The sequence below is a fragment of the Dipodomys spectabilis genome, unplaced genomic scaffold (genome assembly GCF_019054845.1).
Source record: "Dipodomys spectabilis isolate Male_0828 unplaced genomic scaffold, ASM1905484v1 ptg000017l, whole genome shotgun sequence".
Lineage (NCBI taxonomy): Eukaryota > Metazoa > Chordata > Mammalia > Rodentia > Heteromyidae > Dipodomys > Dipodomys spectabilis.
Genome location: NW_024870694.1, coordinates 13,587,888 through 14,164,603, shown reverse-complemented (window position 1 = coordinate 14,164,603; position 576,716 = coordinate 13,587,888). Strand labels below are relative to the sequence as shown.

At 37.1% G+C, this 576,716-nt stretch overlaps 1 protein-coding gene and 1 non-coding gene across 3 annotated transcripts; both read right to left on the bottom strand.

The window, feature by feature from the left end:
• Positions 1-168,764: 168,764 nt before the first annotated feature.
• Positions 168,765-514,727, bottom strand: Fgf12 (fibroblast growth factor 12). Of its 2 annotated transcripts, none has more exons than XM_042668367.1 (5): positions 514,477-514,727; positions 362,301-362,411; positions 335,706-335,809; positions 184,897-185,095; positions 168,765-171,181 (listed from the first exon to the last, which is right to left on the bottom strand). In XM_042668367.1, the coding sequence occupies exons 1-5, from the start codon at positions 514,565-514,567 to the stop codon at positions 171,063-171,065; spliced, it is 624 nt and encodes a 207-aa protein (XP_042524301.1). In that variant the 5' UTR covers positions 514,568-514,727; the 3' UTR covers positions 168,765-171,062. The 2 variants fall into 2 exon arrangements, with proteins under 2 accessions (XP_042524301.1, XP_042524291.1); XM_042668357.1 differs by lacking the exon at positions 514,477-514,727 and adding an exon at positions 412,526-413,141.
• Positions 212,373-212,482, bottom strand: LOC122099916. The gene has a single exon (XR_006146034.1). It is a non-coding gene; the product is annotated as a U6 spliceosomal RNA (small nuclear RNA).
• Positions 514,728-576,716: the final 61,989 nt, after the last annotated feature.

The following is a 576,716-nucleotide window of genomic DNA, read 5'->3' as shown; positions in this document are numbered from 1 at the left end:
CACGGGAAAGTAAAACATTGCATAGGGTTAGTCTGTATTGTAAAGCACAAGGAGATAGCAATAAACTTCATTCTGTTGATGTAAGTAACAGAAAGAAGTTGAACTTTAAATCAAATAAATAAAATAAATATTAGATGTTAATGGAGGTCCTTTAAGTTTGGATGGCAGACTCACTCTATGACTTTGAATAAATCCTGTGCATTTCTGACTTCGATTTTCTCGTCTTCTAAATAAGGATACAAATTCCTTCAGTAGCTATCTCTAAAAGTATTGAGAGGGTCAAAGAAGATAATAGTATACAGTAGTAGGAGCACTGTCAAAATAATTATACTGCAGCATAATTCAGTCAGTCTTGCAAGGGAATTTAAAGACCTCTTAAAAATCACTTCACTTGTGGGATTGCATAATACGCAGTGTTCTTAAACCATCCTGTTCTAGTTCCCTCATCTGTAAAATGGGAAGGATAAATGGTATCTTTAGATTTATATTAACTAGAAACCATACAATGCTTGAAACAGTATCAGACTTTTAATTGCTTTACCTAGGAATCTGCTTAACTAATTAGTCAATCTCAATGTGACTAGCATTAGAAATCTTCATGGGGAGGAGCTAATCAATAAGAACAATTTTTATGGTACTTATTGTTAGCATCTGTAGTATTTTATTTTTATTTCTTTTTTATTTTAGTATATTTTTATTGTTATTGTAAAGGTGATGTACATTGGTGCTACATTTACATAAGCCAGGTAAAGAGTACATTTATCTTGCCTCGTTTTCTCCTAGCTTTTCCTTCCTGACCTCCCTCCCCCCACAAGTTGTAGAGTGGGTATCTAGTGTCTAGTGAGTGTCACTGCTGTATTTGCTCACCCTGAAGTGACTAATTCATACAAGAAAGGTAGTATGCAGGTCAAATCTAGGAGTGTGGAGGCAGAAAAAGGTAGAACACAAGACAATTTTGAACTAAGATATGAAAATATTTTTTTTAATGTGCTGTTAAACATCTTCTCCAAAAGTTAATGTCTTGATTTAGAGTCTTTGCTGATTTCTAAAATAATATGTAACTGAAACAAAGCTAATCTGAGATCTGAGGATCGTGGTTTAAAGCCAAGCAAAGCAGAAAAATCCATGAGACTTTTGTCTCCAATTAACCAGCAAAAACAAAACAAAACAAAACAAAAAACAGAAGTGGTGAAGGAACATGTCTCAAGTGGTAAAGTTCCAGCTGTGAGTGGAAAAGCTAAATGAGAGTGTGAGGCCTTGGGTTCAAGCCTCAATATCAAAAAACAAGGAATATAATAAAATATTAGAAGGGCGTAAAGGAGAGAACTTTTGGTTAGAATTGAGACCAATACTGCCCTCTGATCTCTTTGTATTTTTCCCTTGTTTAATGTTTTCTCTCACATTTTAGAACTCTGATTTCTTTCATTCTTTCTTCAATTTCATGGTTTGATTTCCTAGGATGTTGTTTCCAGTGGTTTATTTCTATTCAGGAAGGTGACCCCATTGAGAGAAATTATTGCATTTTAGCCCAAAATTGTGGGTGCACCTAACAGGTTTCCCAAACTTTACTTCATTAAGAAACAAAGGGATTAATTTTTAATTTTTATTTTTTGTTGGTCCTAGGGGCTGAAGTCTGGGCCTGGGCGCTGTCCCTCAGCTCTTCAGTTCAAGGCTAGCTCTCTACCACTTGAGCCACAGAGCAACTTCTGGCTTTTTTTTCTGCTTATGTGGTGCTAAGGAATCAAACCCAGGGCCTCATTCATATGAGGCAAGCACTCTACCACTGAGCCAAAACTCCAAGCCCAGGATTTAATTTTTAATTTGATAAGGCTCGTTGTAAATTTCTCCTAGATATACCAACCAGTAGTCAATAAAGTATCATGTCTTCATTGTTACATAAATGAACTTTTAGGCCAGTTCATTTAAGAAAAAAGAAAAAGAAAAGGAAAAAGTATATTCATAGATTTCATTCACTTTCTATCACAACCTCAAAACTAGTAACTGGATATGCAACAGTGTTTTCAGAATGATTGAAATTCAGCAAGAGTTCAGAATGTGTTCGTTCCTCTTCTTTACTTTTGTTTGCAATGCTTTATCAATGTAGGTCTCTTCTCAGGGATCCAATATCTAAGACAAGATTAAGACAGGTCATATGACCTCTTTGCACTGTATTACTTCTTGTTTTTTTTTCCTTACTTTGATAAATGTTTGTGCTAAAATCAATACATTTGAAGACTAATTCCTGATTAGAATGTTCATTTTAAATCTGCAGTTTAGGTGGAAAAAATAAGAAATAGAATAGGAAGAACTTTCTATTCTAAAATCTGCCTTCATTAAGCATCATCAAACCAGTACATTTTGAATCAGTGTTCTGGGAAAGGTCTCTTCTTGCTTCTATACTAATATTTTTTTTCTAAGGATTTTGGAAAACTTCCAGCCCATTTGTTTCTCCTCAGTTGTTATCAGCCATGATTTTCTATGAAAGTCATCCTAAGATTGATTGTCTATCTAAAGGAAACGCATTTGACAAAAATACTGCATAATATAGAAACTAAACGACTTCAATTTTCAGATACAGATAGCATCATGTTGTGTGTGTGTGTGTGTGTGTGTGTGTGTGTGTGTGTGTGTGTGTGTGTGTGTGTTGTTGATTTTTGTTTTGAGAATTTAGAAAATTGTGTGCTTGGCACTTTGACTATTTCAGCAAGTAAATTCATGTTTTGGTATGGTTAGATGAGTACTAATGACCATGTGAGCCCTATATGCAATTCAAATACCATAGGTGAGAAGCCACAGCCTATAAAACAACTTGTTCTGAACTCTAAGATTTAACAGAATAGTTGAAAGGAACATAGCAAATTATAAATTTTTGTAATCTCTTTCTAATGAATCTGGGTCAACTTCCTTTTATTTGTCCTACCTGTTTTCTGGCTTAAGTTGCAATTATGACTGAGATTATTTTCAAAGTAGATTCTCTCTTTCTATGGTCTCAAGACTGCCAGCTCACATAGCATTCTCCACTAGTGTAATCATTCTAAAACACAGCCTTTGGTCATGTTCCCCTGGGAACAAATGGCTCCAATTTTCCCACTTGCCAATAGAGAAAGCGTTCATCTCCCTGACCTGATTTTAAATTTACTGACTTATTGCAAACTGAGTGTACTACTTACAATTTTATAAACATCTCCTTTACTTAAGCGTTTTTATGCCTTTCCTCAATTAGAAACACTTATTGTTTATCTCCCATACTTGCCAACCTCTCCATTCTACATGCTGAATTCCTAATTATCAAGTAATTATTTAAGCACCACTTCTATGACCCTGTTTTAGATGCTTCTTGATCACTCATGACCAATGTTATATAATTTTTACCTGACATAGCATAAACCTATTTTAACTCCTCTCTTGTTATTTGAAGTGATTAACATTTGATTTATTTGTTTTACAAACTGTCAAAGTCTAGAGGATAGAAATGTGTGCTGTCTTTAGGTAAAACACACCACCATAGTCAGGTGCCCAGGGCTCGCACCTGTAATCCTAATGACTCAGGAGGGTGAGATCAGATGGTTGAGGTTTGAAGGCAGTCCAGGCAGGCAAACCTGGCAGACTCTTATTTACATTAACAAGTAAAATCTGAAAGTGAGAGGCGCGCTCAAATAATGAAGCACCAGCCTTGTATGAAAAAAACTAAATGAGAGTTATGTGTTCAAGTCAAGGATTGGCACATAAAAAGGGAAAAGAAAATAAGAACTATGAAATGTAGTGTTTGTATATTTAAAAGTGTGTTCAGGTTGCTTTGAATCAGCTACTTTGCTGAGCTATGGGAGAATAAAAACTTATAATGAATGACAGATGGCCTTTGCTTCAAATCCTGGTTTTCCTACTTCCTGTTTGAATTAAATTTCTCACTCTGAGCCTTATGATGCCAGAGAACTAGAGACCCAGAATATCAAGATTTACTGAGCTTTTCAAGTTCAAACTTATCAGGTGTTCTAGGTGGTCATTAATTGTAAGCTACTTTTTCACCCTTTCTTTTCTCAGTTTACTTGCAATGGATACACCTTAACCACAGAGGCAAAGCCAAAGGAAACATTAGGAAAAAAGATAACTACCTGAATACATCTGTGTACAAAATGATTGGAAATCAATGACATAGCATTGATTCTAACCAAAAGTGGTAAAAAGCTCCATACTGAGGTATATGAAAGCACTGTAAGATAATTAGGAGATTACAAAACAGTAAGTCTTGATCCCACATTTCACTGGGTCTTAAACTAATTCAAGACATGATTGAAAAGTAGGAGAGGGACTTACCATTCAAGTCCTAGGAAAATGTTTAACAAACGAATGAGAAAAGAGGACAGTTGGATTTTTCTTGCTTGCTATTGTTTCTAACATATTTATAAGATGATTTCTTTGTTGTTTTGTATGTCCCTCCCCCACGATTTAACCCCTGCTTTCACTGTATTTGATGTTGTTGTAATTTGGGGAGGGGAAGGGAAAAAACAAAATCTTTAAATAGGGATACAGGTGGACCTTTGCAACAATGAGATGTACAGACACTGTGTTGAAAAACGAATATTACAACTTAGATAGGGGGGATAGGGAAGCGGGAAATGGGGAGTATAGTTGAGGAGGTGGGAGGGCAGGGATGGTAGGGGAAAAACGGAGGAGGAGGCAACAATGATTGATAAGAAATGTACTCATTACCTTGCCCATGTAATTGTAACCCCTCTGTACGGTATTTTTCACAATAAAAAAGTTATTAATAATAATAAAAAAGAGGACAATTTTTGCTAAAGAGTTTCATAACTCAAAGGGTTAGTGAGGCTTATTTTGCCAGTGCTTTTTGTTGTTGTTGTTGGTCATGGGTCCTGAACTCTGGGCCTGGGCGCTGTCCCTCAGCTCTTCAGCTCAAGGCTAGCGCTCTACCACTTGAGCCACAGCGCCACTTCCAGCTTTTTTCTTTTTGCTTATGTGGTGCTGAGGAATCGAACCCAGGGCCTCATGCATGCAAGGCAAGCGTTCTACCACTGAGCTACCTTCCCAGCCCCATGCCAGTGCTTCATGTGTGTCTGTGTGATGATATTGTTTTTCCAGTACTGGATTTCAATTCAGGGTATCATGCTTGATATACAGGTAATCTACTATACTGTTATGACCCCAGTCCATGATGCTGTGAGTTATTTTTCAGGAAAGGTTTGTTTGTTTTCAACTCTGCCCTGAAGCAGTCTTGAATAGAGATCCTCCTTCCTCCTTATGACTTTCATAACAAGGAACAAATGTGGACCAGCAGGACTGGCTTATTTGTTGATTTGGGGGGGGGGGGGGTCTTGCTAACTTCTTCCTTGGCTGACCTCAAATTATGATCTTCCTAATCTCTACTTCTGGAGTATCTGTTGAAGGAGGGAGGTCAGGTCTGGCTGGCTCTATGTTGGCCACATGATGAAAGGTAAAGTCTGGCATCCTGTCTTCAAGCTGGGGGAAGGCATTGCCCCAGCCTCCTAATCCCTGGAGGCAGGGGCGGGCACTAGGCTGATGGGATGTTGGACCTGTCCGTCCAGTGCCTGGGGCTAGGAATTTCCTGTGACCCTGCCCCCTGCCCTGACCCTAGTTAGGGTAGGGGGAGTATAGTCACCATTACACCATGCCAAATGTCTCCGTGTTCAGTCCTGTGTCCTGACTCCTGGCTCTTCTCTGGTCATCATAGCGTCCCTAATTCAACTCTCTATTGGAGCTGAATTAATTGGTTGCTATTGTTTTTGTTCTTTCTTTCCTCTCTGGCCTGTTTCCCAACAGTGTAAAGTGTATTTGCAGGTTGCAGGTCTTTATAACAATGGGCTGCCTGCAGATTGCCAGTGCTCTAATGAAGACACCAAGACTCAACCTCTCAAATTTTGACTTTCTCTTTTATTACTTTACAACATTGGGAATATAGGCAGGAGCCACCATGCCAATTCTCTGTGCTTTTAATTCATATAAAAAATTTTTAGCAACAATGAGATGTACAAGTCAGTATGTCGAAAAACGAACTTTACAACTTTGGTGGGGGGTTGGGGGGTATGGGAAGAGATGGGAAGGGGAAACAAAGGAGGAGGCAACAATGCTTGATAAGAAATGTACTCATTATCTTGCCCATGTTATTATAATCCCTCTGTACAGTATTTTCACCATAAAAAAAGAAAAAAAATTCTTAATAAAAAATTCAAACACAGAAATACATAAAATTAAAAGTGAGCTTCCATCCCACAATGCTACATTCCTCAGAGATCACCATATTATCAACTTAATATGTTTAATGCCAGAAATTATGTAAGTATAGCCACATATGCAGCACATATATAAGATACAGCCATTTTGTTTAGCTTGTTAATGATTGTGACCACACTGTAAAAATAGCTTTTTTCAAATAACTTTTGTTATTTGAAATATGTTAGGTTACTATCTATATTATTAACATATAAACAAAATTATTTGGAAATTATAGGTTTTTATTCTTATTTTATATTTTACATATACAATATTTTATTAATTTCTTATTTGTCAACATTTTAGAATATTTTACCTTTGTACTATTACTAAAATGCTATAAATATGTATATAAACTACTATAAATAGCAATTTATGTCTATAAATATCTATCTGTCTATATATGTATCTGTTGGTTTTATAGATGTCTCTACTGCAATAATCATGGAGTCAAAGTTTATTAGGTTAAAGTTAATGAAAAAGCTCAAATTCTCCTTAAAGCTATTATTTGTATCTATTATCTCATAAAAATTTAATTTTCATACCTTTGGAGATATCAGCCTCAAATATATGTAAAATTTAAATATATATTGTGAAGATTAAAATTGTATATTATTTTATTTTACTTTTACCATTTAATTGAGGGAAACATTTTCTTTGCACTTAACTAATACATTTTAAACACTGGGATTCAAGTGCCATGCTTTCCACCTAATTCTAGATACTTGGGAGGTAGAAACAGGGAAGATTGTAGTTTGGGGCCAACTTAGAGAAAGAGTTAACAAGTTAGAAAGACAGTCTCTTAAAACAAGTCAGGCAGTGGTGGTATATGCTTGCAATCCCAACTATATAGGTACCTATATAGGTAACTAGGCTGTAGGTAACTAGAGTCTGAGCCAAAAGGTGTAGCTAAAAAAAATAGCTAAAAGCATAAAAGGGCTGAGGAAATGGACCAATTAGTGGAGAACAAGTATAAGACCCCAAGTTCAAACCCCACTATAACCTAAATGGGATGGTCCAAACTTTGTGTAATCTTTTCTGTTATAGTACCTCTCTGTTTTGTCCCCACCTGATTCACTATAATTTTATTAAGTTTTGGTTTACTTTATTTATTTATTTTTTGGGGGGAGGGTCCAGTTGTGGGGCCTGAACTCTAGGCCAGGACGCTGTCCCTCAGCTCTTCAGCTCTAGGCTAGCGCTCTACCACTTGAGCCAAAACACCACTTCCAGCTTTTTTCTTTTTGCTTATGTGGTGCTGAGGAATCGAACCCAGGGCCTCATGCATGCAAGGCAAGCATTCTACCACTGAGCCACCTTCCCAGCCCCTGGTTTACTGTATTTATTATATACATTGTTTTCTGGCTCTTTTTAGTCCTTCAGATTTTATTATTGTATATTTTTATTGTGTCAGTTTTGTTTTGTTTTTCCACAAAAAGAAATCTATTAAGTAGCTCTAAGGTTTCTGAGATTTGTATGTTGTTTTATATTTTCCTTAACTGAAGATTGTCAAAATATTCTCAGAGATATCTGAAACAAGGATCTTAAAATATTTTATACTCTCTTCAATAAAACATATGAAGAGACAAACGGTATAATGCACAGTGTAAAAGTCATCATCTTTCATATACTCTAAAAATCCCCATATAACTACAAATTGTGACAGAGAATGTCCAAATACAGTAAATACTAACAATAAAAATGGAAGAGATACAGTATGTGGCTCACGAGCAGAATACTTGTCTTAGCATTTGAAAAGTCCTGGGTTCAAGCTGAGTACTGCAAACATGTAGCCATAAATAGATTGTAGCTATAAATAAAAAAATACAAAAAACAATCGTCTAGATTGCATAAAACAATCAAAAGTGCTTGCTATAGTTCTGCAGGCCCTGCTAATTGAAACAGTAGAATCTGGAAGGCATGCATGGATATGAAAATCCCAAGGGCCCTGTTATGTATTGATGATTGGCAGAGTGACAGGAGCTATGCACTAAACTGCTCACACAAGCAGTCTTTACAGAATAGCGAGTTTCATGGCAGCAAGTTAGAAAAAAAAACGAAGCGTTCAACCAGTTTGGCTTTGACTTGACACATCAAGAGAACTACATCTTAAACCATTAAAAAAAATCTTGACATAGAGACTTCATAAGAAAAGCCCTACCCTTCTCTGCAAGGGGAAATACTATTGATACATTGGTCTCACTAGGCTGCTCCCAGGTTCAGAGATGAGAAGTAACCATAAATGAAAAATGAGAACAATAATGCATATTAACCTAAAAACAAAATGGAAATAAATTATAAAAAATAAAGGTAGATTAACAATAGATGAATACAGAAAATGTAAATGATAACCAAGTAGAAAGGTACGGTTTCCTCTAAGAACTTAACAGAAATATAGTTATGTATGATCCTCAGACTGCATTATCTCTTTTTTTATGTGTGTGCATATATTACTGTCTTTAATATAGACACTCAAGGCTGTACGATCAACACCATATTCACATTTTAGTGTGGAGATGATCTTTCCCTGATTCTAGATAAATATATAGAGTTGGGAAAGTGGAATCATCTGGCATACATTTACCTTTCTATGAAATATCCAGAGCACTTGCCAAAGAAGTGTACATTCTACCACAGACCATTTGGGTCATTAACAGGTCATCTTAATCAGAGATTCTTTTCCTCCAGGGGTGTTTCATAGGCAGTTATGGAAAATCAAGTGTGCAGGATGAGTCAAAATGCGTAGTAATTCTTGCATGACTTTCATGTGAACCACTCTTCTTGGGCTGGAGAAGGATTGACTTGAAACTCAAGCCCCCAGGCTTTACTTAAAACTTTGCTGGTATACTTCACTTAATATGATTCTTTTCCAAGTCTTTCCATTTCCTAAGAAATGGGGCAATGTCATTCTTTCTGATGGAAGCATAGAATTCCATTGTGTATGTATATATATACATATATATGTATATATATATATATATATATATCATATTTTCTTGATTCATTCATCTACTAAGGGGCATCTGGCTTGGTTCCATATCTTAGCTATGGTAAATAATGCTGCAATAAACATAGTTGTGCTCTTAGCTTCAGCTGAGTGAGGTGGAATCTCAATGTTGTTTTGATTTACATTTCTTTTATGGCCAGAGAAGTTGAGCATTTCTTCATGTGTTTATTGGTCATTCTATTTCTTCTACAGAGAAGAGTCTCTTTGTTTTTTTGATAGGTCCAGTCCCATGGTTTCCCTTATTTGCAATAATTATTCTATGTCTAAGATAATCTTATCAGATGAGTAGAAAAGGACAAAACTATGCACATATGACCATATAAGATGATGCTAAGTGAAATGAACTCCAAGATATGGACACAAGAAATTTTTCTTCGTTGTTGTTTTTAATGTACTATATGATTTTTTGTTTCTTTTGTATGTTCTTGCTTCTATGGTATGTCCCCTGTTGTCACTGTATTTAATTTTGATACCTTGCATCTTGGATATACATTCATCTAATTTGGGGAGGGGAAGTGGAATAACAAAATGCTGAAACAAGGTCACAGGATGACCCATTGCACCAATGAGACTCACAAGACAGTGTTGGAAATGAACCTTACAACTTTGGAAAAGGGTGCGGGGGAGTAAGGGAAAGAGGGAGGGGGGAGGAATAGTGAGAGAAAAACAAAGGAGGGGGTAATGATGCCCAACAAGAAATGTACTCATTACCATATTGATGTAACTGTAACCTCTCCGTATAGCATCTTTACAAGAAAATAAAACTTAAAATCTTCGCTGGTATAGAAGTGATTGGATTCTAGACCTTTACTTCTGAAATTCATGCTATTACCTCTGAAAGCATCTTTCTAGTCTAATAAACTTGATATTCCCAATAAACTATCCTTTTTACTATACCGCCTCAGGTCCTGTCTGACAGCTTCTCTCACAGGACGCAAGGGTGGCGATCAATACACTGACCTTCCAGTAACACCAGAGATTAATTTGGTAACCCTCCCAGCTTCCTGTTGTCTCACTTATGGGAATGGAAGAGGGATGGTATCCATAAGGTTAAAGGTCAGGGAAAAGCCATTACCCTGCAGAATGAACTGTGAAGTTCGGTGTCCTAGAATACAGGCTGAAGGTCCAGAGAAGACTGAAACTTAATTGGAATATTACAAAAAAAATTCCCCTATCCACTTCTTGCTGTCCTGTATTTTAGCTAAAAGACCTAAAGGTCTCCTTGAGATTCAATTCTTAGATAAGCCTCAAATAGATAAAGAAGACTAAGAGAGAAAAACTGATTCTGCTTGATTAGGCAGATAACTAGACACAAGGTACAGAAGATGGGCCTGCAATCTCACACCTCTCATCTCAGACAACACAAATGTAAAAGATACACTGCACTTGGGGTTGATGAATATTTCCGTCCAGAGGCTCACCATTTCATTTCAGTTTAAACTTGACACACAAACTTGACATACTTAGCCATTATACAACCTCTATATCATGTTGTCCCCAAAATGAGAAGGGCAAAAAACATCCAGGATGGCTTCCCACAACACGGCAACAAGTGCACATGCTCTGGCCTACTTAAATGGTTAAGAGTTCAGTTCACCTAAATGTCCACAAGATAATCATTCCCTCCCTATTACCAAATCTGACTTCAACAACTGACTCCCACAGAGGCAGTCTCAGCCAGTTAGATTCTTCTGTCTCTCATCATTTCTCTTTCTTTCCACAATAAAGGCATCTTTCCCTACAGTGTTTCTCTGTATCTTTGTTCCCAAATGCCAACCGTCTTTGCCAAGATAGTGTTCTAATCTTTAAAACTGTACTTGGAACAAAGGTACAACAAAACCATCACCTAGCAAACTACAGCAGACCAACAATTGTCCTAAGAAATGGGAAGCTGGAATACCTATCAATATTCCAACCTCTTTCTTCAATGAAATAAAAGAAGCAACCCCAAAATTCATATGGAACAATAAAAGCCCCAATTAGCAAAACAATCGTTAACAGAAACAACAGTGCTGAAGGAATATCAAGACCAAATTTCAAACTCTATTACAAAGCCACAGTAATCAAAGCAGCTTGGTACTGGCACAAGAACAGACCCGAAGACCTGTGGAATAGAATTGAAGACCCAGAAATGAACCCAAAGACCTATAGCCACCTATTATTTGATGAGGGAGCTAAAAAAATAGAATGGAAGAAAAATAAATGGTGCTGTGAAATTGGTTAAACACCTGTAAAAAACTAAAGCTAGATCCTTCTATATCACCATGTACCAGAATCAACTCCAAATGGATCAAAGACCTCAATGTCAAAGAAGACACCCTGAAAACATTACAGGAAAAAAATAGAAGAAATTCTAGGGCTCCTAGAATTTCGGCACAGGCCGAAATTTTCTTAATAAAGATCCAGAAACAAAATAAATCAGAGAAAGGTTGGACAAATGAAACTGCATGAAATTGCAGAGTTTCTGCATGGCAAAGGACATAGCTAGCAAGATCAATAGAAAGCCCACGAATTGGGAGAAGATCTTCACTAGTCATATATTGGACAAAGGTCTCATATCTAAAATATATTTAGAACTCAAAACTAAATTCCCCAACAACAAATTCTCAAAGAAACAAGTGCCTGATAAACAAGTGGCCTAAGACTTAAAGATAAATTTCTCTGAAGAGGAAATAAGAATGAACAATAGACTCCTGAAGAAATGCTCAACTTATATAGTACTAAAAGAAATGCAAATCAAAACAACATTGAGATTCCACCTCACCCCAATGAAAATGGTTATAATCAAGAAATCTAATCTCAACAGATGCTGGAGGGGATGTGGCCAAAAAGAACACTACTGCATTGCTGATGGGAGTGTAAACTTGTTCAACCACTTTAGAAAGCAGTTTTGGAGGTTCCTCAAAAGATTCCACATAGAGCTCCCCTATGACCCAGCAATCCTACTTTGGGGCATTTACCTGAATGATCACAAACAAGACCATACTAAAGCTACCAGCACAGTTATGTTTATTGCAGTATTGTTTACCATACATAAGATATGGAACCAACCCAGATACCCCTCAGTAGATGAATGGATCAAGAAAATGTGATATATATATATATATATATATATATATATATATATATGTATATATAATATATATATATGAATTCTATGCCTCCATCAGAAAGAATGACATTGCCCCATTTGTTAGGAAATGGAAAGACTTGGAAAAAATAAGCCAGGCACAAAGAAACATAGGTCCCATGGTTTCCCTTATTTGCAATACCTAGGCTAAGCAAAAAAGATCAAATGCTATGTACATATGACCATATAAGATGATGTTAAGTGAAATGAACTCCAAGATAGGGACACAACTTGTTTTTTTCTTTCTTGCTATTGTTTTTAACATATCTAAAATGTACTATATGATTTTTTTGTTTCTCTTGTATGTTCTTCCCCCATGGTATAACCCCTGTTTTCACTGTTATTGACATTAGTGCCCTGCATCTTGTATATACATTTTTCTAATTTAGTGAGGAGAAGGGAAATAACAAAATGCTGAAACAAGGATACAGGTTGACCCATTTTAACAATGAGATGTACAAGACACTATGTTGAAAACGAACTTTACAACTTGGGGAGGAGTGAGTGGGGGAAGAAATTAGAAGCTGTGTGTACCTATACCTAAACCAAATATTAAAGAGTCTAATTTTAGTGAAATTAGCATAAATACTTACACAAAATGTGTTTACTCAGCTATAAATACCTGATAATAGGTGGTTTGGCCTTCAAAGGCATATAAAAATCCAGGAGAATAGTCTTGAGATAAGACTATTATTTGACCCATACTCTTGTATTACATAAAATTTGAGAAATATAAGACAGAGAATTTTAAATGAGTATGACTGGGATATTAAGGGACTCATGTAGAAAAAAATTTAGACAAATGAAAGACATCTGGATAGAATTCAGCAGAGAGCTGGAAACCAAGGGAGACTCAAAAGCAAATGTTGGAATCATAAATGCAGAAGCACCAGGGAAGAATGCTTTTGATGGGTTTATCAGTAGACTTCACACAGCTGAAGTAACAATAAGTGACTGAAGATGTGAGAATAGAGATTTCCTGGACAAATACAATATTTTTTAATATTGCCAAGGTGACCTAGCTAAATTTCTACCCAACTCTACTCCTGTTTATTTTGGAAGGTAAAATGTCTTGGAGTTCAGCTCCAGAACTAGCAAAAGAAATGACTTGGGCCAAAATTTTCATGTGGTAGATCAAAACTTGTTGAACCTAAGATGGCTTCCAGAGAGGCTAACAGAACATTTATCTTAATTATAATCCTACCTGCATGCTATGGAGCCTATCTCTTAGCACCATGATAGTTCATAAGTGTCGGATGATAACTGGGAAGAAGTATAAATAGGTGGTGCCTGATTATCATAAACTGCTGACTATTCCCAGGAAATATATGGTATTTCCTGCTTTTGTTGGCTATCTTATTGCTGTAACTTCCTGGTCCAAAATGTTGCGAAGATGATTTGCAAGTTTCTTTTCCACTTTTGTTCTTGGTCAAGAATAAGTTCTTCTTCATTGCTCAGTTGGTATTCAGTCTAGTTATTGGTTCCAACATTTAGAGAAGAAAGAAAGAAAAATGGTAACAATAAGAGAAAAAGAAAAGGATAACAAACCAGAAGAGAAATTCCAAGCGTTGGGGAGTGACAAGATGCATAAAACAGGTAAATTAGAAAACCAGAAGAAATAGAAAACATATAACAAGATAAATATTTGAACAGTGACAAAATACTTAATAAAATGAATGTCAGATAGAAAACTACAGATTGAGAATAACTACCACCGGACACCAATCAACTTTCCTGTTTGTTAATAGGATTATATTTGTTGTTTGAGTGTTTAGTTTTTGAACTCTATATATTCTGGATATTAATTATTTGATGAATTTATCTAAAAGATTTTCTTGAATACCAGTGGCTTTTATTGTCATTCTTGAAATTGTTCCAGAAGCTTTTGAATTTGATTTAATCCCACTTCTTAATACTTGCTCTTGTGTTTTGAGCAACTTCTATTCAGAAAATTACTGGATAGAGTTCTTTTAAGAGAATCCATGAGATTAATTTGTTGCTTTGTATGTCCCTCCCCCATGGTATAACCCCCTGTTTTCACTGTGTTTGATGTTGGTATAATTTGGGGAAGAGAATGAAAAAACAAATTGTTTAAATAGGAATACAGGTTGACCCATTGCAACAATGTGATATACAAGATGCTATGTCGAAAAATGAACTTTATAATTTAGGAAGGAGGGGGCCAGGAGTGTAGTTGTGGAAGTGGGAGGAAAGGGATGGTAGGGGACAAAAAGGAGGAGACAACAATGCTTGATAAGAAATGTACTCATTACTTTGCTCATGTGTTAACTGTAATCCCTCTGTACAGTATTTTCACAATAAAAAATTTATTAAAAAAAGAATCTGTCTTCCTATCTCATGTAACAGGAGAAAAAACAAATATTAAGAACTATGGAAATTTATACAAATTAGAGAAATGTATGTGATGCTTTAAAGACATCAAAGTGTAAGAAAATAATTTAAGGAGGGCATATATAACAAGGATATAAACAAATCTAAGACAAAACCCTGTTAGACACTAATATTTAAGGGACAAGCAGAGATAAAGAAGCAAAGAAGTATAGCTCCACTATATTCTTACTTATTCTTACTACTAGAGAGGATGAGCAGATCAGACAGATGTTGAGAGAAGGGGAAGGAGTAGTAAACAGTAGTAAGTTACACTAAGATATAACTGATATGTTAATAAGGTGCACATATTTAAAGTGTGAAATGTGGTTCACATCGGATGATCTCTGAACTCACATTCATGATTTCTAAAAGTTTTCTGTGTACCTTTGTGACTTCTCCTTACATTTCTTGACTCTTAAGGCATCCTAAGTAATGAAAGCTCTTCTTTGTGTCATCCATTGACTTGCATTTCCTAAAGGTATACATAAATAGAATCAATCTGCGTGTGTTATGTTCTGACTGCTTTTACTTAACACAATTATCTTTGTTTCATCAATATTGTTAATAAATCAATAGTTTATTTCTTTTTAGTCTGATGTAATATTCTTTGGTGTTAGTATGATACAATTTGATTATCCATTTACCTTTAGACAAGAGAAGGTCCTGGCAAATCATGCCGTTTTTGCTCACAAATATTTAATCTTTCATGACAAGACACTGGGCTAAGGGCAAAGCTAGAATTGTAGACAAGATGAACACATTGAAAGCTTGATATCTCTTAAAGAGAAGAAATACATCTCAATGAAGACTTCTGTGCAAGTAGTCATAGAGAATTTATCTGTATAATGTGCAATCATAACTTTAATATACAAAGCAGAAATGAAAAGTTCAGTGATGTGGGGGTAGGTATTTAAATTCTAATTAGCTAATTGATAGGGGTTGTATCATTTTATAACCCCACCAGCACTATTTGAATATGCCAGTTTTCACTAACTTTTGCTATAATTGATTATTTTAATTTTTTGCCATTCAAACAGGTAAGTGTTGGTACCTCATTACAGTCTTCATGAACATTTCCCTACTGACTAATGATGTTGAGTATCTTCTCATTCACTTGGTTACCATCTGACAAATATCTTTTTGGTAATCAATCTGTTGATCAGCTTTATTGTTAACCCTAGTATCTACAATATCTGTGATGGCTCTTACAGATTCTTTTCCTTTAAAACTGGCTTTATTTTTTCTAGTTTTTGGATATTGATCATTTTAATTGATATCCAATTATGAATTTTACACTTTTTATTGGTGGATACTCTTCTATTCCCCTAAAGACTTGAGCTTTGTTTTCAGTAGCTGTAAAGATCCTTCTGAACAGTTTTTAATCTTGTAAGAGAGAGTTCTTTTTCTTCTGTAATTTGTTAGGTGGACCCCAAGCTATGCTTGTTCCAGGGCTAATTATTCTCACCACTGAACAAGATTTTCCTGAGGGTTTCACTCAATGTACCCTTAATTTTGAGTTCTTTAAGTCTAGCTTCAAAGCAGACGGTATGTCTACGGCCTGCTTGGTCTAGGACACTGCTATTTCAACTTTTTCCAATCATTTCTTTCCCTCATCTAATGTAGGGGTCCCATTATTCAACTTAATTATTGAAGTAACCTCAATACAGGTTACCTTCTTTACATATATTTCTTCTATTTCTCTGCCTTAAATATTCTACCATCATTTTAGTTTCTTAGATTTTTCTAAATCTCTCACCTCAACTTAGATATCCCTAGAGACATTTTTTTTTTGTTTTTGTTTTTTTCCGGCTCAAGAGTATAGAACTTTCCTTGCTGAAGAAAGTTGGGGGGAATCAGAGGTTGACTCAGAGCTCACTGCCGCTCACCAGATACTGTCTAGTTATCTCAGGAATGGTTGTTCTAAGTCTGTTTGTTATATTGTTGCTAGTGGGAATATAATGCCTGTTATAACGTCTGGACATGATTTGGCTTGATTGTTGAATTACTATTTCTGTTCTCCTTCATTAATAATAATTTTGACTTCAAACCTCTTTCCTTACCTTAGAGAGATTAACTATGCCTATTTTTCATGCCTGTAAATACTTTAAGTAGGGTATTCCAAAAGATAAATTGCATGAGTTATCATTATCATGACCAAAAAAAATCAATTACTTGATCCTCCATTCCCATTTGCAAGTAAAAACTATAATCCTATTGGAATATTTCATGGATTTATGTAATAGCAACAGCAATAAAATTGTTCTTTGGTGGAAAAGGTCAATCTAAAGTCAACCTTTATTACTGAACATTGTCCTGGAGAGGTACTCGCCTTTATAAACCTTAATATATTAAAAATATTATGTATGCCCAAATAATCCTAGATGTGAGACTTAACTCATCCAAAATTACTTTGTAGATTAAACAGCAAACTAGATACATAGAGGTTTTTAGGTTAGGTGAATGGGGATTTGGAGGATTCTTGCCTTTCCTTCCATCAAAATGCATATCAGAGAAACAAAACAGTAGCAGGACTATAAACTAAATATGGAGAAAAACATATGCCACAATCCAGAGGGACTTTCATTATGCCAACTCTGAGGAGTTTAGAAGCACCATCTTAAACTGGTAACCATATGCTGCATCTGCTGATAGAAAATAGTATAAATAGAATCAAAGAAATTGGAAAAAGACATTCACTGAACTCCAGTGTTCCTGAAGTTCCAGGATGGAGAGGCTTTGTTAATCTGAGAAATGCATTTCAGTTCTCTGGTAGCAAAGAAACTCAAGCTCCCTAACAAGCTCCCTAATGACAGACAAGCATTTCATTCGCTGATATTCCTTTGCACCCTATCATCCTTCCCCCTCAAAATCTCAATGGCTATTTGAACTACTAAACAACACTGAGCACAGAAGCAAAGGAACATGGTACATTGGTCTCAGGACACAGAAATTAGGAAAAAAGTGAAGTTGTATAAAATAGGTGATTGGCAAGGAAAACCAAGTCATACCAAGAAATAAAAATTAAAGTTGAAAACAGGGACTATACCGTGAGGGAGGGACATACAAAGCAACAAAAAAAAATCACCTTATAAATATTTTAGAAACAATAGCAAGAAAGAAAAACCACTTGAGTCCTTATCTTGGGGTTCATTTCACCTAACATCATGTTAACTGATCTTTTCTGCTTGTCTCAGACATATGCTAGTTATTGCAAATAAGGGAAACCATGGGACCTATGTTTTCATTGTATTTAATGTAGGTATAATTTGAGGATCAAGTAATTGATTTTTTTTGGTCATGATAATGATAACTCATGCAATTTATCTTTTGGAATACCATACTTGAAGTATTTACAGGCATGAAAAATAGGCATAGTTAATCTCTCTAAGGTAAGGAAAGAGGTTTGAAGTCAAAATTATTATTAATGAAGGAGAACAGAAACAGTAATTCAACAATCAAGCCAAATCATGTCCAGGGGAAATAACAAATTGTTTAAATAGGGATACAGGTGGACCCATTGCAACAATGAGAGGTACAAGATGCTATGTTGAAAAACAAACTTTACAATGTTGGCGTGGGTTGGGGTAGAGTGAATGTAGTCATGGAGATGGGAGGGTAGGCATGGTAAGAGGAGGCAAAAATGCTTGATAAGAAATGTATGCATTACCTTGCTCATGTAATTGTAAACCTTCTGTATGGTATTTTCACAATAAAAAACTTATTAATAAAAAGTGAAAGTTGAGCCCATTTGCTCTGAAAGCCTTCCTCCATTTAGAGTGCGTTAGAAATGATTTCTTCAAGATGCTTTGAGCTTATAAGCTGACAGATTGAACTGGAACCTCCACTACTCTCAACTTTATGGCAATCAACCATTTTAGATTCAAATGAAACTCCTATGTACAAACAATTAAAAAAATAAATGATTTCTTAAGCTTGCTACATCATCTCTTGTTGTTATTGTTAGTTTTTACCTAGAAAATAACTTTAAAAAAAAAGAAAGACAAAATTTGGTAGATGGTCATGTATAGCAAGAATTCAATAAGCATTAATTATAATCATCAACAATAATCACCGTCACCATCATTAGTAGTATTAATTCTATTTCTTTTTTTGTAGTTTATCAAATTTATTTTTTTTACATTTTTTATTGTGAAAATACCATGCAGAGGGGTTACAATTAAATGGGCAAGGTAACGAGTACATTTCTTCTGTACAGGAAAAAGTAATACCAAGAATTTGGCATAGTGAGAGAAAGAACATGACCTAAGCCAATACAAGTTTGAAAGCCCGTTTTCAGGTTTAAAGCCCTAGCTAATAACATAACATTATGAGTGATTTGTTTTATCTATTTTCTTCAGAACCTGTTCACAGTTGTGCATATTTACAACTTGATAAAGAATGCTTATAATGCTGAAATCTAATAATAGTATACATCAAAGAGAAACTAAGGTGGCCCACTGCTTAAGACTAGAACAAATAGCACAAATAAGACAAATAAGTGTTTTAACTATTGGAAAGAGACCATCATCACTTGCCAATTATTATTTATTTTCCTTCAAAACTCTAAAATTTATGCTGAGAAACTCTTAGAACTAATGAGAGATGTAAATAATATTCTGACTTGGACCAAAGTAACTCCCTGATGTATTTAATTTTGAAAATAAAAACTTTAACTGAAAGAAAACAGAGACTAATTTTCCCAAAGATAAAGAAACTTTCTAAACATCGCATTGGTGAAGAGGTCACATAGGGTAAGATTCAAATATTTTCTCATATTAACAGAAAGCTATACAACAATACAAAAGCAAAATGGAAAAATTATAAATGAAAGAAATAATTGTAAAACATAGTGCATAAAAATTGCTTAAGAAATCAGATCCTGGTGGCTCATACTTGTAATCCCAGCTACACAGGACACTAAGATCTAAGGACAGTGGTTCAAAGCCAGCCCAGGCAGGAAATTCCCCGTGAGACTCTTATCTCCAATTAATCACTGGAAAACAGGAAGTGGTGCTGTGGCTCAAGTGGTAGAGCGCTTTCCTTGAGCTGAAGAGCTCAGGGACGGTGCCCAGGCCTAGAGTTCAATCCCCGTGACTGACAAAAATAAATAAATAAATAAATAACAAATAAAAATTGCTGAAGAACTCAGAAATAGAAGTTAATAAGAATCCTTGGAAATGTAACCATCCTTTTATGTCAATAGCAAACTGTGACTTTGTTAATTAGAAATATTATTTAATACATATTATGGAAATAATTAGCAATGACAGTAATGAAAATCAAAATAGGAATATAATTTTTACTTAGGATTCTAAAAATATTTCATAAAATATATGAATTAATCACAAAAGTATGTTATTAACACAGCACACTTTTATAATAATATTTATCAAGCAATTTTTATATCAAGTCTTTTGCATATAGCATATTTATTTAAATTATACCACTTGATGAAATATTCACAACATCCTTATAAAGTAGGTATTTATTTGCATTACTTAATAAATAAATAAATCAGAAGTACAGAGCAATGAAAAGTATGCCAAGCACAGCCGGCAAATGATAAATTAAAGCTTTAACTCATTTGGTCTGATCAAATATTCTACCTAGTTAATACATCACTATGCTGAAAATAAATACTAACTTTTCAAAAAATTCATTTAACCAAAAGGTAGTTCTTTAAAAAAAAAAAAAGTTGGGCACTAGTGGCTTAAGCCTGTAATCTTAGCTACCCAAGAGATTAAGATCTAAGGAACAGAGTTCAAAGCCAGCTCTGGCAGGAAAGAATGCCTGTGAGATTCTTATCTCCAGTTAACCAGCAGAAACACCAAAAGTGGTGTTGTGGCTTACTGGTAGAGTGCTAACCTTGAGCAAAATAGCTCAGAGATAAAACCCAAGCTCTGAGTTCAAGCTCCAGATGAGAAAAACAAACAAACAAACCTGCAGAGCTCTTAAAACCTAATCTAACTCCAAGGCTTACTCTAACTCACAAGTGTTCACAAAAGTTAAGGAAAACTATACAAAAAGTTGAAGATGAACCACACAGTATTATTTTCTCAAAAAAGAAAAACTAAATGTCTAGTTTATACCTTAATAAATGATCTAACTTTTGAAATATTGAAGTATTGTAATTATAGAAATTTTAGAAATTGGGCTGGGAAGGTGGCTCAGTGGTAGAGCGCTTGCCTTGCATGCCTGAGGCCCTGGGTTCAATTCCTCAGCACCACATAAGCAAAAAGTAAAAAGCCAGAAGTGGTGCTGTGGCTCAAGTGGTAGAGTGCTAGCCTTGAGCTGAAGAGCTGAGGGACAGTGCCCAGGCACAGAGATCAGGCACCACAACTGGATCCAAAAAGGAAAAAAGAAAAAAAGAAATTTTAGAAATTTTTATTATTGTTAAAGAATTGGTGGCAAAATTAAAAATGGTGCAAAAATCAATGTACTAATAAATGCAAACTTCAGAATAGTCTGAGTCTTGAGATGAGAGAAAAATTCCACTATTTTCTATGTATATTAATCATTTTTACATATTTTACCTCCTTACTTTTAACCATTTACTTTACTGTAGTAGATGTGTATATATCTCTTCAACAAACTGATTTCATGTCCTACTAATACATTGGTAGAATTACTGAATCATGTAATAGCTCCCTTCTTAATTTTTAAAAAGTAACTTCTATGCTTTTTCCAGTATGGCTCCATTAATTGACTTTCTTATACACAATGTGCGAGGTTCCCCTTTGCTCTACATCTCTAACTTTGGGATCATATTTTTTTAATCTGTTATTAATTCCTTTTTTTTTTTCTTTTCTTTTCTTTTTGTTGGTCATGGGGCCTGAACTCTGCGCCTGGGCGCTGTCCTTCACCTCTTCAGCTCAAGGCTAGCGCTCTACCACTTGAGCCACAGTGCCACTTCCAGCTTTTTTCTGCTTATGTGGTGCTGAGGAATCGAACCCAGGGCTTCAAGCATGCGTGGCAAGCGCTCTATCACTGAGCCACCTTCCCAGCCCCAAATCTGATATTAATTCTTTTAAAGACATCTAGTAGAAATCAATAGTGAAGCCAACTAGTCCTAGGCCTTTCCCTAATACAGTACTTTTTAAAACTTTGTTTTCAATGATTCAACTTGATTTAATTTCATGTCTCATTGCTGACTTCTTCAAGTATTCAATGTTTTCATGATTTAATCTTAGTAAATTATCTCAGTATTTATACTTTCTTCTGCTATAAATATTCATTCAAATTTATTCAGTGTTTTAAATAATAGTGTAAAGACAAAAGTATGTCATAGAGTCATTATTTTCAACATAATAAAATGTCAACAGTTTAAATACACTATAAAAAAGAGATCAGTGAAAGTTTTATTGTAATTGTTTTTGATAATTAAATTACAGTGCTTCTTTATTGTTTCATAACTACATTTATTTTCCCAAGTAATTGTACTGAATATCAACCTTTTAATTTTTGGTAATGGGAACTAATTTATCATTAACACAATGCAAAGTATTTGTATTGAATACCAACTTTCTAATTTTCAGAAATGGCAACTTGTCTATCATTAAAAACAACACAAAGTCATTAAATATTAAGTTTTGCTTTGATTTCAGTACTGCTTAAAACAATCAAGTCAGGCCAGGTGCCTGTGGCTCAGGCCTGCAATTAACCCTAGCTGAAATCTGAGGATTGGAGTTTGAAGCTAGCTTGGGCAAGAAAGTCTGTGAGACTCTTATCCTCACTAAAACTGTTTTTTTTTTAAATGCTGAAAGCAGAGCTATGGCTCCAGTAGTAGCATGCTAGCTAGCCTTGAACAAAAAGAAGCAGTTCAGGGTTCAGGGACACACAGACACACAGACACACACACAGACACACACACACACACACACACACACACACACACACACACACACACACACACACACACACACACACACAGAACCAGTCAAGGTCAAGTAAGACTAGTTGCTTATAGCTCACACCTGAATTCGTGGCTATCAATAATGCTGAAATCTGAGCATCAAGGTTCAAAGGCAGCCCAGGAAGGAAAGGTTATGATGTTCTTATCTCCATTAAGGTACTAACAAGCCAGAACTGGAGCTGTGGCTCAGTCTTGAGGGGAAAAAAGCTGAAGGATATTACCTAGGCCTTGAGTTCAAGCCCCAGGCCAGCACAAGAGTAACAATAACAGTCAGGAGAAAATTGAGCCCTGAATCCAATTAGCTTATTACTTAAAAAATATAATATTGTTTACATTGAATTATGAGAAACACTACTTAGCTGTATTTTTTTGTCATTTTACTTTTAATTTAAAGTCTAAGGTGAGATTCCTTCCTATTCTAGTGAGTTTAGGGCAGAGTCAATTTCTCTAGAGCGTAAATGGATGCCTGTGAAAGGAATCATGATAAGGGTATTCTTAACCTTAATAGTATTGAATACATTTGCCCTTCTTACTATAGTATAGCATACTTTGATGCAGAATAATTTAAAACATTTCACAATGAAAGAATACCCTCCCAATCTTGGGTAAGAACTCTCTTTGAGTTCTAAGTATATTTTAGATATTAGACCCTTATCCGATGATCTCCCAATTAAATCCCCCAACAACAAATCCTCAATGAAACAACTGCCTGCTAAAAAAAAGTGAGCTAAAGACTTAAAGAGAAATTTCTCTGAAGAGGAAATAAGAATGGTCAATAGACACATGAAGAAATGCTCAACCTCTCTAGCCATAAAAGAAAGGCAAATCAAAACAACATTGAGATTCCACCTCATCCCAGTTAGAATGGCTATAATCAAGAAATCTAATAACAACAGACACTGGAAGAGATGTGGCCAAAGGGAACAGTACTGCATGGTTGGTGGGAGTATAAACTTATTCAATCACTTTGCCCACATTTGTTAGGAAATGGAAAGACTTGGAAAAAATTATAAGTGAAGTAATCCAGGCCCAAAGAAACATAGGTCCTATGGTTATTTACAATAACTAGTACATGTGTATGACAAGCAGAAAAGGCCAAAAGCTATGCACATATGACCACATAAGATAATGTTAAGTGAAATGAACTCCAAGATAGGGATACAACTTGTTTTTTCTTGCTTGCTATTGTTTTTAATGTATCTAAAATGTGCTATGTGATTTTTTTGTTTCTCTTGTATGTTCTTCCCCCCTGGTATAACCCCTGTTTTCACTATATTTGACAATATGTTGAAACAAGGATACAGGTTGACCCATTGTAACAATGAGATGTACAAGACACTACGTAGAAAACAAACTTTACAACTTGAGGGGCGGGAGGGAGGATTTGGAGAAGTGGGGAGAGAAGGGATGGTAGGGGAAAAACAAAGGAGGAGATAAGAATGCTCAATAGGAAATGTACTTATTACCTTACTTATGTAACTGTAACCCCTCTGCACACTATTTTTACAATAAAAAACATTAAAAAGTCTCTCTTTAAGTCTTTAGCCCACTTGTTAATGGGGCGGTTCTTTCTTTGAGGATTTGTTGTTGGGGGATTTAATTTTTTTGAGTTCTAAGTATGTTTTAGATATGAGACCCATAACTGTTGTATGGATAGTGAAGATCTCCCAATCCATGGGCTTTCTATTGATCTTGCTCACTACGTCCTTTGCCATGCAGAAGTTCTGTAATTTCATGCAATCCCATTTGTCCAACCTTTCTCCTCAAAAGACTACACATAGAGCTCCCCAATGACCCAGAAATCCCACAAACAAGGCCATACTAAAGCTACAGCACTACTATGTTTATTGCAGCATTATTTACCATAGCTAAGATATGGAACCAACCTAGATGTCCCTCAGTAGATGAATGGATCAAGAAAATGTGATAGATATAGATAGATAGATATAGATAGAGAGAGATATATATAATGGAATGTTATGCCTCCATCAGAAAGAATGACACCACCTCATTGTTAGGAAATGGAAAGACTTGGAAAAAAATTCTATTAAGTAAAGTAAGCCAGGCATAAAGAAACATAGATCCCATGGTTTTCTTATTTGCAGTAACTAGTATAAGTTTAGGACAAGCAGAAAAGGTCAAAAGCTATGTACATATGACCATATAAAGATGATGTCAAGTGAAATAATCTCCAAGACAGGGACATAAGTGGTTTTATCTTTGTTGCTGTTGTTTTTAATGTAGTTATAATGTACTGTGTGATTTTTCTTTATTTCTTTGGTATGTTCTTCCCCCATGGTATGTCCCCTGTTTTCACTGTATTTGATTCCAGTGCCCTGCATCTTGTATATACATTATTCTCATTTGGGGAGGGGAAGAAAAAATAACAAAATGCTGAGACATGGATATAGGTTGATCCATTGTCACAACGAGATGTACAAGACACTATGTTGAAAATGAACTTTACAGCTTGGAGGGGGGAGGTGGAGAGGACAGAGATGGAAGGGGAAAAACAGAGGGGGATAACAATGCTCAATAGGAAATGTACTCATTACTTGTGTAACTGCAACTCCTATGTACAGTATCTTTGCAATAAACATTTATATTAAAATAAGAAGAATTATCTGGCCAATTACATGATTAGTTCATAGTTCATTTGATAATAATTTTGTTCCTTTTCATTCACATTCACCTCTTCGTGTTTCCCTCTAAGAAACTTCCCTAGAAGCAATCTTTTGGTCAAACTTTGAATGAACTTAGGCTTCTTATCATTTGTTTGTGTCCCTGTGTGGATGTGATTTTCTTTTTCTTTTTTTAAAGTTTATTTATTGTTATTGTAGAGGCAATATACAGCAGTTATGCATATGCATCAGGTAACAAGTACATTTCCTTTTGTGTAGTGTTCCCCGTTACCACATTCTCTTCAATTTCCTCCCTTCTCTCCCTTCACTTTCATCAAGGTCCCCACTGGCTGCACTATTTTACCCTTTTTCCTCTGATTCTGTCTCCTCCCCCCACCCTCCCACAGATGTGCATGTAAATATACTATATATAAGGTAAAGAATACAGAGTCATCAGAAAAAGAAAAAAACAAATTAAGAAAAAAGTCCTGTGTTTCCATATCTTTGCAGTTAGTTTCAGTATGCATATTATTTTATATACATAAGAAGAGGCACTTGGGTATTGCACCGTTAGTATTCTTTCCTAAGACTATGAAGGTGATTGGAATTATCTATGCTTAGTTCAAGTCCACTGTTTTCCTTTCTTAGAAGTATGTTGCTCTACCAAAACATACATTATAAGCATTTCTTGTTTCTCCATGACTGGTTCCCGAGACATCCCACACCAGAGAAACCTACAGTGATCTACTCATCTGTTGACTAAGTGTGAAAGATTTCTTAATTATAGGGCAGAAAACCAATTGACTATAAGTCTAGCTAATCTCCAGCCACTAGGCAATGTTAGTTACTTGCATCTTTTGATACTTGTATTTAACAATTGGTTCAGAACTCAGGTAAACAAAAGAGATTGAGCTCAAGATGTAGCTTGGTAGGAGAGTGCTTGTCAACCTTGTATTCAACACTGAATTCAATCAACAATACTAAAACAAACAAACAAATCAAAAAGAAAAACAGAAGAAAAGTTTAATGACCATACTCTATGCCTATAACTAAATTTCCCCCCCCTTTTTTTTAACAACCCCAAATTCTGTTTTCTTATAGCATCCTTAGTTGCTTTTGTTTATCATTGCATACTATCTAAACTATTCCACTGCCCATTTAGGCTACTTTTATTTCTATTTATGATCTTACCATATTATTCTTCTCAAACCACAGGTCTAATTAGGAGTTTCTTTTATTACATAGACTACAACTGTTTCTCCAGTTCTATCCCTAAACATATCCAAATTTATTAACATTGATTTCAAATGCCCTTTCAAACAGTTATAACCCACATCTTACATTTTCTTGCCATTGAACTTGGAAAAATTAGGGTTCTTTTGACATGCTCTAGAGATGCCCATTACAGAGTGAAAATACTGTGAACTTAGCCTATTTAATGGGATTATACACAAAGGATTTGGGCTCTCCATGTCCCATTTTCTCATTTATAATTACGTCTTGTTTTTCTTCTAACAGGATAATGATGATAATTAAAAATTAAATATGCTGTGTCAAGTTTTATGTAAAGGCAAGGTGCTAATAGAACAATAAGGAAGTATTCGGTGTTCAAAGGCATATAGACAAGACTTTGACTGTAATTGCTAATGACTGGCAAGGTCCCTAATTATAATTTCCTACCTGTAATTGGCAAGAAGTTGACGTTAAAGAAACGATTTAAAATCTATTATTTTATATTCATGTCATAAATTTCATGTTACAGCAACTTTTTGTTTTTTTGCATTTACTTCTAACAGAAAAGTGAAAAAGTACACATTGTCAGTATTTATTAAGTGCACACTAATAGGGTTCACATAATACTTTGAAGTTAATTCTTCCTTTAAGATGAATTTTGTCTGATGCCTTGAGCATTCACACATCAGTGCAGTGAATAATAATGTTCTCTAATTGCATAATGCTTTCTCTTAGGGAGCTTAAAACATTTTACATATTGCAAATTCATGCAAATGCATGCCTTTATATATGAAGTTACAAACTAAATACATTCAAGGGAAAATGCTAACTTAAAATATAAAGTGAACTAGGTTAATGGCTTATTCTTGTAATCTTAGCTTAAGATTTAAGATCTGAGAATCAAGGTTCAGAGACAGATTGATCAGAAAAGTCATGGAGACACATCTCCATTTAATAAATGGAAACAAAGCTAGACTGGATGTATGGCCCATGTGTTAGAGCACCTGCTGTGAGTTTAAAAGCCAAGTGAAAATAAAACCTTGATCCCAAGTCCAAGTACCAAAAGGAAGGAAGGAAGAAAGGAAGGAAAAGAGGGAGCGAGGGAGGAAGGGAAAGAAAAGTAACTCTGATGAAATATTTTGCATAGTAATGATCTCAAGCAGTTATGAAATATCTACTATAACCCATGGATTCCATTCTTTTATAGTGGAAGGGTTTTCTGAACTTCCTAATACCATGAAGTTAATTATTGTTATCCCATTTATCTACATCCACAGCTGGATAGACTAAGGATCTGAGAGGTCATATGATACATTTAAACTTTCTAGCTACTGTACAATAATCCTAGAATCCATATACAAAATCCTCACTTGTATGCAGTCTTACTAATCTCTAAAAATACACGTGAATTTGTTTAAATGGAATGGACCCAAGATGTCATTCAGACCTGTAACTTCAATAATGAAAATTTCTACAATATGTAAAAAAAAATGTCCTTAAATGCTGAAATCTAAAAAAGCGAAGTTACGCGTCAGTGCCAAATACTAAGTTCACAGAATGGTGAATACCAGAACCAAAATATTTCTGATCCAATGTCAGTTATTGTTTTGGCATTCTTATAGAATACAAATACAAATGCATACAAACATGAGTTATATGTAGTAAGCATATACAACTCCAAGTGAAATCTCAAGGAGGTTGGAACAGTGTAGAATGCAGCATGCAGCCCAGGAAGAAGAGGGACTTGGGCTAGACAGGCTCAGAAGGCAAGAGAACAGAAAGGCGGGAAGGAGGACGGCAGGAAGAAAAGAAGGAAGAAATGTGAAGAAGAAGAGAAAGAGGGATGGGGGAAGAAAGAAGGAGGATCATAGATGTTAAAAATGTTATTTAAAGAGTATGTTCTTTCTGGAAAGATACAACCTATTCCTGTCTAGGAATAAAACTGGGTGTTATCAAGGCTTCTAAGGTTGGTGAGTGAAGACACTTCCCATAAAAGGAATATAAACCATAGAAATGAGGGAAGGAGTAACAAATTTAACAAAAGATGTACTTACTATCTTACTTATGGAACTGTAACCCCTCTGTACACCACCTTAACAATAAAAAGGGAATATAAACCACAATAATATACATTAGTGTATAACAAGTCTAAATTTATGCCTTTAGCCACAGGCTGAGGTTGTACTGATTGACTGTAAAACCACAGTACTGCTATGGTCAAGTGTCATTTACAATCTAATCAGCTATAACTACATAGATATGTAGTTAATAACTTTAAAATTGTTGCTAATTCTTGTGAGCATCTTAGATAATAACCTCTTTAGATTTTTTTAAGAGATACTGGAAAAAGTCAACTCATATTTTTAATTTAAATGTGGTACCTGAATGAAGTAGGTTTTAGCACCTACCACCAAGACACATTTGGGTTATCTGAAAGCAGATGGTAAGTTAGAGTAGGGATTCAAGATGCTTTAAAGATCACCAGCTGTGAATGAAGGGAGAGGAAACAGATTTGAGTAGAGGAAGGCATTGAATTAAGATGCACACGAGATAAAGCCTGGAAAGTATGTCAGGGAGTTCAAAAGAAACTGGATGTTTCTTTCTATTTGGGCCAGATGCTTGGTTTTTGTACTCCTGCCTTGACAGAGATATAGATGGTCAGCAAGGGAGGGAGTTGACATCAGGGAGACAATGAGATTCAGAAAATGGAGATACTGAAAGAGTTGACAGCTAATGTCCAATATCAACCTTTCCTTAACAGAATCTTTTTGTAATATTACAAAGATTGAGCTAGAGCTTGAAGCAGGAGAAAATAAATACTATGCATCCTATCTTTATCTTAATGCCAATGTGTAGTCAATTATGCATTTTATTACTTTATTATTATTCATTTTAAAAACATATTGCACTAAAATTACCTTCACTACTAATTTTTTTAGCATTCATTAAATTTGAGCCTCAATTATCAGTACTACCTTTTTCCCATATTTCTTTTTTTTTTTTTTTTGCTTACGTGGTGCTGAGGAATCGAACCCAGGGCCTCAGGCATGCAAGGCAAGCACTCTACCACTGAGCCACCTTCCCAGCCCTCCCATATTTCTTAAGAAAGGGGATGGGAAAGATTTAGGGATCATCTGTGCTCTCTCTCTTTCTCCCTCTCTCTCTTAGAAAGCATAATGTCTTCTACAGGCTCTCAAAATCATAAACTGGGATATATTGTCTAGTGTAATGAACATCAGGCTAAACAGAAATTCAAAAAACTGACTTTAGGTCCCATTTCTATCAGCTGTGTTGAACAAATCACCCCACTCTCCATACCCATTTCCTTTGATACCTATTCACCCAGAATTCACAGTACTTGAGGTAATTTAAAAGTGGTGGGTGCCATATGGCTTAAAGAATATTAGAGTTTTTTATTGGTCACAGAACATCTACCATATAAATGGGTATCTGTCAAACTGCTGACTGAGCTTATTAAAAACAAAAATATTCACAAAGATTTTCAAAGTATCAGTATTAGAATCTTCTCTAGATGCTTCTGAATTCTACTCCACCCATTATAAGCCAACTCACAAAATCAAAGGAACAAGTTCAGAATTTTAGAAAATGGTGCTAAATGGTGCTAGGGCACCATTTTTTTTCCTGGAGACTTTATTTTATTGTAAAGATACTGTACAGAGGGGTTATAGTTACATGAGTAAGGTAATAGGTACTTTTAAAGCCACAATGAATGAAGCCCTGTATTTAATATGACAGGTATTATTTCCTATGAGAATGAATGGATGTTTGACATTCAGTGTTGAAGTATTTCCCAATCCAGTTCTCCTATAACAAGAAGGTTATTTTTGTTTTCTCTCATAGGTTACTATCAAACAGGATACCTTGTAAGGCTACGGTTGGAAGATATGTGAACCTAGAAAATCGCAAACATCCAACCTGTCTTTCTAATGAACTAAGAAAATATTTAGTACATAAAAGAGAAAGAAAAGTAGAAATTTGTACCTGGCAGGTATAGGAGAAGAAAAGGTTCTGTTGAACCTACAAAGTAAAGGGAGAAGCAGGTCTCTTTATTTTTGGCCTGGTCTCCAGGCCAAAATTCCCAAGAGAGAAATGTGAGATTGTAAGCAGGGCTCAAAGGGCAGAGGAGACTGTGATAGCCAGTCCCAGCTCAGCCAGCAGCAAAGCCAGCCAGATAGGCCCTGTTGGAATTCGCTATCTGGTTGATAAAGAAAGTGGAAAGTTGCTTTTTAGCTTTGCCAATAACTAGACCACTTCCTGGTTTTTCACTTCCTGGGAAAACCTTCAGGACATTCAAACCAACTCACTTGCTTCTTTTATTCCCTAAACCATATTTACTTTCTCTTCGAACGACTCAAAAGATGGATTGATCCTATGGGAGTCTGCTGAATAGGATTGTTTTCTTTTATGGAAGTGACCTGAATGTAGCTCCAAATATTTGAGGATAATATGGTGACAGGGATAGCTTATGTAAGGAGCAAGACAGGGCATAGGTCATGTAGCAGACAGCAGACAGACATTAGGTAGCACTAAAAAGAACCAAGAAAGAGAGAAAGAATCAGTCAAATAGAATATAGAATATAGAATATATCAAATATATTCAAGAATTCAAATAGTAGCACCAGTGCCAGGCTCTACCTAAAGCAAAAAGACAAAAGAAAAAAGAAGACAATGAATTACCAAATAAATGATCAGATGCTATTACAATGTCATTGATTTTTAAGGTACCAGTGCCAACATAATACTTGTAGGTGTTTCAAAGTGTATGCCCAATCATAATCACATTTGATTGCTTAATAGAGTAATTCTTGTAGATAGGATTGTCACAAGGGAACATATTTTACCATGTACTTTTGTACACAGTGCTTTGTGTGATATGCAGAACTACTTAATTTTCCTCCAGGAAGAGTGAGATAGATATGGGAGAAAGCGTATCAACCTTCTTATGGTCTCTCCAGATTTCATTTTTCCTTCTATGTAACTAAAACAATTTGACAGGTAAAGAAAGACCATTCAGAACTGGACACCAGGCCCAGACCTGTAATCCTAGTACTCAGGAGGCTGAAATATGAGAATCACAGTTTAATGACCATCAAGGTAGGACAGTCCATGAGACTTTTATCTCCAATTAGCCACCAAAAAGCCAGAAGTAGTGCTGTGGCTAGCCTTTAGTGAGTAAGCTAAGGAACAACTCCCAGAGTGAGTTCAAGCCTTCATATGGCACAAAATGAAAAAAAAGAAAAGAGAAAAAGAATATTAAAAAATTTACATTTCAAAACATCATTTCCTCCTATTTCATTAAGACAACTTTTAAAGATAAAACTATCACATATGCTGGACTTTTCAAAGGATGACTTTTGGTTCATTTTCACAGAATTAAAGTAAAACAGAGTGACAGTGCATTCAATTTTCCATCTCAGTTTATTTTGGGCTCAAGTAGTCTTGAGATACTTCAACAAATATTGTCTTTAGAACTAAAGATGACATTCAACTGGAGGCTTTCTTAAGTTATTCAGTGACATGAACACCAGCATAGCAAAACCAGCAGTTGGCACATCAGCTGGTAAAATATAAGTATTCTGAATATATCAATTCTACATATTCTGGATTTATGGAAAGAAGTCAGTTATTTTTACATACACACCAATAATCATAAATGGAATATGCACCTATGAAAATTGGAAGTTTATGATGACAGCATTTGAACAAAGTTCCATGAAATGTTTAACATCTAATCCATCTATATCTTTTTCCCTTGGGCACAGTTATGCATATATGAGCAGGTACCGTGAAATGCAGTGTTTAATTTTCTTACATATTGTGCACTGAACCAAAAGTTACAGGCATTCTCATTCTCCTTTTCTTTCCTTTACTATGCAGAGAACAATGGACATAGCAAAATCACCTGGGAAGCTTGCTAAATCACACAGCCTGGCTTTAGTGGGTTTACAGACAAGAATGAGAACTTCCACTATTACCTTATATGATTCTGTAGATCCAATGATCACAAATGGAGAAACACTGTTCTATAAGAGGTACTAGAAAGTCAAGTTTACCTTCCTATATGGCTTACAGAACCCTATAATTCTTAAGAGGGTCTAGTTATGCTCCAATAAAATACAACTGACAAATACGAGTAGCTAAAAGATGGGGGAGACTGATGGAAGGGGTAACATGGATCAGGAGGCATTGTACTCATACAATTGATATGTTGAATTAAAACCTTTTTGTACAACTATTGACAGAAAAATTAATTTTAAAACACAAAGTGACTGAAAGAACTCAAGTTTTATGGAAAGAACATCTATTGTGGACCCTGTTCCATGTGTCAGGACTATGAAACCTAGAAAGGCACAGCTGGGATCAGGATGTTGTGGGGAATAGTAACAGAGAGGAAAAGATAAAGCACGTTGGAACTGTGTCTAGCTCCCCTATGACCCAGCGATCCCACTTCTGGGCATTTACCCAAACTACCACAAACAAGTCTATACTAAAGCTACCAGAGCACTACAGTGTTTATCAAAGCATTATTCACCATAGCTAAGATATGGAACTAACCCAGGTGCCCCTCAGTAGATGACTAGATCAAGAAAATGTGACACACACACACACACACACACACACACACACACACACACACACACACACACACACACACAGTGGAATTCTATGCCTCCATCAGAAAGAATGACACTGTCCCATTTGTTAAGAAATGGAAAGACTTGGAAAAAATTATATTAAGTGAGGTTAGCCAGGCCCAAAGAAACATAGGTTACATAGTTTCCCTTATTTGCAATAATCAGTATATGTCTAGAACAAGCAGAAAAGGTCGAAACCTATGTGCACATGACCATATAAGATAATGCTAAGCAAAATGAACCCCAAGATAGGGACACAAGTGATTTTATCTTTGTTGCTGTTGTTTTTTAATGCATTTATAATGTACTATGTGTTTTTTTGTTTCTTTGTATGTATGTTCTTCTCCCATGGTATAACCCCTGTTTTCACTGTATTTGATTCTAGTGCCTTGGATCTTGTATATACATTGTTCTAATTTAGGGAAGGGAAGGGAAATAACAAAATACTGAAATAAGGATACAGATTGATCCCTTGTAATAATGAGATGTATAAGACACTATGTTGAAAACGAGCTTTACAATTTCAGGGGTGGGGAGGGAGGAGTTGGGAAGGTGGGAAGGGACGGGAAAGTAGGGGAAAAACAAAGGAGAAGGTAACAATTCTTGATTGGAAATGTACTCATTACCTTACTCATGTAACTGTAACCCCTCTGTACAGTATTTTTACAATAAAATATATACAAAAATAGCTTAGAAATTATGTTATTTTATTTAAATTTCATTGTCATGATAGTGGTTGACCATATTTAATTTGGGGGCAAGGAGGTAAGGTGAAGCTAAGGAATAGTGCTAGGTGATTGAAAAAGGGCCATCTGAAAATTAATGCATAGCAGTGTGGGTCACCACAGTTATGACCAGTATGATGGAACAGAAAGGAAGTAGATGGAAGTTTCAGGACAGAAGTAGATTTGTTGGGCTTGCTTCTTCTGCATTCTTTCCTCTTCAGCATTTACTTTCTTCCTAACTGAAGCAGGGTGTGATTTGTGGAAGTGTGACACTGTATTGAAGTCAGAGTGGTCAGTAAACTAAAGTCTAAAAGCCAAATCTGGTCCATTACTTATTTTTTTTTAATAAAGCTTTATTGGAACACACAGTCATGCTCATCCACTGACAAAATCTGTAACAACCTTATAGCTCATAAAATACGAAGTATTTACTCTGAGCCACAATCAATTCTTTCACATTCCTATCACATAAAAAAGAAACTCCACAAATATGTGTAGTCCCTTCATAAGAATGGCCAATAGACACATGACAAATGCTCAACTTCTCTGGCCATAAAAGAAATGCAAGTAAAAACAACATTGAGATTCCATCTCATCCCAGTTAGAATGGCTAAACTCAAGAATACTAATAACACCAGATGCTGGAAGGGATGTGGAAGAAGGGAACCTTACTGCATTGTTGGTGGGGGTGTAAACTTGCTCAACAATTTTGGAAAGAGTATGGACGTTCCTCAAAAGACTCCACATAGAGCTCCCCTTCAACCCAGCATCCCACTTTTGGGCATTTAACCCAAATGATCACAAACAAGGCCATACTAAAGCTACCAGCACAACTATATTTATCCAAACATTATTTAACATATCTAAGATATGGAACCAACCCTCAGTAGATGAATGAATCAGGAAAATGTGGTATACACACACACACACACACACACACACACACACACACACACACACACACGCACACACACACACATTTGTCTACTCCTATGCCAGAGATTCCGGGATAAGAAAATAAAAGAAACCTGTATCCTTAATGACATCTTTAATCACCTGAACACTATCTATTGGTACATTTAGAGAGTATTTTGTTTTGCTCTTTATTTCTAATGATGGAAATAGCGAGACTATCTCTTTAAGCAAGGCAGCAAGAGTTTATTACATAATAGCTGAGTCTTAACTGATTTCTCTTCCTACAAACACACCAGCATACCCAAGTGTAGAATAGAACTAGAGCTGAGTTGATTAGTCCAAGATCCTGCACCTATGTACCTGAAGGCCAAGAATGCAGTTTGCCTGTGTGGATCACAAATTAGATGCATTGCAACATCTTAGGAAATCCATGGTCTCAGGAAATTCATTATGCTGCCAAGAAGTGATAAATAAAAGCAAAGAGAATTAAGAGTATGACAAGCATGGAAGAGAAAAAAAAATGGAGGTGAACACATCAAACTACCTTCATATTCAATTCTAGCTGAAGGTATAAATCACAATCAAAACAATAAGTATGCTGCCCATGTCTCACACCTATAATCCTAGCTACTAAAGAGGCTGAAATCTGAGGACTGTAGTTCAAAGCCAGCCTGGGCAAGAAAGTCCACAAGACTTTTATCTCTAGTTAACCATCAAAAAGCCAGAAATGGAGTTGTGGATTAAATAATTCAGCATTAACCATGATCAGAAAAGCCAAGTGAGAGATCAAAGCATTGAGTTTGAGCCCCGGGACTGGCATATACAACACATAAGACTATCTTCAGGATGGGTGTTATAGTGGAAAGTGTAAGATCTAATAAAATCTAGGAATGTACTAAAATAGGAAATCAGTCATATTAATACTGAAAGTTTAAATTATTTAATTGAAAAAGTTATGATGGCCAATGCCATCATAATATTTACCATCATGGTAAATACAGAGGGTCCCACAAACTACAACTGAGAACAGCTGCTTATTAGAGAAAAGCAGAGGGTGTTTCTTGATGATCTTTTGTGTTGTGGTAGTGGGACATATCGTTAGAATTGTTTGCTGAGGGCAGAGAGATTGAGAAGAAGGGAGGTAGAGAGATGGAAAAAGAGCTGGTGAAAGAGAATCAAACTAGAATAGTTACATTTTCTTTTTCTTTCATCAACGGGCCAAAGAAATTTGAAAGGTTGTGAAAAGAACAGGTTGGGTTGTTCTGGGCTACTCTCTATTATGCAGAGCAGTGGATTTAAGACTGTGCTAAGCCTTTACCCACTTCATATTGTATCAGAAAGAATGACACCACCCCATTTGTTAGGAAATGGAAAGACTTGCAAAAAATTATATTAAGTGAAGTAAGCCAGGCCCAAAGAAACATAGGTCCCATGGTTTCCCTTATCTGCAATAACTAGTATATATCTAGAATAAGCAGAAAAGGTCAAAAGCTATGTAGACATGACCATATAAGATGATGCTGAATGAAATGAACCCCAAGATGAGGACACAAGTAGTTTTTATCTTTGTTGCTGTTTTTAATGTATTTATAATGTACTATGTGATTTTTTTTGTTTTTTTGTATGTTCTTCCCCCATGGTACACCCCTGTTTTCACTGTATTTTGATTCCAGTGCCTTGCATTTTGTATACACATTTTTCTAATTTGGGGAAGGGAAGGGAAATAAGGATACAGCTTGACCCATTGTAATAATGAGATGCACAAGACACTATGTTGAAAACAAACTTTACAACTCGGGGAGGGAGGGAGTCATTGGGGAGATGGGGAAGGAAGGGACAGTAGGGGAAAAACAAAGGAGGAGGTAACAATGCTTGCTAGGAAATTCACTCATTACCTCACTCATGTAACTATAACCCCTCTGTACAGTATTTTTACAATAAATAAATATTTATAAAGCAACAGTTTTGAGCACTTTGAGTGTAAGTGCCAAAGCAAGAATACTACATTTCATGTATTCAAGTAAACAACTACCATCTGTCAGCATACATGACTACCAAAGGAACAGTATTTTATTTGTGTCAATAAACAATTGCATTGACAAATATATTATATCATATCAGAAACCTTTTGTTACTAGACTTTCTAGGATTTGCATCAAGAATTACAGGCAGGGGCTGGGAAGGTGGCTCAGTGGTAGAGTGCTTGCCTTGCATGCCTGAGGCCCTGGGTTCAATTCCTCAGCACCACATAAGCACAAAAGAAAAAAGCTAGAAGTGGTGCTATGGCTCAAGTGGTAGAGTGCTAGTCTTGGGCTGAAGAGCTGAGGGATAGCGCCCAGGCCCAGAGTTTAGGCCCCACGACCGGACTCAAAAAAAAAAAAAAAAAGAATTACAGGCAAAAGGCTCTTGACTCTGTCCCTTGGGCTTTAGCTCATCTTGTCTACTTGCCAGTAGATTTGAGAATTTGCTCTGTGTCTGGCCTCAGTTCTACCTAAAATCAGCCCTGCCCAGTGAAACATCATTGCCCATCAGAGTACTGTGATACCACTGGGCCTTGAAGTGTGTGACTGAGTTCTTATTGGTGTCTTATCTATCATCAGAGATTCTCTTTGAATCAGTACCCACTCTGCTCCTGCCTTAGACAAGTCCTCTTTGAATCCTATTGCAACCCTGTGACCTTTTTATCATTGTGAATTTTAACCTGTTATCATGGTGTGATGTGTGATTTGAGTTAATATCAGGTTTCAAATAAACAACCTGTGTTGCCAGGTACATTATTGTGTGACTACAGTAATGCTCATCTAATTAATGCCAATCAAATTGCAGTAACTTGTGAATTTGTTGTTATTTTAAAATTTCTGACATTCTGGAAAGACACAGGCATGCCCACCTATGTTTGTGACACAGTTTATAGCAGGAATTATACAGAAGTCAATTTTCTATTGATTACTTTTATTAGTTATTATTTTTTTGCCAGTTGTGGGGCCTGAACTCTGGGCCTGGGTGCTGTCCCTCGGCTCTTCAGCTCAATGCTCTACCACTTGAGCCACAGTGCTCATTTCCAGCTTTTTTTTCCTGCTATGTGGTGCTGAGGAATGGAACCCAGGGCTTCTTGCATGCAAGGCAAGCATTGTACCACTGAGCCACCTTCCCAGCCACTATTGATTGTTCTTAAAAAATAAGATTTCATGAGAAAGGCTTTATTTAATCAACAAGAGGACTAAATTTATACTACTTTTAGCTCATTTTTCTAATTTATTCAACAGAGTTAATGTATAATAAAAGGATACTGTTGTGCCTTTTAAATTTAACAAGCCAAATCAAACACAAATCGCAAAGCATATGTAGCTATAATTAATCACATTGTTGTTGTTTTACTGTCATTTTTTAACACTAATCTTCTTCCCTGTTTCTTTCTTTCCCCCAGGAATATAAATTATCTGTAGTTGATTCTTTATTTCCTAGACAAACCAATTATATCTTTCATCATTTAAAGAAATTTGTCTTTCTCTCTCATCCTGAGGCGTTTCAAGTTTTTGAGCTACCTCATTGCCTTTGCTCAATTCAATGAAGATTTATATTCTTCTGCCCACTTTCCAGTTTTGTCTGTTTCTTTGCTCATCAACAGCTCTTCTTTCTTCAGTCTTACTTCTCCTTGTGATTTTCTGGTTTGTTTTCCTCAAATTTCTACATTCTTTTTTGGGGGGGGGGGGGTCCGGGCGTGGGGCCTGAACTCTGGGTCTGGGTGCTGTCCCTCAGCTCTTCAGCTCAAGGCTAGAGCTCTACCACTTGAGCCACAGCACCACTTCTGGCTTTTTTTCTTTTTGCTTATGTGGTGCTGAGGAATTGAACCCAGGGCCTCATGCATGCAAGGCGAGCGCTCTACCACTGAGCCACCTTCTCAGCCCCAAATTTCTACATTCTTTAACACAGAAAGATCTTAAGAAAGATTCCTGTTGTACATTTTCAGAACTTAGGCTTATCCCTTTGACTTTCCTGGATGTGGAGTTTATTCTAATATCCTGTAGAAATTTTTAAACATGTTAATTCTTTAAGCTTCTGTTCTTACTCATCTTCACAAAAGGACTGGGTCTGCTAGCTTGACAACTTAGTGTTTATTTCAGGCCACACAAAAGGGAGTATAACCTTTAGACCTTTAGCTGAAAGTCAGTCCTGGATTTTACCCAATTTACCCATGCCCTGCTGAGGTAGCTTCTTCCTTGGACTACTCTGTTTCATCATAGAACTGAATTAATGTGACACATGAAAAACATGGTTACTAGCAAGCAGGGCTACTTACGGTTTGCCCGTTTCTCTCTCTCAATGCTATGTGTCACTTCCAGACTTTCCAGAGAGACTGAATATCAAATCTGCCATGCAAGATCTCTATATAAAAATATAATTCTAACCATGATCCCCACTCATCAGTCCAGGAAGCCAACCTAGGACCATCTACAGTAACTAGCCCAGGAAGTCAAGAAGATCAAACAGTAACCCCTGGAGTTTGGTCTACAAGTAGTCTATGATCAGCCATAATCAGGATTTAAATTAATAACTCATGGCTTCTCTGATCTTTATCCTGGCTTCCAAATTAGGACCCATCAGGAATCCAAATAAATACCATAAACCTATCACACAGAATCATCTGCTTCTAGTCAGCCAGTCTTTCACTTTTCCATGAAACGGCCTTCAATCAGACAACAATTGAAACCTACCATTGTTACCAGTGAATAGTGGCAGAATTGAAGATCCTACATTTGGGGCCTCTCAAACAAGGAGTTAAATAAACACACACACACACACACACAAAAGTAAAGTAGGAGAGAGAGAACTATACTGATAAAGAAAACAGCAGCTTCCTTGAGCTAAAATGCTCAACAACAAAAACGCAGTTGAAGAACAACACTGGTATGTAGAAAAACCACTAATTTTTTGTATGTTCATTTATATTCTGCTGCTTTGCTGGAAATATTTATCAGATTTAAGAGGCTAGTGGGGTCCTTTGTGTTTTTAAAAAGTAGGATTAAAGGTGTAAGAGAGAGAATATGAATATAATTACATTTTATGCATGCATGGAAATGTCATGATGAAATGTTTTTACTTTTTTGGCAAGGCCAAAAAAAACCCTCCCAAATTTCAGGAATTGGAAAGTATGGGAGGAGTTTGTAGTAATTATGCTGGTTTGATGCAGGGAATTGAGTGATCATGAAATCTGTGTATGTATGAGGTTACCATCACATGGGTTTAACTCTATGTATGAAATGCAACACATATGCATGAAGTTTTCAGTAGGAATTTATTGTGCAAATCCAAGCCAAGGATATATGTGTTTCTACTACACAGCTGTCTTACATTGGTTAGAACTGGCCTGAAATTTTTCTGCACCTAGTTAGGTATCCTAACCACAAACGGAAAGAGCAATTACCCCAAGGATGAGTGGCCATGGGAGGTACTGGGGAGGAGACAGAACTCTGATGTCTCCAGAACTTGACTAGGAAAAGCAATGGATTCAGCATTCTTTCCCCGTAGCTAATCTTCATGCTCCTCTGTCTTTCCATGGTGTCTGCCAAGTACAAATGATAGTGGATGGGGTTTTTTTTGCCATAGCAAGTGCTGAATAAATAAACTTTGCTAATCCACATTTGAATGGTGTTCACTTATTTCCACATTAACTGCCCTGTTGAATTCTGGGCTATATAGCCTCTGCCTAAATAAATAAAGATGAATCAATTTATGTCTGGGGAAATAATGCATTTTAAGAAGAAAAGCAAGGTAGACCACATGAGCTAAAATTCGGATAGCTGCTTTTTTATTCACGGGCTTCTATTTCATTATAATTATAGCATAATTTTTCATCAGTTTTAGTTTTCTTTTTTTAATCTTTGTGAATATTTTAATGAAAAGTTAGGAGAAGGTGCTTTGTAGCAGAGATAATGTCACAAGATGATGGATGAGGGTTTCCCTCAGCTTCTCCGTTTCTAGGAGAACCACTGGTCCTTGAGATCCACTCAAGAAAAGCATTTCAGAGTGTCTCACAAGAAGTAGAGCTTCACAAGCTGACAGGTTTAGTAAGGATTTATTTTAGAATTACAGGAGAAATAAGGAGAAAAGGGAAGCACAAAAAATCATTTTCTGTTCCCAGCAAGGAAATCAGACTCAAAATGACTCTACTTTCTGAGCTAGGGAAATACATATGGTTATGTCCTCTAATTATCCCTAATCACTCGATAGATAATGGTTTTGGATGCACAAGTTAGGTATTGTTTATTATTATAAACCATGAAGATGTTTCTAGACCTACAATTCATGGACCATAGATGGATTTTAGGGCTTCCTTTTCCCAGATAGGCATCTCAATTTCCTATCTCTACTCATCCATGAAGTGTTTAAAGCTTTTTACCATTTCAAAGGAGGAAACAAATACAGACAGCCTCTTTCACATCTCATTCCTATTTAATATCTTAATATCTATAGAAGTAGATGTCAGGAGAGGGGACTTAACTCTTTTTTCAGGTACTTCTGGTTTTAATTTCTGAGTCTGGACCTTTCAATATAATTCCTCTGTCTCTTCATTTCTCCATCCTACCTCTGGGTGATACGTGTTTGTTTTAAACTCAAACTAACTCTGCTCATTAGATGAATGTCCTACTACTTAAGCCAAACTTCTCTCTTTTTATTTTTCAGCTAGGATTTCACATGCTCTTTGCCCATAGCCAGCCTTGAACTGTAATTATTGCATCTATTCTCACACATAGCTAGGGTTAAAATTATACACCTCCACTGTCTAACTTGTTTGTTGAGAGGGGTTTTTACTTTTTTGCCCATGCTGTTCTTAAACTAAGATCTGCTAATCTCTGCCTCATGAGTAGCTAAGATGACAAGTATGAGCCACTGTGCCCTCCTGACACAAGTTCTAGTGCATTAAATTCATGGCTAGTAAAGTGTTTTTAGGGAATGTAACTAACTCTATCTATATACATAACACACACACACACACACACACACACACACACACACACACACACACACACACACACACACACACACACCCCTTTGGCATCTCAAACAAAGAATTGAAGGAAGACATACAAAAGTAAAGTGGCAGAAAGTATACCAGTCAGCAAAATAGCAGGCACAAGAGCTAGATAGCTCAAGAACAAATATGTGGCTAAAAATTTAAGTTTTCTCAGGTCCCAAGAGTATAGGAATAATTCACAGTACTGATAGTGGCTAATCTTAGGGAAATTAGGGACCATGACTTGGTAGATTTTTGGAAGGGAAGGCATATATGTACAAAGCTGACAGACCATAGTTTTAAGCACACACACACACACATACACACACACACACACACACACACACACACGTGATATATGTGTATGTGCATGTATGCATATGTGTATATGTGATACATATATGTGTGTATATTTGTGTGTACTTACCATAACACATATGCCTGAATCCTTATGTAAGACTTTGTTGGGAAAAGGTCAGGCCAAGGACATGTGTCCACTGTACCAGTGCTTCAGGTTTGGTTAGAACTTGCCTGAAGTTTTTCTATCTTCAACAAGCTGACCACTGAGTAAAAATTTTCCACCAGGAGAAGTGCCATGGGAGGTACTATAGTCGAGGAGATGCAACTCATGAATGTTGCTTGCACATTATTTTCTTATAGCTTACTTGTATCATGAATGATTATTCCATTTGTTTTTTATTTCTATTTTTATGTTTTGTTCTCAAATATATCCATATTTCATAAGATAGCATTATTTTCCTGGAATTAACCATAAACTAATTTGCTGAACCACCCAGGTGTCTAATAAATCTTTAATTGGGTGACTTCTAATGTTTTAAAAGGTTTATTTCTCACATTATGCTGCTAATAGCTTTGTGGGGTTTTTTTGTTTGTTTGTTTTTTACAAATAAGTAGAGGGCCCAGCACTGACAAAGTGTTAGGCTATTTAAAAGGAATGAACAGGTCTTCTTTTCAGCTCTTTCCATCAACTGAGGAAAGTTAAACTTCATAGCTTGTGGTTGGTTATGTGTGAGTAGTCTGTTCTTTTCACCTCTATGCACAGACTAGTGTCCTTGAGACACAAAGTAATTTAGAGAGGCTCTTTGCTATTCCCGGTAATTCAACCTTGTTTTTCTATTGCACACTCCAAAGCTCAGTGTGAAACATTTATCCTACTTAATCATGACAACATAGATGCCAAAAGGAATTGAGCAAAGTAGCAGCACAAAGAGGAGCCAGCCCTTGGCGAGGACAAATTCTGTCTTCTGTGTTTTCCTTTCTAAACTTCCTTTGCAAAACAGTTCTTTCTAGATCTCAATAATATTTTCTATGTTTACTACATTGAACAATCTGTTTAAACTCTGCTTCAATCTGAATTTTTTTTTTCATTTCCTCTCACAAATTTATTATATGGGCTAGACTTGGTAGGAAATTTTCTACCTCCTTCAGTATCTACAGATAAATTTTGGATGGTGAATTCACATTGCTTCAGTGATGGGGGTATTGTGTTCTAGGAGGCAATCTAGCTCACAGGATTGTCCTTTTACAAACATGGCTAGCTAACTGAAAGCCAGCTTAATGGCATACTAAACCCTGTATGATTTGATTCCCCTGGATTTTGATTTGATTCCTCAGTATGTATTGTAGTAAGCAGAAACAGCTGACTCTCTTGAATGATCGTAATCAATAGCCATTACTGACCATGCAGGCTCTGATAGTCATTATTGTTAAGTACCTGCTATGTGCTGGGCAGTGTGCTAAGGAGTTATATCTCAGAATAATATCTTGAAGCAAAGACCATGACTGCATCCATTTAACAGATGAAAGAGTGAAGCAGAAGCTAACTCTGCAAATGGCTAAGGAATTTTTTTTCTCAAGGTTCCAACATTTTTGATCCAAACTTATATCTTAAATAGGATCTACTTCTTTAGTAATTCTTAAGGTTTTTCCCACTGTTGAAAAGCTAGGAATTGTATATATAAAGTATAGTTTAAATATTCATTTCTCAAATATAAGTAGAAAATGAAATGGAGATCAATATAGAGGTGTACCTATGTTAATCAGGCACAAAGATAAATGCTACAGAGATATGCACTATAGAATGTTCTATGAGTTTTGGATGGACTCAAGGACCTATTCTACCTATGTGCCTTCTACAAACCTTCATGGAGTCATTTGAAATGAATCTTAAAGGATGAGCTGTTTCTGTCTACACCAAAAAGGGTTGAAGGGTATTGTCAATGAGAGGAAACTTGTGAGCTCATACACATCAGACATGAAGAAAGAGCTATTAAGGGACATAAGGTCTAGAGATAAGGTTAGACGTAATCAGAAATGAGGGTAGACTGAACTTACATAAACACTGCCCAAGGAAGGCAGAAGACTAGAAAGTAGGATAATGGTGCTACAGATGAGTCTCTACAACTTATTATCTACATGACTAAAGGGAACGATTGTTCATGTGTCCTTCGCTTATTTACATGGGAAACATCCTCCCAGGAGCTGTTCCTGGAATTTTCGTGGGTATGATCCATAGCAGCCAGATACACACCAAAGTCTCCCCATTCCATCTCCCTGTTTCCTCCCTGCTTTTCAGCCTCAAAACAATTACTTTCTTAGTCTCCAAGGTTAATTGAAATTTCGAATTTCTGGATACAGTTCTTCCTGGAATATACTGATCTCCTCCAGCCTCAGTGTTAGCTTTCCAAAGTCTCTCATTTTCTTTGAAGACTTTCCAAAGCACCACGCTGAGATCTGGCCTTGTCAAAATTGACATCAGTTTTGTGTATCTATTCCTAAAGATCTGCTGTTATGCCAGTCAGCTTTTATTTAAAATCACATTTAGTGTCTATTTTCCCCAAAAGAGACTAGATTCTTCAGGAACAGTCACCAAGTCTAGATATCCAATAGCCATGGATAGTACAAAATGGATATATAACATTCTTTTGGTCAATGAAATGTACAATGTCAAATAAGTTGAAAAGGACAAATGTTTTTTAATAAAATGGTCAAATCTGAATAATTTGAATTTCTGTACAGGTAAATAAGCCTCTTCTAAAATATACTAAGTTTTACTCTAGACTTTTACCAAAAATAAAAATATGATATCAGTTAATTGAGCACAAAATATTCAGGTACAAGCTTATCTCTTCTGGCACTTCAAACTATAAATCCATTTTTCATTTTTAAAGCAATAACCTGTGTTCTTTGATAGCTGGTCCAACCAGAAGGTTGTACTATATAATTTTATATTTCCTTTGTTGATGTACCCAGATAAGTTATTGCTTTATGAGCTATAGCTTATTAGCAGACATTTATATTGAGAAAATTATTTTGCATAAAATGTTCTCTGGAAATACAGATACTGCGACATTCTTATTAAGGAAGTAGAGAAATATATCATTAAAGTCCTATACTAACCTCCTCTTGTTCTTTTTTTCTCCTAGTCTCAACTGCTTTTATCTACTTAATACTACTTTTCTTACAACCTGTTTTTTTCCCATTCCAGCTCTTTTTTAAAGGACTTAACTCTAAACTCCGTACACTTCTATGTTATTTCTTGCCTAGCATTACAAAGCTCAAAAGTAAATTTGATTTTTCAGACTCTAGTTTTTCTATTTAATAGTATGATGGGTTGCCCTTACTGCCAGTGATTAATCAATTATTTGCTATTGAAGCTGGAATGAAAGCATCAGTGACAAAATTAAAACTTCATAATGATGAGCTGCCCTACTCTAGAGTCAATCTAATTAGCTTTGGTTATAAGAATTATGTCCTTCTTCTATCAGCAATGCTTGAGATGATCTTACAAAAATAGGAATGTGGCAAGGATGAGGAACCAAAACACAAAATATTTTAAACAAAGTCAAAAAAGCTTGATAGATATTGATGTACACATATATCTATACATATATATATATATATATACATATATATATATATGCCTGGAACCATATGTGTAGATATATAGATATGTACATATACTTTGTATACTTTGATGTAGTAAAAGATTTTACAACACATATTTAACTTGATTGTGCTTGTTTCAGTTTGCATTTTCACTTCTGAACAATGCTTGCAGAATCTTCTAAACTGTGGGTATCAATAAAGTTCCAAATTTACCAATAAGCCACAATTCCAATTTTTTAAATACACATCCCCTACATTTTATCCTGACTCCTTTTCCTACTTTCTCATTTCCTACTTGCTCATTCCCTTGAATAGAATTCATGTATTTGCCTCACAAATGACAGCCAATGAAAATCACCATATGATAAATTTTAAAGTTCCTTATTCTTATTTTCCTGCTTGTCTATTTTTAACTTGGGCTAATATTGAATGTTTCATATGTATGTGACATATTTGATTGAATCATGGCATTTATCTCCTGTGGCCAGCAAAGATTATTTTTCTTAAAGAAGATAGTTATAAAGGAAGCTTGTTTAAAATTTCACACGGTGTTGCATTTTTTTGTATCAACTAACACTTGTCAGAGATGAAATAGTCTTTATTTCATAAGTTTTACAGTCATGTGTGAAAGAGAAAGAATTAAAATTAGTATTTCAGTATTTTCCAAGGTTATTTCTGATATTAAAAGGCTAAAGCACATTGTGTGGCATGGTATGAAAATCTTGATGACAGGAGAGATGAATGTAAAGTTTATGAAAGGAATAAGCGGGGTTCTGGTGGCTGACACCTATAATCCTAGCTACTCAGGAGGCTGAGATCTGAGGATCAAGGTTCAAAGCCAGCTTGGGCAGAAAAGTCCCCCAGAGACTTTTACTTCCAACCAACCACTCAGAAACCAGAAGTAGAGCTGTGGCTCAAAATGCTAGAGCACTAGCCCGGAGAGCAAAAGAGGTCAGGGACACCACCCAGGCCTTGAATTCAAGTCCTACAACCAACAAGTATAGGGGGTGGAGGGGATGATAGAATAAGAGAAACTTGAAAAAGGAAACTTGATAAAAGGTCACATAGAAACTCAAATTTCCCCATGGTCTCAGTAAGCCTAAAATCAATTGTATTATTTTTTTCTCTTATCTCATTTGCATGCCTTAAGAAGGCACAGTTGCATTTCTGTCTGCCAGCAGAGAACTAAGACATTCCCAATATTTTTCTATGATGTGTTTAGCCTAGGGCTTGTACCTTAGCACTAGGATCCAGTGCTCTGCCTTTCAGCAAGACAGCAGGCACCATTTTTCATCTCACTGTACTTGTCCAGAAGTCTCAGAGCTGAAACTCAAGAATTAAAAGACCTGGGCAATGTAATCCCTCCTCCTATTTTCCCTCACCCTTAGATATAGCTTTCTGTTCATTTCAATCTCTTTGAGGTACATAAAGAAAACTTCAGCAAGACATATAAGAACAGTAGTAGAGCAGCAAGCACTTTTAAGCTTTATGATTTGTGCTGCCTTGGCATTTCCCAAAGGCATTCCTTTGGGGATCAAAATACTTCCCACAAAGCCTGTAGGCTCCATGGGGAAATCTGATGACTGAGCAGAGCAAAGTCATTTCAAAGGCTGATAGTATCACTTTGGGAAAATCAAAGCTTTTTTTTTTATGAAACTCTAAATCTGGAATTTAGTAATTTTGACAAATCATTCAAACCATGCATTGCAATTGCCTGACCCTCTGGAGTTTTTGTAACATTTCTGGGTATATAAAATATTGTCCTATAACAGGGAAGCAGGACATTGCTATTTTAAATACCGATCTTTGTCAATCCTGCTGGAGCTTCATAGAGACGATTTTGTCTGTGAATAATTACTCTGTGATAAACTCAATCATAGATCATAAACTCAAGCATAGATCTCAGTGGCAGCAATGCAGGCTTTGGATAATTCAATCATGAATGCCTTCATGAACTCTAGCTCACAGTCTACAATGCCAGGATGGTTTATCTTTCAGGGGGCTAGTGAGAAAATAAAGAATATGATAATAATAAATAAAAGCATGAGAATGAATGATATGATACCTAAATAATAGATCCAAAGGCTTTCCCAAGTTTTAAATTATGTTATTTTGTTTAATGAATGATACTACAACGAAGCATATCCAACACTGAGAAAAAAATTAATCTCATTTTATTTTTTATCATTTGTTTTACAAAGTGGTTTCAGTTCAACATGTGAATTTATAAGTACTATGCACCTTAATCAGTGCAACCATTCCGTTTTTCTGCATTCCCCAGCTGTCCATAATCTGGGCGAGCGCTCAGTTGTAGAGTTCTTGCCTAGCATGCAGAAAACCCTGAGTCTAATTCTCAGTACTACAAAAATACAAACTGCATTTTAAGATAAATAAGCTTGACATCTAGCTTTCATCAAGCAATTAGTCTTATCAGATTGAAACCTATCTTTATTTTCTTCTCTAAAAAATTATCTTCCAGAAGTGAGAATGCTGGGTCATAGGGGAGCTCTATGTGTAATCTTTTGAGGAACCTCCATACTTCTTTCCAGAAGGGTTGAACAACTTTACTCTCCCACCACAATGCAGTAGTGTTCCCTTTTGGCCACATCTCCTCCAGAATCTGTTGTTATTAGATTTCTTGATTATAGCCATTCTAACTGGGGTGAGGTGGAATCTCAATGTTGTTTTGATTTGCATTTCTTTTGTGACCAGAGAAGTTGAGCAGTTCTCATGTGTCTATTGGCCATTCTGTTTTTTTTTTTGGGGGGGGGGGAAGGGTCCGGTCGTGGGGCCTGAACTCTGGGCCTAGGTGTTGTACCTCAGCTCTTCAGCTCAAGGCTAGCACTCTACCACTTTAGCCACAGCATCACTTCCGGCTTTTTTTCTTTTTGCTTATGTGGTGCTGAGGAATCAAACCCAGGGCCTCATGCATGCAAGGCAAGCGCTCTACCACTGAGCCACCTTCCCAGCCCCTTGGCCATTCTTATTAGAACAAAAGGGAAGGGGTAACAATGCTTGACAAGAAATATACTCATTGCCTGACTCGTGTAACTGTAACCCCTCTGTACAGCATCTTTATAATTAAATTAAATTTAAAAAATTATCCTCCAAACCAGTTTGATTTTAGTGTAGCATCCTGAAGTGGTTCTTGCAAGATCCAATCAGATCATAGATCTGACAGTTTTGCAAATCCTGAAATGCTATGTCAGTTTGTGGAACATCTAGTTAGCTAGTGATCAAGAACATTAGAAATTAGAACTTTATGTATAGAGAGAGAGGAAGGATCAGCAATGGGACTTCTGGCTGACAGAATAAATCAAGGAACCTGAAGTTAGTACAAGTACAGGATATGTAGAAAATGTGGGAATGTCTCATGCAGTATGAATGTGTACTAAGTGTGATTAAACAGCATCAAATGATAACCCAGATCATAGCAAACCTCATATTCTGTTGGATCTGTCATCCAGATGCAAATTATTACACTGCTAACTCCCAGGGACACTTTCCAGTTATTAGAACAAGCTTAGATTCGAACTATTTTCAAACAGTGGCTGCCCTATTGCTTATTCTAATTCTCTCCAGGCTGTCTATGTGTGCTGTTATAGTCCTTCTAATGAAGGAAAACCTACAGATAACAGTTCTTACATAAACTCTACCCTACCCAAAGATTATGCATTTCCTTTTTTTTTTTTTTGTCAAAGAAAAGAAAGTCTTAGTTCCTAAAGAGGGTGATATCTGAAGATCATGGTTCAAAGCCAGCCCAGGCAGAAAAGTCCATAAGACATTTATTTTTAATTAACCAGCAAAATACTGCAAGTTCAGGTAGCCCAAGCACCAGATTTTAGCAAAAAAAAGCCAAGTGAGAACACGAGGCCCTGAATTCAAGTTCTGGTACCAACACAAACATGCACAACACACACACACACACACACACACACACACACACACAGTAGATTATAAAAACATCATTTATTAAATTAAAATCTACATGGGCCACAGTGGAAATAATTCACCCTGTGAACAATTAAGATTTATCTATTTATATAATGATAAAGTTTGAAAGAGTATTGTGAAGATTTGGGGTTTTTTTTGCATTAAAACTCAGATAGCTTTATATGAAGGTGAAGTGTTATATCTAGAACTTAAATCAACATTCATATGTAATAACTATTAATGTAATTGAAAAGAGTAGAAAATCTTTTTTGTGACTAACAACATTGAAATGCGTTTTGCTAAATTAATATATTTAAATGAATTTACAAATTCACAGAGGAAGTTTAAAGAAGACAAGTTAAGCCTAGTAAATAACTTAAATTTGAATGAAAAAATGAAATCTTTTGAGATTCAAAGTAATTATTTGGTAGATAAAACAATATAAAAAACCTGACCTAGTAGTTTATATCAAATCCTAGTTCAAAATGATTATCCTTTTATCTCAAAAACAATTGGCATCATTTTAAGGAGCAACTATTACCTGTTCTTATGTACAAAAAGAATGAATTAAACAATAACTTTTCACTAAGTACAGTAGATTATGATTTTTATATTATAAGTGAAAGGATCTGATGATTCTGTAGATAATCCTCTTAAAATTAAATCTATCTCTCTAGTTCTAGATTACTACCTAGAATACTGAATTATTTAATGGAATAGAGTATGTTTTATTATATATGCATGTATGTATATATGTCTCCAGTACCAGGGGCTTGAACTCAAGGCTCTGGAGCTCACTGATAGCTAAAAAGCTCAGCTCATGCACTTGAGCCACACCTACATTCTGGCTCATTTTCATTATTATATTTTTCAAATTCTAATTCTCAATGTTTGTGAACAGCAGGTGCAAATAGGGATAAAGACTTCATGAGTTATTAAATAAAATGTGATGTTTCTATATCCATGAAATGATTAAACATATAGCATTACATTAAAAGAAAAGTTAATACTTTTATATTTTACTACATAGTTTCTTACTATTTTGAGTAAAGGTATACTTATAAGGTTGGAAATGATTTTTAACCTTATAAGTATAATACAGGTTATAGTTTATATATACAACTATTGTTAATTGGTAATAAATTATGTTTACTTCATATTTAAATTCTTTTAGTTCATTAACAAAAATTCTCTCACTAAAATGTAAAATTATGGAGAAGTAGCATTCTAGCTGGTTTTGGGTAAGAGATACTGCCAGCGGCAGCTGTGATCACTTTTGAAAACATCCTCTGTAAGTCAGCACCAGCCAACCCAATTTGTGCTGACAGCAAACTGATATCCCACTGTGTCCTAACACAGACGACTTTATTCCTTACTGACTCAAATTCCTCTGAAGTCTTTTTTAATTTGATTACCAGTCCTGGGGCTTGGACTCACGGCCTAGACACTGTCCCTGAACTTGTTTTGCTCAAGACCAACGTTCTACTATTTGAGCCACAGCACCACTTCTAGCTATTTCTGTTTATGTGGTACTGAGAAATCAAACCCATGGCTTCAATCATGCTAAGCAAGCACTCTACCACTAAGCCACATCCCTAGCCTCTCTGAAGTCATTTCTAAGAGCAACTACTATCTGAAAGTGGCTATGAAAAGAACTAGCTACTTTCCTTGGCTTCAATATACCCCATAGTTTTGCTGGCAACTCAGTAAAAAAAAAACAAAAAACAAAAAACAGGGACTTCCCTCCACAATGATGTGGTGATCCACTCCCACAGTTAAGGAGGGATATATGCCATTGTTCATTTGAGCTAGTTACTGGGCCAAAATACAGAGACTGAGAACTGTACCCTTGTATTTAACCAAGAGAGAAGAGGACAGATTATCAAGGGGTATTGGCTTTATATACCTTACTTTCAACCATACTCATTTTGTGTCATTTCTGTTCCCCACTGCTATGCTAAATAGTACTTTATTAGAAAACAAAGCTGTAAGTTTTGCTATCAACATTGCTCTGAATGGCAAAATACTACGTGTAAATTCTCCTAATAGTGTTGACATGTTTTTAACGTGTGATATAATGCTCAGGTTAATAATTCTTTAATTTTTCTATTTATTGAAGACTGCTAAAAATATCAGATGTTCTGTTCTTTGATTTATAGTGAAAACTTGTGATACAGATAGTTTTATGCCTGCTTTGAAAGTCAATCGTTGGTGAAGGCTGAAATAAAGTAACTAATGTCACATAGTCAATTGTGGCCACATTAGTGAACCTACCATTGGGTCTGACATCAAAGACTGTGTACTTCATGACACAGGCACTGTGCTTGTTTTCTCACCCCTCTGATGCATTTCCTACTTGTGCAAATGAACATGAAGTGTAAATTCTTTTGGACTATGGCACATCCAATGGTATGATCAAAAGTATAGAAATGCTGCCTGGTTGACCAAACTTAGTGACCAGGCACATGGAAGGAACAAGATTGGAAGATGGTTGACAAAGAAGATTTTGATCATATTTACATCCCATATAAGTACCCACAAAAAAATCCAGATTCCTCTGAAAAGTTACAGTGTCATCCAATTCTTTTGCATTCATAGTAGTGAGATCCATAATGTGTCTACACAATCAGAGAGAGAAGTTGTATTTAAATTTAACAACAGGGACTTACTTCCACAATGATGAGGAAAGTACTGACAATACCCAGGTGGAATCAGAGAAAGAAATTAGACCCACATTGGGAATCAATAGTTCTCAGCATAATCAACTATTAGCATCTAGTGATGGAAAGTTCTGGCTGCAGCATCACCATTTTATTCCTTCTGGGTCATATTCCTTTTGTTTTTTTTGTTTTTTGTTTTTTTTGTTGGTCAAGGGGCTTGAACTCTGGGCCTGGGTGCTGTCCCTCAGCTCTTCAGCTCAAGGCGAGCACTCTACTGCTTGAGCCACAGCACCATTTCCGGTTTTCTAGTGGTTTATTGGAGTCTCATGGTTTTTCCTGCCTGGGCTGGCTTTGAACCCCAATCCTCGGATTTCAGCCTGCTGAGTAGCTAGGATTATAGACATGAGCCACGGTTGCCTGGCTTGGGTCATATTCCTTTTGGATATGGAACATTTAAGCTTGGCTCTTGGCTCACATAATCTGGATACAAAATAAACGTCATTCTGCTAATACTAAGGAGTGACTTCTGTTTTGTGAAACTAAAATCCCTTAATGATTCATATCTCAGATGATGAACTGTCATACACGGAAAAGATAAGGAAAGAAGAGAGGAATTGTCTATAAATTTTTAAATCAAATTCAATTTAACTCCCAGGTATGAAATGAATAAAAAGTGGCTTCTAAGGCAAAAGATGGCAGTGGCTTTTCTAAAGTCAAAGATCATTTGAGAGACTCATGGAACAATAGCCTTGTGAATGCCACAAAGTGTTCTTTTCAGAGATTTTGTTAACAGCCTCTGATAACCACTTTTTACTACTTCTCTTCTAGCTTTCCAGTTGTTTACTCCTCACAAAGTCTGCTACAAAATCACATTTCTTTTTATTTCAACAAAGTTTTATCACAAAACAAATTCTCTGGGATACTACGAACACTAAGACCAGGCTTTTGATTTTGTTTACACTCATTCTCTGTAACAACTAGAAAGAACTTTAGAGACTGCCAAATTCAGCTTCTTGAAATTAAAGACACCCTGAGACCTACAGGGGACCTGAAAACTGCCCCATGCCCAGTAATGCTTGTTGAAACTTAATAACTTCCATCCGGTTGTTTTTATACTTCCTGAAGTCAGAGGTCATCATGACAACAGTACTTGCTCTGAGATTTTTCCCAACTGGGTACTGCAAATTATAATCCAGATTCTTTCAACAGTACTGAACCTAAGTTAAAATAATTCCGAGTTAAACTCAGTGCTAACACAGTGTCATATCTATTAGTTGCAAAGACATAACTTTTTCAAAAATTTCCTTGTCTGGGTTCAGACTATAATTGTAGATAATGAATTTCCCTGACTCTACAAACTCCCCCTTTCAAATTTGGCTTTCCTTATTTTCTCATTGACATGATTACTTGTATTCTGTCAGTATAAAAATGGAAGCTTTCCCTATAAATTAATTACTTTCCATGAGATATTTGTAGAATGTTTAATTTATTCTTAGGAATGTATTTGGTTCTACTTGCTGACAGACATCAGTATCTACCAAGAATAGCTAATCCTGCAAATTAATTAATTAATTTACCTAAGTAGGATATCATTATATACATCAATATTCCTGTCCTAGGAAATTTTGTTTATTAACATGCTTTTCTCAGACAGCGGACATGATTCTTTGCCTGGTTTCATGCATTGAGAGTTTAGGTGATATAACAAATTGTATTAAATATTAATCAAGGAACAGCACTTGCTTAGTAGTCAGGCATGATGGCTCACACCCAGCTTCTTAAGAGGAAGAAGGAGAAGAATCACAAATAATGAAAGGACCATCTCAAAAATAAACCACTAGGAAAGGACAACAGGTACACACAGAGATGTTTAGAGCCTATTGGTATAACAAAAACAACAACAAAAACAAGCAAAAAGATAGATCTAGGATTCACAAAAACCAACTCTTTATCTGAACTGATCTCTAGGAAAAAAAAAATTAAACATATTACCCACACCTGTGCTTGAATTCAGGTCCTAGTGCTTGCTAGACAGAAGCTCTACCACTTGAATCTCATGCCTAAAACTCCCTCGTAATTTCTTAAAGAAATATTTTCATGGTTATCAGTAATACAACATTGTAGTATGCTTATAAAATGTTTCTAGTTTCTAATTTTGACTGAAATGTATTGTCACGGGAGTCAAACAAGTCCATGTGGTCATTCTGGTACTTACCATTTTGAACACATTGGCAAATCAAAAGGCTGTTTGGGAATCCTGTTGCCACCAAACAGAGGTCACTTAGGTGGTGGCCTTTACTTCATGGTGCACCCTGCCTCCCTCTCCCATGCAGACACTGTATGCTCCACTTAACTATTCCTTCTGTGCAGACTGGCTTACCAATGGAGATTTCCATCTAAAGCAATGTAAGGAACTTTAGTGTTCACAATCTATCTTGACTTCCAATTCATCCGTTCCTTCCTACTTCAAGAACACCAATGCAGATTCTTCAACTCTTACTTTGTGTCCCAGTGCCTGGGTCCTTATGATTAATTGTTGGATCCTGTGCCTGGCTATAAACACACACCAAGTATGCAGATGGGGGGATCCCTAAGTTAAAGGACTAATTCCTTTTGCAAAGAAAAATATTTAGCATCACATTCTTACAAATAAATGGTGAAAAAATATTGTTTTGCCAGAAAACTTGCGTAAAAGTCCAGTGTTTGATTCAATACACTATTACAATAACCATTTCTTGAACCCATGCTATTTGTCAGGCCAGGCAATATTCTAGGCACCAGAGACACTGAAACAAAATAGATCAAGACTGTCTTAACAAAGCATCAGGTGAAAGCTGTAAGAATTAAATGGATGGTTTGTGTCCACCTTAACAAAAGAAAAATAAGTAAATAAAGCCAAGAGTTTATGAAGGAAGGGTTCTAACATGAGATGGATAGTAACTGTCATAAAAGATTCTGCTACGAATACAAAGGCCATCACAACCCTACACCAAAATATACTGTATTTGTATACTGTGTTTACCAATGTATCTTGGAAGATACATTGTGTATTCAGTAAATTTTACCAGGTGAATGACTTCCCTAGGCCTTTCTATTCTTTTTCCCTCAGCAAATGCATCCCCCCCCCCCATTAGTTTTCAATTTCTATGGTATAAATTTATTCTCCTTTTGCCAAATCACTCTAAACATCTTCTTAATTGAGCTTTCTATTAAGTATTTTCTTACCAACTAAGCTTACTAATGGAGTTCATACCTTGCTCTGGTTGTGGTGCAATCTGCTCCATATTTCTATATTACATAAATGTCCTTACCATTTCTACATTCACAACCATGAGTTATCATTGGTTTCCCTTTATCCTTCACTCCTTGTATTGGAATGAACACACAATTCTCCCAAATCTTTTTCAAGTATGCTAGGTCATAAGTCTTCATTGTGTTCTAAAAGAGACTAATAAAAGAAAAAGACCTCCAATATGGGAAGAGATCCTGCAGACTACTGGTGGAAATAAAAATTAGTGCAGCCACAATGGAAACCAGTATGGTGCTTACTCAAAGAACTGAAAAGTTGGACTTTCATATGATCCTGCTATACCATATCTAGTCATATATACCCAAATCATGTTGGTATAGAAATACCTGCACACCTGCATTCATTGTAGCAATATTCACAACAGCCAAGTTATGCCAACAAATGAATAAAGAAAATGTGCTATTCATATACAAAGAGCACAACTGCATAAAGAGCAAAGCTGCATTTCTACGAAATGGATAGAACTATGTTAACTGAAATAAGACTCAGAAAAAAAATATGCTTTTCATATGTGGAATCTAGACCTAAAAATAAAAACAAATAAAAATCCATAAATGGTTAAAAAAAAGACTATTTGGGGAGGGACAAAGGAAGGGTAGAAGGGACAAGAAAGAGTGACAGAGATTTAAAAAGATTGAAGTGCTCTGTGTATATGTGTGACAATATCATAAAGAAATAAATTATTTGGTACAATGAAAAAAGTTACCTTTATTCTGAAAGGCTTTGCAATTTCTTAAGAATGCTAATAGCCAATCTTATATGCTAGAGAATAAAGCATCCCCATACAAGCCGAAAGAACCAGTAAGCGCAGGTAGAATAAGCTCTTCTGCTGAAGATTTGCTTATAGGTATCTATGCTTGTTTCCAGTAATACACAATTTGGCATAGTGAAATAAGTTAGCAAAAGTAGATGGAGGTGAAAATGTGGTACGATGCTGAAATACAATGTAACCACAATGTGCGCCCTGTAGACTGATAGACACATTTCACATGCCACTGAATAACATCAATCCACAAAATACTTCAGTGCCTGTAATACAACTTGGAAAGAAAAGAAATTAGAGATTAGAACCCACTGAAAATGTTTTATCCAACATGTATATGAATGATGAACAGAATACGGATTTAAGAGGAATTGTAGAAGTCCATCTTGTCACACATAAAGACTGTCTGGGTTTGATAGGGACTTGTGATAGTATCTCATTCTGGCTTGCCCCACAAATTATGAAAATAAGAAGGGAGTACACAGAACTACAGAAAAGTAAGTAACATGCTTAGGATCATGAAGGATAATTTAGTGACGGAATAGAACTTTGACCCAATACCCTTTTTGTGTGGTTCTCTTTAAAAACATAGATGAGACGGTGCTTGTAATTTTGCTGGGGATCAATCTTTCCATTTCCACAATCCAAAAAAAAAATGAAAGGAAAATCTCATCTCTGAGAAGCTTATCCTGAATTTCATCTGAATTTCATCAAGTTGATGTCAGAGTAGTGGATTATGTCAATTATGAATACACCATTTTCCAGCTCCAAACCTTTTGAGTCCACACTCTGCTCTGGCTGGGGACTTTAGGTTTTGGCAGTGTTTCTCAATTAGTGTCCACAGAGGAGCTAGACTAAGGCTGAAGGATTGTAGGAAGAAGACACAAAGTGCCCCATTGTCTCCTGAACTCACATACTTTTTTCTTTTTCTTTCCCCGTAGGAGATGTGTGTATAGCTTGTCCTTCTTGTGAGGAGAGCCTCGGCAGTGGCAGTAGTCTTTTGAAGCGGTGGCCCCCTCCCAGAAACCTGAGCTCCCCTCCTCTGAGTTGAGATGCTAGCATCTCAGGAACAGTGGCCCCTTGGTCCACTCTTGTTCCCTCTTTGTTCCCTCTGCAATGATGGTAACAGCTTCTTGCAGCTTTCATCCCTCGTTTACATCAACACAGTTCTTTAATCCTTATAATAGCTGGGTACATCATATCTAATTAAAATTCTATATATCAAATCTTCTCTGTCAAATTACTGATGTGGTTTCTGTCTTCTGTCTGTACCCTGAGTAATACATCAAGTTTTCTATGACTTCCCTGGTAATCAGATTTTGAAAAAGGACCTCTAATGCTTCATATGCTAATATCTCTAAATATTAAGTAGGGACCAATGAAATTAAACCATTCCTTGGTTCTTACTGTACATTTCCACAAAATGCCTCTCATCTTCCAAGAAAGTGTATTTTCTTTGATTTCTGTAGATATTTGAGCGCAGTTTCATAATGCCTCTATGCCTAAAATAACCTTTCCTTTCCTTCCCTTGCTTTCCTTTCTTTTTTCCTTCTTCCTTTCCTTTCTTCCCCATTTCCCCCTCATTTTGCTCCACCCTTCTTGCCCTTCTTCCTCTTATGTCCATCCATCTAATTTTCCACTTTATCATATAGTATTGTCAGGCTTGCTTCATAATTTCTATTCACTCTAATAATTTCTCTATGACAAAGTTGAATTTGTTGCTGAGCACTGGTGTTTCATGTCTATAATCCTAGCTGCTGAGGATGCTGAGACCTGAGGATTGTAGTTTGAAGCCACAAGAGAGTTCACAAAACGCTTAGCTCTAATTAACTACCAAAATTACCTGGAAGTGTAAACTGTGGCTCAAGTGGTAGAGCATTAGCCTTGAGCATAAATTCATTAATTATTTAATTCATTCATTAATTAAAGGTCTGTTGACAGTACTCACTCAAGCACCGAGTTCTAGTCCCAAGACAAGCACAAAAAAGTTGAATTTGGCATGTTGGATTACATAAATTATAATTGATCTGAAAAAGACACTAAAAGACAGTTGTCCTTCGACATAACGACTTTGGGGGGGGAGGGGGAGACGGGAAGGGATGGGAAGGGGAAACAAAGGAGGAGGCAACAATGTTTGATAAGAACTGTACTCATTACCTTGCCCGTGTAATTGTAACCCCTCTGTATGGCATTTTCACTATATATATATATATATATATATATATATATAGAGAGAGAGAGAGAGAGAGAGAGAGAGAGAGAGAGAGAGAGTTGTCCTAGTTTCACAACAAGAACAATATCAAATTTGTGATAGTGCTACTTACAAGAATCATATATAAGAAACAAACCAAAATCTAACATTTGGAAAGACATCAAATGATACTTTTTAATACACTGAGTAAAATATTACACATGCAATTCAATTTTCCCATGAAACCTGGTATTATGGAAGATGCTTATGACACTATTACATGAATAAAAGTATGAATGGCACTTGGCAAGATCTTAACTATGTTAAAATACACATTAAATTAAAAACATTAACTACAATAGTAAATTTAAAATTATTTTTGTAGTTTTCTCCATAGACTTTTATAATTTTTTTCACTTTCTCCTACCCCTTTATATAGTCCTAGGCAAGGGAAATTTTTTTCTAATACCAACATAATGTACTCCGCTCATATCGTGTTGGCTACGATATAGCAGTAGTGGAAAGCAAATGTCATGATGTAGTCAGCTCTCTAACCATCATTTATCAACTTCACATATAGTTTTCCAGGTGATGTCACCAATAAGCAACAGTAAACAGAAGCATCCTGAGAGCTGATCCTTGCACCTTCCATCCTGCTTGTGACACTTTCTAATAACGCAGCTCTAAGTAGATTCACTTCACTTCTCTCCTCCTTACTTTCACATCTGTAAAGGTGTATTTTTAAGATGCCCCCACAGAGTAATTTTAGGATTAATGGGGGATTATCTTTATATTTATGCTATGTAAACTAGAAATGCCATCTAAAATATTTTCGTGTTAAATGGATTTCCTTCCAGGATTTCTTTGCCTAAAACCATTAAAAACCAATCATTCTCCCAATTCTGAACTTGATCAAATATCCCTTAGATTGGCATCCATCAACTAAATGGATTTTTTTACATATATGTTCTCTCATTCTTCTCTGTTCTCCTTCCCCCTCCTCCCTCTCTTCTTCTTCCTCTTCCTTCCTGTCTCCTCTCATCCTCTCCCGCTCTCCTCTCATCCTCTCCTATTCTCTCTCTTTCCCTTCCTCCCCCTCTCTTCCTTAATATCTTGCTGAAGAGTTTGAGTGTTTCATCTAAACTTACAAGTTGATATCCATAAACACAAAGCATTTATTTAAGATTGAGAGCTGTGTCCTATAAGTGTACACCCCAGGTAGGTTCCCAGGAGGTCTATATTTCTATAATGTATCTTAATTGAGGATTGGCAGTATAAGTCATTTTAATGGCTTCATTATTCTCACCTTCTCATTTGTGATTTTGGATTTTAAGAAGGACATATTTCATAAAGCAGCTTGTACAAACATAACCAACACTAAAGGAGTATGTGGCTATTTATATTAGCAATCCCATTTTTGTATAGATACTGCATTATTCAGAAAGGCTTTTCCAAATTTTTAATGGAGAGACATTACAGTTGGATTTCACTAGGATTCAATTATTTCGTAGTACAGACCTGACAAAACTGTTACTGTGATTTTGATAGTACAGAGAACTCTGAAGGATAGATAATCTACTAGCTTCTCCACATATAACTACAATTACTAAGGCTGGAATGATCTTTTCTCATTTTGTGTTGTTAAATAAAACAACAGCACCTGAGCCAAGCTATTTTATAAGGAGAAGAGTTTCATTTTGGCTAACAGTTTTAGATGTTAAAAAGTCCAAGCATCAGCAACCCCCAGTGCTGCCAAATGGAAAAAGTACAAGCATCAGATGGCCACACCCAGACAAGGCTTCATCGTGCCTCATATAACTGGACCACATGGCATAGCAGCAGCACGTACAAGAGTGACATGCAAAGCATGGGACACAGGCCAAACATGGGTGGACATCATGGTTGGACCCACTCTGTAACCATCAGCTCCTTTAGTAACTAACACCCTCCTATCATGCCTAGCCCCATTCTCTTAAGGCAGGCATCAGTCCTTTCCAGGGGGATTCAGTGATCTAATTGCCTCTCATGAAGCACCGTATCTTACAGGTTCCACCATTTCTTTATCTGTTAGAATGTGCATCAGATCTCCAGTACCAAACCTCCAAAGGCCAAACCCCATAGATGGATACTTTTTTATTCCACAAACAGGCTCTTTCATTTTAAGCAAAGATCCACACAACTTAACTCTGTGACAGTTCCTTGTGGTTATTAATCTATTTTAAAATTCTTCCAAATATTGAAATAGCTTGATGGAATTTCATTCTGGGCTGCAAGTTTTTACTTGAGCACTCCCTAGAAAAGAGTGCACAGATGCATTGGGGTAAACTTCTTTGATGGATGGATCTAATCTCTTCATCCAGGCACAGATATTCTCTGTTATAAAGCTGGGAAGGGGGAAGAGTGTATAAGTCAACTCTAATTTGTTTAAGTCATTTACTGCCTAACAAATCCCAGAGATCACCCAGTACTAGTCTTCCAATACAGTGTCAACCACACTGGAGTAACGTTCTGACACTATTCCAATTCCTCTAGACAGTGTATGTATGCTTCATGGAATTTTTTTAAATGTTCATATCCAGCTATGAATAAATGTTAATGGATGAATAACAAACGAATGGTAGGCATTGTAATCAATTTTGTTAAGATATCTCCTTTACACTGAACTGAAATGAATTACTTTGCATTTTACATGTACCTAGAATACTTTGATCTTCAGACACTACCCAGCATGCTAATTTCCCATCTTTCTAAACTCAGCCATTTCATCATCATAGATAGCTTGCAATATATTTCCTCTCTCATTCTTTTATAATACATCTTCCCTTCTCTGTGCCTTTCTCTGTTTTCTATCCTTAATATAAAGTATACCCATAATTGTATCCAGATAGCCAGTTTGGTTGGTTAACTAGGATGTTTGTCAACATCCTGAATCATCAAGGAATAAAATATAAAATGTTCTGTCTATGCAAAAAGTAGACTGAATTTTAAAACTTAGAGTTGTGTGTAGTGACACATGGACCTCATCACAGCAACACAGGATGTAGAGACAGAAAGATGGATTTTCAAGATCAGCTCATTTAAAAAAATGTCCTTGAGACCCTGTCTAGAATATAAGCTAAATAAAGGGCATGTCCCTGTAATACCAGCTATTCTAAGCATGAACGTAAGAGGATCATGGTCCAAGGATGACCTGGAGAAAGTAAGTTGAAATTCTATTTAAGAAAAACCTAAAATAAAATGATTGGATTCATGGCTTAAGTGGTAGGGCACTTGTGAGGCCCTGAGTTCAAACTCCACTACTGTTGAAAACAAGAAAAAGAAATAACAAAAGCTTAACAATGTGTTATTACATGAGAAAGGACTTTGAAAATGAAAAACAGAAGACTCATTTATAGGAAGAAATACAAATTAGAAGATTCACATTTTCCTTTTTCCTGGCTCTGCAATAGGTTGCTTACTGCTCAACCTTTGACTTGCTAGTTTAAATCACCTGTTTCTTGAAAATGCCTTTCCACTCACGTAAGCAAGGTAAGGTGCTTAGAATAATTGAGTTCCTATTAAAGCAGTTGTCTGAGATTCATGGCCTCAGATTCCATTAGTTTTTGGAACTAATGAATTTATTGAGTACTCACTAAGTCTCCTGGAGTCAAAGAGTTTTGTGGAATTCAGTGCAGGACTTGCATAATGCAGCATATATAAATGTTAATGCTATTATTAACAGGCTGGGAAGGTGGCTCAGTGGTAGAGTACTTGTCTTGCATGCATGAGGCCCTGGGTTTGATTCCTCAGCACCACATAAGCAGAAAAAGCTAGAAGTGGCACTGTGGCTCAAGTGGTAGAGCGCTAGCCTTGAGCTGAAGAGCTGAGGGACAGCGCCCAGGCCCAGAGTTCAGGCCCCACTACTGACCATACACATACACACACACACACACACACACACACACACACACACACACACACATATAAAAAATATATATATAATTAAAAATACATTCCAAGCTAAGTTTGACATAATCATGAAAGTGTGGCATTTCATTTAATATCATAAGACATAGATAAGATCATTTCATTCTCCTATCCCAGTGTTCTACATTTTCTCAGTTATCCTTTTAATCTATGAATGTCTCCTTGCTGGATTCCAGTAGCTCATGCCTTTAATCTTAGTAATTCAGCACACAGATCTGATGACTATGGTTGAAAAGCTATGTGATTCTTATCTCTAATTAGCTAGCAAAAATACAGATGTGCAAGGCTGAAGTGGTAGAATGTTAGCCTTAAGCAGAAAAGGCCAAAGAAGAGTGTGAGGCTCTGAGTTCAAGCCCCAATATTGGCACAAAAATAAATGCTTCTGGGGCTGGGAAAGTGGTTCAGTGGTAGAGTGCTTGCCTTGCATGCGTGAGGCCCTGGGTTTGATTCCTCAGCACCACATGAGCAGAAAAAGCCAGAGGTATTGCTGTGGCTCAAGTAGTGGAATGCTAGCCTTGAGCTGAAGAGCTGAAGGACAGCGCAGGGCCCACAACCACAAAAAAAATACTTTCTTCTCTATGAAATCTCTTCTTTACTCAAAGGTAATGCTTGTCCCTTCTTTGTATATCTACTTCATAAGAAAATTCTTAAACTTATTCATTGTTAACAAAATAACTATTGTTTGAAGATTTATTATTTGCACTTTGCAATGGAATACAAACAGGTAATTTATTAATTTTATTATGCACATACAGAGAGAGAAACTAAGTAGCCAACTGGTGTATTTTGGGGTAAATCATTGTTTTCAATCAAGTTATGGAGTTTGTGATGGAAGTTTAGGGGTAAATCTTACTTTGAAGACCACATTTCTTTACTATCTCAGTGTTACTGAGGAAAAATTGGAAAGACAGGATGACTAGAATATTTCTTTCATATGGAAGATGAGGATGTACAAAAATGCTACCTTATCAATATGTTCTATTCATTCACTGTTTTTGCCTTTCTGAATACTACAGTAAGCAATCAATTTCAAAAATGACCAAGCATATTCAAAAGAAACAAGGAGTGTTTGATGTTTTTACAAAGGTGGAAGTGTGGCTTAATAAATTCATGCCTGCCACATTTAAAAGTGAGTATGACTTGCAAAGAAGTAGGAAAAATGAACTAGGAAAGATTATAAATAAAATTGTAACAACCTTCCAATAAGCAAAACAAGGTGCTTTCAAATGAAGAACTTCCAATGCCACAATGATCAAAACAGAGAATTCCATTCTTGGTATATTAAAAAAAACTAAAAGAATAAGTTATATTTGAAGGGAAAAACAAATCATTTAAATAGGGATACAGGTGGACCCATTGCAACAATGAGATGTACAAGTCGTTATGTCAAAAAACTTTATAACTTTGGTGGAGGGGAGGATTGGGTGGGGGGAGTGGGGGCATGGGAAGGGATGGGAAGGGGAAACAAAGGAGGAGGCAACAATGCTTGAAATGTACTCATTATCTTGCCCATGTAATTGTAACTCCTCTGCACGGTATTTTCACAATTTAAAAAAATGTAAAATGAAAAAAAAAAGAAATAACAAACACATTTTGAAAGTGAAAGGCTGGAATAAAATCTACCAAGCAAACAGCCCCCATAAACAGGCAGGAGTTGCAATCCTATCAGATAAAATAGACTTCTATTTAAAATTAGTGAGAAGAGATAAAGAAGGTTGTTACATACTAATTAAGGGATCTCTCCTTCAGGAAGATATTACAGTTCTAAATATCTACTCGCCAAACAACGGAGCACCCAAATTTATCCAAGAAACTCTACTTTCCCTCAAATCTCACATAGATCCAAAGATATGAATTGTTGCAGACTTTAACACACCACTATGCCCACTAGATAGATCAACTCAGCAAAAACTCAACAGAGAAATCTTGTATCTAAACAACTGCATAGATCAACTAGATTTAATAGACATCTACCAAATATTTCACCCAGCAGCATCAGAATACACGTTTTTCTCAGTAACACATGAAATATTTTCTAAAATAGACCACATTTTAGGTCACAAACAAACTTGTCCAAATTCAGAAACATTGAAGTTATACCTTGCATTCTCTCAGACCACAAGGGAATAAAATTAGAATTCAACACCAAAAGCCACCAAAGAAAATCCTGTAACACACGGAGGCTGAACAATACACTGTTGAATCACCAGTGGGTCATGGAAGATATTAGAAAGGAAATTCAAATGTTTATGATATTCAACAAAAATGAACACACAAATTACCAGCTCCTCTGGGACACAGCAAAGGCAGTACTCAGAGGCAAGTTTATAGCTCTGAGTTCCTACATCAACAAATTGGAGAGAACTGAAACCAACAATTTAATGAGGCACCTGAACCACCCTGAAAAAGAGCAGCAAGATAAACCCCAATCCAGTAGATAGAAAGAAACCATTAAAATTAAATCAGAATTAAATGAACTAGAATCTAAAAAAACCATAGAAAGAATCAACAAAACAAAGAGTTGGCTCTTCAAAAAAATTAACAAAATTGACAGGCCCTTAGCAAATCTTATCAGAAAAAGAAGAGAACACTCCCAAATAAATAAACTCAGAGATGAGAATGGAAACATCACCAGAGAAGCAACCAAGATTCAGAACATTATAAGCGAATACTTCTCAAAACTTTATGCTAATAAGTTTGAGAACGTGGCAGAAATGGACCTTTTCCTAGCAAATATCAACATGCAGAAACTAAACCAAGATGAGTTAAACCATCTTAACAGGCTCATATCAAGCATTGAAATAAAAACAGCAATATGAGACCTCCCATCTAAGAAAAGCCCAGGACCAGATAGATTTACAGTGGAATTCTACAAGGCCTTCAAAGCACAGCTCACACCAATACTCCTCCAGCTCTTCAATTAAATTGAAAGAGAAAATTCACTACCGAACTCATTCTATGAAGCCATCATAACCCTTATCCCAAAACCAGACAGGGGCTCAGACTCATCAAAGAAAGAGAACTGGAGACCCATTCCTTTGATGAACATTGATGAAAAATTTCTCAACAAAATTTTGTCCAATCGACGATCTGATATTATTCAATCTGATAAAAGCAAATTAATTTGTCAACTAACGAAATATTAGTAGTTATTTCTTGGGGACTTATGTGATTGATATGCACAAATTTTCTTTATCTCTTGTTCACTCAGGGAAATGAGTGGATAAAACAACCAAAGCAGACATAGATTTGCATCGACTTATCTAGTTAGGAGAGGAGTGAGATCAGCATAGGTTAGTTTAGCACGATGGTATGATTGTTGTTGACTTTTCATATATAGATGATGATGAAGATGAAGATGATGATGATGATGATGATTCAGTACTCAGGATCAAATGCGGGCCTTCACAAATTCTAGGCAAGTGATTCACCAGTGAGCTGTGCCCACACACACATATTTTTTGTTTCTTTTCTTTCTTTCCTTTCTTTCTCTCTCTTCCTCTCTTTCTTTTGAGATAAGATTTTTTTCTGTACCAATTTCTGAGGGTTTTTTCTCTTAAACTACAATGTGTGTTGAGTTGGGATAATGCTATTGTCTCCATGTGATGAGATAATTATGTAGGGTTTTTATTTTTTCATTTTGTTAATGTCAGATAATACATTGATTTGCTTAACTTGAAGCATCTTTATGTGCCAGGTAAGTCCTACTTGGTCATAGTGTATGATTGTTTTAGTATGTTGTTAAATTTGGTTTGGAAGTGTGTTATACATTGATCCTTTTATCTTTTGTAAATAAGTCCACCAAAATATATGAAAAGCATAAGCAGTCGGTCTGAAACCATAAAACTCTGAGAAGAAAACGGAAAAGCCTCTTCACATTGGTTTGAACCACAGTCTTCTTGTTTAATGACACCGAATGCAGAGGCAACAGAAGCAGTCATAGAAAAGGGGCATTGTATCAATCTCAAAAGCTTATGTACAGAAACTGAGAGTCAGTAGAGGGGCAAAGCAGACATATTGACATGTGTAGACAAAAATTAATATCCAAAATAGGTTAAAAAAACAAAACCTCAGGCAACTCAATGGCCAAAAAATAAAACATATACATGATCTTACTTAACACTGTGTGAAGGACCTGATTAAGCATGCAAAGGATCAACAGGTTCATGAAAAGCTGTTCAGCATCATTAATCATCTGAGAAATGAATATTAAAACTGAAATGAAATGTTACCTCACACTTGTTAAAGTGCTTATTATGAATAGGACAAAAGACAATGTGCATACTAAGGAAGTTAATCTCATAAGAAATTGAAATAGTGACTATCAGAGGCTTAGTAGGTGGAGAGAGGGATGAAGAAAGCTCCCAGTATATAGAGGCAACTAGCAGCAATATGTTCTGTTTTAGGATGTAAGGTCTGGTCTGCTGTAGGGTAATTATAATGATAATTTGCTATTTTAAGAATCAAAATGTTTTAAATGTTTCTCCATTGAGAAATGATAAATATTTGAGGGGACAGTTATGATTAACCAGATGTGAACATTAGACAACCTACACCTATATCAAAAATAACACCTCTTCCTGTAAGGAATATATAGGTTTTTTTTTAATGCATTGACTTAAAGAATTAGCCAAAGGTGTACAGTAAACTCCTGGAATTCCATTATTCAGAGGCTGAGGCCAGATCATTGTGAATTCTAAAGCTATTATAATTTAAGCTACATCATCTAAAGCTACAGAGCAAGACTTTGTCTCTATAAAACTGAAAATAAAATTAAAAATTCAGAAGAACACAAAACAAGCCAAGCACTGTGGTGGCTCACACCTGTGATTCTAGCTGCTCAGGAGGCAGAGATCTGAGGATCACAATTCAAGGTCAAGTCAGGCAGGAAAATGCATGAGATTCTTATTTCCAATTACCCACTAGAAAACCAGAAGTGGCACTATGACTCAAAGTGGTAGGGTGCTAGCCCTGATGAAAAGAACTTAGGGGGTGCCTAGGCCCTAAATGTAAGCCCCATGATTGACCAAAAAAAAAATCAAAACAAAACAATGGTTGTTGGGGATTTAGAGAAAAGGGAACTCTATAGTGTTGGAGAATCAATTAGTGCAGCCTTTATGAAAAATAGGACAGTTTTTTCAAAATAAATTACAGTGGAAGATTATTCATTCTGATATTTGACAGTGTAGATGAACTAAACCATCCACAGAAAATCCAATAACAAATAACTATTTAGATATGGAGTCGAAAGTAGTCAAGTATTTATAGACTAGAGTGATGTTTACCAGGACCTTGGAAAGGGAAAGATGAGCCAATGCAGGTCCAGCAGTACAAAATTTCAGTTATTCAGATGAATAAGCTCTGAAGAGCCAATTTTAAACAATATAGTTAAAAGTTAGCAACTCTTCTATAGTATGATTTTACTATCTTACAAAGAGAGTTGGTCTTAGTGTCCTATAGGTCTGTGAGGTAAGATGTATAATTCACTTATGTGGGGAATTGTTTCAGAATATGTATGGTGCCGGCACCAGTGGCTCATGCCTTTATTCCTAGCTACTCAGGAAGCTGAGATCTGAGGATTGTGGTTCAAAGCCAGCCCTGCCAGGAAAGTCCATGAAACTCTTATCTCCAGATAAACACTGAAAAACTGGAAATGTAGCTGTGGCTCAAAATATTAGAGCACTAGAATTGAGCACAAAAGCTCAAGGCTAGCACCCAGACCTTGAGTTCAAGTCCCAGAATAGGCACACATACAAAATACCAAGTATATATTTTATCAAGTATATATTCTAAATAGAATATCAAGAGGCTGGGAAGGTGGCTCAGTGGTAGAGTGCTTGCCTTGCATGCCTGAGGCCCTGGGTTCGATTCCTCAGCACCGCATAAGAAAAAAGCCGGAAGTGGTGCTGTGGCTCAAGTGGTAGAGCGCTAGCCTTCAGCTGAAGAGCTGAGGGACAGCCCCCAGGCCCAGAGTTCAGGCCCCACAACCTGACCGCCCCACCCAAAAAAAGAAAGTTATAATAGAATATCAAGTATATATTCAAGTATCAAGTATATATTCTAAGTAGAATATATATTCTAAATAGGAGCATTTTTTGCTTGTCACTAATATATCTGGTAGAGGGAAAAGAAGACATATCTCTTAAAAGATAAGTTTAAAAGTGACATAGCTCATAGTGGTTAACTTTTGTCCTTCTTGCCACCATTTCAAATTTGCATCCTGCTTTTAGGCAAATGTGGAGAAGAGAGAGAGCTTTCTTAAGCCTGTTTCTGTGGAATTTCCTTCAGCTAAAGCAAAATTATATATTCCAGTGTATTTAGGGTTGGCATACATAGTCTGCCATTTTGCATCTCTATAAAGATTACCTACTCCAATCTTCTATGGTCCTTTATTCAGGTTTCACAAAAGTATGATAACACTCTTAAATCTCCAGTATCTTCTAATGTTGTCTATGACTTAACAAATCGAATGTAACTTGTCCATGCACTTGAAGGTCTGTACTCTATTCAGCAGTCTACTATTTGCCAGGAGAATCATGGGATCTCAATAGCATCAAAACTTGGATGGATGAAAAGAATCTATAGTTAAAACTCAGAACTTAACAGTGTTCATGATAATAACAGCTGCCTAAACATGTCAGCTTCTATATGTCATCCTTTCTTCCCTTTATCTGACATATTATTTTCTACATGAGCCAGTAACAGCACTCTTGGGCACATGTCCTAAGGAAGTAATTCAGGAATAGAATAGAGGCATTTGCACATGTGTGTATACTGCAGTAGGATTCACAATATCCAAGCAATGAAAACATCTCAAATGCCCTATGGCTGATGAACAGATTAAAAAATATATATATGGTACACACACACATATACACACACACACACACACACACACACACACACACACACACACACACACACACCACAGGAGTATTATTCAGCCATAAAGAAGAATTAAATGTCATTTGTAAGAAATGGAAGGAGCAATCTAAGCTCAGAAAAATAAAAGTCACATTTGGGTTCACATAAGGATCTATCTATACCTAAAAGATAATTTTAATAGCCTGTTAGTAATTGTGGGATAGTTTGAAAAAAATTGGAGGTAAGGTAAAGAAACAAGAATATTATAGAGTGAACAAGAACATTATAGAGTGTCTATGAAAATGGACCTTGTTTGGGAGTTTCGAGGGTGGTGGGTGAGAGAGAATTTATTGTGAACAAGGTGCTCAGTAATTACTGGACTTACCTTTAGTCAGTCTGAAGAGAAACAGAGAAGTTCATATAACAACTTTACTACCCTGCCTTTAGTCTACTGCTAGATATATGCCTTCACATTGTTCGGGGGGGGGGGGGGGTTGTGTGTTTATCATTTTATGTCTCCTCTAAACTGTGATTTCCTTGCCATGATGCTATACAAAGCCATGCTCTAACCAAGTGTTTAGAGTTAATCATCTCTGTTCTCAGCTGTAGCATGAAACATTTGCTAATGAAGTATTTTCCCCCCTGAAAAAAAGTGACTTGGTCAATGTGTGAGAGAAAGAACCACATGTGTCTGTTCTATCTATAGCTCAGAGCTTAGACCATGTCTGTCTCTTCCATAGCTGAAAGCTTAGCAAAGGACCCGGCAAACAGAGGAATATACAGCATGTTTTAATAATCAATCAGTGGTCAGCTAATGAGATTTATGCCAATCCCTCCTCACTGAACTTAATCAAGAAGTGCGGTCATAGATTTACACTTCAGTTATTTTTGACAGCCAGTATTTGTGACTTTTTCTTTCCATCAAAAGAAAAAGCACTGTGATTTTCATCTAGAGAATTATCTGCTCCACGCAATAGCAGAAAAACCACCCTCTCCAGTCTGAGGAACTGTATCAAGCCATCATTTGAAAAGACTACACAATTTTTTTTTACTTTTTTGTTGCCAATCCTAGGGCTTAAAACTCAGGCCTGGGTGCTGTCCCTGAGCTTTTGTGCTCAAAGCTAATACTCTACCACTTGAGCTACAGCTCCACTTCTGACTTTTTTGGTGGCAAATTGGAGATAAGAGTCCCACAGACTTTCCTTCTTGAGCTGTGCTGTCTCTGAACCATGATCTCAGATTTCAATCTCTTGAGTAGCTAGAATTACAGGCCTGAGCCACTGACTCCAGCTCTAATTTTTCTTTTTGATTATTGATTATTCAATTATTCCTGTGACTCTTTAAAATCCCCCTGATAGATTATTTTAAAGTCTATGTTTGCTACCATATATCTTGTTTTACTCACTCAAACAATATTGTTGAGACTACTATCTCAATTAAAAGTTATAGATCACTGCTTTTGTTAAGAAAGTTGTCACAACCCATGTTAACTATCAGAATAACAATGACAGTCCTTTGAGGTAACACCAAGTATTTCAGAACTATTGAGGAGAAATAAAATCACCATAATTGTTAAAAATTCCTTTAGCTCAATCTCATTTCAATAACATCTGTGTATAATTCTAGAAATTGAAGAAGGTTATAACCCAGCAAACTGAACTACACTGCTACCTGGCAGGCACAACAAATGCCTGTCACAGAACTGTCACAGCCTCTTCATTCCCAGCCAAGAAGTTGTGAATTACCAGCTGTTGATTCACAAACCATGCATCTGTTTGGAAATTAATGATTGCGTGTTCTAGTAGTAGAACTTCCTCCCTCTGCAGTTACCTTGACAAAGCCTTCTATAGATCCACCAATAACCATTCTGTAGGGGTGTACAGGGTGACCCTCAAAATAATTCATACTAAAAAGTGTCATCCAAAAGACGCTTTGAAAGGGGAAAAGTAACCTGAGAGGTAAATTCTATCCTAAAATTGTTTCACACTGTGGATACAAATTTTTTACTTTAAAAGTAGAAGGAACAGCTTCCTTAAAAATAATAAGTACCACGTGCAGGTGGCTCCTGCCTGTCATGTTAGCTGTTCAGGAGGTAGAGATCAGAGGATCCAGATTCAAAGCTAGCTTGGGTAAAAATCTGAAAGACCATTATTCCCAATGAACTAACAGCCACAAGCAGAGGTGTTGCCTTGAGGGGGAAAAAAAAGACAAGTGGACAAGTGAGAATGTGAGACCTTGAATTCTTGAGACCTTGCCCCAATATTGGTATGTGCATGCCCTCACACACACACACACACCACACACACACACACACACACACACACACACACAGAATTAATAAGCATCTCAAAGGCTATTTAAGTTATTGTCTATTTTCCCATTTTTTTCAAAAATCCCTTAGATTTAAACTCTATAGATTGTGTGTGTATATATACATATACATATATATATATGGAGACTGTGTTATTATTCATGGACTTTTCATAATGGAGGAGCAACAAGATAAAGTAAAGAAATAAGGATGCCTCTAATTCCATCCCTACTTCTGATTGCTAGCTACAAGGATCAAATGTCCCTGTCTATCATTCTAGCTGATCAGGCTAGCATACTTGGCTCTTGTTAATCATGAGCCATGATATAACTACCTTGAACATTTTTTTCCCTTCACTGTCTGGGAACTAGAAAACACTATATAAACAAACAGAAAGGTTCTTGAATACTACTAGCCAGCTCCCAAACATTGCATTACAACTGGTTCTGTATGGAAAATTTTCTTTCCAATAAAAATTCAGCTGATGATATTCTGTGATCATTTGTGGACATAATTCAGGACAAGTCTTGCATCTTGACCACCAAATAATGTGGAAGCATTGTAGATGAAAACTGTCTTAATCCTAAAAACGAAAGACAAAGGAACCATAGGCCTAGCAAATGTTTAAAAACTGTGAGTTGCTGTAAATATGAAGAGATAAGTGGTCCTTCCATGATCCAGATTGTCCAGTCTCAACAGGCTTGAGTTTACTAATGCAGTGAAGATTCAGCCCACTCTAAATGGTAAAGGCTAGAGAATACAGGGTGTGGAAAATCTTTAAGAATCTTTACATCTAGAGGTGATGTTGTTTGTCTGTAATCCCAGCAATGCACAGACAGAGATAGGGAGGTAAGGCAGAGGCCTAACGCTTGGCAGAAGCATAAGACCCTATCTGGAAAATAAACTAAAGCATATCTTTATGGCTGGTATATCTTAAGTGGTAAAGTACTGGCCTAGAAAATGCAAGGTCCATGCCGGGCACCGGTGGCTCACACCTGTAATCCTATCTACTCAGGAGGCTGAGATCTGAGGATCGTGGTTCAAAGCCAGCCCGGGCAGGAAAGACCGTGAGACTCTTATCTCCAATAAACCACTAGAAAACCGGAAGTGGCACTGTGGCTCCAGCGGTAGAGCGCTCGCCTTTAGCTGAAGAGCTCAGGGACAGCGCCCAGGCCGAGTCCAAGCCCCACAACCGACAAAAGAAAAAAAAAAGAAAAAGAAAAGGAACATGCAATGCCCTGAATTCAAATTCCAGTGCCAACAAAAAGAAGTTCTTCAGAATGTATTTAAATGTTAGTGCTGTACAACCTAGAACAATGACTTGTAATCATGTTTCCAGCAAGAAGTAAAGGCATATACTATAATATCCAGTTAGAATTCTTATAATTTTCATTGGACATACTGAAGAGAGTATGACTTTACTTGAGTCTTAAGTACCCCTTCGCTATGCAGGTTATACAAGGAGTTAAATGAAGAACCAGAGCAACAGGGATTCAGATGATCCAGTTACATAAACAATTACAAATTCTCATGGAAAATTTGTGACCTATTTTTTACAACTAGAATAAACTCTGAATCTAATTGAGATTTGCTTAAGTATGATTAAGTACCAAGCAATTCTTCCCTGGTAATAAACAGCCTCACTTTGTATCCTCCCCAAAAATGGGGTGTTATTCAGAAGCATCCTCCACCTTGCTTCATGGTCATGAGATTAAACAATAAAACGTGGGGAAGGACTTTGGAGGTTTGAAGGTAATGGTAGAACTAAACCAGGGATCAATACTTTCCTTATATTAAGCCAGGTACCAGTGACTCATGCCTGTAATCCTAACTCTTGGGATGCTGAGATCTGAGGATTATGGTTAAAATTCAGCCAGGGCAAAAAAGTCTTTGAGACTCATATCACATATTAACCAGAAAAGAAGCCACAAGTGGAACTGTGGTTCAAGTGGTAGAGTACTATCCTCAAGCAAAATAATCTAAGGGACAACACCCAAGCCCTAACTTCAAGCCCCAGGACCAACACACACACACACACACACACACACACACACACACACACACACACACACACACACACACACAAATCATTAATTTCCCTACATTGAATCTTGCTGAAATCATCCATACACAAACTTGAACGATTCTAGTAGTCCATTTTAATGTCTTGAATTCCTATTGCCTGCTGGGTATATCACAGTCTTTAATAGAATGTCCTTGAGAGTTAGCAATTGAACATGTGTAAATGTGTAATCTGTTCATTTTTTGTGTGGCTTTCTTATTTTTCTTAGAAAGTCCTTCCTTGTGTACTATTTTCCTTTTTCAGTCCCAAAGGGTGAAGTAAAATAACACTGTTACATATTCATGTATATACAAAGGTTGCCCTAAGAAATTCCTGCTAAAGAATTTCATACTACCTCATCTTCCTGAAGCTATGATCAGATGAGACCTTGAGCAGAAACCTGAGTCCAACCAGAGATATGCTTATGTAACCTTAAGGAAATTTTTCCTTCAGAGATTTTATGTGTTTATGACCTTCCTCCTAGTCATCTCTTACAAGGTCAATTAACTTCATCATTTCTTAGATTTACTAGCTAGTTACAAAGCATATGACCTTGACCACACAACAGATTTGGCTGAAAAGTAGAAAGAGTTCAGTATTTCCAGGACTGGAAAAAATAATTGACAGTGCATAGCCTATTGAAGCTGAAGGAGCAGTGTCATTTCTGTCTGCGAGGGCAGTCACATTAAAACACAAAGGCTAATCCATGGGCTCAGAGAGCCCCACTAATCCTTGCGAACCATAAGCAGCTTTGCACATTTTATCATGAACTTGCAAAGCTTGTTTGCAACTCCATAAAAAAAAATCACAGAATCACAGGAATGTTTGGTTGGAGGACCCAGTTAAGGTCATTTCCTAGTAGCCTTCATTACCCTATCTTGCCTCTGGGTTCCTTTAAAGCCTTTCTGACAGAAGGGTGTTTTTCTCTCAAATTCTCAGGGAAAACTTAGTTCATAATCTCTTTTGTAGCTCTTTCTTATTTTACCTAACCTTAAATTGTGAGTTTATTATTAATTTATACCTCTGCTAATATATACATCATTTAAAAATGGCAAGAATAGGGTTGGAAGAAAAAACAAATGCCACAAAGAAAAGTAACCCAAACAAATATATTGAACCGTATCCACCATATTCACCATTTTCTTCTAAACATAAATTAGATGATCCATTGGTGTGATATCACTTTATCCAGATAGCCTATGAATCTCTTTATTATCTGGTTATTATTTGGTTCCCACTTGTGCTTTAAGCCTTACCTATATCAAATGTTTTGCTTTCCTTTTAATTGTTAAATTTCAATACAGCCCCAACAGAGTGGCATTGATGGCACCTAAAGTTTACAGACTTTTTCAATCTGTAAAATTAACAATGCACCATAAGACACGTTTTCAATAACCTTGGCCAACTTCTCAAAAGATAGAAGACCCAACTGGGCAGTGTTAGTAATGATATCCTTGTCTCAAAAGGAAAATTAAATGAAAAAAAAAGAAAAGAAAGAAAAGGAAAGGAAAGGAAAAATATATTTACAAAAAGAAAAGAAAAGGGAAAAGGAAAAGCTGAATGGTTGAAGTTTGACTCCATCGGTAGTGTCTCCTGTACAAGATGTTCTGGGTCAATCACCAGAATTATTCAAAACAAAAAGGAAGAGAGCGAAGGAGAGAGGAAATGAAGGAAAGAGGAAGGGTAGACATACTTCTACATACTTTTTTCTCATATGAGGTTTCCCTGAATTCACCAGTCTTCTTAGTTTAAATTATCTCCACAATCATTTGAACTAAATAACATTGGCTAAATTACATGAATTATATACTTTCAGTTATAAAGATTAAAAGAATCCTTTTTAGTTTCCATGTGATAAGCCTTCTTTAAATAATTTTCAATATTATTCAGTCCTTCAGCGCACTTAGAACTGATGCTGGTGCTTTGGTAAGAAACATTTAAGAGGTAATAGAGTTCCAGGGAAGAAACTATGCAGTATCTGCAACCTGGCAGATGTAATATGAGTGGAAGGTGGGTTTTAAAAGAGTAATTAACTTTAATGATTAAAAATATTCCAAAGTTAAAAATTATAATTAGCATTAACATTACATGCTACACCTAGAGGAAAATTTCTTACTACACATGTTGTATTAATTATAAATGCAAAATGTTATAAAAGAAATTAATTACTTCTTTTTTGAATGCCTGAATATAGATAAAAGATCTTGAATATAGTTTATCCTTTATACATTTATTCTGAAATTACCATGAACCTTATATGCATATTATCTTATTTTCAAAATATCTAAGAACTAAAAGTGTATAAGGGAATACCTTCTGCAAACATTAATTTGAAAATGTCATTCATGACATAATTTTATTGGATATTAAAGACTTCAGATTTCTGTATTCTTTGATAAAGAACAGATGACGGTGTTTTACATTTTTAGAGGTTAAAATTACTATATGATTTCAGAATTATTATTAAATGAATGAGAATTTCATAACATTATTTGATAGGTTTTTTAATAGACTTTATATTTTTAACCAAAATGGGTTAATCTTCCCAAATTTATCTCAGGAAAAATCAACCTAGGCAATGAGGAGTGGATTTATAGATTAAAAAAAACCTGAAGCTCAGAAGTTATGTAATGCCCTCACAAATCATACTGATAACTAATAGTGCTGTGTCTTGTAATTATGTCTCTTGACTTGATATTTCATGCACACTACTTTCTTACACTACTTGGTGTTATTACTGTAGTTAGGATGTGATTTCAATGAATAAGAAAGAAATCCTGACTTCCAGCTTCAGCTCTGATATAGAGATTTTGGAAGTTCTTTTTCCACTACTACAGTAAGTTTTACAAACTAAAACTCAATGCCATTTCTTGGGCATATCACCTAATTGAGGTCTATGGTCATCAGCAAAAAATGTGGGGATATAGCACACTCAGAGAGAGGTTCCATTTAGCCAAACAAAAAGCCACTGCAGTTGTGATCTGGTTTGGAAACTTAAATGGTAATTCAATAAGTTCCTGAAAATGACTAAAGACTAATCCAAGAATGAGGAACTCTGGATAGATATAGTCTTAGTGGGTCCCATACTTTAATGAGTATTATATCTAAGAATTCCACAGTTTTTCTGGCAAGGTTGACAGAAGATAAGGAAAAGCAAGAATTTTGAAGTAGACATAAAGGATTCTCCAAAGTAAAAGTCAACATCATCACAGAAAAGAATCTACAGAGCAATATTACTTTACTGAAGGAAAATTACACAATACCTATCACAATCTTGTTTCATTCAAAAGGACAGAAAAGAAAAGCCAAAAACAGTTGTTGACTGCCCAGGAGCTTAAGTTTCCTGTTGCTCCTAGGAAAGTATCAAAAACTCAAATAGTGAAGCTAATTTTCACTGGAGTATATTTCTTTTGAACCATTGTAAAGTAAAACCATAAACCATAAACTGAACCATTATGTCAAGAGTCTGTACTGTAGCTGTATATAGAGAACTTCAATATAATAATAATAATGGGTTACAACTGAAAGTGAAAGGCACAGACCTTCATAAGAAGGAGACATCCAAACACAACAGAACAGGGACAAAAACAAGGAAACTAGAGAAAAAAATAATAAAGGAAAGTACTAAGACCTACTATTAGGGCAAATCTGAGTTCTCTAAGCAAGAAAATAATAATAACAACAACAATAATATTATCAATAAATGAAGAAGACACGTTTGCTAGACTCATTTGTAAAATGGGCACAAGCAAGGAATCAAAGAGAATGAAAAATATGTCAATATATATTTTACTAACCTGAAATTCAGAGAAGAAAATAGAACATAGTGTTCAAAAGATATAAACCAGAATAACAAGAAGAGGAGTCTGTGTGTGTGTGTGTGTGTGTGTGTGTGTGTGTGTGTGTGTGTGTGTGTGTGGGCGGGTGGATGTTTTGTCTGTATCTGTGTCTGTGAGCATAAGAGAGAGAGGGAGAGAAAGAGAAAAAAGCATCAGATGATATATTTGAAGCAATAATGTCTGAGAATTTTCTAAAATTATAGACAATAAGCTAAGATGCAGGAATCTCAACACAACTCTTTTATATAGAGGCCTAGAACTCCAGACTCTAGTATTCAGCAAGCAAAATAAACATGAAAAATCTATGGGAATGTATTCAAAACACAGGGAAAGAGTCTTTCAAAGGGGCCAAAGAGGAAAAATATTTATAGGGAAAAATAAACTTATTGGAAACTATGTAGAGCAGAGGAGACTAGAAAAAATAAACTTAGAACTGTTGAAAGAAAAAAAATTGTAACAATATACACTTCTACTTCGGACAAAATACACTTATATATGTGTATATATATATATATATGAGTATATATATATATATATATATATACATATATATATATACATCTTTCAATTATTTTGTGAAGTGTGTGCACACATACACACACAGATATTTTCTCGGACAAACAAAAATTAAAATTTGTTGCCAGTAGAACTTCTCTGAAAAAATTAGTAAACGAAGGCCAGTTATTGAGGTGTATGTCTATAATTCCCTCAATAGGGAAATCTCCATTTCAACAACAACCCAAAACAAACAAACAAACAAAAAACCTGGGATGGGATCCCTGGGATCATTACTATGATCCCAGCTATGTTGGAGACATAGGGAGGAGGATCATGCTCAAGACTGCTCCAGTCAAAACCCTTTAGGCCAAAGCTATAAATTAAAGTAAATAAATATAAATATACGTAGAGGATATGACTCTAGACCACCTACCAGCAAGTGTGAGGCCCAAGTTCCAATCCCAGTACTGCCTCCTCCTCCCCCCCCCCAAAAAAAGATGAAAAATGTAAAAGAACTTCTGAGAGAAAGAAAATGATACAGGTCAGAAGCTTGAATTTATATTAAGAAAAGGAATGCATTCTTGAATAAATAAATTAAGCTAATTATTTTTATTTTTGATTTTTCTGTTGTATATTTGATCTGGTAATACAAGGAGTTTAAGGCTGGGCTGGGAAGGTGGCTCAGTGGTAAAGCGCTTGCCTTGCATACATGAGGCCCTGGGTTCGATTCCTCAGCACCACATAAGCAAAAAAGAAAAAAGCCGGAAGTGGTGCTGTGGCTCAAGTGGTAGAGCGCTAGCCTTGAGCTGAAGAGCTGAGGGACAGCGCCCAGGCCCAGATTTCATGCCCTATGACCAGACCCTCCCCCCAAAAAAGAAGTTTATGGCATTTCAGTAAGCGAGACAATTGACACCTGTATTATAAGATGTGGAAGGGAAGAACTGGGAACTCTAAGGTCATAAGTTACCCTGGCTATTGTGAAGGAATTCAGTATTCTTTCAAAGTAGACCTGGCTTCATGTCAATAAACCTTAAAAACTCAAAACACAAAAACTTTTCAAAAGCAAAAGGAGATAAAATAGAAGTCTGTGAAATATATTCAATTAAAGCCAATATGTGAAGAAAACATGAAAAAGACACAAACAATAAATGCCAGAAATATAAAGTAGCTAGATAAATATTGATTCAAATACACTAATATAATCTAAATATAATAATTAAAACACAGAGATTTGTCATACTTGATTTAAAAATAATATAAGCTGGTCCAACTATACATTTTCTACAAGAAACCTCTCTCAAGCTCACAAACAGGCAAAATGTAAAGAGATAAAACACAAATGCCACACTAAAACTAATAAGAGCAAAAAGTATTTATTTCTGAAAAGTATTGACTTTAAAGCAAAATATATTGTTAAGGTTTAAGTGGATAATGCAAGAATTACAAAGATAGGCTTGAACTTGAGAACTTACTTAATCTAATTGACATTTATAGAGATTGAAGGCTTACCATTCTAATGGAAGTTTGTATTCAGATCACTTTACAATATGTGTGTTCTTGTATCCATTCCTATTATCTAGCACAATACAAAAGAAAAAGAAAAAGGAAAGACAAAAGAAAAAATTCATGGCAAATACCCGTAATGCTAGGTACTCAAGAATCGAGATCTGAAGATCAAAGTTCAAAACCATCCAGGGTATTAACCACCATAAAGCTAGAAATGGAGCTAAGGCTCAAGTGGAAGAATGCTAGACTTGAGAAAAAAAAAAAAGTTCAGTGACAGTGTCCTATCTGAATTCAAGCCCTAAGACTGACACAAAAACAAAAATAAGCAACACAACAAAAGACAGATTTAATGCATATTTCTTTAGTCTTTGAACAACACAACAAAAGACAGATTTAATGCATATTTCTTTAGTCTTTGAAAGATTCAGGTACTTCCATCTCTGTTTATTGTTAAAAAGGAATTTCTTCTACTCTCCATACATACCAATGAAGTAGTCATCCTGAGAGCCCTGGTCTAAGATGTCATGATAGGGAAGAAATTTTTGCTATCTCCATATCTATAATTTAAAACATTCTCTCATTAATTCAAAGTGCTGGTAAGTCACACTTGAACCTGTGGAAATATCCAGTGTTACCAAGAACTTCTTTAGGCCATTCACTCTATCCCCTGTGCCCAGCTGCTAAGATTGGCTTCCTCACCTACCTTCCCTTAGTGTACTGAGTATGTTCATCTCCCTGCTCTTGAGTATATCATCTAATATTTTCACACTTTGCAATTTTTTAAGATACTGAACAGCATTTTGAACCTAAAACTGAAAACATGAAAAATGAAACAATGCTGAAACTGAAAACATGAAAAATGGAAATGCTTACTGAATATTGTGTTATGTAAAAACTGTGATTAGAGACCACATTAGGCCACCATGTCATTTAAACTCAACTGACAACTGGAAAGTAAGTCTCTCCACAGACACATCTGAAGGTTCATAAGAAAGTCCTCCAATCTGGTGCCATTTCCAACAGCAAGAGAGAATCCAGACAGCAACTTGTACAATTTTATGAGAACCACAGGGAACAACAGATAAGAACTGTGTGTTTAAGGAAATCTTGAAGATACCATCATTACATACTGTAGACCCATAAATAACTTCCTTGTTAGTACCAAAGAGATGAGTTGTATAGACTGAATCCACTAACTGGCCTTCAAAGGAGAAACTGCTTTTTTCTGTTTTGTTTTGCTTTGTTTTTTCATTTCCTTCAGAGAAAGTAAATCATGGAAATTATGTTCATGAGCTTCGAAATAAGATGAACTTAGCAGCTCAAATTTCTTATTCTCTCTGATCTTTTCTTACATAAAAAATTAGGAACAATCAAATCATTGATATAGTATATGTGACTGAGGAATAAATGAAGTGACTTGTAAAAGTAGCTCGGTACCAGACACACAATAAACACTCAACAGGCATTAACATTCTCATCATTTCTCATCCAGAATCAAAACTAAAGGTGCAATATGTTATATAAATCGAAAGTGTAAATCAGACTGTGTTTTGCTGCCCATAGGCCTATCTGACTTAGAATGAGACATTTAAGTTTTGTTTGCCTGGTATACTATTTTCCGTCCTTCAGTTTCATTCTCCTGGTTCTGGGATATGAATTCTACCATGATGTTGGGGCCCACACTCCTTCTATCCGGCAGGAACAGAAGACTGATTTGCTCTAGAAAACTGTATCTCTAGATTCCAGGATTGAGATCCATAACCTGATAAGCCACTTGGCAACTCAGACTTGCTTCTCAACTGAGTATTTAACACTATCCAGATGTGGATAGTGATTCTCTCACAGATTTTATCTTAGTAGGTATCAAATCCTTCTATTTTGTCTTGCAAACCAGAGGGAAAATGTGGCATAATCGTGTCAATGAAGAAGAAGAAGAAAAAGAAAACATCAGTTCTTCTCTAGTAACAAGGAGTAAACTCTGGAAGAAGGAGACCCTCACTAAAATTACTAGTCAACCATGACTCCCAATGGAGCTTCTTCCTATAAAATGAAATTCTTCTAAGTCTCACACTGCACATTTCAAAGTTTACTGTGTATCAAGTTGCTGTTTCTTTCTTTTTTGGGGAGGGGTGTCCAGTCGTTGGGCCTGAACTCTGGGCCTCGGCGCTGTCCCTCAACTCTTCAGCTCAAGGCTAGCTCTCTACCACTTGAGCCACAGAGCCACTTCCAGCTTTTTTCTTTTTGCTTATGTGGTGCTGAGGAATCGAACCAGGGCTTCATGCATGCAAGGCAAGTGCTCTACCACTGAGCCACCTTCCCAGCCTCTTGCTGTTTCTTCACATATATTCAGGATAGTTATTGATGACAAAAGATTTTAAGGCTCAGACCATGCAGAGATCTTAACAAATATTTCCCATTTAATTGACACATGTAAATAGTGGCATGCTCAACTATCCAATTATTTCAGTCTGTGCAATTAGAGAAAAATTATACAAGTATAGTGGAAATCCAGTTGTTTTAATATCAGGCCAACAATTACAAAAACTAGGACAAGGCATGATGGCACACATTCTCCATCAAATGATTCATTCTAAGCTCAAAGGCTTTCCAATGGGTATCAGATGACTGCATTCACGACTCCCAAAGTCTCCTTAGGAGGAAGAGCTTGAGGAACCCTTAACCTTCAAAAATCAGCCTTGTCAAAGCTGAATCCCTGCTAAACTTCTGCTAGCCAGAAACTCTGACCCCACTCCCACCTCCAACTTACTTGTTTGGAAGTTATTGATTTGACCTGTAGTGTCAGGCTAGATCTGCAAGGCAACCTTTTTCCTGACTTAAGGGTGACCTGGTTCACCGATGACAACAGCTAATAAATGGGGAATGGGGTTCATGTTGGGTAGCTGTCAGACTATCAGAGGTTATCAAGTCTGGACCCCTGTCTAGCAGCTCTACTTCATCCTAGAAATACCAAGCTGATTTTCCTATGTGTAGCTCCTCAATTAAGGGTAGATAAAAGCCAACACATATAGTGATTTTACCTGCTCTTCCCATGTAGTACCTGCACATCTGGAAGGAAAGGGGACACCTATCAGCTGTAAATCCCCAATCACACATGTCCCAGAGATCATAGATTTACAAGGGTAGCCACAATTAATTGCAGAACCTATCACAAAGCCACTGATCAGGTACTTCTGGATACAACGAGGCTGACAAAAAAAAGCCAAAGAGGCAGCCTGAATTCCCCTTCAGGGAGCCCCTATTCCTTTATTCCTGTCTACCATCTCCAAAATATACCTCTAGAAAATTGAGGAGCCCATAGCTAAAGAATCCCTATACAGCCATGGAGGCTGTTTACAGAGACCAGATCACTGTCTATTTCTGTCTAGGTCCTCTAAATGTATAGTCTGTGAATCTTTGAGCCAATACTATCTATGGCCGCCTTAAGTTTGCCTTAAAAAGAAAGGGAAGGTCCAGAATCTGTGGTTCATCTCTCTAGCCTGTCCTATCTATTATCATACTACCTCTGAAACAGCACAAAATCCTCACTTTTCTTTCCAGCCTATGCAAAAGCAAGGAACTTTTCCTGGGAAAGACTAGACCTCTACTTCATCTGTATGCTCCTTTTAAGGGCATCAAATATCTCCTTTTATGTGTGGATTCTTCTCCAAGCTGAATAGAGAGAGGTTTTTCTAATTCAAATGGAAAAGGTTAAGAAGTGACCACACTCCAATTGAATGTGTAATACCCCATGTTTTAAACTTCCTGTGTCTTACATTCAGATCATTCTCTATCTCTCTCTTACAGGGTATTCAGGGACTCTACCAGGCTTTTTAATAAAATTCTACCTACCTGGAGCCTGGTATTTCTAATCTTCAGGAAAAGTGGAAAAAGTTAATGATAACCTTAAAAAAATCCGTTCATCTACTGAGGGGCATCTGGGATGGCTCCATATCTTAGCTATGGTAAATAATGCCCCAATAAACATAGTTGTGCTGGTAGCTTCAATATGGTCTTGCCCAAAAGTGGTCTCTATACGGAGTCTTTTGAGGAACCTCCATACTACTTTCTAAAGTGGTTGAACAAGAAAATGTGGTATATATGCACAATGGAATTCTATGCCTCCATCAGAAAGAACGACATTATCTCATTTGTTAGGAAATGGAAAGACTTGGAAAAAATTATATTAAGTGCAGTAAGCCAGGCCCAAAGAAACATAGGTCCCATGGTTTCCCTTATTTGCAATAACTAGTACATGTCTGAGACAAGCAGAAAAGGTTAGATAAGTTGATGTTGAGCGAAATGAACCCCAACATAAGTACATAAGTGATTTTTTCTTTTTTGCTATTGTTTCTAACATATTTATAAGGTACCACGAGATTTTTTGTTGCTTTGTATGTCCCTCCCCCAGGTATAACCCGTTTTCACTGTATTTGATGTTGATATAATTTGTGGAGGGGAAGGGGAAAAACAAATTGTTTAAATAGGGATACAGGTGGACCCTTTGCAACAATAAGGTGTCAAAGATGCTATGTCAAAAAAACGAACTTTACAATTTAGGGGAGGGAGGGGAAATAAGGGCAGTATAGTTGGGGAGATGGGAGAGAAGGGATGGTAGGGGAAAAACAAAGGAGGCGGCAACAATGCTTGATAAGAAATGTACTCATTACCTTGCTCATGTAATTGTAACCCCTCTGTACAGTAAAAACTTTATTTAAAAAAGAAATCTTCTCATATTAACGCAAGAGACAACACTACTGACCCATCTTAACCCTAATAATATTTCTTTGAGCCTGTATTGTCCTCCTCACTAAAATAAAAACAAAGCCCATCTTATTTCCTCTGAAGATTTATATGGTAGATTATCCTTCCATACTAATCTCTTACTAGAACTTGAAGCCTACTATTTGACCCAGTATGTTATATCCCTAGAAACAGCCATCATATCACAAGAGCAGACATTATAGAAAAATCATGAACATATCCCAGAGACTGGGTATATTTGAAAACTCTACTCTCAAATAAGAAGCACTTGAAGCCTGGCTGGACAGGTCTTTTTCAAGTATTTCTAATTATCCCTTCTGCACTTAAACTTGCAGATATTTCTTTTAGATTCAAATCTCCTGGATCCAAATAGCATTTCCACCCAAAGATCAATTTTAATTACTGCTGAGTACAGGAGATCTTTTTTCCTATTTCCTGGTACTCTAGTTGATACCAGTTCTGCTTTTTATAAACCTTGTATCAAAGTATCATCTCATTTTTTCCCATGATTCACCATGAACTTGCTTGCTAGGCCCCTGATGGTCTCTCAGTCTCCAATTTGTTATCTTAGATCTTTTTCTACAAAGTGACTTCTCTGAAATTCATCTCTTCCTCTAGTCTTAAGTTCCTTTCACATGTCTATACCTGGGAAAGTTCCTGTACCTCACACTACCTCATCATACAGTGCTTTGGCTCCGAATCTTCAGAGATATGGTTCATCCTGATATGGATGATCTGGCTATTTCTATGTCTCCACGGCCTTCTCATCCAAACTCTACTATAAAATATCACTTTGAATTATAATCTCTTCCTCTCATATGCAAAAACCACAGGCTGTCTTTACTCCACATTCATATTTGAGGGGAGGGGCCATAAAGGCTACAGAGAGAATATTGCAATATGCTATCAACTTCAGGATGTGTGTAAACTCCTATTCTTAGGGTTCTGGGAAAACATATCTCACTACTCATTAAAAGTAGCATATTTCTAGAGCAAACTGTCATTCTTCTGTTACTGGAAATCCTCTCGTGATTAGCTCCTTACTGAAATAATTCTCTGCCTCTACCAAGCTAAACAGTGACTTTATGCTTTCTTATAGGAAACTCACCTCTAACCCTATAAATTCAGTTGGTAGTGTAGGAGTAGCTGAGGAAACTATGAGTTTAGTTGTGAATAGGTAAAGTGGTTATATTATCCCATAAAAACATGACTCTGTTTAGGCAAATTCAGAGCAACCAAGGAAAACAAGTGAGAGTGTTCTGTGGTGGACACTTGCATATGTGAGTCCTTGTCAAGCTCTTCATCAAAGCTGAGTGCTACTCTGAGATTCATGTAGGAACTCTACTCAATAATGTTTATATTATAACTAGAACTATCAAGGAAAAACAGCAGAAGTTCTTCCCCTTTACTCCTAGGTCCTCCAGGAGATTTTCTTTTACTCCAGAGGTATTTCTATGCTTGCAGACTTACCTTCTCAACTCTGGTATGCACTTAAGCTATGGGTATTTCTGGAATGACAAGGACTCACATATGCAAGTGTCCACCACAGAACACTCTCACTTGTTTTCCTTGGTTGCTCTGAATTTGCCTAAACAGAGTCATGTTTTTATGGGATAATATAACCACTTTACCTATTCACAACTAAACTCATAGTTTCCTCAGCTACTCCTACACTACCAACTGAATTTTATGCCTGGGAATTTCTACAAGCTCTATTGGTCTTTGTTAGTGTGGAGTTTGCTTCCTTCATGCACGTAACACAGGACTATACCTTCAGTATGGATGATAAGCCCATATCTGTCTGCCTTTCAACTGGACAAGAACATGTACTCTTGCCTACCCTGCCCACACTTTCATTGCTTAGGACTTTCATTCACACTTAGGACAATCTGAGTTACCACACTCTATGTATACACAGTCATAACATCTCAAAAACAGAAGGCCATTCAACTCACACGACTCCCAGTAGGCCTAACCATTCTATCAGCATTTTGGACCAGAAATAGAGGACATATCTCTTTTCCCTAGCCAATGTTTTATACTCCCTAGCCCGAATCCTCTCCAACTGGGAACAGTAAACACTTTTTAACAACGGTAGTATTACAGAGCAGAAGGGTTCTTAGTTATGCTCACTGCCCTCTGAAGGAGAACTGGTACTATACTTGAGGAAGACTGCTGCTTTGATGTTAATAGATGAAGATAAATTCAAGCTAATCTTCATAAATTAACCAATTAAGCCTCTCAACTTAGAGAATGAGCCACTCAAGGGTAGCTCTGAGAGAGTTATCCTGGCTTGTTCCTTCTTAGAGCCTCTACTGTATATTGCCTCTTTTCCCTATTGGACTGAGTTTTATTAGACATTCATCATATTTGTTTCTTCTCACTTCCAGTTACAAATGATTCTACAATGTCAGTTCTATACCTTACCATCTGACTCTCTGTCTCTCTTAGCCTCCCTAGACCATAGTTCTAGCCAGTTTTATGCTGGTGCATAGTAAGACACCACTCTGTGTTCCTATGGACTTCTCTGCCTAAACAACAAAGAGGAACTGAACATCTCTATAATCCTACTCAGGTTGGAGCAATTATAAGAAGACATGATATTAACCTGACTATATTTTAGAAGCTGGAGTAAGTTCAGATTTGGTTGATGAAAATAATATTTCCAATAATTATGAGTCTACAGTGGAAATATGGCCATATAAGAGAAAACATTTTGAAAAATGTGTTTGTATATAATATGTTTAAACATGTGATGTGTTAATAAATATATATTGGAGAAGGAAGATAAATTGACATATGTAAGGCATTACAGTAAGCTTTGCCTCAATAATAGAACAAATCAAAATCTACATTAATCTTAGATGGAAAGGACAGTTTGTCTTTTAAAATATCCATTTAACAAGGAGATGTACAAGACACTATGTTGAAAATGAACATTACAGCTGTGGGGGGAGTTGGGGAGGTGGGGAAGGAAGGAAATGTAGGGGAAAAATACAGGAGGAAGTAACAATGCTGGATAGGAAATGTACTCATCTTACTCATGTAACTGTAACCTCTCTGTACAGTATCTTTACAATGAAAAATATGTATTAAAGTATCCATCTGAATTTATTTATGACACATTTTTAATGTATAGTAACCATACTACCTGTGGTAATAAATAAGACATTGCTAGTGTAGTTGAAGGCAAGATGATTCTTTCCACATGGCTGTATTACCCTCCTTCACAATAAGAAGATCACTGGTGCTTTTATGAAACCCATGAGCTTCCTATAATTTTCCAAACCCCTGTTAAGAACATTTAGGAACTTCTATGTACATATATGAAACATATTTTGAAGGCAGGAACTGGTGGCTCATGCCTTATAATCCTAGCTACTAAGGAGACTGAGATCTGAGGGTTGCAGTTGGAAACTATCTTAAGGCAGGAAAATCTGTGAGAGTCTTATCTCCAACTTGCCACCAAAAAGCCGGAAGTGGAGCTGTGGCTCAAGTGGTAGAGATTTACCTAGCATTGAGCAAAAAGCTCAAGGACAACACCCAAGCCCAGGACAGATACACACACATACAAGGAAAGAAATGAAATATATTTTGCAATACATACATGATGTATTTGTTATTAAATAGCAAAGGAAACCAGTTGTAATCAACAATAGAAAACCTTGAACTTAAGTTCAAGAGATTTATTTCTGGTCCCAGCTCAGCTATTAACTAGCAAATTACTTTGTCAGAGAAGCTCCCATTTCCTTAATGGCCAAAAATGAAGGAGTAAACTATAGTGGGAGATCCCACATTTTCACCACAATCACGTATTTTTGTTTTTGGTCATTGTTATTTGTTTTCAAATATGAGCTCTATGCTTTATGATAGTATAAAGGCATGTGTCCTACTTCCTCAAAGACAAATTCTCATAAACTCATCAGCACATTTTTTGTGTAAGATATTCCATGTCATCTTCCTAAGTGACTTCCTTAACCTATAACAAAGAGATATTGTTATAATGCTTTTATTTTAAAATAAAATTTTTTACTAGGAGTATGTTATTCTATGTGCTTCTAGATAATAACTGGACAGATTAGATTGGGTCAAAAGTTTATCTTGGATGTGGCCAGTAATTTATATTTCAAAATAAACCTATATATCTTCCTTTCATTTTTTGCCATCAACAAGGTCAGTGCATAACACAAACTATAGTCTGACCATTTCAGAGTATGATGGGTCTGTGTCCAGCTACAACCTAACACAGACTTGCATGGAACGAATTGACAGTGGAGACTCTAAATACATCATTCTGGGGAACAAAGAGTCTCTGCTATTCTCAACAAGATGATTTTAAGGTTAAGGTTGATTTTGATACGAAATAGCTGAAAAGCAGGGACAGTTTAGATTCTTGGAATGATTGTGAAGGTACAGGCAGACTTGTGAACTTGAATTAGGATCACAAAGGCTGCTTGGTAAAAATTAGGTTTCGGAGAATCTTCACAGACATAATGAATCAGAATGCTAAAGATAATAGTCTTGACAGAAGACAAAATACAACTGAGATTTTCTTTTCAAATAATTTCCCTAGGTGACTCTTTCCTTTTACAACCCCCAGCTAAGCCCACAAGAGCTTAGTCTCTCCAGCTCCATCAGAGTCTCTGGGATCTGTTTCATTATCAGAATAACAGCAAAAAATAAAAATAATTCTTGAATCTGGATTTATATAAGCTCTCAGTTCTTTCTTGGAATGAAAGTCTAATTGGTGAACCCCATGACTTAGCATTTTCCTGGAGCCAGATTCCCTATTAACAGTTAGACTTTCATAGGAATCATTGGGCAAAATCCTCAATTGTAATCACAGTACAGATTTGATCAAATTCTCTTTTAGTGTACAGAAAATATTTTATCTTTGAGAACAGAGTGCAATTGCCAAACAGAAAATGTAAAATCCCCTCCCAGAAGCAATACATTAATTAACTCACTTAGCAACATGCTGCACTGGCATTTGGACGTTTAGTTCTGACTGAAACTTGGTGTGTTGGGTGGAAACAGGGAATCAAACACTTTCTAGCTCTTTGGCTTTGAGGCAGAAACCAGCTGTCCCAATTAATATGAGATTCATAGGTTTCAGGTCAGGGATAAATTAGATGCAGAAACAAAAAGCATAAATGAAAATTGAAAATAAGCCTCATAGCACCTGTACTGGGTTTTTTCCTACAGGGTTGTTTCCAGCTACATCATTGATAACTTTTCAGAGACTGAATATGGCACCTAGAGCCCTTTTAGGAGCAGATAAGTTAGGAAAGTAATCAGATTTTTAAGTCTATTCAATGCACCAAATCAGTCATTTTTTTTTATTGTACTAGAGTTTGAACTCAGAGTTCCATGCTTTTAATTTGCTTAGTTTCTTAGCTGGTCACTCTACCACTTGAACAACTCCTGCATCCTGACTTTCTGCTGGTTATTTTGGAGTTGAAATTCTTTGAGAATTTTCTGCCCAGGCTGGAAACTCTGGATCTCAGCTTCCTAAGTAGCTCATATTACAAATGTGAGTCACCCAAAATTGGTTAATCACTTGAAAAAAATTAAAGCTAGATCCTTATATATCACCCTGCACCAGAATCAAATCCAAATGGATCAAAGATCTCAGAGTCAAAGCAGACACCCTGAAAACATTACAGGACAGAATAGGTGATACCCTCGATCTCCTTAGCACAGGCCAAAATTTTCTTAATAGAGACCCAGAAACACAACAAATCAAAGAAAGGTTGAGCAAATGGGATTGCATGAAATTGCAGAGCTTCTGCATGGCAAAGGACATAGCTAGCAAGATCAATAGAAAGCCCATGGATTAGGAGATCTTCACTAGCCATTCAATGGACAAGGGTCTCATATCTAAAATATACCTGGAACTCAAAAAACTAAGTCCCCCAAAAACAAATCCTCAAAGAAACTACTGCCCAATAAATAAGTGGGCTAAAGACTTGCAAACTTCTCTGAAGAGGAAAGAAGGATGGCCAATAGACACATGAAGAAATGTTCAACCTTCCCAGCCATAAAAGAAATGCAAATTAAAATAACATTGAAATACCACCTCACCCCAATTAGAATGGCTAAAATCAAGAACTCTAACAACAACAGATGCTGGAGGGGATGTGGACAGAAAGGAACCTTACTGCATTGTTGGTGGGAGTGTAAACTTGTTCAACCACGGAAAGCAATATGGAGCTTCCTCAAAAGACTCCACATAGAGCTCCCCTATGACCCAGCAATCCCACTTTTGGGCATTAACCCAAATGATCACAAACAAGGCCACACTAAAACTACCAACACAATTATGTTTATTGTAGCATTATTTACCATAGCTAAGCTATGGAACCAACCCAGATGGCCCTCATTAGATGAATGGATCAAGAAAATGTGGTATATATACACAATGGAATTCAATGCCTCCATTAGAAAGAATGACATTGCCCATTTGTTAGGAAATGGAAAGACATGGAACAAATTATATTAAGTGAAGTAAGCCAGGCCAAAAGAAATATAGGTGGGCTGGGAAGGTGGCTCAGTGGTAGAGCGCTTGCCTTGCATGCATGAGGCCCTGGGTTCGATTCCTCAGCAACACATAAGCAAAAAGAAAAAAGCTGGGAGTGGCACTGTGGCTCAAGTGGTAGAGCACTAGCCTTGAGCTGAAGAGCTGAGGGACAGCGGCCAGGCCCAGAGTTCAGGCCCCACGACCAAACAACCCCCCCCCCAAAAAAAGAAAAAGAAACAGGTCCCATGGTTTCCCTTATTTGCAATAACTAGTATATGTCTGAGACAAGCAGAAACGGTCAGATAAGTTGATGTTAGGCGAAATGAACCGAAAGATAAGGCCTCAAATGGCTTTTAAGGACTCAAATGGTTTTTCCTTCTTGCTATTGTTTCTAACATATTTATAAGATGATTTCTTTGTTGCTTTGTATGTCCCTCCCCCACCATATAAGTCCTATTTTCACTGTATTTGATGTTGGTATAATTTGTGGAGGGGAAGGGAAAAAACAAATCGTTTAAATAGGGATAAAGGTGGACCCATTGCAATCAATGAGATGTAGAAGACATTATGTCAAAAAACGAACAACTTTGGCAAGGGGGAGGGGGGGAAGAGGGAGGAGCGGCGGGGGGGGGGGGGGGGGGGGGAGAAGGAAGGTGCGCAGGAGAGGGCATGGGGGGCAGGGAGGGCTGGGAGTGTAGGTAGATGGGAAGGGATGGGAAGGGGAAACAAAGGAGGAGGCAACAATGCTTGATAAGAAATGTACTCATTACCTTGCTCATGTAATTGTAACTCCTCTGTACGGTATTTTCACAATAAAAAAAAATGTGGGCCACCAACACCCAGTTTTTTTTTAATTACTAATGTGATTTTTTGTTGCTTTGTATGTTCCTCCCCAACGGTATAACCCGTTTTCACTGTATTTGATGTTGGTACAATTTGGGGAAGGGAAAGGAAAAAACAAAATGTTTAAATAGGGATACAGGTTGACCCATTGCAACAATGAGATGCACAAGACGCTATGTTGAAAAATGAACTTTAAAATTTAGGTGGGGTAAGGGATGGGGAGTGTAGTTGAGGAGATGGGAGGGAAGTGGTGGTAGGGGAAAAACAAAGGAGGAAGCAACAATGCTTGATAAGAAATGTACTCATTACCTTGCTCATGCAACTGTAACCCCTCTGTATGGTATTTTCACAATAAAAAACTTACTAAAAAAAATGAAGGTAAACCTAATTGTAAATGCAGATAAAATACTGAGAAAAATTAATTGAAATTATTCTGGATATTTATTTTCATTTAAAGGTAGCTCAAGGGAAACTTCAAACTTCACTCTTAGAATAAAGCAATAATTGAATTATTATATCCCTGTGTCTGCATATTTGGGAGAGTCCGTGTTTGCGTGTGTATGTGTGTATGCACGTGCACATGAACATGATTCTCTCTAGTACTAGAATCCTAGTAGAATCCTTATCATCTAACTAGGATGTTTCATTTCCCAATATCAGTGTCTAGAGATATGGATTCACAAATCTACTCCAAACATGAAGAATCAAAAATTATGTTTGAATAAAAAGAACAAATGATTCAAAGGGACATCACTGTTCTGCTTTTAAACAGATTTTTCATTATGGGCTTGAGAAAAACACTTCAGTGATAGATGATGATTTTGGTGGGCTCTATATAAAAAAACACTTAATATTCCCCTATTTGAAATCATTTCAGAATCGCAGGGATGGTTGAAATCGTCCTATCCTTTTCATAAACTAAGAGTTTAAGGATTCAAAAGATAAAGTGGCAAGCCCTAAGTCACACAATTATTTAATTGCAGCACTAAAAAGTAAGTTTAGATGTCTTGTTTTCCAATTCAAATGTGGAATGAAGCAAGACCCATCTATAACGAAATAAAATGTAATTCTTTCATTTTTCTGATAAATATATATATACACTCATGTATATTTATGATGTGTGTATGTTTGTACATATACACAATCACATACTCCATTTATGCACTAATTAAGATGAGGGGCTGGGAAGGTGGCTCAGTTGTAGAGTGCTTGCCTTGCATGCATGAGGCCCTGGGTTCGATTCCTCAGCACCACTTAAGCAGAAAAAGCTGGAAATGGCATTGTGGCTCAAATTATGGAGCGCCAGCCTTGAGCTAGTGCCCAGGCCCAGATTTCAGGCCCCATGACCAGCAAAACAAAACAAAAAACAATAATTAGGATGAGCTTTCATCCGAACATAAATTTCCCTCTGTCTAAAACTGTCATTTGATAATTCTCCTCATTCAGTCATCTGTGTTCTACTCTACCAGTCCTTTGCATTCCAGTTTTCTCCTCTCTAATGGACAGATGAGCTTGCCTAGTGTATATATGGCATTTAAAACAATAGCTTGTTGGGGCAAGCAAGGAAGGCCATTGAAAGGAAGGAGAACAGCTGTGTTGACTTGCATTTTCCTTTTCAATATTAAGAAATGAAAAGTTCAACAGTAAGATGAGGCTACTCACTGAGCTTAGGCCCTCATCATGGTTAAAGCTAAGCAGGGAGAAGTCACAGAATCACAGACTTAGTGATCTGCATAGGCAGTTCAAAGTTACAGCACACATACTATTTTGTTTTGAATTTTTTCCTGTTGTAGGGCTTGAACTCAGGGCTTGTGCATTGGACTTGAACAATTCTTTAAATATTTTTTATTGTAAATATACTGTACATAGGGGTTACAGTTACATGAGCAAGGTAATTAGTATATTAATCTATTGAGCATTGTTACACCGTCCTTTGTTTTTCCCCTATTATCCCTTCCTTCCTCACCACCCCAACTACTCCCTCTCCCAAGCTGTAAAGTTCATTTTCAACATAGTGCCTTGTACATCTCACTGTTACAATGGGCCAACCTGTATCCTTGTTTCAGCGTGTTGTTATTTCCCGTCCCCTCCCCAAATGAGAAAAATGTATATACAAGTTGCAGAGCACCGGAATCAAATACAGTAACAATAGAGGTTATACCACAGGGGGAAGAACATACAAAAGAAACAAAAAAAAAATCACAGAGTACATTCAAAACAACAACAACAAAGAAACTTTTGTCTCTATCTTGGGATTCATTTCACTTAGCATCATATTATATGATCATACGTACATAGCTTTTGGCCTTTTCTGCTTGTCTGGTAATATTATCCTAGACATATACTAGTTATTGCAAATAAGGGAAACCATGGGACCTATGTTTATTTGGGCCTGGCTTACATCACTTAATATATTTTTTTTCCAAGTCTTTCCATTTCCTAACAAATGGGGCAATGTCATTCTTTCTGATGGAGGCATAGAATTCCATTGTATATATGACCATATTTTCTTGATCCATTTATCTACTGAGGGAGATCTGTGTTGGTTCCATATCTTAGCTATGGAGAATAATGATGTGAGGACCAATGGAATAGAACTGAAGACCCAGAAGGGAACCCACAGACGTATAGCCACTTAATCCTCAATAAGGGAGGTAAAAAAAATAGAATGGAAGAAAGACAGCATCTTCAGTAAATGGTGCTGGAAAATTGGCAAAACACCTGTAGAAATCTAAAGCTAGATCCTTATGTCATCCTGCACCAGAATCAACTCCAAATGGATCAAAGACCTTGAAGTTAAAGCAGAAACCTGAAAACATTACAGGATGGAATAGGAGAAACTAGGGCTCCTTGGTACAGGCCAAAATTTTCTTTAAAAAGATCCAGAAACTCAAATCAAAGAAAGTTTGGATAAATGGGATTGCATGAAACTGCAGAGCTTCTGCATGGCAAAGAACATAGCTAGCAAGATCAATAGAAAGCCCACAGATTGGGAGAAGATCTTCACTAACCATACAATGGACAAGGGTCTCATATCTAAAATATACTTGGAACTCAAAAAATTAAATCCCCCACCAACAAATTCTCAAAGAAACAACCGCCCAATAAATAAGTGGGCTAAAGTCTTACAGAGAAACTTCTCTGAAGAGGAAAGAAGGATGGCCAATAGACACATGAATAAATGCTCAACCTCCCTAGCCATAAAAGAAATGCAACTCAAAACAACATTGGGATTCCACCTTACTCCAGCTAGAATGGCTATAATCAAGAAACTACCAATGATCACAAACAAGACCATACTAGCACTCTACCACTTTGAGCCATAGCACCACTTCTGATTTTCTGGTGGTAAATTATAGATGACATTCTCATAGATTTTCCTGCCTGGGCTGGCTTTGAACCACGATTTTCAGATCTCAGTCTCCTTAGTACTAGGCTTACAGAGGTAAACCACCACCAGCACCTGTTAACACATAATGTTTTAAATGCTTTATAGAATTCTGATCAAGCAATACAGATGCCAGAAATTTCATGGTGAAGAAAGATGTATAAAGGAATAGAGAATTAGGTGTTCTTTTTGTTTGTTTCCTTAATCTTGTGTTACTAGATTTTGAACTAAGTGCTTTTTGTGCTTGCTATGTTGGCACTTTATCAATTGAGCCATGCCACCAATTCCTGTTTTGCTTTTTTTTTCCTCCTTTAGATAGGACAGCCGGTACAGGTTCCTATGTATACTTACTTATGACTATAACTCAGGTGATAGATGCTTACCACCATGCCTACCTTTTTATGCTGTTGGACTCTTAAAAAATTTTGACCTGGCTGTCCATGAACTGCAATCCTTCCAGATCCTAGTCTTTTTGAGTAGCTAGTATTACTGACACGAGCTACCAGTAATCCTGCCTGATTGATACTAGGAAAATTAATAAAATTCTTTTAAAAAGTAAAGTGCTTGCTGACATATAATTAGATAAAATTAAGTCCTTCAAATGCATTATTCTGTAATGCTTTTATGCACGTAAATGATATGTTAAGAACAAGTTAGTGGTTGATGAAGATGATTAAGTAACAACCTGGATGAGTTACATCTGATCTCTTCTAGACATTCACCACTGCTCAGCCTGAGCACTTGACTTTCTGAATGACTTTGACATTGAAGCATACAGGGCTGAGAGAAAGGAAAGAGAATTTGGAGTGAGGGAGGTAGAATGAAAACTACAACATGTATCCCAATCTTCAAATTTAAAATTGTACAATTATATATTGAAATTACACATTTTGTTTTTTGATGTCTTTCTAAAATCAAATTTGTTTGACTGGTGTGTCATACTCTGTCCATTTTAAGAATGATTTCTGAGTACATTATTCTACTAAACCATTCCAGAGAATGCCCTCAAATTAAACATATATTATTGAAAGGTAACAGATGGGAAATGAGACAAGAGAGATGGAAAATATAAAGTACAGCTATGGAGGATAAGATCACAGGATCTCTAGGAGAAAGCATTGTAATGAAAGCTTTTAGACCAGCTCATCTGTTCTAAAAGGTCCTAGTCACAGGATGTTTTGTTTTTTGCTTTTGCTTTTGTTTTTTTTTTATCAATCCTCTCCCCTAAGGAGTAAGGATAAGTGCCATTCCAGCCAAAGGTAGGTCAACAAATAATTTCCAAACAGTAGACCTTTAGTTTGCCTATTCATGTCAGTAACTTATCTACTCCCTACACTGGAAGTCAAACGTAATTCAGTAAACCTCTCCCACCCTTAGAACAGTGATTCTCTTATATCCTGGGGAGGAACTTAATGCTCCTGAGCCATTCTCTTCCATAGTAACTTTGAAGCAATCTGGGAGTCCAAAGGAACATGGAACACCAGTCAGTTATCAATAACATCTGGGTTGGTTCCATGATACTCACAAGACACTATGTCAGAATAAACTTTATAACTTGTGGGGGGGGGGCGAGGAGAGGAGGAGGGAAGGGATAGGATATCAATGTTCAACAAAAAATATAACTCTATAACTGTATAACTATATATAAAACTATACTATATTATATATAGTATATATAATATGTAACTGTATAACTATGTAACTCCTCTGTACAGCACCTTTACAACCAAATTAAAATAAAAAAAAATTTAAAGAATATTATTACTTTAAAGAGAACAGTCATTATATTCAATAGAACAATGATACCCACATGACACTATGTTGGAAATGACTTCACAATTTTGGAAAAGCGGGAAGAAGTATCATTGTTACACTGAGTCATCCTTTGTCCTTGATTCGCCATTTTGTTATCCCCCCTTCCTTTCCTCAAATCAGATAAATGTATACAAGATGTAGAGTATCAGAATCAAAGACAATGATTGCCAAGGAAAGACCAAAGGAAAAAGAAAAATGAAATAAAATTAAAAGAAAGAACTTGATGCAGTACATTGATGACAAGTTCAGCAGCCCAAAAAATGCTTCTTGTTTCCATGTCTTGTAGTTCATTTCAGTTAGCATCATTTTATATGGTCCTATGTATATAGCTATTGAGCTATTGTGATTCTCTGCCATGACTATCCTAGACATAGGCTCCTCATTTGTAATAATTAGTGTATATTTCTTTGGGTCTGGCTTACTTCACTAAAATGATCATAAGTGAGGCCACAATAAAGCTATCAGCACAACCATGCTCATTGCAGCATTATTTACCAGAGATAAGATATGGAACCAACCCAGATGTCCCTTAATAGATGAATGGATCAAGAACATGTGGTATATATACACAATGGAATTCTATGCTTCTATCATAAAGAATGACACTGTCCCATTTATAAGGAAATGGATAGACTAATAATATTCTTAAAGATTAACAAGTCTTTAAGCATTCAAGTTGGAGACCTAGCTAAGACTGAGTTATACATGGAGCACTTGAAATATAACAGCTTTTAAAGAGATATATGGAAACTGCATAATATATGGTGATTTAGAAAATAATGAAAAAAGTGAAATATTCTAATGATAATTTTTGATAAATATCAATATATTTATGATTTATGTTTTATAGTCTTTAGTTGTTTGAAGCAATTTCAATTCAACGTGTTAGTTTATGAGTACAATGTATCTTGGACAGTGACAGCCCTTTAATCATTATGATGTTTTAGATAAAACTAAATAAACTCTATCATTGAAATAGGGTTCACCAATTTCTTTTCCTTTTATATTTTCCCTAGGAGAACGTTTAAGATCAAATATGTGATTAACATTATCATTTTCTTACACAGTGCAAATAGAGACATTTCCATAATAATTTCACAATTTAAACATCTTCATGTATGTGATACATTCTGTATATCCAGAATGAGTCAACTTCAAAATGACTTGCCATAGATATTTAGCAATTGCTCTTAAATAAAAGAACTAATATGTAATGTATTTCCATATAACATACAGTATATAAATATGTGTGAACTGAGGGGCTATGTGTGGCTATATTTTACTTACATTAAAATCATCAGAGTAACCTTGTCTTCCTGATAATCCTGTCAGTGGAAATTTTAATGTCTGATAACATTTGAGGTGGCATTGTAAAATATGGCTCTTCTATCTTATCTTTTATTTTGGTTATCTGGAAGCACTATTATTTTTCTCCTTCCCATGATAAACAGATCTCCACTGGATTAGGATAATGTGTCTGAAAAAATAATAAGGAACGTGGCAATCCAAAAATTCATATGGAACAATAAAAGACCCTGAATAGAAAAACGATCCTTAACAGAAAGAACAGTGCTGGAGGAATATCGATACCAAATTTCAAATTCTACTATAAAGCCATAGTAATCAAAACAGCTTGATACTGGCACAAGAACAGACCTCAGGACCAATGGAATAGAATTGAAAACCCAGAAATGAACCTACAGACCTATAGCCGTCTAATCTTCGATAAGAGAGCAAAACAAATAGAATGGAAGAAAGACAGCCTCTTCAGTAAATGGTGCTGGCAAAATTGGTTAATCACCTGTAGAAAACTAAAGCTAGATCCTTATATATCACCCTGCACCAGAATCAAGTCCAAATGGATCAAAGACCTCAGAGTCAAAGCAGACACCCTGAAAACATTACAGGAAGGAAAAGGAGAAACCCTAGGTCTCCTTGGCAGAGGTCGAAATTTTCTTAATAGAGACCCAGAAACATAAGAAATCAAAGAAAGGTTGGACAAATGGGATTGCATGAAGTTGCAGAGCTTCTGCATGGCAAAGTACATAGCTAGCAAGATGAATAGAAAGGCCATGGATTGGGAGAACATCTTCACTAGCCATACAAGGGTCTCACGTCTAAAATATACTTGGAACTCAAAAAATTAAATTCCCCAATAACAAATCCTCAAAGAAACAAGTACCGGATAAATAAGTGAGCTAAAGACTTAAAGTGAAACTTCTCAGAAGAAGAAATAAGAATGGTCAAGAAACATATGAAGAAATGCTCAACCTCCCTATCCATAAAAGAAATGTAAATCAAAACAACATTGAGATTCCACCTCACCCCAGTCAGAATGGCTATAATCAAGAATTCAAATAACAACAGGTGCTGGAGGGGATGTGGACAGAAGGGAACCTTACTGCATTGTTGGTACCAATGTAAATTTGTTCAACCACTTTGGAAAGTAATATGGAGGTTCCTCAAAAGACTCCACATAGAGCTCCCCTTTGACCCAGCAATCCCACTTTTGGGCATTTACCCAAATGATCACAAACAAGACCATAATAAAGCTACCAGCACAACTATGTTTTTTGCAGTATTATTTACCATAGCTAAGATATGGAACCAACCCAGATTCCCCTCATCAGATGAATGGATCAAGAAAATGTGGCATATATACACAATGGAATTTTATGCCTCCATCAGAAAGAATGACATTGTCCCATTTGTTAGGAAATGGAAAGTATTGGAAAATTTATATTAAGTGAAGTAAGCCAGGCCCAAAGAAACATAGGTCCCATAGTTTCCCTTATTTGCAATACCTTGTATATGTCTGAGACAAGCAGAAAAGGTCAGATAAAATGTCAAGTGAAATTTTTCTGTCTTGCTATTGTTTCTAACATATTTATAAGGTACCACGTGATTTTTTTTTTGTTTCTTTGTATGTTCCTCCTCCCACAGTATAAGCCCTGTTTTCACTGTATTTGATGGTGGTATAATTTGGGGAGGGGAAGGGAAAAAACAAATTGTTTAAGAAGGGATACAGGTTGACTCATTGCAACAATGAGATGTACAAGACCCTATGTTGAAAAAATGAACTTCACAATTTAGGCAGGGGTTGGGGTATAGTTGTGGAGAAGGGAGGGAAGGGCCAGTAGGGGAAATACAAAGGAGGAGGCAACAATGCTTGATAAGAAATGTACTCATTACCTTGCTCATGTAATTGTAACCCCTCTGTACAGTTTTTTTCACAATAAATAACTTATTAAAAGTAAGGAATGCTTTTGAACTTCTTGGATATGCAACTCTGTTGTACATATGACCAGAGAATGAATTGACTATTACATAAATCAATGAAATAAATCTGTTAACTGACTATTAGAAATATTAACAGTTGGGAAGGTTAGCAAGGACCTTACTTTCTTGATAAATTAGAATCTGGATAAATTGGATTATTCTTAGTGGTATATTTCATAATTACCTAAAAGCTTTAAAAATCATCCCAATTCATTCTTACTGCTTAGTAATTCTGTTTTCACATAATTAAAGTATAAATGCCCCTCAAACCATCATATTTAGGCAGCCATATAAAGCTATGAAAAAATTTAGGAAGTAGGTGAAGCCATAAAGCACGGTTGCAAACAAATCACTCTTAAGACCTTAAATAAGAGATGAGATTGAAGGTCACTTCCTTTGATCTCATCATGAAAATATGAAACCATATTAGCATTACTCATGCAATGCATAGAATTTATTCCAAGTTCCACATCTCTCTCCTTTCTACAGTTATGACAAATGAACTTAAAGGGCAATCATTCTGTTAAAAAAATCATTCTTTAAAGTCAGCTTTCAAGTTTTAATTTCTTTGGAACTTCAGACAAGAATCCAAAGATCTTTTGCCTACAAAATAATTCCAGCAAGGATGATGGTACTGTATTTAAAGTATCTAAGTCTTAATTGAAATTGTTATAAAACATTGTCCTGTGGAAGCGCAAGAAAAGTCCTATCACTTTCATCTTTACTAAAGACTCTAAGTATTCCAGCTGCATCAGTGCCAACCTCTACTAATTCACTATGGAGCAGATTTGATTCACAGGCTTAAAAATGAGTTTTGAAACTCCAGGAAGTTTTGCTTCTGTTTGTTTATGTGCTTTCACTTGGCACATAAATCTCTGTACGAAAATAAATTACAACTCTTATACCAAGTCCAGAGAATAGTAACAGAATAGTTTCTTCATAAAGGGAAGGGAACTCATATATTCCAAATAGAAGGCTGATGGAAAAATTTGCAACACCATGGTTTTAAAGGTATGGAAAGATAATAAGGATATAAACAAGTAGCTACACCACACCAGGTACTCATATGAGAAGTATCTTGGAATGTATCCTTCACTTTATTTCTTCTCTTAAAGTTCATATCCTATCACATTTTATTCTCTGTTATCAGTCCATTGATTAAATATTTATAAAGAGGAGTTGCCATTTAACAAAGTGGTTCATGAATACAATGCATCTTGGTCAATATTACCTCTTTTCAACATTCTCATTCGTCCCTCCCCTACCCTCTCCTTTCCTCAGTGTAGGCTCTACATTAAATTCTTTTTTTTAATTGTGAAAATACCTTACAGAGGGGTTACAATTACATGGGCAAGGTAATGAGTACATTTCTTATCAAGCATTGTTGCCTCCTCCTTTGTTTCCCCTTCCCATCCCTTCCCATCTCCTCCCCCCGCCAAAGTTGTAAAGTTCGTTTTTTTGACATAACGTCTTGTACATCTCATTGTTGCAATGGGTCCACCTGTATCCCTATTTAAAAGATTTGTTTTTGACCTTCCCCTCCACAAATTATACCAACATCAAATACAGTCTGCATTCTCCCACTCTTCTCTTCATTCAGCTTCCCTTTTCTCCTTAACCCTACCCCTTTCAAGTACCTACTTGTGGTGTTTACTTTGTTGAATTTTGACTACTTTGCCTTTCTAAAAAATCACACTATTTGAGTTCTCCATATTTCAGTTAATACATCTGTATATACTTGCATACCATCCAACATATTCACTTCTAAGTTTATAAGCTAAATCTAGTTTACTTTGAAAATTCTGCTTATTATAAAATCAAAATATATTCAGAATATCTTCACTTCTGTTACTACCTTCTTGCCAAGCATGTTTTCTTTTTGGCAATACTAGGGTTTGAACTTATAGCCCCGCACTTGTTTTACTGTTCCCTAGCCCTTCAAGTTACTATCTTAAACTCTTGCTGAAATTCTTTGAATAATCTTTTAACATCCCTGCCAATTTGTACTCTTTTTCTTAACACTTAAGACATCCATCTCAAGGTTTGATAGTCCAGTGGTGGAGAGAAATTCTTCCTTCTTAAACATAACACTGTCAAAGTAATTATATTTGTTTACTATTTCATGGCCAGTGAAGAAAAAAAAAGGTGCCCCAGAAGCATCTCTGAAGCAGCGAATGGAACATTGCACACATCACTTATACTTATCTACTATTGCCCAAAAATTTAGTCACATGGTCACAACTAGCTATAGGAGAGACTAAAAAGCCTACTAAATTGTTTAGTGATCATAGGTCTAGCTAAAAATTACAGCAATTTTTTTCTTTTAAAAGCATGGGAAAAGACATACAAAGGGCAATGAGAGTCTGTCTGTTCATCATTTTTGTCATGGGAGTACCTATTTAGGCACTGCATCTAACACCAAATGCAAGGTTTTGTCATGCCGAATTTGGCTATCCCCTCCCCCAAAAAACTGTGAAGTAAAATGATTTGTCCTTCCTCTCTCCTGATATATGTTTGCATCATAGACACAGCACAACTATAGTAAAAAGAAAATTCAGGAAAAGCAAAGACTGGGAAACAGAACAGAGAACAGTCAGTGCTCCAGTATAGTTGTGAAGGCCTGACAGAGACCACAGGGCTCCTGCCCCTCACTGTGTTGGAGGGTCCTTGGTTCACATCTCTGGTTCACCTTGATCTCTGTCTTCTGGCTGTGAATCCTTTATCTATTATTCTCCAGGGCCTCTATCCTATCTGTTGGGACATCCTTGCCCTTGATCTCCTACATCTAAAAATGAGGTGGAAAGTGGTTCCCCTTTAGGGGGGCAGCTTTTGTAGTCCTCTTTCTGCAGCAGAATTGAATGCTTAAGGTTGCTAAGCAATCAGACAGTAGCTTGCAGAGAAGTAGCTTGTGGTTTCCTTGGCAATACAATTCCTGCAGAATTAGTAGACTTCTCGCCTCTGTTTTTATGGAAAAGATAGCAAGTATGTCTCAACACATCCTAATCATCCAACTGCAATGTTTTCTTCAAACGTACTTGCTTTTGTAGTAGACCTACATCCCTAACCCCCCAAATTTATATCATGTCCATGATGGCAACTGAGATGACAGACAGGTGATGGATGTTCTTGATCTGATGCACACCTGGATAAGTTATCTTTCCCTGTCTGGGACATAGATACATTTTGACTTACTATTACTAATTTATAATTTGAAAACTTTCAAATGCTTCCTACTAATATGATTTTATAACCACACAGAGATCTCCTTTGAGTATCCTGCTCCACATCAGATATGGTGAGCTTTGGTTTGCATCCATTTGGTGCTTGTCATCACTTGCTAAATGTGTAATGATGGAGCAGCCAGTGCAGAATGCTTTTGAATATTTTCAAGTCAGTTTTGCAGAGCTCATCCTCAGGAGCACATGGTCTGCCATACAAGCTATGACAACAGCCATTTCCCCGCACATTCTTCCACAATTTAATGATGATCACTAGCTTCCCAACTCAAAATATTTGTGAATTTTCCATCTGCCACTCTGTCTATGTTACATATAATCAGTTTTTTCATAGTAACATCTCACTTCCAGGTACCAATGTTTTTCAAAGCATGGTTACTACTTAAGATCTCAAATGTATATCCAAAAATACAATGGCTTTTTATAGACAATGTGTTTTCTCTCTTTTATGAAAGTTGGACGTGACTAATGCAAGGCTAGTAGGACAATTTCCAATAATGTTCCATATCCCAGGCTAGCAGAGTGAAGAAAACAGGAAATCCAGAATGAGAATTTTAAAGAGCACTTTCACTTCTACTTGAATGGTGCTAGTTTAAATTTAGCCATGTGGCACACCTAATTGTCACAGCAACAAACCCCTCTACTGGAATTACACCAACTACCTTCACCCCAATATGTTCTTTCTATGACAGGATTGTTCCTTTAGCTCAGACATCCCTTTCGTTTTCAACTTGCTTAATTATTTAAAAAAATATATTATTGCCCATAAGTAGTTGTACAAAGGAAATGCCATTTAGCAAAGCAGTTCATGAATACAATATATCTTGATTGACTTGCTTAATTCTTATTCATCCTTAAGCTTCTATTTAAAGGATTTTACAATTTTTAACTTACTCATACTGAGTTTTAATAACTTTTCCGTAATTACCATCTCCTGGAAGGGTTAACTTGTTTGATAATTCAATAGTATGGAATACTCTCAAATTTGGAGTTAGAAAAATAATTAGATATCCTTCCAGTTTCAAGTAAAAATAGGTCTATTTATTGGGAGGCTATAGAAGTAGAATGTTCAGTGTACTCATAAAGGAAACAGATATACTACAGAGAAAGTAGTTGGCATGTATTATGGGACCCAGTATTACTTTCTTGACCTTTATTCATTCATGTATATATAATCTGTTCTCATTATTCACAATCACTATGTTCCATAAAACTGCAGCAAACACTGAATCTATGTAACTTGTATTGCATTAGTTTCTGTTTAAAGGCACTTGAATACATATTTTTGGTTCAGTAATGTTGAACTCAGGGAGTATATCAGCCCTATAACTCATACTTGAATGAAACTTACTTACCTAACATACAAAGATTCTGTTGAGAGTATATCAGAACATTCTTGCACTTAGGAACTCTAAACCCTACATTAAGAGTGCACTAGGCAGCCATGTTAAACAGCAAAATCACCACAAAAGCACAAAAGTGTGAAATATCAGGCTATGAGCATTTCATAAGAAGGGGACTTATTTCTAGTTTGAGGACCTTGTAAGCAAGCAGAGAGCACCCTGTTTAAAGTCAGCTAAACAAGTACTTAGCATAAGTACTTAGCACAAATACTACAGGTTGCTCAAGGTTTTTTGCTTCTCTACATATGTAGATTTAAAAATGACCCAGGAAATGGAATAAGTAAAGGCTATGGGTTAAAATAAATATTAGTTAGTAGTCAAGTTTGCCAATATGAAATTTGTGAATAATAAGACTATATTCAAGCCCAGATTGGGAATACATAGGAGAATGAAAGACTCTACTTTTTGCAAATAAGACTTTCCCAAGTGCAAAACATTTCACCTTCTCTTTTCCTTTGTTTCTGGAAAGGACAGTTTTTATGTTGATAGTACCCAAGGATGTACCAAGTGATTAGCCTCCCAGTTTCCTCCAATTTCCTGGTCTAATTCTGCTGTCCCATCGGATCACTGGCTGCACTAATATTTGGAATTACCGTGGTGGCTATTGCTGCTTAAGTGTCTCCTGGGAAGTCTGACATTTTTGTTAAAACACCAACAATTCTTTTTCATTCACTTATTTCATTTCGTTTTATTTTATTTTGATACCAGTCTTGGGGCTTGAATTCAGGATCTGGGCACTGTCTTTGAGCTCTTTTATGGAAGGCTGGTACTCTAACACTTGAGCCACAGCCCTATTTCTGGCTTTTATTTTTATGGATGATTGGAGATAAGAGTCTCTTGGACTTCCTTGGCTTGGCTGGCTTCAAACTGTGCCCTCAAATCTCAGTCTCTTGAGTAGCTAGGTTTACAGGAGTGAGCCAATGGTACCCAGCTTCTTTTTCCTTCATCTTGAGCCCCTTTGAAATATATCCTAGTTATATTTTTTAATTTACGTGAGTCAGGTAATGAGTACATTTCCTTTAATACAGTGTCATCTGCTCCCTCATTCTCTCCCCCTCCCTCCCTCCCATCTCTATGTACGAGTTGTATAGTGGACTTTCTTCAGTGTTTAATTAAGTCAATTTGAAAGAAATGTACTTAGTTAACCTATACAAAGTATAACCTATACAAAATATAACAAGGAAGTCCAAGAGACTATTATCTCCAATCATCCATAAAAATAAAGCCAGAACTAGGGCTGTGGCTCAAGTGTTAGAGCACAAGCCTTCCATAATATTTTGTATTATATTTAGTTAACCTATACATAATATAAGAGAGAGAGAGAGAGAGAGAGAGAGAATCCAGGATGTTATGTTCAAAAAAGCTATGTCCTTTCTCTTTATGAGTTCCATGATGACAATAAGGGGTGATTACTCATTCCACTGCTGTTTTTTGTCCTTGTGTTCAGGATTTGTGATGGAAAGAGCACCTCCCACACACTGAGCCCATGTCTCCAGTGGATTGGAAAAGGACCTTGCTCTGAGTCCTCCCTAGATTTTCTAGTTCAGTGTCTAGCCTAGCAGAACCAAAGCCTACTTACTATTAGGCAGATGGTCTGCTGAGAATTAGAAACCCTGAAATAATGGACAACCAGACCTCCCTGGAAGGACACATTGGTGCAGACTGATCTGCTGTCCTCTTTAAACCCGAGTAGCATGGGGTAATTTATAACCTGTCATTTCCTCACTGAGTGGGAGGCATCCTTCGCATGTTATCAATGAAAGCACAATATAATTTGAAGTTTTCTGCTCTCCAGTCTTCTGGCTTCGGGTTTCATTTTTCTCCCAAGGGAAAAGCAAAGCCTAACGAAAAAGATGCTATCAAATGGATACCTCTTAAATGTTAACTAGTGACAAGGATAGTAGAGGAGGAGGGGAAGGAAGAAAGAAATAATAGAGTCAGGGATAGTAACAGAAGAAGAGAAGAAATATAGCAGGAAAACAATATTATCTAACATTGTATTGCTAAACAATAGTGGTTTTGATTTAACAATGGGATTAATCACATGGAAGGATCAACTTGTAGAGCTGAGAGCCAGATTAAAAAATGGGAATGGGGGTGGAGGGCTCAGTAAAGATAGTGGATCGAACATGGGAAAAGTTGGAAATTTTGCTGAAATGTTGAGTATCATTTTTTAAGGCACAAATGAATAAAGTTAAAACTATGAGCAGCTTTAAGAACAAAATTTTGAATGTTAGGAAACTCATAGAATAGAAAAAAAATCCTGAAATATCAACACTGAAGAAACCATTTTCTAAGATTGTGTTAAGAAGAGCTAGGAACTGACCAGAGTCACTATTAGCAATAAACATCTTAAAAGCCAACTGTTTCTTTTGATTTGATGATGATGATGATGATGATGATGATGATGATGATGATGATGATGATGATGTGGTGTGTGTGTGTGTGTGTGTGTGTGTGTGTGTGTGTGTGTGTGTGCGTGTGTGTGTGTGTGTGTGTGTGCACTCACATATGCAGTTGCTGGGGCTTGAACTCCACGCATTGCAGTTTTGCTTGGCTTTTTCCAATCACTTAACACATACCTGAACTTCCTAATTTTTGCTATTTAATTGGCAATAACTAGTACAGACTTTTCAGCCTGGGGCTGGCTTCAGTCTGTGATCCTCAGAACTCAGCCTTCTGAATAAGTAAGGATTATAGCTAGGATTCAGCCACCAATGGCTAGCTTAACCGCCATGTTTCTAAAAGAGTTTACAACTATCTCTTATTTTAGTATATCTCTGAGAAGATGATGAAGAGATTATTTTCTAAAGAAGTTCAAATCAAGTCAAGCTTTGGACAGGAGAATAGGAAGAACATGACTTTTATCCAACTGGGTGTATGTTATAGAAGTAGAAATTATACAACTCTGAAAGTCACTAGAGAACCAAAGAAACTGCCATCTAGTCAACCTAAGAAGTTAATTACATCAAACAGTGAAATGGAACTACACAGCTAATGCATGTAAAGTCCATGGAGCACCATTATATCTACGTTACTACTACCTCTGAGATTGCAGTGAGGGCTTTCATGGACAAAACAGCATTTAATCTCACCATTTTGTTGTTCCCCCTCTCTTCAGATGAATGACAAAGGGCAAACCAATGCCACAGTGATACTCACAAGACAATAGGTTGGAAATGAACTTTACAACTTGGGTAGAGCATTGCGGGGAGAGAAAGTGGGGGAGAATTGTACATCACCTTGACAATAAAATTAAATTTAAAAAAACATCATTTAGGAGGAATCACTGGATATAATGCTCAGGAATAAGGTCTTTTGGAACCCTGACAATCTCATTCATATATTGAGACTTACTTAACTTTGAAATGTATTGAATAGTGCTATACTTATTCCAAGTCTTAAAGTATTCCTTCTGATCATCTGAGGTACAGTGAATGAGAGACTGGTAAATATATTTCCTCAGCATAGCCACATTGTCTGTTAAGTGTCTGTGACCTGCATCTTTTTAAGGACAGTTGAAGGCCAGGAAAGAATATGCAAATAGGAACCCATTTTCAAAGTGAAGATAAGTATTTTGACATCTCATGGAGTCTAATTGCTAGTTAACCTTCTAGTTTGCAACACTCTTAAATATGAAGGGACAACAGGGTCACTTAGACCTAGGAAAGTCTCTACCATGGAAGAGGAAGTACAAAGCAAAGGCACAAAGAACAACTTGGAGAAAGCTGAGACCATGGGAAGGAAAGATTATATGTCATTGAATTTTCAAAGAAATAAAGTATTATATTACTTTTAGCAACTAGGTTATTTGGCAGAAAAGTACTAAAACAAATGGTATGATACAAAGATTAAAATATGAGAAAAATTTGTTTTTATATTTATATTATATATATATATCTAATAGATACAGATTTTTTTGAAGAAATCTTTTGAAGAGTCCAAAGGTATATAGAAGGGCTAAGTATAGTAGCTCATGTAGGTAATCCCAGGTACCTGGGAGATGGAAATCAGTAGGAATAGGGTTCAAGGCCAGTCTGAGGAGAAAATTAATGAAACCCCATCTTAATAAATTTGGCATGGTAAATATACTTATAATCCCAGGGAGGCAGAAAGTATATGCAGGAGGATCAAGATCCAAGGCTAGCTACAAGGAACAAAAAAAAAAAAAAAAGAGACTTTTGCCTGAAAAGTAAACAAAAAAATGTATAGTTCCTTAATTCCAATCCCAGTATGACCAAATTACATAAAGTTACATTGAAAAATACAATAGAAATCACTGAAAAAATCCTTACTGAATATTAACATAACCAATTATATGTTAATACATAGTATGATAATACGTCTTTATCAGTAGAATGAAATAAAAATCTGTGGGCTGGGAATGTGGATTACTGGTAGAATGCTTGTCTAGCATACATGAAGCCCTGGGTTCAATTCATCAGTACCACAAAAAGATAAAGCTGGAAATGGTGCTGTGGCTCAAGTGGTAGATAGAGTGCTAGCCTTGAGCAAAAGAAGCTCAGGGCCAGTCTGGCAAAAATAATTAAATCTGTACATGTCATTATAGAAGACTGATAGCTAAATTCTCATCTTGCTGAGCCATCAATAGTGTTCAAATCTGAAAATAAGAATAGCCGTGGTTTAGAAATATGAAAACATAGAGACAAGAGAGTCCTTCAATTTGACAACATCTGGAAGAGAGAAATGAGTAAGAAAAGTCTAGGGAATTAGTATATGTATGTAGGCCAGGTAGACTTATTGAATCTTTAAAGGTAGTACATATCTACTTTATAAAATGTATGCTTAAGGATAGAAAGGCAGTGCGCAGAAGTACACAGTCATTCACACTGGGTCTAACACATCAATAGGGAAGGCTATGGAAAAGTAACAGAGATGAAGAGAATGGATGGTTCACTAACAAACAAGAATTGAGGGGGAAATTACAGCAGCTTTCACACAGTTTATCTTTGTGAGAAAAATCTCCTGAGAACAGAGCAAAAGAAGAATGGAGAAGTCAAGCATATGAAGCAAAGTAGAGCTGGCTCCAAGAAGACCTTGAAGCAGCCAGGCAAAGGGTAAAGTAGCACTTGACTTGTGGTGGTGGCTGTATAAATTTTTGCCTGAGTGCTATAATCTCAGAGATCACCCTGCATATATTGTACTTCCATACTCTGAACTAAATGTAGAATTTCCAAAAGGAAAATTTCTCTTATAAGGTAAACTTGAATATTCATAGAGGAATGGGTAGGAGTCATCTTCCTTCCATCCCTTTTCTGCAACATTTTTTTTTGGTGCCAGTCCTGGGGCTTGAACTTAGGTCCTAGACACTGACCTAAGTCAAATCTAGCACTCTTCCACTTGAACTACACCCCTACTTTCAGCTTTTTGATGGTTAATTGGAGATAAAAATCTCATGGACTTTGCTGCCTGGGTTGACTTTGAACCATGATCCTCAGATCTCAGCCCCCTGAGTTGTTAGGATTACAGGCAAGAGCCACCATCACCTGGCTTATGATCAGCTCTTTTTTTGGGGGGGGGGGTCTGGTCGTGAGGCTTGAACTCTGGGCCTGGGCTTTGTCCCTCAGCTCTTCAGCTCAAGGCTAGTGCTCTACCACTGAGCCACAGTGCCACTTCCGGCTTTTTGCTTATGTGGTGCTGAGGAATCGAACCCAGGGCCTCTGGCTTGCAATGCAAGCACTCTACCACTGAGCCACCTTCCCAGCCCATGATCAGCTCTTAAGTATAGGTCTAGGTTGAAATTATTCACTGCTCAATGTAATCATTGCAATAAAATTATTTTGCTACTTAACTACATGAGAATTGTGTGTTTTTCAATTAGGTGGTTACATGGATTTGTTTCTATCAATCCTCAGCACTAATGAGAGTGGAGAAATGATTAATAGAAACTCAAAGAGAGGAAATTTTGAATGCATGTCATATTAAAATTATCATATGAAGGGTCTATACTTTATTTCATAAGATATAAAATAAACATTGATGCTCATTTTTAAAGATCTACTTTTAAGAATCTACATTCACTTCTTTAAAACCCATTTTTTTCAGAAAGAAATCTAGTCTCACTCTTTGACATATATATTTATGCAATAGGAACTTGAATTATATTACCTGCATAAAGTAGGTAACAAAATTTGTACCCAAATGCAAAGCGAACATGAATAATCTTACAAATGTGGCAGAAATCCCACAAATGCCAGAAAATACATTCACCAAAGAGCCAAAGAACCGCAGGTTTTCTAAAAGGACAGTTTGTCTCAAAGAAAGTCAGAGTGACCTTGTCAATTGCTGAGTCTGTAAATAAGTAATTATTAAATTCACAAAGCAAGGGCTGCCCAGCTTCAAAACATTATTACGATAAAAGAAAATCTGTTCCTTACCCACAGACTCTTTCTCTCCTGGCAACATTCCCTAAGCACCTTAAGTAGGGGCAAGAAGGAAAGTATCATCACTTGCTAAATACTTTGTACTGGCACTTTATAGATATAATTACAAAGCTCCATGTCTCATCAATACTAAATAGAAAAGGGATTCCTGCCAAGCCCAAATTACTCACAACCATTATAATTAATGTGTGTGCTTGTAATAAGGATTAAAAGCATGCTGGGCTCAGCTCCTCAGAGAGGGGGAAAGGAAGACTGAAAAGGTCACACAGCCAAGTACCAGGGACACAAGGCCTGCCTGAGAAAGAGATACAGTTATGACAGAGAAAGACCTTCATTTCACTCAGGTGTGAATCTGTGTCCGACACAGATTCTCGATGAGGCACAACTAACAGAGGTGAGGCACACCAAATGCACTGTCCCAAATGCAGTGTATTCTGTTATAATGGCCTATACATACATAGAGAAATCTTAAAGGTGTTTAGAAATGAAAGACACATTAGAAGATGAACAAAGAAGGACAGTAGACATTTTTAGAAATTACACAGATTAGAAACAAATAGTATAGCATATTTACACTGCTAAAAAATAAAGATCTATCAAACCATAACTCTATACTAAACAAAATTATTTTAAAGAAATACTTTTTCTGGAAAACACACATAAAACTCTCAAATCTATTTCTAGTAGCCATATTCTAGAAGGGATTTATTCAAGGGAAAGAACATGATATCAGTCTCCAGAAAAAAGTTGAAAGACAACTGTAAACTAAAGAAATTGATGATAAAATAAAATTTGTGTTTTCTTTTAAATTACTTTAAAATATAGCTCACTGTTGAAAGTAAAAATTGCAACAATCTACTTTGTGTTAATAATATATGGGCAAAAGGCACAAAAACAATACAACAAAGAATGGGAGAAAAACAAGGAGACTGCAAAGTGATAGAAAGTCAAATATTATATTATTTGAAAATAGACCAAGTAACCTAAATATACAAAGTTCCTATGTGAATATAAAAAGTTTCCTTGTTATAAAGTTCAGAACCTGAACAGAATTTTCACAAGAACTTGATATATGATTCACATTTATTATAAAAACAACAAAATAAATCATAGATAAAATGATATCTTTCAATGAGTGACTAGGAGATCCAGTATATATCTATAGAATGGGCTATTACATAATATTCCATTCATTCACACATGTGTGAATCTCAAATACATTTCAGTAAGTGAAAAAAAAGCCCATCCCCAAAGGCTTTATCTTGTATGATTCCATTATACAGCCTTCTAGAAAAGTCCAAATTCTTAGAATATTATACAGACTAGAGCTGGCAAGAGTTGATAGGGGAATCATGTATATTACTTCTCAAAAAGGAAGTAATTGGATGCTAAAACTTTCTTAATTCCTTTGCTCATTGATGATCAAGGAACTCCTGCTTGGTACACTGTGGTGGACAAAAGCTGAATTCATCTGTCAACAAAGCACTCACAGAAGAAAGAATGAATTCAACTGCATGCAAATTTAAATTTTAAAAAAGTCAATGGATACTTTTGGAAACCAATAGACAAAACTAGAAGGAAACATATAATAAATCTCACACTATTATAAATGAAGGACGTATCACCTTAAAGTGCTAAGGAGAAAAATATCTGATATAAGTAAACCTGGACAACAGTATTTGAACTGGATACTGTAAAACTACAAGTGGAAAGAACTATGTGCTAACAGTGTACTCTACCTAGGTGGATTCATTTCTCAAAGGTACTAATTAGGAGCATTTTTACGTATCTTAATTTATCTTAAATATTGATAGATAATAAGATGGGATTTTTTTATCATATCAGAGCAAGTTATAATTAGTGGGAAGAAGGGAGGAGATAAAGGATTAATGTTAAGAAAAGCCCTTTGGGATTGAATTTAAATTTGAGGTTTTGTATAACTTGTTTCACTTTTTTGCATGGGGGGTATATAAATGCTTCCCCCCACTAATATTGGTGCTTGAACTCAGTTCCAGGGTGTTGTCCCTTAGCTTTTTCAATCAAGGCTGGTGCTCTACCACTTGAGCCAGAGCTCTACTTTATATGAATCTTGATACAGAAACAAACGTACCTGTCTTTATCTATGGGCTATCATAAATGCCTTTATTCCCTGCCTCCATCCTCTGAGGAGACCTAGAAGCAGTAGAATCTTATTTTTTAATTAACTTACTTTATTGTTATTATAGAGATGATATACAGAAGAACTGCCATTACATGAGTGAGGTAATGAGAACATTTCCTCTAGTACAGTGTCTTCTGTTCCCTCATTCTCTTCCAGTCTCTTCAATCTTCATATAATTCACTTTCACCAGTGTCTAGTGAGTTCCACTGCTGTATCCGTTCATCCTTTTTCCTTCCAGTTCTGTGCCCAAAGCTAATAAACCAATCATCAAATGGGCACAAAGGTAAGGAGAGACTGCTCAGAAGTAGTAGTAAGAATGGCAAAGAAACGCATGAGGAAATGCTCATCATTCCTGGCAGTGAAATCTTATTACCATACATGTATTATTTCTTAATACAAGTGAAACTAGGACTCTTGAAGAAGTGCTTTATTCCAGGACTGGCACAGTGAAAATATAGAATGATCTTGGAGCATTGTAGTGTGTCAGAAAAAAAATGAGGCAAACTGAAGGATCTAGGAGGTATATAGAAGTCAACCTGAAGTGGTAAAAATCAGACATAGCTGAACGAGTGTAAGCAGTACAATCAATCATCATTGTACTGGATTGTAACCACAAAGTGGGTTTCCATGGATCCACACTGCTATGAACAAACACAAGAGGCAGAGAGACATTGTATCTCATCCTTATAGTTTGAAAGAGGGGGGTTAAAAATCACCAGCAAAGATCATCATTATAATTGTTGCAGGAGAAATTTGTGGAATTCTCAAATTAGCAGGTAAAAGATTCAAGAGAAGAATATTGGGATAGTCTCAATGTTTGCCTTTATGATCATTTACAGAGAGAATATACACCATTTTACAGTCAGGAATCTGTAGACACCACCTTAACCACATTGTCACGATAACATTGTGATTATAACCAGTAGTAAAATATTCTGATGTACTAAGACGGATACATTCTCCATAGGGTATCTGCCTGTACTCAATCTAATCTTGAGAAAACATCAGCTAATCCCAAATTGAGGGGTATTCTCTGAAATGTCTTATCAGAACTCTTTAAAAATAAAAAGGTCAGGAAGGACACAGAAAGACTTGAGGATGTCTCCCAGATTGGAGAAGGCTTATAAAAGACATGGCTATGAGTTATGATTCAAAATTGTGAATTTGATTTTGAACCAGGAGAAAGGCACTTAAGTAGAAAAAATTGATGACATTCAAATAAAATCTGTAACTTAGAACTAAGGGTACTGAACCAGTGTTTATTTTATAGTTTTGATAGTTTTACTGTAAATATATATGATGTCCACATTAGCAGAAACTAGGTGAATGGTAATAGTGACTCCTTGTTGGGCTTTTATGATTTTTGCATAGGTGTGAAATTGTTTAAAAATAAAAATCCATTTTTTTAGTACTGGAATTTGAACTCAGAGTCTTGTGCTTACTAATTTAGGAACCCTTAGTCCAATGACAGCAATTTAGGAACTCTCAATCCAATGACAGCAATTTGGAATAAGAAACAGGAGTTGTTTTGGGGGTAGATGGTTCATGTCTATAATCCTGGTTACTCATGAGACTGAGATCTGAGAAGTGTGGTTCAAAGCTTGCCTGGGCAGTAAAATCCATGAGACTCTTAATGCCAATTAACCACTAAAAAAAAAAAGCAAATGAGGTAGAGTTGTGGCTCAAGTGGTACAGAACTAGCCTTTAGGTAAACAACTCAAGGACAGTTGCACAGGCCCGGAGTTGAGGTCCCAGGACCAGCACAAAGGTAGCAAAAAAATAAAAAAAGAAAAGAGGAGTTAATATACTGAGGCATCTCTATTCCCTGAAGTGGTACTTGTTATGGGAAAATGCATTTAGTTGAGTTGTAAGTAGATTAACATAAGTCTGTGACATCACAATGTAGAGATAAGGTATAATTGGTATCTGACTGGTGGAAAGAATCGTAAAGGAGTAATATAAAATGCACAAATGAAGGAGAAGTGCTTCTCAAGGAAACATGGGAAGCTCGGATAATACAGATGAGAAAATGCTGCAGAGTGACATCATTGATCATGATGTATTAGGAAAATGGGTAGTGATAGAGTGTAGCCAGGCTGGTGGGGATTATCTCATTCTGAAAGGCCCCTATTGCAGGCTACAGGGGATCTGGAAAGATGTGTAGGCATTGATGCTGGAGACTGGGGGAGATGAAAATGACCCCCTCAAAACGTGGTGCGGTATACATGTCAACAATGACATTATTCATCGCTGGCTGCCTGGTCACAGGAGGGGATATCCTGGAGGCAAACATAACAGACACCATGGTGGTGATGCCAGTGTTCACATTGTTACTGGTCAGTTGAACTTCAGCAGGGATAGGGAGGGGAAGAAGAGGGTAATGATCTACACACATAGGGCTGGGAGATTCCTTTGGGCAAGAGAAAAGCAAAACTGTCCAGGGGGGTAGAAGGTTTGGGGAAGAGAGAAGTAGGAGGGATTGAAGCTTTTGGTAAATGAGCATATTCTTCATTCTCATCATTTAGGACCTCCAAATTAGAAATGGGTACAGGGAAGAAGAAAGTCTGCCAGAGGAACTAAGGGGGAACTGTGGGTTTGGGGAGTCAGTCCCTCTTTCATGTTTGATAAGGATGCTAACAGGATCTGGGCCCCAGCAGCGAGTGGCCTTGGGAAGAGTTTTGGGAATCTTTGAAGAGCAGGTAGGCAGGAACAGCCACAGGTCCCTGGATTGGGGTGTGGGGGGAGGAGGAGAGATAGTTTAGGTGTCACTGACTCTGGGCTACCCTCCTAGGCTTCTGTCTTACAAATTCTACAAAGTCTTTCTGTAATTCCATGCAAAGAAGTTGAGTGGGTATGGGAAGTTCACCACCACCCCAGGGTACCTGCAGTGGCAAAAGGGAAACACAGGTGGCAGTGATGCTTTCCTTTTGAAGACTCATGGCTTCCTGGTGGATGAGCTGTAGGCTTTTTACTCACCACCCACTTCCTGACTCCTGGGAATCTGGCCCTCTCAGGAGGTGATTTTCACCCAGCCTTTCCAAGGTGATGCCTTGCAAGCTAGGGACATCAGAGACACATGTGCCTCTCCATCTTTTTCATCATCCTGTGAAGATTTCCTGGCTGGAGATTAGGACAGCATCCCTTGAGTATAAAACCTTTCTTGATGCTCACCAGACTGCCTGCTGCTATTTTTGTTCTACTAGATGGACCCCCCCCCCCACACACACACCACCACCCTCTAGCCTGTCCTATATGTACTTCCTAAATTTTGAATTCACCCTCAGAAGGGCTGGGGATGGAGATTAGGGATAGAGTGCTTGCCTAGCATCCATGATGCCCTGGATTCCATTCCTCACTACCACATAAACAGAAAAAACTGGATGTGGCCCTGTGACTCAAGGGGTAGAGTGGTAGCCTTGAGCAAAAGACACTCAGGGACAGTGTCCATGCCCTCAGTTCAAGCCCCAGAACTGGCAACAAAAAAAGGAAGAAAACAAAGAAAGGAGGGAAGGAAGGAAGGAGGGAAGGAAGGAGGGAGGGAAGGAGGGAAGGAAGAAAGAAAGGAGTGAAGGAAGGAAGGAAGAAAAGAAAGAAGGAATGAAGGAAGGAAGGAAGGAAGGAAGCGAAGGAAGCAAAGGAAGGAAGGAAGAAGAGAGAGAGAGAACTTACCCATAGGATCTTCTCAGCCTTTGGCCTCTGGTGACCCTTGGGTGAGGAAGACAAAGATCACAAGACATCTTCTGCTTCATAACTTGAACAAGAGGCTTAATTATTGAAATTACGAGTGAGGATCTACATACAACAAGAAGGGATCCTCAGGCTACTAGGGGTTTCCAAAGTGCCCTAGTTGCCAGTTGGCATCACAGGCCCAGGGTTTGTTGTTGTTGTTTTCTAGTCCTCTTGAGAGACCAAAGGGACCTTCTCCGAGTGAGTGGAGTCTGTGGCCTCTGGCAAGGACCCTTCCTCTGCCCAGCCGAAGGAGGCACCTGCCTGAGATCTGGGTCTTCCATCTACCAACAGGCCAGCTAGCTGGCCGAGGTCCTGAGCTGTAAACCCACCTCCCTAAGGTTGGTAGAGCCGTCCACGAATGTATGTATTGTTTCCTATTACAGCGAATCATGTGATGATCGGCAAAACCGTGGAGAAGCGGCCAGAGCCTCCTCTCTCTTCTTCTCCTCTGGTAGCCAAGGACGCACTGCCCAGCTTGACCCCTGTGTGACGTCACCTGGCACGGGTCACAGTAGAGGTGCACGCATGTGGGCTGCAAGCGCGTGGCAGGGTCGAGTCACAGCACAAGGAAAGCAGTCCCAGGACCAGCAGGCTAGGGACCGCCCGCCGGATTCCTAGCTCCTGGAGTCTTGTTGGTTTTGTCACCAGGAGGCCCACTACCTCATTTCCAGGAGCACAAAGTGACCTGGAGCTGAGTGTATCTTCCTCAACGACACCATGATGATAGATTGTGGTGGGGCCCACCTTACACCAACCCATCTCCATCTAGGGTCCCCCGTCCTTCCCTACGTTTGTTTGTTTATTGTTTTTGTTTTTTCCCTCCCTGAGACTTGATCTCAGGCTGGGCACACTGTCCCTGAGGTTCTTTCTGCCGAAGGCTAGTGCTTTACCACTTGAGCCACAGCTCCCACGCCCGGCTTTTGGGTGGTTAATTGGAGATAAAAGCCTCATGGACTTTTCTGCCAGGGCAGGCTTGGACCTATGATCCTCAGATCTCAGCCTCCTGAGTAGCTAGGATTACAGGCGTGAGCCACTGGTGCCTAGCTCCTTTCCTAATTTGTAACCAACACATGGTCCCTCAAAGGTCACCTTGGACCACCCAGTGTCATCTCTGATGTGCAGCAGCACAGGGACTCTGTTCCCACACGTGCTGTCCCTTATGTCCTGTCCAACACAGGCCCAGCCATTTCCCTGAAGGCAGTGTCTCTCCACCAAGGAAATTACCCAGGGACCATGATAAAGCGATGGATACAATGCCATCTTCAGAGGTGTCAATCTTTCTGTATCTTCCAGCCTCCACAAACAATCACCACCTGCCACACAATGGCACTATTTCCACCATGCAAAACCCCAAAAGTTGATATTTACAGTCCCAGCTTATGAAGAGTCCAAGCTTCAGTACCACCCATCTGTCTGGTACAAGATCCATCCCTTACCCCACCTAAGGGACAATAATATTAAGACAATTGCTTTCTGGGCCACCCAGTAGCTGTAATAATACCAGATTTGGCCTAACTGCCCCTCCAGTGCAACCACCTTGTGATACCATCAGGCAATCAAGACCTATGACCAGGACATCGCCCTTAGTCTGCAGTGAACCTAGCCATCCCGACTCATCAGGCCTCTGAGCAGGAACTCTCAGCATGTTTTGTACACTGCCACACCTACAACTTTGGGCAACAAAGGCTCCTATTGACAGGCAACGGTGACACTAATTCATCCATGAACCAAGCTGCTCCTGCAACATCAGTTACAATGGGAAATTGAGTTTTATAAAATGTAGGACCCTTGGGTTTTGAAATACCCACCAACACTCATGTTCCAAATCTAGAGCATCCAATGTCAGCCAAAGGCAAACATTTCAAATGTAGAACATCAACATTTTAATGGGGCTCAGAGGGTCTGTCAGCATGATTCTCCCTCTTCCCCTTACTTAGACAGATCAAGGCTCCTCTACACACCACTTGATTGCTGTACCTGGTTCCAGTGGACAGTCCAGGAGGGATGTGTGTGACTCACCACTCACTCTCCCTGCCTTTAGGACCAGCTGGGCTGGGCCCAGGGCTGAGTCAATTTTCTGTAACCCCAGACCTGGAAAGAGACCATGATTCCTCCTTACAGGTGCTGCCTGATTTTCACTGTTTATTTCAACATCCCTTTATTTTTCTCAGTTAAGTACACAAAACCCAGTCTTTGTTAAAACAAATAAAAGTTAAAGTGAGTTTGGTGAAAAGATAGATTAAAAAATAGATGCATTGTACTCATAAACTGACATGCTGCATTAAAACCTTTTTCTTTAATTACTGAAAAATACACATGAATGTGGCCCACTAAAACCTACTTACATAAATAAAAACAGAAAAGATGTCGGAAACATAGATTATAGTAATTTAAAAAAAGAAAATGCTTACCAATATGATGTGTACTAAATATATCAATGATAACACTTTTTTCATTTTTATCAGTGTTTATTACTTTTATAAAGAACATTGTCAGGTTTCCTTTCATGCATAGAAGGTCCCTTAATCCAATCCATCAATTCTTCCCTCCTTCCTATTCCCCTTTCTTCCTTTTGGAAATAAATTCATTTCATTGCTGTGTTAAAAATATTTTTAATAGTATTTCTCTAGATTCTGTTGTACTATTGTTAGGTTTGGGGTGGGGGATGTTGTCAACTTCTCTGACAATTTTCCTGTCAGTCAGTCAGAGATTAACCATCACCCTTAAAGGGTAAGTGGATCAACATGATATGGGGGTAATAATGGTAAGAGTTAAAATTTTAACACAATAAATATTAATTTGCTTATATCTGCCAAAAATTTTATAAATATGAAATGTAGCTATGAGCATGAAATCCATGTTTTTGTTTGATCAGTCAATCTAATGGTCAATATAAAACCAACTACTGAAAAGCAAATGTGACAAAAATAAGCACATATAATTTTACGTAAATGAAGCATCTGTTTTCTTTCTATTACTTCTTTGCTGGTACTAGTACTTTAACTCAGGTCCTCAAGCTTTCACTTAGCTTTTTTTTTATTAATAGTTTATACTTTACCACTTGGTCCACACTTCCATTGGCTCAGTGGTAGAATGCTTGCCTTGCATGCATGAGGCCCTGGGTTCGATTCCTCAGCACCACATAAGCAAAAAAGAAAAAAGCTGAAAGTGGCGCTGTGGCTCAAGTGGTAGAGTGCTCGCCTTGAGCTGAAGAGCTGAGGGACAGCGCCCAGGCCCAGAATTCAGACCCCATGACCGCCCCCATGATCTGTGGATCGTGGTTCAAAGTCGAGCTATGCAGAAAAGTCTCCATGAGACTCTTATCTACAATTAACCACTGGAAAAACCAACAACAACAGAAAAAATGAAATACCTAATGAAATGACCTAAGTGACTCTTACTCAATTTAGAAAACCCACATCCCAGACCAATCACTTTATAGTAAATGGCAGGTGTACGTTCTCTGCCCAGCACAAAGACACTTGGATTGAAGGAATGAGATAACCACAACTTGTCTAGCTTCTGACTACCAAGCTGCCAAACTTAAATGTGCTCAACCAGCAATTCCTTTAACCCTCCCTGAAAGTAGATGCCTTTGGACAGCTCATTCCTCTGCTACACTGCAGATATTATTGAGGAAAGCTGTCTGCTCCATGCCCACACCATGACTGCTTTCCTATTCCTATCTATTTGGGCCCTGAACTCAGACCTTGAAATATCTCCATTTAAATTAACTGTCACTTGGAGTCTAAAGGACAGGAGTATATAGGAAAAAAATACTTCAGGGTGCGTCCTTTGCTCTTCTATTGATTTAGTCATCCAGACATCTCAAGTCTAATGCCATAAAGATATAAAGTAGAAACATGGAATAAATTCAGAATCTTCCATTCCCCCTCCAATATTCCAAAATAATATACTAAACACTTCTTAGGTTTGTATGCTTACCTTATAAAAATGTTTGAGATTGTAAAAAATTGCACTAGCACTGTGGAGAATGCAAATATCCAGTTTCACTGGTTTCCCCAAATCTACTGGCAAAGCACTGCCAGGAGAGCAAATAGCTGTCCACAGTCTAAGCCATGCTCTAGTTCCTTATACAGAGGACATTTTATATATTTGCATTACTTGCATGGTTTTTTGAGAGTCTGTATCCCATTATTACAGCTTCTAAAGTGAAGATTTCTTGTGATAAAATTGTTACCCTTACTTAGAGTAATTAGGGTCATGGTTCAAGTCTTGAGGTAGATTAAGTTGAGAAATGAATGAGGATAGAGGTAGCTATATGTAAACACCTAGGGATTGTGCTCAGCACATTAAACACTGCATTCCTTTTACAGTTCACAATATCATACGTACACTTCACAGCTGAGGGCTGTGTCTTAGAAGGAGACAACACTGGTTTCTGCACAATGGATGTAAAGAAGGTAATACCTCCATCTCTCCATTAATAACAGATGAGCAAAGAGGAAAATAGGGTACCAAACCATGCTGCCACATTGGGGTTATCTACCTCTTATAAAAGTTAGGTGTTTGGGATTTGGGGGGGAGGGATGGGAAGGAGTTTAGTATTGAACTCATAGTCTGGGCATTGCCCCTGAGCTTCTTTTGTTGTCGGTGTTCAGAGGTAGCCCCATATCTACCACATGAGTCATAGCTCTACTTCTAGCACTTTTGGTTGATTAATTGGAGATAACAGTCTCACAAGCTTTCCTGGCTTCAAACTTTGATCCTCAGATCTCAGCCACCTGACTAAGTAGCTAGGATTATAGGTGTGAGCCACAAGCACCTAACGGGAGTTATATTTTGACCTCACAGTACTACCTTTTATCACTGAACCCATGAGGACCCTTCTATACTGAAATAGCATATTTCAACCTCAACCTGAAGTTCAGTAGGTGGGTCATTTTAGCATATCAACTGTAGAAGAAAAATCATTTGCAAATCTTTCATGTTTAGGAGATTGTTCATCCAACTTAATTTTCCCTAGAAAGTCTTCAGACTAAATACCTAAAAATAGGGCTAACCGAGCAATAATAAAGTGGGGTCTGAACGTGCTGTTAATGGAACTCCTTCCTCTGTCTCTCCTTCCCCAACCTCAATTTTCAGAAGCATGTATCAGAGGAAAGGAGACAAAAAGGAGTGAAAACCTCCCATCCCTTTTACTTTCTGGAGAAGGAATCTAAAATCCAAGATCACCTATAGATTTCATGATCATTCAGGATAATCAGGGAATTGCGGTTACAATGGACATATAGGCCATCATAAAAGACAGAAGCTAGTGTGACTTTCTCTCCCTCTTCAAAATCTCAGGTGACTTTGGGCCCCTTCTTGCTGCTAAAATGCTCCACTTAGAAAATGATGCTTCTCTATGTATCTAATTGTATTTAAAAGATGGGGCTCAGTACTGGCACAGAGACACAGCAAAGGAAATGGATAGATGGTCACTGAGCTGAACATCTAAAATTTTAGACGCTCTAGTTCCTCAGCCTTCATGGGAAGAGTCATAATCCCAGTCACAACAGTCTCATGGGATAATGGTGACACATACCACAATGTTTTCACTTAATGAAAGGGAAAACACATTTTTGTGGGACTAGAGGTGGATAGTTTGGCAATTGTGTTGTTTGTATCACTTTCCAGTATGTGGAGCACAATTTGCAGATCACTATTTCAACATCTCTGGCTATTATTATTGTTATTGTTGCTGCTGCTGCTGTTGTTAAAAACTTTCATGCTTGGTCATATCTTCTCCAAAAAGCTAATAACCACATTAAGTGTGTAGAGTGTCATTGTTTCAGAATCCCCACAACTTGTGGCACCTTGAAATAACATATTTTTGTTTCAGAACAAAACCCTGCCCTTGCTAATCACTCCACTCCTCTTCTAGTTCCATGGAGGGTCTTCTCCCAGGAGTTGTTTGATGGACCCAGCTGCAGCACGACTCTTTGCAGGGGAGAGATGTCTTTCAGCTCTCGTTCTCCTTGGCTCTGCTCCAGAGAGACAGCCCTCTCCACCATCTCCTTTACTTCCTGGCAGCTGGAACAAGAGGCTGGAAGCCAGTGGCAAACTGTGATGCCTGGCTGTTGGGTCTGTCACTAATGACAGCCCCTGCTGAATCATGACTCAATAACTGTGCCCTTCTTTCAAAAGTATCCAAGTGAGAGAAAAGGAAAGGCCATTCTGACCTCTGGCCTATGTTCCTCTGGTTTGGAATAGTCCTGTGGACATTTTCCATAGTTTAATAGCTAGAAGTCAACAAAAAGTGAGAACAGACATTAGTAGATTTCTCCAGGGCTTGTTCATCTGACCCTTGAATTTCAAATAGATCTGGGCTACTCTGGGAAAGGCAAGGAGCAGAGGATGAGAAAGGTCTCCTTGCTTGCTCCTAAGTGACAATAATAATGTAAAAGCTGTATGCAAGCCATGTGAACTTCTTAAGAGTGGGAGTGCTATGTTGGATCATTCAGCATCATTATCTTACTCAAATTAGCATGGTTGTTTAATAGACAACCTAACCTCTTTCCCCACCTTCTCCTCTGATCTTTTTTTTATTTCCCCATATTACAAGTATCTGAACACCACTTGTGCCAACACCCTTTGTCAGCAGGGAAGTGGAGACCAGTTCAGAGGATTCCTCAGGCCTAGAAGAAGTGGTACTCAGGACGGTAGAACGGCTGGAAGCTGGGAGCAAGTGGAAGGAAGCAGAGCTAGTTCTGCTTTGTATACCAGAGGGGCATCACTACCTGTGTGTTCATTGCCTTTTGGGAGCAATGATAGCTGGAGATTTCTACTCACATTGTTTTTGTTGTTGTTGTGTTGGTTGTTTGTTTGTTTGTTTCGGTCATGGGGGCCTGGGCACTGTCCCTCAGCTCTTCAGCTCAAAGCAACTGCTCTTACCACTTGAGCCACAGCGCTATTCCCTCACTTTGTTCTTTTTGGCTATCTCTTTGTCTTTGTGTCTTTCTCTTCATTATATTTGTCCTATGATAACTTTCTAAATCAACTGTGTTCTTCTTTTGTTGCTACTTATTTTAAATTCCTCTTTATTGGAAGAGGCGCTGTGGCTCAAAACGATTAAGCACCAGTCTTGAGCACAAATGCTCTGGGATAGCACCCAGGTCCTGAGTTCAAGCCCCACAACTGACAAAAATAAATAAATAAATGCATTCCTTTTTATTCAACTGATTTTTTTTTATTGTGAAAATACCATAGAGAGGGGTTACAATTACATGGGCAAGATAATGAGTACATTTCTTATCAAGCATTGTAGCCTCCTCCTTTGTTTCCCCTTCCCATCCCTTCCCATCCTCCCCCTACCCTCAACTGATTTTAAATTCCTCTTTCTCCCTTTTTGTTGGCCAAAGTCATTTATTCCTTTTTTCCACATATGCTTTTTCTATGCCACTCCGTCTTCATACTTACATTATCTTATTTTGTGGACAATTTTATCTTTCATTTGTTTTTCCTTAGATTTTACTTAAATAATTCTTTTTCCTTACGCTTGGGTTTGCTTTACATGGCTTCCACCAACGAGAATGCTCCCAGATGCAAGGTAGATTGAGAAATGTAAAGCATACTCTTTGTTTCACCACAGAGAAAGAATGGACTGTCTTAGGTAGTTCGTGAAAGCTTCAGGGATGGCAGTCTTGTTGGTAAATTTGCCTTTGCCCTTTTAATCTTTTTCTGATAAGCATGCCTGCTAGGAAGATAAGAGAAATCAAAGGCTGCTTCATCAACCTTGTAGTTTTGAAGTCTGCTAGTGCTGTTTCTGGAAGATGCCATTTTAACTACCTTCCAGATGAAAAGGTTTCAGCCTGAAGATCAAATATTTCCTCCCTATTCCCTCAGGCTTCGTTGTCAAACCCTCTGACTGACAAAAAACTCCAAGCTTCACATCCCCAAACAAAATCTTTTAAATGTAGAAGGATCAATGAACATTTTACCTAGAGGACAGATGTGGTTTTGTGAGTCTGATCAACTCACAGAGCCAGTGTAGTGTGAGCTCATTTTGTTCACGAAAAAAAAAGACTCCTCCCTCAAAATGAACAAACAAAAATGTCAATGCAGTGAGCAATATTTTGTTATAGAAACACACAAGAACTATAAGCTTAATATGAATGTGAAAAAGGATTATAGGTCAAGTTTAAATACCATCACCAGCATTCATAGAGGACTGCTTTTGGTCATTTTCAACCAATGTGAATTTATTCCTGTCAGGTAAAAGGTCATGACCAACAGTTAGGGACCTTCTAGACAATCTCCACAACCTGGCATGGTAATTAAAGATAGATTCTGAGGCTATGCATACTAGTGTACCCCTATAGTTCCATCACTTGGGAGGCAAAAGTGTTACTTCCACATCCATCAATAATGCATTCTGACTCCAAGAAACAAGGACAACTTAAATAACAACACACTATAATTTTGGGAAGTTCACCAGACTATGAAATACATAATATGAGTACTCTCTATTACTTGGTCATCAGCACACATAACACCAAGGCCAGGGATATTAAAATCAATCACCTAAAGGATCTTAAGTCAAAACACATAGTCATGGGATGCTGTAAGACAATTCCATACAACGAATTTCGGCAAACTGAGAAATAATAGTTATAGGATAACAAAGACAATAAAAAGCAGCTTAAGAACAGAGCAGGAAGCAAACAACATTATCATCATTTTCTTCTTGACAATATCTAATCAATGTATAGCAAAACTGTCAAAGGAGTCAAAGAGGAGGGTGACACAGAAATGAAGGGAGAATGGGTGAGTAAATTTAATCATTGTATTCAATGTACACTATATAAAAAATAAACTATGTCACTTGTGGGTAGTGAGGGAAGGGAGAAAATGGGGGAGATTGAAGGTAGGGGTAAAATTGTGCAGAAGCATTGAACTCAAAACTGACTTATGGAATTGTAACACCTTCATATAACCTCTTAATAATAACAATTAAAAAAAGAAAGGAAAAAGAAATGTAAAAACAAAACAAATAAACAACAGACTGAAACACTGACAGCCAGGACCTTGACATAACCCCTAACTCCTCTCCTAAACCAGTTTTTAACAGTCTCCAATGAACAAGTTTGGAGAGCACATGAGTTCATGTTTAACCTGATTCTAGTTCTGACTTAAGCACTGAGTCTGTATGACTGTAGCAACTTACTTTCTGTAAAACTTGATATTCTGTCCATAGAAAGGGGATGTTTCAAGCCAGGCAGGATAGTACATACCAATAATAGCAGCTACTCCGGAGGCGGAGGCAAAAGAATCCCAAGGTAAAGGCCAGCTTGGGTAAACCTAGAGTCTATCTCAAAACACAAATGAAAGCAAAAGGGCTGAGACGTATAGGTTGGGTGGTAGAAAACTGGCCTTACATGCAGGAGGCCAAAAAGAGAAGATATATTTATAAAATTCTGAGAAATACATCACTATTTATTTTAAATGACAATTAGGGAGTACTTGAGAGAATCATGTTTATTGACCATTTAATAGGATACCATTTATTCTTCACAAATATGCTTAAAGGTATAATATAAATATAATTAGATAGGAAATTGACCCTCAGAAAAGTTCAGTGCTTTTTCTAAGTCACTGGTATACATAGAAAGGAAGATTCAAAGATCCATCTTTATGGCTCTCAAGAAACATGGTTCCTCTAAATCAAGAAAACTATTGGTTTTATCGATCCATTTTGCTTGCCTTATGAGAACATTGCACCAATTTGATTTTTTTTTTTTTGTCAGTCATGGGGCTTGAACTCTGGGCCTGAGCGCTCTTCAGCTCAAGGCCATTGCACCAATTTGAAATGTTTCTTTTCTTTTTTTTTTTTTCTTATTCTGTACCATAAATCTCCATGGAAAAGGTCACAGTTAAACTGACCAGGGAAGGGTCAACAGAGAGTAGAATCTTTGAAAGTATTCTTATTCTTAGCGATGGCAGTTTTGAAAGGACTTATATATAATTTCTGACATAATATTCATGCTGCGGGAAAGATTTAACCAAAAATTGTAACTTCTGAGATTAAGCAAGTATAGAAAACATTAGAACACAGGCAGCAGTTCATTTCATAAATGAAACAATGAGGTGAGCCCTGCAGTTAGCTACGAATTGTGCCTGCAGCTGGAATGCAGAGAAATGATAACTGAGTTGACTGAAGACAAGTGGCCAAAATATTCATGACACAATGCCTGAGAAGGCAGAACTACAGAGGGAAGTTTGCATCCAATCTCTGGCTAACTATCAATCCATATCTACAATATATGAAATGATAGGAGGTTGGATAAAGACTACTCTGGTAAAAAAAATATAATGAAGAGCTAGAAAATCAACAATTTCAAATTAGCAGTGCACATCACGTTCATTAGGAGGTGATAGAAAACAGAAGATGTCTCTTAAAATCTAAATACACATAGAAGAATGAAAAGTATAATATCTGAAAAGAAACACTGAGTGAAATTAATAGCAGATAAGTAAATGCTGCAAAAGAAGAAACAGAGAGAGACAGAGAAACAGAGAGAGAGAGCCTGGGAATGAAAATGATGTTTTGTTTTTTTTTTAACAGAAACTCCTGGTCTATGGGCAACACCAAAACATCAAATGTCTTAAAGGATATGTAAATAGGAGTCTTGGAAGATTCAAAGGAATAAAAAAAATTGAAAATACAATGTTCAAAAATTTTCTAAACCGATGAAATTTATGACCTCACAAATTGAAAAGAACAAATACCACTAAAAAGAAAAAAAAGGTAAAGAAATGCCGACTAAAGAATAGCTCATTCGAATTAATCCTTAAATAGTGCTAAAGAGAGGGGCACAAGTAACTCATGCCTGTCATCCTAGCTACTCAGAAAGCTGAGATCTGAGGGCTGTTGTTCAAAGCCAGACTGGACAGGAATGTCCATGAGACTCTTATCTCCAATTAACCAACCAAAAGTCTATAAATGGAGCCGAGGTCAAGTGGTAGAACACTGGCCTTGAACAAAAAAGCTCAGGGATAGCACCCAGGCCCTGAGTTTAAGCTCTAGAACACACACACACACACATACACACACACACACTGAAAGAACTGTGCTGAAGAGAAATATTTGAGGCAGCCATCAGAAAAAGACTGAGAGAGATACACACATGCAGAGAGAGAGAAACAGAGAGAGGAAATATGTGGACGAGGTGACTCATATCTGTAATCTCAGCCACTCAGGATACTAAACAGTAGTTTAAGGATAGACCAAGCAAAAGGTTTGCAACACATCCATTTCTACCAATAACTGATTAGATTACCAGCTCCTGAGGGTGAATCTGAGAACTGATGGTGCAGAGCTCTAAGTGACCTTGAACATCACATGGAAATGTCCTTGCTCTAATCACTAACTAGAACCAAAATTCACTAGTCTGGATCATGGCAGTAGTTACACTGTTACATTCATGTGATAAAATGCATTATATAGCACTTTTCACCTTTCAAATGGACAGGCTTTTACTGTACATTATTCCCAAATAAAATAGTTTTTAAAATTAGTAGAGAAATTCAGATTTTGCATCTCACTTTTTAAACAAAACAAAATACATTGTGAGAGAGAAAGAACAATGGGTTATGCCTACAGGGAAATAAATCCATCAGAAGTCATGTATAGAAGGCCTTATTTATATGTAAGATATTCATGTGATTCTTCATAAACTTTGTTTTTGCATTTATTTCTCACAATATATCTTTTAAAAATGAGGAAAGAGTCTTAGCATCGGTGGCTCATTCTTGTAATCCTAGCTACTTAGGAGGCTCAATTCTGAGAATTCTGTTATGAAACCAGCCCAAAAATCCAACAGATTTTTTTTTTGTCTAATTAACCAGAAAAATAGCTGGAAATGGGAAATATGGCACAGATGCTTCAGTGGTAGTACCTTGAACAAAAAAGCTAAGGAAGGGCCAGCATCCTGGACCAGAGTTCAAACTGCAGTGCTAGTCTCCACCCCTTTAAAAAAAGAAGAGAAATGACTAGTTTTTGAATGAATTTAAATAAAGCCAGTTAGTAAGGAGTTTGAGTTCAAGGTCTGTTTCACCCCATGAAGATTCTCCTATCTTTCAGGACTAATTTCCAGACCCAGAGCTAGCTCTCATCCACGGTATGTTTTCACATCACATAATGACTCTGAACTGATTTTATTGGGTGTAAAATGAGGTCAAAATTTACTAAACCTTTATGGTTGCTGAGAAGCAAAGATGTACATAATAGTGCTTTACAACCATAAAGGATTAAACAAATTAAATTGCTATTATTGCTAACTCTTATTAATTAGGAGAACTTGAACTCTGAGTCTCATTACTTACAAAATCAGTGAGTTTCTAGGTTATATCAGAAAAGTCTTCTAGGATTCACTGTTTCCTTATGCTCCAAGAATATCTTCCTATGTACTTAGCACCCAGTACATACATACTACTTAGTAATGAGAATACCTAAGTTTTTCTGGATATATGTGTCACATATGTCAATAAATTTTAGGGAAAATTCACTGAAAAAGTTCTTGCTGGTTTTTTTTTAATAAAATAGAAACTAATATTTATCAAGATGAACTCCAGGAAATGGAGTTTTTACTTTGCTGTTGTTAGGGCCCATCACAACCATCCAGGGGGGCCATGAGGAAGCAGGCATGCATAGGTTTATTAGAGGGGCCACATCTCCCCCGGGGAGGAGGAGCAATATGGCATTTGTCCCATCCAGGTGGGTAGCTCTGGGGCTAGTAGCATATGCAGGTGGGTCTGGGGAGAAGAGAGGAAGTGGCCAGCTATATGGCAGGAACTCTAGAGCAGGAAGAAGCTCAGGTCTGGTAAAGCTGAGGGCCACAGGAGGGGATAATGGTAACAGTTGTTTTTGTTTTCTTTTAGTCCTGTTTGTATGTCTGTCTTTGGGGAGGGTGAGGGAGGACACAGAAATCGAGGGCCAAAGGGCGAACAAATGCAGCAGTGGTACTCACTGGACACTGTATGGAAAATGAACTATACAACTTGTGGGAGCGAAAAACTGGGAGAGCATGAGGGAAGGGGTGACATTGTCCAAAAAAGAAAAAAAATCATTACCTGACTTATGTAGGTGTAACCCTTCTGTACATCATCTTTATACAAACAACAAAAAGACTCACATTTTTCTGTCATCAATTATATACAAATAGTGACCAGGATGGTTGAAAATAAGTCAGCAGAAAACAAAAACAGGCACCAAAAAATAACTTGTGATGACTGACTCAACTATTTCTGTCTGAGAAATTTGACTCTCTTAACACATGCTCAACAAAGTGTTCTAAGCTTGATTAAACTTTAAAGTGATTCTTAAACTTCCTGCCCATAGGGTCTTTAACCTCCCTTTTAAAAAAATCTTAGAGCTTTCACTCAGGACAATTTTCAATTGTAAATTATTTCTCTGCTTCTTTGATATGTAAATCTTCTCTCACCCTCTTGCCTTTGAAATGTAATCATCAAGAAAGTCCATATACTGCCCAGCTGAGGGAAAGGGGAATAGAGCAACCTTAATAAGCAAGCAATTAGCAAAAAGGAAGTGCTTAATCAAATTGACCAGCCCCTCCCCTACCTCACCTAGTACTTAAGACTGGGCCTGGCATCTACTTTAAGCAATCTCAGAACTAAGGAGGGTTCCAGGTGGAGGGATATCTAAGCCTAGAAGTTTGAGATAAACCTGGACACATTGGTGGAAAGTTCTAAACAGGAACAAACACACAGGTAATCATCTAGTATTTTTCCAAGTAAGGAGTCTTTGAAAACATTATTTTCTCTGAGTGTGAGACTTATTTCCTGAACACAGTGTCTGGAAAGACTGTTGCATTCTACCACAACAGGATTTGTTAGTTGAGATGCACTCTCTAATTTTTCATCCAGTCTAGTCTCAAACAGTAATCCTTCTTGTCTACCTTTCAAGTAGCTAGGACTACAGGCACAGACCTAATTGAATAATGAGTTTTAAGACATTGTTTGTTGCCACCCCTTCCACTCTGCTGAATCCTCAAAGTAGACTGTGTTAAACATGACTTTCTGGGAATTTGTACGCTTGAAAATGAAGGACTACAAAATTGCTTGAAGCATGATTCCTGAGTCTTTATCATGCTCTATGCGCCTTGCCAGAACAATTTGCATAATATGAGATTACCTTCCAGATTATGTGGATGATTAGGAAACAGGCACAAAAACCAAAAAAAAAAAAAAAAAGAGTAGGCATTATACTTAGCATCTATAATTAAATAACATGACTGTCATATCTATTCTTTCTAATTTAAATGTTGGATTTTAGATACTAGAATAATGGCAAATAAATCTTCATATCATTAATTTGATAAGAATCCATGCTGAGAAAAGTACCAACAATGCATGAATTGGGGAAGAATTGCAAACACACATAATTAAGTACATTAAAAATATTAAAGTACCTTCAGGCATATTCTACAATTTAAATAGTCAGTCTAATAAACTATTGAAGTTTTCTCATTATATGAGAGTAACTTCAGAGTGTCAGTTCTAAATTATGTTCTATTTTTTTTGAATCAAAGTGTGTTTTTATATTGCTGTGTTTGTGTGTGTGTGTGTGTGTGTGTGTGTGTGTGTGTGTGTATAGTGTAGTGTACACTAGTACACTAGTATTGAGGCTTGGACTCAGGGCCTCACACTCTTATCTGGCTTTTTTTGTTCAAAGCTAACACTGGACAAAACCTCAACTTCTTGCTTTTTATTGGCTATTTGGAAATAAGAGTCTCAAAGACTTTTCTGCTCAGGCTGGCTTTGAACAACTATCCTCATTATCTCAATCTCTTGAGTGCCTAGGATTAAAGGCATGGCCACCAGCCTGGCTTCTGTATGGCTTCTGAATTCCCTTCACATAGCCTTTGTCCACTAGAGCCTACTACGAGATTTTTCAGTGTCACAGGGTAAATAGACATCCATAGTGTCTTTGTAGTGTAAATTGTCCTTTAAATGTGCAAAATTATTCTTAATAAATGTATTTACATGTAAAAGGTTGTTTGTGCCATAAATGCTAAAAGGCATTTGACTGTTAAAGAACTGAGCCTGTTCAGATTTCATACACAAAGGGCTGCTCACTGTTTTGAATTCTTCTTGGTACCTTCCATCTTCACAGTACCAGGGATTCCAGGATGATGTGCCTTATCTTTAACACACTTAGAACTTCACCCAAAGCATTATTATCTTGTAAATGTGCAAAATTACCTTCAAGAAGTATATTTACACATTAAAGGTTGTTTGTGCCACATGTAAGGCACACCCCGGGGTTTCCAGCTATAATAACTGGTGCCTGTGGTTACTTTAAGCATCATAGTGAAAGTCTGAAAAGAAAACCAAGACAGATTACACTTAATTTACTTTAATATTACCTGGGAAGTCCCAGCATGAAGTCTTTACAGATGTCCTGGGAAAGCCGGGTGCTTCACTAGCAAGGCTGACAAGTCAAACAGATAATAGCTTCTTGAGAGCTCTGCTCTTGTCTTATTTATCTCTTTCTATCTCCACATAGCTTAGCATGGAGCCTCACACAAAGTAAATGGCCAGTAGGTATTAAATTGTCATCTAAATATGAGTTTTGGAAGTGTTGAATATTAACAAGTGTTCCATGGTTAAAGACAAAAAGCACATACAGACTTCCTGTAGAAACCATTACTCACTTTCCCAAATTCCTTCACTGGCCTTCAAGAGATTCTTTCCCAATCTATTGAGACCCACATATTGCCAGAGCCTTCAGGATGTCACTTTTTTAATGTATATATTAAATGCTCTTCATCCATACTTAAACCTTGCTTCAATCCATCAAAAGACAGGAAGCAAGCTTTGTGAAGAACATTGGCAAGTTACCAACATAGAAAAAGCAGATTATAAAATCCTCTAGGTCATTTTCTGTCACCAGGGCAAGTACCTCTCCTGTTGGTTCATCTTCAGTAATAACTTGCTTTGTTTCCAAGTCTACAGCAGCATGGAAATGGAGGTTCTTTGGGTATATTTCTAATCTAGGGACTCTGGGAGATCAAGAAGACAGAAACAGTACAACAGAGTAGGAAGAAAATTATATCGGCTGATTCGTACTGTATGTAGACAGAGAAACCCTTAAGATGTTAGATAAATCTTATTTTCTCTGACATTTATCCTAGGAGCACCAAATGTCCTTTAATTCAGTGATTCCATGAGAACCATCATCTGTGAAACCATTGGTATTAATTTTCCTGCTTACATTTTTTTTTGGTCAGTTGTAGGGCTTGAACTCTGTGCTTGGGCACTGTCCCTGTATTCTTCAGCTCAAGGTGAGCACTCTACTGTTTGAGCCACAGCACCACTTCCAGTTTTCTAGTGGTTTATTGGAGATAATGTTGGAATACTTTGTGGAGTGGAAGGAAAAAAAAACAAATTGTTTAAATAGGGATACAGGTGGACCCATTGCAACAATGAGATGTACAAGACATTATGTGGAAAAACGAACTTTAAAACTTTGGCCAGGGGATGTGGGGGGGAGAGTGGGGAGGAGGGAAGCAATGGGATGAGAGACAGGGAGGGGAGGGGAAAAGGGGTATGAGGAGATGGGAAGGGATGGGAAGGGGAAACAAAGGAGGAGGCAACAATGCTTGATAAGAAATGTACTCATTACCTTGCTCTTGTAATTGTAACCCCTCTGTATGGTATTTTCACAATTAAAAAAATAAGTCTCATGGACTTTCCTGCCTGGGCTGGCTTTGAACCCTGATCCTCAGATCTCAGCCTCCTGAGTAGTTAGAATTACAAGCATGAGCCACTGCCGCCTGGCTCAAAAGCTTTTTAAAAAGGAGAGAATGGAGAAAAAATCATCTTCCAGACTGAGTGATCCTCCTACCTCCTGTTTGTAAGATTATAGGCATGCACACTCATGCTAGGACTTATCTCTTTTTTCCTCATAATGGAAGTGGAAAAACTGAGAGGAAAAATGAAATGCTAGCTTTACTTTTGTTAGTAAGCTTTGCTTCTTCTGAGCATATTAACATTTTTGAGAGAAAGTTACTTTTTAACCAGGTAAAGATACCCATATTTTAATTAGTAAATGAACTGATAGAGGCTGGTATTCTTTTGTTTTCAGCATAGAGATACTATACTATTTTGAAGATTAAGGGACGAAATCTCAGCTCAGTGATAGCCTGGATGATTACTGACATCCAGGCATATGAGCTGTGTCAAAGAGCCATTTCTTGTGTGGAAGAGTCTGTATTCCACATGCTTCTACCTCCAGAAGCTCAAGAGATACAATATTTTACTTTGGATTTAAAGAATGGTAAAGAAAAAAGGAAAAGGGAAAAATATTTTCTATATATGCACATGTATAAGCAAATGAGCATGTATATAATCTATATGTGCATATATACATATTACGTACATAGATATCTGTTATATATTATTTTATTATATTTACATATTATGTTTTTTAAATTACCGTTTCTATGGGACAATGCAAATTATTACATAGAAAATATAAAATTTATTAATATGTTCACATTTACACCATCTTACAGTATATAGATTAGAAGACAGATTGAAAATACAACAATATATGCACAAATACAAAATCAACAACAGAAGATTACAGTGAAGCATCAATGCTATTTCATATTTATTTTCATATTAATTTTGTGATGGATTCACATAAACTATATCCATTTAACATTGTTAATGTTATGCCAGCTAACACAAGCTTCTTCTTCTTTCTTTTCTTTCTTTTTCTGAGACAGAGCTCACTGTGTAGTCTAAGCTGGACTTGACCTTGTGATCCTCCTGCTTTCTCCCTTCAAATGCTGAGATATACAGTTATGTGGCACTCTACCCAGACTTTTACAAGCTTCTTACTGATGATAGAAATCATAAATCATAACAAAGATTGAGAGAAATATTATATCCCAGTCAGAAATATGCTCTACTAGGTAATCTAACTTTTACTGATGAATGAGCAATTCTCATTTGGTCTTCTTTAGCTTACATAGTGCAGTTTGAGGCTCTATATGCCAACAGACAAAATCCTCAACCTTGCTCTCTGGGAGTATAGATGGAAAACATAAAATTATCCTTTATAGGAAAGGATGAATGATATCATAACAGAGTAAGTGGTCCGCTCCTGTAGATGTTAAGATGTAGAAATGGAGAAAAGGTTGTACAGCAGGCAGGTAGATGACCTACACTTTACGGAAAGGAAGTATGGAAGCTCAGAAGAAATCATCAGTAATGATCTTTGTTTACTCTGTGCTTTTGTGTCAATAAAAATCACCCAAATATGCGACGATGAATATTCACCTGATAAAAGTAGACCCCATGAAAAGTCCATGGATTTTGGTATTCAGCATAGTATACCCAGCTTTAAATGGTAGAAAAGAATGATGCTTTGGCATACAAACTCTGGACCAATATTGTTGGGAAAACTCAGCCCCTTATAAAGTGTCTGACTCTAGACAAGTTACCCTCAAATTTGTTTCATCATTTGTAAAATCCAACAAGGACAATAGTTAAAATTTAATTCACACAAAGCATAGTTCTTGACTGATAATATATAATAGATAATAGTGTGACTCCTAGAAAAAATATAATGTATTTCAGTGAATAATATTAACTGCAAACAATTCTATAAGTGAACTTTTATCATTTATAGTTTGTTAATACTCAAAACTGTCGATTTTTTCCATAACCGAAAGGTTTCCTCCTTTGTCAGTCCACTGATTAATGTCCAATTAATTTCATTTGAGTTATTCAAGCTGGAGAAAGAAGTAGGAGGTATGCAGTAGGTAAACAGAGTTTTACAGCTTACATTTACAGCTGTCAAGAGTCACCCACAATTTTTATAAATCCAGAGGTCCATGTGATATTTAGGTCAGAGAGGTTATATCCCAACATAATTATTTGGTTTGTTCTGCTTATTTCTCTCATCCATTCTTCAAGGTCCTGAAAAAATCTAATGAGATGGGAACAATAAGAGTTTTATTGTTATAGTAGCCTGAATTATAAAACTTTTCACTTTCCTCTTATTTATAGTGGCAATAAAGCATGGGCATATACTACCTCTTTAACCATGGTGATGGAGGTGAATGTACTTACTTGAAGGGTACAGCCTGCATTTCATCAGCTTGTTAGGGCCAAGCCTAAATGATTTCAGATTTGAAAAATATGAAAAAAATGCTTTCTTGGTGCCACCATAATAAAGTACTACAGACTAAGTAGCATCAAAGAACTAGGACATATCTCAGAGTATGGGAGTCTAAAAAACAGGGGGAATGTTATTGTCAACAGAGCCATGTGCTTTCCCTCTGAGAATCTGAATAGAATCTTACCTTACTTCTTACTGTCTTCTGGCAGTGCCAGGATCCGAACCCTCCTTGGCTTGCAGTTACACCACTGTAATCCCTCTAACATGACATCACATGACAACCCCATGTGTCCATCATCACATGAGAGTTTCCTCTTCTTAGAAGGCTATGGGTTATGATGAATTGGAGTCCGCTGAAATGACCTGGATTTATTTTGATTGTATATGTGAAGATGTCATTTCAAAATAAGACCACCTTCTACAGTCCTCTAAATCCTCTACGCTGAATATGTGTACTACTGAAGATGTGTAACATTAGTACAGATATTAGAGAAGATTTATTTTTTGTAACCAGGCTGCTCAGAATAATGGTTTAAATGTAGGTGAATATTCAGAATGCAGATTGATTTGCATTTACTTGATTTTTGTGCCCATGGTAACCTATGCTACTTTATATTTCCTTGATAACATTAAGTTAAAAAAGAAGTGTGTGGGCCTAATGATGACCACACTTATTTAGTGCAACAAAATGGAATTTTTCTGGAAATCACGGCTAATTTCCCATTCAATTGTGTGTAAATTGATGGAGTTAGTAAGTTTTAGATTGCATTTCTTTGCCCTTACTTCAGTTTCTATGATAACATTCTCACCTTTCTCACCTCTATGATAGTCTTCATTGAGTGTTGCTGAAACACCAGAAGCAAGTTAATGAGATGAAGCGTATAAGAAGCCCATTGGGAAATAAGTTTTTGTTTATAAGATCCATATTTTCTGCCATTTTATTACATCATATGTAGGAATTTTAAGCCATCACGCTGTGTAAAAAGATATATTTTGCCTAGTGCTGATGGTGCAGACAAATAGTCTTTGATACTTAGGAGGCTGAGATGTGAGAATCAAGGTTGGAAGAAAGCCAAGGAAGACAAGTCTTCATGACTCCTATTTTCAGATATCAGCAAAACCTGGAATAGGAGTGTGGCTCTATTAATATATTGCCAGCCATGAAGGAGAGAGCAAGAAAGGGGTAAGACCTAGCACAGAAAAAGAAAGCAACTATATATTTTATCACTACTACATAAAGTATTATATTTATAATACTGGAGTTCATATAATTATATGAGGAGTTGAGTCTAGGCTATGTTTTCTAGATCTACCAATACATATATCTTAGAAGTTATCTATTTCAGGACTGTACAGTGATAAGATTTACTATTGTAATATGTTGGAATAACTAAATGAACTTAATTTTATCTTATAATTTTGATGTTCAAGCTTAAGATCAGAAAATTATGATGTTTTAAGGCCAGGATTTTTTGATTATCTGTCACCAATCAGCTTAATGTTCAACATTAATGTAAAGCACATAGCTACTGTGTTTCTAGATGTTTCTGGAATCTAATAGTGCTCACAGATACTATTTCACAACTAATCTAGATGGTCATCTCATGTATCCAACCATAGCAAAAGTTCATCACATTCATTATATACCAAACCTACACCTCACTGAGGCCTAAAAGTTGTTCAAACTAACACCCTTGGTTTTTGTAATTTTTATTTAATAAACTCATCAAGCTGTATTTGTTATAACCCTGGAGCGTTATCTTCTAATACAACATTCTTGCAACTAAATTGTCTATTTGAAATACATTCAATCTGTCTAAAATTGCCATTGAAGCATTTTAGTGATGTGGGCAAGCAGAATTCGGATGAGATTTAGATTCATCTAGTAACTTGAGAGACAGATGGTGTTAAAAAGATACAGATGCAGCAGCTTCCATCAGTGCTTAATATGCCCCTTTTTGTTGTCTTAAGCATTTCATCAGTCAATGAAATACTTTTTTTTTTGCTTAAGTCAATGATTTGTATAATAAGTTGTGAGGGGAAAAAAATAACGTATAAAGAAATAACTAAAATCTTGGGCTGTTTACTGCTGTAGAAAGAAATTTTTCCAAAGAAGAAATTCTTAACTTTAGTAACATATGAATCATTCATTACTCATTAATTCCTTCACACACATTTTATCCAGTGAATAATTTTGTGCAATGACCCATGCAGGCACTGAGATAACTACTTGGGAATGGTTTTGAACATAATTACTGTGATTTATGCTCTTAAAGAATCTCTGAAGAGGAAAATGAACAATGAAAAGAATAACTCTAAACAAGTTAAGAAGTATGAAGTGCTGTGAATGATAGAGTAGTATCGAAATGAAATGTGGAAGAGACTGTAATTTCCTGGGAAAATTACATTGAAGATCAACATCGAGTACTGACTTGTTTTCACCAAATGAAGATGGGTAGGTATTTTGGAAACCTCTGAAGGCTCAAACTAAGTCAGTGCAAATAGAAGGCATAGCAGGTATCTAGAAGAGCCAGGAATACGATTGGAAAGATCTAGAGTACTAAACAAGAATTAAAGTTTACTAAGCAATATAGAGCAATTAAAGCTACTTCGTGGAAGCAGGTTGTGGTCAGTGTAGTTTACTTAGTAAGTGTTTTCAGGAGAGTTTGAAGAAGCAAAGATTCTGAGGCTGTGAAGATAGTTAATGAAATTGTCTAGGCCAGGACAATAAAGTGGAAACTGAAATGGAATCAAGATAAATGTAAAAGAAACACATTCATGAAGGCTTGATGATTGACCAACTGGGAACAAGTTTGACAGAGAATGCACAGAGATGAAAGCTGTGAGGTAAAAAGTCAAAAAAGATCCTCAACCAGAGCAATTAGAGCAGGAAAAACTGAGGATCACTTCCATAATAAACATCAATTAGAAGCATAATAAACATCAGTTAGAGAATGTGGAAAATATTTTAGGTTATATGACAAAGCAATATCTAATGAAAATATAATGCAATCCCATTCTCAATTTAAAATTTTCCAAGAGCCACATTTTAAACTGTATAAATAATTTTAAGAATATATTTAATTTTAATATATTATATATAATATATATTATATATTAATATATTTCAACTAGGTCAATGTATTCAAACTATTATCCCATGCAATATTATATAATTTGGATGTGTAATCAATATTAGTGTATCTGTAAATATTTTAGAATCTATACTACATCTTTGGAAGTGACACTCCTACTATTATAGAATATCTCAATTTATATATGGTACATTTTAAATGGTCCACAGACATATGGGACCAATGATCATGATTTGGCAGAACTATTTCAAAAAGTCCATGTGAAAATATCCAATAAGCTTAGTAGAATGTTCCATATGTAAACATCAGATTGAGTGTTTATATGTATAGAATTGCCTGTAGGATAGAAATAGACATTGAATATAAGATTAAAAATGAGAAAATAGGCATATCCTTGGTAACCATCCATGTTTGCGCAGATAGGAGGGATAAGAGGTGTGAATAGAAATTGAAAGTATTGGTAGGATGTAGTAATATAGTAGGTAGAGAAAAGAACAAAAGTCAAAGATGACAGAATATTTAAGGGCTAGAGAGGACAGAACAATCAACTGATAAACAAGAGGATAAAGAAGATATCCCTAAAAGAGGATAAAGAATGAAAAAAGCTTGATGGTTTTCCCTATACATTATTATGATGCCAAAAGCAAGTTTAGCAGAAACCTCCAATTAAATTACCAGAATATGTAGGGGGGAATATTGACATATTGCAATGTATCACACTATCTGACTTTCAAAGTCTATGCTGCAGTAAATAGGAAGAAAGAGACTGCAGAGAGATTGTACTTCTAAGAGTGAGCTCAGGTCTCAGAGACAGGAAGTCTTCAACACCCAACACCATTCTGAAATGCTCAATAGTGAATGTGCTATTAGAGGCTAATTGTGTGACTATTTAAGGAACAAGATTGTGTTGTGCATTTGTTTAAGAATATCAGAATAATGTCAGTGATCATGTCAAGAAGCTAAGGAATCAGGAGAGAACATAGATATATAGAAAAGAGTGTTGAAAGGTTGGAAAACATTTCTAACCTAGAACTGTGCTTCCCTTTTCAAGATAAGAACAAAACTTAATGGATATAAACATACGAGGTGAATACATTCACTCTGCTGAACAGGGGAGAGAATCATCTCTATAAATTATTAAAGTAGTAATAAGTGTCTTAAGTAAGGTAGAAGCCACATGTAGTGATACAATCCCACTTTGAGAGAAGTGAAAGCAGGAGATAGAAGACGGAGGTCAGCTTGGGGAAAATACAAACAAAATACAGAATGGAAGGGCTGGAGCTTTGACTCAAGTGGTCAAATATTTGCATAACATATTTGAAGCCATAAATTCAACCCTTAACAAGAAATGAAAGAGGGAGAAAAGGAAGGGAGGGAGGGAAGGAAAGAAGGGAGACAGAGGGAGGGAGCAAGGGAGGGAAGGAGGAAGGAGGAAGGAGGGAAGGAGGGAGGGAGGGAAGGAAGGAAGAAGGAAGGAAGGAAATATTTTTTCATGGATTAGAGTCAACTAGGAGGGATTAAAGTTGACAAAGTAGTTATAATCAAGGGTGTGAGTTTTTTTTGTGTGAAAAGATTGTACAGAGGGTTACAATTACATGGGCAAGATAATGAGTACATTTCTTATCAATCATTGTACCTTCCTCCTTTGTTTCCCCTTCCCATCTCTTCCCATCCTCCCCCCTCCCCACACCCAATCCTCCTCCCCTCAACCATCAAAGTTGTAAAGTTCATTTTTCTACATAACGACTTGTAAGTCTCATTGTTGCAATGATTCCACTTGTATCCCTATTTAAACCATTTGTTTTTTCCCTTCCCCTCCACAAATTATACCAACATCAAATACAGTGAAAGCAGGGGTTATACTCTGGGGGAGGGACATACAAAACAACAAAGAAATAATCTTATAAATGTGTTAGAAACAATCACATGAAAGAAAAAAAAGAACATTTGAATACATATCTTAGAGTTCATTTCCCTAACATCAACTTATCTGACCTTTTCTGCTTGACTCAGACATACACTAGTTATTGCAAATAAGGGAAACCATGGGATCTATGTTTCTTTGGGCCTGGCTTACTTCACTTAATATAATTTTTTCCAAGTCTTTCCATTTCCTAACAAATGGGGCAATGTCATTCTTTCTGATGAAGGCATAGAATTCCATTGTGTATATATACCACATTTTCTTGATCCATTCATCTACTGAAGGGCATCTGGATTGGTTCCATATCTTAGCTATGGTAAATAAGGCTGCAATAAACATAGTTGTGCTGGTAGCTTTAGTGTGGTCTTGTTTGTAAACATTTGGATAAATGCCCAAAAGTGGGATTGCTGGGTCATAAGGGAGCTCTATGTGAAGTCTTTTGAGGAACCTCCATACTGCTTTCCAAAGTGGTTGAACAAGTTTACACTCCCACCAACAATGAAGTAAGGTTCCCTTCTGTCCACATCCCCTCCAGCATCTGTTGTTGTTAGAGTTCTTGATTTTTGCCATTCTAACTGGGGTGAGGTGGTATCTCAATGTTGTTTTGATTTGCAGTTCTTTTATGGCTAGGGATATTGAGCATTTCTTCATGTGTCTATTGGCCATCCTTCTTTCTTCTTCAGAGAAGTTTCTCTTTAAGTCATTAGCCCACTTATTTATTGGGCAGTTGTTTCTTTAAGGATTTGTTGTTGGGTGGTTTAATTTTTTGAGTTCCAAGTATATTTTAGATATGAGACCCTTGTCCGTTGTATGGCTAGTGAAGATCTTCTCCCAATCTGTGGGCTTTCTATTGATCTTGCTAGCTATGTCTTTTGCCATGCAGAAGCTCTCCAACTTCATGCAATCCCATTTGTCCAACCTTTCTTTGATTTGTTGTGTTTCCGGTCTCTATTAAGAAAATTTCGGCCTGAGCCAAGGAGACCTAGGGTTTCTCCTATTCCATTCTATAATGTTTTCAGAGTGTCTGCTTTGACTTCGAGGTCTTTGATCCATTTGGAGTTGATTCTGGTGCAAGGTGATATATGAGGATCTAGCTTTAGTTTTCTACAAGTAGTTAACCAATTTTGCCAGCACCATTTACTGAAGAGGCTGTCTTTCTTCCATTCTATTTTTTTTAGCTCCCTTATCGAAGATTAGATGGCTATAGGTCTGTAGGTTCATTTCTGGGTTTTCAAGTCTATTCCATTGGTCCTGGGGTATGTTCTTGTGCCAGTACCAAGCTGTTTTGATTACTGTGGCTTTGTAGTAGAGTTTGAAATTTCGCATTGATATTCCTCCAGCACTGTTCTTTCTGCTGAGGATTGTTTTTACTATTCAGGGTCTTTTATTGTTCCATATGAATTTTTGGATTGTCTCTTTTATTTCCTTGAAGAATGAGGTTGGAATATTGATAGGTATCACATTGAATTTGTAGATAGCCTTGGGAAGTATTGCCACTTTCACGATGTTGATCTTTCAATCCAGGAGCATGGGAGTTTTTGCCACTTTCAAAGTTCTGTTTTAATTTCCTTTTTCAAGTTTTTAAAGTTTTCATCAGAGAGGTCCTTCATTTCTTTGGTTAAGTTAATTCCCAAGTATTTTATTTTTTGTGGGGCTATTATGAATGGAGTTGCTTTCCTAATTTCAGCCACACTTTTCTCATTGTTGGCATACAGAAAAACCATTGATTTTTGAAGGTTAATTTTATGCGTTTGCATTGAACCCTATTAGTAGTTTTATGAGTTCCTTTATTTGTTCTCAATTACGGATTTGGAAACATCTAAATTTAAGATATATCTTCCTTTACTTGCATATTAGATCCTACTCTATCTATTTCTGGGTAGTAGCTTTTAACATACTATAAAACCACCCTATTCATTATTTTCAGAATTCTTTAGCTTCTCTCTTCTCTAGTAGGTAGGCTTCTAAAGATAGATTTGTCCCTAGGAAAATGACTGCTCACAGGAGCTCCATAAATACTTACCCATGAGGCAAACTTTTTCTCATGTTCCCATGAATGCAAGCATAATTCCTACTTTTGATGATGTCCTGTTGGTCCAGAATTATGCACTCTCTTGTCGTTGAACTAATTATTGATCTTCAGGACTCTTACATTAATAAAGCACACTTTTAGAAATTATTATACAGGGAATATAGAAACATTGCCATACTCTTATTTTTAAAAACCACAAAATCTTTCCATTTTACATACAAGCTACCATAGCAACCCATGTTATAACCAGAATTTAGGTTTAGTTAGCAATAGAAATGTGATCAGAGCTTATATTCAGCAACTTCGCTAAACACATCGTTTGTTGATGGAAGCTACGTTTCAAAGTATGGGAAGGTCAACAAAAACACTGCCTAGGAAGTAACTTTCATTCCAAATGTTAAAAATGAAGTTCTACTAGAAGATACAATGGAAACAATAGAAAAGAGATGTTTAAAATAGACAAAAATCAATGAAATTGGCAAACTTGAAAATTACCTATCAAGTCTAAATACCTTAGAAATTTCCTCCACAGATCAAGGGTACATTTAGTTTTATTATTCTTTACAAAAAGTAAAGAGTAAGTGAAGTAAGCCAGGCCCAAAGAAACATAGGTCCCATGGTTTCCCTTATTTGCAATATCTAGTATATGTATGAGTCAAGCGGAAAAGGTCAGATAATGTGATGTCAGGAAAATGAACCCTTAGATATGTATTTTAATGTTTTTTTCTTTCAGGCATGTGTTTCTAACGCATTTATAAGATTATCTCTTTGTTGCTTTGTATGTCCCTCCCCCACAGTATAACCCCTGCTTTCACTATATTATTGATATCAGTATAACTTGTGGAGGAGATGGGGAAAAACCAGTTGTTTAAGGATACAGGTGGACCTGTTGCAACAATGAGAAGTACAAGTTGTCATGTCCAAAACGAGCTTTACAACGTCGGTAAGGGGGGGGAAGTGGGGGGAAGGAGAAGGATTGGGATTGGGGGGAGGGGGGAGGCTGGGAAGGGATGTGAAGGGTAAACCAAAGGAGGAGGCTGCAATGCTTGGTAAGAAATGTACGCATTATCCTGCCCATGTAATTGTAACCCCTCTGTACAGTACGTTCACAAATAAAATAAAATTATATTAAAAAAAAAAGTAAAGAGTAAGCAAGGAAAGGCTAATTGTCCTATAATTCATTTTTTTACTTGTATGCTCTGGCCGGGGGTGGGGGGAGGGTAAGGGGGGGAGGGGGGGACTAGAATGTGTGTGTTTTTAAGCCATTGGCAACTATAATGCATACTCTAGTGAAATCTGCCTCCTGCCTCCTTTTTTCCTAGGGCCCTCTTCTACCTGTCTTCTCAATATTCAAGTCCTCTGGGTTCACCCACACAGCTACTACCAAAATGCTGATAATCATAACAGCAGCAAGTAATGATGCAAACGTGACATATAAATATCTTTTTTTTTTATGTGGAAAGATAGGAAGTTGTATTATCATTATCTGTAGATTTTCACTAATGGGCCTCTTCTTTTTTTGTGTGGGTCTGGTCGTGGAGCCTGAACTCTGGGCCTGGGCACTGTCCCTCAGCTCTTCAGCTCAAGGTTAGCACTCTACCACTTGAGCCACAGCACCACTGCCGGCTTTTTTTTTCTGCTTATGTGGTGGGAGGAATCGAACCCAGGGCCTCATGTATGCAAGGCAAGCACTCTACCACTGAGCCACTTCCCAGCCCCTCCACCATGGACCTCTTATGTGATATAATCCTTATTCCATTACTACTTTAACTTTATTCAGAAGTGTTCATTTTAATTATTTAAGTACATATACATTCATCAATCTAATATCCATTTTATCATCTATTTTCATGTATATACTATATTCAGTATCAGTCTACAAATCCATTTCTATTTAAATTTATATATACATATACATACACACTTAAATACATATTTACATATATACATATGCACATGCACATGCACACAACACACATATAATTTTAAAATGGTACAATTTTGCTGGGCACTGGTGGTTCATCCCTCTTACGCTAGTTATTTAGGAAGTTGAGACCTAGAAGACAGCAGTTTGAAGCCAGGCTGGACATTTCTGTATTCAAGACTCCATCTCCAATTAACCAGCAAACAAAGCTGGATTGTAGCTCAAGAGTTCGTGTTAGTAATGAATGAAAAGCACATGAAAGAGATTAAGAACATGAGTTCAAGTCCTGGCACCAGCACATGAGCGTGTGCACATGTGCATGCATGCACACACACACACACACACACAAAATACACACACACAATACACATTCAGTATACAAATAAAGAACTAAGACAGACTGTTAGATAATTAAGTCACTTATAAAACATTCAGATTTAGAAAACCACAAAAAGTTTTGAGTATTCTCGTTGTTCAACTGGTCTTAGTATAGGAGCATTCACCTTGAACAAAGCATAAGGAATTGAGTATAAATTTAACAGCATGGAAAATCATTTAAATGATCTCAACTAGTTAAGATTTTTTATCATAATTTTTTCTTTTACATTTACTCTTGCTGAATACTGCCAGCTAACACAAAACTATTCCAAAATTTTGGAAGATAGCCTGATTGCAGTATCTCTGAGGGGTAGCCATTTATTCTCATGGCAAGAGCAGTTTCTTTTAAAACAACTTAATATTTAAAACAGTTGTCTGTTACCACAACTTCTTCACCCTTCTCCTGACACTTGAATGGAGAGGCCCTTGAAAAATATTTTCCTCAATAGTGTGAATTCTTAGCATATCTTAAAAGTGCAATCGATATTCACTGCTTCAAATCAGAATCATTTAACCTTTACATGATGAATCCAGTCTCCCTTCAATCTTGTTCTTTATCATTTATAAAATGCTGAAATGGTATCACCATTTATCATAATAAATAAAAAATGAAGGTGTCTTTAAAAAATGTATGAATAAGAGGTAGAGACATGTACATTAACGTATTACAAAGTGAAAACAGGTGAACAAGAGCACATAGATCAATTGGTAAACACATGAAGCCAAAAGGCTGTGATTGCCAACTTAGTTGCATGGTAAATTCTGTGTTATGACTTAGTCCTTTGCCAGAGACTGCATATTTACCTTTAAGCAAACATCTAAAAGAATTCTCAAATTTTATGGAGGTCAAAGAATAAATATCACATATTACAACAATCTAAGCAGAAGGAAAATAAAAAAACTTGAAATCAAGAGACTCAGCTTCATGCCTTGACTATCAACTAATTAGTAAAAGGTCACAGTCAAGTCATTCGTTTACTTATTCACTCTACCATGCACTTGTACATTTATTTAATACTTATTTGAGTGGACACAGGCTGAGCACTGCATTGTGTGCTAACAATATAGTGAAAATCAAATAGAGGCCATACTGTGTGCCAGGGTTCTGGCTATGGTCCTGTCCTAGGAAGATGTTGCAATTTTAATCCAAGATAGGCAATTATTGAAATTTCCTAGCAAGTGAGTAATTTAGTTTGTATTTTTATGAAGATCACATTTTTGTCTGTCTACATATAGTAGACTACTGTGGATACCCGAATGGACACAATTCCAAAACCATTACCAACTCCCAGCTGTCACTTCAATGAAGTACAGGCTTTCCTATTTTAGACAGCAATTAATAAATTAGGGATTATCAAACAAGTTTTACCTATTTTCCCTATCACTCTATTCACATCATCTTCAAAACTTGATACTTTTGTTTGTTTTACATGTTCTGGGGTTCATGGGATTTAGTTATAACTGTTGGTTGATTATCATGCCTCTTGGTTGAGTGAAAGACAAATGTTTACTGATAGAATGCCCAGTTTAGGAACACACTGACAAACATCAGAACCCAAACCAGCGAATTAACTATTGGTTCTTACTACAATGTGGCTTTTTATCAGTTTTATCCATTCAGCCACCAGGTGTGTTAATCTGATGGATAAGTGGTCTCACAAAAGTATAAAAATCTTTCACGGTTTTATCTTAGAAGTGTGACAAGACATAGAGTTCTTGGTGGATTTAGTCTTGAAATATAATTCAATTATATTTCCAATCAGATTAAAATCATAGGGTCATCTTTGTAGTATGTCTAGTCATTTGCTTATTATGAACTTGTCTCTTAAGAATCCTTGGAAGGCATAGGAGCTACATAGGGGGACCTTGCCTCAAAAATAACAAATATAAAAACAAACATACTCTTTATAAGCTCAGAAATTCATCTCCTCCTCTTTTGGACTGTAATTAGTAATTTTGAGATTATCAAACATGTTTTATCCTGATGTTCTGGGGTTTTAGTTATGAAGAAGACAAACCAAGTAATTCAGAGGAGGAGGAGATAAAGAGTAAAAATAAACTAGAGCCAATGCTTAGAAAAAATAACTAAAACAGAAAAATAAACAAAAATAATTAAATAAAAAGTAAATAAGAGTATCTATATTCGGCATAGGAACAGATGTATGAATTGTCAGACAGTGCAAGAATATAAAGTCATTGTTGAAATACTGATGGTGTTCACCACCCAGCAAAGCCTGAGAACCTTGCAAGTGACCTGGGATTCAGCCTCCATTTTTACAACCTGGTATCTCAGATCAGGCTATTCTCCTGATGGGACCACTGTTTTCCTCCATTCTGTTGTCACTTCTTCTTCTAACTTTTAGATTATGTTTTTATTACATCATTTTACACCCCCCCACACACACACATACACACATACACACACACACTGTCACATATTAAAATAAATGTTGGCATAGGTGCCATCCTCCAGTGCTGAGAACCTCAGGAGAAGAGAGGCATGTTGGATATACCGCTGAATTTCTGTTGTGGGGAAAGGACCAGGCTCATGGTTCTAATGAGTGAATGAACATCCACATAAACTGTAGATGATCAGTATCACTATGTTGAATTGACTAGACCACAGACCAATTCCCTTCCCTCAAGGGCTTCATTGTTAAATGTCACCTCAGAGTGAGACAGTAGCAATGAATCATGGCTTCTGAAACATCATATTTAAAATAAGCATCTGTTGCCTGGGAACCCAGCAATCCCCACTGACAACATTTTAAGGAATATTTGATCAAATTAACTCAAACTGACAAGAATCTCTCTCTGTGATCATGAGATTAAAAAAGAGAAGGAAAAGAAAAAGTGGTTTGTCACAAACATAAGCATTTTTACATGGTTTCAATATTAATGTATTTTTTAGTCTTATTGTATCCTAGTAACAGAAACTGTTGTAGTTGTTATTGTTGAGTTGTTCTCCCTATGCAGTCCAGGAAGGCCCTGTAAGTACTGAGGTGTGCCACCTTACACAGTTTATCTATCCCCTTGTTTTATTGCCTGTTTTTCCCTTGCTGGTCCTGGGCTTGAATTCAGAGCCTGGGCTTGAATTCAGAGCCTGGGCACTGCTCCTGAGATTTCTGCTTAAGGTTAGCAATCTACCACTTGAACCACAGCTCCTTTTCCAGCTTTAACTAGAGGTAAAGAGACTCGTGAACTTTCCTGCCCAGGCTGGCTTCAAACCATGATCCTCAAATTTTAACCTCCAAGTAGCTAGGATTATAAGTGTGAACCACTGTCAACCAGTTTATCCTTCCCTTTTTAAGTAGGTTTTCAACTTTGAACTTACTCTCCTAACTCAAAATTATAACTGTTTTAAATAAAACTTTATATCAAAATGGGGATCAGACTCCATTCATAAATATATTCTCCCATCACCCATTTGTTCCCTTCATCACACATTCATACATTTACCACCTTAAATTAGCTCTTAAAATTATTTTAACTTTAAACTCAATCTCTTTATATGTGTACTGAAATTTTACAGCTATGTTCTCTCAAAGAAAAATTTAGAGATGAGATAGAAAACTATTTTTATGGGTAAGACTAATTCTAAGCACTTGATATATCCATTGTCTATTTTTTTTATTTCATAATGAGTTAGTAAAGAAAATTTATAGAATATGTAATGGAACAATGTATGTTTATTTTTCCTACAGTGTGTCTTAGACAAGAGTATAGATGAAGTAAGTTTTCATAGAATTAATTAAATTGCTTCTAACTCAAACTATAAGAAGCATCTTGAGTTGAAAGAATGTTCACTAACTAAAAAGAAATACTCAGACAAGCTCAGGTAATGTTAGCTACTGAGACTAAGATCTGGCCAAAAGTGGAGTTGAGGCTCAAATGGTAGATGACTAAACTTGAGTGAAAAAAAACAAAAGCCAGTTCCAGCCTCTGAGTCTTTTTGTATTTCATGCAAAGTTCTGAAAAGTGAAAAGGAAAGAAATCTCAGAAAATGAGGTTTTCTTCTCAGCAAAGTTGATTCAGAAATAATGTCCCAAAGATTGAGGTCAAGTTTCTTTAAAGCATCATTGTATTTGTCAGCAAGTGAATAGAATATAAAATCTAGAGAGGTTCAGTTTAATTAAGCAGTGGTTGTAGTTGACAGTAATAACCAGAGAAGAAGACTGAATTGACACTTCTGTTCATATAAGTGAAACAACAATCTGGGTAGGAGGCATGGCTCAGAGGGTAGAGCACCAGCCAAGAAGCAAAAGCAAGTATCAGATAATGAGTACAAGTCCCAGTCTCTGACAAAACAAAACGAAAACAAGAATTTATGGTAGACATCATGAGAAATAACTTTTAATTGTGTAATATGTTCTCTCAGACTGGTTACATTTAACTAATTTGATTTGAGCTTTCACTTTATCCATTACCAAATACCAAATTTCATTTAAAAAATAGATAGTTCTGAGTTTTTACCTTGGAAATATGAAAAAAAATGGTCCCAAATATAGCCAGGACTGCAAAATTTCTAGAAACAGTAAGTAACAATGTCAATTCCTCTGGAGCCATCTTCATTCTTTAAGTGGTTTTAATCATTTAAAACATTCTTTAAGCCTAACCTCAGGGCATGGAAAGTGAAAATACATTTTAATAGAAGAAAATGAATAAGACAAGAGCCAGGAGCAAGTGGCTCAAGCCTGTAATCTTAGCTACTCAGGAGGCTTATGGTTTGAAGCCAGTCCAGACAAATAAGTCTGAAAATCTGGATCCCAAAGAAGCATAAAGCAGGAAGAGAGGCATGGCTCACATTGTAGAGAGTCAGAAGTGCAAACTAGCTGAGCTAGTACAAGGTTCTGAGTTCCTTTCTTTCTGCAAAAAGGGAAAGAAAGAAAGAAAGAAAGAAAGAAAGAAAGAAAGAAAGAAAGAAAGAAAGAAAGAAAGAAAGAAAGAAAGAAAGAAAGAAAGAAAGAAAGAAAGAAAGAAAGAAAGTAAGAAAGAAAGAAAGAAAGAAAGGAAGGAAGGAAGGAAGGAAGGAAGGAAGGGGAGGGAAAGAGAGAGGGAGGGAGGGAGAGAAAGAGAGAAAAGAAAAAGGAAGAAGAGAGAAAGAAAAGAGAGAAAAGAAAAAGAAAGAGAAAAGGAAAATTAACTTTCAACAGTAGTGAGAATTGGGGAGATAATACAAAACAGAAGCTCTAGGAAGTTGGATGGGTGGGAAAGATAGGCATTAATCACTATTTATTGCAATAAAAAGGGAATCAGTAGGATCACAACAAACTTCACTGCTTTAGAAATGTAATGCTACCTAGAGTTAGCTTTGATCAAGACCAAAGTACAGTAGAAGGCAATGACTAAAAGTAGTTGCAGTCTCAGAGACCAGCATTGTCATTTTTTTCTTTCATAAATGCTTTGATGGAGAGTCAATCTACGCTTGTAAATGAAATGGCATTTCCTCTATTGTTGTTGCTGTTATCAAATCCCTCAGTATCTGTCCTAAATCTATCATGGATCTATTTTTTCATTCTGTCATTACTGTCTTTGCAAGATTTTGTCTCTAGTTAATATCTCTATCCTCAAGTCTGTCCTTCATATACATCCTGTTACAATAAAATCTATGATTTTTCACATATCATTGGACATGCCTGAGTATAATACCGACTCTGGATTCTTGTGTACAGTTTTCTTGGCCTTTCCAATTCAATCTTTACTTTTCTTTAACCAGTCTCTAACTAAACATAGAACGTGTGCCTATCTGGAGCCCATGTGTCAGATCATTTGTTTCACAGCTAAGCTGTTTTTCTCCTCTACTTGCTCTATCTTCACTACTTTTAGAATATGTTCACAATGTAATAGTTAATAATTTTCTTAACAAAGGTCAGGCAGTGATTCAACAATGCCCGTTGTGTTATATAAATGACATTTTTATAGAGAATCTCAGAGTGGCTGAGTTGGTGATCTCTTCTCAGTTCCTTGCTATGCCCCTGGCTGTGAACTAAATTCAATATGTGAAAAATAAATTTATGGTCAGAAAGGATATATCAAAATAACTATACTGGAATATCATGTATCCAAGCTTATACATTTATATCTATGATAGAATTACTTGGTATGTATTTATCCATCATGTCGATATCCCTTAGAATTTGGGAACTATATCATATCCATCTTTATAGATCCATCATGTAGGAATGATGACAACCTCAGCTTTTTCAACTAATGATTTTGCCAGAATATCTGACACTACACATTAGGTAAAAAGTTGGGGGAAAAAAGATAGTGTAGCACTGAAAGGTGAGCTGAGAAGTCAGAGGATCTAAAAGAAATATATACAATGTTCTGATTATCAGATGACAGGGTCAAGTTATTTATGTTGACATGTGTCTATTTAAGTTGTTTTATAAACTAGATGATTAGCAAACTGATATAGTATACTTTACAACACGGCACACAGCTGTTTATATCTAGAAGGACTACATCACATAAGCTAAAGATGAAGAAAGAAAAGAGAAAGAGACTTAAGGGAGGCCAGGAGAGGGAAAGAAAAAAATGATAGAGAAACCAGGCACTGTGGGTCGTGCCTATAATCCTATGTACGCGAGAGGCTGAGATCTGAGGAGAGAAACATCTATGATACTCTTACTGATCAACATCATCAACAACAAAAATGCGCAGGATGCCTAGCTCAAAGAGTGGAGCTCCAGCCTTTAGTGCAAAAGCTGAGTAAGAAGACAAGGCCCAGGGGCTGGGAAGGTGGCTCAGTGGTAGAGCGCTTGCCTTGCATGCATGAGGCCCTGGGCTCAATTCCATAGCACCACATAAGCAAAAAGAAAAAAAGGCAGAAGTGGCGCTGTGGCTCAAGTGGTAGAGCACTAGCCTTGAGCTGAAGAGCTGAGGGACAGCGCCCAGGCCTAGAGTTCAGGCCCCATGACCGAACCTCCCCCCCCCCCCCAAAAAAAAAAAGAAAAAGAAGACTAGGCCCTGAATCCAAGCTCAAGAAAGATAAAGGAAAGGAGTAATTTAATTTGTCATTTTCCTCTTAATTTTTGGATCTCCATTTCTTTTGTTTTGTTTTTGTTTGTTTGCTTGTTTTTGTCTGCCATGGAGCTTGAACTCTGGGCCTGGGCACTCTCCCTGAGCTCTTCAGCTCAAGGCTAGCTCTCTATTAGTTGAGCCACAGCATTACTTCCCAGATCTCCGTTTCTGATGGCTCAATTATGGACTTGTGCAAGGTATTCCATTTTCTTTTATCTTTATTTTCATTACCATGATACCTTACCTCTCCATATAATCAGCTTGATATTTTGAAATGTTTAATGTGTATTATTATATTATTTTTTGAAAATTATGTTTTTTTGTTTTGTCTCTCTACATTATTAAATTAAACAAATAATGTCTTCCAGTGATGGACACACTACAAGTCTTTGCCAACATAAACAGTATTTCACTGACAATCCACAAATATCTCTCCTTATGAATCTGTGGTAGAACTTGAAATATATACCCAGACATGGATCAAAAGATTATAGGTATGGTCCAAGTCTGGATACATTATTCCATGTAATGATATGCCAGTCTACACTTCTATCACTGCAGCATATTTCAATATTTCATGCTGTCTTCAGAAACAGGAAAACTTACCAGAACTCCAGATTCTGAATGCATGTAGTAGTTCTTGTAGTTCTGCTCTCCTTACTGCAATGACTACATTTTAATCCTAATATCATTAAATATTAAAACTATATGAACTTGATTGGATTGCTATCCACTTCCCCCTTACCAACTGTTGGACACTTAGCAACTTACTTCCTTTTTCTAATCTTTCCATATTTTAATTGTTTACTTTATTTCATCTTTCATACATTCAAGCAATACCAGTTATGCACCTACCAGGTACTTAGCTTAGGATGTTGTCACTGAATGGGTGGGCTTTGCCAAAGGAGAACCTCCCAGTAAGAGCTGTGGAAACTTGTTAGTGTAATGCTTAGACCCTGTTCCCAGGGAATGCAGAGAGATTCAGGGAAGTCTTCCTGAGAAAGAGAAATCCAGTTTAAGACCTAAAATAAATTGACTAGTCAGGAAAGCCAACGAGGCTAGATAAGTTTGGGATTGAGGGAGACAATATAAAATATACTATGAAGTGAAAGAAATACGGATAGCTAGAGACCGAGGGAGAAACGCCCATTCAGTCAGCATCTAGTGATTGAAAGACATGTGCTATAAAACTAAAGCCGAGTGACAATGGCGTAAGCAGGAGTCTCATAGACAGGAAGGTGATGCTTCACGTTAAGGCACTGTGGAACATTGCAAGCATCTGATAGAAGTGCTTCCAATGTTATGTAAGCCATGAGCACATCCATCATCCTTCTGTGTTGAATTCCAGGCATTACATTCAGTTGCCTGTAAATCTGTGCTTTTTATAGAAGGCCAATGGGACTACTCTGAATTGAGCTGTGCCTAGGTCCAAAGCTATGGTATAAAAACAATTCCAAATACTTCATTAATAATTGCATTTTGACTATATATATATATATATATATATATTATGTTTTTGAGATGAGGAAAGCATGGTATAGAAATTAATTGCAACCAGGTGCTGGTGGCTCACACTTGTAATCCTAGCTACTCAGGAGGCTGAGATCTGAGGATTGCTGTTCAAAGCCAGCCCGGGCAGGAAAGGCCGTGAGGCTCTCCAACAAACCACTCAGAAAACCAGAAGTGGCTTTGTGGCTCTAGTGGTAGAGCACTAGTCTTGAGCTGAAGAACTCATGGATAGTGCCCAGGCCCCAAGGTCAAGCCCCACCACCACCACCACCAACAACAACAACAAAAAAAGGAATTAATTCCACTTAGTTTGATAACTTTTCAGTACAGTTACTAGAACTTTTGAAATTACTGGTGGCTCTTATGTTTTATTTAATGAACAATATTGTTCTATATCATTGGCTTCTTGAGCAAGTACAGTCTGCAAAAAAAAAAATCCTCTTAAGTGAAGACTATTTTGGTATGACTGGGACTTGATCTCAGGGCTTCATGCTTGATCTCAGGTAGGTGACATGCTGCGGAATCAAGACTTCATCTTGAAGTGAAGATTTGTGATGACCAAATGAGGAATTCTCTTTTTTATTAAGTCCAAATCCTTCAATGAACCTTGAGATGATTTCAACTAGAATCCCAGACCACCTAAGTAGATTATATACTGTATAGACTTCAGGAGAGCAGTGAAGGAAATTATGTGGGAGTTGTAATATATGCACATATTCCATTATATTTTAACAAGATGTGTGCTCAGAGAAAACTCCCACGCACCTCTCAGAACTCTAGCTTAAATTTTTCCATCAGTAAAACAACTCTGAATAAAGAAAAGGAAAAAAAAAGTATCAGTAGTACATGGAATGCCACATACTCTTGTTAAATGGCAAGAATTGTTTTCTAAAAATGAATTTTTCATGTGTCCTTTTAGAAATGTCTTGCCAGGAACTTTTTTTTATATGTCCAGTTTAAAGAAACCCATTATTTTTACTGAAGCTTTCTGATGGAGTTTCTTTATATTTAAAATAATTTGATGGACATTTATTAAAATCTCTTTTTTGACAACCAAGAGAAACAAACTTCATTTCCAGGCCTCACAACCTTCCCTTTCAGTTGAAGAGAAAGAAAATCATGTAAATAATTGGAGGATCAGATTACATCATAGGTACAAACATAATATGAAAGAGGGCACATGTCTTGTCTCATATGTGATCTTAGACACAAAGTACAGCCTCAAAGGGAAACATAACACCAGGACATGTGCATATATATTTGTCTTAGCTGACTAAAGTAGTATATATTCAAGAATTAAACAGTACATGTCTATGTTCACACCAGTAAAATGCTATTTCCTTCTTACAATGTCTATTGTACAATTTGAAATCAAATATTGTACAAGTATTGTACTATTCTTGTCTTCACTTAGGTATGTACTCAGGGATTTGCACTGAGTTCAGCTTGCTTGCTCACGGCTGGTACTTTACCATGCTAGCTACATCTCCAACCTGGCTTTTGGTGTTTAATGCACACTTTTCTGCTCAAGCTAGCTTTGAACCACAATCCTCCTGAGTAGCTAGGATTTCAGGTGTGAGTCACCCATGCTTAGCACTAGCTTCATTCCTTCACCCAGGATTGATTTAGCTAATCCATATTTTGGGTGTTTACATAGTTCTGTGAAAAATGTTATTGAAATTTTGATTGATTGGGTTGATTCTGTAGACTACTTTTGGTAATATGATTCTTCCTATCCATGAACATAGGAAATTTTCCCACTTTCTAGTGTCTTAATTATAAGATCATAGCATTTTTCAGTTGGGTGATTTTAATTCTTACTTTTATATTTGTGTCTTTTCTATTTCTTTTACTGTATTTTTCTGGCTAATAATCCAAACACTATATTGAATAAGAATGGAGAAAATAGAGACATTTGTTTTATTCTTGACTTTGAACAGAATGCTTTTGTTTTCCCCTTCTGTTTATAGGTTTGCCATACATGGTTTTTATAAATGTAACATAACATCCTTTTAAGTCTCTTCAGTTTTATCTGATGAAAGGATGTTGCATTTTTCAAAGGATTTTAACATCTATTGAAAGAATCATTTCGTTTTTATTCTTGATTCTATTCACATGCTTCATTACACTTACTGATTTGCATATATTGAACCATCTTTGTATCTCTGGAATGAAACATACATGATCATGGTGTAGGATCTGTTTTAATGTGTTGAATCCAATCTAGTTTGTAGATGTTTTATTCAGAATTTCTGTGTCTATGAACATCATCTGTTGCTTTTTCCCCCTGTATTCGTATCCAATTTTTGAGCCAGAATAACACTGGTTTTACAGAACAATTTTGGAAACAGCTCTAACATTTCCACTTAATGGAACAGCTTGAGAAAAATCAATGCCTGTTCTTTGAAGGTTTGGTACAATTTTGCAATGATATCTGCTCATTACCTGGATTTTCTAAGTTGGGAAACTCCTTATTACTAGTCCATTATCATCCAATCTTTTCAAGACATAAATAGTACCAAAGGTGGAGGAAAATCTACTGAGTCAAAAATCCAAATGTTAATCTCATCTGCAGACACCCTCATAGACACACCAAAATTAATACTTCACTAGAGTTCCTTCACACCCTACTCAACTTCTCACACAAACTTGATCATTACAAAAAATATATCATTGGTCCAAATGAAAGTGGGGAGAAAGTTCTTGTAAATAAGTTCTGTCCTGACCAATGGAATAGAATTGAAAACCCAGAAATGAACCTACAGACCTATAGCCATCTAATCTTCGATAAGGGAGCTAAAACAATAGAATGGAAGACAGACAGCCTCTTCAGTAAATGGTGCTGGCAAAACTGGTTAACTACATGTAGAAAACTAAAGCTAGATCCTTATATATCACCCTGCACCAGAATCAACTCCAAATGGATCAAAGACCTTGAACTCAAAGCAGACACTCTGAAAACATTACAGGATGGAATAGGAGAAACCCTGGGTCTCCTTGGCTCAGGCCGAAATTTTCTGAATAGAGACCCGGAAACACAACAAATCAAAGAAAGGCTGGACAAATGGGATTGTATAAGGTTGCAGAGCTTCTGCAGGGCAAATGACATAGCTAGCAAGATCAATAGAAAGCCCACGGACTGGGAGAAGATCTTTACTAGCCATACAACGGACAAGGGTCTCATATCTAAAATATACTTGGAACTCAAAAAATTAAACCACCCAACAACAAATCCTCAAAGAAACAACTGCCCAATAAGTAAGTGGGCGAAAGACTTAAAGAGAAGCTTCTCTGAAGAAGAAAGAAGGATGGCCAATAGACACATGAAGAAATGTTCAACATCCCTAGCCATAAAAGAAATGCAAATCAAAACAACATTGAGATATCACCTCACTCCAGTTAGAACAGCAAAAATCAAGAACTCTAACAACAACAGATGCTGGAGGGGATGTGGACAGAAAGGAACCTTACTTCATTGTTGGTGGGAATGTAAACTTGTTCAACCACTTTGGAAAGCAGTATGGAGGTTCCTCAAAAGACTCCACATAGAGCTCCCCAATGACCCAGCAATCCCACTTTTGGGCATTTACCCAAATGATCACAAACAAGGCCACACTAAAGCTACCAGCACAACTATGTTTATTGCAGCATTATTTACCATAGCTAAGACATGGAACCAACCCAGATGCCCCTCAGTAGATGAATGGATCAAGAAGATGTGGTATATATACACAATGGAATTCTATGCCTCCATCAGAAAGAATGACATTTCCCCATTTGTTAGGAAATGGAAAGGCTTGGAAAAAATTATATTAAGTGAAGTAAGCCAGGCCCAAAAAAACATAGGTCCCATGGTTTCCCTTATTTGCAATATCTAGTATAGGTATGAGTCAAGCGGAAAAAGTCAGATAATGTGATGTTAGGAAAACGAAACCTCAAATATGTATTTTAATGTTTTTGTTTCTTTCATGCATGTGTTTCTAACGCATTTATAATATTATTTCTTTGTTGCTTTGTATGTCCCTCCCCCACAGTGTAACCCCCGCTTTCACTATATTTGATGTCAGTATAACATGTGGAGGAGATGGGGACAAACAAGTCGTTTAAGGATTCAGGTGGACCTGTTGCAACAATGAGAAGTACAAAAAGTCATGTCAAAACCAGCTTTACAATGTCGGTGGGGGGGGGAGGGGGGATATGATTGGGTGGGAGGGAGGGGGGAGGCTGGGAAGGGAGGTGAAGGGTAAACAAAGGAGGAGGCTGCAATGCTTGGTAAGAAATGTATGCATTATCCTGCCCATGTAATTGTAACCCCTCTGTACAGTATGTTCTCAAATAAAATAAAATAAAATTAAAAAAAAAAAAAAAAAAAGAAACTCATTATCTTGCCCGTGTAATTGTAACCCCTCTGTACAGTACTTTCACAATTAAAAAAAAAAAGAAAAAAAATAAGTTCTGTCCTGAGAGTGGTTATAAATCAGACAGAGCATGAAATAAATGCCATCTTAATGAACTCAATTTTCAAGGGAAAGTAACTCTCAATGAAAATGACAGAGATGTCTGTCTTAACATGTTCAAACTAAACAAAGTCCTCTTGTTAACACTGACAGCACAACAAAAAGTAAATATGGATTTCTATAATTAACAAGATTTTTAAATGGATGTACTTAATGATTTTGGATGTTACTATTTCAAGACAGAAGTCACACTTTTAACATCATCTAAGCTCAAATACTTTTACATAAAGTAAGAACTGAAAAACAATGAAGCTGCTTAAATGAACTTCTTTTTGATCTCAGAGGAGTGGGTCCTTGAACCAACTGAACATTCAAACAAGTTCCTTATCACAAAAATTTTAAACATACAATGGTACCATGTCTAGGAAATGGAATAAGATTCTGGAAAACGTTCAAGGTATTAAGAGACTTGGCACTATTATCGCCTGGTATTGAAGTTATCTAAGCTTTGCTTTTAAAAAAAGTCTTTTAATCAAAATCCTCATGGACATTTACTACTTAAATAATCTCTGTAAATTTAACATAATTCCATGCTGAAGAGTCATTTAATACATATTAGTAATAATTTTTAAGGCATTTGACTTTTTTAAAAGATGACTTATGAAAATGATTTTTCATTTCTGAAGGTAAGAATCATCTTTTTCTGTTTGTTTTTGTTGGGTTTAAACTCAGGACTTTGTTAGCTAGACAGGTGCTCTACCACTGGAGACACACTTGTAGCTCTTTTGGTACTGGTCATTTTTGAGGTAGGATCTGACAATTATGCTCAAATGATCCTGTTTAAACTATTCTCCTATTTACCATTCACACAAAAGTTGGATGAAAATTGTTGTTCTACCACAACCAGCTTTTATTGATGCTTTTACTAATTTTTTTCTAAGCCAGTCTCAAACTACAGCCTTCCTAATATTTGCCTTGCAAGCAGCTAGGATTACAGGAATCAACCATTTAGTAAGTCAAAAGAATAATATCTTTCAAAATAATTATGCCAGGATTTGTTGGAGTAAGACCAAACCCTTAGTATATATTTTAAAAGTACTCAGGTAATTATAATATGCATATAGTTAAGAACCAATAAGTATATCCTAAACAACAATAAGCATTAAATTAATAGAAATTATATAAGATAACAATATTGAGTTTGAAGTTGCCAACTACTTGTATATGTCTGTATGTACATATGTGTGTGTGTATGTGTGTGTGTGTTGTGTGTATGTACATGCTTATATATGCACTGGTACTAGGTCTTGAAATCAGGACCTGGGCTCTGTTCCTTAGATTTTTTGCTCAAAGCTGTCACTGTACCACTTGAGCAACAATTTTACTTCTGGCTTTTTGCTGGTGATTTGGAAATAAGTCTTAGGATTTTACCTGCCAGGCTGGCTTTGAATTTTTAAATCTCAAATCTCAGCCTCCTGAGTAGCTAGAATTATGCCTGTAATCATGATTAGCCACTGGCACTGAACTAACCTTCCTTTTTCTTTGCTTAAAGAAATAAAAAAGATCGACACAACAGAATTTTACACATAACAATATTGTGCCATTTGCAGGGACATGGATGGACCTAATACTTTATAGCTTCATTAATTTTCATTCCTTGTCATTTTTTTCTTTCCTTTTTTTTGGTGGATGGTAATAGGGTTTGAACTCAGGGCTTCATGCTTGCTAAACAGATGCCCTACTTGTAAGCCACAAGAAAAGCCTGTTTCAACATTGAGATAGATGCTAGAGGGGATGTGGCCAAAGGAGAATGTTACTACACTGTTGGTGGGAATGTACATTTGTATAATCACTCTGGAAAGCAATGTGGAGGTGCCTCAAAAGACTAAACATAGATCTCCCCTATGACTCAGCAAGTGCACTGCTGGGCATTTACTCAAATGACTACAAACCAGGCCTCACCAAAGCTACCAGTACAACTATGTACATTGCAGTGCTATTTACCACAGCCAAGACATGGAATCAGCCACATGCTCCTCCATGGATGAATGAATCAAGAAAAATGTGAGATATATATATATATATCACATTTTTGTGTGTGTGTATATATATATATATATATATATACACTCAATGGAATTCCATGCTTCCATCAAAAAAAATGATAGTACCCAATTTGTAAGGAAATGGAAAGACCTGGAAAAAAAATCAGACTAAGTGAAGTAAGCCAAACATAAAGAAACATAGGCTCCATGGTTTCCTTCATTTGTAATAATTAATATATGTCTAGGATATTCTAGCAGAGGATCACAATAGCACAATAACTATGTACATATGACCTTATAAAATGGTGCTAATTGAAATGAACTCCAAGATATGGAAACAGGTTTTGTTTTTTTGTTTTTTTTTTTTTTGGTTCTGGTTTTTCTTAGTGTACTGTATGCAGTTGTTTCTTTTTACTTTCATTTTTTCCCTTTGTTTTACACCCTGTTGTCACTGTTTTTGATTTTGGTACCCTTAGTATTATATATAAGTTTATCTGATTTGGGGATGGGAAAGGAATTACAGAAATGGTAAGACAAAGGACAAAGAGAAACCAATGCAACAGTGATACTCGTAAGACACTATGTTGGAAATGAACTTTACAAGAAGGAGGGAGGGATAGCAGGAGAAAATGAGGGAAGGGGTAACAAAATTAATAAAAATTATTTTTTTTAAAGCCTGGTGCTAGTGGCTCACACCTGTAATCCCCTAGCTACTCAGGAGACTGAGAGTTGGCTATTTTGCACTTCAAAGCCAGTCAAGGTAGGAAAGTCCATGAAACTCTTAAATCCAATAAACCACCAGAAAACCAGAACTGGAGCTTTTGCTCAAGGGGCTGAAGAGCTGAGGGACAGCACCGAGGCCCAGAGTTCAAGCTCCATGTATATATATAATATACCAGGACATGATCAATTATTCAGGAATCTATGAGTGCACATACAGTGAGACCAAAGGATGATACTGTTAGGGGAGGAACACAAAGGCACAATGCTTCTGATTATATAATACTTACCAAAATAAATTCCAGGAAATGGAAATGAGTGGCTTTTTCTTTATTGTTCTTTTCTTTTTGTCTTGTTTATTTATTCATCTGTCTTTGGGAAGGTAAGAGAAGGCACAGCAATGCAGGGACAAGGGATGAACAAATTTAGTAGAGGTACTCACTGACACTACATTGAACTATACAATTTGTAAGTGAGGACAGAAGAGGAAAAACTAGGAGAGAGCAAGAGAAAGAATAACATTGTTCAAAAAGAAATGAACTCATTACCTGTCTTCTGTAGCTGTAACCCTCCTATACATCATCTTTATAGTAACAATTAAAAAAAAATAAAAAGCTGGGAGCCAGTGGCTCATGCCTGTAATCTTAGCTTACTCAGGAGGCTGAGATCTGAGGATCACATTCAAAGCCAGCACGGGCAGAAAAGTCCATGAGACTCTTTGCTCCAATTAACAACTCAGAAAAAGCCAGAAGTGGTGCTATGGCTCAAGTGATAGAACACTAGCCTTGAACATAAAGAGGTTCAGGGACAGTGCCCAGGCCCTGAGTTCTAACCCCAGGATTGGGAAAGAATTTAAAAAAGAAATAGAAAAGATTGAAGGATAAATCACCTTGCACATTCTTATTGGTTCTTTGTTCCTTAGAGTTTTTTTACCTGGAAAAAAAATTATCCACTTGACTGGAAACTACACCTTAATTATAGAGGTAAGGATGTGATGAAGATTCTGTGAAGTAAGGAGAGGCCACCTTCAACTTCTTTTAGAAATAAGTTCTAGATAACACCATGCTTGGCATTAGAGAAGCACATAGTCATGTGCAAGTCCACCAGTGATTTTGTTGGATGCATTGTGATCATTTGTGTTGAGCCAGGTCAGAAATGGCTCTGGCATCTCATTGGAAGAATATTTAGTTAAGTCGATCCACATCACCCTTGTCCATAGTCCATGATACATTCCTGTTGATCTGAGGTTGCCAGCCCTGGCTATTGCTTGATGGTGTGAGTTGAGCTGTTTCTCAATGAGACCAGTCCCTGGAGACCTACATGGCTATTATCCTAGCTATTGGATACACTGAGCGAATAGACTCTACCCTGATTCCTTACAAGGTTTTCTGTTCAAGATTTTTTGGCTCATGATTTAAGGAAAACTCCCATTCTACCAATAATGCGTAAAGAAAGAGCCTTCCTCTTCATAGCCCTAGCATGCCCTTTATTGTTCTACTTTAGGGGCTGCACACATACAGCATATGCTTTATAAACAGAGGATGCCTCAACTTGTCAGAAGAACAATTCTCCTGGAGAGCTGTACCTTAATTGCCCAATGCAACTATCAGTGAAGTCATACCTTTAGCAGCAGGATAGACCCAATGAAAGGATTTGTGGTCATGCTCAGTACAAAATTCAAGGATAATCATACTTTGTAACAATGACCTCTGATTCTTAAATTAATGCTGCTTTCTTCCTTCCTAATGAGACTTCAGTATGGACCAAAGAGACATAAGCTCATTGGAGTTTCTAGGATAGATGCTTTCTTGGTCAGGGAACACATCTTTCTGTATACATATTTTTTCCTGTGTATAAACATAGACATGCAGTCTGGACCTGGTATAAACATTTTTGGAATTGTGAATAAAAGGTACTTTGATAGAACCATAGGGAAAATGGCAGACACTCATCCTGATGTTTTTAAATACTTCAAATGATATCTGATTCTTCTATTTTCAGCCTTTTCATTATATTTAAAAGGTCTTTTAATATATCTAAGCTGCTATTTCTATAGTGATAAAAGTGATTGTCAAGGTGATCTATCACAAAGGTATTTTCTGGGATGAACTTTCAGGGAAAAGAAAAAATTACTCAAAAATATAGGCGAGGGTGGAGGGACAAAAACTATTTCAGAGATAAGTCAGTAAATCAAGCAGAGGAGCAATCTGGAAAGGCACACAGGAACAAAAAGAATGAAGCAAAAAAAAAAAAATGAGAATGGAGTTGGCAGGGAGGAAAAAAAGTACAAATGGGCCAAAGTACAATTTGTTTATCAAAATATTTCTCTTGTGAAGTTCCTCTTATAGAGTTCATGGTATAAGGTAGGCACAACTAGTCTATGTCTGGTGAGCCTCTCTGGATTAACAATACATTTTTAAAGACAAAGTTGAAGGTTTAATACATGAGTATGGCTATGAGGCATAGTTGAGTAACTAAAATATGTCATTGTTTAGATAAGTTTTCCAAAATAGTAGCATGACAATGTTATCAGATTTTAAAATCCTAAGCAAAGTAGTCATGGAGCCTTGTGATTTGAGGATGTATATTATTTTTTTTATAAAATATTAGCTCATCTGAAAAAAACAATAAATCAAGTTGGAAGCAAATTTATTGGAGGAACATTACCCAAGAATTTGATGCCAATATACATATAAAGCAAATTCAGCCCACAAAAGGAATATACTGATTTGATGTGTGTCACAGGGTAATTCTTAATCATCATCTAACATATTCAAATACATTGCATTATCGTAGAGCAAATAAAGGAAAAACAGGTGCTTGTGAAGTCTCAAATAGCCTTAAGTTTAGAACCTATAACGTCTACTTGAGATATTATTTTGTGAAACACTTCACAATGGTTGACTCCTAGCAGTCCTTTTGTGGATATAATTAGAATCAATATGGTGTAAATTCTGATTTAGAAGACCTAATCTCTGTGATGGTTATCTAAAGACATTGAAAATATTGATACTTGAATTACTGTCAAATGGAACACATTTATTTTTCTAATAGTCCCCAAGCTCTTCTATAAATGTAGAGTTGAATCTTTTCTTCTCTGTAGTCTACTTTTGTTCTATTTCTAGTTTATTTTTATTGTTGGCATTCATTTTGACACATATTTATGTAAAATAAATCCTATATTCCAGGTTAGATGGCTGACTTTTATCCATTCTATAGATTCTTGATTATACAAACTTCTTAATTACAGTGGCTAGCCAAAATCTACCTCTTTTATTTAAAGTCACAAATTCTCATGTCTTTCTTAGGGACCTGCAACAGGTCTTTTGTATATAGGTATTCATATTACATAGCAAGTATGTTTTTCTGTTTTAACAATCTGTGTCTTCCCTCCAGGCTTCCATTCTGTGTCATAAATGAAATATGAAATCTCAGTATTAGCTACCGTTACACATATTTTGGACTATTAAAATATTTTTTTGCATGTGCCTTTCTTGAACTTTAGAGAATGTAATTTGGTATATGACCTTTAAACCCAATCAATTTGTAAATCACAAGTGAAAAACACATGCATAGACTCTAGTTCTAAGTTCTCTTATAGCAGTATGTCAGGCTATCCCAAGTACCTTTGTAATTAGAAAACAATGCTTACTTTTGGCTGTCCTGTAAAATGTCACTCATGTCTCAGCTATAAGTCCATCTTTGATTTTTTTTAATGCAAGACACTTTTTCATTAAAACATGACAACATAGACACACTAAAAACAAGAGAAAGACTTCTCAAAGAAGTTTAATGTTTAAAAAAGGTGCCAGAATTTTGTCTACATGCATGAGTATCTCAAGACTTTAATATCCTTCCACTTCAGGAAGATTGTGATGGACAAACGTACAACTCTGGTCTCAAAAATGAACAATAATTTAAATAATCTGTGCTTTAATGCCCAAACATGTTTGCCTGATTTCTCAAATAACATGTGTATTAAACATTCTGGTGTCATTAATTTAAGATTGCACATTTAACATATGAGCAGAGCCAATACAAATGTACTAATTGAAATGTATTTGGGATATTGGTTTCTTTTTTAAAATGAACTTGAGTAAAATGAATGCTGCTGTCATTCAATTGTGCTTGGATCAAAGGCAAAGAAACATCAACTTGTTGTTTCTAATCAGTAAAATATTTAATCATATAATGGTTAATAAAGTTTTAGTTTAATGTTATGACCATAATGTTAAATATTCTTAGTTTTGTTTCTATTTGTTATTGAAGCTAAGTATATAACATCTCTAAACATTAGCAATTCTCACTCAATCTTGATTTACATACTGATTTGTTAATTTGGGCTCCAGAAAAATTCCCGATAAATTCCTCAACTGCAAATTTTCAATCAGATATGACTTACCACGGGATCACTATTAGGAAGTACATACTTTTTCAGACAACTTCTTAGAAATAAAAAATAACTATTTCTGTACCCAAGAAGGGATTAATAATCACTGGCATTCTGAGGGAGTATGTGCTTTGATTACTGCTGCCACATGTTTCTTTTTTATCATAAAGTGGCCATTTGTACTATCATTAAAAATTTACATTTACTACAATGTTTTATCTTAATCTCCCTATATTTTTGATTGCCTTCCTATAATCAAAGTCCAAAACTCAAATAAAAATTGTAGACTAGTTCATCATTTAGCATATATTTATATCTATCTATCTATCTATCTATCTATCTATCTATCTATCTATCTATCTATCTATCTTTGTAGAACAATCCAAAGTTCTAAATGTGATTTTTGACTTTAAAAATGCTATTTTCTAGTTTCTGACAGAAAATAACCTCATCCTTTCATGGCATTCAAACGAGCAGGGAATTTTGATGTTTGACTGTGTCTAATCTTGTGCAGATGAAATGAAGCAATATCATGAAAAACTTTCTCAAGAGCAAGGCGTAAGGATAGATTTGGTATTTCTGGGTCTGACCATTCAAAAGAAAAAAAGATTACTGTTGATAGAGTCATATTTCTTTACCAAGAAACAGTGTTCTCAACCACTCTTCAAACTTTCTTCCCATCTGAAAATTCTCATCTCTTGCTAGTGGCCCCATAGGAACACCAATTAAAATATGGTATTTAGCTATTGTCATGTTCAGAAATAAAAGAGCTTGTGTGTGTGTGTATGTGTGTGTGTGTGTGTGTGTGTATGTATGTATGAATGTATATATATATATATATATATACATATATATATGTATATATATATATATATATATATATATATATATCTCACATTTTCTTGATCCATTCATCTAGTGAGGGGCATCTGGGTTGATTCCATATGGTAGCTATGGTGAATAATGCTGCAATAAGCATAGTTGTGCTGGTAGCTTTAGTATGGCCTTTTTTGTGATCATTTCGGTGAATGCCCAAAAGTGGGATTGCTGGGTCATAGGGGAGCTCTACCCACATACACACACGGACACACACACACACACACACACAAAATATGGAATTCTATACCTCATCAGAAAGAATGACACCACCCCATTTGTTAGGAAATGGAAAGACTTGGAAAAATTATATTAAGTGAAGTAAGCCAGACCCAAAGAAACATAGGTTCCATGGACATATGACCATATAAGAGGATGCTAAGCAAAATGAACCCCAAGATAGGGATACAAGAGGTTTTATCTTTGTTGTTGTTTTTAATGTACTTATAATGTAATATGTGATTTTTTTGTTTCTTTCGTATGTTCTTCCCTCAAGGTACAACCCCTGTTTTCACTGTATTTGATTCCGGTGTCCTGCATCTTGTATATACTTTTTTCTAATTTGGGGAGGGGAGGGGAAATAACAACAAAGCTGAAATAAGGATACAGGTTAGCCTATTGTAACAATGAGATGTACAAGACACTTTGTTGAAAATGAACTTTACAACTTTGGTGGGGAAAGGAGAAGTTGGGTTGGGAAGGGATAGTAGGGGAAAAACAAAGGAGGGGGTAATAATGCTCAATAAGAAATGTACTCATTACCTTACTGATGTAACTATAACCCCTCTGTACAGTATCTTTATGATAAAATATATATTTAAAAAAAGAAATAGAAGAGCTTTTCTGAGCAAGTTTTCTGGCCAATAAAGAATTACATCATATTATAATGATGAGTGCATTTTTTGGAGGTGAGGAATTCTATAATAACAATATGCTATGAGTTTTAAATATATAATTCAAAGCCAAAACTCTTACTGGAATGAATAGGATGGCTTCCTGTCTGAATTTGCTGATGCTCAAACATCTCTAAACTAGCAAGGAACTTAAGTAGCATTTGTTTCTAAGCCTCAATCTTCTAGCTAAAAAAAATGAAGTAAATATAGTATCCAAAAGCTATTCAGTGAGACTTATAAAACAATTAATTTTTATTCTTTAGCCCATTGATTTTGAAACAGAATTCTTAAGTAACTTTGTCATAATTTATATTTATATGGTCAATTTCATAGCTTTAATAAAAGCCATAATTTTTCTGAAGAGTAGCCCAATAATATTTTTTGAAAATCAAAATATTATTTGATAAAAAGAATAGGGTGAAGAACTTGGCTTTAAAACAATAAGAATCATATCAAAGAATTGTTTTACTTAGAATAAAACTGCCAAGCAAAAATATAAAATCTGAGCCATGAAAGAAAATGGACAGTTATATGTCTATATTTGAGATTTTTTTTAACTTGGAGAATCTTGATTCTTTATACTAATCATTTGAACATACTCAAAACTTAAGCCATAGCTGGGCACTGGTGATTCATGACTATAATCCTAGCTAATCAAGAGGATGAGATCTGAGGATCTGTGGTTCAAAACCAGCTAGGGCAGGAAAGTCCATGAGACTCCTATCTCCAATTAATCATCAGAAAACTGTTCAAAGTAGCAGAGCACTAGCCTTGGGCAGAAAAGCTCAGGGAGAGTGTCTAGGGCCTGAGTCTCAAGACTGACAAAAACAAAAACAGAACAAAACCAAAACAAACTTTAATCATTAACTAAGCAAATATTTACCTGTTCCCTGAACCACAATTATTGTCATTTACTTAGGAGTAAAAGAAATGTGAGATTTCTTACATATTCTCTGAAATGATTTGAAAATCAAAGAAAGATAATTTTGAAACATTTCATTACATGAACTTTTGATGGCCATGATATTAATGAAAACATCATGTAAATTGAGTAGTTAGGAAGGTCCACTTGAACTGCTATTCAGAAGGAAGTAAATGTGTGTATAAACAAGAAACAAGAAACAATGGGCAACCATAGAAAATAGAGAAGGTATTTTATTGTAGATCCATATCTGTATCATTTTCTTTTTTTCATAATCAACCAGATTAAATATAGATTGTCATGAAATTGCCAGTGAAATGGGTGATTGTGAACACCAATATTTGTTTTACCTGTGACGCTGTCAGTTGTGTTGTGGTTGATTATATGTGCTTTACCACAAAGCTCCAGTCATTTCATGCTAAAACAGCCCATGACCCATTTTATTGAAAAGTTCTGTTCTTTTATTTTCCTTGAAGAAAATAAGGCTTTGTGCTTGGAATTTGTTTGGTCCTGAAAGTGACAAGTGTATTTAGAGTCAAGTGAAATCAACAGTGACAAGGAATATACAGCCAGATTCGTGTATTTACAAGGGTATTCTTTTCCTTAAAGAGCAACATTCCTTTTTGTAAAAAAATTAAATGTATTTATTTGTTATTTTCCAGATATTTTGATTAAACAAGTATCCATTGCAAATGTGTTCAAAATTCTTGTCTACAAGTATATCATTTATTCTTCTCAACTCAGGCAAATTCCCCCAGTTCATTTCCTGCTACCCACTGAGAACGTAAAAGAGGATACTTGGTGAGGGACAAGAAGCACATTGAATAATGATTGTGTAGAGCCAGGGACACTATGTCAACCTTGAAAGAATACGGCAACTGGTGGCATGGTTTGAGGTGAGGGCCTAGAGCTTCTGCAAAGTGTATATATTTTAGGGAGTCATATTTGGAATAATACATGCTGGACAGTAGAGATATAGGAGAAGTTACATGCTAAGTCTTCTCGTTAATAATATCCATAAATCTGCATACAATTTTAGCATTCTGTTTTGTTTTATTGTTTTAATTTGGATGTCTCTACACCATTCCTGATTTGTAGGGCTATGTAGATCTACTTATTCCAATGCAATTGTATAACATTCACTTCTTTGCTGATATTTTCTAATACGTTAGTATTCCTAACAGTGTGTTTGCTTACTGTTATAGTGAGTTCTTTTTTGCTACTTCAAGCTACTCAAACAATTCTGTCTGTTGGAACCACAATTGTTAATTACATATCATTTCTCTATGCTCCTTGAAAATTCAGTGTATAATAACTTTTTATCTTCTCCAAGATAGACTTACTGTCATCTAAACTTATACATATGGACTGAACGTGGATAGATATCAACAAACAAGCCACTGGCTTCATAAAGATAGTAAGTTAAGAGTCTCACAGCCATGCCTCCTAGTTTCTCATATAGTCTGTATTTTTCAGTTCTTATTAGGTACAAAAGCAAATGTAATCTGCTTTTACCCATTTCCTTGGACTTATTCCCTTATGTAAAGCCAATCATTCTTTGTTCCTTCTGCAAGAGATGGTACCAAACTCTCTAAGATAGCTAGACATGCACCTATACTCTCAAGAGTGCCCACAAAATAAAAAACTAAGAACAAATCAGAAGAGCAAGTAACTTGGGCCTCACCAAAGAGACATAGCAATGGTGGAGGATATCCAGAAGTTACTTTAGCATTTAAGACAAGAATTTTTGTTTTTGTATGATTTAAAAAATGATATTGTAAATTAATACCTTGAGAAGATAGGATATTCTCCTAGGAGAATCTACCTCTATATAAAGGAATTAAATCAGCTATTAGTGATTGACTATTCTTTTACAAAAACCAATCTGAACATCTTCAACAGTAATTTTTTAAAACGTTTTTGAATGATTCCTGGTTACATACCTAATAGGCATTAGAAGAGTATAATTCATACATGGTTTGATTTCATGGCTAAAAAAAAATTCCAGGTTTACAGGATATAATCATATGTTATTTCCAGATGTCCAAAGAAAATACAAAAAAAAATCAAACAAATATTATCACAGCATTTTCCAGAGTTTGAGCGATTTAAGGTCTAACGTTGATCTCTGAGTTCAAGTTCATTTCTTTAAAATCCTTTTCTTTTATGTAAATTTTATTTAATCTTATTTACAGTAATGTCTTCATGACAATTAGCCCTCTATGAATAACAACACAGCTTAATTTAATGTTTGTGGAGTCCTGGTTTATTTTTTTCCATTGCTTTTTAAAATGTGATATTTGTGCACGTGAATTTTCTACCACATTGCAACAGGCAAGCTTTGGTTCAATTTTCTTGTCCTACACAAAGGAAGATTTTGAGTGCAGAATCTTAGCTACTAGGTCCTGCGATGCCATTTTATTTTTCTCTCTTGGGTGGATTTTGGAAGGAAATGGGGCAAGGAAGGGAAGAGGAAAGAAAGGAAGGAGAGGGAAGAAGGGCAGAGTTCTCAGCTATGTTGAATCTTGATTCACGACTTTGCCTCCATTCATGGTTGGTGTTCCAGAACTTTTCCTTGAACGCCCTTGTTTTTCTCCAATTTCATGTAGTGATGGTTCTCTGTACATACACACTGGAAGACAAAATCACAGCAATGACTACAGGATAATTACAGAGCACTTCAGTAAACTTTGCAAGTTTGATTTAAGAAGATAGTTCATCGTCATCTCTTTCTCTTTGTGAAAGAGTTTTAAGTTGGGCATAAGCCTAGTGAATATACATAATTCCCTTTACTGCAATTTAGCCACAATCTATTATTAGGTTTTCTTGAAGTACAGATATGTGAGTTGTTTCTTGAGTCTTTATAATCTCCTAACCAATGAAACAGGATATTTGTTGAGTTAGAAATGAAGGACATATAGCCTTGAAATGTTGACTGACATGCTCCTAATCTTTACCTTACTGTGAGCATTTTGACATTCCTCTGTCAAATTTTTAGGATTTCTTGTGAAAGGAATGGTAAATAGTGAGTTATAGAGAAGAAGAAAAGGAAATCAATTTCCATGATTGCTCTCAATTTTTTCACTTAAGGTACAAAGTCCATAAACTTTTAGTTATTCATGTGTAATAAATGTGAATATGTATCCATGAGGTTTCAGTTCTCATCTATATGAACAGTTCCTTTTTTCCCCTCTATTTTTCTTTTCTTCTTTTTTTTTTGTCAGGTTCTTAAGCTACTGTTCCTCAATGATAGTTTGGAAAGAAAACTGTTTTCCAATTCATAGTCATTCTCATTAAATAAGATCAATCCGCATACTGAATGCATTAATTCTCTTCCTAGCCTTTTACAAAATAGACAAAATGTGACTGTAAGACACTTAAGTAGCAGAAGCTACTTTCATCCTGGATTTAGGAACAAATAGCCAATCTAGTCTGCATCTTTATCTATTTAATCATCACTAAAATGGTGTGTGTGTGTGTGTGTGTGTGTGTGTGTGTGTGTGTGTGTGTGTGTGTGTGTCTACCATTGTTGAAGCTTGAACACAAGGCCTGGGATGTTCCTGAGCGTTTTTGCCCAAGAGTAGTGTTCCACCACTTTAGCCACAGGTCCACTTCTATCTTTTTTGGTGCTTCATGGAAGATAAGAGTTTCACAGACTTTCCTGCCCCAGCTGGCTTTAAGCCCCCATTTCAGCCTCCTGAGTAGTTAGGGTTACAGCCATGAGCCACCAGTGTCTGGCTCAGGTTTAATAATTTGATGTTATTTTCCAACATTCTTCTTTGGGCTTGGATGTTAAGAGTCATAACAACTGGATCCAAAACTGGGCTCAGTCACTTTGTCAACTTGAACTTATTTTCCCAACTAAAAAGTGACATTTTATGAGGATTAGTTTTCTAACCCTTATAAAATCAGCAACCAAAGACACTTAAGATGGAGGAGTTGACTGATTATTTGTTAAGATTTTAGATAGCAGAATTCAGAAAACATGGTGATGAATTGTTTTGGCCTAAGGTATTCTAACAAATCTAAAACTAGACTAAAAGAGAACTGAGAATACAAAGAAAACATCCCTGAGACCACTTCAATGATGAAAAAGCACCTACTCAGCATATAGTAGAAACTATTCAGCATTATGCCCATTTGAATTATCTAGGAGATTACTGAAATGCTGCTTATGATTCAGAAGTTCTCTGGTGGCTTTAAGATTCTGCATTTTCACTGACCTCCCAGGTGCTGCTAAAGCCAGCAATATCCAGAATGCCCTTTGAGTAGTACAAAGCACACTAGCAAAATACGTGAAGTGTCTTACAGAACATGATCACCCACTATATGTTTTCAAGTCAGATTTAAAAATATTTCAATGACTTCACTGGATGATTCTTCCAATCTCCTCAAAGGATTTAAATGCCTTTGGCGAAGTAGCAGAGGATACAGAGCTGACTGATTAGCTTAGAGAATTGATTCTGACAATTGCAAATTGTACAAATTAGTAATTCAACAATCTGTCTTTTGGGGATTTGAAATGATTACTATCAAACCTAGAAAATCTTACGGACGTTCCTTTTGGAATCTAGAAGTCCTCAAATCTAACTGCTGTTACCTGTATTTCAGTTATGAGCAAAATAATAAAAATAATTTCAGTTATGAGAAAAACGGTTTATTTATAAAACACATACATATGTATATTATACATGTATATATTTATATATACATATTTTATATGTATATATGTATATATATAAATATATATTTGAACATGGGTCTTAGGCATTGTCCCTGAACCTCTTTATGCTCAAGGTTAGAACTCTACCACTTGAGCCACAGTGCCACTTCTAGCTTTTTTGAGTATTTTATGGGAGGTTAAGAGTCTCACAGAGACTTTTCTGCTTGAGCTGGCTTTGAACTGCAATCCTTAGATCTCAGCCTCCTGAATATCTAGGATTACAGGCATGAGCCACCAGCACCCAGCATATAAAGCATATTTTTATTTGTGTGAATTATGACAAACAGGTTATTGCGAAGGGAAACTCAGAGGAATTAATGACTAATTCCCTTGAAAATCTATTTATCCAGTATATGCCATAAAGCAGCTTCCCACGCTCTTAGTTAATCAACCTGGAGGATCTACAGAGAGAGAGACAGAGACAGAGACATATACTTAAAATGTAATTAGAACCGCATAACTGAAATAGCCTGAAAAGAAAGAAAGGACAAAGGAAACACTTCAGTAATGGCACTGCTTTGATAATTGACTTGATCTTTTGTTCTGGAGGAGCTTAATTTAGCAGTTAAAGAATTTAGACAAACAAATGATAGATCAAGAATCACTAATCCCATATGGGTACTTATACTTGTAATCGTTGCTATTCAGGAAGCAGATATTGAGCTATTGATTAGGAAGATCACTGAAGTCAGTCCAGGAAAAAAGTTTGTAAGACCTCTTCTTAACCAAAAACAAAAACTTGGGTGAAATGATGAATGCCTATCATCCTAGCAGCACAGGAAGTACAAATGGGAGGATTATGACCCAGGCCTTCCTGGTCATAAATGTGTAACTCTGTTCCAAAAGTAGTTAAAGAACAACGAGCTAGGAAGATGACTGAACTAATAGGCACCCACTGGAGCCACTGCAGTTGTTGCTGACACATTTTGGTCTTTTTGCAAATGCAGATAACATAAATTTTGTTTTGCGCGAAATTTGTATGTTACACCCTAATAAGTATCCCAATCCTCTATCAGTTTTCATTACAAGAAGATAAAATATGATTCATATTTTTCTTCTTACCAGTTTAATCAAATATTCCTTGGCCCTCCATAATTTCTGAGACATGGAAAGGTTAGATTGCTCTGTTGGTTAATGTACCATAAAGGATATTTAATTGTCTTGATAGCAGATCTCAGAAAGGTGTGGGCAATTAACATGAAACAATTTCACATCTTAATTAATGTCTCATGAAACCCCTTTGGTATGAATGGTAAGAGATTTTAAGTGATGGTATAGAAACCCTTTGGAATGGCAAAAAAATTGGTATTGGAACAGAAGTAATATGGGTATTGGTAAGAAGTAATATGCCAGAGGAATGTGCTCAGTATTTTGTCAATATATCTTTCAAAGGATTAAGAGATGTCAAAAACAAAATGATCTATACCTTCATTTATGAAGAAAGCCAAAGCAATATTTGAGTGTAGAAGAGGAAAGGAAATATGGATGAATAATATGTGGGGAAAAGGTAGGTAACTTTTATTAAAACAAATTCAGAAATCAGTAAGAAAGTTGACTTGAATAAATTATAAACATTTGCAGAAAAAAGTGTCAGGGACTGACAGATATTCCACACAGAAAAGAGACAAGGAATTTGAAGGTAATATCTTTTCTGTAATTAAAACAGTCAGCAGGATCAGAGAGGGAGGTACAATCTACTCCATTGTTCTTACTTTGTCTTTTACGATGGTTCAGTCAAAAAGGGAATTTGGGGATATAAACTATTTAATTCTCTTTCCACATACTTTAAATAAAAATATCAAAATAGTCGGGTGCTGGTGGCTCACACCTGTAATCCTAGCTACTCAGGAGGCTGAGAACTGAGGATCACAGTTAAAAGCCAGCCTGTGCAGGAAAGTCCATGAGACTATTATCAAATGTCAGTGGCACTGTGGCTCAAGTAGTAGAGTGTTAATCTTTAGCTGAAGAGCTCAGGGACAGCTCCCAGGCTAGAGTTCAAGCTCAGCAACCAACCAATAAATAAATAAATAAATGTACCATTTTTGTCCTCCCGATTAGAGTTTTATAAGGTCAGGGCTCCTGATTTGTTATGCTCTTTGGTGAATGATTATTCATTTGTTGAAGGATAATTAATTTTCTTCCAAATTAAGTTGTTATTGATTAAATGATTCAATTGATCCATTGATTCAATGCCACATCTCAAAACACTTCTAGCCAGTGCTGGTGGCTCACTCCTGTAATCCTAGCTGCTCAGGAGGATCATAGTACACAGTCCAAGAAGGAAAGTCTCTTAGACTCATCTCCAATTAACCATTAAAAAATAAATAAAGCCCAAAGTGGAGCTCCTACTTCACCTGATAGAGTACTAGACTTGAACAAATAAGCATAGGGACAGTACCCAGGTCCTGAGTTGAAGCCCTATGACCAGCACAAAAACAGAACAAAACAAATAAAAACAAAAATCACCACCAACAACAACAAAAACCTCACTTCTCCAACCCAGAAGATAAAAGTGAATATAGCATTTTGCATCTTATCTGATAAACTTTTCTTGAGAAATTTTGCTATTTTACAACATCTTATCTTCATTTTATTTGTAGGAAATGGGTAGAATTTATAATTTTAGATTTCATCTTTAGAGATGGCTGAAGTTACAGAAAACAAGTTATACTCTCAAAATACTTAGCACGGGCTGGGAATATGGCTTAATGGTAGGCAGCTTGCCTACCATGCATGAAGTCCTAGATTTAATTCTCAGTACCACATACACAGAAAGCCAAAAGTGGCACAGTGGCTAGAGTGCTAACCTTGAACAAAAGATGCTGAGGTACAGCGGTGCCCTGCCTTGAGTTCACAAGCCCCAGGACTGGTTAAAAAAAACCAAAAACCAAAAATCAAGCAAACAACAACAACCACAAAAAAATCTGTAGTAAATCACTGCTAAAAATTAGACAAAAGAATCGGAACTTCTTTCTTGGTTACTAAGTATTTACCAGGTTACACATTTAGTTATTCATTTAGCCCTAAATTTGGGCATTTTCTCTAATAAATCTGTATAGTAATTTAACCTAACCTGAAAACATATTTATCTAAGAACTGTTGGATGGCTTAAAATGTAACATATTTAATATGTTTCATTTCATGGTTTCAAATACACAATTTACTGCTTTTGGTTCAATCTAATACAGGGACCACTAAAATATGAATGAGTTTAAACTGCCTATGTCCCAGGTTTACCAAGTAAAGCCCAGAAACACCAAATTCAGTTCACAATGTAGCTTCTCAAATCTGAGACAATTTTTTGGAATATGTAGAGACCTAGGTCATACCCAGGCTTAACAAATCAGTTCATTTTGAAGATTTGGTCAAAGAGTAGAGCTTTTAACTATACACCAAGATGGTTCTAATACTGATGTCTAAAAACCAACAACCATTTTCTGCAGGGACTTAACTCAGGTCTGATAGTAAGCAACAGTTCAGCTCTAACAAGGAAACTGCCCTGCAGGTGCTCTATGAGTGTATGGGGCGGGGGGGGGGCGCAAAGGAGGGAGGGAGAGATTCTCTTTTCCCAGTCAAAAATAAGTTGGTGGAAATGGATTAATATTCTTTATTCCAAGCTTAATACTTTTGTAGAGACAGCTCTCCACTGATACATACGATCTTAATTCTGAAATACCTTTTCATTTTTTTTTTCTTAGAACTCATGAAGTTTAAATACTTGGAAAGTGCACAGACTCTTTATCAAGGAGAAGAAATTTGACTCTGAATACTCAATCACTTGCTGGAGCTAAGTAATGAGCTTCTTAAAGAACAGGGAGGAGGAAAAGGAGGAGTTTGTATCTTTTCCTTTGTGAAGGAATCTTTGGCTTGTATCTATCTGATGCTAGAGGGGGAGGTCACCCAGAAAACACTTAATTCTGGGGGTGTTGCTTCTATGAAGGGTGAACAATACTTGGAAAGGGCAGAACTGGGAATCACAAAGACTGTGCTGTTGTCTTAGATTCCAAGGGAGGAGACCCATGTAAGCAGGGGTTGATGGGCAAGGTATATAGTAATAGGTTTAAATATCAAGTCTATCCATCCGTCTGAATAGATGCCTCTCTGCAACCCCTCATTAACACCCACTGCCTTCTAAACACCGGATGGGAGTGAAAGAGTGAAGGGAAATGGGCTGGTGGATAATTATTATCATGTTATCCATGTTGGGCTTAAAGATCTTCCAACTGGCAGAGTTTAATTTGGGGAATCTTGATATCCAAATATGCAATCATCACTAGGACTAGAGTATGGGCAAAGATGTTAAAAAAAAATATCTACTTTGGCTTTTCCTCTATTGAGGGTCCAATTCTCCTTCACTAAGGGGTGACTTATTTCCCAAGCAGTACTGCATTCCCTTGAGGTGGTAACATTACTAGTAGTGGACTTACAGGTTTATGATGATTTCATTGTTTATTTAACTTATTGCGGTACTAAGGAGTGGACCTAGGACCTCTTGCTTGATGGCAAACACATTAGAACATAAGCCAAGCACTCTTTTCCCTTTTTCAGGTTTGTCTTTGAGTTGGGTTAAAGAACCTTTGCGATAGCAAGCTTTGATCTCATTTTCCTTCTTTTTCTGAAGCTAGTATTATAGTCATGAGCCACCATACCTGGCATACAATAACTCCTTTAGGAGTCCCAACTAAAAGACTCAACAATCTTTTTGGTTTAACAATAATATGGCTAATTTCTTATGGAAATCTTGTTTACTATTTATTGTCTAAAAGTGTCTTCCAATGATACTCTGTATAACTGGTCTATGCAAAGAATACAATTAAATTTTTTTTTTAAATAACATACTAGAACAGCTTTCATCCCAACCCTAATTTTAAAAAAAAATCAGCCACAATTCAACCATGATGGAAACAGCTCATAAAACTATATTTTATTAATTGACTGAATGAATGTGTTCAGAATAGTTTATAGCTACATCTAGAGCTAGATTCCATGAGGGAGCATACTTCCATGCAAAGTGTTTTTAAAGACTGTGACACAATATCACTTGCCAAAGCACTTTAAAAAATCCTTGTCCAAATTCTTTTACAGAGTAGTTAATGAAGCCTATTAGAATTCAAAGGGGGGGGGGGTAGAAAGCAATGCATTTTTAATTCTCTTTTGGCTAGTTTGAGCCTGGCATACATTATCTGTTTTATGTCTTTTCCTTATGATAGCTCCTATACCCATCTCAGACTGGCATGGTATAGAATTTGCTTGCTATGCACTTTGCATCATTGTATGCGATTTCTGCTTTGCTGTCACGAGCTTTCCAGAGTATTTGCATATTCATAGAATTCCCTTGGATTAAAAAACAGGACAGAGTAGGGGTTAGATACTTATGTATCTAGCACAGACATCTGGCTTCCTGGTTTGTAATCCCAGTTATGTATTTTTATAGCCCTATAATCTTGGATACCTTACTTAATTGCTTTTAATTATTATTCTCCTCATCTATAAAACAAATAATAACATAATTCTGTTATGAGGTTTTACAGAAATAGATGTATGCCACTGGTCTAGCAAGTGATAAATGGAAAAGTTGCACATAGCAGGAGCAAGACAATAGGAGTAGTATTACTAGAAGTAATGAGAGTAGTTTGCAATCCTGGCAGGAATGAAGGTCTCATGTACAGCAGAATAATACCTAATATAATTTCACATATCTTTCATAATAATGAAAACCTAATGATATAAAATACAACTGCATAGAAAATTATTGGCTAGTTGTTCACATTTTTTGTATTATAATAACATCAAAGTATGCATGAGGTATAAAGAAATGGACCAATTTTGTGTGCATCAGGCAAATTATAAGAGAATGAAGGTTTCCATTAATCTTGGAGGATTTTCATTTATAAAGGATAGGTATATTCCAGATTAAAAAGGCAAACATTTTTTCAAAAGAATTTACCAGGGGCCCATTACCCTCTGTGTAGAGTACAAGCACAAATTTGGAGGGATTTCAGATTATTCTTCATGGCAGTGAAATACTGGATTGTTCAAGTCAGAATGTTTTGGCTTAAATTCTGGCTCTACCACTCATTAACGGCATGATTTGAGCCAAATTACATAATGTCTCTGTGCTTCATTTCCAATGTTCATAAATAGGGATACTATTGAAGCCTCCTTCTTATAAGTGGAATAAAAATGAAAAATAATCAAGGCCTGCTTCAAACGCTACCTAGACAAAATAAGCATTTATAAAATTGTTAACTAATATTGATCAAACAAGGATACATTGTTCTCTAAACAAATGGCAAAGACAATTGCAGGGAGTTAAAAGGTCTGGGATATAAAACCCAGTTAAGCTTTTATCTTCAGAAGTGATTTGCATCATTCTTTGTACTTCCACCTTTTTTTTAGTCTCATAAAGGAAAGAGACAAAGAGCCTTGGAAGTAGAGAATCCGACTCAGAAATGACTTTATATTTTTACCTCAGAACAAAAAGGAAATAATTACAAAGTATTAGTTAAGAAAATCAAATCAAAATGAACAACCAGAAAATGTCAAAAAAAATCAGAGATATTCTTAAGTACAGAAGGCTCCAGAGGAAAGCAAAAGTTATAAGCTGTCCAATACCATTCTACCATTCTCTCTCTCTCTCTCTTTTTTTTTTTCTGGTCAGTTATGGGGCTTGAACTCTTATTCTGGGCGCTTTCCCTCAGCTCTTCAGCTCAAGGTGAGCGCTCTACCGCTTGAGCCACAGCACTACTTCCAGTTTTCTAGTGGTTTATTGGAGATAAGAGTCTCACGGAGTTTCCAGCCTGGGCTGGCTTTGAACCGTGATCCTAAGAACTCAGCCTCCTGAGTAGCTACGATTACAGGTGTGAGCCACTGGCGCCCGGCTCCACCATTATCTCTTAAAATATGAATATGAATTTTTATGTGACCATCAAGAATAAAATTACAAGTGGTTTTTTCTTTCTTGCTATTGTTTCTAATGTATTTATAATGTGCCATGTGATTTTTTTTGTTGCTTTGTATGTTCTTCCCCTATGGTATAACCCCTGTTTTCACTGTATTTGATGTTGGTATAATTTGGGGAGGGGAAGGGGAAAAACAAAACGTTTAAATAGGGATACAGGTTGACCCATTGCAACACTGAGATGTATAAGACACTATGTTGAAAAACAAACTTTACAATTTGGGGGGGGGGAAATGTAGTTGTGGAGATGGGAGGGAAGGAATGGTAGGGGAAAAACAAAGAAGGAGACAACAATACTTGATAGGAAACGTACTCATTACCTTGCTCGTGTATCTGTAACCACTCTGTACAGTATTTTTACAATAAAAACTTATTTAAAAAATGAATAAAAGCTATATGCAACTAAACATGAATCTCTATCTCAATTTTGTCCAGTGTGTGTAAGCATCATATGGCAGCTATAGGGAAGCATCATGAAAGAAAATTCACACAGATCTCTGTACCTCCTTCATTTCTCCTCTGATTATAAGAAGAATGTTGGTGAGATAGCATCATCCAAGGGAATATCCAGGGCCATGTGCATTGTTGTAGTAACAGTGCAGGGCATGGATCTAATAAATCATACAAACACACTATGAAGACAGGTATGGAAAGCTAGTTACAGCCAAGATCCCTGGAGTTGGGAAATCACAGGACTATTCCTGAATGGCTCACCTCTAGATTTAGTTTTTGAGGGGACAGGTGTGACTAAACTACTGGACATAGTTTTGGGTTGGGTGAGCCCAAAACTTCTAACTTATATGTCTAGTGCTCCCATTCTATATTCTCACTGAAAGAAAGCAACAAACACAACATATAAGCTACTAAGAAACTAGCAAGTTAGGTCAATGTATTTATCATCTAAAACCAAGAAGAAACTTCACTAACTTAAGTGTAGATAGCAACTATGATTAGGGTAAGTTACAGGTGCTTTCTTTTCAGTGGAAGGGCTCTGTATCAGTGAATTATCCATATGAAGAATGAATTAAACAAGTAGCTTCTTATCCTTTATGCTTTCCTAAATTCTCCCAAAACTGTTAATAAACTTGTACTATATTTCTATAAGAACAAAATATCAACCTAAGTGAGCAAATAAAACCAATGCATGAGGTGTAAGCAAAATATGTCAAAAACCTTCTTGAGGATCAATATCGTTTTCACAGAAATATCATCTGCTTCTTAGGCACCCTGCTAAGCAGCCAATTTTCTGGCTTTACTTGCAGTATTCTTGACATGTTTATGTCTAGGTAATCCTACTTATCTTGACTGATCTGAACCTAGCCTACCCCAAAAGGCATGTTTAAATACCAGCTTCTCAATGAATCTTCCTTTTTGTAGGAGTGTCAGTTCTCTCTCTAATTTCAAATATCAATTCATGCAGCATGAAATATAGCACTTTTCTACTAGATGATTGCTGCTTTCCCTTTAGTATTGCTAACATACAATTGCCATTGGTATAATTTGTCTATACTATTGCTGTCTCAAAGTATAATATCTCTGCAAATATCCTAAAGTTCTCGTTACTTATCTATTCAATTGTTCCTTCACATGTACACTTCTTCAACTGACATCTAATAAGTAAATTTCCATCTCTTTCATAGGCTGCATATTGTACAAGAAACAGGGAGATACAAGAAAAAAAAACATGTTTGTTCAATTACAGGGAACTAACCATAAATAAGGGGAGACAGAAGGACAATAAATATATTTAATGTGAATGCAGATATGGAAGCAATGCTTTTTGTTTCTTGATGGATGTCAGAGAAGCTAGGAATTGATGGCTCATGCCTGTAAGACTAATTACTCAGGAGGTTGAGATCTGAGGACTACAGTTCAAAGCCAGCCCAGGTAGGAAAGTCACTGAGGCCCTTATCTCCAATTAACAACCAAAAAAGCCAGAAGTAGAGCTGTGACTCAAGTGGTAGAGCTCTCTTAGCCTTGAGTGAAGAAGCTCAAAGACAGTGCCCAGGCCCTGAGTTCAAGTCCCACAAAGTAGCAGTGACTTTTTATTTGTGCTGATACTAGGGCTTCAGTGCAGGGCTTCTGTACTCTGGCTTATCTATTTTTCTCAAAATTGGCACTCTACCACTTGAGTCATGCATCTACTTTTGGCTCTTGGGTGGTAAGAGGTGAGAATCTCACAGACTTTTTTTCCTCGGGCTAGCTTCAAATCATAATACTCAGACTTCAGCCTCCTGAGTAGCTAGGATTACAGGTGTAAGCCACCAGTGTCAGACCAAGAAATGACTCTTATTTTGGTTGCAGTTATTATTATTGTTTTAGGTATTGGACATCAAACCCAGTGTTGGTACATTTTAGGCAAGTACTCTACCACTGCTCTATATTCCCAATCTCCTTGAATTAATCCTTTCCAAGGTGTATCAGCACTTTTCAGACAGAAAATGAGAGAACAGAAATTGGGGAGGTGACATATTCATCATTAGGCCCCTAGGAGTAAAAGTTCAATTTTGTTTGGCCAAAGACACAAGGGGAGGTTTTTTTGTTTTTTTCTCTTTTGACAATTTATTTAGAACTATATTGAAATCTTTTATTTAAGCATATTTTTATTACAATATAAAGAAACTAAAGGGAAGAAATTATTTCCTGAGAACAAGCCAAGCTTTGGGGTTCAACAGTAATGTACTCATTATCTGACTTACATAACTGTAACCCCTCTGTATATCACCCATACAACAGCAATAAATATTTTTTTAAAAAGAAAATACTATCTGTGTACAGCTCATGAGGAGGGAGTTTCAGTAATGAATTGTTATTTTATGAACAAAAGCTCTATCACATTCCAGATAATGCTTTGACCAATAGCTTTGGCTGAGATGTTGGCTGACCCCTGTAGTCTATGCATACTATGTTCAATGGGGCAGACATTGTGTTCATTGACCACAGCCCCTGCCGCAGGAGAAAAGGAAGCAGGACTAAATTAAGGAGCTGTTTTAATGTTTTCATCAGACAAGGAGGTGGAGCTCGTGTTATTAGTAAATACAACAGGACTTTCAGAATTCTATGCTGATAAATGTATGAGAAATTATCAGAGCACTGGACTGAAACCAGTAAATATGGTCAACCAGCATCCTAGTTGAGGAATTTCTGAGAGAAAAATATCGTTGTCCTTGGCGATGGTGGTAGCTCAACCCCATAATCTATGTTACTTGGGAGATGGAGATTGGGGATCATGGTTCAAGGCCAACTCATGAATAAAAGACATTTTCAAGTCTTGCTCAACCAATGGCTGCGTGCAGTAGTGTACACCTGTCATCCTAGCTACTGAGGAATCACTGAAAGAAGAGACACAAGTGTGAGGATTGCAGTCCAGGACAAACTGGTCATAAAGAATAAGACTCTATTTTGAAAATAGCTAATATAAAAAAGCATCGAACATGTGGCTCAAGTGATAGAATACCTACCTAGCAAGTGTGAAGCTTTTGCTCTCAATACCTACTATTACATAAAAAGCCAATGTACTATTTGCAGTTATTTTTTAATTTTCTTTACTTTCTTCTTTCCTTTTTTAAAATGTGACGCATTCCCTTCTGTCACTGTTTTTGATTTCTGTACCTTTTGTCTTGTGTATAAGTTTATCTGATTTGGGGAGGGGCAGGGGAAGCACAGAAAGGTTGAGACAAAGGGTGAACTACTTCAGCAGTGAAACTCACTAGACACTAAGTTGGAAATCAACTATACAACCCTGGGGGGATAGAAGTTGGGAGGGGACAAGCTAGGGGAGAATGAGGGAGGGAGTGACACTGTCAAAAAGAAATGTACTCCTTGCCAGACTCTTAACTCTAACCCCTTCAAACATCACCTTCATAATAAAATTTGAAGGGATGGGAAGGGGAAACAAAGGAAGAGGCAACAATGCTTGATAAGAAATGTACTCATTACCTTGCTCATCTAATTGTAACCCCTCTGTACGGTATTTTCACAATAAAAAAAGTATGAAAAAAAGATCGACCTATCAAATAAAGAAAAAAACATAGTTGCCAGCAGTGGACTTATTCTACTTTTCAATTTGATATAAGTGAATACTATTTAAACAATCAGTAGAAGAGAAATCTTCAGCTCAACTGAAAATGGTCAAGTTAACTGAGTTCACCATTTTCTTTTTTTTTTATTGTGAAAATACTGTACAGAGGGGTTACAATTACATGTGCATTATAATGAGTACAATTCTTATCAAGCATTGTAGCCTCCTCCTTTGTTTCCCCTTCCCATTTTCATTCCTAAACACTACCAAAACTGACACAGGGATTAAAGATTAGCATGTAAAAGTATTTCTAGAAGTCTTTTGCAAACTTTAAAGCACTGCCACAACATTTTTGTTTTTTCAAGGATATATCCTGGGAAATTACATTATTGTGTTCTAAATGGGAACTAATAGTGTTTTTTTTTTCCTTCCAGGAATGTTGTAGTTTGTACGTTCATGGGTTTAGTAAGTACCAACTAGTTAGAAGAGAATTTATATTATTCTTTTTGTTTATTCTGTTTTGTTCTCTCTATTTTGATGGGAAATGGTAAAATTGTGCTCTCTAAGCCTTTCTTGAGATTTGTTACATTCAAACAATCCTTAGATGCAAAAGGACAAGAAGAAAAGAAGCAGCTTCCATACCTTCAATAGGTTTTGGTACAAAATGTGATGAAGGCTTGGTTTTCTTCACTCTGTTCCCCTTCATGATTTGACCTTCTTTATTGAGTCCCAGAAACCATGCTCGGCCTGATTCTTGCTGGCGATAAAGTGTGGAAGAATAGATCACGTAGTAGTTCTCAAACACAGATTCCTTAAATTTGCATTCTGGGGTGAAAACATCCTGCAAGGGGGAAAATAGACCAAAAAGAGAAAAGTCTTAAACATGAATTGTCAGCAGTTCCTAAATCCAGTAACCTTGACATACATGTAATTTTAAAAGAAAGTTCACTTTGTATCTCTGTAAGACTCAAAAACAGAATTTATTTTTCCTTTTCCTTCCTTCCTTCCTTCCTTCCTTCCTTCCTTCCTTCCTTCCTTCCTTCCTTCCTTCCTTCCTTCCTTCTTCCTTCCTTCCTTCCTTCCTTCCTTCCTTCCTTCCTCCCTTCTTCTCTTCCTTCTCTTCTCTCTCACCTCTCTCTCTCTCTCTCTTTCTCTCTTTGCCTTTAGATTTATTTCATTTTAGATAGTCTCATACTTTTGCCCTAGCTAGACTCAGATTTCAGTTGTCCCGTGTCCACCTCCCAAACAGCTAAGGTTGCCAGAATGGGCCAACAGGCCTGGAACACAGAATTTCATTCGTATACAATCTTTACTCTTGCAAAAGCAACTGCTCAAGCACCTGACATATACATACAACACTAACACACCTCGGATCCCAAATCAAAGGCAAACCAGATGTTTTTCAAGAGACTGCTCTATATGAGCGAAAGTCTACTACATGGAACACGCTTGGTTTCATAAACTGACATCCCACTGCTTTGCTTGGTATCAGTAATTCTTACTTACTTTCCTTACAGTATTTTATTGTGTAATTAAAATTGTCAATATGAAAATCTTAGAATTAGCAGCACAAAGAAATACTACTATCACATTAACAATTCCCCAGTGAAATATAGAATGAGAGTTCAGTATGAGAAGAAAGGTTAAGATTGTCTATTTCAAGTCCACCACTTGCCAAGTGAGATAACCAAAAGGTTGTATGATTAAATTTAAAATACAAGAAAGAATACAGAATGATCTCCAGAACTAATATTCTTTGCCTGATTAAAATTAATCCTAGCCAGGTGCCAGTGGCTCATGCCAGTAATCCTAGCTACTTAAGGGGCTGAGATCTGAGGATCACGGTTCAAAGCCAGCCCAGGCAGGAAAGTCCACAAGACTCTTGTCTCCAATTAACCCCTAGAAAAAGGAGAAGTGGCATTGTGGCTCAAAGTGCAGAGCATTAGCCTTGAGCAATAAAGCTCAGGGAGAGAGCCCAGCACCTGAGTTCAAGCCCCATTACCCATAAACAAACTAACAAATAAATAAACTACTTCTCAAGCTCATCAATTTTGTTTGCGTTATGTAATGACTTACTATGAGATTTTACAGTCAGGTAAAATAGTTGCATCTCAATATGTCAAATACACAAAATATATTATATGGAAGGAAAAAAATGTCTCTCCCTAGATAACCAGAAGGAAACCACATGTGAAAGCATTTTCTCTAGCTACCGTACAATACAAATTCTATGGTCTTTTTCATTGAATTTCCATGTGAAGCCCTCATAATAATGCGTTTGCATAAGGAATTAAGTCAAGATGACTACATAGTAGCAAAGCTGGTAGAAACCAGGTTCTTGTCAGACAAAGTCACATACTGCTCTCCTGTCTTATGTACCCGTCTGGAACCTGACCAAAGCTTCCAGGGTAGAAGACACTATTTGGAGAACTCCTTTGACTTTAATTGGAGACAGGAGAAAATATATAGAGCATGAAACTACAAATAATTTCATATTGTCATGCATGTAGATAGTGAAAGTAAATTAGGAACCAGAGATAAAGCTTTTTAGTGATATTCAATATTGTTGCTTTATTTAACAAGTTAACAGAAGGTTGTGATAATGAAATAATTGCTCCCAGAATCAAAGGAAGTTAGAGGCAGATCCAGATCACTGAACAGGACAAAGAGTTCCTTGCTGCTGATTCAGTACTTCCTTCAATGCTACACATTGCTTCCTACTACCTAAACAAGCTTGCTTTTGATGTCAAGCTGTTGATTTCGGGAAGCCTTATTCATTACTACAAAAACCACATCAACCATGTGTAATTACTATGTTGTCATGCATACATGAGAAAAATAACACTTTCTGTTAATAAATAATGAGCTCCTAGGTTTCCATTCAGCTTCACATTTGTTTAAACTCCCCTCTTGAAAACAGCAAGAGTCCAGGAAGTTGTTCAGGGACTGAAGTCCTGGGGCCCTGTGCCAGAAACAGCATCAGGTAAGGCCACGCCCTGTTCAACTACTGAATGGGCAAATAAGAGACCCCTTTCACAACAAGTAAGTCCTAGTCAGAAATGAACATCTAAGCAGAGCATTCCATTAAATGTCATACCAAAGGGTCTATGCACAGAGTTAGAATTCAGAAAGGAGGCACCTATTCATGACTGACCACCTCAAGAACACAAATTTTGTACAGGCATTTCTGTGGGCACAGGCAGCCTCTACAAGGAGGGAAACTTTAGAGAGCTCTGAGCCAGACTAGACGATAATCTAAGTGCAATCTCTGCTATATGTTTAAAATGTACACTAAATCATCTATTGATACTCTTGTGTGGGGATGGGGTGGGTGTGTAATGAGAAATTAGAGACCTAGATTTAAAGTAAGAAAGTCAGACAGGCTTTTGCTTCTGACTCTATACAAGAGTGTAGGTATAGAGTATGTGGGTGTATAGTGTATGTATATACAGTCTTGTGAGACCTGACGTAAGTGATTAAAATCTAAATTTCATATTTTTTAAACTGTGAACCAAGATACTACTGGGATACTTTAAGGAAACTGAGTTGTGTACATAGAAGCATTCTGTAAACTTTTAGAATGTACAAAACCCCTTAATTATTGCTCTTGAGATTTCTTCGTATAGCTAGAAACATATTCTTAATTCTATAGGAAAATCCCTAGTTCTATGCTTTCTGAATGCCACAGCATTCAGAAATCTGTGGATGCTACAATTGTAAGTAAGCAAATTTACACAGAGAAGACTTTTTTTTTTTTTTAGTCAACAAAGACTTTTAACAAAGACGTGTAATCATAAATATTCAGACTGGGTTATAATGTAATATGATGATTGTTAAACATGGCAAAAAAAATCTAATTCCTTAGGATATGGCAAGCTTGGAGCCCAAGATAATTAAATCCAAGACTACCTTGACCTAGTATGTGTAGTAAAAACAGAGAATATAATGAAGAAAGAGTGTAATAATTAAGAGTATTTCCTTCTGAAGTTACAACACATGAATTTTGTTTATGTTGGTGATTCTGAGCTTCTCAGTTCAATTTAGACACTGTTCAAGGCTTACAAAAAGACTTGTAAGTAAAACAAACTCCTCTGCACACACACATGAACCTCATGGATACAGAAATGCTGAATTATAAGTTTGTTTTTACAATCTTTCTATTGTTTGATTTAAGCGATCTTAACTTTGAGAGAAGGTGACCTTTACTTTTTTTTGTTTTTCTGTACCATTACTAGAGCTTGATCTCAAGGTCTTGAAGTCTTTTAACATTCTCAGCTCAAGATTGGCATGCTACCATTTGAGCAACACCTCTAACTTGCTTTTTGATGGTTAACTGGAGATAAGAGTTCCTTGGATATGTCTGCCTGATCTGGTTTCAGACTGTAATCATCAGATTGTAGATTTGTGAGTAGCTAGGATTTCAGGCATAAGTCATAGCTAACTGGTGAGAATAGGAATATTTTGATAATGCTCTGAAATTTTTTTCTCAACATTTAAAAAAAAAATTTTTATGTCAGTCATGGGGCTTTGAACTGTGGGCCAGGGCCCTGTCCCTGCACTCTTCAGCTCAAGGCTAGTGCTTTACCGCTTGAGCCACAGCACCACTTCCAGTTTTCTAGGTTTATTGGAGATAAGAGTCTCAGAGTTTCCTGCCCGGGCTGGTTTGAACCATGATCCTCAGATCTCAGCCTCCTGAGTAGCTAGGATTACAAGCATGAGCCACCGGCGCCCTGGTTTAATACTCATTTCTTTAAGACCATTTGTACAACTGGATTTTGGTCTGGCACTGTACAAGCCATAATGTAACCAATTCTTTATCATATTCCAAACACCTATCCACCCCGGCCTTGTCCTCAAAAATTAACTCCCATTCCAGGGATGGGAGGGAAAAACTGAGAAAGAGTAAGGGGAGGGGTGACATTATCCAAAAAGAAATGTACTCTTCATCTGACTTCTGTAACTGTAACCTCTTTGTACATCATCTTTATAACAATAATAATATTTTTTTAAAAAAAGAGCTCCCATTCCTCTTGATCTAGATGATGAACAAATGCTACAATGCTATTTTACCCCAGAAAGACCAAGCTGGATCCCTTTCCCGTGCCTCCTATTCCATCTTATTCCAAACTACTCTCTAGAATTCTTCTTATCCACAACTTCATTATCTCATACACCACTTTAATTTCCTCCCATATACTGAAAATGTCTTCCTGATTCATCTCTGCACATGGACCACTAACATCCCACACATTCCCTCGCTTAGAGTCTACACTCACCAAGGATAAGTGGTTAGTCTCTAATGACGTCAGTATATGACCCACCCAATTCGCATTTAAATGGAGTTTTCCTTCAGACCCAAAGGTCAAGGAGATTGAGATTTAGACATTTCAATGGCTATGTGAATAAAATGTTTCGATTTTTCAGGATTGACTAAACAGCCGCCATTACTTTTATTATGTACTAGCTCCTTGCTATGCTCTACTTCCTAAGCAATCCTCAAATTGAACTGTGCTAATCATTCTCTTTATTTCTCTATTAAAGAAGAGAGCATAGTTTTTCCAGTCATGTCAGGGTACGGTGAGCTCTCTTTCCCTTAGTTTTTCTTAGTCCTTGATATTGCAGAACTTAAGGTGCTCTGTCTGTGTCAAGATGGTTTTTCTTGCCCCTATAGTATTCACTGAGAATTTCTGTCCCCAAGAAAACATTCTTCATCAATGTTTTTCATGAGTTTAAGCACATTCGGCTCTCATTTCATCCTAGTTGAAGTAAATATAAAGATTATTATATTGGGCTGGAAATATGGCCTAGTGGTAGAATGTTTGCCCAGCATGCATAAAGCCCTGAGTTCAATTAACCACATAAACAGAAAAAGCCAGAGGCACTGTGGCTGAGTGGCAGAATGCTAGCCTTGACCAAAAGAAGCTCACGGCCAGCACCCAGGCCCTGAGTTCAAGCCCTGGGACTGCCCCACCCCCAAATAGTATTATATCAAGCAAACAGCAGAGATTATGCAGTAATAGAGGAGTCATTAACAGTACTGACAATTTCTTTGTAAGATCTTGAATAGGTCATTTAATTTTGAGAGAAATGCTTGTTTTCTTATCTATAAAGTTGAGCCAATAATTCTTGTATTCAAAATATGGTTTAAGGCTAGCTCAGTGGCTCTCCCTCATAATCTCATAGACTCTTGAGGTTAAGATTTGAAAAAAATCACAGTTAAAAGCTATCACGAGCAGAAAAGTCCTCAAAACTCTATCTCCAATTAACCAGCAAAGAGCCAGGCATGGTTGAGGCATGGCTCCAGTGGTAGAGCACTAGCCAAACAAGTAGAAAGCCCTGAAATTCAAACCCAATCTTGCAAAAAATAATCTATATATAAAGATATATACATATATAGGGTATAGATTAATGTGATGAATCTTACTTCTCAAAATCATGGTCCTTCTTTAAAATCCAAACTTTTCCTATATAATTAGTTAACATGCTATATGGCCATCTTAAATTTCATTGTAACTATTCATTCATTCATTCATGGTGTGTAAGTATATTTTGTTTATTATTGAAACATAATACCTGTAAATCACATACCAGTCAAGGAAAGAATATTTTCTGTATTTCTGTCCAATATTACATTGTACTTACACTGTTTTTTTCCAGAGCATTATGTGATGCCCTTGCTTTCATGTTTTATTTATAATGGTATATGGGAAACTTACTAATTTTGAATTTTCTACTCAAAATTTCTAGATATAAAAAGAACATAATATAAAAACAGAGTTGTCTTAAACATCTGAAGAAATGAACAGAAAACACCTGACTTTGGAAAACCTGTTAAAGTCTCTTAACATCCTCCAGTGTAAACTACAGATATATTTACTACACACTTTTGGGGTTAGGAAGATCAAATTATACCCCACAAAGACTATCTACAAAGACTGTGCAATTATTAAAGATGATTTTTCATAGGATATTTTAACATCTTCATGTTGAAAGTTTCTGTCAAGAATGTATGTGATGTTGGGTGCCTGCTACTTACACTTGTAATCTTAACTACTCAGGAGGCCGATATCTGAGGATCATGATTCAAAGTTAGCCTGGGGAAGGAAAGTTCCTGAGACTCTTAGTGCCAAAAGTTTTGCTCCCAAAATAAAATAAAATGCCAGAAGTAGAGCTATTGCTCAACTGATAGAGTGCTGGTCTTAAGCAAAAGAAGTTCAGAGACAGAGCCCAGATAGGGTGTTAAATAAAGCCCTTCCCGCCCTAATGATTTAGTCATAAACACTTTGCTCTCTAGTGGTTTACTTAGAAAATGTATCCTTTCCAAGTCAGGTTGGAATATAGATTTGTATAGCTCTGCAGCGGTACCACAGAGAGGTGGCACTTTCATCAGGTCTCTGCATCTTGCTCTTCCGTGGGCTCTATTTTCTCTTCACTGCTGTGACTGATTTGTCACCATGGCCGTGACAAATGAATAAACACTGCACTCTGGCCTCAGATCTCCCTCCGTTGCTATTGCTTAAACGCAAAAAGCACATCTCACTTCAAATCCTTTCCAATCAATACAATTTATTCTTGAAAACCTCTTCAAATTCTTCTTTCATTCCAGACCCTGCCTGAACGTGACTACCTCAGAAAAGCCTTCTTCAACAACCTGATGTGACTCACTACCTTCTCTAGTTACTTCCTAACCCCTTACCATACCTTTATTCTTCTGCATAATTCAACATGGCTTGACATTATAGTAAATATGCACCTGTTTAAGCTCCATAGAGACATGTAGGCTGGTTGCTATCATTCTCTTATTCTCAACAAATCTTGGAATTAAAAAAAAGTCCTCAACTCCAAAATGATTTGTTGAAAAGTGATCCAGAGACCTGGATATTCTTTTACTGGGTATCTATAAGTTGTGTTCATACACGGGAGAATACTTTTTATTAAGCTCTCAGTCTTCCTCAAATGTAAAAATACAACTATTTGTCAAACTAACCAATTTCAAATATGCTCTCTGTCTCAAATTCCTTTACCAATATTAGTCATACTTAATAGTCAAATAATTTCTTGTAAGTAAATGCTTTATATAGAATAAACCAAAAATGGTTCTATGGTGTTAATAAGTGATTAACTGTAAAACAAAAACATTACCCAAGAAACAAGATTTTTGCTTTTATTTGAGTAATTAGGAGCAATTATTTTCTCCATGCCATGTAAACATTAACTTTTTTCCCTTTTTGACTGAAATTCTAAATGGAAACTGTTTTGTTTGAAGTGGTGTTTTCGTCTGGACAAAACTCATGGCCTCAAGCTATTTTCTTGCCTCAGTCTTCCCAGAAGCTTGAACTACTGTTTTGCCCTACTATGTTTGGACCTACATTTTATTTAAAGTATCCATCTGTCTTCTCTGTATGTTGTGCAACTTGGTTTCCTGTAGAAAATAAGAAAGAAAAAAACAACAAAATACTGGTGCTTCTTGCAAAATAATTTATAACCAAGACCTCCAAAGGGTCCTCTTAGATAGTCACCTTTGAATAGTTGCCTGAAAACTTGCTCATTATCTAACTTAATTAATAGCCTTTGGATTCATAAAACAGGAAAATCCTTGGCATATTCGCAGCTTTTTTGTTAACTGTGTTGTCAGACATAATGATATTAAATCAAGAGAGAGAACTATTGGTTTCTGTTCTGACAAAAGGCAGGAAAATGCTAAATTACATTATCTCAAATGAAAAGTTGGATTTTTTTAAAAAAAACCTGTGATTGCTTTGGCTAGAACAAGTCTAATTTTATAACTTAAAAAAAGCCCTGGAGATATGGAAACCTTTGTCTATATACTTTTGTGATAATTTTTACTGGAAAATTACTGAGAGCTAATTCCTCTAAAAATAAAACATCTTTGTTAACTCATTCCTTGCAATACCTGACAAGGCAGTGAAGTAAATTTATGCCATCGTAAAAATCGTGCTACTTACAGTGTATTGGAAATATAATTTTAGAGGTAGATAAATAGACATAGATATCAAAACCCTTGCTCTTTTGACCTTGAAAATGTTACACAGATTTTCTGAAACTCAGTTTAATTATTTGTAGGTCACAATGAAACTTTACCCTCAATGTGAAGATGTTATTACTTCACGAGACAGTTGATTTGTGTTAAGCATATTGAATCTGGCATATTGCTTGATTTACTTATTCCTGGTTACAATTTTTAGGTGGTAACAGACATCATAAATGAGACTGCATTAGCATCAGCAGGCTTAAGTATGTCCCTTTACTCATGGTATCCTAATAAATTGTCCTGAGTCTGCTTTAACCTGTGACAGGCTCATTGAGAACACCTTCCTTAAGGCCTCCTTAATACCTGTAATACCTGTGACAAAGGAGGGACGTTGATTCAATACCAGGCTGAGAGATACAGTGAGAGATTGTCAAAAGTGACAATTAGGCAGGGTGTGTGTGTGTGTGTGTGTGTGTGTGTGTGTGTGTGTGTGTGTGTGTGTGTGTTAAACCACAGGATGACCTAGATGTTAAAATTAACAGACAAAATCTTTAGAACGCTACTATACACATGTTTTGAGACTCACTTAGAGAAAAATAAAAATGACATGATGAACACATAGGTTTCATGGTTTCTGTCATCTATAATAATTAGAATATGATATTCTTAGCAAGGGATCACAATAGCCCAATCTCTAAGTGGGTAGCACAATATATAATAAAGTGTATTTAAATGAACTTCAAGAATTGGAAACAAGAGGTGCTTAATATGTCTCATATGCAGTTATTTCTATTTTTTTATGTTTTAGTTTTCTGTACCCTTTGTCTTGTATATAAGCTTATTTTATAAGCTTATCCATGGAAGGGAAAGGGAATCACAGAAACTGCAGGACAAAGGATGAACTAATGCAACAATGATACTCATTAGACACTATGTTGAAAATGAACTTTACAACCTGAGGGAGAGAGGAGTGGGGAGTGGTAAGTGGAAGAAAATGAGGAAGGGGATTATAGCGTTTAAAAAGAAATGTGCTCATTACCTTACTACGTAACTGTAAAGCCCTGTTCATCATCTTTATAATAAATGAAGAAAGAAAGAAATCAAGAAACAAATAAAATTGATAAGGACCAATAAAACTTCAAAAAAGAATATTGGATTATATTTAATGTCAGACTTGAGACTTGCAAATGAAGGCATAAGTTGTCTAGAAATCAGAATTATCCAGGCATAATAAAACAGTCAAGCACAAACTAATATGATAGCTGCCTGCCAGTAATATGAGTGATAATATAAAAGTGAAAACAATACAGAATATTGGGTAGCATATAAAATAATTTCAAACTCACTATGTGGAGAAAAGCAAAAGAAAAGAGCAGCAAAATATATGGATAAATAGCAAAAACAAAAAATTGTATAGCTCCAGCTCAATAAACTTTGCAAACTCCAAGAATGATTAATATCTGGAAATACACTCAGAAACTGGATAGGCAAACTTCTATCAAACAAAGATAAGGGGGAAATACACACACATAATATAAAGCACATAATTAAAAAAATAAATTCACAGTCCAAATAGGCAAATCACTTGAAAGACAGTGGAATAGTCCTTTAAAATACAATGAAAAGCCAACAGAGCCCACAATTCTATCCACTGACCGTGCCCTTCAAGGAGGAACAGTAAAGTAAAAATATTTTCAGAGACAAACTGAGTGAATTCACTTCTACCCATCTTATACTGTCAAGAGTGATAAAGAATTGCATTCAGACTTAAAAGAAATTATACCAGATGGAAAGCAATGAATAGGAAGGCGTAATTACACATACCTTGATAAATACAAAAAAATACATTCTCTTTCATTTTTGCAGCAAAAGGCACTATACTAAGAGAGTTTTGATGTAAAATGATATACTAAGATGGCATTACAGAAAAGAGAAATTTAACTAAAGTGTTTTGTTTTAAGACTTGACATTTCTGTGAAATGTAATATTAATTCAAAGATCACTGTCATAGAGGAAGGGTATCTGTTACATTTGCATATAAAAATAAATGTTACCCTAAAGAGCTACAACTAAGAAGTCTTGATATGAATCAACATGAGAAGAGCAAATGATGGAAGTAGTGACATAGACCAAGATGCATTGTACTAATAAATTAACATATTGAACTGAAACCCCTTTGTGCAATTAGTTAAAAATAATTTTAAAAGTAAGAAATGGAAATGGAAGCTTAAAGTGTTAGTTAAATAAAACAAATAAATTTAAGAATGAAATCAGATGAAAACACACTTAAACAAAAAGCAAAGGGATAGATATAAAATCAATTACCTTATCTCTTCCAGTATAAATAAATACTCTCATTACAAAGCAAAATGAGTCAGAATAAACAAGCATTCAAGAGTCCACAATACCCTGCCTATCAGGAATACTCTTAAGACTCAGACCAGTTGATAGTGAGTATGGGAACAAATACATGAATATCACCAATAGGCATAAAAGAAAAAGGTACTGGTAGCTCATGCCTGTAATCCTAGCTACTCAGGAGGCTGAGATCTGAGGATCACAGTTCAAAGCCAGCCAGGGCAGAAAAGTCCGTAAGAGTTTTATCTCCAATAAACCACCAGAAAACCAGAAGTGGCCCTGTGGCTCAAGTGGTAAAGTGCTAGCCTTGAGCTGAAGAGCTGAGGGACAGCACCCAAGCCCAGAGTTCAAGCCCCATGACCAACAAAAAGATAAAAGAAAAAAAGAAAGAAAAGGTGTGATGATACTCTTAATAGACAGAGTTATCGTCAAGGAATGTGTACTTAAAGACAAGGAGGGATACCAAATATACAAAGAAACATTTTAGTGTCAATCTGTTGCATCAAGACCTGGACCTAACAATCTTACATATGTTCATGCTGGATAACCATGCTTTAACTCTCATGAAGCAAAAGTGACAGAGCTCAGATAAGAAATTCACTATATCATAATGATTTTTAAATTCTCTTCACTCAGCAACTAACTGAACACACAGTAAAATCAGTTTAAACAGAGAAAATTTCATCACTGTCAAGCAACTTGGCTTAATTAATACTGTAAATCAATACCCCCAATAACCACAGAATACACATTGCTTTTGGGTTCATATTGGACATTCAGCAAGGTAGATGCCAGATTAAGAAAAACACACAAAAAAAATAAATAAATAAAAGAAAAACACAAAAAACTGAAATCATACAAGAGATCTTAAATATAGCTCTAAATTAAACACAGAATACCAAAGCCTTAGATCTGGATGTAGCTAACCAAGTGCTAGCATGACCTTTGGTTCCATTCTAAAAATATACAAAATGGAATATATTCAAGATTACATTCAATGAACAGATACTTCTCCTGTCAAACTGCTGAAAACAATAGAAACAATCTTCAATACGGGTGTGGTTAAATAAATCCCAGTGTTTCTACATGTTTCCCAATGTGGAATACAATATCATTCAAAGACAATAAAATAGCTTGTTCCATAGTGCTCCTGAAACATCTCCAAGACGTTAGAAAAAACCAGCTAACTGTATTGCCAGGCATTGGTGCCTGCTTAAGATTTTCGAGAGTGGAGTTAAAGGGATAGTGATCCAAGGCCAGCCATAGCAAAAACACAGGACTATGGGTGTGACTGAAGTGTTGGGAGGCCCTAAATTTGAACTCCAGTGCCACAGGGCGGCATGTAGCAATCTGTAAATGTTCATGTATTTGTATAAACCAACCTACCACCATTTGTATTTAATATTTATGCACTCTAACATTTGTGTTAAAAATGCATACATGTGCATACAAACATGTAGCTATTTACTTATATTGTATTTAGAAAAATCTCTCGAAAGACAAGAAAAGCTTTGTCACCATGTTTGCCTCCTGGGAAAAGATTTGAGTGGTTGGGGAATAGAGCTATAAGCAATACACTTGCTTTTCTATATGTATATGGGTTTATGCATGCATGCATGCATGCATATATGTATGTATGTATGTGTACTGCTACTTCAAACACTGAATTGCAGAGGAAAACAGGACACAAAACAGAATCAGTGTAGTACTAAATATGGCCTCCAGATCTCTTATATGGAGTACAGATACTAAAATAAGTTTTGTTCAAATCTTTTAACATATAGACTACAAAGTAGACACTTATTTACATACTTACTTCATCTTCTATTCCCTGGTGACTCTATCACCAGAGCACAGTTTGACCTAACCAAAAAACGTGTCCTTATTTGAACTTTACTTATTTCAGTTTGTAAGATATTTCTATGCTTTGAAGCAATCCTCACATCCATTGGGCCTTCAAATTTTTACTCAAACTCTCCTCCAATTCTATTTATTAAAACTTGCAGGCTTTCCAAAAAATAGTGGCATCTCGCCTTTGAAAATCTAGCAAAAGGCTATTGATTGGGAGAAGGTATGATAAGTTCCTGCACCCATGACAAATAACTATGTTCACTTTTAAATGAGAAGAAATAGTTTCTGCATTTGGTGGTGTTTCAAGTTTGCTCATTAGTTTTAAATTACACTTCCACTGAAATACAGTCTTCCTGGTTGCCATGGAAGGGCTCAATGACTGAGATGGTTCTCAGTGAACAGCTGTAATGGTCAATGCTTGAGCAACTATAGGCTGGGTTGGGCTGTGACTACCTACAGAGCACCTATAACACAGTATGGCTGTCATGGTGCCATAGACATCACAGATGCAACAAATACAATTTATTAACCTGGAAGGGAATATTAAAGAAATGTTTAAGGATTCAAAGGAATCCGAGGAAAGTACAAGTCCTCTGGATATAAGACTAAGAGCTGGCATTATATTCCCAGGAGTGTTATAAATCCACTTTTCACAGATGTCTTCTTCTCAGGTGCCATCAAGCCAGTGGGTACTGTCACACCAGCAATTCTCAATCCAACAGTAATCTGCTAAACAAACTGTTCTGAAGGAACTATAATGCTAGAGCTATCTTTTAAAAAAAGTCTTTGCTGCAATGCTTCTTGCTGTGATTATGAGTCCTCAGAACTTGAATTCTAAGTAAACAGATTCACCACTGAATAGGAATGGGAGAGAAGCCCAGCTCATTTTATGCTTTTCTCTGAAGTTCCTGGTTAGGGGATGTCATTATCTCTATTGTGTTTTCGACAAACTATTGAGACCAAGAGATCACAAGTGCACTTGCTTGATTTCATAAAAGATGCAAAGTGCAAACTAAGTTCTTAAGCTCTGTTCTGACAATGTGCAGATTATCCTTAAAATTTAAAACTGCAAATAGGAAGATTGGCTCTCCATTTTACAAGGCTGAAGAGGGGGAGGAAACAACCCAATGAAGACACAGCTAGATAATAGCTATGCCAGAATTAGAACCCTATATATATTTACATATGTGTGTGTATAACTAAAAAAAATTAGAACCCAGGTTCTTTGTCCAGTGATCCTTCCTCATCACCCCACTCCAAATTCTTTGCTTATGACTTACATACATTCACAGATTAAAAATGGCCAGATGAGTAGGTAACTCATGCATAGCTATTCAGAAAGCTAAGCTCTAAGGATAGCAGTTTGAAGCCAGCATGGTAGGAAAGTCTGTGAGACCCTTATAGCTACTTTATCACTAAAAAAGTGGAATGGGACTGTGATTCAAGTGGTAGAGTTCTAGGGCCTTGTGCAAAAAAACTCAGGAATAGTGCCCAGGCCCTGAGTTCCAGCCCTAGAACTGGTATACATACACACAAAGAATGGCCAGCTGAAAAAGGATTAAATATATAAATCTGCATGTTTTCCATGAATTAAATTATGACATTTGCACAATATACCTCAATTAATACAGTATTTGTTATCAACTTGCTGAAAAATTATAGTGAAACCCTTCTTAAGCCATTTTCATCATAAGTAATGAATGTTTGGTTTTTATGAGGCCATGAAATGGATATTAGTAATGTAACAGGAAGCAACATGCAAAATGAGTAGTATTTCCTATATATAGAAACAAAATAAAATGGTCTTAGCTAGAAATGGAGAAGAGACTGTATTTTTCAAAGTCAAATTGGCATTTGTAGATTGCATGAAAGCAAAGGGACAGGCCCATCCAGCTGTGACTTTTAGTCATAAGGCTTCCTAATGGTCCTGTGAATGTACATTTTGAGTTTGATTCATTTGTGAATCAGGACTTGTAACTGATCCAAGAGTAATAAGCTGGGAAGTCTCTTACTCAAAGCACCTTCTCAGACTCTATACAAATAGTAGATGGATGAAATGATTCCTTCAAATATGAATGCTTCATCTCTTCTCATTTATACATTGTTTAGCCATGAATTTATAAGAGTAAAGACTGAAATCTCTATGGTTTGTGTTTGTTCTTTTCCTTTTCCTTCAGATTACTTAGTACCATACACACCTATCTTACAAGCCTCTTTGTTATACACCTCTCACAGATTCTGCAATTTGTACATTTATTTCCTTTAGGGTTTCTGCTGTTGTGTTTGCACAGGTGCCAAGTCTTCCTACCTGTTGGCAAATCTAAACCTCACCTCCTCTCAAAGAAAAAATTCAGAATCAACCTTCTTTACATGGTGCTTTTTCATTCAGAGGCCATCTCTTCCTCTTTTGGTTCCCCACAACAGACATTTAACTATGGCACTTGTAGTTATGACCTCATTAAGGGAGACTAAGGCCTTTGTCCTGTAGTCTTGCTAGGCATCTGGCACTTAGCCACTATTCCACAAGTGCTTGTGATATTCACAAGGAAATAAATGAATGAACTTAGCCTGTTTTAAATGCCTGGAATAATCTGATGAAATAACCTTGGTAATGTTTCACCAAGGCTAGTTCAGAAAACTTTCAGAGCTGAGCTTCCTTTCAATCAGCTTCACAATCAAACTTCAGCATTTAGCCTATCTATTTACCTGTTCTTTCTACAAGTAATTTTTAAGATAAAACTTAAAAGTTGCAACTAACAATCAATAGTCTAAATGGCAAAACCATCTATTGCTTTAGGAAAACATTTACTGATGACAAAGAAAAAAATCTTGAGGTGCCAACCCTATCACAGAACAAACATAGATGAAAATCAACAAAGATGCATTAGCTTATAAATGAGAGTGCCTTCAGGTTGGAGGTCATTGGTAAGAGTTATTATAAACAAGACTTTTTCTTGAATTGAGAGCCAGGATGTAGAAATACAATGTATTTGAACTTGGTAAACGTCATTAATATGCATTCATTACAGCATGTAAATGGTATATGGGGCTTTTCAAGAGCATAAAGAGAATGGTAGTACTTCTTTCCCGAAGTGCCTATTTGACAATTGTATATGAATCATTTAGCACTAAATGCATTCATTTGGGACATAAAGATGGCAGGTTCACCAGTACAGATATGCTCAAGGCTTTGCAAAAACTCTTACATAAACTACTCTTACATACTACTACTACTTGATAATTGCTTGGTGAAACACACATGCATTATTAATATCATGGGTCTGCCCATGTTAACTTGACTAATAAGAAGCCTATTCTTTTCATTCTTTTTTGTCAGTCATGGGGCTTAAACTCTATTCTTTTCATTGTTTAAAATAAATTATTATAGTGAAGTCATTTTGGGAAATACCAATTGAAAGCCAATTTCCTCTTCAGGTTACTGACTATAAAACCTATCAGTTCCAAAATCAAATACAATGAAAGCAGGAGTTATACCATGGAGGAGGGAGTATTTTCACAATAATAAATAAATAAATAAAACTAAAATAAATAAATAAATAAAACCTATCCGTTCAATATCTCTTAGCATTATTTTTTGGAATGCTACTTTTTGTGAAAAATACTTCGATTTTCATTTCCTGTATTGACTTCTTTGTCCTTAATTTATATATATATATGCATATATATATATATTGTCCTTGTGTTTTATATATATGTTATATATAACATATGTGTGCTATATGTTTTATAATCCAACACATACATAAAACAAAAAGCTGGATTGGAGGTATGACAAATGAGAAAGAAATGGTTTATGTCAGTCATGCCATAGTTTGGGTTAACTTTTTATTCTGCTACTTGATTTCAACATTAGTTTCAAAGTTTGGGGTTCTGTTGATGATAAGAAATTAATTTCTGACTCTGGTTCTTTCTGAAATGTCCCAGAATACTCTGAGTAGATATTTTTTCAGTTTGTAATTTTAATTTTTTTCCACTTAAGAGTTGTCTGGGTGCAGAAAGACAGAATTGTTGTTGTTTTAAAGAAAGCAGAGGAGTTTTCTATACCAGACCCCATTATTTGAGAAAAGGGAAAGACCCTGAATTGGAAGCCAACTTCAATACCAATTCTGCTCATTCACTTGAAGGAAAATGGCCAAGTGTCACAACATCTCCCCAATTTAGCTTGTATTCAGTATGAATAGAATCTGACCATTTTCCCTAATAGAACCAGCATGCAAATCTCCACCATTCAACTTTTGAAAAGCTGTATTTAAAACAGCTGCGTGGGAGAGCAGAACAATATGTGATGGAGATATGCAGGACTCAACAAGATCATTCTGATGCACAGAGTCAGTTGTTTCCAAGCAAAGGAAAAAAATCATATCTTGTAATTTCCTCTAAATAGGTGAATAAAACTATAAGCAAGCAAATGTGTGCCTCTATTTTAGCCACTCCAGCCAAGGTCAGCACAAAAAAGGTTAATATAATATTGAACAAGTAATATGTTTGATACTAATTCCTGGGCATTCACTGGAATCCTTATATAATTCACATAATCTTTCAGGTAGCTTTTAAAAAACATTTGCCCATATTCTAATTGATTATTTCTGTAGAGACAAGCAGACCTTTACATCACAGCTCACACTATGAGATAGAAAATGGAATGATAAAGTTTTCTTTCTCAATAAAGACAGGAATCAAAAGAGATCATATCTGACCTTCTGAGGATACAAAACATCTTTGTAGATAGAAGTGGAGGAAATTAGAGGGATGGGGTGGGGAAATAGGAGAGAAAGGAAAGTGAAAAAGTCAGGGCAGGGAGAGGAGAAAAGAGAAAGAATGGAAGGAAAGGAAAGGAAAGGAAAATGGAATAGGAAAGGAAGGTAAAGGGAAGTGGGAAGGGAAGGAGTAAAGCAGAGAAAGGAAAAGGAAAGGAAGGGTAAAGGGATGTAGGAAAGGAATAGAAGGGGGAAAAGGGGGGAAAATAAAGGAAAGGAAAAGAGAAGGGAATAGGAAGGAAACAGGGATAGAGAGAGGGATAGGAAGGAAAATTATGGGTAAATTTTCATCTTTACTGAGAAGGCAGCAATGGTTATGATTCCACAGAAACAGAACATAGCTATGTTATGAATTAGAAGATGAGAATTGGAAGATGATAGGACTTAGAAAGAACAGAGATATTCCTTTGTTGTCTCCTGAAACTGAAAACCAGGGAAGTTTCCCAAGAAGATAATGGCCACTTATTCATTCATCTAACAATTATTTTATTGTTCAATAATAAAATTTTAATATATAAATAACTTACCAATCATGTGCCTATGAATAAGATCTAGATTTCAAAGAGTTACTAGTGAGGTAGCTAAGTGTGTAATAACAGGACTTATAAACAGAAGACTTTTAAAGCTCTTGGCACTACACCACCCAACAATTTAGGGGAACATCTTTTGGACCTTTGTAAAGCTTACTGTGGCATTATAGACAGACATTATGTGCAAGTTTTTGGTGTATTTCCAGGATAATGTATGAACCTCTATTTAGAGTTTGTCACCACTAGGTGGAGGGGTAGCAAATTGTTCCCAGTGGGCTTCAGTTGATGTCAGCATGACATAAAAGAGTAAGAGGTCTCATGATTTCTACTTGATTTCTTTTCATTTTTTGTTCAAAAACTGCAGTGGGTTATTAAGAAATAAGCTTTTGGAAATAATGCATGTTACCTACACTTAAGTACATTTTCTGGAAGGTAGAGTAAGTAAAACTTATGGCTTTGATGGAAAACATTGCCATTTGTTAGTTGGATAAAAATCGGAACGTTTTTACATTTTATGTGCCTGTGTTTTATCACATTTAAAATTTGAATCATCGTATTTATTTTGCAAATTTGTTAGAAGATAAATAAAGCCATGTGTTGCAATGTGCTTTGGAAAGAACACTGGTAAGAATATGGGAAACTACCCAGATATGACCCACAAATATATTTGGTTTAATACAAAGCTTCAAACTCTATTACAAAGCTCTAGTAATAAAAACAGCTTAGTATTGGCACAAGAATAGGCCTGAGGACCAATGGAATTGAGTAGAAGACCCATAAATCAACCTACGGATCTATAGCCACCCAATCTTTGATAAAGGAGCCAAAAAAAACACAAGAAGGAAAAAAGAAAGCCTCTTCAAGAAAGGGTGCTGACAGAATTAGCTATACACATGCAGAAAACTGAATTTAGATCCTTATATACCACCTTGAACCAGAATCAACTCTAAATGGATCAAAGACCTCAAAGGAAGAACAGATACTGTGAAAATGTTGCAAGAAGGGATAGGGGAAACATTAGGGCTCCTTGGCACAGGCAAAAACTTCCTAAGTAAAGATCCAGAATCACAACAAATCAAAGAAAGACTATATAAATGGGATTGCATCAAACTGAAGAATTTCTACATGTCAAAGGATAGCTAGCAAGATAAATAGAAATTCCACAGAATGGGAAAAGATCTTTACTAGCAATGCATCAGTCAACAGCCTCATATCTAAAATACACTTAGAGTTCAAGAAATTAAATACCCCCAAAACAAATCCTTCAAGAAACAACAACTCCATTAATAAGTGGACTAAAGATTTAAAAGAGAGACTTCTCCAAAGAAGAAATAGGAATGGCCAATAGACATAAAAAGAAATATTCAATATCTATGGCCATAAAAGAAATGCAAATCAAAACAACATTGAGATTCTACCTCACGCAGTTAGAATGACCATTATCAAGAAAACTAAAAATTACAGATGCTGGTGGAGATATGGCCAAAAGGGAATGCTACTATATTGTTGGTAGGAATGTAAACTTGTTCAACCATTCTGGAAAGCAGTATGGAGGTTCCTCAAAAGACTAAACATAGAGCTTCTCTATGACTCAGCAATCCCACTCCTGGGCATTTACCCAAATGACCACAAACTAGGCCATACTAAAGCCACCAGCACAACCACGTTCATTGCAGCATTATTTATCATAACTAAGATAGGGGATCCACCCAGATGCCTTGTGGTGGATGAATGGATCAAGAAAATTATATACATACACAATGGAATTCTATGCTTCTATCAGAAAGAATGGCATTTCCCCCTTCATAAGAAAATGGAAAAACTTAGAAAATTTATAATAAGCAAAATAAGTGAGACCCAAAGAAAGATAGGCTGCATGTTGTCCCTCATTTGTAATAACTAGATTATGTCTATAAATCTGCAAGTAAACCCAATGGATAGAAAAAGACATGGACTTAATTAAAACAGCACTCTAAGCATTTACACTGGGATGAACAAAGAGGGATATTCTTAGGAGAGGATCACACCATCTTAATATGAACATGATCATATAAAATGACACTTCTGGAATGAACTCCAAGAAATGGAAACAAGAGGATTTTATTGCACTGTTTGCAGTTATTTCATCTTACTTCTTTTTTTTCCCTTTCATTTATTCCCTTTTGTCACTGTTTTGTATTTCTTTTTTTATTTTATTTATTTTATTTTTTTATTGTGAAAATACTGTACAGAGGGGCTACAATTACATGGGCAAGATAATGAGTACATTTCATATCAAGCATTGTAGCCTCCTCCTTTGTTTCCCCTTCCCATCCCATCCCCCCCACCACCAAAGTTGTAAAGTTCCTTTTCCACATATGACTTGTACGTCTCATTGTTGCAATGGGTCCACCTGTATCCCTATTTAAATGATTTGTTTAATTCAAATATGGATTTTGTACCTTTGTTTTGTATATGTTTATCTAAATTGGGGAGAGGAAAAGAATCACAAAAATGGTGGGACAAAGGATGAACCAATTCAGCAATGATACTTCACTAGACACAATGTTGGAAATGAACTTTACAACTTGGGGGAGTGGTCAGAAGGGGAAAAAGTGGGAGAAAATAAGGCAGGGGGTAACACTGTTCAAAAAGAAATGTACTCACTACCTGACTTATGTAAGTTAACCCCTCTGGGCATCACCATTACAATAAAATTTAAATTAAAAAGCATTATACAAAATTTAAAAATATTTTATTTAACTCCCATAGGCTTTTTTGGTGGCACTGAGGTTTGAAATCCAAGACTCTTGGTAGATAGGCACGTGCTCTATCACTTTAGCCATACCTTAGCCCTTTATGCTTTAATTATTTTTCAGATTAAATCTCTCACTTTTGACCAGGGTCACCTATTTATACTTCATGCTTAGCTGGGATGTCAGGGGCATGATATTATGCCAGCTTAATGGTTGAGATGTGGTCTTGTTCCCTCTTTGCCTAGATAAACCTCAAATCTTTGTCTTTTAAATCTTTGTCTCTAGAACAACCTGAATTACATACATGAGCATCATGCTGGGCTCTCACAGTAACTGAAGTTCATAAAATGTCATAGAAATAGGATTTATAAATTCTTATTAAAAGATTGAAGTTCTGGTAAGATTAGATCTTCATTCTGTATCCTAGGAATTAGTTGGAGGATTTTTTGTTCATTTGTTTGTTTTAGTACTGGTCCTAGGGCTTGAATTTAGAGCCTGAATGCTGTCCCTGAGCTTTTTTTTTTTTTTCCAGTCCTGGGGCTTGAACTCTGGGCTTGGGGACTGTCCGTGAGCTTTTCTGCTCAAGGTTAGAGCTCTCGTATTTGAGCCACAGCTCCATTTCTGGCTTTTTTTGGGGTGGTGGGGATAGTGGTAAATTGGAAATAAGAGTCTCACAGATTTTCCTGTTCAGGCTGGCTTTGAATACAATCCCCAGATCTCAACCACTTGAGTAGCTAGGATTAGAGGCGTGAGCCACCAGCACCCAGCTAGTTAGGAATTTTATTACTAAGATTTCTTTCCCAAAACTTGGAATCATTAAGAGGGGCTTAGGCAGATTTGCCTATGGCTTTGTAGCATTATGTTTTGTTTTTGTGAAATATCTGGTCCTATTAGAGCTACCTGTGTCTGGGAGTCAGAATATAGAGAAAACCTTTAGATCAATCAAATACATTACATAATTCTGTAATGGTGGAGACATATTATGATCCATTTGTCCAAATGCAATAATGGTACAACATGAAGAGAGAATACTGTTAGTTATGGATTGAGGGTGAATATGATATGTCAGTCCAGGGTTCCCAGTTGAGGCATGGGGTGTTCCTGCCTGGAGAGAGATTTAGGAAATCTCTATCTTATCTATTCTTTCTCTGAGCCTAAAATTACTCTTAAAAATATATCTTAAAAATACAATAATGACATTGATCAAGGTGCGTTGTACTTATACATTTATATGTTGAATTAAGACTCCATTGTACAGCTACTTGAAACTAATTTAAACTCTTAAGTGACAAAATAAAAATAGTAATGAATCTTTAAACAGTAGTGATACAAAGAAGCATTAAAAAAGAGAATTCCACAGAAAATATGACTATTATATTAAGTGGCTTTTTAAGATTCATTTTTATTCTATTGCTATTCACATGAACACAAAATGTGTGAGGTGACATTTTTGCATAATAAGTATGTGATTATGATATTAGCTGCTGCTGTGTCACAAACTTTCAGGACATGTTCAGAGAAAATGGTAGTTCAACATCATTTTCTTTAAAAGTCTCTTGTATAATATGAGGTTCAAATTGGAAGCCATGATCTGTAAACTTTGACTCGGGGGAAAAATATCAGATAATTACTAGTTTACCATTTTCTTACAAGCTGACCAAATGGGAATATATGAACTATTGATTGTAAACTCTTCAATAGAAAGGGAAATTTTCCTTCCCTCCTCATTATTTCATACACACACACACACACACACACACACACACACACATACACACACACACACACACACACACACACACACACTCACACACTCACAGTTACAGTTTTTGGGTGTGTGAAGAAAATGAAACAATAAAAACTTTAAAAGGCAGGCAATTAAGAAAGATCTCAAAAGAGGCTTTCATTAAAATTAGCAAAGAATTTTTTTGTAACCACCCTCATATGATACATTCAGTTTTTGGAATCATAGAATCATAAGATCATCCAATTTTCAGCATAGAATATTTGATTTTACAAAAACATATGCCATAAGTAGGGAAGTTATTTCTTTAAGATTCATTTTTAATGAATAAAGTATCATCAATTTTACATTGCTGTATTGAGTGCAAATTCATTCAGTATTTATTAATAACCATAGCTACTTTTCATTCATGAAACATCAGTGTACACATAGCACATACATCCTTGTATAAATAAAACAATGATATGCTTGTGATTTTAAATGGGAATCATTTTTTCTTGTAAAAATGGAATGACTTAATGACAATAGTTATTTCAATAGCAAGGTCAAGAATACTTTCAGCATCTTTTCTAAGTAACTTAATATTTAATTGTATTGTTGGAATGGTCCACACAGTGGACTAGATTTGATCCAGATAAACGTGGAATTTAGTCTTAATGATCTAGATTCCTGAAAATCACCTTGATTAGGAATCACAGAAGGTTTTGAAAATACTATGTGCATTTTTAAATATCCTAAACATTTCAGCCATTTTGTAAAGATATATGGATATGTGCTTTGGATCAGACATTGTGCTAAGATTGTCAAAGTGTACAAGACTTCTGTCTGCCTCTGTCCTTGTAAAGTTTAGAGTTGAATGGAGAAAATCAAGCATACTAGGCATTCTGTTTCCCATTATGATTGTCTAGAATAATGTTGGAGCCTCATAGGTGGCCAGCAGAGCCCATGAGTTGCATATCAGTTTTGACAGGGGCATTTTGAACTCTTATTTTGAAGCAGGAACAAAACAAGTTCTCCTACATTTAATTGACAAGGGGCTTTATGTGTAAAACCAAAGGTTCTACTTTAGTTACTATATATGTAATCATAGACAAAAGTCAGAATCCTACAACTTGAAAAGATAGCAAAAAACAACTTCAAAAACTGCACCTATGAACAGAGATTTTTTTTAATAGATCTGAATGAATATATTTTGTAATCTGTGGGCATAAATTTTAACTGAGGATGTTGCAGTACAAACAAAAGTAGAAAACTCTAAAAAGGGGAGATCATTGTGAACAATACAGACATAGAATGCCACCTTTCTCTTTGAGCCAACATTTAAAGCTTTTAGGTAAGATTACTTGATGGAGGTGAACAATATTTGGCAGTTAAGAGTGTCTACTGTAGACAGAATTGATGACTAAAGTATCTAACTGAACATTTCTTACTTCTCTTTAAGAATAACACTATAAATGAAAACCATCAAGGTAAACTTGACAGCACTTTAAAACATCCTTTTTACCTATTTTAGCTTTCTCTGACAATTACAGTCTTCAGAACACAAACTAGGGTACTAAAAATATTAGAGATATATTTTCTGAGGTTCATTTTGCCAAGTGAAGTGTGTGTGTGTGTGTGTGCACTTATGTGTGTATGTGCTCTTAGGAAATCAACAAAGCATTTTATATAGAAAATAATTTCAAATATCATTGGAATCAGCTTTATAAAGCAAATCATGATAAATTCTGTCCTACAAAAAGGAATTATATAAGGAATCCATGTGGTTTCTACAATTATTAGGTAAGGTTTGCCACAAGGAGAAATGTAAGGAAAGGCATCATTCAAAATAAATACTTTCCTTAGAACTGATTACTTTAAAACAATAAACAATTACTATTTCTAATGCATTCTGTGATTTGATCAATCATACATAGTGTCTAAATTGAAAGTTCATTTCTTAGTATGAAGAAAAATGTATTTTTTATTAATGTTTTAAGTTATTCTCAGTACTTGCAGGAAGTCACTGTAGAGAGGTCTTGATAATCTCAGGATTAAGCAATCACTTTAGAATGTTTTTATATGTCTTTACCATTCTTTGAAAAGGTTTCATATTCTTTTTTTTGCTAACGCTGAAATTAGGTATGAATTGCATGAAATTTAATTTTGAGTACAGAGTAATTTCTTTGAAATCTTTCCATTCTTGTATACTTTTATAAAATTCTTGAGTAAGCACAATTGACATGCTAAAGGAGCTGATGAGTGCTGTATTTGAAATAGTAAATGAATATCGATGTGTTGTTCTAGTGTCCAAAGGAAAGGCATCAGTTCAGCAGTTGGCAAGGTGCCATGGTCAACAAAGAATGGGAAGTTGTACCCTTCACAAAGTACTTTGAGTATTCTGGTGGCAAAACCATGAAACTATCCTCATAATTTGAACACATTTGCCGCTAATAAATTTCCCAAATTCATAATTTGATTTCCCGTTTTAAAGAGAAGACAATTCCACCAAAGCTAAAGCAGAATAAGGCATCCATTCCAAAACAAAGAATTGGGCAATTATCTTTCCATTGTGAGAAGAGAATATGCTAAGCAAGTTAATTACATAAGTAAGATTGAGAGAGAAGGCTCAACTTTTTCCAAGACTAAATTATTTTCAAGCACCAAATTAGAAGTGAAATGTCCAGATGATCATTTGGGAATTGATAGTCTTTAAAACTGAATTTCTTCTTTAATATTTACTTACTATTTATTCTCTAATATTTAACCTGAATAAAAATAAAACTGCAATGAGGCAATGGGGAAAAAAGCTAAAATTAGTAACAATGCTCACTAAGTCTGTGACTCTTGAGATGTCACCTTGGATGACCTCATTAATGTCAACTTCACAATGGATGAGAAGAGGAAACAAGATCATCTCTATGGTCTGTTAGAGACAAAGACAGCTATGTGTCTTCAATGGAGTTCTAAAGATACTAGAAAGGAGGACTGAATGTAAACTGAGATTTGGAAGATATAATAAAATTTCAAGCTGATTTTATCTGATGCTTTTCAAATTTCCACGGGTATCTAATTACCAGCATCATTACCCAGGTTAGAGTGGGAAATCCTTGACCCTAATGATTATAATTAAGAGGTAAATATGAACAACCTACTGCGTCCCCAGTGAGAGATTTAGTATTATCTTACTCTGGGTCCTCTCTGGATACAAAGACACAACTTAAATTTTAAGAGATCATCTTCTGGGGCTGGGAAGGTGGCTCAGTGGTAGATGCTTGTCTTGCATGCATGAGTCTCTGGGTTTGATTCCTCAGCATCACATAATTAGAAAAAGCCAGAAGTGGCAATGTGGCTCAAGTGGTAGAGCACTAAGAGCTGAGCAACAGTGCTCAGGCCCAGAGTTTAGGCCCCAAAACTGACCAAAAAAACAAAAGGAGATCATTTGCTGAGCAATAATAGTTCATTAACAATGACCTCTAGGTTGTATAAGTTTTGAATACTAGAAAATTTTATAGATTACTTTTTTTAAGATAAATAAAAAAAATCAACTGAAGTGATAACCTAAGCTAACTTGTTTCAATGCAGTTCAAAGGAGAGTATGTGTAAGATACAGGAACAACTGAGAAAGGGCTGAAGTCAGCATCCCTACTAACTAAAATTGCTATTGGTTACCTGTTGCCTCATATCTTTTGGCCTAATTGACACAACAAAATAATCTCTGAGTTCTGGTGTAGGTGTAAACATTTACAAACTTAAAATAGAACGCTATCTTGATTCCAGGGGCAACATTTAGAGTTCATGAACCCAATCATTGAGTTCTAAGATCCTACATAAGATCTGAGATCCTACATATTTGCATTTCAAAGGAGGAAAGAAATAATTAGGATAAAGAAATAATACTGTCCATGAATATAAAGTTGTTTATCGAGCCAGCAGACAAATGTTGAGATGCCTTCCTTTTGAAGCATGCCAAGAAATGTAGAAAACCCACCTGACTAGGATTTACAAGCCAACAGCAAGAGCCAAGATATTTGGTCTAAATTTGGTCTAAAGGAGAATTATTTATAATTATTTGGCCTTCTGAGAAATTCCATATCTTTTAAGTGGATATTAAAGTATTTTCTTAAAAACCAATTATCTTTGTCCAGTAAAAGGGAAAGCAAAAGATGGTTTAGTTGTTTATGTTTGTCTCCTTTCCTTACTTTCTGAAAACTTGTAAGGTGAAAATAATAGTATCATATACTCTTATGCCAGGTCTCACCACAATCCATAAAAAATAAATGTTATTTGCTTGGCTGATAACAAGAATCATTTCCACATCAAAGGCCAATCATATATATATATATATATATATATATATATATATATATATATATACAGATATTATTTGAGGGATTATCAAGTCAGTTTCTTAGTGATGACATGTTTGTTCCCTAACTCTAGAAAACACAGCATTACTAAAAGGATCAATCAAAAACAATGGAAATTACTCATGTTTGAGAACAGAAAGACATTAAAGTCATAATGAATATGCCAATCAAATAGAAAACATTTTCTATGCACCATTGTTTTTTCCTTTCCACTTTAAAAAAATCCAAGAAATAACATATGAAACATTAAGAAAGAAACTGTGACAAAATAAGTCAAATACATTCCCCCATTATTTCCCTTTTAGCTGTACACAGATTCCAATAACTATCAAATCCTCATAAATGTAGATTTCAGGATCAATGATTTATATGTTATGTAATCTTGGGCAAGATGTTCTCCCGGTTTATTGTCCATTATGACAGTTAATCTTGATAGTCAACTTGACTGGACTGAGATTTGTCCATAATATTTATGAAGTGTACTTTTCTAAGTGTGTCTCTAAGGATATTTACAAAGAAGAATGGTGAAGATTTGCTTTAAATTTGTGTAGCATAATCCCTTTGGCTGGGAGTCCTGAGGAAATAAGCATTCTCTCTGTCGTTGTCTCTATTTCTGTCTCTGACTATTTCTGTCTCTGTCTGTCTGTCTCTCTTTCTCTCTGCCATTAGGTGAACAGCCTCCTCTTCTACCCGCTCCTACTACCATGTAATATTCTTCACAACAGGCCTAGAATCAATGGAGCCAAGGAATATAGACTAAAATTTCTGAGACAATAGCCAAAACAAAACAAATTATCCTTTTAAGTTATCTGTCATGTATTTTGTGCAGGGATTATGCTAACCTTGCCCATATCATTTCAATTTTAGTATAAGTGCTGCTGAAGCAAGCACTGTATTTTGGGCATAGTACACAATAGTAACTAACAAAAACTACACCTGACTATTTGGTTCTAAATCTTTGCAAATTTTTCGAGGAACTTGCAGGTTAGAGCAGTGTTGTATTGTTGAGAGCAGAGTTTAATGAGTGATTTTGGTGAGAACTAAGAAGACCAAAGTGTTTATAGGGTGGGTAAAGATATTAGTGCTGTCACAAAGAAATCAAATATCTTGTACCAAAGCAAAAGGGAAGTTGCCTTGAAAGCATCTCAGAAATTTCCAAATCCCTTTCATTTGAGAAGATAGCTCCAAGGTTTCCCAAGTATGAGGAAGTATTCTACCAAGTTTCAGCCATAGTTTAAGGGAGACTGCTGGTGGCAGTCTCTGGCACGATCCACATAAGGCTGGTTTGTAGGCACACAGATCACAGGAGTTAGAGGGTTATGGAGGCTTTCAGATTTCAAAGGAAGGCCTGGGAAGCCAAGGAATGAGTGACAGAGTCAAGATCTTTGTAGTCGGTCCCTAAGAAGTTAATAGGTGAAGATGTGATCATGATATCTAAGCTGCGATGAAGACTTCAGGACACTAGAAATGCCAGGGCATGAACATTTTCTGAGAAAAGCCACAAGTAATGGGGAACACCAACCCAGAACAAAACGACTGCAAGAGTGCAAATGCTGAAGTCACAGGGCAAGGTCTACTACCCCCTACTGCTGGTGCCCATGATTTCTGATGCCTGATATAGCAGAAATGAAGCTGCAGCATCACATTGGGCCTTACTTTTGGTCCAATCTTCCCTCATTATTCCCATACTTTTCCCTTTTGGAGAGAATATTTACTCTGTGCCATTTTATCTTCAAAGAAGAAACTTAAAAGTTTGCCATGAGTCTGAGAAGACACTTCCAATTTGAACACTTGGATGGGAAGGGGAAACAAAGGTGGAGGCAACAATGCTTGATAAGAAATGCACTCATTACCTTGCCCATGTAATTGTAACCCCTCTGTATGGTATTTTCACAATAAAAAAAACTTGGGCAACTTGCAGCAATGGAATAAATGCTTTTCGCTGTATAAATGGCTATTCGTTGTTTGTGGACCAAGGGTACAATGTTAGTGGAGCAAGTATAAAGTATCCCACAAAAAGTTTATGCTTTAGAGGCTTGGTTCTGAGTCCTGGCTGAAGGAAGTAAGTCACTTGGAGTAGATCATTGGAGTATCTGTCCTTCTGATGTCTTCCTGATTCTGTCTCCGTGAGGTGAACAGCCTCAAAATTCTCCCACCTCAATTAAGTTCTGTATCACCAAGGGTACAGAATCCTTTGAATGGAGCCACCATGAACTGAAACTTCTGAAACCATGAGCTAAAATAATAAATCTTCCTTTAACTTGTTTATGCCAGGTATTTTGCACCAATAAAACTGTCTAGTGAACCCATTAAAATAGTATCAGCAATGGAAGCAACACCATTGTATCTAGATCCCTCATACAATCCTATATTTTTCTTTTGTAGAACTTGTACTGTTTAAACTTTCTGATGCCAAAAAGTGACTTTGTCTTTTACATGATTGGTGAAAAGAATTGGGTCTCCCAGAAGAGCCATAGGAAGTTTTTGCACAGATAAAATGAATGATACCTAAAAATGATACTTAAAATACCTCGGTATTTTTTTTTTTTTGGTCAGTCATGGGGCTTGAACTCTGGGCCTGGGCGCTGTCCCTCAGCTCTTCAGCTCAAGGCGAGCGCTCTACCACTTGAGCTACAGCGCCACTTCCGGTTTTCTGGTGGTTTATTGGAGATAGGAGTCTCACGGTCTCTCCTGCCCGGGCTGGCTTTGAACCGCGATCCTCAGATCTCAGCCTCCTGAGTAGCTAGGATTACAGGCGTGAGCCACCAGCGCCCGGCAATACCTCGGTATTTTAAGTAAAGGTGAAAATATCTTATTTTTGACATCCGGGTAAAAAAACTAATAAAAGAACCTGAAACTTTTAATAATAAGGGTTGTGGCCTAAGAAGAATCCACAAAATCCATCTGTTAGTTATGACATTAGTAGGTATCTGTTTACAACTTAGACTTGGATTCTTAAAGAATGAGTTGAAGATTATTTAGGATGTAAAGTGCTATGCTCTGTGTTCTGTTCTAAAATGAGTAATTTCCACCATCTTTTTTTGGGAGGGATTGGTCTTTTTATCACTACTCTCTAGAGTCAGATTTTTATATATAAATGATGACTGATAAATTTCATCCTATATGACACTATAGATGGAAATGGAAAACAACTGAAATAAAGATATAGTGAAGGAGGTGGGAAATAGAATATAAAGAAAGCTATAAATATATGTGGATTTAAAAAGAATTGTAATACATCTAAATAATACTTGCCATTTAAGAAGTACAACATCCATATCTCAGGTTTTCCTTGACCCTCAGCACACCATCAAAAAGGTCCACAGGTTTTGAGGTGTTATAGCTCAACATGGGCCATAAATCTAATGAACCACAGAGCACAATCTTATATTCATCCCTCTATTAATCCCTTTATGTTACCACCAACATGGACCCCTAAGTAGGAAAACTCTATTAGCACAGGAACTCATTAACATCATGTTTACCCTTTTATTAACTTAAAATCATATTTATTTAACTAGATGTCTCATTAGCTTATTGGAGTCATTACTGCCTGTCAATCAGAGAGAGCAAATGAATGAATATCCTTCACAACAGAGAAGCCAGCAGGACGGTAATTAATGACTTTGCTAATAGCAGCTTCGTGTTCAAGCACATTGATTTTGGAGATATGGAATATATGCTTACAGTCTCTAGGGAACAATATCCACTCTAACTTACCCAGAGCTCACTTACTAACAGCCATTAACAATACATTCTTTAAAAGATCTATTCCTAATAATCTTTTACACATGGATGTTCTCCAATGTTAATTACTTAGATTTCCATCATTCTTGTTGTCAAATTTTGCATTCAGAAGGTAAAAGTAAATTATAAATGGTACTGCCGATGCATAAGTGTCTTAAGCAGAGGTGACACTTGAGGTTGGTTTTTGAAGGGAAAATACTATATGAAAGGACATTCAGACATGGAGTAGATGCAGGATGAAGGGAGGAGCAAAAGGAAACATTTAAAAAGAAGCACCAAGGGAAGCACTAGAAGAAAGTCTCAGAGTGTCCCTTCCATTCTTTATCACTCGCCCTCTCTTCTTCCCTCCTTCCCTCCCTTTCTTCTTTTCTTCCTTCCTTCCTTCCTTTCTTTCTTTCTTTCTTTCTTTCTTTCTTTCCTTCCTTCCTCCGTCTTTCCTTCCTTCCTTCCTTCCTTTCTTTCTTCTTTCTTTCTTTCTTTCCTTCCTTCCTCCTTCTTTCCTTCCTTCCTTCCTTCTTTCTTTCTTTCTTTCTTCTCCTTCCTTCCTTCCTTCATTCCTTCTTTCATTCTCTCTCTTTCTCTCTTTCCTTCTCCCTCTTTCTTGTTCTATCTTTTTGGGGGGTTGGACTCAGGGTCTCCAAGTTAGTAGGCAGGTAAATTACCATTTGCATCATGCCCCTGTACCTCTAAACAGAGTTTTGATGTCAGGCTTTTTGGAAGGTCACGATTACTTTAGCTATATGTATAAATACCCATATACTTAAAACCATATATAACTGCTCAAGAATTTGGTCTTAAACATCATAGTCCTCTTCTAATTAATATGGGAAAAGGTGCCCGTTTTAAGGGAAATGTACATCTTTTATATCCATATCTTGGAGTTTGTTGCCACATACACACACAGAATTTTATATAAATATGAAGAGATGCTTAGGATTATGCCATTGTGATTCTCTCTTAAGAGCATCCTCTTTTGGTCTCACTGTATGTGAGTATCTAGATCAGCTGTTTTTTTATATCAGTCTATGTATTGGACAGATCAAAGAAGCCAAGACAATTATTTAATCTTTTAGAAAATCATCTTATTTCAAAATAACTGTGTGTGTGTGTGTGTGTGTGTGTGTGTGTGTGTGTGTGTGTGTGTGTATGTGTGTGCACATGGCCAGTCAAAAGTTTATTTTCTCCTATGCTAGGCACTGATAAAATTAATTTGACATTTTCTTTTCTAATAAGTTGATACTTTTATATACATTTGTCTTAAGCTTGTTTTATACCTTGACCTAACATTATCTTTCTCTCTCTCTTCTTTCTTTCTCTCTTCCTCTCTCTCTCTTTCTCTTTCTTTTATTGTCGGTTGTGTGGCTTGAACTCAGGGCCCGGACACTGTACCTGATCTTTATCGCTCAAGGCTGGTACTCTACCACTTTGACCCACAGTGCCATTTCTGGATTGGCGGGAGAGGAGCGGTTAATTGGAGATAAAAGTCACTCAGACTTTATGTGTCAAAGGAAATAGCTTAAGAACTCCTAATAAATGATTAAGCTCCCATACTTAACTATAATAGCAATCCTGAATACAACTGATCAAATTTGTTTCTTCTCTCTCTCTCTCTCTCTTTTTTGGTGGGGGAAGAAGGCAAGGTCAGGACTCAAACTGGGTACTTTCTGCTTTCTCTCATTGGCTAGTATGCTACTAAGTGAGCCACATCTTCAACCCCAACTGATGGTATTTCTGAGAATTAAAGGTCAGATTTTCACATTACCATAAAGAATTAGTCATGTTAGTCAATAGATTTGATCAAATTGTCAAGCAATGAAAAACACCAAACATGTCAATTTCATTATTTGAAATTCATTCTTTGACATTCACAATTGTTTAATCAAAATTAAGTGATAAATTAAGTTTTCCTTAGTTGGCCAAACAAAGGCTGACCTGACTGAGTTGGGATGAAGAGATTTGTTACCTATCTAGTCTCAGTCAACCTTGACCCATCATTTAGTCCCATATTAAAAAGACCTGTGTGGGCTGGGAAGGTGGCTCAGTGGTAGAGCGCTTGCTTTGCATGCAGGAGGCCCTGGCTTCGATTCCTCAGCACCACATAAGCAAAAAGAAAAAAGCCGGAAGTGGCTCTGTGACTCAAGTGGTAGAGCGCTAGCCTTGAGCTGAAGAGCTGGACAGCACCCCTGCCCAGAGTTCAGGCCCCACGACCGGACCCCCCCCCAAAAAATATAAAAAATAAAAGAAATAAAAAGACCTGTGTGCACATACTGACAATAATTCCATTGTCTTTGTCCCAGAACAACGCAGTCTCAGCATAAAAAGCTATGTAACATAATAGCTGATGGAATCTCTTCATTTCTGCCCTATCCATTACAGTGGCCACAAACTACATGTGATAATTGACCATTCAAAATGTGGCTCTTATGACTGAGGAAATTATTAATTTTAAATAGCTATAAATATATAGATCTGAGGTCTTCAGACCTTCCTGGAACCAGAATTGTGAAGTGATAGAGTTAATTAGGGACTTTTCTTTCCTGTTATTACTCACGCATTTGTCCGATAATCTGTTTTTCACCTTGACCTAGATTAATTACCTTTCCAGACAAGATCTTCTCTAGTGAAAAATAATTAGAATCATGTAAAATTGACTAAGGAGGTACAACTTCATTTTCACTCAGTTCCATCCAGCTTTTTTATTGAAAAATGCCAATGGAGAGACAGACAGTTTGTCCCTGACTCATCTGTGAAGACAGCCTGTATTGTCATCTACCTAAGACTCCTGATAACAGGGATCACCTTTGTTTAAATTGGTACTGGTACTTTAGCACTCCTTGGAAGAAATGGAGACAGTTTTGCCTCATGATCACCACATTTCTCTTAAAATGGATTTCCAACTCTAAGTTGTTTTTCTTCAGTTGTTAAAATTTGCCTTGTGGGTGTTGAAACATAAAGTTAATAATACAAAATAAAGTTTTAATATTTTAATGAAAGGATGAGCACATCTAAATCCTATTTGTCTCTGAACACACTGGGATGCACTTCTAGACATTGTGCCTGGACTTTCTTGCATTTAAACCTCACTGCTGGCAGAGCTTAGTCTCTGAGTGCAGTATAATTTTTTTTTGTCCGTCATGAGCTTGAACTCTGGGTCTGGACACCGTCCCTCAGCTCTCCAGCTCAAGGCTACTGCTCTACCACTTGATCTACAGCACCACTTCCAGTTTTCTAAGTGGTTTATTCAAGGTAAGAGTTTCATGGACTTCCCTGCCCAGGTTGGCTTTGAACCATGATCCTGAGATCTTCGCCTCCTGAGTAGGTAGGCTTATAGACATGAGCCACTGGTGCCCGGCAAGTGTCATTTTTTAAAGGATAGCATAAACACACTTTCACATAGTGTATCATGTGTTAGACATCAGCTATTATGTATAGTTCTGAGGCAAAAACATTTTATCAAAAAAACCCCACAAAATTCAGGCTTTGACATCAGGTCTAGATTCAATTTCAAACACTAGGGATATAGACTCGATAAAGCTCCTCAATGCCTTTGAATACCTATTCAATTATCAATAAAGTAGAAATAATACTTCATAACTCTATTACAAAGAGTTAACAATACTTTACTTCCAAAGTATACACTATCTGGGATTTATTAGACATACAAATGTTATACACCCCAACATCAGAAGATTATGAAGTCATGGTTCCTAAACTTAAAGGCGATGATGGAGATAGACATAAAGATCATTGCAATAAAATGTAATGACTACTCTCAGACTTGAGCACACGGGTATGGTGATAAAGTCTCAGATGACTGAGTCTTCCCCTTGCAGGAGGAACTTATTAGGCACAGAAGGTGTTGTACACAGAACAATCTAGGCACAGCCAAAGGCAAACGCAGAGAAGTATGAAATATTTGCTATATTTGGAGAGTGGGGAGAACTGAAGTGTGGCTTGAACATATGGCATGCAGGGGGTGGGGGGCGGGAAAGAGGGAATATCAGGAAATGTTGCTGGAAAAGCAGTCCCGGCTGAAATGTGAAGAGCCATCAAGGCTCTGTTAAAGGCCTTGGCATTCATCCAGCCGAGGATGTGGGTCTGCGGTGGAGATCCAGCAGTGGTTTATCATGGGCAATGAAATGAGTGGATTTGTTTTTCAGGAAATATTTTCTTGGCATTAGAGTAGCTGATGAATTAGAGTCAAAAACGTGTCAAGACATAGAGCAACAGCCTCCTAACTGGGCTCCTTGCCATCATTTAGACTGGCTGAGGCTGAGGTGCCTGCAGGCCATCCGTGCAAACCACCCTCATAAAGCTAAACACAGGAAAACCCCACTTAAAGACAGGAGATGACAGGGTGATGACTTCTACTACAAAACACTGTTTGCTCTTTACAAAAGGACTCATTTTAGGGCTCCTTCAAATAGCAAATTCTAGTACATTTACACCTCCCTTTATAGCTTATTAACTATTTGCTAGGGATGGGGAGAGTCAAGAAAAAAAATGTATAGATATACTTCCAAGTTTTTTATTAAAAAATCCTCACAGAATGGACATCAAATATATATATTTGAAGTTACTTATCAGTGGGAACAGGAATTTGACTTCTAAAATTGTTGAGATGTAATTTACAGAAACTAGGATCAAGGAGATAGTGTTATGATTTTTCTATACAGTCATTCCAGGATTTCAGCCACACTAGCTCAAAACATTGTTGGGAACAAGTATGAAAATATTAATAGTAAGCTTAAGACAGACAGAGATATATAATACAGGATCAATGATCAAGAAACTTCATTTCCTTTAAATCTGAATTTCATAAATGGCTTTATGTTAATTATTTCTGCCCACAGTTGGGTCATCAGATGAATTCTGTCTATCGCTACAGAGAAACACTTTTACTTTTCATCTGCTATATACTAAGTTATGAAACAAAACCATTTCCTTCTAATGAGATTTAACCAATATAAACAAACTCATCTCTCTCCTCCATCCATTATATTAACAAGGTAAAGACCAAACTACAAATAAATGTTGAAGAATCTGAGTACTAGAATCAGAGGCATGGCTCAAGTGACAAAGCCCTGCATTTAAACAACAGTGCCATCAAAAGATAAAATAATCTCAGTTCTTCAAACAAACCAATGAACAAACCAAACAGCAGTAGTGGAAAACCCTCTTTGAGGAATGCTTTTGGAGAACCCTTTGAACAATCCTAACTAGGACCAAATTCTTTGCATAAATTCACTTTTTTGGAAGTCGACAATTTCAACTCAAGTTCAATGTTTATCATGTAACAGGTATTTATTTAACTGTTACCTATGAGTATATCACTATTCCCACACAAATTGTAAGTATGTGTATAACTTATGAAATATTGAACTAATTAAGAATTGTATGTGCGTGTTTCATAATGAACTCTGAGCCTCATGTTTTCATTCATATGTATCTGTATATATATATAGATACATATATATACTATATATGTATATACTATATACTATATATATATACAGATATATATAGATCTGTATACATACATATCTATATAGATATGTATATATATATCTATATATACAGATATTTATAGTATATATATATATATATATACAGATACATATACACATATGAATTGTTATTGCTGTTGTTTTTGGTTGGCACTCTAATACTTGAACCATACCTACACATCTCTTTTTGCTGATTAACTGGAGGAAAGCATTCGTTTGCCTGAACTGACTTTGAACCCTTATTCTCAAATCACAAGCTCTTGAGTATCTAGGATTGCAGGCTTCCAAATTTCTAGTTTATAGAAGAAAGGTATGTGGCAGAAACTGTGTTGTCTTTTTTTAATTATTGTGAAAATACCATACAGAGGGGTTACAATTACATGGGCAAGGTAATGAGTACATTTCTTGTCAAGCATTGTTGCCTCCTTCCCATCCCTTCCCATCTCCCCCCACACACCTCTTCCCCTCCCAAAGTTGTAAAGTTTCGACATAACATCTGTACATCTTATTGTTGCAATGGGTCCACCTACCTGTACGCCTATTTAAACGATTTGTTTTTTCCCTTCTCCTCCCCAAATTATACCACTGTGTTGTCTTTTAAAAGTTTTATTTTCTGATATGTTTGATAGCAAAACACACATTCTATATTGGTAAATTACTGAAAAAATAAAAGCTCTACCTTTATTTACCTTCCTTGTGGCTATATGTAGTTATCGACTAAATAAAGATTGACATGATATTAATAGACGTATACTCTGGAGTTTTCAGGAATCAGTGAATTAGTGAAAAACTAAAAGTCTACATTTAGTAACATTCCTTGTGGCTATATGTAGTTATCTGACTAAATAAGGATTCACATGATACTAAAAGAAGTGTATTATGGAGTTTTCAGGAAACATGAGTTAAATGAAGAAATCTGGCTTTGGAGGAAGCATTTTGTTCCTTCTTGCTTTGTCTAGGTGCTGTCATCACTGTCATAATAAAATTTAGATATAATGGGTAGAACTCCAGCAGCAATCTTAAACAGCCCTGAAAGCTGTCACTGGGGATGGAAAAGCAGAAAAACAGACATCTGGATCCCCAATGCCCTCTGAAAAATACTATGCCAGGTGTGCTCTGTACTGTATGCCTTTATAATAAATATGCTCTGTTCTTATTTAACTACTTGCTTTAAAATGTTCTATCATATTAAAATTGAAGTTAATGTGAGCCATTATAAGCTATGTCAAAGATGTACTCATGTCTACAAAGTTACCAAGGACGACACACAAAAGACAAATTTGGGAGACACATTCTATCATTCTGAATTTTCGGACTTGAAATATAATGATGTAAATGCAACTATCCTCCCACAGGACTGTAGGATTTTAGTGATAGGAATTTTCATATCTCTGACCACATTTAAGCTGTGATATCACTCTGTGATAAAATATTAGGACTTCCATTTCCCAGATAAATAGATGATGAAATCAGAGCTCAGGATGACCTGCCCAATGTCAAACAACTACAATTAGAGTAGCCAGAAATCAAATCATTTCAACACATAGTTTATTGCTTTCCTGTTCATAATGTGCAGTTTCTACAAGTGAAAATTAGTTATATGATTATGTGCTGTTCATTACCTGACTCATTTTTTTGGCTCCTTTTTTTTTAAAAAAAAAGAAAAAAAGACATGGCTTCAGTAGTTTTCCACTGGGTGTTTGTTTTGGCAATGGTGAATTCAATGACCAGATTTACCTTCCCAACTTAAGCAAAATATTATCTCTATGTGTATGAAACCATGGTTTCCAGCCATTAAAAAGGTGCCATTAAAAAGGACAGTTGAGAGAAGGGAAACAAATAAGGTGCACATTGCCCCAGAAAGAAGCAAACAAAACACACAAAGAAAGAGCTCAAATGACCCACAAAACTCACTGCATTAAGAAAACAGAAATTGCAACTCAAGGATTCAAGGTACTAGAATTTGTAAGACAGAGGACAAAAGCAGAGAATTCCAAATTTCTATAGGGCCCCACAGTGTTTAGTTCAATACTGACGCGCAAATACATGTTAAACACAAAGGTCTAAGTAGCAAGAGGTGAGAAAACTACTAGAAAATAGAAGAGATCAAATGACTGGGCTCACACAGAGCAAGTGAATATTTTATGTTTCCACATAAGTACAAAACTTGTTAATTTATGAAATTTGGGTAGAGTTCAATGAATGCATTAAGATGTAAAATTACATGTTAATAAAATCTTGAAAAGCTAATACTGGAGTAAGTGGATGGAAGAGTTGAATGACCACCAAACATTTTATAAACTTGAACATAAACAGTTCATAAAAATTTCATAAACAATTGTAGTACCTTTGCTTGATGATCTGTTATAGAGTAGCAAATCACTGCTGGTCATTATCTATGAAACAGGTGCTCTTCTGTATGTGCAGGCAGAACAGGGAAGAGATACAAAAATCTCTTTTCATGGAGTTTCTATCATAGCAGAGAGTGGAAGAGACATAACGAATCCAATATATAATATATTGGAGGAATCAATACTATTTAAAAATATAAGTGAGAGTAAGATATGTAATACATGTGCAGAAGAAGTGATGTTAACAAATTCATAAATTCATCAACAAAGATAAGTCCAAAAAACCCAATGAGGACAGTTTTTAAGAGACATAAGCAGAGAACAATTTTTTTAAAAAAAAAAAGATGACACTATGAGTATAGGGAACAGTTAAATCATGCCATACTAATATCAAACTTTTCCCCCTTTCATAGAAGGAGGAGAAATTATAAAGTTTAAGTATGGCATGAGGTTGTACCTATTTTATTTTATTTTTGTGGGGGTCCGGTCTTGGAGCCTGAACCCTGGGCCTGGGCGTTGTCCCTCAGCTCTTCAGCTCAAGGCTAGCACTCTACCACGTGAGCCACAGCGCCACTTCTGGCTTTTTTCTTTTTGCTTATGTGGTGCTGAGGAATCGAACCCAGGGCTTCAGGCATGCAAGGCAATCGCTCTACTACTGAGCCACCTTCCCAGACCTGTACCTATTTTAAAATGATACTTTGGATAGTGTTTAGATTATACAACAAGGAGCAATGGTAGTGCTAGAAGGAAAAGAAACTATTACAATATTTCAGAAGAGAAAGGATGACAGCTGAGATTAGTGTGAAAAATGAGCATGGTGAGGAGTGGAAAGATTATCTATCTATTAGAAAAAGACAGCTATGAGAATTTATAGATTTATGGGAGAAAATGAGGGAGGGCATAACACTGTTCAAAAAGAAATGTATCCAAGCTGGGCGCTGGTGGCTCATGCCTGTAATCCTAGCTACGCAGGAGGCTGAGATCTGAGGATCGCGGTTCAAAGCCAGCCCGGGCAGGAGAGACCATGAGACTCTTATCTCCAATAAACCACCAGAAAACCGGAAGCTCAAGTGGTAGAGCGCTGGCCTTGAGCTGAAGAGCTGAGGGACAGCGCCCAGGCCCAGAGTCCAAGCCCCATGACAGACAAAAAAAAAAAAGAAATGTATCCACTAATGAATTTATGTAACTGTAACTCCACTGTCCATCACCTTTACAAGAAATGTTGGGGGAATGAACCCCAAAATAAGTATTCAAATATTTTTTTGTTTTTCTCCCTTTCATGCAATTGTTTCTAACATATTTATAAGATGATTTCGATGTTGCTTTGTATGTCCCTCCCCCATGGTATAACCCCTGCTTTCACTGTATTTGATGTTGGTATAATTTGGAGGGGAAGGGGAAAAACAAATCGTTTAAATAGGGATATAGGTGGGCCCATTGCAACAATGAGATGTACAAGTAATTATGTCGAAAAACGAACTTTACAACTTTGGTGGAGGGCCGGGGGAGGACCGGGTGGGGGGCGGGAGGGAGTATGGGAAGGGATGGGGAGGGGAAAAAAAGAGAAGGCAACAATGCTTGATAAGAAATGTACTCATCTTATAAATGTGTTAAAAATATGCATGAAATAAATGAAATAAATATGCATGGAAGGAAAAAAACAAAAAAAAACATTTGAACACTTATCTTGGGGCTCATTCCTCTAACATCAACATATCTGACTTTTCCACTTGACGCAGACATATACTAGTTATTGCAATTAAGGGAAACCATGGGACCTAAGTTTCTTTGGGCCTGGCTTACTTCACTTAATATAATTTTTTCCAAGTCTTTCCATTTCCTAACAAATGGGGCAATGCCATTGTTTCTCATGCAGGCATAGAATTCCATTGTGTATATATACCACATTTTCTTGATCCAATCATCTACTGAGGGGCATCTGGGTTGGTTCCATATCTTAGCTATGGAAAATAATGTTGCAATAAACATAATCATGCTGGTAGCTTTAGTGTGGTCTTGTTTGTGATCATTTGGGTGAATGCCCAAAAGTGGGATTGCTAGGTCATAGGGGAGCTCTATGTGGAGTCTTTTGAGGAAACTCCATACTACTTTTCAAAGTGGTTGAACAAGCTTACACTCCCACCAACATTGCAGTAGGGTTCCCTTCTGTCCACATCCCCTCCAGCATCTGTTGTTATTAGAGTTCTTGATTATAGCCACTCTAAGTGGGGTGAGGTGGTATCTCAATGTTGTTTTGATTTGCATTTCTTTTATGGCTAGAGAGGTTGCGCATTTCTTCATGTGTCTATTGGCCATCCTTCTTTCTTCTTCAGAGAAGTTTCTCTGTAAGTCTTTAGTCCACTTATTTATTGGGCAGTTGTTTCTTTGAAGATTTGTTGTTGGGGGATTTAATTTTTTGAGTTCCAGGTATATTTTAGATATGAGACCCTTGTCTGTTGTATGGCTAGTGAAGATCTTCTCCCACCCATGCTTTCACTGTATTTGATGTTGGTATAATTTGGGGAGGGGAAGGGAAAAAACAAATAGTTTAAATAGGGATACAGGTAGACTCATTGCAACAATGAGATGTACAAGTCGTTATGTCGAAAAATGAACTTTACAACTTTGGTGGGGGGAGGGAGGGAGGATCAGGCGGGGGGGGGGGGGGGGAGGAGGGAGTATGGAAAGGGATGGGATGGGGAAACAAAGAAGAGGCAACAATGCTCCATAAGAAATGTACTCGTTATCTTGCCCATGTAATTGTAACTCCTCTGTACGGTATTCTCACAATAAAAAAAGAAATTCTAAATAAAAAAGGAAAAGATTTTATAGGTTTAAGAATGTAAGATTACAAAAACAGAGAAGACTCAAAGATGATTTTACATCCTTTCATTATGTTGTTTGTTGGATTAATTGGTTGATTTGGTTTTGTTTGGCAACCTGAAAGGGTAAGGTTGCCATTAGCTGGAAAGAAAAACACATTGAGTGAACATGTTTGGAACAAAAGATCAACTCTAGAAAAATCAATGAGAGTTGATTTAATGATACCACAAAATTTTCTAGAAAATAAAACCCTTAAAATTTTAAGGTCTATATGATCATTTCTAAATGTATTTTAAAAATCAACAACAAAATATTTTTCTATGAAAGAACATAACAAACCTATATAATTGTGTATTTGAGAAGAAGAAATAGGAAAATAAAAGTTTCAGTTCTGCAAAATGGAGTCTCTCCCGCACTGAATGCAAGAACACTGGAAAACGTACAGTGTCCTGTCAAAAGATCCTGTAGTGAAAGTCCAGCAACATGTATTTGCAAAGGAACTCCTGTTTGGTCAACTTATTTGTAACTGTATCCACTCTATGTTACAGTGTTGTCATGTATAAGGATTTACACAGCAGGGTCTACCTTTAAATACTAAGATCTCTAGAAGTGGAGGCTTTGTACATCTCTCATTTGCCTGCGAGCTGCTGTGTTGTCACGATTGACAGTTATTCTTTCAGACAAGGTGACATAGTCAAGATTAAGAAGAGCAGGCATATATATTAATCATGTAAACAGAAAACATCATTTCACAGATTGAAAAATTGAGGATTGGAGGAAGGAAAAAGATTTTTGCCATAGGATATTAAGGTCTGATTTAGTTCAACCAGTTTTTAAATCAGAAGTACTGCATTATGTAAAAAAAAAATGTATGAAGAGAAAAATTATTAGTTAGAAAAAATCTTGTTATTTTGAAAGATAGTTTTATTTTGTTTTGATTTATTTTTCTGCTGTCTAACTGCCCACCTCCCAAGAAAATGCAGGAAACTAGGCCAATAAATTACAGAACAATTTGCATAGCCAAAATTGAAGCTTTCTGCTTAACACCATTAAGTGCAAAGGTCATATTAAATACCAACTTTTTTATCTTGCCTGGACTCAAAGCAGTTTCTGGATCTGTCATTTAAATGTCATAAATAATGTGTCTCATTTAGTAGCAACCTGGAGATGGAGAATCTCTCTTTTTATATTTCCTTCTCAACATAAAAATACACAAAAGTGAGAAATTTGATTTTAATGAAGAAAACTTGGTGATTACTATGAATGCTTTTATAAGATAGTGGTTGAGCACTATGGGGGATCCGATCAGTAGCATGGAAGCCTTGTAATGTAAAGAGAGATCTTACAAAACCACATCTTGTCTGGAGGGAAGCTCCTCCCTCAGAGCCATCAATCTTTTTAGATTGGTAAGTGTGTAGTGTTAACAGCCTCTGTCTTATTCTTCCTACAGCCAGACGGTGCCAGGATAGGTTGTGCCAGTTTTTAACCAATGTCCAAAGTTCCATACCAGAGGGTTCCACATATACTTTGTTGCCCTGGTGAGCATGGAAATGCCATGTGCTATCCTGTCACTCTCCCTTCTTCCTTCAAAACACGACTATGCTCGTGGGACACAACCAGAGAAGCTGATGTCCAGTGACATCTGCCTATTGTCAGGTCTTGATGATCTGGGAGTTATGTCTCTTGCACTTTCATTGGAAGCTGCGTTTGTCATCAGTGGAAAGCTGTGGGTAAATGAATATAGGAACTGCCCTTTTTAAAAGGAAATCCTTTTTACCTGTTTGGAATCCCACATCCACTTAGAATACTCTAACATCAATTAAGCTCCCTTTGCCAACAAATGCTCCCCTTATTTCTTCTCTATAAACATATGTGTCTCATTTCATTTGCAAAGCCATATCCACGTAAGTGTATTATGCTACTTCAGTAACCATGAGATAGGTTTCATCAAGTCAAATGACTTACCCCTTATCACCTACTGGTAGGACTATTCTCGGGTCCTGTGTCATTCTTATTTTTTTTTTAACCACATTTTAACTCCTTGATTTAAGGAAGTTTTAGCATCTGTTAGTACAAGGTCATATATCCCAAGAAATTGACATCTAGAATATGGCATGAATCCCAAGAACTCTGTGTCTCTGTTGATAGACAAATACAGCTCAGCCTGCTCGGAAACCATGTGAGATGCAACTGAGCTGCTGGTTATTTAATGTGACTGCTGTCCCTCAAGCTTCATAGTCCATTGATTCTGATGACATTTCCTTCTTCATGGAAAAGCTGTGATTGTGACACTGAGTGAGGCCCATTATCCATAAGCTAAGCTCAAGTGTGGGAACTTCCTGGGGTACAGGGCAAGACAAATCCAAGTTAGGGAGAGGGAGTGGTATATTCCCTCCAATAATTACTTTTTTGCTTTTGCATCAGTATCATTTACTAATGCCGTTTATTCATGTCTGTCACATTACCAAACTGCCAATACTTCGTTAGGCAATTCTCAAATGCACAGGAGTCTGTTTCATCAGTGCAGAAAGGCACTATGGCCTTTGTCTAGCATCTATACTTCCATGCATTTACTAGTTGGTGCAATCACAACCTTTACTAGTTTACTCTCACTTATTCTTCCAAATAATCATAGGTATCTGCTGTTATATTCATTTTGCTAGTGAAGAAATTAAAGGATCAGAAAAGGCAAACTAAATTGGGTGGCTCCTTCCTATAATCCTAATTACTCAGGAGGCTGAGATCTGAGGATTGTGTTTCAAAGCCAGCCCAAGCAGAAAGGCCTGTGAGACTCTTATCTCTAATTAAATACAAGAAAAGTAGCCAGGAGTTAGAGCTCTGGATCAAGTAATAGAGAACTAACCTTGAGCAAAAAAAAACTCACAGTGTCCAGCCCTGTGGTCAAGTTCCAAGACCAGCACAAAACAAACAATCAAAAAACCAAAGAAAGAAAAGGCAAGACATTTTCCCAAGATTCATTTTATATAGTAAGGAAATTCAGTATTAAAATTAAAAATTGAGCTAAATCAGTGAATCATTGAGTATCATAATCCACAGTGATATTTCTTTTTCTTGGTGTGTTTGTCCTCTCCTGTTTACAAATGCTCTTTAGGGGGCAGGTAATGGGGCTGTCGGATATTTTTGCTAAATGTTGATCTGGCATGAAAGGAAGTGACAGCACAGGTCAAAAACATCAGACATTCCATCCTCCGTCTGTAATAACAGACAAAAATGAATTTTAGCTACAGACTGACTTCCAGTTCACTGATATCTTCCTGTTTCCAAACATTTTTGGTTTTATTACAAGTGAACAACTTACATAAGAGTAAAAAACAACAACACAAGAGAGGAAAGTTGGTGGTTTGTTTGTTAAAACTTGTGTAAAATACCAGTATGGCACACTAGTGGATCGTGCCTGTAATCCTAGCTATTCAGGCTAGGATAAGAGATTCCAGGCAGAAAACTCCTTGAAAAGATCACCAATTAAACCAGAAATATTGGTAGATCTTAAGTGCAAGCAAGTCCAGCGAAAACTTCTTTAAAATGTCCTATCACAACCACAACTGGATTATCCAACACACAGTTGGGACAGTGGTCAACACCTGTCTTTAATATGAACTTTAGGACAAAGCTGGGTAGCATGAGAAGCTGTGAATGACTGAAAAAGAATGATTTTAGGATCACACGTTCTGGTTGCCAATCTGAATTGACAGCTCACCTTCAATGTGAGCCCCTCATACACAGCCTTGTTGCTTCCTGGGGAATGGAGACCTCTCTTCTCAGGGGTGGCAGTACCTCTACAGAAATTCCTCATGTTCACAGCTTCCCAGAATTGGTTTAGACAGCTGCTTCCCCTTAAAGTCATGGTTTCTGCACTGAGCAATGTGTATTCAATCCGGAAGTACAGAGTCTCATCCTGCTCTTCCCAACTCCTTGCTTTCTTGGCACTATTTCTTTGGCTACTGAAGATAGAGCCGCCATTTGCATTCTGCACCTAATCCAATCACTCCAATCTCCATCTCAGAGTCTATTTTTCTGAAGAGAAGTACCTGACAGTCATCCTACAGCCTCTTACGGAAAGCATCCTCCACCCTTTCCTACTTCCGGAAGTTGTAAGCGCTTAGCATTGGAACTGATGGACCTGCACAGCCATAGTTTAGTAGAGGAATGCTTCTTCATTTAAGATTTTATTCACTACTCATTACCCATTGCATGGAGTTCTAAACTTCAGTGCCTGGCTCATAGTTACACTGGCCTTCAAAGAAGAAAAATGTGAAACAAAAGTACAAATTTTTTTTTAAACTCACAAAAAATGATAAACATAAGACTATTTACTGTTGATATCACCTTCACAACTCTTTAGTTGACTTTCTACCTTTGTATGTCTCCGATTATGAGCTGTAGAGTCATATCTACAGCTATCACTGAACAGCTTGAATCGTTTTTCCCTAGTTACTCCTAAATCCCTATCCTCTATTGAAGGAATTCTCATAGTCTTTACTTGGAGAAAATAAATCCCTTTCTTTAATATATTTTAACTATTTGACCACGAAGTTTGCCTCCTTGCTTTCCTTGAAAAATCTCATCTAATACTCCCAGAATTTTCAATCATTCACCATAGGACCTTGTTGTTTTTCAATTCTATATACTTTCTTAATTTTAGTAGCATATATTAATTACACAAAGAGGTTTAGATTTCATTGTGATAATTTTTGTAGGTGTATGACATACTTTGATTTTTCTTTAGTAGTACCAGGGTTTGAATTCATGGCCTCGGATTTGTTGGGTAGGTGCTCTACCTTGAGATATGCCCTGACTCCTTATCATAACTTATTTTTTTAAGATTATTTCTTCCCAATTTGGCTGCCTTCCTCTCTATCTCTACCACACTTTTTCTCAGAATTAAATGCTGAATATAGTGATGATCATTTAATTCTGTCAGCATTTGAATTTTGACTACGTACAAGGCATTTTGCTAGAACAAAACAATAAAGACTATACAAAACTCATTACACAATGAGTTTAGGAAAATTTACTTTCCTCCTTAAAACCAATTTAAGACCATTGTTACACAGACAGTGCAGTGTATTGTTATATTCTGTGACAGATAACTAATTTTTTTAAACCTAAAATCTGTAATTTATTTTTTCCCATTTACATTCCTCCAAGTGAATGTTTCTTTTCTTTCTAGGCACAAAGAACTATTCCCAAATTACCCTTCACCTGAATATCTTATAAATTGGACAGTGTGTCACATCAATCTATTTGTTATCTACCCACCCAGGCAATGGAAGTTATTCTTTGTCAGCTTTGAACCTCTCTGCTTTACTACTCATTGTCTTTAACAATAAAATGGAAATTGTTTTCCCAGTTCTTAGTCTCAAATGCAAAATCCCTCTTGCATAAAAAATAAACGAATTTACACATTGTTTGTAAAATGCAATCTGTATTACACAATTTTCATATATTAAAAACCTCACTTTTCCTTTAAAAAGTGTTCTTTATATTCTACAATAAGCCATACCTTTAAAATAATAACGATAATAACGATAGAGTAAAATATAAAGATAATAATCAATTCTTTCTAGGCAATGACAATCACTGCAGACAACAATCACCAGATACTTCTCTTTTCTTCTTGTCATGTTGTTTTAAAACTCAGGTTATTGAATTAAAAAAGAAACAGCCTTTTTGAGGTTAGAAAGCTGAGGTCCAGGGAAAATGTAGAATTTGTTCAACCTGCCACAGAAAATGTGGAGCAGACACAGTCTTCTATTCTAGTTTCTAACTCTGTTACTTCATTTCACAGTAATTTTTTCTTTGATTGCACTGGGTGGAAAATGTCTTAATAATTGAATATAAAGAGACTGTGAAGATGAATTCACTGAAGCAGATAATTTGATATTTCTATTTTTTTTACTTTATTATCTATGTGGCAGGGAACACTTGTTTACGGTGTGGTACTTGCTGTATAGTAAGCACACAGTGGGATATTAGTTAAGAACATTTACTTTGGGTCAGATGAACCAGGCATTGAAGTCCTCACTCTGCATCTACTAGCTTTCTGACAATGGGAAAGTCATTTACACATTCTAGGAAATAGTTTTCTCATCACTAAAAGTGAAACTGTCTTCAGTACTTCATAGGTAGTCTTGATTTGAGGGTACAATGAGTTGTTATGTGCTATCATGTACACTTGCTGCTGTTCTGCATCTGCTTTGCTCACTCATTCTAAATTCAAGAATGATACTTAATTTGATTCAATTACTATAGATGAATGCTCTCTATTAGTAAAAACATACTAACAAACATAGAAATTACACAAAACATGCAGAGCTGTGCAATATACGTGGGCATATTTTAATTACCAAATTTCTTTATAACCACATAAAAGTGATTTTGTGTGTAAGCGCAGGCATTTTAAAGACAATGCTCAATATTCTATTATGAAAAATATAAAAAAGAAAATTTGAACTTAAAAATTGCTTTGTTTAAAAAGTTCTTAGGTAATATAATTTTACTCTTAAAATGATCAAGTCCTTAATTATGCCCAACTGTTATTCATGACTCGATATATTAATGAAGTTTTTTTTAAATATCCTATTAGGAAATCAAATTGTGTTAATTGATTAAAATTGATTGATTAGAAAGTTAATTGATTTTATGAAAAAAGTAAAAATTACATTGATAAATGGAAAACACTAATGTGAATTCATCCAGGGAGCCAACACTGAAAGCATAAGGAGAATACATGAGAAAGCCAATTAATATAGAGGAAATCATTTTATAGGTGCTGTTACAGCAACATAGATACTTTCTCTTAAATTAAGCACAGGAAGGAGAGAGACAAGCTTTTCTAAAATAACCATCACAACCAAGCGCCAGTGGTTCACACCTGGAACCCTAGATACTTAGAAGGCTTGAGATCTGAAGATAATGGTTCAAAGCCAGCCTAGGCAGGAAAGTTTGTAAAACTCTTTTCTTCAATTAACTACTTAGAAAAAGCCGGAAGTGGAGGCTGTCCTTGAGCAAAATGAAGCTCAGTGACAGAGCCCAGGCCCTGAGTTCAATCCTCAGGATAGTCACAACATAAATAAATAACAAAATAAACATCTTATTTGAACAGGATCATACTTGTAGGGTTTCTTTTGTTATTGGATTTGCTCCATATTTATAAAGGTATTAGTATAAGTCCATTTTTGTTTTCAGCACAAATTTCCCTTTCAGGCCCTGGTCTCCTATTTCAGCTATCTACTGTGTACCTAAGCTACGTACACACTCATACAGCTGAACTGGCTAATACAGGGGCTGTATTTTGATAATGGATATAATAAAATTAGAAATATATATATATATATATATGCATCTAGATTTTCAACTCCTTAAAAATCAAAAACTCTAACCCATGAGTCAGTGGTTCATGCCTATAATCCTAGCTACTTAGGAGGCTAAGATCTGAGGATAATGGTTCAACACCAGACAGGGGAGGAAAGTCTGTGAGACTCTTGTCTCCAATTTGCCATCAAAAAACCCAGAAGTAGCATTATGACTCAACTGGTAGAGCTCTGATCTTGAGCAAAATAGCTCACAGACATCACCCAGGCCAAGTTCCAAGTTCAAGCCCAAGACCAGCACAATTAAAAAGGAAGGAAAGATAAAAGGAAGGAGGGAAGGAAGATAGTAAGGAAGGAAGGAAGGAAGCAAGGAAGCAAGGAAGCAAGGAAGGAAGGAAAAGAAAAATTCTGACTACAGGTTTTCATTCTGATTACTCTGGATACTCTCTGATAAAGCTATTCCCATAAATGTTTTAATTGAGATGATTTTAATCCAAGTATTGTTATGCTTATAAGATCCCTTGTAAGCTTGTAAGTTTCGTTCATGTGACTTGTAGGTGTCCTAAAGGTAGATTCACAAGGTTGTTAAGATGCAACACTACTAACATCACCTTGGAATAGGTTAGGAATGCAGAGCATTAGTCATATAATCAGAAATTCTAGGAAAGGTGTTTGGGAAACTTCAAAAATATTATCACTGACTCATATTATATATACTTACAAGATATGCTGTGATGCTTTGATACTTGTTTACAATGTGCCATAATTAAACCACAGCTATTAACATAGCTGTCACTTTGCCTACCATAAGTTTTTACAGTGAGACACCTGAAACTTATTTATTTTGAAATATATGATGCAATATTATCAATGACTATTATACGATGAACCTGGAAGACGTAAGTTAAATGAAAAATAAGATACAAAAAAACAAATCTTTATAATCTCTCTTATATAGAGACTCTAATGAAGTTGAACTCATGGATATACCAGGTAGAAAGATGGTTACCTGAGTTTTGGGGAAGAAGCATAGGCAGAAAGAAAATGATGGGCTGTTGATCAACGAGTTCAAAGTTTCAGACATACAGGAGGTGCAGATTTTGAGAAATCTGTGCTTTAACAAGTTTTCCAAGTGACTCTAACACACACCCAAGTTTGCCAACCCTGTATTATCATAGCACAGAACCCAAGGTCTAATAGTCAGTGTGTCCATGCTCTCACTCAAACAAATGAGCTACAACAGTTATTTGCATAGGATCATCTAAAATGATATTTCTGGAAATTAACTCCAAGAAATGGAAAGGAGAGGTTTTTTTGTTATTTTGTTTTTTATCCTCCTTTTTATATATCCTCACTGTTTTATACGTTCTGCACTTTTTGTCTTGTAGGTAAGTTTACACATTTTGGGGAGGGTAAGGAAAGAGCACAGAAATGGTGGGACATAGGGTGAAACAAATGCAGCAGAGGTATTCACTAGACACTATGTTGAAAATGAACTAGACAACTTGTGGGGGTGTTGGGAGGGAAAACAGAGAGAAAGCAAGGGAAAGGTGACACTGTTCAAAAAGAAATGCACTCATTACCTGGCTTATGTAAATGTAACACCTCTGCTACATCACTTTTATGACCTAATACCCCAGTGTATATTTGAAAACCCTTAATTCAACTCGTTCTTAATTTCTAAAATTCAATCTTTCTCTTGAATTTCCTTTTTCTGATGATAATAGAAAAAAAGACACCAATGAAGTTTCAGGCATTATTTCCTTTCAAGTTCACATGCACCATTCTCAATATTATAATCATTTCTGGGTTTCTTTGGTTGGTTGGTTGGTTGGTTTTGCTTGGTTGTCCTTTGTGCTCATCCTGGGGCTTGAACTCAGGGCCTAGGTGCTGTCTCTGAGCTTTTTGGCTCAAGGCTAGTGCTCTACTACTTGAGCCAAAGCTCTACTTATAGCTTTTTGGTGATTAATTAGAGCTAAGAGTTTCGCAGACATTTTTGTGATCTTCAGATATCAGCCTCCTGAGTAACTAGGCTTACAGGTGTGAGCCACCCGTGCCCAGCTAATTTTTTATATATATAAATTTTTGCCAGTACTGGAATTGAACCATGGCTTTGCCTTTTCTCAGCTTGCTTGCTAGCCTGACATTCTAGCATTTGGATCATACCCAAGGTGTGGCTTCTTGATGGTTAATTTGGAACCATGATATACATCATTCACATGGATTCTTGAAGGGAAATTTGTGGGCATCCACTCCTCTCCATCTTCAAGTTGCTTCCTCTATCACTGTCTCTGTCAGGTGAAATGAAACACAAAAATGGCATCTGAATATGTGTTCCTTCTATGAGAAATTGGTTGACAGGGATTAATACTTTTAAAAGGACAAGAATGGGTCAGAACCAGACAAACATGGCAGTTTCTACTTCATGTACTCCTGAATGTTTATCCAGAACTCAAAATTCTCTGACTCTCTTTGTGATCATTCTTCTTTGGGGAAGCTATCATTCATATGTGACTTGAGGTTCATTTTTTTTTATCTTCTTCCAAATATTCTCATATTCCAGGGCATTTCTGTCTGAAACCCATCTATCCTTCATACTCATTTATCATCTTTATATGCAAGCAATCATACCAATAAATCTAAAGGAAAATGCAAACTAGGCTAAAGGAATGTGCCTACACAGTAGTGATGAGAGTTTAACAAGGTTTGCTTTTCAAGCCACAGGCCTTGTTCACCTGAGATATACTACTCTATCTGTGGATATCAATGGCAGCAGAAAGAGATATTTGGAATCTACACTAAGGCATCTCTTTAAAGTACTAGTGATGTTGGAGGGCTGGAAAGAAATCATCAGCATAGAAAACAACTGCCCGAACCTTTAGAAACATCATGACTAGTCCTATAAAGTACTGGATGTAGGACGATGTGACTTAGGAATCAAAGATGGGGCAAACTGGGAGGGTAATATATAAAGAAAGAATAGTCAAAGGTTAATCAAAGTCTTAATGTTCTAAAAATAAGATGCAAACATTTATAGATCCAGGAAAAGATCCTAAAAGTTTCTAAGATGCTGTCATTGCCTCCGGTGATGATTTGTGGTGTAAAAAACGAGATATAGCAAGTATGATTTCAATGCCATAGACAGTAAACAGTGTGAGGATTTGGAGAAAAAAGATCAAAAGAAAAGAGGAACAAGAATCCTTTAGTAAAAGAGAGAAGAAAACATATGATAGGCATTTGCCATATTATTCACAGTCAGTTTTAACCAGAAAAGTAAAGGCAAGAATGGGAAACTATTGGGGCAAAGAGAGAAAGTGATATGAAAGCAATGAGGTGTCCTCAGATACCAGCCACAAATCTAGAAAGAATACAAGTAAAAGGAAAAAAGGAAGTAGATGAAACTGAAAAACTTGATAAAGGTGTGAACGTGAGATACCGAGAAAATCAATGAAAGTTGAGCTTCCTCTTCTGTTACATTTAGAGTCCCAGAAAGCTACTTGCACAAAGGTCCTTTCCAATGGAGAGATGTCAATAAGGTTATTTCTCTGAAAACATCTCATTATCATGTCTAGTTGAAAATCACTTTCCATGTCAGACACAGTTACCTTTATTCTAACAAGTCAGGTGGAATCCTTAGCCAAGATTATTAGAGGCCAGAGTTATTTATTTTTTCAATGTGCAAGAGTCAGTATCTAAAAAGTCACAGGCAAGGATATAATCATGAGTGTTTGTTCTTGCACAAAGAGTTTACACCTTGCTTTCGTGTGGTGTTTCCTGGGAGTGTAAATTGTCAAGTACCAGTTGAATTGTGAAAATACATCTTTCCTCTACCATCAGTCATGATAGCATTCCCAGGGGAAGAGGCAGTGCCAAAACATGATACTTTTACTGTGTAATAAATTCCAACCTATTCATGTGAATACCTCAGCAGGTATTATTAAGTCATCCCAGTGCAACTGTTGACTGTTCATTCTAGCTCTTTGAAAACACACTTTGATGACTTTTTCTGCAAATAGAGCCAGCAAATTAGAAGTCAGGCAAATAATTGAATTAAAATTCAATTTCTTCATTATGAGGTGATTGAGGTTTTCCCCCACATTTCATCTCCTCCCTCAGCAGTTGAATAGATTATCTTTACTGCCTCTCTCTATATTCTCCCCTGTGCCTCTTTCCATTCCGTAGACTAATAGAATGAATCTTAGAAATATTTCCAGATTAAATAAGTAACAGTAAAGGAATCTTGGGCTCACCCAAGATAAAACAAGCTTCTTTTAGCTATATACCTTCAACATGTTTTACTGATCAAAGGCACTCAGATGCTGAATATTACAGGTTACCTAGGAAACTTACAGTGACTACACTTAAAAACAACAGCAAGCTCTCTAACTGAAGTAGAATGCCATTTAAAAAAATCTATTTTGGGAATGGTAAAAGAAATACTTAACATGTAAAGCTCTTCATATAGCTACTGTTTTATCTGTTTCTCCTCTCACATTATTCTTTGCTTTCCTTTTATTTCTGCCACTGAGCTGCTCTGAACAGAACTGAGTACTCGAGAATGGATCAAGAAGAATGTTTTTATTATCAGCCACTGTCCAGTTCACAAGCTCTATCCCCATGGCTCCTCAAATGATGTAAAAATATTTTTGGTATCATTTTAGCATTCATTGATGGAAGATGACTACACATCCAATTTCTCTGGTATAATCTCAGTGAATTCTTAGAGTCCTGGAAAAATTATTAATGGTGCCTCATTTTACTGGAAAATTATCTAGGATTGGATGACCAATGATGTGATTGTTTAAATTAATTGTTCGTTGAGTATAAAATGCATTGATGAATACTGCCCTAGGATAATGGTGCTACTGAGGAGCTAAAATGCAAAATTGTAAACAGTAGTCATATTACTTCTTTGCAGTATTTACCACTAAAGTAATATTATGGTGTTGTTATATCACTATTACCAAAATGATTAAAAATGATGATTTTTTTTTCCAAATTGTGCTGTCCAATGTAATAAATTTCAGCAACAGGGCATTTTCTCATAAAAGAAAGTAATATAAAGTATATTGAGAGCAAGTTGTTATAATTCTGCAAGTCCACAGTCACTCCAAAGCAACAGAATCAAGGTCACCTTGGCTACCACCCAATCTTAAAACTACCACTGAGAAAATGCCTTGGGGCTGGAATTTTGCAAGATACCCTGAGAGCTGGTGTCGTGTTTTCTAAAATCCAATTATAAAGTCCATTATTACTACCAGGCAAATTGATAGAGCTTTTCTCTGCTTGCCAGGTGCCAAGCATTTAAAGTTCAGGGATAGAAACCTGAGAACCGCCTCCAAATGATGATGTTGTTGATGAGGATGACAATAATGCAGAGATTCAATCCTTTTAAAACAGTGTTTCTACTCTCCCTAGTTAAAGACAAATGTAAAGCATTTCTTATACAGGACTGGAAGTAATTTCCCTGTCCTTTGTTCTCACCAAGGTTAGTGCTGTTTTTTTTTTTAATTTTGTGTGTGTGCAAATAAAAATTACTTCAATATGGATTAGTAATATTGAAAGATATTTTGAGGTCCAAAATCTAAATTCTGCCACTCTCCATCTTGAAGGCTTTACACTGCAAAGCTTGATTTTTCTCACTCTTGTAATGAGAATGATCATAATCATTCTAAAACTTGCTAACTGAAATGAAAGGGTGAAATATCTGGTGTAGTTACGCAAACCTGCAAGCAAAGGTGTGTCTCAACTACACATACCCTCAGAACAGAAGAACTAACTTGGCCAGTGAGTCACTGCCATGAACCTTTCCTATGTTTGTGATAAAAGCAGTAGTTTAAAAATCACCTCATAGATCATCTGAAGCTCTTGTGAAAACAAACTCCTGAGCCTACAATCAGGATGCTGATTTCAACTTTGTAAGGAGAGACCCAAGGACTTTGCATTGATTACCATCATCCACCTTATACTCTCCATTTCCACTTTACAGGCTCACATAAATAAATACAAGAGACAATGAAGGCTTGTCACAACCTCAGGGCTGAAATTTCACATTAAAAGATCATTGTCGCCAGGCGCCAGTGGCTCATGCCTGTTAGCTACTTAGGAGGCTGAGATTTGAGGATCATGGTTCAAATACAGCTCAAGCAGGACAGTCCATGAGACTCTTTCATCTCCAATAAAATTACTCAGGAAAAGCCAGAAGCAGTGCTGTGGCTCAAGTGGCAGAGTACTATCCTTGAGCTCAGGGACAGAGCCCAGGCTCTGAATTCAAGCCTCAGGACTGAACCCCTGCCAAAAAAAAGACATCATAGTTAACCATTTGACCTTTACCTCTGCATAGCCTGCCTATAAGTCTGTATGTCTCAACTGAATTAACTTATAACCGATGTTGCCTCGGTAGCAAAGCCTCTATCACAAAAACTCAATGTACTCATTCTCAGCCTTACTAACCACAATGATCCCATGTGCTCCCAATCTTGTAGCTTTCTTCTTCAGTCCATCCTCACTCACCACCACCATTACTTGTTCGGTTGGGATTATCATTTCACTTGATCAGATGCTCTTGGCTTCTCTGTCTCTATTCTCTTCCTCCTGCCACCAAATACATACTCCCAAAGCACCATTGTGATCTGATATCACCACATAAATTTTCTCCAGGGAAATGAAAACACTGGAGCCCTCCTGGACTGCTGACAAAAGCATTAAATGGTACAGGCACCTCGGAAAAATTATTGGGCAATGTATAAAGTTACAGAGAAAGTTGTTAGATGACTACTAATTCTCGGTGTCTGTTAAAACAGATGCTCACACCAAGACTCATACAAACATGTTCATAGCAGCCTATTGGTAATCACTACAATGTGTAAACAACTAAGATATGCATCAACTAGTTAATGGATAAATGAAATGTGGTATATCCACACAATTGGTCTCGTGAGTTATTGCCATAATGTGTTATATTCTACCTGTGCTTTCAATGCAGAATACAATAGCAAACCATTTTTTTTCAAAAATACATTTTTTTTCAAATATTACAACTTATCTTTGTAGTTCTAGCTACACAGGAGATAGAGACAGAAAGATTTTGATCCAAATCCTGTGTAGGCAAAATTTTAAGCCTTATCTCAAGGGAAAAAAAATAGTGAAAAAAAATCCATAAAGATAGGGAGAAAGAAAGGGAAATCAAATATGGTGGCACAGGCAGCCAAACTAGGTGGATCATGACCAAAAGTTGCCTTGGGTTTTTGCCCAAGGCAAAAACAAGATCTACCTAAAAAAAAAAATAACTAAGGCAAGAAATTGTTAGAGCCATGGCCCAAGCAGTAGAGCACTTGCCTGGCAAATACAAGGCCCTGAGTAGAAACTCCAGTTCAGCAGGGACCCAGTGGTTCATGCCTATAATCTTACCTACTTAGAAGACTGAGATCTGAGGATCGTGGTTCAAAGCCAGCTAGGGAAAGAAAGTCCATGAGACTCTTATCTCAAATTAGCTACCGTAAAACTAGAAGTGGAGCTGTGGCTCAAAGTAGTAGAGTGTTAGCCTTGAGCTAAACAGCTCAGGGACAGTGCCCAGACCATGAGTTCAAGCCCCTCAACCAACAAAAAAGAAAAAGTTCATTATATCTTAAATTTTATGAATAGCAATCTCAACTTGTATCCCAAATATTCTGTGGTCCTCAGAGTTAGAAAGCAGGATTATATCTTTTGCAGAAACAACATAAAATACTGCTAGGGCACCATAAATACATAAATGTACATTGCAAACACAAACATAAAAGCTATTCTGATCTGAGTTCTGGTGATCAGTCTCCTCCCATTCTTAAGTTTAAAATTTTAAATCAAGGCAATGGTATTAAGGGCTGGCTCCTTTGGGAGTGAGTCATGAGTCACTCATAAGGGTGAAGCCTTACAGAAGAGGTAGGAAAGCTATGTTCTTCAAGATGATGACCACAATTAATCACACCATAGCCTAGAGAAAACTAAGAGATGGATGTCAAGTACTCTCTCCACAAAATGACATTTAGATGAGGTAATACACTCACATAATTAACTCTATTTAATCAGTCTATCTATATACTTCAAGACATTATTCTATACAAAATACATGCCATTTTATCTGACCATTAAAAACAATGATAATGAAAAATAGGCTAGAGCCAGGAGCTGGTGGTTCATGCCTGTAATCCTAGCTACTCAAGAAACTGAGATCTGTGGATCACAGTTCAAAGCCAGTGGGCAGGAAAGCCCATGAGACTCTTATTTCCAATTAATCACAGAAAAAGCTGTAAGTGGTGCTGTGGTTCAAGTGGTAGAGTGCTAGTCTTGAGCAAATGAAGCTCAGGGACAATGACCAGACTCAAAGTTCAAGCCCAAGGACCAGCAAAAACAACAAAGAAAGAAAGAAAAAAGGGGTTCAAAGCAACTTGTTTGTTTTCTACCATAGGAAGAAACAGTGCAACCAGTGGATCTTAACCTCTAACCAGGCACTAGGCACCCGAGGTGTCCAGCTTCCAAAACGTTAAGAAATGAATTTTAGTTGTAAATAAGTCATTCGTTTTGTAATCTTCAGATACAGCAGCCCAAATGGACTCATACACACACATACAATCAGGAATGAATAAGATCTTAAACAATCTTAAAAATATTATGTTTATTTCTGCTTCATCTCCATATCCATTTTAGAATCAATGTTGGAAGTATCATTCTACTTATGCACAGACATTTAGAGCTTAATCTCATATACTGTGCCTCTCTGCCATAGTTGATAAGATTTCCACTCCTTTGTGTTTTATCCCAGTTCATCTTTTTGTGTCTAGAAGTAGCATATTAAACAGTCAATATCGCTATGTGTGTTGATTGCTTCCTCATACTCCCTTTATCTGAGTATTGGAATACATTTAAGTAGGCTACGGGCAGGGAGAGGAGGTTTCCTTCTACCTGGTAAAGCTAAAATTCCATTTTGTTTCTGATAAAAAAAAAAAAAACCTATTAGACCAGTCAGTATTAAGGAGGTAACTGACAAGCATACAAAATGGAAGAATTGACTGCAAGTCAAAGCCTAGTGTCAGAAGGAAGATTCATTCCCAAGTTAATCACATTGACAAATGCAGGTCAATTACTTCTTATTGAAGCCCATGATACATAGTCATTACTTTCAATCAGGGCTGAAAGAGGGATCAACTTCAGCAAAAGTTAGAAGTGAAGTGTATTCAGAGAGAATTGTAAATAGCTTAACCAAGTGGAAAACTATTTTATTAATGAAAAAAGTATTCAATTTCCTCTTTGTAATTTCTACAAGAGAACCTACTATTTAAAAATGTGTTTTTGAAATTGACACCTACTGAACAAAAGAATGATTCTGTCAATTTAGAAAATTAAAAATTAAATATGGTCATATAATTGACTATATATATTGAGATATGTTTATATAAAGTAAATATATTTATACCAAATGATAACTTGATAGAACAAATATCAAATATTTATAAGAAAAAATAAAATGTGTATTTATAAGCGATAAAAATGATTAAGATGTGGAAGAAGAGGAGGTAGAATATGCAGGATTTTAGATAAGTAGAAAAAGATTAGATGGATAGAATGCAAATGATACTTGCTAAAAGAATCAGTTATAAATATTTAAAAATATGAGAAAATGATTGTATTAATAAATTTCATTAAATCATTATCTAATGTGCACCCGCAAGTATATACAATGTTTATTTTCCAATTGAAATAAGCCTACCGGATAATGTCTAGATTAGGACTTGTACACAGTTGAGAGAGCAGGCATGTCCCACCATACCTAGCTTTTTGGTTGAGGTAGGGTCTTTGCTAACTTTTTGTCCTGCAACTCCATGACCCAGTACAGAAGTAAAAATCCACTCTTTGCATCCTGCCATCTTGTTCTGCTGAGAAGGCTGCACTTAGTCATGCCAACTGCATTACAGTCATTAAAGATGCACAGGAATCAAAATCCATTGAAGGAAGCCAAGTCTCCTCTCAATATTGCCACACTCCATATAGTCAGCAAGGTTCCAAGTCAACCTGTCAGAGCTCATCACCTTAGCACAGGAATCTAGACAAAAAGCTCAGAAATAATGACAGCCCTCCCACCCCAGTCACCATGTCTCCCCTCCGGGAACAAAATGATACTTTTTTGTAATATTAAAGGGAAAAAAATCCCAGAACCGTCATCATTATTTTAGGAAGAAACCAAAGGAAGAACTGAATGTTATATTGGAAAGGAGTCTACAATCCATGTTTGCTGAAGACACCGGAATCCTCAAAATGAATGTAAAAGATGGGCTTCCTTCCAGCTTGGTTACTGGATATAAGTAATGACTTTGTACAACTGTCTATTGCTGTGTCTGACAGACACGAGAGCTGAGAAACTAGGTGTGATAAGGACTTATAAGCTCTCAGTCAGAGCCAAATTATGTTTCCTAAGTTAACTTATTCAGTCTTTGCAAAAATTCTGCGAGTTACCCAGATGGCCTAACCCTCATTTTAGAGTCAATCAAATCATTTCAGTTTATGTCCAGTGTGTTGTACTGTGAGATTCCTACCCCAGAACTGCCTACTACTTGTTTTTTGTTTTGTTTTGTTTTTATTGTGAAAATACTGTACAGAGGGAAGCAAGATAATGAGTACATTTCTTATCAAGCAATGTTGCCTCCTCCTTTGTTTTCCCTTCCCATCCCTTCCCATCTCCCCCACCTCTCCCAGGGCGCCCCCTACCGCTCCCCCGCCAAAGTTGTAAAGTTCCTTTTTTGACATAACGTCTTGTACATCTTATTGTTGCAATGGGTCCACCTGTATCTCTGTTTGTGAGTGAGCACAGCCTGTACAAACTATCCGTGTCTCACACATGGCTGATGCACACAGTTTATGGATCAAATGAATAAAAACTCAGCCTTTCAGGGCCAACTAGTAAGTGGAACATTTGGGATTCAAACCCCAAGATGTTTTATGTTCCATTTTAAAATGCAATGTTGGTATAAATTTTTTATATAATGCCACAATATTATGAATGGTATGAAACAAAAATTATCTTCTGCCAATTATGGTAGAAATTCCTTCAACTTTGCTGTTTAATTGATTGTCCTTATTCATATGGAAGCATACATACATATTCATATATATCTACAGGTATCCACAGATATGTGTATATATACATACATATATATATATATATACATATATATATATATATATATGGTGTTGGTGTTTGCTTGTTATTGATTTACATTGGTTGCCTTGCAGCACTAGGGTTTGAACTCAGGGCCCTGTTAGGCAGACACTCTATCACTTGAGACATGCTCCTAGCACTCTATACACTGGATATTTTTCATTAAAGGTCTCATATTTTTGCCCTGGCTGTCCTGGACCTCAATTTTCCTAATGGGACTTTGGCCCAGTTGAACTCACATGCATGCCCTGCTATATTTAGCTGGTTAGTGAGATGAGGGTCTTTGCAATCATTTTGCTCAGATTGTTCTGAAATCTCCGTCATCTTGGGATTATAGGCATGAGCCACTGAACCTGGCCTACATGCCAATCATTTTTTTTAAATCACATTCATGCCTGCTTATTAGATAAGCCTCAATATCCTAATCATCATAGTTTTTTATTTCTTACAACTTAAAACCATGTTTAGTGTAATGTGAAAAGATCAGAGGTTAACTAGCACTTTCTTCTGTGTAACACAATATAACCCTTTTAAACATTATTTACAGATTATGGAGACTAAGAAAAAGAAACTGATATCTTTGCTTGTGATGTGGTAATGGGGTATGACTTCAGGGTTCCATATTTAATAGCCAGGCATGAAAATCATCTTTAAAGATCATAACATTAACTAAATATAAATTCCTATGAATTGGCTTTTATAAATGGTCATTGGAACATAAGATAATTAATCATACCAACTGTAGTATAATCAGCTTTAAAATATTACATAAGTGCAAGAGATCTATTCACAAAGTCAGAAGAACAGATTTCTTGCTTCATACTTCATGATTACAAATACATGTACCTGAAAAGCTTTAGTTTTATCATCAGTAAAGTAGTAAATCTTCTTTTATAAGTTTCACAGACTTGTAAAAATTAGACAATACATTGCACAAGAAAGAATGTTTTGAACTATATGTGTGCCTGTCTTGAGGCTGGAACTTAGAGCCTGAGAGCTATCCCTGAGCTTTTCCTTTGCTCAAGGCTAACACTCTACCACTTGAGCCACAACTCTACTTCCAGTTTGTGTGTGTGTGTGTGTGGTTAATTTGAGATACTATAAGACTCTTGCAGATTTTTCTGCCCATGTCGGCTTTTAACCATGATTATCAGATCTCAGCCTCTTGAGTAGCTAGGATCACAAGCTAAGTCCAGCTGTTGTAAACTTTTCACTGCTGTGTACATGTGGATTCTCTTACCAGTACCTTGTTACATAAATGGATCTTGGAGCAGTCACACCATAATTAGGGTCTGCAATGACTAGAACATTCTACCCCTATCTAGACCTACTGAGTCAGAATACATACTTTATATTCCTAAGAAGTGTATCACATTTACCTTGAAAAACAGTAATCTAAAATGAAACAACAGCTCAATTTGAGGATCATGTGGATATCAACATTATATGATATAAAATTTCACTGATGGGGCTGGGAAGGTGGCTCAGTGGTAGAGCGCTTGCCTTGCATGCATGAGGCCCTGGGTTCGATTCCTCAGCACCACATAAGCAGAAAGAAAAAAGCTGGAAGTGGTGCTGTGGCTCAAGTGGTAGAACGCAATCCTTGAGCTGAAGAGCTGAGGGACAGTGCCCAGGCCCAGAGTTCAGGCCCCACGACTGGAGCCCCCCCAAAAAATTTTTTTCACTGAATCCATGGTCATTTCTTTCTAGCAACACATTCAATGTTACTGTTCTCTTCTGGAAAACTCTTTTGTCCTGTGCAAAATAGTGGTTTACCTTGTTTACATCACTGTAACATGTCTGCCATTATATGACTCTGGAGAGGAAAGACTGCCTTCAGATAATCAGGTCCATGTACAAAAATAAATATATAAAACTGACACTGAGAAATGGAAATAATAATGTTGTAATTCAGGAGAAAAAGCCTTTTTATATTGAGATAAAAATAAGCAGTTGTCACTGACAATAATTTCAATTCACCTACATAAAGACTGTAGGAAAAGAATGAATAGAAGGCAATTATTTCATTTTCCTGAGTGCCTATAGGTAATTTATTGTGGGTGGCACTGGACTTTGAACTCAGAGACTTTTTTAGTCACTAGGCAGGTACTCTAACATCTGAGTCATGCCACCAGCCCTCTTTGCTTAGTTTTATTTCAAAGTGGATATTATATCTATGCCAAGTCCAGCCTGGATTATACCCAAATACTGAGATAGGACTTCATAAACTTCTTACCCAGTTTAGGTTTGTTTTGTTTTGTTTTCCTTCTTCCTTCCTTCCTTCTTTCCTTCCTTCCTTCCTTCCTTTCTTTTTTTGTCAGTTGTGAGGTTTGAACTGAGGGCCTGGACACTGTCCCTGTGCCTCTTTGTGCTGAAGGCTAGTGCTCTACCATTTGAGCCACAGTGCCACATTCAGTGTTGTGAGTGGTTAACTGGAATTAAGAGTCTCACAGAAGCTTTTCTGCCTGGGCTGGTTTTGAACTATGATCCTTAGATCTCAGCCTCCTGAGTAGCTAGGATTACAGATGTGAGCCACTGGTACCCAGCCCCAGTATAGTTTTGAACCACATCATCCTTCTTAACTCAAGTAGCAGAGGACTATAGGCCAATAAACACCATACTCTGGCTCTGCAGTTAATTTTGATGAAAAGCTATTTAAGACAGATGTAGAATTCCAATTAGGAAAAAACAATTCTTTGTTCTGGATCTGTTTGTATTGTCATAAGGGTAAGGGCCTCCATGTATAACTTTAATAAGACAAAAGAAAACCTTGAAATTGCAGAAGGAGAACTCCCATGCTGTGAAACAGACTTGAAAATATATATAGAAGTCATGATTTTAGAATATTCATAACAGAGGAATGAATGCTTTAATAAAACTAAGCACTTAAAGCTAAGAATGACCTACTTTAGAAAATCATTTACCTTCCTAATCTTTAACCACCTGAATAAAATAGTTTAGATTTATATTCTCTAGACATGGCTAAATTTGATTAAACGTAAAAAACTAAAAGTTCACTTGGAATAATATCCTTGATTAATTTTATCTAAAAAGCAAAAGCCTATGCTACTCTCCCTGGCCTTTACAATTATTCTTGATAGACTTTTTAGTTCTTTATTTTACATGATTGTTAATAGATTATTGTTGTGGCTTTCAGTCATGCTGAAAAAAACCTTAAAATGGGAGGTAAATCTGAAAATGGCTACTTAGACAGGCCCTTTTTTACTAAACCAAGGTTTAAAATTCAGAAACTATAGGGCTGGGAAGGTGGCTCAGTGGTAGAGCGCTTGCCTTGCATGCCTGAGGCCCTGGGTTCCATACCTCAGCACCACATAAACAAAAAGAAAAAAGCCGGAAGTGGCGCTGTGGCTCAAGTGGTAGAGTGCTAGCCTTGAGCTGAAGAGCTGAAGGACAGCACCCGGGCCCAGAGTACAGACCCCACGACCGGACCCCAAAAAAAAAAAAAAAATCAGAAACTACAGAGCATCAATAATGAGGCAAGCACTTCTATGGAGTAAAAAACAAACACTATGGATTTTTACTTTTGTGCATTTTAATTACAGCCGTTATGATGAGAGGAGTTACATGTGAAAATAGAAAACAACTCTATGGGAAGAGAAGATTCAGCAGTTCTATAGCAGGAATCAGTGACAAGCAGGAAAGAGAAGACAAATTCAGTATTATGGACTACCCCTGACATAAAACTAATTTTTCTCATGGACCTTTAAGCTCCTTGCTGGATGCCTAAGATAATTAATTCTCAACAGCTATTCATTTGAATTAATTTTAAAACAATGATCCACAATCTCTCCAGAATTCAGTAGTAAATCGAATATTTATTGTGACTTCCTATTTACAAGGTCATAGCTGGATGATGTGTTTGCTACACAGTAAAGCCCCCTGGGGATGGAGATGAATTTATCTATTAAGCTATTAGATTGTTTTTGCCTTATTTTTCCCCTAGTCATTTATATCACCTGAAATGCAGTTTTTCTTATTCTAAGCCTCATTTTATTTTACCTATAGAAAGAAGTGGCTAGGCTAGAAAAACTATGTTTCATGGAGCAAGAAGAGTTCAATAATCTCAATTTTTGTGACACAGGGGTGTAAACTCCAGGTCTGGTTCTCTTAGGCAGGTGCCTTATCACTTCCAGTCCTTTTTGAACTGGCTCTTTTAAAGATAGGCCCTTGCCACTTGCATCATCATACACTTAAACAGTAATTCTCCTATTTCCACTTCCTACAGTGGTTGAAATGATACATGCATCACCATAACCACTTTCTTCCATTGACCTATGTCTTTTTAGCCTATGCTAACCTGAAACCACACTCCTCCCAATCTTAGCCTGCCATGCGGCTAGGATGATGATTATACATCACTCCTAAGCCCAGCTATTAGTTAAAATGAGTCTTCAGGAACTTTTCTGCTTAGGGTTGGACTTGCACTTGATTCCTCTGGATCTCACCCTCCTAAGTAGCTTGGATTACAAAGCTGAATCACCCATGTCTGGCTTAATCATCTTATTTAATATGCATAATAACCCTGCTACTGAACAGACCTGTAAATAACAGGAAATGAAGTAAGTTATTTCCACAAGTGGGCAGGGCTAGGAATTATTTCCAATTCTTTGTGTTACAAATACATTGCATTTTCTATGAGCTCACTCAGTTTCAAAAGTGTTAGACAGAAAACTGAGAAGAAATAGTAAGACAAAATTTAAATTAAACACATGTCTTCTATTGATATCTGTTTTTATTCATTAAGATGTTCCCAATGTTTGAAAATCATTAAGAAATAAAATACATATGGGTACATTCATACACCTCATACCCCCAAATCATTTCGCGTACAATAACAAAAGCAACTTGGTACTTAAATGTGTCCTTAGTAAACATTGAATTAATACCAACTTACAGGGTAGTTAGAATCTAATAATAAAAATATACATGTATGAGAACCTATAGAATATGGATGAAAGAATGATGAAAGAAAAAATTATTGCAACATTTATTTATATTAAAATGAACAAATTAAGTATTTATCTTCTAAAATTAAAAGAATGTAAAAACCTAAAGAAAGCAGATAAATTAGTTAATGAACTTAATGAATTAGAAACATAATATATTACAAGACTATAGTAAACAAAATACAATATTAGAGATAGAAAAATAGATTACAGACCAAAAGAAGAGAAATGAGAGCCTGGAACTGAAATTACTTATCAACAAATGCACTAAAGAATGCTAAGAGATGGGGCTGGGAAGGTGGCTCAGTGGTAGAGTGCTTGCCTTGCATGCATGAGGCCCTGGGTTCGATTCCTCAGCACCACATAAGCAAAAAGAAAAAGAGCCGGAAGTGGCGCTGTGGCCCAAGCGGTAGAGCACTAGCCTTGAGCTGAAGAGCTGAGGGACAGCACCCAGGCCCAGAGTTCAGGACCCACGACCACCCCACCCCCCCCAAAAAAAAAGAATGCTAAGAGAATGTAGGAATGAAAGGAAAGTCTTCTATACTATTTGGAGAAAATAGAATATCCATAAAGAAGAATAAAAATAGAACCTGATTTCTCATAATGTACAAATATCAACCCAAATGATTTTAGGCTAATCATGAAACTACTGAAAGAAAATATAGGCACAATAATTCAGGGCATTCAAATTGATAAGGATTTTTTAATGTCTGTCAAAAGACAGAAAGCAAAAGCAAAATTAGACAAATTGGATTACATTGAATTACAAAGCTTCTTTATAGCAAGGAAATACTCAACAGAGTGAAGAGAAAGCAAACAGAGTAGAAACTATTTTCAAAATGTACATTTGAGGACATGTTGATATTCAGAATACTTAAGGAACACACGCATGCACACACATATAAAAATTATTGCTGATGGGAATTATGGAATACAGAATGGAGATTTCCTAAGCACATGAAAGCAGAATTACTATATGACCCAGAAATTCCACTATAGGATGCATATCTAGAGGACATAAAATCAATGTATTGAAGAAACAGCTGCACTCCTATGTTTTCTGAAACACTATTCACAATAGCCAAAACATGGAACAACCTATATGTTACTAATGAATGGATAAAGAACATGTGGTATATACAGATACAATATGGATTTGGTCATTTACAACAAGGAATGGGCTGAAGAGCATTATATTAAATTAATAAATGAGGCACAAATGCACAAGTACAATATGATCTCTGTCATATATGGAATCTAAAATAGTTGATCTCATAGAATTCGAGAGTATAATAATGGTTTTAGAGGCTGGAGGTGGTAGAGAGAATAAAGTTAAATAGAAGAAATAAATTCTGGTGTTTTCTCATATAGTGTATTGACTATAGATTATCCATATTATTGTTATTATTATTATCATCATCATCATTATCATCATCATCATAATACATTTTATTTTTGTTATTGCTAAGTAGTTGTAAAAGGATATGCCATTTAACAAACCAGTTTATGAATATAGTGCACCTTTATTGATGTTTTTAACTGCAGTAAAAATGTAGAAGTATTGTGAATCTATCCTCTATAAGGAAACGATAACTTTGAAAGGGACATATACGTTTTTTTTCACTAGAACTTTACACAAAGTGTGTTGGATGTTGGTATAATTTGTGGAGAGGAAGGGAAAAAAACAAATTGTTTAAATAAGGATTCAGGTGGACCCATTGCAACAATGAGATGTACAAATTGTCACGTCAAAACACGAACTTTACAACTTTGGTGGGGGGAAGGGGAAACAAAGGAGGAGGCAACAATGCTTGATAAGAAATGTACTCATTATCTTGCCCATGTAATTGTAACCCCTCTGTATGGTATTTTTACAATAAAAATATGTGTGTTGGTCATATTTAAGCACTAAGACAGAGTAACCGTGATAATTATTTAAAAGAGAAAGGTTAATCTGCCTCATGTTTTCAGAGATTTCACTCACGTCACTTGGCTGTCTTGCTTATGAGCCGAATATGGTGAAGCAGAAAATCATGGTGGCATGGAGGGGAAAGCTGGTGAACAGAAGTGGCTCACCTCTGACAGACTGGAGGCTGAGCCAGATAGGCAGAGTTTGGGAACATGATGTACCATTCAAAGGTACTCTCTACCTTCTCATAATCTATTCAGCAGCAAGTCATTAATGGATTAACCCACTAATGAAATCAGAATCCTGATGAATTCAAGGCCTCACACTTGCTCAGCTGCCTTCACTGGCTGAACCTACAACTTGAGTCATGCCTCTAAGCTGACTTTTTGCTGGTTATTTTGGAGATAGAATCTCACACATTTTTCTAGCCAACCTGGCTTCAAACCATGATTCTTTCAGTAGTTATGATTAGAGATGTGAGCCACCACTCTGACTGACTTCAATTAATGTTACTAGTTGGGGACCAAGTTTTCAATATATGAGCATTTAAGAAGGAGGGACATTTCATGTCTAACCCATAAGAACCTGATGTATTAATACATTATATGATGTAACCTGTAACCATGTACAACTTTAATATATCTATTAACAAACACATTTATAAACAAGTAAGTAAAAGATAATGCTGCAGAGCTTAATATGGTGGCACAAGCCAATAATCTCAGCTACTTGAGAGGCAGAACTGGGAAATAGTAGTTCCTGGACAGCTGAGCCAAAAGATGTTTGAATGACCTCATAGGAACCAATGACTGGGCATAGTTGCATATAACTGTAAACTATTACATTTTGAGAAGACACAAGTAGGAGGATCACAGTCCAAACCAACTTAGGCAGAAAGTGACACTCTGCCTTGAAAATAGCCAAGGTAAAGAAAGGAGCTGAAGGAGTGATTCAAGTTATAAAGCTCCTGCCTAGCACACTTCAGTTCAATCCCCAGTACAGCTACACAAAATAAAAGTAAAAACACAAAGGATAATATGCTTTTAACCATCCAAAGTTATATGTGGCCGTGCTTCCTGTGTTACTGGTACCCAAAGTGTGGAAGACTGACACTGTCACAGATGCATTGTGTAATATCGACAGTTGCCATTTCCAACGCCTATCAGTCATGTAAAAACTCTGATTTCTATTCTACTTTTGGGTCCTTATAGATGTGCACCAATATTGATGCATAATGATGTACTTATTATCAATGACAGTAACATTTATCACTCTCTAAGTGGGAGTGATAAAATAATATAAAGAACAGTTCATGATAGGACATTCTTGGCTCAAGAAATACAGTCTCTATACTGAAGAGAATTTTCTCTAAGAAATGTACTTAAGTGAAAAGAGTAGAATGGAGAAAGTGTGAAGAGGGGCCTCCTACTACTGGCAAAAAAATGTATCTATACCTGGAACACCAGAGAATTATAATACTTGAAGCCTATATTAAAGAACAGCTATAGGTAAGCAGAATGAAGAGTTTTTTCAGTAAATACTATCTTATACTTTATGGTTTATGTGATTGATATATTGCCTATTCAAAGGGAATACATCATTTAAAAAGTTTGAAAAGAGTTCAGTTTGATAAACATGAAAGAACACATACACAATAAAATCAGATGAAACTAAAACAAATTAAAAAATCCAGAATACAATCCCACAGAATCCATATATATATACATACATATATATATACATACATATATAGTATCTATGTATATCGATGTATATAGCTATAGATACAGTTTAAAATTCAAGTTGGCAGATAAATTCCACAGATATAATTATTAGAAGAGCATTACTCTACTGATCCAGGTTGTTCTAAGTTTTCTCTGGACCAAATAGAATGAAAATTCTATTTTCCATACAAAGCAATGTTCTCCTTTATGAAGAGTCTACCTAGATTCTTGTTGCAATGTGTATAACAATATGTGAATGGCTAGTCCTCAGCTTGGTGGTATTCGGGGGTAGTATAGCCTTTAAGAGGTGGGGCCTAGTGGTAGGAAGTTAGATCATTAGGGATTATCCCCTTGAAAGGGCTCCCAAACTTTCCTCTTTCTCTGGCCTTCCTATCCGAGCCATAAGGTGAGTAGATTTTTGCTTTACCATGTTCTCTGCACCATGATTGGATTGCCTTCTCAAAGACCAAAAGCAAAAGGCTACTCCAACTGAAGACTTCAAAATTGTGTTTCACAATAAGTTCCTTAGCTCAAGTATTTTCATATAGTAACAGAAAACTGATTAACATGGGGAAGCTCAGAAATACTTAAGCTGGCATTCGTTAGATAATTTCCTTAGTACAACTCAGCATTTATCCAGCAGACATTTATTGGGTGTTGGTTACGTGTGAAGTGGCATGGAAAATAATGAAAAACATAAGACCCAATGTCATTAGTCTCTCTACACTTGCCGAAGGCACAGTGGTATTATATCGGGAGACAGAGATGGTAACATTTAATGTGAGTGGTTCTTTGATAGAATAGTGGTCACAAACAGTAAGTATGGTGAGAGGATATGGAGGAAATAGTACAAAAGATCAGAGGCTCAGAAGGAGCTTAATAAACCAGAGCTTTCTATACCTACCAGATATAGAACTGACAAGGCCCTTGATTCACAGTTTTTGAACAGTAAAAGACTGAGAAAATAGTTTAAAAAATGTGATTGCTGGTGATTAAAAGTTTTGACTTCACAATTGGCAATTTCCATCCCATAACCAACTAGGCTCATTTATTTCCCAAAAGTGTGCTTGGGAAAGTATTGTGTTGTGTCAACAGCTCCCAAGGTCAAAAGGTTAAGTACTTTGAGAGAAATCATAGGTTAGTGTCTGGAATTCCTAATAATTCAATGCTTTAACAGCCAGGAACAGTTTTGAAGCACTTACCCAAAGAATAGCTTTAGTTTCTAAGTCACTCTGTAAAGACAATGCTCCAGACCCAAGGTGACTGCTAATGAATTAAAAATACAAATTCCAAAATTTATTCCCCTAGAATAATAATCAAATATTTACGAGGAGGAATTTACAAGAGGATTAAAAGGCAAGCAAAAAGAATTACTGTGATGATGGGCGACACTGAGGAGCACTTGAAAATTGAAAGGTTAACATATATAAAGTAAATGTAGCTATAAATAAGCTAAACCTATAAACAAAGCATACCATTTCCTATAATGGATTTTCAAGGGCTCCCCTCTCTCACAGAATCCTTGTAAATGACAAACCATGCTGAATTCTGTTTTGCTTACCCGTGGAGTTTTGAAAGTCTGAATACTTTGTAGATAAAGACATGCTCCCCTTGGCTGAAAAATTTAAGGACTTATTTTTAGCTGTTATGGCAAGCTTTTCCACACAAGGCCTGGTTCTACTTGATGTAAATGTTAAAGTGATAAGAAAACCTAAAGCATTCCTCAGGAAACCACACAAAATATTGAGACAGGAGGATGGTGATATGTGAATCCCCAGTATGGATCCAACTCCACACAACTGTTTCCAGTCCTAAATCTCAAAGATTTAACAATCAGACTTTCTCATTTGAATCCTTCTCCCTTCCCCCTCAAAAGGAAAGAACCCAGCACATTGAAGACATGATTATTCATTGCAAAATATTATATTAGTGTGGAATTCTGCATTTGTACCTAGCTACACAACACTGTTCTTTGCTTAAAGCTTACTGTGTTTTGCAGTTGCCCAGGCATGCAATTGCATAGAACTCACTGGGTCTTCCTTACCACACATACAGCACACATTCACTGCTATGTAAAGGACAGCAAGCCTCTTCTCTGTCTTACCAACCAGCCAGTGTAAGGAGAGAATTTCAGGGATGTGGGTCTCTGGTGGCACATACTTTGCTGATTGCTTTCTAAAGTCTGACCTAGAGATCATTGCCAGAGCATGACAGTTTGAGGACAAGAATTTAATTAATTATGTCATTATGTAGTTATTGACTATAGCATATTTAATAAGGTGAGAAAGCTGAAGACCTTTAATCTGGATAGGATTTAAAAACTTCTTTATGGTTTGGGGGAGAGATTAAGGCCAATGAAGAACTTAACTATGAATGAGGTAATGTGGCAATGAAAAAACCCTCTTGCTTTGAAAGCAGAACTCCTGACATAAAACCACTCCTGACAGATCAGGAATGAATGCTTTGAAGTCCAACTATGTCATAAATTTAACTCTGTGAGCCTTCTAGACCTTTTTTCCCTTTCCTATTCTATGGTCAGTGATGGAAATTCTAAGGGCATAATAAAGAGTTCTGAATTACATGTTATTTTTTTCTGTGGCCTATATCCTGAGGTATGAATGGTGTCAGACTATCCATTTCAAGGACACATTTCATACACTCATTAGATATGATTAAAAAGCTCAAAAAGCATTGACAAAAGAGTCACATAGGAAATTAATGAAAAGCATCATTATAGAACTTGGACATGTTTGAAGGATATACGGATCTTGGAAGAATATCATGAAGATAACCTCCATGTTCTCTGAGACGGTTTTCAGATGAATGCATGTGACCCAATGTGACATTTTGCATGTCCTCCATGCCACTGCTTTGATTTACTCTGGCATCTTTAAGCTATCTGAACAGAGGGTGTAGCAGTGTTCATGCTGCAAAAGTCCAAACACTGAAAATACTTATCATGTTCTCCACAATGGTCTTTAAAGCGAACCTGTACATTTCAGATAGTTAAGGTACTTGAGCGATCTCAAAAGTTTCCCTTTAGTTGCTTTAACGCATTTCGGGACAAACATGATAGAATTTAATAAATGATTTTTGAAAACACTAAACTTTTGTTTAGCACAATTTTGTCACCAAATTACACTTACTTGGTGAGACATATTTCTTATGATCACATTTTTATCTACCATTACAATCAGTGAGTTCAGTTAGGTTAGCCAAGACTTTTTTATACTTCAGTTTTAGCAGCTGTTTTAGTGCTTAATAAAGCATTTGGCTATCAAATGCAAAAGAGCCCTGATAAATGTTATCACCATTGTCATTAGCCATTTAGGCATTGTTACAAAGACAAAATAATGTCCATGGGAGTATTTTTTATATGAAGTTCACACAAATATATCCTATGGAAGTATTTTTATGTTAATAACCAGAAGCTTTGTGAGCAAAGTTATTTGATAAAAGCCTTCACAAAGCGTCTTTGACAAAGCATAGGTTCATTAAATGTCAGTCTGAGATTTCTTACTATAAGAAGAAAGTGTGAATTCAGCATTTTGTTTTAAAAAACTTCCGTTTAGGTACAATATCGCATGCAGCAGGTATGCCACAAACCTATGCATATAAAATACTATCTTTGCTCAAACAGCTGTTCTGAGTCAAATTTGTGGTGCAATTTCATGACTTGGCTCTCTGGGGAAATGTTTAAAACATAATAATGCACTAACTTTTTTTTTTTTTTTGTGGTCCGGTCATGGGGCCTGAACTCTGGGCCTGGGCGTTGTCCCTCAGCTCTTCAGCTCAAGGCTAGCGCTCTACCACTTGAGCCACAGTGCCACTTCCGGCTTTTTTTCTTTTTTTGCTTATGTGGTGCTGAGGAATCGAACCCAGGGCCTCAGGCATGCAAGGCAAGCGCTCTACCACTGAGCCACCTTCCCAGCCCTGCACTAACTTTTTTAAAATCATTTCTCTCACAATGGGTAGGGTGAAGCTCTCTTTTTAGGTACTTGATATCTAAAACATAGGTAATGAAGGACTTAAAAAAAGAGAAGCTTCCTTTTTCAATAGAAAGTGTCTTGGTCTCCTAAGTGACTGTGAATGTTCCATGTTTAAGGAATGCAGATGGTTTCATGTGGCACTTGAAAAGACAGATATTTTCTCTAATGAGATGAGGCTGACTGTTCACATCGTTTCTTCAGACTGGAAATAATGAGCTCTCTCTTTCCATCCTGGCACATGGCCCACTGTCAGACTGAAGAGAAAGGAAGATGCCTATGTGGTGATCTCCAGGCTGTCAGAGGGACATGGTGATCATTGCCACTTACAAGGTATCAACTTTTGCATAGCCCTCACCAGAGGATCTTTTCAAGCAATTTGCATTCAAAGACATTAGATGCTACTACAAGAAAAAAAATTCCTGGAGATTCTGGAGTCTAGATGGAACATAAGAATATGTTTAAGATGTGGATGTTATTGCTCTGATACTTTCAAATACATCTAAAAATCCTAACATCATTGTTCATTCATATATGCAACCACCTCTCCACTTTTTTTAACCTTTTTGATGTATGCAGTAATGTAGGAAATCAAAAATACTAAGATCTCAAAAAATACTTAAGTTCAATCTGGGATTACTTTAAATCTGACATATAGCTTAACCCTTAGTGAATGTACAACATTACCAATTTCTGTTTATCCTGATAGTTTTTTTTTTTTTAATTTGGTGTTCTGACCTACAACATCCCACACTTGGCCAAAGAAATGAACTTATAGAAACTGCTTTTGATTTGGGGACTCAACTATCATTAGACATTAGAGTGACAACTGGTTTTGATGAGTTTCATTTAAGTTATATGTTGTCCAGAATCTTGAAGTGCTGTAGGAGAAGAAATCTGATCATGCCTGCTCACTAGGAAAAATTTGACATATTGTAAACTGATTTATTTTTACACTGAATAAAAAGTCATGCCACAATTACTGGAATCATTGATTTTGATAATTATTAAATATACATAAATAAACTATAAAAAGGAAATAAAATATATCATATGATAAAATTAGATTGTGGTTAATGTCATTCAGTCCTAAAATTCTGATCATACCATATGCATCTAATTAATGAGAGTAATGTTCATTCCCTGATAACAATTCAATAATCATCATCTCACATTTAGAGCACTGCTTTTAAAGCATTTATCTGCCAGAAAGTAGAGATGGATACTTTCTACCTTCTTTCTCTGGGAAACCTAAATACAATGTAAAATGGAAGCTTTCTTCTGGCAATAAAAAAATTCAGTAAGTTATAGAACAAATCAGTGTGCTTTGAAGGGTCTTACTTATGATAGACTATAAAGGAGGATACAAGTTGAGTATCTGTGTATTTACTATCAAGCAGAGATTAAATTGGTATGAGTGAAAGACCACTGGTCTTTCCAAAAAAAATCCAGACACCTTCTAAATATTTAAATCAAGTGGACCATCTTTAATTACTTGTGTCTATGTGCTAGTATCCAATACGAGCAAAGAGAGAACAAGGTATTTCTTCTAAAACAAAGTTTACCATAGTTGGGAGATATGAGGAAGAATAATGAAACTGGTGACATGGGTCAAGATGCATTGTGCTCAACAAATTGATATGTTGGATTGAAACCCCTTGGTACAGCTATCGAATATTCACTGAGCCATACTTACAGTTTATCACTCTCTCAGGAAGTTCTTATCCACTTCTTGTTGTTGACCAAATATTCCCCAGGCCCTACTGAATCATTGTAACTTAGTGAAAGATTCTCCTAAAAAGAGCTACTCAGCTTCCTCTTTCTCAGATGAGTGAATGGTCTGTAATAAATACCATTGCTGAGAATTCACCTTGATTCTTCTAGATAATTCATTAGCCTTTTATTTTTGCTGCCATTGTCATACTGCATGTTGTCCATAAATCTAATGTACTTCTACCATCCAGAAATTGACTATAACATAGGAGTACTAGTCAGTTTAGCAACTTTAGGAACATGCTTGAGTCTATTTACTAAAGTTGAACATATAACTAATCTATGACACAGTAATTCTACTTTTATGTAAAGCCACAAGATAAGTAATTGAATATGTCCATCGAACAAAAATGACTAGAATGTAGCAAAGTGTATGTGGCTCGTGCCTGTAATCCTAGTTACCTTGGAGGGTAAAAATGGCTGTCAACCCTAGCAGAAAGTTCACAAGATATCCACTCCCTTCTCACCCCAACAGGATGATTAAATATTCAGGCTTAAGAAAAGAAATGCTATCTCAAATCTTTGAATGATAAAGGAAAAGAAAAAAGGTGTTCTGTGTTATTTGCTAACTAGAATCAAGGGCTCTATCAAAGTGCTTTCTAGTACTGAGTATTTCAGAATGCTCACGTCTTCAAGGAATACAAATCATCATCTATATTTTCAGCAATATAAACCATGTAGAAATTATAACTGTAAAGTTCATTTTCAACATAGTGTCTTGTGGGAGGTGGGGGAGGAAAGGGATAGTACAAAGGAGGAAAAACAAAGGAGAAGGCAACAATGCTCCATAAGAAATGTACTCATTATCTTCCTCATGTAACTGCAGCCCCTCTGTACAGTATCTTTACAATAAAAAATATCAAAAAAACTAAACTAAAATAAAAATTTCTACAAAGTAATTTTTAAAAATTCTTTAAATCACACAAAACGCTTAGTACCTCAATAAAAACTTAAAAAAGAGATTCAGTCAGTACTGATGGCTCACACCTTAATCTTAGCTAATAAGGAGGCTGAGAACCAGAGGAAGGCAGTTCAAAGGTACCTTAGGTAGAAGAATTTGTGAGACTCCAGAGCCAAAAGTAACTAGCAAAAATCTGGACTGGAGTTGTGGTAGAACCCAGCCAAGTGAGCAAGTCGGGCAGCATGAAACCCTTGAGTTCAAATCCCAGTATCACAAAAGAAGTAGGAAGGGCAGGGAGCTCAAGAAAGATGAATGATAAGATGAATGATTTTTATGTTGTTGTCTTTTAAACATTGCTATTACTATACCCCGGGGATAGTTTGTGTTCTTAATACTTAGGAGAACAGCAAAAAGAAACTAAATCTTGTTGACAACTTATTTGTTTAGTAAATAATTTAGCAGCATAAAATGCATTCCTTCCTAACCATATTTGTAAATTGACCAATGGCCTTGGAGATTAATTCTGACCAATAGAATGCAAAACATTAAGAAGTCATCTTATCTTTCTTCTTTGCACTGAAGGATAAATATACCCTGTCTCTGAATGAAAAGAAGCAAATTTATTCTCCCAGACTCCTGGAATCTGAAATCTCTCTCCCCAACGGATACTGTGTGGACATGCTCATTTACTACTTCCTTTGAACCTCCAGAGGATAGTGCATCTGAGAGTAGAGAGATCATTTTGCTGATTTAGACTTTTCCTCCTACACAGAGAAATAATCCTATTAAAGAAGAAAAGGAAGTAAAGGAGGAAGTAAAGCAATGTTGAGAAATCATAAATCTGCGCAAAACAACATAGGTTGAATGAACACCTAAAATATGGGGCAACAGGGAGGAAGGGGAAAGACAGGAAAAAATGAGTTAGAAAGACAAAAAAAAATAGGAGAAAATAAATCAGTAAATTTAACTTTAGCACATGGTAAATAACCAAGAGCTTCAGGAAATGATGTTCTTGTCATTCCACAAAGTGTATTCCAAAATAGAAATTAATTAATTAATTGATATGTAGATTATTTCTGGGGGAGGGGCAGCAAGTTGTATGTGTCTCAAGCCTGTGGTTTGGGAGAGAAGATGTAATATTTAAATTCTATGTTTCATTTCCTATCCTCTTATCTTAATCCAGAGAAATTTTTGACATTTCCAAGGGCCTCTCAGTATATAAAAAGAAAATCTAAGACATTTTTTTCAAAGGCTGACTTAATTTATGAAAATTATATACCTTAGAAAGGGAATTGTAATTTATTACCATTGACAATATTTATTCATATTATATCTAATGCTAAACTGTCATGGTAAAACAACTTTCTGATTTCCAATAGTATTTTTAGTGTTTTTAAAATTTTTAATCAATATTTTATTTTTGAATCAAAAGGCATTAGTAATATTAGACCATTCAATGAACATTTCCATACATTTTTTTAAATAAATTCACCCCCTCCACTTTTCCTCATTGCTCCTCCTCCCACCATTTCCCCTTCAAACACAGTTTTTTTTTATTATACTTTATTCGTGTACACATTTATACGTGTGCTCTCAGCCTCCTGAGTAGCTTGGATTATAGGTATAAGTCGTCAGTCCTCAGACATAATTTTTAACTAGTAATTATAATTACACAATTATAATTATAACATATTTGGTGCAATAAAATTTTAGGTTCAATCAACTTACTTTACATATTAAATATAGAAGCAAATTGTCCACTATATTTTTTTAGTTGCAACTTCTGATGAGTCATCACAGGTAAACGTAAGCTTATTGTTTAAAAGCAATCTTTAAAATTGTATTTGTCAAAGATCCTATCTGACTCCAAGACAGTTTCTAACATGAAAGAGAATATTTTTTTACATGGCTTCCAAACATAGCCATATTCATACATTATTATTGTCTATGGAATACCTCCAGTGGCCAATAATGACCTTCCTGGGTAACATAGCATCTAATGAGCTACCTTTCTGGCATTATTCTAGATGGTATTCCACAAAGATGAGCTAAAATAGCCTCATTAAATGAGATTTATAGAGTTTTTGCAACACCATTTCTGGTGTGGAGGGAGACGGAAAGTCACTTGTGTTATGGCTTGTCTGGTGTTATTTTAAATGATGGATTCATTGCCATAAATACTCAGGTTCATGCTGGAGAAGAGTAAATCCAGCTAGTTGCCTGGCATTCTGTCCTCATCTTTGGTAATAATTGTTTCCAACTAGATACAGTGAGACAGAGTCTTATTCTTGTGTAATTTGAGTTGATGTTCAGCCTTTGACTTATAAGTTTAACTATAACAGTTAAACAACTGAAGCTTTCAATAATATGAGCAAACATACGTTTTTCCTTTACACAGAGAATATATGATAAAATCCTTTGACAATTTTTGCAATAATTTCTCTTCTTATTGATTTGTATTCTCCATTCAAAATTACAGATACCACATTACTCATGCATCACACATTAGTTGACACATTTGGCCATACATGGATATTTTTCCATTTTATCTCTGCTTAAAAATTTAAATCAAGACTGGCATAAATGTTATCGCTATTTAAATGTTTTTTGAATCAGAGTTTCTTCTTCATTTATTTGCTTTAATATACTTTTCTTTTTTTTTTTTTTTGGGTCCGGTCGTGGGGCCTGAACTCTGGGCCTGGGCGCTGTCCTTCAGCTCTTCAGCTCAAGGCTAGCACTCTACCACTTGAGCCACAGCGCCACTTCTGGCATTTTTTTCTTTTTGCTTATGTGGTGCTGAGGAATCGAACCCAGAGCCTCAGGCATGCAAGGCAAGCACTCTACCACTGAGCCACCTTCCCAGCCCCTGCTTTAATATACTTTTAACTTTATTTATTTATTAACTTTAGCACACCATTTGGTATGATACAATGCAATAGACTTAATACATTTAAATACTTATTTTATTTTTCTCCTTTAACATGCTTTTATCTCTGGACCATTTTAAATAAACCAAAATAAGCAAGATAACATTGGCTCACTTCTGTAATCCTAGCTACTTAAGTTCAAAAGCCAAAAGCTGATGGACAAATCCAAGGCTTTGAATTCAAGCCCAGGACTGGCACAATAAATTAATTAATTATATAGGAAATGTACTTATTATGAATACTATATTATTTCCTATATTTCCAAAATAAAATAGATTACTATTTTAACAGCATATAAAAATGGCCTCTTAGAATCTTATTGGAGAATAATCTCATTTTTCTTTCATTTGATACACACACATATATGTGTAATTGATAGATAAATATTCCTATAGTTCAGTAGAATACAGAACTAATGGACATTTTAAGCTTAGGCAAATTGAGGTACTTTAAGCTTTTAGACATTCACATATTAGTTTAGTGCCTATGTGAAAATAATTTTTTTAACAAGACTAATTTGCAAGTATGGATTTCAAACACTGCATATCAGAAAATGTTCCACATCAACAGTTGCTTTCTATAAGTTCATAAATTAGATTAAAACTACCATGCATTATTTGGTTCTTGTTAACCCATGGGCACTACACAAAACTAATACAATATAACTCAATTAATCCTCACAATATTAAGTCAGTCTCATTATTGCTCTGCGGCTTTTCCAATTTGCCTGGATTTTGTTGAATTAAATATCTGCAATTTCATACTTTTGAGGTGATCTATTGGTATTGAAAGTCTTATCACAGATTCAGCATTAGCATTTGGTGACAGAACTGAGCTTTTCAAATTATGCCCCAGTTTTGTAAGGTATTACATAGACCAGGATTTTTCTCTTCTGCAGCAATCAAAAGAGAGCCTGCTCATGGCTTAAATGATCTCCACATCACTGTTAGATAGAGAGAAATAAGAGAGAGACAGCTAATGCCCTCATCCTTGTATCAGTTGAAAGCATACTACTTGTTATTGTGTTCATTCATGAGGTTTGGATAACTACCCTTAAATCGTTATGCATCATTTATGTGGACTTTTGGTTTTTAATATACTCATTTTTTATGTTTTTATTGTAACAATGCTGTACAGAGGGGTTACAGTTACATGAGCAAGATAATGAGTACATTTCCTATTGAGCATTGTTGCCTCCTCCTTTGTTTTCCCCCTACCATCCCTTCCCTCCCACCTTTACAACTACCCCCTCCCGCCACCCGCTTAAGTTGTAAAGTTCATTTTCAACATAGTGTTTTGTACATCTCATTGTTACAATGGGTCAATCTGTATCCTTATTTGAGCGTTTTGTTTTTTTTCCTTTCCCCTCCCCTAATTAGAGAACTATAAATACAAGATGCAAAGCACTCTTTCTTCAGGTAGATACAATGGAGAGAGAGAGAAAGAGACAGACAGACAGACTGACTGACTGACTGATATTTTCTCTATACCTTCTGTATCAGAGCAATTGTGACTTCACTTTTGGGTACAATGATGATGAGACATGATTCATTTAGACCCTGAAAAGATTTTTGGCACTAGTCTTGCTGTTAATTTGGGGAACTAACTGTTTTATGTTGTTTAATAGGGAAAATTTTACTCTATTGGGACAAAATACCACGTTGGCAGTAGTCTCTCTTAAAACAGTGGGTTGAGTAAACAACGGTTTTTCCCCTATATTTCATAAGAATAACTACAAAGTTAATACTTTATACAAACTGGATTGAGCTAATTCTAAACAATAGTAAGGTTTACTTCTCAGAAAAGGCTACAAGTCCTTGAAATTTGATACTAGCAAATATTAAAAATCAAACTCCTGAATTCTATTGTTCACTATCCTGTATGATTCAGGGCTCTGAAGTTTCTACTTTAATGAGAAAGTGAAATGAATAGAAACAACAAAATTAATAACAGCAAAATGAACAAAAATAAAACACATTATTTTAGTGGAAATGGTTTATTTGGTTTTTTTTTTCAGAACAGTTTTTCATGAAGGACAATACAAAACATGATTACAAGTTCAATTTTAAAGAAATAGCCAGGCACTGGTGGCACATGCCTGTATCCCCAGCTACTCAAGAAACAGAGACCTGAGAATCGTAGTTCAAAACTAGCCCAGGAAGAAAACTCCTCGAGACTCTTATTTCCCATGAACTACTACAGAAGCAGAGTAGAGAAATGGCTCCAGTTGTAGAGCAATAGCCTTAAGCAAAGAAGCTTGAGGGCAGCTCTTAGGCCCTGAGTTCAAGCCCCACAATGGGCACATAGATAGATAGATAGATAGATAGATGATAGATAGATAGATAGATAGATAGATGATAGATAGATAGATAGATAGATAGAGATAGATATTCATATCTAATCAGTTGTTTGAAATAAAAATGAATTTAAACTATTATCAGGGCTATTATATAGTTAATTAATTTTTAGCTATATGTTTAGAATGTAGGGGTCTAACTCAGTGGTTGAAGTATTTGCCAAGCATAGTCCAGGCCCTGGGTTCCTACCCCCAGAAAAGTGGAAAGACCAGAATATTCAGAGAACATAAATATTGGTTACCCTAATCATTTTCTCTGTTCCAATTTATATTAAAATTCAATTTTGGGGAGTATTATAGGTTTCTATTTTTTGTACCAGTTCTAGGACTTCATCTCAAGGCTAGGGTGCTGTCACTGAGATTTTTGCTCAAGGCTAGCGTTCTACCACTTGAGCCATAGCTCTATTTATGAGTGTGTGTGTGCGTGCGCAGGTGTGTGTGTGTGTGTGTGTGTGTGTGTGTGTGTGTGTGGTTAATTGGAGATAGGAATCTCACAGATTTTTCTGCCCAGGCTGGTTTTGAACCACAATCTTCAGATCTCAGCATCTCAAGTAGGTAGGATTAGAGGCATAGCCACCAGGGCCCAGCAGTATTTTAGTTTTATATTTTGAGCACACGTATAAAAACATGTGTGCACCTGAGGAAAATCTGGAAGATTTCTGGTTGGAATTTTCTCTAGAAATCCTGGTCCTATAAAGAGAAAGCAGTAAGGAGGACAACTTGTGGGAAAAAAAGTATTACAACCCTAAATTCTTGTTATCATTGTGTTTTCATCTATGCCTGGCAAATCTAGAAATATCTCTACCACTGACAATTGGGCTTCATCACAAGTCAGGTCAGTGTACATATGTTTGCATGTGTATTTCCCCTCACTTGCAGTACTGTCAATATTTCTTATGTAATTGCTGACCATACATTCCAACAGAGAATTATTTTAAAAATCATTTTTTTGAGAATCCAATGAAATTACTTGGTTGGATTTAAGACCCAACCCAATAAGAGTGAGTTTTTTGTGTCAATTCATTACACTCATGAGCAATTCCTCTGTTTAGTTCCCTGTTCAAGATCATGGAATAGAGTTTGATCACATATTTACAAGTCAGATTCAGACACAGAAAATATCAGTTTAATGTCAGATGGAGGTTTTACTAAGAACTCAAATGAGGGAACTCTTTATAATGAAAGTATTATATCAGTTAACAGTTGCATTGCAATTTTAATGTTTTATTATTTGAGGTGATGAATAAGACTATAATAAAATAATGTTTATTGAGATCTGGTTGCAGGGCTAGAAAGCAACTTTCCCAGTATAAAAGGCCGCCACCCAGAGCTTCATAGAACAGGAAAAAAACAGAACCAGCTACTACAATCAAATGATTATAAAATTTCAAAGAGGTTGATGGTAAAACTTTACTAATTTTGTATATGTAATGTATTAATATAATCTTTTCCCTTTTCATAGGAAAGGAAAAAGATTTTAGGAGGGACTGCAGGATGACCTATTAAATCTATAGCTTGTGAGTGGCTTACAGCATGTCCTCAAAGGAAAATGATCAAATATAATTCCTCTCTATGTAAGGTAAGTCTTCCTTTCTCACAAAATACTGTAGTAGAAATGGTTAATCCATCTTGTGTGCAGTTCCCTTATATACGTCTCTCATGCTTGACTGGTTCCATGGTAGATGTTTCTCCATGCACCTTCCCATCCGCCAAGTACTGCGGCTTGAACTCAGAGCCCTCTGCAGACTCCTTCAGCTTTTTCTGTTCACAGCTGACACTCCAACACTTGAGCCACATCTCTCTTTCAGTTTTCCCCCCTGATTAATAGGAGTTAAGAGTCCTGCTGATTTTGTGTGCCTGGGCTGGTTTCAAATCTCAATCCTCACATTTCAGCCAGCTGAGTAGCTAGAATCATCATCGTCACAAGCCAACAGTGCTTGTTTATTGTGGATGCCTTTCACAATCAGGAATAATTGAGTAAAATCTCCATACTTAGCCTCAATGTATTGGACAGCCAGTAGCCTGTTTCAGGTTCATTTACTGTCAGATTTCTCCAGCACAGGCTGTTGTTGGGCTGAGTCTCTTTTCTCTTCCATCCATGTTGGAAAGTATGAAGGATGCTGCCTTCCTTCAATGCAAAGACAGAGGGAACTGGGACCTGATTAGTCTAGGGAAGTTTTGTGAGGATCAAACTTGCGCCAAAGAAATCCATAGTGAGAGGGAGAGCTGGTAAACTGCTTTGATTGAAAAAAGGATAGGGCTTCTACACTGAAACAGAGACCACAAGCAGGAACTGATGGAGCAAGATGTGAGCATCTAGGGTTTTCTCTGGCTCACATGGAGGTCAAGGAGTGGGAAGGGTGGCTAGGGTAAACTGCAGTGCTCACCAAGGAAGCGACTGACTCTACAGCAGAGGGGATTTGGGAGCTAGGAAGACCTGCAACAGGGGTGTCATTTAATGAAACTGTATGTTGGAGATTCTTGCAGGAATGTTTAAAGATCCCATACAAAAAAATCTCTTGAAAGAAAAGACAGCTTTTATATTTGGCCTGGTCTACCTAAGTTTCCATTTTGAATACCTACTGTGGCCCATGGTTCATGAAGCCACTGAGATGAACAAGAGCTTATTATTTCTGCATCTGTCCTCCCTCCATGTATGACATCAGTCCTGGTAGTGCTGAAGGAACATCTCAATCGGAAAGGAGGAAGAAGACACTGTAAGAAAGAGCCAGTTCTGTGTGCATGGGTGTTCAGCTGCAGGCTTCTACTACTAAGGTTTAGTGGGGAAAGATTTAACTGTTGACAAGTCAAAATTCCTGAAATGTCAATGAAAATTTTGGATTCAACTGCAGTTTCTGAACTGTCACCATGCTTGTATGTGTACAGTCTGAGGTTAGTCAGAAGCAGATGAAAATCATGAGCACTGCATAAAATGCTTGGGGTTGGTAGGAAAGAATAGGATCAGACATTAGAAGATGCAAGATTGTTTCTCTAGCTCCTATGGGGCAGGCTGAAACAATTGTCACTTTTAGAAAAAGAGTGGCAAAAACAGAACATATTTCTGGTTTGCAGAGATTCTGCGTCATGCCTGACTTCCTATGAATGTGTCTAGATGTTTTTGTGCATATGGGAATTAGATTTGAACTCATGGCCTCATGCATGCTAGGCAGACACTATGCCACTGAGCCACGCCTCCATCTTCTAGTTAATTTATTAGATATGAGCTCAACTGCAAAAGACAACTTTTGTACTTAAAAGTGTATGTGTGTATATATATATTTTTCACATGCCTTTTCTTTGCATTAAACTTTGAGTAATTCACCTCTTGCATGAATAAGCAATGGAACTGACTAAATAAATTTAGCACTTTACAACAAATAATGTTTTCCCCTTTTAGTACTTATATAAGGAATAAGAAAAGATGGCTTGAAGCTAGAGGTAGGCTCCCAAAAAGTCATAAACAGTATTGTTAAAATTCACACTGGTTTACTTAACATTAAAACCTAGCAATTAGCTAGCAAACCTTGGTGACAGACTGCATTAATTTTGTGCTGACTTCATACATGTAAATTACACCATTACAAGTTTCTCACTTGCTGCCTCTGACATTTGTTTTGTGTAAAGAAGCAAGCAGTCAGGAGACATAAACTTTGCTCTTAATTCCCTTGGTAACAGAATTGCTTGATCATTTTGTTAGTTTCTTGAAATATATTCAAAAGTCTTTTCTAGGACAAGAAAAATGATTAGTATAATGTTGAATTGTATGTCTTAAACTCTAAAATTTTTACTATCATAAGAATTTTCATTATGATTTTTTCATTTTGATTTTTAATTATATTTTTAAATAAATAACATAGCACAAGATTGTAAAATAAGATACAAAATATAATTTATGACATAATGAACATCCTGTCTAGTACAATTTTGTGTCCTCACTAAATTCTAAAAGTATTCCATATATTCTAAGCATTTCTATTTGTTTTTGAGAAATTAAAAAATCTAACACAAGGAAGTACGTTGACTACAAATAATAAGTAAAATGTAGGAAAGGAAGTATTTCCTATAGTTAGAGAATTTCCTCATCTTTGACCCATTGAAAACTCACAGCTTGTTCACAAACCCACAATGATCTTCAAGTCAAGTGCAGGCAACAATGCTCAATAGGAAATGTACTCATTACATTGCTCATGTAACTGTAAGCCCTCTGTACAGCATTTTTACAATAAAAAACATTAAAAAATTTTCTAATAAGAAAGCAAAGAGTTCTCTCCAATAGCATGGATATGTTTATATAAATAGTTCTTTTTTCCATGAGTTTTAAGGACTTGGTTTGCTGGTAACACATAGGACAGGTTGACCCACATCCTCTGTAAGGTGTTGAATGGCTGATCGATGGTTGTTGCTCTACGGGCATCCTCCTCTAACCCTCCTCTACTTTTCTCATAACAGGACAGCCCTCAATGTGACACAACTGTTAGACATCTTTTGTCAATTCTGTTGACTTCTAATTTAAGAGTGACATCCCAGGCCCTGGTTGGCAGGTACCTATTACCAGTCATTCCACAAATACTTTTACTTTCTTTTTTTAAAGTCAAGTACTATTTTAGTTTCTTTGGACACCTCAATCAGAAAAACAAGGAAAATCCCTGAGAATCACACAAAGAAAAAAGAGAGAATTTAGACTTTAAAAATTTCTAAAACTTGCCTTTAATCCCAGCTATCCAAGGAGCAGAGATTTGGAACATTGTGATTCTAGAGTAGTCTAGGCAAAATGTTAGAGAAACCTCCATCTTAACAAAAAAAAAAAAAAAGCTGGACATAATGGTTCACCTTTATAATCCCAGCTATGAGAAATGCATAGGTAGAATGACTGAATGCCCAGGCTGGACCTTGGACCAAAAAAGATGAAACCATACTGAAAAAATAACCAAAGCATAGTTCAAGCAGTACTTCTCCTGAACAACAACAACAACAAAAATGCCACAACTTCAGAAATATCTCTAGCAATAACAGCAAACCCCCACATTGTATTTCTTCAATAACGTTTCAATTATAATTATGGGCACTTGCATTTACTGCTACTTTTTAAGCTACTTAAACGTGGTGTTTGTATTTCTCTACTCTTTGTCTCTAGTAAAATAGTAAGCAGCAAAATGAGGGGTTGAATTAATCAATATTACAAGAAAAGTCCATTTGTATTGAGTTTAAGATCATCTTCAGTAATAAAGTAAAGATTAATTATTGCATAGATAGTCACTAGATCATAGGCAAATAACCTTGAAAGTTAATCAGGCCTTAACTTAGACATTTCCTCCTAAAAAATGTGGCAGCATTTCCCCTGTCTCCATAATACCCAGGCCTAGGGAAATCTGCATTTAAAAAATTCTCAGGTGGCTCACATATACATTAAGTTCTGAAAGGGTTAATTTATAAAACTAGTATTTAACTAAAACTATGTGTTTAAAATCATCTACTGTTGTTTATTTTTAAAAAAAGAAAAAGAAAAAAAGAAGAGAAAAGCAAAACCCCATGCATGCCTGGGCCATATTGTATGCCCATTGAATATGCATGAGTCCCAGGATCGGATTTTTTTTTCTCCATTTCACACTCTACATAGTTCGCAGGTGCAGTCGTCAAGAAACAGTGATTTAAATGAAACAGTGTATAATATTGGCTAGCCTGAAATTTTCCAGACATTGAAATGCAGTAAGTGAAGTTTTAAAATTAAAATATGGGGGGAAAATCTAGGGATAAAAAAGAAAAGTAAAAGGGTGACATTGATCAAGATGCATTATATATATGTATTTATATATATTTATATTTATATATCTACATAAAACTTGACTTAAGGAAATGAACCCTCTTTATATTGCTCCTTGATAATAATAAATAATAACAATTGTAAGAACTTTATAGTAAGACTTTGGTTGCCTTCTGTTTTGGGGATCATGTAGACAAACATGATGCTCTAAAGATCTCCTGCCATGCTTACTAAGTTCAACAAAGCATCACATTTGTATTCTTTACCATCAAATCTTTTAAAAGATGAGTATCAATATTTAGAGCGAAAATCAGTATAAAAGCAGAGCTCTTGGAATTAAATCAAAGTCTCTTACCAGAGATTAAAGAGGAGCTTAGGTAGTGTCTGCATATCATTTGCAAAGTTTGCAACACTGTTTTCTCCAGGGAGAAAACAGAAAGAACCAACCCTTCCATCACATAAACTATTATCTCATTTTGAATAAGTCTTGCTAAGATCCTGGTGTAGGATATTCAAATTTTTGTTATTTATAAATCAGCATATCCAGAAATCACAAAATGCATAAATGTACTCCTAGTGCAGAGAAACTAAACTGACCTAATATTTTATGTTAATTCACTCATCCACAAAATAGCTTTCAACAAGAAAAGCTTTCTTTAAATGCTGAAGAAGAAAATTGGCTCAGTACATCATCCTTGCTTGACCATTATTGAAAGAATTAAGGTAGAAAATGATATGTTCATATTCAGTATTGAATACAAAAAGGTCTGTGAAAAAAATAAGATTTCAGGAACCAGAAACTTATATCCTATATTTTTTAGTTTTATATATGCAAATTACAATAAACATTGTAGAAAAGAAATGATTAAAACCTAGGGCTGGCTCCATACCTACCTAGCAAGAGCAAAACTGTACATTCAAACTCCCACACAGCCAACAAAAGGTAATTAAAATGATTAAATTGATTTCTTACATCCTTCAATTCTTATATCTTCCAAAAGAAACAGTTACTATTGTCTTACTTTCCAGAAGAAAGAACTAATGCATGGAAATGGTAGATAGTGTGCCAAGGTTACACTTTATTAAGCAAGAAATTTAATCATAAGGATTAAATTCATTGAACTTCTGAAGCCAGACAGACTTTCATGAAATGTGCTCCTAAATCAACAAGGAGGAAACTCCAAATTTGTAGCCATAAGAACTTACTCCAAAATGTTCTGGGATCCACTGTGTAACACCACTACCTTGTCTTTGTAGGGGACTGGGTCTCCCCCTCATGGATAATCATTAGAATATTCCAGCATATTAGTTAGTATTCATACTTTCTAAGAATAATGTCAGCAGATATCCCTGTGAAAGGTTTAGTACTATCCAATGTTTTAGTCCATAGTGTTGGAGCATAGTTCTGGTAACTCCAACTACTGTATCCACAACACTAAGTAGAGTTATTCATATAAACAGACATTCTAAGAATCATGAGAAGCAATAACCTCAGGAAAGGCCAGGGGTTTCATCTTTCTTAATTCTTCTCTGTAATAAATATCGATTAAACAACTCCATACCCTATTAGAGGCCAAAAGCTATGTCACATATGACAGATCTAGCCCAGCATTCTGTACATCCATGAATGAAAATTAGTCTTAAGATTTTTAAATGATTCAAAGGACAGAAAAAGGATGCTATTGAATAAAATCTGAAAATCATGCAAAATTCAATACAAAAACCACTCATGTAGCTGTAGTCTATGGTTGTCTTTGAGTGGCAATGACAGAAATAAGTAATTGTGCCAGAGATAGTATATTGTTCAAAGTCTAAAACAACTGCTAGGCAACTATGGAAGCCATCTTAGCTAGCATAAGTCCCACCTTTTTACCCATATTGTGGGGTTTTTCCACAAGGTCTAGTCTGATAATACACTTTGGCCCACTGAAAATGATTCTTTTCACAATGTTTTGCATACACAAAATAGTCAACAATTTTTTTGCAAATTGGAATTTCTCTTTTCTTTTTCCTGTCTATGGAAACCCCACCTGTTTCTCAAAACTAGGAAACAATGCTGCTGCAGCAGAGAACCTTCTAATTTAAATAGTTTCCTTTGTGTTTCCACAGTATTCTATGTACTAGGCTGTTAAAACCCAGCCCTTAACTGGCACTGTACCTGGGCTGTGTATTTCCTTAAAAGCAAGAATTTATCATTTTGCATTCTTTTACTCATTAGCAGGTAATACTTTTTGCATGCTCATTTCGTGGGTTACAGTATAATATTTGGTTACTAATAAGCAGTAGGAGCCGGGCGCTGGTGGCTCACGCCTGCAATCCTAGCTACTCAGGAGGCTGAGATCTGAGGATCGCGGTTCAAAGCCAGCCCGGGCAGTAGAGACCGTGAGACTCCTATCTCCAATAAACCACCAGAAAACCGGAAGTGGTGCTGTAGCTCAAGTGGTAGAGTGCTCGCCTTGAGCTGAAGAGCTGAGGGACAGTGCCCAGGCCCAGAGTTCAAGCCCCACGACCGACAAAAAAAAAAAAATAAGCAGTAGGTTCTAACTTGTATCAGGACACAAAGCATTTCTTGTTTATAATTTATGTTTGGAGGTTTAAACTCAACAATTCTGGTTCTTTATTATTTACTTATTTATTTTGTCAGTTTATACATTGTCCTGGAGCTCTTTGTGCTTAAGGCTAGTGCTCTACCACTTTGAGCCACAGTTCCACTTCCGGTTTTTGAGTGGTTAATTCAAGATAAAAGTCTCACAGGGACTTTCCTGCCCAGGCTGTCTTCAAATTGCAATCCTCAGATCTCAGTCTCCTGAGTAGCTAGGATTACAGGCATGAGCCACTGGCAACTGGCTTCAATTCTGATCCTTAATAAATGAAATACAATGTTATAGAGAACTGCAGTTATCCAAAGGAATCACTTTTTAAACATATTATATCTCATACACTATTCAAGCAATGATAGGACAATATATTAAATGATATTTGTGAAAGAAATGAAAAGTTACATAAATGCACAAACAAGTGGGACTGTTTAAATAGTTTTATTGCCTTTCTGTAGGAAACATAGAAACAAGAAGCCTCAGTCAAAGAGACCTCAGGGAAGGCTATCTCCACCCAATATCAAATGCTAAGCTCTGATTACTATATATTTTGCTTGCTACATTTTTTGTTTTAAAGACATGTATTTCACTTCAGACTTTATTTTCTAAATTTAAAATGTCAAAGTACCATCACTTGTCAGAGTCAAAAGTGACCTTAAAAAATCCCCAAACTTAATTTGTAGAAACTGCATAAATTCCATTTGTTTTCTGCCTCATTCAGTCAACCTTACTCCATTTCAAATGATCTCAGATGGCTTCATTACCCATGCTTATCTCAAAAGTTAATTTACTCTGTCTTGAAAATCCATGAGCACATATGCACTACACACACACACACACACACACACACACACACACACACACACACACATCCTCCACATACCTCACACATGCAAAAACACAGCTTTTTTAAAATATACAGCCAGATGCTGGTGATTCATGCCTGTAATCCTAGCTACTCAGGAGGCTGAGATCTGAAAATTCTGGTTCAAAGCCAGCCTGGGTAGGAAAGTATGTGAGATTCTTTTCTCCAATTAATTACCAGAAAACCAGAAGTGATGGCGTGGTTCAAAGTGGTAGAACATGAGCCTTGAGCACATAAGCTTAGGGACAGAACTGAAGCCCAGAATTCAAGTCGCATGACACCACTACTACCACCACCACCACCAACAGGATCAAATAAAAACAAAAATAATCAGGAGAGAGTGTGTATTGAATGTAAATTAAATATCAATTCAAATTTTATGTAAAATACAGTAAGATTGGAATTATCAAAGAGAAATTAATGTCTTCTCCTTGTCTATTTGCTCCAAGAGACTCAATGCCTTGGGGAATCTGAATCCTCTTTTGATTTTTAGTGCTTGCAAATTTGGATTACGTAAAACTGGAAGGATGACTTTCTGAACAATGACAACCTAGCTTTCAAGAAAGTAAAGAACCATTATCACCCAGGTGAGAAAGGAGGTTTCACTGAGGGTTAGTCCTGAGAGAAATGATTTCATCACCGCCAAGATCCCATGTTACAGAGCAGGAATCTCAGATGCCTGTGATGACCAAGATGGCCACATGGTATTCACAGGAAGAACCCCATGGGCATCATTCCCCAAACTGAGCTCATCTTTAGGACAAAGCACAAGATGCAAGGCAAAAATGCTTTTAAGCAAAAAAGAATTAATACAGTAGTTTACATCTATAATCCTAGCTACACTCAGGAGGCTGAGATCTCAGATCTGAGGGTGGCGGTTCAAAGCTAGTTGAGGGCAGAATATCTCCAATTAAAACACCAAAAAAGCCAGAATCTGAGGTGTGGCTCGAGTGGTTGAGCACTAACTAACCTTGAGCACAAAAGCTCAAGGAGAGCTCCTAGGCCCTGAAGACAGCACAAAAATAAATAAAATAAATGAATACAGAGTGCTTAAAAAGAGCCTATGTAAAGGGTCTATTAAGAGGCTTTGAAAAATGCTAGTTGTACTTACTATGAATAATTAGTCATTTTTCTCACACAACTTGTGGTCAATTTTCGACTACAATTACATAGCCTACTCCATTATTTTAAAAGCTATAAAATATTTCTTTACATCCAAATACATATGCATTTAGTTAGTAATTTCTATATTCTGAGTATTCACAAAGTTTCTACTTTTTACTTCTTTTGTTTTTACTATTCTATCTAAACCTACAAAGACTACAACACGGATTTTTTTATTCCCAGTATGTGTCCTGTCATAAAATAAATTATACCCAGTCATATTAGTGATTAAGAATTATTTTATACATATGGAATATTTGTGTTCTTGAAGTGTCCTGACACCTTCCTAAAAAAAAAAAAAAAAAACTTTGGTGGGATTACAATTTCAATTCTGTGCTTCACATTCGCCCACTGACCAAGGTCAATGGGGTCAAGATTTGATGGCTTATTTTGTAGTAATCTTTTTCAATGTAAAATGAAAGGACTGTTTGCTCTGGTGACCACAGAGATCTTTTTCACAGAAATAAAGCTTTTCCTAATGATTTTGGAACAATTTCCCACAGCTCATGAAAAGTGAAAGTATTTTTCTTCCCTCCAAGGAGCCTCCGGGTACATGTAACATGGCACTTAATTTCCTGCACCTTGGCTGGCAACTGTTAAATCAATTCATGAGCGAAGAAGTGGGTTTTCATCAACTTCTCTGCTCATGCTAGCCTATAATTATAACAACCTTAAAAAAATTCTCTCTTTTCCGCTTCCATCACATCTGGTAAAGTGTACAAAGAAAAAAACTAGAAACAAAGTTTTATCTTAGTTACTATAATCCCTTTCTGAACTCATGAAAGATAGTGGAGAGCCAGGTACCAATGCTTCACACCTGTACTCCTAGCTACTCAGGCTGAGATCTGAGGATTATGGTTCAAACCCAACCCAAGCAAGAAACTCCATAAGACTCTTATCTCCAATAAATCACACAAAAAGCCAAAAGTGGTGCTATGGCTCAAGTGGTAGAGTGCTAGCTTTAGGCAAAAGTAGCTCAGTGACAAAACTCAGGCCCAGAGGTCAAGTCCCAAGACCAGCAAAAATAAGAATAAAAAAGAAAGAAAGAAAAAGAAAAGGTTAGTGGGAGAGAAATAAGGCATTGAACTGAATTTGGATGAGTGAAACCAATAAAACTTAGACTAGTGAATATACAGTTTATAGTAAACAAATTTGAACTAAAATTTTAAAAATATGCTTACAAAAACTTACAGAACTGCATACTCTTCCAGATTACAGAAAAGAATAACACTAGGATAGAATGAGTAAAAATAACAGTATGTAAATGAGAATAAGTGGGAGATATAGTTGGTATTGATGAGATATTAGAATTCCAGTAAACATGCTTGAGGGCCTAGTCTGAGTGAACTGATGGATTGGTTTTTCTTTCCATTCTGAGTTTCTCAGCTAGGATATTGGCAGGCTACTTCATTCCATGCTGTGGGAATGGTTCTTTAGAAAAGTGGACCATGAACAATCAATTGGACATTGCTACAAATCTCTCTCCAGGTGTCATCTAAAAGTCATTAACTCTGGGCACAAACATGATGGGAATTTTATGAGGAGCCATGCATTGTTCTGGGTTACCAAAGAAGAATGAGACTCATGTTAAAAACTACAGGAATTTCTTTGTTGTTGTTTTTTGTTTGTTTCTTTGTATATCCTGTGGTCTGCTAGATGATGAGGGCATTGTATGAATTTATCGGTTCAAACTTCCTTCAAATTCTTTCCATGTGTAACTGTGGCATACCTAATGACACTGTTAAGCCTATATCCAATCTTCATTGTCAAGTGTAATCACGTTATAAACCATATTATTGTGATTCTGATTCTCATTCCATTTGCTGTAAGTTGCAATACCAAGGTGGAAATACCAAGGTGCTAGCAAGAGCCAGTCTAGTTTATCCCTCAATTCCTGAATTTAAGTTCCTTTGAGAAGTCCTTCTTCTTTGAATTCATTTTGTTTTGTTACAAAAAAAAAAAAAAATGGAGATTGGGATCCTGCAAAGGTAAGAAGACAGTGGAAGGGGTGACATTGATCAAGATGCATTGTACTCATAAACTGACTTGTTGAATTGAAACCCCTTTATACAACTACCTAATGATCCCACCTACATGAAGCGTGTTGGAAATTCAATATCCAAAATTGGATGGTCTGACCTGTGTTTGTTCTCTAATGGCAGCCTCTTGGCTTTATCACAACCTGGAGAGAACAACCCACAGTCTGCAAAGGGGAAGCGTATGAGGGAATCAGGCTCAATCTTTTATCACAGTTTGTTTTCATGGAAACAAACCATTTTTGCAAGACCTGACCTACATCTTGAGACCAGTATTCCTCTTTCTTGGTAGTGGTACTGACCTAGTCATGTGTCACTTAGGTACTACCTCTGAAAGATCCCTTTACTTTTCAGTATTTATTACATCAGGGCCAAGATTCTAGAGCATGCAACTTTTGGGGACCATATTCAATCCTTCTTTGAATTCAACCCATAAACCCTAAGTTACTATTTCTCACACATCTCCATGCCTTATTTTCCTTATCACCTTTCTCCTTCCCCTCTACTTACGGTATCTACCAGACTTTACCCAGTTTACTCCCAACTTTTCTTGCAAATACCAACTCAAACACTGTCATTTTAAGGGAGTCTTTCCTAACTCCTATCTCCAAAGTAGATCTGATTGTTTTTCATATATTGCAGTTGAATGTGTTAGATAAAAATATGAATGAGTGTGGTTGGGGAAACATGGGGGAAATGGTGCAGGTGTCATGTTATGATTGTACTCATAACTGACATGTTGAATTGAAACCCCTTTGTACACCTACTTAAACTTAATAATGATAAAATGAAACAAACATAAAGACAATCGAATGCATGAGTCTGAAATATTTTTAGTGTACCCCAGGGTAAGAAAATAGACCAGCTGAAGTGCATCAGGTTGGTGAGACCATGGACACACTATGTTAAGGAATCAGTTTTCCAAGATAAGACCCCATAAAATGGCTTTAAAAAAATGATCACCTGATGGTCATTGTGATCTGATATTTGACTTTTTTCTCAAGTTCTAGGATTTTCTGGGAGGATAGAAAAGGAAAGAATATTGCCTTTCCTCCGAGCATTGTGAGAAATGACTAATAAAAATGATGGTGAGTCTGAAAATTCAGAAAGTTAATGGCCCAAGTTCCTAAGAGCCATCTGAAAAATGAAAAAAAAAAATCACTCAGGGAAAAATCACAAATAATAAAAAAAAGTCATACAAGCACATTTTTACGCTAGGAATTTTCAACAACTGTTATTGCTTTTCTCTGGCAGTTAAGCTTTGTGGAGGGATCATATCATTTCTAGTCTTTCTTTGGGCTCTTATTGTCAAAAACAAGGTGAAGAGGACAACCTGTGTAAATATTATCTCATTCTGGGAAACTGCTATGTAATTCACAAAATAGGACTTCATGGTTACAGATGTAGAAACTTGAATGTAATGATCAGAGAGTTGAAACCCACCGCACTACATGGATATAAACCCTTAACAATGGAGAGGCTGCTCATGCATATGATATGCCTGCCACACTTCTGAATAATTTGTCCATACTTATAAAAAGACAAAATTACATATAGATGAGGCAAGGTATCTACGGTTTGTTTACTTGTCATCAAGCTCCCAGTAGCTTGAGTTTTTTATATAACCAAGATATACACAGAATGAGAAAGACCTTGCCAATTGCTGGAGAATCCAGGAGGAAGATGACGGACCTCAGTCATTGAAAACACATTCCTGGGTGACAATAGAAGATCCTTGCCTGGTGTCCTGATCCTTGCATTGTGGGTTGCTAAGTTTGACAAGGAGTTGCTGTCTTTACCCTACTTTACAGACAAAATCCAGCCAGACTTCAGGATGAAAATATCTGTTTCCATCTCTTTCTCTTCTTTGGAACCTTCATAGTTAAGAAGAATGTGGTTAAGTTTTCAAAAAAAAAAAAAATCAGAATGATGTAGGGGGGGAAAAGGGTAGATAAAGTATCCGGGGAAAAGGGTAGATAAAGTATCCAGTGAAGAGCAAGGCTTTTCCAAGCTTAAGACTACCCTGTTTTATCATTTTTGTGCAGAGAAGAGTTCTCTATGAAAGATTCACTCCTTTCCTGAGAAAACCAATCTCTTTTTCCAACAAATTCTGATGAACTACTTATATCACTACATAACTATATTAATGTGGAAGCCATTTAAACATCAGCACTATACACACTCAGAACAAGGTTTAGAGACAAGACCATTCCTGCTCTTAAAGAGATTTCATTCTATTAGAAAGGGGTAGATAACTAAGACAAAATGATTCAAGGATCAAGAAGAAAACTGCAAAATACTAACTGGTTAAAAGCAAACAAACAGTACTTCATACATGATCCATCACCAGTAAATATTAAGTGACTGATTTCTGACACCGAGACTGTCAAGACATTGTAAAAATCCCTTCTACTAATATAAAACTTCTTGTTTTGAAATGCTGGCAAAAATAATAGATGGAGGGATTCAGGCTCTGAGTCCAACCTTGAGATACAAAGTAGGAGATTAGTTTGTCTGCTTTCTCTCGGTGCCCTTCCTGCTCAGTGGATTAATTCAAGGATTTCAGTCCCAAGGTGTCAGAGAAGTGATTTTATTTAAGTAGACCAGAAAGCAATAAAAAATGCCTGTCATCAGCACTGTAATGATTGATCACCATCATCCAAATAATTATACAGGCTGGAGAAGATTGTTACAAACATAAAACCTCAAATAGATGCCTCAAGGTTAACACAACCTAATTACCTTTCGTGACATCTTATAGACATCCCATTCCCATCTTTAAAGGTAACTCTGGAGATATAAGGAGAAAATGAGTTATCAAGATTAGTTGCTATGTCTGGAGAGACACTGCAGTTATAGGATAAAACTTCCTTTTGCATTTTTACCTCACAAGACAAAGCAGAGTAAAAATAAAAATAAAAAGCAAGATAAAAATCTATAATACAACGGCTTTTCAAAAATAATACATTTACTGAGTTATGCAAACTTGCTGAAACATTTTAGTGGGGAATTCAGAACAAGTGCATATGTACACAAAGTGGATATACTATGAAATCTCCAAAGTAAACAACAGGAAATCAGAAAACTTCATGGCTGCCAACTGTTTACATATCTCAAAATAAGCTATTAATTTACCTGAGAGAAGTGAACAATTAGTAACAAAAATAGCAAAGTCATTACCTAAGTGGTAAAATAAAAAATCCATTTTGTATTTACTAAGATAATCAGGCATTATAAATTTGGCCAGAGACTGAGAGGGAACCAAGGAATTACTAGTTTCTACTTAAAGCTGCTTCCTCATTGTCTGGTTTTTCTGAAGTCAAGGTCAATAATACATGAAACATTTTAAGAGTACAGAAACATATGCTCAGATTGATATGACCTATGTCTAGTTAGGGACATAACAAGGATACAGAGTAATCCTGAGGAAACAGTGTTGCCTACAATATAAACTTTTCCCAAATAAATGATGCTTGTGTCCACATTAGTCACCATAGGTCTCCATACTCTTTCTTTTCAATGATATCATCAGAAGAAAGTTTAGATATTTCTTTAGAAGATGCCTTAAAAAAAAAGCAGTGAATATTCCTTTGATCCTTCTTAATGGAAAAAGACATTCTTAAAAAGTGAAGACAGAGTTGTTGAACAGGGATGAAGCCAAATATTAATATTTTGAAGAGAGTTGGTTAGCAATCATTTTCTGTGTTTAGTAGCTAGCACCAGGAAAAAGCTACTAAAGACTCTTTCCTCTCTTCTCTTTCCCCTTCTCTCTTTTTCCCCTCCGATTCCCTTCTCTTTTTCTGTCTTCCTTGTATCTTTCTCCTTTTCTTCCATGTAGTACAAGGACTGGTGGGGGAGGAAGCTGAAACCAGAGCTTTGTACATACCATTCAAGAGCTCTAGAATTTGAGACACACCCTGAACTTATTTTATTATTTTATTTCTTTGTTTGTGTTTGAGACAAGATATAGATAACTTTTCCTGGGGTGGCCTGACACTCAAAAATCTTCCTGCCTGCTCCTACTGAATAGTTGCAATTTCAGGCGTGTGCCACTAAATCTGTCTTCAAGATGGTATTTACTAAGTAAGCTCTTTAAAGACTTTTAATGATTGTTGTGTAGAGCCTATAGTCCATGTAGCAAACACCTCTTCTATAAACTCAGCACCTACCGATGAGAGGTGTGACAGCCACTACTTATTTTTCTAGAAGTGGTAAAAAACCAGCAACTCACCAAGCAGCACACACATTCTGGAGCTGAAGGAGGCTGATGTATGCAATGTTTAAAAACACAGATCTGTGGGACCCAAATGCCCACTGATCAGTGTGGCTGTTCACTTCAGGAAAGCAATGCAGACTACAAGCCTGAAGCTGCCCCTTCCTTACTTTTCAGAGGATGTGTGTGAAGAAGCGACTGGTCCGGGGTCTATACAGCAAAACAAATATGTTTCAGAAAAATAGAGAAGTTATGTAATATGTGTTTCACTGCTTTGCTGTGTTGCAGTGTGGTATGGAGTAAGTAACTTCCCTGCTCTGGGCTTGAGGATCTACATATATTAAATTAAAGCAATAGATTGGGGAGTCTCCAGATTCCTTCACAGATCTGGATTTGATTCTCACCTCTGAAAGAAGATGTGTTCAGTGGGCAGGTAATACATTTTAAATTCTGCAAACATGTAGCTTAGCATCTGGCTACGTGGTTAATGAAACACATACATTTACATAAGATACTCTTTTGATAAATGCTATGTTAATGTGACATGCAATCAGAAAATATCTTTTATGACATGTCAACTTGAAAATATAAAGCAATTTCAGAGACCTAAGAAGTCCAAATGTAATTTTTTCAGAGACTGTGATGGAGTTATACTTAGATTCATTATTATTATTTTTAGACCTGCACAGCTGTTTGGCAGCTAGTTTTTGTGAATCCTACTTTGCAAATGTAATGAGATTTTTTTTCTCAAACAATTTTTAGTTAATGGTGCAGAAAACACATTTATTTCCTTGTCATATCTTACAGTAAATAAGATATGTAATAAGAATTCACAGCTTAAAATTTGAAACATGGCATTTGGACTTTTTCCCTGCTAGTTACAAGATAAGAAAACAACTCCATATTTTAATTGCTCTACATATTGTTCAACAATCATATTCATAATGATTAGAGATTCCTTATGATCATCAAAATCTGATATTTTAAAATCTGTATTTCTTATGCCACCATCTCTCCAAAACAAATCTCGGAGAGCCAAATAGAAATGTACATCTGCTGTGGTTGAGAATGTACCAAATACTTCTCTGAACTCTTCAACTTATTGATTCATTTAATCCCTACCACAGACCTATAGCTGCAAACTATAATTATCTCCATTTGACAAATGAGGAAACTAAGGCAGAAAATGTCATCTATCTAAAGTTAGCAGCAAAGGAGCCAGAATGATCCCAGATTGCTAATAGGTACAAAATAACATCACCAACAAGAGAATAAGATAAGAATAATATCATGCTGTGAATGTTCTAATTGTTTTTTTTAATCTTTGTTTTTTGTTTATTTTGTCAGTCATGGGGCTTGAACTCAAGGCCTGGGCACTATCTCTGAGCTCTTTCTGCTCAATGCTCTACTAGTGCACTTTGAGCCACAGCTCCACTTGAGGTTTTCTAGTAGTAAACTAAAGATAAGAGTCTCACAGACTTTCTTGCCCAAGCTGGCTTTGAACTGTGATCCTCAGAACTCAACCTCCTGAGCAGCTAGTATTAATAGGTGTGAGCCACCAACATTGGCTTCAATGTTCTAATTTTTTTTATCAAAATGCTTGTGCTAAGAAGTAACACAAGGATTTTACTCCAGGCATTTTTTCCAAAGGTAACATGCATGCTTTTTGTGACATTTGATTTATCTTTTTTTGGATTCTGTTTCAACAATGAAAATTTGGAATGATCCTGCCTGTACAGGAATTTCCACAGGGATGGCTCATGGATGTGGCTATGGCACACTCCTTTGGTTTGTGACAGCTGATATGTGAAGGTATACACCTTTCCCAGGGCTGTGTAACAAATCATTCCCCACTGCCTCACTGGGTGGCACCACACAGTAGAAATTCATCTTCTCACACCTCAGGGGGCTAGGAGCTTGAAATTGAAATATCAGCAGGATTATCTTCTTCTGAATTCTCCAGCTTAAACAACAACAACAACAACAAACAACAGCCTATCTTTTCCAAGATTTTTAGGTATTCCGGATACTGTTTGTGTTCTTTGCGGTTTGTCTGCGTCAAACCACCTTACGCTCCCATGTTCACAGGGACAGACTCTCCACGTGCTTCTATACCCTTTCCTTTCCTCAAGACTTACCCTATACCACATAAGATCGCCTAGAGATTCTTAACTCATTTTGTCTGCAAAAATCTCCTTTCCATCGAACGTCACATTCCATTTTTACCTCAGCCTGAGCTTTTAGCAGAGATTCTCTAAGGACTGGGGTGCGGGGATTACAGGCAGTCTTCTGGAGAAAACAGAAGCCCAGGGTTTACCAAAAACCCAATGAACAATGAATACGTATTTCCATGCTTTTCACACCTATTCCCTCATGCAATTATAGATGTGAAGGTTTTCAATGGTTTGAGTCTTCACACTTTCTGTAACAGTATACTGATTTCAAGGTAGATGCAGGGGTAGAACTGTCTAATGGAGATTTCATGCTGGGCTGTTTGCTTACGTCTCCAAAACTAAATCTTCAGTAACAGTATGAATTAACGCGGTACAGTAGACTAACATTTACTTATTCACTCACAGTCAATATTTGCTTCATCTGCTCTAAAAACATTGATAAATGACGCACATGTTCTTAATAAAAGAAAAATGGATGGCATGTTAATCTGAAAATATTCTAAAAGTTGTTCAATACTTATCATTGAACAATTAACACTGTTAAATATTTCTGAGCAATTGTCCAATGAATTTCCTGGAATACAAACTCCGTTGCTCTCAGATTTATTTCCAAAAGCACAATACATACCTAGTATATTCCAGGAGCCTGACACATTTTTAATGCATGAATAAATGAGTAAACTAATATATGGAGAGAAAGTGACAGTTCAAAAAATTAAAGTAATACAAAATATACCCCGTTGTTAAAGTAAAACATGTACTAGTGGAGTTTTCAGTTGCTATAAATGTTCTTATGTCTCTCATTTCTTGGTATACCCACTGTGAGAGGCTTTTTGGAGACTTCCTTTAAGGAGTAGCTAAGTTTGCTCTGCTTAAAACTCGAACAATTAAAGCTATGCAAATGATCATATTTCTCTTTTTTATTTTGAATTCCAAGTAGGTCTGGGCCAATTTAGTGCACTAAATATGAAAGCTGCACTTGCCTTTATGTCTCCAGGTTTTGTCTATATGGTTTTCATGTGTATGTTTTAATTTCTGAAATTTGAAGTTTTCCTTTAAGAATGATACATCACTTTACTATTGTTGACTTTCACTCTTACTGAATTGCATCATGGACTAAGACAAAATATTTTTTTAATATTAAGCTTTCCTATAACCCTTCACAGTATGGCATTAAAATAATTTTTCTCTCTTTTCTGCCATATTGTTTATGAAATGTCATCTTCTGGATCTCAGCTTCCTGAGCAGCTAGGATGATAGGCATGACTCTCTGGCACACTGTATCTCACTAACATTTTGCTCAGGTTTACTTCTAACTTCAGTCCTTCCAATATCTGACTCCTGAGTAGCTAACAGGCTTGCCCACTAACGCTCTTCTGGATACAAATCTAGCATCACACATGTGAATGTGAAAATATTATTTTTTCATTGTATTCTTACTTACTCAACAAGAACTTTTATGGAGAAGTTTTAATTTTAATATTGCCCAACTCATCTGTTATGATTGATGACTTAATGTTATATCTAAAATGTACTGCCAAACTCAGAGCCAGATAGCTTTTGAATTATTTGACCTTCTAGGAATATTTTAATTTGCCTTTAGGTCTGTGATCAATTTTGAGTTGATTTTTCATGAAGGTTTAAGTGCTGTGTGTAGAATTCTCTTTTCTTGGTTCTGAACAGCTTTGGATGCTCAGATGCTGCAGTATCATGTGTTGAAAAGACTATCTTTAGCCCATTGAGCTATCCTTGAGTTTATCCAAGACCAGCTGCCTGCACTGGTAAATTTTCTACTCTACTCCATTTATGTACTTGTCTGTTTTGCTATTAATACCACAATATCTTCATGACTGTAGTTTTATAATAAGTTTTAAAGTTGAATAGCCTCAGACCTCTGATTTTGTCTTTCGAATATCCATGTAAACTTGAGGAATGGTTGATTGGTGTAGACAAGTCATTTTGATTAAGATTACATTTGCTTATAAGGGAGAAAAATATGACATTCTAACTATATTGTATTTTCCGTACACATATCTCTGTATTCGTTCAGAACTTTGATACCTTTTGTTAAAATATTATAGTTAAAATTTTCATTTAGAAATATTAAGATATGTCTATCTTAGTATTGAACCACAATATCTTGAACCACATCTTACTATATTCACATACAAGCATTTCATTTTGGGGTATTAATACAAAGGGTGTGATTCTTAATTTCAAATTTGTGATAAAGGGGGAAAATGCTATTTGTATACTGGTGTGTGTGTGTGTGTGTGTGTGTGTGTGTGTGTGTGTGTGTGTGTGTGTGTATGTGTGTGTGTGTGTGCACGTACCAGTCCTGGAACTTTTGAACTCAGGGTCTGGGCACTATCCATGAGCTTCTTTGCTCAAGGTGAGTACTCTGCCACTTGAACCACGGCTTCACTTCAGTTTTTCTGTTGGCGATAAGAGTCTCATAAGAAAGTCTGTGGTTTCAAACCCAGATCCTCAGACCTTAGGTTCCTGAAGCTAGGATTACAGGCATGAGCCATTGGTGGCCAGCATGTATACTAAGCTTTTAGGCTGCAACCTTGATGCAATTATTTATTAGTTTCAGTAGTTTTTGGTGATTCTTCTGGATTAGCCACATAGCTAATTATGTCATTTTCTATCAAGGACAGATGCATTTCATGTGATAACAAGTGTGAGCCATGGGCACCCCTACTAAACATTTAAAGAAGATAGTTCCACCAATTCTCTAATCTCTATAATCTCGTCCAGAAAATAGAAAATAGCAGCAGATAACTTACTCTATGAGGCCAGAGTCACACAGCTATTAAAATCAGACAAAAGGGAAAAACTACAGAACAGTATCTGTTGTGAATATATGTACCAATCTTTGATGAAATATTAGCACATTATCAATTATTGTCATTCACATCAACAGAATAAAGAAAAAATATGATTATAATTAAAGAAAACTTCCTCATTCAGATAGATAGCCTGAACATTTAATATCATATTTAAAACACTAGATCTTTTTCCTCTGAAACCATAGCAAAGATTTCCCTCTCTGTGTTCCTATTCAGCATTGCATGGGAAGTCTTAGATAATTTAATAAGGTGAGAAAAAGAAATAAGAGGATACAGATTGGGAATCACGAAATAAAACTTTCCAGTTTTGTTTCAACCAACCATCAATCTCTTGCCCTAGAAACCAATTTTATTCTCTCTCTGTCTGTTTCTGTCTCTGTCTCTGTCTCTGTCTTTCTCTCTGTCTCTCTCTCCTCTCTCTGTATGTGTGTGTGTATTTGATTTATTTTTATATTTCACACATATAAGATCCTAAAATACTTTTATTTAGTTCAAAATAGTTTTAATTTACTTTGGAAATCTCTTCTTTGACACACACACCAAATATTTCTCAGGCACATTTCTGTTATTTATTTCTAGTTTAATTCCATTGTAATCTGATAGCATTTGTTGTACAGGTTCTATTCTTTTACTTTATTAAGATGTGTTTTATGATCCTGAATATGTTCTGTCTTGGTAACTACTGGATGTCACTTAGATCCTTGAAGGAATATGCACTGTTCTGTTGTTGGTTGAAATATTAGATAAACCTGATTGATGTTGGTATTCATTCAACTATATCCTTAGTGATTTTCTGCCCATTGGTTCTGTCCATTACTGATTGAAGAGAGATGAGCCTTTGACTGTAAGTGTGAATTTTTAAAAAATGTTTATTTTCCCTTTACATTCTATAAATTTCTGCCTCACATACTGTGTTGTTCTATTCATTTTATTGCTGAGCACACATGCATGAAGTATTGTTATTAGTTCTTAGGTAATTCCTCCCTATATTATTATACATGGAAGTTCAAAATTATCCTGAATTTTTTTCCTTGATCTAAAGTCTACTTTGTCTAATGTGAAAATAACTAGTCCAACTTTCTTTGGAATATTATTGGCATCTGAGCCTATTCCTTTTCTTTCCGTCTATATGTATATTTATATTAAATTGGATTTCTTTCACACATCATATATAATTGGCTCTTATTGCTTCTTTTTAATATATTGTGACAGGTTCTGTCTAAAGTACTGTACTTAGACCACATTTGAAGCAGTTCCTGACATAGATGGATCTGTATCAACCATATTGTAAATAATTTGTTGTTGTTGTTGTGCCTGTACTGGAGCTTGAACCCCTGGCCTTGGCACTGTCCCTGAGCTTTTGTGTTCAAAGCTAGTGTTTCGCAACTTGAGCCAGAGCTCCACTTCTGGGTTTTTGGTGCATAATTGGTGATAAGAGTCTTAAGGATTTTCCTGTCCCTGCTGGTTTTGATCCTAGATTGTCAGATCTCAGACTTCTGAGAAGCTAGGATTGCAGCCATGATTCACCAGTTGCTGGCTCATTGTATTTTGATTTTGAACTTCTCCTCATTCTCATCATCCCTCTGCATCTTTTCCTACTCTACTTTCTTTTCATCCTCCTCCTCCTCCTTCTATTCCTTTTGTTCCCTATTCCCCTTTATTTTTTTTCTTTTTTTTTTTTCCTGCCTTCTCTGGTTTTCAATGAGCATTTTATACGGTTCCATTTTCTCTCCTTAACACATCAAATTTATTTGAGGCTGGTCCCAGAATGACAATATTCATTTGTGACTATCAGAAGGCCACTTTCAAATAGTGTTCTATTGTCTCACAAGTAGTTCAAATGCCTTAGAAAAGAATATTCCCAATTCCTGTCTTCCACAGCTCATCATAGTATTGCTTTCATTCATGGCACTAATTCATAAACTAAGACTATAATACATAGCTGCTTAACATCAGTTTGAACAAACTGCTATCTCCTTTGGATAAATGAAAATTAAGAAAAAGACATTTTTTTAACTTTCATGTATTCTTTTCCTCGTACTCTTACTTTACTTGTCTATATAGAAATATCTTATCCATATTCTGTTACTTCTCTCTGAGAAACTTATTTCACATTTCTTGTGAGACAGGACTAACTGACAATGAATTACCTCATTTCCTTCTGAGAATGTCTTTATTTTTCTTTCAAGCTTGAAAAAATATTTTTTCTGGATAAAAAAAATATTGTCCATTTTTTCTTAACTTTCAGCTCTTTTTTTTTTTTACTGTATCGTGTTGCTTGTATGTTTTGATGGCAAGCTGATGTCATTGGTTTTCTTTGTCTTCTACGGCCAATGCTCTTCCCAGACATGCTGCTGCTTTCTAAATTTTGTCTCTGATTTTCTGCAGATGGATATGACCAACTAGATATATATTTTAAGGATTTGCCATTTGTTCTTTAAGCTTTCTGGCTCTGTGCTTGGTGTCTGCAATTAATCTTGAAAATTTCTTTTTTTTTTCTCAACCATGATTTCTTCAAAAAGTTCTTTTTATTTTCCTTTCCTTCTTCTAGCATTTACTATTCACATACGTTATACATACTGTAATTAGCACACAATTTTTGATGGTCTATTCTAGTTTGTTTTCCATCTTTTTTTTTTTAGTTCAGGAAGTACTCGAGAAAAGAATCAGATTATTTAACTTATGTAAATGAGACTTGTTGATAATTATTAATATGTCACTGGTGTTAATGGAAATAGGTCTAAACATGCAAGAATAAATTTAATCAGAAAGATAGGCACTAAGCCAAAGAGGCAGTAGAAAAAAACTAGAAATAAAAGCACTAACAAAGAAATTTGTCATTTCTAATTTTCTTATATGAAGGCAACAACATGTGAGTAAAATAGCTTCACAGACACAAATTATTATTAGGTACCCATGAGAGTATGAGGATTGTTTTCTGGCTGGCAGCACTCATTAAATTCTCTGGGAATGTTAAGAATCGCCTCCAGTTGTATCTTTCAGTTGTATCTGAATCCCAGATATTATGTATCTAACTTGGTTGTTATATTGAGGATAACACGTGTAAAGAAAACATTTTTGTTCCTTGGCCTTTTTGGCGGTCACCCAGTTAACTAGGTGAATGAAAGAGTAGATAAAAAAGAAAATAGTAGAAGAGGAATATCCATAGCTACCAAGAAATAGGTAACTGCCTGATATATAACTTATAGGTTATCCATAAGTAAGTAGTACATTTTTGAAGAATGACATTCACTTGCTTTTCCTAAACTACTTTCTTCCCCAACAAATTATGCAATTGGTAATGGAATGTGATTGATAATTAGTACTTACCATGAAACTCAAACCCTAGAAATAATTTCTTGATATATTGCTGTAAAGAGGATAGGGCAAATTTTAGTCATTGATTGACCCAGAGATTCAAATGATGACCCAGGACTGACAGGCTCTTATTTAATTCCCATCCTCTGTATTGGATCCATTCTCTGGGGCTATATTTTGTGATATTAGATGGTTAAGATGCTACACGAATCTATTTCCTTTTAGAATAATCTCTTTCAGGCAAGTCATTATGATAGTGGCAAATGTTTAGGTAGCACAGAGAGAGGGAAATTCTTCTTTGTGGAAGACAAAGAACACATGCTCCCAACAAATAAAAAAAAAGAATAGCTTGCAGATGTTTCCAACCTCTACTGCTGCAGTGATGTCAGTTAATAAACTAAGTTTAACGTTAGATGGTCCTCCCTTAAATGATTAGAATCATTGTCTAAACTACTGAGCCATTCAGGAACCAGGCTGAACATTCTATCTAGCTTGAATATGAAGCACAAGCCCTATTTGGGGATTGGTTCTCTTGATGAGTCAGGAGTAGGCTTGCCACAATTGTGATAGGGAGATGTATGTGACTAAAAGTTTTCTATCTTGGAAAATCAAGGCATTTGCCATTTGGCAATCATGACATTCAATTCTTAGCTGATAAACATATTATAAATCAGAGTCATATTCTTGTATATTAAGCAAGAAGGAATCCTGACGTATTTACCAAATGCAGCTTTTCTCTTTTATTAAGGTAAGAGTTCCTTTTATTCAGAAATGTAAAGAAGCCCATAAAGTCTAAAACTTAATGTGTCTCCCCATTAAGATACATAAGTACATTTTTGCCACAGTACCACCAAAGTCTGAAACAGTTGCCAATGTACAGCAAGCATTCCACAAATATTGTAAGGAAATAGTAAGGACTTTCCAATGTTCTGTTATAATTAGAAAGTTGTGAAAGAGCAAGATTCCCAATTCTTAAGCCAGTGTCCTTTGAACCACATAGTGCTTCTCAACAGATTCTCCTTTGATGACCACTTTGTTATCTTTAAAAATGGAGAAGAGGGCTGGAAAGGTGGCTCAGTGGTAGAGCGCTTGCCTTGCATGCCTGAGGCCCTGGGTTCGATTCCTCAGCATCACATACGCAAAAAGAAAAAAGCCGGAAGTGGTGCTGTAGCTCAAGTGGTAGAGCGCTAGCCTTGAGCTGAAGAGCTGAGGGACAGTGCCCAGGCCCAGAGTTCAGGCCCCACGACCGGACCCAAAAATAAAATAAAATAAAAAAATAAAAATGGAGAAGATACTGGAGAATCATGGAAGGTATTAAAGTCTCTCATTTGAGGATTAGGCTATGTAGAGAAGCTGATGGATGTTAAATTAGAACACATTTCCAGTATGGAAGATTACCAATGTTAAATGATTTTGCATAAAATTAGTGTCTTGTGGTATGAGACAAGTGGTAACTGTGTTAGAGAAGCAATACTGCAGGATTAAAAAACATTATAAAAGGGAGGAAAGGCTGTGGGAGACTTCGAAGAAGAAGTTTCTTGAACTGGTCCTTGAAAAATCATTTAAAGTAGCAACAAAAGCATAAAAGAATGTTTCACAGCAGTAATCACATAAAAGCACATTTTGGAATTATCTTAAAATCTGGAATTAATGTAACTGCCAAACATACCTAATGTACTGTCTGACACATGTGTGGTTTTATGACATAACAACCCCATTACCACGCATGATATTTATAATATTAACAAACATGAAATGTTCTTTTTCAGTTAGTATTCTGGGTAGAATCTTAGCATTTACTTTGTTTTCCTTCAGAAAAAAATATATTTCTTTTAGCATCTTTAACATCAGAGAGGCAACTGAACTCTTCACAAAAGGATGAGTACAGGCATTTATTTGGTTATTTATATCCACCTTCATTCCCCAAAGGACTAGAGATAATTTCCACCCACAGATGTAATTAAGTAGCTATTAGATCTAAACTTTTAGGGATATTTAGATTTAGTAGCTGTTTGTGTATACATAATCACACCTTGTTAGGACAGAATCTTACTTCCTCTTTGAAAAGTAAATTGTCACACATGCTCTTTTACTGACACAGAGCAGATTTTCAGGTGCCCTGGCTACCTCTTTATCCTACATGAAAAGTTAGTAAGTGATCTTATGAGCAGAACTCGATGCTCAGTGGCCATGTCAAAAGTGCATAGGGCTGTTTCAATTCAAACATAAATGAGAAAGTATGATTCCATCTGTCTCACTGTTTGCTTCATGAAGAATAAGGCTACCAAGTCTCCTATCCCCTGTGGTCAGTACTCTGAAACAAAGCCACTTTCTCTCATCCACATGTAGATACTTGCCACTCTCTCCTTTTCTGAGGACCTCCCAGAGGCTGAACATCTACTAGACTATTTATTGGCACAGCTTTCTACACATGTGGGCTCTGAAGTCTCCATTTAGAGACCTATAAGTAATCTCTGATTTTTGTCTCAAGTGAACACTAACTTATGAATTCAACACCACTAACCACTTGCTATCACTAATACAACTGGTAGTTCATCCTCATTTTTCCTCTTGTCCCAATTTTTCTACTGGTTTGAGCCTAGAAAAGTGGAGTCAGTAATTGGTACTCCAAACTTCAACATCTTTGGTTTTCTAATCTGAAAGTCCTGGTGATAAGAAGCACCAAGAACTTACTTTTAATGCTTGGTGACATTTTGATGATCACAGAGTCACTTCTCACCAAGGAGTTTCAATTTATATTATTAAGTATATATATCTATATATCTATATATAGATCTATATATAGATATATATCTATATATCTATATATAGATCTATATATAGATATATACATATATATACACATATATATATATATATATATATGGTTAACCAAACATTTTGAGATAATTACTAAGATATGTCTCATTTACAGCTGTCTACTACCTTGTCCTTCAAATAATCTTTATACCAGAAACTTTCAATACAATTATAAAGAAAGCATAGTATCAGCTTTGCAATTTGGTTTTCCAGTTATGTGAGTTTAATGGGCTGCAAGGGCTGGGAAGAGAAAGGAAAAGGAAGCATAAAGAAGAAGTATACAATGTGTTGATCTATGTGGATTTTTGAAAAGCAGTCCACACCGCAAAATTTTCTTGTATCTAGAATTCAACAGGGAGAGAATGTGTTTGTCATGATTTCAAAGGCAGATCAATGCAGCTAGAGAAGAAAAAGAATAGAACTTCAAATCTCAAATCCCCAATAACTCAGAAAACAATGAATTCTGGACAGAACCTACTGTCACATATTGAGTTTCATAGACATTGGGAGTCATCAGTCTGAAAAGGTTTTACATAAGCTCCTGAAACTCTTCAGAAAACAATTGGGGATATTGGATCTATAGCTCATTGGCTCTGGTGTCAGGCAACAGGCCTGGGTCTCAGGAATTTTATCAGTGCTTAAATTCAGTAAAGTTGAATAGATAGCCTAAGAGCTGCATTGTTAATCTACTCAAGTTAGGCTCCATCAATGTATGAGTGGAGAAAGTAAGCTTTAATCTAAAGGCATCTTACAGATGCAGAATAAGCTAATGTAGCATACTATTTACTCTTTGAGATTTCAAATAACTTGGCAAATGAATATTTCAAATCTTGAAAAATACATTGGTGCCTTATGACACCAAGTATAACTTGAATCACCTTATTTACTGCCCAAATCCTATGGTGGCTAATAAGTAATTAATTTCTGTGAGACTGTTAATTCCATTTTACAGACAAAGTATTTGAGCTCTACAGAAACAGAAGATCTTGACCATAACCCTATCATTCATATTATGCCAGCTTTTTAAAATCTTATGCCCTTTTCATTATCATCTCAAGGAATTATCCTATATCTAGAATTTGTTTGAAGAATACCAGCTTATTCTGCTCAGCAAAGAAATAATTAACAAGTTGGGCACCAGTGGCTCATGCTTATAATCCTAGCTACTCAGGAGGCTAAAATTGAGGCTAATTCTTCAAAGCCAGCCCAGGCAGGAACATCCATGAGACTCTTATCTCCAATTAACCACCAGAAAACCGGAAGTGGTGCTGTGGCACAAGTGGTAAAGAGCTAGCCTTGTGCTGAAATGCTGAGGGACAGCGCCCAGGCCCAGAGTTCAAGACCCATGGCAAAAGAAAGGAAAGCAAGAAAGGAGAGAGGGAGGGAGGAAGGGAAGGAAGGAAGGAAGGAAGGAAGGAAGGAAGGAAGGAAGGAAGGAAGGAAGGAAGGAAGGAAGGAAGGACGGAAGGAAGGAAGGAAGGAAAGAAGGAAGGAAGGAAGGAAGGAAGGGAGGGAGGGAAAGAGAGAGGAGAGAGAAAAGAAAAAAAATATCAACAGAGTAAAGAAAAAACATGGACATAAATGAGCATTTCTGAAGAGACATATAAATGGTCAACAGATATTAAGAATATGCAAATCAAAGCTCACAGTGAGATATCATTTCAGTCCAGTTGGAATATCTACTATGAAGAACATAATAGGTAACAAGAGTTAGGTTCTTGTAGCTCATGCTTCTAATCCTAGGTACTGAGGAAGCTGACATTAGAGGATCATGATTCAAAACTAGCCCAGGTGGGAAAGTCCGAGAGACTGTTATGTCCAATTAACTACCTAAAAAGCTGGGACTGGAGTTATGGGCTCAAGTAAGGGAGTCTTAATTTTTTTTTAAAAAAAAAAGAGCTCAAGAAAAGCACCCAGGCCATCAGTTCAAGCCCCAAATCAACACACAGAAAAAAGTAACAAGTTCTTTGAGAATGCAGAAAGAGAAGTAAACCCTCTGACACTAGAGAAATTTGTAAAATAGGGCAGCAATTGTGGAAAACAGCAAGAGGGGTCTTCAGAAAAGTTTAAAAGCAACTATCCCACCACTGAGTACAAACACAAGAAAAGGAAATCAGGATGATGAAGAGACATCTGCATACTCATGTTTATTTCAGAATTATTTACAATAGTTAAGAAATAGGAAGAAGTAAATATCTAACAACTGATGAATAAAGAATACATGGTTCTTTCACACAATAGAATATGATTCATCCACAAAAGAATGAAATCATGTCATGCATATCAACATGAATAGGAATGGAGATAATTGTTTTAAGTGAGATAAGGCAAACACACAGGCAGAAACACTGAATGATCTCACTCATGTGAATCAGAAACCTTTAATGATAAAGTCATTAAGAGTAAAAAGTGGTTACCAGAAGCTTAGCAGAATACCATAATTGGAGGGATGGAAAGATTGGCCAGTGAGTACTATGACAGTAGACAGAGGTAAGAAATTCTGAAATACTACTGCACAATAGGGTGATTATAGATAATTATATTGAACAATGTATTTCAAAAAGGTGCAAGAAATGGCTTTTAAGTGTTTTCACCATAAAGAAATGATAACAGGGCTATATAAAATTTTAGGTCACTAGGGATACAGGTGGACCCATTGCAACAATGAGATGTACAAGTCATTATGTCGAAAAACGAACTTTACAACTTTGGTGGGGAGTGGGGGGAGGATTGGGTGGGAGGAGGGCAGAGTATGGGAAGGGATGGGAAGGGGAAACAAAGAGGAGGCAACAATGCTTGATAAGAAATGTATTCATTATCTTGCCCATGTATTTGTAACTCCTCTGTATGGTATTCTCACAATAAAAGAAAAAAAGTTTAGGTCAGCATAGACTATATTGTGTGACTGTTGTGTGTGCGTATATGTCTATATTTGTGTGTCTGAGGAGAGAAACAATAAATAATAAAAATATAAGGAGACAGATATGATAGCTCTTGATTTATCAGTATGTAAATTATAAATATATACATGACAGCCCATAAATGCATATACTTTTATAAGAAATTTAGAAAAAATATTGTTCTTATATGTAATTTACCTCTGCTGTTTCTGTAAAATCTGGTCTGTGTAAATAAACATTTTTTATCAAAATCTGCCATGTGAATAGTTTTGAAAGTTATTTTCTCATTATAAATTCTGAAGCTCTTGTTTGACTTCTTCCTCCTCCTACTAAAAACTGAAATGTACAAGAAATTAATTATACTTTTATTTTTGGTATTCATGCTGTGAACCACCTTTTAGGTCAGATTAATCATTTCTTTCATGGTTGCCCTTAGTAATTAAACTTTTTGCATAAAGGAAATATAATACCAACTCTTCACACACATATCCTGCTATAAGGGTGTTTAAGTAAAAATCTATTAATTCAAGGGTATCTTATTTGTAGTAAAAAATAACCAAAAATAACCACGGCAACTGAAAATGTGCTCATTAACTATAACAGTAAATGTTTGCCTCCCACATGCTGGAGACACAAAACTTAGCACAGTGTGGTATGTGCCCTGAGGAGGTCACAGTTCAGGAGAGATGGAGAGAATTCAGTAAAGTTTAGTATGATCATTCATGGCAGCTGACTCCAGATGAAGTACATTCTATTTAGTACTACAAGAACAAAAGGACAGGCTTTGATAGGGAAAATCATAAGTGATACTGAAGCAAGTGAGGGTTTAAAAAATTGATAATAACTAAACCAAAGCTAGAAGTAGTGGGCAACTGAGGTACAACCTAATGTGAAACTGAAGAGGAAGAGGATTAATCCCAGGGCTATATATGATCCAGTCTATCGGTACTCATCAGAGAATGTTGAACTATCTGAGGTAGATAGTGAGACCCATATTTCTCTCTTCAGTATGTAAGCCTCCTTAAAGTTCTTGCCAAATCACAAAACCCTCCAAGTCTAAAATGCACCAATGGTAGACTCTCGTTGGGTATGTTTCCCTTCACAGTTACCAGGGCTCAGCACTCTCCTGTGACAGTTATGAAGAATTGAAAACTCCCAGACAATCTGTTCTTTTTTCAGTTACTCAGAGCAATCTGCAGTCTGGCTGAATTGATTGATTTTTGGAATTAGAACCAGAGTTGCTAGCTGTTTTAAGTGTGCATACTAATGGCAGATATAGAGGTTCTCAACGAAGATTATTTAAAACCTTCAAACATATACACAAAACAGAATGACATGAACTGATTCATAAAGCTAAGTGAAGAAATTAACTCCTTTATTTTAAAAATTAATTCCAGTAATGAACACTTACAAAATATGTAGGATGATGTTGTTGCTTTGAATATGCTCCTGAGATTGGCCTTTAAATTAAATTATGTTTACTTTATTAGCAAGGAATCAAATGATGCTATTGTTCTATGACAGCAGCCAAGGGGTTTGACTGCTACCAGGTAACTTTAGGGTGTTGTTAGCAACCTGCTGCAGGAGGATCTCCCTGCATATACTTGTAATGTACAGAAAAGCACGTGGTGTACCATCTGCAAGTCTGATCTATTCTATAAAATATTATTTTTCTAATTTTTCAAAATATTTTTAGAATTTATGTGATGGCCAGACAATCTGTAAATTTAAAAAAATCAAACATAAAATAAAATAATTCTAAATTAAAAAATAAGTGGCCAAATTTAAGTGTAATTCCTCAAATAATCCCTCCAAATTAGAGACTCTCCAGCATAAAATGCAGCCAGATGTTATATTTTTCCCCTCAAAATGACTTGTATTCTGTCTGTCTCTATTGCATAACTTACACGGGTTATTTCTAATTCTTTAGTTTGTTAAAATAACTTAAGCCTTTCTTTATTGTCTAGTTCCCTTAGCCTTGCTTTCTGTATTCACATAAGCATTGTACAACTTACTATTGAATATATACTATCACATTCTTCACTGTTGTTATTTTTCACATATGAATTAAGGAGGAAGTATATCTTATGTTTTCTGGGTACCACCATAATGATTAAGACAGTGCTGGGAATACAGTTTTGTTCTGCATTTGTTCAGAAGTTGACAGTCTGTATAATTTAGCTTATAATTTTCATGTGCTTGACTCTCTGATATATTATATCAAAACAAATTAGAAGCAGACACATAGGAAAAGCTCTGAGTGCTAGGATAAAAATACTAGATTATTTAAGGAGAGCAAGCCAAAGCATGAAAGAACAAGCCCTAAACAGATCAAGACCATTCAGTCAATAAATAAATAATTGCCCAACCTTAAATGTAACTCTCTAAGAACAGTAGAGTCTTCATCTAGATTTCAAGTTCAACTGCCATATAATTAACAACTCCTATATCCCAGTAAAGAGTTATACAGAACTTAGGTGTACAAAGGTTGCAATGACATTAGGTCATCTCCCTATCTATGAGTAGGCAAGGATGCATCCCACTATTTCCAAAATAAAGTGGTAAATGCTATGCTAAATGTTTGCACACTATAGAAGCAGAGATAAAAGAGATTTCATTAACCCGAGCTAAACCAAGGAAGTGTTTTCTGATGTAGTAATTTTCCTTAGTGACTTTAGTCATCAAGAAAATGTTGTTGTGGGTTGTCTTTAACATGGCATTAGTATCCATAGAAGTACATTAAACAGAGGGCTTTGAAATGAATGTTGTCAAATTTGCCATGTCCACTGTAGGGAAGCAGAAGTGGCAAGTTCTCAAGCACAATGTGGAGGCTTAAGAAATAGATTCTCATATCGCAATACTATTCTGTATGATAAAGACTCATCACTCATAAAACAATTACTCAACAGGAGAAAAATATTCCACAGCAAGGAACTGAGCAAATGGTAGCAATTAATGCAGACTATGTCTAGTTATCAAGAAATATTACTTAGGCTGCACCACAATTAGACAAACCATATGGGGTCATCTAAAAGGAATATGAAACAAAAAATTTGTTCTTGCAAGGGATTTGGGAGTCTTCCTGCAAGAATTAAATTTATGCCCATGATTAAAATTTTAAAAACCAATCTTCACTCAATTATACTATGATCTTTGCTATAGCTGATATCCAGATTAAATTTATGCTTAGAACCTAAATGATAATTATTTCCTAATTGATGACTCCACATTTTCACTGAAAAGCCTGAAAGTTCATCCATGGCCATCCATCCTCTCTAGTGAATTAACGATAAAGTATTCACAATTAGAATTTTGGCAATGATATATGAACTCAAGAAGAAGGAGCGCCAAGTAACAATTTTCAAAATGAGCTTTGAAATAATAAAGTTGATACAATTTTAGTTTATACCAAACCTGACTTGTGTTGGTTATCAAGGCACATGCACCATTTTTAGAAGCAAAACGACACATTTCTGGTACCTTCTAGTCCTCCCTAAGTTTTTGTACCTACCATGTCATATATATTTAATTTTATATCACAGCTATAAACTTCATAGAACTTTTTATCATGGTTATATCATTGTGATACCAAGAGATTCTTTGTCCTTGCTGTCTTAGCACAACTGTCAAGCCTATCTGCACCAAGAAATATTTGCAAAAAATTAGGTGATATTCAAGGAAAACATTGCTAATCATCCAGGAAACTGACTGAAGGTTACATTTAAAATCATTGATCAGCTTTGACTTTCATTGAAAATAGATTTTGAGAGACAACTGAAAGTCATTGATTCGCCCTTTATTCAGCAGTTATTGATTGTCTACTGCTGGGCTGTAGTTTCAGAACAAAAAAAGAGCTTGCAAGTCTCATGGGCTTTATATTCTACGGGAGGAGTCAATCAATACCTAGATTCACAAATCAATAATTTCGACAATGACAAGTACTGTAAAGCAAACCTCATAGACAAGCCATGTGGTACACTTGCCTATATATGCTCCTGGCACTTAACAGGCCAAAGGAAGAGGACTGTGAGTTCAAGGCCAGCCTAGGCTACTTAATGAGACCCTGCCTCAAAAACAAAATAAAGATCAAGCAAAAGCAATAGATAATAGGTATTAATGATTGGGACAATAGCATTTAAGAGATTTTGTGTCAAAAAAAAAAAAAAAAACAGTAAGAAGGAGCAACCACGTAGAGAACTTAAACAGGCTCATACAAAGAGCATTTCAAGTAGAGATGTGTGAGGGAGACTAGACCGGGTCTCTTACTCTAACCCAGCTAGCTCTAACATGCATTAGAGACGAAGCATAATCAAAAATAGAATGACTGATTTTGCCTCTTATAGTATGTGGGAGATTTAGCCATTTAAATACCTGTTTGGTCACTACAAGTTAGAGGTAACAAATGTAAAGAATTAAAAAGAGGTCTCAGATCCAATACAACTGCCAGTGCTTCATTCAACCTTTTAGTAAAGCTTCATCTTCTCTTTATAAAGGAGAAAATCAAAGTTCAGAGAAGTCAAGTGACATTGGCCAGAGGAAATGGCCTTGTATGAGAGCTTATCCTTGGATGTGGGTCTTATTTTTTTATTAATAAGTTTTTTATTGTGAAAATACGATACAGAGGGGTCACAATTACAAGCATTGTTGCCTCCTCCTTTGTTTTTTCCCCTACCATCCCTGCCTTCCCATCTCCACGACTACACTCCCCCCCACCAAAGTTGTAAAGTTCAGTTTTCGACAAAGCATCTTGTACATTTCATTGTTGCAATGGGTCCACCTGTAACCCTGGTTACACAATTTGTTTTTTCCCTTCCCCTCCCTAAATTATACCAACATCAAATGCCACATGGATGTGGGTCTTATAAAGATCAAACCTTAGGACTTCTGACTGCAACAAAATGCCTACATATTTCTCCATTGAATTAACACACCTAGAATAGTTTCAGATAAAATGGCAAGAGTTTCTCATGAAAAAGTAAAGAATAGGAACAATATGGGATGTAGAGAATGCATGGAGCATAATATTTAGGTGCAATAGTGAACAACAAAATTTTTTAATCCCATGTAATTGTAACCCCTCTGTACAGTATGTTCACAAAAAAAATTAAATTAAATTAAAAAAACTTTAATCTAGGCAGTTCCAGTACTACAGTATGCCATTTGGTGGTCTATACCTCTAGATTAATATATTTTTAATCATCTTCTCATCTGTTAATACTTATCTAGAATTAATAATATTATTTGTATCCCTAAAGCATGCTAATAAGCATAAAAGGTAAAACATGTAAAATATCTGGAACCCTAGCTAGTATATATAAAAGGCTCACTAATTATTAACTATAGTTATAAAAATGCCATTTCTTACTTGCTAAAAGATTGCATCCATTTATAGCTGATAAATTTAAAATGTCTTTTCTGACATTAATACTACCCTAATGAAGGCATACATTTCTTTTTTTTCCTTTTTTTGGGTCCAGTCATGGGGCCTGAACTCTGGGCCTGGGCGCTGTCCCTCAGCTCTTCAGCTCAAGGCTAGCGCTCTACCACTTGAGCCACAGCGCCACTTCCGGCTTTTTTTCTTTTTGCTTATATGGTGCTGAGGAATCGAACCCAGGGCCTCAGGCATGCAAGACGAGCGCTTTACCACTGAGCCACCTTCCCAGTCCCCCTCATGAAGGCATAGGTGATAAAAAAAAATGTCCTTAGTTCCTTAAAATAATAACCTTAAGTTTTACTAGTCCATATGACATAAATAAGGATTTAAAGGATATATGAATTTGTACTATTTGGCCTATGAACAGAAGAGATGCCTATGATATAATACATAAGTGATTGATGTGTAAAATATCACTGTTTGTGAGATGATATCTAGCATCAATATACACAATTCATATGATGAAGTAGGATCAATGTTATCTTAATTATGAACCCTTCAGAATAGTCAGAAATGTTTTTAGACTAGGGTATGTCTTAATAATGTGCCAGAGTTGTGCTTTTGGAGGGGGAAGAGGCAGGAATTGGTATCTCTTTGGCTTCTTTCCTTATTTCTGAGTTGTCTATAAAAATTAGAAAGATAGTACATGTTTAGGACAAGCAGAAAAGGCCAAAAGCTATGCACATATAAGGTGATGTTAAGCAAAATCAACCCCAAGATAGGGAAACAAACATCTTTTTTCTTTCTTGCTATTGTTTCTAATATATTTATAATGTACCGTGTGATTTTTTTGTTGTTTTGTATGTCCCTCTCCCACAGTATAACCCTTATTTTCACTGTACTTGATGTCGGTGACCTGCATCTTTTTTTTTTAACTTTTTCTTTTTTTGTGAAAATACCGTACGGAGGGGTTACAATTACATGAGCAAGGTGATGAGTACATTTCTTATCAAACATTGTTGCCTCTTCCTTTGCTTCCCTTCCCGTCTTCCCCCCAGGCTGTCCCCACGACCACCACCACCACCACACCCTTGCCGAAATTGTAACATTCGTTTTTCAACAGAACGTCTTGTACATCTCATTGTTGCAATGGGTCCACCTGTATCCCTATTTAAACAATTTGTTTTTTCCCTTCCCCTCCACAAATTATAGCAACATCAAATACAGTGAAAACAGGGGTTATACTGTAGAGGAGGGACATACAAAGCAACAAAGAAATCATCTTAAAAATATGTTTGAAACAATAGCAAGAAGGAAAAAAACATTTGAATCCTTATCTTGGGGTTCATTTCACCAAACATCAACTTATCTGAACGTTTCTGCTTGTCTCAGACATATACTAGTTATTGCAAATAAGGTAAAGCATGGGACCTATGTTTCTTTGGGCCTGGATTGCTTCATTTAATATAATTTTTTCCAAGTCTTTTTCGTTTCCTAACAAATGAGGCAAATTCATTCTTTCTGATGGAGGCATAGAATTTCACCTTGTATATATATTTTCTTGATCCATTCATCTACTGAGGGGCATCTGGGTTGGTTCCATATCTTAGCTATGGTAAATAATGCTGCAATAAACATAGTTGTGCTGGTAGCTTTAGTGTGGTCTTGTTTGTGATCATTCAGGTAAATGCCCCAAAGTGGGAGCTTTTTATGTGGAGTCTTTTGAGTAACTTCCATACTGCTTTCCAAAGTGGTTGAAAAAGGATACACTCCCACCAACAATGCAGTTAGGGTTCCCTCCTGTTTACATCCCCTCCAGCATCTGTTGTTATTAGAGTTCTGATTATTGCATGAAATTGCAGAGCTTCTGCATGGCAAAGGACATAGCTAGCAAGATCAGTAGAAAGCCCACGGATTGGGAGATCTTCACTAGCCATACAATGGACAAGGGTCTCATATCTAAAATACACCTGGAATTCAAAAAATTAAATCCCCCAACAACAATCCTCAAAGAAACAACTGCCCAATAAATAAGTGGGCTAAAGACTTTTAAAGAAACTTCTCTGAAGAGGAAAGAAGGATGGCCAATAGACACATGAAGAAATGCTCAAACTCCCTAGCCATAAAAGAACTGCAAATCAAAACAACATTGAGATGCCACCTCACCCCAGTTAGAATGCCCTGCAACTTGTATATACACTTCTCTAATACAGTGAGGGGAAGGAAAAAAACAAAATGCTTAACTAAGGATACAGGATTACCCATTGTAACAATGAGATGTACAAAACACTACCTTAAAAATGAACTTTACAATTTTGGCAGGCAGGGGAGGAGGTGGAGCCTGGTGAGGTGGGAGAGAAGGGATGGTAGGGGGAAAACAAAGGAGATAACAGAAAGACAATCTACTAGCTTTTCTGTGTGTGTTTATCTTTATTTTAGATGGAAATCTTTCCTGAATTGCTTAATAATGTTCTTAGCTCATTTTGAGTTGTTTATCTTTTTCTAAGTTGTTAAAAAATAATTTGTATGCATATCTGCCATCTGCATTGCATTTTATACTAAAATGTATAATTTTTCTATTTATTTATGGAAATGTTAGTCATTTTATATATTAAAATTTATGACCACAGTATAAAAAATTAGAAAGATCATCTATTGTGAAATACATCCTTCTGTTTATTTTGTTTCTTCAGTCAATAACCATATCATTAGTTACTTATAGATAACAATTTATCTCATTTGATTTTCACAACAACCCAACAAGGTGGTAGGAAGAGAAAAGAAGAGGACACAAGAGACTCAAAAACTATTTTGTTCAGGTCACACTGACAAACCAAGAGAGCCAGAACATACCTCTCAAGTTTCCAAGACTGAAAAATTCCACTGGCTATTTCTTACCAGTACTTTATTAAAGTGACTGTTACAAAATAGAAATACCTAAGTTATTCTGAGGTATGTCCCCATTGATAAACCATAAAATCACTTCCTGTCTAGTAATCCATAAAATTATTTACCTTAAAAATATGTATATCTAAAATGCATAACACATATGTATATATATATTTGTGCATATATGTATGCCCATATATGTGTATTCTTGAGAGCTCTACCATATGCATACCCTTAGTCCTTGTTTGTTAATAGTATTAAATTATTATGTCCCTGGTTCATAGGCTGCCCATTATTTGTATGTAATAAATGAGCTTTTCACAGATATCTGGTGATCTCATGCTGTTGACTGAGAGATTAATTTACATAAAACTAACTTTAAAATATCTTTAAAAACTTAACTTTATATATAAAGTTTATGAGTTGTAAGATTAGTTATTCTATAGATATAGATAGTGGAAATCTTTGGAGTGTTACTTAGGTTTTCTTTTTTCAGTTAAGTACTACAACTAGAAGAATATTTCAGGATATTTCTTCAAAAACCTAACTTCTTCCTCAAATAAGCAACCTGAGATATACTGGTTTATTAATAAGGATTAGAAAATATATATTCATATCATAATTTGAGATCACTACAGAAATAAATAAGAAAAATATATAAATAAATGAGCCATAGAAATGCAGTCATTCCAAGTTTTAAGGCAAAAATACTACAATTATATAACTAACCTCTGACAATAAACTCCTAGAGTAATAAACTAGTAATCTCAATTAAAAGAGGGAAAAATGAAGGTATTTCTCCAAGATGCTCATAAAAATATAGTGTGGCATTGTTGACATAGAGCATAGTGTGGTATAGTTGACAACATTTGTTCAAATTAGCATTGGCACCATGTGATTTGCCCAATTCACACGTCATTGAAGAGGAAATAGGATAGTGATAGACAACGATTTCACAGCCAAACATGTGCAACAACTCCCCCCCAATGAAAATACACAAATGACTAATATTCACACAAACACCCACATAAGTTTAAAAATCACTTATCACTCTTCAGAACCAGAAGTGTGTTCGTTCATATAGAAATGACCTCCTATGGGTTTTCTTTGTTTATATACTGGCCCAACCATTTCAAAACATATGGATTATTTTCAAGTTGGTAAGATCTCTTTGTGTAGGGTATCACATATTGTATTCATAAACTGCTTTGTTAAATGGCAACTCCTTTGTACAACCACGTAAAGATAATACTGCTTTTTAAAGATTAGTATTTTCTTCAGTGTTCCCAGAGCAATACACTCAATTGAGTCAGCGTCCTTCTCTTTCAATATTTGTAAAGGGAATTAATGATGCTACTTTACAACCATAGGACTATACAAGTATTCTTGGTTGATTTTTAAATTCTATCAATGCTAATATCTCGCCTTCATACATGAACATGAAAACACTGGGTTTCTCCCTTTTCCACATATTTTCACTTATAAAATAAAAAATAAAAAGCACATGGAAGAAAAATCATTCTTTTTTATCTATATAATTACTGTAATGTCCATGTTATTCAGACAAATATGGGGGAAATATTTTAAATATCCATATAATTTTCTGGTTCATATAAACATCTCTTTTTTCTTAATATATAATAAAAACATATATGTATGTAGATGTCCATGTGTATGCACATACAAACATATATGGCAATTGAACAACTGACTTCTTCCTATTTTAATTGACATATAGCAATTTTACCCTTATGGAGCACATTATGATAGACAATGATTAGGTTAATTAACATTATCACTAATTTAGATATTAGGGAATCTTGGAACAGATCTCAATCATCTTCCTAAGAGGTGATTTTGATCAAATGTTCTCTCCAAATTGCATTTATTTATTTATTTATTTCACAGACAGCTGAAGATAGATAAAAGTGGGAGAACAGAAATCTCATTTGTGTCAATCAGAGTCTTCTCTGGTTTATCTAGTTCTGTGTCCTTGTGATGTTTTCTGAAGAAAATAAAGGAGAGTACAGAAGAGGAAAAACATTTTCCCTTGGGAAATAAAATAAAATGATATACAAAATTACTTGTTAAGAATTTTGAACAGAAGAGAAAATGAAGTGTCATTGTCAGGGGATTTCTGTCTTGACTTCCACTGTTAAACTCAAACCTAATTTTAAAGGGGTTTTCTAAAATAAAATTTAGCATATCTTTTCATCCTTACTTCTCCATGTCTGCAGGCCAATTTGATTTAGAAATTCTTCTAGTTCTATTAGTTTGAGACCTTCCCTATTAAAAAGGAGGGGGGCAATTTTTATGAGATTTTGAAAGAGAACAATTTAAGTGAGTGAAACTTCAGTACACTACTCAGGAAAATAATGTATTAGATTGTCATTTAGGCTCCTTAAAGATTCAGAAATTCAGCAGCTTTCAAACTTTCCATCTTCTTGTATCAAACTTTAACTAAAATATATTTGACTTTTCCTTGCCTTGGGTTTTGAGATTTTGTTTCTCTCCTCTCTTCTCTTCTCTTACAGGGCTGTCCTAACGAAATTCAGAAAATGGTGGTTTATAAACAAATTTATCTCTTTTATTTCTAGGGACTGGGAAATGCAAGAGCCAAGGTGATCATAGATGCTGTGTCTGGGGCTGGGCTTGGTGCATTAGATGGCACTTTCTGACTGAGTCCTCATGCAAGGACAGAGTAGATAGCTACCCAAGACCTTTTTTTTTTTTTTTTTTTGGTCAGTTGTGGGGCTTGAACTCTGGGCCTGAATGCTGTCCCTCAGTTGTTCAACTCAAGGTTAGCACCATTTCCAGTTTTCTGGTGGTTAATTGGAGATGAGTCTCAGGGACTTTCCTACCCCAGCTGGCTTTGAACTGTGATCCTCAGATCTCAGTCTCCTGAGTGGCTAGGAAAACAGGTGTGAGCCATAGGCGCCAGGCCCAACATCTCTTTTATAAGGGCACTGGCTCCATTCATGAGGGTCTTGTGAGCCCAATCACCTGCCAGCGCCCTCTCTTTGTAATAGTGTCACCTTGAGAGTTATTTCTTATAATGTATTTGTGAGGTTCAGAAACATTCTGACTATGGTCTTGATCCCTGTAACTGCTTCCAGATTCCTTTTTTAATGTGTAGCTTCCTGTCTTCAGGTAGGAAACAATCTTTTTTGATAAAACTAAAGGTATTAGATGTACAAAAATGCAACACATTTCTCACATAACTCCAAGAGATTATATACAAAGATATTACTTTGAATGTTAAAGAGATTTTGTTCATTTGTTTGTTTCTATCTGGTCTTCCACCTTATTTACTTTGTATAGAATAATCGCTACAAAGGGAAAAGATTTCAATTATTAAATAAAAATATGATGTGCAACAATAATATAAATGTAAAGGGGCAAAGAAACTTTAGATTGGATAACTATTACAAGAGAAAATATTTCTCCTTAAGAAGCTGTACAATTTGCCAAGAAAGAAAATTCCTTGGACGTGTAGAATAAGAAAAGCATCAAGAAACTTGGTGTCTCAGGACACAGATCTCTAAAATATTGACTATAGGACCTTACTTGCCAATAATACTCAACTCTAGTGAATTCAATGTCCTTCAAAGACAAGGGAAAAAAGCATGCTGATGTAAGCAATTGTTACTCATGACCTGAAGTGGTAGCAAGACTTAAAACTGAGTGACCCAGAAGAAAGGGCATGAGTCTGCTGTCATTGCTCTTTGTGACTTTCTTTTTTTCTTTTCTTTTTTTTTATTGTGCAAATACTGTACAGAGGGGTTACAATTACATGGGCAAGATAATGAGTACATTTCTTATCAAGCATTGTAGCCTCCTCCTTTGTTTCCCCTTCCCATCCCTTCCCATCCTTCCCCCACCCCACCCAATCATCCCCCCCCCAAAAGTTGTAAAGTTCGTTTTTCCACATAAGGACTTGTACATCTCATTGTTGCAATGGATCCACCTGTATCCCTGTTTTAATGATTTGTTTTTTCCCTTCCCCTCCACAAATTATACCAACATCATATACAGTGAAAGCAGGGGTTATACCATGGGGGAGGGACATACAAAACAACAAAGAAATCATCTTATAAATATGTTAGAAACTATCACATGAAAGAAAAAACATTTGAATCCTTATCTTGGGGTTCATTTTGCCTAACATCAACTTGTCTGACAGTTTCTGTTTGTCTCAGACATATACTAGTTATTGCAAATAAGGGAAACCATGGGACCTATGTTTCTTTGGGCCTGGCTTACTTCACTTAATATAATTTTTCCCAAGTCTTTCCATTTCCTAATAAATGGAGCAATGTTATTCTTTCTGATGGAGGCATAGAATTCCATTGTGTACATATGCCATATTTTCTTGATCCATTCATATACTGAGGGGCATCTGGGTTGGTTCCATATCTTAGCTATGGTAAATAATGCTGCAATAAACATAGTTGTGCTGGTAGCTTTAGTGTGGTCTTGTTTGTGATCATTTGAGTAAATGCCCAAAAGTGGGATTTCTGGGTGAAAACAACATTGAGATACCACTTCACCCCAGTTAGAATGGCTATAATCAAGAACTCTAATAACAACAGATGCTGGAGGGGATATGGACAGAAGAGAATCTTACTGCATTGTTGGTGGGAGTGTAAACTTGTTCAACCACTTTGGAAAGCAATATGGAGGTTCCTCAAAAGACTCCACATAGAGCTCCTCTTAACCCCAACCTGGCTCTCTGGCTTATTAAAGCAGCCCTGGCTAAGAAAATGCTAGCTGGGACCTTCTTATAATGCTTTGAATGGATTAGTTGGCAGAGTTAGAGCTAGAAAGTGAAGTTCCATGCTCACAGTGTCCTTTGCTACTTTGCAACAAAGCCATGTGGTAATCTGGGCAATCTTTACACTAAATAGGCCATTGTGACCTTTTGGTAACCATTGGCAATAACTGCAGGTTAGACCCCCTCTCAGACCTCTCTTAACTGTCCTGTTTGCTCCATGGCAGTGAAGACAATTACACTGATGCAACTCTTCTAGATCATAGGTCCACAGACCCAAGACTTCAAAAGAAGACAATGTGTTAAATTTAAGAAGCATGCAAAATCAGAATCTCCAATTTCAATCCTAATTCTCTTTCTGTCCAACTAAGAGGGGCAGAACATGATCACAGCGGGACACTACTGATTGAATGATAATGAAGTGTTAGACGATGCCAAGCAGAATGGAAGTCTCAATGGAATATTTTTAAAGGTAAATCTGTATGTGCTCTTTCAGAAACAATCTCAGAGGAAATCAAGCAATTCCTTCTTGAACTATTGGTCAAGTTTGTGCAAAGACTATTTTTCTTTAATCACAAACACTCCCATAGTTGCTGGCCATTTTCATATAATTGTAGTTTTAGGACAAAGAATGAAGATATTTCATTTTACTTTTAAATCACATCTTCAGAAATGGTCATAATTTAAAGGGAAACAGGAAATCTCAAGACATGATGAATATTTATCTTCTTTAATATAATAGATCCTTCAACTGTTTTTCAAAAGAATATATTAAGCCTACATAAAATATTAAAGTATTGTTCTTTATAAATTTACTATACTCAAATTTGTTTTTTATAAATTTAATACACATAAATAATTTAAAATTTTGTTCTACACTTTTATGATCCCTCAAGAAATGTCATGCAAATTAAAGTCATTCAAATTTGAAAGCAAAAGATCTTTAAACTCCAAACTTTATATTTCAAAGAAAGCAAGATAGTGCATATAGTCTAAACTTATTATCTCATTTGTACTGTTATTACTTCAAAACAACCAAAGAATTTAAGCTTATATGCAAATAGAAAGGAAGCTTACAAAAAGAAATAAAAGCTAGATGGTCAGCAGAAGGTCTCCAAATGGAATAAGATAACTTCTTTCAAAAGACCATGAGGAAGTTTCATCAACAGGTCTTTCTTTTGGGCACAGCAAAGATATTCCTAGCCCTTTACTATCTTCTACCAGCACATGCTATTAAGAAACCTAAGTACTAGAATTGACATATAGGTAAGACTGCTTTAAAAACAAAATTATAAAGAAAGAAAGTAGAATCTTTGGCTAGCCTTCTCCCATGATCTGAGTCATAGTCCACTAAGGACGGATTTATTCAATGTTTGGTAAATATGCTAAAAAAACAAAAAACTTAATAAAGAGAAAGAAACTGCCTTTCAGTTTACTTTTCTGATTTAGAAACAATACGTTGAAAGGTGAAGAGGAAAGCTCACTCTTTTGGAATGGGAACATGAAGACCACATACTATGTTAGTCAATGCAGATTTCTTGATGGGCATGACAAAAGTACTGCATTATAATTATTTTTAATTAGCAATTCACACATTTAAAGAATAGATGAGGCTCCCTGGAAGTATTATTCTATGGAAGGAGTTTAATACATCAAGACAGCCTTTAGCAAAAGAAGGCTTTTGTTGGTATCTTACTGGTACATCCACTACAGCCTAACAACCCCACTTCAGATTTATATGGGTCTTTCAGTTGCAAAGTGCTTTACAATAAACAATCCTCACAAAACTCACTTGTGGCAAGAATCTGTAATGGATTATAAATCTGAGAATTTCAAGCAAGACAGGGTTTAGAGAAAACTAAAAAATAAGACTCCATGTTTTGAGCCTGAAATAGAATTTCTAGCATCCCCCAAATTAGCAGTGTTGTTCTGATAAGGTTCACATATCTATTGTCTTTTAGACACTTGATAGCAGAATCACACTTTCTATGGGTTCACTCTATTTCTTCTCTACTCTTCTGTTAGAAGAGTGACAGATTTTTCCATACTTTCCCCCAAAATGGTGGAACTCCTTTCTGCATTTACATTCATGGACACCATGGGGGTGTCCACAGGGTTCCCAAAACTGAGCACAGTAGGAGTTACTCCCATAATCTCTATTCAATAAAGGGCTAATATCTCTTAGCTTCATTCACCCCTTCATTCACTTAACCAATGATTATTCACTGAGTTCTGTTATCTGCAAAGTACAGAAATAAGAGAAAAAATAAATCTATAGTTCTCACAGTTTCTGGTAGCTAGATAAGTGTGTGGGGGGGGGATGAACTAATAGAAAATAGATTTGGGACACAGCAGAAGAAAAAAAAATGTAGGAGAGGATGTGAAACCATGATACAACAAAAAATGTAGTTAGACTTCATTTTTGGATGTACATGAATATGATAGGCAGAAAAACAAGGGGAAAGACACCAGACTGAGGGAAGGCCAAGCTGTAGGAATAGCTTTCCTGTTCACACCAATTTAGGAAAATTTGCAGCTGAAATCATATCACTTTTGACTATAGCCTGCTAAACCCCAGCTCCCTTCCTGAGAAAATGCTGGGTGAGAAAGGCTTGTGATTACCATACAAATTGGCTGTGTGTAACTGTGCTTTCACAGTGCTTGAAGATGCAGCTTATTCTTTGTATTTCAAATATTCCTAAGATTTATTTCTTAATGTATATTACATTAAAAATGTAAGAATTTTAAAGTCTCTCTCAAATATCAGACTGAAAGACTGGATATAGCACACCATAATTGCTTATATGGAAACATATACTAAGCCTACGGGAACTCTTCAAATACAGGATTGTATACATGTTGTATTCTAGGTATTATCCAGGATAGAGTGTAGTCCCCAAAACAATGTCTTGACTGTGCTAACACATGAACATTGCTCAATACATTCTGGCTAAATCAAACATTCTCTGATGTGTTCACAATTTCTGAGAAGTGGGGTGACTCCAGATTAGAGGATAACAAGCATTGTTTATGAAGTTTTAGATAGGGTCTTGAATGCATATGTAAGGCACCAAGGCCTAGCCAGTGTGTGGATGCAGTTTTCTATCTCTAACTCAAGATTCTTACCAGATGTGCTGCTTCTATTGGATATGTTTTTGTTAGAACAGCTCCATCACTGCATTGCAATCACAAAGCTGTCTCAGGTGTTTATCTTCTTTATTTTTCTTCCATGTGCTCATTGTTCTACCTTTCCCACTGGGGCTTATTTTTCTCTTTCATTTGTGTTCATATTCCACACAGGCCAACAGAATCTCCTGCAAGGCCTTGGGGAGCACACACACTCCCCTCTGTGAACCCCAGAGCATGCTCAGGAAGACACTGGTACCTAATAGTGCCTTCAGGGTGCCCTGACCCATTCTGTCACATGACAGTTCCCCTTCCAGAGCTAGCCACTGGCAGTGCTGAGTAACTTGCACTGATCCATGTTAGTCTCAGTGAGTACAATCTTAAGGTTCTTTAAAAAAATTTAGATATCTAATGGAACATATCTCCCACTGGGGCTGATTTTTATAGGTTATTTAAAGTTCAGCAAAGCTTTTGTTTGGAAGAAATAGTACAGTTTAACTTTATATAATTATCATTATTATTTTGAATTTGATGGTACTAGGTTTGAACTCGAGTCCTGTTGATGGCTAGGCAGATGCTCTTCTACAGGAGCCATACTCCCAGCATTTATTTCAACTGCTAGCTTAGATAAAAATAACCAATTTAAATAGAGATACAGATTGACCCATTGCAACAGTGAGGTGTACAAGACGCTACATTGAAAAACAAACTTTACAATTTAGGTGGGGGTGGAGTGGGAGGGTGGAGTGGAGGAGGTGGGAAAGACTGGATGGTAGGGGAAAAACAAAGGAGGAGGCAACAATGCTGGATAAGAAAGGTTTAAATAGGCTGTGTTCTAATTTCTAGACTCCATAACTAGAAGACATTCAGGTTTGATAATCAGGAGATGCCTCCAAGTAAGGGTAAGACAAAGGCAGAGGTATAATGATGGCTTTGTTGATGGAGGGTTTTAGTCATTCATTTTTTTTCCTTTTAAGCTTAATATTTGAGATGTCTGAGCTGGAAATGAAGAAAGATATAATATACGGTATAATATACGGTACAGCTTGGGGCTGGTGCTACGGATTTACAATGAAGTTTGCTAGGGCCAAGCATAATACAAGCTTGTAGGAATTCAAAACTGCGGAAACTGTGATTCTTGATTCTTAGGAGAACATAGAACATAGTAATGATAATAGCCATGCAGAAAATGGAGACTATAAAGATAACTTACTATCACTAAGTCCCAAGCATTTTGAAGATACTACAAAGTAAGCATTACTAGTAGACAGGTATTTGAAAAAAAGAATTTTTATCAAGTCCTGATATGAGCCTGAAAAAATAAAGAGTTAGCTGAACAGGATAAAGAACATTCCATGCAGGCCTATCATCATATGTAAAGGCAGGAAGAGAAAGAATGAACATAATGCTTTTCTTTGCCCAGCATCTATTTCTGTCACATTGCAGATAAACAGGATTTTAAACATGGGAAGCCATCCAAATTGAACAATTCCCATCCTTTTTCATCAAAATCCTAAAGAGAACATTTTTAAATCTCTTTTGTAATTGCTCAGAAAATGATGCATGCCCAGTGACCTTATTTAGAAGAAACAGCCCTTATTTCTTTTAAACCAACTTTTTCACTAGAATAAGAATTGGAATCTGCATTGAAGATGTTAATTGGAAATCGCTTATTCTTTTAGTAAGTTGTATAAATAGGGTCTATCAGCAGTCAAGTTTAAAAACGGAAAAGAAGTGAGGAGAAAGAACACAGAGAATGGGCTTCATAAAAAGCAAAGCATCAACAATGAGAATTTAGTTAACCTAGTTGATAGATGATAGGTAGGTATAGACAGATAGGTAGATAGATAGATAGATAGATAGATAGATAGATAGATAGATAGATAGATAGATAGATAGATAGATAGATAGACAGACAGATAAACATGGACTTAAAGACTGTCTTTGGCAGATGAGGACTCATTTTTTTTCTTGCGACCAGTTAACCTGGGCTCAGCTTCACTAAGAAATTACTGCAGCTGGTAGCTGCCTAGAGCCTGCAACTCCCCCTAGCAACAGATGTAACCAATCAAACACCAGCAGCAAGGATCCTTGCTGTTAAGTGCTCTGACATCTGATTTATCTGGTAACCTATAATATATAAGGAACAAAGAGAGTGAAACTTAAATTCTCAAGTCTCAGAAACTATTAGATTTTAGACAATTTGATTGGCATGTCATTTCGTGCTTAAATTATGAAGAGACATCAAAATGCCATAGAGAGCACTGAAGTAAATACGTAGCTGAAAGTTGGCTATCCGTGTTAGCACTTACCACCTATGTGGTTTTAGACATGGTAATTTCCCTGAGCTTTGTTTTTTGCACTCCTAAAAAGATAAATACATCTGCCTATCATAACACATCTCACAGGGGTGCTGTTAATCACAGAAGTAACAGCTATAAAAGCCCTGTGAAACTATCCAGCATCACATAAGTAAACACTAACTGACATTGTTTTATTATTAGAGAAACAGTATTTAAGATAGTTAATAGCTTCAGTTGACATCTGGGTAGCTTGGGGGTAGGTTTACTTCATCTTTATACCCACTCCCTTTTGAAGGAATATAATACAAGGACATGATTAGGAAATCATTGTGATGCCTAAACAAGTGAACTTTAAAGGTCCTAATAAATAGTAAGTATTCAAAAATTTCAACTAACATAATTATTGAAAATCATTTTTACTCCATCTTGTCAGTGCTATGAGATTAAGGTATCATTAAGTTGGACAGAGTTATAATTCCTATCAAATGGCTTCTAAGAAATGGGCTGCACAATTCAAAATACACCCTTAAAAGGGATCCTTTCTAATCCTTACTAATCCTCCACAGCTTTCTGACACAGCCCTGGGCACTGGAGTTCATCTCAAGCTCCCTAACATTCCCATGGAGCTGAATTTGTTTCTGCTTAACTCCTTTCCAAGAGGCTTTCCAATATTCCCTTAAACTACCAGTTTCCTGATCACCACAAAAATATGAACCTGAGTTTGTTTATAGTATGCTCAGTGAAGCAGTCCTTCCAAAGCATTGTCCTTTGCAAACAGAATATTTGTTCTTCTATCCAATGAGTGATGATTTGATCCCCTGCCTAGGAGAGGGGAAACAGGAGATTTCTATGAAGGAACCTAAGCTGGGAAGACCTTTATTGCTTAAGGTAACTCCATTGATTTGTAGTAATTTAGAATAATGCTTCTAAGACATTGAAATTCCTGCATACCATCCACACAGAAGTCCTAATCGACTTACTACTGTCATCCCATCCATCAAATGAACAAATATGCCCCAAACTCCAGCTCTGATGAGTTAGAGCTCACTGTTCCCAGTGAGAAGAAAAAGAAAAGGGCATCCTTTTGCTGAGAAGCATCAAAACCACCACCAAAGATTTAGCCAAGGAAATACTCTCTTTATAAGATATAAATGAAATGCTTCCGGGGGGTTAAAAGCCTTTGGTAGATATGTGGGAGAAGGTGGGGGAGGAACAGATATAGCCTGAGGCTGTCAGGGAGAAAAAACAGGAAGAGAAGGCCCAACAGTTAATTATATACACTTACAAGGAATCATTGATGCAGACTCTCTTAAAATGTGAAAGGTAATATTTGCGAAATTGGCATGGAGAGGCTCATTCTGTAAATGGAAAGCTATGTCTTTGCTGAAAGGTTTGAAGTTATCTTAGGACCTGAATTTAAATTGAATACAATAATGAACATGTGGATGTCTAAAGTAATAATAACAAGAACTCCTCTGACAGAAAAGAAAGAAAAAGAAGAAAACACAGGTGAGCAGGATAGCTCCAATTCAAGGATCATGATTTTTCCATAGACCCAAAATTAGTAGGAGCTTTCTTTCTTCATGAAAATAAAGATGGAGAAGTTGTCATTACAGTCCCAGAAGTTGCAGTTTTAATTCTTTTGGAGTTGGAAGGTGAAATGTTCAAATGAACGGCAGTTTCAAGACCCTATTCCAAAATAATCAGTGCCAAAAAAAAAAAAAAAAAAGTTGATAACTGTGGTTCTGTGGCAAAGTGCTTGAGTAGCAAATGCAAGAGTCCTATTACCACCAAAAAAGGGAAAATGAAAAGAAGGAGGAGATAAAATACATTTCAAACCGAAGCTGTGAATCCTCTTGTGATAGCCTTATCTATTTTCCTATTCAAGTAAATCAGTACTTTTTTTTTTTCTGACCAGTCCAATATATTAACTAACTTGAAAGGGGTGACATCAATCAAGATATACTGTATTCATAATCTGCTTTGGTGAATGGTAACTCCTATGAACACCTAAAGATAATTTAAAAAATTCAAAGAATTTATACTTCTACAGCCATGATGAAGATGGCTCAGTAGTAAAAGAAACTAAGAGAAAACAATGAGCTTATAAGATACATATGAATATATATATATGGCAGATAAGTTCTTCAAGATACCTTCTATGAGATGTTTTGTTTTTATAGGAACTCAAGATACTGCCTTGTAAAGGACACCTAAATGAAAATTTTGTCATTAAAAAAAGTGAAACTGTGGCACTGTGGCTCAAAGTGGTAGAGCACTAGCCTTGAGCAAAAAAGAGGTCGTGGACAATGCCCAGGCCCTGATTTCAAGGCCCATCCATGGCCAACCAAAAAAACAAAAAGGCCAGGCACCAGTGACTAACACCTGTAATACTAGCTACTCAGGAGGCAGAAATCTGGGGATCACAGTTCAAAGCCAGCCTGGTCAGGAAACTCCATAAGACCTTTATCTCCAATTAACAACCAGAAATCGGAAGTGGCATTCGCCTTGAGCTGAAGGAGCTAAGGAACAGCACCCAAGCCCAGAGTTCAAGCCCCATGACGAACAAAAAAAAAAAGAAAGAAAAGAAAAAAAAAAGAAAAAGAAACCTACTGAAGCTTCAGTGTTGTATGGACCCAGTAAGAATACCAAATAGGGACTTTTATTAATTTCATAGGAAGCAAATACACGCAATGCTCTCTAAGATTGTAACCACTCAGGGAAAAAAGAAATATTAGAAGAGTATTACACACCTAAGAAAAACATAAAGACTTTATTAGACTTATAGAAAATAGCACTATGTTAAAAATAATGTCAAGAGCTGGGCACCGGTGGCTCATGCCTGTAATCCTAGCTACTCAGGAGGCTGAGATCTGAGGATCACAGTTCAAAGCCAGCCCGGGCAGGAAAGTCCATGAGACTCTTATCTCCAATAAACCACTAGAAAACTGGAAGTGGCACTGTGGCTCAAGTGGTAGAGCACTTACCTTGAGCTGAAGAGCTCAGGGATAGCGCCCAAGCCCAGAGTTCAAACCCTATGACCGACAATAAATAAATTAAATAAATAAATAAATAATAAAAATAATGCCAAGACAACCACATTGGTCACCTCATACTAAGACAGTACTTAATATGGACTCAGTTTGTAATGAATCTAGTTCAAGTCATTTTTTTGAAACACAATGAAGATCAAGGATTTACTGGACAGTATTCATACCTCTAATTTGAGCTACTGAGGAGGTTGAGATTTGAGGCTCCAGCTGCAAAGCCAGCTGGGGTAAGAAAGTCCAAGTCTCTGAGACATTTACCTTCTCTATACAAAAAGAAAGAAGTGGAGGTATGGCTCAAAGAGTCAATTACTAGCTTTAAGTGAAAAAGCTAAAAGCTAAGAGATGGTGCCCAGTCCCTGAGTATAAAGCCCAGTACCCCCAGCACCAAAAATCAAAACAAAACAATCATGTGTGTGTATGTGTGTGTATTATATGTAAGAAACCAGGTATGCTTGTTTTAGTGCCCATCAGAATGCTCATAAGAGAAAAACTGTGAAAAAATGAATGTTTTAAACTAAAGCAATCTCAGATGAATTAGAATAGGCTTCTAAGGGGCACATGAATGAACTCCAAATCTCCATTTCTGTATTTCTGAGCAACTATATATGGTATGGTCCAAAAGGTCTAGACCATGTAAGAAACTAAAACATGACTTGCACAGATTATACAATATGGCATTTTCAAAGAGGTAGATATAAATAAAACGAGTGAGCTCTGGATGACTAAAGGATTTAAAATGTCTAGGCTCTTGATTCATTTTTGTAATTTAAAGAAAGTAGGAATTGAACCAAATGATTTTTATTTCTCTCTACTTACAAACATTTTTTGTTTTGTTTGTTTTGCATCCTGGGGATTGAAGTAGGAGATAGAGCTAGCATTTACTAGGAAGGTCTTTTAACACTGAAGCCACGCTTCTAGCTCCTTTTTGCATTGGTCATTTTCTAGGTAGCATCTGGAGTGTGTTGTGACTGTGTCAGCCTGGGCTGTAATCCGCCTACATGTGCTTCCCTGTGTTGCAGGAGATGATAGACACATGTCATTGTACTGAGCCTTGTGTATCTCTAGTAGCCACAATAACCATTGCATGAAACCACGCTCGTCTATTAGTTATTTAGAGTCTCATGAACTCTTATGTCTGAGTTGTCCCTGAATTAAGATCCCCGATCTTTGCCTTCTCAGTAGGCAGGACTATAGGTTTGAGTCATTGTGCCACTTTCTAACTTTAACAATTATATTGTTTGTACTACTATATTGTTGTAACTATTTAAAATAGTCACTAACTTGGAGAGAAAAAAAGTATTTGTTAAAGCATTGACTCTCGCTATTCACTTATAGAAATCAATGTCACAACATGCAGTACTTAAGTGTGTTGAACAGTGAATGAGATTTTTGTGTGAAATAATTTTTGCAAATATTTTTGAAGTCCAGCTGGGCGCTGGTGGCTCATGCCTATACTCCTAGCTACTGAGGAGGCTGAGATCTGAGGATCATGGTTCAAAGCCAGCCCGGGCAGAAAAGTCCGTGAGATTCTTATCTACAATTAATCACTAGAAAACCAGAAGTGGTGCTGTGGCTCAAGTGGTAGAGCACTCACCTTGAGCTGAAGAGTGCAGGGATAGAGCTCAAGCCCAGAGTTCAAGCCCCACAACCAACCAAAAACTATATACATATATATTTTTGAAGCACTTATTACAGTTTAGGTATCATTTTATGGGATGGAAGATAAATGTATACATGTGGATGTGGATGTTAATAAGAATTAGATAGACATAAAGATGACAATGGAAAAATTACTCACTTATTCTTCACAACAGCCAAATACTTTACAACACAAACCATGTGCCAAGCAAAGAGTAATTAACATATATTTTTGTGACTAGATCATATATTACCAAAAAGAAACAATAAAGAGGTGATTCAGACAATTATTTCCAGTAAAATCCTCAATATTAGAAATGTTTCAAGAGGAACTAAATTCTAACTATGGTGACTGTTAGTACCTCTTATGCAAAATTTGAAGAACCAGAAGTGTTTTGACTTATGTACTATTTTGCATTTGGTAATATTATCGTGCACACAATGAGATCTTGAGGAAGGACCCCAAGTGTAAACACAAAGTTCATATATGTTTTGTCTATACATTTTCAGTGTACCTGCATTTTGATTGTGACTTTTCACATAAGCTCAAGTGTGGGATTTTCTAGCATCATTTAATGTCATATATCACTATCATATCATAGAGATTTTATTTGAAAGCCTCTCAGTCTTTAGATTTCAGGATATAGGAGCTTAATTGTATTAGAAAATGAACCATTGATTCTATCTAGTTGATTTATATCATTTCTTTTCCTCCCTTCCTTCCTTTCTTCCTTCCTTCCTTCCTTCCTTCCTTCCTTCCTTTTCTTTTCTTTTCTTTTTTGTGCTGGTGCTGGGACTTAAACTCAGGGCCTATGTGCTATTCTTAAGCTGTTTTTGCTCAAGACTAGTACTCTATCACTTGAACCACAGTTCCACCTCCTGCTTTTTGATGTTTAATTGGGGATAAGAGTCTCACAGACCTTCCTGCCCAAGATGGATTCTAATTGCAATCTTCAGATCTCAGCCTCTTGACTAGTTAGGATTACAGGCATGAGACACTGGTGTCCAACTTGTATGATTACTTTTAGTAACTATAAAAAGAAGTCAGAATAGGCATGAGTGTTAGTAGAGAAAGAAATGATAGATTGGAAGATCTGCAAAATGAACAAGCAAACAGCTGAATGGCAGGTGTATCATCTGGGCTGGGCTTTTGTAGACGCTAATGTACAGAAGTAGGCACATAGAACTTTGGCGACATGGTCAAATAGAGTGCAGCACTGCTCCAAGAGCTTTATTTGCTGTCATCCAAGATAAATCACACTTCTTTCGGAAATGCTTTTTTCTGACACTTCATTTTCCTCCTTCGAGTTCTGGATCTCTCTCTCAAAAGAGTCGGGAAAGAGGCCAAATACTTCACCCTCTGCATTTTTCATCTGAAACTTGGGCTCTACAACTTCATTTTAGATAGTGGGAACTCTGACTGTATCTCTTCATTTTGAATCTAAGATCAGAAACAGTATTTTTGTAAATACAGATTGGAGAATAAGGAGCAAGAAACACCAAGAAGTGTGAAGAAATGTGTCCTATAAGCCTATAATGTTTATACTTCAGATTTTTATTTCAGTTTACAACACCAAATCACCACTGGGATGGTGAATTAACAAATTTAAAAATTTAAGAATAAAAATCACAGTGTCCTCCAATAGTGTGCCCCTTAGCATAAATATAAGGCATTAAAAAAAAGAATGTCCAAGTAAACTGTGGGATAAAATCTAGAAACCAATTTGTAACTGTCCTAGTCATACATTATCTCAGATATTACTGAGACACTTAAAACTGATGTGGTGCAGGAGGGAGCCGGTGAGTGACATTGGCAGGTGCAATGGCAAAATGAATAACATAAATGTCAAACCTAAGTTCAACCAAATAAGACCACTTCAACTAGTAAGTCCATGGAAGCCCTGGGGGAAAACTTCAAGGAAATCATTTTAAGAAATTACATGAGTTTTAAGTATGCTAGCATTTTACAGAAGAAATTGCTTTAAGACTGGGCTTTGTAAGATGAGTTTAAGATGTGAGACCAGTTTACTTTTGCCTACTTTGCAAAATAGGAATCATCAGAAAAAAATGGGCACAAACATAAAAGAAAACACAACATAAATATTATTGTTTCCTTTATAGATGCATTACTTGTTTTATGATCAGATGAGGGGAAAATGATGAAAGAGATCGCACTGATTAATTGACATGTTAAATTAAAACCCCTTTGTGCAGCGACTTAAAGATAAATAAAGCCAGGCACCAGTGGCTCACACCTATACCCAGGAGGCTGAGATCTGAGGATTGTGGTTCAAAGCCAGGCTGGACGCACAAATCTGAAAGACTCTTATCTACAATAAACCAGCAGAAAAATGGAAGTAGAGATGTGGCTCAAGTGGCAGAGTCAACCTTGAGTGGAAAAGCTAAGAATGCATTGGCCCTGAGTTCAAGCCCCAGTGCTGGCACGCGCACACACACACACACACACACACACACACACACACACAAAGACAACACAAGTTGGCCCAGTGGCTCACACTTGTAATCATAAGACACAAGAGGCTGAAATCTAAGGATTACAGTTTGAAGCCAGCACAGGCAGGAAAGTCCATGAGATTCTTATCTCCAATTGACCACAAAAAAAACAAAACAACAGAAGTGGAGCTGTGGCTAAAGTTGTCAAGCACTGGCCTTTAGCAAAAGAGCTTAGGGATAGCACCCAAGACCCTGAGTTCAAGCCCCAGAACCAGCATCAAAATGAAAGAGAGAAAGAAAGAAAGAAAGAAAGAAAGAAAGAAAGAAAGAAAGAAAGAAAGAAAGAAAGAAAGAAAGAAAGAAAGAAAGAAAGAAAGAAAGAAAGAAAGAAAGAAAGAAAGAAAGAAAGAAAGAAAGAGAAAGAAAGAAAGAAAGAAAGAAAGAAAGAAAGAAAAGAAAGAAAGAAAGAAAGAAAGAAAGAGAAAGAAAGAAAGAAGAAAGCAGAAAGGAAGGAAGGAAGGAAAGGGAGGAAGGAAGAAAGGGAGGGAGGAAGGAAGGAAGGAAGCAAGCAAGCAAGCAAGGAAGGAAGGAAGGAAGGAAGGAAGGAAGGGACAGAAAAAGAACAGGTAACAGGTACTCCTCTTCAGGGGAAGAAGTTTGGCAGAAAGGAAGAGAGCAAAGGTGATTAAGGAAAATGAACGATGAACAGAAGCAAAGCCATCACTGTATTTCCATTCAACCAAGACACATGAAGGAAGTGTTTCACATCCACAACATGCATTCCACACCCAGCTAGGCTCCCACTAAGTATTTTCGCATTCCCAGAAAGCAAGAAGAAAACCTGTATTTACCTACTAACTTCATGTTTCTGAATATCTCAAACAAACTCACAAAATAGATACTGTATATCGAATTTTAAAAAAATAAAGTAGAACTGGAAAAGATTAAGTAAATCTCCCAAGCTCCAGCAGCAGCAGCTGTGGGATTGGAAGAGGAGCAGGACTGCTTCCATCTCCTTTCTTTCCCCCACACCACACTGCTGAGCAGCAGCCTGAGAAGCCTGTAGGACTCCAGTTGTTTAATCCCAGATTGAACAGCCTTGGGGGAGCCCATTCGCAAACATTATTTCAGGCTAAATTATACTGAAACTATTTCAACTTCCTTAAAACTCTGTACTTCTTGGTAGTAGTTTAACGAACATCTTCTCTTTTTTCAGATAGTCTGAAATTAACTTTTCATGTTAACTAGATATTAAATATTTAAAATACTCAGCGCACCAAATGAACACAATGTTCATTGACCCTGCCAGTGACAAACATAATGAAATCTGTGATGAATGAAAAGCAGAGGTGGTGAGAAAATGGTCACAAAGCCCAGAGACAAAAGCTGAAATAATAGCCATGCTCTACAAAAGAGGCTTCTATCGTGACTTTACATGTGCTTGTTATGTGTATTGATGGAGATAAAATAGACTAAGCTGACAGCCAGGAAAGTCACAAGGAGTTCTCATCTGAGTACGGCTAGCTTCTTTGCTTTCTTAGAGATGATCTCCAATGGTTTTTGTCATCCTGTGCAAAAAACTAAAATAAATACCTGAAGCATGCCTTTGTGCCTCTTTCTATAAATATTCCAACAGGCTTCAAACATCATTAAAACCTGTTAGAACCATGTATACCTAAAGCTACATCATAATTAGAAATCTTCAAGTACAAAAGGGGAACGTGCTTCATTGACATACTCCACAAATAAAGAAATACACACATCCTACATCTGTTTTTCAGTCAGTAGTTCCAAGGTATGCTTTTTTGAATGTACTATTATAAAATATGTCACATGCCATTTTAATTGCACTGAAGAGAAACACAGAAATATATTTTGTGATTTCTACATATATTTATCTAAGCGAAGCATCTTGTTAATGGCTATATATACATTTTATTTTTAATCTTTCAGTAGTTGTACAAAGGGATTTCAATTTACAATATCAGTTTACAAATACAACACATTTTGATCAATATTATCTCTTTCATCATTCTTTCCAATCTCTCCCAATCCTATCCATCCCCTCATTCTTAGTTCCAGTTTTTATATGTATACTGAATATTATGACTGCATTCTCCCACACAATAATTTTTAAACCCCAGACAATAATAATTTAGAAGCCCTAAATATAGTGGAATATTATTCTTAGGAAATATCAGTCTTGTTTTTAAAACTCTTCTCTCATAGCTAGTGTTTTATTGTCATAATTATGGTATTGATTAGATTTATTACATTTGTAAGACAGCATCACCATGACAATAACATGATCTCTACCACCTCTATTCCTTTTTCCATGTTTTGCCAGCATAGAATGTTAAAATTGTGTCTCATTTCTCTAATGGTGAGAAACTTCACACCTTTATATTACTTTAAATAAACAAAAATGCCATTCAATTAGGTTAAATGAAATGTGTTGAATATATGGGAAATATTTTACTTATTCTTTGATCTCTATGAAATGATGGTGAAACTAACATTGTAAAATAAGTTTGGTGTCTCAAATAGCAGCACGATTGAGATATGAATCACATAACAAACCACTTATTCAAAGATTATGACAGTGGTTTTCAGTATCTGCACATCTTTGTGAACCATCGACCCAATGAATACTAGAACTGGACACACACACTCCCAAAACCAAGCAACTCCTATTCATTACTTAGTAAAACTCCTGAATCTCCCCATTGTCACGCGCTTGTAACCGTTAATCTATTTTCTTCTTTCATAGAAAAGTGGATTGGGATGTGGAAATTTCATAAACAAAATCATAAAATCTTTTGCCTTTTGGAATAACGAAAGACTGCTTCCTTCAGGAAGCAGAACACTTGAACAGTTCATCCACACGGCATCATGTACCAGTATTATACTCTTTTGCAAAGCCAAATAATACTCCACTGTAAGAGTATACAAAACTATTTTCCATTCATCAGCTGATGAACATTTGGGTTGTTCCCTCTTTGGCCTTATTATTAATTGTATTCCTATGAATATTCAGGTACAATAAATTTTGTAGAAGTATGTTTTCATATATCCAGGATATGTACCTACTAGGAGGATTTCCATGTCATACCATCATGTTGAATCTCTTGGAGAATTATCAGAACTTTCTAAAATGCCTACACCATACATTCTCACTTAGCAGTGTATGAATGTTTTCACTTTCTCCCCTATATGTTACCACTGATACCACTGATACCGTATTGATAACATAAATATAGTCACCATAATGTATGTAAAATGATACCTCCTGGTCTTTCTATTCACATTTCCTTGACAGCTAACAGTGTTGAACATCTTTTCATATTGTTATTGACTGTTTTAGTAAACATGTCCGTTGAGTTCTTTTGCACATTTCTTTTGTAGTGTTGAGGTTCAGGTCCAAGGACTCATGTATGTGAGGCAAGCAGGCTATATATGACTGAGTCTCTTGAATACTCTTAATTGGACTGTGTTTTATTATTGCCTTGATTTACTTCTTTATATGTCCCAGATATAAGGTCCTTATTAAATAGATGATTTTCAAAATCTTTCAGTCTGTGGATTGACTTTTCACTTGATTAAACCTTTTGAAGTTCAAAAGATTTAAATTATGATAAAATCAAATTTACTTACTTTTAAAAAACTTATAGTTTTTTTTATCATACTTAGCAAACCATTGTTTAATCCAAGGTTACAAAGAAGACTTATGCTTTCTTCAAAGAGTTTCATAGTTTTAGCTTTTGCATTGATTTCATTCAATAATCTATTGTCAGTTGTCTTTATGTAATGTGAAAGTTTGACTTCAAAGTAAGAATTAAGAATATTTGAGCTGGGAGCTGGGGGCTCATGCCTGTAATCCTAGCTACTCAGGAGGCTGAGATCTGAGGATCTCGGTTCAAAGCCAGCTTGGGCAGGAAAGTCCATTATACTTTTTTTTTAATTGTGAAAATACCATACAGAGGGGTTACAATTACATGGACAAGGTAATGAGTACATTTCTTATCAGGCATTGTTGCCTCCTCCTTTGTTTCCTCTTCCCATCCCTTCTCCCAGGCCCCTACCCCCAGACTCCAACCCCCAACCCCCACCCTATGCCAAAGTTTGCCAAAGTTGTAAAGTTCGTTTTTCGACATAATGTCTTGTACATCTCATTGTTCCAATGGTTCCACCTGTATCCTTATTTAAACTCTTATCTCCAATAAATCATCAGAAAAACCAGAAGTAGTCCTGTGGCTCAAGTGGTAGAGGGCTAGCTTTGAGCTGAAGAGCTGAAGGGCAGAGCCCAGGCCAAGAGTTCAAGCCCCATGACCGACAGAAAAAAAAAGAATATTTGAGGTGGTATATTAATAAAAGAATATTTGAGGTGGCAAGAGTAACATGCTACCAATAAATTTCTCAGCTTCTGAAGATAATTTCAATGAAGATTCACTAAAATAACCAGAGTACCTAGGAATTCCTTAAGCATGTTAATAATAAAACCTCTATTTCTTTAGGCAAATGAAAAAATTAAGATATATACATTCAATTCCTGGGATGTATGAGGGAAACAATGTCAAAATATAAAGAAATTCATGTTTCGAGTTCATGACAATTTTTAATTTGTATGTCAAGCCACAAAAAATGTATCATGTTTTAATAATTGAGTTTAATGACATCTAACATTTCAAGTTTTTATTATAGTGTGAAAACACAGATTTTAAGCATAGTACTTGCCTTTCTCTCATGATTATAGGATCTACAATAGTATTCGGCACATAAAGACAAATACTTAGAATTCCATAGAGGAACAAATGAAAATGAATGACTATCGGAACTGATACTTCAAATGCCATAAAGATGATGGAAGAAAAGGCATTTCAAATGTTTGGTTTGAAACAAGAATTCCACATGTTTTGGTCCCATGAACATCTTATCCTTTTGTTCTCTCTGCATATACTAATGTCCCTTGCTACAGTTATAGTTTTCTTCCATCTATTCTTACATTTTAGTTTAAATTTCATCTTCTTAAATAAATGTTTATCATAATTGTGCCAAAAGTACTTTCCTCTTTTATTCTCTATTGTGAAAATGCATTAATCTCTGTTCTGATGGCTAATTTCAAATAGTAAATGCTTATATAGTTGTTTACATGTTGTCTTAGTCTCTCACAACAGTAAAGGTGTTTCTAAGGCAAATATTTCCCATATCATGTGCCACTAATTCTATTTTACCAGGGAGCAAGTGGCAAACCTGCTTGCTCATCGCTGAGTATCCAGGAAGAGGATATGACATGGCTCTCCAAAGTTAAACCATTGCTATGCATTCCTCCATGGTAACTTTTAGGTTCCACATAACTTGTCACAATACACAACAGACAGAAATTTTTCCTGTCTACTAATACAGAAGAACGAAAGTTTAATAGTAATGTTTGTTTACACTTGCCCTAGGCATACAGAGAAATCTCAGGAATACTCAAAATATCCTATAAAAACTCAACAAACAGAAAGCTTCTTGCTAGGCCTCAGGTGAGTTCTAATACATTTGGTTTGAAATAAAATTGGAGGTAATCTTTCTTCCCTCTGGTCTCTAGAGTTTAATATTTAGCTTCCTAGTAGACGTTCATACACTTGCCAGCTAATATTTGAGGTGATTCAAAACATCTTATGCAACCTAATGAAGGGACTCCTTATGCAAATTTGTGCTTCCATCTGCTCATCTGGTCTGTGTCCCTCTCTTTCTTATTCTGAAGTTTTACACTTAACAGAGTTTTGACCTGAATAAATGTGACAATTGTCCAGTGCCTACCCAATATGTATCCTTCACTTACTTAATAGTAAACTTTTGATATGGATTAAAAGCTTGTAGTCCTTCCAACATTGAAAGTAGATCACCATAAGATGTTTTGGAGGGTCTTTAGAAGAAAATTACTTCTGGAGGGTAGAACCCTCATGTATGGGGTTAGAATAGGGTTGGTGCCCTTATAACAGCAGACAAGAGAGAGCTTGCTTCCTTTCTGTCTATTGTCAATCATGTGAGGACACATTAAGGACATGGCCAACTGCACACCAAGAAGACAGTCTTTACCAGGAATTCTCCATGCTAGATTGGCTAGTCTCCAGAACTGTGAGAAATAAAAGTTCATTGATTATGGTGACTAAGATAACCCTAGTTTTGATGGACATTGCTAGGTGTGAAGTTAAGAACAGAAATAGACAAAACAAAAAATGAAAAGTAGGCATTATACTGGCTCTTTGCACTAGGGGTATCCAATCATACAGCTCATGTAATGTCACCAATCTTCTGGGTAAAGAGTTGTCTTTCCTGATAAAGGCACCATCACGCATGCTGTGTGCCTATTTTTTCTGCTTAAAGGATGTTAACTGAGAACATAGACAGTATCTGATACCATATATTTACTGAGTAAATATACCCTAATTGCCCTATTAAACCAATCAGCAGCAGTAGCTGGTGCTATCTAGACTTCTGGTTACATCAGAATACTTAAACCTCTGATCCCTTTAAATCATTGTTATGACATCTTTATCATTCACTACCAAATCTAATTGATAGTTTTAAAGGAAAGTGAAACTTAGGAAAGCTGTCTTTAAACTTGGTCCAACAAAGAACTCAGGGAGCTGAGAGAGGAAGATCACAAATTGGAAGAAATCCCAGACACATAGTGAGATCCTGTCTCAAAAAAAAAAAAAAAAATCAAAAACTTGGCCTTGGGAAATAAAAGCAGACAGGAGAGAATTCAAATTAGGCCCTAAGGTTTTGTGCTGGTACCAGTTACTCACTGAGTCAGAAATTTGGGAGCAGGTACAAGATCTGTGTAAGGTACAAGATCTGTGTAAGATGACTACATAACTATTACTTAAACCCTAACCTAGAGTTCTTTAGGGTTAAATTCATGCTACAATAATTACACTAAGATATCAGGCATAAACTAGAACTGTTCTGAATGAACCAGGACATACAGTAAGCCCACGGGAAAAAGATGTTCTCCGTGACCTCAAAAGAAAGTTCTTCCTTTCCTGTTAGAGATGGCTAAAATACATGTCACTTACTTTTTGATATATCTAAATTACAACAAATAGATTTATTAGTGGAAATATAATTTAGTTCCACCATAAATACAGCAGACTATGGGCTTGAAAAGAAGCTAGAATACAGCAGACTATGGGCTTGAAAAGAAGCTAGAATACAGCAGACTATGGGCTTGAAAAGAAGCTAGAATACAGCAGACTATGGGCTTGAAAAGAAGCTAGAATACAGCAGACTATGGGCTTGAAAAGAAGCTAGTATTTTGTGCTCTCTTTCTCTCTCTTTTCTCTCTCACCCATTGTACATTTTTTGGCAATCTAGCAGAAGCTTTTAGTTTGTTTTTAATGTTCCTGTTCTCAGTGCTGCCTGTTCAAAGAGCCAATTTCTTTGCAGATGTGATTCCAAAAATGCCTTGCTTATCTTTTCTCTGCTTTTCCACATCTCTATTCCACTCAAATCTCAATTAAAAAATGGGAAACAAATTTCAATTAGAAATCCACTGATTTTCCCTTTGCATTTGGCACTCATAATTTCCTTCTTTTTTCTTTTCTTTGAAGTGTATAGAAGTCACAGACTATACATTTATTTTATGTAATATAATTTATCTCTGTGTGAATTGTATGTAGGTGTATTTATTTCCAGGAAGAAAGCCACCTGAAATTTAAAAAATTGGGCCATACTGAGCAGAAGGAATAAAAAAAATAATTAATCCATAGTTTTTCATGATTTTCTTGAACAAACCCAAGAAACATTCAAATGTAAAAACTAGAAATAATAGGGAAAAAAACAAAAGGGGTGACATTAATCTGAATGCATTTTACTCATAAACTGATATGCTGCATTAAAACCCTTTGTGTAACTACTTAAAGATAATGAATTCTATTGTAAATATATACCATATTTTCTTGATCCATTCATCTACTGAGGGGCATCTGGGTTGGTTCCATATCTTAGCTATGGTAAATAATGCTGCGATAAACATAGTTGTGCTGGTAGCTTTAGTATGGTCTTGTTTGTGATCATGCAGGTAAATGCCCAAAAGTGGGATTGCTAGGTCATAGGGGAGCTCTATGTGGAGTCTTTTGAGGAACCTCCATACTGCTTTCCAAAGTGGTTGAACAGTTTTACACTCCCACCAACAATGCAGTAGGATTCCCTTCTGTCCACATCCCCTCCAGCATCTGTTGTTATTAGAGTTCTTAATAATAGTCATTCTAACTGGGGTAAGGTGGAATTTCAATGGTTTTTTAAAATAAGTTTTTATTGTTAAAATATCGTACAGCGTGATTACAATTACATGAACAAGGTAATGAGTACATTTCTTTTCAAGCATTGTTGCCTCCTCCTTCGTTTTTCCCCTACCATCCCTGCCCTCTCATCTCCAAGACTACTACATTCCCTCGCCCCCAGCCCCCCACCTGCCAAAGTTGTAAAGTTCATTTTTCAACATAGCTTCTTGTACATCTCATTGATTTGCATTTCTTCTATGGCTAGAGAGGTTGAACATTTCTTCATGTGTCTATTGGCATCCTTATTTCCTCTTCAGAGAAATTTCTCTTTAAGTCTTTAACCCACATATTTATTGAGCAATTGTTTCTTTGAGGATTTGTTGTTGGGGGATTTAATTTTTTGAGTTCTAGGTATATTTTAGATATGAGACCCTTGTCCGATGTATGGCTAGTGAAGATCTTCTCCCAATCCGTGAGCTTTCTATTGATCTTCCTAGCTATGTCCTTTGCCATGAAGAAGCTCTGCAATTTCATGCAATCCCATTTGTCCAACCTTTCTTTGATTTGTTGTGTTTCTGGGTCTCTTTTAAGAAAATTTCCACCTGTGCCAAGGAGACCTAGGGTTTCTCCTATTCCATCCTGTAATGTTCACAGAGTGTCTGCTTTGACTCCGAGGTCTTTGATCCATTTGGTGTTGATTTTGGTGCAGAGTGATATATAAAGATCTAGCTTTAGTTTACTACAGGTGATTAACCAATTTTGCCAGCACTATTTACTGAAGAGGCTGTCTTTCTTCCATTCTTTTTTTTTAGCTCCCTTATCGAAGATTAGGTGGCTATAGGAGAATGGCATCGCCCCATTTGTTAGGAAATGGAAAGACTTGGAAAATATTATATTAAGTGAAGTAAGTCAGACCCTAAGAAACATAGGTCCCATGGGTTCCCTTATTTGCAATATCTAGTACATGTCTAGGAACAGCAGAAAAGGTCAAAAGCTATGTACATATGACCATATAAGATGATGCTAAGCGAAATGAGCCCCAAGAAAGGGACACAAATATTTATTCTTTCTTGTTATTGTTTCTAATGTATTTATAATGTACCATGTGATTTTTATATTTCTTTGTATGTTCCTCTCCCACAGCATAACGCCTATTTTCACTGTATTTGATGATGGTGCCCTGCATCTTGTATATACATTTCTCTAATTTGGGGAGGGGAAGGGAAAGAAACAAAATACTTAAATAGGGATACAGGTTGACCTATTGTAATAATGAGATGTACAAGACACTATGTTGAAAAAGAACTTTACAACTTCGGTAGGGGAGGGGAGAGGAAGAAGAGAGCAGTTGTGGAGGTGGGAGGGAAGGGATGGCAGGGGAAAAACAAGGGAGGAGGCAACAATGCTCTATAGGAAATGTACTCATTACCTTGCTCATATAACTATAACCCTTCTGTACAGTATTTTTACCATAAAAAACGTATAAAAAAGATAATGAAAACTCAAGTAAATTTTAAAAAAAGGAAGACTGTTTTATAATAAAACTCATTACTTTGTTCAATTAATACTTTCTAATAAAAACTCTTTTTTAAAAGAAAAATATCAACAGCCAGGTACTAGTGGCTCATGCTTGTAATCTTAGCTACTCAGGAGGCTCAGATCTGAGGATTACAGTTCAAAGCTGGTCTGAGAAGAAAAGTCTGTGGGACTCTTATCATCAATTAACTATCAAAAAGCTAGAAGTAGAGTTGTAGCTCAAGTTGTAGAACGTCAGCACAAAAACACAGCCCAGGCCCTGAGTTCAAGCCCCAGGAATTGCGCTCACCCACGCACATGCATGCATGCACGTGCGCGCACACACACACACACACACACACTCATAAACACACACACACACACACACACACACACACACACACACACACACTACTGAGTGTAGAAAGCTAAGATATTTTCCAATTTTGCACAAAAATGTAAGTTACACATGATTTGATTTTTTAATATATCACCTAATACTGCCTGATTCACTGATAACTAAAGGAACACAATGCAAGACTTTTGAAAATGTAACACTGTATTTAACATATGACAGCATAATGGCAAGATGGTAAGCAAAAATGTAGAATTTGTTATACTCAAATAACTCAAGGAAAGCGCTTCCTCATTAGTAATATTCTGAGAAAATGAAGACTTTTTTTTTTCCTTTTGGCTTTATTGGGGTTTGAACTTGAAGCTTTGTGTTTACGCAGTTGCTTGCAGTACTAGTGCTCTACTAATGCCTGCTCAGCAAAGAAATCCAGTCCAGTTTTTGCTCCTTAATTGGAAAGGAATCTTGCCAGCTTTCCTACCTAGGATGGCTTGGAACAGAGGTCCTGTAAGGTGTCTCAGTTTCCTGAGTTGCTAAGAATACAGGCATGAGCTACCTGCTCTGAATTTTGCTTTTGTCCTTCAATAAACAATGGCATTAGAAACACATGTGGTAATTTTCACAAATCAGATTAGCCTTGAAGACAAAGTATCAACCTTTTCCAGAAGTTTTAAGCTCGAGGAGTAAAACCAACATTACGTAGTACTGAAGAACACAACAGTGAGAATGTATTCAAAATGAAACTAGCAATTGCCTGGGAAAGTATGTAGAGTCACAATCAGGAAAACTCTTACACAGACCATTAGGACCATATGGCCAGTGAATTAGTGCCAGAATCAAACTGCATGATACCTCCATCAGTTCTCCCAGCAAGATTTTAACCATGTGTTTACATGAAGATTTTCACTTGCTGCTATGAGAATATTAATCTCTGTTAGAAAAGACTCTACTTTCAAAAAGAAAACAATGTCTGGTCAAAAAGATAATCCATTAAACCCTTGCCCTCCCCTCCAAAAAAGAAACAACACATGTAAAGAAAAATGCCTTAGAATATGTGAAATATATTGTAACCGAAGCTGCATACCATTCCTTAATACGTAGTAAAATTGTAACTGAGCGTGTATTCTTTCTAAAGAAAAGCAATCTCATTCAACCCTCCAAATTCCTTTGTTTCAAATAAGAACCGTCAAATTCTTGTGCTGTCAAGTTCCTTTTTTTTTCTTTTCCTTAGTTGAAAAGAATGTGCAAGTCAACCAGACACTGGTGGCTCATGCTTGTCTTCCTAGCTACTTTGGAGGCTAAGATCTGAGGATTGTGATTTAAAGCCAGCCCAGGCAGGAAAGTTTATATGACTCTTATCTTCAATTAACCATCAAAAAGCTGAAAGTTGACTTGTAACAAAAGTGGTGGAACACCAGACTTAGTGAAACATCTCAGGAACAGCACCCAGGTCTTAACTTCAAGCTCCAGTACCAACATGCATGCACAGGAGCATACACACACACAAACACACACACACACACACACACACACACACACACACACACACACACACAAGCCCCATTTCATTTGATTGACACACATTAGCTGGAAAAAAATGGTGCCTGCCACTAACCTAGCTCCCTTATAGCAAGGGATTGGAAGGGTCAAAATTCAAGGTCAAACCAAGAGAAAATGTTGGAAAAAATTAATTTCAATCAAAAAGCTAGATGCATTGGCATAGGCTTGGCATCTCAGTTCATACCACAATATTGCCTCCCTTAAAAAGGATTAATTCCATGACAAAATATATAATTTTTGCTGATTCCTATGGTCAAATATACTCTAAGATGAAAAATAAATGATATTAAATTCAAAAATCATACATTAATGAGAAACCAAAAATTCATGTTAAAGACTTGAATTAATTATTTAAGGACATGGCCAAAATGACAAAGACCTTGCCCTGTATGCTCAAGGCCCTGGGTTCAATCTCCAGGACCACAAAAAAAGTGCAAATAGATAGATAGATAGATATGCATACATATATATGCATATACATACATAATATAATTCACATAATCTAAATGTTGTCCTTTAACTTTTCTCTAATAAGGTGTTTTTAACTTTAAAACTCCAGAAATCATTTATCATTAATAGATAAAGTTTTCCCCTCTCTTCTCTGTTTCTCTGTCTCTACTCTCTCTCCTCTCTTCTCCTTCCCCCTCTCCCTCCAACTCTGAACAAGCCCTTTAGATTTTAGAAATTTCTATATGGAAATAGCTAATACGGACATTCAAAATCCAAAGTAAATGGAGGTTTTTGTTTAACCTGTATTCTAGATATGATTGTTGATTTTCAGGAGGAAATAGAAATCTTTCACTGAAAAAATAAACAGTAATGACCAGGAGGTCTCTCAGGAAGACATCTTGGCTACTAAATCTTTCCCTTATTCTCCTTATTTAAGTAAGCAGTATTTACTACAGAGAGGAAAATCTGCCAATAGCAGTTCTAAAAATTACAACATGACATCAACCTCGACCCAGGAGAAACATGCCTTGCAAAGCTGGCAGCTTTAGTACACCAGTCAGAAGCTGTTCAAAGGTATACTAGTCACTGAGTTGAAAAGCAAGTAGAGTCATAATCACGAAAATTATTACAAAGACCACTACGACCAGACAACTAATTAATTACTGCCAGAATTAAACTGCATGATGTCTCTATTAACTCACTCAACAAAACTGGAACAGAGAACTTCACATAGCAATTGTAGTTTCCAGTGGTAGCAAATTTATTAGTCTATCTCACATAGGATCTCTAACTTTGAGCATCTCAAAAGGCAGATGAAGCGGAAAAACAATTATTTCTAACAAAAGAAAGAAAATAAATGAACTATCAGAGTACAAAATATGGAAGTGATTTTTGGCTGCATACAGTGTGAAAATATTCATTGGGTATCGAATAATAGGAAAATTAGGACATCCATTATTGTGGGCTAAGTGAAAGAAATTAGAATGAACTAAAAAGTTGTACTTTCTCCATTTTGTGACTATACAACAGTTCCCTATAGGTCTCAAGAGCAACTTTCTCTTTTCTTCTTCCCAGAGACTTCTCATGTTTCTCTGTAACCTTTGATTTTATTTTCAACAGAAAACAAAATCAGTGCTGTCTCACAGTCTTGAAAATGTCTGCTTTCAGAACCACCTGATTCAGTGGTATAATTCTAAATGGCAAAAAAAAAAATCAAGCAACCTCCCTTTTGCTTTGGTTTTTAATATAATTTTTGTATTTATGTATGCATACTAAAAAGTAAGAGCAATCATAAAAGGCAGAAACTACTGCTTAAACTTAAAAACTAGAAGATGGAAAATAGAAATTATATAAAACATTCACATTCCATTCAGCTAAATTCTCTCAATGCGTAAATTATTATTTTGTGAGTGACACAAGCATAAGAATAATGTAAACCACTATAACACAGGTTAGTATTTGTAATGTAGCCACTGGTCAAATAAAGCAACCAACACTCTCATTTTGAAGGTACAGGAATTAAACCAAAGAGAGTAATTTTCCCAAAAAGATATAAAGACAATAGCTGAAATAGAAACCATATCCAAATTCCCCTGGGCACTGATCCTGAGCTCATTCCAGATATTTTCCTGCCTTTGAATCAAACACTTACTTGGAGAATATGGCATAATAGGTACTCCATACAAAACCAAAATGCATTTACAATTTTTTTCTCTAAGAGAATAAAGGAAACTCCATGAAAACAAAAACTGAAGAACTTCCCATTTTGTTATTCTTTGTGCTTAAAAGAGGAGTTACAGGGGAATGAGTGAACATTATTCCTTGAATTAGCCAAAAAGGTAAAATTTACAAGATTGTACATCCTGAAGACGCCGAAGGTATACTCATATGGAGAATAGCGCGTGTTTCTCATTCAAGAGAATATAGTCTTTAAATGACAATAACATAAAATATAACAAAATAAAAATATCACAAGTTGGAAAAACAAATTGAAAACTATGAGATGATTTAAGTACCCAATTTTCTTCCCTAAAATAATAAGTTCTTCATTACCTTCCAAAGTTAATGTCTCCCTCTCCCTCCCTATTTCTTTCACCCTCTCTCTCTCTCTCTTTCACACACACACACTTACACATTCTCACACACACACTGTGAGGTACTTACTGAACTGTAGAGATAGCCTTCACCATTCATGGCCACATAGAGGCTAGCTTTCACCCCTTGGATGGCCACCACACGCAGTCCCACAGGAATTAGATTGAAGAGGGCTGCAGGAACACAGAGAAAAAAGATCAGCGACATTTGGGATGAAGTGTCTTCCCTCTTATAATTCTTTTGAATATTATAATCCAATTCATTTTACTTGAGAAGAAAAAAAAAGAGACACTGTTGCACGAAGAGAAAAAGAAGGTCTAAGAACAAAAATAATGGGGTTTTTCTCATGCCCGCATATCTTCAGATGAGTTATGTAACTCATCTGGAATAAAAAAAAGAGTTTAACTTTTGACCTCTTGCTCTCTCAGGGGTTCATATGGATCTGGAAGTCTAGGATCACTGCTTCTCAAAATGAACATATACTCAGAAAGTATGAGCTGCTTTATTTTTCTAACAAACAAGCAAATTGTATGAAAAAATTCTCAATGACAGAAAGCAAATTTGTATTCATAAGCAATAACAAAGTATGATCTTAAAACAAATGCCTGAATCATATTCTCAATCTTCTCCCCACCGTTGTAAACACTGTCTTGAACACAAAAGGTTGACTGTGAATAGTGCAGATTTATTGGTAGCAACATGGGGTTGCACATCTTGCTTCACATTTCAATTTCTGCATGTAAATGAAGATATATAAACAAACGGGCATATTATTTATAGACAGCTTAAGCTGTAATAGGTATATTTTTTATCCAAAGGAATATATACATGCATAAAACATAAAAAAATTTAAGATGACAAAGTTGCCAACATTCTAAAACAAAATGGAAATAGACTTAGAGCTTTATATATTTTAATCTTCCATCTTTGAAAACACCCAGCAATTTGTCCACTCACAGAAAAATTCATATATTAGAAAAAGCCAAATACTATCTTCTATGTTTCTTTTAACAATGTATCGCTATGAATTATAGATCACTGGCACTATTCCAGGAACTTAGTACAAAATAAGCAAAAACAGAAATATTACCCCTAACCTGAAAAAATTATATTATGGGAGGAGAATGATCCCATCGTTAAGCTCAAAGATGGCATCTTAGTTATGAATGAAATATCTCATGGCTGTGTGCATAAAAGAATTGTTGTGCAGTGCACTTTAATATCCTGTCTTTAATAGAAGTGTTTATCCACCTTTCCCACTGATAAAATTCTCATCAGTTCTGATCCTTTCAAATTTAATACAAGATACACATAAATTAACCTAAAGCTTATAATCTTGGTTCTCACAATTTGAGAGAGTAAGGTGTACACAACAGCATCTATATTCGAACCCATACAGTATTTGAATTTTAGTCTAATGTTTCATTGAGAATTACAGAGCTTCAAGCCTCAGCTGAAGGAATTGTCTTGGTCTTTGCATCTTTGACCTTGTTTCCTCATTTGTCATGAAAATGCAAAATAAATTTTAGAAGTTGGATCAATTTTGATGTAATCTGGTATTTGTTAGCCCTATATTCTTACCTTTACCCTTCTGCTACTTACTGAAATAGCTTAAGAAATACAAGACCTTGAAGTCTACGCAGAGAGAAAAAGCTAAGACATATGGAATAACCTGATACAGTGTATAATGTATTTCTATAATTAAATCTAAAATATGCATTCTCTCTCTCTATATATATATATTCTGTATGATAGAGAAGTTTGGGGGAAATGAAGATCTATGCAACCTGAGGTACTCAGAAAATGTTTCTGTGGAATATGGAACTTGAGTTGACATTTACAGAAGGGGTAGAAGTTGAATGAGCAAATAACAGTATACTTTGTGGGGCAGGAAATTAGTTGGTTTTGCAAAATCATGTGTCTGTGCAAGGAGAGAAAGAAAGATTAGGAAACAATTCACATTAAGAAGAAATGAGAAAAACAACATATCAATAAAGATTATCATTTTTTTGTTGTTGTTGGTCGTGGGGTTTGAACTCTGGGCTTGGACGCTATCTTTGCGCTCTTCAGCTCAAGGCGAGTGCTCTATCTACTACCATTTGAGCCAGAGCACCACTTCCCGTTTTCTAGTGGTTAATTGGAGATAAGAGTCTCACGGACTTTTCTGCTCGGGCTGGCTTTGAACTGTGAGCCTCAGATCTCAGCCTCCTCAGTAACTAGGATTACAGGTGTGAGCCACCTGCACCTGGCAATAAAGATTTTTTTAAAAGAGAGCTTATTCATGTAATCTGAAGAGACTGAGATTTCACCAAAAGGGCTTCACGTTGTGTGACAATATAAAGACTAAAGAAGCAAGACAGATAATAAGAACCTGAGAGATTTGATGGTGGCAGAATTCTTAACTCAATCATTTAGAGTTGTACTGCTTTGAATCATTCATTTAACCTCTCTGCAGTGAGTTTCCTATCTATAAATGGATATAACAGATTATGGCACAGTCTATAGAAGAACCAAATGCACTATCATGTTTTTGAAAATGTTTTTGTAATTGGAATTGTGTTCTCTTTAGGTTAGTTGTCATTGTTATCTAGTACTTCTCATTACAAATACGGATACATGGCACTGGCATAAACGCTGACATATTTGCTCAGTAATATTTTTACCTTATACCCAACTACTAATGAATTAAAGATAACACTTTACATCTATGTACCATTTGATTTTTAAGGTATTGGTTTATTTGACCCTCATCTATAAATTCTATAAAGAAATTAATGGTTACCTTAATTTTAAAAAGGACAAAGTTTGCATTCAGAGAGGTAACACTGAACAAAAGTTTCCTCGCTCTTTAATGAGAGTTTAAAATTACCATAATTCTTCCTCTTTTCCTTTTCAGTTTAAGTACACACTCTCTTGAGTATACACTCATCACAAATTAATGTCATTGATTTAGTGACATCTCCCTACACATCTTGTAGCTAGAGGATTGCCAGCTCCTATGGACTCAATATTGAATACTAGCCAATGAAATATGCCAGGAAATCTTTATAAGTTTGGAGACGACTTCCGGAAAGTCAGCTTATGTCTTATGCATGTTCTCCATCCTTCTTTTCAACCACTGTCTTCTTGCTATTTCGTTGGAGATGTGGCTGCTAGATCACCTCAGACCATGAACAAAAGTCCTGTTTATATTCCAGATCTCAGTAAACAATCACTAATAAAGACTACATTATATGCTAGCTAGAATAATAGTTAAAACTCAAGTATCTTCTCAATCTTTCCCTTTTCCAAAGAGATTCATTTTAGAATGAATTTTATGAAGTCAATCTATATTGTGAAGAATGAAATAGTAGAGCAGGTGTTCTTGATAAACCAAAGCCATATAGGAAAGAGTATGAAAAAAAGGTAGCAAAGTGAACCAGTAGTCTCTGAGAATGGTATTGAGTAAAATGGATATTCTCGTTCGAAAGAATGAAAATGGCCCAAGAAAATGCAAGACTAACAAGCATCAAACCAAAATCAACTCAAGATGAACATAACACCTGCAACTAGAACTTCTAGGAGAAGTTTTGGAAGAAACCTTTTTTGACATTGGTCTTGACAATAGTTTTATGAATATGACAACCAAACCATAAGCCAAAAGAGCAAATAGACAAGATGGAGGATATAAAGCTAAAAGGCCTTTTCACAGTAAATAGTCAACAAGAAAAAAGAGACATTCTAAATGAGAGAAAATATTTACAAATCATACGTGCAATAGAAAGCAACATTTAAGACAAGAGTAAACTTTTTCCTACAACTCAATTGCAAAGATAAAAATAAATATTTCAGTATAAAGTAGGAAAAGGATCTGAACAGACATTTCTCTAAAGAAGATATGTAAATACATCTGTGAAAAGGTATTCAATATTGCTTATCAGCAGAGAATTATGAGCTATGAAACCAGGATAGCCATGCATAAATTATAAAAATATAAAATATTAACTTTGATTAATCATGATACAGAAAAGTTATCTTCCTGTGGTTTTTCAGAAAAAAATGTAATATGAAATGGTTGCAATATGAAAAAACATTACAAATACCATATATACAAAGTAATGGAAAAGAACTTATAGACTTGCAGCTATTTAACTAATTGAAATATGTTTTTGTCCATGGGGTTTATCATCTTTGTGGTAGTCTTCATCTTAATCACTTTTCATTTCCTAAATCTAATTTTAATTTTGTGTATAATTCTAATTTAATTATTTTTTGAAGGGATGCCCGAAATCATATAAGCTTTAGGGCATAAGAAAAGTGTCAGACTCAGGTTGGAATTTAAATTGAGAGAAAAGGAAGAGCAATGAATGAAAACGGAAAATCATTAAATGCTAACTTTTTTAAGGCATTCCACTAGGTCTTTGAACATAGAAAATGTTATTTGACTATAAAAATCATTGTTTGAGTAGTTGCCTTTGTTTTAGACCTACCTACTTTGGGAGGTACAAAATGAATGAATAGGGAAATTAAAATAAGACTTTTAATGTTGTAAGACATTGTGGTCTTAGTCAATGAACCCTCATACAGAGCTAAAATGTCCCTGATTTAGACAGCAGCTATTTTTTTCCACGAATGTTTACCAAGTACTTACCATATGCCAAATGTCATTCGTGTACTAGGAAAAGGCCTCTACAGATCAGATCACTGGAGAATGCATTTTGATGTATATCTTTCTGGGGCTCCCAGTATTCTAGAGGCACTGGAAACATTTATTAATAATAATAATAATGTCCAGTAAGTACCTTGTTCTGAAAACCTGTTATTCAGTATTTGCTGAATAAACAAATCTGCTTTCTTTTGAAGCAATCTTTTCTCTTTGCTTTCTTAGGTCATATTTCCATAATTGAAAATGATAGATTAAATATACCATTTACTATATGTAGAATATGTTCAAATATGGACTCTAACAGAACAGACAGAAACCTGACTGAGATAGCAGAAACCTGTTTGAAGTGAAAGAAATGTAGAATGAATAGAGCTTATTCTCTGTGTCTGTCTGTGTTTGTGTCTGTGTCTGTATTTCTGTAGAAATGCAAGACTCAAGGGAAAGAAAAAGAAGGGAAGAATGTTTGGAAACTTGATACAACAAAAGTATTAACATATTTGTAAACTGGCGCTGAATAAGACAAAGATAATTTATAAAATTAACTGTTCTAGTTCTTCCCAATTAATTTCATGTTTATTATCTGCACTAGATTAATCTAGAGACACAATGGTAGCAATTCAGACAAAACACAAGATAAACTAGCCAACAAAGTTACAAAGAAAAAAGAGAAGAAGGGAGAAAGGAAGAGACAAAAGGAGGAAAAGCTTATTGCAAAATTTGTCTTGGGGTGATGAAAATTTCATCTATTCGCAAGTAACTTTTTAAGAGAGGTTCCTTATTGCTTGTCATGAGAAACTGCTATTTAAAAAATCATGGTTGTATTTTTAAATTCTGGATTGATTTTCTTTATAGTAGGAATGAATCTTTATGGTAGCATAAATCTTATGACCTACTAAAACCCCAAGTGGGAGCCTGGTGCCAGTGGCTCACATCTGTAATCCTAGCTTTTCTGGAGGGCAAAATCTAGAGGATCGTGGTTCAAAGACAGCCTAGGAAGAAAAGATTGAGATGCTCCATTTCCAATTAAGCAGCAAAATACTATATTAGAAGATTGCTAAGTGGTAGAGCACCAGCCATGAACAAGAAAGCTGAACAAGAGCACAGGTAGAATTTAAACCCCAGGAAACTAAAACATCTTAGAAGAGAATGAAGTCATTTGAATTTTAACAATCAATATCTTTCCCACATTTCAAAATGTTCTCAATAAATATTTTGTTAATGTGTAAATAACATTGTATGACACAAAGTATTAACTTAAAAACAAGTTCACCACAGGTAATTTCTCCTAGAAGCCTTATAGCCCCTTGCAGTAATATTATGTTTATAATATCTATATAATTTTGGATAATATTTATACAAATAAATTTTGTATAATTTTGTTAATTCTGCCTAGCATTTACACACTATTAAAATTGTAAAATTTATGATAATATTTTCAGGCCACTCAACTGTTTCTGTTCTTAAGTCATAAAATTAATATTAATAACCTACTAAAGTCAATTCTGTACCCTTTCCATTCTTAATAAGAAAATGCTCTTGTTAAATGTTCAGCAATCTGAGCCCTTAGATCCTCCAATACAAAAGTGTTTATATCCAGGTCCTGGTGGCTCATGCCTGTAATCCTAGCTACTCAGGAGGCTGAGATCTGAGAATCATGGTTCAAAGCAAGCCTGGGCAGCAAAGTCCGTAAGACTCTTATCTCCAATAAACCACCAGAAAACCAGAAGTGGTACTATGGCTCAAGTGGTAGAGTGATAGCCTTGAGCTGAAGAGCTGAGGGCCAGCATCCAGGCCCAGAGTTCAAATTCCACAACCAACAAAAACAAAATTATTTATATAAATGATGGTAGGATATAGGCAAAAGGTCATTCATTATTTCATTCCGGTCTCACAATACTCTATATACAGCCCTTATTCACATTGCATTTTCATACCTATGCATTTGCCTGAGTCTCCCTGCAAACCAGCAAGTTTTCAAAGGTAATGATTCATAAATCACTCATTTGCCTACGACCTTTCAGAAAAGTTGCCATTTGGTTAGAGGACTGTACCTGTGCTTAAATCTAAATTTTCTTGGGCTATGCTTCATTGTAATTCATCTAGAATTCAGATTTTGAAAATAAACCACTATGTTTGCCATTTTCTAAGAAATGAGTACTAAATATGTTTATTTTACTTTTAGCTCCTTTGCCATTCAGTGTGTAATGCCTGGAACAAATCTAAACCATTGTTGTTATCAGAATTTACTCTTAACCCCAAGATAAGTATTCAAATGTTTTTTTGTTTTTTTTTTTTCCTTTCATACAATTGTTTCTAACATATTTATAAGATGATTTCTTTGTTGCTTTGTATGTCCCTCCTCCACAGTATAACCCCTGTTTTCACTGTATTTGATGTTAGTATAACTTGTGGAGGAGAAGAGAAAAAACAAATCATTTAACTAAGGATACAGGTGGACCCATTGCAACAATGAGATGTACAAATTGTTATGTGGAAAAACGAACTTTACAACTTTGGTGGGGGGAGTATGGGAAGGGATGGGAAGGGGAAACAAAGAGGAGGCAACAATGCTTGATAAGAAATGTGCTCATTATCTTGCCCATGTAATTGTAACTCCTCTGTACAGTATTCTCACAATAAAAAAATTTTTTAAAAATTTAATACCGGAATTTAGGGAAAAATCTGATTTGTTCTTTTCTTTTAGCTTTTAACTTGTGAGAAGACTGGGACCAACTTCCCTGTAGAAATCGTGAGCACTAGTTCTTTAATATCTCTGTGGTCTTAGTGATTAAAAACTGTTTAAGCTTTCTGAGCCTTTGTTATTGTTTTTGTTGTAATTGTTCTGGCAATAAATACTGAACTGTTTAGAATGTCCATTGAGATACAACAGAAGATGACTGAGGATCCAGGTTCAAAATCAGCCCAGGCAGGCAAATCAGCAAGACTTATCTCCAATTAACTATTAAAAGGTTAGGTATGGAAGTATGTCTCAACTGGTAGAATGTTAACCTTGGATGAAAAACCTAAGGTAGATCTTGAGGCCCAGAACAGCCCACAAAATAAAGAAAGAAAAAGCAATATATCCCATCATATATGTTGAAGACTCAGTAAGCACAAGCAACTATACATTTCAAATAAGGTAACATAAAATACAAAAACCACATCTTTTAGGCTATGTTGGCTCCACATTTATAATGTCCTACTTATAAAAAAAAATTCCCAGATAATCTCACTTCGCTGATTTAGTTCACCAACTGAATTTCTTGACTTAAGGCACTGATTAGCGGTTTGGGGTTTAGAGGCTAAATGTATTTCTCCTGAGAACTGACTGAAAGCACACACTGTGGGTTTTCCACAGGATAAACATTAGCATCATGATGAGCTGTCTCTTCGATAAAATGTGTAGATGTGTTTGCCTTCCCTCTCACGGAAGTCCTGCAGTTGGCTTTCAATTCTGATAATGCCCTATAATGTTTCCTAAGATACTTCAGAGATGGTTAAAAACCTGTATAATTAACAAGCCGATTCAATGTGTCTCTTTTTTTCTTTAAGATGAAAAATGAAGCACATCACCACCGATAATGGAAGCCAATGCCTGTCATCACTCATCCTCTGCAGCCAATTTGTCTTGCAGAGAAGAGTTGTCTTACCAATGTGCAGAATCCAGTGAACAGCTCAGGTGTCTGTCCCTAAGATCATCGGGCCGAAGAGAAGCATCTTCCAGAAAATCTGTGCATGTTTTGAAGCTTTTAGATTTGCATATCCACAAAGCTTTCCTTCAAACACTATGTTGCCAGTGTTAATACCCTATTACGTTCATTAACTCCACATATATAATACAATGCAATGCAACACCATACAATATACATAACATATATTAGTTTCCAGACTTGATTCCAGGCACTTGTAATGCAGTGGTGAAGTGACAGAACATTGATTATCATAGGAGCTACAATCTAACACAGGAAAACAGTGATTCTGCGGGTGTACCATGTAGCCGTCTTTACTGATGAGAAAAATGGAGTGCACACATGGTGTTCCTAGCATCATAAAGTCATCTAGGAGAAGACCTACCCTAGGTTATGGCTGGCTACAACACTATAAGATATTATTGTTTTTAAATAGAAGAGGGAATGGAGTACTTCCAATGCAGGTAGCTGTGAAGATACTGAGAAAAGAAATAAGAACTATAATGAGGAAAATTGTGAGTCTTCAAAGCCATTTCACTCAGAAAGTGCAAAACCCTTTAGATTTCTAGTCACAACCACACAGACGAGGCAAGGCAACTTTTTGAAGTTAATTTAGACACACTCACCAGAAACTGCACCATGTTAATATTAATTTCTAAACAGTATACCTTTCACAGTTTAGATGAGCAAGTGAATTTAAATTTATTTTTAAAGAAGTGATGGGATTTAAAATAAAATTGTGGGGAAAATGAGTGACCATGATGGAAAGGGTGACACTAATCAGCAGTTATTATACTTCTAACCTGAATTATGGAATTAAAACCTCTTTGAATAACTACTTAATAATAAAAATGATTACAAAAGTAACTTGATGATTTATTCCTTACTAAAGGAATATAATTCTCTATCTTAAAATCTCTCCTTCAGCTCATCTCCACAATAAACTCTAAATAGAAAATTCATTCCAAATACCACATTTCACCCATCACTCAACTTGCTCAATAGCCTCCACTATTTCTCCATTTCTTACAAAATTATAAAATTCAAACTCCCCTTGAATGGCATTTGGGGATCTGAAACATGGCCTTACAAAGCATCCACACCGCCTCTCTCCAAACTAGTCAGATCATTTTTCTCCAACATGGAAGATTCTGCCACTGCATGAATTTGTGTCTCTCCTTATCTGAAATTCAATTCTTATCCTTGTCTTAAGTTGTATGTCTTGTTCCTATTCTTCACAATTCAATTTAAACCCAAACATTGCTGAACACAATGGCTGTAGGAAATCTCTGATCTCTGAAATGTAGCTATTCTTCTGATCACTGGATAGTGCCAGAGAGACACATTGCACTATGTCTTGTTTTATATAAACACCAAAGTACCTTTTCTGCTCTGAATAGGGAAAAAGTAGAGTTATATCACATTCAACTTCGTAATTTAATCACTAGACTGCAGTTTGTTCCCACTGCCTTGGCATTAATGAACATGAGCCCTTTCATATGAGAGGCCCGCATGATGATCCAATCATCCTGTAGCCCCTCTACAGTGCCTGAAGAAGTCATTGGAAGAGAAAAAGAAAAAGTGAACATGGTGAGAACTAGTGAAGGCAGTGGGGATACAGGAGAGAGCACTCATGTCACTGTCTTGTCATCTCAGACATGAGAGCTGCCTTTTACAAGAAAATATTCCAATAAATTCCAGGGAGAAAGAACAGAATGATTTGCACTGTGCTTTAAAACAAACATCAGATAGTATAACTTCATCTCAAGTATTTGTGCAAATTTGGACCTTAGACTTTAAAAGCTGAAAATTCCAGAGATAATTCAGCTCAGTGTTGGAATATATATATATATATATATATATATATATATATATATATATATATACATAATTTTAGCATGTTTATAAAAATTCTAATGGCCAGGTCGCAACCACCCCCAAATGAAGGGAAATCTTTGAGACTGAAGATCACTATTTTTAACTCCTCAGATGATTTCAATGTGCCGAACTGCTGAAAAGAAATTGTATACTCAAGAGTCAGGGTTAGTTTGCTCAATCTCCCAGGTGATGCTGATGTTTCCCCAACTTTACCAACTCTCCCCATCCCAAGTGTCTACATCACCTTGCAGCTGTTTGGAGAGATGATTCTCAGCCCCATCCAAAAATTACTGAGTCAAAAAAATTCATTTGAACATCTCCAGGTGACGACTGTGAACTTTATGTTTGAGAAACACTCTTCCAAGTAGTAGCTCTGAGTGAGAGTTTGTTACACTTGCAAACTCCCCAGCTTCGCACCCTCAACATTCTAAATAAAACTCAGGGCTAGAGTCCAATAATCAACAGTTTAGCCTATTAACCTGATTATAATGCACACTCAACTATGAAAATCAGTGCAGGAAAATAACTACTCTTATTCTTAACTACAATTATTTGGAATTATCTGGGCTATTGTAAGTGAATAATGAAGCAGGGCTTAACCCTGATTTTTTTTAAAAATTTTCTACGATGAGACGAATGGATCAAAAAAATGTGGTATATATACACAATGGAATTCTATGCCTCCATCAGAAAGAATGACATTGCCCCATTTGTTAGGAAATGGAAAGACTTGGAAAAAAATTATATTAAGTGAAGTAAGCCAAGCCCAAAGAAACATGGGTCCCATTGTTTCCCTTATTTGCAATATCTAGTATATGTATGAGTCAAGCGGAAAAGGTCAGATGAGGTGATGTTAGGAAAATGAACCCTAAGATATGTATTTTAAATGTTTTTTTTCTTTCATGCATTTGTTTCTAACACAATTATAAGATTATTTCTTTGTTGCTTTGTATGTCCCTCCCCCACAGTATAACCCCTGCTTTCACTGTATTTGATGTCCGTATAATTTGTGGAAGGGAAGGGGAAAAACAAGTCGTTTAATAAGGATACAGGTGGACCTGTTGCAACAATGAGAAGTACAAGTTGTCATGTAGAAAATGAACTTTACAACTTCGATGGGGGGGGAGGACTGGGGGGCGGGAGAGGATGGGAAGGGATGGGAAGGGTAAACAAAGGAGGAGGCTACAATGCTTGATAAGAAATGTACTCACTATCTTGCCTATGTAAATGTAACCCCTCTGTACAGTATTTTCACAATAAAAAAATAAAAGAAAATAAAAGAAAAAAAAATTCTATGATGAGACCTGGGTACTGGAAGCTTTAAAAGTTACCCAGCTACAAAGAAATACCTTATAAATATGTTAGAAACAATAGCAAGAAATAAAAAACATTTGAGTCCTTATCTTGAGGTTCATTTCGCTTAACATCAACTTGTCTGACCTTTTCTGCTTGTGTCAGACATATACTAGTTATTGCAAATAAGGGAAACCATGGAACATATGTTTCTTTGGGCCTGGCTTACTTCACTTAATATAATTTTTTCCAAGTCTTTCTTTTTCCTAACAAGTGGGGCAATGTCATTCTTTCTGATGGAGGCATAGAATTCCATTGTGTATATATACCACATTTTCATGATCTTTTCATGTACTGAGTGTCATCTGGGTTGGTTCCATACCTTACCTATTGTATAACCCCTGTTTTCATTGTATTTGATGTTGGTATAATTTGTGGAGGGGAAGGGAAAAAACAAATTGTTTAAATAGGGATACAGGTGGACCCATTGCAACAATAAGATGTACAAATGTTATGTCAAAAATGAACTTTACAACTTTGGCACATGGTGAGGGGGAGATGGGAAGGGGAAACAAAGGAGGATGCAACAATGCTTGATAAGAAATGCACTCATTACCTTGCCCATGTAATTGTAACCCCTCTGTATGGTATTTTCACACAAAAAAAAGTTACCCAGCTAACTATAACGTGGCAGCATTTGGAACCACAGTTGTAGAATTTGACTACTGGGAAGGAGATGAGTTATCTTCCTTCTCATACAGGAAACATAAGACTTCCCTGCTCATATTATCTGCAGCAGCAAGAATGAGAAGCACTCATTCTAACCCCTCAAAAGGGAAATTGCAATGCAGCAGGGTCAGTCCTGTCTAAACAAAACATTAATTTCCCCCAAATTTGAGAAGGCTAGGTTTAGATCCTAAATGAGTGTTGAAACTACAAATATGCTTCAGTAGTTCTCTTACACAACCCATCAAACTTCTACTTCAAGTCCTTCATTTTCCTGGAAGTTATTCCTGATCGTACTCCAAAGGACATGGAATTCCCCACTTACCTTCAAAACACTTCCTCCCATGAAGGTAAATGTGATATCAACCTCAAATCCTTACCTAAGATTCTCATTTTACAAAACTCTCATCTCTAATTGCTGACCTGATTGCCTGAGTTTGCACAGCTGGTAAATGAAAAATGTCTATACTACAAAATTAAGAAAAAATGAGGGAAGGGGTAGTAGATTGGGACAGATGGGTAAGGATGTTGAAAGAGGTGACACTGATCAAGATGCATTGTGTTCTTAAACTGCTTTGGTGATTGGCAATTCCTCTGTACAACTACTTAAATATTATATATACATATATATAGAAAAAATGTCTGCTATTACTCATTCTGTCTCTAAAATCCTATGGGCTATTCATAATAATATGTTATTTCTGCAAGCATAAGAAATGGCCTTTGATACATACTAAAGAAACAATAAAAATGATATCTTCTGATAATACCTAAGAAAGAAAGATCATAGAAATGCACCCTAGAATAGTGGGTTTAATCATACTGTACAGACACTTTGAAATGGATAAGAGCTCCATATCCTGACTCAATGTCAGGGGAAGCAGATGTACTAATACAACCTTACTCGGTCTTGGTTGAATGCACGCTCAGTACCACTCTATTGAGGCTGCTGAATAATAGATGAAAGAGTAAATACACACACACACACACACACACACACACACACACACACACACACACACACACACACACACACACACAAACATGTACATCTCAAACACCTCTAACTTTCCATGTCAGATATATGAAGTATGCAACCAGACTCTTTAAAGCCTATAAAATGATTACATCATTGCCAGGTGCCAGTAGCTCACACCTGTAATCTTAGCTATTCAGTAGGCTAAGGCTGAGGATCCTGGTTTGAAGCAAGCTTGGGCAGAAAAGTCCATGAAGCTCTCCAATTAACCAGTACTGTAAGATTTAAAGGAATATGTTTATTATGTGTTAGGAATGACTGACCAGGAAAGAGAAATTAGAGAGGAAGTGTAGGCTGGATTAAGAAACCATGTTCAGTTCTGGACCTATCATTTAGATCTGCTTGACTATGGGGTAATTATTCTAGTGCTCAAAGTACTCATCTCCAAACAAAGAAGGACTATAGCACATGTTGTAGAATTTTGTTAGAGGCATATAGTTATGAGATGTTCATTCCTGTATTAGAAAATTAGAAAGTGCTCACTAAACCTTAAATATTATTATAGATCTTCCCTAAATTCGGATGAAGGAAGAATATTTGCACAACTATTTTCCATATACCTCAATGAACACTTATAATCTTTATGTGGTACTACATGACAATATACCATGCCAATCCAGATAAATATTCCTTTATGGTTTATCCCTTACTTAATTGGATGACAAAGACCAAATACTTAATCAAAATGAGAATGTTGAGAGAGGTGACACTGATCTAGATTCATTGTACTCATAAGTTGCTTTGTTGATTGTCAATTCCTTTACACAACTACTTAAAGATAATAAAAGTATAAAAACCCATAAAACAGTGTCAGGTGCCGGTGGCTCATGCCTGTAATCCTAGCTAATCTGGAGGCTGAGATCTGAGGATCATGGTTCAAAGCCAGCCTGGTCAGGAAAGTCTGTGAAACTCTTATCTCCAATAAACCATCAGAAAACCTGAAGTGGCGCTGTAGCTCAAGTGGTAGAGCGCTACTAGCCTTGAGCTGAAGAGCTGAGGGACAACGCTTAGGCCCAGAGTTCAAGCCCCACGACAGGCAAAAATAAATAAATAAATAAAACATATGGATTATTCTATACAAACTCTCAAGCTACGAATTTTTAGAGGAAGACAGGAAATGGGCATAATAGAACCAAATTCTACTTACCCTGCCTTGAATAAATAACTCACATCTCAGAATTGCAAGGTCAAGTGATGTATTTCAAATGAATTTGAACAATATCTAACTGATTAAAATACTTGACCATTTCCAGTATCTGAATGAATATGTATTTTCTTTTTACAAAAACATAGGTTTAAATTTAGGCTGTGAGATCTAGGGCCTCTCTCCTCTCCCTCTCCGTCTCCCTCTCTCTTGTAAGTCAGTCATGGGACTTGAACTCTGGGCCTGGGCACTGTCCCTCAGCTCTTCAGCTCAAAGCAAGTGCTCTACCACTTGACCCACAGTGCCACTTCTGGTTTTCTGATGATTTATTGGAGATAAGGGTCTCACAGAGTTTCCTACTTGGGCTGGCTTTTAACCCCAATCCTCAGATCTCAGCCTCTCGAGCAGCTAGGATTACAGGCATGAGCCACTGGCACCCAGCAAGGGCTTCTCTCTTATGCTCAAATTTAACACTGCCATATCTTTGGGAAAAGATGTCTCTAATTATCACCATGAATATTATTCACATGTCACTTTGAAGATATGTGTAACCTTGTTTGAGTGTCTTCTTTTACTATTTTTGCTACAGAGTTTACTTTTTCACACTGAGCATACTCAATTTTCGTCCTGTTTTTATAATAGAAAATGACTCCTTCTCCCTCCTTTGAAGTCTCTTAAATTGTCTGTCATCCTCATAACAAAACGCAAGCATGATCCAATTTGCATTAATCCTTCAAGCTGGGTGTTGTCCCACAAAATCATATTCATGTTTGATGGACATGTTCTCAGAATTCACTTTCATTCATTTATTCAATACATACTGAATACCTAATAAATGCCAGGTACTGTTTTAGATGACAGAAACACAACAGTGAAAAATACAAACCTCTTTGACCCAGTGCTGTTTAAATCAAATCAAACTTTTCAATTCAAATGGAAGACTGACTATACTATCAATTAACCAACCATACCAAGTAAGACCTTATGCTTTGCCAAGAAGTTACCATAGGCTAATACAGCCAGTTCCCTCAAGGAACCTGTAAACAAAGTTATATGCAATAGATAAACACTGATACAGCTGCATAGTATGTAAAGAGTTATATATTTTGTTCAGAGAAGAAACAGGACACATAGCTAAAAACTTTTTTAAAGTAGAAGAAAGGCTTCAAATACAAAAGTCAATCCATCTTACTATTATAGGATGCCATAATTAGTGAAAGAAATAGCATGATCCAGAAGGAAATGAAGACAAATTATATATATATATATATATATATATATATATATGTATATGTATATGTGTATATATGTGTGTGTGTGTGTGTGTGTGTGTGTGTGTGTGTGTGTGTGTGTGGTGTGTGTCCTTGGGAAACAATAGTGGTGACAGATAGTAAAATAAGTTTTAAAATACTTTCTCTTTTTATTGAATTTTCTTACTTACTAGGTAGTAGTAAGAGTTCTAGCAAGAAAAAAATTTTCAATTAGCCAATGGAGACAGTTTGAGCAAAAGTATTTAAATTGACATTAATTAGCTACAAAAGAGTAGGGTAAGAAGATGAGTGATCAGGCTATTTGGATATTTGAAGAAACAACATTCCAGGAAGACGAAGATAGCTTGTCAAAATGTCTTGAAATATGACTATGATAGGAGAGTTTCAAAAATGGACAGGAGGGGCTGGGAAGGTGGCTCAGTGGTAGAGCGCTTGCCTTGCATGACTGAGGCCCTGGGTTCGATTCCTCAGCACCACATAAGCAAAAAGAAAAAAGCCGGAAATGGCGCTGTGACTCAAGTGGTAGAGCGCTAGCCTTGAGCTGAAGAGTTGAGGGACAGCGCCCAGGCCCAGAGTTCAGGCCCCACTACCGGACCGCCCCCCCCCCCAAAAAAAAAAAAAACCACTGCAGTATTAAAAAAAAAAAAAAGAAAAATTTAAAAAAAATGGACAGGAAACTAGTGGAAGAAAGAGGACAATAGTATGTTTGTGGCAAACTTTATATGTCAAAACTTTATGTCATTGGATAAATTTGGCTTTGACCCTTTATGTTTGATGAAAGAGATTGATCAGAGGAGTTGATCTTACTTTACGTTTTAGTTGACCATTCTGTAAAGATTAAACTGCATACAGATTAAAACCCTTCAGTAAAGAAGCTAACTAGGAAACTACTGCAAAAGTCCATTGTGACATAGAAGTACTGAGAAATCATTTGAATATGTGTTATATGTATGTATATATATACAAACACATATATATGTATATACATATATGTACATATTACACAATACACATGCATATATGGATACATGTGGATATATATACACACATTTATGTTCTCAAATCCAATGCAAAATATTATTATACTATCTAATCTTATAATTCTGCCCTTTTTTGTGAAGTTTCTCAGACTGAAAACAAAAATTATTGCCATCCTAAAGCTTACAAAAATTCACATCAGTTAAGAGCACTAGCAATCACATTTTCCAAATTCTTCAAACAGGAAGGTTTGTGTGATTTGAAAAAAAAAATGATCTCTGGGTTATGGAGGAGCTCTATGTTTAGCCTTCTGAGGAAACTCCATACTGTTTCCAGAGTGGTTGAAAAGTTTACATTCCCACCAACAATATAGAAGCATTCCTTTTTGGTCACATCCCTACCACCAGTTATTGTTAGTTTTCTTGATAATGGCCATTCTGACTGGGGTAAGGTAGAATCTCAATGTTGTTTTGATTTGCATTTATTTTTATGGACAGAGACATTGATCATTTCATGTGTCTATTGGCCATTTTTAGTTTCTCCTGATACAAGTCTCTCTTTAAGTCTTTAGCCCACTTATTATTGAGGTGGTTGCTTTATTGAGGATTTGTTTTGGGGAGGGTTAATTTTTTGAGATCTAAGTATATTTTAGATAAGAGGCACTTGTCTGTTGTATAGCTAGTGAAGATCTGCCAATTTGTAGGCGTCCTAATTTGTCTTACTGGCTGTGTCTTTTGCCATGAAGGAGCTCTGCCTTTTAATGCAATTCCATTTATCCAACCTTTCTTTGATTTGCTGTTTCTGGGTCTTTATTAAGAAAATTTTGACCTGTGCCAAGGAGTTCTAGTGTTTCCCCTATATCTTCCTGTAATATTTTCCCACTCTTGGGCATTTACAAATGACCATAAACAAGGCCACACTAAAGCTATTAGCACAATCATGTTCATTTCAGTATTATTTACCATAGCAAAGGTATGGAATCAACCTAGATGACCCTCAGTGGATGAGTGGATCAAGAAAATGTGGTATATATACACATTGGAATTCATTCAAAAAGAATGACATTGATCAATTCATAAGGATATGGAAAGACTTGGGAAAAAATCCTATGAAATGGGAAAAAAAAAACAAGATCATACAGCCTATTAAAGAACAGCCTGGAGTATGTCAGGCTATTTGACTCACAACCCAAGCTACTTTGCCTTAAAATGGTGATACTTAAGAGATACAGACTATTCCCTTAATGCACTCAATAATAATAGTGATAATACTATCGTCATCATCATAATTATTATCATCATTATTATTATTTTACCAAAAAGAAAGGAGAGTCACAAGTACTCTAAACTGAATAGTTTTCAGGACCAAGGCAGATGGGAGGAAAACAGAGAGAAATATATGTGTCCATTGATTCAACCCATTTAATTTTCACCTTAAAATGCTAGCAAAATGAAACACGTCCATAGAGCCCTGTGCTTTGGGGTCTTATAAAATGTCCATTATTTTGCTGGATAGAAGACCAAATAAAGAAGTCACACCCCAATAGGGGAAATACAAGCCTGCTTGACCATTCCAAAAAATCTAATAAACACAAGAAAGCTTTTACTTCTTTTACAATCTCTCACTAATAAAATGTTTCCCACATATGTGAAACCGTTTTTTAAATTCCCTGCATGCTCATGCCATTTCTTTCACTAATTATAGCACTCCATAATAGCAAGATCAATTGCCTTTTGTATTTGAAGCCTTTCTTTTTTCTAAACAAAACCTAAGGCTCAAATATAGTACAGTACATCAATTAATTTGGGGCTTTGTGAGGGGTGAAGAGATTTCTGAAGGATAAGATGACCTACTAAGTGTGTGAGATCATTAAAAAGATCCCAAACAAAAGTAATTATCAGCATGTGTGAAACCTGGCCTAAAACTATATAGACTAAATATATCATTGTAAGTTTCATATAATTTCCCAAATCTATATTTGATCATATATCTTTCTGGAGCTGTGTCTTGGTTCTTTCCAGGCAATCAAATGAGTGGAACAAATCCTTCACATTTAAGGCCTTGGGACGTGGGTATTCAGTCCCTGTAGCCCTACCTCTGCTTTCCTTATGAAGGTAGGAGCCAAAGGCTCACATAATAGATGTGCCTGTCCAGCAACAGAAGCTGCCTTCATTAGCATAGAGAATCCTTACAAATCCTAGGAGCAAAGGACAGCATTGCCAGTTGTAACTAGAACACTGCATTGGAATTGTCAAGTGAGCCTGTCAAAAGACTCTGCCACTTCATGTTATGATTATAAATATGTCAGAAAGTAGTTATAGAGCAGTTTGGAAAGAGTACAATTTCAAATGGCTCTATGTTTGCCTTATGAAAGAGTGGCCAAAGTTTAAAATATTAGGGAAGTTAATCCCTGATGATTTTTGTGAAAGGGTAACTACTCAAGAAAATAATTGTCTTTTGCTCAAACTTTCACCAAACATTAAAACTGAAAGAAACAACAAAAGTATAAATTTCCAATAACTATCTCAAGCATCTAGATATCTACATCAAAAAATATCAAGAAATATTGTATTTGCTTTGTCAAATGGCAAGTCCTTTGTACAAATACTTAAATATAATTTAAAAAAAGAAATACCAAATGAACTGGTGACTCACAACTATAATCTAAGATATGATTTTGAACATACAAATACAAGACATAGTCTTCAAATGCAGATGGATAAAAAAGGAATATCCCTATAATTAGATATGTACAGCTTTCACTCTGAATACTATAATTCACATTCTCAAGCACATAGAAGAAATAGAAGAGATGACCTTCTTGTAAAGGAGTGAGAACCATTAAATAATTTTTGGCAGTATCTGTATGTTCTTGCAATAGGGAATACAAGATTTCCTTGATAAATTTCTCTAGCCATTTGGATCATCTGATTTAGCAATATGAGCCTCTGTTGCCTATGGCTGTGCCTATATATTTATGATAAGTGGTACCATGCACTGCACACCTGGAATTGTATAGAAAACGTAGCTGGAGGAACGCATTTCAACTGGATTCCTGAAAATCAGGCCCAGAATATTGTGGAATGTGTTTCTTTCTACCGAATACACAATGAATCTGATTAAGCAAAAAATCTGATGGCACTGCCTTTGTATTTTTCATTGACAGGTAGAACAATAAAATATTAAAATATGAAAAGTCTAGAATCCAAGGATCTGAAGGAATAAATCCTGGATTAATTATATATTAAGTATAAAAACTCGAAATAAGGTATTGCTAAAAGAAAAATGCAGAATTTTTTTCATCATCTTGGGATGAATCATTTTTAGAACAGGAAAGTCAAGAGGATAAAAACACATTTTAGAGAAAAAAAAGAGTATGATGAGAATGTTCAAAGTCTGCAAAAGTTACAAAAACAATATATAACACATATATCAACGTGGTCATTTCTTTACCTACAGATTTACTTCAAATATAAAATAGAGATTATACAATCAAATATACATACACATGTCATAGAAAACGTAGATATCATATGACAAGTGTTCTACTTAGAATTTGCATTTAATCTATCACAAGATCCCCAAACTTGACAATATTATGTGAACTAGAACATAAGGAAACAAACATTCTTAGTGTAAATTTATACAATGGAGAGCAAGTACATACTTTTCAAACTTTAAAAAGAGACTTCATTCTTAACCTAGAACTATTATTAAGCATTTATTCTTGTACAAATGAAAAATGAATTATGCACAAGGATATTCTTTAGAAGTATTTGTGCTAGAAGAATATTAGAAACAACTGAAATGCCCACCAAAAGCAAATTAGGCACTTTAAGTCTCTTTATTTCAATATGTATAAAGTGGAAAAATATTGTAGATATACATTATACATTTCCAAAGATTATAAATTAGAGAGCGATTATAATATTTATTTATATGATGACAAATACATAAAACTGTATCTGGGAAAAGTACCAATATCCAGGTGGCAGAAAAGAAAATTGTTTTTTATCATGCCAATGCCTTCCAGCCAAAGAATATCACAAACACTCCAGGGTCATCCAACATTGGATTTAATAACCCCACAACAAGGAGGAAAGATTCTACCATAGCCGAAGTACAGGGTCTCAGCAAGAGACTATAAGAAAACACTTAAGAGGATTTGGATGTGTTCATCAATTTGGGGGAGGGTTCAAAGAATTATAAGCTTTCTCCAGATAGGAAGGTCTTAAAGAGGGAGTGTAACTCAGTGGTTGGGTATGTTAACAATTCTTCTGAAGAAGGCAAGAAGAACAGAGCAAGGTTAAAGCTGTATTTGGCAAAGTAGCCTTAGCCATTCAGATAATGTAGGACAGAGGAAGATCTAATTATTTTGTAGTTTGATTGAACAATATCCTTGTTTTTGTTGGGTTCAGACATGATTCCAGAGTGGTCTGTCCTTATTCTTGATTCATCAGTTCACAATAGCCTTCTCTAATTCTGTGTGCTGTGAAATTAATTATATGTAACAGAACACTAAGGTCTACTGGGAGTCCTAACCCAACACCTGGCCATCACATACTGTTTGGTGCTTTTTCAATTTCATACACTTTTGCTTTTACTATTCTGTATCATTTACTTGTCTGACTTTTAAAAATGATTTTGAAGACATTCTCAAGACTGGAGAGAACTTTAAAAAGCACTTATGAACACAATGCTTCTTCACGAAAGCACCTAACAAGAGACTTTCTTATGAGCCACTTCCCCTTGCTTCAAGCACTTAGATAGCAAGTGCTGGTCCATTTGCAGTTTGACAAGTGCACTAACCTATCAGGCAGGCAACCTCCTAACATACTCATGGGTTTTTTGGTGGTTGTTGTTCAAAGAAAAAGTGAATAATGGCTTTGGTTACATCATTCCCATCTGTTTCTTCCCAGTATTTTTTAACCTATTCGAATGTATCATCAGTGGTAACTTGTGGAGCAGAATGATTAGCATTTTAATTTTATGTAAAATATTTCTATTAATACCCTCCAAACTGCAATTGTGCCAGGGTTCCTAAACGGTTCTGCAATTTGTTTTGTTATCATTATATTTGTAGAAGTTCTTATCTGTTACTGCCGACAAACCCATTTGAGTCTGTACTCAATTACATATAATTGGTCTTTTCTCCATGAACAAAACAGCAGGTGTCTTTATCAATTCTGTGCAAGATACCATGGGAAAGTTGGTTGGACCTAATGATGTCTAGTGAACCAAATAGCACAGTTCTGACAGATGCTTATAGTAACAAGATTTTTTTTCAAACCATCTTCTTTCCTCTCCACCCACACACAGTAAAGAAAGAAAAGGCATTTGAACAACTTAAGGACTCACAATTTTTCTATTAAAAAACATGACTACCATTTAATCGTCATTCTGACATATTTTAGCCCTAATTTTCACTCTCAGAAGTATGTACAAAAATTACATGTAGATGAAAAAACTATTTGGAATTTTTATGAAAATATTGGGAGGAGTGTTAAAAGAAAGTGTATTAGACAACTGAGAGTATAGTTCAGTGATAAGAGTTTCTTTGTAGCAAGTAACTACAAGTTCAAACTCCAGTACTATCAAAACAAAAGGCAAAAAAGCTATTAGTTTAGAAAGGAGAAACGTGACCATAACTCAGTAAATAACACGTTGTATTCATTTCCTTGTCCAATAATCTGTTAGGTAAAAATGGTGCAGTTAGGAGAAACTGGCTAAAAACTCTGAAGGAACTTGTTGGGTAACTTTATAATTTTTCTGAAGTCTGAAGTAATTTCCAAAGTAAATATCTTTTAAAAACATGTCTGTGAAGCTGGGTGCGGATGGCTCACACCTAGCTACCAAGGAGGCTCAAATCCGAGGCTCATGGTTCAAAGCCAGCACAGGCAGGAAAGTCCATGAGATTCTTATCTCAAATAAACCACCAGAAAAACAGAAGTGATGCTGTGGCTCAAGTGGTAGAGCCCTAACCTTGAGTTGAAGAGCTGAGGGACAGCACCCAGGCCCAGAGTTCAGGCCCCACAACTGAAAAACAAAACAATACAAAACAAAGCAAAAATACAACACATGTCTGTGGCACACGTCTATACCAATAATCCTACATAATGAAGATTATCAGACTGAGGATCTTTGTCTGAAGCCAGCCCAGAAAGACAAATTCAAAAGATTCTAATCTACAATTAACCAGCAAAGAGCCAGAGCTAGAGGCACAGCTCAGGTGGTAAAACACCAGCCTTAAGCAGAAAAGCCAAGCACTAGGCCCTAAATTCAAATCTTAATACCAACACACACACACATACACACACACACACACACACACACACACACACACACACACACACACACACACACACACTACAGGGGTGGGGGGAGAGAGAATGTATGTGAGTTGGAAGGATTTGTGAAATAACCAAGAAAAAATTTAGCACATATCCACAGGTAGCTACTCATTCATTCATTCACCCACTCAGTTGGTGATGGAAATTTACTATGTGCAAGAAAGATAGACCATTCTAAATATACATGAAAGACCAAAGTAATACTGCTTATAGATTGATTATATATATGTCCTCCTCCTTGGGAAAGAGATCAAAAATAAATAATCAACAATAATATGTTTGTCAAGTAGTTGCAGGAATTATGACTACAAGTAAGTCAAGTATATGCATAGTTTGGATCTGGAATGTCTCTCAGAGGCCTGGTGTTAAAGGATTGGACTACAGCCTTCGGAGAACAGCATCTCCATTGAGAAGGCACCAATGAAGAGCCTTCCAGTCTTTGGGGACAAGCCTCAATGCCCTTAAAAGTGATTGGAGAGACCTATCATTTCTGTGCTTTCTTTCACATCCCAACCTTGAAATGAACAGGCCTCATCCACAATGAGGGCCCGCCATGATCTATTTACCGTGTCAAAACAAGCCCAAAGGAACACAGCTAATCAGTCATGGGCTGAGAGATCTGTCACTATGAGGTGATGCAAACCTTTCCTCTTTTTAGGTTAATTTATCACAGGTATTTGTGATAGCGATGGAAAGCCAACACAACAGGTTATCAGAAGAGAGTGTTGAGATGTGTGTGAAGGGATGGCAGGGGGAAAACAAAGGAGGAGGCAACAATGCTCAATTGGAAATGTACTCATTACCTTACTCATGGAACTGGAACCCCTCTGTACAGTATTTTTTACAATAAAAAAAGTACAAAAATAAAAACTTTATATATACTTTTTATTACCATTAAGTAGTTTTACACAGGGATTTCAATTCAATATGTCAGTTTATAAGTACAATATGACTTATTTTTTTCAACAGATTGTCCAGAACTATAAGAAAGATCTCATCAGCACTGATGGAAATGGTCTTAAAATATTAATAATAGTTACTCACCAAAAGATTGGGTAAATATGTTTGGACCTATTTATGTAGTAAAATATTTTAGTGAGGGAATTACATAAAGCAAGCAGATTAACTGTATAAACCTCATAACTACAGTATTAATGATACAAGTATATATATATATATATATATATATATATATATATATATATACATATATATATATATATTTAATAATGCTCACATGTAATCAAAAGCTTAAAATGTGCCAAAAATATTATAGGGTGGTTAAGTGTACATCTCAACAAAAGTAGATATATTTTAAAACTATGCTATGATAAGAAAAGCCAAATCAGGAAAGTGATTACATTGGTAATGAAGGAAAGCAGAATTCCATCAAAAAGAATCCACAGGGAGTTCAAATGTATTGAAATTTTTAATTACTTTTTTAAGCTGGTGATGGGTATCCAGATGAATTTGTATTATCCATTATATTTTGTACATCTAAACCATCTCAATAGCAATTTACTGAAAGGTGTGTAGCAGTTGACCTTAATAAAATGTGGTTTAAATGCATAAGTTCTGTCAGTTTCGAAAAGCATTTGACAAAACCCATCCATCAAATCCCCCTCAGGGTATATGGTATGTGGGAGGGACATACGCATGCACCACATTGATTTGTATATTGTTACACTGATTTATATTTTTATTCTCCGTATAGAAAGATACTTACATAAATGTATCTATGTAGAAAACTAGTGGTAACCCCACCATCAGCCAAGCAAGCACATTCAATGAACTTTTCTAGAAACTGTTTAGTGTCCCTACCCTTATCCCATGGTAAGGGTCACACTTGTTGAAAAAAAGAACATAGATCTAAAGACCTCAGAATTAACATGGGTGACCCAACAAAGCAGTTTCCTCATGGTTTCCTTTCATAATTGTAGTCTCTCTAAATCCACAACTAAGTACAAATATAATAGATAACAATCCTTTATGGAGAAAAGAGCTCCTTATTCTTCGGTCGTGAATTGAAAACCCAAGTTCTTTTAGAGAATGCATTCACAGCAACACAAACCAACAATGCATACCACAATAAGCTAATCATCTACTTTGTCAAAAACCTAGAACAAGAGAGCTGGGAGGAAATTCTTCATAATAGCATCCTTTCTTTATTGTAATTTGTATTTTGCAGTGCACAATATTAAATGAACAAAGAAAATTTAGAAAGGGTGGACAAGAGCATCTTGCCAATTTAAGGATTTCGAATCTTTCCTCAAATCTCGTTAATTTAAAAGATATATCACTGTAAATTATCACCCTTCCTAGATTGCCATATTCAGTTTGGTAAATTGTCAGCTGAACCACATGTCCATCAGAATCATGACCTAACAGGATAGATATTTAATGGCAATTTAGAGTCATTAAGATTTAGGGGTATATACAGAAAAAACAGGAAAATAACAGACACTGAATATGTTTAGAATCTGTGCATTTACCCTGACTTACCCATATGATTATGGAGATGTTGAAAGATGTGATAGCTCCAATTTGTGTCTCTGAAGCTTATATTTGAAATTTCTTCTAAAGTACAAATGTGTGCTTTTATGATTGCATTTAGATACTGAACTATCAACTCTCAAGTTAAATGCTTATAGATGATTTATAAAGATATTATTGTTAATCTTGTAATATATGATACTCCTAGTTCAAAGTTTTTTGTAAAAATTTCATCCTTGTCTATTTTCTTGTTCCTATAATTTGTACTAGAAAAAATCATCATCATATGCATACAAAGTTCCTGAAAAACGTTCCTTTACTTTTATTCTTAATCAAAGTGAAATAACATATGCATGGATTCAATGTTTACCTTTAGAAGCAAGTTTTTGTTGTTGCTGAGCAATGTTAGGAGCTGAACTCAGGGCCTCAGACATGCTAGGCAAGGCAGGTACTCCACATGAGCCACTCTGCCATCTAGAAGTAATTCTATTTATCCCAAATTATTTCCATCATCTAAGCCTAGGATGTAACTACCGTCTTGTGTTAGAGAGTTAATATTGTCCCTAGAAGTACTTATCTCTCTGATGAGAAACGCTGCAATGGAAAGAAATCCTCATTAGATACCCACGGCTCACACCTGCAATCAAAGCCACTCAGAAGGGTGAGATGTGACAACCATGTTCAAAGACATACTGGGCAGAAAAGTCTGTAAGACTCTTATCTACTGTTGACTACCCAAAAAAAAAAAAAACAAATAAACAGACAAAAAAAAAAAACCAGAAGTGGAGTTGTGACTCAAGTGGTAAAGGGGGGGAAAAAAACCTCAGGGATACTGCCCAGGCCCTGAGTTCAAACCCCAGACATGACACACAGATAAATGAATGAATAAATGAATGATAAATAATCCTTATCCATGGATTAGCTGAAATCCTGCAAGCTTCCTACTTTCTTATTTAACTTCCTACCTTCTTCTTTGTTTGTATTAGTAGATAACCTCTGCTTTGTTGTAGCAGATTCATGGCAAGAAGGATAAAGAAAAAAGACCCTGACACCCTAGCAGTTAACTTGCTCAGAAGGCAGCCTGGCCACGCTTTAAATCTAAGATACAGTGGGCCATAGATTTGTTGTGTACTGGGATTTCAAGAAACTCATGTTCCTTACTGTAGTCGCTGTTCTCGTCCTTGGTCCCGTCAATGGTACCATCTGGATGCATCTGCAGGAAATATCCCTGCTGGCTGAATAACCTTGTCACGATTCCTTTCAGCTGGGGTTCTGCAAAACAAAATGAAATCATCATTCGAATTTTTATTTTGTTTATTAAAAATGCACACTTGCAACTTGTTAAACGCATTCTATAAGCAAAATGCATAAATATCGATGATGTCTCAATAATGTAATTAGTATTTGGAAAGGGAGTATTTCAATAATATATCTATGCTCTCTTTACTTCTGTCTAGGGGGAACATTGTGATAGTTTGAGGCAATAAATCAAATGTAAATAAATAAAAGCTAATTACAAATTAGGAAAATACAGAGGCATGCTAAAATGTGGGAGAGGGGATTTCTACTCCTTCCTCAGACATTGGGTGTCTAGCTGTAAAATGTGACCAAGTGTATGGTCCCATTCCAGAATCACTGTGTAAGCCAAATGCCTCCATAATTCCGCCTGAGCTTCCAGCAGTGATAATCAGGCCCTGGAAGACTATCATTCCTGCTGGATATCAACTATTCATCAGAAGCTCTTGTGTTCTGAAATTCTGATCAAGTACACCCAGAAAGTATGGTTTGTGTGAGAACCACTAGCTAAAACAAAACCCTCATGGCCATGAGAAGCCAATAAGTTGTAAGTGGAAACAGATTTCGCCTTTGCTAAAGACTTCACCAGCTAGAAATCCCAGTGCTGCACATAATTCTTCCAGTACCAAAGGAGGGGGGAAAAAAGAAAACTCACTCATATGTATTCCTTAAGTATTTCATACCAGAAATGGTCCATACTTTAAAAGTCAGATAGACTGTTTTACACTACAGTTAGGTTTTTGCATAGCCACTAACATAAATATGTAAAGCTATCTCATGGTGGTGTTGACAGCAGCAACAATCTAGTTTATACCACATCCACATCTTTCTGTTTGTAGTGTTGGGTAAAAAATGTTTCATTGTATTTATAGCCCTAATCGTTTCATTAAAAACTTGAAGATTTTCTGTGTTGTTGTTGTATGTCATGTACTATGTGATTTCTTGTTTCTTTTGTATTTTTCCCCCTATGGTTTATCCCCTGTTGTCACTGTACTTGATTTTGGTACCATGGGTTTTGTATATACATTTACCTGAATTAGGGAAGGGAGGGGGAACAACAGAACGGTGAGACAAAGAACAAAGAAAGAACCAATGCAACAGTGATACTCATGAGACGATATGTTGAAAATGTGCTGTACAACTTGCGGGGGGGATGGGTAGTGGTGAGAGACAGAACGGGAGAAAATGAGGGAGGGGGTAACAAGTTCTAAAAGAAATGTACTCACTACCTTACGGATGTAACTGCAACCCCGCTGTACATCATCTTGACAATGAAATTTAAAAAGTTAAAAAGATTTTTTAAACTTTAAATTTAAAAATCAAATTTAAAAAGAAAAACAAAACAAAAACATGAGGAGGAAAGGGGAAATACTGCCTCTGGTGGCAAAGATGGAAGCTATATAATAGTTGAAGTTCTGACAGGACAGTCACTGAATCTGTACTCATCAATCTCATCCTTTGTCCACCTGTTCCATCAAGACTGACCAAGACATTGCGGGTTAAACTGAACACCTTTAAAGCCGGGCGCTGGTGGCTCACGCCTGTAATCCTAGCTACTCAGGAGGCTGAGATCTGAGGATCGCGGTTCAAAGCCAGCCCGGGCAAGAAAGACTGTGAGACTCCTATCTCCAATAAACCACCAGAAAACCGGAAGTGGCGCTGTAGCTCAAGTGGTAGAGTGCTCGCCTTGAGCTGAAGAGCTGAGGGACAGCGCCCAGGCCCAGAGTTCAGGCCCCATGACCGACAAAAAAAAAAAAAAACTGAACACCTTTACTGATGTGTAGGTTAAAGATGAATTTTACATTGAGGATTAGAATTGTTTAGGGCTATGGAAATGGTTCTGTCTGCTCCCTTACTCTCCTATAACGTACATCTATAGTAGAGATTTTACACATAAAACTCAATAGCACATGTTTTGGAAAATGAAGAAATTATTCCATCATTATCTCCTCTTCACAGCAATTTTACCAAGCAAAAGAGATGCCAAGCCAAGTGTGAATGAAGACAGAGGGTGTTAAAAAAAAAAAAAAAGAGGAAGAATGGAACTGGAAATTAGGCATTCTGATTAATAGCTATGTAATGTCTTGAGTACAATTTATTTAATTTATCAAAATAATCCGAAACTTAAACCAAAAGATCTTTATATGATTTAGTTTGGCCATATTAGAATCCTTTGCCTTGAATGTTAACAGAATTTAAATAAAGGACTCATTGAGTGTGTGTGTGTGTGTGTGTGTGTGTGTGTGTGTGTGTGTGTGTGTGTGTGCGCGCGCGCGCGCCAGCCCTAAAGCTTGAACTCAGGACTGGATGCTGTCCCTGAGCTATTTTGCTCAAGGCTAGCACTCTACCACTTGAGCCACAGCTCTTCCTCCTGCTTTTTTGGAAATTACGTGGAGATAAGAGTCTCAGGGCTTTTCTTGCCCCAGCTGGCTTTAAACAATGATCCTCAGATCTCAGCCTCCTGAGTAGCTACGATTACATGTGTAAAATGCTTTTTGACTATGAGTCCAACCTACCCACTCTAAGATGTGTCAGAAAAAAATCCAGAGCTGGGCAATCACGACACAAACAACTCCCTGCTTTGAAGTGACCTGGCTGACAGGCAGTGTCTGGCATTGTGAACTCAACTCTAGCTTTGGATTCAGAAGACACAGCTTAGAGTCCCAGGTGCTAATGTTAAGAGCAAGGCCACAGCAAGTTCCAAGTCTGAGTAATTAATTTACTAGCTGAGTCTCAGTCTTTGTATGCCTATAATATAAAAAGTAGAACTCCTCCTTTGACTGAAATCATAGAGAATTTCGAGTGAAGTTCGTGTGACACTATGAACTGGGACCCTCTATAAAATTGTGCATCTTAAGCTTCAATGTTTCAACTATGAAATTTAAGACAACTGTGGACAACACTGTAAGGGAAGTAAGAGCACATTCTACAACCTTGATTTTATGTTAACAAACTATTGATTGAACTTGCAAAGGCACTGAAGTAAACAGTGGGCAGCAAGTAGAGGACAGGACATCATGGTAGGAAAGCAAAAGACACCTGTCTCTTAATTCCTATTTTATTTCTAATGAGCTTAAAATCACTTTAAAAAGCCACACTTTTGTCGGTAACGGCATGGATGGCAGCTTAGTCATTAGGGCCATCACAACATTGTTTGTTTTCTTCATGCTCCTCTTTCTGCACCTGTAATTAAACATTTATTTTGCCATTGTGAAGCTATCCCCTGTTGGGACTCTGTGAGCTCAGGTTTGTTAGTTACTCAAGTTCAGGATAATGAGCACCAGACTTTTATACCAACCACGAATGCTAAGGACAAGGCCACAGCATGTTCCAAGTCTGAGTTTTCATTACAAGATGATCCAAGAAAGGGCAAGTCCGGTACCATAGAAGTTTCTGAGCAGCTACTGTACAAATGCCTTCAAATATGTACCAATGAATACTGTATAGACTACTGGGTAAGCTAGATCTTTTATAAGTAGGGGAGAGAACCAACACCTATCTTGCTATATGTTAAAGAAAGAACCAAGCATGATAGTCCATGGTTGTAGTTCCAAATGCTTAAGAGATGAAATAGGAGGATCATTTAAATTGAGGAGTTCAAGACCAGCCAGGGAAACAGAGTGACCCAATCTGAGAAGAGGGAAAGGTAATGAGAGGAGAGAAAGGAAGAGGCAGAGGCAGAGACAAGGAAGGAGAGAGAGAACTTTTTAGAACATCTAGTGTCCTGAGTACATTCACAGAATACAGGCAGCATCAAATAGACCTTATGCCGCCTGCCCTCAGAAAGCACCCCATCTACGCATGAAAGGCATTGTATCAAAAACTAATGTGAAGTAGCTGTTAAATAGGGAAGTGTAGCAGATGGCAAGGTAGCCCCAAGGAGCAAGGATTAATTCCATTTGAAAATTAGGCAGACATCTCATCTGTCATTGGAAGAGTGGATAGCAATCTCATAGGAAAAAAAAAATCCCAAAGACCTATTCCAGATAGGCAAAGACAAGGCAGACTTTGAGAACATCTAGATTCCAATACTGAGAGAAAACAGGACAGATAAATGTTCACAGATGAACAGTGAAATAAAAAAATACAGCCAATGAAATACGCTTTTTATTAAGCTACTTTTTGTTCAATTCATATGACTCTATTTGATTCTAAGATGTTTTACGTCCTTCCATTCCTTTTTCTTGTCTTTTTTAAAATTTAATCAAAGGATAACTACATTATTAGATAGTGGAGGAGGAGAGGTTTGTTTGTTATCTTTTATGCGCTGAAGTAGTACAGCAAATCCTGCTAGTATTTTTGCTCAAATCCATTTCCTCTTTTTCCTGGGCGCCCAGCTAGACCATATGTCCTAGCCTCCCTTGCAATTAGGCTTGGCAGATGAATGAGTGTCATATGGAATGTAAGTGGAAGTGATGTGTGCCATTTTCAGGCCAAGGCTTCTAAAAGCAAACATTCTCCTCCACACTCTCTTTTTCTTAACATGGGCTGGATGAAGATGACAAAGCCCCACCGGGGGATGACAGAGCCACAGGATTAAGGAATGCTGGGTCCCTTCATCATTGCATCAGAAATATGCACCTAGGGCCCTGGGGGGAATATGAAACTTTTCCATTGACTGGGCACAGTGGCTTCCTTCCTAGGAATATAGTACAGGAAAAGATGGAGGAGTCATGTTTAATGGGAAAAGTTCACTCGTCAAAGACCACCTCAGTCAAGTGATCAAGATGAACATCAGCAGTCCTGAGTCATGCTAATTGCATGAGCCCTTAATATAGCAGGAGGAGATGATGACACTTTACCTCTGTGATCTTCCTCAAAAGGCTGAGGAGGCTGAGATCTGAGAATTTTGTCTTAAAGCCAACCTAGAAAAGAAAATCTGTAGGACTCATAGTTACAACTAACTACCAGAAAAGCTGGAAGTGGAGCTGTGGCTCAGGTGGGTGAGGGTTAGCCTTGAAAACAAAAAGCCTCGGACCTGAGTTCAAGCCCCAGGCCTGGCACCAAAACAAACAAACAAATAAACAACAAAAACCCAGAATCACAACTTACGTCTAATATTTTACTGCCAGGGTTGTAAAACAAAAGTAAAGGAGACTGAGGAAATACCACAGTCAAGGAATTTAAGCAGATAGGATATGGCAACTAAGCATAATGTATTATTGTAGAACAGAAGAAAAAAATGATGGAGGCTGAGCAAGGTGGCATACACCTGCAATCCCAGCACTTGGGAAGCTGAGGGAAAAGGATCATGAATTCCAGGACAGCCTGAGCTATATAACAAGACCCTACCTAAAAATATTTCAAAAAGGAATAAAGGAAAGCAGGCAGAGAGGGAGAGAAAGAAGGGAGGGTAGCATGGAAGGAAGAAAGGCATAAAGGAACAGAGGCAGAGAAAATGAGAGGAGAACGAAGGAGGGAAAGATAGGAGGGAGGCAGAGAAGAAGGAAGGAAAGAGGGGAGGTAGGGAAAGTAAAAAGGGAAGGAAGGAAGGAAGGAAGAAAGGAAGGAAGGAAGGAAGGAAGGAAGGAAGGAAACAAAGAAGGAAGGAAATTCTGAATGAAGTAAGCACTTTGAACAACTGTAATGATACATTGATTTTTAATTGATGATTGATTGTGATGACAAATGCTTCTGAGTAATATGAGATTCTAAGAGGGAAACTAGGCATAAGATACATGGAAATTCTCAATATTACTTCAAACGCTGTGAATTAAATAAAATAGAAAAATGAAAAGTTGTTAAGAATAGTGAATATATCCAGAAAGAAATAGAAAGGAAGGAAGGAAGGGGGAAAGGAAGGAAGGGAATGGAAGGAAGGAGGGAGGGAGGGAAGAAGGAAAAAAGAAAGGGGAAGGAAGTAAGGAAGGAAGGAAGGAAACCTACTCTCAAAGAGAATAAGTATAAAAAATGGTAAAGTATTGGTAGAATCTCATGTTCAACACTACTTCCCTTCAGGATGACATGGTAATTTTAACAGAATTTGAATTCACAGCCACTTAGAGAAGGTAACACCTGTAGGAGCTATCTAAATATTACTGACGACTTACTAATACGTAGTACCAGGGAGGAGATTCCTAGGTACACAATGAAAATCCAAGACACAATCTGAGCTACTGGGACCTGATGACACATCTATGGATGACATGTCTGCTAGATTACAGAGAACAGGTTAAATTTTAGAAATAGAACATACTTTGGAATCCAACATTTTCCTTCATTAATTTTAAGGATCCAAAATATCCAACAAATTGAGGCTCACAGCAAGTGTCTGGCCCAAGGTGACTCAGTGAACACATAGATAAGTTAGGACAAGAACTCATTTTCTGTGTGCCAAATAGAAATCATCCTCACCTTACCAAAGAGCAGACAAGAAACAGACTGTCTAAAGCAAGCCACAGAGACAGAGAAGAAGGTGGAGAAGAGACAAGGAGAAGGAGGAAGAGGAGAAAGAGGAAAAGGAAGAGGAGAAGGAAGAGGAGGAGGAAGAGAAGGAGAAGGACTTTGCTGTGAATCAATTATTAGCATGTTGGTGTAAAAACTGAAAAAGAATCTCCATGTACACTTTACTCTGAAATGCAAACCATATGGCACTGATGTAAACCTTATGGAGCTGATGATTCTCCATAACTTCATGGAGAATTAACAGCTCTTATTTTTATCCCAAATGCCACATCTTCAACCTTTGTTCTGGCAATTCCCTGATGATTTTACTAAGCATTTGTTTATTACTCGAGACAAGTAGATGTGAGCGGTCTGCTTTTCTAATTTTTCAAATGCCATTAGTGATATTCAGGAAAGCTGCATCACTAAACCAAGGTTTCAGAGTTATAAATAAAGAGGCAGTGTGGCTTCAAAATCTATGGCCTTCACCATATGGTCCTCTACACTGTTGAGTCACTTTAAGAAGGACACTGACAAAATGGAATGTCTCCAGAGGAATGAGCCAACTAAAGAGAACTCAAAGACCATCAGATGAAGAATGGCTGAATGAACATTTGATTTGCAGAATGAGGAAGGGAGGACTTGTGGGGGAGGGGAGGGATGGCCTTCTATACCTTGTGGAGAATTGGCACAAGCAAGAAAAAGCCAATGTGTTGAGTGGTTCTACAGGAATAGAACCAGGGTCAATGGATGAAAAGTTGTTGCCGAAAAGCAGATAAAAAACAAGCTCTCAGTAAATTGTCTTTTCATGTTGTTTAGGTTAAGAATATTTTCTTCAACTGGGTACCACAACTAGATTAAAAGTATTAATCTCAGGACCTTCCAATTATGAGATTGACACACTGCCTAATGTGCTAACAGAAAGCATGATGTTGCCCTATCCATAACAAAATAGGAAAGACTTGGAAAAAATCATATTAAGCGAAGTAAGCCAGACTCAAAGAAACATAGGCTCCATGGTTTCCCTCATTTGTAATAATTAGTGTATGTCTAGGATAGTCCTAACAGTGGATCACAATAGCTCAATAGCTATACACATATGACCATATAAAATGATGTTAATCAAAATGAACTCCAAGATATGGAAACAAGAGGTTTCTTTCTTTCTTTCTTTGTCATTCATGGGGCCTGAACTTGGGGCCTGGGTGCTGTCCTCAGCTCTTCAGCTCAAAGCTAACATTCTACCACTTCAGCTACAGTGCCACTTCTGGCTTTTTCTGCTTACGTGGTGCTGAGGAATCGAACCCAGGGTCTCATGCATGCAAGGCAAGCACTCTATCACTGAGCCACCTTCCCAACCCTGTATTTAGTTGGTTTTAATATACTGTGTAAAGTTACTAGTTTTTTCATTCATTTTTCTCCCCTTTGGTTTATCCACTGTTGTCACCGTTGTTGATTTTGGCACCTTATGTCTTGTATCTATGTTTATCTGATATGGAGGAGGGAAGGAGAAAAACAAACTGGTGAGGCAAAGGACAAAAGGTGAACCAATACAAGACACTATGTTGGCAATGAACTTCACCACTTGGGGGAGAGGGGAGTTGGAGGGGATGGACAGTGGGAGAAAACGAGGGAGGGGATAATACTGTTCAACAAGAAATGTACTCATTACCTTATTTATGGGACTGTAACTCCTCTGTACATCACCTTTACAATAAAGTTTAAAAAAATAAATTTAGAAACAAAAAAAGAACTTGGAAAAAAGTAGAAAACTACAGGTCAAAGCAGTTCTAAAGGATGGTGATGTTTACAGAGGAAAAGATATTCAGAGTGACAGTGAAAGGTCCTTTTGATGGACCTACATTCCTGATGCCCTAGAAAACTTTGGGTTAAACCAAATGGTCTACTAAATACAATTTCACTTTTCTATTCCTTTAGTTTATGCTTTGGACAGGGAGTTGAAAAGACTTTTTCTTTTTAAAGGTAGCCAGGAAATACAAGTTCTTTGGAATGCTCTTAAAGCAGTTTGATGTTTTTGGTTTGTTGCTTTGTTTGTTGTTTTGTTTCATTGAAATCAGTCTCTATGGTATTTACAAAGGGACCCTTTATGTGAATGCTTAATGCTGTCCACTTAGAGGAACTAAGATTGAAGAGGCTGTTGTTAAATGTGAGTCTTGTCAAGTTCTTCTGGGACTTCCTACTGCTATAGATTTCAACATCAGAAGATCAGAGCTTGCAATTATTCATCAGAAAATATATTCTGATCAATCATAGCTACAGGGTATAGATGAGGACACATTCATATACTCATACCATGAACTGAAGTCCCAGAAATAGATGGGATACAGTAAGACACTTGAAAAAAAAAAATAATTGAACCTATCTGGACTTTAGAACATGATAAGAAATTTACAGCCATACTGAGCTATGGGGGCTCATTAAAAATGCATGCTCTTTAGGAGGAGAGAAGCCACCCTGAGGCTCCTCATTTACCACACAGCAAACTGCAGTGCACAGACCTGAAGAAACCTTTGCAGAACTGAGTCCATAAGGCTGGAGTTATGCCCTCGCAGTCTAGTGCAATCTGCTCTGTAGCTTAAAGACAGCCATTTCCTCTCAGTCATTCACAGTCTACCCATCTGTCTAAGGTGATAGAGATCATCACCAGTTACTTCCTGAGGGCCACAGGTCCCCACCCCCACCAAGCTCCAATACTTCCAAAAGGAAGTGTTAGAATCTGTAAGTGCTATTGTAGAGAAGATAAGGCCAAAAGACTTGAATGAAGAGCTGGAGAAAGCCTTTGTAGATCTCTTTAAATAAAAAAAAAGTATTCTAGGTCAAGGGACAACAAAGTATTCAACCAACTTTGACTCGGTGGTTGCCAACTTTTGTTAATAAAGTTTTATTGAAACAAAGTCATGCCCATTCACTCCTGCATTGTACATGGCTGTGTTCCTGCTACGACAGAGATTAGTACGCACAACAGAGACCCTACAGAGTGCAGAGCCTAATGCATTTACTAACAGCCCCTTCATAGATTTTATCAGAACCCTTTCTTTTGTAGTTCCTTCTGTCTGAAACATACCTCTCCTCCCAGGACTCTTCAGTCTTTGCAACTAAGCTTACTTCCACCAAGTTTTCCCTGCAGTAAAACTTATTAATTCATCTTTGTACATCCTTATGCACAGCTCCAGAAAGGACTGATTATACTCCACGTTCAGCTTCTGCCTTACACAACTGTCTGAGGCTGAACTATGAATTCCACAAAACCAGGAATCTTGAATCATCTACCACTCTATTCCAGCCCATAACACAATGCCAGACACAGAGTAAATGGGGTGCATTTGTAAGTCCAAGGCCCAAAAGAAATAAGTTCTATCTGGTCTTTTCCACTGTCAGCTATGACTTTATAAGAGTTCATTTATATAAAAAGAGCTGTTTCCAGCCTTTTTATTACAATGCCTCTGGCCTTCAGTGTGTTTCTTTCCATTCCCCCTCTCCACACTGAACAGTCTGACAAGCACAGCAGCATCTTCCATAAACTGCACAGTCTCCAAAGCACTGAGTCGTCTCACACTTCAGCGGGAATCAAGTGACCTTGAGACAGGCAATCCTTACCCTTCACGCTGCTGATAAGCTAAATGGAAAGCAAACACATGTTTTTTCAGAGTATCTTCTTTGCTCAAGCCATCTGAGCCAGGGTAGACAGGAGAAAGGAGGTAAAAAACTGAGCTAAGAGGTAAACATCTCCAAAGAAGTAGAATTTTTGTACTGAACCAATTTTATTTCTCATAACCTGAGCCTTTTTCCTCCCAGATTCTTCCTTCTAATGTGCCCATGAAAATTTAAAATAACTCAAACACCATTTATTGACTTCCGACAGCACTCAGCATTGGGTATGAAGATGAGTAAGATGCGATTCCTGCCTTGAAGGCACCCACAGCCTCGTCAGGGAGGAACACGTACAACTAATCATTACAGGAGTGAACATGAAAAGAACTGTCACAGAGGAACAAACAAAGTGCCATGGAATCAGAGTGGGGAATGCTAATTTTACCTAGGATGATGGGCTCTGAGACAAGAAGTAGTTAGGAAAGGCTTTGAAGATGAAGCTCTGTTTTAGAATCAGCCTAGAACAGGCAGGAAGCTTTGCTTTTGGTGGCATCAATAGGAGCACAGAGTATTATATGCACTTAGCATGGTCAGTACTGGGCAGGCAGGTAGGTAGGCCAGGGCATGGGGAAATAAAGAAAGGTCATTCTGTGCCTAGAAGAGTCAACCGTCCTTAAATAGGGTTCAGAATAGTTGAGGGTTCTTAAGCAAGAATAATGCTTTAAACAAAGCAATTAATAAGTTTTACTTCATCTTTTAAACTTACAACCTTATCTGGAAAAAAAATTAAAGTTAAATTTAAATTTAAACTTACAGTTTATATCAGAGGGGGGAGGGGGAAATTACAGATTTTAACTTTAGAGGACCTTTATTCTAAGGAATTAACAATTCCCCTTCAAGTTTTGTGCTATATGGCTAGGTAGTAGTTATGCTGACATGTTAGAATTAACTTCCACATACATTAACATGGATACTAAGACCCATGGTTAGGAGAGGTAGCCATAGGTAAATTCTCATGGTTTTCACTCAAAGATAGCAAATGCCACAACATTGCCACATTCCAGGGACTTTATGTGAAGTATAACTCTGTAACTCATGTATAAAGTGAAGTATATGTGAAGTATAACTCTGTATCCTCATGGAAATCATGTAAGGCAGGTGCTACTATTGGGAAAAGACAGATCGATGATAGATGGATGGATAGATGGATAGCTAGGTAGACAGACTAGATAGGTAGATAGATAGATAGATAGATAGATAGATAGATAGATAGATAGATAGATAGATAGATAGATAGATAGATAGATAGATAGATAGATAGATAGATAGATAGATAGATAGATAGATAGATAGATAGATAGATAGATAGATGATACTGGGGCAATATCACTGATTAATAAATGTCAGAATTAGGGTTTAATCCAGATCTCCTTGTCTTGTGTACCTTTTTGCTAACCGTCAATTGTCTTTTGAAGATGTCTACATGCAGATATAAATCTTGTTCTTTAATTATATTCACTCCACACACTCCTACTTAAGTCCATGGAAAAAGAAGTCAGAAATAAAAAGCAAATATCAAACTAGAGTCGAAAAAAATGGATATTTGGTCTCTTATTACACACACACACAGAGGAGGTGTTGGGATAGAGTTTGGACATTTCTATGCAAACAAAAGCCTTCTGAATTAAGAGCATCCTTACTCAGCATAGAAAATTTTAGTTATTGGTGGAAGTGTAAACTTGTTCAACCACTTTGGAAAGCAGTATGGAGGTTCCTCAAAAAGCTCCACATAAAGCTCCCCTATGACCCAGCAATCTCACTTTTGGGCATTTACCCGAATGATCATAAACAAAACCACACTAAAGCTACCATCACAACTATGTTCATTGCAGCATTATTTACCATAGTTAAGATATGGAACCAACCCAGATGCCCCTCAGTACATGAATGGATCAAGAAAATGTGGTATATATACAAAATGGAATTCTATGCCTCCATCAGAAAGAATGGCATTGTCCCATTTGTTAGGAAATGGAAAAACCTGGAAAAAATTATATTAAGTGAAGTAAGCCGGGCACAAAGAAACAGAGGTCTCATGCTTTTCCTAATTTGCAATAACTAGTATATATCTGAGACAAGCAGAAAAGGTCAGATAAGATGATGTTAAGTGAAATGAACCCCAAGATAAGGACACAAGCGGTTTTTTCTTTCTTGCTATTGTTTGTAACATATTTATAAGGTAGCGTGTGATTTTTTTGTTGCTTTGTATGTCCCTCCCCCATGGTATAACCTCTGTTGTCACTGTATTTGATGTTGGTATAATTTGGGGAGCAGAAGGGAAAAAACAAAATTTTAAAATAGCAATAAAGGTTAACCCATTGCAACAATGAAACGTACAAGAGGCTATGTCGAAAAACGAACTTTACATTTTAGGCAGGGGTGGGGGGTATGAGGGAGAATGTAGTTGTGGAGATGGGAGGGAAGGGATGGTAGGGGAAAAATAAAGGAGGAGGCAACAATGCTTGATAAGAAATGTTCTCATTACCTTGCTCATGTGCTTGTAACCCCTCTGTACAATATTTTCACACTAAAAATCTTATTTAAAAAGAAAAGAAAAATTCAGTTATTCTTAAGACTCTTTTACACAGACACATCTTTTGGCTCCAGAAATAAATGGTCAGGATGTGTTATTGGGAATGAGAGGCATAGCAGTTTCCTGACATTAAAGCTAGTACACAAATGCAGGACTCGTCCTGAAACTGTCTAGTATCTCAGGGGAGCAGGTCTTGCTCTTCTAAGTGGAAAGCCCAGAGAATTCCCTCTTGTGCCACAGATACAAGAGATCTACCTACAGGGGCAACGCTTTCATAAAATGTGGAGTTATTTTGCCTACTGTATTTCTTTTAAATTTTTTCTGTTTTTTTAAATACATATTTTAATTTAAAGATACTGTACAGAGGGGTTACAGTTACATGAGCAAGGTAATATTGTCTTTAAGTTGTTGTACAAGCAGGTTTCAAATTCAACATGTCGATATATGATTGCCATATATCTATCATTGTCACCTCTTCCATCATTCTGCCCCTTCTCCATGCATCCTAAACTCCACCTATCCCCAGAAGTTAACCTGGTCAATTTTAATACTACTCATCAACACAAATCTACAGATTCTACCAGGGTGAATCCAAACGATAATAGTCTATTCTGCAAAAGAGCAGTCCAGTGGTCCATCACTTGTCTCTACCCTGGCAAGTTCAGGGCAGGCAGTGGAGTTTAGTGGGATATGTGGGTCACAGGCATTCAGACACCTGAGGTCTATTCCTAGGGGTTCCCCTCATTCCCCACTGCTACCACCTGATCTCCGGGCTAGATTCTGCAAACAGCCTCTTCACTCACATTCTTACCACTCTTCCCTTCCAAATCACACAACAACTGAGGTAATATTTTACAATATAAATTAGCTCATGCCATTCTCCTGCTGAAGCCTTTTAATAGCTTCCCATTTCATTTACAATAAAACATCAAACCCTTAGCATGGCCTGAAGAGCTGAGCACCATCTGGATCCTGCCTACTATCCCATCAGTGTCTCAATTTACTCTCTCCCTGACTAACTGGGCTTTAGGCACTAACACCTTCTCCCTGTGCAGACCTTGGGGTCTTTGTATGTGCATTCTCCTCTGCCTGGGTTGATTACTTCCTGAAATAAATTTCAGTCACTCAGAGGTCTTGCCTAGGCTCCCAATCTAAATTTGTCTCTATATACATATTCATATTTTCTGTTAACACTCTATGTTTCCCCCTTAATACACGTATCCCAATTTATAATTAGAGTTCTATTTTTATTTATTATTTAGTGTCAATCTCCCTCCATATACTGTAGCATCCATGAGGATTATGCATATTAGTTTTATGCAACAGAATATACCTAGTAATTAGCAAGAAGTCCTTATAACACTATGTTACAAGCACATTTGTGTAGCAAATTTCTTTTTCAGTCTACAAAATGATGGTATCTTTTTCTGTCTACAAAATTATTATATATGAGTATTCAGCAGCAGCAACTCTAGGATCCCAGAAACACAGGAAACTCAAAGGTAGAAATAGATACATACAATCCACTTTCAATGTGTTGCAACTGAAAACGGAGAAAATGCATTTAACAGATTATGGAGGATAACAAGAGAAGGGATGACATTGATCAGATACATTGTACTCATAAACTGACATGTTGAATTAATACTTCTCTGTGCAGTTACTCGAAGATAATAAAAATTAGATTAATACCTTTCACTACTGTCGATCAGTAGGGATTTTAAAAATTTCAATAAAATCATATCCTTCACACTATGAATAAAATTAATTTATGTCCTGATATTACATGATACACCAAAAAACCTGGAAATATTTATCAAGTGTGTACAGAACACTTGGGATGTAAATGTAAATTGTATGCTCTGACTGGAACGTGCATTGGAAGACTCTCAAGGACAAGCAAACCTCTGGTACCAGGAACTGCCACTGTGACGGATACCGAGGGACCATGACATGGATGCTAAGATCCTATGAAGAAAGAATGAGCCTGTGTCACCTGAAAGAGCCAAGAGGATATTCTCAAGGGCAGCTCTGATTGCAGGCAGTCATGTATCAAAAGCCTGCTTCTTTCTTGGCCAACTCCAAGATGCCTGCGTAAAGGTCCAATACCATAGAGACAGAGCTGCCTACAGCTCATGAATTACCAAAACTTTGAAGAGGAGGTTTTTCATACTCAACACTAACTGTAAAAATTGCAATTTCCCAAGCATGACCTGATTTCACATGCTATAAGATTTCAGGAAACAAATAGTTCATAAAGGACATAAGTGTGTTTGGAGGAACAATTAAGCATAAAAACAATGTGTTGCATTTTGCCTATATGTCACAGAAGTAAAAATAGAAAAAATTATTTGATGTTTCAAAACTGTGCACTTTGTTCTCTTTAAAAATTTGCTTGGCATTATTTTTCCCCTAGTAACAAGAAGCTCTGTAAGTGTGTTTCTACACATTCTGCACATGGATCAATTTTTTTCCAAGTGAAAAATTTTTTTCCACGTTTTAATTTACTTCCATTAGATAAGAACAAGTGGTTTGTTGACAAACAGTTAAATAACAATAGTTTTGAGACCAAAATATAGATTGAAATCTGTATATAATATCAAACAGGGATTAAAACATCTTTGTCAGCTAGCATTTCCAAGTCTTACCCTTTGTATTAACAACTCCATTAAAAAATGTGAATATGGATCATGTTTATTGACACAAATGGAAAACTCTCATAATATAGAACTTTCATAGACATTTCTTTCTTTCACCAATGGTACTGAGATTCTAAAAACATCTTGATGTGATTTCCACTTACATTGTATAAAGACTATCATGTTTACCATTGGCAGACTTTTTAAATGATTTTACCTATACATTAAAGGCTTGTTTTATTAAATTCTGTATTTGCAATGAAATATTTCAAAGATACAGCCAGTAGAGCAATGGCAATAACTCTCCATAATGTTTCCCATGTACCTGGGATGACTGTATCATTTCTATGCATAGAATTTACTCACTCATTCTTTGCAACATCTCCTTAAGCTTACTATTCTTATTGTCTTCTTGCTTTAAAGAAAAGACTAAGGTAAAAAGAAGTGAAAGAGTGCCTAAGGTCCCACATTTCACAAGTAGAAGGGATATAATGATTGCAGCTCAGGTCACATGGCTCCAAACTCCAACAAGCAGACCACAAGTTCTCATTCCTTCCATACATCCCCATCTAAATGGACAAATACTAACAGGGTCCGTCATTGGCTTAAACTATTATACGCAACTAAAGCATTCCAGTCATCTACTTAATATCATCCCATTTATTTCCTAATCAGATCTGACTATATTTCTGAATTTGAGATGATGACTTCCTCTTCATACTTTGGTTCCTTTACTTACCATCAAAAAAATACTACTGCAACTGTGTGTATTACACAGTCTAACAAAACAATTGTAATACTACATATCTCTTTTTTTTGGGGGGGAGGGTCCAGTCATGGGGCCTGAACTCTGAGCCTGGGCGCTGTCCCTCAGCGATTTAGCTCAAGGCTAGCAGCGCTCTACCACCTGAGCCACAGCACCACTTCTGGCTGTTTGCTTATGTGGTGCTAAGGAATCGAACCCAGGGCCTCAAGCATGCAAGGCAAGCGCTCTACCAATGAGTTACTATCCCAGCCCAATACCACATATCTCATTCAATGATTTATCTCTCTTAATAGCACCTATTTGAATCTTGAAATGCTAGATGATTTGAAAATCTCTGGTAGGTGACTATACTCATTTTTCATTCATTATAATTTCTGATTTGGTGGGGGGTTTTATCAGCTTAACTTGTGTTTTCTATTTAGTATATATTGCCTTTTGGGTTTTATCATTATGTTCCTAGATTTAGGTTCATTTTCTTTCTTTTCTTTTCATAGCATCCTGGAAATCATTATGCTGGTAGCAATTCTAGAATGAGTCTACTTGCCTTTCATTTATACTTAAGTAAACTTTTCTCTCTAAGTAATGTTAAGATAATTTTATCTATTATAATGTGACTTTACTATAGTATCTCCAGATGCAGATTGTTTTTAGTTAAGAAGCCATGTGACATGGCAAAGGACATAGCTAGCAAGATCAATAGAAAGCCTACGGGTTGGGAGAAGATCTTCACTAGCCATAGAACAGACAAGGGTCTCATATCTAAAATATACCTGGAACTCAAAAAATTAAATCCCCCAACAACAAATCTTCAAAGAAACAACTGCCCAATAAATAAGTGGGCTAAACACTTACAGAGAAACTTCTCTGAAGAGGAAAGAAGGATGGCCAAAAGACACATGAAGAAATGCTCAACCTCCCTAGCCATAAAAGAAATGCAAATCAAAACAACATTGAGATACCACCTCACCCCAGTTAGAATGGCTAAAATCAAGAACTCTAATAACAACAGATGCTGCAGGGGATGTGGACAGAAGGGAACCTTACTGCATTGTTGGTGGGAGTGTAAACTTGTTCAACCACTTTGGAAAGCAGTATGGAGGTTCCTCAAAAGACTCCACATAGAGCTCCCCTATGACCCAGCAATCCCACTTTTGGTGTTTACCCAAATGATCACAAACAAGACCACACTAAAGCTACCAGCATGACTATGTTTAATGCAGCACTATTTACCATAACTAAGATATGGAACCAACCCAGATGCCCCTCAGTACATGAATGGATCAAGAAAATGTGGTATATATACAAAATGGAATTCTATGCCTCCATCAGAAAGAATAACATTGCTTCATTTATTAGGAAATGGAAAGACTTGGAAAAAATTATATTAAGTGAAGTAAGCCAGGCCCAAAGAAACATAGGTCCCATGGTTTTCCTTATTTGCAATATCTGGTATATGTCTGAGTCAAGCAGAAAAGGTCAGATAAGGTGGTGTTAGGGAAATGAACCCTAAGATATGTATTCAAATTTTTTTTCTTTCATGCAATTGTTTCTAACACATTTATAAGATTATTTCTTTGTTGCTTTGTATGTCTCTCCCCCACGGTATAACCTCTGCTTTCACTGTATTTGATGTCGGTATAATTTGTGGAGGGGAAGGGGAAAAACAAATCATTTAAATAGGGATACAGGTGGACCCATTGCAACAATGAGATGTACAAGTCGTTATGTTGAAAAACGAACTTTACAACTTTGGTGCAGGGGGAGGGGTGAGAAGAGGGGAGGATTGGGTGGGAAGGGAGGAGAGGATGGGAAGGGGAAACAAAGGAGGAGGCTACAATGCTTGATAAAAAATGTACTCATCATCTTTCCCATGTAATTGTAACCCCTCTGTACAGTATTTTCACAATAAAAAATATATTTTAAAAAAAGAAGCCATGTGATAGGAAAAGTTTGTATGGATATATTTTGTTTTTGTTTTTGTGCCAGTCCTGGAGCTTGAAATCAGGGTCTGGGCACTATCCTTGAGCCTCTCTATGCTCAAGGCAAGCACTCTACTACTTGAGCCACAGTGCCACTTCTGGCTTTTTCTGTTATGTGGTACTGAGGAATGGAACCCAAGACTTTTTGCATGCTAGGCAAGCACTGTACCACTAAGCCACATTCCCAGCCCTCGTATGGATTTTTAAATTTTGAAAACTTTGTCTTCTGGATAGAGATTATCTGGCGGTGTCTCACTTCTTTTCTACAAGTCCTACAACATGCACAGCAAAGCTTTTCTTTAGATTTCCTATCTCTTAAATCTCACCCAGTATTTTCCATTTATGCATTAATCTCTCAGGCAGACACTCTGAATGATTTATCTGATTTCATTTCAAATTCAATCATTTGCTCTTCCATTCTGAATAGTGTACTTTTGAATTCATGCATAGATTGGCTCTACCAATATTATAATTACTACATAATAATCCTTAGATTGAAAAACAAGTCTACCTTTTTCCATTCTATTTTATAGTTTCTACTTTCCTTGTAGTTTCTGCTTCTTTTAATTAATAAACATCAATGTCTATCTAGAACTTACAATTATATGTTAAACTTAAATTCTATGTTGGGTTTCATTCCCTTTTGGCGGTTTATATATTTGCATAATTGCAATAATTGGACCACAAGATTTTCTTTAAAGGGAGAATTTCCTGATGTCCTGCTCTAAAAACTCCTCGTGGAGTTTTTTCCAAGGATTTCATGGGCTACTTTAGAGATTTCCTCAGCTGCAGAGAAGTTTTTATGTAACTTCCCAGACTGGAACTCCAGTGCAACAAGGAGAGCTTGGTATTGGACCTCCCCCGGATAGTAGTCCAGGTTTGGGGTTTCTAATTCTGCACAGGGGACATTTTCCACCCACAACTCTAGGAGAATGTCAAGCCTCTTTCCATCTTTGGTGAGTGGGAACTTTTGCTTGATCAGGTCTCTGCTTGGTTAATAAGGGCTCTAGGACATTGCGCACCGTGCCTGTGTAAGGCATAAGCCCAATGCCAAGATGTTGATGCCTATGTCTGGATCTGAGCACAGGAAATCACCTTCTGCTAGTCTCATGCATATAAACTTCCTCTTCATTTCTGCACCTGGAGTTTCTCCTCTTTAGTTTTGAGCTCCACTGTGCATTTTAATTGTTGTGGTTGTTGTTGCTATATTCCTTCCAAAAGATCCACCTATTTTAAGTGAGAGATGGAGCTCAAATTTATAACAGTTTCGTCATCTCAGCCTCAATGTGTCTAAGGCCCCCTTCTTTAACGAACAGTATGTTAAGAAACTACCTTAAGATAGGTAGAAACAAAGGACATTTTTTTCCTTAATTTGTTTTTTCTTCTGATGACTCTGTATCCTCTACTGTATATACAGTGTATTGATGTGAACACCAGTGGGAGGGTGGTGGGAGGGCATAGAATCAGAGGAAAAAGGGTGAAAAAAGTGCAGCAGTGAAACACACTGGTTAGACATTGGTGAAGACACTAGACATTGGTGAACTATCCAACCCGTGGGTGGAGATGAGAGAGAGAGAATGAGGGAACAGATGATACTATGCAAAGGAATGTATTTATTTCCTGACATGTAAAGATAACCCCACTGTTTATTGTCACTAGAACAACAATAAATAAAAAATAAAAGAAAACCTGAAGTAATGATGGTATGTAAGAATAAATACTTGTTGAAAGTTGATTCTAAAAAGAGAAAGAAAGAAAGAAACTACCATAAGAATTTCCTTATATTCAAAACCAGCAATGTGGTTAGAACTGTGCAAATAGAATTCAAACAAAAATGCCCTCAGTAGATAAATGGATCAAAAAAATGTGATAATGTGATATATATGTGTACATACACACACACACACATACACACACACACACACACACACACACACACACACACACACAATGGAATTCTATGCCTCCATCAGAAAGAATGACATTGCCCCATTTGTTAGGAAATGGAAAGACTTGGAAAAAATTATATTAAGTGAAGTAAGCCAGGCCCAAAGAAACATAGGTCCCATGGTTTCCCTTATTTGCAATAACTAGTATATGTGTAGGACAAGCAGAAAAGGCCAAAAGCTATGCACATATGACCATATAAGATGATGTTAAGCAAAATGAACTCCAAGATAGGGACACAAATATCTTTTTTTCTTTCTTGCTATTGTTTCTAATGTATTCCTAATGTATCATGTGATATTTTTGTTGCTTTGTATGTTCCTCCCCCACGGTATAACCCCTGTTTTCACTGTATTTGATATCGGTGCCTTGCATCTGCATACACACTTCTCTAATTCGGGGAGGGGAAGGGGAAACACAAAATGAGTAAATAAGGATACAGGTTGACCCATTGCAACAATGAGATGTACAAAACACTATGTTGAAAACTAACTTTACGGGGCTGGAAAGGTGGCTCAGTGGTAGAGCGCTTGCTTTGCATGAATGAGGCCCTGGGTTCGATTCCTCAGCACCACATAAGCAGAAAAAAATAAAAGCTGGAAGTGGCACTGTGGCTCAAGTGGTAGCTTAAGAGCTGAGGGACTGCGCCCAGGCCCAGAGTTCAGGCCCCAAGACCGGGCCCAAAAGGAAAAAAAAAACGAACTTTACAACTTCGGTGGCGGGGTGGGGTAGTTGTGGTAGGAGGGAAGGGATCGTAGGGGAAAAACAAAAGAGGAGACAACAATGCTCAGTAGGAAATGTACTCATTACCTTGCTCATGTAACTGTAACCCCTCTGTACAGCATTTTTACAATAAAAAACATACAAAAAATTACCTTTAATTCAAGCACCAACCCACAGCACTGTAATAGCCATGATCAAGAAATCTAACAACAGATGCTGGAGGAGATGTGGCCAAAGCGGAATGCTACTACACTGTTAGTAGGAGTATAAATTTGTTCACCCACTCTGCAAAGCACTAAGGAAGTTCCTCAAAAGACTATACATAGAGCAATCCCACTTCTGGTCATTTACCTATATGACCACCAAGAGGCCATTCTAAAGCTACCAGAACAACTACATTCAATGCAGCAATGTACCACAGATAAGATTTGTAACTAACCCAGATGCCCCTCAGTAAATGAGTGACTAAGAAAATTTCACACACACACACACACACACACACACACACACACACACACACACACACACACACATCTCCCAGGAAAACTAATTTTGAAAGAATCTGCTTTACTGAGTTAAGGAGACTAAAACATTTAAACAGATGTTTTCCTTATGATACTGCACACCATAGATCAGAAAGCTCTTCCTAATTCTCTCTTTACTTTAAAAAGTGACAGAAGGAAGACCAGGAAAAGCAAAAAGCAAAAAATGACTTCCTCATATGATATAAATGGTCTTAATTCAACTAGCTCCTTTTCTCTTAACGATCTTAACTATTGCCATCAGTTTTGTAAGGATGCAAAAACAGGAGCAAAACCACTTTTGTAAGAGGACATCTAAACAGATAAATCCTAAATAACTTCCAACATAAATTAACTTTTTGTACATTTAAATTGAGGATAATCTATTAAGTGGGTCATACCCATTTAGGTTACATTGCTTTTCTAAAAGCATCAGAACAGGATTAATTTTCTTCATCTTAATAAAAAGTTCTTTTAAGGATAGGATCTGGCACAAGTTTATATACTAATTATAAAAAGAATTTGCTGGGCATGATGGCACATTCCTGAAATCCCTGCACTCAGGAGGATCAGAAATTTGAAGCCAGCTTGAGACACATACTGAGTTTTAGCACAGCCTGGATTACATAGAGATATCCTGTCTCAAAAACATAAAACAAACAACAATAAAATTTATTTGTTCAGTCTTTCTTCATCTGATATCCTAAACCTAATGCTTGATAAATCAGGACAATTTCTTATCTGGCTCCAATACTTCATAACTACCTTTTCCATGTGGCTTTGTAAATAAATACATACAAATATAATACAACAGGTTAAATGAGAACATGCTAGTAAAATGTCATACTAGCAAAATGTCAAAAGTGCCTCTTTTTATGGTCAGAGGTAGATGGTAATTTTAAAAAGTGGTAGGACCATTCAATTTTTCTGTGAACCTAAAACTTCTCTAAAACATAATCAAAAATGTTCCATTGATGGTTACCACTTTGTACAACTACTGGAAGATAATAAAAATACAAGCAAAACAATATCTTTTTGTGCTTTGATGCCATCAATTTAAAAAAAGGTAGCAGCTCAAATATGAGAAGCACACACAAAAAAAATTCCAAGTTATTTTTAACAAAGCAATTAAATTTATAAGCCCACTTCTCAAAATGCTATGAAAATTTCATACACATACACACACATACATGTGTGTGCATATAAATAATTATGATTTTTTTCTAAATTTTAAAGATCTAATGATACTGCTTTATTTTGTTTAATAGTACTAGTTTATAGTTATAACACTTTGGTATCAATTATTCTCTGGAAATGTCAGTAGAACCAGAGTCAGACAGCTGAAGTCCTATCTCAAAGTGGCCTCTAACCTAATATATTTTGTGAATCCACTTACTTTTCTAAGGCTAAAAAGAGTTGCAGGCTGGGAAGGTGGCTGAGTGGTAGAGTGCTTGCCTTGTATACATGAGGCCTTGGGTTCATTTCCTCAGCACTACATAAGCAGAAAAAGCCGCAAGTGGCGCTGTGGCTCAAGTGGTAGAGCATTAGCCTTGAGCTTAAGAGCTGAGGAACAGCGCCCAGGCCCAGAGTTTAGGCCCCATGACTGACAAAATAAAAATAAAAACAGTTGCATCATCAATATCATTCTTAGAACTTTCATCCTGTGATTTTAAAGCAATACTAATATTAAGGTTAAGGCTTTAACTTATAATTTTATTATGCTTTAGTTAGTTACTGGGTGCCATAAAAAAACCTGGACTTGAACAGACCCAAACACCACAGTAGTCTAATAGCAGAGATTTAACAGCTTAGTACTTAGAAATAACCGGAAATTAATAACAAGATTTAAATTAAAGGCAGTGTCAGAAATCTCAAAGGACACTAAGTCAGTACTGATGTTAAGTAATAATAATTAATATCCACTAATAATTAAGTGGGTGATGTGTAATTTCAGCTCCAGGAGCCCAGGCTTTCCTTTCTTGTCTCATTATTAAGAATTACAATTGACTGTTCAGCAGATAAAGCTTTAGGCAGAGAATATTTCATCTGTTTGCTTAATGGACTGGCATCTTTTTGGAATTCAGAGTTCTGGAACTTCATTTTGTTGGTGAGATAATTTATGGCTGATCTCAACATTTGATTTTACATTGGCAAAATTCTCAGGCTTTTCAAAGCTTGAAACCCTATTAACTCATTCATCTAAGTGAAAACATAACAATTCAACCACATTTTACAATCTAGAAAGAAGAAGAAAGAAAAAAAGAAAGGAAGAAAGAGAGGGAGGAAGGGAAGGAGGGAGGGAAGGAAGGAAGGAAGGAAGGAAGGAAGGAAGGAAGGAAGGAAGGAAAGAAGGAAGGAAGGAAAGAAGGAAGGAAGGAAGGAAGGAAGGGAGATTATTGAATAGAGATTTACAAGAGAAAATAAATGATCAAGACTAAAAAACTTCAAAGAAAAAGGTAATAACCATGTTATTTCAATTCAAAAATTCTACTTATAATAAAACATAAAAATAAGCCAGAAAAGCTAGCTTCTCATTGTCCAGTAAGGAATAAAATTAAATATCCTAGAGATTTTAGCACAATACTGTTGAAAGCACTTGCCTGTTTACACCAGAGTGGTCTCCCTCTCCCCTGGGGTGTAGTAACCTTCTTTAGACAGTGCTAACAGAATTATAAGGGAAACCATGTGGGTATCTTTGACTTTTTTACTAGTCACATCTTGAAAATGAAAAATATGGGGATGAGATCATTTTAATGACAATATTTTATTCAATATACTACATCCCAAATTTTTAGTTGAGATAAAAATTGCTGAGATATTTCTATATGCAATTATCTAAGTCTTCTACATGCTTTATAATTACCATGCATCCCAGTTCATTGAAACTTACTACTTCCAAATATTCCCATGTAGATGTATATTCCCATGTAGATGGCAGCTGGTGGCTCAGGCCTATAATCATAGCAACTGAGGAGGCTGAGATCTGCCAGGCCAGACAAGAAAGTCTGCAAGATTCTTATCTCTAGTTAACCAGCAGAAACTCAGAAGCAAAGTTGTAATTCAAGCGATAGAGAATAATTCTTGAAGGTCGGGGTGAGGGTGGGGTGTTGGGCAGAGTTAAGGGAGAGTATCCTGGCCCTTTGTTTAGCCCCAGTTCCAACATCAAAAACAAACAAACGTTAGTTCTACCACACTACTAAGCCCATTCACAGACAGGGGTATATCTTGACATATTTCTCCAAATAGCACCTAACTGCTTGCTTTACAAAGAGATGTTTATTTCAGTGAGTCAAAGTGTGAACATTGAGAATAACATGATTCAGGTTACCAAAGATCACATAATACTCTGAAAAATGTATATGGGAAGAAGATGCAAAACAAAAAGTATATCCTAAGCCTGCTGCCTTTTTGCCTTCCTTTTTACAACCTTATTCTGATCTGTCTTTCCACTAATACCCTGGTTTGGGTTCTGTGCCAAGATAAGCAATGATGCCAATTTCTCATGAAACTAAACCTTTGTCAAAATGGAGAACTTAAAAAACTGTAAAATCAATTGCTTGCAAAATCTATAATTAATTACATGTTTATGAAAGAATCTTGTCTTCTATATAGGATGGACACTATATTGTCTCTAGGGAGAAGAAAAATGGCTTCCTTGAAGACTTTCGGTGAATGATGGATCTAAAGAACAAAGAGGAACTAGCTACATGGTGTTGGTATGTGAAAGGAAATGCAGGAAATGGAAAACAAGAACATTTCATGTAAGGAAAGAATGAATGAAGAGACCGGTTCAAAAGCAAAAAGGACTTCACTGAGTTTAAGCCTTAAAAATGTGACTAAAAGTCTAGAAGTGATTCAAGATTAGTCCCTAACATTCAGAGTGCTACAAATCAAGGTGTAAGAAACAATGTAAAACGAAAGGTTGTCTGGGGAGCACTGTAAGGAAAAACAGAAGCTATGAGGCACAAACAACACCTTGTTCTACACTTGTCCCATCAATCAGACACAGCCTCATGCGCTCCTAGACTGGACACTACTGTATTCAGCTTTGCCAGTGGTGAAATGTGTTGCTTTAAAAACATAAGTATCACTGCACAAGCCTGTTTTTTTTTAATTTTTATCTGCCTTGTGTCCAAAATTAATAGCCTTTCTTTTTAATTACCCAATTAATAACATCATCTTCTCTGTTGCCTGTGGCAACAACAAAACAATTGCTATAAAAACAAGTCACCCAAACAAAACAGTTACACAAGCAATAGCATTGTTCTCTCTTTTACTACCATTTCCCGAGGGTGAGTAATTAGCTCCATCATTAGGTAATATTTATAATATATAATTGTACAATGAACTTTTAATTATTTCTTTTAAGTAATAAATTACATTCATCCAAAATATGCCATTGTTACATTTATAGTACAAAATTACTCATTAGGAGGAATAGCTACATTGTACGCACTTATTTTTGTGAAAAGTATGAAATACAAAAAAATTTCAAGCAGGGAAATGACCTAGTATAAACAGCTATAGTTCAAAAGCTAAATGCAGAATCCGAAAGAGTACACACTGGAGAATGGGCAGAGAGACAAGTCAGACAGTAACTCAAAGAAGAGTCGACTACGTAAGAGATGACAGTGACTTCTGGAGAAAGGAACTAGTTTAAAATGTAGAATTGTCTTTACTTATTTGATTAAGTGTATGTGGGCAGAAGAGGAAATGTGTAGGAGGACAAGAAAAGTAGAAAGTAGAAATATGTAACCATAACATAACCAGAATTTTCTTAATGAAGTAGATCCTTAACTATTTTATCTCACCCCCAAATAACAACACCATCATCACCAACCCCACAGGATAGCATGATAGAACACTCAAGAGTTGACACTTCATTGAGCCAGTGAATATTCCCCTGTCATGAGGGGAATTGATCCCTGAGCCTGCTGTACCTCTGAGAAACTAGGGGACTACACGATTCTGCACAAGCTAACTTGTGTCCTTGCATTTGAGTATGCCTTTGTGCTATTTATATGCTGGTGTGGCAAGAAAACCAAAACAATGAAAAGGCAACTTTAACACATATCCAAGTGGTCCTTCCCACCAGGTTGAACCTAGATGATCCTTTGTGATCAACAAAGGATTTAACAACAACTGCTTTAAACAACTAGGTTGACTTTAGTAGCCTTATTTGAGAAGGAGAAGGGGCACAATAGAGAACATGTGTCTACAATTCTAGTTTGAGGAACTATGTGAAATTTGCATTTTCAGGTGAGAGCTGAGAAAAGAGGCCCTGACTGCCAACATAAAGGCTGCGTTGTTGACTTTTAAGAAAGCCAGAAGAGTGTATCATGAGGGTTGAGGAACCAGAGTAGAACCTTGAAAAACTATAAATGGAACAGGAGAAAGAGGGTAAGCTGAGGCAGAAGGTTAAGGGTGAATAAAAAAAAAAATGAGGTAAAGAATCCAGCAGTATTCAGTGCTATGGGGAATGAGCATTAGAAAGTGTCTGCTAAGGCAAGGTGCCTCTGGGTCGCAACTGTAATCCTAGCTACACAGAAGGCTGAGATCGGATTATTGTGACTCAAAGCCAGACCAGGGAAGGAAAGTCCAGGGACTCGAGAATTTGTGGCTCAAGTGGTAGAGCACCAATCTTTTGAGGGAAAAATCTAAGGGGCAGCTTTCAGGCTCCTGAGTTCAAGCCCCAGTACTGACTCAAAAACAACAACAACAAAACATCTACAAGGCTTAGTAAATTGGAAGTCATAAGTAATGATGAAAAGAGCAGTTTTGCTCAGATGCAGGTGCCAGTTTAGAAAGAGCTGAAGTAGGAGTAGAAGGTGAAGAAGTGTTTGACAGTAAATACAGAGGATTTATTAAAAGGCCCAACCTCAACAAGAAAAGAGGTAGGCTCCCTTTTCTATCTTGAAAAGGAACCAAGGGTTATAGGAAGGTTGTTGGGTATTTTATAAAGATGTAATCATGTGAAACTGCAAGATTCCAGGGGACAGAGGTCAAAGGTGATGCTTCTTCACCACGAAGCCCGGAAATAATGAGATTTAGAACACAGGCGACAGGTCTCTGCTGAAGAAAACACCATCTCCATTGAAACAGAAGGAAAGGAGGATAGAACAGATGTCAATTTGCTTATTCAGAGGCAGAAGTGTTGAGGAGCTCCCAAATGTGGCGGCTCCTCTTTATAGCAAGTACTTCGCACTCAAGAGTTCCAATGCATATGTGAGGATTCTTAAAGAGAGAGAGGGAAAAATCCTCTCAGACTACACTGAATATCGTCTCAGAATGGCTCTTTGACTGAACCACCTTGGGTTTCCCGCTGCCAAGCTGCAGAAGTGTGCCATTTGCACATGATCCTGCACAGGATGACCCCTCAACGTGAGCAGAGCACCAATGCACTACATCTCAGACGGTCAGTCACCTCTATTTCCCAAAGGCCCCACAAAAAGGCCGAAAAGGCCTCTGAACTTAACTCATTTCATAACTCTGTTTCATTCCCCTGGGGCTGAATCACTTACCTTCTCTGTTTTTACTATACTTTCATTTGTAAGAATAGTACCAGATAGATAGATAGATAGATAGATAGATACATACATACATACATACATACATACATACATACACACATACACACATACACACATAGACAGACAGATCCAGTGGAAAAGCAAGTGAAAAGATGCAGTTAAGAAACAGCTTGCCAGGTTTCGTGATGAGCACCTTCAGTGTCCTGAACATGAGGAGCTAAGGTGTACCAAGCACAGGAAGTACCAAGCACCACATTGTCACACAGTACTTTTTGTTAGTATTTATATTTACATTACGATTGAAAATTTATGTCAATTTTCTCCACTTTAAATCACACTTTACTTGTTTATTTTACTTTTTCCATGTGATACAGTTTTAAGTTACATATGATACAAAACCATACCTAAGATTTATAGTATGTAGGGTGTGGGAGAGCCTATATAGCATATATCTAATATTTAAATTGATCAATCAAACACAATGAACTGTTGAGTAAATCAAATACATTTCGGAGGGAGAGGGGGCAGGTCCTCTCAGAGACTTTCAATGAACAGGGCAGCAACCAGAGAAAGCGTCACAGCTTATAATTCAGAGCTCTTCTCCTCCCACCCTAGGCTCCAGCAAACCAGACTGCTGATACCCTAATGAGAGGTCACTGGACTCAGAAGCTGTTATGTCCACAAGCTTAGGCAGCTACAACTCCAGCAGAGTCTTGATGACCTTTCAAGCCCAAAGCAACACCCCCTGCAATACAATGTCCTTAGGTATACAGACAAGACAGAGGCCCACACAGGTCTAGGCTCAGTGATATCTGGGCCAAGAAGGCTGAGGTTTCAGAAATCCACATGTTGTACAGAATGGGAAAACCTGTGCATGCCTACTTTAACTCTCGACTCCAAGGTCTATGGAAGTTTCCAAAGGTCTATCTTTTAGAAGACCAAAGAAAAGTCCTGTCTATGAAATAAAGGAGTCATAAGTATTCTTGTTAAACGACTTTAACATTAAGTAAACTGAAGCTCAGAAAGATGAAAAAGCATTACAAGTTCTAGAACATAATAAGCTTTCAATAGGGGGTGACTCCATGAGAAGTAAATGACACACACCTAGAAAGCGACATAATCATCTCTTTCTGCCTCTAGAGCTAATTCCACACTTAGTTAAACATACATGGTATGGATTTTGCCTTTTCTTTTGGCTAGCTCACTAACACATGTTTTGGTTAGTGAACAAATGCACTTGAGCATGTATGCAGACACATGATAGGCAAGCTGATGCGTAGCTTGGCGGTATATCTTAAATATGGTTTGCAGAAATTACTGTTTAAGTCTCATTTCATTGTTTGATTTTCCCTACACAGACTTCATCTGTTATAAATCCTGACTGATTTATAACTCAGGAACACCATGCTTAATAAACCTCACCTTCCAAAATGGAATGCAAATTGCATCAAAAATTACTTTTCTCACCCCTTAAATTTATTGAAGATAAAAAATTCTCTCACCCAACTGGAATCCAGAACAATAGCAATGTCTGGATGCTGGTGGCTTATACCTCTAATCCTAGCTACTCAAGAGGCTGCAAACTGAGAGCTGAAGATCACAGTTCAAAGACAGTTGGGGCAGTAAAGTCTATGAAACTCTTATCTCCAATTAATCACCACAAGCCAAAGATACAGTTCAAGTGGTAGAGCACTAGCTTTGAGCAAAAGATAAAACACAAAAAATAAAACAACAACAAAAACCCCTAAGGGACAGACCTGAGTAACAGTTCCAGGAAGAAAAAAAAAGCAGTTTCTTAAACTATCATTATTAAATTTCTCTATCATCATTAGAGAAATTTTCTTAATTTTTACAATTTCTACTGGTTTTTTTTCTATATACATGCAAGGAGCAGAGAAGCTGAAATATCTAATGAACAAATTGGAATGGCCCATTGAGTATGTGTGGGAATAAAACCATGACTTTCCCAGTTAAGAAGTAACGAAGAAAGACAACCGCGGATGGTCTGAAGAACCTTGGCATTAGAGTCAAAATAGAAAGTGCAGTTCACTGAGAAGGCAACAGTGCTCAAGCATAAGGCTGATGCATTTACATTCTTTAATGTTAAAAGTGTCAAACCTTTTGTAACGTTGACACTAACCTGGCTGGTGTTCCCTTATCCTTCCTCTGCATTTCTCAATGAATAACAATATAAGTAACAATGAATGCAAAAATGGAGAATTGCTGGCAGGATCTGCATTGTGCTTGCAAAGAGAGCAGGGAAATATTCGTCTCTGCAGTGCAAATTCTAGGATCCTAATCAGATCCCATTATTATCAGTGAATCATAACGTGCCCCGGCAGGTCTGCCTATGGGAGAACCCTGCAGAGGAGCTGGTTAATATTTTATAATGATGTCTCGGAGGAAGAACTTGAATGACACCTCATAGTTGGCCCTTTAATAGTTTCATAAAACAGATGTGACAACTTTATGACCAGTTAAGAGCAACTCAGAAGCTCAGAATTTTAAAGTCTGATTGAATCTAAAGTTTATCAAATTATCCAATCAGATTTTTTTTAGACATCCAAGGAAGTCTTATTTTTAGATTCAGAGAATGACTATTACTTATTAGTCAACTAATTCAGAAGACCAGGTCTGATTAAATAATCTCTACTATTAATGTCCTCATACTTTCAATAAATCAAGATAGTTACTTGAATAGAATAACAAGACCAAAATGTCCTAACTTCCGAGTTTGACTGTAGTGACTCAATTATTTAACGTAACTGAAAACACATAAATTATGTGCTTATGAAAAGAAGCAACAATGAAGACAATCTGGATCAGTGAAAGGGAATGAGTTTGTATTGGAAGCCATTAAGATTTGCATTTCATTTTATTTAAAACTGTAAAATTACAGAGATTGGATTATATTCCATGTTGTTTTCTTTTGGGGTTTAAGGAAATGCGAAGATATTTTGGCAGACGTGGTCCTTATTAATTCAATTTTTTGAGGAGGGAGAACTGGTCGTGGGGCTTGAACTCCGGGCATGGGACTGTCATTGAGCTTTTCTGGTCAAGGCTAGTGTTATACCATTTCCAGCTTTTGGGTGGTTAATAGGAGAGAGAAGTCTTATGGACTTTCCTGTCTGGGATAGCTTTGAACTGCAATTTTCATGTCTCAACCTCCTGAGTAGCTAGGATTACAGGCTATATGATGCCTACCATGGTCAATTCTGCTTTTAAAAAAATTCTAACTAAAATAAATTCCAAATATTTATTTGATGTGAAGTGGACATTTTCACACATAAAACACATTTTACAAAATTCATAATTTCTATAAACGGTTATAAATCAGAGATGTCAGGTTCAGGCTGCAATTAGGCTAGCTGATAGAACCCAAGGACCAAATTGGAATAAATATTAGATCCAATTAAGCTCATCATGCACAGTGTCTGAGTAGTCAACTGAACTTCCTGTACTTAACTGTCATGATAAAAGATTCGTTTCCATTTTAAAACATTTCATTTAAATCAAGAAAAGCCCAACATCTCAAGAAAGGGTTTGTCTACAGGATTATTCAAAGCCATTCACTTTCTAGTTTATGAGAGACATGCAAATATTCAAAAGTTTTACTTCCTTACTATAACACATGTTAACTGGATGCTTTGACTATATACTAATGGAAAGTATGCTTGGACATATACCCACAAAGCTCCCAATCTCCTTTCATTGATTTTTTTTTCCAAGTGCGTACCAACCACCTTTACTGCCTATGGAAATTCTTCTCCCCTTGTAAGGCTTCACCTAAGGGTTCCATTCAGATTGTGCAGGTTGTAGATAAACACACATGTAAACAGATAAAGAAAATGGAAAAAAAATGTATATACAAGATGCAAGGCACCAACATCAAATGCAGTGAAAACACGAGTTATACCATGAGAGAAAAACATACAAAAGAAACAAAAAAATCACATAGTACATTATAAGTACATTAAAAGCTTGATAAATGTACTCATGATCTTGCCCATGTAATTGTAACCCCTCTATACAGTATTTTCACAATAAAAATTTTTAAAAAAATTAAGTACATTATGAGAAGTACAAGTTGTCATGTCAAAAACGAACTTTACAACTTGGGGGGGGGAGGATGGGGGGGAGAATGGGAAGGGATGGGAAGGGTAAACAAAGGAGGAGGCTACAATGCTTGATAAGAAATGTACTCATTATCTTGTCCATGTAATTGTAACCCCTCTGTACAGTATTTTCACAATAAAAATAAATAAATAAATAAATAAAAATAGCAGCAAGAAAGATAAAACCTCTTGTGTCCCTATCTTGGAGTTCATTTTGCTTAACATCATCTTATATGGTCATATGTGCATAGCTTTTTACCTTTTCTGCTTGTCCTACACGTATACTAGTTATTGCAGATAAGGGAAACCATAGGACCTATGTTTCTTTGGGCCTGGCTTACTTCACTTAATATAATTTTCTCCAAATCCTTCCATTCCTAACAAATGGGCAATGTCATTCTTTTAATGGAGGCATAGTGTGTACATTTTTCTAATTTGGGGAGGGGAAGGGAAATAACAAAATGCTGAAATGAGGATACAAGATGAGCCATCGTAACATGAGATGTACAAAGCACTATGTTGAAAACGAACTTTACAACTTTTGGGGGAGTTGGGGAGGTGGAGAGGAAAGGGATGGTAGGGGAAGAACAAAGGAGTGGGTAACAATGCTCAATAGGAAATGGACTCATTATCTTGCTCGTGTAACTGTAACCCATTTGTACAATATCTTTACTATATATATTACATATAATATGTATATATTATATATAATATGTACATGTATATACATTATATATATAAAAGGCAGAACTTTTAAGGACAGGAGAACCCAGAGACTATATACAAGGGTGAAAAAAAGCAAGATAGAGTCAAAAGTCAAAAGTAAGTGGAATTCTCAAGATGGCAGATAGGTTAATGCTAATAAAATTCCAGTATTTGCTAAGTGTTTAGAAGGTGTCCCTAGTCATGTCAATCACTTATATAAGGAACCTCAAGGGATGGCGCTGATTGGAATCAGGAAGAAGGTAACAATTTCAGAATGTAGTAAGTTGTGTTTGAGTTACTAGTGGAACATCTCCAAAAAGTTATCTCGCATGAAGTTAGGTTTGGATGAGAAGCTTCGATGCCAATTAGTGGGACAGAAATATAGCAGATAGATTAAATCAGTAAAGATGAGCTTATTCCAGTAAAAATAAAAGCAGTGAAATGAGGAGGGAAAAGAAAAGACAAGCAAACCAGCATGTTCCTATTTAACTGTTATTCGGCAAATATTGTGTTCACAAAGATGGACTAGCTCTCATGGAGCCAGCTGTCAACAAAATCAAAAACATAAGAAATGGTTTCAAGCCCATATCTTCAATTATAGTTTGAATACAGTGGTACAAGCATTATGACACAAGATTGACAGAGTAAGTGGAAGAAGGTAAGGGATGTCTCTCAGGAAGTGGGTCTGATGAATGAATAGGGGTTGGCACAAGCAGAGCTACCATTTGGGAATTAGCAAAATGACGATCCCTTCTTTGCATGAGTATACTGACTTTGAGGGTGAAATCCTAAACAACCATATGCTCAGAACCCTTAAAACAACAAGGCCTTCATTCAGAGAGCCCACACACTGGAAAATCTACCTGCGAAAATGCCAGAAACAATCCAGATGAGGTCTATGCCAATGGGAAATTTAATTTAGAATGCAGGCAAAAACCTCTTATGAAAATCCTAAGAGTCTGGCTGACATTAGAAAATAATAAAATCCCTACTGTGAAATTATAAAGCTCTTTTCTCCAAACACATTATACACAGCAGTCGCAAGGACAGCTAACCAAATATTACAGTGCAGAGGGATAAAGCAATCCCCAAAAACACCTCATAGAAACTCTAAAATCCTGCTCTAGACTGTGGATATTGACTCTGGTTTATCAGATCCAATAGGAATTGTTATGCTACATTCCCTCTGTACGAATATAAATAAATTGGAATTTCTACCCATGTAGGCATTCAGAATGGTCAGCATGCAAGGCAATTTCAAACACATAGATAATTCATCTTAATTAATTTTGCTCTAGACTTAAGATATGAAAATATTATTGTCCTTCTTTTCAGACTAGAAAGTAAATCAGGAAATATAAATATCTTAGCTACAGTATATCTCTTTCTTCTCCCAAGTTTGTTAACCTCTCCCTACATCAGCTGTACATCATCCATCAATGAGCTTAGAACCACATGATGGAAGGAAGAACTAGGGAAAACTTAGAATGGAGGTGATGAGACATGAATGACACTGTATAACATCATCTTGCCATTCACTGTGTTGTTACTAGACCATTAGAAGCATGGGAAATCCCTGGGAGACCATCCCAAGACTATTCCAGACACATTGAATCAGAGTCTGTATTTTCACAAGATCCCCTCTGGTGTATAATAGGCATTTTGATTTGAGAATCTGCTGGCTGGGAGCAATAACTCATGCCTGTAAGCCTATATACTCAGGAAGTAGAGATTTGGAGGATCCATGGTGTAAGGCCAGCAGAAGCACAAAGTTAGTGCAACTCCCATCTCATTCAAGAAATTTGACCATGGTAGTTCATACCTGTGATTAGAGAAGGCAAAAGTGGGAGGATCACAGTCCAAGGCTGGCCCTGGGCAAAAAGCACAAGAACTTCTTTGAAAGGAAAAACAAAACAAAACAAAACTGACCTGGGAAAATTGCTTCAATGTTAAGAGCACCTGCCTAACACCACCATCTAAAAAAAAGCCATTAAATAAGAAGGGAATAATAAAAAGTGTGCTTTTCCTTTCATTTCTGTTTTCCACAAAAGATTTAAATTAAATTAAGATGTTACTAAGAGATGAAATAATCAGGGTTGGTGAAATATACATCAATTTGCCATTGGAGATAGTAAGCTCCTGATAATCTGTCCAAATAAAAAAACCTAGACTACATATGAAATTCTTGCCATTTTGTACCTCTACTAAGCCTCTTCTCAGCAGAAAGACCTGTTTTCTTCTCTGACAACCAATTCTTTGGTACTAGATAATGAATGAATGGTAGATATTTGTCAAATAGTTGAAAATGTAAGACACAGTGTGACTATCAAATAAGTTATATAATCTTTAAAGTCTCCTTTATCCCTGAAATTACAAGTACAGCGTTAATGGTGCAGAGTTTACTTTTTCTTTTTTTTTAAATTTTGTATTGTGAAAATACCATACAGAGGGGTTACAATTACATGGGCAAGGTAATGAGTACATTTCTTATCAAGCATTGTTGCCTCCTCCTTTGTTTCCCCTTTCCATCCCTTTTTAAATTCTACTCAAGAATATTGATGAGTGACCTTCCCATCAGAAGTAATAGTATATATTTGATTAACCTTTGTAAGGTCATTGGTATGATTATTCACTCAAAAAATGTATTTTATGTGATTGCTACCCCTCAAGTGATGTGCTTAGCTTAGTCATTAGCATAAAACAGACTAATAATCACCTCCTACATACAAGACTTCCAGGATCTCACCAAACAGTAAACTAGACAACAACTTTGTTGAATCCAACATTCACTTATATTTAGTACAGATCTACAAAGGCAGAAATATTCTCCTAGGGGGCTGCAAATTTTTCCTCTAAAGATTCTTCATGTTTGATCACAAAGTCACATGGATATCATTGTGTTATGACACTCTCAAAAATTTAATAGTCCATTTCATGGCATGGTTAAAATATGCTCGTGCTAGACTTCAAATTAGGAAGCAAGCTAAGCTCAATTTTGATGAAGTAACATAATTTACCATTCAAATGTCTGCTGTAATCAAACTGTACTGATAACAAAATGACAAAAAAAAAAAAAAAACACCTGAGGAAAAAGTTCAAATGCCAATGATACCTACAGGGCAGAAGCTATAGGTAATATTCATAAGTGAAATTCACAGAAATACTAAAATGTCATTTTAGGTGATATTTTTATCATTAACTTCCTTTCTAAATATTCTAGTATTACCACTGAGTACAATTAAATTTTGCCTACTGTCCATAATTTAAGATATGATTGTAAGAGAATGTCAAGCCTAACATCCAGTAAAGCTAACTTCCTCCTTCCTCACCTGAAGAGCTAATGGAAAATATAGCTAAAAGGTAGATCTTAAGGCCTTGGAAATCAAGCATGTCAATAACTCAAGCTTTCCTTACTTCTTTAGGACCATATGGCATCCTTTACCACACTTGTATTGCCTAATTTAAAGTCGTCTTGAAATATGACATTCCACAATAGCTTATCCAGAAATAAATCTCCAACTTTCACTCAATATTATGTGTTTCCTTCTCATCTTTTCTATTGCTATCTTCTTGTTGAAATATTAGTAAATAAATAAGTGGGTGCTTTTTCCAAAACCTGCTTTATTAAATCCTTTCAGTGCTGCAGTCCAAATATATGTAACAAGTCTATCTTGAGTGCTTGAAAAACATTCTAGAAACTAAAATAATACAAGTAAAATGTAAAATATAATTGATGAGTATTTAAGTATATTAATAACTCTAAACAATAACAGAACATAAAAAGCACAGTTAAAATGTACTACTTATTTTTTGTATTCGATTTAATATGCATGTCAAATCTTCAAAACTTTCATGCCAATTTATTAGTTGACTGTTTTCTTCTATTTGAGATATATCGTGATCTACCGAAGAACATTAACATCAGAAAAATGTTTCAAAAACTCATAAAACAAAGCTAGGAAATTGGTTCAGAGGAGTGCTTGCCTTGCATGCATGAGGCCCTAGGTTCGATTCCTCAGCAATACACACAGAATTGGCGCTGTGGCTCAAATGGTAGAGTGCAAGCCTTGAGATGAAGAGCTGAAGAACAGCTCCCAGGCCCAGAGTTCAGGCCCCATGACCGACCAAAAACAAACAAACAAACAAACAAAAACAACCTAATAAAGCTATCCAGACTCCCATCTATAATCATATTTACTCAGGAGGTGGAGACCTGAGGATCAAGTTCCAAAGGCAGGAAAGTCCTGAAACTCTTATATCCAATTAACCACCAAAAACCTAGAAAAGAAGATGTGGCTCAACTGGTAGAGCATTTGGCTTGAGCAAAAAAGCTCAGGGACAGAGCCCAGGCCCTGAGTTCAAGCCCCAGTACCAGCAAGATAATAATTTAAAAATAATAATAATAGTAATAATAATAAAGATACTTCATATAGTAACCTCTGAAAATGCAGGAACTAGCCAGAGAAGATGGAGGACTTCCTTCCCCAAGGCTTTAAGGACTCTGACTCTTGGTTCCATGTTGGTTTTATGATACCATGTTACCTTAGCCTGAATTGAATGTCTTTTATTCTTTTTTTTTTTTTGCAAAGGGCTATGCTTCAAATCAAGAAGATGTAGCATACACAGAATTACTTAATGCTACTATCGATAGCTTTAAAGTAAGAGAAGAGAAGCAAGCCAATGAGGAAGTAAAGTGTTGACAGAAAGAAGCTTTTTCATTAGATCCAATCAATACTGTATTCCCCTCCATTTAGAGCTTCACAGGGAAAGAGAGACTGGAGTAAATACATTCTCCCTAGGGTATGAAACACTAAAATGACTTGTTGGTCTCAACTGCAAATGTAAGGACCAGGCATGACTAAATTGGAAATCAATAACAGAGGTCATTCCTCATTAACACAACCTTAAGAAAATGAAACCAGTCAAAATAGCAACAGGATCTCTTCCAGATTGGCCATGCAAACCCGCTTCCCCTGGTTTCAAGGGTAAATAGGTAAGTTACTATAAAGATGCTCCTTCTTTTTGCATGGCCATAGAGACTGTCCTCATCCTACTTGGCTACTAAAACCACTACGAAAAATGTATGATGATCCTAGGCAGAGAATGTAAAGAATGAAACAGCTAGAAATTAAGTGTTAGGTTAAGGAAGAAAGAAGAAAGGATGTCCTATGTTAGGAAATGCAGATAGCTATTAGCTACATTAATGATTTTAGACTATGTGTACACTATAAAACATAAATTCTGTAATAAGCATATCATTTAGTGTCAGTTTTGAATGATAAAGGAAAGAGAAAAGAAGATATGTAATCCTCAATATGCATCTAGTAGCTAAGTATCTAATGACAACCAGTTAATGATATTTGATATTTTAACATTAGAAAAAATAAATTAATATGAGTCAAATACTGGTTCAGCTTTTGTTCACAATTTTCACATTTGTGCTTAAAATCCCTAAAGGTTTGACAAGTACTGGTAGCCACAAGCATATGAATCATCAAAGGAATTAATTTCTGATCACCTACTATGTAGAAACCATGGAAATGACAGAGCTTTTGCTATCCAGGAATTCACACTCTAGGCTAGAACAGAAAAATGGATATTAATACAGTAATTATAAATCAGACTGAGCTGCATGTCTGCAGGAAAACCTGGGGTAGGAAAATCGTTCTACTTGTGGGAATCTGAGGGGACTTGTAAGAAAAGATAGGAGTTGAGCAGGATTGCAGCAGTATGGGTAAATAATAGTCTCTATGTGAAAGAAAGGTGTGGAGGTTAATGGTATTCCTTATAGAAAGAGAAAAACTAAAAGACCCCATAAACTGGAGGAACTGAAATAGATACAATAAAAGTTCAATGAGTATCCAGAAGATTGGCACTGATTAAAGCAATGTGTAGAAAAGAGTGAAAAATAAATCTTGTTTATGCAAGAAAATCTTATTTAGCCACATAACTGTGGCTACTTTTCTAAAGAACGAATTATTTTCCTTGAAAGATAGACATTAGGAGAGAAAAGGACAGAGCAAAACTACAACTTGGAATCCAGAAATATAAATTTGGCCAGAGTTAACAAATCTTAATTATGTGTTCACTTGTAGGAAAAGGACAGGGACCTTCTCATTAGTTCTATATCTCATTCACAAGCACATGACATACAGAAACTCATTAAGTGGCTGGCAATATAACTTAACTACAATTATATAAGAGCAGCTACCTACATTTATATTAATGAAGAACCATTAGATAGATCTTCTATCAGTACTTGGCAACATGTTACAAGGAGGCAGCAATGGTGTAGCAAGAAGGAAATCAGTGACTGTGAGTCTATGCTTCACCTTTTACAGCTGAGTATAAATATGAGTACCTAATGTCCATTTACTATGAGTCTCAATTCCCTCTCGCACAAGATAGGTATGATGAGTCAATGAACACTGATGTTTTCCAGTGAGCTCCCACTGTACTACTGAGTGCGGCTCCCAAGAATAAAGTCACAGATATTCGTCATCCAGGGCAGGATATACAGTGTCCTGAGACAGAAGTCCTAACCAGAATGCCAATTCCAACCAGCGTTTTTCATCAAAACTTCAGATATTTGCCTGGATTCAAATAATGAAACCAGATGTATGAAGCTTGCTACTCTCCGGAACTCACAGGTAGACCCAAGGCAAACCAAGCTGCAGATGTGGAGGCCGCCCAGCCACAAAGCTGCCAGTTCCCTTCCTGAAGGACAAGCTAGGCAGGGAGACAAACAGGAACCCTCTCAATTTGTCCTTTCCTTTTCCAAAGGGCCAGGCCCATAGAAACAACTACAGAAGGTGTCTGGGCTTCTAGCAATGTGACTTAATTGCCTAGAATTCTGAGCAACTTCACCAACACCTCAAATACCAATTTACCATCTCCTGATGGCCGCACACCGGTGAAAAAATATCTGGCATTGTCCTATCTTAAAGAAAAAAACAACAACAATTTTAAAAAACAAACATGACCACAGCACACTCAGTCCACGTCGTTAAGTCAGATTTCCTTACCATTGGAGGTTCTCTTTTATTTTTCCTCACTTTTTGTTAATTGGTCAGACAGAAATAAACTCCACGTCAGCCTGATTAGGTGATTTGGAGCTGCTGTCCTTTTGAAAACGTAATACCATTGGGTGCTGGTGGCTCACACCTATAATCTTAGCTGCTCAGAGAACCAATATCTGACAATCATGGTTTGAAGTTAGTCTAGGCAGGAAATTTAGTAAGACATTCTTGCCAATTAATGAGCAAAAAGCCAAAAATGGAGATGTGGCTCAAGTGATAGAGCTCCATCCTTAAGCAAAAGTAAGAATAGAGACTTAATTCAAGCTCTAGAACCAGTACTCATAAAACAAAACAAGAACTGTAATGCTACAGAGGGAACAGATATTCAGTAAACAGGGAAACTACAGACATGTGAGTGGAAATGGAATCACTGCCGATTCACCTCTGTGTTTGGCACTTAATTTAAATGTTGCCCCTTCTTCCTCACTATTTGGGTAGGATACTCCCCTTTGAAGGCACTGTAGAGGTGATCTGGTTGTTTATTGAGCTTCTGAAGTTAAAAACAACATTTAAGCTACTAAAGCAACAAAAAGTCTTTACTGGAAATTTTCATCAATTATTGCTCTTTATAAAAACTTATATAAGCGCACATATGTCTCCTTATGAATCTTTTTCACACTTCATTTCAATCCTTTTCTGACCTTAGCTTTAAAAAATCTAAAATAATCCAAATACATTGGATTTAATTCTTAATCCTAGAAGAAACAGGGAAGATTGATATTTTAGAGGAAGGTATCTCTATTGACACACTACAGCTAATTATAGAAGTGCATTTAGGAGTATATAAAGCATCACACTAGGAAAATAAGTGAAAAGCAAGAAGTGGACTCATATTTCACATTTTTCACTCTTGCAGTGGCAGGTGATAGTTAATGGCAAGATCTTTTTAAACTGACAAGATCTTTAGATACCTTTCTTTTTATAAAAAGACAAAAAATGAAAATGGCATCCATTTCCAGACTGGACAGCAAGCTAGTAGACTTGATGAAGGAAAACCAGCCTAACTTCATGTCTAAAATCTAATTCTAACTAGTCCTGTGAGATCGGAAGTTCTCTGCTTGCAGATCTTCTATATGCCTATGTGGGAAATAGAGATACTAACTTAAGAATATCCCTTCCTCTGTGTCTTGCTCTATTTGGTCACAGTTTAACAGCAATTGGAGAACTGTAGTGACCCAGGTGATGTGCCAGGCAGAGAGTATAGTGTTGACCACAACACAGGCCCTGCCGGTAGAAATTCACATTTTCATCAGTTAGACAAAGCATGCATATACACATGGGATCCAGCTGTGTCTGGGAATGCCACTGAATATTTAACAACACATAGAAGGAAGATGCTACAGAGCAAATATTTGTGCTGCTCTTCTCATGGTGAAATCATTACCCCCAAGGCGATGGTACTAAGGAGTTGAGGCTCTTGGGAGGTGATTAGGTTGTGATGGCAGAGCTCTCATGAATGGGAATGGTGCCTTCATAAAGAGGCCCCAGAGAACTCCACTGCCCCTATTGCCAAGTGAGAAAACAGTAAGAAGATTGCCTGTCCTTTGTGAGCCAGAATCAGGTCCTTCCAGACGCCAGGTCCTCTCAGCCACTAGAAAGGCAAAATATGAGTCTGTTGTTTAAGTCACCATTTTGTTATAGCTATTTGAATGCACTAAGCCTTCAATGCAATTAAAACTATTATCCACAACTTCTAAGCACCAAAAATGTGTTTTAAAGGCATCTGGAGGTTTTTAAAGTAATTACTTTTGGTTTTAAGACCACAAAATTGAACGGTTTGAAAGGAAGAGTTAGTTCTCAGCCTCGGCTGAGAATGTTAGAATCAGGGAAAGGGTTAAAAACAAACACTACAAAACAAGGGATGACACTGGGCTCAAAGTGGACACAGTAAGCACACTTTCTGGGTATGTGTGGCATTAGTACATTTTAAAAAATCCCAGTTGATTTCATTTTGCAACTAACGATAAGAAGTACTGGATGGCTGATATGAACCCTAAGGCTTAATATTTTGTGATCTGATCAACCCATGCAATCCAGTCTATAACCATTCTCTTCAGGAAGATGAGTTTGGTCTTGGGTCTTGGTATTCTAATGACCCCTGAAACACCATTAAGAAAAGACCTTATATTATTAACTTCCAATTGAGAGATTAGAAGCAGGGGCCATAGGTGATATAAAAGTACCACAAGGTAATCAAATAACTAAAATAATAGACAAATAAGTAAACTTTTACAGATTATTGTCTTTTGTAAATCATTTGGCTATGCAAAGACCAATGAAGGCAGTCCAAACTCACTTAGAAAAGCCAAACAATTTCTGAACTTAAGAAAGAAAACATGAATATTCAGAACAGAAAAGGCTTGTTGTCTCTCTCTCCCCGCCCCTCTCTCTCTATATATATATATACACACACACATATATACACACATACAAACATATGTATTCTCTCTCTAATATTTGTATCTGCCAAACACAATATTTAATTGTATGATTGTCACTGCAAAATAGTAGGACTCAGTTGATGAGAAGGATGAGTATTCTAAAAGCATTCCTTTGTGAATTCAAGAAATAACTAGTTAGCCTTACACAGATGGGTATTATGAATCTTCAACATTAAACAATTGAACAATAAATACTATTCAGTTCCTAACCCTTCCATCCCATAGTATTCTTTTACTATGACATTCATATTGTCTGACCCATATCAATAGTGCTCTATCCCCTCCCTTCACCCCCAGCATTCCCTCACCTCAGCAAACGCACAGGTCATTCTTACATAGTGAAGATAAATTATCTCTGTACCATTACTTCTTAATCTACAATCTACCTCTACTCCATCTTTTCATATATAAGAAGGCCACCACCACCTCATGTTTTAACCACATTAACTACAGCCTAGACCTTCATTTCTCAAACTTTTTGATCTCAAGATGTTTTTCAGATGTCTAGAAATTTGTGAGAATCCCAAAGAACTTCTTTGTAATATCTTTATAGGCTCTCATCATGTGCAGTATATCAAAATGACAATACAAAGTCCATTATTTGTTTATTAAAAATAACAACAAACCCATTTGATGTTAACATGAGTAGCATTTTAAATATTAGCTATTTCCCCAAAATATCTAGCGGAAAGGTTAGTGTACAAATATGGTTGCACATCTCTCTAATGTCTGGTTTAACAGAAAGCACCTAGATCCTCAAAGCTGCCCCTGCATTCCGTTTCCTGCCATGTATTGTAGTCCGTGATGATTTATAAATTATATAACTGGACCTCACCTAGAAACATGGTTAAAGGGAAAGGGAAACAAATAATGGGAGATTTATCAGTCTCTGGAAAACTCAACAATCAAGACACAATGAGTGCATGTAGGCAAATAATTGGTGGTATTGTGAAATCTTTTTTAAAAAAGCATCGTGACCTTGTGCTCTTACGGAGAGGTGAGTAAGGTGTTCTAGAACTGTGCATCACATTTTGACAACTGCTGGACCCAACACATGTCCTACTTCCCCCCTGTGCTTTTGCTTCTAGTCCGCCTCCTTTGCTATTTTCTTCTCCAAAGCCAAAATGGCCATTCTAAAATGCACAGCACTTCATATGACCTCTTACTACTGACCTTCTTTGAATCCTGGATTAAAACACAAAATGTTTCTTTGGATTTTCAAGGCCCTCCACAATTTCACCCAATTTTTCCCAATACATGGATTTCAAATTCATGTGTCTTGAATGTCTGTCCATCCCTCTTTAAAGGCCTCATTCTTCAGAGCTTAGCCTAAACAATTCTTCATCAGAGAGACATTTCCAGATCAAATACTAAAAGAATAGCTTCATTTTACAAATCAACAGACAGAGGCTCACAGGGATTAAGAAATGCCTAGCATTGTACAAATACTATATCCAGAATTCAAATTCAAATTGCACTTCTAAGTCCACAATATGTAATTCTTCTACTACCCTGCCCTGTAAAAGGTAATTTTGAGGGGAAAACAAATACAAAAAGACCAACCAATTTCTACAGGGCTCTACTAAATTTGGTATTCACCTCTATTTTCAAAAACATCTGAGAAACTTTTGAACCAACTGTTTATGTTTAGAGTCAAGAAAGTCTGCCCCCTTTGAGTCCAAGAGTCCCAGAGTGATTAGAGATGTCCCAAGTAGACTCCCTTAATCCTTGAAGCTCCTAGCAGACACAGTATGCCCTTGCTAGGGGCCTGGGCCCCCACACATGATAGACATGAGTATCTGTATTTATTTCTCAACCCTCCTCTAGGGCTCCCCCCCCCCCCATCACATATCAAGCCAGAAAAGCACATAAAATCATAACCATCATTTCTTGACCTCTTCATGAGATTACTCTCAACAATAGTTTTCCAACTTCAAATGACAATTATTACAAGTCAGGGAATCTTAGTTCAATGTGGTAGAATATAAAGACAATCTGCAATGTGCAAACTGAAGCCTTGTGACGGACAGCTTAAACAAGATACTATGAGGGCTACTTTTCTCAGTTCTAAGATGAAATTAACTTCTGTAGTAAATCACTATAACAACTAAAAGAGGCAAATTTTATGAAGAAACTCTGTAAATCCCACAGTCCTATAGTCAAATTAGTTGTTGGTATTAAAAAGTAGCATTATATCTGGTTAATTTCAAGGTGTTTGGTATCTAAAATCCCTCCTCTCGGGCTCTTAGAAGATGGTTTTATAGTAAGAGCCCTTTAAATGTGCTGTGTCTTTCTTTGGAAAAGAAGAGCTCTTATAGTTCTGTGGGAAAGACACCAGATAAACTCTGAATGTAGATATGAAATATGCTCCCTGTGTCTTCAAAAAAATCCCAAATAATGTTTAGGGGACAATAAGTAGAAAATATATACTGTAATAGTTAACTAATAATACTTAACTAATAGGCACACACAAAAACCAGCAATTATATTAACAAGATTCCCAAACCAAATCTAGTGTCTGTGAGTAAATAGCTCACCAAGAAGGATCAATGTGGTGCTATATGCCCAGGGCTTTCTCCTTGGCCCCAGGACATTTCTTAGTTCCAGTGTCATGAAACCAAATTTTAGTTTCTAAAGAGATCTTCCAAAAATATCCCTGCCGCTTTCTCAAATACAAAAACTACCTCATTTCCTATAAAATGTTTTTTCTAATTTTGTTCAAGAATATCAACTTCATTAAAACATTAGGGACTTAATCCTGACTTATGGCTTGATGAGATCTCTACAGAATGAAAGAAATGTAGAGATCACAGAGTTCCTGCTATTTTAAGTGTTCTTACAATAGAAATATAATTTGTCGATGCGAACACACAGCAATAGAAAAAATAGGATAAAAAATACAAAATATTAGCTTAAATCCTAGGGTGAGATTATGAAGAGAAAGCTTGTGGTTTAGTGTTTGATTAGGCTGACTTCCTATTTCAGACATGAGTCATACTTTTAAGAGAGAAAATACAATCAAAGGACTAGCTATAAATACAATATAGCCCCTGTCAGTCAAATTTATTTTTGATCTATACAGTGACCAAAAGTATTTTAATTTATAGGAAACAGCATCATTTATAGTCTATTGATCACATGATTAAGTATTCTTCACCTTTGCTGTCATTTTTCTTATAGAATATTATACTTTTGATGACATGTGCTTTCTTCTGTGTGAAGGAAGAGGTCTGACAGGAAAATGTTGAATGACTATGCTGTTATATTCCATATACCTTACCATAACACATCAGAAGGATACTGAAACATAAATAGCTATAACTTTGTGGCAGCAGAACAAAGACTCAAAAAAAGACAAATGAAAATTGACAAGAATTATTACCGTTACAGTCACTTCACTGATTTATCTTGTGTATTTTAGTTTTTGTAAACAGATGATCTTTGTCTATACAAAATAAAGATAGTAAACCTTTTTAAAAAAGAGAAGGACACATAAAACATAGTACTTAAACCATGAAGAATATTTAATGAGTTTCTAGTTTATAGTGATTTTTGTCTGATGGTTTTGGTTTAAAGGAAGAAACAAAATTTTATAGAAAAACAACAAGAACACAAAACTTACTTCAAATACACAGATCTAGAATCACCTAAGTCTACATTTTCTAGAAAGGCTCTCACTGGAAATAGGGAAAATGATATTGGATAGCTCTTAAGAGAATAGCCACTCAAACACTAAAAAGATTCTGGTATACATAGGGGAAGATTCTAACAACTAACTTACAGTTTAACAGAATGAATACCAGGATGAAGTTTTGTCAGAGGAGAGTAGGACTCAAGGGGAGGTGAGAGCAAACAAATAGAGAGGAAGATGGGCAAATACAGTCAGAATATTCATTGTGCATACGTGAAAAGGAAACTTGAAGGAATAGGTAGGTTTGAGAGAGATGGGGGGGAAAATAATGGAAGAAGTCACATTGCACTCGTAAGTTGACATGTTTAATTGAAACCCCTTCCCTTTATACCACTACTTACAGGTAATTTGAAAATCTCTATATTCTGTTGCCACATGGACTTTTTTTTAATTGTCTTGTCAAGGTGACGTACAGAGGTGGTTACAGTAACATACATAAAGTAATGAGTACATTTCTTGTTTAACATTATTTACTTTTTCCGGTAGCAGGGTTTGAAATCAGGGGCTTCCCACTTTCCAGGTTTACATGCACACAGATGCTACTTCACCACTCAAACCAAGCCAGGCTCTGCTTTTGGCTGATTATATTAAGGATGGAGTTTTTGGGACTTTTCTTCCCACATTGGTTTTGAACTGTGATCTTCCAGGTATCAACGTGCTGAGTAGCTAAGAGTATAGGCATGAGACATGGTGCTTCTTGATCATAAATATTGCCTGCAGTAAGTTGTGAGTTAAAACAGAAATCCTTGTGGAGTAAGTCATTTCACATGTGCTTCTCTTCAAAACAATATGAGTATAAACAAACCATGGAGTTCATGCAGATATTCTAAAACTCAAAATTAAGTGACATCAACATTTAAGGAAATACTCTAACAAGGTTGGCTCATACAGGTATTTCATGCATAAAGAATTAGTTAAATGTTGATCAGAATTATCTTTTATCAGAAAGTTATCCAACAAGCTGAAGCACAGTGTCTTAAGCCATTAATCCTAGCTACTGGGAAGGTGGAGATCAGAGAATTGAAGTCCAAGGCCAGCCCTGACATAAAAGTTCAAGAGACTCCAACTGAACCAATAGCTGGACATAGTGTCACACCTTATAATCCCAGTTGTGGAGAAAGTACAGTAGTGCCTGGGAATTCCAATGTTTCCAACATTCCATTTCTGAAGAGCTACATTCCACTTGGTTCCAAAGAATGTAACTCAATGTAACTGTAGGAGTTCACTAGAGGATTCACTTCTAGAAAGCTTGCTAGCTACAGTTGTTACTTTGAACTTCAATTGCCTTTCTTAGCATATACCTCTCTCTACTATGAGTTACTTCCTCAAAACTACAGTATCTCCATTCTAATTATAAATAATATTGATAAGGATACTAGGAACACCTATGCCAATGCTTAGAAACACAAGCACAAAATTATCCCCATTCTTATCAGAGGTCTTGATCTCCCCACTTCCCTTGTTTTCTTTGTCATATTGCAGAGGGCGATGAAGAGTGGGAACAAATGCACTGAATTTAGTTTACTTAGGCCTACTTTTGGCATAATCTAGCTGTGTAAATTCAGACACTGACTGAGATTCTATGATTTCTCACCGATACAGGTGAGGATGTGCTGCACAATCCCAGCATGAACCCTGACATGGTGTTCCAGGAATGGATGCACAAATCTCTAATCGGCTATGGCCCTAGAACCACATGCCATGAAGGCTTTTCTCACCAATGTTTTCATTGTGGACTTACGTGGTTTGGAGATCTGAGCCCTATACCATGATAAATCTTTGCTGTGTTGGTAAAGTTTCAACATGCTACATATTAGAACTTGGTGAGCTAAGAAAAAAGCTTGAGAAGCATTCACTGTGTCCACCCTGAGATCAAACACACTGATTGCCCCTTAATCACTCGTTTAGCCTCACAGCTTCAGCTGAGTCCCTCTGGACAGTCTGACCAGTGGGATGTGGGTCTCAATGGCAAAAATTCAGTGGAAATTCTTTATCATGGTAGGTTATTCCATTTTACCACTTGAACCACTTGTGAGTCAGTTTGTAGTCATTCATTCACTAAGGTTTAGCTCAGAAGAGGTGGTGGTTTCAAGAATAATTCAGATATTAAATGGCTGTAACACAGTTGTTCTCAAAGTTTTACCTGTTGATGTTTAGCAACTTCCTCCCAAACCACAAAAGAACTGCTCGTGAAATTGAGACATAGAAGGTGCTACCTCACTTTAAATAGGTTCATCCCATGTTCTGAATCATAGTTGTTGACAGCAAGTCAGAGTAATTATTTGGCTTTGTTAGTAATGATCATTGGCACACTATCATCTCCCCCCCCCCGAATTTTTTCCATACCCCATATTCCCATTCTTCTGAAGTCCTGGGAATACAAATACATTCATGTTGTCCTTGAGCTGGGCATGCCTTAACAATCCCTACTGTCTCTCAGAGAGATTGTTACTGTGACACCTTAGCTAAAGAAGTCACACTCGGGATCCTCCTGACCCAGATGAACACTAAGTAGATGAAGAAAAAAGAGAAGCTGATTAAATATATACTGAAGATAACACCAATCTCAGAGATTCCCTGTGTTCTAAGATGATACTAAGGACAGGACCAAAGGAAGCCACAGAGTCCTGCCATCCACCCCCAGGCAAACTTAAGCCATGCAAACTGCTTATTTGGAAATCAACTTCAACAAAAATCAAGTAAGTTTACCTCATCTGTTCACAAATATAATGCACTTATCATTCTTATTACCTTGTTTTCAACTGAGGAAGCTAAGTAAGATCAGCTCAAAAATATCATATAATTATCCAAACTGGAGTACAACAACATATTTCTGACGTAGTAAGTATTGCACTTAGTTCAGAACCTCTAAGTTCTTATAGACTTCATAAGCCCAAATGAAAGCTTCCAAATAAACTCTGTACACCAAATTAAAGGATTTTGTTGTCATCTACTGTGAATTGTTTCACTGTTACTGTGCAGAGGTAACTCAGTGTTTGTATAAATCTTCACATTATAAAAGGCACAGGTTATGTTAATTGGCTGTAGAATAACAAAGTGTTAGTAGTTCCTGCCTTGGGGAATCATAATTATTTTTGTTTACTCCTACAACTTACTACTTTATTGTCATCACAAAATTTAAAAATGAGCCCACTAATAAAGTGAGCAATATAATAATGAAGAAGCAATGGGAACTAAAACATGATTTTCTTGCAAGTTTCAATCCCGAATTGCTAATTTTCACAATACTTGAGACCAGCCTAGACACTTCATTCCTGGAAGCCAACACCAGAAAAAGATAAAACTAGTTTAGCCGATCACAACGCAGTTTCCCTGTCCAGCTAGTCTTTGCTTTCCTCTGGTCCACACTCAAGGTAGAATGTCTGCAAGTGGCAATCCACACCTCAGGAATCACAGATCTTGGGAATTTGCTTTCATTCTCTCAAGCTGGGACACTACTAAATCCATATGGACACCTTAGGTACCCAATTTCCCTTAAAGTAACCATTTGAGTCTAGGACAATAGAAGAGACTCTGGTTGAGAAAGGTTTGGGCATGCAAATCTCTGCCCCACCTAAAGTTTTCTTTAAATTCTTTAAGGCCCACACTGTAGATGGTATATTGTTTGCTTAATATCTCACCAGTGTGAGTGTGCACAGACAGAAAAGTTTGTAAGCAGAGTCCATGGGTACTATCAAAGAGGTTGGAAAAGAATGGGAACAGAAGGACTATGCAAGTGGAAAATACAATAAGCATGTTAGAAAATGACTCGATTGTTTGGAAACTTCAATGCCATGTGTTGCTAGAGGAATAGTTTGAAACTGAGAATAAATTTACACTTTTCTGGTGTCTATCTAACTTGTGTTGTTATGAGAGCTATAGGAAAGGGCTTGACTTATTCTTGGATCCTCGGTAGACAGTATTAAGTATCGTATAGGTAGATGGATGGATAGACTAGAGACGGGAAAGCATGACACAATCAATGTATGCATCAATGGATGGATGGATGGATAGATGGATGGATGGATGGATGGATAGATGGATGCATAGATGAGATGATGACTCCCTTTAAGAACTACACAGGCATTTGGGACTGCGTACATCTGTACAAATGACTCTTGTCTAGACAAACTGTGAAACTAGTCAGAGCAGAAAGTGTCCTCCTGAATATGGGACAAGAGGCTGTTAACTAACTGCTAAAAGGTGGTTGTTTGGAAAGGGTGTGTGGAAATTAGGGAAGAAGATGGGCCTGAATGTGAGAAAGGGTTCCTGGTTCCTGTCCATGAGCAGTCCCCAGCCGCTTTGAGAAATGGAGAGAAGAGGTGCTGGCCTCTGGGGAGCCCACTGTCTGGGGCTTCTACTGACCTGGTCTCCGCCTCACGGGCCTCTTGCGGCCGCTGCAGAAGCGCACCTTGCTGAACACCCCGAGGACGTGCCTCTCGCACAGGGAGCGCCCGTCTTTGCTGGGGCTGGAGCGGCGCTTGGAGGCCGACACACGGTCGCTGTTGGACTCCCTTGCCTGCCGCTTCTGCCGGATCAAGGAACTGGCTATCGCCGCAGCCATAGCTGCTCAGCGCAAGCCCCAGGCCCCAGGCTCCACTGCGCCCTAGAGATCGCGCTCCGCCGCCGGGGCGAGGGCGGGACCTCGGGGGGCCGAGAGGGAAAAGGGCAGACGCGGGCAGGCAGTGCTAGTATTGGAGGAGGCTTCAGTATCGAAAACCTGGCTCCCACAAGGTTAATCAGAGTCTGGGCAGTGACAATCACAATGTGTGAAAATCCAGATGTAAACTTCCCCAGCCTCTGGTGGCCGGGGGGAAGGGAGGGGGCGGGGCGGTCTCAGGCCTTCCTGCGAAGTAGTCCTTGGCACCCCAAACTTGCACCCCCAAGGCGATCCACGTCCAAAGGGGCAGTGGGGAGTTTGGTCACAGCGCGCGATCGAGGTACCAAGTGGAAGAGGGAAAAGGATGTCCAAAACAACCAGCCGTGCTCCCGTTGGAGAGGAGCAAGCGTGGTAAGGTGGTCCGAAGTAAATCTGCACTACATACATAGAAAAAAAGCGTTTACAAAGCAGAGTCTGGCCCCAGGCGACTTGAGAGTGGTCTCGGTTTAAAAAAAAGAAAGAAAGAAAGAAAAGAAAATGCTAAAAAGTGGAGGAGGAAAAACAAAAACCAAAACCAAAAAACACGTTCCTTTAGAAAACGAGCCACCAACCGCCAGAGAGCCGGAGAGGAAGGCAGCAATTGAACTCCCTGCGGCCCGCAGGTCTGGAGATTTTTTAGGAGGTCCGTCCCGGCTGGGTGAGGTCTACGGAATGCATCGCTCCGGCTGCGGCTCTCCGGGGGCCCCGCCGCCCGAGTTCTGGGATTCCGAGAGGCGCAAAGTGGGAAGCGGGTAGCTAGAGTCTGGGTAGGGGCGCGGGGCAGCTGTTTCCAGCTGCTGGAGGGCGACTCTGTTCCGGCAGCACTGCAAAGAGAGCGGGAGGCAAGGGGGGGGGGGGGAGGACGAGGGAAGGAGGGAGGGAAGGAGGGAGGGAGGGACGCAGGGAGATCCTCGAGGGCCAAGCCACCCCCGGGAGAAACCCGCGAGAGGCGGCGATCCGCGGGGGTCCCAAGAGCGGGCGCTCTCGTTCTTTTCCGCTTGCCTTTCTGGCACGAGACGGGCACAGTTGGTGATTATTTAGGGAATCCTAAATCTGGAATGACTCAGTCGTTTAAATAAGCCCCCCCACCCCACCCCACCCCCTCCTCAAAAAAAAGGCTGCGATGCCGGTGAAGGGGGGGGGGGTCCTCTCCAGCACCCACACGCGTTTAACTGGAGCTCCCCGCCGTGGTCCTCCCGGGGCCGCCGCACCGAGCCGGTCTCCGCACAGCCTCAGAGGGAGCGAGGGAGGGGAGGAGGAAGGGAAGGAAAGAGGGAGGGAAAGAGGGGGCGCCCTGGCGGGCTGGGGATCAGGGTCATCGCCGCGCTGCCCGGGTCTCCCCCCCACCACCCCCCTATCCCTCCCCTTCCCGCCCCGGACTCGCGCGCCCCGGCAGTGGGCAGCTCACAGGCAGCACAGGTCAGAAGGGGATGACCCTCCCGACGCCAGGCCCATCACTCAGTCCCGCGCCGCCCATCCCAGCCGAGGAAGGAAGTGACCGGCGCGCAGCGAACCCCCGCGCGTCTGCCCGGGTGGGGCGGGGAGCTGGCTGCGGGCGACGTCGGCGGCTCGCGGTGGCTGCGGCTCCAGATCGGAGCTGCCCACCATGGTCTGGCGCCCAGCGGGCAGGTGGGGCGGCGGTTTGTGGGGGGAAGGAGGGGGAAGGGGGAGTCCTAGGCCGCCCGGGGCGCCGGCAGGAGGTGCCGGAGCGCGTTTCCTGGGCCTCGGCTGCTGAACCCAGACTCCAGAGACCCGGGTCAGGAGGCAGGTGCCAACCGCGGCCAACTCGCCCAACTTGCTGCGCGGGTGGCCGCTCGGAGCCGCTGGTTTGCGGGGCACCCCCTCTTCCTTCCCTCCCCCCCAGCCGCCCGGTTGCCTCCTCCCCAGGCCCGGGAGGGGGCGCTCAGGGCGGAGTCCCATTCATGAGCAGAGGCTCAGGGCGCGCCGAGCTGCTCCGGCTGCCAGCCAGCTCTCTCGGATGGAAGGCTTGGCTCCGCAGGAAACTCCAAGCAGAGGCCACAGCCACCGAGACGGCGGGTGGGACAGGGACAGCTCCTCCAGCTGGAGAGCACTCAGGTGGGACTGAGCTGGGGTCCAGCTCCCAGGCGCTGGAAAGAGAGAGGAGCGCACTGGGGGTCCCAGTCCCCCGCGCCTTCTCTTCCCTGACTCCCTTCTCCCTCTCTCCCTGGCTTCACCCCCATCTCTGTCTTCTGTCTCTCCCCTTTTCTCCTCTCTACGCAATCCTACGTGATTGAGGTTTGGATGAGGAAATCTCAGAGGCAGAGCAAGGGAACTGCAGCTTGGGTCTGTTGTGTCCAGTTTTTCCCCCAACAGCAAAACATCCACCAGAGGCTTGAAGAACCCTGGTGCGCACAGAAAGGGGTTCAGGCTGAGGGTGCTGACAGAAGGCACTCAGCCCAGTCTCCACTATGCAAGAGCCTGCTGCATTCTCTGTTTAGGAAGGAAGGAAGTGGACAGTTGAGAAAGTAGCCCTGGTCTCTTGCTCTCTCCTGTTGGACCTCACCTTCAGCTCATATTGGGAACAACGAAAAGTGTTTCAGCCACCTTGGAACCTGAATGCCTTGGTTCCTTCTGGAAGCTACAACCCAGACTCAGATCCTTAAAAAGAAAGACAAAATTAGCAAGTTCACTAAGGCTGCAATAGAGGTGGGCAATAGAGGAAGTGACCTGAGCAAGGGCAGTCAACAACCAGCTTGGAATGCAATCTTGTCTCCAGAAGAATTGGGGTGACAGTTGATGTTAGAGGAACACAGCAGTCATTCACGTTAAAAAAAAACGCAGCATGAAAACCTGGAAATGTGAGAGGAGCAATCACCTTGGATTCCTGTTGAGGTGTGGGCGTGGCTATTAGCTGTATTTACAATTTCTTTTCCATTTCTCTTCACCTCTCACAAGTCTCTCCTTGGATACTTCTGTAAGCATCAAAGATAATGTCAAGGATTCATGGATGATTTGCAAGCAGAGAAAGGTGTAGGTTGAAAAGAGATGTCTTAAGACAGGTCGAGGAAAATGTGGAATCTGACCGCCAATGTGGAAATCAAAGAGGTCCAGGAGACATCTAGATGTAGCCATGAACCTGTAGGCCCAGCTGAAATTCGTTTAGGCAATGAGGGTTATGGTGTGTAAGGTAGTCCAGACGCAGCACCAAATATAAACACTCAGCACTGTGTTGAGTCTGGAGGCCTGGCTTTTCCAAGCTGCCAGTTAGGCAGGTAGAAGTTGGCAGATAGGGGTGAATGGCACAGACTACTAGAAAAAGGTTGAACAGACAAAAATCCTGGGAAGTCCTCTGGGCTGCCCTGTACCTCAGCAATCAGCGTAGCTGAATGAGAATGGGAGACTCATTCTTAGGTTTCCAAAAATCCAAAACAAGAAAGACATAGAAGATGTTCATACCAGGCTCTGCTGCCAAAGCAAAGCTTTATACATTCTCCAGAGTTCATGTGGATGAAACTATAGCAATGGCTTAACTATCAGCTAGTGGCTGGGTACTAGCAGCTCTCCCCTGCAAGAGGCTGAGTTCTGAGGATCACTGTGCAAAGCCAGCCTGACAGATAAATCCAAAAGACTCCTATCTCCAACTAACCAGTAAAAAGCGAATACTGATGGAGTGGCTCAAATGGTAGATAGAACACCCGCCTTGGAAGAGGGGTAGTAAGGAGACCATGAGGTGCTTAATTCAATCCCCAGTACTAGCACAGGCACACACAGGCATGCATGCATGTCCCCTACCACCACCACCCCCCCCCCACACACACAAGCTGGTAAGACAACCAACTAGGGAAATGTCCACACTCCACAAATGGAATTCTTCCCTTTCTGGGACTATTGGAAGACTTCTCAATCTTGAGCAAAGAAAGCACAGATAGTACCTGCTATGTTTATTGGTCCCCTATCTTTTGCAAGTCACCATCCAAATAAGAAAGGGTCAACTGAGGAGAGTATGCAAAGAACTGAGCAAGAGGGAAGTATCTAATGAGGCCTGGAGGAAAGCACTGTTGAACTCAGAGTCTCTTTATCCTCAAAATGGTGATAATCATCATCCCCTTCTACCTCACAGAACTGAATATGCAAGTCTAGGCATTTTGAGAGCTGAAAAATGCTAAATGACTGGAATAAATGATGCCAGTGTTTATCTTTTTAAAGAAAATGCAGGAGATTCACCTGAGATGTTTGTTTTAAAATGCACATTCCTGACAGTATCGCAAAAATTTCAAGTATTTGGATTCTCTGTGGTCGAAGCCTACGAATATGAATTCTTAAGAAGTTCTCAAGATGTCATTGCTTGAGTTTAATATATGCATGCAATATAGACAATACTAGAAAGAAGTAAATTCAAACTCTCAAATTCTGATATACTCCTTCCAAATTGCAGTCTTGTGCCAAAAAGAAAATACACACCCAGAATGTCTAGTCTCAAACCTTGATGTGTGGTGGACTCTCTGTATAGATTTGTAAGAAGTGAGAATTTTTTTTTTGTTACAGAAGTAACCAATATACAGGCAAGAGAAGTATTCAATAAGGGGACAAATGACAAAGCAGATGACAACTGCTGTTTGAAGTTTTCCTTTTTGTCTTCACATGGCAATATCAAGTTAGGCTTTTAAAGAACAACACGAAACAGGCCATGCCAGCGTTGAGAGATGGACAGTGCTTCTCTCTTTCGATCACTATTAGAAGAATGTGGTGTTTTATACTCAATGAGACAACAAAGACTTGACTTTCCCCCAGTGTTTCCCTTGTAGTTGGTGCTCTTGAACTATTTTACCCCAATTATTACCATCATTTACACCATTTCACACCATTTTCCCAGTCAGAAGAATAGGCAAATACATGAAAATTTGAGAAATTAGCTAGCACCTGTGCATGACTGTTGAACTAAGATGCAATATAGAAACGAAGGTTTTATGAATTGATTCATCCCTTTCCTATCTGGGTTAGGAACTCTCATACGTCTTCCTTCATAATTAGACCAAGATATTTTTAATATCTTGGCAATTTTGAATAAGAAAATAAGTCAATCTACTGAGTGTTTAAATTAAATAACCAGATACTTAAACGGTGATGTCTATGAGCTATCAATACCTTGATTTTTATGCCTTATTTGAATAAATGATTTTTTTTCCTTTACCACTGCTGAAGGCATGAGTGGAGAAAGTTAGCCAATACATATAAAAAAGATGCATTATATTTTTATTTCCTACCAACGTCAAACAAAATAGGATCATCTCAGTATTTTAAAAGAAACCTGCATATAACATTTGATTGTCTTTATTCATAAGGCAAGTCTTCCAACTCCTGAATTAGGACTGTTTCACATATGTACTTGAAACCCAATACTGAGCACCCATGGAGTCCAGGATTCTTGTCCAGTTACACCTTCACACCTTAGATTCTCCTCATCCTCCACAAAGCCAAGTCGCATCATCACGTTTGTCTTTTGGGCTCTTGTCTTAATTGCCCACTGTCAGTACGCTACCAGACAAATTAGCCAATCTTTCTAAACCACAACAGCAAAAGAGATAAATGATAATGACACGAGTGTATCTACTTAATCTGGGCTCTCAAAGAATGAGAATGAGCATGCTGTCATTCAAGTACCCATTTAAAACAAGTCTGCTATAAAATATAGACTTCTCAAAACAGGAAAACAAACTTTGTGATTCATACACATCATCATTCACCCCTGGAAATCTATGCGACATAAATGATTAACCTTGATATTATAACGGCAGACAGAATTTTCCTTAGTGGAATACTGTCAATGTCCTTGTCTGTTGGAAGCACAAAGAAACCCAGGTCTGCTCATACATCATCCTGCTGTAAGATCAGGAACCTGCACTGGGACTGGCCACAACAGGCCTGAGAGAAGAAGAACTTCTCTACATGAGTTGCTATACTCCCATTTCCTTTTCTATACCAGGCGGTAAGTTAAAACAGGTTGGCTAAAGCAATGTAAACAATATCCTTTTAACAATTCCTTTTTATAACAAGCTCACTGACAATGTTTTATTCAACAATTCAGCAATTAAATGACCACATGATACATATCTGGAACTAGCCATCTCAATAAATAAGAGGAAAATTTAATTCCTTTTTATGACACCTAAGAAGAGTGGGTCTTCATTGCCCCCCCAAAAGAAACATTCAAGAATGTCTTCCCTAGCAAGAAATAAAAGCTATACCTACTGTGACTAGCTAAATGTCCTGCAGACTTCTAAGTACAATTATTGATGCAAAGTCCTTAAGACAACCTCAATAAGTAAGTAATCTCATACCTCCATCTTATGAATGCCACAAAGAGATTAAGTTGCTTAACCTAGGACACTCAGCTAAGAATTGAAAGAGTAGGGACTCAAATTCATGTCGTTTGTTCACAACCTTTCTTCTGTCATCTATATGATAACTGTCAAATAAAGTATAATACTATAAATGTCATCATGTCATAAATTCATAAAGCAACAGTACAATTACCACTTACATCTACACTGTCTTTTACTGTTGAAAGCAATATTCTCATGTATTATCTTACTTAAGATTTATTCACTGGTGATAAAGCTAAGGAGATAATAGTAACCCAGTTATACACATAGACCCTTATTGGAGTGATCTCTCAATGCCACATAATCAATGAAGATCTATAAGTTAAATTCAGGCCTTCTGACCTTAGTGACTCTATTAACCTAAGGACACACAGAGGGAATAAAACTATGAAAGCCAAATGTCCGTTCCTTCTCTAGTCTCTAGATTTGTTATAAGAATGACCTTGAAGGGTCATTCTGTGGATACAGAGGATGGAGTACTACTGTCCTAAATTCTCTCCTGCTTCAACTATTACATCCTCTGGGTCATTAAACTTAGGAGAAGACCACCTATCACAACTACGAGAGGGAACTTCAACTTCATAAGAAATTATAGAGAAGCTAAGTTAGAAAAGAAATTAAAGCAATGTGTAAAGGGATGAATTTACGATTCCTTCATTCTTATTCCTAAAAAATAAAAATGTATGCTGGCATATAGTACCCAGGGAATAGTTAGCATTTGGTTATTTTTCTTTCTTAGCTGAATTGAAGAAGTCAGAAGATAATGCATCAACAAACTGCCTATCATTTTAGTCCTCCTTCAATTCCCAATGTAACTAAACGAGTAGCAGCTCTTCCCTCCAGAAGAGAAATTGGCTAGAAGATCCCTCAGAATAGCAACCTAAAAATTCAAGGATTCCAATAGTTACAATGCGTAAAATACTGTTTAGCACATAGTAGATATACAAACTGCTTGAGTAAATGAATTAATTTTTTCATCTGATGACCTAGGGTATAATACTCAATGATAGAATACATGATTAGCTTGACCCAAACCCTAAGTTCAATTTCTAGAATTGAAAATTTAAAAAGTGAAATTCACCCACTCACCAACCCACATCCACTGTTTAAGTCATGTAGATTCATAAATCATCCAAAAAGAGAAGAATTAAGTTTGCTCTTGGATGAAGAAATAAACTCAGTTGACTCAAGAAGAGCATCTACATTTTCAAGTGGTTTATTTTGCTTTTATCAATACTCTCTAAAATGCTCTGCCTTAAATTCATTCTGTTAAAATTTAAAAATTGCTAAAGTTAAATAAGTCCAGATTTCTGATCTGATCAACTCCCATTCCCCATACCTAGGCCTGTATTCTCACTTCTACTTTCTCTCTCTCTCTCTCTCTCTCTCACACACACACACACACACACACACACACATATTCACAGAAGAAAGGGGATATACTAAGAAGGTAAAGAAACAGCAACATCAGATAAAATAGTCAACTTTTAAAGTTTCAGAATAAGACTCTAATGACCCTAAAATGGTTTGGTAATCCCACATTCATACTGTCCATCATCTTTATTGAGCTGCTTTCTCTAGGGGCCATTCTTAAGTTAATCTGATTTCTAATTTTAGATTCCAAATTTTCATAGAATGGGTCTTGTTGAAATAGCAGTCTCTTACAGTACCCAGCACATGACTGACATGCAAGGCTTTTAAAAATCATAATAAATTCAGGCTGGGAAGGTGGCTCAGTGGTAGAGCGCTTGCCTTGCATACATGAGGCCCTGGGTTCGATTCCTCAGCACCACATAACCAAAAAGAAAAAAAGCTGGAAGTGGCGCTGTGGCTCAAGTGGTACAGCGCTAGCCTTGAGCTGAAGAGCTGAGGGACAGAGCCCAGGCCCAGAGTTCAGGCCCCACGACTAGACCCCCCCCCAAAAAAAAAACAAAAAAAATCATAATAAATTCATACTTTCTTTTCTGCATGCACATAGCACTGGACATCAAAAAGATCAGTTAGTGAGAGGCCCTATTGATCCTGTGGTCACAGAATTTGATAAGAGAATTTATTGTAAATAACAAATGTATGAACTGGTTAGAAAAGATTGTTTGGATAAGGTGACCAATAATGTCAGCTTTAGTCTTTGGTTTTTACAATTCCCTAATAATGAAATATGTAGTAAAAAGAGAAAGCAATTTGGTGTAAACAACTATTTAGTCTCCCTGTACTTAAGTTCATTTACCTTCAAAATGACAATTATGTGGAAACCAAATTAGTTAAAAGACTATAAGGAATCCATGGCACTGTTTTTTGAAGTAGGGAAAAGTATTAATAAGAGCACAAATAAGTACATGAGCATAGGTAGAGATAGATACCTGGATGCATGAAACACAATTATCTTCTCAATAGCTCTAAATCAGCCTTGCTAGACTAACCAGAATTGGTCAGAATAAAAATTGAAAATATGGAGCACTTCCTTTGATAATCCTAGAGAGAAAAAAAATACATTCACTATAATTCTAGAGTAGTAAAGGATTGTATTTAGTAACATATCTAGTCATTCACTTAATAGTTTTTGGTTAGTTTTTTAACAAAAAGTTAGAGTCCCCTGTGCTTTTTTCCCTACTAATCCAGCATAGCAGCATGACACATGGTGAATATTGGTTCATATAGCTATGTGTTTGGGAAAATCAAAAACTGAAGGCAAAGGAGACTGGGGGATGCATTTTAGTGCTTGGGTATTTAGAGAGAGATAAACTCTTACTATAAGGTTGTTTCTTTAATCTGCAGCACTGCAGATGGCATTAGGTGTTCAAAGTCTAGTTCTAGCTAATTGGAATCTCACAAGGTCATCAGCCCATCCTGATAATGTACAAATACTGTAATCAGCTGGAGAAGAGACATCTTAATAAGTAGATAAAATGGTCCAGGAGACCATTCAGGAATTGGATGGGTATGCTAAGAATGAAGCGGTGGAGAATGTTTCTCTTCGTTATGGCTGCTCTAGTTCCTCTAAAAAGATCAAAGACAAGGAAATGTCTGGAGCTGGCCTTTAGATGAAAATTAATGAGAAGCATTTATCACTTACAGGACAAAAAAAAGTTGGCTTCAAGAAAAATGGAATTCATTACACTACCATAAATAAACAAAAAACTTCTAAATGTGATTTACACTCAAGATTAAGAATTTGGGGATAAGACTCTGACAGATCTTTTCTCTATAAAGACCATTTTGAATATAGTAAATACTGTATAAAATGTGTCAATTTAACTATGACTTTAAAACTGTCAATGTTTCACTTTAAAAAAATCTTACGCATGTTTTTGTAATAGTGGTATCACCTCTGGTCTCTTATAGCATCATTTAAGTAGTGACTATTTTTTAAAAAAAGAAGCAAATGTCTGATAAATGCGATGGAAAACAGAAGGTCCTACTCTAGGAAACAGTTTCTCTTAACCTTTTTGTATATTAGCACAGATATAGAACTCCTGGTTACTGGTGATACTATCAGATTAAACCCTGATGCAAACACATACTACTCTGGGAAAGTGAAAATCCATCCTTTCGTGAACAGAAAGATGTAGTTTCAGGTATTGTCTAAAAAGAGGCCCTAGTCTAGGAAGGAGCAGTACTTAGGAAGAAGGTTTGTCATGCCCTCTTGTACCTGGATTCTGAAAGACCTGTTCATGCTTAAAGTTGTTTTCAATATCGACAGAAGAAATCCTCTACCAAACAAGATCAGGCCAGAAGTTATGGTGGAAAACAATTTTCTTGGGGACTGCTGAAATGCTGGTCTGAAACTATGGGCTCCAGTGCATGAGACATATCAAGTTACCTTGGTGTTGGTTGCAAAATACTCTGTGTTCCTTGGGTGCTCAATGGCCTTTAGTACAGTCTTATGTTGCATTCTGGCCCAGTCTCTCTTATGCTAACTATAATTAATGGAAAATATGTAGGCCAGAGGCTGTCTAATCTATGGTATCATGCAAACACCAGACATAATGAGTAGGAGCCTTCTAGGTATAGATCATTGTCACTACAAGATATTCTGTAATTACAAACCATAATGAGTTAACAGTTCAATTTTGGTCAAAGACTCAGATTTTCCTTCAAATTTTTTATATGATTTCAGGCAAATCTTCTGTCACCACTTCAAAAGAAAACCCATAAATTTGTACAATTACTATCTGTCAATTTATATAACTTATAAAACACATACAAACTAATTAGTATTATTGAGGATACAGAGACATTTGAACCCTAGGACACAGTTGTTGGATTTACTCAACTTATTCAAGAGAACATCTACTGTAGAGAAGGAGAGGATAGTTCTTCGAAAATTAAAAAAATATATTTTCTTCTAAAATATTGAGAACAGAATCTTGAGGAGATTTTCATACACTAATGTTTATCACAACCAGAAACCAAGACAATGGTTGCCAGGGACTGGGAATGGAGATAGTAGAAAGATGGTGTTTACTGGATATATAATTTCATTATTATAAGATATAAAGAGTAGATATACAACTCAAATGGTAGAGAAAAAAGTGAAGGAGAGCAGCCAGACCCTGAATTCAAACCAAGTACTAGTACCACACACACACACACACACACACACACACACACACACACACACACACACACAGAGTAAACCACAAGTTATGGCCACTCACCATCTACATCAGTGATAATCCTGAAAATAGTTATGATGGCTATACAATAATGCCAATGTACTTAATGCCACTAAAGTATATAATTAAAATTGCCTAATATGGTAAGGTATATGTTATTTAACTGTAGCAGGGCAGGGGGAGGGGAGAACACAGAGAGGGAAAAAGAGCCCTACATTCAAAGTTAAAGGTATTAGAGGGAAAGAAAGATGATCTAAGGTGGTGAAAATGAAAGTCAGATTTATGGGCCTTTGGAAGTACCACACATCACTGCTTTGGGCTCCACCCCAGCAATTTGGCCTAATCCTCACAGGAACTCCAAAAGGCCAACATTGTTATCCACATGTTCCAGTGAGAAAACTGAAGGTCAGAAAGGTTAATTGTCTGAAATACCTGTCAGGTTCAGATTTCAAATCTAGTTTAGCTTACTTCAAATCCAAACCAATCTTTATGATCTTCTTTTAAAAGGAGAAAGCCAAAAATAATGGAGTCATAAGTGGCCACTTACATTACTGAAGTGTTAAAAAACAAAAGAAAAACAGGTAAACCAGGGTAGATGTCAGGGGCTAATGCCTCTAATCCTAGATACTCAGGAGGAGATCTGAGGATCATGGTTTTAGTCCAACTAGTGCAGTGAGTCCTCTGAAACTTTTTTTCCAATTAACCACCAAAAAATTAGAAGTGGAGCTTTGGCTCAAGTGGTAGGTACAAAGCCAGCCTTGAGTGAAAAAGTTAAGAGACAGCATCTAGGCTCTGAGTCCGGTGGTACAAACACACGCACACAGGCACACATGCACACGCGCACACACACAAACACACATGCACACGCAAGGTAAACCACAATTAAGGCCACTCAAAATCCATGTCACAGGCATTCTTGCTATTTGGTCTTCAGAGAACCTGACCCTATTTGAAGTACTATGTTAATAAATACAGCCATGGCAAGAGAAAGAGAATGATGTCTACTTTCTAGGTCTCTATGAAATGAATAAGTTGTATGGCCAGAGGCAAACTTGGATTTTGTGAAGAAGTTGCAGGTAAGGAAGAGGAGGCTAGTCCTAGAATAGACTGCTGCCCAAAATTGGGGTGGCCATGAGTCACCCATCATCAGAGACCTTCAAAGCAATGTCTGGAGCACTGCCATAGCAGCAGCCTTCCAAAAGCTGAGATGGTTATTCTACAGAAGGATTACACTTAGCATCGCTGGAGTAGAGAATGAATCAAAATTACCATGGGCCTCATTTAAAGCATTTGTGGGAAAGTATACCTTATTTTTAAAGAATGTAAAAGATAAGAAAAAGTAAGGGGGAAAGAAACGCCAGAGCTATTGCTGGATACAAATGACAGGAGAATAGTAGAATTCAAGGAAATAGTTACAGGAAACACATGAAGCATAACCTTGTGAAGAAAGCATGTGGATAAAGTCTTTTTTTATGTGGCATCTAGTGTGATGTATAAAGATGTATAAGATGTGTAAAGTTGAAAGGTAAAGATAGCATTCCTCTGAGTTGTGCCCTGGGAGCACAAGAAAAGTATGTGTGTTCATATTGATATATAGGTAAGTACTCTCCCCGGAAAGGCAGCAAAAGAGCCTCGTGGCATTAGTCAAAAGCCACGGTGGATTCTGTAGACATTTTGGATCGTCTCAAAGTAACCAAAAATGTGGATGAGCTTGAAGATGAATGAGAAGCAGAAAAAGATGGACAGGAGAGGCCAGAGTAGTTTTAGGAACTCCGATGGTGTTTTGCTCCTTGAGCTTTCTATAGGCTCTAGTTAGACAGCATGACACTAAAATAGTTTGGTCTGCATTTGTGGTAGTTTGCCTACAATCTACCATTTCTATTACAGGTAATCAGAGAAATATAGATAGCCATTGTACTGTAGAAAGAAGTCTTGTATATGCACGGCTTTTAACATAATAGCTTTGATTTCATTTTTTTTTTTTTAAAAAAAGGAACATTACAGGTAAGGGGAAAACTCATAACCAACTTGAGGACTTTACAAATTTAGAAAAAAATCATGCAAAATGATTTCTCTACTAATTATCACAAAGGATAACAAGGAAACAGATATTAGAAAATGAATCACTTGGATGTCATATTCATAAAGTGAGAAGTTTTGATAATTTGGGGCTTGATTATTTTTTAACCTACTACAACCCATATTATCTTCAAAATGGGAGCAAGCATGTGTCCCTCTATTAAGTAAGAAAGTTGTATGACTTTAGAAAGTCATTTAGCAGCCGTGTATCAGCTTACTCATCCATAAAATGAGAATTGTTTAAAAAAATGGATAGTCTTCCTATTTTAAGTCCCTTAATGGAAGTTTTTAGATGGGTCTTGGAACTGGAAGGGGCATCCAGATTAAGAGTTTAAACAACAAGGAAATGTTCACATACTATAAAGTACCATAGTATTTTCAGTGAGACTGTTCACTTGGAAAAGGAGAATTAGCTGTAGCAAAGACTGTCAGGAAAACAGATGACTCTAATCTCACTGATACTCTATGAAGCTGTTAAATCCTCCCAAGTTTAAATCACACCGCATCCCTCTATTACTGGTAGTAGTGATGGAGGATGGATCAGAAATAAGTTTTGCTATGCTAATTAATGGAGATGGTACAAAACACATTCATTTCTTTTGTATTTTAATTTGCTTTTTTCCTATGTACATGAGGAATTGTAGATAATAGTTGATGAACAGTTTTATAATACTTAGATCAAAGAAAAATAAAAATTCCTCTGTGTGTGTGTGTGTGTGTGTGTGTGTGTGTGTGTGTGTGGAGAGATGGGGAGAGAGAGAGAGAGAAAGAGAGAGAGAGAGAGAGAGAGAGTCAACTGAAGGAGAATGGTACAATGCTCTTATTCCTAGAATAAGAGCATTTTCATTCTGATGTTCCTTAATATGGAATCATGGATGCATTTTTCCTGCTCTCTGGAACCCCCTTTTTCCCACTCCAAATAAGATTAATCTGATGATGGCTAAATTTTCTTCCCACTCTAAGAGCCCATGACTCTACCTATAATGGCTCATCAACCAAACTAGCATGGATCCCATTTCATATCCCCAAATAACTTTAGGGCAGTCAACTAAAGTGAAAAGAGAAATTTAACATGTCCTCAGTCCCCAGAACTAAAGCAGACTTGTTATCCTTTACCATAAAGAACTTCTCTATAACTCTGATAAAGGGATACACAGCAAAGAAAATATTCTTCAAGTGCTTATTACTTTTTAGGAACTGGTCTAAACACATAGCAAATTAGTTAATTCTCATAATAATTCTGCAGAGTGGGCATTATTATTAATGGGTATACAGGAGCAAAAAAAGTAGTTGGCTAAGGTAAACAGCTAATAAAAAGGAATGAACTAGATTTGAACCAACAGCTAACAGGTCAATCCCTCCATGCTATGCACTTAATAGTGACAGCTGTTACAGCTCTTTTCATCCTACATGAAAAGATATACTTCAGTAAAGTGGGAAAACCTGCTATCAAAAAAATGATCGCAAGTAAAACTGCAAGCAAGTGAGCAACAGATCACACTTTCTCCCCTCTAAATACCTGACAATCTTGAATAAGCCTCAGTACTAATACCACATGGGGTTATAGTCCTTACTGAGCACTGTAATAGCACAGCATCTTACTTCAACTTCCTTGAAAATTGTGGGCAAGACTTACCCAGTTTCCGATTGGAATCAGACCCCAATGTATGCTTCACCAATTTTCTTCTTTGTCAGGGAGTTCCCTATTGTGCAATGAGTGCAATTAAAGTACATAAGGCTTTGCTAACCAAGTCTCCTAAAACCAGCAAAATGCATGTGATATTTTTAAAAATTATACTGGTAATATCCATAAAGTGCCAACTTGTGTTTTTTTTTTCCTTTTCAGTAGATCTAATCCCAGGGAGCTACTATATAAAGATGTATCTGAAGAAAAACCTAACACAACATTAAGTCACTGAATTCTGGGGTTTTACATTTCAACATGTAACTACTGCCTGCTTATCAGGAGAGCCAAGGTACACAATTTAACTTTTTGATCTCTAGGACCATTTGGAGAATGAATAGTAGATTGTCTACAGAATCACCAAAAAAACAAGAGCTGGGATAGAACAAACTTTAAGCATTATCCAGGCCAATGCCCTCATTTTAAAGATTATAAAATTGCAGACTGGGAAACACATATGGCATATGGTAGGTAGCATAGTTCTTGGTGGCTTAAGTAGAAATATAGTTCAGGCTTCCTGACTCGAAGGCGAATGATTTATCACAAAGAGGTTTAATTTTTCAATCAAAAACAGTATTTTAGGCTTCTTTTTTTTTTTTTTAAAGATGATTCAAACCTGTAATCCTAGCAATTTGGAAGGTAGAGAAACAGAGATTGAGGAACACAGTTCAAGGCCAGACCTAGCAAAAAAATAAGTTTGTGAGTTTCCACCCCAACCAATGGCTGGGTACAATGGTGCACATCTCTTATCCCAGGTAGAGGGAAAGCCTATACTTGTGGCCCATGCTTGTCATCCAGAGGAATGTAGGATGCATAAGCATCAGGCCAACCAGGGATGTAAAATGTCACCCTACCTCAAAAACAACCAATGCAAAATGGATCTGGAAGTATAGCTAAAGTGATAGAGTGTGGATCTAGTGGTACAGCACCCAATGAGCAAATTCAAGGCCCTGAGTTCATTCCCCAGTACTGCCCCAAGGAAAGAAAGAACTAGTAAAAACTAGTATGTATATCATGCCAGGTTCTAATGAAGGTTTCCCATTCAATCCCACAACAATCCAATAAGACACTCAGGGATGAAATATTGCATACTTAATTTACAGATGCAAACCCAGAGCTTGGATGGCTCAAGAAAGGATCTGAAGCCAAGTATTTGGACACTGGCTCTGATCTTTCATAGATGAACATTTTACTATTCTTTAGATCTTTTCCTCACTCTCATCCATTTAAAATTAGCTATTCTGGGTAAAATTAAGTGACATAAAATGTTCACCATGGACCAAGAATACTTTTCCCCCAAAAAACATACTCAATTAGCACGAAGGATTTTTTAATAGTCATTCCTGTGTTTGATTATATGGGAAGAAAGAGCCATGATTCTCTTTGTAACTACAGAAATTTCACCAAGATACAGAATTCTCATGAGAACTTATATTCAACAGCAATGATGCTGTGTGTGCAATATCTGCTAGAGCTTGCTGAGAAGAGATGGGCACTGAAAGATAGAGCCTCACCTGGCCTCAGGATCTTCACCACCAGTTAATTTCAGTACAGACACTGCCTTTAAAATATGTATCAGTAGCAGCAGCATCTGATCGTCACATAAATAATCTCCTTAATTAGTTCACCCCTTGTACTTCCTTGGCTTCAAAGATTCAATTAAACACAAAACTTCCACCTCATTGCAGGAGTATTCATTAGCCGGCAAGTTATCCTTAGAAACACTATAGCCTAAAGAAAACAGTGATAAACTCATTCTGCTTTTGTCTTAAAAATATGTAATCTTGAATCAAATGCCAGGGAAGAGTGTCTGTAAATGTCCAAACTTGTTCTTGACAACAACTTCCTTCCTTTATTTATTTCTTGTTAATTTATTTATTGCCAACTAAGCTTATTGCCAATAAAACTTGGCAATCGGCCATATTTCTTTCATTCCTTTGCAAGTTACCTTTTGTTAGCATGCAGAATTTTATACATTCACATGTATACATATTTGTATAGTATATTTATATGGTATATTTATATGATATATAAATAGAGTATATTTATATGGTATATTTATTTATATGTGTGTTATATATACATATTCATTACACGCATGTACCATATTTATGGATGTATACCAAAGAATTTATTTTCTCCTTCTTTTACATAAATCCCTCAATCTCTGGGCACTTAACTATTTGAGGACTTGCTTAGCATGTGGCAGATATAAAAAAACAAAACAAAACACATTACCTAGCACTGGTGACACCTGTAATCATAGCTACTCAGGAGGCTGAGATTTGAGGATCACAATTTGAAACCAGCCAGGACAGGAAAATCCATAAGACTCTTATCTTCAATTAACCACCAAAGAGCCAAATGAGAGCTGTAACTCAAGTGGCAGAAAGTCATCCTTGAGGGAAAAAGCTGAAGGATAGTACCTAAGCCCTGCAGTCAAGCCTTATTACTGTCTAGTGTATGTTCATCAACCTGACCTTTTGCTTTTTTCTTTCCTTCTTTCTCTTTTTGTTTAAACAACAGTCAGAATGAGATGGATGTTACTAAGAAAGGATGGTCAGAAAAAATATGTTTCTTCTCTCAGTTGACAAGTTCTCACCATGGTTCAACAGGAAGTGACATGAGAACCTCCCACTCAAGAATAAGTGAGATGTGCCCGCCTGGAAGAAACAAGACCACGGAAAACCTTCTAAACAGGAAAGAGGAAATACATAGAGGTGTCAAATATCTAGTTTCTGTTGTCTGTGAAGGCCTCATGATCATAGTTGTTCATTAGTTTAGCTCCATGAAAAGTGAAACTACATTGATCAAACACAGGGACTCACAGACACAGAATGAAAAGCATTAGACAGGGCTTTTGTCCTACTTTTACCAGTTACCCTGCTCTAAGATGCTGAGCCTTTCCCTCTCTGCGTAAGGGCCTGGCACTCCTATCTATCTGCAAAAGGAAAGGGAGGGTGGTAACCCCATGGCCTGGCGGTCAATGACTCCGCATGGTCTCAGGGATGGGAAACCTCACCATTTGGCCCAGCAGAAATGTGGGAAATATCTCATGAGATGATGAATCCCATGGTGTCATCATTGGCTAATCTAAAAAGGAACGCATCATAATGTTAAAAAAAAATAAAACAAAATGAAGCATGGACACCTATCAGCATACTTCATTATATTGAATGCTTATTTTTGAACATTTTTATTAGTTTTCAGATTTGGACATCTGTGCAGTTCTGAAACAGATGTTACATGTTACCCTAGAAAGCACCCCACTTCAGAAGAGGGCAATGCAGTATGTATAGTAATATTCTTTGTTCACTTCCTAAATGATCTGAGAATTGTAGGAGATAAAATTGTAGTACAGAAAAAAAAATATGATGACGCCCCAGTAACTATATTAAGAGCTAGAGAAACAGTACACACATTTACTTTTATCCTAAGCTGTGTTTGGAAGACAGACACTTATGCAAGAAGTAACAAGATTCAAAAGAACCAAATGTCTCAAGAGTACAAGCGTTTGACTTGTAATCAGAATCCTCATTTTGAATCTTAATTCTTTACCTGAATAGCTGTAGAACTCCAAGTTAGTTTTTCATTGATCTCATTATCCCTTGGTTTTAATCAAAATGGCGACAAAATTACTTCTATGACTGATGCATAAGTGATAAATTACATTTAAAGTACTTAGAATCGTTCAAGACACATAGTATGTATGCATGCACTGAATAAACAAGAGCTCTTTTATTATGGTCCCCTGAATTTTTCAAATGGTCTTTGTAGAGAGTTACAGAAGAGGTGAAGTGCCAGGTGCTGGTGGCTCATGTCTGTAATCCTAGCTACTCAGGAGGCTGAGATCTGAGGATCACGGTTCAAAGCCAGTCCAGACAGGAAAATCCGTGAGACTCTTATCTCCAATTAATCACTAGAAAACAGGAAGTTCCACTGTGGCTCAAGCAGTAGAGCACTTGCCTTGAGCTAAAGAGCACAGACAGCATCTAAGCCCAGAGTTCAAGCCCTAAGACCAACAAAAACAAAAACAAACAGAAGAGGTAAAGTAAGTGTAACACTTACAAAATGTATGCAGCTCTGCTGATATAGTCTAGGTTCTTACTAAATGTAACACAGAACTTGCAAGTCAGCATTGGTATTTCAATCTGTAATTTGTCACTATACAAAAAAAAAATGTACAAAGAAAACACATAATATAGGATACATCTACCATGTAGGAAATAAACATGAACAGTGGCATAATATTCAGTTAGTGGGTACGCGAAGGTCTAAGAGAGAAATCCAAGAGACTATATTGAGCGGCCCTTCAAGTGCTCTATTAATGTATCCTTGTAACTAAAACTCAGCAGCAGGGGGCAGAACCCTTCTATGTTATTTCCCAGAGAAAGAAAGACAGCCCACTTAAAGGCAGCCACCTGCAGGGCAGAGACAATGGACTTCCAGTCTCTTCTCATGCCTGCTGGCATCTGAAGAAGCACTCCCCTGGATCCCATGTTTGCTGGAATGCAAATAATGTGCTCAGGTAACTAGCACAGAGAAAAATCTCAGAACCTCGGTTGGACTTTTCCAGCCCAAAGCAAAAAGGTGTTGATACCTTAGAAAGTTGGGTTTGATGGGAAGAGCTTTCTGTATTCAGAACCCACTCCCTCTTTCCCTGTTACAGTTCTCTGGTGAGCTCCAAGCAGACTCTCTGCCTCCTCTGGATGTCTAAGGCTCATTCTGGCTTTGTCATTGCAAAGAGAGCTTCCTGCCTTACATTAAATTGTGTTGCATCTTGGAGATAGTTCCTCTCGTCTAAACCAGTATTTCCTAGAAGGCAGGGACTCTAAGTTCCTCATTCTAGAAGCTTTGTGATCATGTAATGTATGTTGAGAGCAAGCAGCGGGAGAAAAGGGAGAGAAGGGAGCCAGAAGTTCACATTATAGAAATCTGAGGAATAATGAATATAACTTTCAATTCATTTCTCTTTCTGAGGTCCTATACTGTAGAGCATCTTCCCTCCTTCCATTGAAATATAGTCTATCCTTTTAGTTCCTTCACAAGCCTCTCTTCAAGAAAGTGTTCGTGAGCTTCAAGGTTTAAAATGATGAATTTGTGAGCACCATTATTACAGACAAGAGTTTGGTGTCTTAGGCTTCATGGAGAACTGGTGAGTCTGGTACCAAGTGTTCTCTTCACTTGGAAATTTGAGCTTCACTTCACTATTGGGCTATGAAAATCCTCCTCACAGGCCTCATATTAGATATTAGGGAATGGAGAGAATAAACATCAGTCCTGCCTAAAAAGAACTCAGATATAGTTGGGAAAAGACAGTGTATCCCACAGTCTAAATTAAGATACATATAACTGGCCCAGGTTGCTAGGAGAACTCGTAAAATGACTAGAGGGAATCAAAGGAGAAAATAACATTCGACTTGATCCCATACAACAGAGTTTGTTGCAGGCAGAAGGATGATCATGTGCAGGTTCAAGACATCTTCAAAGTATGGAAAGTCTTAAAGGAAATGACTTCAGATTCTTTATCTGATGTTAAGAGCTAGTCCCTACTTATAGTCCCTACTTATTTTTTTTTTCTGCAACTCTGCAAACCATTTAAGTACTGACTAAAATTCTTTAAGCAATGGCTGAAATTCTTTTTCTGTCATGTATCACTGTTCCAAAATCTGACCTCAGTTTCCTATTATTTAGATGTTCATTACCACTCTCTAGTTAGTTCACAGTGTACTAAGATACTTCATAGTGATAAGCAAGGTAGCTGGAAGGTATTTGGTTCTTTTCTTGAGCCCTGTTTTATGTAAGATAATATGTTTATCTCCGAAATAAAAGGAGAGAAACAAGAATCATTTTACAAAGTTTTTTTTAATAGAAAGCGTTCTTGAATGGGCAATGCTTAAAAGACCTTATCAAGAAAAGACAAGATTTTCTCAATATAGAATTAAGAAAACAACAGCAACAACATAAAAACGCCTGGTTCTAAGCCTGGTACCTCTGACTCTCATCTGGAATCTGAGCTACTCAGGAGGCTGAGCTCTGAGGATGGTCATTCAAAGCCGGCCAGGCAGTAAAGTCCATGAGGCTCTTATCTCCAGTCAGTCACCAAATGCTAGCCTTCAGCACAAAAATCTCAGGGATAGCATCCAGGCCCTGAGTTTAAGGAGCAACACACACACACACACACACACACACACACACACACAAACTATATATTTGTGGCAAGAATTCCTAAACACTACTTTTTGTTCCCAAACCATTGGGCTTCTGATCAATATCAGCTACTCTTGAGTTCCACAGGACCCTCTCTTCTTTCTAGAGACACTTGAAGTTTTACCTCATCCCTGAGTCACACTGGAGTCAAAGCATTTTCCTCCAAGCATCAGATACTATTTTGAAGAAATCTTGTATGCCAAAGCAATGAAGGAGCAAATGGTGACGGGAGTTTTGCTGAGAACTCTAACACAAAAGGGATCTGGGCTAAGAAATCAACTCAGATTGCTCGAACAAAAGCACAAACTGCCTTCACCACCCACAAGGAATCTTCGAGATAGGCTCCTTCCCCTTATGGGAGCAAGAGTTCCAGCAGAGAAACTTCAGCCTCACCTGAAAGGAACGTAGGTGAAGCTGTTCGCTTTAAAGTCTGCATCCGGTTGATTTTCTTGGGAGCCAAAACAGAAAGGAGCTGATTAGATCTTAGCTAAAGGGAAAGGACAAAATAGCCTGAGTGATGGAAAAGCTGTATTAAAAAGAAAAATGTTGAAATACAGTTTTGAAAGCATATACCACCCATACCCTATTGCCCGTATTACAAAAAAAAAGATGAATGAAACCAAGAGCTCTGTTTATCTTATCACCCTACTTCCGTTCATCAAAAATCACAAGGAAATATGAAAATTCAGTTCAAAATTTAAAACCTGCAATGACTGAAGAGAAGGAACATCATGTCAGCCATGCTCTGATGGCTCACACAAACCCCAGGAATGATGGATGCCCTTCAGATGAGTAAACATGCTTGAACTCAGATCACAGCAGCTACCCAGTCTTCTCAGCCTCTTGAGCCTTCCCTCCCCCATCTATTCTACCCAGGGATTCCTGCAAAAGGCACTGATTCATCATTCTTAGATTAGTTATTTTCAAGGGCAATGAAGGAACCTCAGCACATCATTCCTTCTGGTGAGAAGACAGAATGACAGATGCTTGGGACTAGAGGATTCTTAGAGGCACTTAAGAGTAATCTTGTTTTGTATCCTCCTCTTCTGTATGGAATTGATGCCAAGAAAGTGATCTTCCTGACGCTTTCACACTCCAGACAAATGTTATACAGCCTGAAGTTTATGTCATTGCAAAATTATAACTGTAAAGTTATTGATCAAATTACTTGTTACTAAGCATAAAAAAAATAAAATGGGTCCAATTACAAAATCTTTAAAAATTAACAGTGCCACAAGCATCACAAAATTCAAGCACAGCTTTAATGTATTTACCTTGTAATATTTGCTTCAAGACATTTTGCTTATTTCTCCAAATAACAATGATAGTGCAGACTTTTGTATATAGGAAATAGATAATTCCATTTTGCCTCTAACTTGATTAGTTGACTTGTTTTTAATTATGAAAAGTTAAGGAATGTTAAGTTCAGCTTTATTGTATTGCTAATGTGATATAAGTAGGATTTTGTGGAAATTTTGGTTGTAAACAAACTTCATTGCATGTGAACTGTCAACACTGGAAATACTTCCTAGAGATGAATTTCTGTTCTTCTGTCCTCCATGTGGGTATGGTATAGTACAATACAATCTCTGGCTCCATGCTCTGTGTTATGGCCCCCCTCCCAGTCAGCCACAGGCAATTTAACTATTGCTGTCCATTTCTACATTGGGGGGCTCACAGTGAGTTACTAGGGAGTGATTGTAAACATAAATGATAATCTTAACAAACCCAAATCCAAGCAATTCCCAAATGAACCCTTTCCTAGCTAATCCACCAAATAGCAGCAGTGGCCCCTCTCCCATCCAAAAGCAAAGCATAAAGCAATCTTATCCACTTATAGTCAAAATAGCCACAGATGTACAAAAAGTCACATGAGCCATGAGCATGAGATACATTGCTTAGGCCCCTCCCAGGACTTTCAGGGGGGGCCACTGCAAGTTACCACTCCACAAAACCTCTGCCTGATTAGCTTCTGTCCAAGGGAGATAAAGGGCAGCAAAAAACAAAACAAAAACAAAACTCAGCAGGGTGCTGACTCACACTTGTAGCCTGTAATCCTAGGTACTCAGGGAGGCTGAGATCTGAGGCTCACAGTTCAAAGCCAGCCCCCACAAAAAAGTCAGTGAGACCCATCTCTACTTAACCAACAGAAAACCAAAAGTGGCTGATGTGGTGGTTCAAAGTGGTAGAGCACTAGCCTTGAGCAAAAAAGAGCTCAGGAACAGTGCCTACACAGGGAGTTCAAACCCCACCACCAACAAAACAAACAAGCAAGCAAACAAATCCATACAGTAAGATAGTGATGCAAGCTAACTTTGAATAAGGAAGTCATAGCACAAAGAGGTTTATAACTTCCTGGTTTCATAAGATGACAAGGACACAAGTGGAATGGGACCCAGGAAGCTTGAACCCAGTCTTCATACTTTCTCCCAGTATGCTCCACATACTGTGCGTATGTATACATGCTTTGTTCATGTCTGTGTATTTGACAGATAAAAAAGGAAAATAAGTCTTCTATGATTCAATCCTTACGTGTAGTTGGTTAATTTTGAGCTATTTGTTTCAACTAACTAGAGTTAGAACTTAGAGGAATACAGAGTCAGTTGTGGAACTGATTTTTAGGGACAATCAGGAGCAGCCATTACCACTCAATGCTCACTTCAAAGAATTCATGCCAGATCACTCTGTACTGTTTGAACCCATAGACATCGTGAACAGAAAGATAAACTAATTTGTTGATTCCTCCCTCCAATTAGTGGGAATGACCAAACTTTTACCCAACTTTTAAAAAAATTTTCACATTTAGGAACACACTGTTTAGTAATGATGTCTTGGCCAAGTGAAAGTTCAAAGATCACTGAAGAAGAAATTAGGAGACACACCTCAGGTTCTAACCTTACTGTACAGCATCTGCATGCTCCCTTTTAGCCTCAGTTTCCTCTGTGAGAGAGCAATTGTATGGCTGCCCCAATGTTCTACCATCTCTAAAGCAATATTTGTTTTTCTCTTGAAACCACAAACCAAAGATAAAACACTCATGGATGTGAAGATGGAGAAATATGCTAGAATTATCATAGATCTCTTTTTCATTTAGAGATCAACACTTGTTCCTTTAAAAAAAAAAAACTGACTTGATTTCTTTGAATGTGAAATGAGGTGTGAATTTTCAATTATCATTAAAGGAAATACAGTGAGAAGTTGAATTCTGAAACTGAAAGCCATTTATAAGAGATGGGAGATTTTAGCAAAGGTCTCTATAAAAGCTCTGGCTCTTCGTTAGTTCTCTCACAGAAATAATTCCCAGGCTCAGTGATGTCCAGGAAGGTGCTGATCCATTTTGGCCAGGTGGTATAACAGATGAAATATGATGAAGTACTGGAAACACAACTTCTAGACCCAGAATACCAATGCTCCACTGTAAGACCTTGGAATGACCTTGAAATTTACTTCCCTCATCTGTGGTAAAAAGGACACATACATGGTTACTCCCTTAGGTCCTTCTATCTCAGAAAGCTGTGCTTTCTTTTTTTTTTTTTTTTCAGTTTAATTTTATTTTATTTGTGAACATACTGTACAGAGGGGTTACAATTACATGGGCAGGATAATGCGTACATTTCTTACCAAGCATTGCAGCCTCCTCCTTTGTTTACCCTTCACATCCCTTCCCAGCCTCCCCTCCCAATTCTCCCCCCCCACCCCCGCACCGACGTTGTAAAGCTCGTTTTGGACATGACAACTTGTACTTCTCACTGTTGCAACAGGTCCACCTGTATCCTTAAACAACTGGTTTTTCCCCATCTCCTCCACAAGTTATACTGACATCAAATATAGTGAAAGCAGGGGTTATACTGTGGGGGAGGGACATGCAAAGCAACAAAGAAATAATCTTATAAATGCGTTAGAAACACAAGCATGAAAGAAAAAAACATTAAGATACATATCTAAGGGTTCATTTTCCTGACATCACATTATCTGACCTTTTCCGCTTGACTCGTACATATACTAGATATTGCAAATAAGTGAAACCATGGGACCTATGTTTCTTTGGGCCTGGCTTACTTCACTTAATATAATTTTTTCCAAGTTTTTCCATTTCCTAACAAATGGGGCAATGTCATTCTTTCTGATGGAGGCATAGAATTCCATTGTGTATATATACCACATTTTCTTGATCCATTCATCTACTGAGGGGCATCTGGGTTGGTTCCATATCTTAGTTATGGTAAATAATACTGCAATAAACATAGTTGTGCTGGTAGCTTTAGCGTGGTCTTGTTTGTAAACATTTGGGTAGATGCCCAAAAGTGGGATTGCTGGGTCATAGGGGAGTTCTATGTGAAGTCTTTTGAGGAACCTCCATACTGCTTTCCAAAGTGGTTGAACAAGTTTACATTCCCACCAACAATGAAGTAAGGTTCCTTTCTGTCCACATCCCCTCCAGCATCTGTTGTTGTTAGAGTTCTTGATTTTTGCCATTCTAACTGGAGTGAGGTGATATCTCAATGTTGTTTTGATTTGCATTTCTTTTATGGCTAGGGATGTTGAACATTTCTTCATGTGTCTATTGGCCATCCTTTCTTCTTCAGAGAAATTTCTCTTTAAGTAGAAAGCTGTGCTTTCTAAAAAGCCAGTTACTCTGAAGAGTAGAATAAGCTCTCCTTTCTGCTGGTATGATATACCAAGCTTTAACCAACATAAGCCTTGTTTCTCCTGATTCTTCTTCTGGCGAGACAATCTGCTGCGGTAGTGTTTCCTATGCAAAGTAATTTCCAATGTGTTACCATGCTAACCCTTCTAAATCACATTTTCTGAAACACAAATGATAAATAACATTTGCTTCACCAGATTTTGCCATCCTCTGGCATTTCAAAAGAATATTTATTTTAAAGAATATTTTTAAAACAACAAAAATCTCAGGAAAACACCACATCATAATAAATGCATCGACTTCTTTCAGTTAGGCCAAATAAGCTTCCAAGTTTATATATATATATATATACCTTTACAGAGTATGTGTTTCACTCCAAGCCTTGAGCTGAGGTTTGAAATTCTAAAGGGAGGCAAAGAAGGTGAAGCCACATGGGATGATCATAATCTCCATAAGCAGGCTCACTCCCATTCCAGATGGCGACCCCGCTTAAACGGAACTCTCCTGAGCATCCAAAACTTCAGTGTTTTGTTGTCGTGAGGTAGCAGAGAGAAATGCTCTCTTTTAGGCCAAGTTGTATTCCTCTGCGATACAGAGAGGAACGCAACTGCTGTAAAACCAGTGGTTCTCAAGCACATGTCAAAATCAATGCAGGTTGCCGTGACTCTCTTTCAAATTTCTGATGCAGCAGGCCTGGGTGGAGGTTGGAATTTTCCTGGTGGCAAGTTCCCCAGCAGTATACCAGAGGACACAAGATACTGATTGGGACCCTCCCTTCGAAAAGCTGTATTGGAAAGGAGCCATCATGAATTGAGCTAATGAGTCTGGAAGGAGGCCCTGGCTTTGATAATTTTCAAAAGCTGCCAGGTGTCACTAATGTACAGACATCTGGGAGAACCACAAGATTAGATTACATGATATTACTTTCTCGAGATGATTGCCTTTAAGAGATGCTTTTAAGATTATGTGTTTCTGAAGAGCTTGTCTGAAAAATGCTTTCTTGCCCAAGAGGGTGGATTTGTAGGTGAAGTTATAGTTAAGGTGACATTACCCAAGGGCAGTAGAATGCACCTGGATGCCCCCAGTACTGAACTAGATGCTGTGGAATGCAAAGATGAGAACCCACATCTGGCCAGATGCTAGGGAACACAAGGTCCAATAGACTGGTTTATTCATTCAAAAAATATTCCTTGGAAGATCACTTAATGCTGGTTTTGTTTTTATTTTAAGTAGTTGGAGCTTTTTTCTTTAAAAGATATAGAGGTTCTTTTTGGTTTTCTTTTTTGGTGTTGGTCCTGGGGCTTGAACTCAGGGCCTGAACTATCACTAAGCTTCTCCTCCCCCACCTCAGGGCTAATGTTCTACCAGAACCATAGCTCTACTTCTGTGTTTTGGGGTTTGTTGTTGTTTGTTTTTTGGTAGTTAATAGGAGGTAAGAGTCTCACAGACTTTGCTGCCTTGGTTGGCCTTGAACCACAGTCCTCAAATTTCAGCCTCCCCAGTAGCTAGGATTACAGGCATGAGCCACTAGAGGCTAGACGATATAGAGGTATATAACCTGAATTGTGTTTATTGTAGGTAGGAAGAACAGTTACAGTAAACTAACTGGAGTTAGTAAACTAAACTAACTGAGGTTAGTTTAGGATGAATGATTCTTTGAGAAGAAAATAGAGGTTTGTAAAAAGAATAGCAAGTATTATAGAAAAATAATTTTAATCTTAGTCTCAAGATCATTACACAGAAATACTTTAATCATTTGTTTTGTTTTACGAGACAGGTTCTAGATAGGCAAGACTGGCTTCCAATTCATGTCCTGACTTAGCCTTCCAATTGCTGGGATTACAGGTGAGTACCACCAATCCTGCTACTATCATCATTTAAACAATTTTTCTTTGTGGTACCGGAGTTTAAATGCAGGGCCTCCTTCTTACAAGGAAGATGTTTGACCACTTGGGCCACTCCTCCAGCCCCTTTTTGTGTTGGTTATTTTCAAAACAGGGTCTCAAATCGTGTCCTAGTCAATGTGGGCTCTAATCTTGCTATTTGCTTCCTTTTGTGACTGGGATGAGAAGCACACACCATTGGACCCATCCATTGATAAAGATGAAGTCTCAAAACTTTCTATGCCCAGGATGGCTTTGAACCAGGAATCACTGGTCTCATCTCCTTCTCCTGAGTAATTTGGATTTTAGTCTTAAGTGACTTCTCTGGACTATCATCATTTCCAAAAGACTCTATGAAATACAAAATGATAACAGAAGAAAAATGTGCTACTTCTATTTGAAAACACAAACTCCTCTGTACAGTATCATTACAATAAAAATATATATTAAAATGTAAAAAAAAAAGAAAACACAAACACAAAAACACCACCACCAAGTTGGGGAGCAGCATTGCCCTTTATCCAGAAGTTTCTGAGAAACGTAGAATTAGTAAGAAGTGTTGAGTGAATTATGCACTGGTAACCTCCAGTTACCAGCTACGGATCTCTTTATTTCTTCAGCCTCTCCATAATCTGGAAACATTATTGAATAACCCCTCCTACTCAAATGCCAGCTTGCTCAGACTATGGTTCCTCCTCCTACGCCTTGCCCGTTCTGCTGTACAGCTCCATTTCCTTCCTCTCCTTTCTTTTCTTTTGTCCCTAAGTAAACTTTGGTCTTCTCTAATAGTCACATTTCCTCAATCAATTAAAAACATTCCTAAAGGTGACGAAATCAACTCTTTCTTCAAATATCTACAGTTATCGGAGGTTGAGTCTTTGAATTTTTCCACTTTCTTCTGGATAAGTTTTCCCAGTTGGTCTATAGATACCTTGAATGGAAGATTATTATTCTACTCCTTTATCCATTAATGAGACCCTGCCACACCAAAATATTCTAAGCTGTTGTGTGAAATCAGGTCTAATTTTAATTGAATCTGATTGTCAACTTTCTTCTTGACCACTCTGACACTACAGTGGGGGCTCATGACTTTTCCAGATGTGAGAATCATCGAGGACTAGGAGCCTACCTTGTTTCTCTGCTTATCTGCGACATAAAGCTTGCACAATTTTCCAACTGGTTTGGAGGGGAACAGTTGCTACAACGACCTAATTTTGAGCCTTCCTGGAAACTTACAGGCAATCTAAAAGAAACTTGTCTTCAGGAAAAGAGATTTGTCTCTCCTTATCAGTCAAGAAGCACAGCCAGGGATTTCTGGATTTCTTATTTCCTGATGATAGTACAATCAATCAGGACACTCACTCATACTCTTCCTGCTCCAGCTCCAGAAGAGTTCAATCTGTGGTAGTATCTCCAGAAAAGAAACCAAGAATGCTGCTATAGTCAGGCAGATTGCAGTGAGGAGGGACATAATCACATTAAAGATAGAAAATTTAGCAGCTTTCTGATGTATAAAGCTCACATTTGACTGGATTGCCATAATGGTGGTCTTCAGTGTTACTGAAGAAGTTGGGCTGCATGAGCTTCAATATTGAAAAGCCCACTAGTCTCTCAACCCAGACTTTATAAATGGCCTTTGGTTTCGGAGACGCTTGAGGTGGGACTGAGCAAAGCACCTCTTCAGGCCTAAACTTTCTTCCTGGGTAGGCAGGAAGTATGAATAACCTTTTTCCTGTGTCCTGAACCACACCACCAAGTGTCTGGATCTAGTCACAGGTACAGCAGTTGTTTGCAGTGCATTTTTGAGACTCACTCAAGGCACATTGTCACTTACCAACCTGAGATATCACTTACAGGTCAGATCATCTTATACTTGTGGGATACAAGGGGTGGTCCAATTTGGAGTTTAGGTCTAAGACTCAGAAAGGAATTTTAGATCGCCTGAAGGTGTTTATTGAAATAGAAATTTCATTTATTACAATAACCCTATTAAGGGGGTCCATTGACCCAGATTTCATTCTCTCCTATCAACCTTGCCACTACATAGATTTCAGAGCTCCAACTTTTAATTTCCCCCAACATTTATTGATTGATTGATTGATTGATTATGGGTTTTGTTTGTTCTGTTACAGGACTAGCCGTTGAACTCAAGGCTTCACAGTTCCTAAGCAAGCCGTCTACCACTTGTGCCTTGCCTCCAGCCTCTTTTTGCTTTTATTTTCAAGGTACAGTCTCAGTCCAACTGGTCTAGTCTTCAAGGCCCCTACTTTCCCATATCACTGAGAATGACAGGTGTGCATTGCTGTGCCCAGCCGCTTTGCTAAGATGTATATGCCTCCCCATCCGACCATTGGTTGAGATGGAATCTCTTGAACTTCTTGGAGCCTTGACTGATGTGGAGACACAATCCTCCTATCTCTACCTTCTAAGACCTAACACTTGAACTACTATGCCCAGCTTCTTCCCAATGTTTCTTAAATGTTCAACACAGCAGAGTTCCTTAGCAAATGTTCAGGAAAAATGAAAAGAATTCAAAGATTACTGAGGGTAATGCTCTTCCTATAGGAGCCTTGGGAAGCCACAGCTTAGTCTTTTCCTTCTGGATCAGAATATTTCCATTTATCTTGGGTCATGCACTCGAGAGCTATTTAATTTCCTATGATGTGCTAAGCATCGTGATGTGTCTGGGGATGATGGAGTCCTGATTCTTGCCATGAATTTATAGATTGATAGTCTCTTACAAAGAGAGACAGATAGAACTCCAGCAGGAAGGTAACAACTTAGTTTAATCAAGTAAGTCACTCAGGTCAAACATGAAATTGAACAAAATTAGAATAGGAAGAGGACAGTGCAGGTGTGTAGAAGCACAATACAAGGAGAAGCAGTTATCAAGGATTTGCCAAAGAACTGACCATTGGGAGGAGATCAATGCACTGAGAATGGACATGGTTACGTGAAACTTTTCGATGGGGGAACAGCATATAGCAAGACATGAGTGGGAAAGTGTGTGAAGCAAAAGGCAGTCTGGAGGCCACCAAAAAGAAATCTGTGATATATATGCCACAAGAAATCTACAGTTGGTTTTAAAGTGTTAGTGTGGTGACATTAAAATATTTTTTTTACCAAGTAAAAAGGCATCGATGAGATTAAGGAATTATCAAGTGGAAGGAAATTTAGTGGAGAAGGGTACATTTGGTACATGATGGTCCAGGTGAAAGACGATAATAAAGAGCAATTCATTAGTGATAAATCAGATGGGATCCTGGGCAGAAGCAGCAGATGACCAAGGTCACCTCTTGGTTTCTGGACTAACAGAAGAATCTGAGTACCACTCCTGAAACTGTCACATTGCTTCTTCATCCCCAACTTCCCTCTTTTTTTTTTATTTTAAAGAGCATCCTGTGGATTCTTTTGGAATCCTTATAAATTGAAGAGAGAGGATAAAGATATCGGGCAGCATCTCTGGGAATCTTGTGTTTTGCAGATGGTAAGAGGTTTTTTACAACATCTGCCACATTTGAAAAGCTAGCTCTATTTACTCTTCGATTGCATATTAATCACTCAACAAACCGAAAAGTAAAAACAAAGGATGTCTTATTCATCAGCACTATGACTCCACGCATCAGTCAGTTCCTAGGAGAGCCTCTTCTAGGAGGCTAAGAACACCATAACATTTGACATTCTAATCTCTTCCTGATGCTTTGGGTTTGGCTTAATGTGGGAGGTATCTTTCTTGCAATTAAGCTCACTAATAGTACAAACCACATCTTCTATTTCAAAGGTCTTGAAGAAAATGCCATAGGGTATAAAGCACCTCCATCCAGATATAATTAATAATAAATATGTGTTGCTGGATCTTGAGCATGATTTTAGGCTTTTCTCAAAGATACCAGTTTTATGGCGTAGTAAAGAAGCCTATATCTGAGGACTTAATTGTAAGACTACAATTGGCATTTAATTATGTAAAGTGGACAAATTATTGTACTTCCCTATGCTTCCATTGCATCAATTATAAATCTCAGAGATTTCACTAACTGTAATGCTAGGTGGTGTGTGTGTGTGTGTGTGTGTGTGTGTGTGTGTGTGTGCTGGTCCTGGGTCTTGCACCCAGGGCCTGGGCTCAGTCCACCAGTCTACCACTTGAACCACAGCTCCACTTCTAGCTTTTTTTTGGACTAGTTTATTGGAAAGTCTCACAGACTTTCCTGCCAGGGTTGACCTCAAACCACAATCCTCAGATCTCAACTTCCTGAGTAACTAAGATTATATGAGCAACCAGTGCCTAGTTTAAATGCCAGGTTTTAAAGCCTAAGTGTTTATCAGAGGATACAGAACATCTCTCCTTGTCGTTTTTGAGTCAGTGGTGAGTAATTTGGGGTAGGAATGAATGAGTATCTTAGTGACAAGCAAGGATGATGTGAAAAGGTTAGCTCTGATTTAGCCAGTCACTCTCTGATCCTGTGCCAGTATCTCAATGGGTGCCCCGATAACTCCTCTCCCCGTGAGGCTCCATGTGTGTTTTCTGATACCCTATTGTCCCTGCCTGAAAGCTAAGGAGACACACAGAAAAGCTCTTACTCATTTATATCCCTTTGAAAATGAAGACAAGGAACATGACAAAAAGCATTATTTCTTTCCGGTTTGAAAAGAGGACCTTAGATTCACCCCTACAATTCTGCATTATTTCCCTCCCCTTGCTCAAGAAATAATAGGGGAAATTCCCCTTTAAGGGACACAATGGTTTTAACAAGTGTGTCCCTAGCCATTGTGAAGACAGAACATTGTAAAGCAGGGATGGGCAGGGACAGACAAATACCTATCTCCTCACAAAGACATCTGATTCCCAGGGGAACACCTTCCACTCATCTACCACACCGAAAGTACATAACTGCACCAGAATTTAATAGGTTAGATGAACTCAATACAACTTAAGTTTCCCTGAGAAAGACAATAACAAAGAGAAAGACAACAACAAAAACAAAAACTCCCCTTTGTTGCTAACTAGCTTTAAATCCACTAAATGTATTTATATACATTCTAGAAGCCTAATTTTGGTGCACATTCTACCATATAGGTCAAAATTAGAGAAATATTGAACAATGAATTCATTGGTCTTACTCAGTCAACAAATTATATCGAGAGAGGATCTATGCTTCTCAATGAACTCTCTGTATTGTCTCTGTATTCAGGAACAGGACAAGCCACGCAAACACTTGTCTTTTCTTATACTGAACTCTGTGTCTCTGCATTCATTTGATTGACATTTATCTAGCAGTGACTATACTGTATTAGGCACTGATTCAGTGGTGAAAATAGGTAAACATGGTCCCTGGAAAAACAGCTTCCACCTTAGCAATGTGCTTGGCACTACATGGATGCAGAGTAATTATTTATTGAATAAGTGCTTAAAGCAATTAATGGACATCTGATACATTTTGTTTCTGTGCCAGTAATAGGGCTTTATCCGAGGCTTGTGCTTTTGCTTGGATGTTTCACTAAGGGCTGGCACTCAACCACTGAAGCCACACCTCAACCTCTGGCTTTTTACTGGTTAGCTGGAGATATGAGTCACTCGGATTTGTCCAATCAGGTTAGCTTCCAACTGCAATCTTAAGATCTCAGCCTCCTAAGTAGCTCAGATTATAAGTATGAGCTATAGTACCCAGAAAAATCAGATATATTTAATAAAAATAGAAAGAAAAAATAGTTCAGGAGAGTCTGAGGATGACTTTAGATGATGAGTTTAGGGATAGTGAGTACACCTAGACAATAAACATGGGATACTAGAGAAAAAAATACATGAAGTTGCCCAATAAATGGTTAAAAGAAGTATGTGTGTGTGTGTGTGTGTGTGTGTGTGTGTGTGTGTGTGTGTGTGTGTGTGTAGAAAAGAGGTGAAGAATGCTTATATAGCTATCTTTGGGGAGATGATAAAGACATGTGTAAATGTGGCTGGTATGGTATAATCAATTCTAAATGGTACCCCAAATCTCAGTATTTAGAAATAAATTCTTCATTTAAGATGGTATGAAAATAGGGCCGTCAAATCATTGAGAGGAGTCCCATATAAAATACTAATGAATACAATTGGGTGGAGAAAGAGATCCCAAATGCTCTCCATCTTTACTTGCAGAGGTCTTTCAGGGAGCTGAAAGAATGAGCTTCACCTAGGGAGACTGGATGTTAGCAGGAAGTGTCACTGAGAAATCTGGACATCAGCAACGCTGTCCATCTTCTCTGTAAAATGTGAACACCTTAGTTACTTGGAGAAAACGTTAGAGTGAGGTCTCCACCCCCCTGCACAATTCTGTCACAAGAGTTTCTAAATCCAGATTTGAGTCAATGCTGGAATGTAGCAGAATGAAATCATGTTTGCTTCTCTTCTATAAAAAAGGCTTCAACCACGTAGTTTAAAACACATAACCTGAAGTATTCTAGCATAGTAATGAAGGGTATTGAGGGAAAAATTTGAATTCGTTAGGTCCGGGAAGATTTTCTTGAAGACTGGGTATTACATCATCGCATGTGTTAGCAGATGCAGCTAATCATTTTCTTTTGATTTATTATGTCAGATAACATTGTGTCTAGGACCTCAGGGCAAAATGTCTCCTAGTATATCTTTGAGCTTAGGGATTTTTTTTTTTTTGATCCTTTCACAGACGAAGCAGCAAGGCTGCACTTCTTTATGTCTTAGAGAAAGTCTAGGTGGAAGGCTCCCCTCTGGTTCAAATGCTGTATCTGAAGGCATTAGGGAAACAGCAAGTGGGGTTAACAGCCACAACAGTTCTCACCTATGACAGCCAAGAAGCACTGTCCTGTGGGTTGTAACGCTGGCATGTTAGGGGTTAGGCTCAGCACGATGTCCACCCTTAAATTCAGGGACCCAAGATTCCTAGAATTACAGACAGCCATAGTGTTTTATATCACTAATAGGATTTTACAGTCCCCTAGACATTTGCATCAACTTGAATGAGTTGATTCTGAAGAGAAAAATACAAAAATGACTATCCACCTGGCTGCCTTGAACTGTGTAACCAAGACTTTAAAATACGCTGGGGCTTGTAACCTACTTTCCCTCTAGCGCTCTCGTCTGACCTTGAGAAATAACCTTGGAGAAAGGAGATTTGAGTGCACTTGCTTTAGTCCTGAATTCATCCTCTGCCACAATTCCTTTATCTCCTCTTCCCTGCCAGTGTTTACTGTTCAGTGGGCTTCTTGGGATGATTCTATGTTGTTGTTGTTGTTTTTTAATCCCCAAGCCTCTCTCTCTTTTTCCCCCTTTGTCTCTTTTCCCTTGTCCTTTGTGGGAGCTGTTTGTGTTTCTTCCATCAAGCCAATTGATTCTTACATTGTTTCTGGAACAAGATTATGTGACCTTCAACATTTCAACATGACTAGAACAAGTTGGAAAAGAGCAGAATATATTGTCATTCTGTGTTCTAAGAATAATTCAAAGGAGACTGTTGGGTAATGCTGACAGGATCTTCCCAGTCTTCCTGCTTTTAGAATCTGTAACAGCATCTCAGCTGGGCCTTCGAGGCTCAGGGATGGGAGGAGAGTGCCCTCTTGTGGTTCTAAAGGAACAGGCCTCACTAACAAGGAGTCTGAGCTTTGGCTTAGCTCTCAACACACGTTCCAGAGAATTGTATTTTAAAATGGTTTGAACACCTTCCAGTCACTGAAGCAAATCCTGAATTTATGAATCCTCCATCCTAGGTATTCTCTGAGTAGAAGTAGAAATCTCTGTACAATGAATCAGCCCTCTGGTACAATTTCAGGTGAAGGACAATCTTGCTTTTCCTTCTCTAAATAAAGGACTCAGAGCAGTCAAATATTCAAAGTAAAGAAAGAACTAATTATGCACATTTCACTAAAATTATAATTTACATAACATTTCTAAGCAATAAATTCCACCCATGCTTTAAAGCAGAGCACTAATTGCTACTGTTCCAGTAAATCTTCCCTGAAAAAAAAATTTTCTTTCCTTGGAACTACTATTCATTGTGTACAAAAAGTTACCTTTCCCTATTTACCACCAACAATTGCCAGAGGCATGGTTTACTGGCCATTTGCACTGAAATATGTATGTGCGTTGAAGAGAGGAGTATGTCTTGAATTCAGGGCCTTGCCCTCTTATTTGGCTTTTTACTCAAGGCTAGCACTCTCAAAACTTGAGTCACGCCTCCACTTCTGCCTTTTTGGTGGTTAACTGGAGCTAAGAGTCTCATGGATATTTTTTGCCCAGGCTGTATTTGAATCCACCATCCTCAGACCTGTACCATACCTGGCATGCTATTTTCTTAAAGTGTAGCTTCTTGGATCCCTTGTAAGATCAAGTGTTTACAAGTCAGGATACAATAAAGACACTTACACATCCATGTTCATTGCTGCAGTATTAACTTTAGCTGTGTTATAGTTATGGAAACAGCCAAAGAGCCCCCCCCCCTTTGATGTACAAATGGATCAATGCATACATACACAAGAAGATAGATAGATAGATAGATAGATAGATAGATAGATAGATAGATAGATAGATAAGAGGATGTTTGTGTATGCGTGATGGAATTTATCCATCAGGAAGAATATTATGTCATTATGTCAATTGCAGATAAACAGATGCACCTAGAAAAAATTATATTAAGTGATGTAAGTCAGGACCAGAGAGATACAAAGGACATGTGTGTTCTATCCTATGTAAAAGTTATATGTGATTTATACATATATATAAACATATATTGGATCATATGTATAAATACATAAATGTGCAGAGACTTGCAATGGTGTAACTCCTTCAAACAACTTACAGTCTAAGAAAGTAAATACCAGAAAGCTAGAACTTGAAGAATCAGGAGGGGTGTGATGTTAACAAGAAAACTACCTTTGGTTCTGTCTATTACATGATTACTAATTGTCCATATCCCAGCTTCCTCTAGCACCTCCTCCAGAAAGCATTCTTCATTTACTAAAAAAAAAAAAAAATCAACAAAGTACTTCTACAATCCTAGCCTTACAAGGTAGACATATGGGAAAGTGGGGTGATCTCACATCTTTTTCTGTCCCCCCGCCGCCTGCTTACCCACAATATAATGTCTAGCAATGTCATGAACATGTTCAGATTTAAAGAGTTCATACCAAACTCTTGTACATTCGCATTTACAATCTCTTGGCTTCAACTCATTAGCTAAACAAAGAGACTAGCACAGCAGCCAACTAGGAAACAAACTTCCAAGGCATCCTAAAAACAGCAGACCAACTGCAGCTCCGAGAGCTGAGCTCTCAGTCACCCTGGCATTGTGGCCACCACCACCCACACCTACCAATCATCCTGCAAATGCCAGGCTCTCTGCAGTGCCCAAGGAATTCAGAGCCACAGAGGAGAGAGTCATCGCTCCACAGCCTAGCAATTGTGTCATTAAACAAATTGTTCCCAGAATGTCCAAAGAGGCACTCTTTGTGACAGCCAAGCGATATAATTTGTCTTGATTCCAGACATTGGAGACATGTGTCTGGAATCCGGGCATATCATTTGATGTTGCAAGTTTATCTAAAGAAAAGTGATACCAGAGCCAGCCATGCAATGAAGTACAGATATGAAACAACTACTTAAAAAGTCATAGCTTTACCTTGTGAGCACAAATGCATGGAAAGGTGTCCGTCCCCCCACCTTCTCCCCACCCCCCACCCAGCCCTGGCCAAACTGCTAGGCAGAAATGCAATCCACAGATTGTTATTCTGCAGACAAAACTACTTCCAGAATAGGCAAATGAATTTACCTGAACTGTTGGAAGTTAACAAGAGGTCCAAGTTAAACATGTAGTTCACTCAGCTGAACATGTCTGCTTCTAAGAGTAATGTCTCATGGAAGTGGTAAATTAAGTAAATATTCATTGAGTATTAACTCAGGTGATAAATCATTACATGCTGGGGGATTCAAAGAAGGAGAGCATGAATCGGTATGTCATTCAGGGCTGGGCTCGTGGATTACCTCATGGAATATGTGGATACTAGAAGACTCACAGTCTCTCTAGGCAAGGCAGAGGGAAGGAAGCCCACGAACAGCATCAACAAACAGAGCACTTCCTCTCCCCTGTCATCTTTCTCAATAAAGTCAGCATCACTCTGATTCCCTTTCATGGGAGATCTGATTGAATTGAGAGACAAGTCTTGAGTGGCTGTTTAACAGGAAGGAAGAAACATCCACACTGAATGTGAGCAGCACATTCTAGAGACCTAGACTACAGACTAAAGGCTAGAGACCTAGACAGAAGGAAAGAAGAAAGGTGAAGTGCAGGTGTTTCCCCTTCCCTGCTTCCTGCCGCCAGGAAGTGCAACACCATTGCCATTCCTTTTACAATTGCCAAGCTTCTACTCGTTTATGTAATCTTTGCTTATATAAAACTGTTTTCGCTTTTGCCAGCGATAAGCCTGTCATTGTAGATTACATGTGTCCTCCCCTTCTTTCTGTATATTTTTTTCACCCTCACTTTTTTTCCTCCTACTTTAAGACAATTACAGATGTATCCTCTTCCCTGTCATTCCTCTCTGCTGCTGGGTACCATTCTCCTTTTCACGTTTCCAGCTTCAAAATCATTTGTCCAGCTCATAAATAAAATGGTAAAACTCAGTTTGGCAAAGGCACAGAGAGATGGGAGTAAGCAGGAAGGATTCAATGGCAAAGCCAGGTTAGAGCCATTATCTAGATGACTTGAGCATCCTAAAAAAAGGAAGTTAGGTTTGTGGTCTAGAAATGAGAACCATTGCGGTATTTGAAAATGCACCCTTGAATTTTCTCTTATCCCAATAATCACTATAACTGATCATGAAAAGTACATATATATATATATATGAAAAGTACATATATATATATATATATATATATATATATTACAGGAACTCTGAAAGTAGACAGAAAAACCACTAATTTCTACATCATTATTAACATTTAGGTGTTTTTTTTCTAGTTATTTCTTAGACATTTGTTTAGACAACCAGGATCACACAATGCATTCAAATATTGTTTTCTCTGAGCACTGCAACCTACACTGTTTCCCTTAAATTTTCTTAATCTGTGAAAAACTTCATATCACTACCTAATGTTGAGTTGTATTTGTATATCATTTTTACCTATTGTTTTTCCCACTCTTTAAAACTTAGACTTTTCTTTTTTACCAATTTAAATCATTTTTATGACAAATAAAGTCAGATCCACTGTTCTCAATTTTCACTTTGCTGTTGAGTATAGGGAAATTAAGGCTGGGGTGGGGGAGGGCTTGAATTCAGGGATGGAGTCCTGAGCTTTTCTGCTCAAGGCTAGCGATCTACCACACATAATTCCTGGTGCTTAATCAGAATTAGGAGTTTCATGGACTTTTCTTCACTAGGCTAACTTGGAACAGTCACCCTCAGATCTCAACCTCCTGAGTAGCTAGGATTACAGGCGTAAGTTACTAACAGTAGGCTTGGGATGTTCATTTAAAAATTATTTTTGGTCAACGTTGCACCTTAACATTCTATTTGAGCACCCTACACTAAAACATGCTGCATAAGATTTACAAATGTTTAGTCCCATACAGATGCTAGCCAGATCAAGTACTTTCCATGAACAATACCCAAGAGCCTCCTAGCTCTTTTCCAGACAATATGTTCAGCAATGACTACCATCTTCAGGACTTGAAGGACCATAAAAGAGTTTTTGTGGTTTTGAGCTTTCTAGGCTTCTATGCATGACTTCTTTCACTCAGTGTTATGTGGGAGAGCTTCATCCATGCTTCTATACATAGCAGTAGTTTTTTTTTTTTTTCATTTTCATTTCTTTAAACATTTTAGCTGGGGATGTGCCTAGCATGTGCAGTGCCCTGGGATGGATCCTCAGCACCACATCTTCCATACCATACTTTATTCAGGTCATTGTCGATGGACAATGGTGGTTAACTGTGTCTTAACCTAGTCCCACAACTCACATAAATTACCTCTTACTAGAATGGTTTGCAGAAACCATGAAAGACATTAGTTTTTCCTACACCTGCCTTCCTTAGTGTCTCTGATTTTTAGAGCTAGAGAGCCAACTAGTCATCAACTCTGCTCACCTGTTCTGAACTTTTAGTGCCATATTTGTGAGTTAATAAGAAGTGATAGAAAACATTCATTTCTTGAGAAGTAATGCATTATAGCAGGAGGGAAAACAGCACACGAAAATTTAAGAGCCTATGTGAGTGTATGCTTTACCCAAGTTACAGTGCTAGGGCTCTGTTGTGGGCTTGGCTGTGTGTATCACTTGGTTTTAAGCCTGATATTTAATTTCTAGAATTAGAAAAACCTGGCTTTCAATCCTGGTTCAACCCTGAGTTAGTCCTAGTAAATTACTTTACTACAGCTCCTCACTTTTTTTTTTCTAGTGGTTTATTGGAGATAAGAGTCTCATGGACTTTCCTGCCCAGGCTGGCTTTGAACCGTGATCCTCATATCTCAGCCTCCTGAGTAGTTAGGATTACAGGTGTGAGCCACAGATGCCTGGCCAGCTTTTCACTTTTAAAAGGAGAGAAATAGTATTATATGAGCACTGGTGATCACATTTACAATTCTAAGCATATAATTAGTCAATATTCTTTTGATAATGACTAATAACCACCAATATGCAGAATGTTTTAGTGTAGGAGGCTCAAATAAAAAGTTCAGGTGCATCATTGACCAAATATAATCTTAAAATTAACTTCCCTAAAAACAAGAAGAGCAGATTTGCTGCAATTCAATCTGTCCACTCAAACTCTGGCATATTGTAGATTTACAGCAGTATTGTGTTTAATTATAGTGAATTGTAACTATAGCAACAGTGGTTTTTTAAAATTCAATTTCAGAGTGCCCACAACATGCTTTTAAATTCAAATCCAGTTCAATCCTTTCAATCGTTTCCGGGATAAGTTTTCATTTGTGCAAGGATGAATTTGGAATACCTCAGCTCAAATCCATCCTCTACCGCCCACTCAATGATAGTAGATGTGAAGCATTTTAAGTCTCTGCTCCATGCACAGTACTATTTTTATCAATAGAGGGTGCCAAGGAAGCCGGTGTTTTTGTTTTGTTTTGTTTTGTTTTTCATTCTGCTTTGTGTACTACTTACTATACCTATTTTCTCCTAAGTTCTTCTGCATGGCAGCCAACAGCAAGTTACTTGGTACAGGGCATCCATGATGCACTGCCACAGTCACAAGTCTAGATCATTCATTCCCTTGGTGAATTTGCAAACCTGGTCTCAACTTGTTGATTAAACCTCACACCACCCTCGCTGCCCCAAATCTCTCTGTGCACCTTTCAGTGCTCAGCAGCACCCCTCTGATACTCCATTCCTCCAGATGGTGGGACTCTCTAGCTTTTATGTCCTGCAACAACTGGTGACCAGCAGGGCCTAGGAGTAAGCAACTTCCTCCATCACTGGCTCTATCACCTCTGGAGCAAGACTTGTGGAAGATGTGGAAAGTTACTGGGGTGCTAGCAATCTCAATAATGAGTCATTCCAGTGACCTTTCCACTGTCCAATACACGACGATCATGCCTTCTCCAGCACAGCCCGGATCTCCACTTGGGATCAGGATAGAGGGCCCTTGGTTGGTGCTCTATCATAGCCCTGTGATCACAGCTGCTGGACCATAGATTTCTTTTTATTAGCCAATTCTCTGTTACTTCATTCTACATTGTGGCTAACGTTTTACATTAAGCTTTCCCTTCTTAAGTGACTATATGGTTTCTTTCTTTTTAAATTATATTTTTATTATTTTGAAGTAGCTGTACAAAGGAGTTACCACTCAACACATTAGCTCATGAATACAATGAATTTTGATCAATATCGCCCTTTCATCTTTCTCCCCCATTTCTCCCACTCAACCTCTCCCCTCAAACGTCTTAATTTCAAAGGACATGTGTTACCTATTATGCCTGCATTCTCCACTCATTCATCTATGCCCCCTCCCTTTGACCTACCCTCTTACACCTTTCAACTGCCAGTGTCCTAGTATCCATTTTGTGGGTCGTGCATTCATTTTTCTAAGGAATTATACCGCTTGAATTCTCCCCTGCAAATACCATACTTTGGCTGCATACAACTCTGTATGTGTTCACTTGTGCATTTATAAATTCACTCTGGCTTTTTAGATGCACACAATCTTGCAGTGTCTGTTCTGCCACTGTGTTATGCACTAGACATCCGAGTATCATCTGACCCCTACTGAAACAATTTTCCATTCTCAGCTCTGCAATAATAAATCACCAGTACTCTTAGTTAATAAGAATAACTTTTAGTTACTATGTTAGTAACTTTTAGTTAATAAGAATTACCCAATGTTCATAACAAAACATATCAATTTACTGAACAAGCCATTAAAATCACCCAACATTCATACCAAAAAGCATCTCTTTACTGAGCACTTATTCTTTGCTAGATATGGATCTAATTATCTCCATGGAACAGTGCAACCACACTGAACAGCTCCCCATCCACCTGTGCTGGCACTGTGCTAGACTATGTTATATTCCTTTGCAGATCAGAACTGCACAACAGAATCACACTCTGCAGTGCTCAGCCCTTACTCTCTAGGTCTTTTATAAATATCTCGTTTCAGGAAAATTGTAGCATACTGGAAATACTTCTCTATCTGGACACTGTTTCTAGTTTATAGTCAATGAGTTGTGTAGTTATGATACACATGCATTCTTCTGAAAATTTATTTTGCATCAATACACGCTTTTTGAAGTAAAAGCAAATAAATGGGAAAAAATCTTGTGTCAGATAAATCATTCTCCAGTGACTAGAGTTACCACTGTGGGAATATCTGACTCCATGCATTCCACGTCCAGACATTTTCCTTGGAGCTCGCCTTGATCTGAAAAGCTGAAGGACATCACCCAGGCCGAGAGTTCAAGCCCCACGACCGACAAAAAATTTCATACATGTGCATGGTCTTCCCCTGCCACACCCCGCTCTCTCATGCTGGTGCTGGGGCTAGAACTCAGAGCTTGGGTCACTTCCCTTGAGCTTCTGAGCTACAGCTCCACTTCTGGCTTTTTTTGTTGTTGTTGTTGGAGGTGGAGGGGGGGTAGGTTTATTGGAGACAAGAGTATCACAGGCTTTCCTGCCCAGCTGGCTTCAAACTGATCCTCAGACCTCAGCCTTCTGAGTAGCTAGGATTACAGACATGAGCCATGGCACCCCATCCCATGTTGTTTCTCGTTATACTTTAATTTCTGGTGTCCCACAGGAATCCATGACTAAATTCTCAGATACCGTGGCTGCTTGATTTCACTTGCTTAGTAAAGTTACTGATTTTCTCTCATCCAATATAAAAATTTAGCCTCAGCTGTTGCTACAAATATGAAATGGCTAGACCACTCAGCCTTGCATTGTCTATGTCTGACTTTCTCCAGTTTCAAAGGAATTGCCTGGTGCTTGGAATCCTAAGTTGCTCAACTTAGAGTTGTTTCATTACTGCTGATTATGAATGTTATATTTAAAATTAAAGTAAAAAGATTTGGAGAACTGTATGCAGTAACAACAATTCTGTGACTCTTATTGCATATCTTCTCTGTGGTTTGGTTCTCATAGGAACCAGACAATTTAAAGCTAGTCGTTTGAGGGGGAGGGGAGAGGCTGGGAAGGGAGGTGAAGGGTAAACAAAGGAGGAGGCTGCAATGCTTGGTAAGAAATGTATGCATTATCCTGCCCAAGTAATTGTAACCCCTCTGTACAGTATGCTCTCAAATAAAATAAAATAAAATTTAAAAAAAAAATAAAGCTAGTCGTTTGAAAAGAAAGCACCCTTCTGTGTGAGCTTTCTTGTATGTGGGCAATCCCTGAGCATTAATCTGGGTGTTAAAAGGGAGCATTCATAGAAGCAATTTTAGGATGATTGCATTGTTCCCAAGAGGAAAAACAAAATAGTTTAGAAATTAGTGTGCTTTAACCTGAGCAGTTAAAATAACGACGATGCTTACATTGGTTCTGTATTAATTTCTATGTGTCAGTCCAGGGGCTCAAACAAAGGGCTTAGGTGTTGTTCCTGAGATTTTTATGTCAAAGGTTAATGTTTTACCACTTGAGCCATAGCTCCACTTTTGGCTTTTTGGTGGAGATAATAGTTTCAAGGACTTTGCTTGCCTAAGGTTGGCTTCCAACTGTGATTCTCCAATCACAGGATTACAGGTGTGAGCCACTGGTGCCTAATGGCACTGTATTTTCTTTTCTTTTCTTCTTAGGTCTGAGACCAGGACTTGAACTTGGTACCTGCTGGTTTTGCTCACTGGTTAGTGCTCTACCAAACTGAGCCATGCCTCAACCCCAGTACTGTATTTCTTCTTAAGAAAAGTGATACAAAAGGAAATTTTGTATGTGAGTGCATGCATGTGTATGAGCAAGAAAGAGAGACATTTGTGTGTGTGTGTCAGAGAGAGAGAGAAAGAGACAGAGACAGAGACAGAGACAGAAACAGAGAGAGAGTGTGTACTCATTGGCAAGAAAGAGACATTCACCATCACTCACAATACCCTATCTAGTACCTTTCATGTATGGGGAGTTAGTTGTGTTGAACATTTAAGCTACAAAGATGAGTTAGAACAACTCCATTCTGAAAGTCCTGCAGGATAAGAAGACATGCGTGCATTTAAATTACAACAATGTTGAAACTACACATGAGGAATGTTGGGCAAGTGACAGGAAAGGTCATCGACACTACTTGTTTTTGGAGACAGTATGGAAGCACCTTGGTGACCAGTGGGCACTTCCTGAGAAGGGGAGGGACAGCATCATCAGACATAAAGCTTGCTCCAACCTTTTCTCCCTTTTCTTTGTTTTTGTTTTGTTGGTTATGGACTTTGAATTCTGGGCCTGGGTGGTGTCCCTGAGCTTTTTATCGCAAGGTTAGCACTCTACTACTTGAGCCACAGCACCACTTCTGGTTTTCTAGTGGTTAATTGGAGATAAGAGTCTCATGGACATTCCTGCCCGGGCTGGCTTTAAACTGTGATCCTCAAATCTCAGCCTCCTGAGTAGCCAGGATTACTGGTGTGAGGCACTGGCACACAGCACAACCTTTTTTTACTTGCTGGAATTTCTTTATTTCCCCAAGTGCTACCAGTATTAGCTGCTTAGATCACATAAATTTCATCCCTATTCATGTTCAAATTTGATAAGAAACGGTTCTTGCTAAGTTCAAGAACCTTTCTGAGTTCTCTAAATCGCACACATGCCTTAAAACTGCATGAGAGAAGTGACAAGAAGTTCAGAATGTCCACAAAATCCCTGCCTATAGCTGACAATGTGACCTTGTGCTTTCTCCTGAGCTAGCATGGATTTCACTTCTAGACATAGACATAAAATAATTTCTATGCAGAAAAAAGTGATGGTCAAGAGAAAGCAAAAGTCAACTTAAGTCAGACCTGGAAATTTTTTTTATTAATTTTTTATTGTGAAAATACCTTACAGAGGGGTTACAATTACATGAGCAAGATAATGAGTACATTTCTTATCAAACATTGTTGCCTCCTCCTTTGTTTCCCCTTCCCATCCCTTCCCTCCCATCTCCCTCCCCCCCAACACCAAAGTTGTAAAGTTCGTTTTGCAACATAGAATTTTGTACATCTCACTGTTGCAATGGGTCCACCTGTATCCTTATTTAAGCAATTTGGTTTTTCCCTTCCCTCCTCAAATTATACCAACATCAAATACAGTGAAAACAGGGGGTTAGACCGTGAGGGAGGGACATACAAAGCAATCATCTAATAAATATGTACATTTCTACATGTTCATTTATATCAAAGTTAAATTGCCAGCAACTTGGTCAGAATTCTAACCACATTCTGATCACAGAAGAAAGGTAAGGAATGGATTTTCTTGAAAGGCTTGCAAGAATTTAACCTTTGCTCTTAACTTTCAATTTAGGGAGAATAATGAAAATGTATGTAAAACAGGTGAGAACACTATCACAGCTTACATCTATTAATGTGGTACCTTAAATTTCCTGAGAAAACCCAAATCAGTGACAGTTCTGGAAGCAAAGCATGCTGGGAGGAAAACCTGCTTCAGATTAAGTGTATATGGACTTTGTCTATAAGAAATTCTGAGTTCTAACTACATTTTGGATATGAGGCCCTCGTCTGATGCATAGCTAGTAAAGATCTCCCATTCTGTGGGCTTTCTATTTATCTTGCCAGCTATGTCTTTTGCCATGCAGAAAGTCTTCAGTGTGGTGCACCAAATGGAAACCAAACTGGTGGGACAAAGGGTGAACTAATTCAGCAGTGATACTCACTAGATACTATGTTGAAAATGAACTCTACAATTTGTTGGGGAGGAGGATCAGAAGAGGAAAAAAAGAGAGGAAGAAGTGACGTTGTATAAAAAGAAATGTACTCATTACCTGATCTGTGTAACTGTAACCCCTCTGTACATCACCTTTTCAATAAAAAAGAAAAAAAATGAAAAGAAGAAGGGGGGAGGGGGAGGGGGCAGGGGAGGAAGCGGAGGAGGAGGAGGGGGAGGAGGGGGGGGAGGAGGAGGAGGAAAGTCTGCATTTCTGTTTGTGCCAACTCTCTGGCCCTGTCCTTAAGTTGAACAAGGCCTCCTCTCTTCGAGTTCTTGCATCATCCTTAGGATTTCCTCCCCCTAGTGGCAAGCTCTGCATGGTAACCACAGAAGCCCTAGTGCAATGAAGTGATTCTCAGGAGAAAGAATCTGTGTTCTGCTTCCTTTCAACCTTTAGTCAGCAAGCAGTCTGTTTACTGAGGCGTTTTCTCTTTCCCACCTGGGGACATGAGGTTTATAGCAAGCCGATGGAGACCAGCTTCAGATTCCCCAATAAACTCATGGCAGATTTTTACATATTTTTCTACAGCCTTTTTTTGCCCAACAAATGTAGGAAGATTTAAAAATAACAGTGACAAATAAAAAAAAAAAACTCTGTGTCCCTATCTTGGAGATCATTTCACTTAGCACCATCTTATAGGGTCATATGTACCTAGCTTTTGACCTCTTCTGCTTGTCCGCTAAGATTATCCTAAACGTATACTAGTTATTGCAAATAAGGGAAACCATGGGATCTATGTTTCTTTGAATCTGGCTTACTTCATTTAGTATAATCTTTCCATTTCCTAACAAATGGAGTGGTGTCATTTTTTCTGATGGAAGCATAGAATTCATACACACACATACACACACACACACACTTATGCCACATTTTCTTGATCCATTTATCTACTGAGGGGCATCTGGGTTGGTTTCATATCTTAGCTATGGTGAATAATGCTGCGATACACATAGTTGTGCTGATAGCTTTAGTATGGGCTTGTTTGTGATCATTTGGGTAAATGATTTTTTGTTTCTTTTGTACATTCTTCCCCCATGGTATAACCCCTGTTTTCACTGTATTTGATTCCAGGGCCCTGCCTCCTATATATACATTTTTCTAATTTGGGGAGGGGAAAGGAAATAACAAAATGCTGAAACAAGGATACAGATTGACCCATTGTATCCATTGTATCAATGAGACTCACAAGACACTATGTTGGAAGCAAACTTTACAACTTGGGTGGAGGGAAGTGTTGGGGAGGTGTGGAGGGAAGAAATAGGGGAAAAACAAAGGAGGGGGTAACAATGCTCGATAGGAAATGTACTCATTACCCTACTCATCTATCTGTAACCCTTCTGTGCATTATCTTTGCAATAACAAAGTATTTTTTAAAAGTAGGATGATTTAAAACCTACATGAAATAGCCAAACCTGTTGTAGCCTAATTTATCAAAGTAGGACTTATGAAAGCTGGATTGGGAAAGGAGGGATGTTCCGGAAGGATATGATTGTCCACAGGAAAGAAAGGAAGCTCTGTGGGTTAAAACTACACCATTGTTTGGTCTCAGTGACAAATGATACTTAAAACTTAATGCTGGCTAGGTATTGGTGGCTTATATCTCTGTAATCCTAGCTATTCAGGAGGCTGAGCTATGAAGGATCATGATTTAAAACCAGTTGGAGCAGAAAAGTTCACATGATTCTATCACTGATTAATCAACCAAGGTGTGTAGCCTGAGTGACGGCATCAGCTGAGCAAGCTAATCCATGCAAGTTCGAGGCACTGTGTTCTATCCCCATGGCCAGCAAAAATGAAAGAATGTGAAGGAACTAGAAAAGAGGCAGTAGACTGTTGTGAGCTGTTGCCTTTGGATAACAAGAGATGGTGGTGCTATGCTTGTGCTGTGGAATTGCCAATGCTTTCCATTAGGAAAAGGTTTCCATTACCTGAAAAGGCTGGTAATTACATCACCTTGGTTCTGCTATTAATCTATCTCTAATCATTAGTTAACAAAAAGGTAAGTCACCGTGGATCATGGGTATCACTGTTCTTATTAACAAGGTAGTCAAACTGGGTGGATTCTGAGGTAGCTTTTACCTCTTTAGAAGGATTTCTCTTAGAAAGTGAGGTGGCTGGCCCTCCAGTTCTTAGAATTGGCCACACGATGGCAGGAGAGTTCCACTTTAGCCAGAGTATGAGTGGCATGTCATCTGAAGCCATGTCCAAAGAGGGGAAAACCATGAAATATGATATCCCAATTTCCTTCGTTGAAAGGAAAGTATTCACATGTTAGCTGCCTTGGATATGTATCAGAAAACACTGCTGAGCCCATGCAAAAGAAGGTCTTCTTTTGAATTTTAAAAGATCAGTGTCACACTAGCAAATTCATCAAAGATGCTTCAGGCTTTTATAAAACACAAAAACTATGCACTAGAAAATCAGAATAAGCTCCAGATTGCAATCTGGCCTTTGCAATCATTTCTTCAGCCAAGCAAAAGTATTTATGTTTAGCAAACTGCATAGAATTGTGAAAGGCAGGAATGAAGTTAAATGGAATTTGTCTAGTTAAATGTCTATGACTTAAAGAAAGTATTCTGTGCTACATATCCAAGAACTACAAAGGAGTGTATGTACTAGTGGTCCTGGAAGAGTTGTTTGTAGTTGCAGGAAATGGAGACAACCTAGGTGCCCCAAACTGGATGAATAAAACATAAAAGGGAAAAGATATAAAGTGTGAGCTATTATGTAATAAAATAATAGACTGATATGCTCTGAATGTAGTGTTGAATTTTTTTAAAAAAGATAAAATACCACTTATGTAAATTAAAAGTACACACCTACAGACAATATTTTAATTAACCAAGATATACATGTGGAAAGGGTGTGAGTCAGACCATGTAACTCATGGCAGGAGGGAAATCAGAATGGGAACTGGAAATAAAGGGAATTTTAGAATAAAATAAGAGGGAGACATTGTCTTTGAACTGAGGTCATTGTGGGTGATGAATCAAGGACTCTAATTCAAATTTCCTCACCTGAAGCAAAAATAAGAACAAGCAACAGATTTTTTTAAAAGTTGACAGAATAATGCAATAGTTCTTTAATTTGAAGATGGAATTTTTAGGCACCTTAAATTTGGCATACAAAGCTCCAAGAAACTAAAGGGCAAAACACTTCAACAATTTATCAGTGAAGACATTGAAATTTAAAATGATATGTCTGTTTATTGGAGTTCATTTCAGTAAGCATCATTTTATATGAGTTTGTGATCCTCTTAAGATCCTAAGAAGAATCTTCTCCTTGGTTTCACTGTGTGAATAGTATTGTTTGTGGTTCCTTTTTTTTCAACCCTTTCTCTTTCCTTTTTTCTTTGGTTTATTCCCTTCTATCACTGTTTTTGATCTCTCTACCCTTTGTCTTATATACAAGTTTGTCTGATTTGGGGAGGGGAAGGGGAAGCACAGAAATCGTGGGACAAAGGGTGAACCAATTCAGCAGTGAAACCCACTAGACACTATGTTGGGAATGAATTATACAATGTGACAGGGAGGGAAGTTGTAAGGGGAAAAACTAGGACAGAATTAGAGAGGGGGGGTGACACTGTTCAAAAGGAAATGTACCCATTACCTGACTTACATAACTATAACCCCTCTGTGCATCACTTTTACAATAAAATTTTAAAAATTAAAAAAGAAGAAACGATATGTCTGAATTATACAAATGCACCAGAATGTTTTGGAAATCCAACACTGGATTAAAGATATATTTTAAAAAAGACTTTTAGTGTTCAATGACTATCACCAACACTTATTGTTATCAGCAAATCCGTGATTCCACTGGACTCCTACAGGTCCATTTCTTCCAGGAGACAAAGGTTCTGGACTCAGTGGCAGAGTATTTGCCTAGCATGCATAAGGCCCTGGGTTCCACTCCCAATGCCACAGGGGAAAATAATCTCTTCACCTTTCACGTGCATTTTGCCCTAGCCACTGCAGCATTTCCTTAACTTCAGACAAACAAAGCCTACTTTCTTTACACCTGGATTGCCTTTGATCCTGTGTCTAGACCCCTCTTCCTCTTCCTCCTCCTCTATCATTTCAAGTCATTGGCTTCCAACAAATGACTCCTCCCTCCCTCAACATCTTGTCTGCTACCCATCTAAACTACTGTCTCGATCACTTTCCCTCTGCTACGATGCTTGTTTTCCAGTTATGTGTTTTATTTTTCATAATTATTTTCATTCCCATCCTACGGGAATGTGTCTCTTCACAGCTTGAGAAGAGGAAACAGCATGCAAGTGAGTGGTGCCCTTTGTGAGCACTGCCTCGCACAGACTCAGTCTTCATCAAGCACGGAACTTGGGCTTCCCTTGTGCCTCTGTTTCCAGCATGGAGAGCCACGCACTGTTAGGACTAGATTATTTGACCCCACAAAAGACCTTTGAACATTCCTCAAATTATTTATGCTTATATTACTAGAATTAAATTGCAAACAGTAACATTTTCATTCCCCTAAATCTCATATATAATCAGGGCAGTGATTATACAAAACTAATATAATTAAAATTATAAACTAATAACACTAACAAACTTTCACAGAAAAGGGAAAAGTAGCCAGGTGCCCATAGTTCATGCCTGTAATCCTGGCTACTCAGGAGATGGAGATCTGAGGATCAAAGCTCAAAGCTAGACCAAGCAGGGCAATCTATGAGACCCTTATCTCCAATTAACAACCAAAAAAAAAAAAAAGGGAGGGGAAGAGGAACTGTGGTTCGAGTGATAAGAGTGCTAGTTGTGAGCACAAAAGTTCAGGGATAGCACCTAGGTCCTGAACTCAAGCCCAAGAACTGAAGCATACACACAAAATAAGGAAACAAATAGACATGATATTTTTTTTTATTTCACTTCATGGTGCTAAATATTAGACCACATCTCTCAAAGGTCAATAACTCAAGTTATGTCTTTGTCTTCACCAAACTACCTCCCAAGCGATCTGGAGTCATCAGAACCATTACTTACACTCTCAAAATGAGCAGGTGCAGCTGCTTCTACGTATCCACGCCTGACCATATAACTAGGATGCGTCCACGTTAACTTTCATGTAGAACACTGTGGTTACGAGACAAGTAATTTGAAAATACACCAGTTCCGAGGTGACATATACATTCTTAAGACTCAACAGCAAGCAATGTGGCAGAAGGTATTTTAGGGGAGGGATGTTTCTGACACTTGGAAAAAACTTGCCTGCACTTGCTGAAAACAAGAAGCATGTGGATTATTATATTTCACTTTCTTAGTGTTTCCAAGTCGATAGACATTACCAGTTCTGAGCTATGCTTCTCTAGCGATCATCTCTGTTTAGAAATTTAACTCCGTGCTTCTCTGAGAGTACTTTCTCTTTACACAAAACATAGACGCCATTCCACATGGCAGCTTTTTCTCCCTCTGAGTTCCAAAAGTTCCCCAAAGCCAAAGTTCTGGGCCCTCCATAGTAAGTGCTTGAAGATTTAAAATCTCTCAGAAACTCCCAAATGACTAATAATACAAAAGGCTTGGGAGCACACAGCTGTTGTGCAGAGGGAAGAGGGGGAGAGGGAAAGTCAGCCCTCTGTACTTCAGGAAGAGGAATGGCATCTTCTCTAGCTCTCCTGCATGCATCTGTCTGTCTCTTCAGTCCCATCACCTCCCCTCTTTCCCCTGTATGTCCTGGATTGCTATGATTTTAGTTTACACTCGCTTATATCTGCCACTTGTTAAACATAGACACGTTTTCTGCCCAAGAGTTTCCTATCTACTTGCGCAGATCCTCTGCTACAGGAAGTGTCTCTCCCTACCTGCCTGCTTGTCCCTCCAGACTGGGCTCCTGAGGCTTAGTTAAGTTCTCTGCCCTTGAAAAATAAACATGATTAACATGCTGTTTGTTCTATTTACTGTCATTTCTTTCAGAGCAGGGGGCATGAGTTTAGTCACCTTCATAATCCTAAGTCCTCATATGTGTTCAGTTAATAAATAAGCGTTGATTTAACTAAAACAAAGGAAAAAAGGCCACAAAGAGTGTTTGGAACCAACTAAGGATGACAAGAGAAGTCTCCAACTATCCCTTAGACTTCAAGCCACAGGTTTCACTAAACATTAAGAAGAGCCAACCTGGTGAGCTATCTGTAGTTCTATTGACACTTTCTTTGCTGACTGACTTCCAACAAGTTTGCTAGACCATTTGACTTTATGTGAAATCCCTTATTATGGCTTAAGGATCATTGTAGGAGAATCAAAGGCATACTCTTCATCAACGTCTGCTTGCCTGAACGGCACGTGAGACAAATTACAAAACCGATACACAGCTGACTAACCGGTAACTTCCACCTGCTCCAAACAAAACCTGTGGCAAGTGTTTGACAATATCTTCAATTTCAAATACTTATCAATTTAATGGGTTAAAGCCCTATATGTCTCGGTAAGGGAGAGTATTTGGGGTTATTTTCTGTTTTATTAATTTTTTATTGTGAAATATCGTACAGAGGGGTTACAATTTCATGAGCAAGGTAATGAGTACATTTCTTATCAAGCATTGTTGCCTCCTCCTTTGTTTTTCCCCTACCATCCCTGCCCTCCCATCTCCACGACTACACTCCTCCCACCCACCCCACCAAAGTTGTGAAGTTCGTTTTTCAACATAGCATTTTGTACAGCTCATTGTTGCAATGGGTCCACCTGTATCCCTATTTAAACAATTTGTTTTTTTTTCCTTTCCCTTCTCAAATTATACCAACATCAAATAGAGTGAAAACAGGGGTTAGACCGTGGGGGAGGGACATACAAAGCAACAATACAATCACCTTATAAATATGTTAGAAACAATAGCAAGAAAGAAAAATCCACTTGTGTCTTTATCTTGGGGTTCATTTCGCCTCACATCATCTTCTCTGACCATTTCTCCTTGTCTCAGACAAATAAGGGAAACCATGGGACAGATGTTTCTTTGGGCCTGGCTTACTTCACTTAATATATTTTTTCCAAGTCTTTCCATATCCTAACAAATGGGGCCATGTCATTCTTTCTGATGGAGGCATAGAATTCCATTGTGTATATATATACCACATTTTCTTTATCCATTCATCTACTGAGGGGCATCTGGGTTGGTTCCATATCTTAGCTATGGTAAATAATGCTGCAATAAACATAGTTGTGCTGGTAGCTTTAGTGTGGTCTTGTTTGTGATCATTTGGGTAAATGCCCAAAAGTGGGATTGCTGGGTCATAGGGGAGCTCTATGTGGAGTCTTTTGAGGAACCTCCATAATGCTTTCCAAAGTGGTTGAACAAGTTTACACTCCCACCAACAATGCAGTAGGGTTCCCTTCTGTCCACATCCCCTCCAGCATCTGCTGTTATTAAAGTTCTTGATTATAGCCATTCTAACTGGGGTGAGGTGGTATCTCAATGTTGTTTTGATTTGCATTTCTTTTATGGAGAGGGAGGTTGAGCATTTCTTCATGTGTCTATTGGCCATCCTTCTTTCCTCGTCAGAGAAGTTTCTCTGTAAGTCTTTAGCCCACTTATTAATAGGGCAGTTGTTTCTTTGAGGATTTGTTGTTGGGGGATTTAATTTTTTTAATTCCAGGTATATTTTAGATATGAGACCCTTGTCTGTTGTAGGGCTAGTGAAGATCTTCTCCCAATCTGTGAGCTTTCTATTGATCTTGCTAGCTATGTCCTTTGCCATGCAAAAGCTCTGCAACTTCATACGATCCCATTTGTCCAACCTCTCTTTGATTTGTTGTGTTTCTGGGTCTCTATTAAGAAAATTTTGGCTTTTGCCAAGGAAACCTAAGGTTTCTCCTATTCCTTCCTGTAATGTTTTCAGGGTGTCTGCTTTGACTTCGAGATCTTTGATCCATTTGGAGTTGATTCTGGTGCAGGGTGATATATAAGGATCTAGCTTTAGTTTTCTACAAGTAGTTAACCAATTTTGCCAGCACCATTTACTGAAGATGCTGTCTTTCTTCCATTCTATTTTTTTAGCTCCCTTATCAAAGATTAGATGGTATAGGTCTGTGGGTTCATTTCCGGGTTTTCAATTCTATTCCATTGGTTCTGAGGTCTGTTCTTGTGCCACTACCAAGCTGTTTTGATTACTACGGCTTTGTAGTAGAGTTTGAAATTTGGTATTGTTATTCCTCCAGCACTTTACTTTCTGTTAAGGATCATTTTTGCTATTCGGGGTCTTTCATTGTTCCATATGAATTTTTGGATTGCCTCTTCTATTTCCTTAAAGAATGAGGCTGGAATATTGATAGGTATCGCATTGAATTTGTAGATAGCCTTGAGAAGTATTGCCATTTTCATGATGTTGATCCTTCCAATCCAGGAGCATGAGAGTTTTTGCCACTTTCTAAGTTCTGTTTTGATTTCCTTTTTCAGGGTTTTAAAGTTTTCACCATAGATGTCCTTCACTTCTTTGGTTAATTCAATTCCTAGGTATTTTATTTTTTGTGGGGCTATTAATATTTTGTGGAGTTGCTTGTCTGATTTCAGCCATGCTCTTCTCATTGTTGGCATACCGAAAATCCATTGATTTTTGAGAGCTAATTTTATACCCTGCTACTTTGCCAATTTTCGAATCACCTCGAATAATTTGGGAATGGAGTCCGTGGGATTTTTAAAATACAAGATTGGGGTTATTTTCTGAAGTCACAGACTCCTCTCTATATAATGGAATGATATATCCCTACATATTGTCATGTGACCTGATATAGATTCTGTTAAAAAAAAACAGGTCTCATGTCCACCTCATGGGCTTTAGGCTTAACCATGGGACATGCATTGCACAAAATAATTAAGCACAAGTATTTGCTGTTATCAGAGCCTTTTATGCGAATGCACAGTTTTGCTCATGAGTTTTGGTGGTGGTAGAGTTGTTTGTTTTTAATGTTTTTCTTTTGTGCTTCTCCCCTCTCTTCCACCATGAGAATACCCTGGCTATGATAAAAGTTACTCTTTTATCATGGGCTTCAAAATGATCTAATATACAGAACAGAGCTCAGCAAAACCCAGTATTTATATCCCCATACTCATGGCATGTGAGTAAATATTTATTTATTGTTGTATATTTAGTTTTATAGTCGGTAGGTACACAAAATATAAAAGAAAAGCTAATACAGTAAATCATTAAAAGCCTTTTTTTCAAAAAAGGTGATGGAAGGTATCATATTTGTCTTTTTATCATCTGGCACATGAAAACTACTAAGTAAATATTTTTGAATGGATGTCATTTCAATAAGGTAAAACAGGTTTTGTTTAATTATTTAGAAATCAAAAATTTAAAAATTAATTTCCTTTTGCATATTGAACATCTGTTGTTTTTGTCATGATCAAGTCTCTTCCTCTACTTCCAGTAACAGCATCCCTCTTGTGGTCAGGAGCAAGGCTCCCAGTTAAAAGTCGCTGGCCTACTTGACTATGGGAATGGATGTAAGCCAGGCACATAACCAAGATTTGGCCATTTTCTCTTTCTCTGTGATTGTGCACGATTAAGCATGTGACCCAGATGATAGAGCCTTTGCTCATGTTTTTATGTAGGGAAGTGGTTGAAGAAAATTCTCGCCTTTCCTTCTGGGTTCACAGCTGTTACAGACTGCAGAGGTACCTAAGTAGCAGAAAACTGAAAGGGAGAAAATCCAAGAAAGGGGAGGAGAACAGTAGAAATAAGGTGTGTCTGTGGTAGGGGGGAGCTCTTGAGTTCTTCGCCTGATTTTTTTTTCTGATGTTCATTGATTTTATTTATTTATTTTTTGGTTAGTTATGGGGCTTGAACTGAAGGCCTGGGCACTGTCCCTGAGTTGGTTTTTTTTAATTTTTTTTTTTTAAGTATAGCACTCTAATCAGTCTGAGCCACAGGGCCATTTTGGTTTTCTGATGGTTAATTGGAGATAAGAGTCTCACAACTTTCCTGACCCTGTTGGCTTCAAACCACAATCCTCAGATCTCAGCTTCGTCAGTAGCTAGGATTATAGATATAAACCATCAGCATCCGCTTTTGGCCTGATTTTTGAAGTATGTCTAACTCTTTCTCAGGGGTTCAATGAATAGTTCTGATATCCTAAGAGTTATTTCTTTTTTTAAGAAAATTCAAATTGAGGTTTTGTATCTTTGATCTAGCAATATAACTGCATACAATTTAGATTAAAACAATTTTAATTTGTTGTTTTAAAAACAAAACAGAGCATTAAATTGACCTAATTTTCAAGAATTGGAGTTTTAAAGAATGATGTCAATGGTTTATTCTAGCTCTAAATTACTACAAGCATTAAGGATGAGTTGTTGCTCAGCATTTCCAGAGTCTCCACCCTCGCCCAGAGAAAAATTTCCCTGCTTAATCTGTAAACAGAATAATTATGATACAGAAACATACTCACTTACAAAACATGCAACTCAAGTAGTACTAAGGAGGAGCCATGTGGATGGCCACAGGCAGGGCTTAGAGGTCCTGGATATCAGCTTTCTCCATGATTCTCCTTCCAAAACCACCCAGATAAATCCATATCATCTGAAGATAGCCAACTTCAAAGTTGTTCCCTACTCATTGATGGGAAGTTTGTAAAACTAAACAGACACAGAGATACACTCGAATAAAAGTCCCTAAAGTGATTATAGATTACAGTATCATTAGGAGGGGTTTAGTTCTTCTAGATCAAATCTCTTTATCTCATAATTTCTTAATGACAGAGAAATAAAAGGATTAAAAATCCTTATGAGAGCTATTTAGAGATTCACTGTAATCCTAGCTGCTTCAGAGGCTGAGAGCTGAGAATATTGATTTGAATGAAAATGTGAGATTCTTATCTCCAAATAACCACCAAAAGTCAGAAATAGGACCCTGTGACTCAAGTGGAAGAGTGCTTGACTTGGACAGAAAGAAAGAAGGAAAGAAAAAAAGAAAGAAAGAAAGAGAGAGAGGGGGAGGAAGGAAGGAAGGAAGGAAGAAGGAAGGAAGGAAGGAAGGAAGGAAGGAAGGAAGGAAGGAAGGAAGAAAAGAAAGCTCAGGGACAGCACCAAGGCTTTGAGCTCAAGACCCAGGACACACATATCCCCCCACATGCGTGCATACAGTCAACATACTTATACACAACACACTCACACCAAAAACAATTCCTATGTGTCTGAAAAATTACCCTAACTTGAAAGCCAGATAAATAGTTTTTCTGGGAGATCACTAGTTGGGATTATATGCATGTTGTAAATGTATATAAAGAAAGATATAAGGATAGAGATAGAAGATAGATAGATAGATAGATAGATAGATAGATAGATAGATAGATAGATAGATAGATAGATAGATAGATAGATAGATAGATAGATAGATAGATAGATAGACAGATAGATAGATAGATAGACAGATAGATAGATAGAATAGATAAATAGAATCCTGCTGGAAAACACTCTAGTTAGGTCATCAAATAGTGTTAGCCTATATACACCCTAAATCATTATCAAATAGGAGAGGAATATTGTTATTGGTATTTTTGTTATTGTTCCCCATGGTAGTCTAAGACTCAAGATAAACTGAGCCCTGGTTCAAAACTCAAGGTCAGCAGGCCTTTCACATGGCCTGAACACTGGCTTCTGGAATAATATGTGAGCTTTCCATTCTAAAGAGGAGGAAATTATAAACACAGTCATGACAGCTACAGGGTTGAAGCTTAATATCTGTATTCATTCATCTAAATGACTCAGCACAGTGACCATCTCATGTATCTTCCCAGCAAGAAAAACAGATCTTTCTTTACAGATAGAAAAAGCAATGAGCTCAGAGACGCACCAACTAATAAATGTAGATTCCAAACATAAACCCTAGTTGTCTGACTTCACTGCCTGACTCTCATCAGTCTACATCAGCTCTGATGAATCACTCATCATCCTATTACAACAGAGGAAAGTACTTGGTAAATATTTGATGAATGACTGAATCAATGAGATGAAGTCTAATGCCCTCAAATCCATCCTCAATGTGCTCCTACGGATTTTGTTGGTATTTATTGGACTTTTCATGGAATGACTACCACGAATCCACCATACTGCCAAAAGAGTGCTGAAAAAGAACCTGAGGACAGAGAAGAAAGGGACTTTTGTACAGTGACACACTGGGAATTGGAGTAGTTAGGACGTGCATCTTCCCTAGTTTTGCTAGAGTAGAGAATACCCAGAAAAGAGTGGGAAGGAAGGAAGGCAGCTGAACTATAGCTAGATTGTAAATAGGGTTGGAAGACTGTTATTCTGATTATGAGGGAAAGTCATTAAATGGCCTCAGAATGAAGGAGAAAAGATGGCAGACACAGAACAACAAGTACAATTTCAAAAGACTGGTGCTGGTATCAGATTGGACGCCCCCACCCACCCCATGATCACTCTAGAAGGGTTTACTTGCAAAGGAACTTACTTTAGAAAATGCAGAGCAAGATGTAGAGGAAATACATAGTGTTCATAAGAAGCCAAGACTAGGTCCAGAAAAGCTATGCTGTTTCCTTATAGCAAAAAGAAAAGGCACGGGTTATCCAAACTAAGAGGAAGAGAAAGGTATATATGCAACCTACCTAGAAAGGAACAGTGCCATGCTCTCAGGCTCAACTGCAACTGGCTCCACTAGGAAGAGCCCAGAAGACTAAATACTCTGATTTCACTGTATTCTTCCCATCTCCCACAGGTGCTCCCTTTGGACAAGCTCAACAGGCAACTGGAGTACATAGCAGAGTGTCAGTGAACTCACAAAGGCCAGTCTGCCGAAGCATAAAACAGAGGCAGGATTGTGGAGAGATCAGCAGGCTCACATAGTGGACATCTGTTTTCTGCTCTCCCAATAACAAAGAAAGTTCTGGGCAGTGTCGTTGACAGGAGGTTTTCTGTGCTTTGTATTCATAAAAGGTGATGTGAAAAGGATGTTAAAATAGATGAAGTTACTATCAGCATCATCAAGGATTGTGCACCATAATCCTGTTTTAGACTTCAGACTCATTGATTGCTATTGTAGTTCAAGTTTGTGTAAGAAGAGCAAGTATTGTGATGGGAAGTTGGGGTGAGGGGAGGGAGAGAGGGGAAGAGCCAAAAATCACACAGGGTAATTGAATCTAAAATGAAACATTAATTATTCATAGAATTTATTATTCATGGAAATTATTCATAGTAGACAATTGAGCATGGAGAATTAAAAATGAACTTCACTTGAGGTCACAAATTGATACTGATAGTTTCATATGCTTTTGATCAATTACATTTCTCTCAAGTTCATGGCACAATAAAAAGCTCCTGTCAACAGGAATCTTTGTACATTCTAAGCAGGACTCAAGTAATTTTACTGAACAACATGTACGTCAGTACTTGATTCAAATCCTGAGACATTGTGTTTACATGTAAGCGTCCATAGGCTACTTTTCCATACCAATCACAAGTATCCTGCCTGATGAAAAATGTGGGCCAAAGTTCTGTACTTAACTATTAACAGAAAAGGATAAAAATAAAAGTGCTCTTGATAGACCTTAGGCTTGCAGTCTGGTCTTATTTCAGGTATTTAATCTTGGGAAAATCCTTCAACGCTTTTAAGGAAGTATCTTTGCTTTGCATAAACAAATAGTATTTTCCAAGCACCGTTCATCTTCCTTACACAAAACCCTAAGAAGTAAATACGACCATTTCATCAGCTTTACTAATGAGAAAACTAAGTCATAGTTACAAATGTTAAGAAAATTGCGTATAGGTTTGCAGGTAATTAATTAGCCTGACTACAAACTATATATAACACTCTCCTTTCCTCCTGCCCCAAAATAGTTTTCTGAAGTTTTACTGAAAGAACATATATTAAAATTCTGGCTAAAGACAGTGCTATATAAGTGTACTAATTGTTGCTTTATATATTCTAACATTCAGCACCACTCCCCAAGTATATCTTCTCAAAAGATGATCCTGTCCATTCTTCACTTAAATATTTTATCATATATTAATGATTGTCAATCTTTCTGTAATTGAGACAGCTTACTGGGCAATATTCTTAAAATAAGTTAAAAACCAACCTTACCTGCAAGAAAAACAAAGTTCAGAAAATTTTAAAAATATAGGGGAGCTGGGAAGGTGGCTCACTGGTAGAGCGCTTGCCTTGCATGCATGAGGCCCTGGATTTGATTCCTCAGCACCACATAAACAGAAAAAGCCAGAAGTGGTGTTGTGGCTCAAGTGGTAGAGCGCTAGCCTTGAACTGAAGAGCTGAGGGACAGTGCCCAGGCCCAGAATTCACCACAACCAAATATATATATATATATATATATATATATATATATATATATATATATATATATATTACATATATATGTAATATATATATATAACATATATATGTAATATATATATATATATAACATATATATGTAATATATATATGTTATATATATAGAGAGAGAGAGAAGTTTGGCAAAGTAGAAGAATATCTGCTTAGCATATATGAAGTTCTGTTAGAAATAACTGTATATTTTTATTTGGTTGGTTATGGGGCTTGAACTCTGGGCCTGGGCACTGTCCCACAGCTCTTCAGCTCAAGGCTAGTGCTTTACCACTTAAGCCATAGAACCACTTCCAGTTTTCTGGTAGTTAATTGGAGATAAGAGTCTTATGGACTTTCCTGCTCAGGCTGGCTTTGAACTGTGATCCTTAGATTGCAGCCTCCTGAGTAGCTAGGATTACAGGTGTGAGTCACCAGTGCCCATCAATTTTATAATTTTATAAATAATTTTATAAACACACTTCATTCACTATGATTTACTCACTCACTATGATATACTTAGTTGCACTTCAGAATTAATTTATACTTTCAGTGTCATTATTGATTTAATAGTCCCCACCCAAAAAAATAGGTCCTCATATTTTCCAGTAACTATGCAATATATTATTGGTCTTGCCATAGCATTTTGTCCTATGTCATAATTCTTTTTCATCATAATTCTAGTACTGAGGCTGCACTTTTGTTTGGCTTTGCTGCTCAAGGTTAGCACTCTACCACTAGAGCCACATCTGCACTTATAGCTTTTGGGTGGCTAGACAGTAGAGTCTCTAAGATTTGTCTCCCAAGACTGGCTTCAAATCTCAATTTTCAGATCTCAGCCTCCTAAATAGCTAGGATTACAAGTAGGAGCCACCAGTGCCTGGCTTATATCATAATTCTTAATACAAATGTTTTGTGTTCAGAATCTTCTTAGGTCATTACACTAATCAAAATAAATCTCTAATTGTATATATGGAGGGAAAATTCAGAAGGCTAAAAGAGACATGCTAGTTGAAAAGCACTAAGAATATGCAGAGAAGTAGTTTCATCAAAAGGTCGATTCTTCCCTTTCTTTTTGAACTGCTATAGACCTATGCCTCAGTATTTGTCATTTTTCTCCTCAGCATTTGTCTGAAGGAGATTGTACTTCCTCCAAGTCTTTTTCAATCAGTACAATCTGTCATCCAATATAGGAAAGACATCTGATGTTGTGTGGCCAGGGGGAAAAGTATGTGTAAATCCTTAGAGAATTCTAAGAAATAGAAATTCTTAGTGTCCTCTCTCTATGAGAATTCAGACAAATGTATAGAAGCAAGAAAATGTTGAGTTATGTTAGAAAGAAACCTGTTCAAAGTGGAGTAATTACTAAATGCAGAAAGCAAGTATCCTACAGCAAAAAACATTAAGAGATGTCTTTATACTCTCTATAAACTGAAACAACATAAAATTTCCTGTCTGAAGTCTCCAATCATATAGAACACAGGAAATTCATTTGGCATGTTACATCATATAAGAATATTTTATATTAAAAATGAAAAATAGTTCAGTGTACTTTGAAATTTAGAAGGGAACCCTAAGCAACTTAGCAGCATTATACTGATACTGTGGCTTTGCCCCATTGCTACTGATAAAAATGTTTCTATTGTCTGTATGCTAAGACAACATGGATTAATTACTCCAATACCTTTTAAGAATTAAAGTTGATAGTGCTATAATTGGTTAGATCAAGTCATGGAGAATGGGAAAGGAGTAGCAGTGCTTGATTCATCAGAGGTTTAACTTATTTTTCTTAGATTTTTGTGCTGTAGTGTGACTGGATCTTAGGGCCAGGGCATTGTCCCTTAGTTTATTCACTCAAGGTTTATGCTGTACCACTTGAGTCACAGTTCCACTTCAAGCCTTTTGTTGGTTAATTGGAGATAAGAGTCTCATGGACTTTCTTACCCAGGTTGACTTTGAACTGTCATCCTCAGATCTCAGTCTCCTGAGTACGTTAGGATTATAGGTATGAGCCACAGGTGCCTGGCTCGGCTCGTTTTTATTGTTTACATATTGTTATTTATCTAAATCATCTGAAGAAGACAGGATGCTTTTGAGAGGTTGTAAATAAACTGGACTTGTGGGCCCCAGAGAGTCATGCTGTATCATTATCACCTACTGATGTCATCACTGCTGAAGATGATGAAGAGTTCACACTTCATTATTGGATTATTATGAGTTTCCTAATTCAGTTTCTGTACCTCTGTTAGAGAAGGGAGGGTACCCTTAGTGTTCTGAAAGGATCTAAGCAAAAATGAGCAAGGAATATATTATCTATCTATCTATCTATCTATCTATCTATCTATCTATCTATCTACCTATCTATCTATCTATCTATCTTATACTAAATGAGGATTAAAGTTTTATTGGAAAGCCAAAAATTCAACTAAAAAGAGGGCAGGTACCAACAGTAAAGAAAGGTTTGGAATATGAGTAAGACAGTCTTACATTCTGACTCTATTCCTCTTATCAATGTGACCTCATAAGGATTAGATACTTACACTTTCTAAGCTTTACACATCTCAACACTATCAGAAGATAATGCTGCTTCATGAGCATTCATGGCTTTCACGTATAATCCTGGCTACTCAGGAAGCTGAGATCTGAAGATCATGGTTTCTGCCATCATCAATGGCAGAAGATTTCACAAGAATCCATCTCCAAAATAGCCAGCAAAAATCTTGGCTGGAGGCATGGCTCACATGTAGAGCACCAACTGGTTAAGTAACCAGAACCAATGAAAGTCCCTGACTTCAAATCCTAATGCCAATAGAAATTCAAACCCCAGTGCATGCAAAGAAAACCCCCCAAAAAAGCTAATGCCATAATAGTCAAAGGGAATTAAAAGGATAGTAAGAGATGATATGAAAGTACTTAATACATTTTTATATTTTTTATGATTTCCTCAAAAATAAACATTTCTAGCTCAATTGGAAAATATAATCAATGTACGTTATATATGTGTATGGAAATACCAGGGGAAATCTCATTAATATGAAAAATTAATTAAAATATATTTTTTAAAAGTACATTGCATTTCTAAGAAGTTACACTGTTTGAGTTCTTCCATGAGTCTACCGTTTGGCAGTTAATTCATTTGGGTACACCACCCAAAGTATTTGTGTATACCACCCAAAGCATTTACTTATATATTTATAAACTAATTCTAGCTTCCACATATTAGAACAAAAGAAATGGGTACTTAAAAGGGGGTTAGGTGAGGGGGTTAAGGGGAACAAGATACACAAATGAAAAGAAGAAGTAGAGGAGAGTGCAGTCAATGATTAAATCAATATCCTAAAAAAAATTAATAAGTAAGGGAAGAGATGATTTGGGAGGGATAGGAGAGAATATTGAAAGGGGTGACATTTGGTCAGGATGCATTATATTCACAAACTGATTTGTTGAATGGCTACACCTTTGTACAACTACTTAAAGATTATATATATGTATATATATATGCATACATTTTTTCAATTTCCCAACATCTAAAAACTTAAGTCCAAATGCTTTATAATACAAGTTACAATCACATGACCTATAAATTTCTATCAAAAGGTCTCAGTCTCATCTCTAACTTCTCACTTTTACAAGTTCTGTCTAGAGTAAAGCCAGACCTGCATTCCTGGATACATTTCTCTCTCTGTCTCTTTGTCTCTCTGTTCCTCTCTTTCTGCTCCTCCTCCCTCTCCCTCTTCCCCTTTCTTCCTTCCCCTTTCCCTTTTATTCCTCTTCCCTCTCATCATCTTCCATGCAAAATCTACCTGTTTGTGGATTAAATCAAGTTATCATTTTGCATTACTGTTATTTGGCTGACAAATGTCTAAGATCTCAGTTTAGATACTATCTCCTTAGGGGGAATGGCATACCATCACTAACCATAATTTCTCATTCTCTGAAATCCTCTTACCTTCTATTTGCTTGCTCTTAAAAAGCAAAGCCAAACAAAGTCTAATGATCACATGCAAAAAAAAAAAGTCCTATTTCTCTTACTGATTGTGAGCCACCCAGGAGCAGAATTAAGTTTGGTACAGTTCCTTAAGATAAAAAAAAAGGCACTTGACAAATAAGTGTTTTAGCTAGTATCAGTTCAATTAGCAGGCACAAATAACCAGAGAAAATGACTTGCAACGTCGAAATGAATCAATGCTATAAACTAGGTGTGTCCTAGGAATGATGATTCTAGTATAAATGCCCAACAAATATAAGTGTTTGTGTGGAGTAGCTTGAGGAATGTGTAGTCTTTGGAGTAACTGAAAGGAACCAGTAAGGCATTACTGGTAGAAAACAGATATAACTGCTGGGTGCTGGTGGCTCAAGCCTAAAACCCTGGCAATTCAGTAGACTGAGATCTTTTGAGTGGTTCCAAGCCAGCCGGAGAAGAAAAATCCATGAGTCATTTATATCCAATTAACAACACAACAAAAACTACAAAACACAAAACAGAAGTGAAGATATGGCTCAAATACTAGGGTACCAGCCTGGTGCATAACCCTAATTGAGAGCACAAAGCCCTGAGTTCAAGCCCCAGCATAGGCACACACACAAAATCAAAACCACATATAAACTGTAGCCTAGCAGAAAACTTACTGTGGCAAAGCCAGAGAAGCCACCTAGGTAACAATCATATAGAGTACACTGGGTTGAAGTGGAAACTGAACTGATCCCAGCCAAGCACAACTTCTTTTGTATTGTAGACACAAGGTGCTTTAACATTCTTGATAAGTCACTTACAGCAAAATATGCATTATTAAGTGAAAACTCTTCAGCATATATAACTTGCCAATATCCAAGAAAATGAGAGTAGCTACTAAAAGCAAAGACATTTTACAATGTTGGGAGATTAATTATATCCTTGAGAGAAATAAATATATCCACAGGTATCCTGTTAGATAGACCAAAGGAGGAAGGGCACTTTGGTGGTGGTGACCGTGAGAGCAAGCATTTCCTAAGAGGTTGTTCTCTTATTACTACTGAGTTTCAAAACAACATTTCTCTATACAAGTGATCCCAACCATCAGACACATCTTTAATCTCAGGTGACTCATCCCATTCTCCTAAAAGCAAGATGTGTGTTTCTTTTTATTTTTCACTTGATCTAGAATTTGTTCTAAAACTAAATCTAAACACAGACTCTGAAATGCCATGCAGTTGCTCTGCTCAGCCTGTCATGTGATAAAAGTGTATATGTGATGTTCACATGGCACACCCTCTCTCCCCAAAGGCAAAATACAGACTGCTCTCTACCTAATAACTGCAGAGCTGACAGATTCATCAGATCAAGAGACGACTTTTCAAGATAGGAGAGCATTTGCAAGAGGAAATACCTAAACCATCCACAAAGAGAATGGTTGGCTGTGCGGGACAGAATAGAAAAGTGCAGGTTCTATGGGTGGAGGGAGAAGATTGTTGCCATGGAAGAGGGGGATATTGGGCACTCACATCTGTACAGACAAGCTCACATCAAGAAGCTGCAGGAAGCACTATTCCTTCTGGATTTACACAGTCATGTGAGTAGAAGCCAGAGAACTGTGCACCATACTGATCTTCACCCAGACCACAGCTCAGCTCAAAGACAAGTAGGAGTTTCCTATCCTTATCTATAGTTTTCTTTTTAAAGCCTGGACTAAGGTGTCACCATCCACCAATAATGCCAACACTCCTGAGAGTTGAAACACAGGATCTTTTTCTATTCTACTGTAAAGCTGGAAGAAGGAGTTCCTGTGGAGATTCGAATGTTAACTTTTACTTATAAACATACAGAAACATCCATTCATATGTGTTACATATGAACACGTGTGTTTGGGTGTGAATGCGTTTATATATCTGCTAGTAGAAATATTCTTGGGCACCTGACAATGACTTTAGAATTGATCATCACCTGTACAAGACACTATGTTGAAAATGAACTTTACAACTTTGGTGAGGGGGGGTAGTTGTGGAGGTGGGAGGGAAGGGATGGTAGGGGGAAAAAAAGGAGGAGGCAACAATGCTCAATAGGAAATGTACTCATTACCTTGCTCATGTAACTGTAACCCTTCTGTACACTATTTTTACAATAAAAACATATTTTTAAAAGAATAAAAAAGAAATGATCATTACCAAAAATATTGAAAGCAATGCTTCTCCTTCCTTTCACCACCAGTTTCATGGCAGCTTATATCTCTGTGATTTCAGTAAACAATCAGTAGTGGTAATTCAAATTAAGAAAATGATGAAACCATCTGACTTTTAAAAACTCTAAAGTATGTATGCCTAAGCCTGAAGAAGACATTTCACTTTATAATCAGCCATCTTTCCAAAATAGATAGAAGTATACAATGGTGGTAGCAATGCTTTCATAGTAAGAATAAATAACAAATATTCAGTGAGAAATTTCTCTCTCCCAATTCCCCAGTAGTCTCTATCACACTTTATTGTAGCATTCAGCAATGTTGCCTTGTTAATGTTAGCTTAAGGAAAAATGTTTGGATGTAATTAATTACAAGTGTCTATCATAACAAATATTAGTTTGTTATAATTAAATTTAGCACTTTACCGTAACTACCAAATGAAGATTTGGTTAAATATGAGGTCTAATTATTCTCAATGACAAATAAAACCAAGGAAGTGTTAGTGTAATTCTGTTTGTTCAGTAGGCTTATGTATATGAGCATTCTATGTATGAGAATTATTTAAATAAGAGATAAGAAACATTAAAGACAGAACATTAAGCTAAACTCTATTCTATTAAAACATCGTCTATAACATCAAATCAATATTTTAAGTGAACTTAGCTGCTTTGCATAGATTTGCTTATAATGTAATATACAAATTAATTAGTTTAATTTTATTAGTACTATAACAATATTGTTATAGCATGCTTTCAATATATCATAGAGTAAATTGAAAATGGGTAGCCATTAATATGGATTTTCATGAGAAAAGATAAGTTTCTGAAGATCATCTTACTGAGCAAGATACATTAGGCTCAAAAAGTCAAGCACTGAATCTTTCACTGATTTATGGAATCTAGAGCTAAGATGCTAAGATGAAGAAGATGAAGAAGGAGGGAGAGGAGGAGGAGGAAGAGGAGGAAGAGGAAGTAGGATGTGAATATAAATGAGGATCTCTCTGGGCAGGATCAGAAGTGTAGGTAGGGAGAAAAAGAAAGGATATTGAAGGGTGAAGAAGATCGCTGTATGTTACATTCCCATACATAAAATGGCAGCATAATGAAATCCAAAAAACACTGTTTGTAAGGAGTGCAGAGAATTGAGTACTACCATGACAAAGAGAAATTCAATCTGATTTCCCCTTCCTGACTTTTATTAGTGTCTTCATCTTATAATACCTGAATGTAATCCAACTTTTTATTTATTAAAAAGAAAAATCCAGAAACAAAAAAAGAGTGCAGAGGAGAAAGGGGTATGGGAATACATAGGAAAGGATTAATTTATTCAAAGTACTCTATGCACACACACATGGGATTATTATGATGAAAATTAACTTATATTATTAATGTGTGTCAATTAGAAGAATGCAGGCTATATTCTAATTGTGTTCTCTCAAAATCCTCTGTAGAAACTTAGCCCCAAGTGGAATTCCATCTGAACATTGGGCCTATAAGGAGGTAATTTAGGGAAGGAAGTGATAGGGTATAAAGTCATGAATTCAACACACTGCTTCAGAAAATCTAGATTCAAAGAACTCAGAAGCAAACTACCATAAAATAGACATAAACATTTCAAGACCTCTTATTTAGTGAGGTATCATGCATCTATCCCTAGTTACTAAATGCCTTCTGAATGTGAGGCACTGAGGTTTTTAATGATCATGAGAGGCATGGACCCTATCTTCAGACATAGAATAGAATTAATATTAGGAATAAGACTTTTTATACTATTATTTATATAAGTAGTTATTATTTATATTTATATAATAAGTAGTTATTATTTATATAAGTAGTTTTCTTCCAATTACATGTGCCTCTTTATAATAAACAAATTAACTGGGAAGATGAGCTGAGACTGGCTGAACTGTGGCAGAACCTGATTCTTCCCAGAGGGAAGAATGTACTTGGTAAATGGAGAGTTGTCTTGGGTGATGATTGTAGACAAGGGATTAAAAATTATAAGACTCAGATGGCTTACATATCCTTTGAAATAAAAGAACGTAGCTGGGAAAAAAAGGAGAAACAAGGAGAAGCCTCGTATGGACCAAGTGTGTGGTGGGAAAGTCATATTAAGGAGTTGAAACTTCATTCTGAGTGCAATGGAAGCCATGGAGAATTCCAAGCAGAAACAAAACAGGACCTAATTTATATTTGGAGACTACCAAGCTGAAGTGGTAACATAGCCATGTTCCAGCGATACAAACACCACCAGAGACACCGCAGGCTCACTGATGGATGAGGAGAAAGCCTCCTTCCTTCAGGGCCCAAACTGCCTTACAAAGAAGCCATAGCTCAAACGGGGCTCACAAGTGTGTTTTCTGTTTTGAGTTACCCAATTTAAAAATACTTTCCTTGCAACTGGGTTTACTGTGTCTCTGGGTAGTTTTTTTTAATTCTGGAAGATGCAGCAACATTGAACTTGAATTCCTGCCTTGGACCAATGGATTGATTCGAGAAGCAGCTGCCTGCTCTAGTTCCCCATTTGGAAAACATTACAGTTTTCCAAAGAAAACTCTGGTTATCCCAGATCTCTCACTCTCCAATGCCTACCAGGTAGCCTGCTTCATTCACTTCTTTCACCTGTTGGATGTGCATAGATGTAATTATTTCATTGGAACTATGGTCATGAATAGGCATAGCCTATTTTGCTGCCTCAAAACTTTGAGATAGATACTAACGATCATTTTTCTAGATCGGATCTTTGTCCCCTTATTAACCCCAAGTTCCTTTATCCATTCACTTCTTCAAGACCACATGTAGACATGAAACATCAGCTTGTCTTAGTGCTCCTCCATAGTCTAGTCCTTTGCCTTGGTTCTATGAGCCATGACTCCAGGGCTCAAGGTCAGGTGTTTGACCAGGTTCCTCTCTGCAGACCTTAACATTTGGACTCTGCAATATCTGCATCTACTGTTCAAGAGATTTAGGGGGGCCTTTGGACAATCAATATTTCCATGCAAAACATAATGCTGCTTAAGTATGGAGGCTCCTCAAAAGACTAAACATAGAGCTCCCCTATGAACCAGCAATCTCACTCCTGGGCATTTACCCAAATGATCACAAACAAGGCCACACTAAAGCTACCAGCACAACTATGTTCAATGTAACATTATTTACCATAGCTAAGATATGGAACCAACCCAGATGCCCCTCAATAGATGAATGGATCAAGAAAATGTGGTATATATATACACAATGGAATTCTATGCCTCCATCAGAAAGAATGCCATCGCCTCATTTGTAAAGAAATAGAAAGATTTGGGGAAAAATCATATTAAGTAAGCCTGGCCAAAAGAAACATAGGGTCCATGTTTTCCCTTGTTTATAATAATTAGTATATGTCTAGGATAGTTCTAGCAGAGGATCACAACAGCTCAATAGCTATGTGCATATATGACCATATAAAATGATGCTAATCAAAATGAGCTCCAAGATACGGAAACAAGAGTTTTTTTTTAATGTGCTGTGTGTAGTTATTTCTTTTTTCTTTCATTTGTTTTTTCCCCTTGGGTTTATCCCCTGTGGATTTTGATTTTGGTACCCTGTGTCTTGTATATATGTTAATCTGATGTGGAGAAGGGAAGGGGAATGATGAAATGGCGAGACAAAGGACAAAGAGCGAACCAATACAGCAGTGACACTCACAAGACACTGTGTTGAACTTTTTAAACTTTACAACTTTCACTAAATGAACTTTACAACTTGGAGCAAGAGGGGAGTCAGGTGGGAGGCAAAGCGGGAGAAAAATGAAAAATGGGATAACAATGTTCGGCAAGACATGTACTCATTACCTTATTTACGTAACCATAACCCCTCTGTACATCACCTTTACAATAAAATATATTTTTAAAGAAACATATGTTGCTTATAGTGTTTTTTCTTATTTATTGTATTGTTATTTTAGATGTGATATACGATGGAGTTACCTTTACATATGTCAGGTAATAAGTACATTTCCTTTCCCATAGTGTCATCTGCTCCCTCCTTCTCTCCCATTCCCTCCCTCCCATCTCCACCCATGAGTTGTATAGTTCACGTTCATCAATGTGTACTCCACTGGTGCACTTTTTTTTTACCTCTTTTCCTCTGATTCTGTGCCCTCCCCCCACAGAAGTTCACATGAGTACACCATATATAAGGTAAAGAATACAGAGTCATCAGAAAAAGAAAAAAAAAACAAATTAAGAAAAACGTCCTTTGTTTCCATATCTTGGAGCTCGTTTCAGTATGTATTTCATTTAATATACATATGAGGAGGCGCTTGCATATTGTACCCTTGTGTTTCTTTCCTAAGAGTACCCTCTTTTGGTCTCACTGTATGTAAATATCTAGACTTCTGTGTAATTTGTCATATCCCAGTGCATTTTAGATCTACCTTGTGCATATCAGGGAGAACATGTTCCATCTGTCTCTGTGATCTTGGTTCACCTCACTGAACATGATTTATGCTAGTGCCATCCAGTTCCTTGAAAATGGCATTATTTTATTAGGGCTTTATAATTAAACTTTAAATTTGAAAACTAGACATACACAATGTCTTATACATCATTATATATGCTATGAAACCTGCTCAGTTGAGATCAAATAAAGCCTGCTTTACAGATTAGCTCCTTTGTACAGTCTCCCTAGAAAGCATACAATGTTGTTAAATCCAGAATAATACCATAAAATGCTTTGGACACCGAAATTAGATCATTTATTTATTGCTACCCCCAGTTCCAAGACCAGTTAGTGGCATATGTTAGTTTCTCCCTGTATACTTTGTTGAAATTGTGAAGAATGGCAAGCCACTAGAACCAGCCCAGTATTATGCTTTGGGCAGATGAACCTACAAAATAGGAACTGAGGTTGAATTTTGTGACAAGATCTTCAAAATAATAGAAACAGAGTCAATACTACTTATTCTTCAAATACCAACAATTACTTAATTGTGAATGATGGCCTCTAGTTGTACTCCCAAGCATACCTTGAACCTGTAATGTCTCTCAGACTAATAAAGTTTGCCTACTAATTAAGTCTTGATAAATACAAAGTTCTTGTTAAGTTTGGTATATATTGCTAATATAGACCAAGGGACAATATATTGATGAAATTATAAAGCAATAGAGAATATTTTCCAGTAAGGGAACATTATACTTACCACTGAACCATACAGGAAAATAGAGTTATCCAAATATTGTTGAACCCAAGTCTGAACTATACCTTCTGTTACCCCATGTTACTCTCCTCCTCTCCCTCAGCCAACATTTTGGACAGAAAAGACATTCATCTCACTCAGCACCAAATTAAAATCAGTCCATAACTCTACCCTTACTACTATTACATTGAAAATGACAGATATGATTCTGATCTCTCTCTCTTTAGTTCTATCCAATACAGAAACCCTAACCCTTGATAAAATCCATTATTACCCCCATAGTACTTAATAAAATAATAAACAAATATACCATAAGAGACAGAAATCTGTGTAACCATCTTGTTTAGTTGCTCATAAAAAAGATTAATAAAAATAAAATCTATAGACTGGCTTGGTTTCTAAAACTTGTTTTAATCAAAGTGACCTCATATGACTATTTTACTTTTTGTAGGAAAATCCATAAGTGTTCTAAAAATATTGTAGGAGTCCATATACGTCCTTCTGTGTACTAACTCAAATCAACAGCTTCGGGTAAGGAGAGAGAAATAAAGTCACATGGAAGTCGAAATTGAGGCTATTTTGAATCTGTTAGCCTTATGATGGGATGCTTTAATTTATGCATCATAAAAATCTCTTTACACCACTCTGCCTGTAATTGCAACAGCTCACAATGCTCGCCTATTCTTTGGCTTCATTCTGTTCTGGAAAAGCTAGTGAAATGTCACTTTATGTAACTCATGGTTTGCTGGGGGGGGAAACACTTACTTTTAGACATAATCATTGATTCTATTTTACCTTAACATATCACTAATAATAATAACAACAATAACAAAACACAAACATCAGTTATATGAAAATAGCTTGTTAAATTTTAAAGGATTGGATAGAATGGTATACTAGTCTCTACAAAAATGATAATTTTGGTAATTCTCTCTGTGAAGATAAAATTGCACAGTTTTAGTAAAATCTGTTCCTCCAACCAGTTCTTCCTTCCAGCCTATTATTATGAGAGACCTATCTAGTATCCTTTTTATTCTTCTCAGAGTCCCAGTTTACTCCAAGACTAAAATGTACTTAGTTCCCACATAACCATTAAAAGCCAAACTTAACAATACTGTGTTGCATGCCTCATTTGTAGACAGGCTTCAGCTACTTTTTATAATAAGACTTGAGCAGAAGGGTTTGGGCATAATATGGGGAAATTTCCTCCTCTTGGTAAAGAGAACAGATGCATTAGCATCACCCTTTTACCCTTCTTTCTACTTTGAACTTGGACTTCACATCTGGAACCATCATAGACACCTAGAGAATATCATCATAGACACCTAGCAAATATAAAAGGAAGGAAGGAAGGAAGGAAGGAAGGAAGGAAGGAAGGAAGGGAGGGAGGGAGGGAGGGAGGAAGGGAGAGGAGGAGGGAGAGGAAGGAAGGAAGGAGGGAGGGAGGGAGAAAGGGAAGAAGGGAAGGAGGGAGGGACGGAGGGAGGGAGGACAAAAAGGAATAGGAATGGTTTGATACTAAGTATCCATATAGTAGAAAGAGCACTCCTAGATTGTGAACAACTTTACTGAGATGTGTGTGAAAAGCAGCAAAATATCTACGACTAATCTTGTTAATTACTGAAAAAAGTCAGTCCTCTTTTGATTAAGACATTAGCTCAAGCCCTCTTGACTTGGAACTGAATGTTTTTCAACTGATACAATTAACTTTCTGTAAAAGAACCCCTCTTCTCAAAAGTCTCCCATTGTTCCATCTTTCTCTCTCCAATTCTACATTCCTCTACAGCTCTTAAACACAATGTGTTCCAACCATCTAAATTGTTCACCACTGTCTGTGCCCTTTCTATGGCCCATGCTTTGTAAGTGTTTCTTCCTCAAAAGTTCTGTCAGGACATGTGTTCCATTTCTCAGCAAATCTACCTTCAAGAATATTTCCATCTTAAATTCAAACATAAAGACAAATTGTTCATGAGAACCTCATTCAGAATAACTCCGAATCGAAAACAACCAGACCACCGTTAGCAGTAGAATGGATGATTACTGTATGGTATATGGACAGCAATGAAAATGAACAGGCAAAGCCACTATCCATGACACATAGCCTGGCAAACATAACATTGGACAAAGCAGCCAAACTAAAAGGAGAGCTACTGTATCACTTCATTCATTTCAAGTTTTACAATAGACACCATTAATCTGCACCATCAGAGCAAGATTATTGGTACCCTTGGGGTGGCAATGACTGGAAGGAGACAGAGGAGTGACTGGAAAGCTGGCAACATTGTATTTTCCATTTTTTGTAATGCTAAACATGAGTGTTAGCATCATGCGTAATGTATGCATTTCTCTATATATAATATTTAAATAAAGTTTTCCAAAACAAAAAGGATGTTCATATTAAAAAGAATCACCAATAGAACATTTCTTCCACAGTCCTTCTTCTGACTTCCTTGTTTCAGTTTAACCACTTCCTGTCCTATGCTTCATGGTTACCCTAGAACACATATTGCAGGTTGTTTGGTACTAAAGGGTTCATATGTGCAAGTTACTTGTCTTCCTACAGCATGCTGATTTCTCTCAAAACAACCTCCTGTATAATATACCTCTCAAGGAACAGTTGAATGTCTCTGTGTTCTTCAGCTCTTGTGATCTAATGATTTGGAAATCTGAAGGCAGTTGTATAGCAACAGAAGGTGCATTGGGTTAAACATTGTGACTTTATTTTGAAGCCATCACCTGCCTGTCTTCAGCTGTGGAAACTGATACTAGCAAATTTACCTCTTAGAGATTGAATTTCTTAATCTGAAATAGGGAGAATATAATGTTGGCTTTATATGTTATGTATCTCAAGAGAACTCATGTACATAAGTTTTCTGTAAATTCCAAAATCCACAACATGCTCAAAACATTTTTATTCCACTGTCTTAAATACCAGTAGTATTTCCAAGCCTTTTTCATAATGCACTAGAGTAAAATAGAAGGGCTTCTGAGGATTAAGAATAGATAATAATGCATGCTAATGGAAAAGCACTATTCTAAATATCCACATGATTATTGTAATTAAAATATTGAGCACATATAAAATCAGGTGTTTGGATCCCCTCCAAACAACATAGGGGTGTGTATGGTGGTACAGTAGGATTGTTCTAAATATCATAACACAGATTCAGCCCCCAAATCTGAATTTGACGAACTGTGTTTATGTTTGTGCAGATCTATGTGTGGCATCACAGGAAGAGAAAGTCAAGTTGTCTTCACTTATGTCTTACATCTTTCATGAGAATTAATCAATACTTGAAGAGGAAGGAAATACTTATTTCACATATTTTCTTAATCTTGTTTTAAAGTCAAGAGATTCTTTTTATTAATTAGTATATAAATGTAGCCTATATCATACATTTTCTCATGAATGTTTCTCCAATTATTTCCTCCTACTTCTCATAACCACACACACACACACACACACGCACACACATATGAATAGGAGTTGGAATTTTCTCTGAAATTACTGATATTTGGGGGAGTAGAGGGAGAAATTACATTACTATAATTATTACATTATTCTAGCAAATATTTCCTTGATACAGTCTTATTTTTAACATTTTCTAAATCATGATACAAAAAATGATCATGATGTCATTCAGAAAAAAAACTTTAGAATTATGGGCTATCTCGAAATAACTGGTTTTCATATTAGAAAAAAGCCTACTAAACTTGCAAATACTGTTGCTGGGACAAAGCTAAATTGATTTTCCTAATGGATTGATTTAAATAAAAAGAATACAAGTGACACATAGCTATAGTAATATAATAGAGGGTGAGGATTTCTAGAATTTTGGGCTATTGTGTCAGTGGGTATTTTTTACATACCATCAGGGTTGGGAAAAGTCTCCTCAAGGATGTTTGTTCTCTTCTGGGTTACAACCTAAAAGAGTATTCCAATTTATAGTCTAGGTGGCAGAATTAAGAAGGAATGCTATAAACTGAAGTTGTTTCCAAGGAACATAAAAATAGTTACCTCAGTATGCAACTGAGGGAATTATAAAATCAGGACATAAGCAGAAATATGGAGAATTTGTGCATGCCTTGGTCAAGGGGTGGCTCAAGTCCGGGTCTCAGTCTCAGCTCTGAGACAGTGTTGAACTTCAGCTTGCTCATATATAAAAGGACTGAATTTTCTCTGAAGTTCCTTCCAGAACATCAATCCACAAGTCAATGTAGAACACATTAACTCTGTGTTAGGAGCACAATTAGCTGTTGAAGATGTCAAATGGACTTACTGTTAACTAAGTGGCCCATAAATTAAATGGTTGCTTCTGTCTTCAATCTATCCACTTATTCAGTGCTATGTGTTAAAGGTTATACTGTGTTACAGTGAATTTCACCCACTGAAGGAAGACACAGGAAGAAAAGACTAAAAAACTAACATTCTCTTCTGTCATTCAGAAGCAATAAAATTATGTCCTATTAACATTGTTTTTCTTTCTCCCCTGGATCAGAGACAAATGACAGAACAAGGAGCCAGTGATTTGCCTAGACTTTAGCACTAAAATGGCAAATTTTATATTTCTACACATCTTCTGAACTCCAGATTCTCTCCTTGTTTTGGACATATCCAATTATGACTTACATTTATCTTCCTCTGTGGCTTACCATAGCCATTCTTTACATCACAACTTAGATTTGACAAGTACCGAAGCTGGAAGTGGCTTCATAAGTCATATGTTCCTGCTTCTTTCTGTGATATTTCTGAATTCATTCAGCATCTTCCTGCATGACAAAAACTGAAAGACACTAAGCAACCAAATCATTTACTATATGCTCTATGTGAGTATAGTCATTATATTTCTTTTTGAACCTGTTTGCCTTTCAATCTATCAAACCTAATTCTACTTCCTTGAAGTCATCAAAATAGCTTATTATATTCAATCTCTTCTCTCTACGACAATTCCTGTAGTGTCATTACCTGCTTCTGAGTCATGGTTTCAAATTCCTAGTAGAGTCACCTACATTTTGTAGAAATCATGGCACTCAAAAACAGAAATTTCTTCCTTCTCATCTGTAGATGTTTTGTGATCAGCACCACATCCGGATTCATCATTTTATTCCCTCCCTCACCTGTTATTTCTTCAACAGTCTGGAGAATATAGATTGAAATGTATCTGTAGTGCAGAGAGACCCAACAGTGAAGCCCCAGGACTTGTTTCCACATTTGAGATTACTATAGGAAATGGAGAGGACAGAGCTAATACACAAGTCCTTAGTCGTTAGTCACAATCCAAAATCCATCCTAATCTCTGAGGCCTAACGTAAATAATACTCAACAAAACTAACAACATATACATTTCTAGGCATGCATGTTTGCAATGTATATATGCATATATATGAATACATAAAATGCCCATACATATATTGTAATCAGCCTTACTCTATATTGAAAACACACATACATATAAATATGTATACTATAAGTGATAAATACATAACTACTATATATCTAGATACATATATCTAGATTTTAGATATATCAATATATACATATATTGTTCTCAACCATGAAGTGTTTCCTACTTATTAATAGTCACAACAATTATATCAAGGTATGGATTTGCATATTCAGTTTCATATAAGCACACAAAGTTTGTCAAAATTCAGCTTGCAAATCATAGAGTTAAAACTATCACTTAAATCTATAGATTACAGGTGCAATCTCCCTTCACAGCATTATTTTCCTGAACTAATCAAGTATCTAAACATCAAGTTTAGCTCTAAGACTCAGTTTATGAAGTGCAAATCTTCATGATTTCTTTTGTTGTTGTTGTTGTTATGCATGTCCTGGGGCTTGAACTCAGGGCCTAAATGCTTTCCCTGAGCTTTTTTGCTCAGGGTTAGTGCAGTATCACCTGAGCCACAGATCCACTTTCCACTATTTTAGTAGTTAATTGGAGATAGCAGTGTCATAGACTTTCCTACCAGACTGCCGCCTAACCTTGATCTTTAGATTTCAGCCTCCTAAATAGCTAAGATTGCAGGAGTTAGCCACCACTGCCTAGCTCATGGTGTCTTTTAACACAATTACTAGGATGTGTGTGAGCTAGATGTGGCACTCCCATAGCTATTTCTGTATTTTCCTACATGACAGGAAGGCACATGATTTTCACTTTTAAAATGGGTAACCATTTGCTTAAATTCTGATCAAAATCTTCAAATCACAAATAGTGAGAACTAGATGCTTCTATAAATACTGTCCCGGGGGGGGCTACATGGTCTCTACAAACCATTAATAGCCCGCAGTCACCAATGCAAAGATCATTCTACAAAGAGGAAATTCACAAATAAGAAAATAAAAAACTGAGCGATTAAACATATTAAAAAATCACACTTTCCAGTTCCATTTTCTGTTAGCCACGGTAACACATTCTATTGTAAAAAGAAAATCCCAAATGTAGCTGTACATAATAATCTGGGAAAAGTTTTCTAAAATATGAGCACTGGAAAACTTTCTGACACATGGAGATTTAATATAGGTCAAGACAATCTGTTACTTTAACAAGTCTCATGTGACTCTCAGGTAGATGACCAAGTCTGGCACTTGTTTGCTATAGAGGGTCACTTATCCATGAATAGGCCCCTCTCTCTCTTGCCACATCAGCATCTTTTGTCAGCAACAAATATGTTTTGGCATTTCTCCTATGAATGATGCTTACAGTTAATATGCATTCATTCCTCCTGCAAATATTTTTCCTGTACTTACAATCTTCACTGTCTCAATTTCTAGATACCTGTGCACCAGCTCAAAGTTATCCACACCTATTTAGAAACTGCTCGCCCAGATGCCCTATCAACTCCTTACTTCCCAACCCAAAGATCCATGTTTAGTCTACACAATACTGTCATCCCATCATCCATGAGCTAGTTGGGCATTCCTTCTTGCTGCTTCCTTCACCTAACTTGTGAATCCCCACATTCTCCTAAACTTCCTCAACTTCTCATATTACAGCATTCTCTATTTCTTTGGTAGGATTATTGATGGATTTGTTTGTTTGTTTGCTTGTTTGGTGTGTGTGTGTGTGTGTGTGTGTGTGTGTGTGTGTGTGTGTGTGTGTGGTAGAGAGAGAGAAAAAGAGAGAGAGGGAGGGAGGGAGGGGCAGAGGGAGGGAGGGAGGGAGGGAGAGGGAGAGAGAGAGAGACTGGGGAATGAACTCAAAACCTTACATTTGCTAGTCAGGCACTATACTTGGGCCATAGTTTGGTCCAAGATTTAGCTTCTAATGAAAAGATTAATGAGCACCCAGGCTTAGTGTCTGCATGTTTTTCCAGGTTGGCATTTTGTTCTTGACTGAATACAGTGCTAGATCACTCAATCCTATCTATACACTGATAAGTCAAATACCGTTCATTTCTCCAGCTTTGACCCTCAGTGGTATTGTTACAGTCAATGTCAAACTCAGTATCTGCCTCAAAGAATATTTAGCCTGCACCTGCACAGCATCACTCAATTTTCATCTGTTTTTAATGCAATGAATGTTATTACTATTTTACCAGTGCTTGGACCTACCTCCTTGTACATTGTTTAACCCTCTATCTCTCAAGGCCCATGGTTCATCAGTTATCAAATCCTATTTGTTATGTTTTTAAATATACTCTGAATAATATTATGTGTTCCCATCTCACCTGTTGTTACAGTAGTTCAAGCCTTTCTCCAAAAATACTATAATGATCTACTAAATGGTGACTCCGTTACAGCCTGTTTTTATACTCCAGCCAGACCAATCTATTTAAAACATACCTGGCTTACTATAGGCTTGTCAATACTCTCCAGGACTTCTCACAGTCCTCTAACCTCAATACTCATTCCAAACTATTTGCCATGGTCTAAAAGATCATATCTTACCCGTTGACCTCACTTTGATCCTGCCACATTGCTCTTCTTGCTCCTCTTGAAAAACCTTGCACTGACTGTTCCAGGCTCAGAGTAAGTTTTCCCTAGATACTTGCAGACTTGTTCTCTTACTACCTTTGACTCTATGAAAAAAAAATTCTCTCAGAAAAGACTGCTTTATTTGACGGTTCTTCCTAGCCCACTCTCTCCCCTGAATGCATTTATGTCCCCTCCCAGCACTTTCTTCCACCTGCATTATACTATATGCATGCTGGTTGTTTATTTATTTATTGTTTTACTTCTGCACTAGAAAGTAAGCTCTCAAAATAGACATCATTTTGCTCACCACTGAATCCCTAGCAATTAAAAGAGTACCTGGCAAACAGTAGGTCATCAATAAATGAAAGAGGGAATAATTGAAAGAACAAATAAATTCATTAGCCATGCTCATGCTTAGCCTGTACTGTATTGCTTATTCTCCCCTTTAACTAAAATTCTTTTTTTCCTCATGCTTTTTCCTGCAGTGCTAGGTAGAAGACTAATTATATATAAATCAAGTGGCACCTTCCTTCCCAGATAAGCCTTCCTGATGACATGTGCATACACACATCACCATCACCACCATCACCCTCCAGCCCACTAGCCACCTGCCTTTTGTCTGGCACCAGTCCTGGACGATGTGGGTTTTTTCTGTTGTTTATATTTTTTCTCTTACCATACTATGAACTCCTTGGATCAGGATATGATTTGCCTTTATTTGCCTGAAGTCCAACACATACTGAGAACCCAAGAATGTCTATAGCTGTCTGATGGCTAGTGCTTATAAGAGACTTTACTGTTTTCTTCCATGTATGATATGCTTTTTCTGGCTTAGTACTGTTCATCAATGCAGTTACCACACCTAAAAGCAGCTCATCTGTTCTCTCTGCCTCAGAAGTAAAAGTTCCTGTAGGTTCCATGAATTAATCTTCCATACAATATGTATTTTCCCACTGAACTACTAATCATTGAAGTTGGCTCAGATATATGGCTATTGATGGAACTCTTCATACGAACAAAGCCGTCTGTGAGCAAATATACTCTATCAGAATTAAACTTTACAACATTGTTTTTGATGGAAACATAGACAAATATAATCACCTTATAGATAGAATTTTGAACATCAAAGAGGTTAAAATTTTCGTCTATGTTTCTTTCTTGAGTAAATGAAAGCCCCTGGCTTCAACGCAGGTCATTCATCTCCAAATGCCAAGAATAGCAAAATTAAAAGCCTGTGTTCAAAGATCCAGCCACTTCACAGAGGCAAGGAGCTTAGAACAACCATCTTAATTTTGCCAGGCCTCTGTTTCTTCATCTCCAAATAAAAATGTGTCCAAGTACTACAGTTCCTGCTAGCTTGTCAATATTGTGATTCTGTACTTTGCTTCACTTGCCATCTCAATAGAACATGATACCTGGTTATTCCCCATATCTGTGATCATGAGAGCAAGGTGCATTGGAACTGCTGAAATCTAATCATGCCCCAAATCATCATGAGGTAGGAAGATCAGTCAGAGCAAAACCTGCACTAATAGTTCTAATAACTGCCTTAGCATGCACTTCCAACTTTTTGGAGTAAGCAGGCTATGTTTCATTATAAAGAGATTTCTAAGGAGGCCCAGGAGGAATGGAAAATGGAGCTCATACAAAACTGAAAGCATTGGACATCATTGGACAATCTCAGCTCGAGCTATTCTCTTTCATTTGTTTTTCCTTTGAAACCTCCAAAGAGATACACTTCCTTCTCCCATGCACAATCTAGTTCCCCCTCAAGCAGAATCCTCTCCCTTTCCATTTCAAAGATGAGCTCACAAAGCACAACTGTGTACAATTCTTGTGAGAGGGAGGGGGAAGGTATAACAATCAGAAGGAGGTGGGGCTGGACTTCAGAGCCTTCTCAACTGCCCTTGTATATCGCTGCTATAATAAATCCAACGTTTATATAAATTTTAGAAACATTTGAAACATTATATATGACATACGTTAAGACTATAAACACATAGCTTGGAGGGGCACAAAACAAAATCATCCTAGGAGTTGAACACCTGTGAAGAAACATTCACAAGATATGTCCGAATGATGTTAATTCTATCAGTAGTATTTGACTACTTTGAAAACGAGTTTTGAGCCAGGCCCAGTGGCTCACCTCGAATCTTAGCTACTCATGAAACTGAGATTTGAAGATTGTGGTTTCAAACCAGCCAAGGCAGAAACATCTGTGAGACTCATATCCAACTAACCAGCAAAATACCAGAAGTGGAGCTGTGACTCAAGTGGTAGAGCCCCAGCCTTAAAAGAAAAAAGTTAAAGGAAAGCATGAGGCCCTACTTTAAAGCCCTAATACCAGTGCAATTTTTAAAATGAGTTACATTATGACATTTTTCATACATGAATATAATATACGTCGTCATAATGCTTGACTTCTTCATTAAAAGCAACTAAAATAAAGAAGAAACAACATTTTTCCCATTCTGAGTCTTAGGTATAATCAGGATATTATTCTCTGACTACATAGTAACCTCAGAAAATATTTTGTCTTCTTCACATGAATCAATGCTCAACTTCTCTAGCCACAAAAGAAATTAAAATCAAAACAACATTGAGATACCACCTCACCCCAGTTAGAATGGCTATAATCAAGAACTCTAACAACAACAGATGCTGGAGGGGATGTGGACAGAAGGGAACCCTACTGCACTGTTGGTGGGAGCGTAAAATTGGAAAAGCACTTTGGAAAGTGCTTTGGAAAGCAGTATGGAGGTTCCTCAAAAGACTCCACATAGTGGTCCCCTATGGCCCCTCAATCCCACTTTTGGGCATTTACCCAAACAATCATAAACAAGACCATCCTAAAGCTACCAGCACAACGATGTTTATCACAGCATTATTCACCATAGTTAAGGTATGGAACCAACCCAGATGGCCCTCCGTAGATGAATGGATCAAGAAAATGTGATACACACACACACACACACACACACACACACACACACACACACACACACACACACACACACACACTGGAATTCGATGCCTCCATCAGAAAGAATGACACCATCCCATTTGTTAGGAAATGGAAATACTTGGAAAAAATTACATTAAGACTCAAAGAAACATAGGTCCCATGGTTTCCCTTATCTGCAATAACTAGTATATGTCTAGGACAAGCAGAAGAGGTCAAAAGCTATGTACATACGACCATAAAACCTGATGTTAGCGAAATGAACCCCAAGATAGGGATACAAGAGATTCTATCTTTCTTGTTGTTCCTTTTTATGTACTTATAATGTACTATGCGACTTTTTCTTGTTTCTTTGTATGTTCTTCCACCATGGTACAACCCTGCTGTCACTGTATTTGATTCCAGTGTCCTGCATCTTGTGTATACATTTTTCTCATTTGGGGAGGGGAAGGGAAATAACAAAATGCTAAAATAAGGATACAGGATTACCCATTGTAACAATGAGATGTACAAGACAGTATGTTGAAAACGAACTTTACAACTTTGCAGAGCAGGGAGGAGTTGGGGAGATCGGGAGGAAAGAAATGGTAGGGGAAAAACAAAGGAGGGGGTAACAATGCTCGATAGTTAATGGACTCATTACCTTGCTCATGTAATTTTAATCCCTCTGTACAGAATCTTTACAATAAAACATATACATTTAAAATTAAAAAAGAAAATATTTTGTCTTCTATTCCTTCTTGTATCCTCCAAGTTATAATGCCATAAACATCATTTTCACTTGAGTTCATGAATTCTATAAGTATTGTACTTTGGAAAACAAAATCATAATAATGATTCAACTAGGACTACTTACTTTAACGTTAAGTACAACTAGAATATTTCTAGCTGACAGTGAAGGAAACAAGTGAGCTTGATAACTGAGCTCATGCCAATAATCACAGCAACCAACAGTAATTATCAGAGAAGTTAATCTAAGACCAAAAATACTGTGGAAAATGCATCTCTACTCTGAACATGGCATTCTGCTCTAAACCAATGATGGTGCTAAAGACTCAACCATTGGATATCATTAGTACTTTTAGTTAGGATTAGTTATTCTCACCTATCTGCTCTATCAAAACACACATTTTTTGTAACAGGTTAATGAAGGCCTATTGTTTGGCACATAGTATGAAATTTGACAATGCTGATTACAAAAAAAAACCCCACATAAAGTTAAAAACCTAATGTCTTTCCTTTAACAAACCCCAAACATTCAACTTTTGAAGTCAAGTCACAGAAAAAAAAGCACTGAAGATGATTCTTTTTAATACTTATAACTAAATAGACAGAAGGTTGTAAGTAACTTTTGCTCCCTAAAGTAGAGATTAGAACTTCCCTTTGCTGATGGAAATTGTTGTATTTCGTGATGGTCTCTCTGGTTGAGTTGCTCATCTCATACAAATGTAAGTCAGTTTCCTACATTGTCCTCCAAACCTCCACCTCTGCCACCATTGTAGCACATGTTTCCATGGGATATACTAAGTACTTTGATTTCATAGCTCAAATTGGATGTATTTTAAGGTGAAGTAAGTTCATGGAGAGTTAAATAATTTCCCATAATATCTATACCCTTCCACTTGAAAATCCTTGTAGATACTTCTTGAAAGATTTGTCTCATGTTTACCAATGGTCTGTGAAAAAAGATCATGCCTAAGAACAGCATGCCAGATTCACACCCTTTGACACCCACCTTTGCCATCCATGGAAAGATAGGTGTAGTACTTTGGGGGGCTGGACTCATCTGGTGTTTAAATAGCAATAACCAAACACTTAGGAGGGTTCTGACAGCTACTGGGATGAAGGCAGTTGAGCTCTTGTGGTGGAGGGAGTCATTCTTTAAAAGGGTGTGAAGGCTCCACTTGCACTCACCTGCAATAAGAAGAGTCAGTACCCTTGGAAAGGGAATAGGAAGAACTTAACTATTTTTCTGGGAATAAGAGCAGTGCCCTAATTGCTGGAGGAGACAAAGAATACTGTTTTTGCAAAGACAGGCTGGAGGTTAAAGGAAGATAACCAGATGGTACTCCTGGGAAAGGTCATGAAAACCCTCTAAACTAAAATAGTGGTAGCAAATATCTGCTTTAGATTTCCATTCAGTGCCCTATTTACATGCACTTGTGCTTCCCTGGGAAATTCAGTACATTAATCAGATGACCCAGTTTGGCTTTTTTTTTTTTTAAGTTTAAAGAAGAGAGTGGCCAAGTTCCTATAGCTCAGTGGTTTAAAGTAGAGAAGACTGGTAGAGATGTCACCAAATGCCATATCACAGTCTCAGAATATATAAGCACTCCAGTATTTCTTGGAAATTAGGTGATGAGGAAAAAGAACAAAACAGTTGAATCTCAGCAATCTACCAAAGGAGCCTAACAATCAGAACTTGTAAATGAAAGTGAATTTAATTTTGAGCCACAGGCTGATGAGGTCAGGAATTACTCTAGTTATTGTGGTCCAACAATGTTTAAAATGTAATGTGAATTGTGCTTGTCTCCTATACCGACCCTATAAATAATCTACCAACACAAGAAAGGATCAAATATTAAGCACCATGAACTAGTATCATACATCATGGACTGATGATATTACTGCTATGCTTAATTTCCTTAAAATCTTGATATACAAAATCACTTTAAAGAGCATCACCCAAATGTCTGTTTCAGATCAGTCACTCCCTCAATATAATTTTTCATCTGTTTTTATGAATGAAATCAATTACAGAATTTTCTTAATTGTGTGACTATTACAATGATTAGTGTTTTATGGAAATAAACAAGGATCTTGACAAATTAAATTGGTTAGACATAAACTCTGATTCTCTTTAAACAGAGGAAAAGTTCAACATATAGATAAAAATTTTGACTATATTCAAAGATTTAGCACTTTTGTCATACATTATCAGAAAGAATATGCTGGGATAAATCATATAAAAACTGCAAGCATTTGACAGTATATGGTATCAGAAAAGATGAGAAGAAAAATAAGAAAACAGAAATACTCAGTACTATGTGCCTAACAATTCAGGGGTTCAAGCATCATGCACACACTAATATATGTAGTTCTTGAAATGATGCTAAAAACTAAGCACTGTCATTAAGCTCTATTTTCTGTATGAAGCACAGAAAATCCAAGGAACTTGCTGTGTCACTCAGCCTCTGAGTGCCAGAGCCAGTACTTGCATTCCTTCATTGTCTCCAAAGCCTTTCTTCAACCTTTACAAAACCCCCCTCCCACCATCTTCAAAGTGTGTTGTTAGAGGACCATCCAGAGGTCTCATGGCCTTAATCTAAGTGTGCAGACTACTAAGAGTCCATTTCAAGCCTAGTGCTGGCTAGGGATGAAGAGCTAAGACAGAAGCATGGTTCAAGTAATATAGTGGCATTGGACCAGTGTGAGGCCCTGAGCTCAAACCCCAGTACAAGCAAAAACGAAAGTGTCAATTTTCCTCAGCTTTCCCCTTAGCATTGAACTCTTAATTCATGCACAATCACATGACTTCAGTTCTTCTGTCACTTCCTGTGAGTGATTAAATATATACACAAAATCTTTCCATCGAGCCCACTCTACCTCCCTCAGTTTCTTCTACTGTTATTACATGCCAAATATTTCACTGTTCTCATCCCTTTATAAAGAATAAGCAACAAGAGATTTCTCTTTTTTGAAAACCCAAAATGCTTCTTGACATGATTTGCAGGCACATTTGAATGCAGAATCTATAATTTATGGTGTCCAACTTGCAGAACAAATGGTCCTTAAACATATGGACATTCTAGTTTCCTTTCAGCCCAGGTTGCTGGGGATCACATTCTCTTTTTACTTTCTTTTCTTTCTCTAGGGTGAGAAAAACCTATAGCCCTTTCTTCTATATCTTATCTGCCTCTCTCTCTCTCTCTTACTCTCTCTCTCTCTCTCTCTCCTCTTCACTCTTAAGTCTAAATAACTTTGTGTACAAGAAGTGGGTGGGAAAGTTCAGGGACTTTGTAGATAGCATCTTGGCTTCTTGGACTTTCTATTAACAAAAATTTCACCAGTGCTCTGTGTTTATTTCAATGTGAGGAAAAAGGAGACAATCAGTATCATTGTAATCCACTTTACAAATGACAGAGAGGTACTCCATGAGAGAGGGCTAGCTAGTGGACCGGATGGGTCAATGGACACTGCCCAAAGTCTAAGGACTTAGCAGGAAAGCCAGGGCCATAGAAGGTAACTCACACGTTGTTTCAGGACAAGGGAAGCTTTAAATCTGTGCACTACCCTATCCTTGTCCTTAGGCAATGTCTAGAAAGCTGCTCATCTTCTGTGGTTAGTACTAGGGACATCTTGTTACCAAGACAACAGACATGTGAGTTACCAGCACCCCAAGTTTGACCTTTAATACATTTTTATGCTAGTACCTAATTTACTCCTTCAGTTCACAAATATGTTATGCTACTTTCAGGCAGGCACCATACTAAATACTAGACATCATAGTAGGAAAGGAAGAGTGACTAAAGGAGATGGACAGACAGGATTCAGAGACATACTGACTAACATATGCCAGTATGTGTGTGTGATTATTGCATATGAATTGGAATTTTTACAATTAATTATGCCATTCACCCATAAGTGAACTTTATATATTCATTAAAATAGCTTTCACAAAATGGCAATGCTTCCAAAGGCTATCTACAAATTCAATGTGATACCTACCAATACTCCAATCTCATTCTTCAATGAAATAGAAGAAGCAATCCAAAAATTCATATGGAACCATAAAAGAACCCGAATAGCAAAAACCATCTTTAACAGAAAGAACAGTGCTAAAGGAATATCAATATCAAATTTCCAACTCTACTACAAAGCCATAGTAATCAAAACAGCTTGGTACCAGCACAAGAACAGACCTGAGGACCAATGGAATAGAACTGAAAACCCAGAAATGAACCCACACACCTATAGACTCCTAATCTTCAATAAGGGAGCTTTAAAAAAATAGAATGGAAGTAAAAAGCCTCTTCAGTAAATGGTGTTGGCAAAATTGATTAATCACCTGTAAAAAACTAAAGCTAAATTATTTTTTTAAATATGGGTTTTTTATTGTGAAAATGCTGTACAGAGGAGGGGTTACAGTTAAATAAGCAAGGTAATGAGTACATTTCTTATCAAGCATTGTTTAAGGCTAGATTATGTATCACCCTGCACCAGAATCAACTCCAAATGGACCAAAGACCTCGAAGTCAAAACATACACCCTGAAAACATTACAGAAAGGAATGGAAGAAACCCTAGGTCTCTTTGGCACAGGCCAAAATATTCTTAATAGAGACCCAGAAACACAACAAATCAAAGAAAGGTTGGACAAATGGGATTGCATGAAATTGCAGAGCTTCTGCATGGCAAAGGACATAGCTAGAAAGATCAATAAAAAGCCCAGGGATTGGGAGAAGATCTTCACTACCATACAACAGACAAGGGTCTTATATCTGAAATATACTTAAAACTCAAAAAATTAAATCCCCGGGCTGGGAAGGTAGCTCAGTGGTAGAGCGCTTGCCTTGCATGCTCGAGGCCCTGGGTTCGATTCCTCAGCACCACATAAGCAAAAAGAAAAAAAGCCAGAAGTGGCGCTGTGGCTCAAGTGGTAGAGCGCTAGCCTTGAGCTGAAGAGCTGAGGGACAGTGCCCAGGCCCAGAGTTCAGGCCCCACGACCGGACCCCCCCAAAAAAAAAATTAAATCCCCAACAACAAATCCTCAAAGAAACAACTGCCTGATAAATAAGTGGGCTAAAGCCTTAAAGAGAAACTTCTCTGAAGAGGAAATAAGAATGATGGCCAATAAACACATGGAGAAATGTTCAACCTCTCTAGCCCTAAAAGAAATGTAAATCAAAACACCATTGAGATACCACCTCACCCCAGTTAGAATGGCTATAATCAAGAACTCTAATAACAGATGCTGGAGGGGATGTGGACAGAAGGGAACCTTACTGCATTGTTGGTGGGAGTGTAAGCTTGTTCAACCACTCTGGAAAGCAGTATGGAGGTTCCTCAAAAGACTCCACATAGAGCTCCCCTACGACCCAGAAATCCCACTTTTGGGCATTTACCTGAATGATCACAAACAAGACCATACTAAAGCTACCAGCACAACTATGTTTATCGCAGCATTATTTACCATAGTTAAGATATAGAACCAACCCAGATGCTCCTCAGTAAATGAATGGATGAAGAAAATGTGGTATATATACACAGTGGAATTCTATGCCTCTATCAGAAAGAATGGCGTTGTCCCATTTGTTAGAAAAATGGAAAGTCTGAGAAAAAATTATATTGAGTGAAGTAAGCCAGGCCCAATGAAACATAGGTCCCATGGATTCCCTTATTTGCAATAACTAGTACAAGTGTAGAACAAGCAGAAAAGGTCAAAAGCTATGTGCATATGACCATATAAGATGATGTTAAGCAAAATGAACCCCAAGATAGGGACACAAATATCTTTTTTCTTTCTTGCTATTGTTTCTAACGTATTTATAATGTACCGTGTGATTTTTTTGTTGCTCTGTATGTTCCTCCCCCACGGTATAACCCCTGTTTTCACTTCATTTGATGTTGGTGCCCAGCATCTTGCATATATACTTCTCTAATTTGGGGAGGGGAAGGGGAAAAAAACAAAATGCTTAAATAAGGATACAGGTTGACCCTTTGTAACAATGAGATGTACAAGACACTATGTTGAAAATGAACTTTACAACTTTGGTGAGGGGGGGTAGTTGTGGAGGTGGGAGGGAAGGGATGGTAGGGGGAAAAAAAGGAGGAGGCAACAGTGCTCAATAGGAAATGTACTCATTACTTTGCTCATGTAACTGTAACCCTTCTGTACAGCATTTTTACAATAAAAGTACAAAAAAAAATAAGATAGCTTTCACAAAAGATGGGATAATCTAGAAGGTAAATTGAAATTAAGCATAGGCATGCATGGACATAGAATAATGAAACCTACTGAGATTGTCTTAAGAAGGAAGGAAGAAGAGGAAAAATGAGTTGATAGGTGTGAGTGGGGTACAGTATACACATGTATGGGAGTATCGCAATGAACCCCCTTGTACAAGTATACGCCAATAAAACAAATAAATGTAAACACAAACTATTTAACGTGGGACACTGTGGTGTTGTCATGTGAAGTTTTAAAAGTCTGCACAACATTATAGGATGTAACACAATTTTGTAAGAGAGAAAAAAGTAAATGAAATGTGAACAGCAGTTATTTGGGGAGGGAACATGGATATTTATATATTTCTTTTTTGCTTCTCAATAATTTTCTATATTCTAATTGATATGCTAAAATTAATTTATGGAGTTTTATAATGTGAAAGTATCTAAATACATTGATATACATTTTTTAACTAACCACACACACATTGCAGTTACTGTACACAGGGCAGTTGGGAGAGTAGTATATGGTGACAGCAATATTATCCTCCATGAAAATTATGGGAAAGTCAGCATATTATGGAGTAGCTAGATATGTGATTCCAAGACAAGGGACTCTCTTCTTTCCTAGCCCTGGACTTCAAATTGGATTATATCGTACCCTCCAACAAGGTCAAAAACCAGAAAGGAAAGCCAAGAGCCATACTTTCTCAGTAAACAACTAAAAGTTGGGTAGAAGCGCCTCTCTGCAGAAAACAACAGAACAGAAACAATTTAGAAAGGAGTAAAATGACTAGAACCAATATTTCTAGGACAAGGAGATAGCATAGTCTTAAAACAAACAAAAAAGGTAGTTCCTCACATACTTTAAAGGTAATAAGAAATGCAAAAGGTCAAATTTAACTCACATCAGTTACTTAAGAAATGCAAGGGATACGCTTTCCACATAATAAATATACAAAAAAATATACAGTAGAAGAGACTCATCTAGCAGGAGTTTAAAAACTATGTTACCTGCTCCCAGAGGACACATCAATATTATTAAGAGGCCCTTGAAAGTCACAAACTATAAGAGCTGCTATTTATTCTTCTACATTCAATTCACTTGTTGATCCACAAAAATGGTGCTTCTTCCTTTTCCAGAGTATTGGGAAGGCAGTCTTTACCCTTCTACTCACCCTTCCTCTTCTTTCCAAGGATGAAGGAAGCTAGCTATCTGATTGTGAGCTCTGCAGGCGTGACTCAGCCTGTGATGGATTTTCTCTCTGTAGATTTCCTGCCCATGGAGTGGATACTTTTTTGAGCTTCTAGGTGGGCACTTAAATTTTCCTTTCCTTGTAAATTTGGAGTCCAAACCTCTCTGTCTCCATTGCCAGGGCTCAACGTAGATGAGGCTGAAATTCTCAGGAGTAGGTCTACTCAGAAAATTCAAACCCTCTCCATAGTGAATTGTATATGTCAATAGGTACATTATTAAAAAAAAAAAACCCTAAGATTTAGTTCAATCATTCTCTGACCCAGTAATCCAATAACCTAATAAGAAAGTATATGCATTTAATAGCCATCTGCTTGACAAATTTTGACTACTTTGCCAACTGATTTTATCTCAGTTTTAAAGACAGAGGTAATATGAAGAAGGAGGAAGAAGTTATTACTTATACTTTTCCCCAAGAATACAGGACTCAAGAATTTCTGCACAAGGATATTTATCACAAAAATATCTGAAGTCACAGAAAAACGCGTACATGCTAAATAACTAACAATAGTGTCCAAGCTAGTAATTATACCACAGACATGATATCCTCTCAAATAATTTAAAATCATGTTTAGGAGAATCTTGCATAAAATGTTAAATTCTGTAGTATTTTAATATAGATAAGTTAAAAACAGATATGACCCATAATTTCTCACCTAGCTATATGCTGGTTAATATGTAACGTAAAAATCACTGGTTACAGCACAGAAACACAAATTCCTGATTCTACTACCTCAAAAGTATCTCTGTCCAAGAACCATTACAAACATATTCTTTCATGGATGTTTAGAAGAAAATATATTTTCCAACTGTTTTGTCTATCAATTTCCATATCTAGAATATTTGTTTTACACTATAGGGGGAAACAGGAAAGACATTATTTTTCTATAGTAACCTTTGTTATAAAACATTCACACACATAGAATGAAAGTAGTAATGTTCGAGTTGTAATTTTATAAGCCATTTTCTTATTCTAGAGATTTTACATGGTCAGTTTTCTCCTATGAACAGAAAAATATATAATCTAAAGCCGATATCTTTAGTTTATTAGTCACAGGAACACATTTTCATAAAATTTTAAATAACCTAGGCCTACATGCAAAGCAAATCTTCCATCTCTGAACATCCACTATCAAATCACTATTGGTCACTCATTCTACCACTAACAATTTAGAATGCATTTTATCCATGAAGTCACAAAAACATACATTCACATATCTTAAAAGATATATATATATATATATATATATGTACATCTCTTAAAAGATATATATACATGCATTAAATTGTTAATCACAAAAAAACACACATTCACATATCTTAAAAGATATATATATATACATGCACTTCAATTTCAAGCTTATTAGGATGAAATAAATAAATGTCTATAGACATATAAATATTTTCCTAGAGAAGCTCTAATTTTATGGTTTGCAATATATAATTGTAAGGAGATACGCTACACTACCAACCAAGAGTTACAAGCCAAAAGGCCAAAGATAGTGATTGATGATTTTATTTTCTGTACTGAAGCAGTTTTAGAAGATGCACTTTTATTTTTTTAATTTTGTATGTTTTTTATTGTAAAAATGCTGTACAGAGGGGTTACAGTTACATGAGCAAGGTAATGAGTACGTTCCCTATTGAGCATTGTTGCCTCCTCCTTTGTTTTCCCCTACCATCCCTTCCCTCCCACTTCCACACCTACATCCCCCCACCCCCGAAGTTGTAAAGTATATTTTTAACATAGTGTTTTGTACATCTCATTGTTACAAGGGGTCAACCTGTATCCTTATTTAAGCATTTTGTTTTTTCCCTTCCCCTCCCCAAATTAGAGAAGTATATATACAAGGTGCAGGGCACCGACATCAAATACAGTGAAAACAGGGGTTATACCATGGGAGAGAAACATCAAAGAAACATACAAAGAAACAAAAAAATCACATAGTACATTATAAATATGTTAGAAACAATAGCAAGAAAGAAAAAAGATATTTGTGTCCCTATCTTGGGGTTCATTTTGCTTAACATCATCTTATATAGTCATATGTACATAGCTTTTGGACTTCGAAAACATTATATTAAGTGAAGTAAGCCAGGCTCAAAGAAACATAGGTCCCATGGTTTCCCTTATTTGCAATAACCAGTACATGTGTAGGACAAGAAGATGCAGTTTTAGAATTTCATTCAACTTTTCACCACACCCAAATATCCCCATACTGCTTATGAACACAGGACTGTCACTAGGTTAGCACAAACCCAATTCTGCTCTCAATCTTCTGGCTTCAGCCTTGGTATAACTGGAGCCTTAGGTGTGTCCCCTATCTCCAGCCCATGTGTTGTTTTTCAGAGTGTTGGAATGGATTGGGGTAAGGAGGTAATCAGTACGGTGTGAAGACTAGTTTCATGAAGATAATACATGGCTGTGTACTTACAAGTTCCTGAGTGTCAAGGTCAGACACTGAACCAACACGGCAACTCGCTGGTTCCCAACTTCCTCCAAGTTAAGCAAATAATTAGAGACTTAGAAAATGATGCAGCTAGCAACAACCCCTCTCCCCTCAAAAAAAAAAAATAAAAGATGCATTTTGTGCCACTAAGTTTTATTTAAAGACCAGGCAATCGCATCCCAGCTGGCTTCATTGAAGCAACAACGTGGGCAATCAGTGACACCAACTGCAATGCTATCATTGCTATAAACAGTAATGAGTGGAGGGGGTAGGCTGGTACGAGAAGCTTATGTATAAACAAGAAAAATCATTTCAGCAAGGGAGATTGTCTTGGCAGATTCACAGTGTCTTTCTGATTTGGCAGCCTAAGAGATTCAAATGTCCTGCATTTAATGTCATTGCTATGTAACATGTGTAACACCATGCAATGGAAATAACAGCATCAAGGGTAGCGGTTGTGTCCACTAAATTGAACAAGGCCAAAATGCTTTGTGGTTTTAATCCATTCCATAGAAATGGAGGGATCAGATCTGTCAGTAGTCTAACCCTGGTATACAAATAGAATTTGCACCAATGTAAAAAGTTGATGTAGTATAACTATCTGACAATAAATGGACATGCTGAAGGGCAGAGAAGTATAATATAGATAAAAAGACAAGACACAAGAAATGCTAAGTAGGCTGGAATTGAACTGCAGGATAATTTCCTGTGTAAAAAGATGAATTTGTGGGCTGGGAAGGTGGCTCAGTGGTAGAGCACTCGCCTTGCATGCCTGAGGCCCTGGGTTCGATTCCTCAGCACCACATAAGCAAAAAAAGAAAAAAAAGCCGGAAGTGGCGCTGTGGCTCAAGTGGTAGAGCACTAGCTGAGGAACAGTGCCCAGGCCCAGAGTTCAGGCCCCATAGCCGGACCCAAAAAAAAAAAAAGATGAATTTGTTTTTCTTTGTTGTTGTTTTTCTCAATGTACTCTGTGATTTCTTTGTGTGTGTGTGTGTGTGTGTGTCTTTCCCCCTATGGTTTATCCTCTGTTGTCACTGTGTTCATTTTTGGTACCCTGGATATTGCATATACGTTTATCTGAACTACAGACGGGAAGGAGAACAACAAAATGGTGAGACAAAGACAAAGGGGAACCTATGGAACAGCAATACTCACAAGAAAATATGTTGGAAATGATCTGTACAACTTGGAGGGGGAAATAATGGGGGAAGAGAAAGAGGGAGAAAAATGAGGGAAGGGTCACAAGTTAGACAAGAAATGTAATCACTACCTTACTAATATAACTGTAACCCCTCTGTACATCACCTTGATAATAAAAATTTTTAAATGAAGTTGTTCATATTTTCATCTTACTTTCCTTCAAACATGTTCTTCTGATAAAATGCCCAAAGATATTGCTCCTTGCCTTCCAACTCTTGTTTGCAATAACTCAGCAATTCCTTTTGAACTCTTAGGATGCTTTTCAAGTTCAGAAGGATTATTGGAAATCTGGAACCCCATTAATGATTCTTTTGTTAAGGTGATTTTTACCCTCAGACATCAAATTGAGTAAATATGTGTTGGTGTGGAACACACTGAGTCTCCCAACTACTTCCCTTTGGCAAATACTTCATCCTTTCTTCTACTATACTTTTTGTTTGTAAGAATTTATCTTCCTGCTTGACCAGTCCCATCCAGCACAGAACCTAGGATGGAATCAGTTGTCAAGAATTGTTTGCTGAATTGAAATATGGCCACTCCTGAGGCAGAACATGCTTCTTTCACTGTCATACCATTAGAAAGAGAAATCGAGATGGAAGGGAGAGGTCCCCTTTAGAAAAAAACTAGCTGTCACGATGCAAGTACTCGAGGATTTGGGAAAAATCTGTCTTGATTCATTTCTCAGAGCCTGGCAAATGCACTCTTGGTGTCATGACTCAACTGGAAGCATCTAGCCCAATCCCTTGCCCATGTAGTTTTGTCCTGTTTTTTTTCCTCCAGTGTTCATATTCTTAGTTGACAACACTGAAGAAGAAAAGCAGTGTCTACTGACATCATCCGTTGCCTGGCAATACTACAATAGTGATGAAAACTACAATGTTGTCACAGATTTTGAGGAATACAACTAGTTCGTACATTCCCAGATGTGACTGAAGGCGTCTAACTGCAATTTGCACATTTGTTAGAGTAAGAGGAAAAGAACAACTGAATCCTTATAGTCCTTGCAATTAAATCACAGCACTGAGCAGATGATCACAAAGTACAGGAAAAACACTGGTGGAGGCTCATTACCCCTCTGGTACAGAGGTGGATGTCATTTAGGGAACACTGTACCCACTAGACTAAAGGCACACAGTAACTTACCAGAAGAGTGATAATGTAACTAAATGAATTGGTAAAAACACTGTGAGTGGAAATCAGCTATCTAAGCATTGGGCACTGCACAGAGTATCATAGAGAAACCGCCTAGATAGAACCTTTAACGTCACTCAATAACCTGCATTACTCTTTATGGTTTTAAGCAACACTGTTCTGATATGTTAATCAAAATAGTACAGATCACAAGCTACTCTTACGGATTAGTTACATCCAAAAAGAGTTGTCAACTTCTCATAGGACTCTGCAGTACAGACAATACTACTATGATCGTCTCAGTAGCAAAGATCTCTTATGGGTTGTGCTTTGGGCTACTAAGGCTTTCATGTGGGAACATGGTACTTCTGCTCACAATTCATTTGCCGGTACAAGTCATGAGTCATTTGACTGCAAAGGAATGGGATAATATCCACCAAGGTCCCCGAAAGAGAGAACTCAAAACATTGGGCAAAAAAGTGATCATGACACCTTTACAGTGAGAAAGTGAACACTCATTTTTCTTTACAAAAATGGTTGAAAGATGTGAATAGAAACTTCAACAAATAAAATACATGTGTGACAAGCAAGCATATACAAAGATGTTCAAGAAGATATGCCCTTAGGGGATTACAGATTAAAATATAAAATACCACCACACACCGATTATAGTATCTAAAACTTCAACATACTCTGGGCTAAGGCATGGATGTATTTATGGATGGTAGGAAAGTGTAGCCACTTTGGAAAACAGTTTGATAGTTTCTTACAAAAGTTAGCTTACTTTCATTATACAATTCTACACTTGGGTCCATTAGTAGCAACTCAAATACACAAAACATGCATATTGATGTTTATAGCAAGGCATAATATGTGAACATACGATTTGCAAATCTTGAAACAAGCAATATTTAGTAGCTATATGGCTAAATAAACAACCCTTATTAAGTGTAAGGGTACTTGAGTTGTGGTATATCCAAGCAGTGGAATATTTGTTCAGAACTAGAAAGAACTGAGCTTTCAAGTAGGGGAATATTGGAAGAAACTTAAATACACATTATCAAGTGAATAAAGAGTCAGAATAAAAAAACTATTTTATTATTATAAAAAAAACTATATTATTCCCACTGCATGGCAACCGACAAAGAGCAAAACAATGAAAGTAATTTTTTTTAAAAAAAATGAGTGTTTTCTGTAAGGGAGAAGAGAATGAGTAGGAAGAGTATAGAAGATATTTTAGGGTAAGGAAAATACTCTGTATGATAGAACAGCGATGGACATATGCCATTGTGCATATATCCAAACCTAGACAATGTGTAAGACTAGTCGTGAGCCTTAATGTAAACCATGGATTTAACTTCCGTCGTGTCAATGTAGGTTCACACATTTTGACAAGTGTGACAAATTGATGGTGATTGTTGATAGGGCAGTATAGATTTTCTAGGACACTTCTTAACCCTCCACTCAATTCTGCTGTAAGTCTACAACTACGTTAATATAGGTTATCTATGTAAAAGTATACATGTATACATAATTACATGTATACATAATAGGAGTTTGGAATATTACATAAATAAATGACAAAAGCTAACTTTTTTATGTTTTCTGTCATTTACATGGACAATCTCACATCAACAATTAAAAATCTTTTTGAAAATAGAATCCATAAGAGGCACATTAAGTAGTTCCCTCATTTTAGCTATCAGAATAGCATTTGAAATATGGAAGAATTTAAACATAACAGAAATTCCCACTCAAAGAAAGATCCTACAACAGAGATAATTACCACGAACAAATCACTCATTTCTCTTCAACTTTCCAAGTTTTCTAAGACTGGATAATAGAAAGCAGTTAGTTACATACTCAAATCACTCACATTTCAGCATTAAACACAGAAAACTGAATACGTGTCTTCAAAAAGTTGACATTATCATTCAGTTTTTGATACTTACTCTCTTCCTTCTGTCCTTCCTTTAATTTTCTTTCTTTTCTTTCTTTCTTTCCTTTCTTTCTGTCTTTCTTTCTGTCTGTTTTTGTCCTTCCTTCCTTCCTTCCTTCCTTCCTTCCTTCCTTCCTTCCTTCCTTCTTCCCTTCCTTTTTTTGCAGTGCTGAGGATGTAACATAGGGCTTCATGCACTCTAGACAAGCACTCTAACATTACGCTGTTCTCACCTATACCAGCTCATTGCTAGATGTCTGGAGACTGAATTCAAATCCAAAGTACCTTCAACTAATAAATACATTATTCTCATTTGTTCTAGTTTGGAAGTCACCTACTACCTGCATACTTGAAGAAATATGAAAGAGATTTAAGTGTGCTACGGAATAGTTACAAGTAAAGATGCAGTGGCACTTTAAAGACTGTTCAATGCCCCTTGTCAACAATTCCATTCTGGGAAGGGAGCTTAAGAACAATAACCTGTTTGTGATCAATATTGTGGTTTAGGATCATTTCACTATCTTGTAGAACAATTAGAAACATTAGCTGTACAAGTAACTGATTGTGTGTAGCTCTGTGTTGTTTATCTATGCTCTACTTGAAAACATAAATGTGGATGAGTTTTAGCTATGTTTTTTTCTTTCTTTCTTTTTCTGGTATTTAGAGAATAGTTCTTACATTGTAGTACATGGTGGTCTCAAACTTGCAATCATCTTTCCTCATCCTTTCTGGGTGCTAAAGTTAGATATCCTCTACACATTCAGTGCTAATTATGGATTAGAACTGATTGATGAGTTATATTTGCCCGGATGTTTCAATTCTCCATAAAGGAAATTTGATGTGATTGTTCAGCTTCATCTTTAGATATCTGATAATCCACCATAATGTCAGGCTGAAAAGTCCCTAATTTCCTGAATTCCACACAAGAGTTACAACTGTATAGAAAATGCATGATTTTGTAGAAAAACCTAACATGATGGAACAAGGAAACCAGAAAATGCAAGTATCTATCAATACTTGTTACTTCTACTGTTCATAACCTCCTACAGTGTTGTCTCTTCTTTCAAGTTGAGATCTGTCTCTGTTTTCTCAGGAACCTACTTGTTACAAGGACATCAGTCTCTCTTCTACAATAGAATGGCCTTTACACCAAAGTGGTAAGAAACTTGAAACCTCATCCTCAGATGGAATGCTTCTGCATTTCCCCCACTACACATGGACATGAATGAGAGCAGAGATAATTATGTTGTTTTAATTCCTGCTCTTCTGTGAGCCTATTTCTTAGTGAAGTTCTTCTCTCTTGAGAAAAAATAAACGAATCTGCTTTATTCTTTCTTTGTACTAAAAACTTTATATTTTATCAGGTGAAGAAGTATCACATACTCTCAACAGGATTGTTTAGAATTATAAACTTCTACTCTGTCTTTTTAAGAATGGATTCCACATGCTTTAAAAAGTAATCTTGACAAATAAAAAGAAAGAAAAAACAAGGATCATGAGAGACTGAAAATCTAGTTTTAAACAACTGACATAACCTTTTCTAACACTACATTCTGAGTGATAGTTCCTGTCATCTCCATCCTAGTGACATATAAAGGATTGTAAACTGTTGCATTAGGTAAACTAGACAAGACACTAATGTTTGATAATAAATAAAAGAGGTAGGAGCAATAAAATATTATAATAATCCCAAAAAGCTAAAAAATGGAGAGTTCATATTTTCTTAGCTCCATTCATTTGATAAAACCTAGAGAGAGCATGAAAATATTTACAATTCTAAAATTTCAACATGTGTTAGCAGACTCTGAACCTGTCATTAAAAAATACATCACATCCAAGTAGTTTCCTTATTTACCTCAACTGTAAAAGAACAGAGGTAGCTAGTGTGAAACTCTATTACTGCATGTTCACATCATTCAAAACATTACTGTGTTCCTTTAGAGCAATAATTTTAAATTACAGTGCTTCACTGCAACTTTATTTTTGCAAATTCACTCAGTGAAAACTTTCTGATGCCTTTGTCCCAATTTTTGTATTAACGGAGAATATATGCAAAGGTATGCTGTTGTCATTTAAATAGCAAGATCCCCATGAAAGGAATCAGTTTCAAGTAGAACATAATAACAGCAGTATCTAAGATATTTTAAGCATATTATATGTCACAAGCATAAAGCCCTTACCATACACCTGTAATCCTGTAATACTATTAAATATTTAGCTATCATTAATTCATTTAATATTTGCAACAACATGTGATGTTAGTACTAATATCATGTTTTATATTTATGCATAAATCAAGAAACAGCAAGCTTATATTAGTTACACATAATCATCAGCTTTAAAGAGCCATCATTCCAACAAGGCTGTGTAATTCCAGAAACAATCTCTTGAAAACTACATATTATTTCTGTCTGTGGGAAGAATGGAAAAAGATCTTCTTCCCTCCTTAGAATGTAACATTTTATAAGAGTTTCTCTACAGAGATAGTTCCCCAAAATAAAATACCTACTTCACTAAATAACAATACATATATAGAGAAAGAACCACAGTTTCAATATGTCCTGCAGTAAATCAAGTGCAGAGTTATACACAAGAACTAGTCAAGAGATATCATTATTTCCTCATTTTAGATGTAATTCATGAGTTTCAAGATTCATGGTGACTTACCAAGAGCACCTTGTAACTAGATATCTTAACTATAACTCACATGCTTTCAACAACTTATACTACCAAGTCACATAGATGACCCATGCCATTTTGATCCATTACTATTTGGAAAACTGACTTTGTAAGGTAACTGAAAATCTTACCTAATTTCCATGAGGAAATGCCCTAAAAATATTTATCATATGCTATGCACTCTTTTAGTTTTTCACATCTGAGAAATACATATCCAAGTCACTCTTCATATTTGTTTCACATCCAAAAAACACATATCAGAAATATATATATGAAATAATAATAGTACACACCTATCTCCTAGCTTCCTGAAAATATGTATTATCACATCATAAAGATTTAATGGGAAGAGTCTTAGTTGAGAAAGGAGTGTTGTGACATCTTTTAGCACCTACAAAGATGATGGAAAAGCAAAAAGAACCTCTAAATAAACTTCTAACTTACACAGAAGCCAAGCATGAGATTTCATTGCAATTGCATTTCCAAAGTGTGTTCTCAAATTTGACTTGTGAAGTACCCGATTTAAAATTAACTAATTTTAAATAGTTTTAATTTCATCATGACTGGTGACTGAACCAGAAAGTCAAAGTTTTAGAAATGATGAATGAAACCGATATATATATATATATATATTCTAACCTATCCAAATATAATTTTCATAGCGCTAGAACAGAGTGAAAATAGGTACCATTACCCAGTGAATCAGATGCCCCAAAATAACACATGAAGTTTCAAACAGAAACTCTATAATAATGCTGCTGAATTGAATGTTAAAATTATTAGGAATTCATGTACTCAAGATATTCTTTCACAGACATACTTGTTGAGACGTAGCGAAGTTAGACACTGCACAATGCCTCTCCTCTCTCCTCACACCCCACCCCAATTAAAAAGAAAGCAAGAAAGCACACACACGGAATGAACACTTACAAACACATACATGCTTTGAAGGGAACTTACATCTTTTAAACGCCGTGGAACCACACATCAGGTTGCAAGGCTTCAGCAAATCAGATTCACTTGATTTGGTTTTAGTTCGGTGAGGTTTCATTTTTTCCCCCCACTAAATTTTAAATGGCTTCTCTAAATATCACAGGCCATTCAAAGATACCGTACTTTTCTGGGCCTTCACCCTGATGGTTACGCTTGTTAGATGGGAGTCTCCTGTATCAGCACCAAGGACAGAAATCGCCTTGCTCTCCAGGGAAAAAGAAGCACCACCAACCCTCCTTCCCCCAGGAATGCCAGATGTCTACTTTTCAGACAAAGCCAGCAAAAAGAAAAGCTACCTGCGTCGCCTGCCACCTGTTTAAAAGTCCCCTCCCTCCCTCTCTCCCTCCCGAGCGGAACGCACCTGTAACTTGTCGGAAGAGACCCTAAACAACTCCCAGGGCTTCACGCCGCCCTGGCACATCACAAGGAGAGGCGCCAGGCGGTGTGAAAAGCAGGTCACTGGCTGCCGGTTCCAGCTCAGCTCAGGCGCTGGGTGACAGCTAAGGAGTGTGCAAAGCGTCAATGACTTCAGAGATGAGAGAGAAAGAGAGAGAGAGGAGAGGGAGAGGGAGAGAGAGAGAGAGAGAGAGAGAGAGAGAGAGAGAGAGAGAGAGAGAGAGAGAGAGGCGCTGAGGCCTCGCCCCACGAAGGAAACACCTTCTTCCACCCCCCTCCCGACTACTGCTGGAGGGAGGGGGGAGTAGGGCGCACGGGGTGAGGAGGGGGTGGAGGGGGGAGGTTGCAGTGTTTTAGGGCTGGGGAACCGAACATCGCTCACCACTTAGGCTGTCGCTGGACCTCAGGCTCCTTCCACAGAGACACTGCAGCATATGCACTCCTTTCTTCAGAGAAAGCCCAAGAATCTTCATGGAGAGGCGCGTGTGTGGGGTTCGGCCACTCCCCGCCCACCTCCGCTAATTGTCCAACCAAAAGGCGGCCTCTCCTTGGAAGCCGGGTCCCGAGTCCATGGCGCGCGCGTCCCAGGCGCAGGGGAGCTGGCACATGGGTCGCGCTGGAGCCCCGGGGGCGCAGGGCAGAGCGGGCGCCGCGGCCGGGGCGGCGGGGAGGAGCAAGTGGCGCTCCTCGGCTGGGGAGACAGCCCTCCCGGGAGCCGGAGGCCCTGCCACTCCTTAGTGGGATCCGACGCGACACTTTGGGGACTTTCCGAAGGAGGGAGGGCGAGGGACCCGGCTGCGCCGAGGACGTCACCCTGGATCAGTGCCTCCTTCCAGGTGCCCGCGCCGGACGGAAAGGACAGGGGCTGGCCCTGATCCCGAGCTAGTGCGCCCCTTGGCTGCTCTCGGCGTGGGATCGAGAGCCCCCCCCCCTCCACCACATACACAGCCCCCCCCCACACACACACACCCCGGACGTCCGCCTGCCTCGGTGTCCCCGCGCTCGGCCCTCGGAAGGGGATTGGCGCGGGCAGGGCTGTGCGGCTGAGCCCGCCGGAAGGCAGCGCTCCCGCGGGCCGCCCGCGGAGCCAGGGCGACTCCAGCGTGGGAATCCGGCGGAAGAGAAGCGCCCGCAGGAAGGACTGGACCCTGGAGGCTGCGGAGCGTCAGAAGCCACCACTCTGGGGACTTGAGGTGGGGGCAGGGAAGCAAGGCTGCGGGATCAAGAGAGCGCTCTCCTCTCCTCTCCCCTCTCTCTCTCTCTTTCTCTAAGTGGGGTTGAGCCTAGGCCGAGCACTGATAGAGGAGTCCGCATACCTGGATGTTCTCTATGGGGCTCTGCGACCTTGGGTAAGTCACTTTCCACCTCTCTCCATAAATCTGGGCAGAGGGAAGGGGGTGGCCAAATAAAGGATTGGCAACTCTGCAATAGTTTGTCCACTGCTTTCCAGTCTCCTGGGCAGGGGGGGGGGGGGGGTTCGGGGGGTGGGAAGGGAAATGTCCAGCACAGGTGCAGTGGGAAGTGAGGTTCAGAAGAAAATGCCAGAGTGAACAGAAGAGCCAGTGGAGGCAGGCAAGTCTTAAGATCAACAGCGCTTCACTTTGGTGCTGTTGTATTCTGGCATTCTGTGTTTTCTGATGACTCTGCCTAGGCCAATAGGCCCAGGTGCCCAAGAGTGTCTCCAAGGTTTAGGGGCTGGATGGTGATGTCTTCCCTCTCTTCCTAGCCCTAGACACTTGGGCATCCCTCCCCCATTCCCAGAGTCTGTCAATGCCAAGTAGGAACTTAGATGAGTGCAGCACATAAAGCATGCTCTCCACGAGACAGGATGTTACCCTACGTGGAGTCTTCGTGAAAAAAATAAAAGGACCTTCAAGGACACAGAGAAGTTCAGCACCTGTAGGGACTGGTCACCGAAATGAAAACACCTACTTGCTGTAAGATCTTAAACAAATGACTTAGGTAGTTGGCTTCAGGGTTTTTGTGTTGTTTCGTTATGTTTCGTTTTTAAGAGAAAGTTAATGATAACACTTATCTCATGTGGCCCTGTGAAGTGTGTGTGTGTGTGTTTTAAAGGCACAGGTCACAAAGTGTTAGAAGAGTGGTAGTAACTATTATGATTATTATTTAGCCTCTTCCTGTAGGGTTTTGGATCACTTTCGAGAATACAAGTGTCCATAGTAGTGTCTGAATGTCCACGGGAACTGGCCAGGTGATGGAGAATTCCGCATCTCCCCAGGTAGTTTATTGCATGAAAGGTGTTAGGCTTATGCTAACCCTGACTTTGACTCTCTGTTTTCCACCCATTGCCTTCAGGCTACCTATCACTAATTTATTTTGAACTGCAAGGGAGTCAAAATGGTTTTCACCAGCCCTTTCTTCTTTCTAGGCAAACTCTGCACTGGTCCTTTGATATTTTCTCAGAGTGGAAGTGGCCTTGATGAAGTGTCTTCCTTTCAAAGATGGCAGAAGAAAATCAGAGTCCATGGAAGGCCTCTTGAACCCATAGCCACTGCTGGGTCCACAAACTCAGCTCCTTTCAGCTCAGAGCTCCAGTCAAGGCCTTTTAGGGTGGTTGCAAGGCTCCATAAGGTATCTTCACAGTCCTGTCCACCTCCATTGTTCAGTGAGATCTCCAAAGCTCAGTGGTCTTCAAGATCCTTGAAGGCCTTGCGAAAGCCATCATTCAGTCATCACTGAGGAGAGGGTGAGGGCAACAGGGACCCAGCCCTCTGCTTCCCCACCTCTGCAGGAATTAGTGAGAAAATTGGCTCATTTGGGATTCTACCCATAGAAATTCCCAAGGGAGGCGGAGACAATTAGCCAAAGGAAAACATCTAAAAATAATCCTTTGTGCTGCAGCAGAAGATAGTTTTCCGGTAGAGCTCTCTCGGTCTGGAATCCACAGCCAAGAGCTACTGCTGTACTCTGGGAGCTGTGCTCTTCTTTATGAACTTGAAAATGAGTAGGATGCGGCTTTGTTTCCCTCAATGGAACCTGAGCATAGTGAGCAGGTCCATGCATAATCTTAAAACACATATGGCCTCCGTGAGCACCCATGTTCGTGTTTAAAGTGCAACTCTGCTTCCCTGGCAAGGTTGTCCCAAGGATTCCATGAGGCGAAGCAGGGGAAATGCTTTGAAGAGTCTGATTATCTTTGCATAAGGTGCAATTACCTGGGTCTATGAGTTCTGGGTGTTACACTATTAAAGGCTAACATGGAGGGTATTTTATTTGATTATAGAAGCATCTAAGTTTCAGCATTAAATATGAAGACAATATTAGGCATATAAGTATTAAGTAACTTCTGATTCCTCAACGAGATCGAAGCCCCTGAGAAGACAGATCAGGAAAGTCAGTGCTACCAGGTACTCAGGCAACTGTCTTGTCTAAACATTGCCAAAATGATTCTTATGGCAGGGAGGTTTCATCTCAGAGAAAGTGGACCACCACTTTGCCCTTTGTTATTATTTTTGTTATTTTTTTGTTATTGTTGAGCTCAGAAGTCCACTGAGCCAAAGAACGTTAGAACGCAGAGATATATCCTTGATATACATTGTCCACATTTGATGTATGTAGGCCCAAAAGGATAACGAATTTTTTGAATCCAACATTTTCTTCTACCATCCAGAACTTCAGTGTGCATGCTTCAGGGCACAAGCAGCTCCTTCCCAGATTGTCATTCGTTTCCACATTTAGATACCCAAAGTTCAGTCTTCCTATAGCACCTTGAGTAGGAGCATTCATTTTTTACATGCACCGTAAAAGACAAAAAACAACATGAAAGATTTTAAAAAATGAAATAGTAGTCGCTTTCAACTTCTCTACCTTTTGCGTGTTACTCCCTACACAAAATCAGGATGTTTAATGGAAAGATTATACTTTATTTTTAACCTAAGACAGTATTGTGTTACTGGCTTAAATTTTAAATCATATTAGTTGTCTCTCACTAATTTTATTTTTAAATCTAACTATTCTTTCTGTTACTTAATTGACCTAGACGCCTTGGCCAAATAGGTTGGCAAGTAACTCACAGCATGGTTTCACAATGAAATAATTTGGTACTTTTAATTTTTTTTCTTTGCCACAAAGCCTCCCTACATAGCATAGAACTCCTGCTTCGAGCCTCCTGTGTACTGCCTTACAGGCATGCACCACCACACCTGGCTTAGCATTTTTTGCAGACTGTAAAGTCTTGTACACACTGGTAGTTAAATTTGCTTAAATTTTGAATACCTAAATTTTTATTTTTAATAAAACAGTTTTCTTCTCACAGTTTGTCAGAATTAATCATTATTCAGAAAATTTTAAACGGTGGCTTATTTAGACTTTCTCTTCCTACCAAATATACTCTTGGCATTGGTTGTTCACTTAATTGATGCATTTATTGGTTTGACAGCCTACATATAATCAGTAATAATCTATTCAAAATGTTGCCAGTTCCTCATACATTTAATGAGAATATTCATAGCAAACTGTTTACTGACTGGAACAGCTTTGGTTTCAGAAAGAGTTGTTTGTTGTGAGAAATAGGAAGTCAATCAATTCAAGATCAGTTTTGCAGCTGGGCACCAGTGGCTCACGCCTGTAATTGTAACTACTCAGGAGGCTGAGATCTGAGGATCACTGTTCAAAGCCAGCCCAGGCAGGAAAGTCCATGAGATTCTTATCTCCAATAAACCACTAGAAAACTGGAAGTGGCACTGTGGCTCATGCGGTATTGTGCTCGCCTTGAGCTGAAGAGCTGAGGGATAGCACCCAAGCCCAGAGTTCAAGCCCCACAACTGGCAAAAAAAAAAAAGAGCAGTTTTGCATTAGTCAAAATTAATTTGTCTCTCTTCTATTTTTGTAGTGCTGTAGTTTGAACTTGGGGCCTTAGACTTGCTGAATGAACATGTTGCTGCTAAGCCACGCCTCCAGACCTGCTTTTGCTGATTATTTTAAAGATACAGTCTCACCTCCTGCTCAGGCTTATGCCTGAACATTGATTTGCCTGTTTTAGAATTCCCATCATTCCTGAAAACACAGGTATGCACCAGTGAATCCAGGCTCCCTCCAGCTAGAAAGGACTCTCATGGACTTTCCTGCCTAATGTAGTTTGGGTAACAGGCTTTCGTCAAGTGGTGGAATGAGGTATGTGCCTGGAAAAGTTTTCTGCCTTGGTTTGCCCTGAACTGTGATCTTACTATTCTTTGGCTCCCAGCTAGATAGGATTATAGGTGTGGGCCTTGGGCACATTGCTGGAATTCATTTCTCAATGGGTGGTCACAGCTCTCTATCCAGCACCTACACACTTCTCTGACCCTAAAACTCTCATGTATTTTTGGAGACACTACCAGAAAAGCCACAATGATCTCTCCATGCTATCTCCCCACTCTGCCACAATAAATCACAATTTCTTCTAATCTCCCACAGTACACTATAGTTATTCTATCCCTGTATTTCATTCTGACCACATATAAATATTTTCCCTAAAAAGAAAATGACTTCTTTTACCTATACATGTTGGAATTCATGTAAATATCATTTTTATGTCAGTATAGAAAATGTAATACATGACTTAGTAAATATTTAATACTGACAAACATGACATAAAATAGAGACTATTTGTGGGTTTCTCATTGGAGGGAAACATTAACATCAACGTGAAAAGTAATAAACCACAAAAAATGAGGATATGAGTTATATAGGAGATATAATTTACCTTCAAATATACAAAAAGAAATCTCACTGACTCACAATAAGAAAAACACAAACTAGACACAGAAAAACAATTCACAACTCTAATCATATTTCAAGGATAAAAGTATTTGATAACAACTGTTAGAATGTAAGTAAGTGGGATCTCGGATGTTCTCTTGGAAAGAATAAACATTTATGCCTTCATTTATCTCTGTATTTCAAAATTTAAAAAGCCACTTCTTTTGACAACTCTGTTTTAGATATTAACTTCCAAATAAAGTTGCACAAGGATGCAACAGTGACAGGACAGAAGGTAGTCCTATAACAGTGTTACTAATACTATCTTCTATTAGCAATGTTAATTCCTCAATGGGGAGCGAATTAAAATTTAACACATCCCTATAAAGGAATGTGCTGCATTTTGTAAATATAGAATATAAGTATTTTCCATTAATTTGTAAAAACATTGAAATTGTTTGAAGAGGTTAAGAAGGGGGATGAGGGAGAGTGATAGAAGGGATGGCGCTAACCAAAATGCATTGCAGGCTTATATAGAAATGCTACAGTGAAACTCTCCTGAACATGAAAAAAAAATGTGTTAATAAAAATACTTTAAAATGCGCAACTTTACATGAATTGATATGAACAGATCTATGAAATTTGTCACTTATTTTAAATGCATATAAAATATTATCTATAGTATGTAATAGAGAAAAATGTGCATGCATTTGTAAGTATGAATTCCTGAAGGGCATGTAAAACTGATCAGATGTAGTTGTAAGCAGAGCTAGGTTACAGAGAAGATCACAGTAAGGAAAAGGAGACTTTCTTGTGACTACAATCCTTTTTGTACTTTTAATCAGTGCCTCTTCAAAATGAACATTAAAATAAAATTACATACATAAACTTTGCTTTGGTTATAAATACTTATTACTAAGCCTCATTAAAATATCAAAATCTAGAAAATGAAAGAGATATTCAGAACCAGGATTATTATTTCTCTGTTTCTAATAAAGTATAGTCTTGAAGGTCCTGAGGGTCAAAAGACTTAAATGAGGATCATGCTTTCTCAGCACCTGACAATAAAGTAACTGGACTAACAAGAATCCAGGTCTTGATGAACCTCATCATCTAATGTGAAGGTGGCATTTGAATGAAAAAAAAATTCCAAGTCCTATAATTCCAAGGTATTACTCTTGCTTATTTTTAAAATCTATATTTATTTACACTTACTACTTTACCTTTGAAATAAGGCGTATTTCACTCTCCTATTTCCTTATGAAATTTCAATAGCCTTGAGTATTATAAACAAAATAGCAAACTTTGGTGCTGGTGGCTCAAACCTGTAATCCTAGCTACTCAAGACACTGAATTCTAGAGACACACAATTCAAAGACAGCCTGGGCAAAAAGTGTCCTTGAAAGTGTCTATTTCCAAAATAAACAAGTAAAAGCTAGGCTAGAGCTGCGTGCTGGTGATTTACTCCTGTAATCCTAGCTATGCAGGAGGCTCAGATCTGAGGATTGTAGTTAGAAGCCAATCAAAGTAAGAAAGTTTATGAGACTGTTACTTCCAATTAACTACCAAATGAATAAATAAATATGAAGTGGAGCTGTGGCTCAAGTGGTAGAGTCTTAGCCTTGAGCAAAATAGTTCATGGACAGTGCCCAGACTCTGAGTTCAAGGTCCAAGACAGGAATAAAAAAGCTAGGCTGGAAACATGGCTCAACTGGTAGAGCACCAGCAAATCAAGCTAGTTGAGCAACCATGAGGTCTCAAATTCCTATCCTGATATAGGAAAACAATAGAAATAAATACAAACAGGGGGAAAGTCATGATGTCACTCCTGCAAGTCCCAGAACAGGGTAATGAGACAGGAGGTTCATTAGTCCCAGGTCAGCCTGGCTCATAGTAAGACCATGTCTTATAAACACAAAGCAAAGTAAAACAAAACAGATAAGGGAGCTCTGGGAGAAGGCCTTCTGAAAAAACACAAAGCGGCAATAAAGACCCCGTCACGTCCAGTGTAAAGAGTCAATCAACTCTAAGTTAGGTGATAGTAGTGCTATGAATAATCCTAGCTACTCAGGAGGCTGAGATCTGAGGATCAAGGTTCAAAGCCAGCCTGAGCAGAAAAGTTCATGAGACTCCTGTCTCCAAATAACGAGCAAAAAACTGGGAGCAGAACTGTGGCTCAAGTGGTAGAGCACTAGCCTTAAACAAAAATGCTCATGGACAGTGTCCAGGCCCTGCTTGAGGTCAAGCCCTAGGAACAGCACACACACACACACACACACACACACACACACACACACACACACACCAATCAACTCCCTCCAACTCTTACATGATGTACCTTTTTCTAAATAAAAGTTTCATGAGGGGAGTGATGTTGTTTGCTGAAGAGGGATGGAAAATAATCATGACTTTTGCCAAGAATGACTTCTTCCCAAATACAGACACAAAAACAAATGATTTGTGGTATGGCATCATTCAGGCTTTGAGGGATAAAATTTCAATGTAAGTCAAATCATGAGGAGCATTTATTGTCTATATCACCGTTTAATAGAAAAGAAGACCCAAAGGGAAGAGTGTCTTCCCTGTTGTACCCTCTCCTGGTGACAGAGCTGAAGCACACTGACTCAGAACATATACTAACTTTTCACAGACGCAGTGTGTATGCCTCTGGTTTGGTAACTTGAGCGTCAAACTTATTGGACAACATGCCTAGAAATAAAAGTAGAATGCTTCTGTTTCTCTGGGAATTGAATTTTCTCTGCAAATAGTCTACTTTCTAAAATCAGAGAGCAGTCATTCATTTGAAGGCCTGAGAACAATTTTTGAAAAGCATCATTTTTCCAGTAAAGGAAGAAGTTTTTTTTATTAGTGTTCCCTTTCAGATGGAGAATGGGAAGGGCCTTAGCTTGTGTCTGTGGTAACACTGCTAAGGGTGATCTTGGACTGTGTTAATACTTGGGGGTGTGGATCAGAGTCTGGTCAGGCTAAGGAATATTGAAGTTATTTTGAAGATGTGCTACTCTGGAGAATGAATATTTTAACATCGCCAGATTGTTAGCAAGGCACTAAGATTTGTGGTCATACATAGGCATGCATCTTTGTGTCAGGGTAGAAGCAGTAAGGTACGAATGCCACTGTAATATCCCAAGTAAGAGGCTCTGTGTGTGTTTGGGGGGGGGGGGGGGTCTGAAAACATCTCCCTTAGAGTTTCTCTTCTCTCTTTTCTCCTACAACCATCCAAACACTTCAAAGCTGAATCTCCCTAAACTTTCTTCATGTTAGCACTTTGTGTTCTTCCTTCAACTTGTTGAATGCTGCTTCTTGCCCACACAATCCCACTGAAGTTCTTTTTTGTAAAAATCACCATAAATTAAGTTGTTCCAGATTCCAGCCACACATGTCCTAAAGATATACAAAGAACAGCAATTATATGTAGTAACTATTAATTCTTCTCCTACATGAAACCCTCTCTGTCCTTAGTATCTTGAAACAACATTTTCCACATGATTTACTTTTCAGTTTTCTATTGATAGCGTATTTTTTCAGACATCCTCCAAGGCATTATTGCTTCCCAATGCCGTGCCTTGAATCTTTCCACTGTCTTTACCTTTCTTAGACTTCTCTTTAATACCTCTGATGACTTTACCTTATCTTCTTTTTCCTCAATGCACAAAGTTAACTCAACTTCCATGAGCCAGCAGGTCCCAGTCCATGTCTAGATCTTCTTGCACCTATGTCACAAGAATGTTCTGCCTTCTTCCAGTGATTGCATATCCATCCTTGTCCAGCTCAGACTCAACCTGATTAGATTAACCATCCCTCTTTTCTTCGTGATGAACTGCGTATAATTCTTTTGTGCAAAACTTTTACACAGCAATCTCTAATTTTTAAAATTGGTTGTGGGAAGAAATTGGTTTCATTGTAAAATTTACTACATGTCATAGTATATACTTGAATCATATTCACCCCTACTACAGTTGATATATGTTATTTATGGACATTAGGTCTGATATAATAAAACAAACAACCAGAGTACTGGTAATCATTAAAAATTAGGTCAAATGATCATAGAAATAAATGTACAATTGCAATTATGACAACTGCAAAAATACAATACTGGATTCTGTAGTGTCTAGAGAGGAGGTTGATGATTTAGCTAGCAGGATCAGAAAATTCTAGAACTCTTGTCACATCACAGCCCGTGTCACAATTAGTTGGTACATGTTTATATGCATTTCCTAACTTCAAGTGAGCATGCATTCCCCCCACTCACTCCTATAGATGTACAGACTTCTGATCTCTTTCATGGAAACTCTGAGGTTTATACATCATGAAATGCTACCATTACCATCTTTCTCCACCCTCTGATACTACTCAAAGCATAGTAAATGCTTGATGGAAGGAGTGACACTCATCATGATGCATTCATAAGCTGACCTTTGGAATTTAAAGCCCTTTGTAAAACTACTTCATAAAAATAATTGTTTAAATAATACTAAAATAAAATGTGGTGAATATATATACAATGGAATTCTACTCTTTCATCTGAAAGAAGCTATTGTACCATTCATATGGAAATGGAAAGACTTGGAAAAAATTAAATGAAGCAAGCCAGACCCAAAGAAATATATTGTACATGGTTTTCCTCATTTGTGATAACTAGAATGTGCCTATGAATCCACAAGTAAATATACTAGATGTTAAAAGAAAAAAAATACACTAGGACATGATAAATTATACAGGTCTCCAGACAGTCACACAGTGAGACCAAAGGAGGATATTCTTTTTTTAATAAGTTTTTTTTATTGTGAAAATACCATACAGAGGAGTTACAATTACATGAGCAAGGTAATGAGTACATTTCTTATCAAGCATTGTTGCCTCCTCCTTTGTTTTTCCCTTACCACCCCTGCCCTCCCATAAAAGGAGGATATTCTTAGGAGAAGGTCACAAAGGCTCAATAGCTATGTGCACATGACCATATAAAATAATATTTATCAAAATGAACTCCAAGAAGTGGAGAAAGGGGGTTTTTGTTGCTATTTTTGTTTTCTTTAGCTTTTGTCTTTTCTAAGTTTATCTGTCTTTGGGAGGGGAAGTGAGGACAAAGAAAAGGTGGGACAAAAGGTTAACAAATGAAGCAGTGGTACTCACTATACACAGTGTTGAAAACAACCTGCACAACAGGTGAACGGGGACGGGAGGGGAACACCGGGAGTGAAAGAAGAGGTGATATTGTTCATAAAGAAATGTACTCATTACCTGATCGGTAACTGTAACCCCGATGTACATCACTTTTAAAATAACTATAACTATAACTATATATATATATATATAACATAGTAAGCTAAAGCTGCACCACAGTGGCTCACACCTGTAATCCTAGCTACTATGAGGATTGTAGTTTGAAGCCAGACTAGGTAGGAAGTCCATGAGACTCATCTCCAAATAACCACCCAAAATTTGGCTCAAAGTGGTAAAGTGATAGCCTTGAGCACAAAAGCTCAAAGATAACACCCAGGTCCTAATTTTAATACCCAGGAATATCCCTCCACACACAAAAGAATGACAGATAGAAAGAAAGATAGAAATGGAAAAACTGAAAAAAAGAAAACTAGTAAATGACCAATACATGTTTGCTGAATTGAGTTGGAAATGTTATCCTAAGTTACAACGTAATTATATAATCATGTTAATCATATTTCTGTCAAAATTAAGTGAAAAACTTCATCAGAAGATGAAGCCTTAATCAAATTTACTATAACCTTATATTCCATTACACACAAAAGGAACACGTGTCATGCATCATTCCCTGAAAATCAATGCCCACACTTGCCAGGTGGTTTCAAGTTTGATCACAGGAGATCTTAAAAAAGAAAAGAAAAGAAAACCTCAGTCCAGGGGAAAAACAGCTGTGGATCCCTTAAATTTATTTATTTTGGGGGGGGGGCGTTCCACTCGTGGGGCCTGTACTCTGGGCCTGGGCGCTGTCCCTCAGCTCTTTAGCTCAAGGCTAGCGCGCTACCACTTGAGCCACAGCACCACTTCCGGCTTTTTTTCTTTTTGCTTATGTGGTGCTGAGGAATCGAACCCAGGGTCTCATGCATGCAAGGCAGGTGCTCTACCACTGAGCCACCTTCCTTAAAGTAATTTTCATGGAAGAGCAAAAGTCAAAGAAAGGTTGAACTTGGTAGTATCATTCTGAAAGATCTCATATTTTAAGACGTTGAAATTATTTCATGTTTCATAGGTTTCATTATCAAGTAATGAAAAATAAAAAGACTAGAAGGATCTAGTTTCTGAAGTCTTGTGAAAGTGTACACAGCAGGAAACATTGGATACATTGTTCATGAATTAAATCATGTGGATAATGTTTCCAGAAGCCAACCTTAGGAACATTCTCAGGATCCGGCTCCTGTATAGATTCCATTTGGAATCAAATGTTACTTTCACTTTAATATCAGTGTTGTCTTTCAGTCTGTTTCCTCTCTCTTGGTGAACCTCAGTTAAACCTATGCTTTCAAACCAGACCTAACCTCACTTCTCAACTCTAATATGTACTAAAGTGTCACTTCTCCAAGCTTCAGTTTCATATGTTTATACAATGAAGTAGTATTAATAGCTATTTAACAACATTGTATTCATAATTAATCAAGACATAACACCTCAGGATAATGTCTGCTAGGCAGTAGGTGCTCAGTAAGTAGTGGTAATAATAATAGTGATGAAAATTTATTGGCTATTTTTACAACATTTGGGAATCTCTCATAGCTTTTCTCCTGCATTTACGCAGCTAAGAAATAGACAGACATGTGGTAGCTCACTCCTAGGCTACTCAGGTGGCTGAGATCTAGAAGATCATAGTTTGAGCCCAACCCAAGAGCAAAAATCAGCAAAATTTCATCTCTAAAATATCCAGCAAAAAGCCAAACTGAGCATCAAGCAAGCAGGCCAAGTAAGTATGAGGCACTGACTTCAAATCCCTGGTAAAATAAAAATAAATCAAGTTGATGTTAGGAGAATGAACCCCAAGATAAGTATTCAAATGTTTTTTTTCTTTCATGCAGTTATTTCTAACATATTTATAAGATGTTTTCTATGTTGCTTTGTATGTCCCTCCCCCATGATATAAACCCTTCTTTCACTGTATTTCATGTTGGTATAATTTGTGGAAGGGAAGGGCAAAACAAATCATTTAACTAGGGATACAGGTGGACCCATTGCACAATGAGATGTACAAGTCTTTATGTCAAAAAAACGAACTTTACAACTTTGGTGGTGGGGGGAGGATCAGATGGGGGTGGTGGGAGAAGTATGGGAAGGGATGGGAAGGGGAAACAAAGAGGAGGCAACAATGCTTGATAAGAAATGTGCTCGTTATCTTGCCCATGTAATTGTAGCTCCTCTGTACGGTATTCTCACAATAAAAAAATATTACCCATTTAAAAAAATAAATAAATCTAAGGAACACTTTGTTGGAATAAAAAAGTCCACAAGGTTTGATTTTTAGAAGAAATATTTTGCTTTATCACAATTTTATAAGAAGTCAATATGAAAGTGTTTGGTGTTTCTTCTGGGGTAATAAAATAAATGTTTTAGAAATAATGATTATGTCTCCACAGCCCATGAATACATAAAGACCAATCATTTGTTACTTTTGTGTGTCCTGTCTTTACTAAAGTAGGGCTTGCATTAAGGGTATCAAGCTCTTGCCCAGGTTTTTTGCCCATCACTGTGGCTCTACTACTTGAACCATGCCTCCACTTCTGGATTTTTTTTGCTGGTTAACTGGAGATAAGATTCTCTTGAATTTGTCTGCCTGAGCTGGTTTGGAATCAAGATCCTCAGACCTCTGTGCAACTAGAGTATAATAGGCATGAGCCAGGCTGAAGTATAGATTTTATGATAGTGGAATTCTATCTCATTCATTAAGAAACCTTAAAGAAAATTAATTGGACTTTTGAAGGGTGGTTTACAATTATGAAATTAATTTAAGTAGTGTTTTAATTTCCCTTTCATTTTCATTCACCTCTTTTATTAGATGTAAGTCTACTCTAGGCCCTAAAGATTATAATTCACTGGTTGTCAGGTGACATTGTAAGAAATGTTTGACACTTGAGAGCTGGCATTGTCTAATTAAACTCAGAGCGTTATCCGTTACTAGTGGTGCGTTCATGGACTAGCTTTCTAATCTACTTGAGTTTTATTATATGCACTTATACAATGAAGTTGGTCCTATACCATGCATGTTGTAGCAAAGAAAATGAGACTAGAAGGGATGAGAAAGGGACAGAAGAAGAGAGGGAGGAAAGAAGGAAGGAACGGTGGTAAACAGTGAAGACTGTACAGGAAAAGACACCTTCAATGCTGTTTTGCATGTGATTTATTCACCACGATAGGAGTTTGTATTTTCTCATTTCTTAAGATCTATTTAAGATGAAGTAATTCATTGACTGGTGAATTGATTGATTGATCAATTGATTGTGTTGGCACCAGAGCTCAGACCTCCCTGAGATTGTTAGCTTGAGTCACGTGTCCAGCCTGGATAGTTACTAATTATTTTGGACATGGAGTCTCAGGGCTTTTCTGCCCAGGGCAGCTTCAAACTGTGATCCTCTGATCTCAGCCTCTCAATTATCTAGAATTATAGGCATAAGCCACCACCAGGACGCAGTAACAAATCCATATTTTTAAAATGTAAATTTTTGTAAAGACAGAACTGAGCACATTATTACCCATTGGTCATCCTAGTTTTTACAATTTTATTGACACGTCAATGTGAGTAGAAAGACTTTGCTTACAGATGAGTTCTAAAAGTTTAAACTGGTTAACAGTGTCTGGTGTCCTATATTTGGAAAGGAAGGGATATGAAGATAAAAATGTGGGAACCAGCCCCCGCCCCCCATCTTCTACCACATGTCTGATGCCGTCACTGACACCTTAAGCTGAGGAATGTAAGGAGCTTCTGCCTAGGAGGAAGTGCTAGCCTAATGGCAGCTGGCTTAGACGTTGCTTGTTGCTCACATTTTTTTTTTTTTTAATCCAAGGTCTTAACTAAACAGTCAGCACCAGATCTGGTGTCTGGATTAGCTTGATTCACAGTCCTTCCTTTGCCATCTTACTAGTCTTAGTGGGTTGAACTATCAAAACGCCAGCATTTAGGGTGCAACACAGCCTGCATTATGTCTTCAATTACGTTTGAAAACAAAGCATAGATCTAGGGGAATATTAAAAGCATAGGAACAAAAACACTTATTTCCCAGTGGCTTGTGGGTGGACAAGAAGCAGGAAAGTACTGTTGTTCAGCTCCTGCATTCTGACTTACTACTGACTAGGACTATGTGATGCGAGTCACTAACACTCACTCTGTAGTTATCATCACTTTCTATTCATGTAAAATATGAGTAATAATATATCACACAGCATTTCAACTGAGACGTGTATAAATATGAGCTATATAGATAGGTATAGATAGGTACAACATGTAAAACTCGATTACTAGCACCCATGCTTAATCTTTTATTTCTATATTGCCAGTATTTCTACTATGAATGCTGAATCATATCACAGCTAAATATTTCTTTAAAAATATATCCATTATTTTTATCTTTGTAGATATTTGAAGGATGTTGAGTTGGGCGGGGGGGTGAGTGTAGCTTCCATAGCAGAGCCCTTGCTAATATATACAAGATGCTGAGTTCCATCCCCAGCCTTAAAAATAATGTCAAATATTCAAAATATAACAGGTTATAATATCAAAATGCCCTTTTCATAGATTAATGTAACCATTGCATCACTGGATTCTAGTGATGACTATAAACTATAATCAAGGTTATTAGTATCCTCAACACTTCTAAAGTCCTTCTCAACAACCTGGTAAGAATCATAAACTATAAATTAGATTGAACTTTCTGTTACCTTACAGAGACTGTTAGGGCATAGAATGTTCTAGTAAGTAGATTTAGTAAGGTGACCCATAAGTAATTTTTCTAAAAAATGTACCAGCTCACATTTTAATTTATATAGACTTACCAGTGCTTCTAGTGCCAAATGACATTTAAAAATACAGTACATAATCAATTATTAAAGTCCCAGGACCAATTATTTCAAATTTAGGAGAAAGTGAGAATCCCCACAAGTGATGCAAATAATCTAGGAAGGAAAAACTGAAGTAGGATCATTTGTATGCTTAGTTTTCTAATTGGATAGGTTTTACCACCCATTCTAAAGACAGAGTTTAAAGGCACATACACACCCACACCCACACACACACACACACACACACACACACACACACACACACACACACACTCCTTTGTTGATTAGTATTCTTAATCTAACCAGAATCAGATTACTTGATTTTACTCTCAGGGGTCTTTATAGATAAAAGTTGGACAAAAATGAAATAAATTACTAATTCTTTTGTTGGTTTGCTTTTCTTCTTCATGATGTTACTGTTAGCATTTTTAAAGCAAAGTCATTTGGGGACAACAAACCCTGACTATGTTCTTATGGTATGATTCGTAGCGAGATGTAAACACAATCTGAAATTGCTTTCTTGAGTCTATTTCTCCCACACAGCTCCACAAGGAAAACAATGATCAATGGAAATATCTACTTGCCAAAGCTTTTCATCTGACATCATAATCTCAAACAAAGGAAAATACTCCAATTTCTGTAATTGTCTGGGGAAAGAATTTTAAAATAGTGTAGGCTCACTATTACCAACCAACTTAGATAAAATATTGTTGAATATTTCACTTCCTTCTTCAAAAGCCTGTAATGGTTCTTTGCAGCCTGAAATCAAATTTCAAACACCTACAACTCGGCATTTAAAAAATAGTACAATTTTCTTCTAGCATTCAGGACATAGCAGCTACATTATACCTTCACTCCCAAGTACTTATATGAAACATTTGGGAGTGGTACACTTTTTAATCCACATTTTTGGGGGACCAAAGTGTATTTTAAAGATGTAGTACAATCAATGTGCAAAATATTAGCACATCCATGTATTGGAAAGCTGCGGTAAAATCTGCCAGTGTAGAATAAAAAGTATAGAATAAATAGACTCTATACAGCCTCTTGCCAGTCCAGATCAGGTTGTGTCTCCAAATTTGCTTGAGAATGTAGACTAAAGGAGGGAAATTTCAGATGATTGACAACAAGTCTGAACTTATTTTACTTGGGCATACACAGAACTTTGGAACATTTGCTCATGTTTCTTTCCTTTGTCATGAATGTCCCCTGCCTATTCTCATTTCTGAGAAATGAAGGTGGACCGGTCAAGTGTAAGGTCTACATTGTCAGAAAGCCTCAAATCAAAGCATTTCCTCTAGATACAGAGAGATTTTAGTTCAGGGTTTTACTGTTAAAAAATGTGTATGATTCAGCAGGATTAAACTGGTATCAGTAAGGAGATGGAATAGACCAAGTTGTCCTAACAGCAAAGTTTAAGGTTATCATTCACATTCTTCTTTCCTATATAACCATTCTTCTAATAGCAAATAATGGTTATTCAGGATAGAAGAATAAGAAGAGACATATATAGCAAACATATGACAAAAGAAAATATGAAACATATGACATATGACATTTGAAAATAGACATAAAATAATTGTGGGGGTTATTTTTATGTGTCAAGTGGACTGGGCCACAGAATGTCAGGACATTTGACTAGATACTATTCTGGTTGTGTCTCTAGATGAGATATAGATTTAAGTCTGCAGACTGAGGGAAGCAGATTTCTTTCCTAGTATAAATGTCTCTGTCCACTCTAATGACGAATTGAATAGACAAAATGCTGAGTAAGAAGAAACTTCTGTCCAATTGCCTTGAGCTGGGATATTGGTGTTTACTAGGTTTTATACGCAGACTGAAACATCAGCTCTTCTGAGGTATTGAGCTTGCCAGCTTTCCAACTGGAACTTATACCATCAATATTCCTGGTACAACAGACTTGGACTTGAACTACATATTAGTTCTCCTGGGTTTTCAGCCTGCAATCATGGGACTTCACAAACTTTATTATTAGGTAAGGCAATCTCCCCTCCTATTCCCAATTGATTCTGTTCCTGACAAGATCCATGACTAATATAGAAATAAGTGGTAAGGAATAGGGTACTTCAGGTTGGCTAAACCTTCAAGAAATGGAGACAATTATTTACAATATAATATAATTTGATGTATGCCAACACAACAAGCATCAGGTGAACTAGAGAAAGAGTTAAGAGCAAGTAAGTGGGTCGCAGCTACAAAATGACAAATTTCTGATACATAGCTAAAGAGTTCAGAGTTAAGAAGAAGAGAACTAATGTTTTAAAATGTACTTTTGCAATGAAATGAGCTGGAAGTCCTGGCTGAAGCCCGTAATCCTAGTCACTTGGAAGGCAGAGATCAGGAGAATTGCAGTTCAAGGCTAACCTAGACATGCAAGTTCTGGAGGCATCATCTCAAAAAAAAAAACAAAAAAAAACCTGGGTGTAGTTGTACACATCTGTCATCTCAGTGAGCAAATGAAGCACAAACAGGAAGGACACAATCAAGAAAGGCTTGAGTATAAAAAGACAGACTATCTCCAAAACAAGTAACACAAAAAGAATTGACGGATGACTCAAAAAGTAGAATGCCTACACCATAAATGGGAGGCCTAGAGCTCAATCTCCAATACTAGAAAAAAGGGGAAGAACACATAAACTATGTTATAGATCACCAATATGTTAAAAGATACAAACACTGTTTTGTCTAAGAGGAAAAATTTCCGATTCTATTAGTTTACTATGTCTGAAATATACATAACTATCAGACTGAGAGTCACTTAGTCATGGATTTTGCATGTCTTGATAAATAAATACATAATGTACAAAGATCTTGAGCTTGGATCTCCCTGGGGAAGGGAACTAGTATTGCATTTATTCTCTTTCTATAAATAAGTATAAAAATTGAGAAAATAGTTACCTAATAGGAAGTGAATAAAAGATGATTCACAACCTGGTTTCTCAGGAGTGAAAAACATGAAGTAAGCTTCACCTTGACCCCAGCTTTCTTTATGGGGTCACTTTCCAGGCTGGCAGTACAGGAGGTAGAGCCCAGAGGACTGCAGTCTCAAAGAGGCAAGAAGAGTTTCCAAGGTGCCTGGAATCTGTGTGTCTGAGTCTTGAAGAGAGGGAGTAAAGAAAGCAAGAAATCGCAAGCTGTGTGCTGGTGACTCATGCTTGTAATCCTAGCTACTCAGGAGACAGATCTGAGGATCACAGTTCAAAACCAGCCTGGCAGAAAAGTCCCCATGAGACTGTTATCTCCAATTAACCACTCAAAAAAAATGGAAATGGAGCTGTGGCTCAAAGTGGTAGAGTGCTAGGCTTGAGCAAAATAGCTCAGAGACAGGCCCACGCCCTGAGTTTCAAGCCCCATGACAGATGGGAAAAAAACAGAGAGACACAAAGAGAGAGAGACATAAAGAGAGAGAGAGAAAAAGAGAGAGACAGAGACAGACAGAGAGATAGAGAGAGAGAGGAAGAAGAAGAAGAGGAGGAGGAGGAGGAGGGAGGGAGGAAAGGAAGGAAGGAAGGAAGGAGAGAGGGAAAAAAGAAAGAAATCACCCACATCTACTCTCCGGTTCTTGGCCTCACAAATGAACTCTTTCTATGTCTATAAAGATTCTGATGCTGGTCAGAAAGTGTCTAGTGCAGATAAGTCACTCAACGCTCATTGGAATGGAGATAAAAGATACAAACCAGTGCTCAGAGATGCTCAATTTCAAACCCAAACACAGTGGGAGAATGTTAGAGCAGCTCAGGCCAGTAACGGAGAGGACAGAAAGATCACCTGTACATGCCACACCCTAAAGTCAAAGTCATCACATTGGACTAAGGTTAGAAGCAAACATAAAATCAACTTAGACAGAACAACAGGAACGAACTTCAGAAATTCTATGTTTACAAAGAAAGACACTTGCACATTCAAGTTCACTGATGCACTAGCTGTCACACTAGCCAGGTTATGGAAACAACCCAGATACCCTACAATGGACCAAGAAACTATGAAAACGTATTCAGGGCCGAATACATATATATACAGTTAAACTGATTATAGTATGGTATAGTATATAGATATGGTATATAGTAATACACGCAGGGGATGATTCCAGTGGTGTCACTCACTTGAACAATTAACTGACAGTTTAACAAAATTAAAACTGGGAAGCTAACACATGTTTTGTCTAAAGGTGGAGGGGGATGTTCGAGGTAAAGTGGAGCCGGGGAAGGGATAGACAAATAGAGAAATGAATGGTGAGTAGATACAGTCCTAATACTCAATGCACTGATGTGAAAATGAAACGAAGTAAGTTGAGGCGGTGAATGTGGTTGGGACTGATGGAGGGGGAGAGTGGTGGAATGGTGGAAGGGATGACACTCATCAAGATATATTGTATTCCTAAACCATTGAATCAAAACCCCTTTGTACAACTACATCAGATGATAAAAACTGTAAAATTATATTCCATGTTTAGTGAATTAAGTCAGGTTCTGTTTCGATGGACTCAAGATTAGGAATTAGATTAGTAATCCATGATGAAAACCAAACCAAAACAATAGGTGACTGGGAAAAGTGAAGGGATGTAGACTGACTGGGTGGGGGGGGGGGGGGAGAGGGAAATGTTCTCAAGTGATAGCTTTTACACCTTGACTGCTGTGTTGCTTATGGAAATTACATTTGCTCAAACTCTATGCATTGTGCCCTTCAGCTTTCTGTGTTTCACTGAATTTAATGTTTACCTTCAAAATAGAATGAATTGCTGAGCACCAGTGTCTCATGACTGTAATCTTTGCTACTCAAGAGGACAGGATTTGAAGATCATGGTTCCAAGCCCCAGGCAGAAAAGTCCATGAGACTCATATTTCCAAATAATCACCAAAGAGCCAGAGTTGGCACAGTGACTCAAGTTGGAGAGCACTAGCCTTGAGTGAAAAAAACAAGCAAGAGGGTAAGGTCCTGAAGTCCTGAGTTCAAGTCCAGTATCAACACACACACACACACACACACACACACACACATACACACACACACACACACACAGGAGATATGTATATATAGTTTGCTTCATAAAAACTTCATCAAAGTAAAATAACAAGACAAAATGGTAGCGTGTTAGCTTTGAGCACAAAGTGGCTCAGGGACCACACTCAAGCCTTGAGTCCAAGCCCTAAGACTGGCAAAAATAAATTTAAAAAAACATACAGTGAATGAGAATTAAACTAGATACAGCTCTTACTAATAAGCAAAATTATGTATGTATGTCTTGTCACTATACATGTCTTGAAATATACGTTAGTTATAATAAACTATTTTTCATAAGCAGACCATATACGGTGGTATACATTGGTATACAAAAATAAGTGGCACACTATTCAGCAATTCAGCAGGCTAGCTAGAATAGAAATGTGCGGTGTTGAAAACGCTGGCTCTGTCAGGCTCACCATGTTCCATCCACTAACCTTCTCCTTGCAAACAAGTATCTTAGTCACAGAGGGTCAGTACTCATCTTAAGATTCTCCATCAAAGGGACATTGATCAAGATGCATTGTACTCATAAGTTGACAGGTTGAATTGAAACCCCTTGTACAACTACTGAAAGATAATAAAAGATTTCAAAGCAAAAGATTCTCCATCAAACATGCACAAAGAGCTTCCACTGGAAACAATATCGTCTGCTTTAAAGAACTCATAGACACATTCTTTTTCCACATGTAGAATTTCAAACTCCACCACCAGGATCATATGAGTGTCCTTTTACCGAGAGAGTCAAAAGGTTTAGAGAACAGGAAACCCATCCTGGACATATAAGGAGCCTTTTGATACTATAAAGATTACATTGTGTGCTTTAGACTAGAAACAAAGTTCAAGTTTTCTGAATACAGTGACATTTGAAAACTTGAGACCATGGATATCTAGAATCTCAGGCTGCTTCGTCTCTCTCATGAATTGCAGTTTTTCCAGACATACTTTGTGCTTGGGGACCAGTAGTCTCAGGAAGACTTTCCAACACAAGCCAGCAGTGAGAGCAGCAGGTGGTTTGTGATCAGTCTGACAGTATGCTAATTGTGATCTACTGTAACAAGCTTAAAAATATATGGTCCTGTAACCTCCAGGCTGTCTCCACAGCGATAACAATCCACACAACAGAAACAGCATTTGCAGCTTATTATCGTATGGAGTGTTGTTGTAGCAAGTCGAGGCCTGATGCCACATGAGTATAGCCATGAGCTCGACACTCTGCCTTGGATATATATTTTTTTAATGTTTCTCCTTGGGTGTTGAGAAATTTCATCTTGGAATTGAAACCAAGCCATTGAAAAGACATCTTTATAGCATGGAGGCCTCATAGGAAAATAAGCTTTTAGAACAGATAGTATTGGGTCTAATTTGTTCTCCCTTGTCTGTTGTGGGACTTCTATTGTGAAATGTTGGGTATGATTATCTGTACAACACAAGTGGCATAGAACGTATCCCATAGTTTAGGAAATCCTCAATATAATTCCTGTGCATATTTTTTTCAGTGCTTGGAACTGAAGCTACAGAAGCACTCTACCAACTGAACTGGTGCTGGAATCATTGTGCATACAGCAAGTCTGAATGTTTTCTGAATATTAGCACACACATGCCCTTGTATACAAAATATGATGTGGATTTATGAATGATTTAGCCACTTAATGAGAGTTTGCAATAAAATGTACCCACAAAAGGCCCCTAGCTTATATATCAAAATATTTTCAATTTAATGTAATCACAAATGTATATGTTAGACTGAATATATAATGATGAATCAAACGCTGAATTTTTGGGAACACCCATTCTAACACAGAAGACCAAACATAACAACCACGGGCTGACTCACTGAATTCTAGGAGCTGTGACGTGAACTTGACTTTATGACCAGTTTTGTTTGGGCTCAGATAGTCCCTCTCTGTAAGTGAAGGGGCTGCCTGATACCCACAGTGGCCCAGTTAAAGCCAAACTGGAAGATCTGGAATCTGCTCCTTAGCAGTCTTAGACTGTGTTATACAGTTTTTATGTCATACTTTATGAAAAGTAACACTATGTGCCTGACAGGAAGAAGAGAGATGAGGACAAGGAGACCAAGTAATGCCATGATCAGACCAAAATAACAAGCGCCAGAAATACACAGCAGTCCTGAAGCCAGAAACTAGAAGATAACTAAAATAGAGTAAAGAAGCACGCAGGATTTGATCATTGCCTGTAGGGAGCCCAGGAAAGTTTCCAGGCGATGTTGGACTTCAAGAACAGGATCTGAACTATATCCCTCCCATAGCACAAATACTTCTATTTCTCTAACATCTACGAGATTGTCCATAGTCACTCAAATTAGCTTGGATTTTTCATCTCCAGATTTATCTACTTGTAAGCTACAAATTATCTTTCTAAACCCAGATCTCCTACTTACCCTCAAATAAGAACATTAAAAGATAATAGGAAATTTGAGAGATATGTTTTCAACATGTTCTTCTAACAGACACTTTGGGGCTGGGCATTGTGGATCATGTTTGTAATCCCCGTTATTCAAGAGATGAAAAGGAGGGTCTAGGCTTAAGGCCATACCAAGCAAAAAGTTCCTGAAACTTCCACTCAGTCTTAATAAGCCAGATGTGATCTCAGCTACACGGGAGAACATAGAAGGAGATGGTAGTCTGAGGCAAAAATCAAGAGCCTATCTGAAAAGTAATCAAAAAGCAAAAGTGACTAGAGAAGCAGTTCATGCGATAGAGTGCTTGTGTGGCAAAATCAAGGTTCTGAGTTCAAACTCCAGTACTGCTAAAAAGAAAAAGAAAAAAAATCATTTTAAAAAATGTGAAAGTTTCTAAGCATAATAGTCACTGTTAAAACTACAGAACCTTATCAGTAACAACTGATAAGAACCTGAATGGCCACAGGATGGCAGCAAAGCACAGACTAAGCCAGTAAAAGCTGCATCCCAGAGGGTGTCTGGTTTCATGCACTTACCAGTCCACAGAGCACCGCACACCTGTCCAGACTCTGTCCAGACACTGCTTTCATGGGATCCTGGGACCCCTCCATCGCCCCCCACACTGTCAGATCTCCCGATCATGACTTTGGGAAGTCCAGAATTTGTGGTAGGTACCAGAAGCACTTCAGATTAAGGAGACACATTTTATAGCTTACGCCAATCACTTGCAGTATTATAGAGAACTTAAATCTACCCTGCTTGTCGTGGGGGAAGCACTATTATTTATGTTTACATTTTGTTTAGTGTCCACCTGTGATGAGCACTGTTATAGATTCTGAGATGATAAAGATGGCTGGAATCCTCCTCTCAAGAGACCCACCACCCCAAAAGAGTTTCAGATGTATAATACCATGTAATGGAATGCCTTCGTGTAAGAAAAAAAATCTGCACATGGAGCAGAGCAACCCAGTAGCCATGCAGACTGAGGATGGACACAGACATAAGCAAACCCTCCATAGAGGACGCATTAAGTTGGTCCTCTAAGGCTGAACAATTTCATTGAAAGCAGCACACGCAGAGCCTTAGTAACATTGAAAGATGCTGAGATGGGAAACAGCAAGCAGATTGATGCCTTGGAATGAAGTATGTCAATGAAAGAGTATTGTCTGGAAAGACCACCATTAACTGAACACTTGCTTTCTGCCACGTGCTGGGCCATCTGCTTTCTTACATTATAGACAATTTTGTCTAGCAGCAGTAAGAATATGAGTTTAGTGTAAGTTGTGCTTGTGAGGACAAACACCTGCCAACTCTCAGTTGTTTCATCCAATGAAAATATACTGTCTGCTGTGAATCTGGGTAATAAATCCAGGACAATTGTCTTCTGGGTGTTGGCTCAGCAAGCACTCTCCTGAATTCTTATGGAAGCTTCAATACAAACACACATGTTGTTCACATTTGTCAGAAAGTGTGCTACCATTAACTGAGTGCTCTCACAGAGAAGAGACACAGAGCACCTCCGCTGACATTTTATGAGCTAAACAAGTCACATAGACACAACTGCTTTACTTCCACTTGAGAAAGGTGTAAAGCCCCAAATTAGAGGAAAAGCAAGAAGCAAGGAAAACTAACGTCAGATTTGCCAGTCTCATGAAATGTAATTGGCCAGACTATGAAAGGGAAAATACACCACAATTTAGTCCATCTGGAAATAAGATTAAAATGCTCTGTACTCAAACACTACATTACCTACACCACATCTACAAGGAACAAGTCCCTAAACTTCCATCTCAGAAATCAACATAAACATCTTCCTTCCTTCCCTCTTTCTCTCTTTTCTTTCTTTTCATTCTTTCCTTTCTTTCCTTCCTTCCTTTCTTCTTTCCTTTCTTTCTTTCTTTTCTTTTCTTTCCTCTCTCCTTTCTTTCTCTTTCTTTCTTTTCCTTCCTTCCTTCCTTCCTTCCTTTCTTTCTTTCTTCTCTCTCTTTCCTTTCTTTCTTTCTTTTCCTTTCTTTTTCTTTCTTTCTTTCTCTTTCTTTCCTTTCTTTCTTTCTCTTTTTTCCTTTCTTTCTTTTTCTTTCTTCTTTCTTTCTTTCTTTCTTTCTTTCTTTCTTTCTTTTCTTTCTCTCTTTCTCTTTTTCTTTCTTTCTTTCTTTCCAGTGGTGCTGGGTCTTGAACTTGGCCTGGCCACTCACTGTGCTTTAGCCTTTTCTCTCAAGGTTAGTGTTCTACCACTTGCATCACAGATCCATTTCTGGTGGTATTTTGTTTTTTTGTTTGTTCATTTTCTGTGGCTACTTGGAGAGAAGAGTCTTGTGGACTTTCTTCTCTGGACTGGCTTCAGTGATATTGAGATCTCAGCCTCCTGAACAGCTAGAATTATAGGCATAAGCCTCTGGGACCTGGCTACTTTTAGCTTTGGATAGACTATGTTTTGCTGATGTTAGCTTACATACACTGCAAGTAATGGTAATAGCACACATAAGAAAAAGAAAGTCAGTAACAGATCATCCTAGTAATGGCTTTTCTCAACAGCTATTCAGAACTACAAGTTCCTTGGGCACGTGTCCTGGGAAGGTGGGAGAGCAAAGAAAAAGCAGCGGTGTAAACGGGAGGAGCCAACAGTCTCATTCACTCAGGATTCCATGGCTGCATTAACCTTCCCAAGGCTTCAGAGCTTCTCCACACCTTCTCAATTAGTCTCAGCTGTGCTTCCTATGGTGGTGGGCGTGTGTGTGTGTGTGTGTGTGTGTGTGTGTGTGTGATTAACATAAACCTTTCCCATTAACTGCTCGGGACCTCTTACCTCTGAACATGGCTAGCACGATTAATGGACCATCAATGTCAAATGCAACACCCTTCCTGCCGGAGAGGCCACCACTTGGTGAAAGGGTTTTTTGTGCTCTAGCAGGAAGGGAGAGATATTCTGGAAAGACGCTCTTTTCTGCAAACATCTCGGCCTGCGAAATCTGCTCAAAAAAAGAGCTGATCATATGGCTGTCATCCCAAAATAGCACCTTCCTCCATTATGCCGAGGTTCAGAGCAAAAGTGACTCATGCAGCACCGGGAAGGTTGCCAGACCGGCCAGAGCGTGAGCAGTGTGCCTGGTCTGCAGTCTCTGGAGCCACTGGACCGCAGCATGGGGGCCCCACTGCCTGGGTCCGGTCCCTCCCACTATTGGAAGGGAAAGCTCTATATTAGGGGATAGAGAACTCAGGAAGGATGCAGGAGTCTTGTTAAAAGAAGCTGTATTATTCAGATTGAACTTTTGACACTTTTGGTGGCTTGGCACTCTACCACTGAGCCACAGCTCCACTTTTATTTTATTTTATTTTTGCTGGTTAATTGGACATAAAAGTCTCACAGACTTTCCAGCCCAGGATAGCTTCAAACCACGATCCTCAGATATCAACCTCCTAAGTAGGTAGGATCAGAGGCTGAGTCTCTTCTGCAGGGCTGCATGCTCACGGAAGCAATTTAGGTTCAATTTCTATACCTGTTCTTCCAACATCGAGGCTACAATAGGAGCCTTGGCTTGAGCACTGCACTGTGAGACCAGATGAGGCTGAACACCCGGTTGAATTGGTTCCTGGGGTGCAGTGGTACATAAGATGTTGGTGTGGTTTGGTTGCTCACACCAGCTCAGTGGTCTTCTCAGTCAGGATACCCTTCCTCTCCTAGGCACTTTCTGAGGATCCTGTGGTCTGCAGGATGCTTTTCTTTATCTCCTAATTATAAGGAACTAACAACTCTCAACATGCCAGAGTGCTTAGTATGTAGTTGACAATTTTGTGAACAAACAAATAAAGGAGATGATCAAGGCTGACTTAGGATTCATCATGGACCCAAAGCTTCCACATGCCAGAAGGATTCTATTTTCCTTCTTCCTTAATTTTTTTTTCTTCTCATGTATTCTTCCTTCCTTCCTTCCTTCCTTCTTTTTTTCTTCCTTCCTTTTCTCTTTTCCTTTCTTTCTTTCTTTCTTTCTTCCTTCCTTCCTTCCTTCCTTCTTTTTTCTTCCTTCCTTCTTTTCTTACTTTTCCTTTCTTTCTTTCTTCCTTCCTTCCTTTCTTTCTTTCTTCCTTTCTTCCTTTCTCTCTTTTCTTTGGTACTGGGGTTTGAACTTGGGCCTCACACTCTTGCTCAGCTTTTTTGCTCTCCTGGCTGTTCTACCACTTGAGTCACACCTTCCTCCAATTCTAGCTTTTTGCCTGGTAAACTGGAAATAGGAGTATTTTTGTTTTTTTTTTTTTTTCAGATTTGCTGGCCCTGTCTGGGTTTGAATTCTGATCCTCAGATTTCAGCCTCCTAGGTAGCTAGGATTATAGGTACAAGCCATTAGGGAGAAATTAAATGCAGAAAACAAGCTCTTTCCCTTCCTTCCATCCTCCCAAATAATAAAACCAAGAAAATTTTCTGTAAATCTTTTTCCCTGAGCACCACGATTCTTCTCCCTTAGGTTGATCTGAGATACTCTCACACATTTGTTTGATGATGCTGATTTAGCACTCAAGTGATTAAAAGAAGAAATGTCAGTAAAACTAACAAAACGATACAATCAAAATGTGCTGCAGATGGGCAGCAAAAGTTTTAGAATGACAAAAATAAATAATATAAACCCAAGGGGATGAAAAAGTGGCACAAGTAGTATTTTAGCTCCTTGTTTAAATCCAATGATGCATTGCTGTCCAGTGATACAAAGCTACAAATCAGCTTAAGTTGTTTTTGAAATTACTTTCTAGATGACCTCAATAAGATCTATTAAAGCACACACTAGTCCATTCACAGCAATTCATGAACAATTCTCGTTTTTAGCATACATTGTACAAGACAGGGAGATTCTCTCTCATCACAATGCCACTTTCTAGAACATTTCAAAAGCATATGGAGAAAATTATGAATCACCTCAAGGTCATCCTTACAGTTTTCTCAAGCCCTAGAGAGAGATACTTCTCAATCTTAGAGGAAGGAAGATAATGGAACAGGTTCTAGAAACGAGGGAATTACATGTAGAAGTATACTTGAAGCTGGGCCAGTACAGGCTGAAGTTTAAGTTAAGGCTTGCAGTACAAATCTCTTCTCTTCCACATCTGGTGGGCAGATCTAGGAAAGCTATATTGAGATTTCCCTTATTACAGGGAAAGGAGTTTCTAGATGGGCCTTAAACAGAACTCTGGGAAATGATAGTGGTGGTGTCTTTTGCAGTTATTTTTTAAAAAGAAGAGCATAGTCAATATTCTTGTGATGCTTAGTTTTATGGCTTGGTTGGCCATAGAGTGCCAAGATATTTGTTATAAAAAATTAACCTAGGTGCTCATGTAAGTGAACTTTTAGGTCAGAATATCATTTAGATCATCAGAGAGAATGAAATAGATTGCCCTCTCTAATGTGAGTGGGCTTCATCTAATCAGATAAAGACCTACATGCAACAAATAACTGGCATCTCTTTACTAAGAACAGTTCTAGCTTTGGGGCCTTTATACTGGAATATCTACTCTTCCCGATCTGAGAGCAGAGAGCAGCAGGCTGTCAGCCTCAGACTTAAGAGGAGGCATCACTTCTGACACTTTGAAATGCTCAGCCTCCATAATCACTGCAGTCATTCCTTGTAACAATACCAACTGCTTCTATTTATCTGAAGAATTCTAGCTAATGTAAATTCCTATTATTTCGTAATGCCTATCGCAGAAAACCCTGTCACATTTAGATATGCAAAGAGGCATCAAAGTAAATGCAGCAGGAATTGTGATACATGAATATACACTGACAAGTCAAAAGGAAAACTCTCAAGGGTCTTAGTTTAGTCATTGTCAACACTGCTGATGAGCAATGTTTAATCACGACGAAACAGGTGTTATTCTTCTTTCATACCCAGTAAATGTCACTCAGTATTCATTTTACATAGAAGCAAAGGAACACTGGTAGCATTTAACTATGTCCTTCCCCAGACTCTTCACTAACGGAGGCTCATGGGAATGGAGGATTATATCTATTTGTCCAGAGTGAACATGAGCTTGGGGCCATGGCTTCATCATGCTCTTTGGGGAAGGCCTCACTCTGATGACTCCTCACTAATCTGATCCCTGGTCCCTGCTACCCAAACTTCTGCATGGCACAGGCTCACCTACTATACTTCCAGTCCCCACACAGTCAAGGCCATGCTGGCTAACCTGACTGAAATAGTCCTCTGAACTTGCCGATCTCTCCAACCTCACTTCATATGCTCTTCAAGGGGAAATGAAACTTCTGAAAAGATAAATGCTCCATGTGTAGCAAACCCATCACTAATAGACCTGTAAAGCATACTATGATAAAGTCTGAACTCTGAGAATGTCTTGCTGCCTTTTAAAAATGCCCCCAGGGCTGCTCTGTAGAAGGGAATGCTATTCTGACTCTCTGTTATAGAAACTTGTGCTTAAAGGACGGAGTCCCAAAATGCTTTCCTGGACTTTTCATGAACACTTCTGATTTGAGTAGATTTTGTTCCACTCGAAAAATGTTCCACTCTTTTTTCCTGTCATTAAAACTAGACCTCTAAAACGTAACTCATCCTAGCATTTTCCACACAAACACCTGCATTGATTCTCTATAGTTATGAGGGTGTGGGAAAGGAAGGAAACATATTTAATCTGCTGTACTTTAAGGATCTCCATCATCAGAGTTAAACTCCAGCACCATGCATTTAATAAACATTTACTTTGCAACAGATTACCAATGTTGGGATAGTAGATTAAAATGCTACCTTGGAACAGAATCTTCCTGTAACAGTTGACCTTTCAGGTGTCTGTTTATGCAGAGCTGGCCCATATATTGACTTGGACAGCATTGTGATCCTGTCTCAACCCTTAACTGGATCCATTTATCCATGCTGTTCTCACAGACTTTGTCCACTGAAACAGTGAGCTCACAAAACCTTGTGGTTTTAACTTACAGCTTTGAAGATAATCAGTTACACAACAATAGGTAACATACATCTATCAGAAAATGAAAACATAAACTAATTGGTATATCTAGGCAACAGAATCCAACTGAGCAATTAAAAAAAAAGGAACCATCAATGTGCACCGTTAAATTGGAAATAAGAAGTCCTGGTGCTTTGTCATAGTAGGGTGAACATAAATAATACTATGTATTGTGCATTTTAAAAAGCTGTCAGAAGGGATTTCAAATGTTTTTACCACAAGAAAATAATAAATGTTTGAGGAAACAGATAGGTTTACTGGATTTAGGCATCATATTGTATATAAATGACAGGATGCCCCATAAATATGTCTAATTTTTGTTTATGTTTTCTTTAAATGCCCCTTAGTAGATGAATGGATCAAGAAAATGTGGTACACACACACACATACACACACACACACACACACACACACACACACACACACACAATGGAATTCTATGCCTCCATCAGAAAGAATGACATTGCCCCATTTGTTAGGAAATGGAAAGACTTGGAAAAAATTATATTAAGTGAAGTAAGCCAGACCCAAAGAAACATAGGTCCCATGGTTTTCCTTATTTGCAATAACTAGTATATGTCTGGGATAATCTTACCAAACAAGTAGAAAAGGTCAAAAGCTATGCACATATGACCATATGAAATGATGCTAAGTGAAATGAACCCCAAGAGAGGGACACAAGAGATTTTATCTTTGCTGCTGTTGTTCTTAATATACTTATAATGTACTATGTGATTTTTGTTGGTTTTTTTGTATGTTCTTCCCCTATGGTATAACACCTGTTTTCACTATATTTGATTCTCATACCCTACATCTTGTATATACATTTTTTAATTTGGGGAGGGTAAGGGAAATAACAGAATGCTGAGACAAGGATACAGGTTGACCTATTGTAACAATGAGTTGTGCAAGACTCTGTTGAAAATGAGCTTTACAACTTCGGGGTGGGGCGGGGGGAGGGAAGAGTTGGAGAGATGCGAAGGGAAGGAATGGTAGGGGAAAACAAAGGAGGGGGTAATAATGTGTGAGAGGAACTGTACTTAATACCTTACTCACATAACTGTAGCCCCTCTATACAGTGTCTTTACAATAAAAAAAATATTAAAAATGAGCCATTCAAAAGAGAATAAAAGATGATGAAAGCATTGGCAATGATACTATCCTAATTCTGGTGTGGAACAAAAACAAAAAACAAATACACTTGCTAGTGGTCTGCAAAGTGAACTGAATGAAGGCCTAATGTGGGAGTATGGGTGAGGAGGAGGAGATGGTGGAAAAGAAGGAAGAAGAGGAGCAGGAGGACAAGGAGGAGGAGGAGAAAAGAGAAGGGGGAGAAAGAAAGAGAAAGGAAGAACAGGGAGCAGGGAAGAAGAGGAAGAGGGAGGAGGAGGAGGAAGAAGAGAAAGTCTGCTCTCTGCCTGGGGTCTTCTGTATTGGTAATTTTTCTTCCTCTTCCTTTTTCCTTTGGGCCCACCCCTCCATTGTGTTTGGAATCTCCTCTTCAACCTAACATTAAATGTTTCATTCATTTGTGGTAGATAGAATGTACCTATAAATCTATAAGTAAACACATTGGGCAGTATGCAAGTGGTTACACATGAATTAACTGAATTATAATAGGCTCTATGGAGAGTGCATATAGTATTATCTTTTAGAAAGACTAGGTTAAACTCCAACAAAATCAATATCAGAAAATGTGTGCCTGCAAGAGGAGGGAGTGAGGCCACGAGGAGAGGGGTAGAAAAATGAAAGGGGGAAGGGAGAAGAATTCAGTAAGAAATTGTATGCACCACAAAATTAAGAGAAAGGGTAGATCAAAGATTGGGATGAGAATGTGATATGGCACATCCTTTGTACAACGACTAAAAGATAATTTAAAAATTATACCCAAACACCTAGTTTCTAATTAAGAATGATTTTTTTAAAGATATACTCTGAACCTCTTTCCTAAATGGTCCAACAAATAATTTGAGTGTGTTAAAAAGATTCAAACTGATATTGGAATTACTTAGCTACTTACTGTTTGGATACTTGATGGTCTGTGAATAGGTCACTATTGTTTTTACTCTAGTAGATGGTAGTTTATGGCAAAGATAAGAAATGTACTTAGGAACAAATCATTAAGTTTTTCTTTCATAAATAGATTATGGTTTCATAAATGGACATTTGAAAATTGAATGTTAGCCATTCAAATAACCTTCACTTAAAATAATCAATAAATCTCATCTCTGAGGGAAGGGGTGAGTTAGCTTAGACATGAACAAATCTTTTAGGAAAAGAGGAATTGAGTAATGTGTATTTTAAGCAAGCAAGAGTGAAAGAGAAAGAAAAGAAGGAAAGAGAAAGAAAGAAAGAAAGGAAGAAAGGAAGGAAGAAACAAAGAAAAAAGAAAGAGAGAGAAAGAAAGAAAGAGAGAGAGAGAAAGAAAGAAAGAAAGAAAGAAAGAAAGAAAGAAAGAAAGAAAGAAAGAAAGAAAGAAAGAAAGGAAAGAAAGAGAAAAAGGAGGGAAAGAAGAAAAAAGAAGGAAGGAAGGAAGGAAAGGGGGAAGAGGAAAGAAAGGGAGAAGGAAGGAAGGAAGCCTTAAAGAAAATAATCTTATATACATTTGGGGAGGGGAGGGGGAATAACAAAATGCTGAAACAAGGTCACAGGATGACCCATTGTAACAATGAGACTCACAAGACACTGTGTTGGAAATGAACTTTACAACTTGGGGGGAGGGAGGGGGGATATGGGGGAGGGAAGGGATAGTAGGAAAAAAACAAAGGAGGGGGTAACAATGCTGGACAAGAAATGCACTCATTCCCTTCCTCATGCAACTGTAAGCCCTCTGGTACAGCATCTTTATAATAAAATAATTTTTTAAAAAAGAAAATAAAATCAAGAAAAGGAAAAAGGGGAAAGCAGAAGGACAAAGTTGCCTTTAGATTAGAAATATAAAGGATTAAGAGGAAACAGTGTTTCATTTTATAATTAGTAAAACTGTCTTAGCAGCTCATTGCCTCTGCATAAAAACTGTGTCTTAAAGGCAGGAGAGCCTTAAAGCCACACAAGCTGTATTAGAATAACTAACCAGAGTTTGTGAATTAGTACACACCTGCAATCCCAGCCACTCCAGGTGGAGAGGGAGGAATCATAGTTTGAGGACAGTCTGGACAAAAAGTTAGCAATACTTCACCTCAACAAAAGCTCTGTTACTTGAGAGAATTGGGCAGGAGTTTCGCTCTTAGGGGCTGATCCTGGGCAAAAATGAGAAACCCTATACAGAGAGGGAGAGGGAGAGAGAGAGAGAAAGAGAAATAGAGAGACTGAGAGACAGACAGAGAGAGACAGACAGAGAGAGACAGAGAGAAAAGAGAAATAGAGACTGAGAGAGAGAGACTGAGACAGAGACAGACAGAAAGAGAGAGAGAGAGAGAGAGAGAGAGAGAGAGAGAGAGAGAGAGAGAGAGAGGCTTGTTGCATAACTCCAAGTATGTGAACCTAGGTTCAAACCCCAGGATTGCACTCCCCATAAAAAAATAGAAGAGCTTGGCGGGGAAGGTGGTTCAGTGGTAGAGCACTTGCCTCACATTCATGAGGCTCTGGGTTTGATTCCTCAGCACCACATAAGCAGAAAAAAGGCCGAAGTGGTGCTGTGGCTTAAGTGGTAGAGTGCTAGCCTTGAGATGAATCGCTGAGGGACAGCGCCCAGGCCAGAGTTCAAGCCCCACAACTGACAAAAAAGAAAAAAAAAAAGTAAAGAAAATAGAAGAGCTAAATTTTGTATACTCTATAATTCTCAGCTGTTCAATGACCAAGATTCATTGGAAAAATAATGTAGGTAAGTAAATATTGTGCAATTCAAACTAGAGTAATGTCTTATAAAGGTAACAAGAAGAAATCAAGCCAATGCTGTATTTGAATACTATGGTCTGAACTCAAAATTAACTTGAGCAGAAGTCACTCACATCTGTGATCTTATCTACTCAGGAGACAACTCAATGATTGAGGTTCCAAGCCAGTGTAAACAATACAGATAATATCGCTAATTACCAGCAAAAAGCTGAGTTGGAGGTATGAGCAAGAGAGGCAAAGAGAGAATGATTAAATAATAATCCAATCTATTAGCTTCTTGAATGCCATCTTTAATAGCATAAGGAAAAGCCCACTTTTTAATATTAAGTTTGAAAAGCAGCAAAATAATAATAATTTAACCCTAAATCCATTAGGTAGCAAGGGAGAGGAGAGAAATACCTCAAAATATTGATGGTAGGTCTATTCTTTCTGATGTTAAAACTATAACTGCCTTTGGGGTTTTGTTTTTTTTTGGTTTTTTGTTTTGTTTTGTTTTCCCTCGAACTATACACATATGTTGTCCTTGGTTTAAGAAAACGAATCTTTGTTTTGAAAATGACCAAAGGGATTTGGTAGCACAGTCCTGCAAGCTTTACCTGGAACTCAGTGGGCATTTTGGAAAGGACTTGAAAAGAAGCTGGGACACAGCACACAGCCAGAGGAAATTCTGCCATATGGTACAGAGGAGCTCACGGAAACATGAAGAACAGGAAATGGAGCTTGGTGTGTGTTAAGGGACTATGATTAAGGCTTATAAAATGATCTTTCCTACATGTCCATGTCTGCGACCTTTAGATTTTCCTCTATCAAATAAGAATGGTTTTATTCACTTTCCTAACCTCACAATCATAGGTATCATTATGGTCAAAGTGTGGTTTATCTATTACACGAGTGCAAATTCATCCAACAAATAGTTGAGGGGTTAAGATAGAGCCTTAGAAGAATGTTTCAATTAAAAATAAGACAAATAGAGGCAATAACTGGAATTCAGTGGTACAGCATGTAGTTGTATGCATGAAGTTCTAGGTTCCATCTCCAGATCTCTCTCTCTCTCTCTCTCTCTCTCTCTCTCACACACACACACACACACACACTATTCCAAACACCAGAGGTAACATTTTATGACAAATGATAAATATCTGGCAGCCAAGAAAATGGTCACAAGACAGCCAGGTGTGTAGAAAGAGAGGTCATGGTGGAGGATGAGCTATTTGAAACTAATATATTTTTGTTACTTCATAATAGGTAATCTTATTCTCTATAGCAACAAAGAACGTTTTCAGAACCTTGTCTCAATGAGAAATTCTGATCCTAAGTTACTTGTAATTTGTTGGAGTAATGCCAAGTCGCAATAAGGGAAAGTAATTACATTTAAATACTGATTCTGATATGTCAAGAACAGTTCTAATAATCCAAATATGTGAATTAACTGAGCACGCCCAGACCTCCTCCATCTGCTCCTGGGCATTAAAGCAAAGGAAGGTTGAATGATATTTCCCAAGATGATAGAGCTAAGAAATACTAGACCCAGAATTTAAACTCAAGCCTTTTGACTCGAGCATGAATTCTTAAGCTTCTATTTTCTTTCAAGGGAAAACAACACATATATCTGATATGCCTTTCCAAATATATGAATTGCTCTTATTTTCTAATGTTACCGTGATTTGCCTCTCTGGCCAGGTCTGTGAGCAGGAAATGAATGACATGGCTAATCTTTATATGCTGACATTCCCAAACTACCATCTCCACTTAAATTCTCAAACTGAAAAGAAAGACCAACCTTTGCATAGTTAATAAGCACATTAGAAGAACTGGGTCACCATATGGGAAAGGCTTTGGGGATTTGGTTTTCTCCATCTTATCTGTGAAATGAGTAAGTGCATATTGTTCCCACCTGCAAAGGAACAGCCTTCATCAAATACATTCTCACCACACAGACACACATCCACTTTCTATAAGCATGCTCAGCCCATCTGCTCACATTTAAAAATATACATTGAAGACCTCCCACGCTGCCTTCGTTTGTAAAATGTCTATCACCCCATTTTCATTCCCACAATCCCTTGCTTCTATGACTTTGTTTTTCCCTCCTAGCTTTTAATGATTTTCACAAGCTCTCTTTCACTGCCTAATATTCATCATTGAGGTTTTCTAAGCAGATAAGCATCTTTAGAGTTCACGGTTCCACCGGCATTCCTCTTTGTGATAGGACTTCATTTGGCTGACAAGTTTTGCTGTGGGGGAAAAAAGTCAACTTTGCAGCCGAGTAGTAAGCCTGTTTCCAATTAGGTAAATCATGATCTTTCTTTCACTTTCCTCAGTGTAAAGGATCTGATGACAACAATCAGAAAAAATACACACACACACACACATACACGGAATATTTTGAGGTATTTTTATACCATTTTACATAGTGGCCCTTGAAACTGGGATGATATGCTCTCCCATGGTGGTATTGACTGATTTGATTATTACATATTGCACTGTACCCAGAAATATGCACACAGATTGTGTCAATAATTCAAGAACTCATTGGAATGCAAATGAAAGATAAATATTAAATGAATAACCTTCAGAAAAAACTCAAAGAAAGAGAAGCTAAATTGTGTAGACAACTCAGTTATTCAAACATCATTGGCCCCCATGTTTAAAAGCTGGCAACAGTCCTTGCTATATGTCCATGGAAATATTCCTTCAAGGTTTCATGGGCTCAGACATGCAACCACATTACCCACAATGCCGTGGACCCCCACAGCAATTGTTCTTCTAAGGACCATCAGGTTAAGATGAGCTCATTCATTGGTGCTTTCATTAATTTACTCATTCACAAACAGAACCTTTGTTCGGTGCCACTTGTGGGCACCCTGACAGGCAATGTCAGAACACAGATGACATTTGGTGCTCCCTGACCTCAAGCTATCTATGTTCTGGGGGCGGGACTCAGTAGCAGGACTTCTAACTTTTAACTTAGCGCTTCTCTATACCGCTTAAGATGAATCTTAAACATGAAATGTTGTAGTCTCCCTGTTAAAACTTGCTGCTTTTGTGAAACACTCTACGCAAGATGTTATGCAACGTTCCATTTCCAATTCCAACCAGTGAGCCAGTTCCCTTCCTGCAGAAGTGACCATCAGGCATGGTATTAGAGCAAGTGACTGATTAGATGTTGTCCTGAGTTAAAATTTCTAAACTTCCTGTTTGTTATTTTAATTGAGATCAGAGAGTAAAACCCCTTCAAAATGTGCCCAAATTCAGTTCAAGGAAAATTTGGAAAACAGTTGGTTAGCCACAAAGAAGGCTTTGCTGTGCTAAAACATTTGGATACTAGCACCTTCAGGTGCAAATCAGTGCATGGCTATTAAGGACATGCAACTGTTCAAAAGGATGCTTCAAGTTAGAAATGATACTGACTCAAAGTTTGATGTGGGCACACTGCTTGATATGCATGTGGAAAGTCTCTAAATTCACATACATTTTGAACAGTGTATTAGATGGGAAGAAGTAATGAGAGATATGTGTAAGGAACATGTAAAATGTCTTACTAAAATATGTCACATTCATAAGGGAAAAATGTTGGGCACAATATGTCCATCAATAAGAAATTGATTACCTATAATTTAGTTGTTTCATAAAATATGTAGATAAACCTTTTAGCAATGCAATAAAACCCCAATTTCTTAATAAATAAAGACATAAAATTATTGGATCCAAAATGTGATGAAATATATTTCAACATGTTAAAAATAGACAAAAACATAGCCAGGCACAGTGACTCATGTCTACAAGCCTAGTTCCTCAGGAGGGTAGAATGTGTGGATCGAAGTTTAAAGTCAACATGGGCAGGAAAACACATGAGACTCTTATCTCCAATTAATCCCTAAAAGGCCAGACATGGAAATGTAGTTCAAGTGGTAGGGTTTCATCTTTGAGTATAAAAGCTAAGGGACAGTGTCCAGGCCCTGAGTTCAAGTCCCAACGCTGTCACCTGGTACCTGGCACGTGCACGCACGTGTGCACACACACACACACACACACACACACACACACACATACACACACACATACACAGAGAGAGAGAGAGTGAGAGAGAAAGAGAGAGAGAAAAAAGAGAGGAGCAACTGACTGAACAACTGGATACCCTAAAATTTCTCAACGTAATCATGCTCCTTTTCCACATTTTTATTATTTTAATTAGTTGTACAAAGATTTTATTTTTGACAGATAGTAAACCTTGATGAGATTTATCCCCCGTCACTCTTCCTCATCCTCTATTTCTCCTCTAAACCAAACTCAAATTCAACATGTTTCTTCGGTCCATTTTCACTACTGCGCTCTCTTTAATCAAGGCCATCTGTGTCCTTGAGTTGAAACTCACAACTGCATTGTGTTTCACTTAAAAGAATTCTTCCCGAGCCCTCAAGTGGCCCTTTAGACTTCCTGACTGTCCCGAGGGCATTCACCTGAGCTGATACTCTATACATTGCCCACCTAGTCACTTACCATACTCCTGAGTGCCATTTGCTGAACTTTGTTTCCAGTTCCTCGTGTTTCAGTGATCTTCTCTGGCTGTGCGCTCTGCTGGTGACATACTTCACTGAAACGTGCTTTGTCTTCAAAGCACGGGAAAGAGGACTTGGTTTTATTTTGCTGTCATCGGTTTTCTGCATTATACATATTTTCCTCCATAAACACTTATTTCTTTTGCAAGTGAAAAGCAAAAGATGAATGTTGCAATGCTGTTATTGCCTTGAAGTTCTTTAAAATGTAAATGAAAACATTTTAGAAGATTTCAAATTTTTCCATCCTTCACAACCTAAATGACATGATGGCTTCTTAATCCATCTAAGTACATGTAATTGAAAATTTCCCCATATCTTTCAGAGTCTACATGTCATACTGAATTCTTAATCCACCAATGTGATGAGCACATTTACCTCGATAATACCATTATTTTGAATTAGCTACAAAACTATGATTGGATTTTAAAATACCTCAATTATGATTTTTTTTCTCTTTTGGATATTCAAATAATCTGATAGCCTCAGTGTTGTACTAATTGAGGATATTTCTGCAACTTTGTATTTATTTAGGGGTTGTAGGGAAATAAAATTATGCTAGGTGCAGTAAAATAAAGTCTTTATAAATTCTCAAATGCTAAAAACTGTGCTGATGCTAAACTGAATTTGACATAATTCACCTTTGTGAATTGTGAATCCCTCACATTATGGCAGCTTGAAAACAGCTCTTGGCTTTTAAAAATAATTATGGCTATGTATTTACAATCTCTATAAAGTTATTTTTAGACTTTGTGCAGATCTTCCATAGCTACTAAAATAAAGTTTTATGCACTATTTTATCTCCTTCCAAAACACATACCATAATAAATATAAATGAGCAGTTGGCAATAAATAGGGGAAGACGTTCACTTTTTTTAAAGTTAGTGTTTGTGTCTATGTCCTGTCCACTATTTCCCAATTTAACGCCTAGACTAATAACCTCTGGAGAGAACTGGCTGACATGCTCAGAGGATGAAGCCTTCCTGAACTGTAAGATCTGCAAATGCAGATCCAAGGAAAAGGGCAATTTCAAGAGCCCCATGAGAGGTGAGAGCCGTCCTCTAGGCCTGAAGCTCAAGGGGCCTGAATAGCTGAAGAACAAAGAAGCCATCTTGATGGTTAGTGATGGAAAGATGACGCTAGGAGATGCCCCCATGGCTAGCATGCGACAACCCTTCACCTTGTCTTTATGAGCATAGATTAATGACATCTGAGAATGGGTGGGAATTCGATGAGATCTGCCCATGGTGTCTCCCATTCTGCTAAACTTCATTTGCTCCCATGCTGTCTAAGATCTCACAGGGATTCGTCACCCAGAGCCTCATTCCCTTTGCCTTCTTCCCGTCTCCATCCTTAACACAAGCACCCACATCGTACATGGTACCATTCACTCTCCACAATATGAGGCTCAATCTTCCTAAACCAGCCCTTCCTGCGGGAGCTAACTTGCATCTCCTTCAACCCTTAAGCCTAGTCTTGACTACTTGAGTTCTCCACTTCTTCCATTTCCACATCTTTATTTAACACACCAATGGTGCAGTTTGTTGTCTGATTATGTACTAACTGAAGTAATGTGTCCCTTTAATTTCTCCCCATGTCACAGGCAGACACTGCTCTTATCTGGCTTGTTCTATATTGACTCCAGGATCTATAGAGGCATGTGGAAAGCCTGGAAGACATGCCAGAGAGCGTGTGACAGGAAGATTGCTCAATGATATTATGCTTCAAATGATGTGAACTTTCAAAGCATCTTTACAGTATGATCTGCTTCTTTGCTGGAAAGACTATTGTTGGTTCTAGAGGAAAGAGAATGAGCCCTCTGTGGTTTTGTTGTGCTTGCAGCCCTTCTGAAATGCTAAAGTCTCAGAAACATACGATTTGAATATTAAGTCAACCAACATACAGCAGAAAAAGACCAAAGCAGTTCTGAATTTGAGATTCCAAATCTGACTCTTTCACAAATGAATAAGTGAAAGATTTTTTTTTAAAAAAGTAGACCCCCTGATTCCATTTTACCTATAAAACAGAGCAGGTCACAACCTTGACCATGTGAATTGGCCCACTAGGCGCTCCCACACACAGATAGATATCCAGAGATGGCATCTCTAACTGGATTCCTGTGTCTCAGGACATCTTTTTATAAAGTTTCACCTTGTAACCCTCAACATCAATTTAGCTGGTTTTATAGACCTAAAATACTTCTTCTGAAATCATCATGTTATCTTTTTCTCTGGTAATTTAAATCCTGGGAAATATTCGATCTGACCAGCTTCAGAAAGCCTATGAAGCTTCTCTGAAGAATAAAGTTCTAGTGATTTAAAAGCACACACACACAAAAACCTGAGCTCATAATCTTCCTTAGAAATACATCAGAACATCAAACTTGTCTGACATGGAATCCTAGCCTTGAATGATTTAGGTGTTTCTAAGTTTAATAAGACACTATTATGGGGCTAGCTTTATCTCATACCTCTATTTCCTCTGATAGATCTCATGCTCTTTTTCAAAAGGAAAAAAAAAGAAATGAAAAGTTACTGGCAGATTAGTCATTCTAATTAAAGTTTCTCTGAGTCCTCCGTTAACCCATCAGTCACTGGGCAATTCCCAAGGGCTCGGGTCATTGCTCTAATGTGGATATATGGAAAAGCTATACTTTTGTTAGATTTTTTTGTTAGATTTTCTTCTACTTTACATGAAATTTTATTTAGCTGTACACAAAGAGTATTATTTGCATATGTATTTCCCATCTATGAAAACAAAATTATAATAATAATATGTATCTAGAAGACACAGTTGCTGTTCCCATGTAAAAAAGAGACCCCCAAAAAGCTTAGAGATACACCAAAGCAGAAAAATATCTGGGCCTAGAAGCAGGCCCAGATGTTTCAGACTTTTGAGGCTCTCTTTGTCCAATGTGTTGCTTTCTGGTTGCCCTAGATTCTTGGAACATTCTTACATGCAACAGGGGAGTAGCTTCTTTGTGTCAGCCATATTTCCAATATTAATTCACCTTCCACCCCTGACCCATACACCCACAGTTTGTAGACAAAAACTGATTTCCCAACCCCCTTCCTATCAGGATTGTGGTAAGCAGGCAGGACTGCTCAAGCCATCTGATTCTCCACTTCTAAGATTCTTTCCTCTCTGTTCTCTGCTCCACTGAAGGACCTCTCCAGGAGCCTCTCTGGGGCTGTGACTCAATGTTGCTTTTCCTCTATTGATGAATTTTTGCAAAGCTGCCAGCCGAACTCTATCCTCCCACCAAGAATGACATTCTCATCTCCAGACATCTCTTGAATAGGCCATCTGCCATTCAACCGGTCTATTCTAGGCCCTATCTGGGTACCTTGTTGAAGCCAAAAGGATGACTTAAAAAAAAAAGTGTGGTCCAATTATTTTCATTCTGAAAACCAGCTTCCTCTATTGGATTAAATAGCAAAGAAGAAAAGGTCTCTCGGTTTTCAATAATGTGAGAGTAACAATAATAAAAGTTACACCAATATTTAAGAAACAAACTTTAGGCCAAACCAGTTTTTTTTCCCCCAGGTCCGTTACATGTAATATTTATAGCATGCTGAGCTCTCTACTTCCTGATTGCTTGCACTGAATTATTTTACAACTCACACATACAAAAATAAAAGAAAAACCCTTGGAAACAAGAATGTATCAGCAAACTCTGTCTAACTCCAAACTTCCACATCTTCTACAACATAGAATGAGTTCTTTCTGTGCCTCTTGCTGGCTGTGGGAAGGAGTGGAGGCTGACATATCAGAATGGTTTCAAACAACCAGGAACAAAAATCAAATCCAAATCTCTGTTGTGGTTTGGCGCCACCCGGTGGCGATTTTTTCCCCAATCCCATTGACATACCCGTTCTTGGTTCAGAGTGGTTGGGATTTCTAGGTGCTAGCAGGGATTCTAACATTTATCTCAACAACTTGATCCCAGCAGATTGGGCCTGTATCCTTAGGGAACTCTGGGGTTCCCTCTTTCCCGTCCCACATCCTGAGTAAGGGTTGTCTGTCATTTTCTTCCCAGCTGTGTCCTGCTCTCCTGAACTCTCCGCACAACCCACTCCCTTTAATGTAACGAAATAACTGAAAGTGGAAGACTGTATCCAGGGGGAGTAGGGGAGTGGGGGGTAGGGGGTGTGGCTGAGGAGGTGGGAGGGAAGGGATGGTAGGGGGAAAACAAAAGAGGAGGCTTATGTAATTGGAACCCCTTTGTATAGTATTTTCACAATAAAAAACTTAGTTTTAAAAAGATTGTATCCAATAGATACATCTAATAGAGACAAAAGGGTGATTATCTGAAGTTTATGTAAGGGTTAAGCTTCACTAATAGAACCCTATGGTTATTTATATTCAGTTGAATATGTTGACATATCCTTAGTTAAATCTAGAAACCTTTCTAAGTGAATAAGGAAAGCAAATAATAGCAACAGAAATAGCATATGAAGGGAAAATATTATATTGATCTACATTATCAAAAGAAGGGAATTTACTATTGGAAAGTGAGGAATAGGCCATTAAAATCAACATCACTGTGATTTCTGAACTTAAAATTTTACCCAAACATGTTTTTTTAAGGCACCTTACAGAAATTTAAGAGATGCAGCTTGCTAATTATATACTTTCAGCTTCATGCAAGATCATCAGGCTAAGAAGACATGTGTACCAGGTAAATAGCAGGTGCCCCCTTGTAAAGTAGAGTCAGTTACAAAGATTAACAAACATGCAAGTCACAAACAACACCACCATTGATGATCTGCATCAATTGGAATACTAAGGCAGATGCATTGTCTGGGAAAGCATTTAATTTCTGTGAATCGGAACTTTCTCATCTATATAGGGGAAAATAATAGTGTCAGTCTAATTCTTTCTTCTTCTTCTTCTTCTTCTTCTTCTTCTTCTTCTTCTTCTTCTTCTTCTTCTTCTTCTTCTTCTTCTTCTTCTTCTTCCTCCTCCTCCTCCTCCTCCTCCTCCTCCTCCTCCTCCTCCTCCTCCTCCTCCTCCTCCTCCTCCTCCTCCTCCTCCTCCTCCTCCTCCTCCTCCTCCTCCTCCTCCTCCTCCTCCTCCTCCTCCTCCTCCTCCTCTCCCTTTCATTCTCTTCCTTCTCCGCCTCCTTTCTGCTAGCACTAGAGACTGATGTCAGGGGCATCACATTTCCTCAGTGTTCTACCACTTGAACCATGCCTCAAGGCCTTTTTGTATTGGTCATTTCTAAGGTAATATCACACTTTAGGTGCAAACGGGCCTGGGCTTGGGTCCTACTGCTTTTGTGTGCCCTTGTGGGATTGACAGGTGCATGCCATGGTTCCCAGCCACTGTGCCTCCCCCAGAGCTTGGGGTAATAGAAGCACATCACTGAGCCCAGCCATGGGATAAAATAAAATCTCACAAGCTCCTTTGTGTCCTGGGATGGTCTTGAACTGTAATCCTCCTCTCCCCACTTCACAAGTAGCTAGGATTACAGGCTTGAATACACAGACACACACATACGGCCAGTAATTTTTATTAATAGTATTAATTCACCCAGAAATGGTGTTTGTAAAATTAGTTTTAATATGAGCAACAAGAGCTTGATTACTTCTCTCATATCCTTGGTTGCAATATAATTCCAACTGAACTGTAAACATGAAGCCAGCGAATGGAACCTATCTTACTCCAGACATACGAAAGGATTAACTGCATCTTCATATTTTAGTAGAAAAACTTTAGTAAATGCATGTGTACATCTAGCTAACTCCACACAGCACCATTTTGCTGCTAGAAATGTGCAAATGTCCAGCTTTAGTCTAGAGCAAACTAATTTCCACTTTCTTTTCGTGAATACTTTAACAGAAAGATCTTTCTGCTAAATGCTGACATGTATATTTCTTGGTAGCATAGTATTTTCCTTGCTCCATAAATAATTTATTACTTCAGAAAGAGCCTCATAGATGTAAGGAAAAATTCATGTACATTTTTAAAGTCCAAATAATACTTAATCCTCAGGATAATCCATATAGAATCTACAGGTATAAGTCAATTTCAGAATTTCATTAAGTGTGTAAAGTTAATGCCTCTTACAGAAAGTACTGCTCACCCTCTCTCCATTAGGCACTCTGTCAATGAAAACATACACTAATAACACTACTTAGCCAGCAGTGGTGAATTTTAGGTAAGGATGAGATTCAGAAGGGTTGCCAGTCAGTTCTTCAGGATCATAACTTAGTCAATATGGTAGAAAAGGTGGGTGTTCTAGCAAATTCCTCAAAGCTGCCACTAATTCTAGGAATTAACCTATTTAGTTGCTGAACTGGAAGGTTGGAGAAGGTCTGAGGCAGTAGTACTAGGGATATCTTATCCCCATGGAATACAGACCTATTTCAATATTCCAATAATCAGATCAGCAGTGTTAGTGGGTGCAGCAGAAAAATCATCTCTCTTGCTACATATAATCACAAAGAAATCATTTCATGCTTAAAAGTAATCCAGGATATCTTTACAAATGAAAGGAAGAAGAAATCTTCAGTCTTAAAGCCCAGATGAAAACAGTAAGTGCTAAGTTTGCTTTTTATCCCTTTAATTATCTAATTTAATTATTTCATCAGTGATCATTACAGATTTTCTTTGGCTATCTATGGTTTCTTGAATTCAATTGCACTCTTTTTGTGTGTCTTCTTCTTTTTTTTGGCAGGGGGTCGGTCGTGGGGCCTGAACTTTGGGCCTGGATGCTGTCCCTCAGCTCTTCAGCTCAAGACTAGCACTCTACCACTTGAGCCACAGCGCCACTTCCAGCTTTTTTTCTTTTTGCTTATGTGGTGCTGGGGAATCAAACCCAGGGCCTCATGCATGCAAGGCAAGGGCTCTACCACTGAGCCACCTTCCCAGCCCCACCCCTGAGCTTCTTTTGCTCAAAGCTAATGCTCTACCACTTCAGCCACAGCTCCATTTTTTGGTAGCTTAATGGAGATAAGAGTCTCGCAGACTTTCCTGCCTGGGCTGCAACCCCCAGACCAGATCTCAGCCTCCTGAGTAGCTAGGTTTACAGGTGTGAGTCACTGGTGCCCAACTCTCTATGTTGATTATTTTCAGTAGTTGTACAATAGACTTGCCATTCAACAAAGCAGTTTATGAATCAATGCATCTCACACTCTTCTTTTTTAAAATACTTTTTAATTGTAAAAATACTGTACAGAGGGGTTAAAGTTACATGAGTAAGGTAATGAGTACATTTCTTATCAAGCATTGTTGGCTCCTCCTTTGTTTTTATGTTTTTCCCCTACCATACCTTCCCTCCCACCTCCACAACTACACTCCCCCTCTCCCCCCCCCCCCCCACGCCTAAATTGTAAAGTTCGTCTTTCAACATAGTCACACTCTTCTTAAATGGCAGGACGTTAAGGACTATAGGACTTGGCATTACATAATAAAAACTAAAACAATCTGAGTACTGGTGTTATTATGCACAAAATAATTCTTTTATTGTAAAGTTACCTTTTGTGCTTTACATATTATAGCATCTTGCATATGTCAACTTTGGCACTTGGCCACTTGAGCCATGCTTTCAGCCCTACTTTCTGCTCGTTATTTTGAAGATAGGCACAGGTGTGAGCCACCAGTAGCCAGCTTCATATATCAACTTTTTTTTTTTGTTGGTCATGGGACTTGAACGCTGGGCCTGAGCGCTGTCCCTCAGCTCTTCAGCTTAAGGCTAGTGCTCTATCACTTGAGCTACAGCGCCACTTCCCTCATATATCAACTTTTAAGATGTATCCAACACCCTAAGTTACAAGGGAAATTACTAACTTCATTTTATACATGAAGATACCAATCTCACGAAGTCAATTCACTCAAAGCTGTACAACTAGAAAATGGAAGACAGTTTTCTATGCCTAAATCTTCTGATTTTAGCTTACTTTCCACTAAATGAGCAGATCCTAGAATTCTTAGATTTTTCATCATTTGCCTTGTTAGTGTTGGAATGCATTTGTGATCACTTCTGGAGATCTAGTACTAGGATCTTTCATATTCAAGGGTGGAGATTAACAGATGTGTGTGTGTGTGTGTGTGTGTGTGTGTGTGTGTGTGTGTGTGTGTGCATGTGTGCATGTATGTGTGTGTGTGTTCTGTTTGTTGTGTTGTATAATACATATCTCTAGAATTCTTTGTCAACCTGGTCAAGAATTTCATATCCTGCTAATTTGTTTTCAAAATCTAATCCTATGATTGCTTTGCTTAAAACATATAAATTCAGTTATGGCGGCTTTAGGGATTTACTATTATAAACAAACACAATTGCATAGAACTGGATAATAAACTCTATAAGTAGGTTGTGCAGACTTGCTAGAAGATACACAATTCTCAGAGATTTTCAAGTGATAATATTTGGAAATGAAAGGAAAACCACCGAGAGGAAAAACACAGATGGCTCCATATGTAGCTTCAGCAAATTCTATTAGCCTATTTCTAAGCTTCAGTGTTATCAGCAGACCCAGTGTAGGTAGTACAGAGCACCCATTATGTAAGCTATACTGATATGCTAGAGGATGGATGGAAGCTGAGGAGCGAATGGGCAGTGCAGCAGCAAAAGCACTCACCCAAGAGAGAGGAATGATTTCTGTAGACCTGTGCTTTACAAGGAAAGAGCCTGATTCCAAGAGGACAAAGATTCACTTCCTCAAGGTCATTCAGTGGGTAGCCTTTTCAGAGAAATACAGGCAACTTGAGAAAAAGAATTGTGCACGTTAAGTATTTTATGAGGCAGAAAAGGAATCAGGAAGTGGAGAAGAAAGAAGAGAAAAAGTTGGGGATCAGAAGCTATGCCATAGCAGCAACACTGAAAGAAACTCACTTCTCTTCTAAGCTAGGAGTTGGGTGTGGATTTTAAAACTATACAGGTGAGAAAAATCGTCCCAAAAATATACTATGTATAACTTATACCTGATAATCGTATATATTCATGGGGTTGAATGAGGTAATTCAATCTATGTATAAAATATGGAATGATTAATCAGGGCAGTGTCTTAACTATAACTACATTTCTTTGAATTGGGACCATTCAAAATCCACTCTTCCAGATATCTGAAATATTCAATGAGTTGTCGCTCCTGTTATTCTACTGTGCCAGCAGACACTGGAAATTATCCTGTCTATCAAACAGCACTGTGTTCTTGTAACCACCCCTTTCTATCCATCCCTCGTCTTCATCTTTTCCTTCTTTTCCAAGGAGTAAACTTTCCCAATGCCACTGGGAAATTAAGTGCTAAGGAGATCATTTTAATTCTGGTTCTTCTGTCTCTGAGGATGTTTTACTTTCCACCACAAGTAATACTGGATCTAAAATCCAAGCTTCAGATTTCCAATTCAAGCATAAATTATAGAAGAGAGTCTAGACACTCTTGTGATTTATCCCCAAATCAGTATGTGAAGAACCAAGGAAATGTATACAGTCAGATTTAAAATAAAAGAGAAAATCTGGAGTCTTAAAAAATATTTTGAAAAGTATCAACTGCCTTGCACATTGTGGATTCTTTATAAGTGAGTTAATTTATTGAAAAAACAGACATAATTCTCTGGAAATTCAATTCCTTCAAATCTAATTTATTTATCCCTAACCATGATTTACGTGGGTTATATCAATGAGAACTGGAAAGAATTCAGAAAGGTTTATAAACATTGGAAGGGTTTCCTTTTTCGGCAGGAAAACATTTTTTTCATCAGTATAAAGCAACTAGATGATGTAGATATGTCTTCATTCCAAATCAAGAATCCCACAAAATTCAAGTGCCACTGGAAATTTCTCTGAAGTCACTTACCATCTACCGTTAATACAAAGCACTTCCTTTTGCTGAAAGGACAGAGATAGAAGGAGATGTGGGTCACAATTACTCATGTTCTTCTTCCTTCTGAGCCACACATCTTGCAGATAATTACATGTACCTTGGACAGATTTTTTTTCAAATTACTGACTTTGTGAAATGTAGACATCTTGTCCTGAGATCATTTTTTCTCTTTTTAAAAATATAATTTCATTGTAAGGTGATGTATAGAAGGGTTACAGTTACATATATAAGGTAGTGAGTACATTTCTTGTCAATCTTATTACCCCTTCCTTCATCTTTCTCCCACTTTCCCTTCCCTCCAATCCCCCGCCCATGTTGGACAGTTAATTTCTAACATATTGTCTTGTGTGAATCGCTGTTGCATTGGTTCACCCTCTGGCCTTTGTCTCACCATTTTTTGATCCCCTTCCCTTCTCTAATTCAAATAAACATATACATAATACCAAAATCAAATACAGTGACAACAGGGGATAAACCATAGGGGAAAAAACACAAAAGAAAAAGAAATCACATTAAAACCAACAGAAACTCGATCAGCCTGTCACTAACATCTGCACCTGATCAGCTCTTAGTTTTAATGCCCTCCAGATGTACTGAGTGTCCTTTCTAAAGATTAAAAATCAACAAAAAAGTAGCCCCATGAAGTAGTGAGGGAAAGTTAGAAAATGAACAAGCTATGGCTCCTATCTTTATCAGCTTTCCAATGAGATTTAGACCAAGGCCTATCAAGCTCTTAACCTTCAGCAAGGGGTGTATGGACACCCCTCCCACATGTCATTCATTCATAAGTGAGAATTAATTATCTAACACTCACCGTGAGTGAAGCAATGAGCCAGACACTGGGGGAGGTGGGAGCGGACAGTACAAAGCCCAGGCTTAGAGTGAAAGGAATTGCAGGCTTCACACAGGTTTTTATTTTATAGATGGAGACTCTGAAACCTTAGGGGAATTGTGTATGGACATTAGGGGAATTGAGACTGGACATTTTCCCCTGAAAATAAAATTAGCAGCTATTATTATGATTATTATTTTATTATTCCACACTATCTAATCCCAGTGACTTGGTGAGAAAAGTTTATATACAAACTAAGTGACTACTGTTCTTATTCTACAAGCTATGTGAACAGGAAAATAGATCAGGCCAGGGGAAAATAAATCTATTAGGATGAATAACCATCCATTATTGGATCCCCTCATCCAGTTCCAGACTCTACAGAAATACATTCTAGTTGCTCGTCTGATGAGTAGGAATTTTGTCTTTGGTTGTGGCTAGCAAACTTGGTCCTGAAAAAATGCATACTATTTGCAAAGCTCTCTTCTATTTTGGAGAGGTTTCACTTCCTGCTACCTTCCCCCTGTCTTTGCTGGCACTCTCTGAAACATTATAAACCACCTGGCCTTGAAAGTTGGAATCCACTCCTTAAAAAAAAATCTGCTACCACTAACATCATCTGGACTCTGGCAAGCAAGTTTTGGCACAGAGAATCTTCCTGTTGTCAGCCACACATCCTTCTGCTCTGTTGTCTTTCTTTTCTCTACCATTATTTCCTTCTCAGGGTTACAGGAAAGTTTGCTCACATTCAGGATGCATATATATCTAAGGAGTGGTTCTCTGATCCACCTTTTCCCCATCTCCAGTCTATCCTAATGTCATAAAGAATATATTTTTTAATGATGCCCATGGTTGTCCTTGTAGGACAAAAAACAATATTCCAGAATCCCCTCAAACTTTTTCAAGGGTCCTCATCTTCCTTGCATCTTCGGTTCTGAACCTGAAGAAACGAAGGGCAGGGAAGAATACTGAGCATGTCTTGGGGTCTCGAGCATCGTGGCTTCATTTGTGCCTCTTGCCCTTACTCCTGCTTATACATCAGTTAGGATCTAGTCTCCTGTGATGTCAGACAGCTCTGATTCATTGTTCAATGTCAGTCTAGAAGCGAATAATTCCTTATCTCAAGCTGAACCATCACCTTCCCCTGTGCTATGGCAATCGCTTCCTCACACCTCTCTCTGTGTTGTGTCTTAGTTCTCTAGAGTCTATGTTCAGACAGAATGCGGAACCATTTACAGTGCAAGTTAAACAACCTCACTCCTCTATTCTAAAATCCCTCCATTGTTTTCTCCTTCCCGGTTGGTAACATACACGGTTCTGACATTGACCCGTGAAGCAGTCTGTGAGTGTTCTTCCCTCCTCTCTGACACTGCTCCGTCCAGCTCCTGTTCTAACTGTTGAAAATCCAGGTCTTGGCATGGCTTTCTCCTCAATGTTATCATGTCTGACCAGCTGCCACATCCTTTCACCATTGTGGATAAAACATCAACTTTACCTCTCCTGTCCCCATCCCTTTACCCTTTTCTTCTACCATCTTTCTTCTTACCATCTTGCATATTATTTGCTTGCTTGTATATTTCTTGTTCACTTTCCCCCATATGAACTCTAACCTCATTGCTTTCTTTGCTACTATATGCTGAATGCCTAGCACATTATTGATGTCTAACAGGTAGGCATACAGCATGGATGAAGAAATTAATAAACTCTGAACCGAGGATCCAACCAACTGACTCTTTATATGCAAAGTCAATTTTTTGGAACTAAAAAAAAAAAGAAAAGAAACTCAGAAGAATCCAAAATTGAGTTGCAAGACTATTTTCTCTACTGTGCACTTTTGGAAATCTATTTTGCAACTCAAAGCTAAGCATTAATTTCTTCCCCCCTCCCCCCCCTCAGCGTTGTATCAGCCCTCCCTCTGAGGCTTGAAATATACTGGCTCAATGGATAGAAGGCCCTGGAATGGCAAAGGGGAAAAAAAAAAGCAGGAAGAAAAAAAATCTTCTTTTTATACATATAAAAATATCCCCAAATGGCATCTTCTGCCTAAGAATATTGTAATAGGGATTTAGATGGCTTTGGCCTTACTTCACCTAGACCCTATTTTCATGCTCAGCCTTGCCTTGAATTCCTTAAATATTGATAGGGTAAGCAGCTTGTCTCTTAGGTTGAGGTTATGCAAGAAAGCAAACCTGCTGAAAATTTCTAAAGAACACAGGGGACCTGAGGCCTGAAATATCTGGTAAAGACCTTTGAACAAGAGACTGCCTGGTTAGATCTGCTTTCAGAAAGTGGATAATAGGCTTTCATAATGAAACAGAGTGCTTAACCAGACACAAAGGGGAAAAAATGAATAGAATGAGTGACATCAGATAATGAATACAGTATTTTGGGACCTTGCAAATTCAATAATGGTTTAGGCCTGGACTGCAAAGTGATAATCCATCGTTACAGGCCCTAAAGCACATTTTTATTTAGCCTGCAGTTATTTATGGAAAAAAATCCCATCTGAATCCAGTCTTAGTTTTCTTTTAGAATGGAAAAATCTTACAAACTTGCTTGTTTATTTAAAATATCTTGAAAATAGACAACTAAGATTCCAGCATGGCTGGGTATCAGTGACTCATGCCTGTGATCCCAATTATTCAGGAACCTAAGATTTGAGGATCCTCAGTTAAAGACAGCCCAGGAAGGGAAGTATATGAGACGTATATCTCCAGTTAACCAGCAAAAATGCTAGAAGTGGAGCTGTAGCTCAAGCGGTAGAGCACAAGCCTTGAGCAAACAAAAGCTCAGAGAAAATGCCCGGATCCTGAGTTCAAACCCTAGGACCAACACAAAAATAAATCAAAACAAAAGAAAAGAAACATGCTTTTTCCATAATAGAAGGTTGTTGAATAAGCCTTCCTAAGATTATTCAGTTGTCCTGACCTTATACTCTAGGGATCTAATATTGTTTGATTTACTGTTTGCTATTGATTAGGGCTAAGGCTCTATAAAGTCAGATTTTATCTTTGGAAGACTGACTGGCTGCAAATTAATCTTGTACCATAAAATAAATAACTCTGTAGATAACAGTTTTATTTCCCTTAGACTATTAATCAGCTCTGTTTTGTTACTTACTCAATCTGATTTCTACCTCTTTCTATCGATTATATAAATATGCCAGCCTCTCATTTTCTAACTTGAACCAGCTTTATTATCTTTCTAATTTCTTGTAAATGAGTTAAATTCATCTTAGACATGTTTGCTATGCATTTTTAAAATGTTCATAATTTTTTATCTTTCGGAGAATTATGTGTGAATCTTCTTCCCTTTCCTAGATGGCAAAGGATATCTGGAATTATGGCTAATTGTTCCCATGAAGCAGTAATGACACTCCAGTTCAACACTATTCCTTTCTCCCACAACAGATATTCCCAAGTCCCCTGCCCCAGTCACATGTCCGCTTCAGATTCTATAAGCTTTTGCATTCTTAACTTCTGGCTGACACTTCCAAGTTTTCATAGAGTTGTATTGCTTATTCCTGAGCATGTATCAGAAATTCCAGGAGGGCTTCTTAAGTCAGACTGCTGAGCCATACCCTCATTTTCCAACTCCATAGACCTGTGATGGGAGCCCAGAATTTGCATTTCTAACAGTTATTCAGTGAACTATTACTGTTGGAAGTGAACAGAGCATTCTTGGAGAATCACTGCTGTGGTAAAGCGGTGGTGCTTGAGCTTGATCATGATGGAGGAGACAGCAACGTCCAATGCATTTCGGAAGGTGAACTTGAGACATGGTAAAGTAGGTTTTAAGTTTTACAAAAAAAAAAACCTTTAAACTATGAGTTACAAAATATCAAGTAATTGGTGGATTTTCCCCCATGATTTTACACTACTTGGTAATGAATTATCTAGGGTACTCAAGGAACAATGAGACCAGTGACTGTTAATGTGTTAAAAAAAAATCAAACGCAATCTAATGTCTACATTTTACGTCACCAAATTTCAAGTAAGTTGGTTGATGAAAGCCCTAGCAAGTCTCTCTTCTGAAGTGCCTATCATTAGCTTCCAGAATGGAGCAGAGGACCTCTAAAGAATTTTGGGAATATGGCTAGAGAGGTTGAGCATTTCTTCATGTGTCTATTGGTCATTCTTATTTCCTCTCCAGAGAAGTTTCTCTTTGTCTTTAGTCCACTTATTTATATGTTTCTATAATTCTGATGTTTTCCATATCCATATCTAAACCAAAATAACAAACATGTCAAATGAGTAGGATATATGTTACCCTATTTTACAGATAAATGAGCTGAGTCTTACAGGGGTCATGTGACTTTCTCTAGATGCACATCAAATATTAGGCAAAGCCCTCTAGCACTATGTTTTTGGATTTCTCACTCCTTGAGATTTCTTGTGACACACAGTGAAGTTCAGATTGAAAATACCATGCAAGTTTGGGATAAATAAATAAATACTTAAAATGCACTTGGATCTATAATACATTGCTCACAAACACTTTGGTAGTGGCCAACTTGAGTTATATTTTAAAAATAGACTTTCTTACATCCAATTGGTCAGCATCAGATAGCCAAGGAATGTGCTGAAGTTATACAACTTAAACTTTTGCGCAGGAGAGGGCATTATGTGGAAAATGGATAGATGTTGGAGTTAAAAAAAATCTCCATTCTGTCATTGACCCAGCTGTGAGACTATGAAAAACAATCTTATCTCTTGTAAGTATTAAACAAAAATATATGTAAACTGAGAAACGTGTATGTAAAATGTAAAATTCAAATCCTTGAGCAGGCTAGTTTTGTTTTTTTGTTTGTTTGTTTTAACCTAACTTTGGTTCTTAAGAAAGACAAAAGAGAGGGAAGGTATAACAAGTCTGACAAGAAATGTACTTATTATTTACTTATGTAACTGTAACACTTCTATACATCACTTTGACAATAAAAAAGGAAAAAAGAAGGACAAAAGAATGTTCAGATGTTATTAGGATATGAACGTTAAGAAAGATTGGAAATGGGTTTGGGGGCTAATATCTATGATCCCAGAACTTATAACTCAGGAGGCTGAGGCAAGACTATCTCGTTTGAAGGAAAAAATGAAAGTGGAATAAAGATAGAAGGAAAAAGAGGAGGAGGGAAGGAAGGAAAGAAGGAAGGGAAGAAAGGAAGGGAGAAAGAGGAAGAAAGAGATAGAAAGAAAGTCAAACATCAGATGCTGGATGAAGATCTATTGCTCATTCCCACTGAATCCTCACAATTTGGCTGAATTGTTCATGCAGCAAACCACAACAGATTCCAGAAAAAAGCAAAGACAATCATTGTGTTGCGGTAGCCACACAATTCACTATTGAGTTCTACACTCAGAAATCGTCAGCACCTTTTAGTGCCATGGCAGGTGATTCAAATGGATGTCAGGTGCTACATATTGTATTTCCATTTGACTGTATGCAGGGCAGGAAATCAATGAGAAAGAACAAGGCAACAGCTTGAATTACAAGGGAGAAAAAGGGAGAAAATTGGATGGACTGCATTCATCCTGGTTGCAGAAAATGATCCACAATTGTAAACGGCTTGAAAGAAAAGATGCATAATTATACTCTGCACATAACTGGAGAACAAATAGGGAAGAAAGGGTGGCAGAGCAGAGAAATCTGAGAAACTGGCCGCTCTGTATTTCAGACACGGGAAGATTTCCTCTGCAAACAGCAGGCTGGCTAGACTTGCCAGTTTTGTGTATGACAAAGCAGAAAACAAATGCACTGATGAAAGTGCCGGATTCATCCTGGCTCTGATACAACTACAAGGAATCGTGGGGCTCCAGCGAGCTAGGAACCTGGCATTGTGCTGCAGACGAAGCTGAGGTAGTTGTCAGTACCTGGAGTAACTACATTCCCTGGTGTAAAGGCTCAGAAACAGTCAAGTTTGGTAATGAGAGTTTGGAAGACAGATATTAAAAAGCAGGCAATGTTTTGTTCCCAACCCTAGGAACACAGCAACCTCAAGCTGTGCAGACATTAACCATCCCCAACTTCCCTGATGTAAACGCTGGAGGATTTCTGTGATTCGGAGGTGAACCTCAGCCTTCCCTGGCAAGGCTCCTTACAGCATGATCGCAGATGTGTGACAGTTGGAATTGTATTTCAGCAATCTATCCCTGCTACACTTAAAAGCTGATGGATGATCAAAGTACATTGTATGCACGTATGGAAATGTGATGATGAAAACCCTGACCTTACTATGCATAATTTCGTATTTACCAAGCAAAGAAAAAAGGAAAAGAAAAACTGACAGGATTCCTATACCACACTGAGTCACAGCCAGAGAAAAACAAACTGCATTTTCTATGTATTCTTGAAAGAGAATATTTTGTACTGTTTGGGAGTAAGAGGCTGACTTGCTCCCATTCTGCTACCTTTCAGCCTGTTACCTGGCTGATCTTTCCTTCCTCAAGAAACGTATAAGAACTTGGATGTTCATTAAGTACTAGACAACGTGATAAGCACATTGCATGGGTGAATCTCTTCCCCTCTCGAGCACAAATTGTTCTGAAAGCAGAGAGCTTGGTTTTATTCATTATTTTAAGACACTACAGGGCAGTAAGTCTCAATCATAGACATATCATCTGCACAAATGTCCTGAGGATTGTGACAAAAAACAGATTGTGCTTTGGTGGGTCTGGAGAAGAGCTGAGGATCTGCATTTCCAAGATGGCCAAGTGATGTTCTAAAACATGCAACACAGACAAAAACAGATATTGGATAATGTACACTAGACCACAGTAAGCATCAAAGAGCTTCAATTAAACAACAGTGTTGCAAATCTCAACTGTGGAATGGGTTCACATGAGGCTTCTTCTAATTCTAAACTTCAACACATAGTGAACCAACACCAGTGTTACAGTCCTATGGACCTGAATTTGGGTCTTAACCTTGTCATTTATTAACTATGTGGCCTTACCTAAGTTAACAATTGAAGACCTCATTATCTTACCTGCAAAAGGACTAGACTACCTATATATTACATGTGTTATTGGTTAAATGGTGCCTACCTCCAAAGGTTGGTGGGAGGGCTAAGTTTACACAGAATAGCAGAGCCTACTGATTTGTATCTGGAAAATAACCACGACCAAAACTGACATCCAATACTGCCTTGTCCATTTGTGACAGCATCTCTAATCACCAATTTCTAATGTTTGCGAAAGGATGGTGGTGATTTTTATGGGGAAAAATTCACCCATTACCTAAGCCCATTGGTATTTATTGAGGGCTATTCTGAGCAGGCATAGACTAGCGTTAAAAATACTGTGAGAAAATAAACCTTCCTTCATGTAGCTGACATCCTATGGGGGCAGCAAACCATAAACAATCAAACTTGTAAATAATGCAAATGGAGATCAATGCTTTGGAAAAAGAAAGCATACACCTGCATGACACTCCAGAAAGAGGTCAAACTATAGAGACAGTAAGAGATGAACTGTTGCCAGGGGAGAGGGATGAGGGAGGAAAGAATAGGTAGAGCCAAGAACTTCTAAAGGACATCAAAGCCACTGTATGTGATATGACAATGGTGTATATGTACCATAAATGTGCCACGGCTATATCATGCACAAAGAAAGTGAACGTATGTGAGTTATGGACTTCAGGTGATACTGACGTGCCAATGTAGACTTATCTGTACTAACTGTACCAGACTGGTGCAAATGCTGTTGGTAGGAGCCATTATGCCAGTGAAGGGTGACACAGTATCCGATGAACCTAACACTACTCTAAAAAGGTATGACTACAAAGATACCAGTGGCTCACAACTGTAACCCTAGCTATTTAGGAGGCTGAGATCTAAGAGTCTTGGTTCGAAGCCAGCTGGGGCAGGAAAGTTCCTGGGACTCATCTCCAATTGACTGCCAAGGACCCAGAAGTGGAGCTGTGGCTCAAGTATGAGAATGTCACCTTGGAGTAAAAAAGATGAAGAGACAGCAATAGGCTCAGGGTTCAAGCCATAGTACTGGCACAAACAACATCCACACACACACAGAGCAGAATAAGATAGAGAGAGCAGCTGGCGGGGGGGTGTGTAGGAGGATGGGTATCGAGATAAAATGATCAGGGAAGAATGCCATCTTCAGGTGGTATTCATACAAACCATGAATGATGAGAAATTAAGAATGCAGACTCCCTGTTCATCCCTTCCCTCACAGTTTACCGGGGCGGAAGTTGAGGAGAACAGTTCACTCTCAGGTTTGTACATATCTTTACCACTGTATCTGTGTAACTCAGTTTTGGAACTAGGAGCTTCTTGATGAGGATTGGATCTGTGATGTTACTGTGCAATTCAAGGAGACATCACTGCTTCTGAGTGTTTGGCATTTCTAGTTAAATCAGCACACATTTATACAATCACCAATCGCTATGTTCCATGTGTATAACTCGCATTACCTCATTGAACTCTGTGACACTAGCAGTGTGATTGCTTTCCAGCAATACAACAGGAAACAAGGCTTAAGAGGTTAGTAAACTGTCCAAGGTCATAACTATTAAAAATCAGGGTCTGCCTTTTACTCCAAGCCTGTGTTACTTTAAGGTCCAAGCTGCTGAACAAGCTTCCAATCAGGAATTTTCTCCTAGTACACTTTGGATTTCCTTCTGATACCAGGGTCTAATTTCCCCTTTTCTAAACAGTGATGTATTTTATAGCAATCACAGCAGATTGCTTGCTGAGTAAACCATGAATAATACAAATGTTTGTTATTTGAACATAAGTATATAGAGACATAGCTTCACACAAACACACACACACACACACACACACACATACACACAAGGCCACAATTGTGCTGTTCAATTTTCTGATGCCTTCTCCACAGCATTTTTTTTTTGTCGGTCAATTGAATTCTGGGCTTGGGTGCTGTCCCTCAGCAATTCAGCACAAGGATAGCACTCTACCACTTAAGTCACAGCACCACTTCTGGTTTTCTGGTGGTTTATTGGATATAAGAGTCACAGACTTTCCTGTCCTGGCTGGCTTTGAACCGCAATTCTCAGATCTCAGCTTCCTGAGTCGCTAGGATTACAGGTGTGAGCCACCAGCGCCTAGCTCTCCATACCATTAAAAAAAATTGCATGGTTGTGAGACTATACAATGAGTAATTCAGCACTGTTGGTTGGTCAAACAGCCCTGTTATACTTGTCTTGTTTATGATTGGAGACAATCCTACAGCAAGCTGCCATAGTTCCTGTTAAACCCACTCATGTCCAAGAGGGGCAGAGTCAGAAAAACAGTTCTGTGAGAAAGTAGGAGGGGATCACTAGAAAGGGGGATCTTAGCACCACAGAAAGAACATGGAGGGTTGAAAGACAGAAGAGGACAGGGGTGGTATTTAGAATTAGTGAAAGAAGATGGATCTCAGATTATTTTTTTTGAATGGGAAGAACTTTAGTTAGAAGAAAGTATTTCAGAGGAAGGTCACGGCTTCTGTTGTTCCCAGATGTCTGAGTGTTTTTTTTTTTTTTTAATTTTATTTTATTGTAAAGATGCTGTACAGAGAGGTTACCGTTACATGAGTAAGGGAATGAGTCCATTTCTTGTTGAGCATTGTTATCCCCTCTTTTGTTTTTCTCCTACTATCCCATTCCTCCTCCACCTTCCCCGCACCTCCCCCCAAGTTGTAAAGTTCATTTCCAACAAAGTGTCTTGTGAGTCTCATTGTTACAATGGGTCATCCTGTGTCCTTGTTTCAGCATTAGATAAATGTATATACAAGATGCAAGGTCAGATTTGTCTTCTCTGCTTGCTGCTTACTAAAGCTATTACAAAGCAGACCTTCACTTTCCTTCTTCCTTTCTTTTTTTTTTGGGGGGGGGGATACTGAAGCTTGAACTCTGGGCCTGGGTGCTGTTTCTTAGCTTTTTTTTTAAATAATTTTTTTATTGTGAAAATACTGTACAGAGGGGTTACAATTACATGGGCAAGATAATGAGTACATTTCTTATCAAGCATTGCAGCCTCCTCCTTTGTTTCCCCTTGTTTCTTAGCTTTATTACTCAGCAATGGCACCTTATCACCTGAACCACACCTTCTCATCCAGCTTTTTGCTGGTTGATTGGAGGCAAAAGTCTCAGGACTTTTCTGCCCTGGCTAGGTTCAAACCTTGATCCTCAGATCTCAGCCTCCTAAGGAGTTAGGATTACAGCTGTGAGCTACTGAAGCCTGGCCTTCCATTTCTTTGTAGACTACAGAAAGCAGCCCCAGGGTGAGAGGAGGACTAAATGTGATGTCACTGCCATTAGAAACACTGGACACATTGCACACTCCCAAAATATGGCAGCTTCTTTGCTGGAGGAAAAGGTTTTACATCATTTTCAACCCACTGTTTTAAAAACAAAACATGTTGATTATTACTCTTGCGACTCCGTTGCAGGCTTCACTGATTTTATTTAAGATCATCATCTATTGCAATAGAACTCTGACAGTTAAAAAAAATATCAAATACTTAGCGAAAATTTGCTTGTAAGTTCTTTCCATTTCAACACCAGCAAGAGACGATACGTTAATACATCCTACTTTGAGCAAGTTACTATCTGAAAGAAGCTGGATTCGGCCTGAGGTGTAGTTGCTCTTATCAATCCATTCTGCTGCAAGGAATCTACAACAATTAGAGAAAAGTAGCTCAGCACTCTCCCAAGTCATGTGGTGGTGAAGCAAGACTCAAAAGATGACAGCATGGGGCTGAGAAGTTGGCTCAGTGATAGAGTGCTTGCCTTACATGCATGAGACCCTGGGTTCGATTCCTCAGCACCACATAAACAGAAAAAAGCCAGGATTGGGGCTGTGGCTCAAGTGGTAGGGCTCTAGTCTTGAGCTGAAGAGCTGAGGGACAGTGCCCAGACCCAGACTTCAGCCCCATGACCAACAAAAAAAAAAGATGAAAGCATGACCCCGTATCCCCACAACGATTTGACAAAACATAAACCCCTAATTTGACATTCTGTCCCTTTATGAGGAGCCAGCTTCAAGATGCACAGCTTGCCACTGAAACTTGTGCAGAATTTTCTCTCCAATGGGAGAATGTTCTCCTATTTCTGGTTAGATAAGACATTCATGTTGGGCAAGACCCAGAACACCTGACAAATAGGAAAAGTCTGCAAATCCCTTTTGACCTTGTGGAAAGATGCTTTTTTACATCTCCAACTTGATAATTCCATTATTCCTACATCCCAGTAGAACCTCAGAATTGCTGACAATTAAATAATTCAGCCCTCAGGGAAAACTCAGTTCCCAGTTTTAAGTCTCTCACTCTTAGGCCAATTTGATAAGCAGCACAGACATAGCATGGCTCTTTCTGTTCTTCTAAATTTACCAGCTCTGAAAGATTTCATGCCAAAGTTGTCCATTTTAGAATGGTCAGTTCCGCATATTCTGGCACCTCACCAACTTAGTGAGGAAGCCTGAGAGAGGGGCATGCTTAGATAAAAATATGCATTTGGCTGAGCTAGAATGGATCGCTGGCTTAAGCTTGTTTTGGAAATTGTGTACTCCTTGTGGCTAAAGTTTTTTTTTTAATCATTCTCTTCTGTTTCTGGACTCTTTTCTTTAAATTCAGACAGGACAAATAACTAAAATGTGGTAGTACATTCTGTTTATTATTTACATCTAATGTGCTCATTCTGAACAGCAGTTATAATTGTCATCCACATAACTGTTTCCAGGGCCAGAGAGAAGGTATATAAAGAGGCCTTGAACATATATAGTACATAAGAAAGGATTTTCGGGGCTGGGAAGGTGGCTCAGTGGTAGAGTGCTTGTCTTGCTGCATGTGGCCCTGGGTTTGATTCCTCAGCACCACATAAACAGAAAAAGCCAGAAGTGGCACCATGGCTCAAGTGGTAGAGTGCTAGCCTTGAGCTGAAGAGCTGAGGGACAGCGCCCAGGCCCAGAGTTCAGGCCCCATGACCGACAAAAAAAAAAAAAAAAAAAAAAAAAAGGATTTTCGGACACTAGCCATAAATTGGGAATGAAGTATGTGGACAGTCTGTATTTTTAGGAGGACTGCTGCATTTTTAGGAGTACTTCTCACTCTCCAATTTTTTTTGGTGTGTGGTTGTTGGCTCTTAAGTGCCACAAACTACCTAAACCAGGAGGGGGAGAACAATTCAGAACATGCAGAAATCTGTGCTCACTATAATTGCTTCATTGAATTAAATCACACCATGTCTGTTAAATTATGATTTGATTCATCCCCAACACTATTCCTGTTATTTATGCAAGCTGGTATTTGTCAGGATCTGTTATGATCATTCAGTGTCTATATTGGGCAAATTGTGAAACATGTCATGTGTCATCTATGACCATTACTATTTGCTGTGATAAAGGGTCACCATCATCTAAAATAGGATCTGGGCTGGGAAGGTGGCTCAGTGGTAGAGCGCTTGCCTTGCATGCATGAGGCTCTGGGTTCAATTCCTTAGCACCACATAAGCAAAAAGAAAAAAAGCCAGAAGTGGCACTGTGGCTCAAGTTGTAGAGCGCTAGCCTTGAGCTGAAGAGCTGAGAGATAGCACCCTGGCCCAGAATTCAGGCCCCACGACCAGACCACCCCCCCCCAAAAAAATAAAATACAATAAAAATAAAATAAAATAGGATCGATTTTAGTCTTAGTATAGACTTGGACAGTTTTCAGAGTTACTGAGGATTATAGAATCATAAAACATCATTGTTGGAAGCAATGGTTGAACTCATCTATTGCCACTCTCAGCTAAGTATAGAAGTCTCCTCTTTACATTTCTCTCAATTTGGTCAGTCAACATCCAAGTAAAGAAGAGTAGGAACTAGGAATTAGTTTTATTCCATTTTGCATGGTTTCAGGAGTCAAACAGGGCTTTAAGAAAATCTGAAAACCAGAGGCATTACAGTATACATTAGAGGTCAATTGTGTTTTCTTTCCAGTCTTTTTACAATATTCAGTAGATAAAAAAAGGTAACTCACATAAAATCAGGCCTGTGACAAGTTCCTGGTCCAAACCACCCATATCATCTGAATTATTATCCTTGATTCCTGACCAATCTCTTTGCTTCCATCTATTACTCACAGTAGTCAATTCACCAGGGTGAACAGAGGGACCCTGTTAAAAATGTCAGGTCAGATCACTCTTTGTTCAAAACCCTCAGTGACATTTTCCACCTCTGCAAGAATTAAAGCTAATGTCCTTACGACAGCATGCAAGGTCTTACAAGATCTGGCTTCCTTAGTTCTTGTTTGCCTTCACTTACTACTAATCACTTGGCTGTTCTTGAATATGCCAGGTGAATACTGTGTCTCAGAGCCTGGGCTCTTGCTGTTTTGTTCCATTTATTTCTTCATCTCTTTCCTTTCCTTACTCACATGACATCTTCTCAGGGACTAGGCAAACCATCCATCTGAAAAGTGTCACCTC

What these genes read in the sequence shown, in the direction of transcription:
- Fgf12 (XM_042668357.1), bottom strand. Translation starts at nt 412,724, where the DNA reads ATGGCTGCGGCGATAGCCAGTTCCTTGATCCGGCAGAAGCGGCAGGCA. An exon ending in GCCCGTGAGGCGGAGACCAG is followed by an intron (nt 362,412 to 412,525) that starts GTCAGTAGAAGC and finishes TTTGTTTTGCAG; the next exon opens with AACCCCAGCTGAAAGGAATC. An exon ending in GGACGAGAACAGCGACTACA is followed by an intron (nt 335,810 to 362,300) that starts GTAAGGAACATG and finishes GTGTTCCTGCAG; the next exon opens with CCCTCTTCAATCTAATTCCT.